This window comes from Talpa occidentalis, unplaced genomic scaffold (assembly GCF_014898055.3).
Source record: "Talpa occidentalis isolate TD23 unplaced genomic scaffold, MPIMG_talOcc4v2.1 talOcc4.9, whole genome shotgun sequence".
Lineage (NCBI taxonomy): Eukaryota > Metazoa > Chordata > Mammalia > Eulipotyphla > Talpidae > Talpa > Talpa occidentalis.
In genome coordinates this window covers 61,668,820-62,245,535 of record NW_023605305.1, presented here as the reverse complement: position 1 = coordinate 62,245,535, position 576,716 = coordinate 61,668,820, and the positions used below count along the sequence as shown (strand labels likewise).

At 41.0% G+C, this 576,716-nt stretch overlaps 1 protein-coding gene and 1 non-coding gene across 4 annotated transcripts; both read left to right on the top strand.

Annotated features, from left to right (window-relative positions):
• Positions 1 to 157,116: 157,116 nt before the first annotated feature.
• On the top strand, positions 157,117 to 559,005 carry FGGY (FGGY carbohydrate kinase domain containing). 3 transcript variants are annotated; one of them, XM_037498322.2, is made up of 16 exons: positions 157,117 to 157,195; positions 170,174 to 170,388; positions 183,252 to 183,363; positions 189,477 to 189,628; positions 217,568 to 217,656; positions 303,070 to 303,185; positions 356,062 to 356,190; positions 388,529 to 388,632; positions 424,816 to 424,923; positions 435,039 to 435,100; positions 446,405 to 446,552; positions 461,870 to 461,944; positions 467,818 to 467,938; positions 474,142 to 474,236; positions 553,989 to 554,050; positions 558,636 to 559,005. In XM_037498322.2, the coding sequence occupies exons 2-16, from the start codon at positions 170,185 to 170,187 to the stop codon at positions 558,715 to 558,717; spliced, it is 1,659 nt and encodes a 552-aa protein (XP_037354219.1). In that variant the 5' UTR covers positions 157,117 to 157,195; positions 170,174 to 170,184; the 3' UTR covers positions 558,718 to 559,005. The 3 variants fall into 3 exon arrangements, with proteins under 3 accessions (XP_037354219.1, XP_054546918.1, XP_054546919.1); XM_054690943.1 differs by lacking the exon at positions 157,117 to 157,195 and adding an exon at positions 157,215 to 157,244; XM_054690944.1 differs by lacking the exon at positions 157,117 to 157,195 and adding an exon at positions 164,293 to 164,315.
• LOC119237408 (U6 spliceosomal RNA) lies at positions 188,935 to 189,041 on the top strand. The gene has a single exon (XR_005123333.1). It is a non-coding gene; the product is annotated as a U6 spliceosomal RNA (small nuclear RNA).
• Positions 559,006 to 576,716: the final 17,711 nt, after the last annotated feature.

The following is a 576,716-nucleotide window of genomic DNA, read 5'->3' as shown; positions in this document are numbered from 1 at the left end:
TGCTCTGGCTCTGGTGAATTCTCTCAATCTCCTGCACTTCTGACTGTACCCAGTGCTTGTATAAATAATTAAATAAATCTTAAGGGAAAAAAAAAAAAAAGAACGAAGCTGAAAACCTTCAGGCTGGTCAGATGCTCCCCTCCCCCAAGCTTTAATCTTCCTTTCCCCCGTGTAAAAAGACAGATCCACATTTGAATTCTCACTGGGACAGTCGCCTGCTGGGAGATCCTAGTTTATAAAGTCCTCACTCTGGACCTCATTGTAAATGAGTATATACTACCATTTAGCTCACGAGTTGTTTCAAGGACTAAAATGGTAATATTTGTAGAGATGCTGTGCCTGTGCTGGATGAGGGAGGGAAGGAGAAAGGAGCAAAGAGGGAAGGATGAAAGAGGAGAGAACAGAAAGATGGAAGGGAAAGAAGGAAGAGGTAGGAGGGAGTAGCTGATTTCTTGAATGTCTATTGGGTGACAGGGACTGCATAAACAGTATTTTATTTCATCCTTACAACAGTCCTGTGAGAGAAGTAGTATCACCCTCATTTTACAGATGAGGAAACTGAGTCAGGAAGATTTTTTTCAAAATTATTCAGCTGGTAAGAGCAATGATTCAAGACAAATCTGGGTGACTTCAAAACCTGATCTCTGTTGGTAGAAATGTAGACTCCTGCAGTCCACCTGGAAAACAGTATGGAGGGTCCTCAAAATAGATCTATCATATGATCCAGCAATTCCACTCCTAGTATCTACCCAGAGAATACAAAATCACTAATTTTTTTTAAAAGATTTATTTATGCATACAAGAATGGGGGTACAGGTCAGATGTGTGGAAGAGTGAGAGGATTCACCAGAGACAGAGCGGGGAGCAGAACAGGCAGACTGACTGAAATACACTGCCGAGGGGACCAGCGGGCAAGACAGGAGAGGTCTGCTGCACCATGTGGGTAGCTCCCTGGCTGGGGATTGAACTTGTGCTGCAGAGGCTGTGGACAGCTTCATAGGTTGCGTCTTAACCCCTTGAAGGGATAAGTGTACTCCTGTGTTCTTGGTAGTTATCAACTTATGAAAATAACGTAAATGCCCATTGACAGAGCAATGGGTTAAGAAGATGTGGTATATATACACAATGGAATACTTACTACTCAGTCATAAAAAAGATGAACTCTTGCCATTTGTCACAACATGAATGGAAATGGAGGGGATTATGCTAAGCAAAGTAGTCAGAAAGAGAAAGACAAATGCCAGATGATTTCACTCGCGTAGAATATAGAGAAAACAAACAAACGATCATCAACAATAACAACACAAAAACACAAAGGAAACTGACAAAACTAAACCAGAATAAACTCTGGAAATATGCCTGTAGAACTGGGGCTACTAGAGGGAGTTTGGGAGTGAGAACAAAAGTGGGAGGGGCATAATAATGAAGAATTATGGGTATGTGGGCCTCCCCTGGCAGCTCAGCAGTGGAGCACTGGGCTGTGAGGCTGCCTGCAGCCTCTGCAGCGCTGGTTCATTCCCAGGCCACCAATGAGGGTCCCGCAAAAAAAGGAAAAAATTAGGGGTATGTGAATGGTGGGGATGAGGTGGTAACAAGCACCTAATGAGGTGTGAACCTTTTCCCCTCAGTGTTGTAAACCACTGTTACCTCAAGAGAGGGAAGTTTCTCTCTCTCTCTCTCTCTCTCTCTCTCTCTCTCTCTCTCTCTCTCTCTCTCTCTCTCTTTCTCTCTCTCTCTCCACTTCACTCTTCTTAATCTTTTTTCCATTCTTCTTTTCCTCTTTTCATTCTCTCTCTCATTTGACCACACTGTTTTAATCTTGATACCTATCAGACCATGTTATTTCTCTAAATAACCAACTAGAAAAAAATAAAGGGACAATGAGATGGCAGCCAGAGTAGCAGAGGTCTAAAGCCTCGTCTTCTGTGTAGACTCTGAAAGTTTTTTTTGTTTTTGATTTTTTTTTTTGGGGGGGGGGGGTTATGTATATTTGAGAGAGAGCTGGGAGGGGCAAGGAGAGAGTCTTTCCTTTATGAATTTACAAGCTGGGGGTGAAGGCCAAAACCCAGGCAAAACTCAACCTGTAAAACGTCTCCAGTGAGTGAGAAGAAAAGCCCTACATTTTCTTCTATCTTCATTTCCTAGGTGAGGTTCAAATCTTTAGACCTAGAGACTGGGTCCAACTCTCAGCCCTGCCATTTGAAGCAGTAAGACTTTGGACAAAGCCCTTCATGGCACCTTCATGAGCCTCAGTTTCCTCATCTGTAAATGGAGGAGGATTAAACCAGGTGAGGCAGATGCAGGCTTTGCACCCTGCCCGGTACAGAGCAAGTGCTCCCCAGGAGCTCAGTGGTGCTACTGGTGCTGCTCCCATTCACTAGTAATGAAGCTGTGTCCCTGGTTTCCTTAAAACTATAATCTCTGACAAGTAGGTCTTTTATAAATGTGAACTTTTCCCTTTCTGCAGACTTCCCATGGTGATCTGGACCCTTTAACTACAGAGGTGTCAAGGAATCTTTGTGAATCAGCCATCAAGTGTAGGCTGCTTGACGTGACTGTGGGGTTAACTTACAAGTGACTAATTTTTGGAGGCGCGATTTTGTACCTTCCCACTGGTGGCACCAGGGCTGGGTGTAATTACCGTTGATGAGTTTACTGAGGGGCTCATTAAAATGTCGGTATTAATATCCATATGAATACTTTCAACAAAACCTTTTGTTCTTGGAGTAGGGGGTGTGGGAGGTAGTTACAGGAACTGTCTTGCTTTTCCAAATTTAATTGTCTAAATACAGTGCTGTCTCAGCAATTCGAAACATTTTTTTCACTTTCTCTTGCTTTTTCTTCACAGGGCTCTGCCAAAAGCCTACTTTGGCAACGGGAACGGTTAGTTTGTATTTCAATAAACTTGCTCCATCAGAGTCACTTTATCCCAGCAGGGGCACAGAGAGTTGAAATGTGCTCTTTAACCAGTGAGAACTGTTATTTATTAGAGATGAGACTGGAGTAAGGGTTGTGGGAGTTTGGGATAAAGAGGAGCTTAATAGCTCCTAAGGAGGTCATCTTTATTTTAGCAGATGCTTTGGGCTACACATGCATGTCAGGGTCACAGACTCCCTAAAGATAGACTTCCCACCCCCTTTCACAGTTTGCTGAATTAATCACTAACTTTGCTTTGAGTGTTTGGCATTGTGCAAAGCTTTGCTAAAGGAATCCTCACAATAACACACAGAAGGAAGAACTATTATTAGCACTCATTTTGTCTATTGGGAAACTGAGTCTCAGAAATATTAAGACATTTGTCCAGGTTCACACAGAAACCAAGTGGTGGATCAGTATTATCTGAACCAAGGTTCGTCTGATTTCAGAGCCTGCTATTTTAATCACATTCCTGTCTTTTGGGGCTCCTGGCACCCTATCCTCAGACTTACATAGGATCATAGAATTTAATAACTGACAGGGACCTGTAGGTCTCCTGGAAACATACTGGTTTGCCTGGGGTTGGTGGGATTTTCATAACATGGGACTTCAGTTTTAAATGGGTACAGTCCCTGTAAAACCAGGGTGAGCTGGTCACTCAATAGGCAGTAAGCTTGGCAAACTGTAAATGAGATAAAAAGTATAAAATCTTCTTGACTAAAATGAATATTCCTCTCTAAATTTATAGATAGGAACTGAAGGAGAGAGAAAGTGACTTACTCAAGGTCACAGGGCTGCTCAGTAGACAGAGCAGTAACTAGAAAGAAGATCTTGGACTCTAATGTCTTTTTCCTTTCCAATAAATGAAGACACAGAATTCAAGTCAAGGCATATTTATTGTACTTGTTCTGTGTGAACAGCTGGACTGTGGGTTAGTATAAGTCCAGGAGAAATAAGAAGTAGCTAAGCAGCACTGTCCAATGGAACTTTCCATGACGAGGAAATGTTCTCTATCTGTCCTGTCCAATATGGTGGTCACTAGCCATATGTGGCTCTTGAACACTTGGAATGTAGAAAGTAAAATTTTGATTTTAATTAATTTTACTTTAAATAGTCACATATGGAAAGTGGCTACCATGTTGGAAAGCACCGTTCTAACAGATATGGTTAGTATTTCACAGGCAGTTTCTTTCTCCCAGAGAACAGATTCTGTAGAGCCCTCATTCTTGAAAAGGAAATAATTCTGTTTTTTTAAGAGAAGGGAAGATAGGGTCAGAGAGGAAGTACCATTTATGGATGGCATAGCGGGTGCTGGGGCTGAAGCAAACATTCATGAGATTCTGCTTTTCTCTAACCAGCTTCCAGGTGATGCTGAAACTGCTCCCTAGGGTAGCAAAACCAAGTCTCTTTTAAAAAGTGAATCTTCCTCCCTTCCTGCCACTGTCAAGAAACATTTACTAGGTGCGTGCAGAGAGGGGAAGCAATTAGGAATTATAAAAGAATGATGTAAGTTCTAAGAAAGAGAGAGTTCTTTTGTTGACTTGTAAGAAGATACCCCATCAGTGGAGATTTGAGGGCCTCATCCTCAGGTGAGCTTCAGTCGACATCCTTCTATATCTCTTTTATATCAGAGGGTACAAGACCAACCCAGAAAGAGGTTTGAATCAACAGGGTAGGGGACACAGGCTTCAGCAGGAGGCTGACTTGGGGAAGAATCCAAGGATGTGAGTGATCTTGTGCGGATCGCCATCCTCCATCCCTTGGCGCCTCCATGTTCACCCTGGCAAAGACGAGAATAACAGCTTGGAGTTTGCGAGGATATAGTAAGGACCAAGAGAAGCATGTGTAAGCTGCTAGTCATGGTACACATTTGATAAATGATTGTTTCCTCCCCTTTCTCTCCTGTCCCCCATTCTCACCTCCTCTGGGAAGTCTCCTCCACAGGTAGCTCTGAGAGGGAGGGATGATGAGGATGACCCTATTCAGACCTTACTCCTCTCTGCCCTATCACATGGTGACCTTGGGCCAGACTGAGCAGCACGGCGAGTCTTCCTCAAACCTACCTCGTGCCAAAGGAAGGCCAGGAGGCTTCTCACCCCAGGACCCACCACAGTCACTTCTGCAGGCCCTCTTCACCGTCTTATCTCTGCATTCCAACCCCAGATTAAAAACAAAGAGAGAGAGAGAGCAAGAGTACAAGCTAATCACTAAAACGTGTCTGAGCTGAAATCCAAGTAAGTATAGTTTAAAAAATAATGTGATTTCTTTGACAGGAAACAGAGTTCACCTCAAGGGCCTATGTTTTACTTGACTATGGCAATTTTTCTGGTTTTGTACATCAGGCGAATCTCAGGGGCAAGACTAGAATGTTAATCTGAAATAACTGCAACTCATTTTTGGCTGTCCATCTTCCCCACGTGCTCGGCCTGTGGGGGTGGGGTCGGGTTTTTCATGGCAGTCCCTCAGGCTCCCAGTCAAATGATTTTGACTATGGAAGTAATTTTAACACTCCTGGTCATCTATTTTCTAACTATGCCACCCACTAAATACTAAGTCTCCAGGTTAGATATGGACAGCCTGTTCCTAACAGGACCTTGTGTCTAACTTCGCATAGACACAAGTTCAATGAATTAGCCATTGAAATGTATTGATTTTATCAGAGCACAGGGGGACATTTCCCCACCCCATCTTGGGTTCTTATAAGGCTGCAAAAATGAACAAGTTAACATCAGACCAATTAGTAAGAAAAGGACATGATTTAGTAATATATATATATATTGCAAATTTACTTGGTTGTAAAATAAAGAGTGATGGGGTAGATATTTATCCTGCATTTAGGGGCCTGGGGTATTAGAGAGGGGGACAGGTAAGAAGGGGTGACCTCATCCTTGTTCTGAGAGTAAAAATGAGACTCTTAGATAGTCTAAGTTCGCTGATAAACCTACAGCTAGATGAGATTCCCCCCAAACTACATTCTTCTAGATCATAAAAGGGGGCACAATGATTGTTACTCTGTTTAGGAAAAAGGCAGAAACTTCGGTCATGATGATCTATTTTTCGATTAAGGAAGGGTGAAGGACTTTTAGGTAAGGATAGAAGCTTCTTTTTTTGCCTCAAGAGATTTCATTTTTCTTAGCTCAAAATACTCAGCAAGCCAGAATGGGGTGTTTTGAGGAGACCAGTCCTAAGAACTGAGGGTGATCTTTTTTGGGCACCCTAAATTTAGTCATTGTTTTGAAAATACGATGGCAATTTGCAGCATTGATTCCAATTGTTTAATCCATCCCACCTTCCAACTCTGCTATGGCAAAGCCCCCACCACACCACACACACACACACACACACACACACACACACACACACACACACACACGCACACAGAGTTCCTGAAGCTGTAGATCTGAAGTGAGACCAGAAAAAAAAAATCTCAATTACAAAGAGAGCTTAAAAAAAAAAAAAGGAAAAAAAGCTCCAGAGCATACATTCTTCTTTTTAACAAGAAAGAAAAAAGGAAAGAAGGCCCCATTTTGAGTTGACCCTATTTATTTTCCTTCTCAAAATGTGCCAGGAAGACTAGATTAAGATAAAAGTTGGAGAAAGGCCACCCAGAAATGATAGCTCAGCTTTTGACAGTTGCTCAGCTTATATCTGATTAAGGGTTGCCCTGCAACCGAAAACTGTTCCTCCTCCCAGCTGGTTGGACCCAGACACTCCTAGGTCTCACAGTGCTGGGGCTTTTCAGGGACCAGGGTCCAGGCTGGGGGCTCTTGTCATTTCCCCCTACTCCCACCCCTCCTTCCTTCCTTCTCTCCTGGCAGAGCCCATATCCTGTTGCTCTGAGCAAAGCCCAAGAGAAAGGCCAGCAGCAAGTTATTGTGCTGGGAATGAAGACAAATGAGTCCCTTTTCTGTGGGGCTCCTGGCATCCTGTTGGAGGAAGGAAAGGACAATGCTTTGAGGGAGCTGGCTCTGCTGACCCTCTCCTGAAGGGCTCTCCCCTCCCCTTTCCGGTGCTGCGTTTGTCAACCCCAAAGCCTCTGCTTCCTGAGTAATCATTAGATGCACGTGTGAGGTATGTGGTACCCACCCCCCCCCAGCAGATTCCTGGCCCAACCTCAGGAAGCACAGCTCAAAGAGCCCTGGGCTGGAACCCTGAAACTGGACAGTCTTGGCTCTTTCTCTCCCTGCCAGGGTGACTACTGCCAGATTGCTTCCCATCCCCGGTTTTCTGTTTGGCATATTCATAAAGCTGCTGGGTGCCTGAAAGTGCCACCTGCATCAGTGGTTCCCAGCCTTCTCATTATGACCCCAAAGCACCTGGGGGATTTCTGCACCCTCCACCCTGAATATGCCTAGCCTGCTGTCTAGAATCATGGAGCACACATGCCATCACAGGAAAAGTTCTGTGGTGATCCCAGACTCGAGAAAGAAGGACAATCCCTCCCTCTCCCCTTACCTGGCTCTTTCCTGTCCCCTCTTGAATGGATAGTGGATGAGAGATTGATAGGTGCAGGATTCCAGAAGCAGGAAGGAGTAGGTTTGGGAGAGTGAACTTCAGAGCAGATTCCCAGCAATCGGAACACAGATCTGCCACTAGGTAGGTGGCCTTGGGCAGAACTTCTAACCATCAGGTGCTTCACTTTATTCATCTAGACATTAGTAATAATAATAATTACTTCCTAGTGTGATTACGGGAATTAATTGAATTGATAGATCCAAAGCCCTACAATAATATTTGATAAAAGGTAAATACCTCAGAAGTGTAAACTAGTCTTCTAATTATCATAGAGATCCACAGGTACATTTTTCCTTCATTGGAGATGTAATGAGCACCTTTCTACACCTAATATCAGCCCCAGTGCTGGTGATTTAGGAACAAGGGTCCACTTGCTAATCTTAGAAGCTTTCAGGTTAGCAGAGTCTTGAGCATATAAAGAATGAACTATAATACAATATTGTCACAACCTTAGTCCCCAAAGATGTAGACTTGGATGTTTAACATACAGGATGCTTTAGGGAATGCCTTGGGACTAGCACTTGGGGGTGGGGTGTGGTCAGAAGCAGGATGACAAATGAGAAGTCACTCCATGATGCTGACCTCAACATAGGCGTGGCAGACCCCAAGAGTTCTGGAACTAGACTGTACCATCAAAGGTGTCCAAAATTAGGCCAGGATGGTCTGGTCCTTATATACTACTACATCTATTGGTCGCAATAGATTATCTGCCCCAATAAGAGGTGTGGCCTGAAGTGAGGTGGCTCTGTGGTCTTGAAGCATCTCTGAAAGCTGTCTGCTGATAGCCCTCCAAGCAGCTGGAGGAATAACAGTTTCTTCATTAAAAGTGGATCTGCAGAGAGGGGAAGCATGGTGCAACACAGCATCTACTCCAAATACGAAAGACTAACTCAGATGAGATGACAAGGAGTGCAGATGACTTCTGAGGATGAGCAGTTAATATTTGAACCTCCTAATGTTTCTAAGACATTTTATATTTTTCAACGGATTTTCCCACACATATTAACTAATGACTTCCACTGCAGGGTCTCCAGGCAGGCTGGAAAGCCATATGTTTTAAAGGACAAAGACTGGAATTGGAGCTAGAGAGGATGGAATCCCACCTCTGCCACTGGTTAGGTAGGAGTTCTTGAGCAAGTTGCTCATGTTTTCTGAGTCTACTCAGTACAGAGAGATGATCATATATAATTCACAGACGTGATGTAAGGATTTAATTAAGTGAAATGTAAAAACAGTGTCTCTGGCATGTAGTCAGAGCTCAGAAAAGAGTGACAACAAAAACAACTTCAAAAAAGAAAAGCAACAACAATAAACATCATCTTTCCCATTTTACAAATGATGATACTGAGACCCATAAAGGTTAAATTCTTTTCTAACAACCCACAGAGGACTACTGGTAAATCTAAGACTAGCTGACATACTAGCTGAGCTCAAAATTAAGTAACCCATGGATCTCCATCTTACCTATGGAGTCCATAGAAATAGAACAATGCAGGCCCCAAATTTAAGGACTTCAGATTTATTGCACTTACATCTATTATTTCCAGCTCCTTCCCTCTGACTAGCATCAATGTTTCTAGATTTGGGAAACCACAAGTCCAAGCTTCTTCTATCCCTGAATCCCACATAGGAATCATCTATGCTGAATCAATGCACACAATATATACTTCCTGGATCTTGCTGCATTCTGCTTCACTCTGTATTGCAGGGGACCAGAAATTGAGGCTGGCGAGTCTAGTTCCCGTAACATCCCGTCTTTTGGCATGGATGTGAGCATGCAATGTTTAGTCTATTGTTTGTTTCCACCAAGTCTGGATTTCAAACTCTTTACTTGAGGATTATAACTTAGGAATCCAGAATAAGTGGTCTTTCCAAAGTACTCCTGGTCACGTCTTCTGCATTTATTCATGCTAAAGTTTTCTTATGTTACTTATCTCCACTGGTGCAACCAGAATGTCTCTCTCATGGTGATTGGGTTTAACAGGCAACTCAGAGGGGCTTCACACATAGGCATGTGAATCACATTCTCACCCCCAAAAAAGTGTTTTAAAATTGAGAACTGTTTGCAATGACTGCATTCACTGTTCCAAACTAATAATTATAGTTATTCTGAATTTTGCAAAGGGCATTTGGAGTTATGTTGTAATGGAGTAGGGACTAAAGATGTATCCCAACTCTATCACTTACTGGATGTGTGACTTAAAGCAAATAACCTTGATTATCAAGGCCTCGGTATCCTCATCTAAAAATGTATTAATAATAATAACAATATCATTATTATGCTTTCTATGGCTACTGTAAGGGTTAATGAAAAAATACATGTAAAATGCTTAGAGGGGCTTAGACACATGGTAATAGTTCAGTACTGATTGTTTGAAGCCAGTATTCCATGATTATTGTTGGGATTAATAATTTGGGTAAAAGCAGTATAACACGACACAGAATTAATGTATAGTAACTATTCATCACCAATAGCATTGCTGTTGTTACTGATTGAAGTCTTTTACTTTTCAAATTCCAAACAACGCTATGCTATGGTTACTCCGATTTTGTCTCCTTTGATCCACGCACTAACTCTATATTTCAATATAGTTTTGCTAAACTGTCTTCCTTGTGGATTGAATTGCTGCCTCCTGACATAATGACTAGTGATGCCAGGTCTTTTGTGGAAATATGCTGTTCATTTCTGGCCAATGTTCCCTGGAAGACCAGCACAGGCTGCAGAAACTCTAATATATATGTGGCAGTGACAAGAGATGCAGATGGAAAGTAGAATGCTGGTGGGTATGTGTTGGAAAGTACCCCAGCCTGGGAGCCTGGAAATGAGTGTCTAGTCCCAGCTCAGTCCCTCAACAATTGTGTGATGCTGGTCAGATGATGACCCACTGCCATTCAGTTCCTTCCTCCATGTGATCCTTCAAATTCTCATTCTCTCTCATTTTAGGTAATATCTGCTTGCATGATGTCTCAAACCAGGATCTGGATTACAAAAGTACTTAGAGCTTCTACTTCCCGATGTTCAATTTTAGAATCTGTTTAATGCAGGACCTGGCAACTAATTTGGCTTGCATTTTGATATTATAAAAGCTCATATGATTAATGGGAAACCTTCATTATTCAAGAGCTCTATGAGCAGAAATCATGTATGATTTTTCTCACCATTATATCCCAACAAATCTTCCAGCCTCTGGTTCCTGGTGAACTCCACATTGATAGACTTATTGACTGAAACAAAGTCTTTCCTAGACATATGCAGCAAATTATTGCCCTCCTCAAAAGTAGGCATGCACTTCAGGGAAGGAGTAAAGAAACTAAGATTTTCACAGTGTTCTACAATTTACCTGATTTGTTTTTCACAGTAACTCTTCAAGAAAGCAATTATCATCTATCTCCCTTTTCTTATGGATGAGAAGTAAGAGATGAAGCAACTTATCTAAGATATCATTGTTCTGAACATGAAATATTCAGAAAGAGTATGAATAAAACTTAGAACACACCCAGAAGACATAAAAGTGACTTGCACAGCACTTATTACTCAAAGCAGTTCACAAGGTCATCCCAAATTCAAGGGGAGAGGAAACAGACTCCACCTTTTGGAGGGAGGAGCAGCAAATATTTTGTGGCTGTGATACCCCCATAAAAGTGCAAGTGTGTAAAGAAGAGAGTGCCTCTCTATGAATGATATGGAGTGACTTTCAGGAATAGAATAACTGAAAACTTACATTTGGAGTACAGCCACTTGTGTAAGAAAGAAGGGGAAATCAGAAAATAATACATGTATCTTTCTGCTCACTTTTACATGGTGAAATGCCATAAACTAAAAAACTGATTATTACCTACGAGGGCCTGAGGGAATGAGGTGGAAAATATCAGGGAGGAAGGATACATCCCTACATACAACTTCTTGTATAATTTTGACTTTAGAAGCATGTTAATGGTCTGAATATTCAAAAACTAAAATTATATCAACAAGGAAAATTGAATATACAGAAATAAACAGTAATTATTCCAGATGCTGGAGGGGGCTAAAGCTACTATAAAGACTTTATTGGTACAAATGAAAATTTTGAAACACAAGGTTAATGTAAAAGCATTCTGTTAATGTTAATGTTCCTGAACTGCACTGAGATTACATATATTAAAACAATCCTTGTTTTTATGTACTGGACACAAAATATGAGGAAGTATAATGTATGCAACCTGTTCTCGAATGGCTCCAAAACATAAATTATGTATTATATAATGTTACAAAATATCCCAAGGGCAGTTTTAAGCTTTAGTAACAGAAGCATAAATTCTACAAACATATACAGTATCACCTTAAAGTCTACTTATATTTCTGTTATATTTACTTTTTTGAATAACCTCTTTTTTAGTTTTAGAATGTATTGTTTCCGCAAACAATAGGAGGGGGTTATTTGTTGATGCACATCTGCCATCTTTCATCAGCGGATTGAAAGAAGAAATTTAAAAAGATAGCAAATTTGGCAAAATGTTAAAAATGGATGCATTCTAGGCTAAAGGTACATAAGAGATCCTGTAGTATTCTTGCAACTGGTTTTGTAAGTCTGAAATTACTTCAAAATATTTTTAAAAAGATTTTTACAGTGGGTGAGTGAGGCATCCAAGGTTTGTTCCTAGGCTTGTTTGATATCAAAGCTCATGTTCATTGTTCATGAGTCTGAGGGGTGGAATCCCCTGGACCTGTGCTCACACTGTAATAATTTGGACCGAGCAGGACCATGGGCACCACTGCCTGGAATTGGGCAGTCAGTGTGCAGTCTTGGAGCAGAGCAAGGGAAAAGACTCCCGCTGCCGCTGACTTTGAAGGACTCACTCTAATCCACTGAACTAACCAACTCCAGATCTTTCCCTGCAGAGAACCGTGTAATAGGCATGTAAAAGCGATGAAGGGGATTGCTTTGGAAACTTGTGTAAATAACTTTTTGAGTAGGAGAAAGATTGCCAACACCTGCTTTTTGTTTTCTGGTATTTATTAGAGCCACCCTGGGAGGGACCTCTAAGCTTCCTGGATCTTATTCATTTATCTGAGTTCATTCTTGGTTCAGGGTCAGCATTTTTGGGGGCCTAAGAAAAGTTGGTCAGGATCAGAGGAGGGTCACTGACTCTGGGCTTTCGGTAAGTGAGTATGGTCCATAAATCCCCAACTAGACGATAATGATCTTGAGGCCAAATCTGGCTGTTCACCTTGCTTTTTCTAATAGATTACTTCCTTCTCCTCTCTTCCCACAGACGTTTGTTTATCCCTCCATCTTTCCAGCCACTCACCCATTTACCTACGTACTATTAAATAGCAATAATTAGGTTGAAACCATGATAAGGCATTGTGCTAGACCCTGGGAATACTGCGATGAATGAGACAGATCTATGCCCTCTGGAAGAGAAGGGGGTGGGGAATTTATTACAGGGAGGTACCGGGTGTAAGAGGTGAGGGACATCTCACCCAGCCTGATGCCACTGATCCAGGGAAGTCTTTAGAGCTGGGTCTGAAATATAGTGAGTGTGGTGGTTAGGCAGAGGAGTAGCGTGAGTACAGGCAGGGTAACCTAAACTCCTGCTGCTCAAACGTGTGATCCATTAACCAGCAGACTCAGTATCACCTGGAGCTTATTAGAAATGCAGACTCTTGGGCCCCACCCCAGACCTACTGAATCAGATTCTGCATATTAACAAGATCCTCAGGGAATTTCTTTGCACATTAGAATTTGTGAAGTACTAGTCTAAACACCATTTCTTGGAGAAATTATCAGCAATTGCCAGGCATCACACTCCTGGTTCAGAACTCCCTTCTCGCAGGCACAGCTGCCTCCCACCACTGGCTTGAAGACCCAGCTCTGGGCTCTCCTTCCCACTCCCACCCTTGCTTCAAACCCAAACTGTCCAGCCACCTTCAGGTTTTTGGAAAATAGCAAGTTTCTTTCCGTGGAAGAGCGAGCACATCTAGCTTTCTTTTGGCTATAACTTTGTACTTTTTGACCCAGGAATTCCATCCGAGGACATTATCCCAAGGAAAAAAATCCAAAAGAAAATAGTCATTTATAGTCAGATGTTAGATGTTTACAACTGTGTCATCTTTAATCATAAACAATCAAAGGAGAAACAATCCAAATGCCCAGCAAAGGCGCAGGCTTGGGGCTGGGAGCTGGTTTTCCCTAAGCACAGTCGGGGATAGCCAGGGCTGTCTCCGGGGACGGGTCCTGATGTCATGGGAAGTGTCCTCTCTGGGAAGTCTGGAAACCTCGGTCTACTTTTAGTCCTGTCTCTCTGGACTAGATCCCCTTGGGTAAGCCCATTCCCATCTGTGAGCTTTGGGTTCTTCTGAGATTGCCAAGCTTTGATGTGATTTCAGGCTGTGCTCCTTGGTGCCCCAAGTCCTCCTAGCAGCAGCCAGCCTTTCCACATAAGGAGGTGAAGCTCAGAACACAAAGACCCTGGGAGGGGTAGCATGGAAACAGATTCCAGCATCAACAGTATCTGCAGGGAGAGAGGAAAAGAGCATGTATTGAACTCATATTCTGTACAGACTCTGTGAGATGAATTAAAGCTAATGTTTACTCAATATTTACTGTTTGCCAGACCCGGCTTAAAGTGCCTTATATGAATTAGTTCACTTAATCCTCACATCAACACAGAAAGTAGGGATGGTTAGCCCCCCATCTTCCAGAAGAGATCTGGGAACCTGCCCTGTGTCACTCTGCTAGGCATGATAGAGACGAGAGTTTAACCCTTGAGGTCTGGATTCAGAGGTCACATGTTTAATCCTTAACCCAGTGACCCCCACCAGCAGTGTAAGCATAACCTGCCAACTTATTAGGAAGGCAGCACCATCCATACCCCCTGAATCAGAAACTTGGGGGGGGGGACAGACCCAGCAATCTCAGTTTGAATAAGCCTTCCAGCCAAGTGACTCTGATGCATGATAAATTTCTTGAACCACTGCTGCTCTAGCTATGTGCAGATTCTAATCTTCATAATATTCCCTAGAGGGAGAATGAGCACCTTTTTATTGCTGAGACAATGGAGGACCTAAAGGGTCACATGTGCCTGATCAAACGACAGAGACAGGACTTGAATCCAGGTGCACCGATGTCTGCACAGCTCTGTCTATTGCACCACGCCCAGGTTCAGCACCTCTGCAAAAGTCAGTTTATCAGAAGCGGAAGAGGGGGAGAAAAGGGAGAGGAAAGCACTGACCCTGACATGGGAGGGGTGCAGGAGGAGGGTGAGAAAGAGAATGCAGGTGGGAAAATGAGCCAAGCCTCCTCTTGTTGGCCACTAGGCCCCTGGGATGAAGGTGGTTGCTCAGTTCTGCTGGGTTGGCCATCTTTGTGTGTACTGGGCCACCGATTTTCCTGGGCCTCGCAGCACAGGACCTATTTTTAGTTCAGCTCTGACGGGACATGTTGGCTGGGTGTTGCCAAATCACAAGAACAATCACACCCTGGTAGCAGGCAGGCTCTGCTTGGCTCACAGATCTGCAGGGCTGCCTGGGCCTGTACCCAGCCTCCACCCAGATGCTGATCCCACCTGGATGGGCCCTAGAAAGGGGAGAAACAGGTTCCAGGGGGATCCAGCCCAAAGAACATCCCTTTTCTGGCCATAGGATGCTGTTGCTGAGCAGACTGTCAACAGGGACACTGATTTATCCCTGGTCACCCAGCCAGTTGGTGGTAGGTAGGAATCAGGAGCCTGGCTTCCTGAACCTTTTCCCTCTATAATCCAGACAATATCAGTTCTCTGATAGGTGTGTTTTGTGTTCTGTCTGCTTCTGCTAACAACAACAATATCAACAAATTAGCCCAAGGAGTGCCAGTGCCCATTATAACAGATGGAGCTTCCCAGGAGGCATTTTGCAAATGGAGACCCCAGGAGGTAATTTTCTACAGATAGAAACAACAATCCAGAGAAACTGGAAAAGAGAGCACAAATTATGACTCCTGGTCACAATCGGAGGCAATATTTTTATGCTAATTTCTCTCCAAAGTGCAAAACATTTCTTCCTCTTTATTATCTAATAACTCATCACAATTTACCTGAGAGGGAAGAGGGACCAGAGATGTTTTAATATTGTTAATTATGAAGATGCTAGTAATGATAATAACTGTTATATTTGGTGTCAGGCTCTGTGTTTTGCATTCATTAGCTTATTTAAGCTTCACAATAATCTCTTCAGGTGAGTAATACTAGCTTCCTTTAATAATGGAGAAATGAAGGATTACAAAGCATATGTCAGCCACTCAAGGTCACACAGCTAGTAGGTGTGAGAACCAGGCCTGAGACTCCAAAGCATGTCAGCTTATCCATATGGCACATAGCCCTCTAGAAAACAGGAGACTGGGAGGGGAAGCAGGAAACAAGCAAATGGACAAACAGACATGAGACCAGCCTTTACATAGCAAATGGGTTATTTTTTTCAGAGTGGAGAATAAGCAAGATCTATTCCCAAGTCAAACTGGAGCTGTTGGGTAGATGTTACCACATGCAGATGTTATTTGGTGTAAGCAGTGAGCATTGTTGTTCATGGTAAGCTCCTCAAAAGTTAGCGCTCAACTCTGAAGAGGTACAAGTAGTAGTTGAAATGATTCATCTAGAATGGAGTAGAAGAGAGAAGTGGATTAGACAATCCCCAAGAACCCTTTCATCTCTGAGATTCTGAGTGCATGAATGAGTTAGCATTTGTAGAGTAGATACCATACTTGACACTTCTCCTCATCCCTCAGAGTCCCCACACAGGCCTGCCTAGGCAGTAATGAGAAAATGTTTTTAGAGACATGCCTTTACCAGAGATGCCATCTCCTTCCTTTGTGTGGGCCTCAGAATGCACCATCAGGGAGTAGCTTTCTCTATGCCATGCTAGCAGGCCTCAGCTCTACTAAATGTTGAGCCAGAATTAAGCCCTCATTTCCCAGGCTCTTTAGCCCCTAATCATAGCAGTGTGGCTGAGGTCTGACTAGTTAGAAGTAAACAGAACTGAAGTGTGCAAACTCTAAGGAGTGTCCTCTTCTGCTATTCTCCTTCCTGAAAACATAGCTAATCACTGAAGCTTGAGCAGCCATCTTGAATCATGAGGTAGCTGTCAGAAGCTGAGAATGGCAGAGCAGAAAGATAGAAAGAGCCTCGGTCTGACAATCAGGGTGCTGCTTTCCTAAGCTGTGCTGCCTTTGGGACTTGAGAAAGAACCTTACTGTTACTTTGGGTTGTCTGTTACTCTCCTGGAATCCAAATTTAACTTTTACAGAATGGAAGAAATGCAGAACTATCAAGTGAGAAGTGGATTGTGAATGTAAATCTTAAAGGGCTTTAGAGATGTAAATAATTTTAAAATTGGAAAGAAAACAGAGAGATAAAGGAAAAGAAGATAAGTAGAGAAAGAGGGGAAGAGGAGCAGGAAGAGCAGCAGAGAGGGAGCAGGGGAAGCAGAGGACAAGGAATATTGGAGAACAAGGACAAAGATGACAACAATGCAGACAATGACAAGAATGTGTCATTTACAGTCAGGCTCTAACATTCTGCATGCTCATGGCACAAAGGACTCTGTTCGCTCTGTCCTAGTTAATATGCTAACAGCACCTCACCTGAAGTGTTAGGTCTGCATTCTACTTGGCTTCTGTCCCTACTCTCTCCTTTCTTCTCCTCCATCCATCCCGCAGACCGCTGTCCTAGTCACCATCTTGCTCAAAATCCTTCCAGGCCTCGCTCTGATTAATCGGGGCTCCTTAGCTTGACAATTGCCAAAAATCTACCATTCCTGCTTTAGACCCACTTCACACCCCACCCCTTCATGCAGCTTCCATTTCAGCAAGACTAAATGAGTCACTCTTCCCCCAAATGTGCTTGCTAAACCCCTGCCTCTGTCCCTATGCTGGCACTGGTTTCTCCATCTGGAAAGCCCTTTGCTGTCACCTCGGAGTGCTGACACCTCATCTGTCCTTTATGTCTCTGGTCAGATGCCCCCTTCTTTATGAATAATGCTCAACTCTCCCTGCTCCCGCTGGAGTCAATCTCCAAAGCCCGTGTATTTTTCTACCACAAAGCCTGCCTCCTCCTCTGACCTTCTGTGGACCCCACACCAGCCTGTGGCTTGACTACCAAAGGAGGAAAGGGGAGGACAGGGTGTCTCTCTCTGGGGCTAATGATTGTGACTAGTCACTGTTCCAGTGCAGTCCAGCTTTTCCATGGCCTCTTTATCCCAAACACTTAGTGTGACACAAGGCATCCCCATACTGTGACCTTTTCTGCCTCTTCATTCCTGTGAAGATGATCCAGTGCAGGCAACTAAATGACATATCAGAAGACATTCCTAACTCAGAGACTTGGTGTTGCTGTGGCCTCCATATGCAATTTTCTCTTCACTCACAGAAACTTCTGTTTCTCAAGGCTCTGCTCCCCTGCAGTCCTCTATGAAGCCTTCCTGATGCTCTCAGCCAGATATCTCACCCTCTTTAGAAATACCTCCTCACAAAGCATTTATCACTTCTTTCCTCTATTATATACATCTGGATTGTTATACTTGCTAGAAAGCAAAAGCATGGAGCTTTGAAATTAGTCAACTTGTCATTGAATGAGATAGTAAACTTCTCAGCCTGAACTTCCCTGGAAGTAAAGTGGAAATCCTAATGCCTACCTCACAGAGTAGCTATGAAGATTAAAGAAGGTAATTTGGTGCTCGAAGCAAGGCTAGCATCATCAAACCTTGAGGACACCCAGTGGCACCAAGCATGGCACAAAGGTTTGCTGAGGCTGATGGCTGAGCTGTTGAATGTGAGGCTTCTGGATGAAGCAACATCTCTGGGGTTAGCTTGCATTCACTGTTTCTAACTCTAAAAGATGTGTAAGTGTTGCTGTAATCTCAGCAACATCTAAAACAGATGTATCGACTGTGTGGAGATGAGAAATCTTGAAACTTTCAGAGGTAGGGCCTGAAGAGGCAGGTAACTCCAGGCAGTCCCAGGATGTTGACCTGGGTTTGCCTGGAACTCTTGCTACCAGGAAGCACAGGAGATTGGTGTGCAAACCTTCTGTGACCTTGGGAGATTGGGGGGATAGGAGAAGTTTTACTGGGGGTCTCAAAGGGACATGGGAGTCAACTGTCCCCAGGTGGTCTGTGCTGAGCAGACCCCTTTCAGGGAGCTGGTTTCTCTCAGAGACCCATTCTGTGAGAGGGGCAGGGATAAATGTCCAGTTTCAGAAGAAAGTGGTAAGCCAAGGGGAAGACTAAGAACACACTTTCTGGATAAATTCATTCAGCTAAGTTATTAAGCCTGAGGAATGGAAGATGAGACAGCTGTGTCCTGATGTTTCCTGTTCAGTGGGCTGTTATGGGGACTTAAACCAGTGACATGGGCCAGACACAAAGAAAAGAGGGCATCGTAAAAATACATCCAATTCTTCCTCTTGTTGTTCTAAGAACTTAGACAAATGATTAAACTTCTGACCTCAGGTTCTCTAGCTTGAAATAGTACTTAAATTTATTGGGTTTGCAAGAGCTTTATTTGTTATTTACTTTAGTCCTAGGCAGACTTGTAACAATCCTACAAGGTGGGCAAAATGATTATTCACTCCATTTCACAGATGAGAAAATGATAGAAGCAGAAAAACTAAGGTTTCATGGCATAAATAGGAAGCTGAAATGCAAACTCAGAAACTCCAGTTCAGGGTCTGTGCACTTAGCTACTTAAATACACAGGCTGGAGTCTGAGCCCTGGTGGGAGTGGGAATGACCCATGATAATGGGTTCACCACGATCATGTATGTAAGGTGCTTAGCCCAGCGGCCTGGATACAGTAAAAGCTGCTATTAGTATTATTAACTATTTCCATTGTTCATTTTCACCCTCTTCCTCCTCCTCTCTTGATTTTTGTCCCTGTCTCTCCTCCTCTCTCCTTTATTCTAATTATTATAGTAAGGATTATTTCAACACCCAGCTCCAGACAAACCCCTTTTATGTTTATATCCAAACCATGGCTTATTCTTATTCACCTTTCTATTCCCTGAAATCCTCCCTAGACCCTCCCCAACCTTTTTTTTTTTTAATCCTAAGGATTATTTATCAGGTAAATCTATCATTAGGTAATGTTTTAATAACACCTTTCCCATCAGATAGTGGATATTACGTATTCCGTAGAGCCATGCTCTATGGTTAATACTAACCTAAAAAGGAAATTCATGACTCATGATTAACTGAACAGCCAACTGGTTAGCCAGGGAGCTCTCAGTTATGAAAATTATTATTGTTTGATCGATTTGAACCCACCCACTGCCTGAGGGTCCTTTGAGTCATGTTGTACATGTGTAGCATGCAAACTGGTAGGGGCTGATTGGCTGGGGATGAAGTCAGGGTTATTTAATATCCTATATTTATAATATCTACTTACAAGGGAAAAACCTCCTCTGTTTTATGCAATTACCTATGAGCAGGAATTTGCTGTCAACACACATACACACACACACACACACACACACACACACACACAGACAATGGGCTCTGTACCTTACCTGCCCCAGCAGGCCAAGAGAGATGCTTCCCTTTTTCTTTCTTCTATCCTAATGCTCAAGCATGATGATCTCTCCTACCCAGCATGAAATCCAGCACTGTCACTTACTTGCTCTGTGACTTCAGACAACTAAGAAACTCCTCAGCCTCAGTTTCATCCTTCAAGGAAATACTGCAAAGTTTAAATAATATGAAGTTCCTGGTTTGCAGTAAAGTACTCAATATGTGGCTCTGGTGAAGGTATTCAAATAAAACTGGAAATTCAGCTCACGACAATGGGGTCTATACTTTGGAGACAGTGACTGGGGAGCAACGAGGCTCCACCTACCTTAGAAACATCAGTTCTATTCATCTCCTACTGAGAAATCTACAAAAAAAGGCTCTTTTACCCAATAAGCTAAAATTCAAGTTCCCTCTCCTTGAGCACTTACTGCATGTCAGGAACTGGAATAGATCCACACAGGGTCATTTTGAGTTGAATCTATCATTCTTGCTCCTGCAGAGCTCACAGGTAACCAAGATCTCTAAGTTAGATGTGTCTCTGGATCACCTGATGTCTTGTCCTCCACCCAAAGTTAACAAGTCTTAAACTCTGGAGGAGGGATTAGAACCCGCATTTTCACAAGTTCCTCTGATTTATTTTCTGTGCACTAAGATTTGAGAGTCATTTGCCAGTGGCTAGCAGCATCCAAGATGTATTGTGCATTGACTATTTATTTCTTCATTTGACAAATAATTGCTGAGGGTTATTTCCGTGCCATGTACTCTCTCAGATGGTTGTGTGCATTCTCTCATTTAATTCTCTCAACAGGCACAATTGGCTTTATCTTTCTAGTTGAAAAATAAGAAAACAAAGGAGCAAGGGAAAGTACACACTCAACATGATGGAATATTTAAGTATCATAAAAGAGGTACATGAAGAGTGCTCTGGAAATCCTAAAAAGAAAGAAATCTAATCGAATTAAGAGAGGTGGTACAAGGAAGATTCTAGAAAGGGTGAGATCAAGTATCACTCAGCAGAGTTTTGGATCCTTCAGGGATGGGCAAATCACTAACCCAAGTAGCCAGTTGCTCACAGTCTCCTGCCTCACATGGCATGGGAATGTAGAGGTGCAACTCCACAGAGATAGATATGTTACTAAGCATTTTTATGCATTTCTCAGAAATAATAGATAACTTAGTACATCTGTATATACCAAGAAGGAACTCTAGGGTTTTTCTCTTTGCATATATAGGGATACAAGGTGTTTGGGTTTTGGGTTTTTTTTTTTTGCATTTTATATGATTATAATTGGGATTAATATATCAAGAGGAAATAATATTTATTAATATACATGCACCCAACATAGGAGAACCAAAGCTAGCATTAATTGACAAAAAGGGAGACACTGACAGTACCACAATAATAGTACAGGCCTATATACTCCAGTTGCATAAATGGACAAATCATTCAGTGTTTGGGTTTTATTCAATTGTCATTCTTCAACCAAATTTTGAGTCTGTGACATTCACTTTCTCTAAACAGAACAAAGTTAGTTTGGTATTTGTTGCTGCAGAGCTAGAAATGTGATGCTTGTCAGGTAGACAGGATTAAAAAGAGAGGACAATATCAATGTTGGCAAGGGTGTGGTAAAATGGACATTGTGAGAAACTGCCAAAGTTGATGGGAGTGTAAATTATTACACCCTTTCTGAGGGTTATTTGGCAATATGTGTTAAGAACCTGAATGAATATTCATACAGTTTATTAATTCCCACCCTGGGATAATCTTCTAATGAAATAAGTGGAAACTTGGATATAGATCTATAAATCAGAATGCAGTTGATAGCAGTGTAATTTTGTTAAGAGTATTAAGTCAGAAACAGTTTAAACATTCCACATGGAGATTGTCTAGGTAAAGTCACGAGTTTAGATGACAGGTGTGGAATGAAAAAAGCTCCATCAGGTCAGGGCAGGGATCATTGTCTCTATTGTTCACCTCTGTATCCTCAGAGCCTATCACGATGCCTGCCATGCGGTAGATAATGGGCAAATATTTGTTGAATGAGGATAAGATAGTCGTTAGGCAAGAGTGATTTGAAGTTGAACCTCTGACCCTCACTCTGCAGTTGTGAGAACTTTGCCTTTGTGTCCTTATCTACAAAATGTGGGGTGAACACAGAAACTTTTCCATAGGATAATATTGCAGATTGAAGGCCATAATAAATAGAAAGGGCCTATGAACAGAGAGGCACTAAGTTGATTTTAACTGTGGCTGTTTTTTTTTTTTTTTTAAGATTTTTATTTATTTTTATACAGGAACTGGGGTACAGGCCAGAGGCGCTGAGGGTGAGAGGATTCACCAGAGACAGAGTAGGAAGCAGAACAGGCAGATAGACTGAAATACACTGCTGAGGGGAGCAGTTGGCGAGACAGGAAAAGTCTGCCCCTCCATGTGGGCTTCTCCCTGGCCAGCCGGGAATTGAACCCGCGCTGCAGAGGCCGCAGACAGCTTCTCAGCGCTGCACTCAACCTGCTGCGCCACCAGGGAGGCCCAACTGCGGCTGTTTTTAATCCACAGGAGCTGTGGAGAAGCATCCTCATGGCTAGTAAAAATGAACACCTAAACTATATTCCGTGAAGTTCGAAATTTGAATAGAAGTTTTATTAATTATAAGAATGACATAGAAGTATGTATTTTAAATATGATAAACAGTACTAATTTTAAAAGTCTAGAGAGCTAAGTGTTCTCTAAACCATAAGAAACACCGTCATTTTCATGAGTAAAGGAACAATGTGTCCTCGAAAGACACATTGAAAGCCTAAAGAGCAAGTGTCTACATTTATACCTCACTCTCTGCATTCTTGGTCCCCCAAAGAAGAATTAAAACAAATCTGTGGGATTGGGGTGGAGTGGGGGGCAGAAAATCATGCTGTATGTAATCAGTTACTCAAATGGCAAACAGAGGGCTTTGAAAGTTTTATTTACATCAAGCCACATGTTTAGTGTTGATTCTTGATCTTTGTCTGCTTGCTGATAAGAGGCCCCCCAAGTGAAATTTAGTTCTTGGCACATGTCTAGAATTTGTGGAGAACATCTGTGAACCTCAGGGAAATTTCTGCCATTTGCTATTTCAAGGTTTTCCCTTAAGCATTGCTCAGGCAATGCCTGGGCACAAGCCCAGGCCACTTTTCCAGAACTTTGTCCTACAACTTCGACTAGATCTAAAGATCTAAAGGGTAATTTGTGTTTTCGAGAGCTTGCTGTAAAACTTCCTGATGGCCTGGGCTACCCACTGTAATCATCTGTGGTTAAGAGCAGTGATCATTGTTTGGGGTTACTTTGTGCTCTGAGCAGCTACATACAGACTTTGTAGTATGGCATTTTAAGATCTTTCCCAGACCACTGACCTTCGATACAATCTGGAAATCCCAAGGAAGGCCTCTGACACAACAGCATATTTGCAGTTTCACTCCCACCCTTGAATTTGTGGGCTGGTGGCTTAAGGGTGGGCTGTGGAGATGAAGAATAGGAGAGCAAGCAGAGAGGTTTAATGAGGTAGTATGTCACTTAGAATGCAGATTTCCAGGTTCCAGGCATGAGATTTGTTTTTAGTGGATCTGATGTAGGCATAGTTATATGCAGTTTTAATAAGAATTTGGGGTGCCAAAGGAAAACTTCCTTTTTGAGAAATAAGTGCTCTTTTGCCTGAGAAGTTACTCTAATTGGCCTTTTGAGCTCTGCATCTGATAAGAGAGGTCCAAAAAAAAGACAACATTTAGACTTTTCTGTTTGACAACATAATAGGACTTGAGAGTTTTCCCATTGTCAGCCCTTGTCACAGTCTTAGTGCTTGAATTAGGGAGAGAAAGGCAGGCCCCATGGAAGAAGGCCACAACTGAGAGTGAGCAGGCCCTGAGTCACTGCCTTCAAGGGTGGACGATAGACACCATGACATGTTGTCTGACATTTAGCATTAATTGTTTCCTCTCTTGTGATGTGACTTCCCTACTTTATCACCGAACTTTCAGTAAAATGTTCTGTACAAAATGGCGCTGTGTTGGTTATGTACTAGGGGATGAGGAAGAGAGCAGACACTGGAGTTTCCCAGGGAAGTGTGCTGGAGAGAACTGGAACAGCCGTGGGGGTGGGAGGGTAAAGAATGCGTGAGAACTGAGGTGGAGAACCAATTCAGAACAAAGAACAGGGAATTCATTGGACAGCGTACAAAAATTTGTGTGTGCCTCCTTGGAACCCCTTAGAAAGACTTGTACCTGTAGAGCTTAATCAGTTTATTAGAACTTAATCAGTTTATTTTAGTTTTTATTAAAATTTATTTATTTATGCTTAGAAGAGCTGGGGTGTAAGCCAGAGGTATGGGGGCAGCAGTGAGAGGATTCACCAGAGTAAGTAGGGAGCAGAACAGGCAGACTGATTGAAATACACTGCTGAGGGGAGCAGCGGGTGAGACAGGAGAGGTCTACTGCAAGATGTGGGTTAGCTCCTCTGCTGGGGATCGAACTCTTGCTGCAGTGGCAATAGCTTCGCAGTGGCAATAGCTTCGCAGTGCCGAGACTCAACATCTTGCACCACCAGGGAGGCCCAGTTTATTGTTTTTAACCAATGTGTATACCCATGTAATCACCACCACAGTGGATATACCACCAGTTTCCTTCTATCCATCCAATAGACCAACCCCCAAAATCTCCTGGCCATAAGAAACTGCCAAACAACTTTTTGTCATTAGAGATCGGTTTAGACTCTTCTAAATTTCGTGTCAATGGAATTATACAGTATATATACTTCTGTATATTATGCTATTTTAGTTTCCTCCAGGTAGTTGCATTTTTCAGTAGATTGATATGTTTGTTGATTGATTTGATGAATAGTATTTTTTTTTTTTGGTATGGATTTAACAAAATGTGTTTATCCATTTACCTGTTGATCATTTGAATTGTTTTCAGTTTGGGGACAGTAGCAACAAAGCTGTTATGAACATGTGTGTACAAGTTTTTGTATGGACATATGTTTTCAATTCCTTTACATAAGTACCTGAAGTGAAATTGCTACAAGGTAGCATAGGTATGTAGGTGTAGGTTTGACATTATTAAAAAAAAAAAAAAAAGAGTGCCTAACCACCCACAACATATGAGAATTTAATTGCTTCATGTTCTTGTCAATAGTTGCTATTATCAGTCTAAGTTTAGCCATTTTAATGACTGTCCTCTTAATTTCACTATGTTTTTAAGTGACTTTTCCCTTGTAACTAATAATATTGAGGCAATTCTCATGCTCACTAGTCACTCCTATATCTTCTTTTGGAACACGTCCTGACCTTTTACTTAAAAAAAAAAAAAATTGGTTTGTTTTCTTACAATTTAAGAGTTCTCTATATACTCTGGATACTTGTACTTTGCCCTTTTTATATCTGAACAATATTTTCCCCAGTCTATGCAGTGCCGGGAAATCTTTTCGATGGTATCCTTACAAGAGCAGTTTTAAACCTAAGGTATGTTTTGTTAGATTCTTTTCACGCTTAGTGTCCAAAAGAAATTGCCACCATAAAGGTTACAAAGATTATATTTTCTTTTGGAAATCTGTAGTTTTGGCTTTTGCAGTTAAATCTATGATTCATTTAAAGTATTTTTGGGGGGAGTCCTGTGATTTAAGTTAATAAGTTAATCCTGGTGTTAGGATGAAAGTAGCCATTGACCTTGACCTATGTTAGTTGTTTGTTTTTCCTTGATGTTCTTCATCTGGTGGTTGAGGAAGTTCTCTTCTATTCTTAGGGTGAGATGTGCTGTCTTTCCTTTTTAAAAAATAACGAATTGTATAAATATTGGCAAATATTTTTTGTACCCATTGCATTTTTTTCTATTTTTTGTTAATATGTTAAATTACATAGTTGCTTTTTATATATTAAAGTACCTGGGGTAAACTCACCTGGAGTGGTATGTTACCCCTTTTATATGTATTCCTGAGTTTTATTTGCTACTTTTTATTTGTAATTATTTTTAGTTTTTTTTTTTAATATAACTTTTTTTTAAGATTTATTTATTTATTCATTCATTCAAGCACTGGGTACAGTCAGAAGCGTGGGAGGGTGAGAGAATTCACCAGAGCCAGAGCGGGGAGCAGAGCAGGCAGAAGGACCGAAGTACACTGCTGAGGGGAGCAGTGGGTGGCAGGGGAGGTCTGCGCGCCAGGTGGGACCCTCCTCCGGTGGCCAGGGAGCTGCCGGGGAGCTGCCGGGGAGCTGCCGGGGAGCTGCCGGGGAGCTGCCGGGGAGCTAACCGGCGCTGCAGAGGCTGCGGGCAGCATCGCAACCCAGTGCTCAAACGCTGCGCCACCGCCACCGGGGAGGCCCTTATTTGCTACTTTTTAAAGAGGTTTTTATATGTATGCTCTTGAAAGTTACTAGGTTATAGTTTTCTTTTTTCTGTAAAGTCTTTGTTTTTGTAACAGATTAAGGTCAACCTCAGCAAATGTGAAGTGTTCCCTCTCCAGTCTTTTCTGAAATAGTTTGTGTAGGGTTGGTGCTGTTTTCTCCCTTAAATATTTGATGTAATTTGCCTTGGAAGAGTTTATTTTTCTTTATAAAATTGTGTTAGTAATAATTTTAAATTCTGTTGTAGATATAGGGCAATATAGGTTTTCCATTTCTTCTGGAACTAGTTTAGGCAATTTGAGTATTTCAAGAAATTATGAATTTCATTTAAATTTTATTTAAGTTGTTGAACATTTGTCCTGGGTTGCTTATGATATTACCCATTTATTCTTTCAGTTTTTGTAGGGATTTTAATAATGCCTTTCATTTATTCTTGTTATTGGTTATTTGTGCCTTCTTTCTCGCTTATTTGATGAGTGTAGCAAGGTTTTTGAAAGTCAGTTTTTAGATTCATTGATTTTTCTTTTTTCTACATCACTGATTTCTACTTTCATTTTAATTATTTCCTTGCTTTTACATATTTGAATTTATTTATTTATTTTTCTAAAGATTTATTTATTTAAGCATACAAGAGCTGGGGTACAGGCCAGAGATGTGGGGAGTGAGAGGATTCACCAGACAGAGTGGGGAACAGAATTGACCAAAGTACACTGCTGAGGGGAGCAGCAGGCGAGTCAGGGGATGTCTGCTGCGCCATGTGGGTTGCCCCCTGGCTGGCCGGGATCAAACTCATGCTGCAGAGGCTGCTGATAGCTTCACAGTGTGGTGCTTAACCCCTTGCGCCACCAGAGGCCCCATATTTGGATTTAAAGAGTTTTCATTTTCTGTCTTCATAAGGTGGGTCATTGATTTTAAACATTTCTAATTTTCTACTATAAGCACTTAAAACATATAAATTTCTCTCCGGCCACTGCCTTAGCTCTACCCAACAAATCTTGAAGTGTATTTTCACTTTCTTTCAATACACTGTATTTTCTAATGTACTTTGTGATTTTATTTTTGTGACCCATGAAATTTACCGAGAACTGTGTTTTTAACTTCCAAATATTTGAGATTTTTCAAACATATGTCTGAAAATGATATCTAATGTATTTTTATTTTGCTTAAAGAGCATACACCACATTTTAATACTTTTAAATTTACTCTGACTTGTTACAGTGTATATGATAGCTCTTGCTATATAATCCATGTGCATTTGAAAAGAAGGTGCATTCTGATATTGTTGGGTGGAATGTTCTCTAAATATCAGTAATGTGGCTTGGCTGATAACTTTGTTCAATTTTCTATCTTTATATTTACTGTATCAATACTGAGAGAAAAGTATTATTACAAATATTATTATGCATTTGTCTATTTCCCCTTTTTGTTTTCTCCACTTTTGTTTCATATATTTTGAATATCTGGGGTAGGGATTTGGGATTATTAGTTTTTTTAGTGAATTGACCCCTTTGTCATTATGAAATGACCTTCGTTATCCTTGGTCATATCCTTTTTTTTCCTGACATCTGCTTTGTTTTATTATAACCAGTTTAGATATTTTATGACTGGTGTTGGTGTTTTCAAGGTATTTTTTTTCCCCTACCCTTTTCCTCTATGCCTTTATATTTATTTTTTTAAAGATTTATTTATTTATGCATACAAGAGCTGTGGTATAGGCCAGGGGTGCAGGGTGTGAGAGGATTCACCAGAAAGAGGGAGGAGCAGAACAGGCAGATCTACTGAAGTACACTGCTGAAGGGAGCAACAGGCAAGACAAGAGAGGTCTGCTGTGCCATGTGGGTTGCTCCCTGGCTGGCCGGGGATTGAACTTATGTTGCAGTGACTGCCGATAGCTTGATAGTACCGTCTTTAACTAACCCTGTGCCACCAGGGAGGCCCCTATGTCTTTGTATTTAAAGACATTTTAATAGAAAGCATGTTGTTGCGGCTTGCTTTTTTGATACAGTCTTCAATATCTGTCTTTTGAGTGTTTATATACTATTTTCATTTAATGTAATTAGCAATATTACTATGTTTCAATCTATTTTCTTGCTATAGTTTTCCATTTTACCCATATATTTTTGTTCTTTGTCTTTTTCTATCTTCCTTTGGATTGAGTATTTTTTTATTATTTCATTATACCTCCATTATTGGCTTATTTGTCTGCCATATATTTTAGCGTTTTAGTTTAGTTTTACAGGTTGTTCAAGGCAAGAGTTGCCAACCTACAGTTTGCAATCAAATTATTATTATAAATAAAGTCTTATTGGAATGCAGTGTCACGGATTCATTCATGTGTTGTCTATGGTAGTCTATCTTGCTAGTGAATTTGATGTTATAATGGCAGAGTTGAATACTGTGACAGTGACCATCTCACCCACAAAGTCTAAACTATTTACTATCTGGCCCTTTATGGAAAAAGTTTCCCAAAACCCTTCTGCTCTAGGGTTTACTAATCTTTCTATAACATCAAATCTGTTTTCAAATAATATACCATTTCATATATGAAAACTGAAATATAATATACTTCCATTTTATTTCTTCATATACTATAAACTCCAAAGTGTATTGATAATGTTTTTGCTTTGAAGCGTCAGGTATAAAAAATTAAGAAATAAAAGCATTTTATATTTACTCATACATTTATCAATTTTACATTCTTTATTTCTTTTCGACATCCAGATTCCTGTCAGTGGAAATTTTTCTTCTGTCTAAAGTGTACCCTTCAATATTTCTTATAGTTCAAGACTTCTGGCAAGAAGTGACCTCAACTCATTTTTGTCTGAAAGTCTTTATTTCATTCTTCATTTTTGAAGAATACTTTCATTAGATGTAAAAATCTAGGCCTTCTTTCATTTAGCACTTTAAATATAGTACTCCACTGTCTTCTTGCAGTTTCTGATGAGAAGTCTGTTCTCATTTTTCACTATTATTGTTCTTCTTTAACTATGTGTCATTTTCTCTTTGGTTACTTTTAAGATTTCTCTATAACTCTAATTTTTGAAAATGTGGTTATGATGTCCTCTGGTGAAGGTTTTCATTGTTATCTTGATTGAGATTAATTGAGCTTAAATTTTCATGACATTTGGGAATTTTTAGTCACTATATCTTCAGATTTTTTCATTTCCCCTTGCCTCCATATCTCCTACTGGAATGTCAGACAGCTTCAAATAGACCCACAATCACTAAGACACTGTTCATTATTTTTTCAATCATTTTCTTCTACAAGATTAATTTTTGAGAGCTTCTATTACTATGTCTTTCAAATTTACTAATATTTCTTCTGCAACATATGATATACCCTTAATCTTTCCAGAGGTGTTTTATTAGCATATTATATGTTTTCATATTGAATTATTTCAATATAACTTAATAGCTGTTTTAAAGTTCTTATCTGCTAATTATGTGATCTCTATCATTTCTGGGTTTGTTTCTACTGACTGATATTTTTTTTCCTTATCATAGATCACATTTGCCTCTTTCTTGGCTTGTCTAGCAAAATTTTTGCAGACTGAGTATTGTGCACTATAGTCAGTACCCATTTGGTTTTTGTTTTCCCCTTTAAAGAGTGTTGAATTTTGCTTTTGCAGGCAAATAAGTCTTGCTAATAAGCTTCATCCATTCCACACTATTTTTTTTAAGACTTTTTAGGTGGAATTTAGAGAAGCCTTTACTCTAAGTCACTTTAAGCTGACGACTAAGCTATGGCATTTCTGTGGTCTCTTCTGAATGGCCCAGGTGGGGTATGCAAGGACCTTTTACTCTAAACCATTGGAGTCCCCAAGTCTATGGCTTGTCATCCCTGGCCTGGTTTCATGGAGTGTGGCCCTAAGTATTCATGACTAAATATTCAGCAAAGTTGCTAAAGTACTTTTTCTATGTAGCTTTCTTTCCTCTGAAATTTTGCCTCATTATTTTAAGTCATCTCCGCCTCAAAAATAGCCAATCTCTGTCTTCGCAGCTTCATGAAACTATTGTGCTCTGCTTAAGATTCCCCTCCGTGCAGTAAGACTCAGAATGTAATTCCAGGCAGAAGGCCAAGGGCTTACCTCACTTATTTCCTTTTTCTTTGGAATCACAGTGCTGTACCATGTGTTGTCCAATGTCTGAAAAACAGTTGTTTCATATCATTTTTCCAGTTTTCTTATTAATTATGATGGGTAAATTTCTCTGGATCCTGTCAGTCCATCATGACCTGAAATGAAAGTTCAACTATTGCACTTTTATTTGTACAAAAAAGGGCAAACCTCGAGACTGGAAACAGAGATGTTCATGTTACAATAGCAAAGCAGAACAACGTGTGTAAAGAATGAAATCTAATATGTGAAACCATCCTAATGCACATTAATTGGAATATGTACCTAAGATAAAGAAGGTGATTATTTCCTTGCTCTCCACATAAAAGTGTTCTTGTTCATTCATTCCTTTATTTCATAAGCATATTTTGAGTGTGATTTTGTCTACTTTTGCTAAGACTGAGGATACCATGTTAAATGACATAGAGTCCTGTCCTTAAAAAATTCACAGATAGGGAGAAATAGACAAATGACAGAAATAATAATATGCCATGATAAATAATGCAGTAGAGAGAAGTTGTAGGTTATGAAAACCCTCATTGTGAAGATGGGAGTGTCAAGATGGACACTCTGTAGGAGATAATGATTTAAAAGTCGAATCCTGATGAATGAGTAAGAATGTATCAGATGAAGGAAGTGGGAGGAGTTGGAAATAAAGCACACATATGCAAAAGTCTATTTAATTTCTTTCAGGAATCACAAGTATTTCAGAGTGGCTGAAGTGTCAAGTGGGAAGAAGAGGAGTGGGGTGAGATGTATCTAAAAAGAGATATAGGAGCTGAGTAATATAAGATCTTTTAAAAATTTATTCTAGGAGAATTGAGAACCTATTGAATAGTTTACCCAGGTAAATAACATGGTCTGGCTTGTGCTGTGGACAGATGCCAGGGGCTACAGTTTGGAAAACAGAGCTCTGTGGGAGATATAGTGACCTACCAGGAAGACATAGTCTTTTTTTTTTTTAATAAAGATTTATTTAATTATGCATACAAGAGCTGGGTATAGGCCAGAGATGGGGGTGAGAGGATTCACCAGAGACAGAGTGGGGAACAGAACAGGCAGACTGACTGAAATACACTGCTGAGGGGAGCAGCAGTCAAGACGGGAGAGAACTGCTGTGCCATGTGGGTTGCTCCCTGGCCAGCCGGGGCTCGGCACAGTATAGTGCAGCACAGTATAGTGCAGCACGGTTTAGTGCTGCAGAGGCTTCGGATTGCTTCATAGTGCAATGCTTAAACCCTTACACCACCAGGGAGGCCCAAGATGTAGTCTTAATGCAGGCAAAAGATTACTTGGACCTGAGCAGTTCTTGAAAATAGCATCCAAGATAAGTAGATGAAACAGACATTCTCTCTTCACTATGGTGGCTCTTCTGTTTCTGTCTGTATTTCCAGGACAATTACCTCCTTGAGTCTGCCTCACTCCTCTGTCTGTTCTGGTTACTGTACCTCCAGCTTAACAGTTCTGTTCATATTTCCTTCTATGATTCATGGAAAACTGTGGCACAGAGCTGACAAAATGATACTTAGAAATCAGCAGTAGAAGGGAATTAGGCATCATGTGTCACAAAACACCAATTTTGCACTTGAAAAAATTGAAAACATAGTTTCATCATTTTATCCAGATTCACTGAACATACGTTGATTTTTCTCCCCTTCCTGTGTGAGATAAGATTTATCATTAATTATCACTCTCCTAGATATAGCTGTAGATATTGACAAGCTTGTAAAGGTTTAAAAAAGTGATGTCCTTATATTATGGACATTAAGAGTAAGGGAGAGAAGTTTCAGCTATAAAAGTAGATCAAAGAACTGATCAAGAAACTCTGATGGGACAGTGGCAAAGACAAGTAGTTTTTCTGTAATATGAGTTATCCTTTCCTTTTTTGGTGATAGAGCCTTTAATATTTAGGCAAGTGCATAATCCATGATAAAAACCTTGTAGTTAGGTAGGTGTGTCAATGTTCCAACAGAAAACACATGACACACTCAAAATGGGATAAGTCAAGGAGGATTTATTTATAAAGGTGCTATTTATTAAAATTGGGTGTGGAGGAACTATAAGTGTAGTGTGTGTGGTAATCCAGAGCTCATAGACTTAGGCTGTTACCTCCCTTGGGGTCTAAGAGAATAAAATCTAATAGGATAAAGGGAATAGTTACCAGAGTCTTGGAAAAGAGACAGTCAGGTAGAAGCAATCCTTCTGCAAGGACCTGTGACAGTTGTGGGACAATGCAAGCTTGGAGAGAGGGATCCAGAAAAATAAATACCCTGATCTCACTCTTCTTTGTTTCTTATCCCCTGCAACAGCCCTTATTGTCTGAACTAGAACCACAGAAGTCAAAGGTTACAACCTCCTACTGATAAGGTCCACAAGGCCAGCTTCTCAAGGCAGAGAGGGGATGAAAAAAAGTAAGTGATATCTGTCTGGAAAGGAAAATGGAAGTTGCTGGCATATGGGAGTTATATAACTAAATTTTGGGAAATAGGTGGAAGCCAAAATAGTGTATTCAACTTTTGGATGTACCTTTAAGTGGAGGGGCATGTCTTCCTCTTTCCTAGAGGTCAGATTGATGACAGGATGATTAGAATTTGAGCAGGTATCTTGGTCCACAAGATGGACCTTACATCCTGAAATTGGTGGAACAACATGATAGAGGGAGCTTGTATCCTAAGAATCAATTAACTAGCTCTGGTTGCCTATGTTCACCTGCAAGAGAAACAAATTTTACTGCCTTTTAAAACCACTGTTCTCTTCAAGTTTCTGTCACTTGTAGCTGATGCAAATTCTAGTCATTTTAGAGACCAAACAGGAAGTTCTTTTGGGAGTTATGATTTTTGAAAACTTTGAGCATTTAAAATGTACTTTGTCAGCTTAAGCAAAAAGGAAATTTATTGGAAGGAAGCTGGGGTGTCTCAGAAAAGCAAAGGAATTCCTAAACTACCAAAATAGGAAAATTCATGGCAGTTCTGGTATCTCAAAATTCTTCCTGGCCTTTCACCCTGGAAAAAGTCACCTATATTTATTATATGACTCATGGCCAACAATTCCCAATCTCTTCAGCAAACCGTCCCACATTTCTTATTTTTGTTAGAAAAAGTAAGAATGGGCCAGATTGGTCCATGTTCTCATGTCTCTGTTGGGAGGGAAGAGCCACATTAGAGGCAAAGTCATCAGAGGCCTCCGAGATCCTCACAGACATGTCTGTGTGATCTGTCATACAGTTGCCCCAGGTTTAAAGTGGTTTAAAGTGCCAAGGTTACTTTGCCTCAACTTATACCAATCTCTGAAACATAATATGTTTCTATGCTTGCCACAAGCTCTTTGAGGGTGTGCTTCATACTAATTCTGGAAACAGTATGAATAATAATAATGTCTGGCCAATAGCTAATACCGAATAAAGGATTATTTCTTTCATTTCCTTCCTCAATACCTGGTATTATGTGTATCATAACAAGGGTAGGGACAGGCAATAACTTAAAAACACAGTTTTATGTAAATTCAAAATTTTGTGCAACTAACCCAATTTCCTCATGTTTACCATATACACAAACTTATATTGAATACAACTTGCAGGAAAAAATGACTAAATGCTTTTAAGAGTACACAGGCTGGCAGGGAAAAGAAGCATATAGATAAATCATCATCATAATAAATAGTGAGCTATGTGCCACTGTAAAATTAAGTATGAGATGCCTTAAGAGAACAGAGGGAGGACCAGAAAGTTGGAAGAGGTTGATGCTTGAGGTGAGTGTATGTGGGTGAGTAGGAGTCCTACAGGCATATGATGGAGGAATTCAAGTCTAAGCAAAAGGAATAGCATGGCCAAAACTACTAAAGCATGAAATGCTCATCTGTGTTCAGGAAAAAGCTAAGATCGCCATGTGAATAGACTTCCAGGCACAAGATAGAAACACATTTATTTACTCAGCAGTAGGTTATTGACTGCTCTGTGCATAGATCCCAGGGAGTCAAAGTTCAATAAAAGGCAGTGAATGGGAGCAGCACAAACAATGACTATGATCAAATGGAGATACGGCAGAAGGGAAAAAATCCTACTGTGAGATTGTAGTGGGGGAAAGAGGCATTACCTAGAGGTCCAGGAACGAGAGTCCAGAATTGTAAGTTGGGGTCAGGACCTTGAATCCCATCCTGAAACTGTTTTGAGTTTCTTTATCTTGTATATCATGGGACTTTCTAGGTTTTCCCATGTGTATTTATTAACGTAAGAAGATACCCATTTGCTGAAGCTGTTTAAAAACTTTCTAACTCTAGACAGATAAATCCCATTTGTTTCACATTTGTGTTCCAGGCACTGTGCTAAGGTTTTATAGATGTTATATCATTTGAATTGAGATTGGGCTGCAGATGGAAAGGGTTATGTGCCAAACTTTGGAGGTAGGCAAGAGAACAGAGAAAGGAATGCTGTATACTGTGAGTTTGGGATGTCTGGGTAGGTAAATGCAGTTTTATGAGTAGGGGCTTAAATTCTTCCTCCAATTCAGAGAAAGACCCCTGCTTTAATCAATATGGCTACCATTCCTTGGGTATATACATGTCAAAGCCTAAGATTACTCCATCAGTTGGAAATATGGACACGGCAAACTGCTTTAACTAAGTTGAGTTTATTCATCCTAAGCAATGAGAAGTTCAAGAAAATATAGTCTAACAATTTATCAGAGAAGCAAGCTCTTCCATTTTTCCAAAGTGGTTGATGAATCTCCATTCCTTCAATTCTTTGGAATTCACTTCCATTCCAAGAAAGATGAAAGGGAGAATAAGAGGTATTTACCAAAAAGGTTTTGTTTTCTAATTTGTGGCCATATGCCCATTTTAGAGATTTCTGTTTACATTTCATTGGCCAGAACTTACATGGCCACTCCCAGGTCCAAGTTAGGCTGGAAAATAAAATGTCTCAACAGAGTGTATTTGCTTCTCCCTCCACTACAATAGAATTGAACACTAAGAAAAAAGGAAATGAGAAGTATGTATGTAATCCCATTCCATTTTTTCCAACACTTCTATAATGTAGAGAAAGTTATCCACATTTTAAGTGATGGAAACTGGACTCAGAGAGGAAAGTAAATTGCCCAGATCACCCAAGTAATGAGTCATGAAATAAAGATTTTAAAACAAATCTTATCATTCCAGAAGCAATGGATTTTTTTATGATGCCATCTTGCCTCCTTAAGTTTCGTGACTTTGAGGCAGCCACTAAATCTTTCTGAGCTTCAGTTTCAAGATTTTAAAATGAGAATAAACATTTCTATCAAGAGTTCTTGAAGCATCTAGTTAAATGGCGAGTGCAAAGAGTTGGGAAGGATCATGTTGATGTAATCCTGATTATTGTCTACTTATCTTTTGCCAAAGTGTGTCTTCCATATTTGATAAAAAGGAATGGTTCTTTGAGTAGCACGATGCCAACATTGCTCTTTGAGCTTGACAACAGTAAAATCTCTTGGCATTTCCTATTTGGGCCACATCAGTTTCCCAGGAATTATTACTGGCTGGATTTTTCTTTGTCCACTCCAATGCTGCCTATGAAGATGAGTTATGAGACACATTCCACAGCAAATCAGATGAAAACAACTGTAAGTCATCCATCCTGGTTTTCTTGCATTCATTCCCTGGGGATATTCCCCCATTAGGGCCAAACTCAGCTCCTCTTCACATAGTGCTCCTTCTGGTGCCCAATCCCAAGATGGAATAAAGCACTGGAGCACCAAGGGAGGCATTCCATCCACAGACCTACCACTTGGGATTGGGCACCAGAAGGAGCACAATTTGTCATAGTTTCATGCCTCAAGTGCCAGACATTTGTGTGCCACTGCCTTCATTGCTTGCTCAAGAGAGTCTTACTCCCCAGTCAGGGCCCAAAGCTGAATCTGAGAGCCTCCACTTCTTTAACAAATTCTCCCAGGCTTCCAGGCAGGTGCTTTATTTTATTTTACATTAACTTTTGTACTAGCATGGGTCATTGTTCATGCTTTCATTATAATGTAACACATGGTACACCCATATTTCACAAAACTTCATTTAAGTCTGACATTTTCCTTATTGAGCACCAGAATATTCTTTAAAACAAATAGAAATTCAACTGATTTTTGTATATTGATTGTGTATCCTGATATTTTACATGTTTATTATTGCTAATAGATTTTTTTTGTAGTCTTTTGGATCCTCTATGTAATCATTTCATCTGTGTAAATTGATAGTTTAACTTTTTGCCTTCCAATTTGGATTCCTTTTCTTTTTCTTGCCTGATTGCAGTGGCTAGGAGTTTCAATACTACGTTGAACATTAATGGTTAAAGTGGACATCCTTGTGAATTAAGTCAGAATGTGAAAGACATGCCTGAGCAGGAATGCTTTCGGCTTTCACCATTGAGTAGAATGTTGGCTGCTGGTTTGTCATATATCTTTTATTATGTTGAGATAAGTTCTATTAATGTATTTGGGGATACAAATCCAATGGTAAGGGGAACAAAAGCAAAAATAAACAAGTGGTATTAAATTAAAATAAAAAGCTTTTGTATGTACCTCAAAAAGAAACCATCACAAGTCAAAAAGACAATCTACAGACTGGAAGAAGATATTCACACATCATATGTCTGATAAGAGGTTAATTTCCAAAATATATAAAGTACTTATACAGTCCAGCAATAAACACATAGATAACCTAGCCCAAAAATGGACAAAAGACCTAAATAGACACTTTTTCTTTTTTTCTTTTTTTCTTTCTTTCTTTTTTTTTTTCTTTCTCTCTCTCTCTCTTTCTTCCTTCCTTCCTTTCTTTCTTTCTCAGGTAACTTTTTTTTTATTTTAACATTTATCATTTTTTTACATTTTTTAGACAATATTTGCTTCACCCCACCCCCTCAGATTGAGTTGTCCTAGAATCTCCTTCCCCAAGGCACTGTGCACCATCACCACAGTCCCCTGTACTCCTCCCTCCCTCCCTCTCACCCCACTCCCTCCTCCTCCCCTGCAGTATGTCTCTGGTTTATAATTGTCTGTTTTTGCTTTGTTGTGGTTTGTACTGTTATTATTATCATTTTTACACTGATGAAAAGACACTTTTTCTAAGGAAGACATTCAGGTGGCCTACAGGCACATGAACAATTATTCAACATCACTTATTATAAGATATATGCAAATCAAAACCACAATGAAATATCTCCTCACCTGTGAGAATGACCTATTTAATAAGGAATGGAAACGACACCTGTTGGAGAAGATGTGGAGAAAAAGTAACACTCATCTGTTGGTGGTGGGAATGCAGTTTGGCGCAGCCTTTATGGAAAACTGTGTGGCTATAACTTTAAAAATAAAAATGGAACTCTCTTATGATCCAACAATATCTCTGCTAGATATTTCCCCAGGAAATGAAAACACTAAAATGAAAGGATTTATGTACTCCTATGTTCATATTATTCTATGTTCAGCATTATCCACAATTTCTACACATTATCCACAATTCAGCATTATCCACAATTTCTGTCCAGCATTATCCACAATTTGTAAGTCATAGAATCAAGCTAAGAGGCCATTCACAAATAACTGGGTAAGAAATTGTAGAATATATACCCAATGGAATACTACTCAGCTGTTAAAAAAAGTAAAATAGTACCTTTGGGGACAAAATGGATGGACCTCAAGTGATTATGTCACCTTATTTATCTGTGGAATATAAATAACCAAAAACAAACCTTAGACTTTGTGAAAATTTTACTGGTTGCCAGAGGGAAAGGAGTGGGTGTGCATGGAGGGAGAGAAGGAGGGAGGGATAGGAGAAGGAAGGGGAAAAGGTGATAAGATATTGGCACTGAAGGTTTGGTGGAGGGTGAGTGAAGTATGTGCACATATGGAGAAGTAAAATTAAAAGGCAAAGGTTATATAGACCTATAGACAACTGAAAAACTAATTTTCAGAAGACATAAAATAATAATGATACAAAAATATTAATGTCCATTAGAAGACAGGCAGACAGATGAGAAAAGAGGAAAAAAGAAGGGTAGGGAAGGAGAGAGAAAGAAAAGAAAGAAATCACACATATAAATGGAAAAAACAATCTTATCCTCTCCTTCCCTTCCTATCTCTGTTCCTTATAAATATCTAGTTTTGCATCTTGTACAACATGAGCATGGACCAATTTAGACAAAGTTGGCACAAACTGCTAGAGGCTTCCCATGGAGATAGGGTTAATTTTTAGTTGCCAGATATGGCCACCTTTTATTTCACCATGTACAGGCCTATTGAATTTGTTGCCATCAGTCCCTAACCATTATATAAATATAACATACATTTTTATAACAATTTCCCAACATTGGAAGCTCCCACTTTTTCACTGTTATAAATGGTGCTGGAATGAACATGTTTGACAATGTATTTGTGAGTACATGTGTTAGTATTTCTATGTGAAAGAGTCCTAGAAATGGAATTTTGGTGGAGAGTCCAAAGTTACACTCCCACTAGCTTTTATAAGCAGATCCATTTCCTCAGAGCCTTACTGACTCTGGAATATCATTCATTTCTTTTTTAACTTTTGCAATGTATCTCACTCATTATGTCACTTGAATTTCTAGTAACTAGTGCAGTTGAGCATCTTTCCATATGTTTATAGACCATTTATTTTTCTTCTTCTGTGTCACAACTATCAGAATCTTGACAAAGCAACGGGTTCCATTCAGTTCTGAGATCCATCTCACAATATCCTGTGAAGTGTCTGAAGACTCTATGACCATAGCACCCGTGTTAAGGATAACCTTTTCCTTTGGCATTTTCTTGACATCACTGTTTCACAACCATGGATACCATGCCCTGAGGTTCTGAGGGCAAGTTCCATACCATTCACACGAAGCATCTATTGAGGGACTTTCACTTGTGCAGCCAAGGGAAGAGCTTTGTGTATGGGTTTGCTTATTTATTTATTAAAGTTTGTCTCATCTGCACTGCTCTTGCCTTTGCTTTGTCCCAGTCTGTCTGAGTCCTTTCTGTGTGAGATGATGTCTAGCTCTACAGCATTCTGACCTGGGGGGGGAAGTCACCTTCTCAATTCGAGCCCATGGTACTAAATATTTGTAGCTATTCACGATGAGTCAGTTTTATTTCATTTCAAATTCAAGGAGCACTTATTCTTTGCAAAACTTTGGAAATACAAAAATGGATAATGCTCAGTCCAATTTTAGAAAAACCTGAAGTCCAGTAGAAATGAAAGTCTTAGGAGGGGGATTGTCATGGGCCTATGGTTAGTCAACAAAGAAAGTCAGCCCAGGGTGCTCTGGGAGACAAGACAGCTCTCCTGCTCACCATTTATGAAACCTTGGGCAGGAAATGTGAACTCTGTGTGAATCTGTGTGAAGAACTCAGTAACACCCTATAGGATTGTTAGAAAGACCAAATGAGTTAATCCAAATAAAGTGCTTAGAGCCTGCTGTGTGTAAATAATGAATAAATGTTAGTTTTAGTGTAATCATTATCACTGTTTTCCTAAATTATTATTATTTTTACAGTTTTTTATATATTTCATTTTATTTTATATAATTCTTACATCATTTTTTCGTTCTAAATTATTATTATTGAAGCACAGAAAAAGAAATCTAGCCCAACCTGGGGACTGCTGGAGAAGGTGATGGCAGAATCATGTCTTGAAAAATAGAGGAAGTAGATATAGCCTTGATCTAATATTGAAATATTCTGTTATTATCATGTGTTGAGCAATGTCAGTGGGCTGGATATTTAACCTCCATGATCTCATTTAGCAATGAAGACACTCAGGCACAGGGAGGTTATATAACATCCTCTAGGTTACACAGCTAGTAGCCTGTAGAATTTTTATTTCTTCTCCTTTATAGATAATAATAGTGAAGCACTAAGTGGTGTTAGGATCGTGATTTAAATCCACGTCTCCCACACGCCTAAACCTGTCTTCTTTGCTGTATTGCCATCCAAAGGAATATATGAGCCTTGTCTTTTGGGGACTTTCAGACAAGACACTGGGCTTCTTTATGGCTTGGTTTTCTTATTTCAGATCAGGCATCTCCACACCTCTTTTCTTTGCAAAATGCCTCTCTTCCAGCCTCCAGGAGGCTGTGACAATGAGTGGGCTCCCTCTGTAAGATGCCTTGATTCCTTTGAAGGAAAGTGGAAGGAAAGGGAAATGTGAAGTTGGGTGATGGTGGCCTTTTCAAGGGTGGGTGATGAATGGAAACTTCCTGACATTTCAAGTAACAACATCTGAAAGGAAGTGGAATTTTCCTGAAACACAAGCAGGAGATCTCTGTCACAAGTTATTGATTTGGGGTACACGTCTTGCATTTAATCCAGTGATTAATTTGGAGGGAGGCAGTATGCATGCTGGGCTTTCATTTAGTGAGTTTAAAAGCATAGGCTTCTGATTTATTTTGTCTGCATTCGTGCAGGGCTGTTTAACTGTGAAGGGTTGAATGACAGACTTCCCTACAGGCTGTAAAGACAGGTAAAATTTAAAAAAAGGAACATAAAATCTTTCAAGGCACTCTATTTATCTTTTGTAATTTATTAATCATGCCTACTGAACGCTGGTTGACCCTCTGGGAACACTTCAGCAAAGGAAAACTATTCAGCATGCTCAGCCTGCCAGTTTACTTGCTTCCCTTTTTCCTTTTATTGATGATAAAACTAAGGACCCCAAATAGGAAATGACTCGTCCGAGTCATACTGTGGTTTAGACTTAAAATTAAATCCTGACTCTGCCCTACGACCTCAGGACCAACAAAACTAAAGGAGTATGTGTCAAGTTCCAAAAACATTCCTAAAATGGTCAAAGTACTTTTATAACAAATAGATAAATGAACATAAGCATTCCTTTGCCTGTACCTTTTCAATGGTCTGCTGTTGTCTTAAAGACAAATTTTGGGGCAAGGCTTGTGAGATCCTTTAAGAGCTAGCTTCTGCTTACCTGGAAAACTCTATCTCTTATCTCTCCCCTCTTGAACTCACCTCCATTCCTATGGAACATTTTTATCTTTATCCAAAGAGGATAAGCTTCCTCTTACTGTTGAGTTAATAAATTTGCTATCTACTTGCCTGGAACATTTTTCCTGGCTGGGTGGCTGGCTGGCCAGCAGGCTGGCTGGAGAGATGGATAAATGAACAACTCAGTACCTAGAATTGTAGCACACTTCACTAGAAATCATTGCTATTTGGAGAACAGTGCTTGTTCCATCAATTTAAACTATCACTGACTAAAAAAAGAATTTTAATTTACCTAGCTTGACTTTTATCATTTACCTGATACTCTCCAAATATAGCCCTTGGGTCTGAAGGGACTTAACTTAACTTCAAGAACTTTCCATGCTTATCTCTTGGTACACGTCTCCTATTCTGTAAGCTCAAGAAGCTCTCTCCATTGGCTACCTTAGTATAAGAATACTTAAGTTCAGAGCACTTAGCACCCTGAAATGCCTTATTTGTCTCCTGCTGGAACTCTTCAAGGTCTGAGGCCCATATTTTTCCCTACCCCTGGAGCCTGCTATGTGTAAGGGGAGGTGCTTAGGGAATTGAGGTTACTACAAACTATTGAGAAAACCTAAGTTAGGGTTTCTCATACACTCTGGACCACCTGCATCAGAATGCCTGAGTGCTTATGAAAAATTCAGACTCCTATGTCTTCACCAAACTTCCTGCATCAACTCTTTGGGCTGGACCTTGAGAAGCTGCATTTTAATAAACTCCCCAGCTGATGCCAATGGGTATTCACCTTTGCAAGCTTGCACAGTCCCAGTGCCTGGTATAGTGTCTGTCACATAGTTGCTACTCAGTAAATACCTGCGGATGAATGAATGAGCAAGTGAGTGAATAAATATTTTTAGAGGGAGTGGCAGACAACAGTCAATTTGCTCTTTGGGCTAATGTGACAACTGGTTCTGACTCCAGACTCACATAACCAGTCATCCTTCTAGGTTAGGCACAGGTGGGACTCTGGGCGCCACTTCCCCTTAAATGGGCTGGTTCCCTGGAGTTGACAGAGACAGAAGAGAGAGAACCTTGGAAGTTGTAACGTTGGTCCATTTTCTCACTGTGTACCAGAAGGCTCCTGTGCCATCACCACCACCTCCTCATCTCCCCACCCCCAAGCATCCTGTCACATCCCAAGTCAGAACCATTCTGGAAGCAGTATTTGCTCATTTGACATTTCAAAATAGCATCAAGTTGGCTAAAGATAGCTAGGTTACAAGAGAGGTTAAACAGCTTGCCAAGTGCCGCTCAGCGAATTGGGTCTTCTCCACACTGGTCCAATGAGGACTTTGATGCTTCCCTCTACTTGAAGAGGGAAGTATTAAAATAATTAAAAGAAGGGGGAGGGGAAATTGAACTATGAGCCCAAGGACCAGCCCTGGTCTGAATTCAGTGAATGAGAAAAGAGTGTGTATTCCCATGGTCTTGGTTAACAAGCTGTATTTCCTCCAATTGTCTAAGATAAAAAGCTTGACATAGTAAAACCCTCATTTCTGGGCCACCTGTGTCTACTATGCTTCTGGCTGCCAAACACAAATAGGACTCATTTGAGTTGGGGATAGTTTGTCCAGCTAAGACATTAAAATTAATGAAATGTCACTAGCCTTTTAATCCCTATTATTTCTTCCTACCTCATGCCCCCTTTAACTAAATTTTCCGAAACTGCTATGGATGTAGGGAAGTGAGTGACAACTGTGGAGAGTTGTCGTGTTCCCAAGGGGGTCAAGTATTTACTGACAGATTGAGGTATCCAAATAATAATATCTACCATTTATGCACTGTTAACCTTTGTGAACCACTGGTAAGCTCTGACACACTTTATCACATTTATTCTCACAATAGTTCTATGTGCTGAGTGACATATCTCCACTGCAGAAAGTAATAGCTGGGTCAAGGAGGTAGAGCAACTTGCTTTGGGAGCCACAGCTAGTGAGTTGTAGCCTGGGGGTCATACCTCAGGTGGGTCTAACCCCAAAGCTTGCTTTTTCCCAACCCTGCCCTATGTGTCCCTTTACACAGACAGACAAGGGATGTCCTCTGCTGCATGCACTGAATTAAATCCATTCCAGGAATCAAGCCTGCTGCAGCAAGGATCAGGATGTCTCTTGACATGGGCAGGCAGCAACAGTAGGTTGAGTGGATGGACACTCCTGCTCCATGACTCAGCAGCCAGCCCACTTGTCTGACCTTTTCCCATGTCACAGATATCTAATGAAAGGGTTATCCCTGCCCGCATCCTGCAGCTCCAGGGGTGAGTGGCAGCCTATGTCACATGGGACAGACTGAATGTCAGAGTTGAAGTGAGTCTCTGTCTCACCCTCTCTGAATGTGACCACAGCTGCCCATTCAATGGTGGCAGTGCTGTCACAGCCAGAGCCTATTGGCAGAGAAAGTGGTGGGTGCCTGAGGGGACAGCATGCTGGTCATCTGGCTACACAGGGGCATGAGGCTGGGGACAGCAGCCCAGTTATGCCTGGCTTTGGTTCCAAGCTCTGTAATATGATTCGAGTGCTTCCAAAGGCCCCTGCTTCTTTGGCGCAAATTCAGTTAAGAGCAGGGGGAGGGTGAGCTAATGGCTTCCACATTCGGGGCCCCTCCACAGGGAGGGCTTTCAAGCTTTGGGGCACGGAATCTGACCCTGCCTCAGAGTCAAGACCTGCTCTATGGGAAGCAAACATGTTCATTAAGTACCTCCTATGAGTAAGGTTCTAAGACCTTGTGGTCTGCACCCTGAGAATAGGATGATAAACAAGCAGACACATGCACAGCCTGCCTGGAGTTTGCAGCTGGTGGGAGAGACTGAAAATGTACCAGAAATTTGCAATAAAGGGTGAAGAAAGCTGTAGGTGCTGGAGGAGTATTTGAGGAGGGCACCCACCCAAGATTTAGTCAAAGGAACAGGTGGTCCCTGACTGAGACCTGCAGGGCTGAGGAAGAGTTCACTGGGAGGTACTAGGAGCAGGGGATATGGCACAGGAGGAAAACTAGAGGTGGGGAAGTATCTGAGGGGGTGGGGTGCAAAGGCACAAAGTGTAAAAGTTGATGTTAAAAGGACCTCCCTGGTGGTGCAAGGGGTTAAGACGCAACCTATGAAGCTTCCGCAGCCACTGCAGCACGAGTTTGATCCCCTGCCAGGGAGCTACCCACATGGCACAGCAGACCTCTCCTGACTCGCCCTCTGCTCCCCTCAGCAGTGTATTTCAGTCAATCCACCTCTTCTGTTCCCCACTCTGTCTCTGCTGAATCCTCTCACCACCCACACCTCTGGCCTGTACCCCAGTTCTTGCATGCATAAATAAATCTTTTTTAAAAAGTTAAAAAAAAAAAAAGTTGATGTTAAAAACTTCAGCTCTTGAAATCCATCAAGGAGAACAATTGAGATATAAGAAATCCAGAGACAGAATGAGATCCATTTAGAAGTACCATACTGGATCCTGAGAACAGCTGGAACAGGACAAACTAGATGCAAGGAGTCCGTTAAGAAGCCGTAGCAGTGACTGAGGACAAGGGTGGTGGCAATCCAGGCCAGGGTGGTGGCCAATGGGGTGGAGAGAGAGAAAGGGCAAGGCTAGTTACAAGGCCAAATCAACAAATTATATGGTCTTTGCCTTCGAGGAGAAAACAATTTTAGTTAAAAAAATATTTTCTCTAATTCATCCCAGTCTCACATAACTAGAAGGGCACTTAGAGGTCATTCAGTTCATTCTTCCCTTACGAGAAGTCCAGTGGTTTTCAACCTGGGTTTGAATTCTTTCCAAGCAGAGAGAGAGTGGTGAAATGTCAGGTGGGCAGCTGCACTGGACCCAAATTCTCTTGACATTTCAGAAACCCCTGTGCTTGGGAGAGTTTGATTCTGCTGGCAGGGTGTGTGGCCCCAGGCACTGGGGGTGTTTGAGATGACACCAGTGTTGTCAGCTGTGTGAGAGCACGTAGCCGCTTCCCTGTGTAGACCTCCAGCAGAGGAAAACTACTGAGGCTGGTGGCTGGGGCAGGGAGCTGCTGAGAACACCTTTCTGTTAGCAGCCTTCCCCCCACAAGTGCTGACTGAATGACTGCGCTGTCCAGCCTTGTTCCTGGAAACGCTTTGATAACACTCTCTGGGTGAAAAGCAACACTCACTGACCTTTTACATGGACAGAATCTGCAGGAAAAGGTCAGTCTTTTTGGAGGTTGTTGAAAACTTAATGACAGCAGTGCCTTAGGCTTATAAAACTGCTTTAACCTTCTCTAAGCACAGACAACATCTTCCCTTAGACTGGGCCATGTCTTAGCTCAGAAGGACCCACTTGGTCCCCAGACACCCCTGGAGCTGGGGTGGGGGAAAAGAAGATCCTGAGCCCTAGAGTCTAGAGTGAACCAGCTCAAAATCACCCCTTGCAGCTGTGTGATGGTGGTCTTGCTTTACCTCTCCAAGCTTTCTTCTCTGTAGAACATATACCTATTTTGAAAGTCTACTATAAAGATGAAATAAGATGATATAGTCTAGCCTGGTGTTTAGAAAGGGCTAATTTTCTCTGCCTATTTCTCTCTCATTCCCATATACTAAACAAGGACAGATCTAAGGTTGCCGGCCAACCTTAGACAGCTCAGGCAACTACAGAAAAATACCATTGTCTGGATGGCTTAGAATATACACATTGACTTTTCACAGTTCTGGAGCCTGAAGTCTACGATGAGGGTATTGGCATGATCAGGTCTGGGGAGGACTCTCTTCTGGACTTGCAGATAGTTGCCTTCTTGCTATGTTCTCCCATGGCAGAGGGAGGAAGTTCTGATCTCTCTTCCTCTTCCTGTAAGGCACAAATCCCATGAGGAAGTCTCCATCCTCATGACCCTAACTAAACTTACCTCCTAAAGGTCTGTCTCCTGATGCCACCACTTAGGGATTAGAGCTTCAACTTATGAATTTAGAGAGACATAGACATTCAGTCATAGAAGAGAGGGTCTGCAATGAATATTCATTTCACATTTCCTTCCCTTTGAGGCTCTGAACTATGACTGTCTCTTCCTCAGATCTCTTACCAGCCCCTAGTACTTCTAGGGCCCCCTTTGAGAAAGTAATGAGAGTATGGAGCCTCTTCCTGAAAATGTGTTTGTATATAAATAGACACCATGCACACCTTCTTATCCGCAATGTTCTGCTTCCAGTGTTATAGAGTTCATGGATTCCATGACATTCATCCATAGGTTCTAATTTAAAGACTTCTTTTAGCACACAGGTGATACAAACCTCCTGCCACAAATTGTGGTTCAGTTATCTCATTTTACTGGCTACATTATAAACTGCATGAAGTTGGGAACCAACTATTCTTGTTCAAATCTGTATTCCATGAGTGACTGGAGAGTCATAGGCACATGCCTTAACACTAAGTGAGTGCTTTGATCAATGAATAAGTGACTGGAAAGGTGGATGGGTGGGTGGGTGGGTGGGTGGGTGGGTGATGGATATTAATGGATGGATGGGTAAGACAGAGATACTGGAGACATAAGTGGAAGGATGGATGTATGAATGAATAGGTGGGTGAATAAAATAGTGAGGAGGCTGGCATGCTCAGAGAAGGGACCAGGGTAGCAGTGCAAAAGTAATCACTGATTTGGGGCACTCAAATGCTATAGGACCTTGAAATCCCTGGCTGAAAGCGTCTGATGTAATTCGGTAGACAGTATGGCATGTGGAAAGATCAGAAGCAGAGGATGAGTGAAGTGAACAAGGTCTAAGCAGACTGGATCTTGCAGTTGGGCTACGGGCTTGGGCGGGGCAGATGGAATCTGAGTCAGAAAGTCAAACAGGAAGCTGGGCAAGAGGTGGGGGAACCTCTGACCAAGAAAGCACTGGTAATGGAAAGCAGAAGCTGCAAGACACATTTCTAAGGAAAACTGGAGAGTTAACAAGACCCCAGGGGGTAGGGAAAGGGCTGAATAGAGACAAGAATTCATAGATGAGGAATTCTTTGAGTCATCCATTCAACATCAATTTGCTGAGTGCCTCCTATGTGCCAGGGACTGTTGTAGCACACTGACAATCAGAATCTGTGCTTTAAGATAAGAAAAATAGAAACACTACAAAGCTGAAATTTAAGGAGCACCTACTATGCATGGGACACTATTCTGAATGTTTAAGGTGACTTTTCTCACCAACAACTACTAGGAAGGAGATGTCATTCTCCTCCCTACTTAACAGATGAGGAAACTAAGGCACAGAGAGGGTAAGTAATTGTCCCAAAGTAACACAACCTGTAAGCACAGAGCCAGGGTTTGAACACAGATTCCAAAGCCTATGTGCTATCTCACCGTGCTATATGCTGCAGTTAAATGAAGGATTTAAACAATAGTCCTATGCAGGGTGATGAAAGAGATGATGGCAGTCTGTACTGGTGACAGTGAGACACAAAGGGGAGAGGTGATTGACCCTGGTTCGATGAGTTTAAGGGGATTTTAGAGAGGAGACCCTGTGGAGCTGGGCCTTAGAGAATGAGTAGGTTCTGAGGCTTCTTGAGAGGAAAGGCTGAAGTTGAAGAATGAGGGGACAGCCATTCCAGGCAGATAAACCAGCCTGGGCAGACTGCATGGGTACTGAGTAGTGATGCAGCAGAGGCCTGAGTGGGAAGCCCTGTTTCTTGGGTGACTGATTTGTGGCACCAGAGCTGAGAAATGGGGAAAACAAGTTGCCTATAGGAGATAAGGCTTAGGAGTGTTTCTTCACACTTGTATGAAGGTTTATGATGCTCAACATGCTTCTTATCTCTTTGCGTCATCCTGAAAACCTCAACAATAGGCAAGTCCATCTTGGAGCTAAGGAAACAGGTCAGAGAAGTTAAATGACTGGTCTAAGTTAACACCATCACTGTGTAGCAGAGGCCAGACCAGGCCCTCTGACTCTAATTTTAATAATATGGGCACTTATAGCATACACTGTATTTTGCTGAGCACGACTGGCCCAATGATAAATATGAAAGGCAAAGATGAGGCAAATCAGATCAAGCAAGGTTTGAATATACAGACTTGAAAAAAAAGAACAAGCAAGAATAATCGACATGGGCACAGCTTCACAGTTGCAAAGCAAAGGAACATATGGAACTTTATTTGAGATTTATGACGACAATGCGTGGCAGGTAGTACAGAGATGACTTTTGTTCCCATTTTTCAGATGGAAAGACTAAAGGTCAGAGATATTCATTGTGCTAAGGTCACACAGATTGTAGGGAACAGAGCTAAGGCTCCAACACAATTCTTCCTAATTCCAGTGGTACGAAGTCCAGGAGGAGTATTACTATGATAATAGTCAATGTTTATTGTACGATTGCTATGTGATACAAACTAGCACATAGTAATCACACAGTAAGTATTTAAAGTAGGCATGTTTAATATGTAAACATGAGTTTCTCTCAGGTGACCCCACAGGACATAGCTATCTGGTTTAGGTAATTAACTTTAGTGGCAGTGTTAAAGCTGACAACAGCTTAAACTATTGTCAAGCATCAAAGAGTGACATTTTAATTGCAACTTGCTAGAAGTCAGATGAAAGTGGGGTTTTAATTCTACAGTGGAGACTTCCAGCAGACAGATTCCTTTACAAAAAGGAGAGAGGGGGTGGAAACAGCCCTACCAAATGCTAGGAGGGAAGAGAGGCCAGGAGGATGAAGATGAGAAGAAAGCGGGGTGGGGTTGGGGGTGGGAGGGAAGACCCAGTCATTTCCCTGCGAGAGGAGCTTGTCTTCGGCGCTGATTGCCCAGAGTCTGGCAGCGCCTGAACACAGAGAGGGCACTTAGTGACTCTTAAATGAGAATGAGAAGGAAAGGGACGTGGGAGAACACACCAGGCGGTGGAAAACCAGGAGAAGAGAGCAGATCGCAGACACAGAGCTCCCAGGCACGCAGAGAGGACAGTCAGCGGCCGAAGGGGCGGGCCTGGCCGGCTGGCGGGGAGAGGCGGAGAGGCGGAGCACCCACCCCAGGGAGGCGCAGGGCCCTGTCGGCCGGGCGGGGGCGCGCGCCTGGGGCCCTAGAGGCGGGCGGGGCAGAGGTCGGGGCAGCCCCCAATGGGCTGGGCGTGCAGCAGGTAGAGGCCTCTTCAAGGGGACTTTTCTAGGGCGGGGGTAGGAAGACCTGGGAGCTCTGACCCTTAATTTCCCAGGTCAGATTCGGGCTAGGACCACCCCTCAAGGCCTCAGGCGCTGGACCCCACCCGGTGCTGGCCCACCCACTTGTCCCTGGGTTTAACCTTTTAAGTTCCTCCCTGACTTCAAGGTCAACAAAGTCCTGCCTTTCTCCAGCCCAGGGGTTCTCACACCTGAGTGCATCAAAATCATCTGGCGGCTTTATCAGTTAATCGATTCAACTTAATTAATAATTTGATTTTGCTAAGCCCATTTGCTGCCAGCCGTCCACTGCTGCTGATCCAGTGTGTTTAGGATGGAGGCTGTGAATATGCATTTCTAATAAATTTCCAGGTGATGCTGATGTCCAGAGCCACTGTCCTACGAGGACGTTTTCTTCCTCACTTTCCTCCCTACTGCCCCGCTTACCTTGTCCGGCCTCCTACAGAGCCAGCAACCCTTCACAATTAGGGAAATAGTTGGAACAGAAGGAACCTGCATTTGAGCAAAGCCAGAAAGTTCCTTGAGAATTCCAATGCCCCGTCCAAGGAACTTTCTGCAGTGTTAGCTGCTTCCTTTAGTTTCTTGGGAATCCGGTGTGCGAGATCCAGAACAGGGAAACCCTGAGTAGTAAAAAACTGAACAGCAAGCTGGGTTATGGAAATACAGATGCAGGAAAGGGAGAAAATGTCCTCTTTTTCAGGAGAGGAGAGGGTGTATGGAGGATGCATGGTCAGCCACACTGCCCCAAGCAGGGCCGTTGACACTTTTTATTCAAAAAAATCATTAATTGAGCAGCTCCTCCATGCCTGACACTGAGAATTTGGGATAATCAGGAAATTAAAATGAGATCACTATCTTTAAGAAACATACTTTGCAGTAGGACTATTAACAGCAAATGAAATAAAATAGAGAAATTTTGTACGTTAGAAGATAATAAAGACTATATGGGGAAATAGAACAAGAGGGCCTCCCTGGTGGCACAAGGGATTAAGCACAGTACTGTGAAGCTATCCACAGTCTCTGCAGCATGAGTTCCATCCCTGGCCAGCCAGGGAGCTACCCATATGGTGCAGCAGACCTCTCCTGTCTCACCTGCTGCTCCCCTCAGCAGTGTATTTCAGTAGATGTGCCTGTTCTGTTCCCCACTCAGTCTCTGGAGAATCCTCTCACCCCCCGCACCTCTGGCCTGTACCCCCAGTTCATGCATAAATAAATAAATCTTTAAAAAAATGAAACAAGAAGTTGGGTAAGGGATTGCCAATAAGCATTGCAATTTTAAGTAAGATGTAGGGCAGTCCTTATGGAGAAGGTGAGGTTGGTACCAGGAGTTAGGCAGTTGATCATATGATAACTGAGGGAAGAATATTTCCTTCAAGGGGAAAGGTAGTGCAAAGATCTGGGGGCAGGTGCATGCCTGGTGTGTTTGAAGCTCAGAAAAGATCTGAATAACTTTAATGAAGGTGGCATGGGGAGAGTTGTTGAATAGATGGAAGTCAAGTCGAGGGAACAAGAAGGACGATGCTATAAGGCTGGGTTAGCCATTGTTAGGGACAGATGTAAATTTTACCCTATTTTGTTCATCCATTTTTCTCTACCTATTTGTCCTCATCCTTCTCAACTCTTCCATCTACAGAAGTGGACCCGAGAGCAGCCTTTGACATTCTCTGGCTCATAGTTAGAGCTGATTTTGAGAGAGTTATTTTTTTAGCAAGTCAGTGGACCCTAAAAGCTTGGGTTGGGGGCTTACCAAAGTTGGAATTACTCTTTCTAAACTGCAAGATAGAAAATTAGAAGCTCACTTTTGCCTTTGGTATCGTCCTTTTTCTCTCTTATGATTCTGTACATGACCTCTGGTCTCAAGTTCCCCGATGTACCTGCTCTCTGAAGTTTCCCAGCCTGCTGCAGCAGGACCATCCCATTAAAATACAATGTGAGCCACATAGGTAATTTAAAACGTTATAGTGGTTATATCTTTAAAAAGTAAAAAGAAACAGTTAAAATTAATTTTAATAGTACATTTGAGTGAACTGAATATATTCAAATTATCATTTCAACATAAAGCCAAAAAATGTATGAGCTATTTTACCTTATTTTTTTTTCTGTGCTAAGTCATCAAAACCCAGTATGTATTTCAGATTTAGCATATCTCAATTCAGACAAGCCACATTTCCTCTAACTAGTGGCTACTTGGCTAGCACAATCATAAATCAGACTGTTCTTCCCTACCTCTCCCCTCTTCAACATAACTAGCCTCTCTTGTTTGCAGATTGAGCTGACATGTCTTTCAGTAAGCGTACATTGATTTCACCACTTCCCTCATTGATCTATAAGAAATAAATGAATTAATTTATACAGACTACTTACTTAGACTATTTCTTCTTCTTCTTTTTTTTTTTTTTTTTTTTTTTGTGGGACCCTCGCCGGTGCCGGGGAACGAACCGGCGCTGCAGAGGCTGTGGGCAGCCTCGCAGCCCAGTGCTCAACCGCTGCGCCACCAGGGGAGGCCCCTTAGACTATTTCTAGACACATGCTAAATTCAATTGAAGTCTTAACTATTATTATCATACCACTTACTGCAATTGTGATTTACTGATTGTCTAACTATTATTTCATATTTTTCTCTCCTTCCTATACCAAAAAATCCAGAAGGAGAAAGGACCATGTCTTCTTTTTATATTGCTGTGTTCTGGGGTCCTTGTATTTGGCACAAGTAGTTGAATATTTAATATAAATTTGTTGAATAAATGAATAAATGAATTAGAATGGTTGCTTAGGGTTATGATTCAGTATTTTAATTCTAACATTAGAGTGGAAAACAATAAAAATCCTTGATGATGATATCAGTTTCCATTTTTAACAACACATCATAAAGAGAGATGGAATCTGGTCTAGAAATGGATATAAGGAAGTGTAGTACAGTAGAAAAGATTCATATTTTTCAAACTCAGACATAACTGGATGTGAAGTCCTGTTACTGCACTTACTACATTTATCACCTTTGAGATGTTAACTTCTCCAAGACTTAGTTCCCATATCCATAGAGATCTAAGCATCTTTGTATATTATGTACCTACATACACGGTATGTTGTAGGCTAGAATACAGGCTCTAATCTCATCTCAGACATCCTTGAGCACATTACATAATCCTTCTGTGTCTCAATACCTATATGTATGTGTTCTTTTAGCATTTAATGAAATATGATGTTGTACATAGAAAGACTTGATGTGGCCAGATATCCATGTCTTTGTCTTTACTTTTTCTTTAACGTGCACCCAGGAGCTCATGATCTTTCTTTTCTTTCTTCCTTTTTCTCCTCAAAGGATGGAGAAAATTTTAAGCAGTTCACATTTTGAAGAGATTAAGCCATCTGGTCTAGTAGATAGTAACAGGTTCAAGGTAAGAAAGGGCCTTTCAGCAAAATTGTCAACTTGTTATTTTAGTCTCTCTGCTCTTTGCTTTCTTCTTCAGCCTCTTTTCTTCTTCCAGAAAGCCCTTCTCTTGTGCCTTGTTGGTTGCTGGCATTTACTTCTTTCTCTGGCTCCCGAAGACATAAGTAATTCCCATCCACACTCTAAATTTTACTGCAAGTTAAAGAGGAATTACAGGCACCTGAAAGGGTGCCACTTGCTGCTCGGTGTTCTCAAAGATCCCTACAGCATTTTCCCCAGTAGTTTCTAGATGTCTGTTAATGCATTTCCCCACCAGACCCTTGAATGGGGTGGGCAGATACAGCCTTTGTCTCTCTGGATCTCAGCCCTTAGCAAACAGCCAGACACATAGTAGGTGCTGGAAAACGTGCTACATGCATCGTAAATGCATGATGCCCCAGTGACTGTTTCTGGTTACTTCCCCTCCAAATTGCCCAAAATACTGGTGGATGTGGGTTGTAAGACCTGTAATGGAAGGAGGTCTGCTGCATGTTTTGAATTGAAACTGGACATGAGAAGCTCCACTAGCGTGATCAACTTCTTTTTGGTGTCCTCTGGGGATGCATAGGAGAGAGGGAAGTTGGGCACCCAGGAAGGTTGACAAGGTGCCCTCTTCAGCACTGAGTCAGCAACACCCGGCAATGTGGCCACAGGAAGATGCCGCTCTCAGGGGCTGAGTCACATGAATAACTGGAATAGTTGTTTAGATCATAATGAATTCCCAGAACCTTTCCAAGCCAACCAGCAGGCACATGCTCTCTCCCTACCCTAAGTGCTTTCCAGTTTTATGACTTAGCAGAAAGGAGGAGACCAGACCTGAATTTCTGGGGGCAAGGGTGGCAGGAGTATGGAGGACAGGAATCCTTGCCATTCTCATCAACCAGTACTGCAGATTGTTTCTGGAAGTTTCAGGAAGATACAGAAAGAGACTGGCATTATGGGCATGAATTCTGCACCGACTGCACAGCTCTTGTATCAACTGGGTGAGGTGTGGAGCAGAGGACCTGGCACCTCAACAGAAGCTGTTAGGGTGCCAGTGGACACTAAATGCCCTGGGAACCAGGCAGGTTATCCTCTGCTGAAATAAATATCCTTGGAAATTTGTGTACTTTGGATGAAACTAGATACCTAAATTGCAGCCCTAGAAAAAACTCTAAAGGAGAATGGAGAGACACCCGAGGCACAGTGGGATTGGTGCGTGGTCTACAGTTTGCATCTTCTCAGATGCTAGTCCGAAAACCAGAAGCTCCCAACATGTCTGTTCAGAGCTCCATAGAAACCCTTAATGAATGCCTTGTACAAACTACAGGCATCATTCAAAACTTACATCTCTTGTTTCCTTCTGAGAATATTCAAAGAAGATCTCAGGCTTGAAAAGTTTCTTTTTTCTTTTCTTTTTTTTTTTAAAGATTTATTTATTTATGCATACAAGAGCTGAGGTACAGGCCAGAGATGTGGGGGGTGAGAGGCACAGGCCAGAGACAGAGTGGGGAACAGAACAGGCAGACTGAAATACACTCCTGAGGGGAGCAGCGTGCGAGCCAGGAGAGGTCTGCTGCACCATGTGCTTCCTTGCTGGCTGGGGATCGAACTCGTGCTGTAGAGGCTGCGGATTGCTTCATAGTGTGGTGCTTAACCCCATGCACCACCAGGGAGGCCCCAGAGTTTCTTCTTCCTTGATACCACATCCGCATGAACAGCCCATTCATGCTGGAATATAGTCCCTCTTGCTATATCACTCATGCTTTCGTTTGATCTAGGGCAGTGGCTCTCAAAATTGATGATATATCAGAAGAACCTGGAAGACTTATTAAGACAGATTTTTGGGCTCTACTCTGAGTCTCTGGCTCAGTAGGCCTTGGATGGGATCTGGGAACATAGATTCTTACCAAGTTCTCCAGAGATGCAACTGGGTCAAGAATCCCACTTTGAGAACCACTGATGTAAAGCAACATTTTTTAAAAAGATGTTTATTTATGCATACAAGAGCTGGGGTGTAGGCCAGAGGGGTGTGTGAGGGGGTGGTAAGTGAGAGAATTCACCAGAGATAGAGTGGGGGGCAGAACAGGAGGATCTACACTGAAATACACTGCTGAGGGGAACAGCAGGTAAGACAGGGGAGGTCTGCTGTGCCATGTGGGTTAGCTACCTGGCAGGGGATTAAATTCTTGCTGCAGTGACTGCTGATAGCTTCATAGTGCTAAGAGTTAATCCCTTGTGCCACCAGGGAGGCCCCCTTAAATACATTTTTTAAAAGATTTATTTATTTATACAAGAACTGGTGTACAGTCAGAAGCGCAAGAGGGTAAGAGAATTCACCAGAGACAGAGAGGGGAGCAGAACAGACAGACGAACCGAAGACAATGCTGAGGGGAGCAGCAGGTGAGGCAGGAGAGGTCTGCAGAGCCACATGGGTTTCTCCCTGGCCAGTGGGAAATCGAACCCATGCTGCAGAGGCTGCAGACAGCATCACAGTGTGGTGCTCAACATGCTGTGCCACCGGGGAGGCCCAAATGCATTTTTTTTTTAACATAGATTTTGTTTTTAAGCACTCTGGTCTCTGCAGAACAAAGTTATATAGAGAGATTTTAATATGGAAGGCAAATAGATCTAGGATTTAAATATATGTAATCACAACAAACACAACAAACTCAAACCTCAAAATTCAAGTAGTCTTCCAGTATAAGACTTTTTTTGACTTGTTCTTCCCTTTTTACTTTTTTTTCCTGTTTTTTTATTTTTTATTATTTTTTAATTTTATACATTTTTACATCATTTTTCATTTTTGCACAATGTATGTGTTTTCATCTTGGTTATAGTCCCCATATAATTCCCACCACCCCTTGTTTTGATCCTACTCCCTCCTCACCCCCACCCCCCCTGTAGTGTGTCTCTGGTTTATAGTTGCTTATTGATTTTGATTTTTTACTTTAAATACCAGATGGTCTCACTCACAGCAGGAATTTAGAAAACCTAAATAAGGGACCAGGAAAAAGCCTAATTATAATAAAGTAAGAATCCAAATCAACAAGCAACTATAAACCAAATGCATTTTTAAAGCAAATATCCACTTGAGATTCCATTGTGAAAGGTTGTCATCACTTACAGAAAAACACGAATGCTTAAAAAGGTGTAAAATCTTTATTACAATTCCAGTGTTTACTGGATTTGGAGAAAATCATCCATGAACATCCAGATTAAAACAATTCCTGACTTAGGTCCAAACCAGAAACCATAAGTGAAATGCAGAATTTTGAAGTAGAGGAAAGTAGATTTTATCACTAAGAGCAGAGGCATTAAACAGTATCAATTAGCTGACATCTTTTTACTAAAACTGCACTACCTGGGTTCAAATCCTGGCTCTGACATTTGTCATGTATGTCCTTTTCTTTGTCTGTTGACATGAGTTCATCACAGAACCTAGTTCCTAGAGTTTTGTAGGATTGAATGAGTTCATATATGCAAAATGTGTAGAACAGAGCCTTGTTCATAACATGTACAACAATTGTTTCCAATGACTTGCCTCCAGCAAGTTCTAGTGATTCAATTTCTAAAATATTCTAAGTCCTTTGTTCCCCATCCCATCATGCATAGTCTTAGTTCAAACCATGTCTAGTCTACCATGTTGCAGTATCTTCCCAACAGCTCTTTTTTTTTTTACTGCTCTTTATTCAGATTTCTCTTTCCAATGTGTCCTCCACACCTCAACCCTAGTGACCTTTCTAAAACCCATCTCATCTTACCATTCTCATGTGAACTCCAAATAGTCTTCCAAATAGTCTTCAGTGCTTCCAGGACACAGTCTGAACTCTTGAGCATTGCCTTTGAGGTTGACCTGGATCTGAGCCCTGTCACCTCTCAGACTTCATTGTTCATTGTACTCCTTTCTCTCTAGTGTTAACAATTTGCTCTATAAAATCATTAATTTAATGTTTTGCTTTGTTTTCTAAGTGTGGGATCTAGAGGTAAGATGGTGAGGTTTATGTGAAGGTGATTTCTTAACCTATTCACTTTGTTTGAAAAGGTTTCAGGCAGGAAGGAAGATTCCCAGAAGTTTTTTAAGTGTGGAGAGGATGGAAGATAGGAAGGATCCATTCCAGGAAAATTGTTCCTGCCAGGTGGGGAGAGAGTAGAGAACTTGGCCTCGCCTTGCCTGTGTAATTATGATGGCCATGCTCATCGGTAGGACTATTAGCACTTGAGTCCAAGCCAGTCTTTCTGTGTCATCCCTGAGGACTCTGAATTTAATGCAACTTCTTCTTCCGTGTGCACTTTCTAATGTACTGCAGGTTAATTGTTCTAGTTTTCTCCACTTAAAAGGACTAGAGTTTCCACTTAGTGAGAGTGATGGCTGTCTCTGATCTCTCACCTATCTTCATCTAGATAGGGTAGAGAATACTGGAAGTTCTTCAGAAAAACTCTAAATATGTATAATACTGGGACGGTTATTTATCTGCTAATGAATTTGTGATAGCTTATGCATAACTTGGCGTCTTCTACAAGTTAGCTGTCATGTTCATTAAAAAGAGGAGGGCTAAGAGAATGAATTTCTCAGGAAGTGGCCTCTGGGAGTGTGGTAGAGATGGCATTTATGGAGACCCTCATCGACATGTACCACAGGGCAATTTGGACAGATGAACCCGTATCTGTTTGGGAGCTGAAATCAGGAATAGGAAGAAAACTGTCTCTTCTGTGTTCCCATTGTGTGAACAACATTGTGTTGGGGGATTTTATAGCTCTTGCAAACTAGACATGAAACAGTTAAATTGTCAAATTCTGTGCTGCAACTGGCAGGAATATTTGATGTTGCTGCACAGGAAGCATATCCTAGAGTGAATAATTCCTGCACAGCAGGGGAGACTTTTTGCAGGTTGAACCTTGTCTGGAAGCAACTCTTTTCTTGTCTGAGAGCCAGGGGCAATATCTGTTATCCCTCTATTCTGCCCCTGCCCTTTTCCCCCACCAAGCCCAACACCCAGGGAGAGGCTCAGAGCACATGGGGTAGAGATCCATAGAGCTCCTACAGTGCTCTGAGCTTGATGGAAGAAAACAGACCTCTTGTTGGTTATTGATGGCCATCTATAACTTTAAGCACCATAGACAGATTGGGAATTCTCTATAATTACTTTAAAAAATAACTTCCATAGAAATGGCCATTGTTTTGTCTACCCAAGGAGGATATAGACAAAGAAGAACTCGGCAAGGAATGAGGGCAGTGTGAAGACAGAATAACCAAAGAAGAGTCCCTCTAGATCAGAGGGACTTGGCCCTCAGATAGACACTAGTGTCACAGCGGGCAGTGTTGGGGTGTGATGTTAATGGGATGTTTCAGGGGTGTGTGTGCATGTGTGTGTGTGAGAGAAAGAGAGAGATAAACCTATTGCAAAAACATGTAACATGTGTATATCTTATACATACTGAAGGGAAGAAGGGAAAAAAAGGAAATAATAAACAGGACTCCAGATAGCATTCTGTGTGACTATCTGGCACTGAGATAAGTAGCCAGCTTCTTAGAACACAGTCTTAACAAGAGTTATTCTCATTGTCTTTATTCCACTTGTATAAGAAGAATGTTTCATTTATTCCTCATAAAAACACTGAGAGATAGGTCCAGAGGAGAGAACTAAAAAATAAAAGGTATATAACAATTGAACAGGCATTTCAAGAAAGAGATGTACATGGCAAATAATTACATGAAAAGATGCTCAACATCATAAGTTGTCAGGGAAAAGCCAATTAGTTCCACAAAGAAATAGCTCTTTAGGCCTACTGAAATGATTAAAATTAAAATGATTAATCATATCAAGTGTTGATGAGGATATGGAGCAACTGGAACACTCAAACATTTATTTAAATGAATGTATATGTTAACACAAAGACTTGTACAAGAATATTCATAGTAGTTACATTTGTGTTTTATATGCACCGCTATCATAGCAGTATCAAAACAATGAAATAATAGAAACCAAAAAGAACACATTTTGATCTACTCGCCATCATAGTGGCTGTCAAAATAAGTAAGCAATGGTTACCTGGGAATGGGGTGGAGAGTGACATGAAATGGATTACAAGAAGACATAAAAAAATGTGGGGGGAGTGATTAATATGTTCTTCATCTAAATTGTAGTGATGTTTTCGTTGGTGCAAACATGTCAAAACTCAGCAATTTGTACTGGTTATTGTATATCAACTGTACCTTAAAAAGAAAAAGCAGTAGCAATATAATGCCAAAATATATGACAATAGGAGGTAGGAGAAAATAATCAAAATCCAGCAATATAAATAAAGGTAACCAAAAATAAATATTATATAATAGTTGAGAACCCATGCCACAGATTCAAATATCAGTTCAACTTTGGGCTGGGCACTTAATTGCCTCTGTAAAATGCAGATAATAACAGTACCTACCTCACAGAATAGTTGGGACTATTAAATGAGTCATAACACAATACAGTCCTAGGCTAGTACCTGGAACTTAGCAAGGATTCAAAAAACATTGAATAACTGTTATTATTGCACAATTCCTTTCATTTCATCTAAAGTCAACCCTTTCCCAATAGGAGAAAATTGAATATCCCATTCAGATGAAGAACCCAAAGGTGAAACTAGGGGTCAGTGATTTCCAAGTTCAGTTTTTCTGGTGAATGCAACTTCTCCTCTTGAAGAAAGCTTGCTATGGCTACTTGAAATTATGTAACCTAAGGCTAAAAGGGCTAAAGGAAAATATTATTAGCCTCCTAATACACTCATTATCTAAGGATCTGGGAAATAGCAGATAACAAGAATCCCTTAGTGAAGATGTGGCTTCCCTTAGGATGCCACAAGGCAGTAAGTGACTAGGGTACAGCATCGGTATGGATTCTGTTGGCCACTCAATTATACAGATATCTGTTTGTTCTTGACCAGTCATTCTAGCTGCTCTGGATTCTACCCAGGGCAGAAGATTTCCTCTGACCTGTGTTAATCAGTATCAAAATTGAGAGGATAATTAAGGAATGTTCCATTATATGGGACTATACAAATTTATATTTCATTTTTGTTTGGGTCATGAATGTGGACTAAGGTTGCTTTTAAGAGTTGAATATACACAGGTCTCTGTTTACTAAGCTTCGGTATTTCTTGCAGTACAACTCTTTTAAGTGCTTTCTTAGCTGGGTCTATTGAAGGGAAGGGAAGTTAGGGAAGGGAAGACGCATGACAGATTCAGTTTGCTGGTACCCAACACCAGAATTCTTGTCAAAAATTAATTTTTTCAATTTGGAACTCGGTTTTGTGGGATCAGTTTCTTAATATGAAACTTGGGGATCCTGCACATTTCTCTAAATCTTAAGCTACCGGGCTTTGTCTTTGAGTTTGAATAAAAACAAGCTAGAATAGTAAACAACAGACTAGAATAGTGAGGCAAGGCCCATCTTCCCTAACATGTGTCTCCTATCCCCACATCACAAGCCATCCAATTGTGAATTTATGTCTTTCCCAGAGAGGGGGGCACAACAGAGTTGCTCAGAAGCAATCCAGGAGCATCCAGCTTCCTGTGTTCTTTTGAATCTACCCAGGTATCAAGTAATCCTAACTGGTGCGTCAACTTTAAGGCTATATTCTTCAAGCTCCCAATTATCTAAATCAACAGCCATAATTGATCACTATAGGGAGAAATAAATGAATTCTTTTAACAGAGCTGTAGACCTGCCCTTCCCTCTCCTATCTGCTATTAGATGGGCCAAAATTAATTATTTCCTAAAAGAAGTAGCCACATGCAGCAATATTTTGACTTTATCTCACTAGGTCATCTAAAATTCCTCTTTTGTGGACAATGCTTTCAGTCCTAGCAGACAACTGATATGCGACTTCTCTATTCTGACTCGGTCAGTTCTTTTCTTTACTTTTTTTATTTTATATATTTTTACATCATTTTTCATTTTTGTACAATGTATGCATTTTCATCATGGTTATAGTCCCTATACAATTCCCACCCCCCTTGTTTTGATCCCACTCCTTTCTCCACCCCCACCCCCAGAGTGTGTCTCTGGTTTATAGTTGCTTGTTGATTTTGATTTTTACTTTATTATAATTAGTCTTTTTCCTGGTCCCTTATTTAGGTTTTCTAAATTCCTGCTATGAGTGAGACCATCTGGTATTTTTCTTTTTCTTTCTGGCTTATTTCACTGAGCATGATCCCTTCCAATTCCATCCATGTTGCTGCAAATTGCATGTGTTTATCTTTTTTGATTGCTGAGTAATATTCCATTGTGTATATGTACCTCATCTTCTTGATCACTGACTCAGTCAGTTTTATGTTCAGGGATCTGTCATTTTGCAATAGTCCTCCCCCGCTGCTCTTTTCTGTATTAATCAGAAATCTTTTGGGTAAGTTACAAAAACCCGTCTCAGATCCCTCCAAATCAAGGGGAAAGCGTAAGACTTCTGAGGGCCATGACCTAGACAGCTTTATTTGCTGCTCTAGACCCAGCCCCTGAAAGAAAGCCTGTTGAATTTAAATGAATGTAGGACCAAAGTGCAATCGGCAGGGTTGCCACTTACTTGGCAGGGTTCATAACAGCTGAAAACAGAAGAACTGGGGCTTCATGATAGACAGCTCGTGAGTGGTCTCTACAGTCCATCTATTGATAGAACTTCCCTTTCATCATCTAAGTATCTACAGGGATTATCCCCAGGAAGCCAAATTCATGCTCCGTGAGACTTTTTCCTGATCAGTTGATAGTTACAGCATTGGGCACAAGATTGGAGGGTGGCCGATCACATGTGTGCTCCAAGATTTTAATTAGGTTCCATCTCTTTCCTGGTGGTTAAATTGGGTACATATAAATGTAAATGTTGAGAGGAGGTGAGTGAGAGGGAGGAAATGAGGGAGGAAGGGAGGAAGAGGAAGAAAAGGAGGCTTGGTGGGAAGGGGAGGAGGAAAGAAGAGAAAGAGAAGGAAGAGCAGGTGTTATTAGAGAGAAATGTGTCAAATGCTTTTGAGGTCCTGTCCCAGACTCCTGCTGGGTTTGGCTAAATCCTGTATTTCAGCTCCATGGGATACCCCTTATTCCTATAATAATCCCCCCATTCATATACACTAGCTTCATTTAGTTTCTGTTATTTTCAATCAAAAGCTATCTTCCATCAATACAAATACATACACTGAGAATTCAAAAATAAACAGATTTGGGGGCTTCCCCGGTGGAGCAGGGTTTAAAGGTTCAGCTCTATCAAGGTATTGCCAGCCACTGTAGCATGAGTTCAAGCCCCATACAGGGAGCTACCCACATGGCATGGCAGACCTCTCCTGTCTAGCCCACTGCTCCCCTCAGCAGTGTATTTCAGTCAGCCTTCCTGTTCTGCTCCCCACCCTGTCTCTGGTGAATCCTCACACCCCCAGTACCTCTAGTCTACACCCCAGTTCTTATAATCATAAATAAATAAAAATACATCTTTTTTTTTAAAGTAAGCAGATTTACCTGTCCAACAAAAAACACTCAAAAAGTGCCCTAGTGTTTATGTTTCCTCACTCTTGAGTAGAGCATATGAGGCAGGGATGCTATGGGCTGCAGATAACAGAATGTCAGCTAAGAATAACTTAAGAAACAAAGGCATTTTGTGATTAACTAGGAATGAGGAGGCAGGCCCCTCCCATGATCGTTGCAAGCCCCAGGCATCCTCAGTTTCTGGCTTTCTCTCTCTTGTGTTTTAGGTGGTAGAAGTCTACCAGACCTCTGGGTACTAAAAGTCAGTGACAAATATAAAGGGGCTATATCCTTGAGCCACATTATGTGACAAATCTGATGTTTTGGCCCACCAGCAGCCTCTTGCTGGGTCCATCCTATAAAGCCACTGTGACATTATCAAAAGAGCCCGAAGTAAAACTTGAGGGCTAGAATCTCAGCTTTTGTTTTTCCTCCTCATTATTTTACCTTGGAAGAGTCACTGAAACTTTCAGCCTCTTAATTTCCAAATATGTTTTTGTAAAAAAAAAAGTTATTCTTGGTGTTTATGGAAAGTATATGAGATAAAATTACAGATGTAACTAGTTTGATTTCTTGTGACTTATAAATTTCTTAAAAGAATAAATTTTCCTTCTTGGATCTTAGTTCCCTTCAGGGAGAAAATACAACAGCCAGGAAAATCCTGGGCTTTGGTGTCAGACAGATTTCATTTCAAGTCCTGGCTCTACCATTTATTAGCTATCTAATTTTGCTTACTGACAAATATTTATTGGGCATCTACTCTGTGCCAGCACTGTGTTCTGCCTGCTGAAAATAAGGGAATGAACAAAATAGGCATAATCTTTGCTCTTTAAAGCTTGTATTCTAGTTTTCCCATTAAGTAAGAGTAGAAATACTTCACATTCTGTTATTGCTATAAGGATTAAAGTCAACAATGCATGAAGAATATCTGTGAATAGTAGATGCTCAATAAATGCTAATTGTCTTCCCTCCTTCCTCTTCTTACCATTACAAGGTTCTGGAAAAAACATTGCATTGATTGCTAGGCACTGACACTCTCATCCTATCCTTATTTATTATCTGTACCATCTAAGGAAATGCCTCTCTGGATCTCTATTTCCTCTTCTACAAAATAAGAGATTTGTATGAAATAATTTGAGAATAACCTTTTGTTTGGATATTTTATGTTTCTCAAAAATATATCATCTTGATATAGTGGAGTAGGCATGTTAGACTGTATTATGATTTATAAACCAATTTTTTGGTTTTTAACATTTTTCAAGGATTTATAAGGTCCAAGCCCTGTGCAGCATCCTTATGCTTTTGTTTTAATCCTACAACAACTCTTTGAGGCAGGAATTATTATCTTCATTTTGTATAAGGAAGCTGAGCCTCAGAAATTCAAATTGGGTCAAAGCCACTCATCTAGTCAGAGTCAAAAGTGGTATTGAAATCCACAGCTGTTTACCTCTAAAAGCTATTAGCTTCAGAACTTGTCATAAGACTGATGGAGTGTAGTTAATGGCTCTATAAGTCAATCATTATTATTATTGTCAATCATCATTATTGATGATCATTATTATTATCATCATCATCATTATTATTATTCCGTAAGTCAGCCTGCATTTTTCATCCAAGGAAGACACAGACCATAAGTCTGTCCCCTTCTGTTCTTTGGCTCTTGTCCCTGGCTTCCCCACAGCTGCCTCTCCTTGCCGCCATTTCTGTGGATGGTTTCATGTGGTAGATGGGAAACCAAACAGAATTGTTCAGAAATAATGTTTTCTTCAAATTGGACATTTGTTGCTTTTTTGGCTTTGAATTTGGCAAGTATTTCAGTGCTGTGGTGGTCAGACCCAGAGGAAATAATTAGGTGGCCATGGCAACTAGCATCCAGGCCACCACAGTGACACTGAGGAGGGAGCACCGAAAAGAGAGTCCAGATGTCCACTGTGCCTCAACACTCTGGCCTCAGGTTCATCATCCCAGCTTTTCTCCTTTATTTCTAATATTCTATCAATACTAAAATGAAACATCCATTTCTATACTGAAGCATATGGGTCCTGGGATCCAAAGAGCATCTGCAAAGGCTGCATGGAGACAAAACTAACAATGAATTTAAAAAAGACTAAAGCAGGATACAAACATTCATGAAAAAAACTGCTACTATGTGTCCCAGGAAGTAAGCTTTATGCCAGCACCTCAGTTAATTCTCTCAATGTCCTTCATTGGATAGAGGAGACTGAGGCTTGGAGAGATGAAATGACTTGCCTAATCACATAACTAGATAGTAAAGGTATGAGAATTCTAACCTTGGTCTGCTTGACCCGAAAGTCATCTATTATCACCTTTCCTAAGATTGCTCTTTGTTGAAGGTGAAGTAGAGGCTGGATAGGTAAGATAGTATTGGTCTTGATGACCATGCCGTTTGGTTGATGTCCCCCACCCTATGTTGCCCAGCTTGATGGGATTCTTCCCCCTGGTACAGTCTTAAGCCATTCTATCAAAGATGCATATCTTTTTCTTATCCCAGTTACTTTAAATCCATGTTACCCTTCATTATTTCTGTTGTACCTTAAGCAATATATTGCAGTTGAGTTTGAGCCAAATTCTTTCTGTTCCGTTGCATTCTTGAAAAGATAACAGATTGTGTGTGATATTCTCTAGCTTCTGGATCATATATCTTCTCTCCGACTCTGAAGTTGGATTGCTTGTTACCTTATAGATCTTTGAAAAATCCTGTTCCTCATGGACAGATTAGGAAAATCTTAATCCTCAGTAATTTTTCTTCCCTTATTTCACATTCCATTACCTCTTTTAGATTTTTATAAGATTATTATATATTCTTTTCTTTCTGAAAGTAAGTCTGGTACTTCATGCGCAGTATGCTCTTTAAATAGAATTTTTGGTATTTCTACTAGTGAAGGGTATTTTTCATTGCCAATGGTTGTTAATTCAAGTCTTCCTTCTAGTAAATAGAATCCCACTTAAAATTAAGACTGTTGATATGCTCCTCACTTCTCAGATTGATGAAATCTGCCCCCAGGCTTGGATTTTTCTAACTCACATTTCCCCTGTGTTCTAAGGAGGTAATTAGTGAATTTTCAGAGAGATGTGTTTCTGTATGTCCTAACAGGAAGATCACCAGTTGAAGGACAATAAAGGTGATGATTGTGCCAATAAAGGAAGTAAACAAGTTAAACGATACCTTTAAAAAATTGAAGGCAAGAGTTATCTGGGTCACGCTGCCCTCACCATTACTATATTTCACTGTAATGGTGTGTTGTCTTGGCCACAGCAGATGATGGTGTAATAGGCACAGTCTTTGAATCCAACTGTCAGTTAAGCAGCTACATGATCTTGTGCAAGTCACCCAAGCCCTCCAAGCATTACTATCCTTTTATTTTAAATGTAGATAATGGTAACTTGATAGTTGTTGTGAAGATCAATGATAAGATAAATAAAATACATGGGCATTAAAGTTCAGAGATACATACTGATATATTTACAGATGAATTGACTCTCCCATGTATAAATATCAAAGAGAAATGAAAACATATGTCAACCTGTACTTTAATGATCTTGTATAGAAGTGTTTATAGAAGCATTACTAGCAATAACCAAAAAATAGAACTCAAATGCCCATTAACTGATGAATGGATAAATAAAATATAGCAATATCCATTTAATGGAGTATTATTTGGCAATGAAAAGAAATGAAATGCTGATACATCCTATAAAGTAGATGAATCTTGAAAACACTATACTAAGTGAAAGAAGTCAGTCACAATATATTATATATTGTATGATTATATTTATTTGAAATGGCCTTAATAGGCATATCTATAGTGATGGAAAGTAGATGAGTGGTTGCTTAAGAGTGGAAAGAAGGATCCTAGGAAAGGGGATGATAGCTTATGAGTACAGGGTTTCTTTTTGGTAAGCTTAAATGTTCTCAAATTGATGGTGGTGATAGACTGGTAATAAATACATCATCATCAAATCATAGAGCTAAGCACTGTATTTAAGAATTTAAGCAGGTCTTCCCTGGTGGTGCAAGCAGTTGAGCTCAGCACTGTGAAGCTGTCCGCAGCCTCTGCCTTGCCGGTTCGATCCCCGTCGACCTCAGAGCAACCCACATGGCGAGCAGACCTCTCCTGTCTCGCCTGCTGCTCCCCTGAGCAGTGTATTTCAGTCAGTCTGCCTGTTCTGTTCCCCGCTCTGTCTCTGGTGAATCCTCTCACTCTCCCGTGCATCTGGACTGTACCCCGGCTCTTGTATATATAAAATAAATCTTAAAAAAAAAAAAAGAATTTAAGCATCAACTTCTAACTAACCTATTATAAGAATACATCTGATAGTTTTCCTTTCATTTGTCTTAATTCCTTTTGTAGGAGTGAGTTAGCTCTTTTCCTTTCATCCTGGCTCCAGAGAAGCAGGAGAATAACTGGTTACGGATATGAAGATGGCTTAGAACGCCTAACCATCTCCCTTCTCTAGCTCCCTGTGGCCCATCAGTCACCCAAACTTGCTAATTTTCCTTCCAGATGACTCTGAACTTCACCAATCCTTCATACCCACTGCCACCTACCTAAATCAAGCCTTTGCCAAATTCTACAGGACTACAGCAACAGCTGGTCTTCTATACTTTTTCCACACTCGCCCTCCCAAGTCTAGTACCCATCTCTCCTACACACCACCAGGAGACTCTTTTCCACGGATGTCCTTACAGAGTTCTCACCCTGATCAAAAATGTGTAGGCTCTGCATTTCTTCTGGCATAATCCCTTCAGTTTTCTATCAGATTCCTCTCATCTGATGTCATCCTATGAATCCAAACTCATTTTTCACCATTTTATGATTCATAACCATTGGTCTAATTTAGTACTCCATCCATTGTGTTCTCATCCACATGCTTCAAGTTAGGAGATTGCTGATTAGTCTTGTCTAATTATTTCATTCTACTTTTCTTCAAAATGATTGGTCTGGGAGTAAGCATTTGATGAAATTCTGAGCAATAATACATGAAAGGAGGGCTATCAGGGGAAAGCACTTCTTGGAGAAAGAGTATTGCTCATAAAAGCCATCAAAGAAGAGGCATACCTATTTCTTTTGTCCCCACCCTCTGACATCTGAACATTGAAATGCACTGCCTGGACCATGAAGAACAAGTCAAGCAGATGATGGCAATGCCATTGAGCTGAACATAAAGCCATTAAACTGTTGAATTTAACCAGTCCCAGAACTGAACTACTTCTGCACATCTTATTATAGGAAATAATATATGTCTTTATTGTACAAGACAATTTTACTGCAAATCCTAAAACTCTGTGAATCATCTCATTTCTGATTTCCTCTGACCCTGGTGGAGGACTCACACTCTGATTTCCCAGCCTTGTTCTGCCCCTTATCAGCTCTGTGAATGGGCAAGCTGCTCACCGCTTCTAGTCTAGTATTTCTCCAACTTTAACTTGCATCTGAGTCACCTGGGAGGCTTGTTAAAACACAGGTTCCTGAACACCAGCCCCTACAAATTCTTATTCAGTAGGCATATGGGAAAGCTGGAGAATTTGCATTTCTAGCAGATTCCCAGGTAGTGAGTGGTGTGGCTCTGAGGACCATACTCCTTCCTTCAAATGGATATGAGCACATCCCTAGTAAGTTGTATGAGGACTAAGTGTGACAATATATCAACTGTGCTTGGCACAGTGCCTGGCACAGAATTGTGCTTAGAGATGGAAACTATTTTTTTTTTAGTTAAATAATGTTATTTATCTATTTTAAATTATTTTTTACATCATTGTTCATTTTTAAACAATATTTGCTTCCCCCCACACCTTCAGGTGTAGTCCCCATAGAGTTTCCTTTCCCAATGCACCCCTGCACCATCACCTCAGTCCCCTGTGCTCCTCCCTCCCTCCCTCTGATCCCTCTGCCTCCTCCTCCCCTGCAGGATGTCTCTGATTTATAATTGTCTGTTTTTGCTTTGTTGCGCTTTGTACTGTTATTATTTTTTTACACTGATGTCTTATTTGGCTCCTCTATATTCCCCTGTTATAAGTGAAACTGCGATATTGTTCATTTTCCTTCTGGCTTATTTCACTGAGCATAATTCCTTCTAGCTCAATCCACGTTGCTGTGAATGGCATGAGTTTATCTTTTCTGATTGCTGAATAATATTCCATTTTGTATATATACCACATCTTCTTGATCCAATCATCTATTTTTGGGCATTTGGACTATTTCCAGATTTTCCCTATTGTAAATAGCACTGCAATAAACATTGGCATATAGGTATTCTTTTGAATCAATGTGTTTGTGTCCTTTGGGTAAATCCCTAAGAGTGGAATTGCTGTGCCATATGGTAGCTCCATTTTTAGTAGACTGAGGAACCTCCAGACAGCTTTCCATAGTGGTTGAACCAGTTTGCACTCCCACCAGCAGCCATACATGACAAACCCACTGCCAATATTATTCTCAATAGCGAAAAGCTGAAGGCCTTCCCTTTAAGATCAGGAACAAGACAAGGATGTCCTCTCTCACCACTGCTCTTCAATATAATACTGGAGGTCCTAGCCAGGGCAATAAGACAAGAGAAAGACATACAAGGAATCCAAATAGGGAAAGAAGAAGTAAAACTATCACTATTTGCAGATGATATGATAACATACATAGAGAACTCAAAGAAGTTCACAGAAAAACTACTAGGAATAATCAACCAGTTTAGTAAAGTAGCAGGATACAAAATCAACACACAAAAGTCAGTAATCTTCCTATACACAAACAATCAATCTGAAGAAGAAGAAATCAAGAAAACCATCCTTTTTATAATTGAAACAAAAAAAATCAAATACTTGGGAATAAACCTAACAAAAGAGGTGAAGGACCTACACAAAGAAAATTATGAAACACTGTTAAAGGAAATAGAAGAAGACAGAAAGAAATGGAAAGACATCCCCTGCTCATGGATTGGAAGAATTAACATTATTAAAATGGCCATCCTACCAAAAGAGATGGTAACTATTATTTTAATTTGAAAAAATGTTGAGAGATTCATTTGTGCCAATTCCAGATACGGATTCATTCTTCTGGAGTTCTGAACTCTTGTCTAACAGATATTCCCAGATGAAAGAGCCCAAAGAAGCCTGTTGACTGAGAATATTAACTAGGCAGCGGTGGAAGAATGACATGAGTGATTTGCTGGGATTATTGAAAATCATCCGAAATACTGCAGACGGGAGGGAAAATGGCCTTCACTTATCAGCCCTCCATTAAAATGGTTTGTAGTGTGTCTCAGCATTATCCAAATGATTAAAGAGGTGAGACCTTGAAGAGGGGTGGGGGTGGGTAGGAGACTGGCTGACGGTCTTTGAAAGAGGGAAGGCAATAAAAAATTAGTTATTAAAGAAATGAAGTTCAGGAAATGATCCAATGTCTTGGGAGTGTTCAATCATAGAAGATGGGAGCCTTCTAACCTTGTGAAGTCAAAGGAAATTCAGAGGTGCTTTCTACTTCAGGCATACCCCTTACCTGCTGTTTCTCAGGTCAAGAAGAAAGACACCTAGATTTAAAAACTTTTTTTCAATAAATTCTTTCTCTAAACTTCCCAATAGAGCTTACTTATTTTACTTCCCAACAGTAGAGAAATGTTTCTATGGCTGTAGTTGTTGGCATCTATCAGAAACACAGTCCTTAATATGTACCAGACACAAGGCTAAGCATTTGCCTTCATTATTTCACTTAATCCCTTTAACAATCCTATGACGTAGGTTCTATTTTTATGTCTTTTACAGATGCGTAAACAGGTTCAGAGAAGTCAAGTGGTTTGGGTCAAATGTCTAGTAAAAGTGACTTTAACCTGCACATAAGTAATATTTTAACTTTTCAAATGATAGTACCGCTATTTTCTCACTTTGTTCTCCCTAGAGAATCAGGTAGGTATTAAAATTCCTGCTTTCCAGATAGGAACGTGGAGATTTAGAGCATTCACGTGGCATTCCAAAGGCAACCATGGTTATAAAGTTGTGAAATCAGAATTAGACCTTGAGGAATTCTACTCTGTCATACTCCCTTTGGAAATCACTCAAATTGTCTTTTAAAGATGATTTGCATGAATACATATTTATAATTCCTTTCCCATCAATAAGTAAGATGAAAATCTTTTCTTACATCAGTTTCTTAAAAACAGAGTTCACTTTCATTTTGCTTTTCCCTCCTTCTCTCTTATTTCCATTTCTGTTTCCTCTCATTTCCAGGTTGTGGGGAGGGGGGTGTCCACCACTCCAAACAGCTCATCTTTGCACTTTGCTGTGTGTTTACACATATCAACATTTCTCCAGCCCCCGAGAGCTTGAAAGACTTTATCACAGGTCTTTATTCTCTCTTACCTCCATTTCCTTTTTATTAGTCCTCACCACTGTGACTTGCAACAGGTCAGACGTCACTCTCTGTATTAGTGAGGAAATTGAGACAGAAAGGTTAAAAAAACTGTCTTTATGCCAGTATCTCACTGTTTTAATAGCAATCATTTTGTGATAAGTTTTGAAATCAGGAAAAGTGACACCTCCACCTTTGTTCCTTTTAAAAGATGATTTTGCCTATTTGAGGTCCCTTGAGATTCCATTCAACTTCACAGCTTTGTCAGTGTTCTTTCTTATTTTATTTTTTTTAAGATTTATTTATTTATTTTATACAAGAACCAGGGTACAGGCCAGATGCGCAGAAGGGTGAGAGGATTCACCAGAGACAGAGCGGGGAGCAGAACAGGCAGACTGACGAAATACACTGTTGAGGGGAGCAGCGGGCAAGACAGGAGAGGTCTGCTGCACCATGTGGGACCCTCGCTGGCCGGCCGGGATTGAACCAGTGCTGCAGAGGCTCCAGACAGCTTCACAGCGCGGCGCTCAACTGCCTGCGCCACCAGGGGAGGCCCTGTTCTTTCTTATTTTAAAGTCTTTGCTCTTTACAAGGCTTTAATTTGAATTGGCCAGAGATCTGACTCTGAGAAGTCAGAATCTGCCTGTGACTAGTTTCAGATCAGGCTGATATTAAGCAAATTTCTGATCGTCTCTGGTATCAGCTTTCCCTTTTGTCAAATGGACTCTGTAAAGTCAGGAGATAGACTGTGCTCAGGGCTTGCCAGCGTGCCTACAGTAGAAGACATTAATAAAAGTAGATTGTCTTGTAGTTATTTATTATATATCATTTATTTATTAATTATATGTATTGTAGTCATTGTATATTATAAATGTTATATATAAATGTTATGTATTTATAGTATAAGTATGTAAACTTCTAAAATTTTATACCTTTAGCTCTTAGCTTTAAATCATTGATCCATTTTGAGTTAATTTTTATGTTTGGTATAAGGCAAGGGACCAACTTTTGTCTCCCTTCCTTCCTTCCTTCCTTCCTTCCTTCCTTCCTTCCTTCCTTCCTTCCTTCCTTCCTTCCTTCCTTCCTTCCTTCCTTCCTTCTTTCTCCTCTCCCTCTCCCTGTCCCGCTCCCTGTCCCTCTTCCTCTCCCTCTCCCTCTCCCTTTCCTTTTCTTTTTAACACATGGCCATCTAGTTTCCCAAATACCATTGTTGAAAATAAAGTCATTTCCCCCATTAACTGGTCTTGGCACCCTTGTTGAAAATCAATTTGCCATGTTGTTTTTTTTTAAAGATTTATTTATTTATACATACAAGAACTGGGGTACAGGCCAGAGATGAAGGGGGTGAGAGGATTCACCAGAGACAGAGTGGGGAACAGAACAGGCTGACTGACTGAAATACACTGCTGAGGGGAGCAGTGGGCAAGTTAGGAGAGGTCTGCTGCACCATGTGGGTATCTCCCTGTCCAGGGATCAAACTTGTCCTGCAGTGGCTACAAACAGCTTCATAGGTTGCGTCTTAACCTCTTGCACCACCAGGGAGGCCCAATTTGCAATGTTTTTGAGAGGGTTTATTTCTGGGTCCCTTGTCCTACTCTATTGACCTATATATTTGTCTTTATGCCAGTATCTCACTGTTTTAATTGCCATCATTTTGTAATAAGTTTTGAAATCAGGAAAAGAGACACCTCCACCTTTGTTCCTTTTTAAAGATTGTTTTGCCTATTTGAGGTCCCTTGAGATTCCATCTGATTTTTAGAGTGAATTTTCTATTTGTGCGAAACATCACTAGGATTTTAACAGGAGTTGCACTGAATATATTTATAACTTTGGGAGGTATTGACATATTAGTATAAAATCTTCAAATCCATGAACACAGGATGTCTTCCTATTATTGGTGTCTTCTTTAATTTTTTTCAGGAGCATGTTGTAGTTTTCAGTGTACAAGTATTTTTCCTCTCCCAGCTATTAAGTTTATTCCACAAAATTTTATTCTTTTTGATGATTTTGTTTTATTGATTTCCCTTTCAGATTGCTCACCATTAATATATAGATATGTAACTGGTATTTTGCATATTGATTTTTCATTCTTCAACTTTGCTGATTCATTTAATAGTTACAGTAATATTCTTTTATTTTTTCTTTATAAAGACTTATTTGTATTTATTTATGGATATAAGAGCTGTAGTGTAGGCCAGAGGTACAGGGTGGGAAGGGTGAGAGGATTCATCAGAGATAGAGTGGGGAGCAGAATAGGCAGATCTACTGAAATACACTGCTGAGGGGAACAATGGACGAGGCAGGAGAGGTCTGCTGCACCATGTAGTTTAGCTCTCTGGTCGGGGGTCAAACTTGTGCTTCAGTGGCTGGCTATTGTTTGATAGTGCTGAGACTTAAACCCTTACACCACCAGGGAGGCCCTACAACAATATTTTTGTGGAATCTTTAAGGTTTTCTACATATGAGTTTAGGTCATCTGTGAACACAGCTAATTGTTCATCTTCCTTTCCAATTTGGATGCTTTTTATTTCTTTTTCTTGTCTAATTATTTTGGCTAGAACTCCCATTATTATTTCAGTAGAAGTAGCAAAAGCAGGCATCCTTGTCTTGTTCCTGATCTTAGAGCAAACACTTTGTCTTTCAACATTGAATATGATGTTCTCTGTGAATATTTCACACATAGTCTTTATTATGTTAAGATAGTTTAACATATTATGTCTCATTTTTTGAGGATGGATTTACATTTTTAAAAGTACATTGGTTGTTAGAACTGAGTGGGAATGAACTGATAGCAAGAAGACCCTTTTGGAAGTTATTGTAGTATTTTATTATAGTATTTTAAACAAAAGATATTGCAGACCTGAATTAGGGCATTATCAGAAGAGATGGAAAGAAAAAGTTATGATTTTGGGAAGAAACATTAGTTGATCTTGGTGAGTGACTTGATATGTTAGGAAGCAAAGGGTCAAGGATGCTCTTCATTTTTCTGACTCAAGAAATGGGATAAGGGGAAACTTGTAGAGTGATAGTTTGGTGAGGAATGATGATGACTTAGTTGAAAATGAGGCACTCAGAGATAGGCAGCTAGGATAATGGTTAAACTCCATGTATAGATGAGTTGAGCAAGGATCGCAAAAACAAATACTTGGAGGGGCCAGGCAGCTAACAACCACAGTGAATGAGATCTGATCAATACTCCCAGGGTGTCCTAGGATCTGAGGCAAATGACCATGCATGCCCTGCGTGGACCCTCTCCAATGGGTTCAGCCAAGATCCAATTGCTGGTTTGTGTTCAACCATCCCATTGTTTTCCTTCATACACTTAAAGGAATACATTCAAGGAGCGAAGCTGACCAATGAAGAGGTAAATGGAATCAGGAGGCACCCCAACTCCTCCCCTAGCACAATTGACATTATTCAACAGAGTCACAAATGTGACTCCAGCTGCAATTTGGCTCTGTTCTTTGCTGTGTTCCTAAGCAGCATTGCTCAGAGCAGCGGCTGCCGGGAGCTGAATTTTGGGAGTCTGAGGGTTCTTACAAGAGCCAAGGGCAGTGAGCCTGGCTCCTGTTTCAAGGCCTTGAAGCACAGTTATTCAAAATATGAAAATATTAATTACCTGCTTGGCTTCCCTTGCATGGGATATCTGGAAAGAAATGGTTATTTTGTTGTTATTATTGTCATACATAAATAATAAAATTTGACTTTTTAGCACTGTAGAGAGGTCTGGCCAGCCAGGATAGAAAGATACCCCACTGGAATGAATTTCTGAAGCCAGTTCTTGCAGGAGCCTGAAGCACCAAAGGGACTCAGGCTGAATAGCCAGAGGTCAGCATCCCAGATGCTGATTTTCCTACCAATGGTAGGCCAAGTAGGGCAAGGGATCAAGACAACTGGCTTGGGTTATTGAGGCTGTTTTAAATGCTGGATCAAAACAAATTTAGAAAGTCTGTAACTTTGCCTCTTTGATAGCTACATGGACCAAGAGGGAGATTTTAAGAAACTCTTTCCAGTGGCAGCAATCATGAGCTCCATTGAACAAACAGCAAGTAAACATATTTGTTCTTCAAAGCCTGATTCAGGTGTCACCTTCAATATCCACACCCTTTTCTGTCTTAATCCTTTGGGACCATAACATCCACTGCTGTTATATGCTTAAATGTCCCACCCTTTGGACTTTTCAAAGGCAGGGGAATTTACTCTAATTCTCCACCAAACTACACTGGGATCAAACAAGGTTGCTTGTACATACTCAGTGTCTGAATGAATGAATGCATGACTTTATTATTTCATTGTTGCAGTGTTCCTTCATAACCTTTTTCCTGTGTTCCTTTATACCTTTTCTTTCTGCCATTTGTATTAATTTCCTAGGACTGCCACAACACAGTACCATGGGCTGCATAGTAGAAATAATAGGAGTGTGTGGTCTCACAGTTTAGGAGACCAGCAGTCAGAGATCAAGGTGTTCATAGTGTTGGGTCCTGCTGAGGGCTGCAAGGGAGACTGCTCCATGCCTCCTTTCCACTGCTGGTGGTTTGCTGATCATTTTTGTTGTTGACTATAGACAGGCCTCTACTGCAGACACATCACCCAGCCTCTGTCTTCATGTTGACATGGGCGTTCTCCCTGTGGACAAGTCAAAATTTCCCTTTTTAATAAGGGCACATGTCTTATTAGATTTGGGGCTCACTCTTTCTCAATATGACCTCACCTTCATTACATCTTCACTAGTCCTAATTCCAAATAAGGCCATATTATGAGGTTCATGAGATTAGGATTTCAAATTATGAATTGAGGAGGACATAATTCCACCATATCAGCCACTTATTACACCTAGTAATTTTTACAGCACTCACCACTCCCATAACCTTCTTGAGAACAGCAATAGTACTGATCCTCTCGTAGATTGAGCTCTATTCGATGGGTGTCTGCTCTAGAAGAGTAAGTCACTACCACCTCTTCGACCCAATTTTCCCATACATAAACTACAAAATTATAGTAAATAATTCTTCAGAACATTTCCAGCTTTGAGATTCTTGGATGTTTATGAAAATCCATAGCCCTGAGACAGTGCAAACCAGCCACTCAGAAGAATACCTGTTTGTGATTCTATTTGTATAAAGTATAAAAAGGTAGTGGTTACTCTTGGAGAGGGCAATGAGGGGAGCTTCTGGGGTGCAGGTAATGTCCCGGTTCTTTATCTGTGTTCCCACAACATGGGATTCCCATTTGGGGAAATTTCAGAGCCAAACACTTATTATTGATGCACTTTTATGTGTGTGTGTGTATATATATATATATATATATATATATATATGTATATATATATACACATATATGTGTATATGTGTATATATATATAAAAATACTCCAATAAACAGCTTGTCTTAAAACAGGAGTTGATAATTTTTTTAAATATGTGCACGTAAGAGTGTTACAAGATTAAAGGACTCTTTATATATATATATATTTTTTTTTTTTAAAGATTTATTTATTTATTTATACAAGCACTGGGTACAGTCAGAAGCACAGGAGGGTGAGAGAATTCACCAGAACCAGAGCGGGGAATAGAACAGGCAGACCAACGAAGCTCACTGCTGAGGGGAGCAGAGGGCACAACAAGAAAGGTCTGCACGCCATGTGGGACCCTTGCTGGTGGCTGGGGATCGAACTGGCGCTGCAGAGGCTGGGGGCAGCTTCTCAGCTCAGCGCTCAACCACTGCGCCACTGGGGAGGTCCTCTTTTTTTTATATTAAGGGGAGGGATGACAAACTCTTTGTCCACCATTAACTTGTGCTAGGTCTCAGATGCCTAATAATCATAAAATAGCAGTTAATATTCATTATGTATTAGCCATACCTAAAGCATGTTGTCAGGCAAACAAGTATGACATTTGATTTAATTTCAAAATAATATTTTATAACAAGTAATATCATACTCATTTTACAGATGTGAAAATGTAAGTCAAGAGAAAGTGTGTAACTTACCCAGAATTGCAATGTACATATGACATAGGCTACATTTGAACATATATCTTTGCCTCCTAAGACATTTTTTCTTTCAATAATGTTCACCCTGAAGAGAGGGAAGTGACTAGATATGTCTTACATTCCTCTAATGCAAGCTAAAGATCTGTGCAAGTGTAATTTACACGTACTTATGCGTATAGATGTGTCTGGGTGTGAGTATTCATATAATTCACATACACACACTCACATGCATGTGGGTGTGTATAAATGTTCTTGTAATAACTTACAAGGCCAAGTCTCTGTGTGCCCAGTGCCAAGATCTAGAGAGAAACTGAAAAATGTAAAGATTCATTGGAGTAATTCCAAATATTTGTTTTTCAGCACTGGGTAATTTAAACATCTGAGTAAACTCACTCTCTGCTTTTCATCCAGATGCTGACTCAACACCAAAACAGAATCAGGCTCAGTGACCTGATGTATAAATCGATCAGAGTATTCATATCCCCAGTGCTTTCTTTTTTCTACTTTTCCTGATATTGAACTTAAAATAACAAAACTCCCAAATTTTACTTATTGCTGGATATATGGTGTACCAGCTAGAGACTACATTTTTCATCCTCCTTTGGAGTGTGGGGCTGTGACTGTGCCAAGTGATGTGTAGAACCTTCAGCTCACCTCCATGAAGACAATGTCCCTTAGATTAAACTCCTTCTTTTCCCTCCTTGCAGACTGGAAATCAGACAAGACAATCATCCAGTCCAACGAGAGATGAACATGATACTCTAGGGATGGTGCAGAAACAAGTTGGAAAAAACCTGGGATGGCTGTGAAGCATTGCCACACCACTAACAACTGCTTTCATTTGGACTATTAGGTGAGAGAGAAATAAATCTACTTTGCTGTACCTGCCCTAATGCACCAGACTTTACAGGCAGAAGGTGATTCACAGAGACACAAGAATAAGTCTGTTGCCCATCGGTCAAAAGCTCAGCCCTCAGAGAGAAGACACTCTGTCCCTGAGCGAGAGCCCACTCAATAGGAGGCAGTCTCAGAGGGACTGATAATGTACTCTTCACAGCTTGCAACACACCTTTTTATTGTTCATTACCACAAATATATGAAGCAGGAATTAACTTTATTCTCACCGTGTCTGAGAAACTGAGTTTCAAATCAGTGTCATGCTCATAACTAATAAGTGACATGGAACCAAAATCTTTCATCTTTTTCTGGTTTCCCTGGAAGAGAAGGTACATGGAAACTTGAGGCCAAAGAAGGGATTCTGAGAGATGCCTTTTCTGCATTTTTTTAAAAGATTTATTTATTCATTTATACAAGCACTGGGTACAGTCAGAAGCGCAGGAGGGTGAGAGAATTCACCAGAGCCAGAGGGGAGAGCAGAACAGGCAGAAGGACCTAGGTACACTGCTGAGGGGAGCAGCGGGCGGCAGGAGAGGTCTGCGCGCCATGTGGGACCCTCCTCCGGTGGGCGGGGAGCAGCCGGGGATCAAACCGGAGCTGCAGAGGCTGCGGGCAGCTTAACAACCCAGCGCTCAACCGCTGCGCCACCGGGGAGGCCCCTTTTCTGCTTTCTCATAGAACATCAAAACTCAGAGTTAAAGTCCAAGCTACATCTATAAGAAAATAAAATAATGCAGAATTTAAGGAATCTTTCTTTAAGTCTATTTGTCCTTTGCCAATCTTGGGTTCAAGTTAGAATAATCTGGTAGTCTGTGCTATAACCAAGACTTTGTCCATTAAAGCCACATTTTAATAAAATAGATGGCCTACAATACACTCATGCTCTCATTGCAATTTCACAGCAAACCTGTAAGTACTTTAATTTTTTCTATCTTTTTACAAATGAAGTAACTGAGGTTTAGAGGAACTTGCCCAAGGTACTGTAACTGGAACCCAGCTGGCCTCAGCGGTGGGAGCCACAGGAACAGTGATGTCCCTTCACCCTGCTGCTCCACCACAGTCAGTGTGGCAGTTGCTCCTCAGAGCCTAGTAACTGCCTTTTTGTCAGTTGTGGCAGTTACTCCGCAGAGACCTTTTATGTAACTGTGTACTTCCTGGATTGTGGAATGGACCAATCAGGTACGAGTTATGAACTGATTGATGCTAAATGGTCCAATCAGCTACAGGATTGAAAAATGGCCCAATTAGACTTGTGGGTGGAGCATCCTGAAAGAGGATATAAGCCAAGGTCGGAGGGAGCTGAAAGCAGATGCCAGCCTCTGAAGAGATGAACAGGAGAGATGACAGCAGCCCCTAAATAAAAGAAGATGGTTCCAACCTCTGAAGGAAGAAGAAAGAAGGGGAAGACGCCATTCCTGGCCTCTGAAGAAAAAAGAGGAAAAGAAGTATCCAGCAGCCAACATCCAAGGAGGGAAGAGAAGCCCAGGACCTCTGTCAGAGCCTGGCCTCCAGTCCTGTCTCTGACATGGCCCGAAAGGAGCATCAAAGGCTCTGGACCTGGCATCTCAAAGAGCTGTATGTTGCTGGTGTTGCCCAACAACTCACAAAGAGCTATTAACACTGGCTGTCTCTGACACTGTCTCTGAGGGACCAGTAGTGACCATCACTACTGGCCAGTGCCGTCCAGCACTCCTGGTGACCATTGAGAACCATCACTGACCCTGTCTGGGTGAGATAGCCAGCACTTGTGGATACAATGAGCTCTTTGTTTCCCCTGTTTGTAAAATAAACCCCATGGATGTTCCTGGAGCCTGAGGTCTCTTGCAATTGTGCGCGTGGGTAAGAACACACAGACAGTGACCTGACCTCTTATCGGGCACTGTCCTTTGTTAGGCTCTAGCCCTTGGTTTTGGTTTTTGGCCTTTTGGCGCTTTATGGCGGCTCCTCTGGTCTCAGAGCCCGGGCAGGTGGGTGGGCAATCCATCCTTCCATCTGGCCTTCTGCCTTGTTGCCTTGTAGCCCTGTCCACCCCTGTTTTTAGTACCTCAGTAAATAGACGAAATCTTCCATGTCTAAGTAGTGAGACCCATATCTGGCCCTCTTGAAGTGTTTAATAAAAATGTTAGTTACTGTTTTGAATGTCAGGTTGAGAATTAAATGAAAGTCTCCTGGCTCTAAATCCAAAGTCCCACTTGGATTTAGTCCGACAGACCCAAGCCATGATGATGGCATCACTGGCATGGTGCTCAATCTGTGCCAGGAACTGTTCTTCATGCTTCTGTTTATTAATTAGTGCCCATGCGCTCCTTTCAGAGACCACAAGAAACATGTCTGTGGCTAAAAACATTGGGTTGATTGCAAGGAGGTAGAATGCACATCATAGACTGGGGGTGTCTCAGGAGAGGGCATGAGAAAGGAGGTGTAGCATGTAAACCTGAGTAGGTGCTTTTGGAAAGCATTCAAGGAAGCCAGGATTTGCTAAATACTAGGTGCTGTCATGAAATAAGGGTAAATTCTATGATTTGATTTAATGAATCTTATCTAAGAGGAGAGAAGACTGGGAAGAAGCTAAAGAACTAATAAGAAGCAGCAATCAGTAGTTTAAGCCAGGAGAGAGTTTGCATGGTGGTTTTTTTTTTTTATATGTGTTTAGCAAAAGTTACGAAATCATCCATCTTGTCTCTTTTATGAGATTGTTTATGCTCGGCAGGAGAACACCACAGTCTAGCCACTAGTGCCAGCCCAGAACCTAACATGGATACCTTACTTTTTTTATTGCTCCACCAGTTCACAGGGCTGGGGGTTGCTTTTCTCATTTATTTAATCTTCACAATAAATGTACAAGTTAGATCCTGTTAGCATCCTAGACTCGGGATTTCGGTAACCTACACAGGTCACACAGCTATCAGACAGAAGAGCTAAGGTGGGGACCGAGGCAGTGTAGCCTGAAAGTTATCTTTCTAGAGGTAGAATTTGGCTATGATTCCCCACCTTTCCAGTTTTCTGTCCAAGGCCTCATCCTGCACTCCTGTCTGCTCCTAACTCTGTGCTGTGGATTCTCTAGCCGGCTAGGGTACTCACATGACTGGATTTCACAGATCACAGTGGCCCAGAGTTACCCTCTGGAAAATAGCTGGAATTCCTGACCTGATAGCCTGCCTGGCTCAGGAGCTCTCTCCCATCCCAAACTGGATGGGAAAACCTGCTCCGCCTGCTTAGTTGGACACCCCCCATTGTTGCCTCCCATTCCTCCCCAAAGTCCTCCCCGCCCTGGTGAATGAGGCTTATTTCTGGAGGGGCTAGACGTTCGGCCTGCCCAACCCCAAGCGCCTGTTGTGACATCCTAAAAGAATCTGACTCTGGCCCCCTAGGGTGTTAGATGCTGCCTACAAGCTTGCAGGCCATGTGTGCAGAGCACAGCGCTAGCTGAGTCCCTCCTTAATAGATATCAGTCCTCTGAGCAAGATATTTAACCTCTCTGAGGCTCCTCAGCTGCAAAACTAGTTGAGAGGATCAGATGAGCTCGGATATATATATTAATTTTTTTGGTGGAAATTGAGGAAGGGATTAAATTTCCAGCAACTTAACGAGGAGGAGTTTGGGCTTCCCTGGAACACAGCTGGGAGCTCTGAGGCAGTCTTAATCAAGATTGGTGCTTCTTCAATGCCTTTGTGCCTGTGAATTGCCAGAGAGTCAAGATGACACATAGATTTTGATTCAGTTATTCTGCAGAAGGGCTGCATTTCAGACAGACTCGAGCTCATGGGGAAGGCAAAACCAGCTATAAACTTCTCTGTGCAGGGGGCACCCTTTAGAACTTCTACATCTCCCCCTCTTATGAGAAAGAAGTAACATCAGGTTGGGAACCCTACCCTCGAGGTGATGAGATAATGAATACAGACTTTTGTGATTCAAATCCTTGTCCCATTAGTACATGACCTCAGGCAAGTTGCTTATCCATCCGGGCTTTCTTCTCTTCACACGTGATGTGGAATGACACTGTTTTGCACAGTTGTTGTGAGCAAGCAGGAAGTTGGCATCTGGAGTGAGTGGACCTTGAAAACCATGTTGGTTTGCTTTCCATTCCCACCACCTCAGTAGGGTGTTTGCATCTGAAAAGAAAATAAAAGGGGGAAGACAATATCTAACCCTTAGGTAGAAAGTGTTAACAAAGCCTGTTCAGGCTTCAGGGAGCCAGGGGAGGGAAACACTCCTGACCACATCCAAGGTGACCCCTCCCCCTATTGTGTGAGCCTGGGGCTGCCAAGGTGATGATCACTGGGAAGATTCAGTCTCTGATGGGCCAGATATTGAATATTATCTTACAAGATGTTAAATATTATCTTGGATTTAGTATCAGAATATCTGCGTTCCAGCCCTAGGACTACCCTTCTGTGACCTTGGGCAAATGGGGCAAGTGACTGAGCCCCCTCCCTTCTCCCTCCTCAACAACAGAAGGGAAGTTCCCATCAGCCAAAGATTAAGCACTTAACTTTTGTTGCGCCCTTAGAAAACTCTCTCTAGCATGCGACTTTACAGAAGAGGAAACCCAGGCTTAGAGTGCTTAAGGAGCTTGTCCAGAGACACACAAGGTCAATGACCTGCTGGGCTGGGAACCCTGGTGGTCATATTACAGGGCAGAAGGAGGGGCACCCCATGACCCCTAAACCTGCCTGCTAAATGGGTTCTGCTATCCGCTGCATAAAGACAAAACATACTCTAATGCATAAGACCGTCAATAGAAAAATATTTTAAAATAATCAGTGTGCGATAGAAGAGAAAAAGTGTGGATAAAATAGTTTCCCCATGAAGCACCCAAAGTCACCCACCCCCTCATGGGTAAATACCCAAACAGGGTTGGCCCAAGCAGGACAGCTGAGGCCCAAAGCTTGCCACAAGTCTAAGGCGCCTTCTGGTGGAGACCCATAAGAAAGAGGGAGCAGGGCCCAGGCAAGTCTGGAAGGAAAAGAGCAAAATCAAAATCAAGATCAAGGCTGCCATTGTCACCTTCCCTGCAGGTCTCTCATCCAGGTCTTTTTCAAGTGTCTCCTTTTATGTCCCTCAAGTCTTTGGCACAAATCCAAGGCTGAGGCAGCTTCTTCACACCTCTCTCTGCTCCATGTGCCTCCTCCAGGTCCTCTTCTTGATCTCCTTTCCTTCATTTTCCCAGTCTTTTCTAGCTTCTCCTCCCCGCCCAGCTTCACGTTTCTTAGGTAGGGCAGGGAACCCGGCCCCTCTCTTTCCCCTGGGACAGTGCTGTTACTGAGGACAGCCAGGCTCTCACGCTCCACCTGACGCCCCAGCAGCCACATCGCTGGGCTTCCACTTGCTTATCTGTCACCTTGGAAGAATAATGCCCCCGGTTTTCTTCCAGGCAGGATCAGAGGGCTCCAGGTGTGAGTGGGATGTGCCTTGTTCCCTGTCAGGTGCCTTGCAGAGAACTGATGTCTTAATCTCTGTAAGTTTGGAAGGCAGCATTGGCACAAAAGTCCTCAGCATGAGTGTTTCAGAAAGGCAGATCCACCTCAGAGTGAAGACAGTCTTCCCACAACGAATGCTCCTGAGTTCATGGGCTGCGTCTGAGGCAGGAAGCTTTCCAGCGAGGGAAGCACCTGAAGCACCTGCCTGTGGGCAAAGCAGCCGGGGTTTCACTCTACACCCACCAGGACTGAAGCTCCCAGCGCAGGACTTGGCCCCCAGGTGCTCCACTCTCCCTGCTTTCTCCTGTCAGCTGCTCTCCAGCCACCATTTTCCCCTCAGATTCTGTGAATTCTCATGTTCCTGTGAGGTTGCAGAGCCTGGCTTGACCTGAATGTAGTTTGCCAACTTCATCACCGCCTCTGGGGCAGGGGTGGATATGCAGGGAAAACATTTTTCCTGAACTCTGGCTCAGACGCCTTTAACATCTGTGGAAAACAAGGGAGTTTACCACACAACCCTCTCACAATCAAGTACTCAATTAATGCTTGGCTCCCCAGAGCGACCTTTCTCAAGAAAAATACCATTTGAAACTTTTCTCCACCTCTTTCCATCTTTCTGAGAGAGGCAGTTCTGAGGCCAACTGTGGAGAGAGTGTCTGGTTTCCCCCCTGCAGCTTGCTGTTCTAATCCTCTTGGCCAAAGCTTGCCGAATGCCCCACTCAGCATACCCTGGCCTGACCTCCACATGCCTGGTGGGGCCAGAGCTGGGGCTGTGGGGGAGGGTCAATAAGGAAGCGAGTCCTGTTTGCTCAGGTACACTGGGATAATAGGGGTAGCAGGTCAGGGAGTGAGCGAGAGGGGAGAAAGTGGAGAGGTGCAATGATGTCATCAGGAATTTTCCATCTCTTTGAGATCTGGAGCCCTATAACTCAAAGTGCGGTCCACACCATTCCCCACCAGCTTGTGTCTGTCTGAAATGCAGAATCCCAAGCCCCACTGCAGAATAACTGAATCAAAATCTATGTGTCATCCAGACCTTCTGGCGATTCACAGGCACAGGGTCATTGAAGAAGCACCGATCTTGATTAAGATTGCCTCAGTGCTCTCAGCTGTGTTTTGGGGAAGCCCAATCCCCTCATCAAGTTGCCTGAATTCCTAAGGGGCTCACTCTCTCAGGATCACCCCTAGTGACTCTGGAATAACTGCCTCCCATGTTTCCCTCCCCAGGGAAGTTGGTAGCTTGTTTTGCCTGCCTTTGCTCACCTTGTCTGTCTTTTCCAAGTCCAATCAGATGGGAAATTAAACCCTTACTTATTTGCCATCAAAGAATAATTCATAAGGAGCATTTATGTGTAGGGCATTTTCTCCAAATGTGCTGAGTAGGAGGGATGGGGAGAAATGACCACTTTTTCTGCTTTATAGTGAACACTAGACACCGCTGTTCTTTGGCCACACAGATGAGACAATGGGACTGCCCCTCCTCCACCCCAACTACTCAGATGGTCTCTTTCCACATCTCTTCAGCCCTGCTCTTATTGTCTCTTCTTGACTCTCTCTGGAGCAAAACTCCCCCCACTGCTCACATGGAAAGTGATGACACCCCTTCTATTATCTTCACATCGTGGCCTCAGAACTCATCTTTACTCCTACATGTCTCAAAAAGAATGTTCCTTCCACCTGCACTCATAGCAGCATTATTCACAATACCAAGGAGTAGAAACAACTCTGGTGTTCATTGACAGATAAATGGACAAACAAAATGTGATATACATATGCAATGTTATGACCAATGTTAAGACCAATATTATTCTTAAAAATAAAGAAATTCTGACATAAGCTATGTCATAGATTACCCTTAAGGACGTTATGCCATTGAAATAACCCAGTCACAAAAACATGCTACTGTAGCATGATGCTACTTATGTAAAATATCTAGGGGAGACAAATTCATATAAACAAAGTAGGATGGTGATTGTCAGAGGATGGGGATAGAGGAAAGTGGGGGAAAATTGTTGAATGAATACCAAATTTCAGTTTTGAAAGTTGAAAAAGGTCTGGTGATGGTTGCACAGCAATGAGGATGTACTTCACACCACCGAAGTGCACACATTTTTTTTTTAATATTTATTCATTCATTCATTCATTCATTTATTTATTTATTTATTTATTTATTTATTTATTTATTTATTTATTTATTTATACAAGCACTGGGTATAGTCAGAAGAACAGGAGGACGAGAGAATTCACCAGAACCAGAGCAGGGAGCAGAACAGGCAGACTGACAAAATACACTGTTGAGGGGAGCAGTGGGCATGGCAACAGAGGTCTGTCACGCCACGTGGGACCCTCGCTGGTGGCCCGGGATCGAACCAGTGCTGCAGAGGCTGTGGGAAGCCTCACAGCCCAGCGCTCAACCACTGCACCACCAGGAGAGGCCCCAAAGTGCACACTTTTTAGAGATAATTAAGACAGTTCACTTTATATTATGTTAGTTTTACCATAATCAATAAATACAAATAAAAATATCCCTCTAGGCAAAATATCCATTCTTCTGAGTCTTAGTTTCCTCACTGGTCATTGGGGATAAATATGCATGCTCTTCGCTAATTATACCTCACAGGACTCTTTTTGAAGCTCAAATAAATTGATGACTTTGAAAATAAAAAAATTACTTTTGCAAGAGGAAATCTGGTGCTAGTGTTTAAGATAGTTGTATTTCGCTTGTATTAGCCTATGTGTTTCCCATTTCTGCTGCCTGTCCTCTCCTACCTTGCACCCCAACCTGGCTCTTCCTCCACCATTTCCTCCAATGTTGGTGTTCTCTACCATTCATTCCCTGCCCTCTTTTATGCTTCTGTTCTCTCTGGGATACCATTGACTCTCAACTTTTGAAATACTTCAATGGACAGGTGAACACCAATCTGTAACTCCTGTCCAGATCTACTTCCTAAGATTCAAACTAGTTTACCTTACTGTCTACTGGACTTTTTCCCAGTGCACCTCAACTTAGCATATTCAAAATTAAATTCATCATCTCAGCATTCCCCACCAACTATTTCCTCCAAGGTTCTTACTCTTAGAAACTGATCACAAAATAGAATCTGGGACTCGTCAGTGACTGCCTCTTCTCCACCACACCCTCAACCCTTAAAGGCCTACTCTTGAGAGAGGGTCTCAGATGAATCATTTCTCAGAGGTTCTTTCTCTCTGAGGTTACTGTCAAAGGCGAATGCAGGATGGCTGTAGCTGTGTTCTTCATGTCTTCTTCATTCCAAGATCCAAGATGAAGGGACATGCTGTTCTTATGGCAGAAGGAAAAAAAAACTGACTGAAATTTGCAATGAAATTTAATGTTGCAATGAAATTTAATGTTTCTGCTTGGACTTGGTCTAAACCATTCCCACTTAATTTCCATTGGTGAAAGCAAATCATATGCCTCAGTCTGATGTTAGCAACCTGGGGGAGGACACTTATTCTCCAAGGAAATACTGCATGTCAGAGAGTGAGAGACGCAAATGTAAAATTCTCTTACCAGGAAGAGGAATGAAGAATTATGGTCCAATAATTTGCTTACAACACTGCTTGTGTTGAGATTAGCTCCATCTGCAGAAAGACCATAACTATAGATGTACCTAGATTTTCCACAACCAGATTCCCAGGGGGTGCTGATCTCTCAAAAGGTAGTACTTAAAACCTGCTAGAAGAAGTGCTAGTCTCATGGGAAAGAAGATCTGGTAGCGGATCCTGCCTCAGTCAATCCAATATAGAAAACCACAGGAAATTCACTTTGTTGGGCCCCGACTGAAGTATCTTTCACTTACCCGTGGCATTGTCAATGGAGGGAGTGCCCCATGTCACTGTTAGTATATGTCACGTGGCCATATTTGACTGGACTGGGGGATGTCCCCTGATCAAGACTGATCCAAGCAGGGTCCCATCTGTGAAATGTGGACTCCAAACAGAGAGAGCAGAAGGTCAGTTGCTCCAATGGGTACAGGATAACTTTTTAAAAAAAGAAAAAAAGATTTATTTATGCATACAAGAACTGGGGTGCAGGCCAGAGGTGCAGGGGGTGAGAGGATTCACCAGAGACAGATTGGGGAACGGAACAGGCAGACTGACTGAAATATACTATGAGGGGAGCAGCAGGCAAGACAGGAGAGGTCTGCTGTGCCATGTGGTCAGCTACCTGGATGGCCAGGGATCGAACTCATGCTGCAGTGGATGGGGATAGCTTCATGGTGCTGTGCTTAACCCCTTGTGCCACCAGGGAGGCCCTCCTTGGATTATTTTTAATGATATATTTTCATTTGCAATGATCACTTCACCCATGCGTGTCTCTCCCACTATTGTGCTGTCCATGATGGGACCAAAACATTTTTTAATTCAGGTTTTTATCCCCAGAACTTTGCACAGTGCCATGCATGAAATGTGTATTCGATTCCAAGCGAGTTGAAGGAGGGAGTGTTCATACAATGATATATAGGTTGGAGGTTTGCAAACAAGGGTCAGGCCTCCTCTTCCTAAGAATCTTTCAGATGAGGTTGTAGCAGCAGATCAGGATTAACTGGATGACTTTAAAGATTCTCTTCCTTCTGAAGAGTCTGAGATTCCGTGAGTCAGATTCTACAGTTTCCACTCACTGGCAAACACACTTTGCCCCCTTGGGTGCTCACCTGTGGCCCACGTCTTCTGACTGCTAGAACTCACATTCTTAGAGGACGGCCTGTGCTGGGCACAGCTGGCAGCCCCACACATCGGGCATAAGGAAAGGTGATGTTGGAAACCTCTGAAAGCAGCTGCTTGGGACCCTAAGGGAGCTCAAGTGATTGGGCCCTCCGTGGCTCCTTTAAGAAGTTTTAAAAGGTTAAGGTTGGCTCTAAAAATAAGTCCACACGGCTTTTTTAAAAGCTTCTAAAACCATATGTCCACACTGGCCATTTTTTGATGGGCCAGTGAGCCTTTAAAAGCTTCAAAAACCATGACTTGGCCTGTCTCCCATAGTGGAGAAAGTTCAATGTGTGGTATGTTTAAAAACAGACCTGCTTTTAAGTCTCCAGAATCTGCACCTGAAACATTCTGCTCCTATCAAAGGGGTTCAGGACAGAGTTCAGAATGCGTGGGGCTTGTTACCCTAGAGGCCAGATTTTTTCCTACAGGGAACAACCGCTTCAAACAACCACAAAACTGCAATTAGTTGCCTATAGAGAGATTAGTTCAAGTTTTTCTTTCCTGCTCACTCTCTTTTCCCATAGGTCTCCTCATAATGTGGCACGTTGTGGATTATTTTGTTAAGCACATATGCACACACACACACATATGAACATACACAGGACAGGGTTTGCCCAGGGAAAAAGTTCACCTGGACAGAGTTAGAGTGTCTTTGGGGTGATCAGTGATAAATGACGAAGAGCATTCATGTGTTAAATTGTTCCCTACCTTCCTCCTTCCTTCCCCACCTGTCTCTTTCATTTTTCTTTCCCTTTCATTTTTGAAGATATAGAAGAGCCTATTAGGTGCCACATATTTAATATCTATATTTTAGGTTGAGAGATGGCTTTGAAGTTAGTGGAGGGCTGGGGAAAGGGTATCTTGATAAATCAGAAATGTGTTCTTCCCAAAGACATTTTACAATTTGCAGGGAGATTGGAGAAGAGTATGGATATGATGCACGATATTTCAGACTCCTTGAATACTTGAAGGCATTCCTTACTGATCTCTTGACATCCACAAGGAAATCGAGACTCAGGGAAGTGAAGGATATGGCTCATCTTTCAACAGGTCACTCGGCCTCTGTACACACACACCTTTTGTTGCTTCCCTAGCAACAGCAAATGGCCATAGTGCAGTAGGGAGAGGGCTCTGCTACAAGAGGGGATGGGGGAGTAAAACCTAATTGCAGAATGCAGAGGAAAAAGAGCTCCCTTCTAGCCAAGGGAATCAGAGAAGTTCCTGAAACAGCTCTTTGCAGCCACAGTAGATTCTCCTTCCCAAACTAGGGAACTGATCTCAGACTCCTTTTCGTGTAAATGATCTGTCTCCAGTTTCTTCACAAATATCAAAGGCTAAACCACCCAAGAGAAATGAGTGTCTGCTAACTTCCTTTCAGAACCAAAGTATCAAACAGAGGGATGCCACCAGTCCTGCTATGATTATTTTGGCAGATCCTCACCCAGCTAGTGCTCACACATGCTCTGTGACTGGGGGTTCACTGCCTCAAGCTATAAGACAATTCTGGAAAATTCAGGCAAGAATTGCTGAAAGTTACTCTTTCTGTCAAGCCACAGTTAGTTTCCCTGTCAAGTCTCCCACTAGTTCCATATCCTGTGCTATGGAACAGCATTAAACTGATTGATTGCAGACACTTGAAGACATTTTTCACAGGTACTCTAGATGCTTATCTTCACCAGACTAGACATCCCTGGTTCTTCATATCAGATTAAAGAGGTAGTATGATGAGCTTCAACATACAGTGGTTCTAGAAATAGACTACTGAGATTTGAACCCTGACTTCATCAGTTACCAACTATAAACCTTTGGTCAATTCACTTCACTGATGTTCAGTTTCTTTAGCTGTGAAATAAAGATCTCTACCAAAGAGAGTTGTTGCAAAGACAAATTGCAATTATCCTTGTGAAACTATTATCAAGTGCTAAGGCTAGAGAAAGCAAGTAGAAAATGTTTCCTAGTGTGGAGGGGCACCTTTGAAATCCTGAGAACAGAACATTTCTTCCCTCTCTGGGACAGAAAGGAATGATCAGAGAGCTCATTTTGACGGATTATGGCACTCAAGCCCTCAGGCATTTTGCCTGAATTACTACATGGCATGCAGAGCACTAGAATCTTCTGGTGAGTGCTGGGGTTCAGCCCACGTTTCTGATTCAGTGGATCTGGCCTGGGGCTCGAACATTTACAATTCTGACAAGGCCCCAGGTGTGGCTGGGGATCCTAAACCACTGTCCTAGAGTTTAAACAGTGGTATGTGACAAATTAACACTTGTTTTCCTGTGCACTATGTATATGCATTGTATGTGTTATCTCAACTAGCCCTCCTAGGTCACTATATAATCATTTCTTCTTCATATATGAAGAACCTAAAAAGGTTGCCATTTTATCACAGTCAACCGCAGAGCTAGGATTGAAATCTGAGATTGTCCCAAAGTCTGTGCTCATAATCCCCACTTAGCAAATGAATAAATTGAGGCACAGAGAAATTGCATCTTGCCTGAGACACATATCATGGGGTAGTTGCATTTTAGTTTTTTTTTTTTTTTAATATTTTACTTTTAGACTATTTTTTTAAGACTTATTTATTGTTTATACAAGAACTGGGGTACAAGCCAGAGTCATGGGAGGGTGAAAGGATTCACCAGAGACAGAGCAGGGAGCGTAACAGGCAGACAGACTGAAATACACTGCTGAGGGGAGCAGCGGGCAAGACAGGAGAGGTCTGCCGTGCCATGTGGGAATCAACCTGGCCGCTCAGGAATCAAACTCACACTGCAGAGGCTGCAGACAGCTTCACATCGCTGCGCTCAACCCACTGTGCCACCGGGGAGGCCCAGCATTTTAATTTTTACATCCAGATCTGTGCAACCTCAAAGTCCAAGGCCCGTGAGAAGCCGGTTGTGTTGAAGGTGGTATCCATTCCAGCATGGAGCCCAGGATCTCCACCCTGGTGCATGATTTTCATTTTGTGTTCCTTTTTTGCTTGACTTCTCGAGGTAATTGCTCCTTTCTCCAGGCACTTGATAGGGTAGACATGGTCTTCCTGAGGATCAAATGACCACAGAAGGAAAATAACTTAGAACAGGCAGTTCTTCATTCTTCCTCAGCTGGTGTTTTTCCTTCAGAGCCTGGAAAGAAATGTGGCCTCTGCACACTTTAAATTGGACCATCAATTATTTGTGTCTTGAATATGCAGAGCTCATTAGGGCCGTGTTGGCCACAGTGGAGCACCTGGGCTGAGAAAAGTAAACTTGCCTCAGCTATTTCAATCCCTGCCGCCCCTCCAGAGTGGAGCCTGCCCGGGGAATGCCAGGCTCTAACATGACCAATTATTTCTGTCCTCAGTTTACTAGGTCATAAATCCTGCCCTGGCACCAAGATCCAGGTTCTTGTGGAAGAAGGTTCAGTTTTAGGAATGACTCTACCTGCTGGCTATGGAGCAGTGTGATGTGGTTAAGAACCTGGCATTTGAAGCCAGAGTATTGCTGGGACCTCATTACACTCTCTCATAGGCCCCCCAGCTGTGTGTGACTGTCACTGTCCTCTGCTAGATGAGAAAATGGGTCCAGCATCAGCTAAGGTTGCTCATGTGACACAGTATTTGAAAAAGGGGATCAGGCATCCCTCAGAAGCCACTGAGGGAACCTAGGTTTATCTGAAGTCCCTGATGTGGTTTCTTAAAAGGAAAATACATGCTGAAAAAAAGGCTTCTCCTGCTCCGAATGGAACATTTACACTTATTCTCGCCTTTTTCAGATTGCTCTAGTTACAGCCCTTTGTATACCTGGATGCTGCTCACTCTTTGGTGATCTCCTCACACATTGCTTCTCCAAAGAGACCTTCTCAGCATCTAAAGTCCCTTCCTTTCTCTCTGTGCTCCATCTAACGCTCTGAATCATCACCCTCTTTCTCTCCTCTTAGCACAAAACACAATCTAGACTTACCTTGTTTATTCCTTTGATTGCATGATTATTATCCAATCACTTCAAGTGCTGCCAGGTTAAGTTGTTTTTGTGTAACTTTCTGAATGAGAATTGGCCTGCCTCCTCAGTGAACTCCACTCCCCTGAGATTGCAAAGCTCGCTTTCAAAAACCATGTCTTGCAACTGCTCATCTGGGTGGTTTGGGTTTTTCAAACTGAAAACAAAGCGCAGAAGTAAATTGAGCACTGAAGGTGGCAGCAGATTTAAAATGTAACTTTATTTACATTAACTTTATTGTTTTTATTGGTGGTCATTACAGGTTATAAATTTGATGTGCTGTTTAAAAAAAAGCAGGGAAAACAAACTAGAAAAAGACAACCCTGCTTTGAAGGAACTCCATTAAAAGGAGAGACACACAAGTTAGCAGACAATTGCACAGCCCTTCGCTAAGTGTGAGGATAGAGGTGATAAAGCCAGCCTGGACTTGGAGGTGAAGGGGGACAGTGACCTGCCCTGAGGAGAGACAGGGCTGGGAAGAAAAAAAAGACCATGTTCAGGGATTTAAAAACAGCTCATGTAGGTTGAATGAGAGTGGAGGGGACTCACTAGTGCCTTTTGTCCCCGTCCTGTTCTGACTGTGTGCCTCTTTGTCCACTTGTCTGTAGTCTGCATCCCAGATTCCAGGTCCCCAGGACCAAGCATGATGCCTTCCCTAATCAGCATCCTGTTATCATTTGTGGAATGAACTTTGAATAAGGGGTCAGGTTTCAGGGCTCAGGTGGGATGGAAACAGTGATAAGGAAAGTCGGGGGAAACAGAGGGAAACTGCACTTTGATTGATATGTAGATATTTTTCACAAAGGTTTTGCCCAGTTGTTTGTCCAAATCCTTGTTTTATATCCTCTAAACAAATGTTAAAATCCAGCAGATAACTAATGACAATAAAAGAAAATTATAGGTATGTGTGTGTGTGTGTGTGTGTATATATATATATATATATATATATATATATATATATGGCTTTGGTAATAACTGACTAAATGAAAAAAATCCTTTAGTAATAAAGGCTAATGCAGAATTTGAAATTAAATAGGTTTAAATTCTGAACATAACTCTGCTACATATGGTTTTAGACAAAATTATTCTAATCTCTTCATCCTTATGTCACTAGACTACACCTTGGGGCCTGGACATAGTAGGTCTTCAGTGATTACTCATGAAACTAATGGCTCTCCACCTCACCTTACTGACTTTAAAGTATTTCCATATATATACTGAAACTGAAGGGAGACAGTGGGAAGTTACCGGATTTGGGGGTTGATAGATCAGTGTTAAGAGTTCAGCACTGTTATGATTAAAACCAAAGGCAACCTGTATCACTCCTCTGTAGGTCAGTACCCTTAGCCCTAAAGATCGTCTAATAAAGCACAGGTTTCCAAGACATCGTGAGTGCTGAGGTGATCACGTCAAGTTGTTGACATAAATCAAATGTCAGTACTTGGCAGCCCCTTTTGCTTTGTATTAAGTTTCACAAAAACCCTGTGAGGTAGGCTTTGCAGACTTACTTTACAGATTGGGAAACTTAAAAGAAGCACATGGTTTGCTTAGTGCCAAACAACAAATGACCAGCTCTCAGTTTTGAAAATCAACTTTGATTCCATCAAGAAAGCACCATCACCTCCTCCTCACTGTCCACACATCCACCCTTTATGGTTTAAAAAGTAGAGAAAAGACAATTGGTAGCAATAGTTTGCCAAATTAACGACTCTTTAGGATTTTTTTTCCATGAGGGGGTGGGAAATCTGAATCATAGCAATAATTTAGTACTTTGTCCATCTCTAGAGTTTTTAAAGTCTCCATAGTTTGTTTGCTTGTTTTTGATCTTTAAGTGCACATGAAACAAGAGAGGTAAAGACTGTATGCCCATTACATGCATGAGGAGACCAAGGGTCATATTCAGGAAAATGACTGTGTCTTGCCTTCATGCTCTGGAGAGAATCTGCCAACCATACTATTTGCCATTAGGTAAAGAAACCATCAAAAATGGTGACATCTATGAGCAGGGGATGTCTTTGGAGACGGAGGGGGGATTATGGTCAAAATAAGGGGGGTGAGATTGTATGGGGAAATATAACTAAGATGAAAATGGATACATTGTGCAAAAATGAAAAATGATATAAAAATTATATAAAATAAAATAAATAAAATTTAAAAAAATGGTGACATTACTGGAAGGAACCATAAGCAAAGGATAATAAGAATAAGAAGTGGTCAGTTTTCCCAGCACCAGTTATTGAACAAACTTTCTTTGCTCCAGTGCATATTTTTTGCTCCTTTGTCAAAGATTAGTTGACCATAAATCTGTGGGTTTATTTCTGTATTTTCTATTTGGTACCATTGGTTCATGTGTCTGTTCTTGTTCCAATACCATGCAGTTTTGATTATTATGGCTTTGTAGCATAGCTTGAAGTCTGGGAGTGTGATGCCTCCATTTCCTTTTTTTTTTTTTTCAGGAGATCTTTGGCTATTTGGGTTTTTTGGTGATTCCATATGAATTTCATCAATAATTGTTCTATTTCTTTGAAGAATGTCATTGAAATTTTTATTGGAATAGCATTGAATCTATAAATTGCTTTTGGTATACATACATAATGGAATATTACTCAGCAATCAAAAAAGATAAATTCATGCAATTTGCAGCAACTATGGATGGAGCTGGAAGGGATCATGCTCAGTGAAATAAGCCAGAAAGAAAAAGAAAAATACCAGATGGGCTCACTCAGAGCAGGAATTTAGAAAACCTAAATAAGGGACCAGGAAAAAAACTAATTGCAATAAAGTAAAAATCAAAATCAACAAGCAACTATAGACCAGAGACACACTACAGTGGGGAGCAGGGGGAGGAGAAGAAGGATTAGGGTTTGAATAAGGGGGGGTGGGAATTGTATGGGGAATATAACCAAATGAAAATGCATACATTATGCAAAAATGAAAAATGATGTAAGAATTATATAAAATAAAATAATTTATAATAAAAAAAGGATGTGGTCAGAAGCCATGGGAAGGGAAAGAGTCTCACCTAATCGATGGGAAGACTGCTAGCCCAAAGAGGCTTCCCTTCGCAGTGCACTGGATGGGAGAGAATCGAAGCCAGGTCCACCCACCCTCCTCTCATCCACCCCTTTTAATTGCTGATCCCACTCCCTATGCAGATGTTGACATCTATGTCAGAACTCAGCATGGGGTCAGTCACTGGGAAGAAGGCCACACCCCTGTGTGCATGGCACACATTGTAGAAAGGTTGTTTGGAGATGTGAGCTCTAGATCCCGTGAGAGAGTGACTTGAGAAGAAAAGCATTTTTTTCAGTTGATTGGTTTTGGGTTGCTTTCCTCCTTGGATATTACCACCTCCCCTACGCTGAAGAAAATTCGCTTAGGAATCTTCCTTTTCCACTTTCCGTTCCTTCACAGAGCAAGACCAGTATTCGCAAAACATTCCCTTTTCTGAATGATAAAAAAGCAGCATGATGACCAGGCATGGGGTGCTCTGGCCTGGGGAAAAAACCCACTTGCTTATGGTGTTTCCATGCACAGTCGCCAGGCATCAGAAGCCAGGCTGCAGTGCCAGCTCTGCCTCTTTACCAGCTGTTTGCTGCAGAGAAATAATGATTGCATCTGCACTTCACTTTACTCACCAGTAAAATGGGGATACTCTGCAGAGGAGCGGGAAGCTTCCATGAGATGACTCCAGTAAACTTGTTTCACAAACGCTTCCCTTGTACATCCTTTTTTTTTTAATATATTATTTTTATTTATTTTTTCAAACAATATTTGCTTCCCCCCACCCCCTCAGGTGTAGTCCCCATAGAGTTTCCTTCCCCAATGCACCCGTGCACCATCTCCACAGTCCCCTGTGCTCCTCCCTCCCTCTCATCCCTCTCCCTCCTCCTCCCCTACAGGATGTCTCTGGTTTATAATTGTGTGTTTTTGCTTTGTTGTGTTTTGTACTGTTATTATTATTATTATATTTACACTGATGTCTTATTTGGTTCCCCTATATTCCTGCTATAAGTGAAACCATCCAATATTTTTCATTTTCCTTCTGGCTTATTTCACTGAGCATAATTCCTTCTAGCTCCTTTTGGCTAAGATCAAGTATTGTACAGTTCTTATAAGGAACTTGGCAGGCACACCCCCCTTCTGCTTTGAGGTTTTCTCTCTCCTCTCACTGCCAACTTGTGCCCAGATATGCCCATAAAAGAAAGATACCAGTCTCAAAGACAACAGCATCTCAACAATCAGATTTGAAGACGTGAGGAGGACGTGGGAGGCACACCTTTTAAATCACAGCACATGGGAAATCTTGAACTATTCTTTCTTCCTAAAAATTATAGTTTACGTTGGCATAGCCACTGGGAAGGATGCTGTCCTAGAATCCTGGAGAACAATCTCAACTAGGAACTCATTGTGTTACCTTGGCCAAGTCACTCTGTTCATTAAAACTTACTCTTCTAACAAAAAGGCTAGACCAGGGGGTCCCTAAAGAAGAGTGTTGCTTGTTGCTTAAGAGTAAACTCTCTAGACCCAGACAGACCGGGCTTCAAATCTCAGTTCCTGTGGTTTACTAGTCATATGACCTTGACCTCTCCAAGTGTCAGTTCCTCGCTTGAAAAGCAAGCTTATTAAAGTTAGTATCTAATGAGGTTTTACTGAGGATTAAGTGGAATAAGCTACATAAGAGGTTTAATGGTATGGTTGGGTCATAGCAAGTATTTAAGAAAAGGAAGTTGTTATATTATTAAAACCATCATCGTTATTATCGTTACTCTAAAACTATTTGAATTTCATGTTGTGGTTAGTCCCAGCAGGGGTGTATTTGGAATGGCTACCTTCTCTCCAGGGTCCACGACAATGCCTGATCCTGTCTGGATACAGCTTGGGAAGGTAGAGCATGCCCTCCTGTGTCCTTTCTTCTGAGCCTCATGTTTTCCTCTTGCCCTTTGCTGCCTGGCACAGGTCTGAGGTTTGGAGTTGTTGTACCCCGTCCTCCCACTGGTCAGGCAGCTAGAAGGAGAGGAAACCAGAATAAACATGTTTTGCAAGAGTAGGGCTTGTTTAAGTGAAAGCAATTCTAAATAAGGACAACACAGAGCCTTGGCTGCCTGTTGCAGCTTCCTCCACACAAGGGTTTGCCATGGAAAAGCAAAGGTCATTGGATTGATAAGCTGAGGGTGCCTGCAGCCAGCCTGGCAGGAAGCTGATGACAGGACATCCTCATCCAGCATTTGAACTCATCACAGGCTTTGGGGTGTGGTACAGGGACAGGGAATTCAATGACCCAGACTGGCCTCTAATCCCAGCTTCTCTATGATCATCTAAAGCATTTCCCTTCATCCCACAGAATGTTAAATTCTCTATCTATATAAAAAAAAGGAACAAGTTTTGCTTTGGGTTCCCATGGAAATTTTAAAAGCTAGTTAAGTTAAGATGGGTAAACTGTAAAGTAATTTTCAAAACTCTGGAGTTAGTCAGAAGGTGGTTTTCCTCTTAGCTCCACTGATTGCTAGTCATGTGACCCTGGGCAAGTCTGTGTTTCTGAAACTCCATTTTCTACTTTGTATGTTTGATCCCTGGCCTGGCTTCTAATGATCCCAGGGCCATCAAAGCAGCAAAGTATGTCAACTTGGTGTATTAGTTTCCTGTAGCTGCTATAACAAATTAGCATAAACTTAGTGACTTAAAACAAGAGAAATTTATTTTCTCATAGTTCTGGTGATTAGAAGTCTGAAATTAGTTTCTCTGATGCAAAGTCAGGGTATCTCTAAAAAGCCCTAGGGGAGAATCTATTCCTGGCCTCTCCCAGCTCTGGCAGCTGCCAGCTGTCTTTGGTTTGTGACTGCACCACTCCACTCTCTGCCTTCAAGCTCATGTGGTCTCTGCTTTGTTGTGTGTAGTCAGCTCTCCCTCTGTTCTCCTCTTATAAGGACACAGGTGATAGCATCTGGGGGCCCAAGTGAATTATCCAAAATAATCTCACCTCAAAGCTCTTAATCACATCTACACATACTTGTTATCTGTTTTAACAGATAACATTTACAGGTTCCAGATATTAGAACCTGATATCTTTGCATTCTGTTCTTCAGCCACACTTAGGAATACTTAAGTAGTACTTTCCTTACTATGCTTACTAACTTCTTCAACATTATTAAAGAGTTTCAGAGGACCCCACTACTAAAAAATATCTTGTAATTGAAACTGAGAATTACAGACTTGAAGTATGCCAGAAATAATAATATTGAAAGCCTTCATATTACCATGACTGCATAGAATGGCATCTTAGTTATCTCTTTATCCCAAGCAAGTTTACCAGGCAAGACACTGAGTACAACATGATGAATGGATGCATCAAAACATTTACATAGGGCCACCCCTGGTGGGGCAGTGGTTGAGATCTGGGCTGCGAAGCTGCCCGCAGCCTCGGCAGTGCTGGTTCAATTCCCTGCCGACGGGCAATGGTCCCACATGGAGCACAGACCTCTCCTGCCACCCCCGCTGCTCCCTTCAGCAGTGTATTTTGTCAGTCTGCCTGTTCTGTTCCCTGCTCTGGCTCTGGTGAATTCTCTCACCCTCCCACGCTTCTGACTGTACCCAGTGCTTGTATAAATAAATAAATAAATAAATATATAAATAAATAAATAAATAAATAAATCTTTTAAAAAATGATTTACATAAATTTGAATTTCATTTTTGGTATAGTAGAGTATTTACATGTATAGAATGATATTGGATGGCCTGAATGAAATCCTGCCTTCAGTTATAAGCTGTGAGATTTTGTTGCAAGTTATTTAACTTGTCTGAGAGGCTTTAGTGTACTCATATATAAAATGAAAATAATTAAAGTATTACCTAGGGTTTTACAAGGAATAAAAGATATGTTCCTTGTAAAGAAGTTTTCATAATACCTGGCATATGAGAAGCACTTGTATAATATATGAATTGGCAATTATTAATTTCTTTATTACTGACTTCAAGTTTAGTTCATTAAATCACCCCTTGTGTATACCAAGAATTGACTAAGAGGCAAAGGAGAGATAGTTTAGTGAGAAACAGAGGAACTAGAAATATATCTTCAGACTTATGCAAAAGAATTCCAATTAATTGTTTTTGTTTTCATTATCTCCATCTTCCATGCAGATTCTAAAACACAACAGCATTGGACTTTGCCTCTAGGCTTGATTCTTGATAAGACATGTTGATCAGCTGAAGTCTTTCTTTCCTTTAGGAATTTCCTCAATAAATACTTTCTAAGTACCTATGACTAAAGGAATTTCATTCATGAACTCTTTTCTGTAGGGGCTGAGTGGGTGAAGCAGGGACTAAATCAGCTGTCAAAGGTTCTGTGGGTCTTAGAGGGTTATGTGGTATGACTCTAAGCCTTGACTGCGCTCAGATGATCAGCTGGAGTTGGATAAGGACAGGATAATATCTTCATCAGGAAGAATTAGAAGTGATACTAAAACGTAGGTACCAAGGCCCCAGAGATCAGAGGACCTTGGGAATGACAAGGCATTGGGTGAGAAGAAACACCTAGATTATAGGTTGTTGCTGTGACTTGCTTTAATGTGCTTGCTTTGTTTGCAAAGACAAGGCTGCATTTAAAGGATTTATCTTCAAGGTTTCCATGTTCTACTGAGAAAACAGTAATGTGCATAATAAACTTAAGTTGGACAGTGTAAAATGTCATCTTAAAGATACTAAAGGGCAGGGAGACAAAAGCAGACAACCCCACTAGAGGATGAAACAAGGGGATGAACTAGGGAAAGTGTTCTAAAGAAAATGACATAACATTCCAATAGATCTTACACTGTTTCCTGTAAACATCAACGGTTCCAAAACATACTTTGAAGAATCAAATACAAGAGACCACAAAAGATTATCTGGGTTAGACCTCTGCTTTCAATGGGCTTGTTTACCCCCATTTTATAGATAAATTTACTGAGAGTCAGAAGCACAGGAAATAGTGTTGGGGAGAAAATGATAACATAGTTCCTATTGCTTCTTAATATTCTCTATTTACAGAGAGGATAGATAAGGAAAAACACAGTTTTTTTAATTGCAACCGAAAGATCCCATGTATCAGCTAAAAAAGTATGATCAGTTGAGTGACAAAAATGCAAATATCATTGGACTAAGTAGATAATGTTTTTCGGTCTCACATAAAAGAAATATAGAGATTGCTTGTATACAAATGTTTATAGCAACACTATTCACAACAGTCAACAAGTGGTAATAGCCCAAATGTCCACCCACAGTTGAATAGCCAAGCACAATGTGGTAGAGACATACAATAAAAAAGAAAAAAGTACTCATACATGAGTCAATGTGAATGAATCTTGAAATTATGCTAAGTTAAAGAAATCAGATACAAATGGTCACATATAGCATGAATCCATTTTTATGCAAAGTTTGTAAAAGGCAAACACATGGAGACTGAAAGTGTAATAGTGGTTTCCAGGGACTGAGGGAAGGCAGAGTAAATGACTGATTAATTGGCAGTGTTTCCATTTGGAGTGATTAATAATTTGGAACTAGGGCCTCCCCCGTGGCACAGCGGTTGAGCGCTGGGTTGCGAAGCTGCCCGCGGCCTCTGCGGCGCCGGTTCAATCCCCGGCTGCTCCCCGGCCACCGGAGGAGGGTCCCACATGGCGCGCAGACCTCTCCTGCTGCCCGCTGCTCCCCTCGGCAGTGTACTTCGGTCCTTCTGCCTGCTCTGCTCCCCGCTCTGGCTCTGGTGAATTCTCTCGCCCTCCCAAGCTTCTGACTGTACCCAGTGCTTGTATAAATAAATAAATTAAATAAATCTTTAAAAATAAAATTAAAATACTATTTAAAAAAAAAAAATTTGGAACTAGATAGAAGTGGATATTATGGTGAATATACTGAATGTTGATGTAAAATGGTTGCCTTAAAATGGCTAATGGCTAATTTTGCTAGCTGTATTCTATGTAAAGTAAAAATAAATAAGTAAATACATACATACATACATACATACATACATACATAAGTTCAGAGGTAAGAAATTCAGAACTGATAGGCAGCTTCCTCCCTTAAGGACCCAGGCCCACTTATCTAGCAGTTCTGCCATCTATAGCTTTAACTTTTACCTCATGGTTCAAGATAACTGTTCAAACTTCAGTAATCACAGCTGCATTTCAGCTAACAGGAAGGGGAAAAGAACAGAGGTGTGGTATGAGCCAAGGACCTTGAAGAATGACATATAAATTTGATGTTTCAACAATGTACAGGAACCATCCAATGCAAGAATGACAAGAAAGAACTTTCTGGAAGAAGGACTCAGAGGGTGCTGGTTTCTACCAAGTTTGTTGGGTGGAGGAACTGGGAGAAATCCAGTGAACCTGGCACAGATAAAGTGAAGAGAATACTGGAGAGGTGGCATGGGTGATCCAGCCCACCATAACCCCTGTGTGGTTCTGAAACTCTATTATCTTTCCTCCTACTAACCCAATGCTTGCTCCTTTTACCACATAAGTCCCCTTAGACTTAAGGAAATTGTTTTAATAAAAATAACCCAGTGAGAGATGTGTCTAAAGATGGCCTCTGATATGCACAAAGCACACATTTTATCTTCTAGTCAAAGGCTTTTGGAAGTTATTTACCTCTCAAAGACAGTTGCCAAAGACCCCATGACTCAAGGGTTTTCTCCTGCCTCCTGGCAGTGTATTTTATTGCTGCCTTTCCAGAGGTCTTCTCCATTGTCTCTTTCCTTGTATGACCTCATTCTTAGTGCCAGTGAAAGCCAAGGTAAATCGTGCTAACTTACAGCCAGGGCCAGCTGCTGAGATATGAACTGGTTATTTGTCTCCCCAGGTACCAGGGGAGGGGAGGAGGAAGCTATTGCTTTGGGTCACCAGTGCCCACAGTTCTCTATTTTGGCTTTGCCAGGATCTGGGATTTTATTTGCCAAGGAGCACAGCTGGGACCAGCCTGCCCTGGCTGAACTTCATGTGCCTCAAGAGAAAAAGCAAGAACCTGCTGTCAACTGGACTGAAGGACACTTTGGCATTCCTTGCAGATGACACTGTTTGTTGTGATAACCCAGGATGGCAGGACTAGAGGACCTGAGTCACAGAGAGGTGAGGTGATTTTTTTCAAGGGCAGATATTGAAGTTTGAGGTTACCTGGTCCTCTCAAGGGCTATAAGTTAAGTATCTTTTGGCATGAACCCAATCCTTCCAAATTGCTGGAATTTAAACTGAGGACAGAGAGGAGACAAGAAAGCAAAGACTAATAGAGAAAGAAGACTTTAATAGTGCTGTGTGAGAGCATTTCCCAGTGAGGTCCCATCTGGGACTAATAACTGCTGCGAATTGATCCCTAACCACATACTTGACCCTAACCCCATGAGTTCCAACTCATTTTGTCATTGTCCTGATGCTCTAAGGTTAGATAGTGGTTTCCAGTTCACAGGTGAGAAACCAAGTCTCTATAAGGTGACATGACTTGTAAAAAGTCATCCAGCTGTTAAGATATAGGGCCGATATTGAAGCCAGTTATATAGCACCTGAATGTCTGTGCTCTTAGCCTGTTTATCTTTAAGCTGCACTCACCTGTGTGTCCCTGTTCAGGCAGACAAAATCATTTTTTCACAGTACAGAAGAGATTTGAAGAAACCACCAAACCCCCATTTAATTAAAAACAGAAACAAGGTAGCTGAAGAAATGAGATGTCTGGGTGAGGGTTGGCAATGGACAGAGTTGAGAAGAAGCATGACCTTCACCTCCTGCCATGTTACATGGTCTGCAAGGCCTCTCTTGAGGAATGGGTGGCTTCCATTCACTCTGGTAGATCCTTTCCTCTTCAGTTGCTCTGGGATCCAGGATACTGACCCATTAAACTCCTAGCTTCTGGTTGGATTCAGCCTCCAGGTATTTTTTTCCATGCTCCTTCCTATAGGACCACAGGTTGACAGTAGACCGCAGACAGTTTTCACATGTTTTATATTTATCTGCAGAGATTTAGTAAGAGCCACAATTATAAAACTGATGAAGCTCTAGAAGATTGTAGAACCCTGCCTGCTCAGCATTTTACCCAGAAACATTGCTTTTCTCTGCCTCCCTCCAACTGCTCCTTGAAATCCAAGTGTTGTAGGGAACATACTCTAAACCAGTTGACCTAATGCAAACCTCTCTCTACTCTCGAGGAGAGAGTCAGTTGCCAATGTTTCCAAAGTGTCCTTTGTTGGCCTGAGTGGGTATGATTTATACTCTGGGCCTCCATCAACAGTTTGCCTCAATATCTTTCAAAGTGTAAAGTCCTGTAAATCTTCCCTGGGAGCGACTCCTCAACCGCCAGCTTGTGTTATACAAACACACAGAAATGTCATTAAGGCAGCAAACAGCCCCACTGGCCTCGGCAGAGGTCTTTTCTGCCAGGCTCAAGTTACCTAAAATCAATATTTGAACAAGGATAAAACCACATGTTTTCAAAACCAAGTAAGAGGGTCTAATACCAGGCCTGGAGATGTGGTTACATCACACGGGTTCCCGCTGCCCAGCCCTTCCCACCACAGGGACTCTGCTGTTGAGTTTGACCTGGCCGTTCAGGCTCCTACATCCTCACTGTCACTGGACTTAATAGTTCTTGGCAATTAACCTCCTCAGACAGGTGACAGCTAGGAATAAACTGTACAAGACAGGAATTTTCACAGAGCAAGGATGGGACTCAAGCTTATGAAACAGGAAGTTAGGTGTGTCCCTTTGTGCATTCAGCATGCATTGATTCAGGCTCTGTACTAGGCTCTGTGAGAAGGTCTGGGAGTCCAAGAGTTAGAAAAATCTTGAGTCTCCTCTTGGGGATTTCATATATTATGTGGGAAGAAGAAGAGCTCACATGTCATATCAACGGCAAGGGACAAGTGACGGTGATGTTGGTAAGTCCAGGGAACTTGGGGGCACACACAGGGACAGGGAACCCAGTGCTGATTGGAGACCTGCCACAGAAGGCTCCCAAAGGCAGGTCTACTTGAAGGTGCACTTTCTAACCTATTTTTATATATATATATATATTTAAAGGGCAGGTTTATTAGGGAAAGGATGAAACAGTTAAAGGCACTTGCATAGACACAAGCGGGCAGGAAGAGCTGCTAAGAGAGGCCTGCATGATTGCAGGTGGCCAACCTTGAGGAGAGCCATCTCCACTGAGGGAGGTCAGTGAAGGGAAGTCCCGGCATGGTACAGGTCACAGTAAGGCAGGAAGGCTGATGCCCTGCAGAGGAGAGTTTGTGAAAAGAAGCACCTGCGTAGTCACAGGTGGGCAGAGGAAGTGCTGCTCTAACCTATTATTTTGACTTTGTATGTGCCAGACACAGGAAGGGAAGAAAACTTCTAGAAGGAGAGTAAATCCTTGCCTTCTCCCCAAAGGAAAAAAGTATGCAAGGAAGATTTTTAGTTTTCCTCCCAAGAAGAGTGCTTTGTCTGATTGGCCATTGGAGAACAGAACAGCCCATGCTCAGCCACTCTGAGTTGTCTCTATTTTGGAACTAGGCAGCCCAGAGAGAACCCCCACAGCAACACCTGACTCTGGAGTAAGATGGCAGGGTGCTGGCAGTGGGGCCAGTCCACTGATGCCTGCTGCCAGGCCAGAGGGCAGTGTGAAGGTCTCTACCTGCACGTTTGCAGTAGCGTTCTTTGAGGAATAAAGTTGGCACTATGTTCTCCATCTGCCTCTGGGAGCCTCTCTCTCTACCGAGAGAGGAGTCTTAATAATTGCTCCCTTCCAAACAAAAAACATGGCATATTATCAGACAAAACTGTCAAATCCAAAATTGTATTTTTTTCACATTGTACTTAGAAAAATAAATAAAAGAAGCCAGTATGTTAACAATGATTGTATTTATGTGTGGTGATAGAAGATTTTCCAATTTTTTTTTTAAATTTATTTATTTTTGCATAGAAGAACTGGGGTACAGGCAGAGGTATGGGGGGTGGTGTGAGGAATCACCAGAGACAGAGTGGGGAGCAGAACAGGTGAATCTACTGAAATATACTGCTGAGGGGAACAGTGGGTGAGACAGGAGAGGTCTGCTACACCATGTGGGTTAGCTCCCTGGTGGGGGATCAAACTCAAGCCCTAGAGGTGATAGCACTGAGAGTTAACCCTTAGGCCACTAGGGAAGGCCCAATTTTCCAAGTTTTTAAATGAGTATGTGACATGCTATTTCTAATCTTAAGGGGGGAAATTGATCAATACCATGATATAATCTTTCAGATTTGATGTAAAAGAATTTAAGAAATATAAGAAAAATATGAGAACACTGTAATCCTCAACAAAGCATTGTTTGCCCAGGACAAAGTGGTTAGAGGTAGCTGTGACAAGCACAGTAGGTGAGGTAGCTGTCAGAGCAAACAAGGCCCAATCTCATTCACTTAAGTTTTTAAACAACTGTGCTCAGTGTGAGATGCTAGAGTCAGCAATCTTCTGAGGACAATATTCAAGATCCCCTTCCCCCCATTTATGGGTGCCTGGGACCTGTCCATGCTTCTCCCTGACCCAGATTTACTGCGTCATGTGGCAGGTTTTTCCCTGTGAGCGAGCTCTCTTATATCTATTAGCCTCTGCTTGCATCCTATACTCTCAGATTAAAATGCCTCTCCTCCCTACTGAGCCCATGATCCTCCTTTAAGACTCAACTTAATTGTCCCCTCCCCAGGAAGCCTTCCCAGGTTTTCCCCTTATTTTCCCTAGAGCAAGTTGGACATGTTCTCCCCTCCATGCTTATTGAGAATTTAGCTGCCAAGGTGCTTGTCACTTTGCATTTCAATAGATTGTTGACTTACTTGTGTCTCCTTGGCATGAGAATTGCATCCTGTTCACTCCACATGCTTCTTTAATGACTCATCTCATTCAACTAACACTGGCCGAGCTCTGCTCTATACCAGGTACTGGGCACTGGGTACAAAAGAAAAGATAAAGATCTCCCTTCACAGGGCATATTGTCTGATGGGAAAGAATATTTCTCTTCTAGAAAAGAAAGAACATTGGAAAACAATCTGCCTAGGGGAGCAAATCAGTGTTCAGAGAGGAAGACTCCATTTCAGCTTGGTGGTGAAGGGGAAGTAGAATAGAACTAAGCAGACTTTAAAATTATTTAAATAAGCCAGAAAGAAAAAGAAAAATACCGGATGGTCTCACTCATAGCAGGAATCTAGAAAACTTAAATAAGGGACCAGGAAAAAGAATAACTATAAGAAAGTGAAAATCAAAATCAACAAACAACTATGAACCAGAGACACTCTATGGGGGGTGGGAGGCGGGGAGGGGAGGGATTGAGGTCAAAATAAGGGGGTCGCAATTGTATGGGGAATATAAAAATAAAATTTATAATTTAAAAAATTGTTTTTATAAGGAAGGGGGAAAACCCTAGGTAGGATAAGCAGCAGCCAAGTCGTCCATTTCATGTAGGAACTTAGAAGTAACTCAGTAAGAGCAGTGAGGATGGGGTGGGGTGGGGGGACAGGCGAGGTGGAAAGAGAATGAGAAGCCGTAAAGTAAGGGGCAGGCTGAGCGCGTGCAGAGCTTGTGTGTGCCGTTTGTTAGTTTTACTTTATTAAGTGAGCAGATGTCACTGAAGACTTTGGGAGTTCTAATCAGATTTGTAGATCAGGAAAATTACTCACCTCTGTTGTTGCAGTTGTTAAGGAGAACAGAAACTGATTAAACATTAAATGCTGAGTTCAAATATCCCCCACTTTTCCCAAGACCAGAATCCAGGAGGTCAGGCCACACTGCCCCGGGAAGGAGTGCTCACCTCTTCTTGGTGAGATGAGCGCTGCCCGCAGCCCTTGCCTTCAGCAACATGAAACTCCATCTAAAGCAATGCTTCATTAACACCCATTCTTCATTTCTCCCTGCTCTTACCTAGACCATGTGCAAATCCTGGTGAACACAGCAAATACTATCTCCCTCTCCCAGTCTGCCCATCAGCCACCAAGTCCTGCAATTTCCACCTAACTCTCTCTCTCTCTTTTTCAGCATCAGGCTAAATGTGCCAGACTACAGACTTGTGATATGGCTCCTAGTAATCCCTGTGTTAGTTGCCTTGGCTGTTGTGACAAAGTGTGCCAAACTGAGAGTCTTAACACAAGCATAGGGTCTCACATTACAGAGGCTGGAAGTTTGAGATTCAGGTGTTGGCAGGGTTGGTTCCTTCTGGAAGCTGTAAAGGAGTCCATTCCAGTCCCTTCCCCTTTGGTAGAGGACTGCCCTAGTCTTCACATGGCTTTCTCTTTACATGCATGACTGTCTCTACATGTCCCCTTTTATAAGGACAACATTCTGGATTAGGGTGCACCAAGATGACTTCGTTATAACTTGATTGCCTCTGTAAAGACCCTATTTTCATATGAGGTGACATTCTGAGATATCCAGGGCTAGGACTTCAACATATGAATTGTCCTGGGTCGGGAGGGGCATGGGGCGGGGGCACAATTCAACTCATAGCACCTCCTGCCATTATGCCTTATGTAATCTCCTCCCCTGGACAGACTGATTTGTTTCTGAAGACAGAATGCAGCCGAAAGGGATGTCACTTCCAACCTTAGGTTACAAAAGAGTACAGCCTTCATCTTGTTATCTCTCTCTCTGGTTCTTCTCACTTGCTCAGAGAAAGGAAGATGCTTTCTTCTGAGAGGCTCCAAGGGGACATCACATGGCAACAAGCCGAAGGAAGTGTTCAGTCAGGTCAGCGAGGAACTGAGCCCTGCCCCCAAGTATGCAAGTGAGCTAGGACACCACTCCTGGCCCATGTGAGCTTTGGGGTGACCACAGTCTCAGCTCATGCTTGACTGCATCTTGGTGAGAGATCCTGACATGGAGGACCCAGCTGAATTATCCCTAGGTAAGCCATAGTTCAAGGAATACTGTTATTTCAAGCCACAGATTTCAGGCTAACTTGTTACCCAGCAATGGCCAGCCAACAGATTCTCTCTCCTCTTAGACTGGGCCTCTCTCTGTCTGCTCCACCCAGACCTCCCTGAAGTATAAATATAACTTTGAAACTTTCCCGCTTAAAACCTGGTATGACTCCCCATTGTTGTTAGGAGAAAAACATCAAAATCTTTAGCACTGCCAAGCCCAGTCTTTCCATGCAACTCCAAAAGGTTGTGCTACCAAATTATTTGCTTAGAAGAAGACAAAATTATGTTCAAATTCTGGCTCTCCTACTTGGTCTGATGTCTGAGCTCTGTCCCTTCCCCTGTAAAATCAAGATTCTAAATTATCATTAAACATTTAGTGAAAGTTCACTCTGCATGAGATCTGTGCTAGATGCAAAAGACAATAAAACATAAGAAATGGTTCCTGCCTTCAAGGAATAGAAACAATTGAATGTTTAACTACTGTGGAATGTGTTAAGTACTCTGGTGAAAGAAACACAGGGACTAAAAGTTAATGTGTCGTGGACACTCCCTTTGCACATAACACATTAGAGGGGCTCGCCATTTCAAGACCACCCCAGTCCAATAAGGTGCCAACTACAATCTCCACCTTCTAGAAGAACAAATTGAGGCTGGGAGAAGTTGACTAACTTGTAAAAGGTCACACAATTGCTAAGTAGAAAGACTAGATTTTAACTGTGGTTTAGATCATTCCAAAACGCTCCCTTTTTCCTAATGTGCTATGTTCTCTGTGAATGAATGTCAGAGTTGGGGTCTCAAGAAGTGGATACTAAGATGGATTTGATGGTGGTTTGTGTTGGACACCTGTGCAAGGAAGGAGAAGGATTTGGCAGAAGAAATTGAACTTCCATGAGACTTGACCAAGATTCAGCCCACCTGGCAAAGGACTCTGGAGCTAATGCCCAATAGCAAGGTCCTCCATGAAGTGAAAGACAGGGGTCTTTATGCCCTGCCTTGCTCAGTAGTAATGACTGCAAGTGTGGGATCCCAGGTGAAGGGTTTTTCCTGCAACTAGGGTGACCTTGCAGGAGTGACAACTGAAGGCGGCCTACTGGCCAACTCCTGACATCTGAGAAAATTCTTGCTTGCAGGGATCTGGGCAGCAGACACCCTGTCTGACATAATGCAGGGGCACAAAACTCAGATAAAGGGATGCAGGGAGAACTTCTAGAGGAGGTGACACTGAATCATGAAGAAGTTTGCCTATAAGGTGGGAAAGGGCCATTCAAAATCTGAGGGCTAAAAGCAAGAGAGAAAGGTAAGACGTAGAAGAAAGGAGGAATCTATATGGAAGTGGGGCGGGGGAGCAGTAAATAAGAAAAATGGCTCCAGCTGTGCTTCTTTGCCAGCATGGACTTGGTGCTCTCTCGTGTCATCATAATCCTGACAGTGAAAAGGATTGGCCTTTCACTTTGCATCCCCGTCCTCAGTAAACTCATTTCCATCACAGTCTCAGGGACTTTTCGTTCTGCAGACATTAAGGGTGCTGCGCCTTGAAAATATGCTGCAAGTTGGGCAAATAATTGGGCCTGGCACTTAGTACTCAATAAATATGTGTTGCTGAATTGGCGTCCATTGTGTGAATTCCTTAACAAGGAGGTAGTTGCTCTGACAAGTAGATGAACCTTGGGAGGTAGAAACCCAGTCAAGAGCTATAAGCAAATCCAAGTTGGGGACAATATCAGGTAGGACTCATTGCAAATGATAGAATTGTAATCAGGACTTGATCTCAGGGGTCTGGGATTCAAGACAGTGGCTGTGCCTCAGGAACAATAAGAAACAAGATCGGGACAGAGGCACCAGGGGCCATGGCTAGACTGGGGGCTTTTCATTTGTTTATTCTTCCACAGATCCTGTCCTTCATCCACCCTGTTTGCAGATAAAATATTTATATGAATTATAGTGCTTGACTTCCCTCTCACTTCTTTCGTTTCCTTGCCACAAATCCTTTGAAAAGAAGAGATAATGAGTGAGACAGAGTAAGACATAAAGTGTGTGTCAGCACAAAAGTAAATTGAAAATTTACTGAGAAAGTCAGTCAGTATTAGGAAGCGAAATGCTGATTTGGCTCTACTCTGAATAAGTGAAAGTCCCTCCGCTGTATAAATTTAATGTTGCTCCTTCAGGTTAAAGCTGCTATTTCAGATGGGCGAGAAGGAAGTAGAGGGGCAAAATTGGTGTAGGAGAAGAAGGGGAGAAACAGGAGGAGACAGGCCCCAGCTCCCAGATGTCAGTGTGTGTAGGACTCTGGCGTGGGAGATGGTGGGATGCGAAAATAACATCTCACACCATCTTTCTGTAGGATTGGCTAGTCAGAGGATTTTCACTTTGGTGATGAAACGCCAGATATTTTGTTCAAACTAGAGCCAATATTTCTGAGGTGCTGGAGACACTGATAATATGGATTTAGACACAGCCTGTGGTGCAGAGTCACTCACAGCCTAGGAGAGATGGCAAGCAAGCAGACAGAGGAATGTAATGGCGGCCATTGTGTTGATTAGACAGACGCCCACCCGACTTACACTGTCAGGGAGACTCCCCAGAGGACTGTGATGGCTGAGAAGCTGAGTTATAAGAGATGGGTTGAAGTTACCCATCTCTGAAGCACTTGAAGTAACAAGTGCTTCAGAGAAGCGGATCAGCTTATGAGTCAGGGACTTGGACCACTGTGCTATGAAGGGGAAACAGACAGATATGGAGGCAAGAACTAGATCATGAAGAACCTTGATGCCAAGGTAAGAGTTTACGCTTTGTTCTAAATGCTTTGGGGAACTATTTGAAGATAATTTCACGAATTGTGATGTTAAGTCAGTTTGATGGAACTACTGGAATTTCTTGGATGCCTTACCTCTGGGTCCTAAGCTGTGATATGTGACCTGAAAGCCATTCAGCTTTGGCTTCATCCTCTGCCTTGGGAGCAGGATTGACACTCCTGGCTCAGAGAATGGGCTCATTTCCATGGTTTTGGGACGCTGGGTGGGGCCTCTATAGGTGGAGCCTTCTAGAAATGAGCAGCACACCCATGATGTCACAGGGCTGGGACATGGGGAATGGAGTGAAGTGTAACAGCTGCTATCACTGCCCCCCCCTTTCCTTTTGAGAAATTACAAATCTCTCTTCAGACTGCTGATCAAGGAGTCCTAGTAGTCATGAAGAAATTCAACCTTTCACAAAGCCCAAATCACTCCTAGAGATGGTAGGATTGTGAAAAGCCTGCCAGCTCTATAATCAAGATGATCTAGATTTGGATCCTGGCTCTGCTGTTCTAAGCTATGAGCCCTAAAGCAAGTTAATTACTTTCTCTGAATCCCAGTTCTTTAGTGATAAGATGGAGATAATATCTCTCTCACAGGGTTATCAGGAGCATCGATGAAGACAATATTTATAAATCTTTGGCAGTAGTTATTTATTCTGCCCCTAGAGAATTTTCTTTTTCTTGTGGAGATTAACTCCCTGCTGGTCATCGAGAATCCATTTAGTTCAGTTTTTCTGCCTTAGTAATAGAAATGGGGAAGTATTACATGAAAACACGAGTTCTGTTGACCAAACTAAAAAATTGGGCTCATCTTGAATATTAGTCAACCACACTAAGTCAGGCACCATGGATTGATGAAGTTGGAATGCAAAGAGTTTGGGACTCCAAGGAGCAGGGCCTAAGTTTCTATTACCATCTATGCTCTTGACCAGGGCACCTCTCTGAAAAATAAGATTGTTCCAATCTTGATGGTCTCAAGAATAAGCTAATAAACTATTAGACTCTAATAAGTCAGGCATATGGGCTGGGGGTGGGGGTGGGGTGGGGTGGGCAATAGGAGGCAAAGCACCAAAGGATGTCCCTTTATTTGTTCAAGTAAATTCTCTGTGTTTCCATGTAGGCCTGCAGCTGAGGAAGAAAAAAAAAAAAATCTTCCACAGGAAAAGAGTTTAAAAGTTCATGCTCCAAGAAAGAATCATAAACTATTCCAAGAATGTCAGAGAGAAATATGACGTACCCCAGGGGACCCCCAGGGGGAGTGAGAGAGGGAAGCAGCTGGAGTTGCCACATGCTGAGCCCAGTGCTGTCTCCAATCGAGATTCCAAAGAGATTAATATGGTGCAATGCCAAGGTGGGACTTTTTCTCCCTGCCTTCTAGATATAGAAGTCCTTTTCCAGGGCAAACCCACTGACACTTCAACTCCTGTTTAATAGATAAAAAATCACCTTTGGAATCAAACATATGGGTTCAAAACCCAATTCTGCCACTTACTGTGTGGTTTTTGGCAAGTGAATTCACCTCTCTGAATTTTGATGTCTTTATCTGGCAAACAGGCACAAATATCTGCTGCCCATATATATATATATATATATATATATATATATATATATATATATATATTTAAGAACTCAATGAAATAATGTAACAAAGCCTGTAAACCCAATGTCCTAGGAGGGGCTCCATCAAAGGCAACTCTCTCCCACCATTAACTCAAACTCAGGCAACTGAGCTTCTCAACAGTGCTTATTCTCTGTTCAGATCATTCTTTGTTGTGTTAGCAAACAGAGATTCTGACAAAACATAATTGACTGGATATTCTAGCCTTACCTGGAAGTTCCGCCTAAGGCCCACTTCATTTTGATACCTTCTTATACTATATCTTATGGCCTTTTGTCAAATTCTACCTTACCCAGCACTGGCTAATACCTTTTTTTTTTATTATTTATTACAACTTCTGTGATCCATTCTTAGTTCCAGAGGTCCTTCCCAGGGCATTAAATTTTATATCACAAGATCATATTCTCAAATCAATAAGCTATCATTTATCCCACTTTATGTCCTGCTTTTCTTGAATACAGGTGCAAATGTACCCAACCACCTCCTGCTGGTGTGTGGCATGAGTCCCTCAACTCTTTCAGAGTTTAGTCTCTTTCCTCCCTTAGCAGGCCCAGTACACCCCCTGCTTGGTTATGTGATGAAGAGAGGCGGAGGCAGATCCTTGGCAGTGGGGTTGGTGGTAGGATTTTTTTTCTGGCAAGGCAGAAGCTTTTGCATAATTTTTAAGCAAAGAAGGAGCACTGTCCTTCAACAAGGAGTTATACATCATGTCTACAGTTCAAGAGGGTTCATAGATATCTGGGGTTTCGAGTCTCACTTAGATGTTCCAACCCTAAGTCTGAGAATACTTTTCCTTTTTAATCCTTGATGTAGCTGGTTCACTGTAGTTAAGAATTCAGTCTTCTCTAGAGCTTGGCTACTTTTTAATGAAGTTCTGAGCCTGTGCCTCAGTTTTTTATCTGCCCTCTGGCTTCAGTAAATGAGTGTCTCTGTATGCCACCAATGAGGACCTCTGACTTTTACATTTGGCTATAAATTCATGATTAATCACCCCCAGCCTTTCATTAGATTTTTCCAATGCATTAATTGCACTCAACCATCCAAATCCCTTGTTCTTATAACCACTCTTTCCCCTCAGCTTTTTAAGTGCCTGAGATATTATAATGGCTAAGCATTCCTTTTCACTGCCCTTCCATTTACCCATTCACCACTAACTGAAGTGTTAGCAATCGTACGGATGGAGCATGTCAAGGGCTATCAGGGCTTCTTATACCACCAGTCATAGTGTCCTCATTGCCTGCCAGGATGGCCGTTCAGTGTGATTTTGTAGCACTGCATCAACCAGTCATTGGAACAGACTGCTGCTAGAGAGTAGGGACAAAAATTCGTCAAGATAACAACTTCAGCTGAAGGCAGCTCCACAGTAGGGGTGCAGATGTGTGTGTTGTGGTACTGACCTGGGGCATAAAACACAACATTTATCTACCACACCTTAAAGTTAAAGGAACAATCTACCACCACCATCCATTCTGCAAGGGTCTGCTTCCATATCATCTTATCAGCATGCCTCTCTCTGGCATTCTCTATTCCTCTGATTCTTCTTCATTTGTTCCCACCAGCATTTATCTCCATCTGAAACACTTGCTTATTTTTTATCTCCTACCATAAGATTGTGCTTTCCACATTTGTGGTACCCCATCACCTAGAAGAGCCCTTGGCTTAAGGTAGGCCCCCAACAGATATAAATGAAATACAATATGCACCTCACTGAAATTGCTAAGGACTAAAATAAATCTCGTATGTGATGGAATCTAGCTCAGAGTAGAAGTAATACAAATGAATACCATAAAGATGTAAATGTAAGTAAAGAAATATTTGTGAACATATGTCTACACGTGGCAATGGGATGAAGAAAAGGACTGTCTCCTTTGCAGAAATATTTTACAGTTTGAACCACTCAGCTGTGGGGCTCAGAGACTAAACTTTTTACCCAGGTCTTCAGGGCAGACCTTTGCCTTTCCATAAGGCGGGGATTTAGAACTCATTTTTATTTCTTCCAGCACCAGCATTTAATTGCAGACTTAACAGGGGCATAGACCTATAAAAGATTCACCTTGTTTCTCTGAATGTGTACATTATTTACCATACAGTCATAAAATATTTACCCATTTCTCAGCCGACTGCACCCTGCTCAGTCTTAACTACCTCATTGCTGCTCAAAGCTGATCAAATAGGCGGCTGGCAACTCTCCAGAAATGGACCAAGCTAGCAGCTGGAAGAGGACCATATTTTATGCATTTGTCAGAGCACATAGCAATCAAGGGTGTTGAAAGCCTTTCTGGAGGTACTAGGGAGGAGTGTGGGTCCTTAATCCCTCCCCACCTCCAGCCCTCGCTCTAAAACATGACTCCCTCTGCCAGGCCTAGTGTATTCATCTATTCAGGTTGCACTTATAGAGCACCTATTGTGTGCTATTGGTCTTGGGGATGTGGCTGTAAATGATGCAAAATCCTATGTCCTTCTTAGAGAAAACAAGCCAATGACGAAGAATCACTATGAGAAGAGCACCTGAATATTGACCTCTCTGTCCAGGTAACAAGAGTGTAAAATGCATGGTTTCCTGAACCACTTTGTTGGGTTGGAATTCTGTCATACTGCATCATGATGAGTGTGTGACCTAATCTCTTGTTGCTTCAGTTCTCATGACATTAATATTCTCAGTTTCATGTGATTTCTGAGTATAAGCTTCCTAGCACCTAGAGAGCACTTAGTAAAGGTTGGAGGTGAAGAGAAAGGAAAAAAAAAAAATCCCCAGAACATCTCTCCATGCTAAATATGCCATGATGTTCGTTTTACAGATGAGACAATGATACTTCAAAAATTAAGTACTTGGCCAAAATTCAGTTGTAAGTGGCTAGGCCGGGATTCAAGCTCATGTCTGTCTAATTGCAAGGACTATACTTGTAAACACACACTTATTAAAGTGTGGCATAATTATAATTATCATATCTACAACTGTTTCCACTATTTCAGTAATATTCCCAGCCAACCCTCAGTGAGATTAGATTTCCTTGTTATTTGCCTTTATAGCACTCCTTTCATTGCAGTCCTCATGCCTGTGATCACTTGTCAATTTGATTATTTGTTGGAGTAAGCTGTATGCAGACAAGAGATGTACTTGTCATGTATTCCCAGCACCCAATTCCCGGCTATTTCAAAGCATGATAATTTAATCTTTGCAGCAATGCTAGGCGGCAAGTAACATTTCTCCCCCACTTTATTGTTAATGAAACTGAGTCTCAAAGAAATGTAAGAACTCCTCCAAGAACACACAACTAAAAAAATGGAAAAACTTAGTTTTTTTTTTTTTTTAAATGCTGAAATTATTATTTTTTAAAGATTTATTTATTTATTTATACAAGCAGTGGGTACAGTCAGAAGCTTGGGAGGGTGAGAGAATTCACCAGAGCCAGAGCAGGTAGCAGAACAGGCAGAAAGACCAAGGTACACTGCTGAGGGGAGCAGCGGGCATGGCAGGAGAGGTCTGCGCGCCATGTGGGACCCTCGCCGGTGGCGGGGGATCAAACTGGTGCTGCAGAGGCTGCGGGCAGCTTTGCAGCCCAGCGCTGAACCGCTGTGCCACCAAGGAGGCCCAAAGCTTAGTATTTTAATAAAGGTCCCTCTAATTCTGAAGCCCATGCCCCTTTGACTGGCCTACACTCTCCCTAAGCAGGGAGGTAACCAGAGGACAAGGTCTCAGGAAGGAACATCCATGTGTGAAGGGTTAGCATGCCAGGCACTATGCTGAGATATTTTGTCAACACTATCTCTTTTACTCCTGATGACAGCCTTGTGTTAAAAACCAGATTTTGGCTGAAAGAAATATTTTGCAAACTCAAGTGCAAGCCATGTTGGAATGAGTTGACAAAGAGAAGGAGGCTGGCACTGCGCAGGAAGGGAACTGAATAGGCGACACTGACCAAGTTACAAAACCTTTAATGCTGTCCTTCAGTCTAAGACTTTCTGTCCAAAGAATAAGGCCAGCTTAGGTGGGGCCCAGGCAAAAGCCAGTTGGGAGCCTAGCCCAGGGGCAGGAAGGGTGAGGAGGAATCAGGGGGAGGTGACACACTTTGACCTTTTAACTCTGACTCATGCCATGCTGCCTTCTTGCAAGAAAATGTTCCTTCTCCCTAGCTTGGGGGGACAAAAAGGCACAGGTACAATTTATCTCCTCAGTCTTTTATATTCATGGCCTGTTCAATTCCTTATGAACACTATTAGTAGAAAATGTGGCACAAAATAAAGGTGATAATGGATTATCCCACAGTTGGTATATATATTTTTGACTATAGATTAACTCTTTGACTACAAATAGCAAGTCTTCTTAAACAAAAGCAGATTTTCAAACTGAACTGATTTTAGTAGAATTAACGTTCACCAAAAAAATAAATAAATCCTGCCAAAGGCAGAATCTATAATCAGTTCAATTTGACACCAAAAAATAATGATTAATAAAATACTCTTATAGTTTAAAAAGAAGTATTTAATTCCAATAAAATTTAAATGGGAAAATTAAAAATAGTGAACTTTGTTATATTGAGCCCATTAAAAATATAAACTGGCTCAATAAATTTGCTCCAGAAAAATTTGATCCATCAAAGTGTACACAATTTTGATTAAAACTGTTGTCTGATATAGTCACAGCTTGAGATCAAATACAAGGTCTCCAAATATGTTATTTATCTTACCGAAGACTGTGCTGGGGCTTTACTTAACATTATCTCTAATCCTTACAAAAACAGTTTGTTACAGTATTACAATCCTCCAACTTCCAGAAGAGGGAATGAAATTCAGAAAAGGTAACAATTTTTTCAAGGTAATAAATGATTTAATGCCAGCACCAGGATTATTTGTTGATCAAAACAGAAGAGTTTCAGCGAGTGAAGGTTACCTATAACTCCCTTCCTAGATTGTAGTATATCATGATAGATGTGGGGGTACTATTTATCTTTCTGGCCTCTCCATAAAGACTGATGAATCCATGTCCCTTTGCACATAGAGATGCTGAGACTTTAGGAGAAAAAATGAACTAGCCTAAGGTTTAGAATTTTATGAAAGGCCTGGACTTTCCCTGAATCTTGAGCCACCATTCTCTCCACTCACTGAAATGACCCATAGAATGATGCTATTTTTTTTTAAGTAGCTAGAAACAGGGAATTCTCTGCCCCAAGAAGAGTAGAGCTCTATGGAACATCAATTGTTTCATTCATGGCTAATAAATTCAGGGACTTTTGTCCATCTACTATCACTACTCACAAAGTAAAACTCCTTCAAAATATCCTAAGCAATATATCCATCAAGGAACAGCACATGACCCTGTGCCTCCTGTTCAACACTCAGAGAGTGAAAGAGAGATCCCAAATTGATCATTTCCAACACTGTGATATCAGTGTTTTCTCTTTCTGCTGCTTTCTCTATGAAGTGGATCTCTCTGTTCTACTCAGCAGCCATGGGGGTTCATGAAGAAGGGCACTAGACACATTCCAGGTCTCTGGGGAAAGAAGTTATATGTTTCTTGTGTGATTGCCATTTGTTTTAATTCAGATCAGTAAACCTAAACCTAAATCTGCATTTACAGCCTTGGCTTGACACTTAATGTTCTGTGATGGGGAATAATGTAATAGGACTTATTAGGTGACTATCTGACTGGGTTTGCCCAAAACCTAAATGTTTTTCAGGATAAAGGACTTTCAGTTTTAAATTGAGACACAACTTCAGACAAATCTACCCAGTTGGTCACCCTAGTCATTCCCCATTGCATGATTAGCACTCAGGCCAGAAATGTATTTAATCCAACCCCAACATTTTTCAGAGCCCACATTCAATTTCTTGGCAGGGTCAAGATGAATCTGGGTCATTTAAATATGTTAAAATATGGTAAAAATCTCTTGACTAATTTTATTGATTTTCTCCATGAGAAGTCTCATGAAGACTCTTTCTCCCAGCACAACAAACTTTACTTCAGCCTGCAGTTTGTAGTTCTTCTTCCAACGGAAGGTGGAGGGCTTCTCAGTAGCAGAGCAATTTGGTCTGAGTCTTGTCACACACGCAGTCTGCTCTGACCCACTCATTGGTGAGTATGGGAGGTGATTTCAGAGAGAGGTCTGAGAAACTATCAAGGTGGTCCAGCAGCCTGGGTCACCAAAAGCCATTACCTTCAGCAGTAAGAAATTGCGAGTATATTATACCAAAAGACTGACCAAAGCAAGCTAGAGCACTCAACTTGTTTTCATCCTTTCTCCTACTTTGTCTTTATAAATCCAATTGCCTTCTAGGCACCATTCAACTTTCCTCTCTTGTCTCTTTGGTTTTTATCATAGTTCAGATTTCATTAAGCTATGGGTAACTTGAGGACAAGAGCCTACTTTACTCATGTCAAGATCCTTAGTGTTTAGTGAAATGTCTAGTATAGAGTATGAGCTCAATTCCTTCATATAAGATATAGGATTGAATTGAATGAATAAATGAATTTACATCTTAAAGTTCCAGAAGTACCCAAGAATTATAACATCTGTGCCTTACCTAAAGTGTAGTTTTAACAGATGTTGAATAAATGTGTGAAATAATGAATGAATGAATGAATGATGCAGATAACTACTATTAATGGACTGTTGATTGTATGCCAGACACTGCCTAGGAACATTGCATATGATACCTAATCTTCAAAAATCCTGCTGTATTTTTTTCTCCTTACTCTTATCACTACTTAACATATTATATGTATCTTTCTAATTAATCTTCTCTATCAGTCTTCCCTATAAGAATTTAACCTCTACAGGGGCTGAAATCTTTGCCTGTTTTGTTTTCTACTGCTTTCCCTGCCTAAAAAGTTACATAGTACCAAGTACATGAATATTGAATAAATATTATTACCCCCACATGGCAAAGAAAAAGTTAAATTTAAAATGCTTCAAAAAAAAATTCCCTAACCTTATGTTGGGCACTCTATATATTACATGCTTTTATAGAAAACTGTTGAACTGCATTATGAAGCAAGAATTATCATTATCTTAGCAAGGTGGGCACTGTGAATCAGGAAGGTGCGTAGTCAGAGAACAGCAGGGGTCGGAGAACAGCCCATCTAATAAAGGCCTGATCACGATTCAAACACCAGGTTGTATGACCTCAAATCCTTGCTCTTCCCATGACCTTAAGCCTCCTTGCAATGAGAAAACACCTCATCCCTGAATCAGAATATTCAGAGAGAAGGTGGTGTTTCCCACGTAAAAAGATAGAAAGAACCTGTTATAACCCAAGTCAACTTAGAAAAACCCTATTGAATAAAAAGCACTCTTTTAACATTAACAATGCAACAAATGCTAAATGTGGATTAGAAAGAACTTATTAGGAGGAAAAGATACACCAATGATCTGAAGTCTTAATGAGATGTCCACTGTATCTAGGAGGAAGCGATTTCCCAGGGGAGGAATTGATGTGGAAAGAATAGTCAGAAGCTCTTTAGTGGCACCCAGACACATCCTCTCACATACACACCTGCTCAGGGCTCAGCAAAAGACAGTGCGTAAATGTCTGGAATATTGCATAAAAACTGTCTGCCCAAGCAGTCAAAGCTATTAAAATCCATCTTGCTGAAACGAACCCTGAGAGCAGGTCAAACAAATCTAATTTTTATTGTTCCTTAAGGAGATGGTTGTGTTGAAGACAAAGGAGAGAGGCAGGAGGCCAGTTAGAAAGAAAAAAAAAAAAAAACCCTAAGAGGCCTTAAAAAATTAAATGTTCAAAAGAGCCGTGGCAGGCAAGATAAATGATATATTACAGTGCTGGTTTAAACCTAATTGATGACTAATGTTGTAATGCATTTGAACCTACACTGATGTATTATCCGTCTGGTCCAAGCTGAAGGGACACTGCAAGGAGAAAAATTGCTAACTGTTTTAACCTGATGTAACTTTTAAAAAATAACCAGTCCAGTTACTTTAAAAGATAAATGAGTGGGTGGTGACCTCCTAATGTATATCAGGGTCTTGCAATGCAAAATCAAATGTTAATTAAATAAAATCCAGTGCAGGGACAATGCAGAAAGAGCATGTTTTTAGAGCTCAGGGGGCCAGATGAAATTGTGTTTTGGGGTTTCTTAGAAAATGTTTCAAAGACTGACAATGGAGAGGCAGTGATGGCACACCACATAGGAGTCATTTAAGAATCAAAGGTTACCATCTGGTAACACCTTCACACAGGTTATATATTTATAGAATAGCACATGGGTGCAGCTATTCAACTACTGTTGAAGGGGCAGGATCACCAACAAAGTGGCTTAAATCCACTAAGGTGGATCAGAGGGGCTTTATTTTCCTGATCTGATTCAACAGAACCTGAACATACGCCTCAGAAGGACAAACAATGTAAGATGTAAGACTGTCAAAAGGACTCAACAATCAACTTGACAGGGCTCCCAATGAGCAAATTTAGTACCAAATTTGTCACAAAATAGTGAATATAACCAGTTGGAACCAAAGACTAACCTGTACCTTTAAATCATATACAATGTTTCAAACCAAAATGCCTCAATTAAAAAATAATACAAGAAAAAGAAATAAAAAGAATCAATCAGTTCACACAGCTATAAAAGAATGGATGGATGAGTGATGAGAGCGAAATTTCCTTGTTAGAGTATAATTCTAATTAATTAGTGCGTAAGAAATAAGGAAAATTAGAAAATCATCATTTGGCAGCCAGCAAAGGTAATTCTTTTAAGCAAGACTCTTGAATAGATACAGAAGATGGTGAGCAAGAAAGAAGGATGAGAAAAAGAATCTTTACATAATTCCACAATGTCTCATTTTGAGAACTCCTTGAATAAGGGGTCACCAACAGTTTTTAGACAAATGGACATCATGTGATTCCTGATAAAGTATCCTGAGAAGGACACAACATCATTTTTGTGGTAGTCTTGATAAAAATGCAGAACAGAATTTAATTATGAGGAAATTAAGGACAAATTGAGGGCCACTGAAAAATAAATGGTCTATTCTATTCAAAGTTTCAAGGTTGTATATCAAGTTTCAAGTCAAAGAATGACTCAGGAAATATTCCAGGAAAAATGTCAAGGAAATGTAACCTAGGAGGCTTCTTTGGATGCTGGAGAGAAAATAATGACATCTGTGGGACAATTCAGAAATTTGCATTAGGACTGTAGATTAGATACTAACATTATATCAATATTTTTTCATAATTTTAATAATCATATAATGGTCATATGGGGAAAACTGTCAACACAGGGAAGCTTTGGTAAAAGGAAGACAGACATCCTTTGTTCTATTTTTAATTTTTGTACACATTTGGAATTATTTCAAAGTGAAAAGTTAAAAAAAAATTACAGAATTATAGACCCAAATCTAGCTTCATTCATTCAGGAGCTGTTCTATTCAGTTGTTCTTTTACAGGCAAATAACTCACTGGAACAAAACTGGTAAAGCTAAGGAAATAAAAATTAGTGTGAGTGGTCAGAGCATGTGTATGTAAGATGATGAGAGTGAGGAGTGAGGAGCAGGAACAAGGGGCAGTAGTGAGCTGGCCCTGGAGAGGTCATTAGTTCCCTCAGGAGGAATCCACATTTGACTGTCTGGACCAAAGAACGGTCAATTGTGGGAGGAGTATGTGTTGAACAGCCAGATTCCTTGTTACCATCCAAAACTTGAATCCAGTTCCTAAAGGTCAGGCTCATGGATCTGCATTTGAACTCTCCAGGAGAGCCTTACCAACACTAAAATGACTCTATGTGACCTCTACTTGAGTACAGATTGTTACTATTACATTCCTTTTAAAGAACAAATTATATGTGCTGTCTTTGAACTTTCCTGTCATTTTGCTATAAGCTGGCTCTCTTTCTGCTTTATAAGAATCTGAAGGCTTTTACTTACAAGGGCTCATTTTCTGTGATATATTTTGATGGAAGTAGATGATATGAGTGCCCAAAGGTAGCAAAATAAGAATAAACACTTTGGGAAAGAATTATTAGCTTCCTTATAAGTGTGAGAGCTGAAAAATGAGCTGCCATGCACTGGGGCACTGGCCCCCTTCCAGGCTGGCCATGATCACTCAAGCTCGAGACCACTGGCTGGAAAGGTCAAAGTCATATTTTATGAAGCTCAGTTAGTTCAACGAAAACATTTAGTTGAAAAACCTCAAGCACTCTGTAAATAGATTTCTAGGGTTTTCTTGAAAGGTTTATGAGAACACCATGGCTTAGCACTAAGTTATGTGAGTAAAGGACCAGAATGCACTCTTTGAAGGGGTGTGCGTGTGTCTTTGTAAATTTGTACTTAGCTACCCTGATAAGAACACAAGCTCTGAGGTCAGGAAGACCTGGGTCCAAAGCATAGCTCTTCCACAAGCTGGCTGCTTGCTGAGGCAAGTTATTCAACTCCTGTGAGACTCAGTTTTCCTTGTGCCTAGTGCCAAGGCCATTTTGAGGGATACCCCACACACACCCTGAGATCCATTTGATGTACAACCATACATCTTTGGGTCTGCATTCAACTGTCCTTCTTAGTGAAGACTTCCCCAAGTTCCGTATTTAATACAGCAAATATACCCCTATTTGCCCCAAACAGTTCTTATCTTCTTCTCAGGTTTTGCTTTTTTTCACCAGTACTTATCATATAATACAATATACATTTTACTACTTTTACACTTTATTTTCTATCTTCAACACTAGCATTTAACAACACAAGGGCAAGGATTTTGCCTGTTTTGGTCAGAGCTCTATTCCTTGTGCCTAGGGGTGTTTGGACCATTATAAGTGCTTACTAAATATTTACTGAATGAGTGGATGAATGATTAAGCAATTAGTCAATGGGGAGATTCCTAGTCCAGCACTTCTGGTCAAGATGGCTCTATATGATCATGTTTTCAGTTTTCCTTACTTGTCAAATACCCAGAAGTAAGAGACCAGCTACAAAAAAGAAAAAAATTTAAAACCTTTATGTCTATCCATTCTGAGGTACTAGGGGTTAGAGGTTTAACATATAAATTCTGGGATGGGTGACACTGTTCAGTCCATAGCAAAGAATAAGAGAAATAAAGACATATTCAGATCCACAAAAATTAGAGAAGTTATTACCAATAGATATTTGTTTCAAGTACCACCAAATGTTTATCGGTATGGAGAAAAGAAAATATAGACTAACACAATGTAAAATATATACAAAAAGTAGTAATCACATTAATTATAAGCTCATTAAATCCACCTATTAAAAGTGAAAATTTATCATCACAATGACTTTTTAAGAATTCGTGCTATTTGTTTCAGGGAAGAGACAGATCCAAAACACAATGGCCCAAAAATTGCAACTAAGTGGATAAAATAAAATATAACAACCACATATAGCTGAAATAAAGCTGGGATGGCTATATTAGTATTAAGCCAACAGATTTAAGGAGGAAAATACACTAGTGAAATAATGACTGTAAGATCATTAAGAGAACCTCTACTAAAAGGTTTAAAAATCATAAGGTTTAAAAATCATAAACCTGTGTTTACCTAGCATTGCCTAAAAACAAATAGGACAGATGCTGAGAGATTAGTCAATCTCACTGGAAATTTAAAATCATATCTCTGAGAGAAGATTTAATAGTCTTAATTATAGATAGATAGATAGATAGATAGATAGATAGATAGATAGATAGATAGATAGATAGACATTCATGCAGGTACCTAACATAGAGACATAGAGAACTGGAAATTTCTCTCTGACTTGTTAATCTGGCATTAATTGTTAATTGTTAATTGTGCTTCTCACAATTCAAATCTGGATCCTGCCTGGGTTTCTTGGGTAGAACTGGTCATTAAAACTCCATGTTCTCTTCCTACCTTCCATAGACCTCATTTAGTACTTACCTTAGTATAGGTAAGAAAGTATCTATTTGTTTCATTACCCTCTGAGCCCCTTGATTTTAGACAACATGGGTATGTCACCTATCTCTATAATTCCAATGCCAGGCAAATAGCACATAGTTGGTAATTACTTGTGGAATGAATGAATCCGTAGTCCCTGTTCTTAAGAAGTACACAAGGTAGAATAATTAGCAAATAACATGTATGGGAAAAGACTTGTGCTGAGCACTCTCCTAAGTGCCTGGCAGGTAGTATCCCATTCATCACCACAGTCTCCCTCTCAGGTAAATGCTAATATTATTTCCCACAACAGAAAATGGAGACCAATAAGCTGGTGTGATTTGTCCAAAGTCACATATTTAATAAATAACGAGCCAGGATTTGACACCAGTTCTCTAATCTCACAGTCTGAGCCCTTTAGCAATATACTTTACTACTCATATTTGTGTATTAAAACACAAGCACTAATAGAAAGTAGTATTTGCCAAACAACAAGTGAATTTGATTGCTATGATGTTAAAAAGATTAATTGTACAAATTCATATCCTGACAATCTGCAAAAGTGTTCTCAAACCTTTTGATTTCCCCTGTGCCCTCTCCCACTTGTCAGGGGGGAGACGGGGGAAGAAGTCAGCCAGTCATTATCCTCAGGATCTAACACCTCTGTGCATCTCTGGGATCATCCCTACCAGTTTGGCAGAAACCCACAGTGTCTGCCGTCTTGGCAGGAGTTTCAGTGTGGTGATCTGTGACTCTCAGGCCCACTGGTCTGGCTGCTTTTCTGTGTCCTTAACTAAGACAGGAGAAATGAGTGGTATTAGGAGCCATCTAGACAACTGGGCAGCTGCTTTTCTCTTTTATATTATGCAGAAAGTTCAGATATAGGTCAATACATGGATTCTGAGAAAAATCTGGGGTGGAGAGAAACAAATAAACCATTTACTTCTCAACCTTTATTATCAAGAGAACATTAGGAAATAGTTTATATTTCAGGGTGTCTGAATCATGTGGGTCATGAACTAACATATACATCTACAGACATAGAGATCCATACTTGACAACTTAACTTATTCCCACTAAGGTAACAGTCAAGGAGAAAACACTGCTTTATATGAGTAGATATGAATCAATGTCTTAGAGTTCTGGACAACTCAAAACTCATGCTCCATCCTGGCATCACTGAGAAATTATTATACAGTTTGCATTGTTCATTGTTTTTGTTATGTGCTACATTTGACCACAGTTCATGAGACAATTCACCACTGAATAATTTCCATCCAAATGCAGAAGCTGGAGACAGTTTAATTCATGTCAAACTTCAAAGCTACAATGGATAAGGGCTGCAATTGAGCAATCAAGCAGTTGGCAGGGTAGGCATGTAAAGCCTTTGACTAGAAAATATAGAGCACAGATTCCTGCCCAGAAGTTTAATGTCAGTGGCCCCTTTCAAGAAATTATCTTAGAAAACTCCTCTGGTTTTCAAAGTAGATCTTTTAAGGCCTAAAATTGGCGAGAGATAATCATCAAAATTATAATATTCTGGTTTGGGTAGAGAAGGCTAGAGTTTTAAAATGCATTACCAATTTAATCCTGGCAAGCATTTTGCTAAGACTTTATTCTCCCCCAAAGTACAAATGAGAAAAAGTTCTCAGAAAAGAAATGACTTATCTAAGGAAAATCCAAAGTTGTTAGGAAGTAATGAGATAAAACTAGAACTTAGATTTTCTTGTCTAGTCTAACACCCTTCCCACTCTACCAAAGTCTGTCTCTACCTTGAACTTTGTCTTGATATTTTAACTCCCTTTACATCTGACTCTCTCAGTCAAAGAGCCAAACCTCTGCTGTGTTTTGTATGGGAAGAATGGTCAGAAGATACTTGAATTGAGAGGGATCATAGAGACCATGTGGTCCTATATTCTTGCTTTTAAATGAGAAAACCTAGGCCCAGAGAGATGGGTCACTGGCTGAGATGACAGGCAGAGTCAGCATCTATATTTACTCATTTTTAGTCTTCTGTTGCTCCCTGATGCATCGTCAGCAATGTTTCCCCTCTAAACTCTGGAAATTGATTTGTGTACTCAACTGACATTTATACATCACTTGCTATGAAACTGTTCATGGTTTAGAATCACTGAAAACAGAAAGATTTACGCTATAGGAATCCTTACTCCTTTAGCAAAGATATATACAAAAACAGTTGTACTTACTATGTTGGAGGTTTATACAGATGAAATGAATTAGCAAAGAGGGCGCGGGGGGATTAATTAGGCCTATGGAACAAGGGAAAAGTTCACCAAGGAAGAAAGAATTGAGTTCTCAAAGTAAGTTTGCTATCCAGATCGTGATATCTTTCCAATGTTATCCAGATCGTGGAGAAAGGAAAAAAAAAAACAAACAAAAAAAAAAACCTCACCTGAAAAGAGAATCATATGTGTAAAGGAATTAAGACTGTGAGAAAACACTGAAACGCAAGCCCTTGGGTCGGATTAAATCACAGGTGAGTCACAGGAGAGTGATATCAAAAGAGAATGGAAATAAGGCATTTGATGATGGATTCATAAATCACATCAAGAAATATAGACTCTCCACAAGTTGCTGAGGAACTGTTAAAATATAAGAAGCAGCAGATATAATTCACAAGCCAACTTGGTCAGGTGAGTGTTATCTCCAACTGTAGAGATGGGGAAATTATCAAGTTCATGCTCAGATGAGCCAGCGTGTGTGTGTGTGTGTGTGTGTGTGTGTGTGTGTGTGTGCTCACATACATGTGCCTGAGAGAACCTAAACCTAGACTCAGGTACTCAAAATCCAAATCCCAATTTCTTTGGACAGCACCATATAGCTGCTGAAAGCAATTGTTTTTGAAAGGGGAAGCTAGTCCTGAGATCATTCCAAAGATGTCCAGCATGAAGAATGCAGAGCCCCCATCTGATTCCATCCCTGATGAAACAGCAACCTGGTCATGGCTTACTTCCCTGCTAAGTTTAGTTTATCTTTCTCAGTTACTGAAAAATAAAGAAATCAATATAAGCATACTTTAATATGCCCATGACCCTTATGGAAGACTTTGTTGACAGGCATCAAAGAAGAGTTGCTCTCTCTAACTGTTTTCTAAAGAAGAGCCCAACCAATGTCAAAAAAAAAAAAAAAAACACCAGATTTATATATTCTCTCTCTCTCTCTCTCTCTCTCTAATTGTCTTGACTCTAGACCCTTTCCCAAGAGTCCATATGTCCACAATTCAAGTTCACCTTTTCTGCCTGATTCTAGAATCCAACCAAACTTTTTCTATCCTTTCTGATAAAGAAAAAACAAACATTTATTCTGTGTTCCATTTCCTCTGCTCTTTGTGGTTTTAGAAGTAAGAGACAAAGAGCCTCAGCTCAGTAAAGTCTTTTATTAGCAACACACTCCAACCACACCATCTTCTGTAGCTTTTTATCACAGCATCTAGCACAATCATTGTGGCTAATTCATAGACAACTTTGTACCAGGCCCACAGTAGATGCTCAACAATTCTTACTTAGCTTGGATGTAGTAATTTACATTTTGGCATATTTATCTTCTATGTTTTTTTTTTTTGTATGTTTAATTTACATAATTGACTTTATACAGGTTTTTCAAGTAGATGATTTTCCTTATTCACTCAAGTATTACGATTCATAAAGTTTCTAGATTAAAGAATGTGGACATTTTGAAGTTTTTTCAGACATGTTCACAAAATTCCTCTCAACTGGTGGATAGCAGTTTACACTTTAGTCACTAGTCTATGAGAGAACCTGGAGAACCATTTAGTGAAGATCACTTTGTTCAGGTGTTACTGAATGTTAGTGGAGAGCAGATCATTTGATTAGGCAAAACCCACCAAGTCTTACTGTTTTAAGGCAAATACAAGAGACAACCCAGAAGATGACTGGACAAGGTCATTGAAAATTAACATGCTCTGGTAAACTCCTCCATCTCCAGATTCCATCTTTTTTAGATTTTTTTATACAAGAACAGGGGTACAGTCAGAGTTGTGGGAGGGTGAGAGAATTCACCAGAAACAGAGCGGGGAGTAGAACAGGCAGATGGACCAACGACACTGCTGAGGGGAGCAGCGGGCAATACAGGAGAGGTCTGCTCACCATGTGGGTTTCTCCCTAGCTGACCGGGAATCGAACCCGCGTGCAGAGACTGCAGACAGCTTCACAGCACGGTGTTCAACCCGCTACGCTACCAGGGAGGCCCATCTCCAAATTCCATCTTGAATTTACTATTGCCTCTTTGGGATGACTCTACATTCTGAGCCCCATTTCTGTGAATTTGTCACCACATTCCCTCTCTAACTTTGAAAACTGCTGACCATCCTCTTAGTATGACATCGAGAAATGAAAGTGTATGCTCTAAGGAAAGCAAGAAGGTTGAGGTCCCTGATATTCAGGGCGCATGGGATGGAGAGTATAATAAATGAGTCATCTCTCCCCTGTCTCACCACTTTATCACCCATTCCATTCACTCTCATGTCCCAGCCAGTAGGGACCACTTCATGTTCCTGGACCTTGTTCTGCTTTTCTCTGTATCTTTGTATATGCTCCACTCTCCATCTTGAACACCATTCTCATTGTTGTCAGTTGACTGGCTCCTCCTGCCCTAAGGACTCATCTGAAGCACTACCATGCCCATATCCCCTCAAATCAGGATGATTGAGAGAAAATAACACCCTGAGTGACCTTTCAAGCCTGGGAACAACCTAATTAAAGCTTTTGGATGATTCCTCATTATCTGTAGGATCAAAATATGAAGCTATGTGACCCAAAACAATCTGGCCCTGACTGCCACTCCAGCCTCATCTCTCAACACTCCCCTTCATGCCCAAGTTCCAAGTATGTTGAGCTTCTTTCAGATCCTGGACACCCACCTCTGCCTTGGGCCTTTGCATGTAGGTTCTCTCAACCAGCAACACTCCTTTGTTGGCCACTTGCTCCTCTAGGTGGCTGACTTCTAGTAACTCCTGTATCTCAGTTTCTTAGGGGAATAATCCACAGACCCTAGAGTTGAATATCTTCTTCTCTAACTGATACAACCCCAGGTCTCCTGACCTCTCCTCAACATTTCATTATGCTTTATGGATATTTACTTTATTAATCTTTTTCTCACTAGACTAGAAGTCTCTTGAGGGTAAAAAATGATTTGTTTCATTTACCCTTTCAACTCCAAAGCCAAGCACACAGTCTCAGGAAGCTGTTTTATTTTTTTTTTTCTTTTATGTATTTTTTTCAGGTTTGTCATTTTATTTTTTTATTTTTATTTTTTTTAATTTTATATATTTTTACATTAATTTTCATTTTTTATCTCCATTATTTACATGGCAGGTACTTGTTAAGATCTGCTAAATGAATGAAAGGCATACATACATATACACATGCCTTGGCACCTTGAAAATTTATAAATTCTAGATGCATTCACTGGTTACTCTCCATTTGCCCTCTCCTACAGATCCATTTTTGGCCCTTGTTTGCTGTGCTCTACGCTTTAGGAGGTTGAATGGCAGGTTGCATGATATTTGAAATCTGTCTTCCACTTGAATTCAGCACTATGGAAAGTTAGAAAGATGAGCATTGGCACATCTCTTTCCTGTACCATCTTCTAGCACAAGTTGCTAGTAGGCTTAGAGGCTGCTTCTCCAAAGCTTCAGTTCTTCCTGGACTGATACATTACTGTTCCCCTTTGCCCCTTTGACCCTAAAAGAGATGTGGACACCTCAAGTTGTCCCCAGATCATCTCTACTCACCTTATGTAAGTAGACTCTTCATCACAGTCTCTTCACTTAAACTGTTTGGATGAATTCTCTTTCCTTTGGGGACCATGACAATCTGCTTTACAAATGCAGTTTGTTTTCCTACCCTCTCCCAACCACCAGTTCTAATTTGGATGGTAAAGGAACTCCTTCACCATTACTACTCTGTTTACTGCTCTCTCTTCCCCACTGGACTATGAGCACCTAGAGGGCCAAGAAAATAGATATTATTTATTTCTGCATCACTAGAGTCTAAGATAGTGCCTCACCTATACTAACCACTTAATAATAAATGATGTTTTGTCCCTACTTCACCTGCAGAATGAGGCAATTGGACTGAACTATCTCTAAAACCATTTTTATGTCTTCCTAAGCAAATGAGACAAAGAAAACGTTCTTTTTAGATCACCCATCTTAGAAGAGTTGTCCAGAAACATACAAACACATTAGCCTTTTCTGTGATGAAGCTGTCTCCAGTGGGGTAGATGCCTTAATAAATCCATATTGAGCCATTTATGTTGGAGCAAAGATTAACCACAAAATATCACAGTTCAGATCAAATTTAATAGACTAATAAATGGCTGCTTAACAAGGACATTTGGTTACTGTTACATTAAGTTTCCTAGGAGACTTTATTCTGTTCTACTACAAGGATGTGGAAGGCTATAAAGTAAAGGCCTTCCAAATTTGATTGAAAAAAAATAGTCAAAACTCAGTTCTTTTTGGAAATTGTTCTTATGTGACAGTATGAAAACTGGCCTCAAAACATTTTCTTTGCCAGGCACTTCCTTCATATATTTTGGAGAAAGCTTGGCCTCACAAGGAAACCCCTTAGTTGTCCCTTAAAAGTAGAATTGCGTCATTGTGGATAAGACATGGTGTTCAAATAGCTCCCTGGGGGCTGGGCTCTTGGAAACTCAGCAGGATTTTAATTGTAAGCAGACAATTTGTTTTGGATTGTATGCAGAGCATGAAAAAATAAATGCTATAGGATCTAACAATATATAAGAGGATTAAATTCTAGTATTTCTCTACTGCTTTGCTTCTTGGTCCTAGTTATCTTTACAAGCAATGAACTCACTCCTCTAAGATTATTTTCTCTCCTTTAGAAAATCTGAAATGCATTAATTATTAGCTCCTAGCACCTTAAGGAGCAATGTTAGTCTTGTTCACTCCTATATCATCAATGCCTAACATTATTGCTTAGATCATCTGTGCCCAATAAATATACTGTATTTCATCAGCTTTAAGGCACTCTTTTTTCTTTATAGTTTAGCAGCTTTTGAAATCAGAATGCTTGATATAATCAATGCCGTGTCCTGGATTGATTAGCTTCATAAAATCATGATGCCTACTACAATTGATGCTATCTTAGATTCAGTAAAATGTGGAATCCTGAGTGTCTTTAGGGAACCAGATCCTATATTAAATTCTTTAATCCATTAGTCATTATACCATGTGATACTAACTCTTTAAGGTAAGTGTTATTATCTCCATTTGACATATAAGGCTCTGAGTAATGCAGTCAATTGACCAGAGTCACAATTTCTGCTTAGGAAAAAAAATGGAGTTGGCTTCAAACCCAAGTCTGATGCTGAAGTCCATAATCTTTCAATTATATTGTGTTGTCTCCCAGTGGAGACTTCAGATAAACTTTAGAAACTACATGTTAAAATCTGGGATGTTTCATCGCTGTTTTGACTTTTTCCACCCAGCTTATCCTTAATTAAAACAAAAAAATGTCACCCCAAAATATTCTCAAAGTGATCAATATATGTTCATAGGTTTGAAGTTTTGGTGACAGAATGACAGAAATCCATCCCATACCAAATTAAGTAAATATAAAATATATTGGATATGCATGGGTGACTCACAGCTCCAAACTAGATGAAAGCTGGAGAGAGTTGGGGCTTAGGAAGCACTGGAACCAATGCCTGCAGTGTGCTGGAATACTACTCTCTTCTCACTGTTCTGTGGATGTGGCCCCTGACAACTCCAGACTACTAGATCTTGGAGCTTTAGCGCTGCAAGATGGGGTCATACAATTCTTTTAAACCTAAACCTAAAAATCTAGAGAATTTGGATTCATTAGTTCAGAATCACATATCCACCTCTCTCCCCCTGGAACTTGGGCTCAGGTTGAGTCATACTAGGCTAACAGGCTGGCCCCTTGGTAATTACATGAATGAAGTTGGGGGAGAAGAAAGGCAAGTCCCAAAAAACAACAGTGGCAGGCAGGAAATCCCTAAATGTCTTTTCCAGAAAGCCATCATAGATGTCCAGACACCAAATGTACTGATAATGAGAGAAGAAAGGTAAAATTATTTCCAGCTGGGGAGATTGGTGGGAAATAGAACTCAAGATGGACCGGGAAGGAAGACTGATTTTAGCACGTGGAGGTGTCAAGGGAGGGCTTTCTCCGTGGGGTTGAAGCAGTATGACAGATACATAGTCTAGTTAGAAACAGACCAGTAATAACATAAATACAAAACTACCATTTAAAATTAGTGGTATGGAGGAAAAGATGAAGAGGAGACTTGGCTTTCTCAAAGGAAGGAAACTTTGAGAACTTGACTTTTTCTTTTCTTTTTTTTAAAGATTTATTTATTTATTTATTTATACAAGCACTGGGTACAGTTAGAAGCACGGGAGGGTGAGAAAACTCACCAGAGCCAGAGCGGGGAGCAGAACAGGCACACTGGCGTAGTACACTGCTGAAGGGAGCAGCAGGAATGGCAGGAGAGGTCTGCGTGCCATGTGGGATCCTCGCGGGTGGCTAGGGATCGAACTGGCACTGCCGAGACTGCGGGCAGATTCGCAGCACAGCACTCAACCGCTGCGCCACCAGGGGAGGCCCCAGAACTTGACTTTTTCAAAAGAAGGAGATTGGAGGAATTACGGGCAAGTTCCTTGAAAAGGTGATATTTGAGCTATGATCTGAAGGTTAACTGAACAGTAACAACTTGAATAACCTAGATGCTGGAGGAAGGTTCTGTAGGCAGTAACTAGAATATGCAAAAGAGGGCCTCCCTGGTGGTGCAGGCGGTTGAGCACAGCGCTGTGAAGCTGTCTGCAGCCTTGGCAGTGCAGGTTCGATCCCCACCAGCCATGGAGAGACCCACATAGAGTGACAGACCTCTCCTGTCTCACCTGCTGCTCCCCTCAGCGGTGTATTTCAGTGAGTCTGCCTGTTCTGTTCCCCACTCTGTCTCTGGTGAATCCTCTCAGCCTCCTGAGCATCTGGCCTGTACCCCGGTTCTGGTATAAAAATAAATTAATTAAATAAAAAAAAAAAGAATATGCGAAAGATCCCGTAGTGGGAGAACCAGGCAAGTTTGTGGAACTAGAAGGACCAGCTGATTCCAATCTCCTTTTGTACCTCCATTAAAGCCCACAAGAGCCTTTTTGCTAACCTAATTGAGTCACTTACTTTTTTAAAGCTTATCTGTTACTCCTGGCACCTCAAGCAGCACCTTCAACCGGGTTTGGGACACTGATTTGCTGCAAATGATGTATCATTTGCTTTTCATACTAACTTGCCATGGTCCAAGCACCCTCCTCTGCACCCCAGCATGCCATACAAAACCAAAAATACACTGATTTTCTATGTGCACCATGATGTGACAAAGGCTACATGCATTAAAGAGAATACAATTCAAATATTTGACTTACAACTCAGATTTCCTCTCTAATATCACTGCCAGGCACAGCTGTCACAATCTTCCAGCTCAACCCCAGATGTAAGAGAAACATAGGAGACTGAGCAGTAAGCTAGGACAATGTAATTCTCTTCCTCTCCCTCCCTACTTGCTTTCAGGGCAGCATCCAGAGCTGCCCCCATGAAACTGAATCCTGATCACATGGGCCCTTCTCTGTATCCTCTTCTTTTTAAAAATTTTTCATTATTATTTCTTGATTTTAATATTTTTACATTATTTTTCATTTTTGCACAATGTATGCATTTTCTTTTTTTTCAAAGATTTATTTATTTATGCATACAAGAGCTGGGGTACAGGCCAGAGGTACGGGGGGTGAGAGGATTCACCAGAGACAGAGTGGGGCACAGAACAGGCAGACCGACTGAAATACACTGCTGAGGGGAGCAGCATGCGAGACAGGAGAGGTCTGCTGTGCCATGTGGGTTGCTCTCTGGCCGGCCAGGGATCGAACATGTGCTGCAGAGGCTGCGGATTGCTTCACAGTGCAGTGCTTAACCACTTGAGCCACCAGGGAGGCCCCCAATGTATGCATTTTCATCTTGGTTATAGTCCCCATACAATTCCCGCCCCCCACACTTGTTTTGGTCCTACTCCCTCCTCTCCACCCCCACCCTGCCCCTGTAGTGTGTCTCTGGTTTATAGTTGCTTGTTGTTTTTGATTTTTTTTAAAAAAAAATTATTTATTTATGCATACAAGAGCTGGGGTATAGGCCAGAGATGCAGGGGGTGAGATGATTCACCAGTGACAGAGCAGGGAACAGAACAGGCAGATTGACTGAAGTACACTGCTGAGGGGAACAGTGGGCAAGTCAGGAGAGGTCTGCTGCACCATGTGGATTGCTCCCCGGCTGGCTGGGGATCGAACTTGTGCTTCAGAGGCTGCAGGTTGCTTCATAATGCGGTGCTTAATCCCTTGTGCCACCAGGGAGGCCCCCTGTTGATTTTGATTTTTACTTTATTATAATTAGTCTTTTTCCTGGTCCCTTATTTAGGTTTTCTAATTTCCTGCTATGAGTGAGACCATCCGGTACTTGGTAATAAACCTAACAAAAGAGGGGAAGAACCTATACAAAGAAAACTATAAAACACTGTTAAAAGAAATAGAAGAAGACACAAAGAAATGGAAAGACATCCCCTTGCTCATGGATTGGAAGAATCAACATTATCAAAATGGCCATCCTACCAAAAGCAATTCACAGATTCAATGATATTGCAATAAAAATTTCAATGACATTTTTCAAAGAAATAGAACAAATATTGATGAAATTCATTTGGAGCCACCAAAAACCCCGAATAGCCAAAGCTCTCCTGAAAAAAAAAATGAAGGGAATGAAGGCATCACACTCCCAGACTTCCAACTGTTTCCTTTTCTTTTCTATGCACAGGAGTCATGACAAATTTCTTTACTATTTCTTCCCCAACACCTTTCCCACATTGCCCCATCACACTTCCGTGTCTTGTGCTGCTTCCCTCTTCCTGGAATGCCTTCATCCAAATCCGTTAGAGCCCCATTGCTGAGGGATATTAATAGATCTTGTAAAAAAAAAAAATAAGTGTGATTTCAATTGTGAGCAAAGAAGATTAGGAAGACTTGGATTGAATGGCATGGAAAAGGAACCTTCACCTCAGGATTTCTCAAAGCTCCACATGGTGAGCTGCACTAGGTTTTCCAAACTACTCAACCGCAGACCCATTATTGGTGGAACACCTGTAGATGAGGACATATTCCCAAGGTCACAAAGGTGGGAATATGAGGAAATCTGGGCTTCGTGATTAGGATGGAGAGAAGGAAGGGAGGAGGGGGAAGGTAGGCAGAGAAGGTGAGGAGAAAAGGAAGAGGTGAAATCTCCACTAGAATGATTGTTCCCTCCCAAATTCAGAGATTTGCCAGGTTGCCCCTGCCTCCAGGTCATTTTTCCCTTAGCAGAATTCCCTCCTGTGAGAGATGAGCTGTGTAGGGAGGGTAAAAATAAGCAAATAAAGCCACCTCCCGTTGCTATTCAGGGACCCAGTTAACAAGGTTAATGACCGGCCCTGAGGTGAGGTGGTGAGGCGTGTGCCTCTGCTTTTCTGTCAGGGTCCCACCTGCAGGAAGGATTGTCAGCACTTGCCCTTGGACTGTGATGATGCCTTTTGCAGCAGCTTTTCCTTCCTCATCTTAAACAATAGCTCTTCATGCACTGTTCAGAGTTCACTTAAGGAATGAGATTTAAAAGACAGGTGGCAGTTGGCATCATTACTTAATTATTTAACCAGAAGTGTTTAGACACCATGTCAATATAAGGGCTTTAACCTCTACAACCAACAATAGACTAACTTTCAAAATATGTTACTGGTCTCAGTTACCACATATTGAGCATCTTTTATGTATCAAGAACAATGCAAAGCACTATGCATCGGGAGTGTTCAAAGAATGGTAGCTAGATTATTGTAAGTATGATATTGTTTCATCCTTATACCTTAATCTGTTCACCAATTTGGGGTGCAATAAAAGTCACATTATCAGTATTTGACATTAAGATCAACATGTCTCTAATGTCTGTCCCTCACTCTGGTTCTCACTCGCACAGTTGCTCCTCCCTTGTGATGAAATTATTTTTCTTTATTGAGGTAACATTGCTTTACAATACCGTATATGATTTGGGAACGTAGATTCACACCTCCTCAGACATATGTTATCACACCACCCCAACCTTCAAAGCACCCATATTTCTTTACCCTAGGCCATTGTGCCCCCTCACTCCTTTGTTCCTACCTACACCCTGCCTCTGCCTCTAGCAGACTTCATTCTGCACTCATATTTCCAGGGTTTGTTTTGGTTTAGTTTTATCAGTTCCTTTGTTGTTGTTTTCCTCTATATTCCATATATAGTGAAATCATCCAGTATTTGTCTTTCATCTTCTGACTTATTTCACTTAGCATAATCCTCTCTAGTGCCATGCATGCTTTTGCAAATGTCAAGAGTTCGTCTTTTTTTTAATAGCCAAATAGTCATTCACTGACTATTATAAAGTGCTGCAATGAACATCGAAATGTGTATTTCCCTTCAAATTAGTGATTATCTATTCTCCAAGTAGACATCCAGGAGTGGAATTGCTGCATTATATGGTCTATCTATTGTTAATATTTTAAGGAAACTCCATGCTGTTTTCCATATGAGAGGAATCAGCCTACATTCCCACCAACAGTGTATGAAGGCTCCTTTCTCTCTGCATCCTTGCAGAGATTTGTTGTTTCTGATTTTTTGGATGTGTCATTCTCAGTGGAGTGAGGTGGTATTTTATTGTGGTTTTGATTTGCATTCCCCTCATAATAAGTGATGTGGAAATGTTTTCATGTGCCATGTGTATGTGTTCTTTGGAGAAATGTCTAGATCTTTGGCTCATTTTTTGTAATTGGGTTTTTTGTTTTCTTTTTGTTTTGCATGAGTTCTTTGTCGATCTTGGATATTAACCCTTTTCAGACATATGATGTGCAAATACTTACTCCCAAACAGTGGGATGTCCTTTTGTTTCACAGTTTCTTTTTGCTGTACACTACCTTTTTAGTTTTATGTAGTTCATGCATTTATTTTGTTTTTTCCTGTCTTTTGGAGTCAAGTCTCCAAAGACATCCCTGAAGCCCATGTTGTGAAGTGTTTTACCTATGTTTTCTTTTATGTATTTTATGGTTTTTGGTTTGCATCCAGGTCTGTAATCCATTTTATTTTTTGTGTATGGTGTGATATGGTGGTCTAGTTTCATTTTTCTGCATGTGACTGTCCAGTTGTTACAGCACCATTTGTTAAAGAGACATTCCTTTCCCCATTATATGCTCTCAGACTTCAAGCTATACTATTAAACTATAGTAATAAAACAGTATGGTATTTGGACTAAATATATGCACACATACCAATGGAACAGAATTGAGAACCCAGAAATATTTATATGAAAAGTTAATCTACAACAAAGAAACTTCTCTCTTTTTTGCTCTTCTCTCTGAGTTTCTTTCCTAGTCTAAAACTCTGTACTTTTAACACCTCATAAAGAGAGAGTAGGAGAGTCTGGTTATTGTGTGGGTACTTCAACTTTCTGACACTATTCCATGGGATGCTTCTGACACTGTTCCATGGGGTGCTTATTACAGCTGTCCTGCCTAGTCATGTTTACACTCATTACCTACTTCTGGGACATTCTTGCTATTTTAGACCCTTACAGAGCTGCAGAGGTTATTCAAGAGAGGACAATAATATTTACCCATTGTTTAACTTGGCCCAGGTTGCTCCTCATTTGCTCTCCCAACTCTCCTCAAAGCTTTCCCATCAGCAGAATCATAGGACACACACTTGACTGAAATGACCCTCCCTTTGCACCACCTAAAAATTGTTGGTAAACCTCGATAATTGGTCCAGAAATTTCCTTTTTTTTAGGAAGCTTGCTATCATTTTGGGCAGTAAACTTTAGTTGTGGCCATCTCTAGTTATTGAAAAGTGTGTAATAAAGTTGGAGCATACAAAAGAAAGTCCAGATCTCTTTGCCTTCTGAGTCTCTGTGCAAATTCTTCTACTTCCACCTAAGTTATCCTGTTTCAATACCAAGGGAAGGCAGCCTCCCAAAGCCGCAAAGTAAAAGCTTTGTTACAGAATTCCTTTTAGCTGGCGGGTATCCACTTGCTTCTGTTTGCATAACTGAAAAGGGTAATCAAGTGAACAGAACTTTTCCAGATCAAAGAAAGATAACTCCACTGGCTTTTAGGCTATTTTAAAATAGTTTCACTAAAACTTTTTTTTTTTTTTTTTTTTTTTTAAATTTTGCATCCATCTACTCAGAAAAGAAAGAATCCTGACTTTTCCCAGTCTGGTTTGCTTGTTCTTCCTGTTTCTCCTATGCTCTAAATGTGAGTTCTTAACCTGCTGATTGTCTCTTTTTTAATTTTCTTTTGGCATCCAATTCCTAGCTTCTAGTGTAAACTATGTTGAAGAAATCCCTTATCTCCAAGTACCAAAGGGTACCTTGACTAGTTTATCTACTTTCATTAGACCCTAAGCCTGTCTGAAAACAAGATTTTCATCCTATAGAGACAGAGCCTCTCAAAGCTCCCTTTTATTCAGTGGTGCCACCAGCTTCTAGCCAAACTCAAGTCTAGGGGGTATCATAGTCAACTCTTCCCCTCCACCTGCTGCTCTGGCCACTTTTCCCACTGCTAGGATAGGGTTAATGATAACATCTATCTTAGAGGACTTGTGGGGATTAAATAAGTTAAAATTGAAAAAGCAGCAGAGGGACTCCCCAGTGGCGCAGTGGTTGAGCGCTGGGTTGCAAAGCTGCCCGCGGCCTCTGTGCCACCAGTTCAATCCCCGGCTGCTCCCCGGCCACTGGAGGAGGGTCCCATGTGGCGCGCAGACCTCTCCTGCCGCCCGCTGCTCCCCTCAGCAGTGTGCTTCAGTGCTTCTGCCTGCTCTGCTCCCCGCTCTGGCTCTGGTGAATTCTCTCACCCTCCCGTACTTCTGACTGTACCCAGTACATGTATAAACAAAACAAACAAACAAACAAACAAATAAATAAATAAATAACATGCCTCTTAAAAAAAAAAAAAACAAAACTAAAAAGCAGCAGAAGGTAGCCTAGCATTCAGTAGGGAATAAATGCTAACCATTATTGTTTATACATTCCGAAACTGTCATTACTACATATGTTGTGACTAGGAACTTGGTGTGGTTGATCTGAAGATGCAGTATGGATCTCCAACACCAACTGTAGCCCACATATCAAGAATGATGACACGTCACACACACACGCTAAGAGGATTATTGTAAAAGTTTTATTATTCACATAATGACGGCATCTGGAAAGAGCAGGAAGCATCCAGGCATGTTCAATAATGGCTTGAGAAAGCAGGGACAAGAGGCTTGGTTGGAGTTTTTTGGTTAGCTAGGGCAAGGGGTCCTATACATTGTTTAAACTGACCACTGGTTCCAAAGGAGGGAGTCTTCTGCTTGCCCAGATTGGAGAAGAAGAAAAAAGGGGAGGATGACATGAGACCTAACAGCTCTCAGAAATCAAGTATCAAAAAAGGAAAGAGAGGGGTCAGATTCTTTATTATAGAATGAATAGGGCAGACCTAAACCAATGGACTACTAAATCTCCCAATTTTTAATTTGCATTTTCTTTCATCCCCTTGTCATGATCCTGAATGAATGGAGACTCTTGATTACTTTTTAAAATTATTAGTACAAGACCTACTTTTTGGCCTCCCTGTGTCTTTGCCTCTCTATTCCCAAACATCCTTTTGCTAGTGTAATAACTCAAATGTGAGTTTTCCTTGTGACTGGGAGGTTCAAACTGGTTCATAGTGTGATATTTTTTAAAACATAGTCAGAAAATTCTTCAGTATTCCACCCACAAGGATGTAGAGCCTATATTCCCTACTCTGGACTGATTTTAACCAGTGATGAGTACAGCAGAAATGATGTTAGTGACTTCCCTGACTAGGTCAGCAAAGGTCATGCAGCTCTACCTGGTTTTCATGGGATGTTTACGCTGGGGATACCAGCTGCCATTGAAGAAGTCTCACACCTGAAGGTCACCACACTGTAGAGGTTCTCTACAAGGGCTTCTGCTGATGTCCCCAGCTGAACAACTAATCAGCATCTACTAAAGTCACATTAATTAACCATCTTGAACATCCAGCCCAATTGAGCCTTTAGATGCCTACTGCCTCAGCAAAGATCAGAATATAACCATGTGAGAGACCCTGGGCAAAATATCAGAATAAAACCTTTTAAAAATCTAAACCACCCCATTGTGAGTAAACTAAATGGCAGCTGTTTTATACCTTTAATTTTAGGGTAATTTGCTATGTTGCTATAAGAATTGGAAAACTCTCACTTAGGCATTAAAAAATTAGAGCTGTCAAAGTATAATTCTTTAAAAATTATAAATCATTTTTAAAAATAAAAGATTAAAAAAATAACTATAAAAAGAGCACATGCACAAGATTAATTCATTCGTGAAGGAACCACCAGGTTAGTAAAGATCATTTGAAAAATATGAACTACCCAAGTATGTATAGGGACTGAAGGAAAACGTTGAACTAAAATTTGGTTACGTTAAACTGGTTTATGTTCTAGGGGACAATAAAACCATTATCTTTGGGTTTGTCTTGTAAACAAAAATCATTTGCAACTGTGCTGGAGAAAAAATCTACAATAAAAAGTAAGTAATGTGTAAAACAATAGGCCTGTTGGATAATTTTCCAGCATGATATTGAAAGAATGCACATCTATTTTCTGAGTTTTTGATATTTTTTTCTTAATTGGACCTACAGTAGATATCACCTTTGCCTGAAAGTCTTTATAGGATTGAAAATAACAAAGGCGGCCTCCCCGGTGGCGCAGCGGTTGAGGGCTGGGTTGCGAAGCTGCCCGCAGCCTCTGCAGTGCCAGTTCAATCCCCAGCTGCTCCCCGGCCACTGGAGGAGGGTCCCACATGGCGTGCAGACCTCTCCTGCCACCCGCTGCTCCCCTCAGCAGTGTACTTCGTCAGTCTGCCTGCTCTGCTCCCCGCTCTGGCTCTGTGAATTCTCTCACCCTCCCGTGCTTCTGACTGTACCCAGTGCTTGTATAAATAAATAAATAAATCTTAAAAAAAAAAAAGAACAAAGGCACAAACAGGGGGACACTAGAGCCTTGGTCTCTGTGATGGACAGAGGGAAAGTGATATTCAAAGGAAGGTTCTAGCCAATGATTTTCTTCTTTTATTTTATTCCCTCCTCCAAACCATTCAGGCCCACACCCTATATGTCTTCCTCCTCTATTTCCTCCTCCCATTCTCTCTGCTAACCATTATCTTCCTTTTGCCAAGTTCATATTTTTACTTCTATTATTTGTGTGTAATGGTTTCTTTAGGTATTTATATTTTGCTGATGAGTGAGACTATCCAAAATCTGTCTTTGACTTTTGAACTGATTTCACTGAACATAATCACTTCACGATCCATCCATTTTGTCTTAAATGCTACCATTTCATTTTTCTTCACAACTGTGTAATATTCCATTGAAGATATGCTCCACAGCTTTTCTACATATTCATTTTTTGAAGGGCACCTGGGATTTGGCAATTATGAACAGTGCTGCTATGTACATAAGTGTAGCTAGGTCTTTGTGTATTTGATTTTTCATGTTATTTGGATAAATTCCCAGTAACAGTATTGCTGTGTCAAATGGAATTTCCATTTTATTTTCCTGAGAAATTTTCATAGCATTTTCCATACCACTGTTGGTGGGAATGCAGGCTAATACAGTCCCCTTGGAAAAAGCTATAGAGATCTATCCTATAACTTTCAAAACACATCATGTCATCACTGCCTCCTTGTATTGTGGTTGGTGTTTAGTAAAATCTGTGGTTTTATATATTACATGGGCTAGAGAGCTGACTTGGTATTTTGTCCTTTGGAAATACTGATACTCTTAGTGGTGAAGATTATGTTGGCAGAATGTCCCGAATATTGGATTTTCAGACTCTCTAAGTCTCAATCTTGGGCCTCCCTGGTGGCACAGCATATTAAGCACTGCACTATGAAGCAATCCACAGCCTCTGCAGCACGAGTTCGATCCCCGGCCAGCCAAGGAGAAACCCACATGGCAAGGCAGACCTCTCCTGTCTCTCCCGCTGCTCCCCTTAGCAGTGTTTCAGTCAATCTGCCTCTTCTGTTCCTCACTCTGTCTCTGGTGCATCTTCTCACTCCCAGCATCTCTCGCCTGTACCCCAGCTCTTGTTTGCATAAAAATAAATAAATCTTTAAAAAAATAAAAGTCTCAATCATAGTTCACTGTGATTCATTTAAGTAGGAATAATTGTATGAAAAAACAAAATGTACCTTGTAGTAAGGGTCCTTTTTTCAAGTCATAGCTTAGTAGCTATATCACACAATCTCCCTGATTCCTGGTTTCCTGATCTGCAAAATTGGGCTCATACTTTCTTAACTCAGAGAAAGTTTTGGAAATGGTGTGGCTCTATTCTCAAGTTGTGGTATAATAGTTATTATTAATATAGCATTTTCTACTTGGGGACACAACTGGTGAGAAAGGAGGAAATTCATTCCAGCAGATTACTGGGTGAATGCAGTCCCACCCAATGGGCTGCACCAGAAGTTTTTTGGTGCAGCTGACTATTACCCATGGAATTGCCTGGGTGAGCAGGTTGTTTTGACCTCTATTCAAAGAGGCAGCTCAGGAAATCCCCTCTTTGCCTAACAGTGATTCATAACAGGAACTCAGAAAAAAAAATTGAGCTGGAGAATCTCCTGAGCCTTTAGCACAGTGGGCCCAAAGGAAAACTGGACCTCCAAAGAAAGGAGGAGGTGCTACTTAAGACTTTGGACTACCAGAAACTAGATTAGAGCTCTTCTCTCTGATGGTGTGTGGCCCTCAGGAAGGTCTCTTATCCCCTTTGAGTTTCCATGTCTTCACTCATAAAGTAATGGTAATACCCAAAGAGTTGGTGGGAGATAGGAAATTGGAGATGAAAAGAAAAATCAGAGTTCTGCATAGACAAGGTTATCATGGAAACTCCAAATCCCATTGACAGTTGGTGACCCAACCCCATTGACGGAATGCATAAATCCATAGTGATACATACACACACTAGAATATACTCAGCAGCACAAGGAATAAGCTACAGGTATATATACTGGAGAGACTGCATCTTTGTCATGTAATAAGTACGGATGTATACATACTATATATTAAAAGAAAGGAATAAACATTGTACAAGTTAGGAAAATTTGGAAAGTGGTTCATTTGGATGGGGCTAGAAAGAGAATGAGAGAGCAGATGTAAGTGTCAATGTCTCATTCCAATGTTTGGTGGCAAGTTCATCAATATTTTATTTTACTATTCATAATAGTAAATGTTTTACTATTAATAATACAGATGAGCCTTTACTCATATGACAATGAGGGTATATCATTACAATTAAGTCAACTCTGCACAGCAACACAGAACAGACACCTAAAACCAACCCCTTCATATCTCCTTGTCTTGTTCCTCAGGTTCTTCTTCATCTGGGATTTTTTTTAAAGAGAAAAGCATTTTCTTTGATGTAATTTATTTTCTTCACATTGTATAAATGCTGTCTTTTGTTCCATGCATCTTTAAAGTTAAAAAAACTTTGGGTATAGGGCCTCCCCGGTGGCGCAGCGGTTGAGCGCTGGGTTGCTCCCTCAGCGCTGGTTCCATCCCCAGCCGCAGGGCGAGGGTCCCACATGGCGCGCAGACCTCTCCTGCCGCGCCGGCTGCTCCCCTCAACAGTGTATTAAGCCGGAAAGAAAAAGAAAAATGCCGGATGGTCTCACTCATAGAAGGAATCTAGAAAACTTAAATAAGGGACCAGGAAAATGAATAACTATAAGAAAGTGAAAATCAAAATCAACAAAAAACTATGAACCAGAGACACTCTATGGGGGTAGAGGGCGGGAGGGGAGGGATTGGGGTCAAAATAAGGGGGTTGCAATTGTATGGGGAATATAAAAATAAAATTTATTATAAAAAAAAATTTGCTAGTTTAAAAAAAAAAACAGTGTATTTCGTCAGTCAGTCTGTTCTGTTCCCCTCTCTGGCTCTGGAGAATTCTCTCACCCTCCCGTGCTTCTGACTGTACCCAGTGCTTGTATAAATAAATAAATAAATCTTAAAAAAAAAAAACCTTTGGGTATAGACATGTCTAATGGTTTCCATCTTTGAAAACTGTTATTTATACAGCTGTTTGCTTCTCTTTTCTCTAATCAGTCCTTTCTAGTTTCTACTTCCCTCTCCCACTTGTAATATAATGAGGTGAAAATGCAATGAGATATTGGAATAATCAAAGTAAAATGCTCGAGTGGACTCTACACCTTAGGTCTTTCATAGTCTTGTACTTAGTTCAAACTCATCCCTCAACATAACCTTCCAGTCAAACCAAAAAATCTTCTGTTCCCCAAAGTAGCCTTCATGACCATATTTCTCTTTTGAAAAATTCCCACTGTTCATTCAGAACCACATTGAAATATCCCTTGCTTTGTGAGCTTTTCCTAAATTCCCCCAGGAGAGTTTGTTGCTACCTGTTCTATGCTTTGATATTGCTTGAAAATGGCCGCTGTTTTAGCCCTTATTACACAGTTGTTGTAATTGTTTCTTCACACATAATCCCCCTGACACTTGAGGGGAGAACCTATCCCTGCTTTACCTCAGACATGCCTGGCACATAACAGACAGATAAATTAAAACCTTAATGAATGATGAATGAGAGATTGTTATATTAAGTGTTCCATGTTCCCTTCCTCACTAGCAGTTCTCCAGTTGTGCTTCAGTGTGGGCAGCAGGAGCTAAAGAGATCAAAGATCCAATCGGAGGGATCCCTGAACGATCAGAAATATGGAAAAGGGGGCATCCTCTTTGCTGACTCTGTCAGTCCCTAATTGTTCTCTATCTTGATCTGCACCCGGAAGACCCATTCCCATCTTGGTAACAGAGCTGCTGCGAGTTCCGACAAGGGATGAGATGACTCTCTTGTGACAGAGTTTCACAGGAAACACACAAACATTTGTAGACACAACTTGGGTGGCCTGGGAACAATTTCCAGAGGGGAAAAGTTGTAAGATATTTTTATATTGCTCCTATTTGGTGAAACATATTCCATCTTTTGAAGATGTGCATTGATGGAGAGGAGGCTGGAGTGACTTAGCTTTGATTAGAAGGGAGTTAGACAGTGAATGCTAAGGGAGGCCTTGTTTAGTGACGTGTTCTGCCACTCAAGACTGAGTGTGTGTATGTGTGTAAGTACTGTGGCAATCGAGTCAAAATAGTGTAGGAATTGGAATTAGACCTTAGCTCACATCCATGGTTCATATCCTTAGCCAAATATCCTTGAACAAGTTACTTCACTTTTTTGATCATTTAGTTTGTCATTGATAAAATGGGCAGAAAATTATATTTATCTTATAGGATTATTAAAGAGCAAATAAGATTAAAAACAATCAGCATATCCAGAGTTCAATAAATGTTATTATGTGAACTCTCTGTTTATTTCCTGCATGCAAGGAAAAAAATAAAAGGCAAAGGGTAGGCAATGTTACCTACTTACTAGGAAAGTAAAATGAGAAAGCATATAGTAATAATATTTTAAATAGAGTTTAGTGCTTGTCTTCAGCATTTAATAAATATCTAAATCAAGAAAAGACCTTAAAGTGAGAAAGTTGATCAAGGAATTCTTAATATTTTTTTCCCCAGAAGTGTAGTCAAAGACCCTCTTTAGCCATCTGAAACAGGTATGAATCATTTCACCAAGAGAAAAAAAAAAGTAATCTGTACATATGAACTTTAAAATTTTAATAAAATTGTAGTGACCTTTGGAATTCTATTAAAAACATAGAATATTTGGAGGTCTAGGTTTAAGATCCCTCATCTAAATAAAGTTATAAAATATATGTTAGACAAAATGGGAAATACACTAGTGGAGTGCTTTTTCCTTTGTTTAAAATGAGCCTATTACTCATTTTAAAAACACTCTTGTTAGCAGGGGCAGCTACAGTCCTAAGTGTAAATTAATAAACTCCTTTGATGAAAGAAATAAAAAACTGGCAAATATTTAATCTTTTCTCTGAAAAGCTGGAGTGGTTTATTCTGTGCCCTTTTTGAACATGCTGTAGATTTTAATCCCCTTTTGGCCTTTTCTTTTGATTAGAGCTAATGGAATTGTTTCCCCCTTATGTCCTCATTTTCCATTCCTCAACCTATCTGGACTTCTGCCTCCTAAGGTTAACATTGCTATGAAGTAATGTAATTCATCATTACTGTTTAGACAGATTTATTCAGCGTTCTCTCCCCACAGATGTCTTTGAGCGTGGTGAATCCCACATCCAGAGTTGTCCGGTGGGGCTTGACATTATATAGTATCTAAACCCAAAACAAAAAACAAAGAATCCTCAAACACCCTCCCCCCACCCCACACAATTTCACATGTAATCAGAATTGACTGACAGTGTGTTTTAAATAATTGTACCAGTTAGGACTGGAAAATGCCCCTGGAGTAGGAGAGCTGAGCCGAGGTCTGGCTGTGCATAGAACTTCATTTCAATTAATTTGCCTTACAGTGGATCATTGAAATTAGCTTAACCCAAATATTTGGGTTGGATAGAATGTCCAAATAATAGAATCATAGAGTCACAAACATTGAGGTTGAGGAGGAGGTCTAAAGGACAGTCCTGTTTCTTTCTAACCTCCCTGTGAGTAGTTCTTCTAGAGATCCCAAGTACCTACAGTCCAGCAGTTAGAATTGGTGTGGGAACCAGAAGCTTGTTGCTATTTCTGGTGCTCTAGGGAATACATTTAGTGAATATCCTTGCCACCATCACTGCACTTGAATATGCTTTCCTTAAATTTTTATTTTTTTATTATTTTTATTTTGGGATTACACTTTTGCTCTTCCATATATGCACTTGTTCCACTTGATTCTCTGTTGCGAAGGGGACATCTGGTAGCCCATTGCCGCTTGGGGCTTCTGAGTTTTGCCATATTCCAGAGTTAAAATCTGTTGACCGCAATAGAACTGATTTTCTTCCTTAGGTTACACAAACATCTCTAATCCCTCTTCTACTTGATGTTCAGCAAAATGTTTAATTAACTGCTTCATTTTCTATTCATTGAACATTAACTATGTCCTAGGCACTGTGCCAGACACTTGGGGTATTGTGATGAGCAAGATAGATTCTGGTTCTCACAGAGCTTATATCTCAGCAGGGAAGATATCTGATGACAACTATGATTCTTCTTTTCTCCAGGCTAATCACTCATAATTTCATAAACACTGGCATGTAGTTTCTTCACCCCTGCTCAGACTCCTCTGAACTTGGTCTAAAGGGTATATAGGACTCTTTCAAGGGTGGGACCCAAACTAAACACCAGGAAGAAGGCAAGGGATATTAAGGCTTGTCACTGCTGTCCTTGATTAGTTAACTGCTTTTCTCTGTGAGTCTCTGCTGTCCTCATATTATCAGCCTTTAATTTGCTCCCACCAGCTATCTACCTGTGAGGTAGGGGTTGAAGGCAGTGCCTAGATGATCTGAAATATCTGGAATGGGTAGCATTCTGATCTGGTCATTCCCTTTTATAAGGTTATTTATAAATTGAAACCATGGACTTCGATATCAAACATGAGTTTCAGTCTCATCTCTGCCACCTACTAACTTAAACAAGCTGGCCAACCTTATGGGTATGTGCCCTGTGCAGTCCTGGAGATGGAAGGCTGTGTCAGAGGACTCTGACTCAGGTTTATGCACTGTTGTCACCATCTTGAATTTCTTAATAATTTTTCAACATGAGACACCATATTGTTATTTTGCACTAGGCACAACAAATCATGTAGCTGGTTCTTCAGCAAAAGCTACTTTGCTTCTCTGAACTTTAATGTTTCATCTAGGACACAGGAACACTCATACTACCAACTCCACAGATTTCGGTAAGTTTTAGGTGAGACAGTGTATATACCCATCCCATAGTTAGCTCCTCCCCCCACCAATGGAAGCCAACAACATTGTCATTTAGAGTATCTGACATGAAGTATTCTGAATTTGGCATGTATGCTGGCGAGGTGAACATTTCTTACTTCTTTATGCCATTAATTACCTTTTTTTAATACCTGTCCTTCTAACTAGATGAGCATGTTTGGGAAAGGGGAGTTAACTTCTGTTTTCTTTGCTGATTGTTTCTTTGATTGCATTTGAGAAACACTGATTCTGGCTCACGTATGCCAAAGGGAGTTTTCAGAATGACATGACCTCAAACAAAAATGCTAGTAAGACTAGGACCAGGAAACTTGTGAGTGTCACTTCCAGATAGAAGAGTTTTGGCAAAGGCAGTATGCTTGAACACCTGCCATCCACAGTGTCACTGTGTTGAAGACTCAAGTTTAAAAGAGTGTGTGCACAATTTCTTGTTTGATTCACAGCTCATTTCCAGGCCAAGGCAAGGCAGGGCAGGGCATTTGATTATAGCACCATAAGTTGGCAGTGGAGGAAATTCACAAAAAGGAGAATGATATGCTGATGGGAAGGAGAAATAAGTCCAGAAAATTAAAAAACAAAGACATTTTCTCCAGAGCGTCTGCTGTGTACCTGGTACTCTGCTGGGGGGTTCACTTTATCTTACTCATAGTGCCTAATAAGAGGGGACACCCTACAGATATTTGTTGAATAAATGAATGGACTTATTTAACCCTCACACAACTTTTGGAAGTAGGTAAAAAGGAATATTAATTTCATTTCTTTTACAGAAAAAGAAATTGAGGCTCCAAGAACTTAAATTGTTTGTTCAAAAGCACACAAATAGTAATTAAAAGGTGTGATAATGGTACCTCTGATAAGTTTGTGTGATTAATTGAAAGGATGTTTGTAAAGTCTTTAACACAGTTCCTACAGATAGAAAGCCCCCAGAAATGACACCTTATCTCTATTCTCAAAAAAGTATAGAGAAACAGAAACAGAGTGCTGGGGGAAGACATCTGGTTTCACTACCATTTTTCTTCAAAGTTTAGGTACCTCCAGCTGAACTATTAATTTACATATCTCTTAGAGGAAAAAAAAATCATTGCCAGTTGAACTATTACATGATGCTTTCTTATCACATCAAGATATTTCAGATTAATATTGAGAAATTCTATTTTAGACAGAGTAGACATAATTTAGAAATGATCTAGATATATATTTAAAATAAAATTTCTTTGTTTGTCTTTCAATAAAACTGTTTAGGAAAATAGTCAATGAGCTAGAGTTGGCTGACTCCTCATATAGAATATTTCTGTTATCTTAGAAAGTTCCCTCCTATGTTCTTCAGTTATTCTCTATATCCTGTAAGTGATCACTGTTTCAATTTCTATCACTGTAGATTAATTTTTCTATCACAGTAGATTAATTTTAATAATTTTACCTGTTTGTGGATATTTGTGTAAATGGAATTAGGTCGTATATACTCTTTTATGTCTGATTTCTTCCACTTAGCCCGTTTTTTAAATTAACCTGTGTGGTTTCATGCTTTAGCAGTGCATGTTGGTCACTGAATTGTATTCCATTATATGAATATAGCATAATTTGTTCATCCATTGTCCTGTCTGTGGGCATTTGAATTGTTTTCAGCTGCTACAATTGTTTAAATTTCTTTTGTATTTGTCTTGAAACATTTTAAAATCACATGCTACTCCTACACACACACACACACACACACACACAGAGAGAGAGAGAGAGAGAGAGAGAGAGAGATAAAGCAAAATAAAAACAAAATACATTGATTAAGGTATCATCCAGACTTCATTTTCCGAATAGTTGATCTCTTTGGAAATATTTTTCTCCTCAATTATGGATGTACTTTTCACAAAATATTGTCAACTGGGCCATCAAGAGAGTTGGAGAATATATTGTTTCTTAAATGAGTGCTATGTTATTGTTTTGGAAGTTTCTGTCAAGTCACGTTTACAATTTGCAAATTTTGAAGTTTGTGAGATTTTAAAAAAATTCCAAAAAAAAAGGCATTAGTGAAATTTTGATCGACAACAACTAGAACTCTTACTTGTTCCTCCAAAGTTTAATTGGGGGTTATTGACTAAAATCACAGTGACTATGGTTGTCCAGTTATTTTGCCAAGTACCTCCAGATAAGCAATGCAACTAAGACATTGCTTAAGCCTGGACATCTGTCATCATCAATTGGAAGGTATGGCCTGATTTAAGTGATGTTAAAAATTAACTAAAACTATACATATATAGAATACATGGCAGGAGGAATATTCTAGGAATTCGATGTTCTCAGATCTTGTTTTCTAGTTCTTGTTTTGTCACAACTAGCTTGTGACTTTAGAAAATATTTTAGCAAACTAGGAACACTGTCTTTCTGGTGGGGCCAACAGCCTCACAGGGATAGGTTTTAGCTAGCAGAGTGGGGAGTGGACTTCAGCTTCATGTTGTATTTAGATGAAAGGACATATTGGTAGGGCAGAGAGGGTGTTTTGGAAAGCCCAGAAGTCCATTTTTTGGTAGGCAGGCACCTTCAGATAGGACCCAGTCTAAAATCGACCTAATCCAAATGCTCTCTGCCCAATTCAATGTCATGAAGTTCTAGAGAAGGTGGTAGTAGACTTCCCCAGGCTGTTGTGAACATCCTGCACAGGCTCAGAGACATTCTTCTTTGAGTTGTCCTGGAGGCCTGCAGCAGACACTTCCTATAGGTCACCTCCCACTTCTGCTTTGACTTGTCATCATATCAGAGCCCTCTCTTCTTCCACCTGTTACCACTATGGGGAAAGACATGTTTTGGAGTTTAGGATTGCATGTTGCTGGCATGGCCCTCACATGGTTTGTACTTTTATAAAAATGGCTCATGGCTGAGAGTCATTGTGGGCTGCAACTGAGTGGTAGCAGGAGAGAAAGTTATAGATGGTGTAGAGCTGGTTTTGATAGTAATTGAAGTCATTACTGGAGGCTGGGTGGGCAGTTCAAACCTGGAAGAGAAAGCTGTTGCTGCAGGTGGAAAGAAGTGAGATGACTAGGACTTGCATTCATTGGATACATTTACATCCAGCACAAGCATCTTTACCCACTTTAAAAGAAACTCCCTCCTTAGTAATTGGAATGTAGTGTCTTGTGATCGATGACCTGGAGCAAGCTTCTCTCATGTTTCTTCTGTATTAACCCTACTCTCTCAAGGGTTGGTCAGGAGAAGTCACTGAGATACTGCATGCAGAGGTGCAGAGCCCAGACCCAGTAAATGTTAGCACAATCTTTATTGCCCCTTCATAGTTCACACCCCAATATTTCCACCAGTCTTGGAGACCAGCCCAAAACACTACCTGGGCTTTTAGTGGCATTTAGCATGTAGTAGGTACTCAATACTCAATACTCAGATGTTGAAGGAAGAGATGAAGCCAGGCCACAGGCAGGCTAATAGAGGACAAGTAAAAAAGTATGTTGGCACATTTTCCTGTCTTTGGAAATGACCTACTGGCATCCTTTAGAGATGCAAGTTGAGCAAACTAGTGATTTGGTATATAAAATATGTCTCTTGGTCATACTCAGGGTGGGGAGCTCGGCAGGTCCTCCAGTCAGTGGTTTCCTCTTACCGACCACCTGTTAGGTCTCCAGTGAACTATTTCAGTTATTTTCCTCCTGAGATGATAGTGTAGTCTTGGGAGAGAAAGCATGTGTATGCAATGGCACCTGTTCCTACCAGAGATCAAGTTAAAGGAGGCTTAAAGGAGTCTAAGTTGAGAAAGAAAGGAAGACAGGAGAGCAGTTTGTTACTAGTGAGCAATCCAGTAGGCAGGTAAGTCTGTCACAGCCATAATCATTTAACACTTATTAACTACCTGCTATTACAGAGTCCTGAGCTAATTGCTGAGATTATAAAGTAGAAGGCATGGTTGTTACCCTCCAGAGGCTTCCAGTCTAGGGAATGGAATCGGATAGAAGTATGGAGCACATACTAGTTGTTCAACTGGGACACATGTTTTAAGGTATATTCCAATTAATAAATATTATTATTACCCCAGGAAACTAAAGCGCAGAGACATTAAGAAAGTCTATCCAGGTCACCCAGCAAGCAAATAGCATTGGGAGAAGATCCCAGGTCTATTTGGTTCTAATGGCCAGAGCTGCCCACAGAACTATGTGCAAGAGCCTCAGGACATGCATGTAGAAAAGAAAATGAACTTTACAAGGTGTTCTAGGTTTACTACCTGATGAGTAGTAGATAGGAGGCTGCAGACTCTAGAAGAGAATGTATTTACTGAGTTCTCAGACAGACAGAGGAACCTTGCACTGGAAGTAGACTTCATCTAGATGCTGAAGGGGAAATGTGAATCCAATAAGAGGAGAATGAGGGAAGAGATCTTCTAAGTGAAAGAAGTGGGGCATAATGTGTGCAAATATGGTCAGCAGAAAAATTCTCACTTTCAGAAGTTTTAGCAGCTTTTAAGGCCTACTACCTGAAGAGGACCTTTGCCCAGACTATTGTTCAACTGAAGAAGACACTGATGCAACTCCAGAAGTCATGATATCTATGATCACATCAAGACCCTTGCTTAGGCTTGGGATGCTGTCGCCAAGGAATGTATGAGTGGCATCTAGAAGAAGACCCTTAGTAGATTTGTCTGAAATTTCAAAGAATTTTCCAAGGATGAGGAGCTTGCAGAAATCTCAAGGTTATGATTGACCTGACAAGCAACTTTTACCTGGGTGGGGATGAGCTCCCAGAAGCAGTTTAAAAGTTTAAAAAGTTAAAATATATATATATATATATATAAGTTTATAGAATAAGTATATAATAAAGGAAAATATATATATTTTTGGTATGGTCAAACAATCTTTTTGTGTTTTAAGCTAAAGTGAGTGTTATTCCAAAAGAGCCAAAAACTCAAAAAAAATTTAAAAAGTTTTAATAGTAAGAAAACTATATTAAGTTTCATTCATTATTGTGGAAAGAAAAATATTTTAATAAATTTATTTATTTAACATTTATTTATTTATGCATACAAGAGCTGGAGTGTAGGCCAGAGGTGTGGGGGGTGAGAGGATTCACCAGAGACGGAGTGGGGAACAGAACAGGCAGATCTACTGAAATACACTGCTGAGGGGAGCAGCAGGTGAGACAGGAGAAGTTTGCTGTGCCACGTGGGTTAGCTCCCTGGCTGGGGATTGAACTCGTGATGCAGTGGCAACAGCTTCACAGCGCTGTGTCTTAACCACTTACACCACCAGGGAGCCCCTTTAATAAATTTAATGCCACCTAAGTGTACAAAGTTTGTAAAGTATGCAGTACTGTATCATAATGCCCACAGCCTTCACATTCACTCGCCACTCACACACTGACTCACCCAGAGCAACTTCTGGTCCTGCAAGCTCCATTCATGGTAAGCAACCTGTACAGTGGATCATTTTTATAGTATTTTATATGTCTGGTTATGTTTAGTTACACAAATACCTTTGTGTTACAGCTGCCTAGAGTATTCAGTATAATGACATGCTGTATAGATTTGTTGCCTAGGAGCAATAGGTTATACCATACAGCCTGTGTATGTAATAGGCCATCCCACCCAAGTTTATATAATCATACTTTATGACATTTGCACAATAAAATCATCTAATGACATGTTTCTCAGAACTATCCCTATCATTAAAGGATGCATGATGTTATTGGGGAGAGCACTCCTGCTCCAGTCTTACTAACAGTGCACGTTAGTTTCCGTTTCCCAATCTGTACAATGGCTGTGATCAGAACTACTTCACAGGGTTGGTAAAAGAAGACCAGAGACAATGTGTGCAAAGCCTCTGATATATCAACATCACCTTCTAAATCTAAGTCAGACCTCAATCTAAATCAGGTTTTGTCTCTCATAGTAGCCTCTTTTCTCTCCTAATTGGAATTGGATCAATGATATATTTGCGTTATCTGTTAAACGGCGGTTTTGTGACTGCAATTTCTATGAGGATAGGGACAATGCCTGCTTTCCTCAACACCAGAGCAGATGGCACCCAATAAACCTTCGTTAAATAAAGGCATAAATGTATGAATAAATAAATAACAGTGCCTACTTCTGTGCCATGACCTTGGGAATCTCAGGGAAAAATACCTTTTTCCTTTGGTGAGGGGCTGACTTGCTAAAGCCTGATTTTATCTCCCTAAGACTGCACTGAGGGGATTGCATAATTTCCACCAGTATAGAGAGAGTACCAATTCTCCTGTCTGCCTCTTGAAGCTATACATAACCGTCTCTTAGCAGGATGGAAACCATACAAACTTCCAGTTCAGCTGGTTCTACGATTTCACAACCCAGTTCTTTGTGTCTTGCTTATATCTGCTGTGCAACCAAAATTCTTAGTGTGATTTGTGATGTACTTAGTGGACAGTGACCCTGAACTACCCCCCATGATGCTCAGCAATGACCTTGAGTGGGTGTCTAGACTTTCTAATAATCAAATCTTCTAATCAAAGCAAAACAGTAACTTTTTGTTTAGACTTGAGGAGGAAAAGCAATAAACTAATAATTAGCATTTGATGCATTCTGTGAGTTCTGTGATGAAAAGAAGGACTGGGGACTGAAGGATATAGGCAGAATATATTGCCCAATGAGGTGAAGCAATGTCCATTTAGCTGGATAACATTTATAGCTTTTCAAATGTGATTACATACATCATCTTGCCCTTGCTTCCCTGCAACCATGGAAAATAGGAATGTACAGATAACATTTGCATTGCACTTTGTTGCTAATATAAGCTTAGGCAAGTGGGGGTGGTCTGGGATATGGCTCTGGTTTCAGTGGCATAAAAGAACTTACCCAGATCTCATGACTCTGGATTTTTCTTCTGGGCCATGCACTTACTTTAAGTAAGTCACTTACTTTAAGTAAGTGCCATGCACTTACTTTATGTTAGCCAACATTGCGAACATGCCTGTAATGTCCCAATTGCTCCACCTTCTGAAATGAATTTCCCATGCACTTTTATGATGGGACATCAGGAATAAACACATCAGGAAGCGGCAAGCTAAGGTCTGTAGTCATATTAGCGTGTTGCAAGCTTTTGTAAATGAAATTTTATTATAATATAGTCATATTCACTTGTTCACTATCTGCTATCATTTCTTTTGCATCACAGAGGCAGAATTGAGTCTTTGCAACAGAGACTGTATGACCCACAGTGTCGAAAATGTTTACTATTGGGCCCTTTACAAAATGAATAAAATGGAAATAATTGCAAAAATCAATTTATTAATTCATAATAGGCAGTGTATCATAATTGAAAAAGAGAATGAGAATTGGCCTCAGAATTTTACCTCTACAACTTTGCTAGGTGAACCAGTTACTTATGCCCTTTGGGTCTGTTTCTGCATTTATCACCTTGTAGAGTTGCTATAGGATTTCTACCAGGTAAGTTAAATCAGTTATTATTAGGCTTGGCCCCATATGTCAGAAAACATTAACGAAAAGTGCCTTGCACAATACAGCACTTTGTTTCTTTCACGTAGAGTTCTGGAAGTAGTTTGGGGTGGTGTGCTGGTACTACATGTTTTTAGGAACCCAAGCCCTTTCACTTTGTTGCTTTGATATGTGTGGCTCTCATTCTGGAGATTCTCTCCTGGTTCACAAATGTTCTGGAGCCTCAGTAATTATACTCTAGCTGCTGTCAATAATAGTGACAATATGATAATAAGAGCAAACAATTAAAATATCAAGTACACACAAACGAGAAACAGAGTCATCCATAAAGGACAGGCATCAAGTCCACACTAATTCAAATTTAGTTAAGATGCAACCTCCTGCTATAGTTTATGAGATAACCAGTGAATGGAATAAATAATTTCATTTATTTCATTTCTGGGGCACACTGGATGGAAGCAGTCTTATATGTATTCAGCATCTAACATGTGACAAAGCATTTTCATAACTATTACCTCCTTTGCTCTTCACAACACTTTGCAAAGGTAAGAATAGGTTTTAATGTTATTAGTCTTGTTATACACTGCTAGTCACACAGCTGCTATGTGACCTGATTCCAGTACCTCTTATCTTCCCAAGGAGTCCATGCTGGATATGTGCATAGTTGTTGTAAATGAAAGATGAACGAGCATGGTGTAGAAGTCAGAAAATTACTCCAACACTGGGTTCTTAGCAGAAATGCAACTAATCATGTGACCTCACCCTTATTGAGTCAGTATCCTCACCTCTGTGGCAAAGATAGAGGAATCTATTGACTTTTGAGCTTGTTATGATGATACTAGACAATAAATATAAAACACACACACATAGTTCAGGTTAATAAAATTAGTCATTACCTAGGCTTACCTTTCAGAATTGATATGTCCTTAGAAAAATCACTTCCCTTTACTTGGAAACAAAGGGTTTGGATTTTCTAGGAAAACAAGGGGTTTGGATTTGTTAAGCTATCTTCCAAATCTTGAGTTTCATCAACCTGGGAATATGCATTTTCAAAGAAAATAGCTAAAATCGGAGCTTGGAGCTCGTTATTTCCCTCTGGTTACTTACTGTGTCTCAGAACAAGCCACAACTTTTCTGACTTCCCACATCTGTAAAATAGCGATAAGCAGTATCTAGCTTATTGGGACAGTAAGGATTGTTAAGATTAAATGAGGTAAATCTGTTCCAGAATCCACCAGATTGTAACTTTCTCAAAGGCCCATGTTTTATAGATTACAGACTGTGGCATCACTGCAGAGGGTTGGTCTACATGAATAAATTCATGTCAAGTAGCAGAAACAAGCTCTGGCACAAAGCATCTAATAAATATTATGATTACTATTGCATCCTTCAACAACATTCCTGGTGTTGGATCCACATATGACACACGCACCTATCGGGGCTGCCGAGAATTTGTGTACGTGAATTCTGAGAGACAAGCCCTACGCTGAAAACCCGCAGCACGAGTGGACAGAGCACCTCTAAAACTCCAGCAAGGCAGGCGTGGCGGGAGGGAGGGCGCCACGCCCGCCACCAGCCGGCAGCAGAACTGGAATCTCCGGGACCAAACCTGCCCAAGGCGAAGTGGGCGGGGCGTAAGGGCGGGCCAATCACAGGTCGGGTTTAAAGAACCAATCGGGCTACGTTTTACACGGGCCGCGTCCGGTAGGGGCGGGGCCAGGGGCGGGGCGGAGCCGAAGTCGCCTGCGGGGACCGCCCAGCTCGCGCTCGGTGGGGCTGCGCGCAGCGCCTGGCGGAGCCCTAGCTATAATGTAATTTCAGATTGGACAAGTAAGTGACCATCCTCTCAGTTTCACTTGTGCACGCGGAGCTTCTGCAAGTACGTAGGCTCGCTGCAAGCACGTTCTCCTAACGGAGAGCGCACCGGGCCCACAACTAATTTCCTTTTCCTTGCGGTGGCAGCCGTCCCTTGCTCCTCTGCCCCTGGCCGCGAGGGTCTCCCGCCAGCTGGACCTTGACTCCCGGGACGTGGTTGGGGGCCCTGCATCCTCTCCTGGGCGAGGCGTCCAGGCCACTCAGGGAAGGGTCGGCCTTTACTGCAGCCAGAAAGTTTCCCTGGGCATTTTTGAGCCCTTTAAGTAAAATCTTGCTACCTAAAGTAGTAGCCTAAGGGCAGTGCTGCCTGCAACTTTAAGTGCTTTCAGTTTTTTATGCTAATGTATTGGGTGCAGTTTTTCGGATGGTGTAGTACTTGATCAGTTACTATAATCCTGGGTGCCAGAGGCCTGGGAGTAGCTTTCTGTTTTTACTAATTTCCCCTTTTAAAGATCCTCAAGCTGCAAAATGGTGAATTTCCTTAATCACTGACTGTTTTCCACTGAAGCACTTCTTGTTTTAACTAATTTTGTCCCTAAATTAAAGGGTCAGGCATTAGGTTTGGAAGAACAGTCATTAGGTTAATTTTTAAAATAGGAAATCAGGAGGAGGAAGTGATTATGCTTTTGAATTGCAAATCAGTAGGAAAGAAAGTCTACTCAGAGTTTGTGGCATTTATTTAGGTGGTAGAGGTTTGCTTTGTTTTGTTTTGCTTGCTTTCCCAGTCATTCCTCCCACCAAGTCTATATCCTGATTTTTTTACTTTTAAAGTGGCCAGCTGGGTCTTGCAGCCTTTTGACTGCTTCTTGGGCTTCTGGGAATCTCCTGTTAATGAGGCCTTCGCGCTTGGCTCTTGACCTGATGGCCACTGGCCTGGCGGTTAGAGAGACCAGCTGAAGAGGCTCTCATAGTGGGGAGGCTCCAAGTACTGTTAATAAGGATGACTGGGGGAACAGCAGAGTAGATGAAAAGAGCCTGGAGGTTGATTTTTGGAGGGGAGGGAGGTTGGGAGCCTCCCTGGATGGATTTAGAAGTCAAAACTTGTATCTTGGGACAAGGGAATAACCCAGAGGGTGGAGAACTGTGTCTTTCTGGATGAAATTAAGAAGCGTACTGGGAGGAGATCGGGCCTTCTTCCAGGCTGTGTTAATTATTGCTGTGGGCCTTGTCTTCTGGAATCTGGTTTCCTTTCCCTCTATTTTCACTTAGTTTAAATCACAGTCAATAAGCAGCTGGTTTTGAAAACAATTTGCAGTAACTCAGACACCCAGTCAGAGTGCTCGGAACCCCTTCCCACCTTCACACACTGCTCTCCCCTATGCAGCAGGGAATTTGAAATATTTTGCCAGAATGTACTGCTGAGATCACTTACCCTTGCATTGCCCATCTTTTTTATAAAGTGGAATGTAGAAACAACTCAGATGGTACAAGAGTTGATCACCCCTATCTGTCCTTCTGCTCATTCATTTGTTCACTAATCTGTTGGCACATATCCTGGACCTGGCACTGTGGTAGGCTCTGGGAAAGTAAAGACTAGTAAGACTTGGTCTCTGCTTTCAAACTCTCATTTGTTTACTTCTAGCCTGGTGAGGGGTATTGTATGATAGTGAACTTCATGTGATGGCAGGGTAGAGAGAAGCTCTCAGGAATGGAGAGAAAGGCAAATGGTCCAATGTGTGGTTTTAGGAAGACTTCCTGGAGGAGACAATATCTGAATTGGGTTACAAAGCTTCCCTCTGAGTGGAATGGAGAAAGACAAGAGGGGAGGGAGATGATCTGATTTGGGAACAGCTGTGCCATATTGTTGATTCTTGTTACTGTGCAGGAAAAGGTGAGGTGGGCAACCATGAGAAATGAGTTTGGGGAGAGTGAAAGGGCTAGATCCAGGAGGGTCAGGTGGATCATGTTAAGGGAGTTTGAGATGTATCTCCAGAGCAGTAGGAGCTGCTGAATGGACACTCAGATTTGTGTTTTTAAACTTACTCTGACTGCAGAGTGGAGAATGGATTGGAGTAGTGAAGACTGGAGAGACGGTATTACACCATGAGAGATGGGTGATGGTCACAGTTATTTTACTGGAGAGGTTAGAATAGAATGGTTAGAAATTAGTTACTGATTGAATATAGGGGAAGAAGAAAGAATGTAGCAGTCAAGGTACCATAGGGGAAAAGAAATCATTCCCTATTGGGGGTGGGGGGATTGATTTTTTTCCCCAACAGTCTTATTGTGGTCTAATTGACATACAATAAGCCATCTATTACAGCATCTAATTTGATAAGTTTGGGCACATGTATATCTAGCCATGAAACTATCATCACAATCAAGGTGAAGAATGTACATAACACTTTAAAGATTTCTTGTGCTCCTTTGCAATTCTTCCCTCACTCCTAATCCCGTCCCTTCTCCCCTGACCCCCCAGGCAACCAATTGTCTGTTTTATGTCACTGTAGATTATTTTAGATATTTTTAGGATGTTGGGGCGAGGGGCCATACAGTATCATTTTTTGTGTGTGGTAGTTTTTTTTTAGCATTATCATCTTGCGATTCATCCCTGTTGTGTGTACACAAATAGCTCATTCCTTTATTTGCTGAGTAGTCTTCCATTGTCTGACTAAACCATGCTTTGTTGATCCATTTACCTGTTGATGGATATTTGTATTATTTGCAGTTAAAGCTGCTATCGCCATTTGTGTCTAAGTTTTTGTATGAACATATGGTTCCATTTCTCTTGGTAAATATCTAGAAGTAGAATGGCTAGTTCACATGGTAGGTGTGTTTAACTTTTTAAGAAACAGCCAAACAGTATTTCAAAGTAATTGTGCTGTTTTGCATCTCCCCTACCAGTGTATGAAGCTTCTCATTGGCTCTAACAGTTGATGTGGTCACTCTCTTTAATTTTGGCCATGCAAATAATGTGGTTTTAATTTGCATTTCCCTAATGACTGCTAATTTTAGTCTTCTTATCATGAGCTTATTTGCCCTGTGTCTACATTTTTGGATGAAATGTTTATTAACTCATTTGTCCATTTTTTAAAAATTGGACTGTTTGTTTTCTTAATGAGTTTGGAAAGGTCTTTATATGTTCTCATTATAAGTTATTTATCACATCTGTGATTTGTGACTATCTTCCATTTTGTGGCCGGCCTTTTTTAATGCTGTCTTTTGGAAATCAGAGTTCTTAATTTTGATGAAGTTTATCAATTTGTAATTTTCATGGTGTCGATCTTTATGGATCGTGGTTATAGTGTTATATCTGACATCTCCCCTAACCTGAAGTCTCAAATATTGTCTATTTTTTAAAGAAAAGTGTATTATTTTTGGTTTTACACTTACTCTTACCAACTATCTTAAGTTATGTTTTGTACGTGGTACAGAATGTGCATTCCTAGCATGTTCCCCTGTGTAGCTGATGCTGTTCTTTTGGAGACCATCTTTTAAGAGCCACTGATGCTCTATCCTCTTTAAAAAAAATAAAGCAAACGGGCTCATATTATAGTATCTAAGAACTTAATAATATATAATTAACATTTTTCTTTAGCTCCTTCTCATTGATTTAACAGCTACATATGTATCAATTTTAGCATTTAATTTGCTTCCAGGTTTTTGTGAATGTTCTCTTGCCTTTATAAGAAAAGGTGGTAATGAATATTTTTGTACATATCTTTTAGGCAAACTGACCCATAAATTCTTAGAAGTTGAATTGTTAGGTAAAAGGGTAGATTTTGAAAATGGGCAGACATGGCTAAATTGTTCTAAAGGAGGTTGAATCAGTTGCTCTCCCATTGAAAGTATACAGAGTGCCTATTTCCTCACACTTTTGCCCAAAGTGGGTATTATCAAAATTTTTAATTTTTATCTATTTGTTAAGTATAAAATTTCTCTCGGTATTGTTTTGATTTGTATTATATGTTGTGTGAAGTTAAAGATTCATATATATTCAGTGCATTAAATTTTCTGTGAAATGCAAGTTTGTATCATTGCAATCACAAGAAAGAGGGAACTGTGTGACCCAGGCACCCCATATTTGGAGGGGTCACTAGTAGTTCCTCATATCAATAGTTTTGTAGGTTGTAGTAGAAAGGGTTGAGATTGAGGAGCGGATAGCGAGCTAAGATTAAAAAGGCAGGCAGGAACCACAGCTGCTAGGTCCTTGTGGACCAAATAAAGAAGCATTGGTGGTCTTTAAGCCTGTGTTTGGCTCTTGGTAATTTTGACAGGGCATGTTTGTAAAATGGCAGGCTAGCCAGTTCTTCAAGTCTAATGTTTAATCTTCAAATAACTTATTCTTCAGGCCTTTCACCTTGGATCTTAAAGCTGCTTGGCCATGCCTCAGCTACAGATAAACACAAGAAGAGGCCAAAGACCTTAACCAACCTCAGACTTGGCCTTGCCTCTGAGGAAGGAGTTTTGCAAGATTGTGTAGGGGAGTGGATTTTGTTGCTTTACCTAATGCTGTCCTGAGTCCTTCCTGGACTTGCTGACATTTGACAGTAGTCATTATAGTTGGTGGGTTCTTCTGTTGCTTGAATTTGAGTAACTTTCTTGGGAAAGTTGTGGATTTCGGCCAATATGCTAATGCTAAAGACATTGCTTTGAAGGTCTGGTTAGTTCTGCAGAAAATCATTTCCTAGTTAATTATGTCAGCAAATCAACAACAGTCTTCTGGAGAAGAAAGTGACAGAGGGAGAAAATCTTTGGCTTTTAGTGAACTTAGGGTCTAAGTTGGGCCCCTTCTCTATCTTCCTTCTCCCTCCAGAAATGTGCCTGTGGAAGTGGGGCCAAGGTCAAGGGGGAGATTGTTCCAGGAAAGGAGCACGGTGGGTTACACAGAAGAGAGGGTTGCTGATATTGTTTCTAGAACTCTCCAGGGGAAAGACAGTCTTAAAGTCTTATTTTAAGAGATATTTGACTCTTTTATGTTTTAATAACCTTCCCCTCCCCCCAAACTTAGTAACCCTCTTCTTCCCTCCATCCCTCCATTACTACCCTACACCACTCTGTGCTTATCTGGAGTTGGGGCAGAACATTTGAAGTTAATATGTAACATATCTACATAATGTTACATAAAGTTTATAGTTACATGATGTAGTCTACATGGATCGGAGCCTGGAGAAGGTATTTCTAATGATTGAGTGTCTGAGAAGCGCAAGTAGACTTGAAAGTGCATTGCTAGTGTGCCCAGGCTGAAGGCAGCTTGGTTAGTATGGAGAGCCACGTCATGTCAGAGATGGTAGCAGGGTTCCTGGTTCAGACATGGCTCAGACAAACCTAAATTTGCATACAGCTTCCTTCATCTACAGGCTCTGAGCCCATCAATGGGATATTGATGCCCTCAGGAATCGGGTATAAATGGAAACAGTGCACATTTTGATGGATGTTATAAATATGGGTTCTCCGTCATTTCTTTGCAAAAAGAATAGTTTGGTGGGACATTGCAAAGGACTTGGAAGGTGTTACAACATGTAAGGAGTTGCTTTGTTGAATCACAAGGGTTGAACAGAAGAGAAGAGAGAGTGAGCAGGGTTTTATGGCTGAGGCCAAGGGGGATCCAGAGTTTAATTTGCTCTCAGGCGATGTGTGTTGGTGGAGTTTGGGGATGTCACTTGATGAATCAGAGTTTCCATCCAGGATTTCTTTAGGACCTATACTATGCACTTGGCCTCAACATGGCTGGATTTTGTATTTTCTCTGTGACTGCTGCTTTGCCATATCCGCCTCTGTGGCTCTTGGAGAGTGGTAGCTTTGGTCACCATCCAGGACTGGCTCAGTTTTGATCCTTGTGGCTACCACATTGTGAGGCAGACATGGAGATTTGATCAATTCTGATTTTTCTTCCCTTTAGAACCCAATTTCTAATTTAAAAGGGCAAGCACCCTTTCCGCTGTCTGATTTAATATCACCCCTTCCTCCAGTTATTCGTGTTTGTCTTTAAATGGGCTTACACCATGCCATGAAGATGCTCAGCATCTTGAAAAATATCAAGTTTTTGATCTGGTAGTAGGAAATGTGATGAAAACAGAAAACTGACACTGCTTTACCAGCTAATGTCTCTGCATTCTATGGAGAAAGGTGGAATTGGAATAGGATGCTGAGCTCCTAGAATAGGGTTAGTGCTCTGGTGTCAACATAAAACTACTTCACCCACATGTAGTTTTACCAGGTTTGTTAGATTTCTCTTGAAGGGCATAAAGTAGAAATAACTTGAGGCATCGCCATTTGATTTTCAAACATCAGATTCTTCCATTAAATTGTCAACTTTCTAGAATCAGATCATACAGTTTTTGATTTCGTAATCCCAGCCTTCTAGTCCAGAGGAAGCAGTTCATTCTTGAGTTGTTTACTAGAACTGAGCTGTCAGTTATGGTGAGAACACCTAGGTATAAATGGTCCATATTAAAAGATTGTAGGTGTGCAGAGATCATTTGCTGTTGGAAGTGAAAGTTGGTGTATGGTAACAGTCCTAATATTTATTGCTGTTTTTATGTGCCCTAGACCAGGCACTGTGTTAGGTACTGCAGTTGTATAATTTCAGTTATACAACTTTTGCTGACTATTGTATTCAACTATTGTATTCAGTTATACAACTATGGCTTAGGACTTGGGACTTGCAAGGAATACTGCAAGATTTGATATATAGGAGTCAGTCTTTGACTGTAAGAGGAAAAGTACCTGTCAGAAAGCTAAAGTTTTTCCTTCCTTGTGTATTTTTGATAAAGCCAAAAGAAAACCATTTATTTTTGTCACATTAGCTCTCTCCTTCCAATTCTGAACTTTCTCACCACCTTAGAGCATGTGAGATGCATTTAAAGTGGCCTTTAATTATTTCTGTTAAGACTGATGTGGGCACATGTACTCATTGCTATGTTTTTCTTCCCAAACTTACCAACCTTTTGATTGCAATATAACTAAACAAATAATTAGTGCAGAACTCCTGAACATGAGCTCTCAGCAAAGTCCAAAGATCAAAGTTGAAAGAAGATACTGAGTTCTTTTTTAGATCCCTGGGATATTGTCTCTGTGGACACTGTCACAAATCCATCCTGGAAGAGTAACTCTTTAAGTAAGAGCTCTGGAGGTAAGTCATCCTCTCTGGATGGGATGTGTGGGGGTTAGTCTTAGGAAATAACACTATAGCTCTCAGGTTGTTTAGGGGTAAAGATGGGCGGGGGGGAAATAACAGGACAGCCCCCAAATGATTAGCTTTCAGCCCAGTATTTCAGCACAGCATCAGCTCCCTTCTTGAATTGCTGAAATAACTTTGCAAAGAAATAGCCTCCCATGTCCATATCCCTCTTTTCCTTTCAAGCTTTATTTCAGCAGCTTGCGTATTTGCTGAAGAATCAGCTGTGAAGTCTGTGGTTTCCTGTGGCTCATTCCTGATAATATTTATACTGGCTATTATTTAATGATCCGTATAAATATTTGTCATAAGAGCAGTCCTTTGATCCTGAATCGGGGCTACATATCAGCTCAGTCCATGCTGGGGACTTGGGCAGGTGGATTTCTCTGGCCCTGGAAGCCTCTGGTAGACTGAGTAGGGAGGCATGCCTTAAGACTTGGTGTGGCACAGCTCTAATTTCTCTCCCTAATTTTCCTCTTGGCCTCTACAGTCCAGGTCCTTATTTGTCCCTGTCTGATCACCCAACTGTTGCTTTTCCTTTCAGAGTATCCCTCTTTGCCTAAAAAGAATGAGTTGAAACCCAAACTCTCACGCTCACCATTCATAAATGAGGCTTGGAGCTGCCCAGTCTTAGCCTGGAATCACAGCTCCTCTGTTTAAGGTGCTCTGTGACCCTAAACAGCTTTATCTCTGAAACCCTCAGTTTTCTTCACTTGAGAATGGACTCATTCTGCCTGCCTCACAGGGTTGTTATGAGGATTAAAGGGAAACTTAACACCATGTGGGCGATTTGCAGAGCAGTGCGGAATAAATGCTAGTTATTGCTATATGTATAGTTGGTCCTGTTGAAGAAACCGATCAAAGGATTTGGTTTCCAGTTTCAGGTTGGTGTTGTGGAAAGAACCCTAAACTGGCTGTGAAACCTGGGATTCAGATCTTTATTCTATTGTTTATTCTTTATGTGACTTGGGGCAAGTTCCCATATCTCACTGAAGTATAAAATGGAGATGGGTTTACCCACTTGATTGGGTGTTAGTGAGATGAGAATAACACATGTGTAAAGGTGCTGGGCACACAGAAGAATCCTGATCCTTTAAAAAAAATCAGAAAAAGATATTTTCCATTTGTTTTTTTTTTTTATTTTTAAAAATCTTTTTTTTAAAAAAAGATTTTATTTTATTTATTTATACAAGCACTGGGTACAGTCAGAAGCACCAGAGCCAGGGCCTCCCAGGTGGCGCAGCGGTTGAGCGCTGGGTTGCGAAGCTGCCCGCGGCCTCTGCGGCGCCGGTTCGATCCCCGGCTGCTCCCCAGCCACCGGAGGAGGGTCCCACATGGCGCGCAGACCTCTCCTGCCGCCCGCTGCTCCCCTCAGCAGTGTACTTCGGTCCTTCTGCCTGCTCTGCTCCCCGCTCTGGCTCTGGTGAATTCTCTCGCCCTCCCGGCTTCTGACTGTACCCAGTGCATGTATAAACCAAACAAACAAACAAACAAATAGATAAATAAGACATGCCTCTAGAAAATTAAAAAAAAAAAGAAGCACCAGAGCCAGAGGGGAGAGCAGAGCAGGCAGATGGATGGAGGACACTGCTGAGGGGAGCAGTGGGCGTGGCAGGAGAGGTCTGCGCGCCATGTGCGACCCTCGCCTGGCTGCTGGGGATCAAACCGGCGCTGCAGAGGCTGCGGGCAGCTTGGCAACCCAGCACTCAACCACTGCACCACTGGGGAGGCCCCATTTGCTTTGTTTTTTGAGGCTAAGAGAACTAGTTGAATATGGTTGGAGTCCAGGACACAACAGATAGTACCTATGACCCAAGAACAAAGGACAAGAGTGAGAAGAGCCAGGGATCTAAGTTGTAGACAATCTTGCAGAATTTCTGTAAATCACAGTGTTGAATTTCAGGGAAGATGCCCAAGGATTTGGATTTCTCTACTTCCGTGCTTTCAGGGTCCACATGTGGAAACAATCTCAAAGAGCACGCTTAAAACTATAGTAATGGGGGAAATGATGAGCTGAATATTAAATTAGGATCCGTTTCTTAAAAAATAAATGAACCAGGATGTCACCTGGTTCCACCTGTGCCACCCTGCTGCTGTGGGTTTGACTCTTCCTGAATGATGCCTTTGAGATGTGTTCTAGGAATGAGTGGTTTGCTGAAGAGAGGCAGTGGCTGGCATTGGAAGAGGCTCAGTCTCTGAAGATAGACAGCCTGGTTTCTGAGTTACCACTCTTGGTCCAGGCAGGCTGGGACATCTAGCAGGGTCCTTGTCAAACAGTTAATAAATGAACCTGTATCAGGCAGGATCGCATCCTGACATGGTGAGGGTCTTGAGAGCCAGAGGGAATGGGATCATTCTCCTTTACTTGTTATATGCATAGTGGAACAATTAATTACTCTACCTGTCCAGGACTCATTTTCCTCCTCATTGGGATAATAATGGCAATTATCTTCAAGGATTCATGTCAGGATTAAAAGTGGTAGTGTAAGCAATCTGCTTAGCTGAGTATTTGATACCCAGAAAACATGGTGCCTTTCATTATTTCCCTAATGATGGGTTTAAGGGTTTCCAGTGAGACAGAGTCATGTTAAGTTCCCTTATGTGCCAGGCACTGGGCTGATCTGGGGAGGCAGCTGTGACTGGGCAGCAAGGGAGTTAACATTCTATTAGTAAAGCTCTGCTTATTATACGATGTGGGGCTCTGTATGGGCTTGTTCTGCTTTAGCTAAGGTGGTCTCCGAACTAGAATTGGGATAGGCCTATGAGTGCAAATCTCTTGCTTTGGATTTTCCTGGAAATGAATCAGAATATCTGGGTAGTGAATAGACAGGTGATAAACTCCCTGCAGAGGAAGACAGTCTGAAGTGAACCCTAGCGCGAGGAGCAGGGGCTGGCAGGAATGGAGAGAGGCCTGGGTGGTGTCTCGCCAGATCTGTGTAAGCCAGAAAGTGTATATAGATTCTTCATTTCCTCTTTATATCAGTGTTTCTTCCCAAAGCATTTAGGATAATCTTAGAAAGTTCTAGTCAAGGGTAAAGAGTTGTTAGTATGCCAAAATTGGTGTTAGGGAGCAGCACCCCGGGGCTGCTTCACAGTGGAGACTTTGGGAACCTAACAGAATCCCAAGCAAAGTGAGAGCTAGGGATGAGGAGGGCGTGGAGTAGGGTAGGTGGTGCTGGTCATTCTTCTTCCTATTTGCAGGTAAAAACCTGGGCAAGCTCTGAACCAAAATACTGACCTATTTTGTGCATCACTATATCTTTAGCTTTTAGCAGAGTGTCTGGTACAGTATTCGTTTCTTTGAATATCCATCACTGAATGCAAGATGCATCACTTTTATAAACCACTAAGAAAAAAAAAGAAAATGCTACCAATAAATTATAAGATGCCAGTGATTGTAAGATCACTCTGATTTTTAGAGAAGCTAAATTTGAAATATGACTATCTTAGAATTCATAAAGTGTGTTTGTAAGCATCCAGTAAATGTTGAATGAGTGAGCCTACAAAGATTAGAATCAAGACAAAATATTGGTGTATGTAAGGACAAACTTAGGAATTCAAACTATTAGAACTAGAAACCTGTTTATCTTTCTCTCTATTGATTCTCTGATTCAGTTATTCACTCAGTAAAGCTTACTGACAACTGATTATTACCACACACTGTGCTCGGAGCTGGGATGCAGAAATCAGTAAGTTCTGTTTTTTAGGTTCAGACTAGTAAGGGAGACAGACATGGAAGCAAAAAATGCCATCATTCAGAATAGTAAGTTTTCAAAGTGGGGTCAGGATGCTCTGGTGGCATCCTTTGAATATAAGTAAGGGACAAAGAAGGTCTTGGAAGTCTTCCCTGGAGAGGTGATGGTTGGGCTGGGTCTGAATGTGAAGTCCCTGATCACCAGGCAGACAAGAGCACAAGGAATTCGAGGAAAAGGCTGTGGGTGATAGGGCAGTCCTCTAGTGGCCTGATGCACCTGCGAGGGTCTGGAGATTGGCGTGAGAAAGGGCATGGTGGCATTACCTGTGACTGGCAGCCGGCAGGTGAAGGCTCCTGAGGGCCTGGGATGCTGAAGACCTCAGGCTAGATCACAGCCCTTGGCCAGTGGTTTCCTGCCATCCCGAGTTCTTGCAGAAGTCCCAGCAGAGGGACTGCTGAAGGGGGTGGGGGTGGGGTGAGAGGTGGGACAAGGGTGATCTTTCCTTCCACCGCAGCGGTTCTTTGATCTATTTAATTTTTCCTTAGAGTGGTGTTTGAAAGAAAGGCATCTCTGTTAAATGAAAGGAGGAATGAATGGTTTGAAAATTGGTGTAGGGTTGTGAGTGAGGGAGAGAATGTGAGAATGCACTGAGGCCAGAAAGCAAAAGGGGGCAAATGCAGTGGGAAACCACTGGGATTAAGTTCAAGCAATCACTTCTAATGAAGCTGTTTTTGACTGGGATGAATATCCAGGAAGCAGTGACAGAACATCTGCTGACTGCTTTCCTTTTAGAATCCCCAAGTGTGACTTTGAAGTGCAAGGGTACAGGATACCACTGAGGTTGAGATGAGACTGGGTGCTCGGCCCCGAGCTCACCCGGGGGAGCTGTAGTATGTTCACAGTGCCCTGTCTTAGGGGCTCATTCTGTTCCTTTGAAAGACCAGGCTGGAAAATGAAAATCTCTACGAGTTTTCTGTTCATGCGGGCTAATCTGGCCAAAGGGAATTGTAGTGGCAGTGGAGGCCAAGGAATTCCTGAGTGTTCTCTGGTCAGATTTCCTTGTAACTCAGGAGGAGTCTGTCAGGAAAACAGTTTGTCTAACAAATTCCTGATCCTGTCTCCCTGGAGGCTCCTTCCCAATTCCTAGTTATTTCATGGCATTGCTGCAATATATCTACTTCTTCTGCAAACCTGTACTGCTGACTGTTGCAAAGAGTGTGAGACTTGGGAGTACATGACTGTGGAACTGTGGGCCCAGGCTGCTCCTGAGGGAGGCTGGGTGAATTCCTGAACTTCTCAGGCCTGCTTCCCCATCAGTGTAATGCTCATCATAATAATGTGCATTTACTGTTCCTAAGTGTGGACTCAGCGTTAAGCAAAATGTCACATATTTCGTGGAATCTCACCTGGATTACCTGTAAAATAAAAATATATTTACCTTCCAGAATATTAGGAGTAACGGCAATGTGTTAGTTTCCACAGTGATTGGCACAGATAGGTGCTCAGTAGGTAATTTGTTGATGACTGACACAGAAGATGAGGATCCTTTCCAGTACCATGACTGCTTTCCTTGTTTTGAATTAAATTCAATGAGAATAATGTCTGTCTATTCCTTCTGGATTTTATGTTTTCCTGTTACCCTTTATTTACCCTTACAGCACTTTGTACTCTATATCATGACTTTGCATGAATAAATCAGTTGTTTATAGATGCTTAATATCTCATCTACTCCCTTCCAAGGATGAGAACTCCATGTCTGAGGCCTGTCTGGTTCTCCCCCACTAGCTCCGTGCCTGTTGACACACTGTTAACACTCACCATCCCCCCTCCCATTTTTATTTATTTAAACCGTTTTAATTTGGGGGTTACATTTTTACTTCTTATTCTCACCTGTTCCACTCACCCTCCACCCAGCCACCTAGGTCAGTACCCCATTTACCTCTCTCTCTTATCCCTTCCTCCTTTCTCCCTGTTTCCTCTGGTAACCATTAAACTCTTCCATTTTTGTTGAGTGAATAAATAACTGCCCCGCTAGTTAGTTGCTCAGTGTTTATATCCACTTTCAAGATGTCTTGTGCTTGACTCTGGTTTATGTGGTTTTGCCTTTGACCACCACAGGTGGCGGGATCATGATGCGCAGCGGAGATCAAGAATCAAAAAGCTACTATGTGGGTGTGGACGTTGGGACAGGCAGTGTCCGTGCAGCTCTGGTGGATCAGAAGGGCGTCCTTGTGGCCTTTGCAGAGCAGCCCACTAAGAAGTGGGAGCCTCAATTCAACCACCATGAGCAGTCTTCCGAGGACATCTGGGCTGCCTGCTGCGTTGTCACGAAGGTATGGGTATAGCTCTCCTTGTGTCTGCTCGCCTGCTCCCACCTGCCAGCTGTGTGACCTGTCACCTGGTGCCAGGGACTGCATTGGGCTGGGGTACCTTTAGACTTAGTCCCCTCTTAGGGGCGTACAGTCTAGTGACACAGACCAATAATGAAATGTCTCTGATGAAGATGAGGAAAGGGCTACCCCTGAAGGGCTTAGGGTAGACAGCATGAAAGATGGGGACTATGCAGGCAGGATTTGGTCAGGGCCATCCGGAGGTGGAAGAAGTTGCTGATAATCATAGATGACGTCTGTTGTGCCTTCCCTGCGTGCCCAATGGCATGTAAAAGTGTGAACAAGCATCATGAATCCTCACACCAATGCTGTGAAGGTAGTACTATTAATTATTGCCTGATGTTATTGACAAGGAAATAGGCACAGAGGTTGGGCCGCTTACCCAAGTTCATGCATTTAGTAGTAGGCAAGGCTGGCAGCTAAGGAATCTGAATCCAGTTCTGTACTCTTAGTCACTGGATCATTCTGCCTTCGAGGTGTGCAAGTGAGCGGAACCTCCCTGTGGGCAGAGGGAACAGCATGTGCCATGGCATGGTAGAACGAGAACATGACGTGTTTGGAGAAAGTGAGGAGGTTGGGCAAAACACTATACGGGATGTTCATCTTCAGTGACCTTGGATGGGCATTGGCCTGTTGGCTTGGGAAGGGAAGCATATCGGGCAAGATTTCGTCATTTTTATAGTTTCTCTTGACTGTTCAGTTTTATATCCTGGTGATCAGAAATAACAGAGATGCTTTTGTCCTTTTTTTGGTGAGCAAATCAAGTCCTGGGTTTTCTCTTCTCCCATTCCTAGTTTAGGTGCTTAAATATTCATGAAGGGCTTGGTAATTTGCAGATGGACAATTCACCATTCTGTTCGTATTGATCAGTCGGTTTAAACTTTAATGAGCTTGGGGCTGCTGTTAGTGCCTTGGGAGAAGAAGGCAGAGAGAGGAGTTGGGGGTAGGCAGCACTGGAGCATTATGTAGGAATAAAAGAGGGGATACATCTTCTCTTCTGCCTGTTTAATTTTCATCTTTCCTCCTCCTCTCTGCCCCCGCCTTGGGGAGACTCTTCTATTCTTTGCCCTTGGGTCTCCTTTGTTCTTCTAACATATAGCCTTTCTTGCCATTAAGGAAATTGTCAAGAAGAAAATATAATCCCCCAATGAAAAGATTCTTTAAGAAAGGTCTGCTCTAAGTACAGCTTGGTTTAATGGTAGATTTTTTATCATCTCCCAGTGGTGGCTGACTTGTCATCTCTTTGAGCCCCATTAGCTGCATGAGTGCTCTGGGCCTTTGTCTCACTGTAGCGAACCCAGATAAGGCTATTGGGTCTTAGGCTGCTACTCTTGCTTGGACTTTGGATGTGTGGCCATGCGCCAGAAGGCAGAGGATGAGCATGACACATCTGTTCCAACTCATGGCTGGTGTGAGGCTTAAGGAGGGAAGTGTTTTTTGGTTAGAGAGGTAGCATGGCATTGAGCACACATTGTGGAGCCAGACGCGCCTAGACTGACAAGCCATTTCCAGCGTTTATTAGCCTGACATCTTAGACAAGTTTCTTAATGTTTCTTACCCGAGTTTTCTTATCTGTCAACTGAATGATAGCTGTACCTACCTCCATAGAGTTGTTATGAGGATTAAATGAGTAAGGCATATAAAATGGTTGTAACAGTGCTTGGAATAAATAGGCATGGTCCTTTTTATGATGGTGGCGATAAGAGAAATATCTGGTATGGAGGAGAATGTCTAAGATAAAGGGAGGCATCTCTTGGGAATATTCACTCATTTCCCATCTGGTTCAGGTTCCTTTCATGGAAGATTTCAAGAAGCTCTGCTTCAGAGTTACTGAAGATGCATCCTGGCCTGCCTCTTCTTGCTCCAGAACTTCAGGAAGTTAAGAGTTGGGGAGCAGCTGTACTGCTTTTCCCATTGTCTGAGCATTTCACGTTGTCTGAGATTATTTCCTTCCTTAGTCAAGTCAGCAGTTGTCACTACTGCTGCTAACTCCTGCAGCAATAATGACGGTGGCTTCCAATTGTTGGGCACTAATTATGTGCCAGGTACTATCTGTACACTTTATGCCCAGTATTTCATTTTATCCTCAGAACAAACTCTTGATACAGATTTTGTTCTGTTTTAGAGCTGAAAGAAATGAGTTTTGAAGCATTTAAGATTTAAGTCCTCAGCCCAAGGTCACATGACTAATGCAGGGAAGGCTTGGTCTTGCTGGTGTTCCCATGTGCTTTTCCCTTTGCTTCCCTCTCCAGCCTCCTCTCCCTGCACATGCACCCCTGCTTGGACATTGTATTAAGTTGCCTGAAGTTTTTTTGAATTTGTTACCATATGGGGAGCCTGGAGCTTACCCTGATTGTTGTATTAACCATGATGAATTAGAAGTGATTTTATCTGGCTGGCTACTCATGTGGAAATATGTGCTCTCTGAACAGGGCTCATTCCTGTTCATCTGTATTTCCCTGGAATTCTTCCCCTGAGGTGTGCTCAAGTAATATTTTGTTGAGTAGGCAAATGAATGAAACGACTGTTGTTTTCACTGTCAGGACTGTGCTTTTCTCACCTTGTCTGCCCATGTCCTGAGTCCTTCTAAGGTAAGCTGTAAAGCAGTATTTCCTCCTGGGTAGAGCCTTCTTTGATGACCTCAACAGGCTCTTCTTTCCCTTGGAATCTTCTTCTGCTCCCTCTCCCTCCAACTGTTATTAATGTAACTGGTGCAACTTAAGCAAAATGGTCTTTCACTGGCTTTCTAAGTGTTGGGTTTTGGGTGTATCAGAACCGTGTCATCCTTAGAGGCATGAAACATTTGTATACCTCTCCCATCTGTGCTCCGCTGCTTAGCAAAGAGCACCGCACACAGTCCTCTCTGCTGCCCCAGAACACACTTTCATCATTATCTAACTCTTATCAGGCTGTATTTTCATTGTTCATTTGTTTATCCATGTTTAAGCCATGAGTTGAGCTCTTGATGAGCTCACCCTTATACCCCTAGCATCAACCACAATACCTGGCACAAATTTGGTACTTAGTAAAATTATTACTGAATACTAATATAATACTAGTTCTAATACTTAGAACTAGAAACAAATAAAAAACATTGTTATCTCAATCTTAAGTAAATGTTACAGTAATTCTGTGACTTACAAAGGCACTTTCATTCCTCCAGTTTGACATATGAGGATATTGAGGCCCTGAAACTAGTAAGTATTAAAGAGAGGACTGGATTCCTAGTGAAATGGCTCTAAATCCTCTTCTCTGTCTTCCTCTCCACTCCCCCTAGAGTTAACAGGTCTTTATTGGGTTGGTACCCACATACTTAAAGTGTTATTGTGGGAACACACAAGTACTGCAGGTAAACACAGTCCCTAATTTTATTTATTTTTTTTTATTTTAAAGATTTATTTATTTATTTATACAAGCACTGGGTACAGTCAGAAGTGTGGAAGGGTGAGAGAATTCACCAGAGCAGGGAACAGAACAGGCAGACTGACGAAATGCACTGCTGAGGAAGGAGTGGGCACTGCAGGAGAGGTCCGCGCGCCATGTGGGACCCTTGCCGGGGATCGAACCGGTGCTGCAGAGGCTGCTGGCAGCTTCACAGCCCAGTGCTCAACTGCTGCGCCACCAGGGGAGGCCCAGTCCCTAATTTTAAAGACATATCTCTTTTTGGAGACTTAAGTCTTAAATCACCCCACTGAAGCAAGGACATTGTAAGTTAGTGTATGAATAGCACCAACTTCTATAAAGAAGCAGCAACTGGAGGAATCTTGGCCCACATGCATTTGTTGAGTGTTATGTACTCAGCATACATTCACTGAGTACCAGCTGTGTGCTGTGCTCTTTGCCAACCACTGGAATATATCAGGAGAGGTGTGCAAAAAGTTTTTTACCCCTAATGATGAAAGAGTTTAGTTGAATACAAAAAACCAACACATGGGAAGCCAGTGAAGTACTGTTATATTCTAAATTGTACCAGCTACATGAGAGATGGTTAGAGGGGGTGGGGGTGGAAGAGGGAGTATTCACCTGGGATTGAGAATAACATTCACTAGGCTCTTCCATCCACAGAACCTGTGTGGCTCACAAAGCACAGTCTTACCCAACATGGTAGGAAGGGAAGGGGTTGTTACTTCCATTTTAGAGTTGAAAAGAAAAACTGAGACCCACGGACTTATGGGACTTTCCTCAGATCTCCTTGGGAATTAGGTGGTAACTTAAATGCAGGCTGTGTTAAATCTGGGAATTCTCTCCATCTCTGATATCACATACCTTCATCTTTTGTCTAAACAATTCTAAGAACCTATCAGATCTTCTCATATGTGCTCTTAGTCCAATTTGTTCTTCTAAAAGCTGATTTTTTTTTAAAATGCTAACTTGATTGTGTTACTCTTGCTTACAACTGTTCAATAGCACCACACTATTATATGGACAGAACTCAAAATCCTTAACATGACCTTTGGGACACCTGCATGGTCTGGTTTTCACCAACTTTGCTACCTCATTTCAGGGTGCTTCCTTAGCCTTCTGTCTTGTCCTTAAATACACAGTGCTCCCTCCAACCTCAGGAGCTCTACACATGTAAGCTCGTCTGCTTGCACAACTCCCTGACTTCTGCCATCACATTTAATGCCTCGTCATCCTAGATCCATACTATTGATTATAGTAGCCACCAGCCACAGGTGGCTATTGAAACCAAATTAGTTAAATTAATTAAATATAATTAAAAATTCAGTTCTTCAGTTGTACCAGCCACATTTCAAATGTCACATGTAGTTGGTTACCAGTGTATGGGACACCTCCTCAAGTCCTTCAAGGTGTTTTTCAGATCTCACCTTCTCGGCAGCTACTTCCCCTTCTCAGCACTCCTGATCTCCTTGACGTTTCACTTTCTAGTATACATGTCCATTACTGCAGAGTATTCATTGGATAGGGGTGTGTCAAATGACAGTTTAAAAGTCACTTCATCAGGGAAGAAGCTTTTTCTTGCCCAACATTACCTCTAGTGGAGTTTGCTTTCACTTCATGTTTTCACAGTGTCTTGTATGTTTCCTTTTTTAGAGTATCACATGGTTTATGAATTGCTTATTTTTTTATTATTATCAAGTAATAATTATATAAACCATATAATGAAATAAAATAAATAAAATGAAATGAGTTCAATCAAATAATAAAAATCTTTTTAAAAATTAGTATCTGGCTTATTAGGTTTCATGTATCAGGAGGCAGAAATTATATTTTTCTCACCCAGGGTCTAACACAATAGACTCAGGAAGAATAAAAAGAATGACTGATTAAACAAATCAGGATGCCCTTACTCCCAGCTGATGGAGAAAGCCGAGGCAGAATGTAGGAGGGAGAGCACGGACAGAAGCACCAAAAAGGAATGTGAAGAGACAGTCATGCTGGATGGAGCAGAAGGTTTCTAGTGGGAAGGAGGAGAAGAAATTGAAATTGATGATGGAGTAAACCTGGGAGAGCCATTTCTGAGGCTGGCCAGGGGCTCTGCTAGAACACTAATGAGTTTCAGATTGACCTATCTGGCAACAAATTCAGAATGGCTTGGGGGAACAGAAAGAAAATTCAAAGAGGCCAGTTGGGAGGCAGTTTGTTTCTTAAAATGAAATTCTGGATACTGAAATGCCTTTGCAGCATAAGCTCTGAGAGACTTGGGATGTCTTGGTCAGCACATGTACCCTGCCTGGCACATGTAGGTACTTACTACTGCTTTAATAATGAATGGCTGGGTTAGGATGGTGGCAGAGGAATAGAAGGGACAAGATGGAGAGACTTTGGATAGCAGCTCTAACAGGATGTGGTGATGATGGTGGAGAAGAAGTCAGAGGCAGTTTCAGCATTTCCATTCTTGGAAGAATTTTTGTCATTGTCATAAATGGAAGTGTTTGGCCTCCATTTGCTCACCTTCCAGGGATAACATCACACCTAAGCTAAGATGCTGTGTAGATAATGTTGTAGGACTGGATTTATTCATTTCATCAGCCATTAGAGTAGATTTTGCAAAATTGAGTTCTTCTGATGACAGTCAATATATACCCTGTGCAAGCTGAATTAATTAATTCATTGCTGTCTTTACCTCAGTGCCTTTTCACTGGCTATTCTCCTGCCTGGAAGATACTCTCCCCAGATTTTCACAAGGTCAACTCCTCAAGTCCTTCAGGTGTTTTTCAGATCTCACCTTCTCAGCAGCTACTTCCCCTTCTCAGCACTCCTGATCTCCCTGACTTTTCACTTTCTAGTATACATACACTATACATACTTTCTTTGGTTTATTGGCTCCTACTAACATGTAATCTCCCAGTGAGCAAGGGATATAAAAAAATAAATATTTTGCTCTCCACTCTTTCCCAAATGCCCAGAAAAGTAGACACTCTAACCCTCAAAGGGATTTGGTCAGATTTGCTAACTAATTGAAGGAGTGAGTAATTGAATTGTGTAGGCCACAGGGGGTGATGGGCTCGAGGGAATCAGGAATTTCATAATTCCATGAATGCTCCCCAAACTAACCAATAATTCAAATAAAGATTCAAAAGAATATAGTACTGGCTACACAGAATTCTGCTGAAGCTGGAGTGAGTCTGTGAGATCCCAGACTTTGACTCTGACATCAAATAGAGCTGAAGAAAAAAGCAGGTATGACTCTGACCTTCCATTCCTTACTGGAGGGGGTTTCTAAGGAATGCCTTCTCCCCACCCAATATGGCAGACCCAGTGATTTAAAACACATGCAGGACTGAGTCAGTTCCCATAGTCAGAACAAAGCAATGCACAATCCCTTTTCCAAATATTTGTTTGCTGCCCCATAGCTACAAGTTGACAGTTGTTAGACATGGACCAGGTTACCAAGTAAGTCTGCAGAAATCTTCTCTGGAAATTCTTTAGAAGAGCAATGTGCTTTCTTTCCAGCCAGGGAAATTCCCTTGATGCAGAATTGTTGGGGTGAGCTTACTAGACTGCTTTCTTCTTCCATTAATAAGGGTATAAAAAAAAGTCCTCAGGTTAGCAGGTCAACCTGGGGCTTTCTGGGTAGTGTGACCCTGTTATCCATCTTTTGGGGAAGGGTGGGATTGGGACATTGGGGTGATCCTACTCATGTAGAAGCATGATTGTAGGGCATGTCCAGATAAAGCTGAGAAACTAATCGTGTTTACCTAACCAAATCACGTTTAAATTGTTCTAGTTCCTTGTGACAGGTTTCTATTTTAGAGATGGGGTCACTGAATCCTTATGACTGAAAGGTCTTGGTAAGAATGTGGAACTCTGTAAATCTTCAAGGGGAGTCTTAAAGTAGATTGAAAAGAATATTTTCCTTGCTCTTACTTGAAGTTTACCCCTATCGTAATTTTAGGAAGATTTGAGTCTATCCAATATTTTCAGTAGCAGTTGCCTTTGCCTGTCATTTTTATATGTGTTTACATGACACAGAGAGCTTGCTGTTCTTTGTGCATAAAAGAGATTCTATGAACACAATAAGACATTGATTGCTTTATATTTCCTGTTGGTTTCAAAACACTTTCAAGCCAGTTGAATTGTTTGAAACTCCCTTATATTCAGGTAACTGAGGTTCAGAAAGGTGATCAGACTGATCAAGTGGGATTGGTCCACAGGCAGTGCTTTTCTTTTGGGGGGAGGGGTATGGACACTTTGGGGGGTTAACGGTTGTGGATTTTTTTAAAAGATTTATTTATGCATTTAAGAACTGGGGTACAGGGCCTCCCTGGTGGCGCAGCAGTTGAGCGCTGGGTTGCAAAGCTGCCCACAGCCTCTGCAGCACAGGTTCAATCCCCGGCCACTGGGCGAGGGTCCCACATGGCGCACAGACCTCTCCTGCTGCCTGCTGCTCCCCTCAGCAGTGTATATCGTCAGTCTGCCTGTTCTGTTCCCCACTCTGGCTCTGGTGAATTCTCTCGCCCCCCCGCGCTTCTGACTGTAGCCAGTGCTTGTATAAATAAATAAATAAATAAATCTTTAAAAAAAAAATACTAGGGTACAGGCCAGAGGTCCAGTGGGTGAGAGGATTCACCAGAGACAGAGTGGGTAACAAGAATACGCAGATTAACTGAAATACACTGCTGAAGGGAACAGCGGGTGAGACAGGAGAGGTCTGCTTCGCCATGTAGGCAGCTCCCTGGACTGTAGGGTATCAAATTCCTGCTGCAATAGCTGCGGATAGCTTCATAGTGCTGCGACTTAACCCCTTTGCACCACCAGGGAGGCTTTTTTGTGGGTTTTAAAAATTTATTATGTTTTAAGTTAATGGGAGATGTTAATGATTATGGTCACTCGTGGTTTTTCATGAAAGGAAATCATATAAACAAAAGTAAAAAAAAAGGAATTAATCAATAAATGTTTTATTTTACAACTCTAAAAATTACTTAAAGAAGTGAAAAAATCTACTGTCTCTAATTGCATTGTTAGAAATTAATAAGTTTATTAAGTTTCATTTATCTTCTTATTTTTTACTTTAGTAATATACCATGGACCTCTTTTCTATTTCTTCTTTCCTCGCTCAACTTTTCAAAGATACATTTTTACACATCATTTGTTACATGTGTAACATTTTATTGTATACCATAACAGGTTAAGGTATAATTTACGTACTGTAAAATCTCTTCATTTTAAATGTATATGTCAGTGATTTTATTAAATTTATACAAGTCTGCAGTCATCACCATAATACAATTTTAGAGCATTTAAAAAACTGCCTTTTTTAGTCAGTTCCCAGCCCAAGTCTTGGTTAACTATTTAACTGCTTTCTGTGTTATAGATAATCTCTAACTGGAATCTTATAACTTGCTTTCTTTTGTGTCTGGCTTCTTCCACTTAATATCTTTTAGGTTCATCCACGTTTTACATATCAGTAGTTTGTGCCTCTTCTTGCCACATACTATTCCATTGTGTGGATATACCACACTTTGTGTAACCATTTTGTTAAACCCAGATTGTCATTTGATTTGTTTTCATTTTGGAGGTATTATGAGCAATGCTGCTATGAATGTTCACATACAAGCCTTTGTGTGAACTTATGTTTTCATGTTGTAAGGCAGACAGACACCTAGAGTGATATTGCTGGGGGTGTGGTTAGTTATTAAAAAAAAAAATCCCAGATTTTTTTCTGTCCCCCAAAAAGGCTGTACTTTATATTTACATCAATAACATATGAGAGTTCAACTCTTTAGCCACAATTTTCTAACAGTATTCTTGTCCTTTTTTGATTATAGTTGTTCTCATTATATGTAGAGTAGTATTTAATTGAGATACTAATTTATATTTCCTAAATGGATAATTGGTTATTTTTATGTCATCTTTTGTCATCTTTTATTCAGATCTTTTAACCATTTTATAATTGAGTTGTTCTCTTATTGAGTTATAAGAGCTTTGTGTATTTGATATGCAAGTGTTTTGTCAAATGTATAATTGCAAATATTTTCTTCTAATCTGTAGCTTATCTTTTTATTTTTTATGGTTTCTTTTGAAAAACAAAATTTTAAAATTTTGATGAGCTAAATTTATCAAAATTTTATCAATTCTGCTTTTTAATAAATCTTGGTTGAATCTATAGCCACAAAGATTTTTTCCTGTATTTCTTCTTCAAGATTTGTAGTTTTCTTTTGCTTTAGGTATGTGATATATTTTGAGTTAATTTTTGTGTATGGTGTGAAGTAAAGTGTAAGTTTGTTTGTTTTTTTTTCCCATATAGGTATTAAGTTATTCCAGCACAATTGACAGACTGTCATTTCCTGAATTGTTTTGGCATCTTTTTTTTTTTAAGATTTATTTTATTTATATAAGAACCAGGATCAGACCAGATGTGCGGGAGTGTGAGAGGACTCACCAGAGACAGGGCAGGGAACAGAACAGGGAGAATGACTGAAATACACTGCCGAGGGGAACAGCAGGCTAGACAGGGGAGGTCTGCCGCACCATGTGGGTTTCTCCACCACCAGCTGGGATCGAACCCGCACTGCAGAGGCTATGGAGAGCTTCACAGCGCTGAGCTAAACTGCCTGCACCACCAGGGAGGCCCCCGTTTTGGCATCTTTATAAAGAACCAGTTGCCCTTAGGTCTTTGGGTTTACTTATTATCTTTCTAGCCTATTCCATTCATCTGTACTTTTATCCCTATGCCAGTGTGATATTGACTTAGTAATGGCCACTGGCTCCTAAGTTTTTGAATCACGTAGCATGAGTTCTTCACCTTTTTTTTTTTTTTTCTTTGCGAAAGTATTTAGAATCGTGTATATCCTTTTCATTCTCAATATATGTTAGGAGCAGCTTGTCAATTTCTAAAAAAATACTTGGGATTTTAATAGCATTTGTAAAGAATATGAGATTAATTGAGGAGCTTGCTATCTTAATCATGTCCAACCTTATGGCACAATTCTCCAATTTATAGGTTTCTTCTTGTAGCAATACTTTATAGTTTCAGGTATAGGTCATGACCTTCTTTTGACAAATTCATTCCTGAGTGTATTTGTTTTGGAATGGAATTGTTTTCTTAATTTCAATTTAGTTAATACACTACTCTTTTGGTAGGAATTTTTGCATATGTGAGCATATCTGGCTAACAAAGAAGACACTAACCTCTTTTTAAATCTTAATTCTTTTATATTTTTCTTGTTTTACTGCATTGACTGGAACCTATAGTACAAGGGTGAAGAGAAGTAGTGAAAGAGAACATCTTTGTTCATGGCAGGGAGAAGTTGTTGGTTTTACCATGAAAAAACTCTTTGTAGATGCTCTTTATCATTTTGTGTAAAGTCCCTTCTTTCCTGGTGTGTGTGTGGTGGTGTCTTTTATTGCATCTGTTGAGATCATTTGGTATTTGTGCTTTATTATGTTAATATGTGTTATACATTAGTTGATTTATGGATATTTAATTACCTTTGCATTCTTGGGATAATCACATGTGATCACGGTATATAATGCATGTCTTAAATGTGTCAAGATTTTGTTAGTATTTTGGGAAGAATTTTGACTCCTCTGTTCATTGTAGATATTGATCTATAGTGTCCTTCCATCCTTCCTTTCCTTCTTTCTTTTTTGATATCGTTATTTGGCTTTTGGTATCAGCATAGTACTGGCCGGGTAAATTTTGTTGAAAAACGTTCCCTCCTTCATTATATCCTTACAGAGTTTGTGTAGGAATGATACAGTTTGCTCTTTAAAGGCATAATACTTGGGCCTCCCTTGCAGCGCAAAGGGTTAAGCACAGCACTGTGAAGCTATCTGCAGCCTCTGCAGCATGAGTTCAATCCCCATCCAGGGACATGGAGCAGCAGACCTCTCCTGTCTCGCCCTTTGCTCCCTTCAGTAGTGTATTTCAGTCAGTCTGCCTGTTCTGCTCCCCACTCTGTCTCTGGTGAATCCTCTCACCCCCCACACCTCTGGCCTGTACTTCAGTTCTTGTATGCCTAAATAAATAAATCTTTAAAAATAAATAAATAAATAAATGCTTAATGCTTTTATTTTGCTAAGAGAGTTTACTGACTTCATCATACCACCAAATCCAGAAATTGCTTTTTTCTCTTTCTTTTTAGTGGCTGTCAAATACTCATTTTATATACATATCAGATGTAAATTTTTAAATAATAATAAAAAACTTTACAATTTTTTTTTTTAGAATTTTTTTTTTTTATAGAGGCATGTTATTATTATTTATTTGTTTGTTTGTTTGTTAGTTTATACATGCACTGGGTACAGCCAGAAGCGCGGGAAGGTGAGAGAATTCACCAGAGCCAGAGCGGGGAGCAGAGCAGGCAGAAGGACCGAAGTACACTGCTGAGGGGAGCAGCGGGCGCCAGGGGAGGTCTGCACGCCATGCGGGACCCTCCTCCGGTGGCCGGGGAGCAGCCGGGGATCGAACCGACACCGCAGAGGCCGCGGGCAGCTTTGCAACCCAGCGCTCAACCGCTGCGCCACCGGGGAGGCCCAAAAACTTTACAATTTTTAAGTGTTGTTAAGCAGTATTACAGTTCACCTCATCTTCATGTAAACTTACATAGCCTTTGATTTGCTACAAGGGATTCCTAAAAGTGGGGTTGGTGGGTCAAAGGTTTTACAAGCTTTTTAATTTTTTTTTAAGATTTATTTATTTATTTATACAAGCACTGGGTACAGTCAGAAGCACAGAAGGGTGAGAGAATTCACCAGAGCCAGAGTGGGGAACAGATCAGGCAGACTGACGAAGTACACTGCTGAAGGGAGCAGCGGGCAGCAGGAGAGGTCTGCGTGCCATATGGGACCCTCGCCCTGCGGCTGGGGATCGAACCGGTGCTGCAGAGGCTGAGGGTAGCTTCGCAACCCAGCACTCAACCGCTATGCCACGGGGAGGCCCTACATGCTTTTAATTTTAATAAATACTATAAAATTATTCTCTAAAATTTGTAATTAATTATTATACTCTTAGAATAGCGTTCAAGAAGGTCCACTTTTCCATATCTCACCACTACTTTATACTATTAATCTTTACATTTTTGCCAATACAAGGAAGAACGTTGGTGATTTCAATTTATTTAATGTAGTAGAGTTGAGGAACTTTTCATATGCTCATTGACTATTTTTATTTTATGATGTGACTTGTCATGTCCTTTGCTTAATTTTCAATTTGATAGGTTGTCTTTTACTAATTTATAGGATCTTTTGATATTTTAGTGACATTGAACTTTTATCTGTTTTTTTATTGCAAGGATTATTTTTTTTTTCTGTCATTCATTTCTTTCTAGTTATAACTTGTTTTCAAGCTTTTAAAATCCTGGCATTATAATTTATGTTTTTGTCTGTTTTTGAAACAGAAAATTGTACAAGGGATCGATTTAAATCAAGTTCGAGGTCTTGGGTTTGATGCCACATGTTCTCTGGTGGTTTTGGATAAACAGTTTCGTCCTTTACCAGTAAACCATGAAGGTAGGACCATTGTTTTTTCTTTCCATTGTGGTGGGAGACTGGTTGGAGCAGACTTGACTTGTCAATACAAAGGGCCCCGGTGGAATGTGAGGTTGGATGTCTCTTACCACTTACACTTGTGTTTAGAGATCGGGTGTGGAAGCCAACAATCATGTCCCAGAGGCTAAAAGCTTGGAGAATAATTGGTATGAGTAGGGTGACATCAGGGTCTGAGTTAGAGAGAGATTTGGCTTCATCAAACACGAGACTCATAGTAGAGGGCTTAATGAAAGAATGACATTGGGTGACTAGCTTGATATGGGTAGCCCTGAACGGACTAGTGGTCTGGGTGTTTTCTAAGAAGGGAGTTTCAGTGTCTGCAGTTGATTTCCATATGCAGCTCCGATATCACATTCATGTAACTGAGTGATCTTAGTCTCCTGAAAGGAAATAAAACAAGGCAGACAAGACTATGTATCACACAGAAACTGGAAACAGATGATTTCTATTTTCAGTAGCCAGAACAAAGGACATTCCCGTGCCTACTGTGTCTAGTAGATACAGTAATAACCTGTTTCAAATGTAAAGTGCCACCCAGGTCCACCTTCAGAAATTTTTCACAATGTGCAAGGATATGATCCTTTTGAGGAATTTTAGCTGGTAGTGTTAGCCTTGCAGTTGCAAACCCAATAGTCTGTACTTACTCATATAGGTACTGTAAATAAGTAATGTGGGTCAGGTTTGAAGAAATCAAAGCATATATGTAGAGATAAACTTCAACTAATATTTAACCTTTTAATGAATGGAAGACATTTGGGAGTGTGGAAACTGTAGTACACTGGAAATCAGTGCACCATCTAAGGAATGCAGCTCTAGGCATCATCAGTTATTTGTTGCCAAGCTAGCCACTACATACATGTTTGGGCTAAATTGTGTGGGAGAACCTTTAGTGGTAGATATTGCTGTTGTAGTGCCTTTCTTAACTGGTGTGTGAATGGGACACCCTGGAATTGAAGTCAAGCGGATTGTAGATCTCAGTTCTGTTACTACCGAACTGTGACACACAGAGTGAGTACCTTAACCTCTGCATATTTTACTTTTATCTTCTGAAACAAGTGAAACTAGAAGCAGTAGCTTTGCTGTGAGAATTGAGTGAGAGCCTAGCACCAGTGAATACTCAGAAAAGTTTCTTCCATCTGATTGTAAATTCTTCAAGTAGACAGAATGTGTCCCACTCCCTCCTCTAGGCTTAATGCATGGAAAAGTGATATTTATGAATTACGTGTGCTGAGAAGATAGGCAGAAGGATGAATGTTTAGACCATAGTGGTAATTATGACCATCTTCTAACACACACACACACACACACACACACACACACGCACTCTTTCTCTCTCTCTCTCTCTCTCTCTCCCTCCCCCCCTCTCTCCCCACTGCTTGCTACATTTTTTAGCATCTACTATGTGCTAAGGCCTGTTTATTAAGTGTGGAGACTTCAAAACTGCATATGAATGGTCCTTATTCTTAGTGACCATTCCGACTCATTTGGCATTGTTCTGGCCCAGGAGGGCAGGGCTGCACAGTCTGGACCAGGGCAGAGACCAGGGGAGGGGGGGCTGAACCAGTGGCCTCAGCTCAGCACAGCAACCAGCACTCTCTCATGGATTGGGCTAGCCTTGTTGGCCACACTGGGAGGCTGTCAGCTTTCCCTTTATTGGCTTTCAGTAGAGGTCGGGTAGTCATCTGTCAGGGATGCTATAGGAGGAGTTCTCAATTTGGGTGGGACTTTAGCTGTTAAGAGCCATAAATTCCAACAACACTGTATCTCCTAATCTGTTAAAATACATTACTGTACAATCTGTATATTAGCATTAACTATGGGTAAGACTTCTTCATTAGTCTTACCCCAAAGATTTGTATTAAGTTAGTTTGGGAAGAGGCACCAGCTTTTAAAAAAAGTTTCCTCAGAAATTTTAGTGTGTGGAGAATTGCTGGATACAGATAAATGGACAGTTGAATTCTCAGGAATAAGAACACTTGCAGAAGAGAGTTGCTTGCTAAATCTGCTAAGATATCCACCTTCTTTGGATGCCATCATTTTTCTCATTGTAGATAGAATTGCCTCCTGTTAACAGGTCTTCTATTCAGAGGGAAGCTAGGTTATGACCCTAATTAAAAGTGTTGAAATATATTTACTTCACCTAGAAGGTTAAAATGTGCCTGTTCATCAGATGCACCTAACCACAGGTGCCCCTTACCAGTTTCCTACCTTTCAACAGATTATATTAAGCTTGGGTTTGATCTTAAATGAATTAGCCTATGCTAGAAACTGAAAATAGAATTTTAAAGGTGGTTTAAAGGTTCTTTACAGACCTCTTTGATCTACATGGCAGAAACCAGTCTTGATTGGTGGGTGAAAGTGATAGTAAGGAGCAGGATGCAGAGTCATGGACTTAGCCATTGCCATTGAAACCATAGCTACGCACCTGGAAAACTGGTACCGTCTTTAGATATTAACCAAAAAAAAAAAAAAAAAAAAGAAAAGTAAACAAAAAGCTCAAGTAAGTGAAGTCCACATTAGGGGCAATAGTTGAAACATTACTCATTGCCTATGTTAGCAGTCCCAGTGTTGGCCTTTTCTTATTTGTTCTTCTTCCTTTGAAGATCAGAGCAGCTGAGACTGGACAGTGCTGCCCTTGCTGCCTGCCTCCTGCCTCTGCAGTCCACCAGACTTGTAACTGCAGGGGCATTGCAGCCATGGGAGCTCTCCGAGGGAGAGGAACCAGGCTGATGATAATTCATGGCTCAGGGAGTAGAAACCTCATATTTGGATGTTTTTGTTAGTTCATGTAAAGTATGTCTGGAACACCTCCTGTGAGGTGTTCAAAATATTAATTAAATGAATACAAAGATGAATAGTCTGCCCTTAGGTAAATTGATTTTGTAACTCAAATTCTGCTTGACCAAATTGCCTCTGATTCTCTTAAAATATGACATCCTCGTGGCTCTGCTCTGTTTAGCATGCTGTCTGTTGTGTGAGACCTCCTTCCCTGGTCTCCTTTCACCTGACTCACCAATGGCCAATCATTGTCAGAACTAATTTAAAACTTCCCTGCCTCTTGGAAACTGTCTGGCCAGCCCCAGGCTCAGCTAACTCGCCACTTCTCTGTGTTCTTCCTCCTTTCTGCCCAGTACTTCTGTCTGGCAGCCAACGCACCATATAAACTGTTTTTTGGTTTTTTTTTTCCTGTTCAACCACATGCCCTGGAAGGGCAGGGACTGTGGCACATTCTTCTTTTATCCAAGCACTGTGCCTGGAATGTGGTAGGTGCTCAATAAAAGACTAAATAAACTTTCAGTAGAGTTATTTATTTGTGATTTTCTGTAAGGACTGAAAAAAGATTAGATGTTGATTTTTGTCTAAAAGGGAAATTATTAACATTCATAATAAAAATAATCATCATTTTTGCACAATCCTTTCTGTGTCCTTCTGATAGCATTTTGAATCTCTTCATAAAGAGACAGTAATAACTATCTTTGCGGTTGAAAGTTTACTAACAGGTCTTGAAGCCTCTGCACATACATCCTATATAGAATTTAAGAAGCGATACTGATATTGTCCTTCTCAACACCTATATACCCATGCACATGTGCATGTGTTTGTGCGTGCATGCAACACACCCACATTCTGGTTTGGTGATGGTTCTGGAATGAGAACTGGACAGCAGTATGTTTAAAACTATTCAGATGATTCTAATGCACAACTGGGGGCTGAGAACCAGAGCTTTAAGCTCCACTGTTATACAGTGGAATCACTCAGCTGTTAAAAAAACAAACTCAGATGGGTCTGTGGAAGGTCTTAATATATTTTCTCTCATTTTCAAAGAATTACTGTTGTTTGAGAAACTTTCATGGGACCTGAAGTCTCTCCAAATTCACAATGGCCTAATATAGGTATTTTCTTAGATTGTCTTTTTTTTTTTTTCCTTTAAATTAAAAAAAAAAATCCTCTTAAAAAACCTGGAAAAGAAAACTCCTATGTACCCACTACAAAGGAAAGACAGAGGAAAGTTTTCCATATTTGACTCAAGCCTTTATTTTGTTACAGAGAAAACAGTATTTGACATTCAGTCCATGCTGTCCCTGGCTTTCCCTCTGCCTGGCAGGTGACCTTTGCTCTCTCACTTTGTGTACCTGCAAAGACAACAATATCTATGGTGTTTACAAATATCCCAGCTGCTTTCACCATTCGTGTGGATGTGTGTCACTCTAGTTAGTTCATTTTCCTGATGTATTTATTCCCTGCATAGATCTGTTTTCAAAGCACACTTGGTGCTTTTCTCAGCTGTGAGATAGGCTTGTCTTCAGCCTCAGAGTAGTTTGCCATTGGCAATGACCTACATCATTAAAGGAGATAATGTGTATAAAATGTTGGGCACAGGACTTGGGGCATAGACATATACATACACATATACATAAACACACAAGGGTTATAAACATCTACAAAATTACAGAGTTTCTGCTATTATTTTGCCATAAAATAATGTATTTAAGTGGATTCATTGCTGCTTTGTGTTTTGCCAGCTAACGAAGCACAGGACTCTATAAAGAATTCTCACTTGCCCACTGGTACTTGATGAATTAACAGAGGCTGTTATGTGGGCTGTAGGATGATAGAAGTTGGATGTGAGAGAGCAGTGCCAACACTTCTTTCCAGCTGGTTTCAAATCCCATTACTATGTTTTATGCCTCCTGGGGCTTTACTGTGATAGGTATTTGTTGTATCTTTTCTGTACATTATCTCTCATTTAGTAAATGAAAGTTCTCAGTAATTCTTATACAATATTAACTATTGCTGTCCTCACTTCATAGAGGAGGATTCTGAGACTTAGACAGATTTATTAATTTTTTCAGTATATCTCTGCCTATAACTGTCAGTATCCCCCTTAATCTGCTGGATTCCAAAACTTGTGTGCTTCTGTCTCTACCAAACCAGCCAACTGAATGAGGGAGAAAACTAAACTGATTTTAATTAAAGCAACTAGAAGTGGGACTATAAGCAAATGAAACCCAATGTGTAGATAGATTTGATGTTTCATATGTATTATACTGACAAAATATGTGCTCATATTTAGAGAAGACAGATCTTAAAAAGTCAAAGTATTATTATAGGCTTATTTTCTAGGCTCTTTTCCTGAATACATTGCCAGAATATTTTTCTAGACCATAAGGGGTAGGTAAAGAGAGAAGAAGTTGAGAGAGAATGAGTACTAACTAATTGGTAGGAAGTGTCAGCTGGGGTTAGTGTACACATTTAACCCTGGGGCTGTAGTCAAGAAACCCATCTCTTGAAGGAAAGTCCAGGGTCTGGGTAGAGTGTACTCTTCAGCCTTGGTGGCCCTTTTGCTTGCTCATAGTTCTATGAATGACAGAATTCTTTTTTTTTTTTTTTTTAAAGAAGCAGTTTTCCAACTTTTATTTATTTTTTTAAAGATTTATTTATTTATGCATACAAGAGCTGGAGTACAGGCCAGAAAAGCAGGGGGTGAGAGGGTTCACCAGAGACAGAGTGGGGAACAGAACAGGCAGACTAGTGCTCGCTTCGGCAGCACATATACTAAAATTGGAACGATACAGAGAAGATTAGCATGGCCCCTGAGCAAGAATGACATGCAAATTTGTGAAGCATTCCATGTTTTTAAAAGATAAACAATGGCAATACAGACACCAATATATCAATATTAACTCTAAATGTAAACGAACTAAACTCTTCAATAAAAAGACACAGAGTCGCAGGCTGGATTAAGAAACAACACCCAACCTTTTGCTGTCTCCAGGAAACACATTTAACTACAGAACAGGCAGACTGACTGAAATATATTGCTGCGGGGAGCAGTGGGTGAGACAGGAGAGGTCTGCTTCACCATGTGGGTTTCTCTCTGGCCGGCCAGGGATCGAACTCAAAATTGTGCTTCAGAGGCTGCAGATTGCTTCATAATGTGGTCCTTAACCCCTGGCGCAACCAGAGAGGCTCCATGAATGACAGAATTTGTGCAGCTCTTTGTTCTTAGAAATCCATAATTGCTGTAAAGGCAAGTAGGCACAGTGTGTTCATCTATGTGTTTCTGCTGCTAGGAGATTCCCGTCGAAACATCATCATGTGGCTGGACCACCGAGCTGTCAGCCAAGTGCAAAGGATCAATGAAACCAAGCACTGCGTCCTGCAGTACGTCGGAGGGGTGATGTCTGTGGAGATGCAGGCCCCGAAGCTTCTGTGGCTGAAAGAGGTGAGTGAGTGGGTTGAGAGGATAATAATAGTAGAGGATTCCATTTATTGTGGCTCTGTCTATACCAACACCCTGCTAAAGTCTGTTATATTTGATTTTCCCCAGCACTTCTTTGAGGAAGGTTGATTCCATTTTATTGATTAGGTTGCAGTTAAATTATTCCCATTTTTATATGCTTAAATCATGCAAGGCTGTGATAGCTTTTGACATAGGTTATCTCTTTCAATTCTGACAGCAGCCCTATCAAGTAGGGTTTGTGTGTGTGTTTTGTAGACAAGAAAAGTAAAGCTAATAAAGATAAACTCATCCCCAGTGCTACAATAAGGATGTGACAGAGCCAGGATTTGAACCTAAGATTGGTTGACTCAGAAATCGATTCTGTTAATATCCAGTACTCTTTTGAAGTTCAGAGAGATTTATTACCATTGCAATAGAAAGAGACAGAGCTGGGATTGAAGTCCAGATCTCATGATAAGAACCTTCTTTCTCTATACACTTTTATCCCCAGTGATTAATCTCTGGCCTTGTTGGCATTATAGGTTATTCCTTTGTCATCTTACCTGAACTTAAGTTTCCTTGTCCTGAACTGATATGGTGATCTCTGTCCAAGCACTGGCAGGTGGTTCCTATTTCCAGATGTTATGAAGTGTGGAGAATGGTGATGTCAGCTTAATGGTTCCCATTAGAGATGGATGTGTTGGAAAGTTCAAGTCCTCTGGGATCCTCAGGGACTTAAAAACCCCTTGGTGGTCTGGGGAGGAGAGAATCCATCTAATGAGTAAGCCCACTGGCTCTGAGTTTCATATGGGCTGAGTTTTCAATTACTCAAAATGTATACGGGGATGGGTGAGCTTAGGGGGGTGCTGAGAAGTTGTCCCAGAATTGCTACCTTGGGGCAGAAGGGAGATAAGCAAAAAGGGCATCAGTAGTCAGAGCAGGCTTGGCTCCCTCTGTATTGTACTGTTTTCTAAGTTTTAATTTTCAGAGAGGCTTTTATGGTGGCTAAGAGTTTGAAAACAGTCCTAGAAGCGGCAGGGGTTGGGGGGCAGGGGTTAGTTTTCTAATTCTCTATTAACAATGCATTGTGTGACTTGGGGCAAAAAGTTTCTCATTCCAACCCTTGCTTTTCCAGGCCTTTCTCTCCATCTATATAAAGTGAAGGAATTGGACTGAATCAGTTTGAAAACCTGATCCAAATAAATGCTGACATACAAGTTGGAATGTAGAAATGCCCTGCACAGTCCCCATACTCTGTGTGTTACATGGGCTTTCATTGATTTAATCCTCGTAAGCTCTCCTGGTAGAGAGCATGAGAGACAGACTGAGAGAGAGAAGGTAGATGACTTTTCCCAGACAGTTGGGAGAGCCAGAATTAAACCCAGGTCTACTAGACTCCAAATCCCTGCCTATCCCATCACGTCATGCAGAACTATAATCCCTCTGTTAAAGCTTGCCAAATTAAGGGGCCTCCCCTGGTGGCACAGCGGTTGAGCACTGGGCTGCGAGGCTTCCCGCAGCCTCTGCAGTGCTGGTTCGTTCCCCAGCCGCCAGCAAGGGTCCCACAAAAAAAAAAAAAAAAAAGCTCGCCAAAGTAAGGAAGGAGCAGGAACGAAGAGGGTGGTCTTTGAGTGAGCCTATACATGGTGCACAGAACAGATGTTTGCATAGATCACCCTTCGTGGCCATAGGTAAGGAAGAGTGGTACTGAATTAAGTGAGGAGGTGGCAGGTGGTCTTTGGTGCATGATCAGGGCCTTGTTGGGCTCTTGCTTTGTGGCCAGCTCAGTGCTATATATCCCAGAAGATATAAATAGACATCCACTATGTATGTATATAGATCTCAGAGTAGTTAACTATTGTGCTCTGGAGATCAAACTGCACTAATAAAACCCACAGAAAATAATTAAGTTCTAGATTGCATGGTGGTGATTATGATCTTCTAAGGTCATCTATTCATTCATCCATCCATCGATCTAATCAATTTCACATCAGAACTTTCTGAGTAAGGCTCTAAAACATTGCCTCACTATATATTTAGCTATTTGGAGATTGAGCCTAAACTCTTTTTTTAATTTAAACTGCATAGGGATTCTTACTGAGAATCCCTTACTGAGAATCCCTTTCAGATTACTTTGAATTTGATCACAAATTCAAAAATCAAAGATACTTCTAAAATCAGTTTCAGCATCTTCTTCTTAAAGCCTGACCAAGATGGCTTATAGCACTTTTCAAACTTTAATGTGTAAATGAATCATCTGGAGCTTGTTAATCTGCAGACCGGATTTATTGAGCTGTTGGAAAAGTTATGACGTATTCTTTCAAGTGAAAATGCATCATGACTTTTCTGACAACCCGATGGTAACCCTGGAATAGGGACCGAAATACTGCATTTCTAGTATCTCCCAGGTGATGCTGGTGTTGAAGTCTGTTAGCCTACTATAAGACCACTCTCGGTTCTAAATGCTCTGTGCTTGTGTCCTGAAAAATGTCATTTGTGGAGAGTCAGGAAATTCTACCACCTTCTTAATGGGTCTATGAGGGACAGACATCAGGACATTAGGTATGTTCTGTAGAGTGCTTCAAGAGCACAATTACAGTTAGAACTCAAGACTATGCTAAGTTCATTGGGCTGTCTTTTGTTTAATTTTTATTCATTTCTTAATAAACCAAATCTTTACTGAGCTCATGCTGTGAAGCAGCAGTGTGATGAACACTGAGGACGTGGTCGTAAAGAGGGCTCAGCCTTGACCTGTGTCCACTGAGGATAGTGAGGAGGGCTCCAAGGTGTGGGGTGGGTGGAGCAGCTAGACATGGAAACAGAGCCATCAGCAGATGTGCTAAGCGCCTGATACAGGCATTTGCAAAGTGCTTTCAATGAAAATAATTTACTTCTTGGAGGAGTTATTTGTGATATGAATAGATACTGGTCTTGCCTTAAAGAGAATACTGGAAGGTTATTCTAGAGACAGACTATGGTTCATTTATGGCAAGGTAAGTAGGTAGCAGATGAGCCTGGTGCTTCCCTGAGTACAGCAGGAAATGGAGCCCAGCAAGTAGCTCAGGCTCAGTTTGTTAAGGGCTTATTTGGTCATAGAACTTGGTTGATGGTTTTTAAGTGTGTGTGGGGGGGTGTCTTTGGCAGGAACAAAGAGATTGGTTTAGGGGTGAGAAAATGTGTCTCTATGTGAGAGTTAACTCCTTTTCATACTTCCCTGATCATGGCACTTTTGTTGGCTTGACTTTGCTCAGAGAGTACATTCCAGAATACATTATACAGCCCACAAGATGGTCTGTGATGCCATTCTTACCCTCTGCTTGCCCCTTACTGTGTGTCCCTCATCTTGCTCCCTCTCATCAACCTCAGGGATCCATTTGGCGTGCCTCACACACACCCAGTCCTTTGCCACCTCAGAGTGTTAGTGAGGGGTTGGCAAACTACAGCCCAGAGGCCCTGTCCCAGCTTCTGCTTATTGCTGGTTGGCTTAGGAGCTAGGCATTTTCAAATAGTACAAAAAGAAGCAAAAGTAGGAAAATATTTTGGAACTTGTGCAAATTAAATGAAATTAAAATTTTAGGCCACAAAGTTTCATTGGAACACAGATGCACTATTATGTTTATATATTGTCCAAGGCTACTTTTGCATTACAATGACAGCTGGATAGTTGAGACAGACTGTGTGGCCTAAAACTGCCTGCATTTGCTCTCTGGATCATTAAAGACAAAATTTACTGGTCTTGACGATGTTGTGATTCTGTGCCTCTGCCCCGAATTTTCTTCCCACGCTTCACCACTGATTCTAACTCATCATTTACATCTCAGGTTTATTTTCCTTAGAAAAGCCTTTCCTGACCTTCAAATAAATCAGAAGTCTCTTGTCATTGCACTCTTCGTTTGACTTCATTGTATCTTTTCTAAATTGTAATTGTAATGTCAGTTTATGTGATGATTCATATCACCCTGGCCTCTTCATCGATTGTAATCCACAGGAGGATGGCAGTCCCATCCATTTTCTTCATGACGTGTATCCCTGCCTCTAATCAAATGCCTGGCACACAGTAGGTACTGAGTAAATAATTAGGAATCATTTGAGAGAGTAAGGGACTGCTGCAACATTCTACGTGAGAAGCAATGAGACCTGCTTTAGGCTGTGTGGGTAGGAGAAGAGGTGGGTTCTGGAAGTCTGTAGGGGATAAAATCAGCAGGACATTGAGACTGATTGGCTAGGAGTAGTCGGTGTAGGGTAAGGTAAAAGGTATCAGACTTTTCTGCCCTCCCGCCATCAGGATAGATGATGGATCCTTGCGGTCCTGAATGCATGCCTGATGGCGGGCACCTGGAGTAGGGTGTGGGCAAAGGTAGATGGGATTCACCTGGGCTGAGACTGGGCTTTTAAGGGCGGCATCACGGGGATGCCAGCAGAAGCCAAAAGAGAAGCCAAGAAAGAAACAGCAGAAGCCGAGAGAGAAGCAAGAGAAGCAGAAGCTGAGAGAAGGCCAGAGAGCCCAGAGTGAAGACCTGCTGGGGGCTGGGAGGCCTTCCAGCCTCCCAGCCCCCCAACATCCCTGCCCCCCAGCACCCCTGCCTGCCATGTGCCTGGTGAACCCCAATAAAAGCCTGCAAAAAACCACTGAGGACCCTGACTCCTCCTTTACCCGGTCTGCTGGATATTAGAAAACCTGCACTGTGTCATTCCTGACCCTACAATTGGTGTAAGTCGGCAGGATGATCCATGCAGACGGGTATGGAGCCCTCCAAAGACCTGGAGAGACTGAGGAGTAACAGACTGCCTGTGACGACGCTGGAGGCGTCATGGTGGCACAGGAGATGAACAAGTTCCGGAGCTGCAGGATGAGACCTCGCTTGGAGGAGATGCCCAAGAGGACCAGCCAACGACCCCTGAGGCAGCAGAATCATCGGGGAAGAGAGGACCACGATTCGGAGCTCACCAGTGCTAATGCAGGGAGAGGCCAATTGACTTGGACTAATAGACTTGGACTGATGGACTTAGACTAATGGAGTTGGACTGACAATCCCTCCAGAAGGCAGAAGACCTTGCAGGTTGATATGTTTTGGGACCCTAGGGGTGGAACAGTTTTGTTTGTAAAACCCCAGGAGATGGGAATCTGGGGGTGGCCAGTGGGCCTTGATGGCCAAAAGCAGCCTGTGTATGCCCAGCAGCCAGGCGGAGGAGAAAAGCCAACTGAGAAGGCAAAAGCTGGTGCTGATGCTGAGTTTGGGAAGCCCTGAGTCGCTATTAAGCACTAATTAAGCTGAGGAAGGCCAGTGAGTCTCGTAAAATCACCTGTGGGTGATGCCCTGCTCGTTGTCGAGTGAGGGTGAGGAGCTGAGGAACCCGTCCTTGGGGGACGGGTGGGGAACGTGGCTTGGGGTGGAGCTCAAGCTGAATGTAGAGTTTGGATCCAAGGATCCCCGACCCATGTGCTTGTGCAGTGGGTTGGCCTGAGTGCAGGGGTCTGTGAGTCGCATTGGTGGCTATGAAAGCCGAGCGTTGGAGCAACTGCAGACAGAAACCCTGAGGGTTGGCGATTACCCCAACAGAATAGAATCACCAGTCCCAGAGCTAGTGCATCCTGGGGGTGGATGCGGTGTGTGGCTTGTAGCCGAGACTACAGCCAGAAAAGGCCAGGAAGCCTGACGGTTCCTGGCGTGTTACAGTAGATGCCGTGAGTGGTTCCCCTCCCTCTCATGAGCAGTGCCTTCGGCAGCAGATTTGGTGGCTCATCTGCTGGTACCAATAATTGTCTTTTGCCACTAGGTTGGTCCCCTGCCTGGACTTATTTGTGTTCTGTTGTATGTTGTTATATTGTAATCTATTTGCTTTTGTGGGCCATGGCTGCATTGTTTATGTTTGCTAAGAAAATTGTATATATGTAGATTGTATGGCAGAAAACCCTGAGGGGGTGGACTGTAAGGTAAGTTAAAAGGTATCAGGCTTTTCTGTCCTTCCGCCATCAGGATAGAGGATGAATCCTTGCGGCCCTGAATGCATGTCTGATGGCGGGCACCTGGAGTAGGGTGTGGGCACAAGTAGATGGGATTCACCTGGGCTGAGACTGGGCTTTTAAGGGCGGTGTCGCGGGGACTCCAGCAGAAGCCAAAAGAGAAGCTGAGAAAGAAGCAGCAGACGCTGAGAGAGAAGCAAAAGAAGCAGAAGCGGAGAGAAGGCCGGAGAGCCCAGAGTGAAGACCTGCTGGGGCCTGAGAAGCCTTCCAGCCTCCCGGCCACCCCTGCCTGCCATATGCCTGGTGAACCCCAATAAAAGACCTGCAAAAACCAATGAGGACCCTGACTCCTCCTTTATCCGGTCTGCTGGATCCTAGAAAACCTGCTCCGTGTCCATCCTCTCCTTACAGTGGGCTAGATGGATTCAGAACTGACCGCTCACCTCGGTGCTATTATTCATGTGCAGCTTCTCCTTAGCTTGGAATCAGATGTCAGAGGGAGTGGGGCAGATTTTAGAGTTCAGACTTCCCAGAAGACAGAAGTGATATACTAGGACCACCGTAGCTCTTGGGCAAAGTCACTGGGGTCCTAGTTCTGCAAAATGGAATTTTAATCATGTCCTCTATATTTAAGGTTTATGTGTTTCAGGTTGACGTATGTCTCCTTAATAAGAATTGTCAGATAAAAGGAAAAATGTCATTTGAATTTTTCATAACCCCCAGCAGTCTGGCTTTTCCATTTGGTCTCAATGATTCTGACTCTCATCTTAATGAAGGCCAAATGTAAATTAAGTTCTGTCAGTTGGGAACAGCTGGAGTTTCCTATCTTTATAAACACGAAACATTATAGGGTAACAAGGTGCAGACTGAGGAAGGTCAAGAAAGTTAACGGGCTGATGCTGGTCCTGACAGCTCAAGTGTTAATGGAAGATAATTAACTAGCATGTAGAGGCAGCATGGAGATATTCCGATCAGTCTTTTAACTCATTGCCTTTTTTTGCCTTTGTCAGCAGAGTAGGAAACTAATCACTTTATAGTTTGAGGTTTTCATTGTTCATTCCAAAGGTCTGGAACCAACTGGCTGGAATGTTGGAGGATTTTGTTGATGAGCTTAGAAAATAAATCTACCCCTCCCAGCTCCCCATTCCATGCCCCTCTGCTTTTGTTCCCAGTAACATATTGGATAAATGAGTAAATGATTCTCTTATTCTTACGTGCCTTTTCCTGTATATGTAAATTCTTTGGAGGAATCTGGGTGCTTGGTGTGTATGGAGGTGATTTGATAACTTCATACTGACTGGGAAAGGTGGCAGCTGAGTGTTTCGTGGTAGGAAGTATTAAAAAGAGAACTCTCTAAGAGGTCAGAAAAGCCTGTTCTAGTCCCTTCTCTAAAATAAGAGGCTTGCCCCAAATCATTTTTTGTGCCTTGTCTGACCTTGTTCTTCCATTCTTCTTGATGCTATAGTAACATATCTTTCTTCACTTAGATTTCTTATAAACTTGAAACTTTATGAAAGGTAAACATTGTAAGTTTCTTTCTTTGAAATACATCATTTCTTTTTGAATGGCAATATGATAAAAACTACAGTGTTTCTCTAATAGTTATTTGGCTTTAAGCTCCATTTCAGGGTCTACTACTGTCCTCTTAGATTCTGCAGATCTTAGCAATAGAGCTAGGAGGAACTTGGGAGATGGAAGTAGTGTAACAAAGTACAGTGTCACTGTTTATATTTGAATCTTTCTCCACCATTTATCAATTTTGGACCATAGAGAAACTAAATCAACTTCTGAGTCTTAATATGCTTAGCTATAAAATGAGGATAATATCAACTTTGTGGGATTATTGTCCCACAAATTTAGTGAGCTATTTGTACAATGGCTTATGTAGTAGGTATTAAAATAGTTTACTTTTCACTTTTATTGTTTTTTCAAAAGTGTTTATTTTTACTGATAGGTAAATCTTATCATGTTATCCTGTCAGTAACATCCTATCATGAATTGAGACCGTTTTAAACAATAAAATACCTTCTTTCATGGACTGGGCTGTGAAGAGTGCTGTTTTTCCTGTTTGACAAGTAGCTATGGAAAGCATCTAAAAACTACCACAATGTTGTTGACATAATCACAGTTGTAGAATACAGAATGCATTTTCAGTCATTCATTCATTTGAATCATTCACAGCCTAAGTGTAACACCCACATCCCAGGGTGAGCAGTGAATCCCACTGGCTCTGCGCAGTGAATCCCACTGAGTCAGTGAATACCTTGTTTTCCCTAAAATTCACAAATGCCTCCAGCTCCAGCATTCTTTCATTTCATATGGATTATTTAATTTTCACACCGGTCTTGTGGGTAGATGTTATCTCCTTTTTACAGATGAGGAAACTGAAGCTCAAAGAAGTGAAATGACTTAGTCATGGCCACACACCACGTAGGCAAAGCCACATGAAGAGCCAGCCCACAGCTCTGTGCAGGCCCCTTCTCGAGGCCCATGCACTTCACTGTGGGAACCCAGAAGTGGTGTCTACCTTCACAAAATGTAGTCCATCTGCAGAGGGAAGATACAGGCTACCTAAGCATTAAGGACAGAGCCAGGAAATGGATGAAAACAATAGCTAAATTGTATATAGAACTTACTATCTAGTATTTTTATCCACATTAAGCTCATCTAATCCTCGCAGCCATTCTATGGAGTTATTATCATTTTATATAGATGATAAAACAGGCTCAGAGATGTTGAGCAACTTGCTTAAGGTTATTCAGTTAAAAAATATGACAAAACTGAGATTTGAACTTTGGCATTTCTGGTCCAGAGTATGGTCTTATCATCATTTTGCTCTACTGCCTCTTCAAGTATTTGTCTTGCAAAGTTTTGAATAAACTAGTTCAGGGTAGAAATTTGTAAGGAATGACTTCAGGAGGGTCTGAGGCTGGGAATGATGGGTTGGGGATTCATTTTCTTCATTTAACAAGGACTGATTGTCTTTTTCATGCTAGACACTGTGTCGGGTATTGGGGGTGCCACAGTGAGCACGACAGATGAGGGCTATGGAAATGTAGATTTTTGTATTACGAGGCAGAAAACACACACACACACACACACACACACAGAGAGAGAGAGAGAGAGAGAGAGAGAGAGAGAGAGAGAGAGAGATTGATTTGGTTTTGGTTTTCTGGAAAATACTGTGGAGGAAAAGCAAAGATGAACACATTTGGCCTGGCTAGCTTGTTCTCTCTTGGAGGTTTGGTTTGACCTGATAGGTGAGATTTTCAGGAAGAGGGAGCAGCAGACTCCCTGAAGGGAGGAGAACACCTGTGAGATTGGCAAAGGGCCTGAGTAAGGCAGAGTAAGAGGAGGAGGTGGATTGGAGAAGTGGGCATGGGAGAGATCACTCATAGCCATGAGGCCACAGGCAGGAGTTTGGATTTTATTCTAAAGCTGTGAGAGATGCTTGATGGATTTTAAGCATGGGCATGACACAATCTGTTTTATGACTTAAAAATATCAGCCTGGCATATGCACTGGTTAGATAATAACTGTTTGTATGGCAACAATGAATTTTACACTATACCGTTAAAAGGAAAAAATTACAGGACTGAATGTGCAGGCTTATAAATGCACTTGCTTTTAGAAATGATAAGTATAGAAGAAAAGACCGGCTGCACACACAAAAACATGAATAATGGGATACTATCCATGGCTGGAATAGTTTTCTACTGTTAGAGCACAACCCTCACGCTTTTATTACTGCTTAGTAATTTTCCATTAAAAAATAATCTTGTAGTCATAGCTACATGTTCTGGTTGACAATACTTAAGTATTTAGCATAGGATATTTTACTTCATGTGCTTTTTTTCTCTGCAGAACACTGTACTAGGGGGCTTCCTATGCACCATCTCATCTGTGTCCCTCAGTGACACAGCATTATTAGGTCATTATACAGATAAGGAAACCAAGACCCAGGGGCCTTAAGTAGTTTCCTTAAGGCTACAGGACAAGGGAATGGTCGAGCCAGGATTCTGGGCAAGTCCAGCCAGCCTCCCAGTCCTAACTATTGACCTTCACTGCCGGTTTTCAAAGAGCACTTGTTTCTTCCACCATGCCAGGGGTGCGGACTGGCAACCCACAGTTTGAATCTGGTCCCCAGATGGGTTTTAATTAACCCACCATATACTTGAAAAAAAAATTTTTTTTTGAATTAGCTTCCAACATTTAAAAACTAAGAAATTTCATATAAAAGTCCAGATTTTCTGCTTCTTTAGAAAAAATAACAAAAGGACTTGGCAGTCCTGGCCCACATTCCCATGTGGAAGGAATTGGCCTGAGTGGCTCTGGGGCTGCCCCCTTTGGAAGGGGCAAGTGTCCCTCATTTCACAGCAGTCCCGCCCAGCCTGCTTCTCTCATTTCCTTTCCTAACTCTTCCCCTCTAGGCATTTGGATTTGAGACACACGCTGTGGGAATCAATCATTACTTTTCCTATAACAAAATGCTTAGAGAAATGGAAAGACTTTCCAGATGTGGAAATTTCTTGGTCAGTGGCTTTCTTGGTAAATTTCTTGGTCAGTGGCGCAAAGCGTACTGTGCCCATATTCTCTCACACCTCTGGGTTCTTGCTCAGGTTTTTCCTTCTGCCTGGAAAACTTAGTTTCTTCCTTCACTTGGAAAACTTAGACTAATTCTTCAAGACTCCACGAAACCTTCCTTGACTTTCTCCGTTGAGTGTTGGTTAGGGTCCTGCCCTTGGTCCTCTATGCATCCTCCCCTTACCTCTGCTCTGGAATTTATTACAATATATTGCACCTCATTAATCTCTCTGTTCCCAGTGTCTAGGGCATTGCTTAGCATCTCACATGAATAACTCAGTAAATATTTTAATGGATAGTTGGATGGACTTATTAATCATTTATCATGCCCTTTTTGATTATTGGGTGTGTCTGTCCAGCAATTCCATTCCAAAGTAAAGATCCACTGCTCAGCGGGAATAAGTTTTCTCTTCCCCATTGTGGGAAAGGAAGTTTGGAGCATTACCACTCCTTTCCAACCCAGAGCCACCCCTTGGCCGGAGTCCTGTTAACTTGAGTCACACATAGCTCATTTTGTATGTGAAGTGAAGGCTCTAGACGAAGACTAACTCCTGTGAGTCTGTCTTCTCTGTCTTTGTACCCTTGAGGTGGATAACCCCTCAGTTGTTCCCTTTAACCTCCAAGCAAATCCAAGACTCATCTACTGAATCAAAAGCCCTCTCTTTAGAATGTTTATACCAGAGCGCTGTTGCATCCAGCCCAGATTCCTTGCAGCCTTTGAACAGGGCAGACAGTATTGTCAGCTGTCATTAGGGCATCTGTTGTGCATTTTCTCTCCAGGGTGGTCTGCCCATAAACCGGCCTTAAAGTAAATATACTAGTGTTGAGGCTGATGGTCAGCCTTCATTTACCTGCGCAGTGAATTTTCCCTTATCATCCTTGCATTTGTGTATTTGAGTTACACCAAATATGTGCTATATACTTTTAGTTTTATAGTCCAAAAAAGTAATTTTACAAAGCAAGCAAAAAAATACACAAAACACCAAAGAGAAATTGGCTTGATACTTAGCCAGTATATAATGAATATCAACTATTATTATAATACTATATTTTGTATTTTACTTAATGGCTAATCACGGACTTTCACGTATATTTTCTTTATTTGCTCTGTGACATGGCCTCGTGAGATAAAGATTACTGTTTGCCACATTTAGCAGATGAATATACTGAGCCTCAAAGAGCTGCAATGATTTGTCCATAGGTGTCAGGATTGGGTTTTGATGAAGGTCCTTTTGACTCTAAATCCTGTCTTGCTTTTTCTGTTGTGCCTTGTCCCTTCTCATTTGGGTTGGTGGATTCTAAGCTGCAGAGGAGGAGGAGCTTGTCTTTCTGGACCTGACTGTTGTGTCCACAGAGCCAAGTGCAGTGCTTGGCATTGAAATCATTCTCTCACACATAGATGCTCAATGAATTCATGTTTCCGGGTGAGAGCCCGGCTTTGGATGGTGGCCGGAAAAGCTCAACTGTAGTTGCAAGGTATTCCCCGCTCCCTTGCACTATGGCAGCTACCTTTAAGACTTCTCAGTGTAAGCATGGCTAAGAGCAGGATCGCTGCATTCAACTGGCTTTTTGCCTACATGGTATGATTTGATGTAAAAGAAAAATTGGGGAAAATCCCTCCCCTTCGTGGCTAAAGTGGAGGCTGTGCCTATTGAGGAAGATACTGCTTTTAGGCAAGACATAACAATGGTCATGAGAGAGGAACTCATTAGCACGATGGGTGGACCTCACTGAGGAGTACTGTCACTTTGGGAGTCTGGAGGCCTGGGGTAGACAGATGTTCACTGAAACATGAATGTTGGGAGGTCAGAGGTCAGGAAAGGTGCAAAGCAGAAAGCTGTTCTAGAAGTGTTAAGTACATCTCATTTCTCTGAATATATGGGTTGGTTTTATCTTTTCCTATTGTCTTTAAAATGAGAGTAATTGTTCTACTACCATACGAATATATTCATTTAATGCCTGAAACAAATGTTTGTCTAGTAACTACTGTGTAGAGAGAAAGCACTGTGCTTGGTGATGGGAGGTGAGGTTGAAACCAGGAATATCCTTTATTTCCAGGAGCTCCCGAACCTAGGAGCAGGAGAAAGGCTATGAAAGCCATTTTTCCTCCAACATTTTTCTTATCAAAAATTTCAAACATATGGAAAATTGGAATGAATTTTACAGTTGGCACTAAGAACCATCACCTGTATTCTCCCATTAACATTTTTTTAAGATTTATTTATTTATACAAGAACCAGGGTACCGGCCAGATGCGCGTGAGGGTGAGAGGATTCACCAGAGAAAGAGCAGGGAACGGAACAGGCAGACTGATGAAATACACTGCTGAGGGGAGCAGAGGGCGCAACAGGAGAGGTCTGCTGTGCCATGTGGGACCCTTGCCAGCCGGCCGGGATCGAACTCGTGTTGCAGAGGCTGTGGACAGCTTCACAGCGTGGTGCTCAACCCCTGCGCCACCAGGGGAGGCCCTCTCATTAACATTTTACTGCATTTGTTTTATCATGCACATATGTGTCTACCTGTCTCTATCCATCCATCAAGCCACTTTCAGTTTTGGGAGTAAGTTGAGACAAGATTATATTTGTTAAAACAGGTTGAAATATTAAAAGGCTCTTTACCTTTCTGAGACATTTCATAAATAGTAATTAAACTATTGCTTCTTCTTAATTGTTCTCTATAAACATGATCAATACTGACACTAGGATGTATTAAATATCTACCATGTGCTTTTAAGTTAGCTATCTTATTTAATTCTTATGAAAATCCTGTGAGACTGATGAAGTCAGTCAGCACATGAAGAAGCTGAGGATGGCTAAGTTGGGAGGCCAACTTGGGTCTTCTGACTCTAGGGATTTAAAAAGCTTTAAAAGGAGTAAACATAGAGCTTCCATATGATCCAGCAATTCCACTCCTAGGTATTTACCCAAAGGACACGGAAACATCAATTCCAAAGAACACCTGCACCCCTATGTTTATAGCAGCACTATTTACAATAGCTAAGCTTTGGAAACAGCCCAAATGCCCAAAAATAGATGATTGGATCAAGAAGATGTGGTACATATATACCATGGAATATTACTCAGCATTCAAAAAAGATAAAGACATGCAATTTGCAGCAACATGGATGGCGCTGGAAGGGATCATGCTCAATGAAATAAGCCAAAAAGAAAAAGAAAAATACCGGATGGTCTCACTCATAGCAGGAATCTAGAAAACTTAAATAAGGGACCAGGAAAATGAATAACTATAAGAAAGTGAAAATCAAAATCAACAAAAAACTATGAACCAGAGACACTTTTTGGGGTGTGGGGGGCGGGAGGGGAGGGATTGGGATCAGAATGGGGGGGTTGCAATTGTATGGGGAATATAAAAATATAAATAAATAAATAAATAAAAGTAAAAAAAAAAAAAGGAGTAAAGAAAGGCTAGCTGGTCAGACTGCAGCCTGTTCTACAGGTGAGATGCCCAGGAAGAAAGATAGCCAATTTTCATAGTTTAAGAAGCCAAGACAACACAGTTGTCCAAATTTTTTATTTATCTTACATTTTGAAGATCAGTATTATCTCAAATAAAAAGTTATGAAATTATGCAAGGTTAGACTCAATTAAATAATCACAGTTGAGACTAGTTGAAACCTAAGATTTCATTAACACCAATTCCATCCCATTCCTCTTCTGTCTATGTTCTCCCACATTATAGTGACCTCTTCAGTTGCTGATATCTTCCTCCTCTTTGTATTTACCTTCTGTAATTTAGAAGAATGAATAAATGAGTAATCTAGTTCTTTACCTATTCTGAAGTCAGGGATTCTAGAAGTACTTATCAGCCTAGATCTCACTCAAGGCTTATCTCTGTTGAGCTGTGGCTACTCTGCTGATTGACTAAGTGATTTGGGGATCCCCATAAAAGCCCATATTTCTCTTCTCCTACATGGAGTGACTACGACTTAGGTAAAAATTGTGAGTAACCTCAATAATAAAAGAAAGTCTGGTCTTGACTCTAGTCCTCCTGATACCCATACCTACACATGGTCCAAAAACTACTTTGGTTTGGCTTCTATTGTAATCTCAATGGTCATTGTTTTCCTGCTTAAAAATGCAAGGCTGGGGAGTGTTCAGAGGGATTAGAGAGCTTCCTAAAAAAAGAGTACCAGGCCTCTGTCTTGCACTGGGGCTTTGCTAACTGAATTGTGACACAGGCATATTCTCCCAGTAATGCTCCATGCATAGAGGACTGGACCTTGCCAAGTAAAACAAAGCAAACTATGGGGAAATGAGTTTTTTCCCAATTAATTATTGTTAATATTTTTAATAATAAGGATTTTATTTTTCTTTATTTTCCCATTATTGTTATTTCACCATGGATTAGTGAAAAATCAGTGGACCCGGACTAGCACAGTCCGCGGTCTTGCATTTGGGAACAACTGGTCTGTATGACTCTGAAGTCTCCTTCAGCACCCACCTTCTATGAACCTAAGATAGATGAGAAGAAGGGCAGGACCAGAGCTCAGGCTGCTGCAGTTGTCTTGGCATAAGGCTGTGTGGTCTGGCTTTGGCTGGAGGTCAGGGACTAGCCCATGGACCTGAGGAAGAAAATGAGTCACCGTGTAAGTATTTAGCGAGTACCTCCCATGTCCTGGGAAGCAGCAGCTGGACAGTGGTGAAGGAGACATGGGCTTGGAGTGCGAGTGACCAGAGTTTCTCCCTGACCTTTTTACTCACTATATGCATGATCTTGGGCAATGCATTTCACTTATGTGCCTTAGTGTCCTGTCCATAAAATAGGGTTGATGGAAATATTCTCTCTCAGAAAGTATACAGTAAGTGGTAGTGTGCGGGTTGTAGTTACATATTTTCAGGGAATGATTATGAAAAAAGAAGTTGATTTTTGGAAAGAAAACTAATGAGGTCTGTTTTCCATATAGTTATCTCTAGATGAAGGTAAAAAAGCTAAGAATGAAGGGAAATAGGACTCATTTTGGAATAGGTGCTTTTTTATAATCTGCGCTTAGTCTTTTAATTGGTGATTGATCTCTGTTGGATTAGGTAGAAAGGCTCACCTCATGCAGCTAATGAGTAGAAGAGTTAGGGATGTAACTGAAATCTAACTCAACCCTATGATCTTGCCTGGAAAGTTCACAGGCCAAGACTTGAGGGGTGGTGGAAGAGTCAGTAAATCCATCCTGAGATGCCCCAAGCAAATGCTTCGAGAGAAATTTGACTTGCACTATTAGTAGTAGTAGCTAGGAGGGTCTTATCTTCATCACAGACATTGTCCGGATGATGACTGTAAGGATGGGTACACATTTTAGAAATGGTCTAAAAATAGATCCAGACTAAGCAATTGCTAGAGATGATCAAGGAAACATTGATTTAGCAGATAATTTATTAAAAATTTATTGTACTCCCGATACTTTATTAAATGCTGGGAATAGAGCAGTAAACACAGCAGATCCCCTGCCCTCAAGCTGCCCACAATCTAAAAGAGAGACAAAAGATATGAAGTAGCAATGGAGTGGAAGTGGAGTGGCAACTCAGGCCCCTCTGGAGACAACCCAGTTAGGGGAGAGGAGTCAGGAGGAGGTGACATCTGGAGCCTCACAGGTGGATTGCAGTTAGGTGAACACTCTGACTCGCTTAGCTTGCCAAAGTCAGGCAGGTGGAGGGAATGCTCTGGGGAAAGGTCTGGCAATCTGAGGAAACAAGACCTCCAGTTGCTATTTGCATGGTAGGAGCTTAGAATGTGAGTCAGTTGAAGGCACTTTAAAAAATAATATATTTTTATAGTTATATTTTTTTTACATCGTTCTTCTTCTTTTTTTTTTTTTACGATGTATGCTTCCTCATCTCAGTTATAGTCTCCATGAAATTCCCACCACCAATTCACCCATGTACCATGACCATAGTCCCTTGTGCTCTTCCCACCCACTTTGATCCTACTCCCTTCTCCGCCCCCTGCAGAATGTCTCTGGTTTATAGTACTTTTGAGTCCTCTTTTGTGATTCCCCTTTTGTGATTCAGTGCAGTTCCCGTGGAATTTACTTCCTAGCCACCATCAGAAAAAAGCCACAGGCTCTTTGCCTCACCTTTTTTGACTCTCCTAGCTCTAGGGCCTGGAGCTGGACAACTCAGGGAAAATGAGCCCCAAGTGTTCCTTTGGCCACAGTATCTCCCTGGGCGGAAGGAGACACTCCTGATTTCATGCATCTCAAGGCTAGACTAGACAGTGCCTCAGAGAATAGAGCAGTGAATTAACCCCTCTTGTCCACGAGGGTGGGACTGAATACCAGACAGGCTCTTTCCACCTCTCCTTCGGTGGGCGTGTGACTCAGAGACGGTGACATCAGCCATGACTTCATTCACCCAGAGGAGAGACAGTCCGCAGCCTAAGAGCAGGCGCTGCCTTCTGCCCTTCCTTCTCCATGTTTTGCCTCGTCAGGGACATTGTTGTGGTCTTGCTCCTTTTTTATTTTTCCCCACACATTTTCCTCCTTTTTACCTTTTTCTGTCCCCCTTCCATCCTTTTTCTTATTTCATCCATTTTTCATGCTTAAATTATCTGTTCTCTACTCCTCTTTATCCGTCTGTCACTTTTGTCTTTATTCCTCCTCCTCCTCCTCCTAATCTTCTGTGTTTCATTTCTTTCTTGCTCATCTTTGTTTTTTATCTCCATTGTCCTTTCTTCTTGTCTTTTAGCTCCATTCATCCTTTTCGTATGTTTGTTCTCCTCCCTTCGTGTCAGAAATGTGTGTGGGAACTGGTTCTCCTGCCACCCATCTCCTCTGCCCTCCCGACTTCCCACCGGGATGTTGCTGTCCTAACCTTCCTGAAACTGTGTTCACAGATAGCCCTCTGTCCAGGACTGATGGTGGCATCCATTCTTTTCTGCCCTGCATGTCTGTTACAAATCCAGATTTGCCTCTTACAGATCTTCAGTGACCTTCAATGAACAGTGACCTTTACACTGACCTCAGGGTTCCTTTTTAATGACCAGGGATGCAGCTGGCTTCTTACCACACCGTTGCTCAGATAGTTGTCCCAACTTGGGCCACCCTTCATCCCATCTTCTTTAGCCTGTGCCTTCTACGCGCACAGAGGTCAGAAGCTACATCCTAAGTAATACCTTTCCTCTGCTGCCTGCCCAAGCAGTGTTTTTCTTTCTTGACCATACGCCATCCTTAGTTTATAAATCAGGTCTTTTCAAACTTGAACTACTCTGCACTGTTTATACATTCTTTCTTAATGTTTCATATACAGACCCTGCTCCACCTAGCCAATAAGCATCCTAAGTTCAGGACTAGGATTTCATCCCTTTTCATGGTCTGCTTTCATACCTAGTACACACCCAGCTACCAACTAGGGCTGATAAACATGTTGTTGAATGATCAATAAATATTTCATTTGAGAAGTACTTATTTCATGTTAACTCTTGTATGCAGTTGAATAAATTATAGTCCCTCCCTAAAAAGGAACTAAGAGTCTAATCAAAGAGGCAGATAGGTCCACACATAATTTGAGAAGACTCAGAATTATGGGAGAAATTAAAATGTGTCTGGATGGGGCACATTAGCATGTATAACCTCATTGAATTGAGTCCCACTGATAATACTGCAAGTTAAGTTTTCTGTAAGTGAGCAAAGTGAGGCCCACAGGTACTGTGTGACTACTGGGCAGAAATAGCACCATGTACAAGTAGGAGAACTGAGATTTGAACTCAAGAGTGTCAGTCTCTGAAGCCTCTGATCCTTCTTGAGGGTGGAAACATGGTGAAACAGACATTCTGATAGTAATAACAGTATTTTAAGATGTGCTTACTCTGTGCCAGATGTTGTTTTAAACACATGTATTTGCTCATTTTCTTTCTCAACAACTATGTTATGGGTGGTGGTACTGTCTGTAATTATATTAGGGGCACTGAATTATTATATAGGGCACTGAATTATTATATATACCCTCAAGTAAAGAGTAATTAAGTAGCTTTTCCAAGGCCACATGTCTGTGAAGTAATAGAGCCAGCACATGCTCTCCTGAAATCTGGCTCTGGAGAAAGGGCAGCAAAATGTGCAAAGGCACCACCCTGTAGACTAGCCTGTTATATTACTAGAACTGCACTGGGTCAGTTTATTTGGCGGATCGGGAACTGTGGGGTGCTGGTATGAGAAGGTGATGAGAGATGAGGCAAAAGTGGAAGCCTGAAGCAAGGTCACAAAGATCTTATAGTGTCCAGCACCTCCCACAAGGATGCTTCACAAAAGATGCAAGCAGTGTTCCTAGAAGGGTTGTTTGCTGTGATGTTGGATGGCTTGCATTCATCATAAGGAAGTGTATAAAGTTCTGCTCTTCTTTCACTGGTTGAGTTGTGTAGGATTTTCCCAGTTGCAGACTTTGTCCATGCTCTGCAGAAAATGGCAGTGGAACTCTGCAGCAGTGGTATCCATGGACAAGGAAGGGGCGCATGCGTGTGTGTGTGCATGCGCGCGTGCGCGCGTGTGTGTGTGTGTGTGTGTGTGTGTATACATACCCCCCCCCCAGTTAAACCCCACAGAGATGGCTAATGGGACAGTGGCAGTCATCCTTTATGGGTTGGCAAAAAGTTAATTTGGGGTTGAAAGACATTTGGGGAAGAAAGAGGAAGGGGCATGTCTGAGCCAGCCTGGCCCTGACACCAGGTTGCCCTCAAAAGTCCCAGAGTACTCAATATTTGACGGAGTGCTGCTTCTGCTGAAGCCCCCTGTCCGGGGTGTCTGGCAGCCATTCAGCATGGTGCTGCACTGACCTAGAGTCCACGCCAGGAAGTGAATGAATCCATTTTCCAATTAAAGTGAAACTTCTCCAAAAGACCTCCTCACCCCAAGAAGAGAAATTTATCTTCTTGGCAGTCCGTCTTGGCTAGAATATGTCTCTGCTCCTAAGATAGACTGTGAAATGTCGTTAACTTGAATGGAAAAGAGAAACTAGGACAGTTCTTATTCACAATCTCATTCACTTACCCATTCATTCGTTATTTCCATTTCCAAAAACTCCTATTTAGCATATACATCTCCATTCATATATTCCTTCATTCAGCTGCCAGTATTCATCATATATGCACCAGAGACAATGCTAGGTGCTAGGAATAAAGAATTTGATAAAAGAAGAAGATGGTCCCTGCCTTTTAGGAGTGTCTTGTTCAGGGAGGCAGACAGAATTATGAAGAGATGATGGGAATGTTAGAGGTATTTATGAAGTACTGTGGGGGCTTAGTGTAGGTACACTTACCTTAGGGAGTCCAGGAAGATTTCATGGGGTGGGTAATGATTGAGTTCTAAATGATGTTGGCCTGGTGAAAGAGGGAGGTATTCCAGATAGGGTGCACAATAAATTAAGATATAAAAATGTGAGGAAAAAAATGAAATGTAGGTGGGTAATTCCAGCTTAGTATCTTAGAATCATCAGAAATGAGGCTGGAGTATAAGACATGGATCAGAAATGTCATGTTAATGAACTTGATCTTAAGGAGTAGGAAACTTGGAGGATGCAGACTATTCTAGATTGAAAGCTTCCTGTGGGTCGGGACTATGGCTGTTGTTGGCTCATTTCCCTAGCACAGAGCACAGTATACCTTAAGTGTAGAAAACCAGATGTGTTTTTATGGACTGGATTATAGGGTGAATGAATGTTTTTTTAATAATCAAATTCACATTTTTCAAAGGTCATTGTGTCCAAATTTGTTGTGTAGAGGGTAGGGCTTGAAGAAGAAGGGCTATATTTGAAACGTAGGGGCTATATCAGTAGCTTTGTTCTGTAACAAACCACTTTAAAACTTAGTGATGTGAAAAGCCAACCATCTATTTACCTCGTAATTATGCAGGTTGGTAATTTGGGAAGTGATCAGATGTTTTCTCTGCTGAGTTCACCAAAAAGTCTGTGGAGGGACACTGGGTAGAGTTTGCTGACCTTGGGTTTGCTTAGCTCTTTTGCATGTCTGAAGCCTTGGCTGGGATGGTTCATTTCTGCTCCACGTGCCCCTGATCCTCCAGCAGGCTAGCCTGAGCTGCTTTACATGGCAGTGCTACATTCCAAGAAAGACAGAAGCAAAAATTTTTGAGACTTCAGTTTAGAAGTAGCACAGTGGCATTATTGCTTCATTCCATTGTTCAAAGCAAGCCATGAGACCATCCCCAATTCAAGTTGTGGAGGTATAGATTTAGCTCTTGGTGAGAAGAGCAACATCATATTGCCAAAGGCATGGACTGGGGGACTGAAAAAAAATGTGGCCACTTTTGGAGCGTACCATAAATGTAATAGCAAAAAAAAAAAAAAAAAAAAAAAAAACAGGTGAAAGAATATGATAGACTGCGAATGGAATAGAGAAGGGGTATGATAGTCAATTTTATCTCTCATCTTATTGGGCCACAGGCACCCCGATATTTGGTCCAGCATTACTTGGATTGTGTCTGAGATAGATGGTTTCTGCTAGTTTAACAACTTAATCAGTAAGCTGAGTACAGTAGACTGCCCCCTCTAGTGTGGGTGGGCCTCATCTAGTACATTGAAGACCTTAGAGAACCAAGAAGCTGAGTAAGAGGAAACTCTCATCCATCTGTCTGCCTGAACTGGGACATGGGTTTTTTTTTCCTGCCTTTGGATTCAAACTGAAATATGTACTCTTTTGGGGGCTCAAACCTGTTAGACTTTGGACTTGTGTTTACACCATCAACTCTCCTAATTCTAGGCCTTGAACTTGGCATGGAGACTCCAGGGTCTCCAGCTTGCTAACTGCATATCATGGGGTTTCTCTGCCTGCATAAGCATGTGAACCAATCCTTATAATAAAGTGATTTCGTGTGTGTGTGTGTAATTTCCTCTGGAAAATCTAATACAGGGGGTGACTTGGAAACCCTTTCATAAATTAATTGGAAGTTTAAATTAGAAGGATGATTGGATGTAAGGAATGACAGAGAAGAAATGGAAGATGATTTCTTGGGTAACTGAATCTACTGATGTAGAAAATTGAGGAGGGAGGAGGAGAACATTTGGGGAAAGATAACAGATTCTGTCTTGGATATGTTGAGTTAGAGGTATAGTATGTGAGTCATCCAGAGGATCTGTCTCAGAAAAGTTTAGAGTCTGAGATTTGGTACATAACTAAACTTGTACTTGTTTGGCACCTTGGGAGTAATTGAGATTGTCCAGAAGTATGTGAATGGTGAGAAGACCATTTTGATAAGGCAAGAACTCTGGGGAACATCTACGTTTAAAGGGCAACTAAGAAGAAGAATCTCAAGGAGACAGGAAAGCAATAATGATGAGAAGGCATGAGGGATCCAGGAGAACTGGGTTTTAAGGCTTTCCTCCTCACTTCCCCACTTGTCCAAGCCTGCTTTTTACCATGTTTGCTCCAAGAGCTTCTTACCCATTTCAAACCTGCTCTTCTCTTCATATTAGGACTAACCTTCTCCCTCCCTTCCTGTCTCCCCTCCACCCCCCTCCTCTCAATACTACTTACAAGGAACTGTGTTATCTAGGTTGCCCTGGCACCCTGCTCCTTTCTTCCTGACACTTCCTTTGCATTTTACCCTGCTTTAGGGAGCTAAAACAACTAGCTCTGAGCTGGTTGTCTTAGATCTACACTTTAGTCTCTTTCTACTTTATCTCTTGTGTAACCTTGGGCAGTCATGTTTCCTTTCTGGGTTTTCATTTCTTAACCTGTAGAATGAGGTTAATTAATTTCTTGCCTTCTGTGCCTTAAAGGACTATACAGACCAGATAAGATCATGTATGTTAGTGTGCTTTGAAAAATACGAGTTGGTAGCTGTAATTGAAGTGAAACTCACCCACTTGTCAGGCACTTTACATTATTTCATTCCATTATCATAGCATCCATTGAGGTATGTGCTAATAATATGGTATTTGAGGAAACAAGGGCTTAGAGAAATTAGTTTGGCTAAAGCGATACAGCTGGGAATTGGTGAGGACAGCCATGTCTCCCTGATCCTAAAAGTTCTTAGATCCCACATAAAAAAACCATGCTTTCTTAATGCATGTGGTGGTATTATATTCCGGGGCAAAGTCAGCTTCATGAATATAATCACTTTTCATATAAGTGATAACATTTTTATGGTTGGGAAATCAATTCTTGTGTGGATTGTACATTTTATGTATAACAGGGGTCTGTGGAAGGTAGGGGAGAAGATATATATATTTATATATATAAATTTGAAACACTGGTATATAAATATTATACCTTGGAATTATTTCATTTAACAAATTCAATGATTGTACAGTTAAACAAATCCTTCCCTATTGGAGGGTAATCTATCTTGTCAATTCAGATTTTTCCTTTTTGGGGGTGATTCTCTGCAGTAGCATTGATATTTATGCTACTTGACCTTTAGGCTTCAACTAAAATCTGTCCTCCATGAAGCCTTTCTTAGTCACCCCAACCCCAAAGCCCTTTTCTTCCTCTAAACCCTGTCGGTGATTACTCACTAGAGGCAGATATATGGCCACACACACAATATTATGATAAAGTTATGAGGCTGACTCACCAAACTGTGTTATCAGGTTCATTACATTATTGTCATACATCATTTTATTAATTGCCTTTTCCTTTGCACACATCTTTCTTCATCACTGTTATAATTTTCTCTTTTAAAAGGTCTGACTTTAAATTTTTTATACCTCCTGAAACCTTTTGCATTGTCCTTTTCATGTATCAGCAGACTTTTACCCACCTGAATTTTGCCATTTAAAGGTGGATTTAGATACATGAATATATGATTAGAATATAGATGGGAAGGAGGGATTCCCTGAGAAGGTAAGACTTGAGTTGGGTTTGAATCAAAGGTAGAAGGCTGATCTTGGGAGAACATGGGAAATTCAACTCAAGTCAAGGCATCAGCCTCCGCAGGGATGTAAAAGAATGTAATTCATTTGGGGAACAGGAAGAGATGGACAGTGCAAGTGGATGATGGGAGATGAGCCCAGAAGGAGTCATCATAATAATGGCCAAGTTGGAGTCAGGTTGTTAGCATCCTGAGGTCCATGCCAAAGAGTTAAAATGGAATTCTTGGCCAGGAGGAAATATCAAACCATTTTAAATAAAAGAATGCAATGATAAGTTTTAAGTTTTTAGAAAGATGCCTTTAGTAGCACAAACCTCTCAGTGTATCTGCCCATCTGGCTTGAAATATCTTCAGTGCTTGGTCTTTTTCTCTGTGCATGAGAGTTTGAAACACACGATTGTTTCATTCATTGTACAAAGTTTCTGGTTGGAGATTGTGACCCAGTCCATGTTTTTAGCACCATTTTTCTCTTAAGAATGCAGCTGAGGGTTAAGTTTCTTCCTGAAACATCTTTCCTCTCTGGGCCATCAGTCTATGTTCTCATTTGGAGTCTTGAACATAAATTGAGGATAAGTTTTGCCTTTTTATGGGTAGTTGTGCTGGAAGACAACATCATGTCTATTGGAATGTTCACACAGGGTTGTTTATAGGGCAGGGAATTAGGGGTCTGTGGTCCCTCCCTTTTATTCACTGTGCGCAGATGATAGCTCAGATAGAATCCCTTGGCAATTATTAACAAAAGGTTTGAATGAACCTTTTTAAATTCATCATCCCTAGTTTCTCATGATGTTCCCAGACCCTGGTATCGCTAGACGTACATTGCAGTATCTGCTTCATTTTCCCCACTAGTCCCCCTGGTGTCCAGAAGCCAGCAGAGACCTCATGGCCTCCACGGATGCCAGAGTAAGGCCAAAAAGGAGAAAAGGGCTTGTCTCCTCTCTGAGGCTGGCAGGGCGGCTGCTGCCTGGCCTTGAATTTGGGATATTCAGTGACTGCCTCCACCCTCTGCTGAGCGTGCAGCTGTGAGCCTTTGCATAGTAGCCTCCTCCCAAGAAGTGCTGTGGTTTTATGAAGTAATAGATGACTTCAAAAAAATTAAAAGTTCTCTTTGGTTGCTTCCAAGCCCAGGAATTGCTTAGCTCAAAGGATTGTTATTGGAATGCAGAAGCCCTTCTTGCCAACTCATACACTCCAAATCACTGCTAATTTTTTTTTTTTTTTTTCCGTGAGAAGGCTAGTGTTTTATAGTTGCTTGGTTAACTGGAGGATAGACTCATTAACCCATTCGGTATGAGAGCTCTTAGATTGAACTGAATTCAGCTATAACATAATGAGAGGCAACTGAAGGTGTATGTGTAGAGGGCCTAGTCTGCACCCCCTATAATGCATCCATCCATCCATCCATCCATTCTCCATCCATCCATCCATCATATGTGTGTGCAAGGTGGCATTAGGTACATAGAAGCTGTGAGTTATCTGTCCAGGATTGATAGTGAAAACACTGAAATTTTTGAAATTGTGTGCACACTTGTTTGGAAGGACTTCTGTTTGGCTTTTCTTCTGTGAAGACTGCCAGCAGCTTCCACTCTGACCAACGCAGAAGGCCAAAGCCCACAGCTCTGCTCGGCCTGGAAGCCCCAGGATGGTGACTATGACAGAGTGGCAGAAGGGACACTCTGCGTAGAACTGGAAGCCCCTTGTGATATTGGGATATGGCCTTGTTGTTCAATCCTGTTTCTATATCCTTAGTCCTTAGTGTGTGGCCGTTGTGTGTGTCACCTTGTACTCCTGAACTGCCCCGAATCCAATGGGATGAGGTATGCTGGGAGCACTGTTGAAAGGCTCCGGAGGGATGTAAAAGGACAGTCACTGTGTCCTGATGCAGGCCCAGTGGTAACAAGAATAGAATTGTTTTGGTAAGTTTGAGGCCCCAGGATGGAATGTTGCTGGCAAGGGGAGGGGAGGGACAGAGAGATTTTGCTATAGAACTGGGTTAAAAATCTATCACCTAGACCACTCTGGCATTTGATGCCAAAGCACTTGTGAGCATGTCATCTAAGGGAAGAACGTTCCCATAGGTGGTCCGATGGCTTCTGGAAGTAAGAGAGCAGGCTTCTGGAGACATTCTCCCTCATCTGTTCAAACCCTGCCTCCTTGTCTTTGCAAGCTAATCTCAGGACTTTGCTTTTCAAAGGTAGGGACATTTCTATCTAATCCTCCGAGACCACGTGCATCCTTAAGGATGCCTAGCTCTTGTAATAAGATGTTGTTTCTGGTTTCTCATCCCATGAAAAGGTTGAACCGGGGTCCCTGGCTTTGATCGATGAAGCTGGCGTAGTCTCAAGAAGAAATGACGCTCCTTGGATGCCTCCTACCCGCAGTGTGTCTCTTTTTGGCAAGAGGTCTGAAGTTCTCTTTGAGACATTATGCTTGGTTCCATTGTTCACAGTGGCTGTCTATGTGACTGCGGGCTGAAAGCGCTCATTATGCAAGGTCTTTAATGACCTTATATGAGATAGTAACAGAAGCAGTTGTTTTCTGAGTCAGGGAAGATTGTTCAGCTTTGGCTGGAAGCATTGTTTGTTGCTTCAGTGGTTTAGTGGTTTGCTGGTGACTGGCCTTGGATTTCTGGAACCCTTAGCAGGAGGCTGCTTTTTCTCCTTTGCTCTTAGCCTGTATTTCCGAAACCACAAAGCACATGACAATAGGTGCAATGTGCAGGTAGTTTGATTCACATTGTATAGTGACTATTAGTTTATAGCTGTATTAGACATATTTATTCCTTCATTTTGCATTAAACATTAAATCACCATTAAAACCAGTTGGCCAGTCAGAGAAAAGTTTAGGACAGGTCATTTTCTAGATGTAAACTATCAACTAGATCCTTTGGAATGTAAACCAAATAATCACACAACAGTGATGGAGAATGAGCTTAACACTGTCTTTTGATCTGTTATTTCTAACAGGAAATACTCAGTTTCTCTGCTGTACATTGGCCTCTAGATTCATATAGCATTGGTAGAAAGTGGGAAGTAGGAGGAACTTACGGAATTTGAGACCAGTTGGAAGTTTATAAAATGCACTTGGAAATTTTGTGGCATTATAACAAGATAACACATGTAGAAATCCTTTATAAACTCTGAAACTTTCCTCATAGGAGAGACATTGGAAGGTAAAATTGAGCAATTTATCTAATTGTTTACATATTTATTGCGTGCCTGTGATGCATCGCCTGCTAGCAGATAACAGCAGAATATCTCTTTTGGAACTTCTGCCTTAGTTGCCCTTAAGTTTCCAAAGATTCCTTTGTGCTTATAATACATTTATTTCTCTCTTTTTTTTTTATAATTTCTTGGGGAGATAGTAATTGGAACCAAGGCGTGAATAATTATCTTTGTAAGTAGGAAACTTTTTTTTTGACACTATATCTATATGCTTTACTCTTCCTTTATGATTTTTTTACTTCTTCAGGTCCTTGGCAGAAAATGCCACTTCATAGTTTCCAGGATGATCTCACCTCCCGTTCCCATCATAGGCAGAAGTTACATGACTCCACTTGGATCCTGATTTGAATTCCTGGGAGGAATCTGATTGGTTCTGTTAGGTCACATATGCACCCCTGCTCCAATCAAGTGCATAAGATGTTTGGAGTTTCTATTTGTCAGCTAAGGGTCCAGTCCTATGTGTGTGTGTGTGGAGGGGGTGATGGGAACAGTTGTGGGATATCATGGTGTATACAGATGATAAGGTCCTTGACCTCACAGAGCTTACAACCTAACAGAAAAGACATTACACAAATGATTATGGTATAGTGTGGGTTGAATGACAGCCAGCCCTAACCTGAGTAAGAGATCCTGAAAGACCTCCCCGAGAAAGAGTAGATAGGGCTAACCAAACTGGGTAGGGGAACATGGACCCTGGGAGGGAACAAATGGATACAGTAGATAAGGAATGAATGTTCCAGGCAGGTGGCAGAAGAATGAAAAACTCAGTGGCAAGGGGAAAAAAAAAAACAAAACTTCATTCATAGTGTGCAAGAAACACATGTTTAAACATTTTACAAGAGTGCTTCTATTTGCCATTCTCGTTCACTTTAGAGGAAGTTCTTTGAGGACAGGGACCATTTTCCCATTGCCTTTGGAACCAGTTGATATAGGGAGGATTTTACATGGAAGGATACATTCCAATTTATCAGATAGTTTCTTGGTGTAGTTTTCTTCCCAGAATAGCTATTCAGTTTTGAAATTTTATTATTTGTCTTGAGACATATCCTCTTGCCCTTTATTGGGAAGATGGATTGCATAACCTCTCAGAGTGTGCTTCCTTCAGGTTGGAAAAGATGAATTAAAGAAATTAGGGTCACTTTGGAAGGATTGATAATTACCAATTTTTTTTCCTATGTAAGACTGCTTTTATGTCATCCCCACTCCCAGCCCCTGAACAGATGTCTTACCGGGTATTATTGGCTATGCTTTTGTTTTGAAAATTTTGAAGCGTTATTGAAAGTGGAGATGCGTAGGGAAAAAAAAAAACCATAATTGATTCTAATATATATTTAATTTGGCAGAACTTGAGAGAGTCTTGCTGGGATAAGGCGGGACATTTCTTTGATCTCCCAGACTTCTTATCATGGAAGGCAACAGGTGTCACATCACGGTATGTTAATTACAAGTTGGATTTTATTTGTGCTCATCCATTCTCCACTGTCTGTATATATATATTGCTTTCTTAACTCACTGTGACTATAAGGACTGTTTGTACATCTGCATGTGATTTTGCATACTTGAAACATCTTGAATCCATCTTCCATCTCTACTGCACATGCCCAAACACCATTGTTCCTATGAGTCCTGGAATGTGGTATCCAAGGTGAAGACCATTCATTAAAATTGGCCACATTTGATGGAGATGTGAACAGTCCACCATGAAATGTGACTCTTTCCACAGGCACTTTTCACGTGGTTAGTAAAAGGAAAAGATTTTTCTCTTTGGCCCTTAAAATTAAGTCAAGAGATGTTTTATTTTAAAGGAAGCCCATTTTAACTAGATGGGTGTGTTCTGAAGTTATTTTGCTTTTTACATCAGTGTACCCAAATCATCATGAAGTGTAGAGGTATGCATGCTGAAGTAAACAACATTTTTCCAATAAATTATAAACTTTATAAATAAGTATGCTACGGTGAGAGCCAATTTAAAAACCACTCATTGAGTGTGAAATTTCAGCTGCTATAATTAACAAAGTGGCTATGTGCCTGGGTATATATAGAGAGACAGGTTTGACGTGAAATCTCAAAGTATACAAGTGTGTTGTCATCTTGACCTCTGATTTTTGTGGGATGGGGAGGAATGGATGGTCTCGGGTGAAAATAATTTAGAACAAACTTGTGAGGAAGAGGACCATTTTCTAGAGGACAGATAAACCTGAGTAAACATACATACACACAGACACACACGCACACATACACATGCACACACACATAGGAGAGAGGGAGGTATATTTTGAAGTTAGTTCATTCACGGAGAGCTAATCCTCATTTCCTTTCTTATTTAAACTCAGGGGAAGCTGTATTGGGAAATCGTTTTCTCTTGGGTTTTTTCCCATCTATCTCATTGTGTATAATTTGAACCTTTTCTTGTAGAGAGTTGATAAAGAGTGTGATAGTTCAGCTGCAGGAGCTTCCAGACAGGAGATAGGAGAGGACATGCTTCACTGGCACGTCATTCTTCATGGTATTATCTTCCCCTCCCACCAGTAAAGTACTAGGTTAGAAGGGATCCACATGCAGATAAAAATGACTTCAGCAGACTTCAGGTACTCATCCCTCACTGGGGGAGAGGCTTTTGGGGGAGTGGTATGAGCTTTATCCCAAAAGGTGCATTAGTCACCCATATACAGTTATCACCACTGAGGAGATCAGTATGTAGGTGAAGACCTCATCTTGGGCATTCTTCTTTCAATGTGAAATTAATTTTCTGAAGTCTAGAAGCACCTTTCTCTAGACTTGTTTTGCACCTGTGTAGTGAAGGAAATGTTTTGATCATTTTTGTTAAATAAACCTGTTAGTCAAAGCAATGCTAATAGTGTGGGTATCAGCAATACCCATTGGTCTACACACCCTGAGGACTCAAACATAGAACTGCAGGTGGAGACAGACCTGCATATGTTGTATTATGCTCCAAGTAGTTGCATGATCAGGTGAGTTTGGACAACATCGCCTAACAGGATATACTTGAAAGTAAGATGTGACTCTTTAAGGTGCTTCACACCTGGGAGGAATTGGGTCCATACATTCAAAGCCTTAATGAGTTTGGTGAATTAAATTTGGAGAGCTTAGTGTCGACCTATCAACTTGCTTGGAGTCTTTGCCACCACCTCCCCCCCCCCCCCGCCCCAATAGTCTGAAATTGCGGAAGCAGAAAATGAAAATGCTCAGAAAGATTTATTGTCTATCTAGTCATCCCTGCGATTTTTTTTTTTTTAATTGGCTGAGGCACTGATGACTCATTCTGTTTTCATTAATACAGATTTGTATCCCCCCTTCCCTGCCTCTGGCCCCATACTCAATAGCTCCTTCGGAGGCCTCTCTGTCTTCTAGATGTCCTCATCTAAGGCTGAGCCTGTGGACCTTGGACACCAGAGACTGGGTTCTTCTTGCAAGCATGGTTCCCCTCTCCCTGGCACACCTATTTCTTAACATCTGTCTGTTGCTTGTGTCGTCCTCAACCTCCCAGTTCTTTCTCTCTTCTCTCTTTTAACCTGCATGATCAGGGTGGAACTAGTAATAGCTCTGAACTTTCTGGATTGTAAAATAAGATAATGGTTGCACCTGCTCTGTGGAGTCATCGTGTGCACTGAGTAAGGTAACAGAAAAACTTCCAACACAGTGCTCAGATCATTTTTTTTTTTTTTTTAAGGAATTAGCTTTTTTCTTTTTAACTTCTCTTTTTTCTATCTATTTTGGCAGGGAGTTTTGGATTACATTTCTGGCATAGTAGAATGAGGGAAATCCTTGTCGTCAGCTTCACCTGGCCTCAGTGCCTCTACTATGTACTGTCTGAAAGAACCTGAGTGAATTACTTGCCCCCACTGAGCCTCAGACCCTCCTCTGAATGTCCTTGCAGGTATATGGAAGGAGTTAGAAGTACAGGGGATAAAATGTGTAGCACTTAGCTTTAAAAGAATACAGTGTTCTTTTAATCAAAAATCCCCATTGTCTGCCCCCGCTTCCAGAGTAAGGAAGATGAGGGTCTGAGCTGGAATGTGCCAGTGCCAAAAATACTTTGGGCAGTAGAACATGAACTTGGCAACCTTTAAACCTAGGAGGGGTTCAGATTGGGTGTTTATTTGATTCTTAAATGATGATTATTTTGGGAGCCTTTGGGAAAAAAGAGTGCCAAAATGGCTAAAGAGGATTTTTTTCTTTCTGTTTTACTTTTGAGTCTAGGCTAAAAAGTGATCATGTTTCACCTTAATGCTTTCAGACTTGTTTTTGGCAGTGATAATGTGTAAGAAGTCTTTTTTCTTCTTGTCTTCTCTCCTTATCTATTTTTCTCCCCTTGCCCTCTTTTTTTCACCATCTCCCTGTTAGGTACAATTTCATCTTAAAATATGGGCCTCTCTTATTTATTTGGATTAATGAGGAAATTACCACCTGGCCTATGATTAACTTTTAACTCAACCCCATTTTTATTACACTAATTAAAATAATTATCACTGTGTTTTTGTTATTTATAGTAACAATATGGTAATAATCATTTATCAAGTGCTTTTTATTTGTGCTGGGCATATTAATAAATGTGAAACCATTAGTCCTCTTAACCATGAGTTAAATTATATGGTGTTATTACCATTTCCCGATTCAAGAACTGAGGTTAAATGCTGTAGATATTTGCCACATTCTATCAGTTAAGTAACTGTTCAGAATTTTGTTAACCTGAGAGATGGGGAATCATGAATTTGAATAATAGCAACTGATATAATCAGATAAAAAGATATGCATATAACTTGCAAATACTCTCTCTAATGAGATTTGAGTTGGCTGGCAATAGGATAAGATAAAAACTGATAAACATATTTAAAAACTACAATGGAGTGAAATATTAATAGAAAAATTAAAATGAAATTAAGAGCTTCAGAGAAACTCAAGTTATTTCCAGTTATTAATAGGTATGTTCCCTAGCTTCCTAGTAGCCAAGATTGAAATATAAGATTAACTGAGTGGACAGATCAGACCTCTGGAATCTGAAATTTCTAGTAGATTATCAAGGATTGGCAGTATTCTATAAATTATTTAAAAGTATGTCTTCTAAATTCAATTATAATTTCAAATATGCCTTTTTATTTTCAAATTGTTTTTATTTTAAAAGTTTTCGATTTACAGAAAGTTAGGAAGATAGTACAGAGTTCCCATATATGTGATACCCTTACAATTAACATCTTATATTCATTTGATGCATCTGCCACAATTGATGAAATGGTAGTGATATATTATCACTGACTTGATTTCATATCTTGATTCCTATTTATTTCTTTAGTTTTAACCTCATGACCTTTCTATGTTTTGTGGTCTTCTCCAGGATACCATATATATTTAGTCATGGCTTTAAACTCTCTTGACTGTGACAGTTTCTCAATTTTCTTTGTTTTTGAAAATCATTATGTATCTTGTCAAATGACCCTCTGTTTGTTTTTCTTTTATTTTTTAAATTGCAGATCTACTTTGTGCAACTTATTTTTCCTTAATAAATTATTGTATTTTTCATATCGGTGAGTATTATCAGAAAACATGTTTTTGATACCTGTGTAATAGTTATTATAGGTCAGTATAAAGTGTATATGTTAATTCTTCCAAATTTTTTAGGTTTAAAATAGTATCCAAAGGGGGAATAAAATGGTATCTAATTTGTTTTATATTCTTTGGTTATCAAATATAATAAATTTTTCTTATACTTGTTAACCACTTTTATTAAGTTATGTTAATTGCAAATTATGTTAACCTGTGTTACATGTGTCAATTAGTTATTTATTGAAATTATTAATATTTATATTGGATTTCAGCATTTTCTTAAATTGTGAGAGCGCATGTTTTTTGTTTTGTTATTTTCCCCAGGTATTAATTTTGAAAAAAATTTGAACAGAAAATTTGAGAGAATGGCATGTTGAAAACTATATATTTACCTAAATTCATCAATTAACATATTGTTAACATTTGTGCTTTCAAGTGCTCTATCCCTGATATGCACATACTTTGCTGAAATGTTTGTAAATGAATTGCAAACATCATGTCCTTACCTCCTAAATTCCATAACATGTTCACCCAGGAGTATCAGCGTTTTCTTATCTGACCACAGCGCCATTGTCCCAGTGAGGGCCAGTTATATGAATCTTCATTATTTAAACTCTCGTAACATCCCTGTTATTAAGGACTCAGGGTGTCACTCACTCTTGCCAATAGGGCTCTGACTAATAGAAACTACATACAAAGAAGTATTAGCTAAATGAAAAATGAAAACTACCTCATTATCTCAGAAAATGCTCTTGCACCTCTGTTACATAGAGCTTCTGTATAACCCAAGGGATCATGCAGTGAAGGCTATACCAGCATCTGCATATTCAAGTATATGTGTGTTTGCTGTAGGAAGGAAGACCAGATATGTCAGCCACATCTCAAATCCAGTAACCGAGACAGCCAAGTGAATCCAGATCCTCTTCAGGGCACACTGGTTGCACATAAGTGTAAAAAGTGAAGAAGTGAGCCTGATGTCATTCTAAGCATGACTTATACCCTTATCTTTAACATAGGGGGACACCTTTAGTGGTGGCTTAATATATTCTGTCCTCTCAACATCAGATGTGTTTCCCTTACCCTCTTGGGGAAAATTAAGTAAGGGGTGGGGTGCAAAGTCACTTGCGCTTGCTCTGTGCTACTGTGTGTGGAAAGAGCAAGTTTGGGGATAGATTCATTCTCCTGCATGGGGAAAAGAAGTGAGAAACTTCCACTCTAATTTCTGCCTCTGGGTATATGCCTCTACATTATTCCTCAGTACTTGACCTCCTGATAACCTTTCACAGTTGCATATCCGAGATAAGACTTAATTTAAAAACAAGGCACCAGCTTTATTGAGAGTAAAAAGAAAGTTTCATATACTATGCAAGTATACAATATGTCCATTTCAAATTTACATTTCAATGGTTTTCATCTATTTTGATGAATTAGAGTAAAATGTATATAACAAAATTTGCCATTTCAACCATTTTTAAGTATATACTTTAGTGGTATTAATTACATTCACGGTGTTGTGCAACTATTACCACTACTATTTCCAAAACTTACTCATCTCAGGCAGAAACTGTCACTATCAAGCAGTTTTCTCCTTACTCCTCCCTCCTTTAGCCCTTGCTAATCTCTAGTCTACTTTGCAATACTCTGAATAGTGTATTCTATGAATTGGCACATTTGAGAGAGCTCATCTGAGTAGAATTAGATGATATGTGTTCTTTTGTGTCTGACTTATTTCACTTGGTATAATGTTTCCAAGACTCAACCATGTTGAAGCATGCCTCGGCGTTTCCTTTTTGTGACTGTATAATATGCCATTATATTCTTTTTTTTTTTAAGATTTATTTATTTGTTTATACAAGCACTGGGTACAGTCAGAAGCACGGGAGGGTGAGAGAACTCACCAGAGACAGAGAGGGGAACAGAACAGGCAGACCGACGAAGTACACTGCTGAGGGGAGCAGTGGGCGCGGTGGTAGGAGATGTCTGCGCACCATGTGGGACTCTCGCCCGTGGCCGGGGATTGAACCGGCACTGCTCAGGCTGCAGGCAGCTTCGCAGCCCAGCGCTCAACCACTGCGCCACTGTATTCTTATACAGTTTCTATTTCCATACTTCTGTTGTGAACCCACGTTTCCTCCTATTTCCCTACAGTTACTCTTATGAATAATGCTACATTGAATATTGTGTGTAGGTATCTGTTTGAATCTGTGCTTTCAGTTCTTTTAGATGTGTAAGAATGTATTTGCTGGATCATCTGTAAACCTATGTTTACCTTTCTGAGGAACCACCAAGCTTTTCCATAGCAACTGTACCATTTTACATTCCTACCAGTAATACATGAAGGTTCCAGTTTCTCAACACCCTTACCAATACTTGTTTTCCTTTATTTAAAATAGCCATCCTTATAGGTATAAAGTGAGTTCTCATGGGGTTTAAGATTAATTAATTTTTTTACTCTTAGACAACTGTTAATGAAATTGAATTTAGATCATCCTAGAGATAGCACCAGGAAAATTAGAGTTCTAGGGGAAATAGATCAGTTATTCTTAGTGTGATTTGCATTACAGTTCTTTGATTTGCATTGTTTTATGTTTGTGTTGAAGGATGACTTCTCAGAATGATGGTATAAAACAATTCTTTAGGTTCTAGGAAGAATGATTCACTCATGCTCTCACATCAGCTTATTTTTTAGTATTTAATAGTGCTGAGAAATGACTTGTAAATATTCCTTGACCCTTATTTTTGGGAAAGTATTCACTCTCTAAGAAGAAATATGATCCTTATCTCTTCTGTGATGGATAATAGAAGTAAAAAATGCAAAGTAACAGTTTCTTAAGCATAGAGTTTATCTTCTATAAATAAATATAAATATATGGAGTCCTTATTGTGGGCTGCAGTCCAATGAAGGCATCAAGGGCCATTTCTTTGACTTTTTTTCTGTATCTTCCAAAACCTTAACTTCCATTCTCAAGGTCACTTAAAGGTCCAAGATGGTTACTGGAGCCTCCTTTACCTTTCTCCTTTAGCAGGAAGAAAGGTTGGTAGAGGGGGGCTTAAAAAGTATATATACTCCACATCTGAGCCATCCTTCTTTAAACAACCTTCTTAGAAGAATAACATAATATTTATGCTTACATATCTTTGACCAAATTTATGTTCAAGGTCATACCTTACCAAAAAGGAGCCTGGGTAAAATAAACTTTTCGCTGGCTACATTAAAACTTGATTAAAATTGTGTTTTCCTTTGCTACTAAAGAAAAAGAAAGGGGAGAATTAATATTGGGCAGGTAAAAAGACAAGCACAAAATTGTAATTGCTCAATATATTGCATTGATTAATATCCTCAATATCTATAATTCCTTTATATTGGTGATGAAGAACAGGGTAAGAATGGTGGAGGTCTTGGAGAAGTAGTTTATGGTATGAAGCAACTGAGGCAATTTCCATCATTTGTTCACTTATTAATTCACTTATTACTTGTCTGTATAATAATAGAGCCCCTAAGAGGCATCTTCTCTTTAATCTAGCTGTGGGTAGGCACATATTTAAATTACTCAAATCCATATGAGGACTAGGGCCACAATGTCCTTAGCTCAGTGTTTTACTCTGTCACTTAGTGGCTGGTGAATTTGGGTAAGTCATTTAAGTGCCTCTCAATCCCATTTCGCTGATGGTGAAGAAGGATGAAAACTTCAAGGGTTTGCTTTATGGAAAAAAAATGAAGAACCAAGGGTTAAACTTCTCAATGACATTTGGTACATAGTATTGTACAAGAAGTGCTACTTCTACTTACTGTTCCTTTCAGCTTTGGTTTTTTGTTTTGTTTTGTTTTGTTTTAAAATGTGAAGGATACGCAAATTCAGCTAAGTAGCTTGTGAATGGAGCATGGACGATGGGCTACTTAGACACCAGATAACCTGTTTGGCTTCTGTTCTTCCTCTTTTAGGGGTTTTGCTTTGGTTTCCAGTTTATGTGATCAGGGTTCAGTGAGGCTTGGAGTGTGAGAGTGTTACCAGGGGTCTTAGAGCTGTTGTGGATGTGAAGAAATGCCTGCAGACTACAGGTTGGTCAGTATTCAGAGGCTGCATGTCCAGGAAAGAGTGGAATAAGGTGGGGCAGGAGGGGGCATGGGCCTTGACATTGTGGCTTCTCTTACACATCTACAGAAGCCTCGGACTGAAGCTGTAGATGCTCATTCTGGGTCAACCTGATGAAAGGTGTCAGGATTCAGCCTTGCAACCTATGATACTGCAAGGACTGTGATGGCGTGGAGGTGTTCAGAACCTGTGTCATCAGAGACACAGGGTAACATGGTTTGTAACTTGTAAGACTTGTGTCCTGTCCAGCTGTGTGACTTTGGGCTCGAGCTCTGTTTCTTCCCATCTGCAAAATTTAGGAATTGGATTGTTATGTGATCCATTTAGCATCTTCAGGACTAAAGTTCTGTCTATGAGGTGTAATGGTGTTGACCAAAGACTTCTTTTCCATTCTTTCTTAAAGTCATTCTGTTGAAGAAGTATTGCTCAAGTCTGAACTTAGAATTTAACCCTCTGGGATATAATTTAGTGTCAAAAAGCTATTTGCTTTTGGTCTTTTTTTTCTCTTTTGTAGTTTCTTTTCTTTTTTAATATACATTTTTCCCTTCATTTTCCTTTCTTTCTTTCTCTAAATTTTTGTCAAGGGCCTTTGAAGAAAATTCCTAAATATTATTAAGAAATTGCAGTCAGGGAGGCCTTTTTTCCCAAGTCATTTAGAAGATTGCTTTCCTTTTTGTTAAATGCAAAAAATTGTCAACCTCTATTGATAAAATGTGCCAGAAACCACATTCACCAATAAAAAGTGTCAGTTCTCATTATTGCCCAGATATTGTTCTTCTCAAAAGTTCAGCACTTTCCCCAGGCTTTCTAAATACTCTTCTTCCACATTTTGCTACGTTTTGAAACTCCTTGGATCTATATGGGATGGCAGCCTGTCTTTTAAAAATAAATGGGTTCCAAATGCCATTCAAACCTGTTTCTGCCCTAACCTACCCCTCCCCTCTCTACCCCTGCCTTTTAGAAGTCTTATATGCTGTATAAATATTGAGCTGGATATAATTTCTAAAGAGGTGTTTGGACTTTTAATTAACACTGACAGCCTGTCTGCTTGGGATTTTGCTCTGCTGTCTCCATGGAAAAGTCAGGCAGGTCAGTATGGAGAAGGGAGGGAGCTCCGCAGTGGATATGTTCCTGGCGGCTGGCCCTAGAGACACTGAACTCTGAGCCAACCATGAAGTCATTTTGAATTTAAGGAGTCTTGCTAATCCACGGCAATGCGTCTTAATTTGACAAAGTAAAGGCTGCCCGATAAGCAACCCTAACTACAAGTTCTGTGAAACTTGTGCATGTGTATGTGGGGGGGGGTGTTTGTAAGTTTAGATTGTGCTAAAGAAATGTGGTGATGTGGAAAAATGGTCTCCTTTTCCTCTGATTCCTCCCTCTCCCATTCCATCTCTTTCTCTTTCTCTCTCTCTCTCTCTGGCCCAGTTCAACTCTGCAGTCTGGCCTCTGCAGTGGCTTGATGTGAAATTTGAGAAACATATGTAGTTTTCTATTTCAGGAAAATGATCTCAGGGATTCAGTGTGTTTTTTTTTTTTTTTTTTTTTTTTTTTTGGTTGGCTGTTAAGCTCTGATCTAGCCCAGTGTAGTTTTTTGATGATGGGAAAGAGGCTTGGGAGTGCTTTTTATCAGAAAAGCACTTCATGTAATAAACCTTAAGGTTTGGTTTATTTAGTTCTGTTATCCGCTCCCTCCCCGGCCTGTAGCACAGTGTCATCTGTTCTGTCAGAAGTGGGAAGAAGTGCGCATTGTTCGTGTTACAATCAGCTCATGGCTGCTGGTGCGTACATACACAGAAATGCCCACTGTGTCTGGCCTTCACAAAAGATAGTTTGAAATGCAGCTGGGTGCAGGACCGGGGGTCTGCATACTGTTGTCCACAAAGGAGAAGGGATTTATGAGGGGAGAAGTCTACCTTTGTTTTTGCCTTGGAAGAGCCAGTATTTTCCTTTGTTCTGGAGGTGTTAACAGTGGGTCCAGTGCCCTGCAAACCAAACTTCCTGGACCTCACCATGTAAGGGATGTGTGGACCAGCATCCCTGCTGATGGGGGGGGAGGGGACTCAGGCAAGGAGGCCCAGGTGAGTCTGGCATAGGCCCTGACTGCGAGTGAGAGCAGCAGGAGGTGGACCCATGGTATTTTCAGACAGGTCCAGTCCATGTCTGGGGGGCTGTAGCAGCATAAGGCATGACTGTAGCCCTTGGGAGCACTTTACTCAAGGTGGAATAAAGAGTCCCTCACCTATCCTTATCCACTTGGCATGAGCTTCTTAATGACAGATGCATATCTGTTTTCATCTTGGTAGTCAGGGGGTGCTTGCTGAATTAACGAGAGGCAGGTGTTCTGAAGGGGATCTCCACCAGCTCTGCTGGGGTTATAGAGAAGGGGCCTACCTACGCATCTTCACCTAGTCCCAGATGGGGCAAGGGGAACTGGAAAGGTATATTCAGAGGGAAGGTGACTGACTGTCCTGGGTAGTATGCTGGTTATCCTATTAGATTATTAACAACATGTCATTTTTATAGATGAGGAAGTAGATATTCAGAGAGGTCAAGGCACATACTCAAGGTCACACAGCTACTAAGAAACCGAACTTAGAACCAAACCTAAAGTTTGTGCAACACTGAAACCCCTTGTCACAGCGCATCTTTCTAGTAGGGGAAAAGATGGAAACCCTAGCTTTCCCTACACTGCACTTGTCTCTATCTCTTCTTGTGTCTGGGCAAACTGACTATCTTCCTCTGACTTTTAAATCTGGCCTTTCTTCAAGTGATTTGGAAAAGTTTAAGAGACTCTCAGGCAGTGGTGGTGGCAGATTTCCCATGAGGGGAACTCAGCAAACTGTGAGCTTCGGGGACCCTCACTTCCCTGGGCCCTTGTCAGTGCTGGAAGTTTCTGGAAATGTTCCAGGTGGGGAGGAATTGCAACTGGGTAGCCTTTCTGTGTAGATGTAACTGATTTCAGGACAGAGAGACCTAAATCCCCAAAGCTCCATTTAATTTGTTTTGACCTTTTTCTTGTAAACACTTTTGCATCAGGTTTTGTATTTAAAATTAAACAGAATTTTGAGTTTTGGAATATGTAGTTATATTCCTTTTTTTGAAGAATCCCCCATATAAAAACTCCATGGGGCCTCCCTGGTGGCACAAGGGGTTAAGATGCAACCTACGAAGCTATCCGTAGGCACTGCATCAGGAGTTCAACCCCTGGCCAGCAAGCTACCCACATGGTCCAGCACACCTCTCCTATCTTGCCCGCTGCTCCCCTCAGCAATATATTTCAGTCAACCTGCTTGTTCTGTTCCCCATTCTGTCTCTGGTAAATCTTCTCACTCCCCCACACCTCTGGCCTGTACCCCCATTCTTGTATGCATAAATAAATAAATCTTTAAAAAAAAAAAACAAACTCCGGGCCCTATAAGTCCAGGGCCACATGCCAACCCTGGAACTTATGTGTGACCTCGAGCAACTTTTTTGGCCTTCATCTGTACCTCATAGGCTTGTTACAAGGTATGAAATAGTTCACGTGTAGAGAGTTTGTAGTACAACATGCTAAGGACTAAGTAAGTGTTGACTGTGTGTGCTACTGCTGTTATTATGTGTTACTGGCGTATGAGAACAAATGGATGTAAATTAATTACCAGTTTCTGCCCTTTAAACATCAATGTTCTGGAGGGCACATAACAAGGACAACTTTAGAGTAAAAACCCACAGACTATGGTTTATGCATTTATCTCCTTACCATCTTTGAACATCATCCCCATGCCTTCAAATAAAATTTAATTACATGGAGAACTGGTGATATTTCACACAAATGCAACAAGAGCGCTCTTCCTCTCAACATTGTTCTTTACACAGCAACATTCCAGTCCCATCAAACAGCTTGCCCATCCCTGGGCTAGTCAGGCCTTTTCATGTCTTCCTGCCTTTGCACATACTGTTCCCTCTTCCTAGAATCTGCACCTTCTTCTTTTTGCTGAACTGTTGCTCATCCTTCAGGACTCAAATGTCATGTTATTGTGAAGCCTTCAGACTCCCTGGGGCTGTTCGACACTCCCTCTGCATTGTCTGGTTCTTCTAGCATGTCTCCTTGCATTGCTTTTTTTTTTTTTTAAGTTTTTTAAAGTTATTTTTGCATAGAAGAACTGGGGTGTAGGCCAGAGGTGTGGAGGGTGAGAGAATTCACCAGAGGCAGAGTGGAAGATCAATCGAAATACACTGCTAAGGGGAGCAGTGGGCAAGACAGGAGAGGTCTGCTGCGCCATGTGGGTGAGCTTCCCGACTGGGGATCGAACTCAGGCCTTTGCAGTGGGCCTTCATGGTGGTAGCTCTGAGACTTAACCCCTAGACCACCAGGGAGCCCCTCTCCTTGTATGGCATCATTCCTCAGCACATGATGATTTTCTTGCAACCGGGATCCCTTTGCACAAAGACAGTACAGCTTACTCACCTTGGTAGCCCTTGATGTGGAGTGTAGGACAAATTATAGAGGTTGAGAAATTTAGGGCAAGTGACTGGAAAGACTTTTTCTGTTCATGCCATTATATTTTAAAAGTCATAATAGTTTATTCCAGGAAAGTATATGATATGATTATAGAGAACCAGGTTTTGTTCTGGTGATTTATACTATAAGAAATGTTTTCTATTTCCTGATTGACATTCAATTTGAAGTGATTTTTTTTTTTCTTTAGCATTTTCTTAATTCCCCTGCTTTCAGGTTTCTGATTTAAGCAGGTACTGTTTTGTCACAACTACTCAAGTGGTGTTTTCCTTGCAGTACTGTGATTGGTGAGTGCAGGGAATTTGTATATTTGATCCACAGCTCTATCCCCAAGTCCTGACATAGCGATTAGCAGAGAGTAATAGTTCTAGAGGTGGAAGCAAGTAAATAATAGTATTAGTTTGTACTAATAATAGGGTAATTAATATGTGCCGGCACCGTTGTGAGCATTTTAGATATTCCAACCTCTTCCACCATTCCTGTTATACTATAATTATCAGGTATATATATTTTTTTTGGGGGGGGGACCCTCGCCAGCAGATGGGGAACGAACCAGCGCTGCAGAGGCTGTGGGCAGCCTTGCAGCCCAGCGCTCAACCGCTGTACCACCAGGGGAGGCCCTATCAGGTATATTTTACAGGTGAGAAAACTGAGGCTTAAAGAGGCTGAGGAACCTTGTCCAAGGTCACACAGCATAGCTGGGATTTGAACCCAGGCATGTGGCCGTAGCATCCAGGTTTTTACCACAATGGTAAATTGCCTCTGTTTAGTATTAATGAGCTCAGGGCTTGTTTTTTAACTGATTATTGAGGGAATCCAGCAGAGACCTACTTTTATAAAGTAAGGAGTTCATTTGCTAGGTGATTATTCACCTTAAACCAGCATTTCTGTTCCTCAGTGTTTGATGCCCAGTCTCGCAGAATGGACATCTCTTGGAAATATATAAGAAGTGCAGTTCTCAAGCATCACCCTACCTACTCAATCAGAAGCTCCAGGAGGTGAGACCCAGTAATCCATGCTTTAGCAAATCCTCCTGGAGTTTCTAATGGATGGTAAAGTTTGAGAACCTCTGTCAAAGGCTCATTATTTTCTCTGGAATTTTACCCTCTTCTTTTGACTTTTTTAAAACATCATACATTTTGGGTGCTTACCTCTGAGTAGCCCAGTTTCTTGTCACATTTCCGTGGGGACTAAGCTGTAGATTCAGTGAATGTTTTTGCTAAGGTTCCTGAGAGGTTTTACAGGTTCTGTGCTATTTGAAGTTTTATGAAGCTTTTTCCTGTGCTGATGGATTTCAGCATTTGAGAACTTACAGTATAATATTCCCTCTGGTTGGCCCTGCTCGCTCAGATTCACCTGACTGGTGAGTGAAGGAGTTCAGAGAGCAGGGATAACAGAGGAATGGGAGATAGCAGAAACAGTGAATGGGGGAACAAGAGTTTCAGATCATCAAACATTCCAGAAATTGCTGTGACCCCTATGGACCGTTGAGTTACACATGGTAGGAAAAAGGACATTGGACTTTGAATTGGACTTGGAATCCTGGTTGAACCTCTCTTTACAAATGTGAATTTAAAATGGTAATCTTGCTGTGCATCTGTTTTTCATCTGTAAAATGGTAATATTTACCACCTGATGACTTTATTAAGTAAGGTCCATGATGAGCATTTTAAGTCATGATGAACTAGTTGCATCTGTGTCAAGAAGACACTAAAAGCTAAATTTTGGTCACTAGCTTCTTCACTAGCAAGTGTTCTAAGAAAAGGATTGCTGGTTTTTCAGAATAACAAGGTCTTCAGAGTGCTCCAAAGTGACTATTCCAAGGAACACAATTCTGGGAGATCCAGTTTCTGGGAAAACCAGGCGCCAGGTTGAATGCTTTATGTCTTAAATCTCCATATTTTCGAAAAGGTATCTAAGAGTGATTTAACAATGTCAGGATTTAGACCTAAGTTTTCTTTTTGTTGTTGTTAAAGACGCCATTGCTGCAAGTCAAGGCCTAAGGACTGTAAAAATATTGATGCAACTGTCAGAGGTACATGGTATTTGACCTTCTAATAATAAAGACAAATTATTGCATTTCTGTGATATTTGATTCTGCAAGAGCTTCTCTTAATTCCACTGGTATTCCATTCCACAGCTACTGGAGCTGCTGAGACGAGGGACATAGGGTTGTGTTTCTGATTTATGAGGTGGAATATTACTCTAATTTACTAAACTGAAAGTTTAGTAAGGTTCAGATAACAGCATGTCTGAATGATAATAACCACAGAAACTACTCAGAGATTCAGTGACTTAGTTACAAGTTTGGTCAGAAGTTCTCTACAGAATAAAGTACAAGTTGTGAGGGAGAAATTAAGCACAAATAAATAAAGGACAAGGCAGATACTGAGCACACAAAACTAGGTATATGCAGGAGGATTGTTCTTGCACATTTGCAGAATGTAAGCAGTGAAATGTTCCTGGTGGCTGCTTGCTAACACCACCCTACTTCACAGGTTGGTTCCCACTCGCCAGATTTAATGGGTCATGACAGCATAGAAAGGTAGAACAATAGACCCCACATTATTTAAAAGAAGTCACAGTTACACAGAGAAGCATTTTTATTTTTCACCCTCAACTTTGCTGCATTCGCAGAGAGCACTTTGGAATCAGCTCATCTAAGCTTCAGACTTCAAAGCGAGCTCATTCTTGCTGGACAACAGTCACATCCATTTTTGCCAACTCTTTGACCTTTAGAATAACATGCACTCAGGTCTGACCTGTCAACTGTCTATAAAAATCCATTCAGATCAAGGACTCAGTATTTTCAAAAGCACATCTAAAGGATGGGGGCCTTTCTAATTTTGTTTCTCTAGGACTTGTTTTGGAAGAAGCCAGCTGCTACTTCTAGTCTTCTTGAGAGGTGCTGTAGAGAGGTTGAGTCAGAGGGGCCTCGACTTACATTACCATCCTGTACCCTTTTATTATCAGTTGCACATGATGTTGGCAGCCACTCACATCAGCATTTTTCTGCAGCTGTTGTTTTTTTATTTTTTTTTCTTCTGACTGTTGTTGATCATGATCATTTGACTGTGAAAGTATGAAGAGGAAAATAGGATAACTTGACTTTCCACTTATGCCCATGTGGGGATCTTTGACCACGAGGGGTCGGTTCACATGTGACTTTGGGATCACTCTTGTGTTTTTCAAGTGGTCCAGATGACTTGAAACTTTGTATTATAAAGAAAAACTGGAGAGAGGTCTAATTTGATTCAACCACAACCTGATAGGCTAAGAAGGATGTACAGTTCCTGATATAACTTATTCATGACACTGTAAGATAGTATTATGCTATGTTTTTATATTGCCCATCTTCATAAAGAACTCAAAGCAATGTCCCTTTCTGTATGCCTTCTCCTCTCTAGTATATCTGAGATGTGTGTGGTTTCAAAGTGCAGGTACAGCGTCATGACAGATCAATGAATGTGATCATGCTGAGGGTATTGTGTTATTGGACATGCTTAACATTGGGGATGGGAAAGCCTGTCAAACTCCCAATAACTATTAGTTATGAGGTATTTTTTATATTTCAGGCTCTTTATAGGTATTTAGGGATAATAATAATACTTTAGAAGGCTATTGTGACCATTGATTGTGTTAATCCATGTAAAGCACTTATGTAGCATTACTGGTGCATAGAAGGGTCTCAGTGCATATACTGTTTGTATTGATTGCAGAATCAATCATACAATTTAAATGTTTTCTTTACTTACTATTTGTGTAGTCTTGGATAACATTAGTATTAATATTAACTTCATAGTAATATTAACGTAGTGTCAGTTATATATTAGGTGCTTTATATGCATTTGCTTTTAACCCTTGTTTTAACTTTCTGAGGTAAGTATGGTTATACCCATTTTATGGAGGAGTAAGATAGGGTTAGAGAAGTTAGGAAACCTCCCCAAAGTAACAGAACTAGATCTGTGGCAAAACTGGCTTTCTAAAGTTCTTGTTTGCGGTTACCTAAATATGTTTTCTGAGTCAAAATTTTATCATTGGTAATAGGAATAACAATAGCTCTAGGTAAGGATTAGATATTGTACATAAAGTACTTGGTACTTATGTGCACTTCTGATATGATGCATTATGATGTTGTTATTATATCCAGTTACAGTTTTTGCAAGCCATGGGATTTTTCATTTTCTGTTCCACTTATCACATGTATATCTGTAGGGATTAAAAAAGGATAGATGCCTGAAAACTTCAGAATTAAATGTATGATCTGGTGCAGTATATGCTTATGTATCTGTGTGTACATGTACTTTCCATTCACTCTAGAAGTACATGGATACTGAGTCTAGGTTCTATTTAAGGAAAATCACAAATGTTCAGAATCATGGACTTGAACATAAAGTGTCTTGGCCTCAACGTTTTGCTGTTCTGTTTAAAAGTTGTCAAGGAAACTGCCTGAGTTAAAGCCAGCATTTGGGAATCAAATGAGTTAGGATGGGTAGGGTGGAGTCACCTTTTTACATACATTTTTGGCATTCAGAAGCAACAGCAATCCTTTCAACTGACATGTACAAATGTAATATATTCCATGATATTTTATTCTTTATTTCTTGCCTTAATAAATGAAAACACTTATAACATGGGCACAGGCCCACTTCTCTGCTTCTGTAGTCAGGTCTTCCACATGAAGGATAGGTAACCACTTCATTTAGTGAATTACCAATTCACTCCTTAACCCTACAATATAACTTCATTCTTACTTGGGGGACACCAATAGTACCCTTATTGTGATTGTGTCATAAATATGCCCCCCAGACATACCTTCTTACCTGAATTTTAGTTCCACATCCTATAGAGACACAAAGCTTTAAGGAATTATCCTCTCCCAGTATAAAGTCTGTAATTTTAAAAATTGGTTAGCAGGGACACAATATTTTCTCAGAATTTAAACTTTCTCTAACACTTTGATTTTATGTACTAAACAGTATTTCTTAAAAATTTTTATCAGTAGGAGATGATTTATATACATCATTTTGGAGTTTTTTCTTCCTTACGAAATTTGGAGATCATGAGGTTGATATTCTGCTAATTCATCTTGATAAGATATGAGGAATTCCTAAATAAAACTTTTTCTTGAAATACTTTGGACTTAAGTGGATCTGAATAAATTATGTAATTATTTACTATTATTTTATGCCTGTTAAAACCAAACCGCCATGAAGATTAGAATTATAATACAATTTCCTCTTTACACCATGCTTTACACAATCTTTTTTGTAAGGGTTCATAATTTCAAAGATGCTGTGCTCTTTGTCAACTCAACAAGCTAATGTTCTCTCTTATTATTTTTTTAACTATTACTCTATTGAATTATTTTGTGTTTCTTAATAGTTGATTTGGTACATGATGTTGGCAGTTTTCAAAATAATTAATAGTACTTCGCTATAATAATGACGCCAAGCTGCCTACCTATATTTGGAAGTGAGTATTATGATGTTAACAATAAATCCCAAACTGCTTTGTGTTGCTGATATTGTTATATTGTCAAGATATGATGGAGACCCTTGCTGTAAACATTGTCATTGATTGGACACAGGATGAGTAATGCCAGGATTGATGATGAAATAAGCAATGCCAAAGACAAGTCAAAGACAAAAAGTATATTGGGTAAAGATATGGCTGTACTAAGCTTCAGTATATTCCTGATCGATTCTCATTTTAGACATGTGGAAATGTTGAGGAGCTGAGATATTAAGTAACCTGGCAACGTCATGTGGCTAGTAAGTATATGTCAGGATTTAAATGATAAGACTCATGCTTTTAACCACTATAGTCTCGCAAGCCACTCAATAAGCATTTGTCGATTAAACCAATCAGTTCTCTCAAGGAATGGATTCTAGTGATGAAGGTAGATAATTAAGTCATAAATTTTGATACAATGTGAAGTATGTTGTGACTACAGAATGAACTGTATATAAGAAACATGTGAGGAGCAGTACATTGTATGGGATTAAGGGAAGAACGAAGGAAGAGCTGGAAGACAGCAGCATCTCAGATGATGAGGCCCAAGACGGGGCCCCAGGTTTATCTGTTGAACTACCACACAGCATGTTTGCCTGCCAGGAGACATACTGTTCCATGCTTTGCTTTATTTACGCATCTTGGCTTGTCACCAGACTGGAAGCTGTCTACATGCAGGGGCTAAGTCTTGTATCTTCATCCCTTACTGCAGGGATGGCACTGAGCTATTTAATAAATACAGAGTGATGAATAAATCATGGGTATCTGCAAGGGGAATGAGTGGACAAGTGAAGTCTGGACATTACAAAGATAAGAATGTTAATGAAGGTGTGAAAACTCATTGCATGTTCTAGAAATAGCCCATGGTGTGGAGCAGGCAGAGCATGAAAGTGCAGACCAGGGTCTTATGAAGAGTTGAGTCAGCCAATGATATGTGTACACCATTGACATTAGACTTCTGATTGCAAGCATTTCCCTAATTCATTTTCATCTCTACAGGGCAAAGAAAAAGGATCAAGAGCTGGAACATGTCATGGGGATTGAAAAGAACAGTAATCATAGCCCACCTCTGCTACTTGTCAGCTGTGTAACAGTGGGCGTGTCTCTTAGCTTCATTGTCCTGCTTGTCACACAGTAGATTTTTGAGATTTGTTAACTAGAATAATGAATTAATAAAATTCTATCTTTTTGTCATGAAGGTTTTGAGGAATTTGAGATATAGCTACATAAATGATCTAGTACTGTGCCATGCACTTACTTATCCAGTGAGTGTGAGGCAAGGCTTTGGGGTTTCCAGAGAAAAGGGACCCTGAACATTTAGACAAAGTAACAGCTCTGTGATGGTGTGATCAGTTCCTGGAACCGAATCAAGGTAGTAGAGGGAACTCAGATACCCTGAGAACGATTATTTAACAAGAGGAAACAAGGCTTATAGGGTCAAGGAAAATACTTCATTTTAATCTCAGTAGTGCTCTGGAGGGCGAATGAGGTAATCGGTGACATGTTCAGTTGTTTTCACCCCACTTGGTGGAGAGGGCAGGGTTTGCAGAAGCCTGCACCTGTGGGTCCTGGACTCAGTGCTAGGAGAGGTGCAGGCAGCACAGTCAAGTGCCGGCTATCGTGTGTGGTTGGGTCTGAGTCTATAGTGTTTTTTCCCTTGCTGTGGTCAGATTGGGGCTCATCTTAAAAGTTATAGGGTGATGGAAGAAAGGAGCTAACACAGTTTAATGGTAAAAATATACAACAGAAGGTGTGAGTTACCAGTGACCTGATTCCTTCTTTTCTTTCTTTAAATCTAAACAGAGAGTAGCATTGTGATAACTTTATAATAACTTTGACAGGAATGGACCGTCCAATGAACAGATTTAGAGAACTCTCCATTATTTTATTCTAGTCACATTTATCAAAGCCCTGCCTTCAGGGTACAATGGGGTGAAAGCAAGACTTCTCCAGGTAGTCACATTATAGTGCCATTAGCACCATGACAGATGCCCAGTGCTTTCTAGATTCTGCAGTAGCAAACTGGGTGAGATTAGCTTTATCTAGGCGCTCAAGAAAGACCTCAAAAGGAAGGAAGAATGAGCAGGAATGTAAGCAGGATGACCAGGGAAGGATGGCCAGTGCAAAGTTGTGGGCTAAAAGACCATGGTGCTTCTATGAAGCTGTGAGCATGTTAGCTTATCCAGAGCAGGTTGTACGTGGGGAGCATTTGGAGAGAGGAAAAGGAAGTACCCATGTACGTTACTCAGGCTTTGGGCTTTATTTTTTTTTAATTATTATTTTTATTTTTTTTACATCATTCATTTTTATTTATTTATTTTTAATTTAAATATTTTATTTTATATAATTCTTACATATTTGTTCATCTTTGCAAAATGTATGCATTTTCATTTTGGTTATAATCCCCATACAATTGCACCCCCCTTATTTTGACTCTAGTCCTTCCTTTCCCCGCCCCTCCATAACTTCCCCCGACCAATAGTGTGTCTCTGGTTTATGGTTGCTTGTTGATTTTGATTTTTACTTTGCATTGATTAGTCTTTTTCCTGGTCTCTTATTTAGGTTTTCTAAATTCCTGCTATGAGTGAGACCATCCGGTATTTTTCTTTTTCTTTCTGATTTATTTCGCTGAGCATGATCCCTTCTAGCTCCCTCCATGTTGCTGCAAACTGCATGTGTTTATCTTTTTTGATTGCCGGGTACTAGTCCATTGTGTATATGTACCACATCTTCTTGAACCACTCATTTATTTTGGGGCATTTCTGTTGTTTCTATAGCTTAGCTATTGTAAATAGTGCTGCTATAAACATAGGGGTGCAGGTGCCCTTTGGAATTACTGTTTTTGTGTCATTTGGGTAAATACCTAGGAGTGAATTGCTGGATCATATGGAAGCTCTATGTTTAGTAGGTCTTTGCTTCCCCCATACCCTTAGGTGTAGTCCCCATAGAGTTTCCTTCACCAGTGCACCCATGCATCATCGCCTCAGTCCCCTATGCTCCTCCCTCCCTCCCTCTGATCCCTCTCCTGCCTCCACCCCTGCAGCATGTCTCTTATTTATAATTGTCTGGTTTTGCTTTGTTTTGTACAATTTTGTTGTATTTTGTACTGTTATTATTATTTTTTACACTGATATTTGGTTTCCCTATATTCCTGCTGTAAGTGAAACCATCTGATATTTTTTTCTTTTTTCCTTCTGGCTTATTTCACTGAGCATAATTCCTTCTAGCTCCATCCATGTTGCTGCAAATGGCATGAGTTTATCTTTTTTTGATTGCTGAATAATAATCCATTGTGTATATATATCACATCTTCTTGATCCAGTCATCTATTTTTGGGGATTTGGGCTGTTTCCAGGTTTTACCTATTATAAATAGTGCTGCAATAAACATAGGGGTGCAGGTGTTCTTATGAATCAGTGTTTTTGTGTCCTTTGGGTAGATCCCCAGCAGTGGAATTGCTGGGCCATATGGTAACTCCATTTTTAGTAGACTGAGGAACCTCCAGACAGCTTTCTATAGTGACTGGACCAGTTTGCACTCCCACCAGCAATGTAGGAGAGCTCCTTTTTCACCACATCCTCTCCAACATTTGTTGTTGCTTGTTTCTTTGATATGTGCCATTCTTACTGGTGTGAGGTGATATCTCAATGTGGTTTTGATTTGCATTTCTCTGATGATAAGGGATGTTGAACACTTTTTCATATGCCTGTTGGCCATTTGCATTTCCTCTTTGGAGAAACGTCTTTTAAGTTCTTCTGCACATTTCTTGACTCAATTTTTTATTTTGTTTTTGTTGAGTCATGTGAGTTCTTTGTATATCTTTGTGATCAGTCTCTTATTAGTTAAATGGAGTGCAAAGATTTTTTTCTATCAGTGGGGTGTCTCTCTATTTTGGTTAATATATCTTTTGCTGTGCAGAAGCTTTTCAATTTGATGTAATCCCAGGTGTTTATCTTTTTATTGACTATCTTTGCTTTGGTTGATGAGTCTTTGAAGATGTTATTGCAATGTATGTCTTGTAATGTTTTATCTATATTTTCTTCTATATATTTTATGGTTTCAGGTCTTATGTCCAGTTCTCTTACCCATTTTGAGTTGATTTTCACACAAAGACAAAAAAAAGCACCAAAAAAGAGAATTATAGGCCAATCTCCCTAATGAACACTGACGCAAAAATCCTCAACAAAATCCTTGCCAACAGAATCCAACAATGCATCAAAGGGATAATATACCACGATCAAGTGGGATTCATCCCAGGGGCACAAGGATGGTTCAACATACAAAAATCGATCAGTGTAATCCAGCACATCAACAAAAGGCAAAAAACATATGATCATATCAATAGACACAGAGAAAGCATACGGCAAAGTCCAATATCCATTTATGATGAAGGTGCTTGAAATTCTCGGGATACAAGGAACTTACCTTCACATGATAAAAGCCATATATGAGAAACCTACTGCCAATATTATTTTCAGTGGCGAAAAGCTGAAGGCCTTTCCTTTGAGATCAGAAACAAGACAAGGCTGTCCTCTCTCACCACTGCTCTTCAATATAATTCTGGGGGTCCTAGCCAGGGCAATAAGACAAAAGAAAGACATATAAGGAATACAAATAGGGAAAGAAGAGGTAAAACTATCACTGTTTGCAGATAATATGAAAATATATGTAGAAAACCTTACCCTAAAAACTCCACAGAAAAACTACTCAAAATAATCAACCAGTTCAGTAAAGTAGCAGGATACAAAATCCACACACAAAATTCGGTAGCCTTCCTATACACAGTCAATCTGAAGAAGAAATCAAAAAAAACATCCCTTTTATAATTGAAACTGAAAAATCAAATACTTGGGAATAAACCTAACAAAAGAGGTGAAATAAAATTATAAAACACTGTTAAAAGAAATATAAGAAGACACAGAGAAATGGAAAGGCATCCCCTGCTCATGGATTAGAAGAATTAACATTATTAAAATGTCCATCCTACCAAAAGCAATATGCAGATTCAACACTATTCCAATAAAAAATCTCAATGACATTCTTCAAAGAAATAGAAGAGATACTGATGAAATTCATATGGAACCACAAAAAAACACGAATAGCCAAATCCCTACTGATGAAAACAAAGGAGAAAGGAGGTATCACACTTCCAAACTTTCAAGCTATAGTAGAAGCCATAATAATTAAAACAGTTTGGTATTGGAACAAAAACACATGCACAGACCAATGGACTGAATAGAGAGCCCAGAAATAAAACAACAGTTACATGGACAACTGATCTTTGACAAAGGCGCAAAGAACATGCAATGGAACACGGACAGTTTGTTCAATAAATGGTGCTGGGAAAACTGGACCACCACATGCAAAAAAATGAAACTAGACAACTACCTTTCACCGTGCAGAAAAATCAACTCAAAAAGGCTTTGGGTTTTAGAATGTCTATGGCGTGACTGTGAAAATGTATTACTATAAAACCCTTGCTCTACCTCTTCATGCCTCTGAGGTCTTGGGCAAACACTTTAATTTTCTTATCCTTCAGTTTCCTCTGAGATAATAACAGGACATGCTTTACAGGGTAGTTGTGAGAATTTGAATAATAGCATAAAGCACCTCCAACAGTGTCTGGTACATCAGTTATTAATTATATAATGATATAATTATATAATTAACACTAATAATTATTATTATTAAACTGTAACCTATAGTCAGAGTGGAACAACCTGGTAAGAATGATGCTGAAGAAAGGCAACTGTCAACCGTGTGGAGTGTTGACAAGGGACAGGGACTGGAGGTAGACAGCATTGGGGTATCCCCAGGCAATGTAGTTGAAGAAGAGATAGATCTAAAAGATGCTGAAAAGGTGTCCTTGTTCAAGTTTAGGCGAGGAGGGTGAGGACCTGCATCTCTCAGTATTCAAGAGTTGTGCTGGAGAGAGGCTGATGTCCAGGGCCAATATGACCCAGTATAAGGTGTCAAGGTAGTGTTTGTCCCAGTTCTGCATGGGGCACCGCCATGAGCTCACGCACACTGAGCATGCCGGGAACCTCTCCCTCCATGATGTTTTCAGCTGACTTAAATGTAACACATGATGATGAGCATATTTACATAATGTGTGACTGGTGAAATCATGGAAGATTGGAATTTCCCATTTTAATTCCATCTTAAAGATGCTTGTTAAGCAAAAGGATATAATTCATTTTTCAAACTGCTGAAATGTTATTTTGGCCTCTTAAATCAAAGGCATTCCGCAAGTGTTTTCTTTATTACATGTCTTAAACTTTAATTAGAATTTAATTATAAAATCCTGAGGGCATGAGTAAGAGGAGCAGATGCGACAGTAAAAGCAGCTTAGTTGAAGGAGGATTAAAGATTAAAAGTTGCGTGTTAAAGGCCTAAGTAATGACCACAGTACTGTGCTTTTGTGCTACTCTGATGTTTTTTCAATTCTGCAACTTAGTTTTATTACTGGTTTGTAGCTGAGGAATTTCATAAATTAGATTTTTAATTCTTGTTTATAGTCACCAGTGTAGGTTTGCATTTCTAAAATAAACTCTGGATACTTTTTATTCGAATCTTCAATCTAAGCTGTTGGTAAATATGTTTAAACAAACATAGAAAGCAGAGCCAGGATGTAGTCTTGGCCTCAATATATGGGTTGAAAAAAAAAAAGGAGTTTCAGTTGTTATTTATACAGCATTGCTTCTAGGACTCAGTTGCACTTGTCAGTTTTTATAGCTTGCATCTTGGGAGATACCCAATGTAGGCAGCTCTGGGATAGGGCAAGGTATATGGTGCATGGAGTCAGGGCTGCTTTATAATTATGATCTTGGCAAATTGCTTTGCCTCGCTGATCTTCTTTCTGTATCTGTAGAAATTATTTAAAAAATTCTACTTCAGGCGTCCTCCTGGTGGCACAAGGGTTAAGTCTCAGCACTGTCACACTGTCACCCTATCACCTCTGCAGCCTGAATTTGATCCCCAGTCAGCTAACCCGCATGGCGCAGCAGACCGCAGCAGATCTCTCCTGTCTCACCTGTTGCTCCCCTCAGTAGTGTATTTCAGTAGATCTGCCTGTTCTACTCCCCACTGTTGGCTAAATTGAACTGAAGGAGGCGCTCATCATTTTATTAATCAACATCAAGTGAGCATAAGAGAGATTTTGATAGAGATGGATGGGAAATGTGGAAGTCTTAATGAATCCAGGCTTAGTTTTGTGGAAATGTGTGATATCCACTTATCAGGTTGGTTAGCTCATTTGTCTTTTTGTAATTAGCCTACTTCTTTTCTGTTTGCTCCCCTTGGGTTGTTGGCTGAAGGAATGGTAGAGATTTGGAGTGTGGATACCTTGAGACTGCTCCTTCTATGACACAGTCAGCATGGCCTGCTGTCCGCCCTGGAGATATATTGAGAATGATCTTCCACTATACTAAATGACTCCACTTCTTAATGCATTTGCTCCTAGTTTTTCTTTGCTTCGTGAAATCTTAACTTTAGAGTCCTTTCCTTCGTTACTTACAAACTTAATGTAGACTAGACATAGGTTGACAGGAAAAATACATAATGAAGCCTAAACATTCCATCACCTACCATTCAATACAACTTTTTCCTTTAAATATCTTGATGTACGGTTTATTCTAATTATTTGCAGATTCCATATTTGTGAATTCACCTGCTTGCTAAATTTATTTGTTACATCAAATAAACTGTTGGTGCTCTTGTGGTCATTCTTAGACAAGTGCAAAGAGGCAAACAATTTTTTAATTGCTTGCACGTGCATTTTCCCAAGTGAGACCTAGTGGGAAGTCTCTGCCTCCTTCTTTCTGCTCATATTGTACACAAGTGTCCCTTTCTGGTCTGTTAGTGCACATTTTTCTCACTTTTTGATGCTTTTTTTGGCAATTTCACTGTTTAAAATGCCCCCACAAGTGTAATGTTGAAGTGCTGTCTGTATTTCTAAGTGCAAGAAGGCTGCCATGTGCCCAGTGGAGAAAATACCTATGTTAGATGAACTTCATCCAAGCATGAGTCAGGTGCTGTGAGTTCAGTGTTAATGAGTCAACAATATATATCAGATGGGGCATTTTAAAACAGATGTACATATAAAACAAGGTTGTGTATTGATTGGTTGATGGGAATGTAACCCATAGCTCATAGGAACCTAATGCAGTATTTCTCTTAGGAACAATGAGTCAGAGCTGTTAATTTGGCATTTTTAGACAGTTTATAGAATATCACTAGCATGAATAATGATGACATACTATATGTCTTTCAACTCTTCTTCTTGCTCATTCTTGATCTTTCTGTGTTGTGATATCTCAATCTCTGTGCTCTGTATAGTATGTATATATTTGCTCAATTGACAGTGCATGTATTTAACTAGATGTCATATGACACTGTTAACTGTCAGTTGTGTTGGACTTTGGCCTGTTTGCACACAGACTATTTGTTGCTTTTGCCCTGCTCTATTCTGAATTAGCAGGGGTTGACTCTAACCTCTGATATTTTGACACCAGCAGGAGATGGGATGACGGGAGGAAAAGGGAAGCTAGTGTTTGTTCTTCCCTTGTTGTGTTGACAGCAGCTGCCTCCCCTCCGTGGCTCTCCCACTTGCTGGGCAAGCCCTGTAGCTCCAGCTTCTGCTGGGTGACCCTGGTTCTTGGGCTCCAGCAACTCTATTTCCCTTTGTCCTTTCGGCCAGTGGGTGGGAGCAGCTTCCTGCTATTGCTTATCTCTGAGTTTCTTGGAGGAAAGTCTCATATTCAGAAGTCAGGGCAAGACAGAAGAATGAGAGGATGGTAGCTAGGATTCAGCCCCTTGGGAGATACAGAGAAAGGGTTGGAGAGTGCAGAGGGCATGAGGGCCGTGCGTGTCGCATGTGATGTTAGAACTCAACTTGGCACAGGTTAAGAAGCCAAGATGCCATGGATGGTTGGAAAGCAGCCAGTGCCTCTCATCCTGAGCTGATTTTGTCTGGAATATGAATCCCTTAGCCTGACTAACTCATCCACTGAGGGAAAATAATATTCCATCCTGATAGGGCTCGAACAGGGTCTTATTCTCTAGAATATAATTTTCTTTTCCGGTCTCTTTTTAGTCCCTTCTTCACATTAGGGCTCTTTCCCCAAGAGTGTGAGAACCCCTGTGGGTCCCATGCTCCATTCTGAGCCTCTTGTGTTGGCACGGTTCTTATTAAAAATGTATTTTCTCCTTGTGTTGGCTGGATTAACAGAAAGGCCTTTGGAACCAAAAGTTGTTTTGAGGACCCACTGTACCGAGTGGCATTAAATATGCATCACCTCCCACATGCAAATCCTTTGTCTTCTTGGACTCTTGTCTGTTTTCTGCTCAAATCGACATCACAAAAACCTACTTTTTACCATGATGTGGTGTTTTCTTCTCCTAGGAATATGGGAAATTTCTTTGCTTCTGCCTGTTAGCCTTTCGTTGGGAGGCAGTGTGCTATGGTGATGGGTGAGCAGAACGAGCTCTGCCACTGGCAAACTGTGTGACTTGAGGAATCTGATACTGGCCACTTAGTCTGTTGTGTAGGTAAAACGGGATGGCGCATGAGCAGGTCATGCCACCTAAGTGAGTGTGGCTGCCCCCAAAGAAAGGTTTCTCTTCACTCATCTCTTATTCTTAGGTCTTCTATGTGGGGCTTTTCAAATACATTTCTAACAAACCAGAATAAAATATACTATTAAAATAACCCAGAGTACCCAGTTTAACCTTACTGAATAAAAATGAAATGTTCAGATACTTTGTACTGTTTTGGGAAAGGCTATGCAAGTTTTTTTGATCTTGTGAAAAAATGACAGTGTCTCAAAGGCTGGCTTCAGCCCTGGTTATTCATACCTGAAAATATACAGAAATCTGGATTCTTTTGGCTTAGATACATGGATGCACATGTGTGTGTATTCTCTGTGTGTGTTCATTCTCTGGATTTGTGAGTGTGCATGGATTTGCAGGCACACGTACAACACTAAGAAATGTTCTAATATTTTATTTTCTTACAGTCTGTACTTCACATCATTTTTTTCCCCGAGAACTGTTTATCTTCACTCCAGACATGACCGTTGGAAAGGTGGCAGAAAAAACAAACGGCTGGTGTGTTTTGGGGCAGTCTGCATTCCTTTTAACTCTCTGAGACCAGGCTTATGCTTGGACTTTCAACCTATTTGTCCTGGGGCCCAGCTATTTTACTTCTTGCTGGAAAATTAACCTGTTGTTCAAGCCGATGAGAACCTTCTCAAGTTTGAGAACCAGAGATCTATGAAGTGTTTGATTTTATTTGTAACTTTAACCAAGGCAGACTTAACTGGGCTTTTGTTTTCTTATTTAACTTTCATCTTTGTAACCTTAACCTAATTTCTTTTTCAAATCTCCATCCTCCCCCATTCCACAATTCCTAATCCCTCTTTTGTCCTCAGATTTTTCTTCCAAGTCAGGAGTATGACAATTAAATCCATTCTTTAGGAAGTGTCTGAAATCTAATGCATGCATGAGATTATTGTTTTTTCTTGGGTTTCTTAGGAAGATTAAACAAAGGTTGTAGATTATGGAACTCAAAAACTATCAGCAGAGTCATGGTGCAGTTTGGGAGTAGGTGTGTGGATTTCAGAAAGCCTCAGGATGCTTTCACTTGGCCTTCATGTGGACTTTCGTTTCCTCTCTGAGAGGCCCAGGACTGGGCTATGCATGGTTTAGATAGGAAAGGATTGAAGGAATAACAGCTTCCGGACCCAAGCCTTGAACACTTGGCCATCATTCAGGGTCTCAAGAAAGGGGACAAGAGGCATGAGGAAGCTTCAGGAGTTTCCACACAAACTTCTTTCAGCTCTGCCTGTGTGTGTTCATGTCCAAATGTGCCCCCGCCCCCCACTGTGGAAAATACATTCATACCTCTGTTAACCATACAACAACATCGTGCAGGAAATGATAGTATTTCCCTTTTACAGACAGGGAAACTGAAGCTTTGGTAGCTTGAGAAAACTGAAGGTACAGCCCAAATGCCCAAAAATAGATGACTGGATCAAAAAGAAGTGGTATATATACACAATGGAATACTATTCAGCAATCAAAAAAGATAAACTCATGCCATCCACAGCAACATAGATGGAGCTAGGAGGAATTATGCTCAGTGAAATAAGTCAGAAGGAAAAAGAAAAATAATGGATGGTTTCACTTATAGGAGAAATATAGGGGAACTAAATAAGACGTCAGGGAAGAAATAATAACACAACAAAACAAAACAAAAAGAGACAATTATAAACCAGCGATATCCTGCAGGAGAGGAGGAGGGAAAGGGATCCAAGGGAGGGAGGGAGGGAGGAGCATAGAAGAATTTGGTGATGGTGCATGGGTGCATTGGTAGAAGAAATTGTGTGGGGACTGCACCGGAGTAGGGGGTGGGGGGAAGCAAACATTGTTTAAAAATGAACAATGATGTAAAATATATATAAATAAATTAATTAAAGAAAACTGAAGGTATAGTTAGGATTACAGGGAGCCTGGAATTACCAGTTTGTAGATTATTTCTCTTTCACCAAGTTCTTTCCTCCTTGTGTAAATCTTCAGGGATTTTCTTCTTGCACTCTCTCAGCCTAAGGGAGTATTTTATGTGTTGGACACTGTTTTATGCAATTCATATCTATTCAGTGCCCATTCTAATAAAATTGTGTGACAAGGGTATTGTTCCTATTTTAGAGAGTCAATCCCTGAAATTTACGGGACTAGGTCATTTACATGAGGTCACAAAAGTCTTAGGAGGTGACTCCTGGGTTTGAGTTCAGGCAGGGCCCCAGCCAGTTTGCCATGTCCATTACACCAGCTGTCAGCGCTGGCCATGGTCCATGGAGCCCACCTGACCACATGAGGTGGACGTGTGTTGTGTTTCATGTTCTATCACAATCAATTTCATTTTTAGCATTATAGGGATTTCAAGTAGACATAGGCTGTTTCCTCAGAGACAAAGGTAATAGCAACCTTGATCGTGAATACCACTGCCATATGTAAGTATGTGTGTGTAAGAGACATAGTTCTTGGTACTTATGCATCATCCTTTAGGTCAACTTTATTCTTATTTTGCCAGTTGTTCCGCTAATGTCTGTCTGTCTGTCTGTCTCTGTCTGTCTCTCTTCCTTTAACCAGAATCTAATCTAGGATCACACATATATTTACTTTTCATATCTCCTAGTCTCCTTTAATTTGGGACAGTTCCCTCCATCCTTGTCTTTCATGACCTTGACATTTTGAAGCATCTGGCCAGTTATTGTGTATCATGTCCCTCGCTTTGTCTGTTGATTCCTCAGGGTTAAAATCAGGGCATATACTTTTGAAAAACCACAGGAATGATGTTGTGTTCTTCATAGTGTATTATGTCAGGAGGCACGTGATGTTGATTTTTCAGACCCCTGGTGATGTTAGCTGGTGATATCATTTGAGTTTCTCCATTGTAGTATTAGTGTTTTCCCCTTTGTAATTAGTAGCAATCTTATGGGGAGAGACTTTGAGGCAATATAAATATCTTGCTTTCTATTAGACCTTTGCCCACTAATTTTAGTATCCGTTATTAATTCTGGCTTGAAACAGTTATCCCTGTGGTTTTGCCAAATGATATGTTCCTGTTTATGATTCCTTCTATCTTTGTTAACTGGAATTCTATGGTAAGTGACTTACCCCTTGTATCCCTTTTATTAATATTTATTCTATCATTTATTTGTATCAGTATGTACTTATGAACTCATTTTATCCAGTTGGTTATAATACATTACTATCATGATTTTATTGTTCACCTAGTCACAGATTTAACCACTGGGAGGCCTTTCAAGCTGGCTTCAGTGACTTTTGACTTGTCTCCATCTTTTTTGAGGATATCTTTGCTTTTTCTGATACCATGTTTAAAAATACTTAGTGCTTTCTATACTTAGTACTTTCTGAATACCATACCACTAAATAAGTACTCTCCACGGTCCAGCCCTGGAAACGCTTGACTCTCTAAAGAGCCTTAAGAGAAGTCTGCTCTTGCTGCTTTGCTTCCTTTCCTCCCAGTCACTTCTTCACTATCATATGATTTCCGTTTTCCCCAGTGCACTGACATTGCTGTTAAGGTCATCACCAGAGCAGTATGCTGAGGTTTTATGTTACACCTCTTACACCCCATACTAGATCTTTCAGGAGTATGGTGAAGAAAAGTTGCATCATTTCTTGCTTTAACTGTCATTGTAACTACCAGGTTTGCATGGGCTCTGACAGATATCCCTGTCAGGGAAAAACTGACAACAGTCAGTGTGGGGGAACCTATGCTTCCTTTCCCACCTTGGAGGTTGGTTCTCAGGCACAGTTTATATGGCTTGGGGAACTGGAGTGGGAAGGTGTGGATGGGCCTATGGATGGAGAATCACTAAGTCTCTGTGGAGCCAGCTTGGCAATGCAGTTTCACCTTGCCTGCCTTCCTTATTGTTTGGCCCCCATTGCGTAGCACTCTCTTCCTGCGTTCTGCAATTGCAGGTTTTACCATAGTACTCACACACAAACCTTCTTCTTGCTCAGGGACTGCTTTCTGGGGCACCCATGAAGATATGTTGTGCTTCATGCCCAATTTCTGTAATCCCTTAGCTTTGACAATATCTCATGTTCATTTATTCATTCTTTTTTTTTTTTTTTTTTTTTTTTTTTTTATTAAATTTTATTTTTATATTCCCCCATACATTGCAAACGCCCCATTCTGACCCCAATCCTTCCCCTCCCGCCCCCCACCCCCAAAAAGTGTCTCTGGTTCATAGTTTTTTTTGTTGATTTTGATTTTCACTTTCTTATATTCATTTTCCTGGTCCCTTATTTAAGTTTTCTAGATTCCTGCTATGAGTGAGACCATCCGGTATTTTTCTTTTTCTTTTTGGCTTATTTCGCTGAGCATGATCCCTTCCAGTGCCATCCATGTTGCTGCAAATTGCATGTGTTTATCTTTTTTGAATGCTGAGTAATATTCCATGGTATATATGTACCACATCTTCTTGATCCAGTCATCTATTTTTGGGCATTTGGGTTGTTTCCAAAGCTTAGCTATTGTAAACAGTGCTGCTATAAACATAGGAGTGCAGGTGCTCTTTGGAATTGATGTTTCTGTGTCCTTTGGGTAAATACCTAGGAGTGGAATTGCTGGATCATATGGAAGCTCTATGTTTAGTAGGTCCAGAAATCTCCACACAGCTCTCCATAGTGGTTGGACCAGTTTGCACTCCCACCAACAGTGCACAAGAGTTCCTTTTTCTCCACATCCTCGCCAACATTTGTTGTTGCTAGTTTTTTTAATATGTGCCATTCTCACTGGTGTGAGATGGTATCTCATGGTAGTTTTGATTTGCATTTCCCTGATTACAAGTGATGTTGAACATTTTTTCATATGTCTGTTGGCCATTTGCATTTCCTCTTCAGAGAAGTTTTTTTAGCTCTTCTGCCCATTTTTTGACTGGATTATTTTCTTTGTTGTTGCTGAGTCTCATCAGCTCTTTGCAGATTTTTGTGATCAGTCCTTTATCATTAGTGTTGGGTGCAAAAATGTTCTCCCAGTTGGTGGGGTTTCTCTTTGTTTTTGTTATTGTCTCTTTTGCTGTGCAGAAGCTCTTTAATTTGATGTAGTCCCAGCTGTTTATCTTTCTCTTCACTATCACTGCTTTGGGTGATGTGTCTGTAAAGATGTCTTTGATGTGCAAATCCCGTAGTGTTTCGCCTATATTTCCTTCTATGTATTTTATGGTTTCAGGTCTTATGTCTAGTTCTTTAATCCATTTTGAGTTGATTTTTGTGTATGGTGTGAGGTAGTGGTCAAGCTTCATTCTTTTGCATGTAGCGACCCAGTTTTCCCAGCACCATTTATTGAACAAACTTTCTTTGCTCCAATGCATAGTCTTTGCTCCTTTGTCAAAGATTAGTTGACCATAGATCTGTGGGTTTATTTCTGGATTTTCTATTCGATTCCATTGGTCTGTATGTCTGTTCTTGTTCCAATACCATGCAGTTTTGATGATTATGGCTTTGTAGTATAGTTTGAAGTCTGGGAGTGTGATGCCTCCATTTCCTTCTTTCTTTTTCAGTAGAGCTTTGGCTATTCGGGGTTTTTGGTGATTCCATATGAATTTCATCAATAATTGTTCTATTTCTTTGAAGAATGCCATTGAGATTTTGATTGGAATAGCATTGAATCTGTATATTGCTTTTGGTAGGATGGCCATTTTAATAATGTTTATTCTTCCAATCCATGAGCAGGGGATGTCTTTCCATTTCTTTGTGTCTTCTTCTATTTCTTTTAACAGTGTTTTATAGTTTTCTTTGTATAGGTCCTTTACCCTTTTGTTAGATTTATTCCCAAATATTTGATTTTTTTTGTTTCGATAATAAAAGGGGTGGTTTTTTTGATTTCTTCTTCTTCAGATTTATTGTTTGTGTATAGGAAGGCTACTGACTTTTGCGTGTTGATTTTGTATCCTGCCACTTTACTGAATTGATTGATGAGTTGAATTAGTTTTTCTGTGGAGATTTTGGGGTTCTCTATGTATATTATCATATCATCTGCAAATAGTGATAGTTTGACTTCTTCTTTTCCTATTTGGATTCCTTGGATGTCTTTCTCTTGTCTTATTGCTCTGGCTAGGACTTCCAGTATTATATTGAAAAGCAGTGGTGAGAGTGGACATCCTTGTCTTGTTCCAGATCTTAATGGAATTGCTTTCAGCTTTTCACCATTGAGAATGATACTGGCTGTTGGCTTGTCATAGATGGCCTTTATGATGTTGAGGTATGTTCCTTGTATCCCAAGAATTTCAAGGGCTTTTATCATGAATGGGTGTTGCACTTTGTCGAAAGCTTTCTCAGCATCTATTGATATTATCATATGGTTTTTATATTTCTTTTTGTTGATGTTGGATAACGTTGATTGATTTTCGGATGTTAAACCATCCTTGTGCCCCTGGAATGAATCCAACTTGGTCGTGGTGAATTATCTTATGGATACATTGTTGGATTCTGATAGCTAAAATTTTATTGAGGATTTTTGCATCAGTGTTCATTAGGGAGATTGGCCTATAGTTTTCCTTTTTTGTGTTGTCCTTATTCGGTTTTGGTATTAGTGTAATATTGGCTTCATAGAACGTGTTTGGTATTGTCCCTTCCTTCTCAATTTTTTGGAAGAGTTTGTGAAGGATAGGCACTAATTCGTCTCTGAATGTTTGGTAGAATTCATTTGTAAATCCATCAGGTCCTGGGCTTTTGTTTTTGGGGAGGTTTTAATTACCATTTCAATTTCGCTGCTTGTAATTGGTCTGTTTAGGTGTTCTATTTCTTCTTTATCTAGCTTTGGGTGATTGTAGAGTTGTAGGAATTTGTCCATCTCCTCTAGATTGTTGAACTTGTTTCCATATAACTGTTCATAGTAGTTACTGATTATTCTTTTGATTTCTGCTGTGTCCGTTGTGATTTCTCCTCTTTCATTTATGATTCTGTGTATTTGTGCTTTCTCCCTTTTTTCCTTTGTGAGCCTGGCTAGGGGTTTGTCTATTTTATTTATTTTTTCAAAGAACCAGCTCTTGGTTTCATTGATCTTTGGATTGTTTTTTTAGTTTCAATTTCATTTATTTCTGCTTTGGTTTTTATTATTTCTTTTCTTCTACTGGTTCTGGGTTTTTTTGTTGTTCTTTTTCTAGATCTTTGAGCTTCGAGATTAGGTTGTTTCTTTGAGTTCTTTCTTGTTTTTTGATGTGAGCTTCTATTGCTATATATTTTCCTCTTATTACTGCTTTTGCTGCATCCCATACATTTAGGATATTGGTGTCCTCCTTGTCATTCAATTCAAAGAATTTTTTAATTTCTTCTTTGATCTCCTCGTTAGTCCAGTGGTCTTCCAGTAGTGTGGCTTTTAATCTCCATGAGGTAGGATAGTTCCTTGCCTTCTTTTTATGATTTATTTCTAGTTTGATGCCTTCGTGGTCAGAAAAGATGGTTGGTATGATTTCAATCTTGGTGTATCTGTTGATGTTTGTCTTGTGCCCCAGTATGTGATCGATCCTGGAGAATGATCCGTGTGCGCTTGAGAAAAATGTGTACTCCGTTTTTTTTGGGTTTAGTGTTCTATAGATGTCTGTTAAGCCCAAATGCTCTAGGTCCTTATTTAGAGCTTTAGTTTCTTTACTTATTTTTTGTCTTGTTGATCTATCCATTGTTGATAGTGGTGTGTTGAAGTCTCCCACTACATATGTGTTTTCTCTGATGTCTGTTTTCAGAGAGGACAACAGTTGTCTGATATATTTTGGTGCTCTTTCGTTTGGTGAGTATATGTTAATGAGTGTTATTTCTTCTTGAAGTATTGTCCCCTTAATCATAATGTAGTGACCATTGGGGTCTCTTTTTATTTTTTTGAGTTTGAAGTCTGTTTTATCTGATATAAGTATAGCTGTTCCTGCTTTCTTTTTTGGCCCATTTGCTTGTAGGATTGTTTTCCATCCTTTGACTTTGAGCCTATTTTTATCTTTTGTAGCTAAATGTGTTTCCTGGAGACAGCAAAAGGTTGGGTTTTGTTTCTTAATCCAGGCTGCAACTCTGTGTCTTTTTATTGAAGAGTTTAGTCCATTTACATTTAGAGTTAATATTGATATGTTAGCATCTGTATTTGCCATTATGTTTGTCTTTCCTTTGATTTTATTTATTTATTCTTTTAATAACTTTTTTTTTTTTTGGTCTTCTTTCGTTGTTATTCGTCCCTCTGAGGTTCTGGCTTTAGGATTCCTTGTAGTATTTTTTGGAGTGGGGGTTTAGTCGCAATGAAATTCCGGAGTTTCTCTTTGTCTGGGAAGGTCCATATTCTTTCTTCATGGAGGAAAGAGAGCTTTGCGGGATAGAGTATTCTTGGTTGGCATCTGTTTTCTTGGAGTCTGTTGACTATGTCCCTCCACTCTCTCCTTGCCCGTAGTGTTTCTTCAGAGAAGTCTGATGTCAGCCTGATTGGTTTTCCTTTGAATGTTATCTGTTTCTTCCCTCTTGTCAGCTTCATTATTTTTTCCTTGTCCTGGATTCTTGGGAGCTTTACTATTATGTGTCTTGCTGTGTTTTTCCTTTCGTCGTGGAAGTTTGGTGTTCTTCTTGCTTCTTGTATATCAATTTTCAGCTCCTTCTTCTCATTTGGGAAGTTCTCTTCAATTATATCCATGAATATTTTCTCTGTTCCTACATCTCTCTCCTCTCCTTCTGGAATTCCTATAACTCTTATATTTCCTTTCCTCATGGAGTCAGATAGTTCCCGAAGTCTTTCTTCATTCTTTTTCCTTCGTACTTCTCTTTCCTTTTCTGTTTTGGTTCTTTTTATTTCTGTGTCTTCAAGATTACTTATTCGTTCTTCCATTTCATCTATTCTGCTTTCATTGCTTTTCCCAGAGTTCTTTAGTTCCTCCATTAATTCTTTGATCTCCTGCATTTCTCTTACTTCCCTCTTTAGGGACTCAATTTCCTTCTTCTGATCTATCACTTTTTTAATCATGGCAATTTTAAATTCTCTTTCTGGAAGGCTCAGAAGTTCTTCCAAGTTGCTGTCGTTGCAATCTGGGGAGTGGTTTTCTTTTTGTGGTGTGCTTCTTTCCTGAGGAGTTTTTAGGTTGCGTGTGGTTCTTCTACTCCCTACTGTCTGTTTTCTAATTTGTCGTATGCGTTGGGACACTGTGTTGCTCGGACTGACTGACATCTTGGGTGAACTTCTCCGCTCCCCTCTGGCTCTTCCAGGAGCCATCTCTGTCTTCTGGGGGAGCTTTCTGCTGGTTTTAGGCAGTTTTTACTGAAGAAATGTCCCTGTTCTCAAATGGCGAAGCGGGATGCAGTCCCTGCGCCTCCGGTTTCAGGCACACTCTTCTGCGCACCCGGTCTGCCCCGGACGTGGGTGCCTGCTCCCTCTGTGGGCTCAGACTGCTGGTCGGAAGGGGCCTGGCGTGGAATAACTTCCCGGCTGGCCACTGGGTCCTCCAGAAACCTTCTGCCCTTTTCAAGCAGACTTAAGAAATGTCCTGTTTTATAGGGTGTTAGTGACTTTTTTTTTTTCCTGGTCGCTAGGTGGCGCCAGAGATCTCTCCTATTGTCCTTGGGGGGCTGTTTTTCGCCTCCCCCCACCCCGTGGGACAGAGAACAGAGCGGGAATGGTAGGGTACACCTCAACAGCTTTGGGGTGCTGTGTCTGCCTTGTGCCCCACCGTCGTGGAGAACCCATGCCCCGAATTTTCGTGCCCCGGGTCTCAGTTCAAAGCCCTCAGGTCCAGGACGCGGGCTGTAGCCCAGTTCAGTGGCGCGGGAATGGCGCCTTTTGCACCGGCTCCAGTGCCTGGGCGCCTGGTTCCTGCTTACTCAGGGAGGGACCTTCACCTCAGTGAGGACCTCCGTGCGTCTCCCCGCAAGCCTAGGTCGTCTCCCCGCAAGCCTAGGTCGCAGGCGCGGGGACCTGGGCAGCCGCGATCCCGGTCTGCACTTGCTTTTCAAGCGCGCCAGGCGCGCCGCGTTTCCCGCGCAGGCTTACCGGCAGCCCGGGCTGTGTGCGCGTCTCCCGGGGTCTTTGTTCTTCTCTAATGGCGCCCGGAGCCGTTCGCTCACCGCCGCGGCGGATCCTGCAGGGTTCGCCTCAGCTCCCGTTCACGGGGTGTGGTGGCTGCAATAGTTCCTTTCCGCTCACAGTCCCGCTTGCTGCGTCGTTTGTTCTTGTTGGTTGTTTTGGTTTGTTGTTTCCTCCTCTCTGCCGGTCGGAGAGTGCCGCCTCTGTGGGCGGGGGAGGGGAGCAGGGTTCTGCGCTTCCCTCCCTTCTAGTCCTCTTTTATGGCCACTTTCTTCTTCGGGCAGTTCGCTGGCGTCACCCGTTTATCTTCCGTGTCCCAGTTCTCACTGGGACCTGCCGCTTTTCCTCCCTATTCACTTTTTTTAATGGGAGATCTTACTCGCAGCGTCTCCTCGCCGCCATGTTGCTCCGCCCCCTCGGATTTGTACTCTCTCATTTATTCATTCTTAAAACATACTTATGGAGACCTCAAATATGTGAGTCATTGTATACAGGTAAAAACATGGAACTTGTAAGATGGAGGGCAGGGAGAAGAAACAATTTAATAAACAAAAATTCAGCTAAGCGTTTAAGTGCTCTGAAGATAATGTGAGAGGGAGTAAAGTAGAAGCTTGGTCAAATGAGTGGCATTGAGGTGCTTCATGCTGAGAAAGTGATGTTTAAAAGAGACTGGACCAATGAGATGACATGAACTGAGGGGAAATCACCTGTTGAGCAGGAGGAAGTGTAGGGAACCTCCAGCAGGTGTGTAACTCTTGATCTGTTTGAAGGACAATAGGGAGGCCACCACGTGACTAAACACAGGGAGCAAGGAAGTAGTTGTTGGAGATGTGGACATCTCCAACAGGGGTCTATGAGACCTTATAGGAGATGTTTTGAAGTTTGGATTTTTTTCTAAATGTGATGAGGGGACCCTGGATAGTTTTGGCAAAATAGTGACTTCTGATTGACATTTTGCTGAGCTGGGTCTACCTGCCATGTGGAGAATGGATTGTTGGGAGATAAGAGTGGAAATAGGGCCTCCCTGGTGGCACAGGGGGTTAAAGTCTCAGCACTGTGACACTATCCACAGCCACTGCAGCACAAGTTTGATCCCTGGTCAGGGAGCTGACCCCATGGTGCAGCAGATCTCTCCTGTCTCACCTGCTGCTCCCCTCAGCAGTGTGTTTCAGTCAGTCTGCCTGTTCTATTCCCCACTCTGTCTCTGGTGAATCCTTTCATACCCCGCACCTCTGGCCTACACTCCAGTTCTTGTATGCATAAATAAATAAATAAATAAATAAATAAATAAATAAATAAATAAATAAATAAATCTTTAGAAAAAAAAGTGGAAATAGTTGAGAGGTAGTTACAGTAATCCAGATAAGAAATGATGGTGGTTTGGACCACAGAACTAAAGATGTTGGGAAATGTTTAGATTTGGGATATATTTCGAGGTCAAGTTTGAAAAGACTAAATGATGTGGATATGGGGAGTGTCAGGCAATGAACAATCAGGGGTGAGAGTAATCAAAGAGTAATCATGGCCTCTCTATTCTGTGGACTTTGATATCCCTACATAGACTTGCACCTTTTTGTTCTCATTCATAGATTCTTCTTCTGGAGTCTCTTTATATATTAGTTTGCAGAGGCTTCTGACCTTAGTTCTCCACTCTTTTTATCCTGTTAGGGATCATCATAAACTCACCTTCCTGTAAGATCCCAGCAGGTAGCATGTAGGAGGCAGAGGCTGAGATAGCACATACACCTACCCTGTGTGTGGGGGCAGCCACAGCACAATGCATGGCATGAGCCACATCTCAAGTGCACTTCCTGAAATGAGCTCTTGCTAAGTGTGTTCTCAAGACAGGGATTGCTGTCCTAGTAGTACAAAATTTTTCTGTTTTTTTCAAGACAAGTTAAAAATCCAGATTTGGAACAAAAAAATCACAATCTTAAGATTTTTATATGTTGACTGATACTTTTTTAAGAACTCTAAGGGGGGCCAAACAAAACAATTCTGTGTTCCAGATGTGGTTTTTGGGCCAGTGGTTTGTAACTTACACAGAAAAGTATTCTTTCTGGGGAAAGTCAGTGTACATGGCTTGGTTTTATAGATTTCATTTATGGGCCAGTGACTTCCAAATCTGGATTTCCAGCTCTGTTGCTATTGAGCACTCTCAAGTTGAGTAACCTCTTAACTACTGAGTCTCTGTGTGCTTTTTTCCTACCCAATTTTTAATGAATTAAACAATTAAACTCTTTTTGAATCTGAATCTTATTTATGCTACTTTCTAATTCTTTTCCAACATGATTTCTCTCTCTCTCTCTCTTTGAAGATTTATTTATTTATACATTCAAGAATTGGGGTACAGGCCAGAGTTGTGGGGGTTGAGAGAATTCACCAGAGAGAGTGGGGAACAGAACTGGCAGATTGACTGAAATACACTGCTGAGGGGAGCAGCAGGAGAGTCAGGAAAAGTCTGCTGCAACATGTGGTAATCTCCCTGGCCAGGGATAGAACTTTTGCTGCAGTGGCTGCAGCTAGCTTAATAGGTTGCATATTAATCCCTTGCACCACCAGGCGGCCCTTTCACTCTTTTTGACAACCTTAATTTGGTTATTAAACAAACTTTGGAAGCAATATCACTAAGTGTCCACTATTACATGAATTTTACAGATGATGAAACTGACACGTGAAAGAAACTTGTCATTTGTGCAAATGAAGCAGTAAAAAGTGGCAGATGGCATTTTGAACCCATGGCATATTATTGCAGATATATATACTCTTCCTGCGTACAAAATAATAAATTGCACATCTGTATTATATGAGATTTAAATGACATATGATCTTGCTAATCATTCCACAATTATATATGTATCAAATCATCACTTTGTACATTGTAAATATACAATTATATTTGTAATTATCCTCAATAATGTTGGTAAAATTAAAGGGAACAATTCAGTGGCAAAAAAATTAGAACATAAAAATAAATATAAACATGTGGAAGTAATCAACTAGAATTATCTCAAATCACTTCTATCAGACCTCTTCTAGTAAGCTAATATATTTTTTTTCTTCAGTTACAGGATCCTCTAGGTATGGAAGGGTGCTTGCCAAGTACTCAGGGGGTGTTTTAAAACACCCCTTTCTTTACAGAATTTTAGCTGGTCCTTGTCCTTTTTTAAATGTGTATGATGCATTTGAAATCAGCTGAATCACAGAGAAGCTCAGTTGAAATTGTGTAAGTTTGGTGTTCACATTAATAAGACATTTTAATATCATTTACAAACATGGCCATCTAAGAGAGTCCAGGTGTCTGAAAGCAAACAAAAGTGACCCCTTCTGGCAGGCAGCCAGCTGCCCGCTGTCTCCAAGTCCCTATTTGGATGGACTCTTTGTAGGTCATCTGCCTCTTCTGGCAGCCTTTGCTCAGCTGTCTCCAGCAGACAGCCTGGCCTGGGCTGGTTCTGAGTAGGAGATTCTGCCTGCCTCCTCTTGCCATGGCATTTCCCAGAAGGTATCTATTTATTTTTATGGAAAGTTGCTGACAATTGTGTTGTAACCATGTGGCAATATCTACCAGGCGATCCTATTTCTGCTTACTCTAGAGGGTAGTTTGATTTTTAAAAAGACAAATTTTAATCACCCACAAGAAACATATTCCTTAGTACACTAATGCTCTGGGTTCAAGCACAACCAATGGCTTTTCAAGAAATCCTCAGAGATTTTTTCACAAAGAAATGTAACTATGATGATTAATAAAAGCTTGGGCTTTGGACTTCGACATTCCTGGATTTGGGCTCCAGCTTACTTCTTAAGCCTATTTTAAATCGGTAAAATGGGAATAAGAATTATTCATAGGAACATTACATTTATTAAATAAAATAATGTCAGTGAAACTCTTACTCAAGTATTTTGCACATAGTGTCAGTTTTTGGGACTTAAGTTAATTATTACTGTAGTTAAAATAATAATTTTATTATCATGTTGGCTCATGTAGCAGCAGTTCTTCAGTCAGTTCCCCTTATGTATTCCCCCACATAGCTCTCACATCGAAGGATCTGCTTAACTACTGTTAAGTTAGGTAAACATTCCTTTCTTCTTAGTTTTGAATTATTTAATCAAACAAACTCTTTTTGAGTATCTTACATGTGTAGGGACTACACTACATGGTATACCTTAAGAATTGTGTACCTTGACATTTCACCCCTTTTTATTCCTGTTTCAAACTAAAACTTCGTATTGTGGTTCTTCAAATGTGCTGTCTCTTGTCCTACCATCCTCTTCTTACAGACTGTTCCTATGACCTGGAATGCTCTCGCTCACTTATCAATCTGGCAGATTTCTACGCTCGGCTTAAATCTCAACTGAAGCCAGCTTGACTCCCCCAGGGAGATTTAAGTGCTTTTTCTGCTGCCCATGTGCTGTGCTTTGAGCACATTATTCATTTATAATGTTCTCATGAGTGTGTATATTACCTTTGTTTGCCTGTGTTCTCTGCTCTGGACTGGGAACACTTTGAGGGCAGGGACTATGTCTACTTGTTTTTGTATTTTTAACAAAGTGCTTATGGGATCCTAATTTTTTGGCGCATTGAAATGGGCGAAAGGAAGAAATTGGTATGTGAATTAAAATAAATAAGTGAAAGAATGAATGTATGGTATATGGACCTGACCTTAAGACCTTGAGATGTTGTCACACTTGTAGGGGAGACTGGAATATAAACATTCTCAGGGTACAGTGATAAATGCTTACAAGATCCTTAGTGCATAAAAAGCAAATGGCAGTCAGCAGGTTCTGCTCATAGTCATGTTTTGTTTCAGCTTCTTGTTTATTTATTTATTTAAGAAAAATCCATTCGGGCACCAGATATAAAAATCCAGACCTCTAACTTCCCGTATTTTGCAGCATTTCTGCATTGGAAGAGTGCTGGAGCTGAGAGGAGCTGTTTTTAGTGTGAGCATGATTTCTGCACTTCACAGCCCTGACTCATTCATGTTACCATGCTGACCCTTGAGTCCACTTGAATTTGCAAACCCCTACTATAGAGGAAGAATTGGAATTTTTTCCAAGTGAGAAATTGAGGGAAGAGATGATTTTGGGATGAAAGGAATGAGGGTGTCACAGTGAGTGAAAAGGTTTAGCGATGTGAAAAACCACTTGGGGCACACAGGGCTTGTAAGGTTCTAAAAGGCATTGACTGGGCCTCCCAGGTGGCGCAGCGGTTGAGCGCTGGGTTGCAAAGCTGCCTGCAGCCTCTGCGGCGCCGGTTCGATCCCTGGCTGCTCCCTGGCCACCGAGGAGGGTTCCACATGGCGTGCAGACCTCTCCTGCCGCCCTCTGCTCCCCTCAGCAGTGTACTTCGGTCCTTCTGCCTGCTCTGCTTCCTGCTCTGGCTCTGGTGAATTCTCTCACCCTCCCGCGCTTCTGACTGTACCCAGTGCATGTATAAAACAACAAACAAACAAACAAATAAATAAACATGCCTCTATAAAAAAAAAAATAAAAAAAAATATAAAAGGCATTGACTGAGGTTAGAAGAGCCTACAGGGGCCTGATCATGGGGTCTTTTCATATTTCTTGCTAAAGAGTTTGGATTTCAACCTATAATAAATTGACTTATTGAAGAATGACATGGTGAGACGTGGTGTTTCTGGTAAGGTGGATGAACTCCAAAGGGGACATCCATAGACACAGGTAGAATCAAGAGGATGCTGTGCTCTTATTCAGTGATTCTCAACCTGGGACAGTTTGCTACTTGGGGTAATCTTGTCAAAGTCTTAAGACTTTTTGGATTGTGAGGAGGGTGTGTGCCCTTAGATTTTTATGGATCGAGACCAGAGATGCTGCTGAATATCTTTCAATGCACAATGAAAAATTTTCTGACCCGAAATGTCAGTAGGTTCAGAAATCCCACCGTAGTCCTACTGAGCCATAAAGAAGACAGAAGTTGCATAATGGCCATGGCTGTGCTGAGACAGGGATGGAGTCAGTGTTTTAGGAATCAGCAAGCCTAAGTGACTGATTATTTGACTATATTTGCTAAAGGAGAGAAAAGGAGGAAGATGAGCAAAATAAAAAGAAAGCTGAGCAAGATTTAGTAAATAAAGACAACACCAGTCTTTAAGGGGTAGCTTAAAGCTTTGCTGTGGATTCCACCATTAATTTCTACTTGCCCAGATAACACAAGCAAGCACTTTCTCAACAAGCAAGCGCTTTCTCAACTTTTTTATCTTTAATCACCAAGTCATATTATAATTTTATTGGGAGCTAGCAAACTTAGTGAGCCTCTTTGGAGAAAATTACAGAAATGTTTTCACTATAGTCTGTTGCTTTAATTTGCAATGATTTTTGCTTCGAGAGTTTGAGGTACTTCTGAGTCCAAAGGAAGCTCAAGTGTTCTCTCAGGTCAATTTCCTGATGTTTATCTTCCTCCAGAAATTCCTTTACTTTTTGTATGCGTTCCTTGTGAAAATCCATTGGAAATCAGGAAACTGGAAGGATAACTATCAAAAAATGTGTTTGATTTTTCTTCTAATATGATTGTTTAGACATTATTCTTACCAGTTAAGAAAAAAATGGAAGTTGGAGTTGACAGCTCTTAACCGGCCTTGAACTAAAATTAATTTGATCTATTGATGCAGAAAATTCAGACTCTGGAAGAGCACTGAGGATGGGGGTGGAAAAGAAAGATTGACTTGTGACCTGGCATTGTACTCAATTTTGGAGAAACAGTTTTTGTTGAAATCCTAGATCTTCACAGACAAATACTGCTTTATCTGACTCTTATTACATGGAAACATCTTGTGTCTATTCAGGTTATATGGAGCAGGCAGAAATCTGATGGATGGGATAGAAATTACCCTTTTCCTTCATTTCCACGTAATGATCATTGCCATCATCCTCCTTCTCAGTAAGCTGTCATTTTGAAAAGAGAGAGCAGGTAGGAGAAGGCTCCCTGGTATTCCTCCAGTACCACACAGCACTGGTCCATGCTCTTGTCATTGTGTCAGCCAGAGTCCCATACTAAAATGGGGTGACGAGAAACATGGACAAGTGTAGGGGCACCACAAAGGATAGTGCAAGGCCCTCCGGATACCAAAAGTGGAGTCGGTACCACCTCCAGGCTGTAAGGACAAGGGTCAGGTGCGTTAACAGGTCCTGTAGAGACGATTGTATGGAGAGGCTCACCACCAGTATGACCTTTGATAGAGAGTCCCCGGCAGACCACACTTTAACCTTGCCTGTTGGTATCCCTCTGTGCCCACCATTGGGCAAATTCAGCTCCAGACAGAGGCAAGAGAGCCTCTTGATGTGCTTCTAATTGGTCAGCATCCTGGGTTCAGAAAGCATGGTAGAGAAGAAGGTTAGCAAGGCAAATGGAAGTTGTCTGGACCATTTGGACATTCTTTCTGATTGGTTTTTGTGGTTAGATATTTGTGGACAGTCAGCTGGTGGAGGGGGATATACATTGGAGTCAGAGAGTCTGATACAGAATCACATCTGCTCCACTTGCTAACTCAGTGATTCTGATTTTCAACTGTTTTAATTTTATTAAACCCTTATTTCCTATTCACATAATGGGAACAAGGGTACCTCAAAGGGCTTTGTGGAAACACAAAGCAAAAAATGTCTCATTGCTCTTGATAGACTTGGAAAGAAGCTATGGTAAAATGTGGGCAATAGGCCTTAGTGAAGTTATTTTTCTGTATAAAACAAATAGACCTGTGTTGTGAAATAATGGTGATTTTCCCCCTTTATTGTATTTTTCTATACATTTTCTGATTTTCTACCATCAGAAAAACAAAGACTTCATAAGTACTTTAATAAATATATTTTTACTGCCCTCAAAATTATTGTTGGGTAATATTGTGCTCTCTGAGTTAATGAGGTGTTTGGCCTAGCAGCCACAGCAAAGCTGCTTTGACTATGGAAAGACCTTAGTGGGATGTATGCCATTTTTTTTTTTTTTTTTTTTTTGTGATATAGCCACAAGCTCAGTTCTAGTGCCCCACCCCCATCAGGTGGACCTCTGAATTGCTTGTTCTCTGCACCATCACTCACCCCTACTCCAATTCTTCTCTTGAGAAACTTCTACACATCCTTAGAAGAAATATGCTGAATAAGCATATCCATCTCTTGGTACTAGGACATCTTGCTCTTTCTAAAGAATGGTCTATAGTTATAAATATCCCCCCATTCTTTCTTAGTGTTAACAAAAAGCTGATCTTGTTTAGATGACTCTAAGTGATCAAACTTGATGGTCTAAGTCATTGCTAGCCAATTGAATTCTTTACAGTGATGGAAATGCTCTGTATTGGTAACTGTCCTTCAAGAATGCAGCCACTATCCATTAAAAAGCCATTAAAGCAGTATTATAAAAGGAGTAATTCTGTTAGTAAGTTTACCTCTCTCTTAATCATGCCATATAACAAGCTGTTTATAGTATGCAAATGACTGTGACACAGGTTAGCTTTATGTATCTTGGATTAAAACTAAGTTCTGGTAATGATCTTGGTAATTCCATTAGTATGGATATAGACACAAGCTGACATTTCTTACTCTGACTAGCCTATTCACTATGAACTGGCCAAAAGTAATACTGATTTCAGTGAAATATGAAGAGTAGGATTTGGATGTGTGTTTTTTGTAGCCCCAGGAAAGTCACCTGCTGAGTATTATGCTGGGAATATGATCTCCCTTGGAAAGCTGTGAGACAAGGTGAGTGGGGAGATTCACCATGATCTTGGAACAGCTGATTCCTAAATGGGAAAGTGAACTCATGCTCCACCTCTGAGTTCTGAAAGGCCCCGAGAATGGGAAAGGAAATCTTGAACTCCTAATTTGTGAAGTTAGGGCCAGAGTTAAACAAAACTTGGAGGTTTTCCAGGGTGTGTGCCATCAGTAAAGATGACTTATCCATGTAGATTTACAAAACAGCACATGCAAATAATGCATCAATGGATTTTTTCCACATGGTAACGCTAGTCTGTGAACATAGATGAAGTTCTAAGTTTGGGTTTTTTGGCTGAGTGACAAGGACTCTACAATAAATGTTGTTAAGTATATGTAAGTTGGTTTTCCATTTGTTAAGCCTATTAGTATAGAATCCTCTTAAGTTTAATTTAAAGTGGGATATTATGTAGTGATTTCTGACAGTCTTTATTCTGTGACCATACTCTTTAAGAAAGTGCTTTGGCTTGTTCACTAGTTCAGTCTTTCACTGATTCCTAAAAGCATGAAATATAAACTTGCCAAAGAATTAGCTTTGGACACTTCACAAGGCAGAATTACTCCTAAGCCCAGGAATGAAAATGAGTGAGCATCTTACTTGCATAGTTGTTTTTGTTTTAGTTTTTTTATTTCCCAAATCAATGCTGTGAGCACCAGAAAACATCCCATGAATCTCATTTTGAGTGGCCAGAACTATATCCAGTGGAGATTATGTTTATTTCTAAGGGTGGGACACATAGCACCAAAATGTGATCACATCAAAGGAGATTAACCCTTTGACAAGGTCTGCTTAGCAAAGACATGTTTTCTAGAGAGAGTGGGAGGTGTGAATGTACTTGTGCAAATGCTGTGGGAACAGCCTCCACAACCTCTACAGGAACACTCCAAGGGCAGGCCTTGGATATCAGTCTTTGACGTTGTTTTACTGAGGTGTGATGAGAGGAGTGAGGAAACCTCATTCATTTTGAATCCAACACCCTTGAACAGAAGGGACTGACTGAATCCAGGGCATTTAGAGTTCACTGAATTTGTCAAATTACTTTTCAAGCTTGTAGGACTTCCCCAAATATGTTTTGCCAAGTGTTTATACATTGGTGTCTTTTAAGGGCAGTGAGCTCCATATGTTTCTAATTCATCTATAATGAAATGATCAAAATATTGTACTTTGAGATCGCTGAAATCCAAAAAGGTCTTTTGAAAATATTTATTTTTTTAATTTTTTTTTTCACTCTTTAAGGATACTAGCAAAATGGGTTATGTTAATAATCACAAAGAAGTCCAAATTCATCCCCAGTTCCTGGCCACCAGTTTTTTTTTTTTTTTTTTTTTCGGAATATCTGTGCTTATGGCTTCTCTCAGGCATATTTCTCATCAGGTTTACATATACCCGCTCAGAAAAGCTATTTTGAAAAAACTATTGTCTGGCAATTATACTTTTTTTTTTTTTAATGAAGCTTTAGGTCTTTAGGTCTTTTCTTAGAATAGGGAAATCACTTCATGATAAAGAATAAACTCTAGCATAAAAGCTGATTAATTTCTTCAACAACAACAAAATATTGCAAGAGGAAAAAAGAAGAGGTAGTGGGTGATCTATAATGAAAAGAGCTTTAGGAAATATTTTGACCACTTGTGATGTGTGGCCCTTATTTGAACCCTCATTCAAAAAACAGCTGTTAAGAAAAGTAACACATGAGGAGAGACAGGTATATGGAGTGGCTCTTTGGTGATGGTAAGGATTAATTATAAAAATATTACAATTATTTTTTAAAAGATATTCTATATTTATAGATATGTGCTAGAATATTTGCAGTAAAATAATACTAATTCTGGAATTTGTGTAAAAAGAATCTGGGTGGGGAAGAGATGATACAAGATGAAAATGAGTTGAAGTTATTTGAAGCTGGATAAGTGGTATATGAGGGCTCATTAAACTGTTCTCTCTGATTCTGAATGTTTGAAATTTAGCCTACTATTTTTTTTTAATTAATAGCTGAGATCTCTAAACATCTTGGGTTCCTAAAGTACATATATTTTTTTTAAAGTTGTGGGGATAAGATATGTTCTTGTTCAAGCACTTCTTTTTCTTAAGATTTATTTATTTGTTTGTTTATTTGTTTATTTATTTATACAAGCACTGGGTATGGGCAGAAGCTCTCGAGGGTGAGAGAATTCACCAGAGCCAGAGTGGGGAGCAGAACAGGTAGACCGACAAAATACACTGCTGAGGGGAGCAGTGGGCAGGGCAAAAGAGGTCTGCGTGCCATGTGGGTCCCTCGCCGGTGGCCGGGGATTGAACCGGCGCTGCAGAGGCTGAGGTCAGCTTTGCAGCCTAGCGCTCAACCACTGCACCACCAGGGGAGACCCCCTAAAATACATACTTTGGCTACCTTAGATTCTGTTCTCGATCTCCCTTTCCCCAGTGAGCAATTATTTTCCCTTCCTCCCTCCTGTCTGCCTTTCGGTCTCTCTTCCCATCTTACTCACTTTCCTTTCTGTGGCCATTATCTGGACTGACAACAAAAGAAGACACGTGTTTTAGATCATGTTGCAGATACACTTGGAATATGTTATCATGGCAACACAAAGGCCAGGCAATTTCTGGGGATTCAGATAAATGTTGCACACTGCCAGGGCCTGCTTGACCTCTACGAAGTTGTACTGGGTTGAGGTCAGAACTTGGCTGGAACATCTACTGCACAGACAATCACTGCAACAGGTTTTTAAAAATTTTGACATGATGAGAATGTGACAGATTTGAATGGAAGTTATCATTTTATCATTTGTCTAGATTTGCGGAGGAGATGAGATATTAAGAGCCCACACTTGTTACTGTCTGTGATTTGGAAGGAGGTCTTAGCTTTGAGATTTTACTTGTGAGATTGGTTTGAGTAGACAAAGAGATCAGATCATTGGATCCCAAACCAACCTGAGAAAGCCCAAGAAAGAATCACCTGGAGAGGTTTTTACTTCTTAGTTTTTGGTAGAAAGATTTTCATAGCTCTCTGAGAATTCTGATTCTGTAGTTCTGGGCAAAAACAAAATCTAAAAATCTAGAATTTTGTCAACTTCCATATGACTTTCAATAGGGTGGAAGCATCCGAGTTGCTCAAGGGGCAGGTTGAGATTGTATTTCCATGTTCTTCTGCCATATTACAGTGGGCATGATAACATTTTCAATGGTGTTTTTATTTTCATTTAAGATGATTTGCTTCTGGCCAAAGCCTTGAATCTAGTCCATCCTACATAAGCACTGCATATGTAAGTGGCAAATAAAAAAAAGAAAGCTAGGAAAATTAAAGGCCACCACTCATAATAAACACGACTGATAATTTATATTATCCCCTGTAATTTTTACCACAGCCTCGGAAAGCAACTATTATTACCTAGTTTTGCTTTTGAAGAAATTAAGGCTCGAAGGTGCTCAATGTGCTACCCAAAGCCCTAGGCAAGCATAGTAAGTGTGTGGTAGAATGCTGTTTGCACCCAGCCTTGTTTTCCTGTTGTACCATGCAGCCTCCCTGAACACCGTGGCCTGTTTCTCAGTCCCTCCTTGGCTCCAGAGGATTGTGTAACAGGAGAGGAAATCTGTTTAGACGTCAGGAAACCCGACCAACGGGGCAGGCCGCCAGAGTTTCCTTTGCTGGGCTGTACTGGCGTGTTTGTTTTTCTCTGTCCAATGTTGGGTAAAGGTCCCACCGAAAGCCTTTGTCACTGCTCAGAACACCAGGGTGTCATCACTGGGAACTGTTTGGCCAGAGGAAGACTGCAGCTGCAGGACAGACTCCTCAGCTAGGCGATTCACCCTTATCAGAATGTTTTTGGCACCTTGTAACAGGCCTAAGAATGTGGGTGTTTCATGATGCTGTGGACACCATCTAGTATATTGGCTCTCTGACATGGTGAAGACTAAAATGTCAGGTGGAAAGAAAAAGTCCCCCCAATGAATACCAGGCACTGCCTGTCCACTTACCTGGCACATTACCGCAGCCTATGTACTGGTTTTCCTTCCTACAGCCTGCCCTGCTCTCCAGGTTCCTTTCCTCACAGAGAATCTGATTAAAAATACAGAATGAAAAATCCCTTCAGTGACTCCTGTCTCCTTGAGGGAAAATCTGCGCCCTGGGCAAATACCGAAGACCCTTCCTGCTCTGGCCCTGTGCCTCTGTTGTGCTCCCTATCATGTTCCCTACTGCGCTCCCTACTGCTTCTGCTGCAGACAAGGTCCTTGCCCTGGCAGCACACAGCTCATTTTAGAAAGAGAATGAGAGTACTACGAAAATGTATAATTGAGCTCTAATTCATGTAGTGGCTGGCAGTGCTTGATTTTTCCATGTGTGTTGTCTCTCCACTCAGTGGACTGTAGGCTCTTTGAGGACAGGACTTTGTCTTGTCTACCATTATATAATCTCACATGGACTAATATCCAGTGTATAATAGGAGTCCACATTCACGGTGGCCTATGAACACAGGAATGCCAGGCACTGGGCAGTGCTGTGCAAGGTCACGGGAGGGCACTGTCAGTGGTCACTTTACAATAAGCCGGTTGTGAAGGATTTAAATCAGGACTCTGTAGAAGTGATTGTGAGCTTTAATATTAGGAAAGTCAGAATTTTAGAAAGGCTTTTGCTATATCGGATAGAAACAAAGAAATCTAGGTTCATATTTGGTCCCTGTCACTCATGAAAGGTGACCATAAAAATCTCAGGTTCTTTGCCCATACAAAGAGATTGCAATTACTTCCCTTAGAATAGTCTTTTCTTTTTTAAAGATTTTATTTATTTATGCATACAAGAGCTGGGGTATAGGCCAGAGGTGTGGGAGATGAGAGGACTCACAAGAGACAGAGTGGGGAACAGAACAGGCAGACTGAATGAAATACACTACTGTGGGGAGCAGCGGGCGAGACAGGAGAGGTCTGCTGCACCATGTGGACCGCTCCCCGGCTGGCCAGGGATAGAACTCATGTTGCAGAGGCTGCAGATTGCTTCACAGTGTGGTGTCCAACCCCTTGCGCCACCAGGGAGGCCCCTTAGAATATTCTTGTGGGAAATAAAAGCAGTATCATATAGAAAGTGTGTAGCATAATGTCTAGCAAATATTAGGCTCCATCAATGGTAAGCAAAAGTTGTTACAGCTATAGTGTGACTGATATGCCTTGGAAACAGGGGTTATTTAGATGGGGTAGTTAAATTTGATTAAAATGGCACAGTTATTGTACTGTCACCGAATAATCAGAGTTAAAATAGATTTCACAGTTCTTGTGGCTGTTTTCATGTGCTTTAGAGATTTCTCTCGCATTTCTATACTTTCTTTTTTTATTTTGGAAAATTATGTCTGGGTCTGTGCCTGTAACCAGCTCACCTGATACACAGATCCCCTCTCCCTGATCACAAGGGGGGCCTTTTCTGACAGGGGAACATAATAAGTAGAGGAGGGGGCTAGGAATGTGTCTTCTGTTTAGGGAGAAAATGAGATCTAGTCCTTTAGTAACAAACCACATAAATCTGACTTTCCGTGTGTGTGTGTGTGTGTGTGTGTGTGTCTGTCTGTCTGTCTATGTGTGTGTGTGTGTGTTCAATACAGACCATGGTGCCACTGTGATCTGTCACTGTGGTCGTGATTCTGGCCTCTACCTAATTCTTGCACCTCATTACCACTGTTTTCCAGCCACATCTCCCCTTCAGTTCCTTGAACATTCAAATCCTTTTCTGCTGTGGCTTTTTCAAATTTACCTTTCCCTTTGGCTAAAATTCTTTTCTTCTGTCTCTTTTCATTTTTTTTTCCCCCAAATCAGCAGGCTCATTCTCTTTTGGTGGTGGTTTTAGAGCAAAATACAGAACTGGGCTTTTTCTGTTTTACATAATACCAAGGTCTAATATTGTAAGAGTGTTTGCAATCCCTAAAATTTTCTCCAACACGAGCAAATTTAATACTTTTCAAATACAAAAATAGGGGCGCGTGTTAGCAAGCTTTTCTCAGAGCACTTCTGGTACTACTTTTCTTGGGGTCAGTTTCTCTGTCCAGGGCTACCTGCTGTCTCTGCCATAGAGGGTACTCAACATCCTCTTCCCCACCCTCTCCCAGCTTGAACTTTCAGAACCATGACCTCTGAGCCTTGGTGGCTCCCACTTCCAGCTTGTTTTATTCCTCTTCCTATTAATCCAGAAAGGATGGCCCTGCTGGGCACCTAATTCCTTCCCTCCCCCAGCCAGTGGTGGTTGAGAGGAGGCATAGGAGTTGCCAGCACTGCTGGCAAATAGGGACCTGCAAGGACTGTCCTTCGAATATGCTGGGTAAGGGAGGAGGGCGTGAGGGCAGGGACGGAGGAGGTGAGTGGAGAAGAGTCCAGGAGGAAGCTGCTGACTCATGTCTGAAATGACAGCATCACACAACAAAAGTAATTCAGAACTAAAAAATAGCACAATGTACTTTAGTACCAAAACGTGCTAGTGTTTCATAACTCCCACCCATCCAGTCTCAGCACAGAAGTTACCTCCTCAGAGAGATGTTCTCAGACCCTCTGTCAAGTGCACTCCCCCAAGTTCCATGTTTATATCCCCATAGCACTTACTACTCACCGAAAGCATATTGCTTACTTTTTCATCTGACTCTCCCCAGTGTAATCCAAGCTCCATGAAGACAGGGACCTGCCTGCTTGCTCCCCAGAGCTTAGACCTGTGTCTAGAACTTTGTTGGTTCCAAGAAATATTTGTTGAATTAGTTGACCATGATGATGTGTCCAAATTGTTTAGGATGAGGTTAACACTGAAAAAGGGGTTCACGTTGCCGGCTGTTCTGTAAGATTGTTCTGTAAATCAGGTCAGGTGATGTGGTTATTATAGTCACAATTATAATTTTGTTGCAAAATCTTTTTTGCATGCCAGGCATGTTGTGGAATTGAGGGAAGTAAAAATTTTGCAACAGATGGTACCACCTGCAAAAGAGACTGAATCTATTTTTTTTACCCCACCCTTCTCTCGCGATCACAGATATGAATAAACAGAAAGAAATTGTTTTTAATTCTCCCTTTGCTGTGAGGGCACATTTAGTTTTCTGAGTCAGGCGAGGAGAGTCTCTAGCCACAGGACAGCTGGGAACTCAGGTCCATGGAGAGCGCCCAAGATGGAGGTGAGGAGAAGGCGCCTCCTTGTCTGGTGACAGCAGCTGGGGTCCTTTCTGCTTCTCTCCCCGCAGAAATCCAGTTGGAACCAGCACATGCTGGGATTCAGCCTGCCAGACAGAAACAGATGGTCTCAGGCCGCCTCTGATCTGTTGGTAGCACCGACTGCATAGCTACTGATTTACTCATGGGAGAGGGAGACTGAGGCGACGGAGGTGAGACCCAGCCACCTTGCATCCCTACCGCAACTGAAGTGACTCCTTTAGCTGTAGCTTAAGTTTCAGTTCTCTGAATTGGGAGAATTTTGTGGCTCATGCCCCATGAGAATCAGACCTAGTCAGGAATATCTGTAAATCTCTATGGCATCAATCAACGCATTTAAAAGAGCACTTAATCCCTGACCCCTTCTTGCACCTGTCACAGCAGGGGGCATACACAGTTAGGTGGTCTGTATTCTGGAGCTAGAATTGTACCCTAGACAAGTGTTAGAGATGTGGGACTCTTAGCGACACAGTTCAATTTGATGGCCTTCTGTTTCCTCGTCTCTACATGGAATGATGGGACTGGTTTGGAAACAGCAAGCAGATTAGCTATCACACCAGTTCTTAGGGGTTGGGGATTCCTGTCTGGCACAGTGGGGAGAGATTAGGAAGCTAATCTCAGCTAAGTGAGAAAGAGCAGTCAAGTATTGTTTGCCAGGTGGATGGACATGGCGATGGTGTCTTACATGAAGGTATTCTGTGATGGATGCTTCCTTCTGCCTGTTAATTCATGATTCCATATGTCCTACAGGTGATTCTACTAAGATATCATAACACTTTCTTTTTTGTTGTTATTACTATCTTTTAATTTCTTTATTTTTTTAAATATTTTATTCTTACAATGTTTGCTTTCTTTTCTTAGGTATAGTCCCCATAGAATTTCCACCACCAGGCCTCCCTGGTGGCGCAGGCAGTTGAGCGCAGCGCTAGGAAGCTGTCCACAGCTTCTGCAGTGCTGGTTCGATCCTCGTCGGCCGCAGAGCAACCCACATGGAGCGGCAGATCTCTCCTGTCTCGCCTGCTGCTCCTTTCAGCAGTGTATTTCATTCAGTCATTCATGTTCTGTTCCCCGCTCTGTCTCTGGTGAATCCTCTCACCCTCCCGTGCATCTGGCCTGTACCCCTGTTCTTGTATAAATAAATAAATCTTTAAAAAAAATTCCACCACCAATTCACCCCCGCACCATCACCATAGTCCCTTGTGCTCTTCCCACCCTCATTTGATCCCTCTCCCTCCCCCACCCCTGCAGAACATCTCTGATTTACAGTTGTCTGGTTTTTTTTTGTTTTGTTGTATTGTGGTTTTTTTGTTATTATTTTTTTCTTGATCCCCTGTATTTCTCCTATAGCACTTTCTGATCTTACTAATTATCCAGAGATTTGCTGATGATGGGGAGGAGATATACACAATCTGACTTTTATTGAAAGTTTGAAATCCTCTCATTGAACCCCCATTCTTATGGAAACTAAGGCTCCTATTGAGTAAGTGACCCACATAATGTCACTTAGCACTAAGTGGTAGAACTAGAATGTAAATCTAGTTCTGTCTGCCTCCAAGCTCCCACCCTGTACTATGTCCAGCTGGAGAACATCTCAGAACAGATTATAATTACATCTGGTGTGTGTAGCATTGTCTATAGGTACATAGAGATCAGAAAGGTGCTTTATAGATTCATTAACTGCTATTATCCCTGTTCTTTTGTGCTTACAAAGTACTTTCAAAATACTATGAAAGTATACTGAATGCTAGTGATCTATGAGCCATCATATAAAATACTTTACCTGGATTATTTCATTTCTCATTTGAACTTTGAAAGCTATTAGTCCATTTTTCAGATGAGATAGCTGAGGCTCATTGAGGCAGGCAGCTGATCTATTGGTCACCTGGCTGGGATTTGCACCAAGACCTGCTCATACCTGGAGTCTGTGCAGGCACCTTGTGATACTGCTGAGTCCTGATTGGGACTTGGTGCAGCATCAGCAATGCTGATGTGGGAGTGAGGACTCCCTTACTTCTGTGTATTCTATTCTCAGGTGAAAATCTTGACCCTTTCCTACCTGTGTCAGAAAGGAAGAAACCCTGCTGACCTTCTTTCCTGGCTGGGACCAAGGAACACCTCTGGTCTGGGACTGTGCAGCAGGCTTGCTGGGTAGCAGGCTGCCATGTGATTAATTTCACAGGTCTTCACTTTCATGAAGATCAAAAACAGCAGACCATTATGGGGCAGCCATGAATGCAGGAGGTGAAAGAGAAGCAACATGTCAAATAGGTATCCTGGTGTGAACGTTTAGAAATGTAAATCCCCTCATGGTCCTGATAAAGCTAATTTCAGTAATTAACAGGTCAGGGTGTCTTCAGTTTTGCAGGTGAAGAGCTCATTTTCTGTTTTGTGTTGCTAGCTTAGAAACGGACAGGTTAAAAATTAATAAATATGCATACCTAAATACCTATGTGAATGTTTAATATGCATGCAAAAGTTGAGATTGTCAGAGAGTAATGATAATATTACTCTATACTATTTCAGCAGTGCTTCTTTTTGAGTTGCTTACTTGGAATACTTTCAAACCAACTTTCTTTGTTTGGTTCTGTTGCTTCCTTTTTATGAAAATTGTTAATTCTGAGGATTTGATAAAAATAGAATTGGAAATACAACCTCCAAGTAGTGAATATCAGGGAATCTGCAGGTTGCCTTTTCTAGGCTTACCTGATTTGCCGGTGAAGTTTGTGACTTGCCCCCACCTCTAACCCACAGCAGTGTCCCCCTTGCCACCAGCCTCCCTCTCCCGATCATTTCCAGTAGTGCACAAGTGTGTTTGTGTGCCTGCGTGCCCTGCTTCTAGAGAAAAAAGGCCAGCATAAGCTAGGCTGGGCCATGGGCCTGTCTGGTTTAAATGTAGGCTGCCTGGGAGATCTGGGGTAATAAGTGAGTGACAACAGGTGCAGATTTCGTTACACCCTTCTGAACTCAGCTCATAGTTCTTTCTTTGATTCTCTTCATCCAACACCCTTATTTGAGTTGTGTCCAATAAATTTTATAGCTGTATGATCCTGTTTCAGAGCTGAAGGGAGATTTTTCTCTCCACTTGTCTAAATGGTGCCTACATCAAACCCCTACTTCCTGCGCCCTCCTCAGGAATAACCCCATAGCAGAAGTCTCTGTCTTCAGTTTTGCATGTCAAGAGCTAATTTTCTGGCCCTGTTTTAGAAAAGCTAAGAATTAACTTGCGGAGAATTAACCATAATTGGGGAGAAAATAATTACTCTGCTTTTTCTATTCTGTGATAACTGGAGCCACAGGCAGATCTTTCAGAGCAATGTCAACGCCCACTTCTATTTAAAACAAAGTATTGCTCCAGGGGCCTTGAAGCCCATCTGAATGTTCTCTGTGGTAAGATTTTGTGCGAACCTCCCTGAATGTTGGTGTTCAAAGGGGATTCATTTCATGTCTTTTTGGCACAAAGTTGCAGGGCGGCAAGACATTTTATATCACATTTGAAGATGTGAATGGCTTTGGCAGGTGTCAGATATCTTCATGGGCTTTGTGTGCAAAATTTAGTTGGGCCGTGCCAGGGTAGCATCAGGAATAGCCTGTAGTCTCAGGGTTGTTTCCGGTAAGGTCCTCTTGACTTCTACACTTTTTCATATTTTGAAACTTGCCCGGCTGCCTCTTTTCTCTGGTATTTGGATTTGTTAAAAAATCTCCTAACCAACGGTATACCTGATAAGGTAGCTAGTAGGCTTCTTCCATTTGTAATGGCAGTGACCTAAATATTATCCGTCAGATACCTTAGTTCCATCAGAGTACATCAGTTAAATAAATATCTCTCTACCCTAACAACTTCACACCCTAAAGTCTGCCCAGCATTCTTTCCTGAGCTCCAAACTTAAGTGCAAGGTGATCATTGGCTGTTTCTACTCCCTGGCCTATAGACACCTTAGGCCTTAGCTCATTTCCCTGAAATAAATTAGCCTTTACCCACTGTGTTTCACATTGTGCTGAAGGCGCTGTCATCGGTTACCCAAACTAAAAGCCTTGATACTGTACTTTCATGTGCATTACTGTTTCTAATTCATGGGCATAATCTGTGTACCTACTGAACTGCTCTTAAATGTCCCTGGAATCTATTAATCTCCTAACTGGGCTCCTTGGCTCCAGTCCTTGCTCTTACCCCACCCCCAACTTCTCCCTACCTCAATGAGTCACTCATGTTCCCATCCCCACCTCACCTAACTGCTTTTCACACCCTCATCTCCACCCACCTCACCTAACTACTACTCAGTCCCTAACCCCAGCGAACAGATACACTATCCGTCTCTAGTATCCTCTTGAAATGTGAATCTGATAGTACTGCAGTAGCATCCTCTTTTTTAAAGGTATCAAGTCTTAACTCTGGTGTGGGATACAGGAACCAATGAGATCTAGCCTTTCCCTGAGGCCCCAGATCTCACCCTTTGTCACTCCCCTAGTAGAAGGAGCAAAACACATGGATCCCTTTATCCTCTTTCAAGCATTATTCTCTGTCAACCCTGTGTTTTTACTCTGTGCTATTTCTGCTGCTACAAATGCCCTTTCCTTAATTCACCAGCGCAATCAACTCCTATATTTCTGTATTATTAGGTTATAGTGCTTCCTGTGGCTTAAATAAGATGTTTTCTTTTCTCTCATGATAGTTCAGAGATCCATGTTTTCCATGAGATCACTCAGGAGCGCAGGTAACTGCTGTGTCAAGCCTTTCTGAATATGATGCTCTTATCTGCAAGATCCAAGGCGACTCTCAGCCTGATGAGGGAACACACATACTCCCTTTCAGATCAGGTTCCTGAAGCTGTCTATGTATACCTCCCAATCCTGTTTGCTTCCTGGCTGTCTAGCTCTCTGCCTCTATAGCAGCAGAAGCAGTAATTGTAGCACTAGTGATGGTGGTGGAAGTCATCACAGTAGTAAGAGGAATAGCGGTAGGAGTAAATACAGTATCATAATTGTTCATTTACCATTTCAGACGAAATTGAAAGGTTCAGTGACCTGAGCAAGGTCACATAATAAATGACAAAGCCAGCATTCAAACCCAGAACTCTCAGGCCTCCTCTGATAGTGCAGACGGTTAAGCACCACGCTGTGAAGCTGTCCATAGTCTCTGCAGCACCGTTCGATCCTGGCCGGCCGGCCGCTAGGGTCCCACATGGCGCGGCAGACCTCTTCTGTTGCGCCCACTGCTCCCCTCAGCAGTGTATTTCATCAGTCTGCCTGTTCTGTCCCCATTCTGTCTCTGGTGAATTCTCTCACCTTCCCGCGCATCTGGCCTGTACCCCGGTTCTTGTATAAATAAATAAATAAATCTTTAATGAAAAAAAAAAACAAAAACCCAGAACTCTCATACTTCAGGGTCACCACTATACTGTGGTTATCAGACCACTCACACTCACTGGGGATTGTTTCTTTATGTAATTCTCTCTCCCACTAGATTGTGAACTCCTTGAGAAAAAGTACTTAGCTCACTTTTGTATTCATAGAGCTTAACACAAGCTTAACCTGTAGTGGGTACACAGTAAATATTTTAGACATTTTAATTATAGTTTCTTAATCTTGGCACTCTTGACATTTTGGACCAGATAGTTCTTTGCTATGGGACTGTCCTGCTGTGCCTTACAGGATGTTTAGCACCATCCTTGGCCTCTATGCAGTAAAAACCAATAGCATCCTTCACTACCCTTCTCACCCCCATTGGGATCAAAAATGTCTCTAGACATTACTTGGGAGGCAAAATCCCACTGATTTAAATTAAATCATAGCCAAGGAAACTTCTACAGTGCTTCTAGCCAAGGAGGGTATTTTCAGAATTGGTCAAGGCTGATGATGTATTTGCCAGGCCTCAGTGTGTCTGGAGCACAGAGAGTGGGCTTGCAACACTCATGTGTTGTCTGTGAGGTGGCCGTAATGAAGTCCTTGAGTGTGCCAAGTCTTCTTGGGGAATACCACAGAGGGTCCCCCTGGAGGCGGCTCTTGCTGGGCTGTGCAGACCTGCTGTCTCGCCTGACACCACCTGGCACAATCTCATTGTCTCTATGAAAAATAAGCATTTGTAAATCTCCTGGCAAAGCAGGGGCAATGTTCTATTCCCGGATTTTTCTTTTCTATTTCCAGATATGTCACTGTGATCCACAGAGCCCAGTGAGAATTCTGTTGGAAACCCAAAGTTCTTATTCTTCGCCAACTCCAGTCTTATGACTTTCCTGCTGTCTAAGTTACTCTGAATTATGTGACCCATATGCTGGTCAGTCCCTGGTATCACTTTCACCTTTATTATTCTCAGGCCTGTAGCATGTTGCAAGTGGAAAAATTGTAGGTTATTCCACAAATGTGGTTAATCCTTCCCTGCTTGCCTTATTGGTGACAAGAGACAGGAATTCAAGACCCCACCTTTTCTTAGCTGTGTCACTTTGGATAATATACTTAGCTTCGTTGACTCTTCAATTGTTATTCTGCAAAGTAGAGTATCCTAATTGTCCAAGTTACTCTCACAGTTATTATATGAGCTGAATAAGATCATCTGTGCAGAAGGCTTAGACTCCCTAGTGTGTTGTATGACCAGTACACCTTTTGCATCCATGCAGACTGAGGCATCCTTAATCAGTTAAAACAGACCAGGAGCTTCCCTGGTGGTGTAAGGATTGAATCTCAGTGGCTACCACCGCTGCAGCCTGAGTTCAATCCCTGATCAGGGGACTAAGCCACATATGGTGCAGCAGACCCCTCCTGCCTCACACTGCTCCCCTTGACAGTCTATTTCAGTAAAATCTGCCTGTTCTGTTCCCCACTCAGTCTCTGGTGAAACCTCTCATCCCCCTCACTTCTGCCTACACCCCAGTTCTTCTTTGCATAGATGAAATAAAGCTTATAAAAGAGAGAGACCAATTCCCAGGTGAATGAATTCCTTAGAAGGTATTCAATGGAGGGCCTCCCGGTGGCGCAGGGGGTTGAGCGCAATGCTGTGAAGCTGTCTGCAGCCTCTGCAGTGCCGGTTTGATTGCCGGCCTGCCAGGGAGAGTCCCTCATGACGCGACAGACCGCACCTGCCTCACCCGCTGCTCCCCTCAGCAGTGTATTTTGGTCCTTCTGCCTGTTCTGCTCCCTGCTCCATCTCTGGTGAATTCTCTCACTCTCCCTCGCCTCTGACCCATACCCCAGTGTTTGTATAAATAAATAAATCTTTTAAAAAAAGGTATTCAATGGATATATGGTGAAAAATTCTATGAAGCAAAGTTGGGAAGTTATTTCCTCATGGAAGGATAGAAAGGGGAATGGGGTGTTACTGTGTGAGTTATGTGTCATTATCTCTGTGACAGGCATTCCAAGTAATTACATTTTTGAGACTCCATCAGTTTATCCAGTGTTAAGAAGGGTCATCAACTCGCATGCCTGCAGAGGCATACACACTTAGGACCTGGCAGGTATGAGACAATACAGGGGTGGGAGGGCACTCCCAGCCTGAAGACATCATTCACATGTCTCAAAGATTTTGCATCAGCCAAGCAAAATATGTCTTTGGGCCAATTTAGATCTTTAGGCAACAATTTGCAGCACCTAATTTGCAGAGCACCTAGCTAATACTGGGACAGGTGCTGGGCACATAAAAACCAGGAGCTCAGAGGCCAGTAACAAAGATGGATGAAGTAAATAATGTGAGAGAGAGATTTATGGTCAACTAATCTTTGACAAAGGAGCAAAGACTGCATTGGAGCAAAGAAAGTTTGTTCAATAAATGGTGCTGGGAAAACTGGGTCGCTACATGCAAAAGAATGAAGCTTGACCACTACCTCACACCATACACAAAAATCAACTCAAAATGGATTAAAGAAATAGACATAAGTCCTGAAACCATAAAATACATAGAAGGAAATATAGGCGAAACACTACGTGATTTGCACATCAAAGACATCTTTACAGACACATCACCCAAAGCAGTGATAGTGAAGGCAAGGATAAACAGCTGGGACTACATCAAATTAAAGAGCTTCTGCACAGCAAAAGAGACAATAACAAAAACAAAGAGAAACCCCACCGACTGGGAGAACATTTTTGCACACAACACTAATGATAAAGGACTGATCACAAAAATCTGCAAAGAGCTGATGCGACTCAACAACAACAAAGAAAATAATCCTGTCAAAAAATGGGCAGAAGAGCTAAAAACAAACTTCTCTGAAGAGGAAATGCAAATGGTCAACAGGCATATGAAAAAATGTTCAACATCACTTGTAATCAGGGAAATGCAAATCAAAACTACCATGAGATACTACCTTACACCTGTGAGAATGGCACATATTAAAAAAACTAGCAACAACAAATGTTGGCGAGGGTGTGGAGAAAAAGGAACTCTCCTGCACTGTTGGTGGAAGTGAAAACTGGTCCAACCACTATGGACAGCTGTGTAGAGATTTCTGGACCTATTAAACATAGAGCTTCCATATGATCCAGCAATTCCACTCCTAGGTATTTACCCAAAGGACACAGAATCATCAATTCCAAAGAGCACCTGCACCCCTATGTTTATAGCAGCACTGTTTACAATAGCTAAGCTTTGGAAACAACCCAAATGCCCAAAAATAGATGACTGGATCAAGAAGATGTGGTACATATATACCATGGAATATTACTCAGCATTCAAAAAAGATAAAGACATGCAATTTGCAGCAACATGGATGGTGCTGGAAGGGATCATGCTCAGCGAAATAAGCCAGAAAGAAAAAGAAAAATACTGGATGGTCTCACTCATAGCAGGAATCTAGAAAACTTAAATAAGGGACCAGGAAAATGAATAACTATAAGAAAGTGAAAATCAAAATCAACAAAAAACTATGAACCAGAGACACTCTATGGGGGGTGAGGGACAGGGAGGGGAGGGATTGTGGTCAAAATAAGGGGGTTGCAATTGTATGGGGAATATAAAAACAAAAATTATTTTTAAAAAATAAAAATGTGAGAGAATAGTTTAGATGTATCAAGAGCTCAGCCAAGCACTGTCCAGTGTCCTTTACAAATGGAAATCTGCATTTAATTACTACAACAGCCCAGGTAGAGGATATTATCACCTGTTTTTTTTTTTTTTAAGATTTTTTATTTAATTTGTCATAGAAGAACTGGTGTGCAGGCCAGAGGTATAGGGGGGTGAAACAGAGTAGGGAGCAGAACAGGCAGATCTACTGAAATACATTGCCAAGGGGAGTAGCAGGTGAAGCAGGAGTGTCTGCTGTGCCATGTGGGCATCTCCCTGGCCAGGGATCAAACTCAGACCTTCCAGGTGGTAACGCTGAGACTTAACCCCTGAGCCACCAGAGAGGTCCCTGCCTGTTTTATAGATGAAGACAGTAAGACAATGAGACTAAGTAACTTACTCGAGGTTTTGAAGCCAGTAGCTGACTACTAATAAAGTGTAAAGTGCTGCATCTGATGATGCAAATGCAGGAGCCTCCTTTTAATTACATTCCTTCTACTCTTGCCCCCTCCATCCCCTCCTCCCCACAGCAACTTGAGTGAATTTAAAGTGTAACTAAGGTCATGCTACTCAGCAGTAGCTGTTGGTACAGCAGCAGCCCATCTGAGGAGGTCCTGATCCATCTGGCTGCTCCTCCCTGGCCAGCCACACCTCCTCATGCTCTGAGCTCATGCTCCCAGAGGCCTTTATGGTCACTCTCCCCTTTGCTCATGTGTGTCCTTAGAATGAAGGACCCTTCTCAGCTACCATGTCATCTCTTTAGAAACCTTCTCTGCCTTCCTTCCCAAAGGTGACTTGCCAGGTAATCCTGCTTAGTTCCTCCCTAGCATGTGTTTGCTCTTTCTCTTCTGCACTGACTGATAATATAAACTGCTAGAATATAAACTCCAGAACTGCAAGGGCTTGCCTTTTCACTGCTACATCCCATAGTCTGATCTATTGGCAGGCACAAAGTAGATGTGCAGTAAAAACATACTTGTTGGCTGAGTGAGGCTGTACATGGAGGAGACTAACATCACTGGGCAGAGTCAGAGATTGTGCATCACCAGTATCATGTGTCAAGTGACACGGTTGGGATTTGCTCTGATTGTGCTACACCTTGCTTGACAACCATCATGGCCTCTCCATTGCTCTCAGGTTAGAGTCCCCAACCCTTGACATGGGCTATAGACCTTGATACCCAGCCCTGGTAGCTCTTTGGACATCCTCTTTCATATTTCTCTGCACACCATCCCCTGTTGACTTCACTGTCCCCTGACCCTCAGTCAGGCCATATTCTGTTCCATTCCAGCCCTTTGTCATGTTCTCTTCCTGACCTGAACCCTTCCATGCTCATGAACTTAAATACCCTATTCCCAAAGCCCTGGACTATGATACCCCTTATTGCATTTATCATCATTCTCGTAGTTGCTTTGTGATTTCCTGGGTAATTTCGGACTCTTCTGCCCATGGCCCCAAGAGCAGCAGCCTCTTCTCCTTCATCTCCATACGCCCACCATCTATTCCTGGGCCTGTGAGGTAGTTAGTACTATGTAGATGCTTGTCGCAGGAATGACTAAGTTAATATATGAATGAAGAGTGAGTGAGTGAATGATGGGTTCCTAAACCTGCTTTTTTCGTATCTTTCTTTCTGGGAAATCTCACCCAGGATAAGATTCCACCACCATGGGCAGATGCTTACTCTTTCTCGATCTCTACCTTTGTCTGGTACCTGAGGGAAGTGGAAAGTCAGGAACACGGAGCCTTGTGATGTGTTTGTCTGGCTACAGCACAGGACAGGGAAGAACTTGGTCTCTTACTCTTTTAACTAGGACTAAAGTTATAGCCCTTTGGAGGATATCCTTGTTTACTATTGCCTAAGGCTACTATCCTTGAAGTAAGGTCAGGAGAAAATGGACTGGAAGTGGATATTTACAAGTTCTGTCTATATACCCATGATTCCATGTCCCCAACTCTCATTCTCCTGGTTCCTTGTAAATTAGAGCAGAAGAGGCCATGTGTGGAACTTTAGACACTGGGTTTGTCTTTGCAGAAGGATTCTGAACCCATGTTGCCATCCCGGAGGCTTTGCTGTCCTTCATCTTTAATGTCCATTCTTTGACCAAACCCTATGAGTTCCCTTCCTTAATAGCTTCACCTCTTCCTCTCAGATATTAGGAGTGGGGCAGTGGGCATGTAGGTCAGAGTTCTGTTTTCTCCTAAGGAGTCCTGTGTTTTATTTTATACATGAAGCTGTCTTCTGTGAAAGCCAATAGGCTGTTCTTCTGGATTAGTTTTTTGGGGGCCAATTCTATATATATTGGGTTGTCAGAAAAGTCATGACGTATTTTTTATGTTTCGATGCAAAAATGCATGATGACTTTTCCAAAACCCAACAGAAGTGTAACCACAAAGGAAAACTGTGGGGGCAGAGAGAAACCCACCCACCTTGGTGGGGCTCTTTTCTATAGGAGTCATTGTGCCAGGCATGGTCTGCATCCATCTCGCCTTACCCCTTCTGGGTAAAATCCAGAGATAGCTTCACGGCTAATTTTCAGGGCTCAGTAGCTTATTAAAGCCAAAGAAGGGACATGAACCCTTGCTTTTTTTTCTTTTTCTTTTTCTTTTTTAGCTAATGAAAGTATTTGAAGTACGTACAACTTCATAAGTTTCTAATCCCACCAATGAAAAACCACTTCAACCCTACACATCTTACTATAGATCTTTCTCAATTTATGACGGTGTTATGTCACTATAAATCCATTGTTAAGTTGGCAATATAGTAAATTCAAAAAATGTTTTCAATACACCTAGCCTGTCAAACATTATAGTTTAGCCTGTCTTCCTCAAACATGTGCAGAACAGTAACATTAATCTACAGTTAGGCAGGTTTGAATTTGGATCGCTTCCTGAGCTAGTGATATTTGGTGCAATACTCTCTTGTGATGCTGGCCAGAGGTAGCTAGCCACCATTCCAGTAAGCCGCACCATCTCTAGAAAATAAATAACCCATATTCTCCATGCACTATATTGCCTGTGTGTTTTGATCATGTGTTTGATGTTTTTGCATCTCATCATAGCTATACAAATCACAGATTCTATGAAATGCATGTCACTTCCATTCCATCATAAAAATTCGAAGTCAAACCATTGTTAGTTAGGGACTCTCTGAATATACACGTGACTAGGAACTTATAAGATAGTGTACAGCTGATATTTGTTGAATAGTATCTGGAAGAGAAATAATAGTTGCTAATATTGATAAATGCTTTTTGCCTTTCCAACTTTGAGTCAATTATTTGTTAATCCTGTTACTAGGACTTTGGGGAGACAAGCATCAGATGTGTCCATGTGCCCAACGTGCCTACTGGGTTGCTGGGCTCAGAACTGACACTACTCATGGTCTTTTTGGCTGACCCCTTCATGGGGACACTGGCTTTTTCTTTCCCCCTCACTCCTTCCTGGACAATACTTGTTTACCCTCAATGTCTCCCCTTAGATGTCAATTCCTCTGGTAGCCCTTCTTATATGATTTCATGGTACTCTGCATTTCCCCCACTTAAGACAATTGTAAGTTTTCATGTAGTTATTTGTTAAGTACTGGCATCTCCTGCTTGATCCTTAGTGCAGGAGGGTAGAAAGCTAATCTTTCTTACTGTCTTATGACTGGCATAGAAGACATTCAGATTGATGGCCCAACATTGTTGACCTGCATGCCTTTAAATCCTCTTTTACTTCTGGTCATGGAAAATTCCAAAGACATGTAAGAGTAAAGAGGAGATGCAGTGACATTTCATGTACCTATTATACATAGTGGTTGAAAACATATTTGCCCTGCCTTCTGCTTCCTAAGTGATGGATCTAACGACTTCTTTGGGGGAACTCTGTGGGAAATACTTATTACATGGTAATGCTGATGTTATAAATGTGCCAGTATGTGACTCTCTCTGGACATGATGTCCGCACACATATGCAGAGGTCAGTGAGTGCTCTAATGGACTGTCATGTGAGGGTAGACATTTAATTTTAAAGTGTTCTGGTTTGGGATTTTCGTGTAAATGCCACTGAAAACATGAATACTTCAGCCCCTTTCTCAATCTAGCTTGGTATTAGGCTCCAGGGACCTAACTCTGGAAGGAGGGAATATGAGCTCATTTTTAGACTAGTAAGAGAGAATTGTGTAATAATGTAAAATCTGCCCTTCCTCATCAAGGAGAGATCTTGGGGTTTCAGAAGAGACAGTTTAATGTGGATATTTTATATGATTTGATGGGCAAATTTCAGGAGAAATCTATAGTACTTGTGCATGTGTGTGTATTTGAGTGTTTAAATGTTACCAGTTAAGTTGGAGAGATGTAAGGGCTGTTGATAATAGGCATTGTTTGTTAAGGGACTGCTTGGATCATTTGCTATGCCAGGCAGTCCTTTAACTACATATAATCTATTCCTTACAACAAGGTTTTAAGTTCAGTGTTACTCCCATCTTAGAAGTGAGGAAATGAAGAGGTTGAGAGTTAACCAGCAAATCATAAAGCAAGTGTCAAAGCTGGAATTTAAATCGAAGCCTGCGTATTTCCAGAGCCTTTTTCTTTTAAGTGTTACTGTAAGCATTCTCAAACATTTTTTTTTATGTTTACTTGAATGATAAGTACCAATTAGAAACTTACTTATGCCACCCTTATTTCATTGTACTACCATAATGCTCTATAACTTCTTTAGTAGTAAGTAGCCAGCTCTAAAGTTTATGTCTAGTGTAAATTTTATTATTTTTTTAATGGCTGATATTGGTGTTGTCTTCTTGTTTGGAAAGATTTTTCAAAATCCGCTATATTGTGACTCACTTTAAACCCTTCTTAAGCCAAGTCCATCCCATTAGCTATTCTTCCACTAGGCAATCAATCCCATATTGGTCTTTATGTGCACATTACTATGGATGGAAAGCCAGAGGTTTTGGATGTATTTTGTTTTTTGTTTTTAAAGATTTATTTATTTATACAAGCACTGGGTACAGTCAGAAGCGTGGGAGGGTGAGAGAATTCACCAGAGCCAGAGCGGGGAACAGAACATGCAGACTGACGAAAATGCACTGCTGAGGGCAGCAGTGGGCATGGTAGAAGAGGTCTGTGCACAATGTGAGACCCTCGCCTGTGGCTGGGGATCGAACCAGCGCTGCAGAGGCTGCGGGCAGCTTCACAGCCCAGCGCTCAACCGCTGCACCACCAGGGGAGGCCCTTGGATGCATTTTGGAAGTTACTAGTTCATTGCCTAAATTGGACTAACTCTTCAGTATTATGAATTCTGTTTAAAAAATGCCATGACTTATTTGGTCTTACTTATTTTAGTTGGGTGGGGGCAATAATTCGGAAATGGCTTTATTTTGACTGAAGGGTAAAAGTATCTTTTATTTTGCTTCATATTTAACGAGTTACAAACTGAGCTGCTTATATGACTTAAGTCAACTTTCAAATTCTCTTTCTTATTACCTCCCACCATCTACCTTTGTTCAGATTAAATGAGACTTCTATCCCAGTATATGATTCAAATAGTCATATATCTGTATCTTTGTTCATGTTTATAACATTTACCATCTTATGAATTTTTAATGCCTATCTCAATCTACTTCTTCCTCAGATTTTTTTCTAGCATTTTATAGCTCAACTAGATACTGTCTTTCTGTTCTTTGTTATGCCATAGTTTGTATTTCTTTAATGTTACTTATTATGCCTCACATCACAGTAATCTATGGACTTATTTTCTCTCCTTCATTGGGCTGAGAACCAGGATTCATGTTTTATCTCTAAGGCCCTGACACCTTGCACAGAATTTGTAATAACCATTAGATATATTTTATTAAATTGATATTTAAAAGGAAACTTGTGTGCTTTTATTTAAATAAGACCATAAATTAGGCACAACTGTCTCTGTGAATTTGAAATTCTCAGAAACATTCTCCAGTATTGTTCTTTTGTTGAGATCGAAGCTGTTGGCCTTACAGTAAATGAAATGAATCAGAGTGTTTAAACCAGAATAATAACAGTAATAATGACAAAAACACTAGAACTCATCAGTGTAATCCATTTCCTTTACTTCAGGCCAGACAGTTCCCAGCTACCTTAAATTTACAGGCTTCTCCTTTCTTAAAGATCCCTTAAAAAAAAAAAAACAAAAAACAAAACAAAACAAAAAACCTGTCATTTCATACCAACTCATATCTTCTAGCCCTGTAACTTAGGCTGTTAATCTGAATCTTCCCTTACGGAAATTTATGTTCATTGCCTCCATAGAAATGAAAAACAGCTGCTTTCAACTGAACGTATTTCCCTTCCTAAAGATGGTTAATCAATCATTCCATGTCCTCCTCTTCCCTGGTGTAAGTCTCTCTTCCATCTGACATTCCTTTGTGTTCTCCATTTCCAGACCATTGAATGCTAATCTCTTAATTAATTAGTCTTTCGCCTAAAGAAACTAAGGCTAGTATGATGAGTGATTGTTGATTTCAGGTGTACCTAGAAAGATGTCTCATGCCATTACAGTTAGTGGATCCAGGCAGGTTGGTGGGTGACTGAAATGCTATGACCCCAAATGATCGATGATGGTATCTTTTTAGGCCTGCCATCAACCATTCCTGTCTCAGTTTCTCCAGTTGCTGAATTTCCAAGATATGATTTATTTGTAGCAAACTGCTTTGCAAGGTTCAAAAGAAACAAAAATCTGCACAAGGGAAACAGAGTAAATTGAGGCCATGGATTCCCTCCCCCCCCAGATCTGGATTATAAATAAGCTTTAAGAGTGCTCTCAATTAGAAAAACAGATGATAATTCTTAAGGAGATAAAAAAGGAACATGCTATAGTCTAAGTCCACTTTTACCTTTTTGTATGGTTTTTCAATTAAGAAATGCTACAAGTACCTTATGTTCATTATTAATAAACCTTCCTAAAGATGGTTAATCAATCATTCCATGTCCTCGGTAGCAAGCAGCAAGCAGGGAACTTGATTTTCTTAGTATAACAAGGATTTTGATTTACATTTGAACAGACTTCTGGTTTCTTTTGTTTGTTTGTTTCTTTTTTTATTATTATGAATTCCTTTAAACATCAGCATATGGACTGAATTTCATTGGAGGAGCTCTAGCTTAGCACTCAAAGCAGATTTCCTATGCAACAATAAAACGGTATGCATGTGGTAGTAGTTAAAGAAGATAGGTATTGAGTCATAGGTATTGAGTCAGCAAAAATTCATTTTGCATCTTCTACGTGTCAACCCTACTGGGAAGCCGAAAGTGTGGAGTGCACCATCCTTGCTTCTAGTTTGCAGTCCAGGGTGAAGAGAGAAAGGCAATTTAGCAGATATTCGTAATAGCATAATAAATAACATAGGTGCTATGATAAGAAGCAATGGGAACCTCTTGGTGGGGCAGATAACTCACCTTTGGATGAGTTATCCAAAGAATTGGCATCTGAAAGTGATTAAGATTTACTAAGGGTAAGAAATGTGAAGGTGTTTCAGACCAAGGGAATTATAAGACCAAGCTTAGAATTGAGTAGGGGCATGACCCATACAGGTGATTGCAAATTTGTTTAAACCAAGGAATAGGAAAAACATGCAGAACTCAAGACTTAGGAGGCAGCATCTTGGTCGCTGAAATAATTGATGGCATCACTGAGAAGGGCACCAACATCACCATGCTACCCTCCTCTTAGCATTGTGGCCACTGTAATGGCAGCCTCTATCATCTGGACAGAGGGGGTCCTGACAAAGGGAGTACAGTGTGAGGGAAAGAATTACTTGGATGTTTTTACATTTTGCACCATATGAGAAGAATGCCACCATTTCTAGAGACCAAACTAAAATTGGTAGAGTAAGAAAACCAGAATGGCAGGATAGGCTGAATATTCTCAGGAGTTATAAGTATCAAATCCCTTTAGATAGTATCACAAAGCAAATCACACACAGCAGTTTGCGAGGTTTAGAAGATTTGTTAATTCAAAACCATGTCTTTCAAAACCATGAAGAGTTGTTAATTTTTCCTTAACAATAAAGGTAAAAAGATTATTTTTTGAGTGCCTCTAGTATGACAGGTAATGGGCTACCCTATAACATAGTAAATTGTTATTACTAAGAAAATTTGCTTACTGAGTGTAGAGTCCAGGACTGGACACAGTGCAGGTTTTCTGATCCAGCAGCCCGGGTAAAGGAGGAGTCAGAGTCCTCAGAGGTTTTTTGCAGGTCTTTTATTGGGATTTAGCGGGTACATGGCAGGCAGGAGTACTGGGGGGCCAGGAGGCTGGCAGTCCTCCCAGCCCCCAGCAAATCTTCACTCTATCTGGGCTCTCTGACTTTTTCTTCCTCTTTCGGCTTCCATTTGTTCTTGGCTTCTCCTGGTGTCCCCGTGACACCACCCTTAAAAGCCCAGTCTCAGCCCAGGTGAATCCCATCTACCTGTGCCCACACCCTACTCCAGGTGCCCGCCATCAGGCATCCATTCAGGACCGCAAGGATCCATCATCTATCCTGATGGCGGGAGGGCAGAAAAGCCTGACATTTTTCCTTACCCTACACTGAGAAAAAATGGTTTCTATGATTTGTTATATGTTTATTTATTTTGAAGAGTATTCTCAAGTTAAGCTGATATTTGTTGGATGCTCAAGAGACCAGATATTAACATAAAATGGCCTAATAGCCAAGTAGAATTGGAATGCACTGGGCCAGTTGGCAGGAAGTATTTGAATCTTCCCCCTTTCTCATCCTTTGCCAGGAATCTTAAATTGTCTTTTCAGGGCAAAGAAGCCTTCAATGAGCATGTTTTAATAGAATTTTCTTTTCCTTGCATTTCTTCCTATCTCATTGCTTTAGTATAACTTGGCTATTTTTCATATATTTCTTGTCTGTAGCATAAGACCCCAGGCCACTATGACTTTGGTTGAGGTCATTGCTCAACTTAACAAACGACAATTTTGGGGTGCCATTAGGAATGAGGAATACTGGAAGGTAAGGATTATACAGAAAATATTGTTCATTCTTGTTGACATACAGTGTGCTGTCTGATAGTAGAGTCCAAATGAGTCGACCCTGAATATTAGCTCAAATATTTGGACTTATGAAATATTTTGGAAAATTTTCTTTTCTGAATCAAACAGGGGTGGATATACCTCAGTCTTTTTTAAGTTATTGTGGAAATACATCTTAGTACAATAACCTCATATGCAGCCTCATATACATACATATGTCTTAGTATAGTAATTTCATATACATACTAGACAATGTAGAAGAAGCTAGCACCAGGGTGTGGGACCCAGGAGCCAAAGGCTAATAATAAGATCAAGTCTCATATCCAAGAATTCACAAAAAGCTTGAAATTATTGAATCAGAAATTCAGCATTACAAGAGTGGAGAAGAAGCCAGGGTAAAGACAGAGGCAAAGCAGAAGGGGACAAGCGGGATGAGACAAGGTCTGATGTTCCCATCAGAAGGTAAATGGAAAACGCAGAAGTTAATGGAAACTTTTGACCCCATAGCTCTGCTCCCATAGTGGAAGACTCTAAAGTAGCCTATAATTTCTTGTCTTCCTACTTGTTTTGATACCATAATCTCTATGGACATCTTACTGTATTTCTTCATTATACTCACCTGTCATAGAATTTATTAGAAATTTGTGTGAGCCTCTCATGAAATTCTCTTCTATTAGACTCAAAACTCCCTGAGGGAAGAGAGATTATTTGTGCTTAGCACCTATTAAGAGCTTACTAATGTTTGTTGAGTGAGTGAAGGAGGGAGTGAAGGGCTCTTTTATTTCTTTTCCTCATTTGGAGATGACTCATTCCTGTTGAGGTCCGCACAGGGAGGCTGTGACTGAGGTGGCCTTGAGCCACTCTCTCTTCAGCTTCCAGAAGAACCTTTGCACATGTGACTCTTCCCACCTGGAACATTCTACCCTCTCCCATTCAAAACTTGCCTCTCTTTCTACCTCTTTTGCTCCAGCCTCTTCCACTGCCTCCATGCAGATGACGCAGAAGAACCACCCATCTGACTGACATATTTTTCCTGAGCCATCTGAATGCCTTCCACCTGCTTTGTGTGAACTCTGCCTGTCCTGGAAGCCATTTTGTATTTTGATGATAGTTCCGCATGTTTATTTATGAATTGACTTGACATCTGAACTCTAAAAAGCAGTCTTACTTTTCACATCCCAAGTCTGTCTCATTGTTGTCCCCTTGCACTGGCACATGGTGTACAGGTCCTGAGTGTCTCAAATTGTACAGAACACTGTTGCGGGAAATCGAAGGTAGCTACTTATTTGTTCCCCTGAGCTTCGAGTTTCTCAAGCTCTGTGTCTATTTTCCCTTACCACAAAAGGAGGTAACAGAAGATAGACACAGAGAAAATCAAATACCTTGAAATCATTGCACATGGCCTGAAAGAGTGCAGTGATCAATATATAAAACCTTTTTCATGACTGGGACTGAATAAGCACAAAATTAACAGAGGTAAACTTATAATTGAGCACATTAATGTTGAACTGCACCCTTGCTTTTTCTTGGTAGTATGACATCACATGAGTTGTCCAACCTTTCTGGCCCGTTGTGTCCTTCCCTATCAAATGAGAATATTGCTGGGATCCTCACCTGTTTGTTGTGGGGACAGTGGCAATACCTGTATAAAAGTTTGAGGCCCGGAGCCTGGTGTTTAACAGGGACTCAGTAGCTGTCACTTGTTCTCTGACCTTTTCCCTTAGCTCCCCACTTCTCTTATATGTCCCTGATCGTTATCCTTATGTTTTGGTGGATAAATCCAAATCCATGAGTCTCAGGGCCTTACCAAAATCTTGAAATGTTTTCGCGGCGGCTTTGGGCTCTTTTGTTTTTCTGACACTTAGATCTCTTTCTTTTGGGGGCATGGGAAAACTCCCTGAACTTGATTATTTATTCATTTCTTTCATGCTCCTCATATTGTCATGGCCACGTTCGAACCATGTTATCGGCCAGTCTAACTGAAAAGGCAATTTAATATTGCCCTGTGTTGCATCATTGCATATATTATTTCGGTCTGTCATGAACCTGTCAGCAGGTCTTGATGAAGCACAGAGCTCTTAGTAACAAGCCTGAAATCTGACAGTTCTTTAACAGAAGCCACTCCAATCGGTGCTGTGGTATTTCTTCAGAAATAAGGCTCTTTTGGCCGCTTTGTTGATACAATTAGCAGTCCAGTCCAAGCCCCTATCTCCCTGTGAGCCATATCTTCAGGGCTGGTAACTCTGTTGCATGGCTTAGGAAAACAGTCTTCATAGGCCTGTGATATACTAACGGCTGCAGCCAGGAATATTTTGGTAATTTACCCCCATTCTCAGCTCTAATTATTCTGTTACTCACTGGCTTGTTCGATTGAAACTCTCCAGGTTCTGCCTTCCCCAGGCAGAGAACAAAAGGTTTCCCTTGAAAGTGGAGGCCTGGCAGTGTCAATTCAGTGAACTGCATATAAATAATGCAGCAGTGCAGACTTCATTTTTGTAAAATCTTGTTGTAGAAATACATGATAATGATCAGGCCCCTGGAACTCAGCAGGCATGAGCTTTTGATGTGTGTCTTGCTCTGGGTAAAAGCAGGAAAGTCAAAAGTTCTCCTTGTTCTTGCTAAGCCTGTTTTGTGGTCTCAGGGGTATGGCTAAAATCGTGGTGACACTTTCCCTTTGTTTCTTTCAGTTTGGAGGCTGGTACCTGCCACTATATGGACATAGTGGGCCCACAGTACATGTTTTCTGCATTAATGCACTTTTAAAAAATGATAATCATGATTATAGCAATTAACACTTATTGATCATCAAAAATGAGCTTTATGTCATTTAACCTTCCTAAGACTAGAATGATCTGACTGGCTGATTCTTTCTGTATCCTCTAACCTCCCAAATAACCTTAGGTCTTTCCTTCTATATGATCACAATCCCCAAAAATGAACCTTCAGGGTCTAACCTGGTAGCCAGAGCTCTGAGAATAGAATCGGGGATAGGATCATAAGAACTGATGAGCTGCTTTTGTCAAATGCCCCTACTCTTATCTGGCCCTGTACCCTGCTCTGAGGGTGAGCCTTAGTTTTCCTCGGGGGTGTGGGAGAGGTCATTCCCTGGTTGTTCATACGGAGGGCACATGGGGTCTAATTTCTTCCTACATGGATTTCAAATCATACTGCTGTTTGCAGCCCTGCTTGTCTCCCTGTTTACAAGGGTGCCTGGTGCCACACTTCCTGGCCTTTTCTGGGTCTCTGCAGGATAATCCCCAGCTTTCCCTCAGCCCCTTAGGTTTTATCTTTCTCAAGTCTGTGCAGAGAGTTACTCCTCATCCATCTGTGTTGTCTGACTTTCACATGTCTGTTACTCTCATCATCTATCTTGGTCTCTGTGTCATTGTGGGGTCTCCCCTTTCTGAAATATTCTTTGCCTTCTTGAAATGTTCTGCCATTTTAGTGGAATTTTAAAAGGGATCACATGTCAATATGTGCAGTCAATTTGGCATCTTTAACTGGACGTCTCTTTGTTTTGCATTATTTGAAAAGCAAAGATATGTTAGGGATTTGGCGTGTTTCTGTGGCTGGGAAAGTAGGTGATGGGAAGTATATGGGCATGTAGAATGCATTTTCAGAAAGGTTTCCTTTCTGGTGAGGGGGGTGGCCAATGCAAGGAAGCCAGTGTTCTGTTTCTGCCCTTGGATGCTCCAGCAATAGAACTTAGGGCTTCCACAGACGGTAATAAGGAAGACCTGGGCCTTTTAATGAAAACAATTAAAAAGTAATTAACAACCTGAAGCTTTCTCCTCTGACATCTAGGGTTTTCATTCATTTACTCAAATGCATCATTGAGCATCAAAGGCACTGTGCTTGGTGCAGGCCAATGGAGTAATGAACTGCCAATTCTGTCCCATGTTATGGCTAGGTCTGGTATACTGATATTCCCGGGAGGCCAGAGAGAGCACCAGGAAGTAAAATAAAAAAACATTTTTTTATGATAAGAAGGTAAATCCTTTAGCACCCTCTGGCCTTCCCCACTCACACACACTCTTGCCTAAAATAATAGAAAATGCAACAAATTTGCAGTTCTGGATTCTTAAATCTACATGGATCACAGAAACCACTGAATCTCAGTAAACCTATATAAAAAACAAGGGTGAGGGCCTCCCCTGGTGGCGCAGCGGTTGAGCGTTGGGTTACGATGCTGCCCCCAGCCTCTGCAGCGCCAGTTCGATCCCCTGCCACCGGTGAGGGTCCCACAAAAAAAAAAAAAAAAAAAAAACCAAGGGTGATCTTAGGTGACCACATCCAGTTACACCTTCATAAATCTTTGATTTCATGTAGTTTTTTTGCACTGCCTACTTGTTATGAGTTAAAAAACAAAACAAAACAAAACAATCAGTTTGACATAAGCTGAGTTCAAATTTCCATCCTAATAAATTCTGATTTCTTCTGTCACCCACTATTCTTCTTGGTGAATTAACCCATCTGCCATTGTGTTTGGTACTTTGTCCCTGGTATTATTTCTTGTTCTCAACTTTACTTTGCTTAACATTCATATATATATATATAATATATATATATAATATATATATGCCACATGTGTATATATATACACACACACACACATAGCAACTTCCTCAGTTTTGTTAATATTTCCGTGGCATATATTTTTCTATCCTTTTTCTCTTGAAGCTATCTTGTGTCTTCATACTTAATAAGTTTCTTGTTTTCAAAGTGTAGTTAGATTTTATCCAGGCTGGTTATTTCTGCCCTAACATTGGGATTTTTAGGCCATTTGTATTAAAATGGTTGGGTTTTAATCTACCACCTTGCCCTTTACTTTTTCTTTGTTCCTTTCTCCTATTTAAGTTTTCTCTTTTCCTCCCTTCCAGATTGCTGGCTTATTATCTTTTTTCCTGCTTCCTCTAAAATTTATAATATGAATTTATAACATCACATTTTACTGTGGCATACTTTTACATTCTTTCTGATATACTTTAATATCCTCATCTTATCTATGTTATTATTGTTTTGTTTGTATAGATTTTGTAAACTCCATAGCATATTTTTTTTCTAAATTATCTTTTAATGATTAAGATTTAAAGTCAATGATCTTTGTTTTAAAAATTAAAGACAACGGGCCTCCCCGGTGGCGCAGCGGTTGAGCGCTGGGTTGCGAAGCTCCCCTCGGCCTCTGCGGCACCGGTTCGATCCCCGGCTGCTCCCCGGCCACCGGAGGAGGGTCTTGCATGGCGCGCAGACCTCTCCTGCCGCCCGCTGCTCCCCTCAGCAGTGTACTTCGGTCCTTCTGCCTGCTCTGCTCCCCGCTCTGGCTCTGGTGAATTCTCTCACCCTCCCGCACTTCTGACTGTGCCCAGTGCATGTATAAACAAACAAACAAACAAATAAATAAATAAATAAATAAATAAATAAAATACGTGCCTCTTTTAAAAAAAAAAAAATTAAAGACAAAAAATTCTTAAAATAATTAAAGACCTCATATTTATAGATTCTGATAATCTTTTCTCCTTTATATAGATGCATCTTTTTATTTAATAGCACCTTTCCAATATTTCCCTGAAGAGTTTCTTTTAACATTTTCAAAAATGTAGGTTTCTTGGAAATGATTTTTTTCAACTTTTGTCTAGAAAATGTCTAAATGCTGCATTATTTTTTTCAAAAATATTTTTGTGGAACATAGACTTTTGATACTATTCTCTTTAATTTTATGAGCACTTTAATTTGCTACTCTATTTTCTTCTGAGCTGTTCTATTTCTGGTCTCCTCTGTAATGCACCCTGTCCTTATATAATGTGTCCTTTTCTTCTGACTTCTTTTAAAATTTTAGTTTTCACTTTTTTTTCAAATTTGATTATAATGTTCATATGGTTTTCTTTGTGTTTTTCCTGCTTAAGTTTCTTTGAGCTTGACTATGGCTTGATAGCATTTTTATCAAATTCAAAAGAATTGGTCATTGGTTCTTTCCATTTTCTTAGTTGGTTGCCCACATCATCAGTGTTATGTTGTGAAGTATCTGGATTTTGTTGCCTTCCTGAAAGAATTGTTGATCTATTTTTTCAGATCGTCTGTTAATGTACTTTCCACTAAGTTTTATTCTTTGGAGGTTTCTTTTCAGTCTGTGTTAATGTAGGGTTCTTGCAGAATTTGCTTGGGGGGGGTGGGGGATCTTTGGTGAATGTCCCGATTGACCACTGAGGAGTTTTCACTCTGATTTCAGTAACATGATTCTCAGTTCTTCATGAGCTCTGAGAACTACTCAGCACACACTGTCTAGTCAGTCTTCAGACTGTAAGTGTCAGTGGACAAATCTGCATCGTAATGTCCCACAAAGACTTCCTGAGACTCTGGGCCTCCCCTGGTGGTGCAGCGGTTGAGCTCTGGGCTGCGTAGCTGCCAGCAGCCTCTGCAGTGCCAGTTCAATCCCCAGCCGCTAGCGAAGGTCCCACATGGCACGCAGACCTCTCCTGCCGCCTGCTGCTCCCCTCAGCAGTGTGCTTCTGTCCTTCTGCCTGTTCTGCTCCCCACCTCTGGCTCTGGTGAATTCTCTCTCCCACCCGTGCTTCTAACTGTACCCAGTGCTTGTATGAATAAATAAATAAATCTTTAAAAAAAAAAAAAAGACTTCCTGAGACTCTTGTGTGGATTTTCAGGGCTCTCTTTCTGCATAGCTCCCTTCTTTATGGAAACTCTGTGCCATCACAATTTCCAGTCACCTTAAATTCCCTGAATTCTGATCTCAGTCTCCTGAGAAGCTGCCGTGTTTTCCCTGGCATTCCTCATGCTTTGTGGTCTGGCATGTGCTTCCAGGCAGAAAGCCAGAGTGATCTTAGGCTCACCTCACTTGTTTCTTTCTCTCAGGGATCATAGTCCTGTCCTGCCTATAGTTTAACATCTGAAAACAGTTGCTTCATTTTCTCCCCCTACTTTTCTAATTATCAAAAACAGAGGAATAAAAATCTCATCTCTACATAGAGATGGATGGTGAACATGCACACGACAACAGCCCATATCAAAAGACCAGAAACAACAAGTGTTGGGCCTCCCCTGGTGGCGCAGAGGTTGAGCGCTGGGCTGCAAAGCTGCCCGCAGCCTCTGCAGCGCCGATTCGATCCCCAGCTGCCAGTGAGGGTCCCACATGGCGCACAGACCTCTCCTGCTATGCCCACTACTCCCCTCAGCAGTGAATTTCATCGGTCTGCCTGTTTGATCCCCAGCCACCCGTGAGGATCCCACATGGCATGCAGACCTCTCTTGCCATGCCTGCTGCTCCCCTCAGCAGTGTACTATGTCACTGTGCCTGTTCTGCTCCCCTCTCTGGCTCTGGTGAATTCTCTCACCCTCCCGTGCTTCTGACTGTACCCAGTACTTGTGTAAATAAATAAATAAATCTTAAAAAAAAAAAAGAAAGAAAACATTTTAAAAAAATAGAAAAAATTAAAAAAAAAAAAGAAACAAGTGTTGACATGGATGTGGAGTAAAGGAGCCATCATACACGATTGGTGGGAACACAGACTGGTCTAACCCATATGAAAAACAGTATGGAGGTTTCTCAAAATATTAAAAATAGAAATTCCATATGACCCAGCAATTTACTCCTAGGTATTTACCCAAGAATGCAAAAATTTATACACACGTATCAAATTAATATGCATGTATACATATATACACACATATATATAAATCCAAAAGGATATGTGTGTCTCTGTGTTCATGGCAGTGCTATTTACAGTAGCCAAGGTATTATATTGGAAACAACCTCAGTGCCCAATTACATATGAGTGGATTAAGAAGATTTGGTATATATACACAATGGAATACTACACGGCTATGAAAAGGATGAAATATTGCCTTTTGTGACAACATAGGTGGAACTGGTGGGGACTATGCTAAGTGAAATACGTCATAAGGACAAAGACAAATAGCCTGATGATTTCACTCATATGTAGATCATACCAAAAAACAAAATAAAGGAACAGACAAAACTAAACCAAAACAAATCCTAGAAATCTGACTTCAGAATTGATGCTGAGGGGGAGGGAGATTAGGGAAGGGGGTAGGGGAACTTTTGTTCTATGGTAAAATTCTATGGGTGCTTTGGCAATGAGGGCGATGTGGTGAATATATCTGAGGAGGTATGTACCTACTCCCCTAAATCATATACAACGCTGTAAACCAACATTTTCCCCCCAATAAAGAGAAATACAATTTAAAATTTCTTTTTAAAAGAAATTTAAAAAATAAAATGCCCTGATGGCGCAAGGGGTTAAGACCCAGCCTATAAAGCAAACCGCAGCCTCTGCAGCATAAGTTTGATCCCCAGCCGGGCAGGGAGCAACCCACATGGCACAGCAGACCCCTTCTGACTCGCCCGCTGCCCCCCCCTCAGTAGTATACTTCAATCAATCTGCCTGTTCTGTTCCCCACTCTATCTCTGGTGAATCCTCTCACTTCCTGCACCTCTGGCCTGTACCCTAGCTCTTGTATGCATAAATAAATATTTAAAAAATTAAAAAATAAAATGTGGGGCAAAAACTTACTAGTCTCTTCATTGTTAGTGAGAAACAGAAGTTTTTATTATTCCTGCTTCAATATTTATTTCTATCTTGATGTGTCATTTGATGTCATCATACTTTTTATTCTTCAGTATCAGTTATTTTTCTCTTATTTCATAAAACACTGATAAAGTAAATTCATAGATCTATTATTAAAAAAAAACTTTCTTGAATGTTGTTCATGATGTATTTTTTTTCACATTTTTTTTATTTGGTCATGTCTCCTGTAGAATTTCTATGCCTGAATTGATATTTTGAGAGTGGTCGTTCATTTTTGGTTTTCATATTGTCTTTGTATGGGTTTTATAGCATAGTTACCCTAGCTTTATAAGTAACTTGTGGTGCATTCCTTCCTCTAGAATCTGAAATACTATGAAATGGTCTGTTAGGACATTTGGACTTGAGGTTAATTCATTTGAAGGATACTTTTTGGTAATATATTTCTTTTATGATCATATATATTAAGGTTTTTTTTTAATCAGTCTTAAGTTCTACTGTTCTACTAAATTGTCCATTCCATGCAAATTTTCAAATTCACTAGCATAATGTTGTTTGCTTTTTTTGCTTTTTTTATAGTGTTTCTCACATTTCCATTCATATTTGTTATTTTTGTCTTCTCTCTTTTTTTCTTCATCTGTTTTGTTAGAAGTTTTTCTGTTTCGTCTTTTCATAGAACTATGTTTTGATTCTGTCCATTCCCTGAATTTTATCTATTTTATATCTTCCATCTGCTTTTATCTTCATTATTCCTTTTTGATCTTTCAGATTAATTTCTTACTGTTTTTCATAATTTCTTAAGTTGGCTACTTAGGTTTTTAATTTTCAGACATCCTTCTTTTCCTACAAAAGCTTTTAAAACTCTAAGTTTCCTCATAAAATGCCACTTTGAACATTTATGATCTTCTTGTATTATAAAACATTCTCTCCCTATGTGAGTTCATGAAATTTGTGGAATTTTTTTTTTAGTTCTTTAGTTCCTCAATAGCAATATTAATTACTGTTCTTTTAATTTACCTGTTTCTTCAACTTCTGAAAGTACAGTAAAATGTTTAAGGAAATTACATCTCTAAGTGTTCTTTTTGTATTTCCAGAAGCTCTTCCTTTATATATTTTACACTGTGATTGGTTCATAAAATAACAAATTGTAATATTGTTAAATATTGGATTTAGCATTGTGTCATGAAATGTTTGTCTTTGTCTTGCTAATTCTTTTATCTTGTTATCTAATGTGTATGATATTCATGTTGTCATATTTCAAAGTTTTGAATTATATTTAATTTTTATTGATTCCTTTTTTAAAAACCTCACATTTTAAAATCTGCATCTTTTCATAAGATATAGCTTAAATTTAACATCAACTGTGATACTCTTATCTTTCATCGAGCATGGAATCCAGCCCATTCCCATTATTGTGAGAATTGATTTTATTCTTTCTCTAAGATTTTCATCTTCTGTGTATCTTACATTATTCCCTTTCCTTTTCACTTGGATTGGTTCACTTACTGATGAATTTTCTCTTTATTCTCTTCTTATCCCTTGTTATTTTGAGAGGCCTACTAAGCTTTTTGTTTCCATTAGTGATTGCCTCTCATTCCTTACAACCAACATTAAACTTGTTTTGTCCAAGCACTGTTCTTCTCCTATTTCTGATTTTAAGCTTTTGTTTACTTAATATTTTCCATAGTAGGATATCATGGATTATTCCTTGTAATAAAGAATGCTTGTTGTATTTCAGAAAACTTAATGCTATAAATTCCTATTTATGGTATCATTGTCTATTTAAATTCAAACATGTATGCATATATGTTATATATGCGTATATTTATGTACCTATGCATGCAAAGTCATTCACACACAAAGAGATCAAGAAAGGACGAATATTTGTCTTCACCACCTCTAGTTCCTCTAGGCTTTGATGTCCGCTATGTTGAGAAAGCTGCACTGAATCAACTGTTTTTGGTTATGTTCTTTCTCAAGTGTTGTCCTCAAAGAACATATATGAGTTTACTTTTTGAAAGCTTGCATGATGAGAATATTTTTCTTTTTCCCTGACAGCTGAATAATATTTTGTCTGGGTATAGGATTCTTGGATCATTTTTCTCAATAGTCTGTACATTGTTCCACTGTCTTCTGCATTCCAGAGTTGTACATGAGAATTCCTTAGCTAGTCTGAACCTCTTGTCTTTTTAAGTAACTTATTCTTTCTGTCTGGAAGCTTGTATAATTTTCTGTTTATACTTGAAATTCAAGTATTTCCTGGATTCACTTCCTGAACTTAATGAGACTTCTAATCTACAGGCTTAAAATCTTGCTTCTGCTCAGTATAATAATTAAAAAAAAAACTAGTACTATATTCATTTAATTACAACATCTCCTTCATCTTTTTTTCCTTTTCTTCTTTTTTAAAAATCCCTTTTGGAATTCCTCTTAATTCTCATGATAGGCTGCTGGGTCTGCTCTCTAAGCCTCTTATTTCTTCATTATTTCTCTCTTTGTGTCTTTACTAAGGGTAGTAAGATATTTCTTTCACTTGGTTTCTAGATCATTAATTTGATATTCAAAAGTGCCAGTGATTTTTTTTAACCTTCTGCAGAAATTTTTAACTAAAAATTTAAAATTAGTGGGTTTTGTTCAGAAAGTCTTTCTTACATCCTTCTTCAGTTTTCTCCTCTGCTAGATGTTCTGTGTGATCTTCTTATGGGTGAGTTAGTCCCCCTAAGTTAGGAGTGTTTTCATTTTACCTACCCATTGATTTTATGTTCTTTTGACTCATAATAGGTTTGTATAGTCTCTTTGGCATAAAATTCTGAAAGGTGTAACAGTTTTTGCCCTGCATTCTCACTGGCAGTGGACAAAGAGTGGGTGGCTCTTTCTCCCTGGGAAAAAGGAACATTCCTTTCTGGCTGCTGGTCTTTGCAGCAACTCAGCTTACCAATATATACCCCTGTTTTTCTCAGGCTCCCATCTCTAATTCTAATGCTACAAACTAAGCATGACCCTCCACCCCTCACTGGGCTTTTAGACCAGCTTGCTTGAGGATGGACAGCTATCCTGGGAGTGCATGCTGCCCTCTGAAACACCATCTGGAATGAGAAAACCTTGGTCTTAGTAGAAGCCTCAGGGGAAGCCTTTGTTCTGCTTTGTTCTGCTGTAGGTACTTTGCCTTTATTCACTAACAAGATAAGCCCTATACTTGCTCTCTCTCTCTCTTGAAGATTTCTGCATAATATGTGACCTTAGCTGAACTCTAAATTTTGCCAACTCCACTGATTTTACACATCCACCTTACTCCAGAATTGACTTAAAGCCACCCAAATGAAGTGGACCCCATTAGTGTTTAAATAATCCTGATGGGAGATAGAGTTTCCAGAGGCATCTATAGTAGTAAATCTACCTTCAGATTCAGTCCTCACTCCATGCTCTGTGGTCACATACTGTGACTTGCTGTGTGGATGAAGGCATCCTTCTCCTTGCCTTTACTTGAGGGAAAATCTACTTGGAACACTGTAGTTATGCTGTAAAGTGTTGAGTTGTTTACCTGTTGCTCTGTTACAAGCCACATCCAGTGCTCAGTAGTTTAACACAATAACCTTTATTTGACTCACAAGTAGCTCGTTTAGGCTATGCTCTGGTGTGAGCTGCTTCTGGTCTCAGCTGGACTCACTCAATGTTGGCTGCCTCGAGATGTCTGATCCAGGCTGTACATAGTTGATCTTGCAAGAAGAAATACAGCAAAAAGAAATACATCATGCTGTTAAGGTTTAGACTCAAAACTGGCATGCAGTAATTTCTTTTGGTTAAATTGTCACATAATAGAATCTAAAGTCCAGATGTAGGATAGGAGACCCTGTCCACAGTGCAGGGGTGGGAGGAGGAGAGGGTAGCACCAGGAATTCCATGGCAAAGCATGTGATTCTGTGGGCTGTGGAGGATAGAAGACCTGAGGCCATGAACTTAACCTGCCTCAGCTACGAACTGCAATGCCACATTTCTAAGTTTTAGTATAGCCTGAAAGGAGAGAGCCACGAGTTTAGCATGGAGGTAGTAGAGACACCTTTGCAGAGGAGATATCATTGGACTCTCCTACAGGCGGTTGACCTCAGTACTGTGAAGCTGTCCATATCCCCTGCAATGCGGGTTTGATCCCGGCCGGTGGTGGAGATACCCACTGTAAAGGGGCAGGACTGGCCACTGAGCAGGTTTTCTAATATCCACCAGACCGGGTAAAGGAGGAGTCAGAGTCCTCAGTGGTTTTTTGCAGGCTTTTATTGGGATTTACCAGGTACACGGCAGGCAGGGGTGCTAGGGGGCCAGGAGGCTGGCAGGCCTCCCAGTGCCCAGCAAATCCGCACTCTCTCTGGGCTCTTTGGGCTCTCTGGCCTTCTCTCTGCTTCTCTGCTCTCGGCTTCCTTTCTGCTTCTACTGGCGTCCCCGTGACGCCGCCCTTAAAAGCCCAGTCTCAGCCCAGGTGAATCCCATCTACCTATGCTCACACCCTATTCCAGGTGCCCGCCATCAGGCATGCATTCAGGACCACAAGGATCCATCATCTATCCTGATGGCGGGAGGGCAGAAAAGCCTGACATTTTTCCTTACCCTACACCCACATGGCGTGACAGACATCTCCTGTCTCCCCCGCTGCTCCCCTCAGCAGTGTATTTCGGTCATTCTGGCTGTTCTGTTCCTTGCTCTGTCTCTGGAGAATGCTCTCACCCTCCCGCACATCTGGCCTGGTTCTTGTATGCATGAATAAAATAAATAACTTTAATAAATAAATAAACAAATAAATATACACCTATAATTACCAGTATCATAACCTAAAAGTTAGTAACAAATCTCAAATAGCTAGTCAGTCAAAATCTCAAATTACCATCAAATAGCTAGTCAGCTTTGTGATTTCTAATAACCTCACAAATGTCATGTAAATAGATCTAATTCAAATGTTTATATAGCTTGATTAAGATCTAAGTAAAGGGCTGAGACTATTAAAAGTAAAAGATGATGCTTTAAATAATTAGCAGATGTAAATGTGGACTTTTGATCTAAATAAGAATGTATAATTACTTACTTTGGTGCTACCTTGACACTACTGCAGATATCTGAGTGGATATTTGAGAAAATACAAAGAAAGCCTAGCTCATATTATTGGTGTTACTTCTCTCCCGTTTTCTTAGGTCTCTCTGCTCACTGGTGTGCAAATGGACATACTCTGCAGAGAAAGGCTGGGATGACAGCTTCTGGAAGATGATTGGCTTGGAAGACTTTGTTGCAGATAATTACAGCAAAATAGGTAAAATATTAAAACTCAGCAGAGGGATTATGTGTGTGTATATGAGGACGGTGAAGGTTTTTGGTTTTGTATGACTTAAAATAACAGCAACACCGCCCTGTTTTTTCAAAAGAAATACGGAAGTGGTGGGTAAGCCATGAATCCTTGTGTTGGGGCTTAAGTGATCTGAGAGGAAATGGAGGCAATGAAGTACATAGAACCTTATCTATGAGCTGGACAGAGAAAGATATTTTCATGAAACAGATGGGAATAACGTAATGGGGAGGGAGGGAGTGTATCGATCATTCCCACTACTGTGAAAATATTTTATGAATTAGGTTCAAGGAATCAGGCAAGGCCATGAACAGAAAACATAATAGTTGAAGATCAAAAGTAGAGATCAAAAGTAGAAGAATCAGGAATATCAGAGAAAACAAAACATGAGTCAGTGCCTGCTGAGGAAGACCATGAGGTCCTAAACGTCCAGCTTTATATAGCACTGATTGGGTACTAGAGGCATAGTAACTCTCAAGGGTCACCTGGTAGAAGAATCCAAATGCTCTATGTGCAGATTGTGTGGTTGTGTGAGTGTGTGGGGGAGGATATTCAGGTATATTTAATGATAACTGACATTTTAAGGTTTACATGTTCACTTCACAGAAAGATGTTTATTCCTGTAGATACTACTACATTCTAGCAATCTGTCATCAGCTCACTGGAGAGAGTAGGTGTAGATATATGGTGGAATTTCAGTTGATGAATAGATATAACCTTATAGAATATAAAAAGTATTAATATATTAAGTAAGTCATATGATGTTTGGTTTTAAGACTGTTTGGAGCCAACACCTGGGGCAGCCACTGGGGGACAGGGTTAAACTTTTATTCCAGGGCCTGAGGGAGTATGGCCTGTTGGGACTCCTGTTAAGTAGGTTGGGTTTTTGGACAGTGCTTCAGAGCCTGGAGGGGAAATACGCAGCCAAACAGGAAAGGGGTACTGAACAGAGTGCTCAGAGAAGGCAGTGACCACATCTGTCTTGCTTTTGAGTATCCTGGCATGGAAGATGTTGATAAATACCTACTGATGTAATGTGGAAGAGATAAACACAACTGTTTCAACTGACACAGATTGGCAAGAGTTAAGAGAACACAAGTACAGAACTACCTCAGGTGTCTTAGCCCAGTCTGCTATTTCACAATATCTTGGACAGATAATTTGAGCAACAGAAATTTATTTTTTCACAATTCTGGAGGCTGGGAGATCCACAGTGATGATGCCAACAAGATAAGCTTAGTTCTGAGGCCTCTTCTCTTGGCCTGTTGGCTGCTGCCTCTCTGGATTCTCACATGACCTCTTTGTGCAGGTGCGGAGAGAGAATACATACTGGTGCCTCATCATTTAGGGACTCTAAGCCTGTTAGATCAGGACCCACCCTTTCGACTTCATTTAACCATATTTGCCTCCTTATAAACTCTGTCTTCAAATGCATCGTATTAAGAGTGAGGACTTCAACATATTAATCTTGGGGAACACAGTTCATTGCACTAGAGTACTACTGCACAGTTTATTCTAACTGAAGCAGGACCACTAAGTCTGGAGTCCCCACTCATGTCTTGGAGTCTCCCCATGAGCTTTCTGTCACCAGGATCAAGTGATGAGGAGGGGCTCTTGTCTTGTAATTGAGGGTTAGAGGCAAGTTAGGTCGAAAGCATTGAACAGAGCTAGCGTTCAGAGCTAGCATAATTCTAGTCTAGCTCTAATACTAATGATGTGAACTTAGACAAGTCTCATAATGTTTCTGTTTCACTATGTTCTTGCCTATGAAAGACATAATTAATGGTAGCAATTAAAACTAATAGTTCACTGCTTCTCAGTCTTGATTTTATTGCATTACAACCATTATCTTATTAAATTATCCAAAATACGTATTTAAAATTTTTATTTATCCTGTTCTGCAACTGAAGAGCAAGTGCACTTAACTGATAGTGTCAGTTTGCAGGTGATAGAAACACAATTCAGACCTGTGATTGGATGACTCCAAATCCTGCTCTGACCATTGTGCTATCCTGATTTCCAACTAATATTCATTACGCACCTAGAGTAGGCAGCAAGTCAATCTTAGTCCTTCTTTTCCGTCTGTATTCTGTATTTCTTTTTTTTTTTTTTTTAAGATTTATTTATTTATTTATACAAGCACTGGGTACAGTCAGAAGCGCGGGAGGGTGAGAGAATTCACCAGAGCCAGAGCGGGGAGCAGAGCAGGCAGAAGGACTGAAGTACACTGCAGAGGGGAGCAGCGGGCGGCAGGAGAGGTCTGCGCGCCATGCAGGACCCTCCTCCAGTGGCCAGGGAGCAGCTTGGGAACGAACCGGCACCGCGGAGGCTGCGGGCAGCTTTGCAACCCAGTGCTCAACCTCTGTGCCACCGGGGAGGCCCTTCTTCTGTATTTCAAGCACATTTCTATGCACTTCCACATACTTAATGGCATATAATTCTCATAGCCAGTGACAAAAGTACAGTTACTTTGTTTACAGATGAGAATCAGAACAAGTAATTTTGTCTAACCACATGTAGAACCAATAAATTGGAAGTCAGAATTGAAAACTTCCCCAGCAGGAGAGCCCATAAGGAGCTAATATTTGATTGGAATACACATATCAATTTCAATAGCAATTTTTTAAGTGATTTTTCTTAATTTATATGTCCACTCCAACATAGTTATTCTTTCCACGTTTTCCCAGGATATGTTGGCCGCAGCTTTATTATAATGCACATTGATTGCCTGTCTATGTGTTGATACCACTCTAGACTGTGAACTCCTTAATCTCAGGATTTTCACTTATTTACTTTTATTTTCCTTGTCCTAGCACAGGGAATAGCACATTTGATTGGTAAGCAGGTAAATTAGTGACTGAGATGGCTGGCTCTAGGATATCAGTACTGTTTACTTATAAAAGCTGTAATGGTCTTTACTGATTTTAGCAGTGTTTGTGGTTATCTGGGTCCAGCTTCAACTCCTATATTCTGTTTGGTTTAACATTTTGGTGCTTCCCCTTGCACAAGACCCATGTTTAATTAATATATTAGCTCTGCTAATAGAGCAATACCTGTAGGAAATATTCATTAAAAGTCCATAATGTTAATCTAGCAGAAAATTTCCAAGTAACTGTATTAGATTTTGCCTGTTAAGTTAATGGATTTTTAATGGATGTCCTAAGGAGACGTATCATTAACCAGAATATTACTATACATGAATTAAAACGTACCCATTCATCAAAATTAGTTGTGTGATGTTGCCTTTGATTTTCATTTCTGGTGATTTGAACTGGTAACTTTAGCCTGAACCAAAAGTGCAAGATACTAAAGAGAATGCTAATTCTCATTTGTGACTTTCAGAAAACTTGTCTGGAACTTTTCTCTAGACATTTTTTCACAATTCTTGGAACTATGAAAAATGAATCTCGGAAGCCTCCCTATGAAGTGTTAAACATTTCCAGTGGACTCATTGCCCGTCAAGACGTGGGCAATATAGTGCAAAACCTTTTAGCAGACTTGAGGAAAGCATCGTGGATTTGAGCATTAATACAATTACCATAATTCGCTCCATGTGGAGCTTTTAGCCAAGTCTTTACCAGGCTTCCTGGGCTCACGCAGTAAATAAATGCTTTCCCCGAAAACTGAGCACCTCAGCAACTGATGGTCTTATGGAGGGATGATTTTGAAATAAATTATTTATGAAGTGTAAGTTAAGGATCAAATACAATATTTATATGGTGCATTTCAAGGACAGGGGAAGAAATTTACAGTGTTTTGAATAGCTATATACAAGAATCTAAAGCTAAAATATTACTACCTAATGTCTTCTTTCAAGGAGATATTTGGATGGTTTGGCTTGGGGACATTATACAAAGTAAGAAAAAATAGTTTTGTGAATCAGAAGAATATAGTAGACCCTTCTTTACAATTGAATCTGTAGTCCTTGATTTAATGTTCAAAATTGATGGAGAAAACAGAAACCCAGTGTTTTCTAGGGAATTGTATACCCTTAGTCTGATATGATGATCTGTGTTAATAAATCTTGATATTCAGTTCCAGGTGACACCCTTCCATGCTGCCTATCTAGTCCTAAATATCTGTCAAAGGCAAACAGGAAGGAAGAGATCAGTAGGGAGAAGGGACCTTTAGGAAGAAAAGCAACCTCCCACCTGTTCTAATCCATCATCCAGTCTCTTTTTCAGCATGTCTCAGTTGCCTTTTGCTTCCTGAGAAAAGTGCTTTATTGTATTGTTGGGATAGGGCACTTTATGTTGCACAACATGGCTGAAGTGTAGAGTGATTATTTGCATTGCAGAAAGAGCCTCATTACAGAAAATGCTTCAGTGTGTCAGCTTATAGATCAGCCATTATTTGGAGTCAGGAAACCAGAGGAGAAACTTAAACCCCAAATAGGAGCTACTGTTAAGTGAGAGGCAGAAATGGAGATAAAGCATATGTGAAGGAGGACAATTCCTAAGGGGGGGAGGATATATCTTTTAACTGTTTTCCTTTCCCTGTGTGAGACTGTATTTTAAGCATCAGACACTGTGGGCAGTCATTTAGCACAGAGTAGATTCTGATGAAATACATGTTGAATGAGTGAATATGTGTTTGACTGAAATACTTGCTAAATAAATCCCCTTTTGGCTTCAATTGTCCCTAATACATAAAGGGCTGGACCTCCCCTGGAGGCGCAGTGGTTGAGTGCTGGGCTGTGAAGCTGCCTGCAGCCTCTGCAGTGCCAGTTCAATCCCCAGCCACCGGTAAGGGTCCCACATGCACACAGACCTTTCCTGCTATGCCCGCTGCTCCCCTCAGCAGTGAATTTCATCAGTCTGCCTGTTCTGTTCCCTATTCTGGCTCTGGTGAATTCTCTTACCCTCCCGCGCTTCTGACTGTACCCAGTGCTTGTATAAATAAATAAATGAATCTTTAAAAAAATACATAATGGGCTCTCTATAAATTGTGTTGAATTAAACAGCACTCTTAGGTTTCAGAGCGACAATGATTTCATTTCATACATTTGGTGCTACCAGTCTTTTTATAGCTAACATGTTTGCTGCTTATGAAAAGACTCATGTGACAACACACTCCAACCTGAATGATAGCTGCAGTCCCATCTCATTCCTGCAGCAGATCTCTCAGAGACTTTTCTGTGACAGCAAATTTACAGACTCCTCCATGGAGTCTGTAACAAACCAAATAACAAACCAAAAAAAAAATGATTTTATAAGATTGGGACTATCACTTTTCCAAAAAGCAAAATAAACCCTACAATTAATGAAAATTGCATTTTGGATGTGTTTTTTTGTTTGTTTGTTGGTTTGTTTGTTTGTTTTATTTTTTCCTGGAGGTAAAGAATCTTGACTAATGACAGGTATGTGTTGGGACTTAGACTGACCCATACTCACCCCTGTACCAGTCTGGAGTCTCTCCATTTGAGAATGATTCATAGAGCCATCTGAAGCCAAGTGGAGAACTGGTTTGCCTTAGACTGGATTTGAGAGCACAGGGGGAGGGTATTCTGCCCCTTTTCTGAACCTGGCTGGGCCTTTGGATCTCTGTGACCATGACCTATTCCCTTCTTTGACAGACCTAAGAGCTGAGACAAAGAGCCAAGACTGGGCTGGGCTTCCTTTAGCAGTTGATCTGCTTTTGCTCTGCCTAATTTACAAACTCAGAGAACCTACGAGCCCATCAGTGGTTCAAACACAGAGTCCACAGGTGTTCTAGAAGAGAGACAGGCCAAGCCTGCACTGACTCCATGTTAAGTCTATGACTACTTCCTGGGAAACAATGACCCAAGTCTCATGATTAGCTAAATGATTTATATTCCCATGGATGGAATAGGAGCAAGAGATGGGGGTGTTCACATTAATACTATTCCAGCCTGGGGGAGAAAAGAGGAAATCCCATGTGGAAACATGCCTATAGGATTTCTACCAGCAATGTGCCCCATATCCAATGTTAGAGTCTAATCTATCAGTGTCACCCAGATAGTGGGTATTATAAATTTCTTTTTAACTGTTTTTTTAATATAATTTTCTGGATTTTTCCAGTAGACCTGAAAATATTTACAAAGATTTATCCATTCATTCCTTAGAGTGTTTTTCATTGAGCTTTCCTGAGCTGCTGTTTCATCTTGATATCATAAGATGTAGGTCTCTTTTTTAGTAATTTATTACTAAACTGGGAGACCTTAACAAATCATTGGCCACAGTAATTCCAGCACTTTCTAGGCTTTGGGGGGCACCTGTCATACCACTACCCCTCATGTGCTAAGGGAGGCCCTTCCTGAGAGTACTCAGGCTAGACTTGCTCAGCCCTTCAACTTTATCCGTTGATCTTACCCCATCTTTTTATCATATTTCTCATTCCTGTCCAAGTGACAAAATAAAGCTCTTTCCATTACTTGAGGCTAGACAATATTCTGTGAGTATATACTGTGTTATTTTACCCTTTAAAATCAAACTTCTGGCTAATAAAAAATGACCTAAAGGTTTTCATGTCAGTTATTGAGCATCCTTTCAGGCCTGCATCCTTCCAGCCACACTGCTGAGTGCCTACTATGTGCTCATGCAAAGTACTATTAAATCCTGACATATGAAAGGGTTCTTCATGGTCCATACCCTTGGGCATCTCACATCCATGGAGCGCAGTTGAAAATAAGTGAATAGGGCCTCCCTGGTGGCGCAGCGGTTGAGCACTGGGTTGCGAAGCTGCCCGTGGCCTCTGCGGCGCCGGTTCAATCCCCGGCTGCTCCCCGGCCACCGGAGGAGGGTCCCACATGGCGCGCAGACCTCTCCTGCTGCCCGCTGCTCCCCTCAGCAGTGTACTTCGGTCCTTCTGCCTGCTCTGCTCCCCGCTCTGGCTCTGGTGAATTCTTTCACCCTCCCACGTTTCTGACTGTACCCAGTGCATTTATAAACAAACAAATAAATAAATAAATAACATACCTCTATAAATTTTTTTTTAAATTAAAAAAAAGAAAATAAGTGAATAAATCAATAATCTCAATGTCTTTCTTATTTTTCAATAAGTTTAGAGATGTCCAAAATACTGTAGAGAAGAAGAGCAGAAAGTCACTAACTACTGAGGGTGACATCAAGCAGATTTTCTCATGATATGGCATTTGAGATGTGTCTGAAATATGTGAGTTTAAGTTTGCCAGGCATAGATGGGAATGACTTCAAAGTCACAGGCAAAGGCATAGAGGGCAGAAGAGTGTAGATGTTCCTGCACTGTTGAGTGTGGCTGGAACATAATGGACCTGCATGGAGTAGGAGAGAGGACTATGTTTAATTTTTTAATGGGACTTCTATTGTTCCTTAAAGATGGTTCCATTCCTCTCAACAGATGCTTCCAATTACTACTCCTGTCAATGTTGTAAATAAATTTTAGGGTAGTTTTAGCAATTGTGTAACTCCTATAGGGGGTGGTGTGGGGAGAGACTCCTGAACCCTTTCTTTAATCATATATACTAACCATTACCTTCCTCCCCTTCCATAAAGGTTTGTTGTAAAGCTGAAGTGAAACATCATATATCATAAGGAGTGTGGCTAGCAAAACCTGTAGGTAGCTGTTATCATTTTTTTAAAGATTTATTTATTTATGCATACAAGAGCTGGCCAGAGGTGCAGGGAGTGAGAGGATTCACCAGAGACAAAGTGGGGAACAGAACAGGCAGATCGACCAATGTACGCAGCTGAAGGGAGCGGCAGGTGAGACAGGAGAGGTCTGCTGCGCCATGTGGGTAGCTCCCTAGCTGGCTGGGAATTGAACTTTTCTGGAGTGGCTGCAGATAGCTTCACGGTGCTGTGCTTAACCCCTTGTGCCATCAGGGAAGCCCAGCTGTTATCATTTTTGAGTGGACCTTCACACTTGGGGGATAACCATCTTCATAGCCCATACCCTCAACACTGTCCCCTGCTTTTGGATCTGAGAGAAGTAAGTGTGTCCACTGTACCCTCCCACCATTCTTAGATTCCCAGAATTACTATTTCAGCAGCTGACCCTTCCAGGAATATTCCTGTAGAGCCAGAAGGGCAAGGGAGCAATGATGACCACATCATGCTGTGAGGTAATGGCTTTCAGAGTTTTTGCTGTATATAAGGTTTTCTGGAACTCTTCTTCCTTTTATTATGGCATCTGAAAGATAATTGGAAGTCCCCCAAAAGTGAGGTCAGCTTCCAACTTCTCTTCCTTCCACTGGACAGTGGAAGCAGTCACTGGACAGCAGTCAGTGACTACCAGAGCTGAAAGGAAGTGAGGAAATTTTGTGATAATGTACTCATTGTATGGCTGAGGAGCCAAGGCTTAGGGAGACAGGGTGTTTCCTTGGCCTTAAGCATTTCAGTGACAGAAATGAGGCCAGAAACCAGGTCGTCTGACCCCCAGTCTTATGACTCTTCCTCTACTCCATGTCACCTCTCCTGCTTGACCTTTTTAAGCAAATTTTGGTGATTTAGCCAATATAGTAACTGTCATTTGAAAAGGGGTTGAACTAGAAGAATATCACTGAGAGAAAGACTTAAACATGGGTATAGATGAATGAACATAATTAAGATATTAGCTATTGCTTGTTTTAATGATTAAGAGTTTGGCGAGAGTGTTAGACAAGTATGAGTTCAGTCCTGGCGCTGCTCTCTAAGCCCTGCAAACTCTGCCATGTGCATTATGGATGAGGTACTTGATTGTCTTGATGGTTAATTGGTGTATTATTCAGAATTAAAGGAAATAGTGTAGGTAAAGATCCTAGTACATTGTAAGTCTCCGGAAAATGTTATAGCTGACTATCTTCATAGTTATTTTTTTCTCCTGAACTCAAATTCCTCTCTGGTGATAGGCCATTCTGTCAAAGCCACTACGCCTTGAACAATACCATGTGATTATTCCATACTTCTTCTGACCTTGGGGGATGCCTTTTCCTGAGCTATTCACTTGGGTTTATACAACTTCATTTCCAAGAGGGATATAATAAAACTAATCACATTTCTGCTTCTAAGTCATAATCACATTCCAGTCTTACCTCCTTGGGAGGTTACCTTGATTGAATTATAGATTTTACTTAATTCTTCAGTTCTGTATCTTGCAATCTTTGCCTTTTTCTTATGAACAAAAGGGCATATATATATATAGGTAAATGAAAGATAAACTGATAATTAGCTAGGAAACTCAGTGAATAATCTTATAGTACTTTATGAATTTAAAATAATATTTCCATGCACTGCCACATTGTTTTTCCCTGTTGAATTTGAAAAATAGGTTTTAATTTAGATTTCATTTGGCAAAATCAAAACTCATGAGCTTTTGAATCAGAAAGGCCATTTGCCTTTGATTCAACACTTATTGGTAAACCTTGGGTGAGTCACTAAACCTCTCTAATTTGATTTCATCTATTTGACACTTTGGATGGTCCCTTTGATAAAGTGACCATCTTCAGTAAAACCCCAGTAAGCAGTAGCTGCATTAACTGACACAGAAGATTCAGTACGACTGAAAATATCATAGCAATACTGACGCTGGCATTAGATTCCCCTATGTCAAACCCTATAACAACCTAAAAGAATTCTTGATAAGTACATTCAAGCGAAGGAAAAACAAGGCTTGTGCCATATTCTTTTGGTTGTATTTTTTTTGAGATTTATTTATTTATGCATACAAGAACTGGGGTGCCGGGGGTGAGAGGACTCACCAGAGACAGAGTGGGGAGCAGAACAGGCAGACTGACTGAAATACACTGCTGAGGGGAGCAGCAGGCAAGACAGGAGAGGTCTGCTGTACCATGTGGGTCAGCTCCCTGGCCTGCCAGGGATCTAACTCATGTTGCAGTGGCTGGTGATAGGCTCATGGTGCTGAGACTGTTGCGCTACCAGGGAGGACCCCACATAGTCATATTAATGAGTGAATAAGAAAGGAGATCCCAAGTCTCATTTCCCTTCTCTGTTGTCATTCCTCAACTCAGTGCTACATACTGGAGAATAATGTTTTAGCAAAGCCAATAGGGTTCCTGCCTTCCGAGAGTTTTCAGTCTAGAGGAGAGTGTTAAAAAATCAATCAAAATGGCCTCGGAAGTAAATGCTAAAGAATGGACTTCCTGAGTGTGTAAAAGAGGGGTAACTTTTGTCAAGGAAAGTGGGGAATGTTGAGGAAGTGTTGCACCTGGACCACCTAACACGCTGCTCCTTTGGTCTTCTCCACCTCAGCAAAAGGCAGCAGAGTTCTCCCAGCTGGTCAGGACTCAAACTCAAGTAGTTCTTGATGTTTCTCTTTCTTTTCCACCTTACATTCAGTTCATCAGCAAGTCCTTTCTGCTTTGCTCCAAAATGAACCCTGAATTAGGTCATCCCTACCCCTCTTCACTGTTGCCATCCTAGTTCAACGTACTTTCATCTTTCACTGGATTAGTGTACTAACCTCTTCATTTGTTTCCTTAATTATGTCCTTCTCTCTGTTAATCCATTTTCTACATTGCAGCCTTAATATTATTTTTAAAATGTAAACCAGATCATGTTACCCCTGCCTAACTTCCTCTAGTGGTTTCCCATTACAGTTGGGGGGAAAAAATACTTTGCATGTTTTGTAAAAATCCTGGATGACCTCTATCTTTTTTTCCAGCCCTTCCTCCCTCTTCCCATCTCTCTCACTCGCTCCCTTTTTCTTCCCCCACCCCCACCCCCCTCACATTCTCCATCTCCCTCTCATTGCTTATCATGCCCTCACTTATTCACCACAGTGACCTTTTTTCTCTCCCTCAAATATTCCCTGCATATGTAGCCTTCATATTAAATTGACTCTGTGTTTGGCTTGGCCCGTCTCAAAATATTCACATGGCTATCTCCTTCTCTTTGTTCAGATCTTGGCTCCAATATTATTAGAGAAGAGCCTTCCTTTGCCACCTGAGCTAACATTCCCTTCCCCTGTTCCAGCAGTATTCTATTTCTCTGTTGTATTTTCTCCTTAGTACTTGTCACTATCGGAAAATTACCTTATCCTTTGTTTATTGATAGAATAGCTAGCTGCTCATTCACTATTGTTGAATAAATGAGTTAATGAGATTTTTTGAGAATATTTTATAAATAAGTAAGATGGCATAGAAGAAATGTATCTTAATGCAACACATTTTTGAGAAGTTTCTGAGAGTTTCTAATAACGAAAGTAGACTTTAGAATATATAATTTGTAAAAAAAAAAAAAAAAGAATATATGATTTGTTCAAAAATACATCCCCAAACTCAGCAACTGTCTCTCTAAAGACTGTTCGTAAAGGAGCTAATCTCCATCTGCTGTGAGACCTTGGTTGTGTGATCCATGACACTGTATTAACCTGCCTTTGTCAGTAGTTTCAGTCAACAGCTTAGATGAACACAGAAAAGAATTGCTAAATAAACGAGTAAAGGATACAAAGCAGAGGACTATAATACGTTGAATAACATAATGGCAAAATTATTTTAACATCCCAGCAGGCTGGAAGAGTAATTACTAAAGTGAATTTTTATCAGGGATAAAGTATAATTATGTCTTTTCACTAAAAAATGCAAAAAGTGAAAAAAAACTAGCTTCTCAATGATATGTAATATCATTGTAATATATGTAAACTCAGTAGCAACCTAGATTTCTTGGAGAATGTTTGGTTATTTAGGATCAATGAATCGAGAAAAAGTTTGTTGAGTACTTACTATGTATAGTTACTTGTAAATGCTTTGTAATCATTACTTAATCCCCTTAACCAGTCTGTGTGGGTACTATTTTACTCATCTTGCTGATGAGGAAACTGAGGCATAGATTAAATAAGTTACTTACAATTACAGCAAGTAATAGAGCCATAAATAGTTGTACTCTAGAGTCTGCAAATTTTACTACAAGGCTACAAAGCTTATTGGGGCTGGGCTGCATCAACAGAATTGCTGTGTTTGCATCAAGACCATCAAAGGCCCAGTGCCGGACAGATAATATCTGAAGTCCTGTGTCATTGTGGGAGTCACATTTATAAAGGCCACTGATAATAAAAGTAGTCCATCGATAGTTTAATGCCCTGGATAAAAAAAAAGATAATATAGAATCAGCGAATTCACAAAACAGCTGAATCGTCTGGGTTTGTCGGATTTGATGGACTCACCTCCCCAAAGTCAAAATACTAGTAAATCATGGAGTCAGTTGTAATCCAAATCTGTCTGAGACCATGAAAGTTCAGTTCCTCCTGGTTGCTGACTCACGGAGATTATTCAAGAATGTCACTAAGGGTCCGATGTGCCTCTGAGGTACTTTTCTCCCTTTCCCTGAAATGGCTTTAGAAAAAGAGGCCCCAGGACTTGGCTCTCTGAGGATTATATCTCCACTCCTTTGAAATTCCAGAAGACAAATGTCTGATCCCTTGCAAAGCCACATGTGTTGTAATCATATTAAAATTTATAGTTTGGGATTTTTGGTTTTGCTTTTTCTGAAAGTTAATAACTTGGAACTTGCTTCTAGATCCCCGCTGGACACCTGACCTCCTGTGATTATTGTCATGCATTAGAGGTTGTTTAATTTAATGTTCTTGAAAGGAGCTATCCCAGTAAGTTGCCTGCCTCTGTTAGAAGTCACAGCAGCTACCTCTTCTGCTTCGCTTCTCTCTGTCATGTTGGAGGGTGCTGACCTTAGCCTCTGAGATGGCCCTGGCTACCACTTCCTAGATCTTTTGCAGTGCCCTTCACCCCAGTTCTGTGCAGCTTTAGGGCATGCTACCATGACCTTTTCAGTTTCCCAGCAAGGGCTAACCTTTCTGAGAAGCCATATCACAAGTCTGCTGTGGTCAGGTTGGCAGGTCATCGCTTGACTAATGGCCTGCTCCAAGGCTTGCTGGCAGATACTGTGTTACCGTGAACCCTATTGATCCCAGAAGTTTGCCTGCTGCTCAGACAGACTCTGTGGGCATGAGGAGGTGGTGAGTCACGGCCCCACCATCCCTGCCACCCATCTGTTCTTGTGGAGAGGAGAATGAAGATGACTCTTTGTGGTATTGTAAAACCTAGAAAGACATTAAAAATTCCGTTAAATTTTCATACCCTTTTAGCTGCTGAAACGTATAATCTATTAGAAGGGGAGAAGAAAACCTCCTGCAGTTTTCCCCCTACTACCCTTACTTCAGAGGCTACTTAAGGGACCAGGTAATGATTTTACGATGTTTATTAATACTTCATGTTCTGATTGCTTCCCCCACCCCCATTCTTTTGTCTTTAAATTGAAAGCACAGAAGCTTCCAAGGGTCTTTTTACAGAGCTTTGCCATGTCATATGTTGTTCTGTTGTGGATTTTGCATGTAGAGAAATGTTGTCTTGAGATGCTGCGTAAGAGGTATTTATTTTTATGTGCTTTGGGATAATGAGGGAAAGAGCTTGAGGGCCATATCGACACAAGTGTGAATGCTGGCCTGTCATTGACTAGCCGTATGGCCAGTGCAAGCTAGTTACATAACCTCTGCGGCCCTAAGCCCACCCACCTGCCATCCTAGTACTACCTTAGCAACACCTTGTGGTTATGATGCCTCTCATCTGATCTAGAAGTGAGAGGAGTATCTGTTCAGCAGTGGGAAATGGAGGGACCTCCTTCACATCACTTCTGTTTTCTCTGTGAAGTAGCAGATGACGTGATCATCTGAGAGTGTGGTGGAGAAGTGGAGGAATCCAAAGTTTGAGAAAATTGAAAAATATTTAAAGAGAGATACAGAGAATGGAAGCAAGGTGATTAGAGGAAACTTGGAGCATTGTTGGATGGAACTGAGAGCCTTGCTGAGGGTGGCCATGCCTATGTAAGTAATGTGCCCTGTGATGGCATCTTCTCCAGCAGTGCTCAGCTGTCTGCTGCAAGCACAAAGGGAGCAGTTTTTCATTTGCTATATCTTAATCATAGTGAATTGTACAGCACCCACCCAGTTCTGTAAGCCATTGTTCTGTGACAGTCCATATCTATACAGTTACCAAGTGTAACTGTCTGTTTCATATTCCTAGTATTTCCGTGATCCATGAGGTCTCTCCATTTTAAATGCCACCAACTCTGTGTTCTTATCATCTCCCACCTGGACTATTCATCAGGCTCTGAATATTGCACACCCACTGAATGGGAACTTGTTTTTTCCAGTCCATTCTGCACACTGCAGCCCGTGTGAAATCTTTACAGTAAAAAAATCAGATCTTGTGACTTCCCAGCATAAATCTTCTCAAGTCTTACTAATGTTCTTGGGGTACAAAATAAAAGCCCCATTCTGGCTTCCCCTCTGGCATCATTCTCTCTTTTGAGCTCTGTCCTCTGGTCCACTGCCCATAGTTCAAAATACCCTTGTTTCACCACAGGACTTGTTTTTATGACTTTATTATCTTTTCTCGAATATCAAGTCCATGTTCTAGGCAAAAGGACAGGGCAATGTACAAAAGTGTGTATGTTAACTGAGATTTCTTTTTGGGCATTTATGCTTACATCTTGTTGGCCAGAATAGCATTATGTGAATGGAATGGCTCTATTTCTAAGGGAAGCTAGAAAAAGAGGCTTTTCATTGGACATTTTGCAATATAACAAGAGTTGAGAGAAGGGGAGGATGGTACTTAGGCAACTCCTAGTCTCCGCCATAGATGATCAGGGTTTTCCAGGTAAAGAGTTCAGTGAAAGGTATACCTGAAGGAAGAAACAGTATGAGAAAAGATTCAAAGCTGAGTAATATGGTATGAGCAGGGAAGAAATTGCTGGCACATTGTGTTTGAGGCAGAGAAAGGAGAGATGAAGCTGGACAAATAGGAGGTGATCTAATTTTAATAGCTTTACTATGCCATGATGTGGAGCTTAAACCTGATCCTGTATACCAGTGTTCTCTAAGTGGGATTTTATATCCCAAGTGTGGTATCCAGAAAGATGGGCCATTGAGTATGGGAAGAAAGTTTAGAATTTCTGTTTATTTTTATTTTATTTTTAAATTTTATTTTTATGTATGTTTCTTCATACATGGGCACATGTTAACTTATAAGTAATATGTGTATGTGTGTGTGTGTATTTATATATATAGGAAATCCATGCTAAAGACTTTTTTTAGTGGCACACATAATCAAAATGTTTAGAAACTGTTTCTTTAGGCATCAGGGAACTGTTGAAGGATTTTAAACAAGGAAATGACTTGGTCCAATGTGCCAAGGTTTTTTGTTTATAGTAGAATGTGCTTTATATTTTTAAAAATAATTTTAGAATGTTAGTATTTGGAAAGGAATGTAGATGGCATCTACTCCATTTTACAAGGGAGACGACTGAAGCCCAGGAATGTGAAATAAGTAGGGACAATCTTTGAGTTAGTTTGTGGCAGAGCTGGGGCTCAACCCAGACCCCATCTTGTCAAAGTCCTTTGTGTGTTTTCACCTACACAGTTCTCTTCTTGGGTGGTGCTTCTCTCTCTTCTGCAGTTACTTTTCTTGTCAGAACTATGGGTGGATAGGAAGCTCGAAGAACTACATGACTAATTAACATGAACCCCAACACAGTCGAGTTTTGTGAAAGTGAGTTACCAGTTTGCCCTGATAGCTGTTCAGCTGGTAGTGTCCAGATGCAGTTTCCCAAGGTTCTGTTTTTGTGATGATAACCCATCCATAATTCAGCTTATACACTCCATTGAAAAGATTTGGACATTGTATTTGCAAACTAACAGGCTAAGAAAGAGACTGCATTGAACAGATTTCTGACGTGCATGATAGAGACTTTCCAAGGATAGCCCCACTTTATCTCAGCTCTGTGCATGCAAAGAAACACATATTCCCATGGGAATATGTCTGTGTTTGGCTAGATTTCACATGGAGTATCTTGTAAAACCTGATAGGGAAAAAACCTGATTCGTAAAAGCCTATTTCCTGATGCCGTGAACACTAGTTGAGGTCTTTGTTAGCTACTTTTTGGCCAATGTAATTGATTTATTTTATCAAGCCATCTTCAGCCCAGCTATTCACATACAGGAAGTACAGGGACTCCCTGATAACCAGATGGGGATTAAGACATATACTCTCTCAGGTATCCTAAACTATTCACAAAATTCAGTTTACAGGGGTACAGACTGAGGGTTAGATGTCTCATGACAAATGTGTTTGTCAAGTTGATGATCATGTTTACCAAGAGCCTTTTATCACCATCTGAGTCCTCTTTTAATGGCTTAGGTCACCCTGGAATTATTTCAAAAACCCTCCTGATGTTAGAACCTCCTGTGGGTTTGTCAGACACAAATTTAAAGTGAAGTCTGTAGCCTTCATGGTAGCAAACGTCAACCTCTAACTCCATTATATTAATCATGGATAAATGTTTTCATATTTGAGAAAGTTCTTAGCCTTGTAAATGTAACCATTTATTTAAAAGAAAGAATCATGTTGTATATTTTTTAAGAAGAATTTTTGAATATAGGAATCTTGATTACATTCCCCAATGGGGAAGTTGTATGTATGTGTGTGTTTATACAGATATTCTGTGTATACACACACTCCGCACATACACACACCTGTGTAGTTATAGGACCTGATAACAGAGTTTTATTTGACAATCCTGTGTGGTATCTAAAATTTAGTTTGGATAGTGAAATATTGCAGTCCCTGGAATATTCCAATGGCTTATGGGCACAGCAAGAAAGGATCTAATATGGGCCATGTAATGTTATGGTCATTCCCTAATGAACACATATGATTAGAGTTCCTGATTTTTATTACTTAAAATGTATCCTGTTGATATAGTAAAATCTCAAATCACAGTGGCTCAAAAAAGAGGATCTTCTTTCTCTTGGTCCAGGGCAGATAGTATACTTGAATGGTTTCCTGGATACAGATTTTCATCTGGGTTATGTCTGCATGACTGAAGAAACAATCATTACAACTTTAAGGAAGGAAAAATAAAAGAGGATGGGCAATACTTATTCCTTCCCTTCAGGGTCCTGGACAAGTCGTTACCCATGTCATCCTTACTTTAATCCCGTTGACCAGAACCCAGTCTCAAGTTCAAAACTTACTGGAGGGAAATGCATTCTTTAGCTGGTGTTCATGTTCCCAGCTGAATATAACACAGAAGGAAAAGAGAATGTATAATAGGGGTCCAATTGTCAGTCCCTGCCATACTGATTAAGTTGAATAAGAGTTTTCCAACATTTTTTCCCCTATCTCCTAGAAGTGGGCCTCAACTCCTGTGAAAGTGTTCCACAATCTACCCTAAAGCCTAATGCAACAGCCTAATGGTAGGAGAACTAAACCTTGCTGAAGTCTCCTATGTCCTTTATATACAGTTTCACTTAGTATATTTGCTATGAAGTATTCTTCTCATTTTACAGGTTAGGAAATTGAAGCTCAGAGAAGTGAAATATACTACAAAATCAAGAAGTGATAAATTTGAGACCTCTTAATTATCTGGTTATTACCTAAGTTGAGTCTAGAAAAACAACTGAGTCCCTTTTCTCAGCCTCCATGTCTTCCTTTGTAAACTGAGGGGAATGAATTTATCTGCTACTCTTAAGCTGGAACATCTATGAGTACCACCTGGAGGGCTTCTTAAAACACTGATGAATGGGACCATTTTGAGCTGCTTATTCAGAAGATCTTGAATTGGACTGAATGTTGGCCATTCCAAGGTCCCAGGTGATGGTCCCCAGCCATATTTTGAGACCCGCTGGAATAGACCATCTCTTAGATTTTTTTCAAGGTCAACAACCTGACCAGTTTCAATACCCTGAATTGATGGGTGGTCAAGTTTGATAGGTGTCTAGGAAAATTCTCAATGTGAAGAAAGGAAAATGCTGATGAAAATCATTATGTAATATACTCATTTACTCAACAAATATATATTGAGCACCGTGTGCTATGCATTGTGGTGGTACTGAACATAGAACATGACCAAGACACACCTGACCCCTGTGAGGTAGATATAGACTATGGAGAAAACAGATTATTAATTTATTGTTATTATTTAAAAGGAAGTGCAAGGACCTACCAGAATAAAATGCTCTTCTCTGAAATTTGTGATTGTAACTTTAAAGTTAATGTAAATAAGCTAATTTTCTACTGTGCTTTTAAGTCATCAGTGATCTATTTTTCTGTATCTAGTTTGATTTCCTTCTCTTTCTTTTTTTGAGCTATTTCTATCATTCCAGCTCAGTAAGTAGCATTTTCATTTAATTTTTGCTAATCTAAAGGTTGCCTTCCTGTCCTAGGTGAAGCCTTGACTTTTTTCAAAATCAGCATTTTCAATTTTAGCAGACAGTGGCAGTTTAAATTAACAGTGAGAGCAGAAACCCTTGTCTAAAGTAATTTCCTCACTATTATTCCAACTTCAATGAAATTAGAAATCCTAGGGAGATGAATTCAAATAGTCATCTGCCCCCCAACTCTCCCTCCAGCAGTTTGGCTTTTTTTTTTTTTTTTTTAAGAATAAAAGATGAAGGATGTAGAGTTCTTGAAGGGAGATATCTAGTATAAAAAGAGAAGGAAGTGAGGGATGTCTTTATAAAAAGAGAAGGAAAGGAAACTGATAACAGTTATCTTTGGTTGAATGTGTATTATGTGCCAGGGACCATTACCAAGCATTTTACATTGAATTATCAGTTAAATGCCTGACAGACCAATGAGTTAGTAAAATTTTCTCCCGTTATAGATATGAAGGTCAGGGTTCATAGAGGTTAGATAACTGACCCAAAGTTTCATAGTTATTTAACTGGAGGAGCAGAAATACAAAATCAGGTGCATGACTCCAAAAGTTCATGCTTTTTACCAGTAAATTTCAATCAATGCATTTTTCGTAGGGATGGTGCTGAATCATTTGACTTACTGGTTTTCTGACTCATTTCCCCAAACAGGGCCAGCTCTGCTGTATCTTCTGCAGTCTCTCTTGTATCCTATTTCTTAGTGCCTTTTTTTCCAGAGCAGTCCATCTACCCTATCACCTTCTTCCTTTCCATTGGCCTTAAAGAATAGCTTCTTATGGACTGATTCAGTGGCACAGTAGAATCTGGTGCACTTGCCAGGGAGTAAAAGTGCATTTGTTCAGGTTTATAATGTTTATTTGAAAGGGATGTTCAATCACAGATCTGACTTTTTTATGAGCCTCATTCTATACACTTGTGACTGGAAAAATGCTTCAGTAAATAGTGCCTTCATGAAGAATCACTATCACATACATTATTTTAAAAGATTTCACAATAAAAAGCCCTCACATTATTGATAGTCCATAATTAATATGAAGTGAATAATATGTGCTTTAAAATAAAATTCACCATAATGGTGACTAGAATATGGGCTTTATTTTTTGTAAGTCAGAGTTATAAAATACAGGTTATCCATCACTAAGGAATATGTCAACACATTCGTTTGTGGGTCCAGTTTCCTCTTTTTATTGGCAAAAACACGGTTCTACACTTCAAAGAATTAGTGGTTTTATTTTTTAAGCTCATTAAGATGGTTCAAAAAGTCTTGGTGAGCAAACACCTTTTTAAAAAATCAATTTTTCAATAATTTAGAGTGAATCAAACCCATATAGTTTCATTTCTCTTAAGGGGGATATGCTTTCAAAATAATTAAAGTAGAGGCAGCTTTATAGATCTTGAGAAAATGTGCTTGGGAAGTGTTCTTTGATTCCTTATGAACCCCAAAACTTTGATAAAATGGGACATGACTGGATTCAACCTCCCCACTTCATCACTGGCTCGTGGTACATGACCAGTAGTTTAGAGAATGCTGCCTGCCCACCTAGTCTATATGTTCTCACTTCACTTACTAATAGAACTCCAGCTTTTAACTGTACGTAGGGTTCTTTAAAGACTACATTTCCCAGCTTCCTTTGTAGCTGTGTATGTTCATTTAAGTTTGGCCAGTAAGGTGTAACCAGCAATGTCCTGTGGGATTCCTCAGAAGTCTCCCTTAAGGGGAGGGACGGGGCGAAGGGATTAATGACAATCTTTTTCCTGCCCAGTCTACATTGACTGGAATTCTAGCATCAACTTTATTTTTTAAAGATTTATTTATTAATGCATACAAGAACTGGAATACAGGGCAGAGGTGCAGGGGACTGAGAAGATTCACCAGACACAGAGTGGGTAGTAGAACAGGCAGATTGATTGACTGAAATACACTACTGAGGGGAGCAGCAGGTGGAACAGGAGAAGTCTGCTGCCCCATGTGGGTCACCTCCCTGGCTTCACAGTGCTGTAACTTAACCCCTTGTGCCACCAAGGAGGTCCCTAGCATCAACTTTAGATAGTGGACGAGAATGACACCCCAGGACTGGCAGAGCTGTGAGTTTTTGTGCACTATCCTACCAGCCTTGGATTTAATATCTGCACTTCACTATCTGGACATAAGGGAGAAATTTATCTGATTTTTATTTTATGTCACTATTTTGTGGACTTGGAACTACATTTGATCGTAACTTATAAAAATGATGACTCATCAGGTTTGGGGAAACAGCATGTGCATTAACATAATAAGTTTAGCTGTCATTACCGAGCAGCATCTGGGGGCCAGGAACTGTTCTGAGAGCTTTATTGTGTTAGCTCCCACAACCCACTCAGCAGTCTTCTGAGAAACAATTATCCCCATTTTACAGATGATGAACCTGAGACATAGAGATGTTAAATAACCTGCCAGAGGTCACACAGCCAAATCAGGAGTTGAAACCTGTCTATCTAGCTCTATCTTTTTCCTTCAATCCTTGTGGGAAAGTGACTTGGCAATGTTGTTTGAAAAAAAAAAAAAAGCAGGGCCTCCCCCGTGGCGCAGCGATTGAGCGCTGGGTTGCGAAGCTGTCTGCAGCCTCTGCAGCGCCCGTTCGATCCCCGGTTGTTCCCCGGCCACCGGCGGAGGGTCCCACATGGCGCGCAGACCTCTCCTGCCGCCCGCTGCTCCCCTCAGCACTGTACTTCGGTCCTTCTGTCTGCTCTGCTCCCCGCTCTGGCTCTGGTGAATTCTCTCACACTCCCGCGCTTCTGACTATACCCAGTGCTTGTATAAATAAATAAATCTTTAAAAAAAAAAAAGGCAAAAATTGGACTCAAAACTGTGACTTTTTGCCATATGGAAGCTTATCCTCCAGACCTGACTTTGTCACTATTTATGTGAGTGACCATGACACATCTCTTAACTAACACATGCCTCAGACTATTTCACAAATAAGAAAATACGATAGCATGTATGTCAGTCAGCCACTCAGAGCATGACGCTGTGACAGGTTTAGGCCTCCTGGGGAGGAACTCAAAGGTTGATGAAGAAAAAAACCTGAACCCTTAAGAGAAAGACCAAGTAATAACAGGAGTCACAAGAATGTTACCATGTCCCAGAGAGCTCTGGTACTTGGCTTAGGGTAGGCAACCTGTGAGTGTTTCTAGAACTAAAGTGATTATGCATGATTCCATGCTCTTTGAGGAGGAAGAAATAAATGAAAATGAAAAGGAGGGGAAACTTTGGGAAGCGGGAATCTAATAACAGTATTCCACAGGAATTAGGACTACTCAGCAAATACTGGGTTAATGTTGGTAGAGTCAGTCAGTGAAGGGACCTTGCAGCTCAGGTAAGATTTGGGCCAGTCACAGGTAGTTTAGCCGTTCTCTCTTTCCTGCTTTTTCTGTGTCCCAGATTCAGTTCCTTGAACAAACTCCATGCTCATCTGCAAGAGGTGAACACAGCCCTTCTATCTGCTGGCTCCTCTTTCCCAACTTCACTTCCTAGTGAAGTCTGTTTTTCTGTACTACTATACCTCACCTACAGGGGGAGCTGTCCTGAGTAGATGGGATCTCAGTGGCACCCATCAAAATGAAGGACTTGATTCTAAAGTACGTACTGTAAAAAATTTGTTGGCCAAAATTGTTCTTGAAAATCCTTTAGGGAGCTAGCTCCACTGTGATAACTTAACAAATTCTCTGTACTAGAGAGACTGTCCAGAGCAGGTAGTCCTTACAGTATTTCTTTACTCTTTGAGATAGCTAGCCTATTTGGGGATCTAAGTTGTATAAAAAAAGAATCCAGATTGTGTACAGCCAAACAGCTTGTGCACCCCAAGGGGAGTCAGCTCCATATACCATGATGTGAATGGCTCTGTGCATGCAAAACTGTGCACTGTATGCTTGTACCTAATGAGAGGAGATAACACCTAAGGAAAAACAGGAACTGAAGTCAACCCAGGGAAGAGCTGATTTACATCCCACTGCCTGGAGTGAGATGCTGAAATAACTTATTTGCATTATTTATATTTTTTTAATTTCTTTCTGTATCACTTTCATTTGTTGCCTGAATTCTGGGTACAGTTGAATTTGTGTGTCATATCTATGCAAACCACAAATGTTCTGCACTTCCTTTTATAACACTCATTACATTTGAATTCTTCATGGCTAGTGTGTAATTAATGGTTTGATGGTCCTGCTGGAAATACCTTCTCTAAGGGTAGGGGTTATGTACATCTCATTGCCTGCTGTGGCTCCAGCACCCACACAGTATCTGGTGCAGTTTTCTGAGAAGTTCCTTTCCAAACCTTGATGTGACTGTCTGCTCACCTGCCTTTAAGAAGATCCACTAAGTCTTTTGCTCAGTTACTTAGTGCTGAGACCCAAAGCTGCTAAGGTACTCAGTAAGCCTGGGGTGGAGATAAAACCTGCCTGGGCTGGTACTGCCCTACTGCTGCAGAAACCCCTGAAATTGATAATTATCCAGAGACACTTGATACATCTGAAGGCCTAAGGAGCTCTGGACCCCCTCAACTCATTATCACCTCATTAAACCCCCCACTTCTAAATGCTCTGCCCCCTGCCACCCTCATGCCCCAAGGCTCCTCCCAGACTGACTTTGAGGCTCTTTCATAAGTAAATGTCACTGAAATGTGATCCTGAACATATGTCAATGTTGGTTTTTGAAAAGCCTATCCAGTAACAACAGTATCATCTTTTTATTCTTTTCTTTTGTCTCGAAAAGAGTTTTAAGTTAAAAGTGTCTGAAGAAAATTCAGAAAGTAAAAGGAAGCGAAAACAATCTTGCCACTAATACCCAATGCAGTTTTAGTCACTTTTTTTCTGGTTAATTTACCACAAGTCAACTTGAAATCCTACTTTATATGTTAGTTTTAAAGTAATATTTTATTGTAATCATATTTCCATTATTTTTATAAGCATAGTTTTCATAACAACATTTCATCAACTGATCTTATACTTTTAAGACTATGTTGAGGTTGAAGATGTGTTTTCATTTTTTCCCTTCAGTCTATAAATATCATATAAAATCCTGACATAAAATTGGAATATCAAATCCACATCAAAACACTGCAAGGAGTAGCTTTGTTCCCTCTAATTTATTTTTTGCATCTTATACATTGTTAGTAATGGAATTACTAGGTTAAAAAAATCTTTAAAACAGTTTATTTTCTTTTAATTGTACCTAATGCATAGTTAGTATATAAAGCTTAGAAAATACAGAAAAGTATTTCATCTTAACATCGGACATTTTTCCAGGAGAAACCTACTTTTTTGGCATATTTTCAATGTATATACATATAATACATGTATTCTATAATATAGTTAGTAATATATACCTATATTTATGGCTGATATACACTACACATGTATGATTTTATATAATTAATTATTTTCATGTCATTAATTATATCAAACGTGTAATTAATTTATTGCATTATATTATTTATTAAGATTTTTCGTGAACTCATTTTTTGGAGTTCTTATTTCTGTGTTTTATTTTGTCTACTTTAACATTTTTTCCTATTCTATTTCTAATTATTTCTATGAGGATTAAGAATTGTTTTTATTTGTATACATAACTTTGTTAGATTTTATGTTATTTCCTTAGATTCCACTAATAAGTTCAATAAGCCAAAAGCTATACATGTTTTTAACTTTCTTGCTATATATAGTAGTCTCTCTTATTTTGGGGGGATATATTCCAAGACCCCCCATAGATGTCTGAAGTTCCTGGATAATACCAAAATCTCTATGTGCTCTGTTTTTTTCCTATACATTTTTTTCCCTATAGATGTTCCTATGAGAAAGTTTAAGTTATAAAGGAGGCACAGTAAGAGATTAACAACAACAATAATAAAATAGAACAATTATAGCAATGTATTCTAATAAAAGCGATGCAAATGTGGTTTCTCAGCCTCTAAAAATATCTTATTGTACCTACTATTTTTGGACTGCAGTTGGCTGTGGGTAACTGAAACCATGAAAAGTGAAACTGTGGTTAATGGGGGACTATTGTATGTCAAATTATTTTCCAGAAAGCATATACCAAATTGTATTTTCAGCACTCTACATTATAAGGCAATGAAAATAGCATGCCATTTGTTTTAATTTCTTTTTTTATATTTCTTTTTTTTTTTCATTTCTTTTTTTATTTTTATATTCCCCATACAATTGCAGTCCCCTGATTTTGACCCCAATCCCTCCTTTCCCTGCCACCACCCCCTCAAAGTGTGTCTCTGGTTCATAGTTGTTTGTTGATTTTGATTTTTTTCTTTCTTATAGTTATTCTTTAGGTTGAAATTTCTCTTACATATTATTCATGTATTTTTTTCTGTGAATTGTGTATTTTGTCAAAAGTATAAGAATATTTGAAGCTTCTTGACATATATAGAGAAACCTATTTTAAAGGAGATTACTGTGCTGTGTCAGAAAAGTATAACAAAGAGTCAGGTAAACAAATATTTGAATTTCCTAGTTCACTGTTTCATTTTAGGCTCCAAGATTCACCTTTTCACACTTTGAAGTTACTCCATAGATCACTTTGGTCTTGTGAAATAGTAATAGATATTCACCCACTGTCACTGTTGGCTCTATCATTTCCTGAGACCTCATCTTCCTGACTCTTAATTATATTTAATGTGATAAAGGTAAAGTATCTCAATTCTCAGTTGTTTGAGAGCCAGTTGCCAGCTTAGCCTCACTTCTCTGCCTATCATTTCATTTTTAAAATTTTTTAAAATTTATATATTTTTTACATCATTTTTCATTCTTGCACAGTGTATGCATTTTCATCTTGGTTATAGTCCCCGTACAATCCCCACACCCCTTGTTTTGATCTACTCTGTCCTCCCCCACCTTTCTGATTCGTTCATTTATTGTGTATTGCTCATTTATCTGTGTATTTTCTGGTTCCACATTACAATACATGACTCAAGATAACATACCTCCCTATATATAGTCTGATTCCTCCTTTTCCTCTGTATTTATCTTTCTAATTTGTTTCTTTAATAATTTATGTATATGTACTTTACATCATTGTTCATTTTTTTTACAATGTTTGCTTTCTTTTCTCAGGTGTAGTCCCCATAGAATTTCCACCACCAGTTTACCTGTGCACCATCACCATAATCCCTTGTGTTCTTCCTTCCCCTGTTTTGATCTCTCTCCCTCCCCTTCCCCTGCAGAATGTCTCTGATTTACAGTTGTCTGTTTATTTTTGTCTTGTTTTGTAGTATTTTTGTTGTTATTTTTTCCCCATTCCCTTCTAATTTGTTTGCTTATTTGGGTCTTTTGTGACAGAGGCTATGTGCAGATGCTCAGGTAATCCTTGGCTATCTCTTCATACTTGATGGTGGATACTAAAGAGCTGATTAGAAATTCAGCAGGGCTTCGCAGCATGGTCCTCACTGTGAGCTGATCTATAGTTTGTTTAATAGGGGAATCTTCTGCCAGTATCTGTGGATCTCTTCTCTTGCTTTAATCCGATTCTCAAGAAAAAATATCTTATTGCAGGAATCTAAGTCAGGCTACTGGAGTTCAAGAAATTAGATAGGAGAGTGGTTGGATACATCCATATTCGTAAATAATTCTTGAACTAATCTTCCATTTTTTCACCTAAACTTTCCTACTCTCAACTGTCTGGTATCCATTATCCTTCTGTTTTGTCCTTTCTAGGTAAGAGACCTCCTAGTTTGGCGAAAAGGATGGTATTGCCAATATCAAGTCAGTGTTGCATCTACCTTTTAATTAAGTAGGTTTTCAACCATACTATTTTCAACCCATCTTTATTTTAATGTGCCACTAAATTCTAAGTCTTTTGGGTTGATTCTTAGCTTTCCTCACAACTAACTCAGGATTCAATTGCTCAAGATTATTAAATCTGTTACCATTCATTATTCTAGTATTTGGTTTCCAAAATTTTGTTTCTTTTCTCATATTTCTGCTTTTATGAATTTGTATTTCTTGAAAGCAATACCCATTTCATCTCATACCTATCAGAATGGTTATTGTCAAAAACCAATTTCCTTTTTTGCATCTTTTTTATTTTATTTTATTATTTTAGATATATTTTTATATCATTCTTCCTTTTTGTACAATGTTTGCTTTCTCCTCTCAGGTGTAGTCCCCATAGAATTTTCACCACCAATTCCCCTGTGCACCATCACCACAGTTCCTTGTGCTATTCCCTCCCCTCCAATTTGGTTTGGTCCCTCTCCCTTCAATTTCTCCAGGATGTGGAGAAATTGAAAGCCTTATATACTGCTGGTCATAATGTAAAACACTATATCCATTATGAAAGATAAGGTAATGCCTCAAATAATTAAAAATAGAATTGGATGATTCAGTGTCCTATTTCTGGATCTGTACCCAAAAACAATGAAAGTTCACAGCAGCACTCTTCACTGTAATCAAGGAGTAGATGTAACCCAAGAGCCACTGATGGATGAATAGATAAACAAAATGTGGTGTATATGTACATATATACACAGTGGAATATTATTCAGCCTTAAAAAGGAAGGAAATCTGACACATGCTACAGTATGGATGAATCTCGAAGATGTTAAGTGAAATAAGCCAATCACTATGTGACCAAAAAAAAGTGAAACACTGTGTGGTTCTGCTTAAATTAGATACCTAAACCAGTCAAGGTCATAGCATCAGAAATTAAAATTGGCATTATCAGGGGCTGGGAGGAGAGGAGAATGGAATGTTATTGTTTCATGGGTAGAATTTAAGTTTTGCAAGATGAAAAGGGTTCTGAAGATGGATGTTGGTGATGGTTACACAACACTACAGATAGTCATTCCATCTTGAAAAAGAGAGAGAAAACTAATTAATGTGTTAAATCTGTGACTTGATATGGAAGTATACTCTCTCCTATTTTATTAGAAGTTATGGAAGTTATATGGCTTGCTCTGGCCACAGACCTGGCCATTGGCAACTAGGATTTAACATAATTCTGGCAGGGAAACTGGGGTACTTACCTGCTGTGATACATAAATCAGCTCCGTTCTGTTCATTCTTTCACTAACATGTTCATTAAACAGCTTTGTTCAGATACTCTTGAGGGTAGCAGTGAGCAAGTGTTTTAAGGATGTAGTGTGAGATGGAGATGCCTAATACAGTAAGCAGATACACAAATTAGACAATGGCAACTATTAATAGCTGTTATGATGGAATTTAAATGTTGGCTGAAATGTGGTGGAGAAAACTTTTGAGTTGACAATGCAGAGGAAGATCGTTTCACAATGTGAACATGTGGACTGGAACATTCCTGACAGAAGAAAGTGTGTGTGCAAAGACTTAGGGAGGGAAATAAGTTTGGCACATTTGAGGGAGCTAAGAAGTTGAATTTAGTAGAATAGAGTGAGGGAGGGAAAAGGATGAGATGGGGCAGGGGATTTTAAAAATGTGAATTCTCTAGAGCCTTGGAGTAAGGTATCCTAAGTGTCCCTGGGGTAATAATAGAAAGCAACTGGAGGACTTTCAGGAGGAAAATGATGTGATGACTTAGCTTTTAACATCAGCTGACTTTCACCAAGTATCTACCATGTAACAAGCACAAGGTAGATATCAGAAATGCAATATTGAACAGCCACCATTGCCCACAAGGAAATTACGGTCTGGTAAGGAAAAAGAGCAGACATTGTCAGTAAACTATCGCAGTATCTCCCACAGTGTGTTCTCTGGAAATCAGGATGATTTTTAGGGGAGAAATTCCATGATAAATCCATCTGGAGCTAATTATTTTATGTTTCTTTTGAGATTCTTAGCTCATGGTGGCATTTTAACTGAGAATTGTTGAAGTATAGAAACCTGCCCAAGTTAGTTCAGCTTGGTTTTTCCCACCAATGACTTCCTTTAAGTAACACCTTTAACAGCTTTTTGAACTCACTGTGTATGTGAAACACACTCTGGAAAACACTAAATTGAGGAAATATGGCAAGTGGAGTGCTGGGGCTGACAGCTATATAGAGAGGGAATCTAGCACAGTTCAAAGTGTGGAGGAGGCAGGCACTCAGGGTAACCTTCCCAGGGAAGGTGACCCCACAGTTGCCCCCTGAGGGGTGAGGAGATGAGGAGAGGTTAGCCTTACAAAGAAGCAGGGAAGGATATTGCACAGAGAAAGGACAGCCTGAACACCAACATGGAGACCCAAGCAGCCACATCATCCTAGGAAAAGGTTTCAAGCAGGAGGAAGAATGGTTTGCTTGCTTTGCACCTTAGTGGAAATACTTATTTTAAAATGGATAGCAAGTAGAATGCACTTCTCCCAGTTGGGCCCCTGCCTCTGCTGACACCGTTTGCTTGTCTGACCTTCAGCAGTTTCCTTTCTGCACCTTTGTCCTCCCCCGCGGCATGTGCCCTGCAACCCTGTCCTGGGAAGGCCAGACAGAAGCTCTGCCTGTGCACTGCTCTCCCCCGAGTCAGATGGCCCAGCCTTCCTGGAAGTGTGGATTTCCTATTGGGGCCCACATCTCTGTTGGCACCTCTATTTCTGTCTGCATTGTTTCCTAATACTCTGGCGCTGCCACCCTGCTTCCTCTTCCACATTCTTCCAGGTTGATTTTTGCATCTGCTTTGTGCAAGGCAGCATAATTAGAGGATGTCACATTTCCCTGTGAGAGATAGTTTCATGCACAGCAGGATCCAGGGGATGGAAAGGTTCACAGATGCCAGGGGGTCTCCCTTCTGTACACCCAAACCCTTCCATTTGATACAATAGAGGCTCTTTATATGGGTTCTTTTTCTTCACTGTTATTAGGTGATTAATCAAAATAGCTCCCACTTATTTAGTGCTTACTTTGTACCAGACATGTAGCATTTTATATATCGTCTATTTTCACAACCCTAAAATGTGTGTGATTAGCTATATTTTACAAATGAGGAAGTGACTGAAGAGTAACTTGCTCAAGGTCATTCAACTTGTCAGAAAAGAGGCCAACCTTTCTTTAAACCTACCTTCCACTTATAAAGGTCACACGTTCTAGTACACTCTAGTACACAGTGCCATTAAATGCTCTAATTGTAAACATTTGTTTCCTGGGGACTCTGTGTTTACATCTGCCTGTGCACTAGCCTCATCAGGGAACTTTTAAATATAAGAATTCTAGGGCCCAGCTTTGTAACTGTTGACCAGAAGTCAGGGGTGGGGGTGCAGATATGCTGCTTTCAGAAACCCTCCAGGTTAAGTGTTCTTCTCGTTTTAATCACTGCAAGGACAGCTGCTGACCTCAACCCCAGACTTTCTGCTTTAGTAGGTTTAGAGTGAGACCCGAGAATGCACATTTCTACCAAGTTTCTAAGTGCAGTTCACTCTGCTCATTGGGGAACCCACTTTGATAACACTGCTCTGACACAGAAGTGGGGAGCAAAGTGAGGGACAGGGAGTTAGTGGGAAAGTAACACTAATGCTTTTTTTTCCTTTACTACTTCTTGTTTAAATTCTGGAAGTGTTTTTTTTTGTTTGTTTGTTTGCTTGCTTTGTTTTTGTTTTTCTTGCTGTCTGACCAAGCATTTTAATTAAATAGGAAGGGGGGATGTTGGTGTGGGATTTTTGGAGTCAGACAGCTGGTAACAATTCCCAACCTCACCACTTTCAAAGACTCTGAGCTTCAGTTTCCTCAGCTAAAAAAATGGAGATGGTAATTGTTGCCTCCCAGGCATTGCATATGCGGAATTTCTGTCTTCATCTCTGCTTCCACTACCTCGGTGAAAAAATTGTGGGAGGCCAGAGCTCTCCTTTTAGTCTTTCATTCAGATTATTTGAGCTCTGGAAACTAGCTATACTGTGAGTATGTTTTGAGACTTATTTAAGTCTGGTGTAACTTTGTCCCCTCTTTTGCATGCTTTGTCATTCTTCCAGAGAGGAAATGTGAGGTGGAAGCATTGGGGTCCTGGAGCACCTGCTAGGTAGTCCCTGCTTGTGTGTGACCAGGGCAGTGCCTCCCTGCCTGGAGGAAAGCAGCACCAGCCTTCCACTGGCACATGAGGCTAGAGGTCAGTAAGCAGAACTTCATTAAGGGAATTTGCAGGCACAAGCTTCAGAATATGGGCATTTTCCCAGAAGGAGGGGGTACAACAAACAGTGACCCCTGGGCTTTGGGATGCACGTGTGTGCACTCTGATTGTTGGAAAGGAAATGGGCTTTGCAACCACAGCAACTGGCTCCTAACTCCAATCCTGCTATTTATTTGAAGCGGGACTCAGACCAGTTTTGGGTTTTGGGTTTCTTTGTCTACAATATGGGGATGACCTTCCTTCACTCACATGAGTAGTAAGAGTTAAATGAGACAGGGTTGTAAAATGGTTTGTACCATGCTTGGATCACACTTACTTATTACCACTCGTCCTTTTCCATTGTTTCATTATTTGCTTCTATATAACTTATATATGAGAGGAAAGAAGGGGAATATAAGAAAGATAGGAAAAACAACTAAGGACCGTGCCGTGTGCTTAGCCCTTTTACATTCATCAGCTTATTCATTTTTCACAGCATTTCTATTATGTACTATTCTTCCCATTTTACACAAGGAGAAATAGAACAATTACAGTCATAACCTGAATTCTTAGAGCTGGTAATATTGAGTGGAATTGAACCCAAGTGTCCCAAAATCCAACACTTGGGTTCCTCTTACCCCCTCACTGTCTGAGCAAGGAGGCTGGAAGAGCATCCTCCTGAGGAAGGAGATTCACATTGTTACAGGTTTAATTTTTCTGCCTACAGGAAGTGGGTATACCTTTGCATTGTTTCTCTAGTTCCTTGAAAATGTAAGCTATTGGGTTAGAGGATATTAGATGCCTATTTATGACTCCTTCTGCTAAGGGGAGGACAATAGAGGCACCAATCCTATAGTGTTCAAATAAGCCATGGTGCCATATGGCCAACGAATATGTTGAAAGTTGTTTTTTACAGCGTTTTTTATAAGGATGTAATTAGAACTAACAATACTATCGAGCCATCCCTAATTATTTTTTAAAGATTTATTTTATTTGTACAAGAACCAGGGTACAGGCCAAATGTGCGGGAGGGTGAGAGGACGCGCCAGAGACAGAGTGGGGAACAGAAAAGGCAGAATGACCAAAATACACTGCTGAGGGGAGCAGTGGGCGAGACAGGAGAGGTCTGCCATGTCATGTGGCTTGCTCCATGGCGGGCAGGGATCAAACCAGCACTGCAGAGGCTGAGGACAGCTTCACAGCACTGCGCTCAAACACCTGCGTCACCAGGGAGGCCCCATTCGTAATTATTTTTATTGTAACTAATTAGCCCTGTGCTCCTGGAAGCAGTGAAGATTAACAAATGCCCCCACATTTTGTGTTCCAGGGAATGGCTTACTGTCAGGAACCACTCTTCCCAATGCGACTTTGCTAAGATTCACGGTTGCCCCCTTGTTTACTTATGTCAAGGCCATACCTTCCAAATTTCTATGATTTGCATTATGAATCACTAGCTAAACTGTTTCTCTCCGCTGATCAATTGGAACAAAATGCTTGCCAAACAAACCTGGGTTAAAATTCTGTTCTTTCTCCAGACCTGTGAACATTAACCCATCCTCAGCCTAAGCCAGCCTACAGTCCTCCTGAGGAGTCCTGTATTTGTCAGGGCTTTCCAAAGAAACACGTGTGTGTGTGCGCATGCACACGTGTGTGTGTGTGCATAATAATAAATTGGCTTTTGCGATTGTGGCAGGTCCTAGGATCTTCATGGTGAATTTGCAAGCCAGAGACCCAGGAGAGGTGATAGTGTAGCTCAAGTCTGAAAGCATAAATAAAGCACAGATACCACTGAAGGCTGAAAGGCAGGAAGGATTCTCTTTTACTAGGTTGGGAGGTGTAAAGAGCTGTTATCTGCTGTGTAAAGAGCTGTGATCTGCTATCCAGTGTCACTGTTTTGTCCTCTTTTCCACAGTTTCCCCCCCGCCCCAGCTTTCTTTTCTCTTCTCCATAAAACAAACACTTTTTTTTGGTGTTAACCTTGAGACACTTCAAACTCCCTGCTGCAATAATTTCCCTCCTCTATTGCAAAAACTTCTTTACCTCCTTGCAACAATCCTTACTAAGTCTGGATTTGTTTATGATTTGACAGGAACAAACTAAATGTCTAACATTAAAGGGTTGCTTAAGTAATATGGTTCATCCAGGTTCAAGAATATGATGCATCTTCAAAAAGAATGCACTGTACTCATTGATGAGTAATGATGTGTGATATCCCACTGAGTTAAGTGTACAATAAAATTGTACACTTTTGTTATCTGTTTTTCATAAAATTAAATACATATATATCTTAACATTTGGGAGGGGTATTCTCTAATATTTTTTTTTAATAAATTTTATTGTTATATTCCCCATACAATTGCAGCCCCCCCATTCTGACCCCAATCCCTCCCCTCCCACCCCCGCCCCCCTAAAAGTGTCTCTGGTTCATAGTTTTTTGTTGATTTTGATTTTCACTTTCTTATAGTTATTCATTTTCCTGGTCCCTTATTTAAGTTTTCTAGATTCCTGCTATGAGTGAGACCATCCGGTATTTTTCTTTTTCTTTTTGGCTTATTTCGCTGAGCATGATCCCTTCCAGCGCCATCCATGTTGCTGCAAATTGCATGTGTTTATCTTTTTTGAATGCTGAGTAATATTCCATGGTATATATGTACCACATCTTCTTGATCCAGTCATCTATTTTTGGGCATTTGGGTTGTTTCCAAAGCTTAGCTATTGTAAACAGTGCTGCTATAAACATAGGGGTGCAGGTGTTCTTTGGAATTGATGTTTCTGTGTCCTTTGGGTAAATACCTAGGAGTGGAATTGCTGGATCATATGGAAGCTCTATGTTTAGTAGGTCCAGAAATCTCCATACAGCTTTCCACAGTGGTTGGACCAGTTTGCACTCCCACCAACAGTGCAGAAGAGTTCCTTTTTCTCCACACCCTCGCCAACATTTGTTGTTGCTAGTTTTTTTAATATGTGCCATTCTCACTGGTGTAAGATGGTATCTCATGGTTGTTTTGATTTGCATTTCCCTGATGACAAGTGATGTTGAACATTTTTTCATATGCCTGTTGGCCATTTGCATTTCCTCTTCAGAGATGTTTCTTTTAAGCTCTTCTGCCCATTTTTTGACTGGATTATTTTCTTTGTTGTTGTTGAGTCTCATCAGCTCTTTGCAGATTTTTGTGATCAGTCCTTTATCATTAGTGTTGGGTGCAAAAATGTTCTCCCAGTTGGTGGGGTTTCTCTTTGTTTTTGTTATTGTCTCTTTTGCTGTGCAAAAGCTCTTTAATTTGATGTAGTCCCAGCTGTTTATCTTTGCCTTCACTATCACTGCTTTGGGTGATGTGTCTGTAAAGATGTCTTTGATGTGCAAATCACGTAGTGTTTCGCCTATATTTCCTTCTATATATTTTATGGTTTCAGGTCTTATGTCTAGTTCTTTAATCCATTTTGAGTTGATTTTTGTGTATGGTGTGAGGTGGTGGTCAAGCTTCATTCTTTTGCATGTAGCGACCCAGTTTTCCCAGCACCATTTATTGAACAAACTTTCTTTGCTCCAATGCATATTCTTTGCTCCTTTGTCAAAGATTAGTTGACCATAAATCTGTGGGTTTATTTCTGGATTTTCTATTCGATTCCATTGGTCTGTATGTCTGTTCTTGTTCCAATACCATGCAGTTTTGATGATTATGGCTTTGTAGTATAGTTTGAAGTCTGGGAGTCTGATGCCTCCATTCCCTTCTTTTTTTTTCAGGAGAGCTTTGGCTATTCGGGGTTTTTGGTGATTCCATATGAATTTCATCAATAATTGTTCTATTTCTTTGAAGAATGACATTGAAATTTTGATTGGAATAGCATTGAATCTGTATATTGCTTTTGGTAGGATGGCCATTTTAATAATGTTTATTCTTCCAATCCATGAGCAGGGGATGTCTCTCCATTTCTTTGTGTCTTCTTCTATTTCTTTTAACAGTGTTTTATAGTTTTCTTTGTATAGGTCCTTTACCTCTTTTGTTAGATTTATTCCCAAATATTTGATTTTTTTTGTTTCAATAACAAAAGGGATGGTCTTTTTGATTTCTTCTTCTTCAGATTTATTGTTTGTGTATAGGAAGGCTACTGACTTTTGCGTGTTGATTTTGTATCCTGCCACTTTACTGAACTGATTGATGAGTTGAATTAGCTTTTCTGTGGAGTTTTTGGGGTTCTCTATGTATAATATCATATCGTCTGCAAATAGTGATAGTTTGACTTCTTCTTTTCCTATTTGGATTCCTTGGATGTCTTTCTCTTGTCTTATTGCCCTGGCTAGGACTTCCAGTATTATATTGAAAAGCAATGGTGAGAGTGGACATCCTTGTCTTGTTCCAGATCTTAATGGAATTGCTTTCAGCTTTTCACCATTGAGAATGATACTGGCTGTTGGCTTGTCATAGATGGCCTTTATGATGTTGAGGTATGTTCCTTGTATCCCCAGAATTTCAAGGGCTTTTATCATGAATGGGTGTTGCACTTTGTCGAAAGCTTTCTCAGCATCTATTGATATTATCATATGGTTTTTATATTTCTTTTTGTTGATGTGTTGGATAACGTTGATTGATTTTCGGATGTTAAACCATCCTTGTGCCCCTGGAATGAATCCAACTTGGTCGTGGTGAATTATCTTATGGATACATTGTTGGATTCTGATAGCTAAAATTTTATTGAGGATTTTTGCATCAGTGTTCATTAGGGAGATTGGCCTGTAGTTTTCCTTTTTTGTGCTGTCCTTGTTCGGTTTTGGTATTAGTGTAATGTTGGCTTCATAAAACGTGTTTGGTATTGTCCCTTCCTTCTCAATTTTTTGGAAGAGTTTGTGAAGGATAGACACTAATTCGTCTCTGAATGTTTGGTAGAATTCATTTGTAAATCCATCAGGTCCTGGGCTTTTGTTTTTGGGGAGGTTTTTGATTACCATTTCAATTTCGCTAATTGTAATTGGTCTGTTTAGGTGTTCTATTTCTTCTTTATCTAGCTTTGGGTGATTGTAGAGTTGTAGGAATTTGTCCATCTCCTCTAGATTGTTAAACTTGTTTCCATATAACTGTTCATAGTAGTTACTGATTATTCTTTTGATTTCTGCTGTGTCCGTTGTGATTTCTCCTCTTTCATTGATGATCCTGTTTATTTGTGCTTTCTCCCTTTTTTCCTTTGTGAGCCTGGCTAGGGGTTTGTCTATTTTATTGATTTTTTCAAAAAACCAGCTCTTGGTTTCATTGATCTTTTGGATTGTTTTTTTAGTTTCAATTTCATTTATTTCTGCTTTGGTTTTTATTATTTCTTTTCTTCTACTGGTTTTGGGGTTTTTTTGTTGTTCTTTTTCTAGATCTTTGAGCTTCGAGATGAGGTTGTTTCTTTGCGTTCTTTCTTGTTTCTTGATGTGAGCTTCTATTGCTATATATTTTCCTCTTATTACTGCTTTTGCTGCATCCCATACATTTAGGATATTAGTGTCCTCCTTGTCGTTCAATTCAAAAATTTTTTAATTTCTTCTTTGATCTCCTCATTAGTCCAATGGTCTTCCAGTAGTGTGGTTTTTAATCTCCATGAGGTAGGAAAGTTCCTTGCCTTCTTTTTATGGTTTATTTCTAGTTTGATGCCTTCATGGTCAGAAAAGATGGTTGATATGATTTCAATCTTGGTGTATCTGTTGATGTTTGTCTTGTGCCCCAGTATGTGATCGATCCTGGAGAATGATCCGTGTGCGCTTGAGAAAAATGTGTACTCCGTTTTTTTGGGGTTTAGTGTTCTATAGATGTCTGTTAAGCCCAATTGCTCTAGGTCCTTATTTAGAGCTTTGGTTTCTTTACTTATTTTTTGTCTTGTTGATCTATCCATTGTTGATAGTGGTGTGTTGAAGCCTCCCACTACGTATGTGTTTTCTCTGATGTCTGTTTTCAGAGAGGACAACAGTTGTCTGATATATTTTGGTGCTCCTTCATTTGGTGAGTATATGTTAATGAGTGTTATTTCTTCTTGAAGTATTGTCCCCTTGATCATAATGTAGTGACCATTGGGGTCTCTTTTTATCTTTTTGAGTTTGAAATCTGTTTTATCTGATATAAGTATAGCTGTTCCTGCTTTCTTTTTTGGTCCATTTGCTTGTAGGATTGTTTTCCATCCTTTAACTTTGAGCCTATTTTTATCTTTTGTAGCTAAATGTGTTTCCTGGAGACAGCAAAAGGTTGGGTTTTGTTTCTTAATCCAGGCTGCCACTCTGTGTCTTTTTATTGAAGAGTTTAGTCCATTTACATTTAGAGTTAATATTGATATGTTAACATCTGTATTTGCCATTGTGTTTGTCTTTCCTTTGATTTTATTTATTTATTCTTTTAATAACTTTTTTTTTTTTTTGGCCTTCTTTCATTGTTATTCGTCCCTCTGAGGTTCTGGCTTTAGGACTCCTTGTAGTATTTTTTGGAGTGGGGGTTTAGTTGCAATGAAATTCCGGAGTTTCTGTTTGTCTGGGAAGGTCCATATTCTTTCTTCAAAGAGGAAGGAGAGCTTTGCGGGATAGAGTATTCTTGGTTGGCATCTGTTTTCTTGGAGTCTGTTGACTATGTCCCTCCACTCTCTCCTTGCCCGTAGTGTTTCTTCGGAGAAGTCTGATGTCAGCCTGATTGGTTTTCCTTTGAATGTTATCTGTTTCTTCCCTCTTGCCAGCTTCATTATTTTTTCCTTGTCCTGGATTCTTGGGAGCTTTACTATTATGTGTCTTGCTGTATTTTTCCTTTCGTCGTGGAAGTTTGGTGTTCTTCTTGCTTCTTGTATATCAATTTTCAGCTCCTTCTTCACATTTGGGAAGTTCTCTTCAATTATCTCTTTGAATATTTTCTCTGTTCCTACATCTCTCTCCTCTCCTTCTGGTATTCCTATAACTCTTATATTTCCTTTCCTCATGGAGTCAGATAGTTCCCGAAGTCTTTCTTCGTTCTTTTTCCTTCGTACTTCTCTTTCCTTTTCTGTTTTGGTTCTTTTTATTTCTGTGTCTTCAAGATTACTTATTCGTTCTTCCATTTCATCTATTCTGCTTTCATTGCTTTTCCCAGAATTCTTTAGTTCTTCCATTAATTCTTTGATCTCCTGCATTTCTTTTACTTCCCTCTTTAGGGACTCAATTTCTTTCTTCTGACCATTGTTTTCCCTCTCTAGGGACTCAATTGCATTCTTCTGATCGTTGATTATTTTTCCCTTATCATTGTTTTCCTTTATGACTTCTGTCAGTTTTTTAATCACGGCAATTTTAAATTCTCTTTCTGGAAGGCTCAGAAATTCTTCCAAGTTATTGTCTTTGCAATCTGGGGGCTGGCTTTCTTTTTGTGGTGTGCTTTTTCTCTGGAGAGTTGCTAGGTTGCGTGTGGTTCTTCTCCTCCCTACTGTCTGTTTTCTAATTTGCCGTATGCGTTGGGACACTGTGTTGTTGGGACTGGCCGGCATCTTGGGTGGGCTTCTCTGTTCCCCTCTGGTTCTTCCAGGAGTCATCTGTCAGTTTCAAGCAGCCGGGCGGCCGGGGCTGTGTGCTGGTGCTGGTCTCCTCCTGGGGGGCGGGGCTCTCTTTAATGGCACCTGGAGCTCTCCTCCACGGCGGATCCTGCAGGGTTCGCCTCAGCTCCCGTTCACGGGGTGTGGTGGCTGCAATAGTTCCTTTCCACTCACAGTCCCGCTTGCTGTGTCCGTTTTTCTTGTTGGCCGTTTTGGTTTGTTGTTTCCCTCCTCTCTGCCGGTCGGAGAGTGCCGACTTTGTGGGCGGGGGAGGGGAGCAGGGTTCTGCGCTTCCCTCCCTTCTAGTCCTCTTTTATGGCAACTTTCTTCTTCAGGCAGTTTGCTGGAGTTGTCCGTTTATCTTCCGTGTCCCAGTTCTCACTGGGACCTGCCGCTTTTCCTCCCTATTAACTTTTTTTAATGGGAGATCTTACTCGCAGCGTCTCCTCGCCGCCATGTTGCTCCGCCCACCCTCTCTAATATTTTCTAATATATTTCAGTAGTAGTATTCCTAAAGGAAAGGTTTTTTTCCTCTGACTTTTCTGTATTATTTGAATTGTCCATTAATGACCCTGTATTTGTAAGCTAAAGGAAAACCACAGTGCCTATTAGCTTCATGATTTCTAATTTTTTAAAGAATTATTCCTTTATTGTAAGATCTTCTTTTAAATTTATTTTTGTGTAGAATAACAGGGGTGTAGGCCAGAGGTGTGGGGGGGTGAGAGGACTCAGCAGAAACAAAGTATGGAGCAGAACAGGTAGATCTGCTGAAATACACTGCTGAGGGGAGCAGCGAGTGAGGCAGGAGAGGTCTACTGTGCCATTTTGGTTAGCTCCCTAGCCAGGGATGGAACTTGGGCTGCTTTGCTGTGGGTGGGCCATTGCTGTGGTAGCACTGAGACTTAAACCCTAGGCCACCAGGGAGGTCCCTCTAATTTTTTTTTTTTTTTTAAGAGTCAATTCTGCCCACACAAGCTGGGGCCTGGTAAACTGGCCACATGGATGCCCCCTCCATGCATGTCCACCTTTGATCGCCCAAAAGTCTTTTCCTGGAAACAATTCCAGAAAATAGAGTCCTGCAGTATTCATGCATCTCACCTCTGTATTAAAGGCACATTTGAGATGGGGACTGTATCCCTCCGCCCTCCCTCAGTGGCCCCTCTGAGAATGGTTCCTGTTTCTGTTGCAAAAAGGATGAGAAGACTGGTGACTCTTCTGTGCTCTATGCCAACCTTTATCATTTTTCTCAGGTCTGTTCCATCTACCAGTCTCCTGTGTGCAAAGAATGAAACTTTAAAAATGCAGAAATTAGATTTTGTTTCCTCTACAAGGCTTGAAACTTCCATATCCTAATTAGCACTTGAGAATTTTCTCCAAAATCTTGAGTGCCCCAAGCCTTTCTGCCTCCTTAGAGACTGAATGATCAGGATGGAAATTTTAAGTGACATTAAGTTAGAGCATCATTTTTGGAATTTCCCCTGCTAAATTCCCATGACACTGTAGGTGAGGGCTTCAGTTTTACTCTTTGACATTTGGCTACATTCCAATTTGGCAAATTCCACTCCTCTCTTTGGGTACTGCAGTGGCAGTGTCGTCCTTCACCCAGGATGAGGTCATTGTCTTTGTGGTTAAATAGTAAACACTTTCTGCTTCTTCAGCTTTCATGCTACAGTAAAGTTCAAGAGAGGGACTTAAACTTTTACAACTTAAATTTTCCATCCTTCCTGTCTTTTATGTCTCCCGATTGGCAGTTTCCCACCATAGATTAAATTCTACATTCAAGCCTCTGTTGCTCAGCCCTCAGAATTCAAGGGTCAGGTCTAGAGCAGCCAGCACTTTTGGGCATTTCTGTACTTGAACCAGACCCTATTTATATACCAGGGTTTTGTTAAAAAAAAAATAAAAACTTTCTAGTCCTTGGGGAAAAATTATAGGTGTTAGAAGAACCTAACATCTTAGGATAAATAACAATAACAATGAATTAGTCCTTAGCCCTTTGCTTTTATGTGCAAGTGTTATTTGTAGCCTGGCTATTGAAGGACGTGGTCATTAAATTGCAGTGAGTTCTGCATACAGCCTCCCCTCATCCCGTTGAGTGCTCTGTATATTCCCCTCTTCTTTATGTGAGCACATAGGTGTGTTTGTATCCACAAATTTACTTTCCTTTGAAGGCTCTCAAACACAGAGATGCTGGTCTTTGAATATTCTCTCTGTACTCTCAAGTTTTGTGTACTACACCCTCTGAAGAGACACATTGTCGTCTGCTTTCCATATTCTGTCTAGTGAATGGCTGGTTGTCAGGACAACAGCATAGAAGGTGGAAGGTCATTGGTAACCGCATGAATTCTTTATACAAACATGAACAGAGCAAATTCCAGTATGTGCTTGAAAGCAGTGAATGAAGCAAAAAGATTTCAGATAGATCCTTCCTCTTACAAACTTGAGATTTCCATAAAAATTAACGACGCGTGAAGTTGCCCTATTTCTACTTAAAATTCTGAGTGGAGGTATTACTGCAGCTGGACAGTATGTTTGCCATTGCATCATGTTAGGCCTGACTTTTCTAGCACCCCCACCTAAGTACCTGCCATGTGCTCGTGACTGTGTCCTCAGAAAACAGTAAGGTGGTTCTGTATTATCTCAGTCCAGACACACAGAGTCAATGCCTGTGCCAATTGTAAGAAGGGAGGGGGCTCAAGACCCCACAGCATCGCTTGTCGATGAGTTTTACGATTCATATCTGCAAAGAAACTGAATACAGAGGATTTAAGTAACTTTTTTCTAATTCTTTGAATACTTGGGTAGGTTGTGCACAGAATTAGAACTCAATTCATCCTGATACCTGAAACCACACATTTTCATTATAGCATTCTTTTTTTTATGTAGCATGCTGCATCATGGTTAAAAATATAACATAGGGGAAAAAAATGAAAAATGGACCATTTCGATGGTGAAGTATATATATGCTTTTTAAATATTTATTTACATAGATATTTTTTAACATCATTGTTCATTTTTGTGCAATGTACACTATCTCCTTTCAGGTACAGTCCCTGTAAAATTCCCCCCACCACCACATTACCCGTGCACCATCACCATAGTCCCTTGTGATCTTCCCTCCTGTTTTTATCCCTCTGCCCGCCCCCCTTACAGAGTGGCTCTGATTTATAGTTTCCTGCTAATTTTGTTTATTATTATTGTTATTTTTTCCTAATGCTTTATTTGAAGCATATATGCTTTTAAAAACAAGAGTGGAAAATGTTTTTCAAAGGTAAAACAGTTGAAAAAAGAAACAATGTGTAATTTAGTATTCATTGAGAATAAGCAATTAATTTTGCCCTCTGGGTGAATTTATGTCTAACTTATTTGCACATGAAAGTACAAGATTGGCTTCATTTATATGAAAGTAAGACATCTGGTTGGGAAGTGAAAAATTTGGTCAATTACCTGAATCATGTTTGGTCTACATGATAGAAAAGTCCCCAGATGTCTTCAGATCACCAGATGTTTGGCTTTGTGTGGTTAATCCTAGACAGACTGACGTTTTTTTCACCAGAGATCTTGCTATTTGATACCCTGTAGATTCACCCATTGTTAGGAGGCTCTTATCATTTTGTAAATCAGTAGTTTGCAAACACTAGTCTAGACTAGAGAGCAACACTGGCCCCTGGCAAAGTGTCCACAGGTTTGTGATGGGATGTAAAAATAAGGTAAAGTAGAGACATTTACTTTTTAAAATGGTTCTTTATTTTAAGATCATCTCCTCCCTATCTTTGTGGCGATAAAGTATTCTATAAATGATCCTCATTCTAGGGTTGGTTTGGATTGAATCTATGGACTAAATAAAACATGGAGAAGTCTATGTCAGTCCCCAAGTTTTTTTGTTGTGTAATTTTTTTTTTTTTACTGAGTCGTGAGAAAAAAAAAAAAAAAAAAAAACAAATTGTGAAGAACCGTGCTCTGAACCTGGTAATATCTTTAGCACAATGTCAGCCAATATATTTTCATGTATTTCCAAATTTGTGTCTTCCCTGGAAGTGGGGGAACTCTTTGGCATACCTTTGGCAGAACTCTTTGCCTGATCTTGAAAGCATTGACCATCTTGATAGTCAAACATATTTGCTGACAACATAATATTTTTCCCCTTAAAACCAGCATGTGGTCTTTAAAATAACTCATAAGAGAACACCTTCTGCACTTTTAAAACATTTCACTCTGAAAATGTGCCATGGAGACATGACCATAGGAAGACACTTTTTGTGCTACAAAACTGAGTTTCATCACTGTGAATATTTTAACAGCTTTCACAGTTTCTGCAGTTTGTTCTCATGACCCCAATCATGTATTTCCACATGCTGTAACTTCAAGTATCTCTCCTTAAACTTTAAAAACTCAGCCTGAATGAACCAAATCACCTTGCTGTGCCAGGCAATATCCTACATTAGGAACCCAGTCATAATAGCCCCCATAATGCCTCACAGTCATCGAGTATTTGCCATGTGGCAAACAGCTTTCTCAAGTGCTTTATACCTGTTAACCTTGCTTGATCTTGATAACTAATCTGGGAGAAGATTAGCCTTCTTAGAACCTTTTTACTACAGATGAGGAAACTGTGGCACAGAAATTAAATCACATGTCCAAGGTCACAAACCTTGTGAGTGGTAAAACCAGGCTCTCCATCTATGCCTGCCCACCTCCAGCCTGAGCTCCTGAATGTTCTGCTAAAATACCTGCCTCCTAAGAACGTGTCGATAGAAAGAGCTCTGCCCTCAAGGAGGTTACAATCTAAAATAGAAGAACAGGGCACAAGGAAAAATGCCATTTTGTAGAACAGAGTGGTATCATTCCAAGGAACATGCTGTGGGAATATAGAGGAAAGAGTGATTAATTATGATCTACCCAGGAAAGATTTTTTGGAAGTGGCCTTAGGCTAGGTGAGAACAAAATAGGGCATCAGCAATTACCTAGACAACTGGGTCACTATGGGTGTCAAAGTGTATGACTTCACTAAAAAGGCTGCTCTTTAATGCTCTGAATAGTTCAGAATCTGCCACCTACACCACTGGAAACCATTGCATTTTTGCTGGCTATCCTGTTCTCCCTGTGACTTGTAGCCCTGCCTTAGTTAAGCTTCCTACTCCAGTTGGGAGGGAGTGCAAGATAAACTGTCACAGGGCCTCCCTGGTGGTGCAAGGGATTAAGCACCGCACTATGAAGCAATCCACAGCCTCTGCAACACGAGTTTGATACCCGGCCGGCCAGGGAGAAACCCACATGGTGAGGCAGACCTCTCCTGTCTCACCTACTGCTCCCCTCAGCAGTGTATTTCAGACAGTCTGCCTGTTCTGTTCCCCACTCTGTCTCTGGTGAATCCTCTCACTCCCCTGCATCTCTGGCCTGTACCCCAGTTCTTGTATGCATAAATAAATAAATCTTTAAAAAAAAAAAGATAACACTGTCACAGCAGGGGATGTGAAGAAGTGGAGTCTTGGGGTTCAGTCTAGACTCTGTTGCCACACCTGGGTGACCCTAGGGAGCCTCCTGCCGCTCTGGGTCTAGTTTTTTTCCTACTGTGAAACAAATACTTTATGGTTGGTAGCTTCTAAGGGCCATTCAAAGTCTGGTATCTCTGTTGTTGGAATCTTCCTAGGAGAAGAAAGGAAGGAACTAGAAGACTCAGCATGCAGGGGTGTCATGGCTCTTGTACTCATGTTTCTGGACATGTCCTGCCAGGGATCTCCTGCAAAATCAAACTACTTTTCTTTCTATCCATGATAGTCAGTGTGCACTTGAGATATTGTTCCCTGCCTTCTTCAACTACTGCCTCTTGTCTATGTGGTATAATAGGAAGATCCCAGGTTTTGGAATCAGAATCTGGGTTGAAACCCTGATGGTGCCCCTCATCACATAAGTGACTTTGAGCAATTATATATCCTTACTGTGTTTTCATTTCATCAGTTATAATATAGGTGCTCTTAATACTAACCTCACAAGTTTGTTGCTAGCGTTGAAGGTGAAAGTGACTGAAAAGGTTCCAGGACAGTGACTGGAAGTTCAAGGTTTCAATAAATGGAGTCTCTATTTTTATATTATCTGCCTAAAATATAAGCTGTGCACACTACTGCTTGACTCACTGAATATAATTACTTATTCAAACAAAAATACAAACCCCTTGGTCTGTTGGCCATTATATCAGGAAACATTCTTTTTAAAATTAACTCTGTCTCTTCTCTTTACTCTCCCAACTGACAAGACATCGTGTGTGTGTGTGTGTGTGTGTGTGTGTGTGTGTATGTCAGAGAGAGAGAAGGACAAATATTAGTTTCTTTTTGAATCAATCTGTCTTATGACCTCCTTTTAAAAAAAATGTGAGTTCAGTTAAATAAACATCATGGAGAACTTAAGTTCTAGACACTAAAATGGTGGGGGGAGGGGAAATGAATGCAGACTTAGATAAAATAATTTTTAAACTATTCTCTGTGTGTAGGGATGGGGATAAAGAGAAACATAAGGGAAAAACAAGGATGACCTTATCAATCATGTTCCTTAATATATTTTCAGCATTATCATAGCTCCTGGCACATAGTGGGTACTCAGTAAATTTTTCTTTAATGAATGATGAGGATATCATAAAGTTTTAAGTTTAATCAGCATTTTAAAATAGAATTTAATGCCCAGTTAAAAATGGGATTATTTTTAGGTGGAATATGAAGGGTAAAAAGCAAGTAAATATTTCAGAAGATGACTTTCAACATGTTTCAGGTGGCAGAACATGTCAGTTTGGTATTTTTCATTAATTTCTCTGCTTGAGCAAATAGTTCAGGACATGTGCAGCTTCCATGCAAGGGCAAGAATTACTAGATTTTTTGTTTTAATTCAACCTTGTCTTAATTGTGGTCTAAAATACTCCCTGCTAACCTGCCCAAGAGAACTGAGATCGTTGTGGATGGGTCTAGGTGGGCATGGGTCAGGTCTCTAATTCTAAAATTTCTTTTAAAAATAAGTAACAAGGGCCTCCCCAGTGGCGCAGCAGTTGAGCGCTGGGTTGCGAGGCTGCCCGCGGCCTCTGCGGCGCCGGTTCAATCCCCGGCTGCTCCCCGACCATCTGAGGAGGGTCCCACATGGCGCGCAGACCTCTCCTGCCGTGCCCACTGTCCCCCTCAGCAGTGTACTTCGGTCCTTCTGCCTGCTCTGCTCCCCGCTCTGGCTCTGGTGAATTCTCTCACCCTCCCGTGCTTCTGACTGTGCCCAGTGCGTGTATAAACAAAAACAAACAAACAAACAAATTAATAAAAACATGCCTCTATAAAAAAAAAAATAAGTAACAAGGAGACACAAGGGATAGTAATGGAGGAAGGGGAAAAGAGAAAAAAAAAAAAAAAAAAAACACCTCAACAGTACCAGTAGCCAGTTTACTGGCAGCTAGCCATACTCACAAAATGGTCTTGTGTCGTGTTCTGTGAGGTTCATGCTTAGTGTAACTTTGAAGCTCCCCCTGACTCAGACTAAGTCTTACCATTCTTTAAAATCACACCAGCAGCATGTCCTGTGTGACACAACAAACTCTGATAAACCACCACCTGCTTTTAGTGGAACTCCAGCCTCTTGTCTGGAAGTAGCACATTCTTGTTTTTATTCCTGTGCTTTTTAACCGGTAGATTCAGTCTGGAAGGACCCAGAGGTCCTCTCTGAGGACAGGGCAGAGTGACACTCCACACTGTCCCAGCCAATCTAGTTGGGTCTGTTGACATTGGCAAAACAGAACAAGGACTGGTGCTCCAGTGCCAAGCTCAGAGGAGCCAGGGTCGCATGCCACCCACGCCCAGACCTCTCTTTGGCATTTCCATGGACTTGAGCCAAACCTCCCCCTGGGTCTTGTCTCATGTTTGTAGGAATACAAAGGAACACTGAACCTTCCAGTTAATACAACACCACCACCCCGCCCCAGCCCCTTCCTGGAGAGGATAACAGTTCTGTTGACCATTATAATGCACTTTCTGTCTCCCAGCAATCCACACGGTCATTAATTTCTGCTGCTGACGTCAGGAAAGAGGATTATGTGTGTGTCTGAAACTGTTCCCAAAGTGCTCATTAGTCATAGATAATTGAAAAACTGGTAGGGGAAGATCTGGTTTAATAGTAGGCCCCGCTGTGAAGAGGGACTGGAACCACCTGATAATTGCAGCTCCAGCTTGGACCACGAACACTGAATCTGCCGTCCGAGGGGGAGTGTAGTGGACATGAGCCCAGAGCCCTCAGAGCGGTTGCTTCTTTACACCCCAAGGTGAGAGTGTGTTCACAGGGCCAGAAGCCAGCCGGGGCAAGAGAGTAAGGAACCATTCCTTGGGGCTCTTTCCTGCCTCAGGTTGGGGAGCAGCTTTTGGGACAGGTATACAGAATTCTTAATTTAACCTTGCTTTTATTTTAACTTAAATTACTTCGCTTTGCTCACAAAAGAAATGAAGGCCATGGTATAGAAGACTACCCTGTGATGAACCCCAGTCCTGGCCCTAACAAGATTCTCTTTTTGTCTAGGATTTTTCTGGAAGAATATGTGCTAACATTTTTGCATCCTTTAAAAAAAATCACAACCTCTGATGACTCCTCTCCCCCACTTCCCCGCCCCTCTGGCCTACACCCCAGCTCTTGCATGCATAAAATAAAATAAATCTTTTTTAAAAATCGCAAATGGGATCATACTCTGAACACTGCATCTTGCTATCTTCACTTAATTCATTGAGACTTTCTCCCTATTTTGATTTTTCCTCATTCCTGTTAACAGCTACTATGCTGAGTACTTATGCTAAAACACCATTAATAAAATGACACCAGAGACATATGTTCAAGGTAGAACAATTAGAAATTATACATTAGTAAAAAGGAAAAAAAAAATTCCCATCATTTCTCCATCCAGAGAAAAGCTATTCTCTGATTTCCCCTAGGACTGTATTTTCACAAAAAGTCCATCTACTTTCTTTGTTACTGCTCTAACATGAAGTCATACTCCACATCTTATACTCTACTTCTTATAGTCATACTCTACATTCTTCATTAGGTTTGATTGTTGTGAGAATAAAAACTATTTCCCATCCTAGCCTTTCTGCAGGTTTATCATCTTTAAAACCAAGCAGTGCCCAGAGCTGTCGCTGGCAGGGCCACATTGCATTAGTTGGCCTTCCTTGCCTTGCCTGCGGTCTCCTGCTGCCTGACTTGTCCACTTAGCCACTCCTCCACGCCTCCCTGGTGCTCTTTTTGCCAGGGTACTAAATGCCTCCAACTCTGTGAGCCCCTCGGGGCTCCGTACAACCAACCTGCTGTTTGTCCTAATGGCATCCATTTCCCAAAAGCATTCTAGATGAAACCAGCAATCTGCCACCCGTCTTTCCAGATCAGACTCCATGTCCCCTTCATCTTGATTTCCTGCTTTTCCCTGGGTCAACTTATCTGTGCAAGTATATCCTATTTTTTAGCATTTCCTACTTTGTTTTGGGAACCTACCTTTGCCCCAACTACTGTGTGGGTCTTTGAGGGCAGAGATGACTCTATCTCTTACACCCCAGTAAAGGATAGGTGAAAATAAATGGGGACTATTGTTATCACTGTTATATGTTTATTAAAATGAATGTTTATTGAAATGCATGAGTGAATGGCTAGAGGAAGACTGTAAGAGATTGTGCATGCTCAGGCTGTGAAGTCTTGACTAACTCTGGGAAAGCAAATGCTGTGATTCATTAATTGTGCAGTGAAAGAAGAGCAAAAGCAGAGTTATTTTGGGGAAAGTTATCAAGTTGCACTAAAGCTTAGCTCTGACAGCACCTCCAGTCCCCTCAATGCAACCCAGCTGATAACCCCAGAGTGTTATTTGAAGAGGTGATTTCTCAGAGATCTCCACCTATTTCTATCGTCCTGTTTCATGCCAGCTGTTTCCTTTTGGGCTCTAGGTAAACAAAGTGTCTTCCTGCTTGGAGTCCAGATAGACTATTCCTGAAGGCTGTGGTTGTGATACAAAGGAGGAAGGTTAATCACTGTGCATATTTATTTTCATTCCTAGACCACTGAATTGAAGAGAAGTCCTGGCCCACTGCCCTAGCTTGAGTTCTCTGGAAACAGATGCTTGAGACAGATTTGGGGATATAAGATATTATTAGAGGTGAAATATCTGTGCTATCTGTGAAATAAAGGGTCTGGGAGTAGGTCTGGGAGAAGTTGAACTATGATGCAGGTGCAGTTTTAGAGCACCCTAATGTCCCAGCAGGAGTGAGTGGACACTCCAAGCCTTCTGCTCCCAAGTCACTAAGTTACCACGTGTGACTGCCCTGGGAAAGGGATCCTCTGGGCACAATGGCCTGCAGATGCTGGTGGCTGCAGACTCTCTGCTAACCTCATTCCCCTTCCTGGGCAGCAAGTCTGGCCTTAATGGGGATCCAGGTTGAAACATCTCTGTATGTACCCTGCTGCCCTACCCAGGCAACCACCATAACCTGCCATCTCTTGCTCCATAAAATCTTTCGTATCCACCTCTATGTCTTTATCTCAGTTGCCAATTACTTAATGAAGGCCCTCATCTTTTCTCTTTGGGTACTTAATAGTTTCACAACTGTTTTTCCTAACCCCATTCTGTCTACTGCTACTGTGCTGCCAGAGAGATCTTTTAAAATACACAAATATAGTCACCTCATGTCCTGGCTCAATGGTGGCCTGTGATTAAATTCAAACACCTCAGTCTGGATTACAATGCAGCCTCTGTCCCTACTTTCCTTTGTAATCATATTTGTACCTGCCTCCCCTGTGACAGGGTCCACCCATCATGTTTCAGTGTAATGGGCCCTTCTGCAGTCTCCCGTCTCTGCAGGGCCTTTGCTTTGTTCAAGATGCTACCTCTGCAGAGAAATGCTCCTGTGTGTGGTCTTCCAGCCTCTGATTGGAAGTCAGATCTCCTGACTGCAAGCCCTGCTCTTTCTTTGCACCTACTCCAGATGATTTGGAAGAGTATCCCAGCCTGCTCATCCTTTTTCTGCCCTGAACCTTTTTGTTTTTAAGCACTGCTTTTATTTTTCTTAAAGATTTATTTATTTATGCATACAAGAACTAGAGTATAGGCCAAAGGTGTGGGGAGTGAGAGGATTCACCAGAGACAGAGTGGGGAGCAGAACAGGCAGACTGACTGAAATACACTGCTGAGAGGAGCAGTGGGCAAGTCAGGAGAGGTCTGCTGTGCCATGTGGGTCATCTCTCTGCCCGGGGATCAAACTCATGCTGCAGTGGCTATGGATAGCTTCATAGGTTGCGTCTTAAACCCTTGCAACACCAGGGAGGCCCCTGTCCTGTACCTTTTTAATGAAAATTGTACCCTCTAAGTTTTGAAGATAAAAGTGGAGATAAAAGTGAAACTGTGTATCCACTTTGACATTCTTATTAAAATTAACCCTTTAAAAAAATCTTGAATTTAGTGGACCTGATTTCCAAATGGTGCTACTTTTTAAACATATGTAATATTTTTTCTAGAACACTTATCTTGATTCCCTTCTTTTACCTAAAAGAATGTTTTAAAGTAGCTGCACCAAAATGCAATATAATGAATAAGAACACAAACTTTGGTGCCAGTTAGGGTGGAATCCCGGGCATGTGCTTCAACAGTTGAGCTGTATGGAATTTACTTTCCCCTTATAAACTTAACTTTCTCGATCTGTCTGTGCATTGGAGAAGGTAATACTACTCCTCATACAGTGTTCTTTTTTTTTTGATACTGAACTGAGAAAATATGTGAAATATGTCCATAGCACAGTCCCTGGCCTAGAATGGGAATGCAACCTACTATGTGCTATACTAGACATAGGGACATAGTTAAGATGATGTCCACAGCCTAGCGCTCCACAAACAATGGCTCATCTCTCCTTGCGGTTTCTGCAGGTTTTCACGTTCAAAGTACATCAGAGGTACTCCTTTCTTCTCCCCATCATTTGAGCATCTTAATCTTATCCACTAACCACTACTACTTAATCTTAACCATCACTACTGTTCAATAGAAATATTTGAGCCTCTTACATAGATTAAAAATTTCTAGTAGCTAGTTTTTTTTTTTTTTTTTTTTTTTTTTAATATGTGCCAGTCTCACTGATGTAAGGTGGTATCTCATTGTAGTTTTGATTTGCATTTCCCTGCTTACAAGTGATGTTGAACTTTTTTTCATATGCACGTTGGCCATTTGAATTTCCTCTTTGGAGAAGTTTCTTTTTAGCTCTTCTCCCCATTTTTTGACTGGGTATTTTACTTTGTTTTTGTTGAGTCTCATCAGCTTTTTGTAGATGTTTGTGATCAGTCCTTTACATTAGTGTTGTGTGCAAAAATTTTCGCCCAATCAGTGGGGTTTCCCTTTGTTTTGGTCACTGTCTGTTTTGCTGTACAGAAGCTCTTTAATTTGATGTAGTCGCAGCTGTTTATCTTTTCCTTTAAAAAAACTCACAACAACAAATATTGACGAGGATGCGGAGAAAAAGGAACTCTCCAACCACTGTGGAAAGATATGTGGAGGTTTCTCAATCTGCTAAAAATGGAGCTCCATATGATCCAGCAATTCCACTACTAGGTATCTACCCAGGACACAAAAACATTAATTCAAAAGGATACCTGCACCCCTATGTTTATTGCAGCACTATTTACAATAGGTAAGCTATAGAAGCAACCCAAATGCCCAAAAATAGATGACTGGATCAAGAAGATGTGGCACATATACACAATGGAATATTACTCTGCAATCAAGAAAGATAAACTCATGCCATTTGTAGCAACATGGATGGAGCTGGAAGGGATCATGCTCAGTGAAATAAGCAAGAAAGAAAAAGAAAAATACCGGATGGTCTCACTCATAACAGGAATTTAGAAAACCCAAATAAGGGATCAGGAAAAAGACTAATTATAATAAAGTAAAAATCAAAATCAACAGGCAACTATAAACCAGAGACACACTGCAGGCAGTGGGGAGAAGGGAGTAGGATCAAAACAATGGTGGTGGGAATTTTTCAGGGACTATAGCCAAGATGAAAATGCATACATTGTACAAAAATGAAAAATGATGTAAATTTTAAAAAAATAAAAAATAAATAAATGAAATAAACTATCAACCAAAAAATTTCTAGTAGCTGTGTTAAAACATAAGGAAATGATTGAAGTTAATTTTAATATGTTTAATCTGATATGTCCAAAATATCATTTCAGCATCGATAAAAAACACTGATCTATTTTACATTCATTATCCATATGAAATCTTTGACCTCTATTGTGTGTTTTCCAATTAGTAATCTCAATTTAGGCCCTACATTTTAATTGTAAATGTTAGATTTTGAAATTAGGTGTTAGATTTTTAAATTAACATTACAAGGGTAGATTTGTTCTAACTATGCTTAAAAGTTTTCAGTAACTGAATTGAGTATCAATTTTTAAGTTGAAATGGAAAGGAATTAAAATTATATAAAAGAAAAATTTATTTTATTTTATTTTTTAAGATTTATTTATACAAGCACTGGGTACAGTCAGAAGCACGGGAGGGTGAGAGAATTTACCAGAGCCAGAGTGGGGAGCAGAACAGATAGATTGATGAAGTACACTGCTGAGGGGAGCAGCGGGCGGAGAGGCAGGAGAGGTCTGTGCGCCATGTAGGACCCTCACCGGCAGCTGGGGATGGAACCGGCGCTCAGAGGCTGCAGACAGCTTTGCAGCCTAGCGCTCAACCGCTGTGCCACCGGGGAGGCCCAAAAGAAAAATTTTAGTATTTAATTACTTGGACCACATTTCAGGTGTTCAATCCACATTGGCATAGCAGCCACTATATTGGACAAGAAAGCTCTGAAACCATTGCACTGGTGTCCATCTTCCTTTTCTTAGCTAAGCTCTTTTCAAATTCAAAATACAGGAAGAAGCTCGTTATATAAAATGGAGAAAAATGGTATTGTAGAGGTGCTTTGTTTCCATTTAGAGGAAGTTAGTTGAGCAATTTACCACCTGCTCCCTCTAACGTCCACTCTCACCTCTACCCTCACCTCCACCCCTAGAAGTCTTGAAGTATCTCTGCCTACTTCTGAAACTCCAGGGAACAAATAACAAGTGACAGGTATCTCGGGACTGTGCAGATTGCTGACCACACACTCAAAATCTTAGAATCTTGGAGCTCAGAGGGATCTGAGCACACATATGGGTCCACCCCACCTTCCCACCTTCTTGCAGTGTGGAGATACTCACCCATTCCCTGGGAAGTGCAATGGGGAGGACTCAGCCTCTGCTGTATACCTGGTAACAAATGGATTACTTTATTCTCTTCTAACTTTAAGCTTCTCTGTGTATTGCTCTCATGTCTGTAACTAGGTTGGAGGCAAGGTCTGCCTTTTACAGCATCACAGCGCCCACACAAAGCAAGACAATCAATAAATTCTTAACTGAAGGCCTGACTGACTGCAGGAATTCAAGGTCACTTGAAATATCAGGGTCACTGCATTGCACAACTCCAATGAACACCATTCAAATTGTAGTCTATGGTTGTGCAAGTAGAAGCCTTGTAAAGTTTACCAGGCTTACACTGAGCTCTCTTTCCCAATTGAGAAAAACTTTTAAGAAATTCTTTATTGGACCAAAATAATCCCCTCCTTTATCCTTTGACAGGAAGCAACTACACAAGTAAATTTTCTCACTTCTTTAGGAATATATGTTTATCAGGTAGTACATATGGATGTGTGAATATGTGTGTGTGCTCCTGTACGTGTTTGTGCATGTATGTGTGCAAGGTTGCTGAAGAACTGCACTTTTAGGAAGTCCACTTGGAACAGTTTAACTGTTTTAACCTAGGCTTCAAGAGGCCTATGTATTTATATCTTTTGCAGTTTCCTGTGAATGGAATCTTTCTCCAGTTTGAAAGTTGCCTTAGAACTCTTGGCTGTGTCAGGCACTCCAGAGAATGACCTTTGGGATCCAGGACATGTACCTAAGTCACCAGATGAGCACAGGGACTCTTTGTGACTGCATGGTTTCTATCTCCCTGATTGAGAAAATACAGAGGCAAGGGGACAGAACAGAGTTTCTCATAAGAAAACCTGCTGTTTGCTTTTGTGTTTTTCAAACTGACAGGTGTTTATTTTTTTTCATGTCTACCCAGGAAACCAAGTGCTGCCTCCTGGAGCTTCCCTTGGAAATGGGCTTACACCAGAGGCAGCGAAAGACCTTGGCCTCCCTGCTGGAATTGCAGTGTCTGCCTCCCTTATTGATGCCCATGCAGGAGGACTAGGTAACCGTTTACTCCATATTCACCACTAACACTGCTCAAATAGAATATTCCCCACCACCTGAGACACTCCTTTTCTGTTTTTAAAGCAAAGCTGAAGGGCTGGTGATTCAAGACATAGTGATGAAATGCCTTTTTTTAGCTAGGCATTTAGATAGAATTGTAGAACTGTTCATCAAATATAAAATCTATAATTGCATTAGATTTTCATACAGAATAATAGAAAATATTGATCTGAATAAATACCAGGATGATTCTTTGGTTTACTGAAAATTTGAAACAGATACATTAACTTCCAACTAGCATGTATGCCTATGAAATACTTATCAGTACTATTTTTTCTAAAGGTACACCAAAGTCCAAGTTTTAATAGGACAGAAAATGAGACAAGAATTTCAGTAGCTATAATAAAGTATGATGACTCTCCTTCTTGTTGTAGGGTTGTTTTTTTTGTGTATGCTTGTTTATATTTTCAAATATTTCTCACTTTAACTTTACCCATGTCTTTTCTCCTAACCTTTCTTTCTAAATTTTTTAAAAAAAATTACAGTTCATACTATATGAGATTGATTTATTAAGTCTATTTTCATAATAGAATAAACCAGAATAGAAAGCATTATAGTATAACATCATAGTATATCTCACATACAGAGTAAGGACTGTTTTGTGGAACTTATATTTTTATGTGTTTATGCCTTTCTATACTGGCGTATATAAGAAAAGGATTTTTTTCTGTGGAGCATAGTCAAACACTTTGAAAGATATCCTAGTCCATACAGCATATTACATATTATATTACATTATAGATATACGCCATCCTCCTACCATTATCTTTCAAAACTTAACTTGAATTGTATTCCCAGAACTCTTTCCACATACTCAGACCTCCACATACTTTCACATGTCCAGAATGGTGGTCCTCTATCTCTCCAGCTGGGAAATGACTGCTGCAACCCTGCATAACCTTTCATGGAACACTCAAATTTATTTAAAAATTCTCCAAATTGTACGTCTTTTAGCACTGTCACCTACCCCTATTGAAGAATGATCACATTGTGCTTTATCAATATTTCTGTTTTTCTTTTCTACTAGTCTATGAATTCCTCCAGGGCAGGAAATTGTATTATTTCGTGTCCTGTAATGATGGACCACTTGTGTTGAGCTCTATGACTGATTCTTATAAGTGTATGATAAATTTATTAAAGGAATAAAGCAATGTTAAGAATAAGGTAAGGGCCTCCCTGGTAGCACAGGCAGTTGAGCACTGCGCTGTGAAGCTGTCTGCAGCCTCTGCAGTGACAGTTCGATCCCCACCAGCCATGGGGCAACCCACATGGCGGGGCAGACCTCTCCTGTCTCCCCTGCTGCTCCCCTCAGCAGTGTATTTCTATCAGTCTGCCCATTCAGTTCCCTGCTTTATCTCTGGTGAATCCTCTCACCCTCCCGTACATCTGGCCTGTACCCCAGTTCTTATATAAATAAATAATAAAATATATATATTTTTTTTAAAAAGAATAAGGTAAAATGTCCTTAACTTATGGAGGGAACATTGTTTTCTTATGGTACAGATAATTGAGGTGTATATAGTTCTTCTATGAAATCCATGGACTCTCAGAGCTGGCTAGCTCTCATGGACCTCTCAACATGCTGCCTTATTCATCTTATGTGTTCTGGTGTAACACACAACCTGAGAAATAGTAAACAGCCATAATCCACATGGGTTAGCTGGATGCTACATAATGCTCATTACCATTGCGGTCTGTGTTTCCCTATTCAATACATGTGCTATGTGCTTTTGATTGGGGTGTCATAATTTTGGTTTTAAGAACAAGCACAAAGAAGGCTTGTGGGCTAGACTGGTATGGAGTGTTTCTGTTCCCATTCTATATCATGTTGAGACTGTGTCTCAGAGCCATGTATCTCAGAAAAAGGGGAGCTTTCCTTGTTATATGTCTTCATTTGCTTTGGGTGAAAGTCTCAGCCAGCCACCCTTACCCAGGTGACGAGCATTGGGCTTGGACGACCACGGGCAGGAACAAAGGGTCTGCACCCAGGAGCTTCCTGCTCTTTGGTGTCCTTGTCCATTTCACAGGTGCACCAAAACATGTCTTTTCACTTCTCCTGAGACTCACTGTGCCCTCCAGAGGGGAAATTATTTTCTGAATGGCACTTGGTACTTGTAGATGCTTGGGGAGGGTTGGTTGAATCCCCTGGGAGGAATCCAGGCCATTAAATGATCTTCTTTTCCTCAATCGGAGATAATCAGTGACAGAAATTGTACCCATAGAAGCTTTGGCTGAGACCTTTTGTTCCCCTCAAAATACAAATGTTCTTAAGTAAGTGAGTTTCCTTTGTATTTTCCAAAAGTAAGTTCTTTAGGTGGAAAGATAGAATAAGGACCTTGGTTTTTTGTTTTTGTTTTTTTTTAATGTGTTATTAGCTGTAGCAGTCACTGTGCTGTACAGTACCTCCTCCTGACTTGCTTATTTGTAACTGGAAGTTTGTACCTTTTCTTCTTCCCCCTCCTTACTCAAGTACCTAGGATTCTTTAAAAGACAGTGTTTAGGGGTGTGCAGTGGCTAAGAAGGGACAGGAAGGGAATTCTCCCTGTGGGGCAATAAAAACCTACTTCACAGTTTTAATCCTTTCATACCTTCTCTCTCCTCTTCTCTCCTTCACCTTATAGCCAATCAGGATTAGGGTATGTAAGCAAAAGAAGAGGCCTGGAAATAAATATTCCATCACTTTTCTCACACCATCTAGGTGGTATAAAACAAAGGCTTGAAAATCTTGAGAAGACCAACCATCCACCCCTCCAACTATGTTGTCACTAAAGATGTGTATTAAGTATTTGCAAACCTGGCAGTTACAGGTCTACACAAGGAGTTAACAGCAATGAACAGAACACAACTGCACTTATTCTGGAGGGAAAGTTCTAGTCCTTCTTTCCTGGTCTGCATGTTTGTAATTTAATAGTATATGATATGCATTTGAGGCAACTTATCCCTGAGACATGTTATGATGCTATAATAAGGAACATGGAGTCTGAAGATAAGTCTAAACTCCTATTCTCGCAAGCTGCACCTTACACCTCCTTGCACTTACACTTCCTCTACTGTGTTGAGAGAGAAATGCCTCCTCACAGATTTGTGATGAGAACTGAGATGCATGTAGATAAAGTAGTTGGAATAGTGCCTGGCCCAGAGTGGATACACGGTAATGAGGGGTCTTTGGTTTCCTGGAGTCACAATGCTTGACACACAGTAGGAGCTTTATGTGTGGAAGTTCTCTGAGAAGTGTTCCAGGAGAACTATCTTCCCTTTGGATAGGCGAGAACCCAGACTTCTGTACTCATCACCCTTCCCTGAATCTGCCTTATTTTCCTTTCCCAGGTCTCTCCATAACAGAAAGCAGTATCTACTGTAAAATGCTGTATCTACTGCTGTAAGATGCTGTTGAGGTCAGAAACAACCTGAGTTTATGGTCAAATGAGGCCATGTAAAAGATTGTCCAGTGCCAGATTAAGAAGCCAGCAATGGAGGTCAGAATTGGATGCCATCCAGGCTTCACACAGACAAGACCTGACACTGATGGTGGCTTCAAACGCTGAACTGGCATGACCTACCTCAGACCCCACATTCTGATAGTGGGAGGGGTCTGCTTTGGAGAAATCCTCTTGGACTTTTATCCTCAAGGAAGCCTGGGATGGGAGGATAAAGATCAAGGAAGCAAGTAAAACTCCACTCAGGCTTTTTCCAATTCTGGACAAGAGGAAGAAGGACTTTATGAGAATAAAAAAATCAAAGAAAATAGAACATTTTGTTCTTAAGGTGCTGGTTAGTAACTTCTCCAGCAGACAGGCAGAAGATAGGAGTAGCTTTGTTTGCTCTTCGTGGGGGTGGTTCTGGCCAGGGCTCCTGCTGCTGATATTTTTCTAGCTTATAAAAATAGTATTAACTTTGTTCCAGGTCTGTTCTTGGCTCCAGCATCCCAGCTGTCCTGAAAGGCAATAACAACCTGATTTCTGTTTCCGGCCTCTCTCTGCTCAGTTCCTCTTATCTATTAGATGAACTCTTGATTATCTATCAAATTTTCGATCTGGTGCCCTCTCTTCTGGGCATCTTTCCTGTTCATTTATGCACTCCTTCTACTACTTTGTTCCCACTATGTCTCATACTGGCATCCATTACTGTAAATGTCCAGTTTTGTGTGTGCAACTTTGTCTTATTTACTAGTCTGTAAACTCTTGGAGAGAAAGCACTGTGTCATTTCATCCTCATATCACAGCAACCAAAGCATAGTACTTTCCACTTGGAAAACCCTTAACATATGCATATTTAGTGAATGAATGAATGCATGAATGAATGCATTCCCTCCATGAGGCGTAGACATGACAACTGAGAGATATAAGAACCTTTCATTACAGAAACAAGTGTCCCTATGCCTGGCTCTGCCTCCTTGAAGCATAAGAGTTTGGCTCAAGCACTGCCTCATCCATTCCTAGATATCTGAGTGACATCTTTTATGCTTCTGTCTCATCAGCAGGTATTGGCCAAGAATAATCTGTGTGCCTAGGTTTAGAATCATTCTTTGATTCCAGATTCTAGATTCTTTACCAGATGTTGAATTGGCTTAAATGGTTCATCTGGGCCAGATGTTAAATTGGTTTAAATTACTCATCTGAGTTGCAGAGTCAAACCAAAATGAGAAATTTCTCATTTTGAATTTCTTTTATTCTTTCATTTTTAAATATCAAATGAATTTGTTTAGCAGTCCTGCAGCAAGAACTTCTGATCCATACATCTCCTTCCAGTGAGCAATCAAACCTTCTGACTTTTTGTCTCACCATTATTAGTGATCTAGAAGCAACATTGATTCTCAGAGGATCTATACGTGCTAATTTTTTGTCCCATTGATCGGATGAGAAATTTGGTACACAAAGGTTACCTAACCTGCCCAAAGGAACAGAGTTAGTAAGTGGTAGTTGTAGATGCATGATCTAAACCCGTGCCATCTGGTTCTAGAGCTCACACTCTAATTCCTGTGATATATATTGAAATGTGATCTAGTCTACTCTTAGATTGGAAACTTAAAATTCACATGAGTAACCAATATTAAGAAACAAGTCTTTCCAGAAATATTCATTCATAACACATTTTGCTGAGTGAAAGGAATATAAGATGAATAGGAGAGAGAATTAGACTTCTAATAGAGAAAAATAATTGAGTAAACAATTGCAGTTGTATGTGCCAAGTCTGGAGGGCATTGGGAAAACATGGTGTGCCCCAAATTAAGACCTAAAGAATTCTAATAGTATTCCTAGAAGAGGTGCTATCTGGGAATATAATTGCAATATTTCTTGCTCTGTCATTGCTTCTTGGTAAAGTGGAGTGTACTTATTTGTTGTTACATTCAAATTTCAATCAGGCTTTATTCCTAATAATAACAGAATTTAAAAAATAATAGAACCGCTATTTATATTGGTACTACTACTGTTATGACCATTTTTACTTGCCTTCTATATGCTAAGTGCTCTGCCCAGCACTTCCCATACTTTATCTCTTGCACTTCAATTACTACTAGCTTTTAGTAATCCTAAAAGCTACAGGCTCTTTACCATTCTGTATATGAAGAAATTTTAGATAGAAAAAGTAACATTTATACAATCATGTAACTTAGTAGAGTGGCAAGATGTGTACTTGAATCTGACTCCAAAGTTCATGTTCTTTTTCTCTCTACTGGTGTTTCTCAACCAGAGGTGATTTTTAACACTCCATCCTCCCTGCTATGAGATATCTGGCAATATCTGGAGAAATTTTTTTTTTATTCATCTGGGGTAAGAGGGAATAATACTGGCATGTGGTATGTAGAGGATACTATGAGATATCCTACATAAAATAATTATCCAGATTCAAATGTCGGTAGCTTTGAGGATGAGAAATCCTACTCTATACCAAATGACTATAGTAATATTACTTCCCTTCATCAATTCAGTTTATTTCTGTGGAAGCCATGGAGCCGCCCCAAATAAGGGTTTTGCTAATATATTAGGACTTATGAAAATATATGTTGTGAAATTAACTCTGCAGTACAAATAGTTGTGAAATAGGGAAATAGAAGTGATGGCTGAGGAGTAGGGAGTACAGGGGGATCCCACCCCATCTATCTTACTAGGAGTCCAGCCACACTGGACCACTTGTCCTTCCTTCAACCATCGTGCACATTCCTCCTCCTTACCTTTGCTCCTGCTGTTAGCTTTGGGGAAGCCCCCCCTCCTCTCCCTCTTCCTACCCATGGGTCAGCATGCATTCTTAATGTTATTTCCACTGTGGAAACTTCTCCAAACTTAACCCCACACTCAGAAGAATGAATTACTCTCTACTTTCGGTTTCTGCAACACTTCCCCAGTAAATCATGTCTGTATGCCTATCCAGCATAGAACCTATAGAGTCAGCCCTCAGTATATCAGTGAGAAAGTTAAGATAATAAGTGTGAGAGGATTTTGAAAGATCAAAAACAAAGATTGCTAGATCTGGGTGAAGAGCCTAGAAAAAATATAGATTCCTAGGCTCTACCCTGCCCAAGATCCTGAGTCTGAATGTCTGGGGTGGGGCTCAGAAAGCCACTTAGAAATCAACAGTGTCTTCCTGGTACTCAGAGGAGATGGCCTGTGGGGCAAGTTGGCACTGGGAACACAGGGGAGAAAAGCAGTAGTGATGTACAGCTGCTAAGCAGACAAATCAGAGCAAACCAGAACTGCCGAGACGGAGCCAGATCCAGGCTCAGGCCAAGAGCTGGGGGTGAGAAGGAGGGTATCCAGCAAGAAAGAGAAGGTGGATCTAAAAAGGCAGACAGTCTGTTAAGGAATGGAGGGGGATTAGACAAACAGATAAAGTTGGTCAGGAATCTGGAAGGAGAAAAGCCGTGTCAGTGTCTGAGCAGATAGAGCAGGACAATTCCAGGAGTTCCTGCATGCAGATCAGAAGGGGGAGGAGGATTCTGCTCCTGTGGTTTCACTGTTTTAAGTTGAGTTTTGGTTTAAGGAGAATCACTGCTGCCTGAGATAACAGCAGCTGCATCGGCAGTGGTAGTGGCTCATGTGACCGAAGGGCAGAGAGGAGATATGGGGAAAGGATAGCTTGGGGTTTCCTCTTCCCAGGCCCCTAAACCTTCTTTGGACTGAAACAGACTGGACTTAGCTAGGAGACTGGTCTTTTACCCTGTGGTCAGAAAAACAGGAGGAATCTAGGGCTATAGCCTACTCCTTCTGTCTTACTGCTTTCTAAATCTTGGCCCATGCAACTCAGGATATTCAGCTATGAACCCGCCCTGAAATGCTAACCTCTTTAGTTTGATACACATGCTTCTGATTGAATAAGTCATCATCTTAGGCTTTAGAATTAAAAGGTGCTCAAGGATTTTCGATAGCAACTTACTCAATTTGCTGATGACAAAACTGAAGCCCAAAACAGTGAGTCATCCAAGGTTACCCCAGAAAATTCTGTCATAGTTGAAGTGATATCATGGGCCTCCTAATTTGTTGACCAGGGACCTCCTTCCATTATGCCTTGTTCCTAAGTTATGAAAAGCGAATGATTCCAACTGACTCTGTCAGTTGTGGAGAATAAGTCTAGGTCTGTCAGACCTAGGAAAGACTGGTTGTTATGTGTGTGTAAGTACATACAGTTATATATACATTGTGTGTGTATACATTTGCATGAATGTATGTGTGTATACATCCATACTTATGGGCATATTGTAGTACACCGGCAAATGGGGCACCAATTGGTATGTTTCTGGTCTACACGTTAGATCCCAGTGAATGGCTATCGTTGCTGTCAAGAGAGGCCATTAAGTAGGTCAGCTAGTTGAAAGCCACTCGTGAACAATTTTTTTGTTTCATTGTCACAATCTGTACTGAGCTCTAAAGAGTCTCTCCCAAAAGCTGGCAATAATAAAAACACCTGGTATTTGAGTTCCTTCTGAAGTACTCAAAGCAGTTATTTTTATTTCACTTACCACTGATTAAACATCTACTCTTTGCTGATGATTGTGCTAAAGGCTTTAGTTTTCAGTATCATCAGCTCACAGCTACACTGTGAACCACCATTATTTTCTGCGTTGAACATACAAAGAAATCAAGGTATGATACTGCTCCAAGGTGGCATTTTAATGAATGACAAAGTTGGAGCCAACGTCCATGTCTTTTTGACTCTTGAGACTCCGCACTTTCTCCTACTTGCCCTAGGTATTATATTCATTCCATGCCTTTCACTAGGTTAGCCATTCCTACCCAAACATATATCTGTATTTATAACAGGCATTCATCCAGTTTGGTATGTTTCTAGGTACATTTTATGGATGGTGAATTAAGGAACAGAGTGGAGAAGTGACTTTACAAAGAATATTTAAAGCAGCACACATTTCTGAGATTCTGTCAGTCATTGGAAGTAAGATCAAGTTTATTTTAAACCAGGCTAGCTGTTTTTTGCTGTTTTTGTGGTAGAGGGATCATTAATATTATAGTTGATATTGATTTTGTTGATTAATGTTGATATTAGTCTCATTTCTATAGTGAAATGGCATTTTCAAACCACCATTCTGGTAGTTTTACCTCCGTTGAGTGGTTGTACAAACTGTCATCCAAGGAGGAAAAGGCATTTGCCTAAGGTTACAGGAGCAGGAAGGGTTTTACCTGAGACTCAAACCCCTCCTCATGATGTCCAGTTAGCTAAACTGCAGCCGTTGCTTCAAACAATGGAACATGTTCAACCTTCAAACAATGGAACAGAATGCCTTGAATAAAAAGAGCCTATGCCCAGAATTCCTAACTTCAAGCAAAGCTCTGACCCACTCATCAACCCCAGGATCTTATCTGGGATTCAGAGGGAATTTTTTACAGAAGGTCCCATTTATTTTCTCATGTATTCACATATGACTGAAAAGATGAGCTGCTGTTTTCCTTCGTTGACCTTGGGAACACAAACAAAACCATACAGAATAACCCAGCCCCAGGTTCTTATACTGCCAACCACCTGCTAGGAAGACTTTCCGCTCCTATTAGAAGATTGCTGAAAATTGTTTGGGACCCAAAGTCTGATATAATATTGCACTTGCATCACTAGCTACGAAAGTAGGCTTACACCAAAGGTCTACTGTTTTTCATGGCACAGAATATCAACACATGGTGCATATAATATTATGAGCATTCGTGTTTACTTTGGGGCTTGCACATCGGCAGCTGTTGGTGGGGAAACGCACATCTCCAATTATTGCCCCTTGATGGCAGCTTCACATCTCAACTGCAGACTGCTGCTTATCCTCTCACCATTTGGCCTAGTTAATTTCCTTGTTTTCAATGTTTTCTAAACTATGCATGCATGTAAGTCATTATAAAGAGCAAGGGGAAATAATTTTTCAATTTCTCCACACTTGAGGCATCTTGAGGATTGCAGCCAGTGTAGAGAAACTAGAGGCAAAATTTCTTGGAATATGGAAAAATCTCACTAATTGTCAGTTTATCATTCAGCAATATCTTCCCCACTCCAAATTTCTATATCTCTAGTCCTTATCAGGCTCTGTACTGTCACACTGGTGCAAGAACTTGGCTTCTTTTTCTTTTTAAAGATTGATTTATTTATGCATACAAGAGCTGGGGTACACAGGCCAGAGATGCTTGGGGTGAGAGGATTCACCAGAGACAGAATGGGGTGCAGAACAGGCAGATTGACCAAAGTACACTGCTGAGGGGAGCAGTGGGTGAGACAGGAGAGGTCTGCCTTGCCATGTGGGTTGTTCCCTGGCCAGCTGGGAATTGAACTCGTGCTGCAGAGGCTGTGGATTGCTTCATAGTGTGGTGCTTAACCCCTTGCACCACCAGGGAGGCCCCCGAACTTGGCTTCTAAAGACAATGCCAATGAAAGAATCTTGAGGTAACACAGCATAGTAGTATGACATTTCACTGTCTCCTACCATTCTGATCTCTGTCACTGTCTTTTATGAAAGGACCGTTATCTCTCCTCCATTCTTTTCACTTCATTGTGTTCTTCAAATCCAAACAGAGAATGTGCAAAGTTTGCTCATGTTCATTGGAGTCTGAGCTGGTTAATACTCTTCCAGAACCCTTTAGAATTCCTGTGCCATGCATCCATAAGTCCCGCCTTCATTTTGTTGGTAGCAATGACAGACATTCCCACATGACTTCCCTTTGCTCCCATTTTAGTTAGAAATTACTATTTTCTGGAGACTAAGGATAGAAGATATAGAAAGGTTACCTGAGAAATTAGATTATTTACATCATTTTCCATCATTATAGTAAATTGAATTACAATACAGATAACCAAAAAGAATATTGAAAATGACATAGGCTTCTGGGTTTTTTTAAAACATATAATTTCTATTGATATTTACTTGTTGTCATGGTTTTCAAATTTATGTATACATGTCAACCCAGAAATTATTTAAAATGCAGATGACTGGGTCACCACAACCACCACTGCTATAGATTACGATTAGTAGGTTTGACTGGGGCCTGCATATCTTCACTGTCTCCTGCCCCTACTGGAACTTGATGGACTTCACCACTAGGATCTTAAAAGATAGCATGGAATGATCTAAACCCATGTTGATTGCAGTTAAATTTGTCCACAAAAAAAAACAAAATTGAGCCAGTTTAATTAAAAAAAGTACATTTAATTTTTTTTGTTTCAAGAGCAGAGCAAAAAGGGATCTTCCAATCTGGTATAGTTACCATGAACTTGGCACTGCCAAAGTATTTAGCTGGAAAATGCTTGATATGGACAACTTTGTGGTTGTGCACATTCTTACCACTCTCAAATGTAGACAAGAACAAGGCTGACCTAGACTCAGGCAGCCGGTCTGCTAGAATAGAGAGGAAAACCAAAGTCTGTTCTACTTCAGGTCTCTCCTTCTTACCATTTTATGGTTCACCCATGCCTTGTTAATTGAGTTAGCCATGGACAATTTTTTTTTAATGTTAAAGGAACAGAAAACACTGAGAATCTTTCAATGAATTGCCAGGTCTAGGGAAAGCATCTTACAGTTTGTTTAAAAAGAATGTGTTAGGTTGTTAGGTTGTTAGGTTGTTGATCTGTACTGTTACAGGTTCCTGGGCTACATTTAGCCAGGAGACTTAAAAGTGTCCTGACCTGTGACTCACTGCTGTGAAACCCTGAGGGGAACTCTCCCACCAGTATGAGTGAAAACTTTACACACCTGCTATATTCAGGCCTTTCACAGCTGAGAGTTGTAAAGAAAAGCCCACACAGCTCAGATCTGTGAAATATATTAAATGTGTCCCAATAATGTGACTCTTGTTCATACATTGTCTGCCTCACTGTGGTTTAACATTATCGTCCAACCTAAAGCACATGGCCAGGTAATTCTTTTTCCCTTGTGCATATCTCTATCATTAAATGTAACAGACAATTTAAACACTTAAACAGATAATTACATTACTTCTCCCCCACTTAGACTGTGAGCTTCTTGTGGGCAATGCATTCTGGTCATATTCATGTCTTTAACTTTAGACCCCAGCACTTAACTCCATCAATGAATGAATACAGGCATTATATATGAGGTAATATATAATTAACTCACCTATAATTTATCAAGTTAATAGGTTTGTTTATAAACAGCATGCTAAACATGCTAGTTACTGTCTCAGAGAGAGCAGTATCAAAAAATAGAGATCTATCATGTGGCTAGATATAGGAATCTGAAAAAAGGAGAAGTCTGTCAATTCAAACAGTAGGCAAAGGAAAGGCAAAGATACTAGTATTCATGGAGTGACCACAGCCTGCCAGAAATGTGCTGCATAGTCTACACATGTAATCTTCACATCAATTCCAGCAGCTTGCTCAAGGTCACACGCTAGACATGATAACCCTAGGATGTTAGCTCACCTGGATGCAATGGGACCTACAGTATTATGGTAGAGAGGATAAAATAACTGATAGTTATTTTAGGAAATGAGGCTGGGAATCTTTAGCAGTTCATTTTGCTGAAACCTATGATCTATGTAAGATTTCCTGGAAGATGGGGCTGTAGAAATGAAATAGATGGCACAGCATGGTGATCCTTGAGCACCACATTGAAAAGTCTGTGATGCCTTCTTTTCCCCAGGCATTGACAAGTCACTGAATGTAGTTTTAAGCCAGAAACTCATTCCAGCAGGAATTTATATCGTTCCATACACAATAGTTTGGGAACAGGAAACGTGAAAGAGAAAGGGTAGCCTGAAATTGGGTTGTGGCAAAGGGTCTTGAATAGAAGACAGGGAATTTGAGCTTTTTTCTTCCTAAATCCATTTATTAAGTAAGAGTTGTTTAAAATTTTGAATGCCTTGTATTTTTGGGAAGTCCAAGGCCCATTGTCATGCTGTTATCTAGTACTGTTGACTTAGAATTACAGGTAAAATGTGGCAGATTTTTAGAGTAAGAAATAGTACCTGACTATGAACAAATACTCCATTTATTACCTTCATCAACAAATTCTAGGCACTCACTTTCTCCCTGCAGAGGCAGGCACGGAAACCATGGTGTGGGGTGGCATGCGCCTCATGAAAGCATGTACAAAGAACTGTACACTCATTTTGCCTTAGTAGATCAAGAACTTCCTCCATCCCCCAAAAGTGGTGTTGATTGTACACTTGTAAGATGAGTAGGAGAAAGAGAAATTTATTCAGATGGACAGGTAGGAATGGGTAGGTAGGGAGGAAGTTAAGGAGAGATGGAGGCTAAAGGAACTGCACATGCTAAAACTCCAGAAGCATGAGAGGGCTTATTTTGGCTGCAGAAGATTACATGTTGAAATGGAAATGTAGGAGATATTTGTATGGATCAAGTTTTTATGAAACTTGAATGCAAGCTACCGCGTGAATGAAACTTCTTATAATACATATAATGCCATTCAACAGAACACACATGCAACATATAACTTGTGCTCAGAATATATACAGAATTTCTGTAAATTAATAAGAAAAACATAGCCATACTGACTCTACAAAAGGTAAAGTTTGCTGGGAGATAGTTTTGCTGAAAAGAGGATATTCAAGTGGACAATAAAATATGAAAATTTTCTCAATCTCATTAGGAAAACTCAACTGAAACCATGATATGATACTACTAAACAACCACTGTGTTAACAAAAATTAAAAGGTTGATAATACCAAGTGAAGTGAGCTATGTAATGCCTCAGGCACTGCTATAAAAATATGAATACATACATCCCTTTGGAAAAGAGTTTGGCAGTGTCTGCATACTCTATGTCTCACCTATCTCACTGTTAGGTATATGTCCAACAGAAGTCTGTTTCCAAAAAAATGACAAGAATACACAGAACAAAACACCCCCCTCCCCAATATCCATCAGTAGTACAATGAATAAACAAATGCTTGGTCTAGTCACACAATGGAATCTCACACAGCAATAAAAATATATAAAGGTGACTGCAGGTAACAACATAGTTGGCTTTCACACACATGGATGACAGAAGGTGACACAAGAAAATCTACTGGATGGTTTACAAGGCAAAGATAAAGCAAATCCTATGATCTAGATATCCATACAGTGGTTTTCTTTCATGAGCATGGTGTCTGGAAGATAGGATGAAAGGAATTATTTCTTTGTCAAGATAGGTGTTTTCACTCTGAAAATTCACTAAAGTACATGTTTAAAATCTGTGGCCTTTTAATGCTTGTTATACTTTATTGATAATGTTTATTAAACATGTAATAATTTTTGAGCACCCAGCATCATGCAGGCCCGCGCTCAGTGCTGGGAGTGCAGACATGAGTATACTGTGAACTGATCACCACTCTCAGTGCTGGGAGTAGGTGACATGAGACAATAGGCAAATGGAGAAGTGACTTGATGGACACAAGCCCAGACTCATCAGCACACGCAGGAGCAAGTCATAACACTGCTGATCGGCATTAATGGCTTCATGTAGCTCCTCCTTCCACTTTGTTATACTGACAATCATGAGTCATCAAGAAAGGGAGAAATCATGTCCAAAATCCTTTTTTCAATGCACAGTACAAGTTGGTAAAGGTACCAACTTTTTTTGCGGGGAGAGGATGTTTGAATGGTAAGTTTCCTTTAAACTACATGCTAGGCAGGATTCCCACCTTCTCTGCTGAAATTAGATAAAATCTGTTATTGTTCTCTCCAAAGAATTTTTTTAAGATTTATTTATTTATGCATATAAGAACTGGGGTGGCCAGAGGTACAGGGATGAGAGGATTCACCAGAGACAGAGTGGGGAACAGAACAGGCTGACTGAAATACACTGCTGAGGGGAGCAGTGGGTGAGACAGGAAAGGTCTGCTGCACCATGTGGGTCACCTCGTGGTGACCCACACGGGGATTAAACTCGTGCTGCAGAGGCTGGGGATAGCGTCACAGTGTTGTGCTTAACCCCTTGTGCCACTTGGGAGGCCCTGCATAGAATGCTGATGCAGGCTGATTCTCTTGTAGGCCTGATCAGGGACTCTAAGTCCCTTCCATCTCTACTTTGAGCCATGTGTCCCAGATTCTGTGTGCCTGAGTGTCCATATCACCCCAAAATTCATATGTTGAAATTCACACCACAAACATGATGGTCTTAAGAGATAATTAGGTCATGAGGGCAGGGCCCTACGAATGGGATCCATGCCCTTATAAGAGGAGACACAAGAGCAATCTCTTTTTCTCTGCTGTGAAGACACAGAAAGACAACCATCTGTAACTAAAAAGAGGGTTCACCCCAGAATCCAGTCATGCTAGCACCGTGATCTTGGACTTCTAGTCTTCAGTACTTTGAGAAATAAATATTTGTTGCTTAAGTCACTCAGTTTTTGGTATTCAGCAGCCTGAACTGACTAAAGGCATGTGGTCCCGTCGAAAGTGGACAGAATGTAAGAGAAGAACACCTGCAGGCCTCCCAGAATTGAGGTGACAGGGTAGGCAGCCTGTGTGGAATGTGGGTGAAGAGGAGGATGGGATAACTTCTGGGGACAATGCCCATTGTCAGCACAGCAGGTGGCCAGGCCAATGTGAAGTTGGAAGGCCTGGCAGGTGGCAGCTGCTTCCTATCATCTCACCAGGTTGCGAGCACTGCCAACAAAGCCCAGAAATCCTCCAGAAAGCTCACAAGAACAAAGTACTGACTTGGACACATTTTGGATTTTCTTAGAAATGCTCTGACATGGTGGATGGGGTGTTAATATTTTTTTAAAGATTTATTTTATTTATGCATGGAAGAACTAGGGTATAAGCCAGAGGTGCAGGTGGTGAGAGGAGTGACCAGAGACAGAGTGGGGAATAGAACAGGTGGATCTACTGAAATACACTGCTGAGGGGAGCAGCAGGTGAGACAGGAGAGGTCTGCTGCACCGTGTGGGTCACCTTCCTGGCCTGAGGATCAAACTCGTGCTACAGTGGCTGGCGATAGCTTGATAGCACTGAGACTTTAAACCATGCACCACCAGGGAGGCCCAGGAGTGTTAATTTTTAAATTATGTTAAAATTCTTCCCTTTGAAATACAAAATTTGGAGAGAGAGAGCAGAGAATGAAAAATAATATGACTATATATATATATATATATATATATATATAGCATCTTTGCGATAGAAATATGTACCTGTGTGTATATCAAAAACACATGTACCAGAATATACATAACGCCGTCCCAACAGTCTCATAATGGTTGGATAAAAAGCTTTGTTTCTGGAGCCAGACTACCCAGGTTCATACTCCATGCCATCACCCGCTCTCCATGTCATCATGGGTCAAGTACTTAACCTACTGGGACTGAGTTTTTCATCTTCCAGATGAACTTCATCTCGTAGTGCTGAGGATTAAATCAGTTTGTTAAAATAAAGCACTTAAAACAGTGCCTGGCACGGTAAATGCTAGACAAATATTAGGAGTTAGGATGGAGATGGTGATATAAAGAGCTGGAGACTTGAGTTAGGTGGTGGTGGGTCTGGAAGTGCCTGCAGACATGGTGAGGTTACAGAGGAAAGAGGTCCTTGAAAGAAATTAGTGGGAATTAGTGTCTCCTGCCAGAAGCTTGTTTGTGCATCTGTGGCGGCCATTATCACTCAGAGCAGCCTCGACAGTGTGTACCCAGGAGAGAGAAGCACTTTGAGAACAGTGATTTTTTTAAAGACATGTATTTATGCATACAAGAACTGGCATAAAGGCCAGAGGTGCAGGGGTGAGAGGATTCACCAGAGACAGAGTAAGGAACAGAACGGGAGGACTGACTGGAATACACTGCTGAGGGGAGCAGCGGGCGAGTCAGGAGAGGTCTGCTGCTTCATGTGGGTCACATGATGTTCCCCCTGCAGTGGCTGCGGATAGCTTTATAGTGTTGCGTCTTAACCCCTTGAGCCACCAGGAGGAAGATTTTTTTCAGGTACTGTTTCCCCCCGCAGTGCTAAGCACTGTGCCTGATGTCTACTTGTGCTCAGTAAATGTTTGTCAAACTGAGTCCCACCGAATGGAGGAGAACGAGGATGTTATTAAGGGCCTACCCTGTGACAGCACTGCTGTTTTAAAATAGGATCGTATGTTTACACTTTGTCATGGAGACATCACTTCCTTTCCACAGAAGAGGTATCAGAGGCTCAAGGAACTCCGCTCATTTGCCCCGGGTCCTGCTATGAGTCAGTGGTGGAGTCCCAGTGTCTCCTGCAAAGCCAGCACTGATTCATGGAGCCTGGGACAAGCGCAGGGAGGACAGCACAGTCTGGCCGGCACTGCCTCCAGAGATGGTGTGGTGGGTGTCAGGAGCAGGTGCATAGGTGGGAGGGGAGGGCTGAATCTTGATCGCTGCTACAGCTGAGATGCTGTTGCAACTGCAGTTTTTGAAAAATGTCAAATGTGTTCCTCGTGGGATCTTCTGTAATTCATTTTTGCTCTCATCTTCCACACACTTTATTTACCTAAGCCTTTGTTCCCTTTGAAACTATTTCAGCCACATGTCATTCATTGTGTTAAAACCCTGGGTCCTTTATCCTGCTTAGCTTTTTTTTTTCTCTCTCTCCAGCTGCTCCACATATCATTTAATGCTCAGAGCCCTCTGGCCTGTGTCTTATCCGGTGGTGGGGGTCACCTTACCTCCACTCTCCCAGAACAGGGGGAGCGGCATAGAATCTGGATCCTGCTTCAGGAACTAATTTTCCTTTTTGTCTCCTTGTTGTCTGAAGCCTGAAGCAAGGTTAGATCAATCTGTCTAGGTGTGGTAGAGCCTCGTGACCCTCCCCAGGGAAACCCTAGCCCCATAGAAACTTGGCCTGATTTTGGCACCCAGGGTGAATTCCAGGCTTTGAAGAATCTGTCAATGTTCAACTAACCCCAACAAAACCTCTGGAAGTTTTGGATATAACCGAAACTCACTCTAAGGGAGGAGGTGCTGAGCTTGGCATCAGAGGCTGTGTAGAGGGAAGAGCTACTCTTAGAACTAAGGTCTTTTTCTCTGAAATGGCAGGTCTTTGCCCATAGTTCAAATATCCCGAGGGGCCTCCCTGGTGGAGCAGCAGATTGAGCGCAGCGGATTGCACCGCAGACTCTGCAGTGCGGGTTCAATTCCCAGCCTGCCAGGGATCTACCCACATGGCACAGCAGACCTCTTTTGCCTCTCCTGCTGCTACCCTAGCAGTGTTTTCAGTCCCTCTGCCTATTCTGCTCCCTGCTCTGTCTCTGGTGAATCCTCTCACCTTCCCGTGCCTCTTGCCTACATCCCAGCTCTTGTGTAAATAACTAAATCTAAAAAATAAAAATCCCAAGAATCTGACAATCATGTCTTGCCTCCCTCCTGGTATTTTCCTGAAGCTGTCACAAGTCTGTTGTTGGTCTTTAACAGATGGTCAGGGTTGCTAGTTCTTCACCCTCCAGGAGTCTTCAGGTCATTTTATAAATGACCTCAGTTGTCTATGGGCAAGAAAAGGTTGCTGAAGGAAGCCTAGCCCTGCTTCCTGCTTTCTCCCAGGAGAAACTAGACATTAACATTTAATTAGCACTTCCAATATCCCAGGCATAGGCTACTTGCTTTACACATAGGGTGACCAACCATCCCAGTTTACTCAAGATAGTGAAGGGAGGATATGGTTTTCCATGGATGCTGGACATGCAGTGCTATAACTGGAAATAGTGAGCTGCTAAAGAGGATATCATTATTCTCACCTCTTAATGAAGAGATCACAGACCCAATATGGAGATACTTGTGCTCAGGCCCACATCATCAAATTCAGGCTTAATAATGTAACTTCATTGCATGTTCAGCCCCCTCATGAATATAAATTTGACTCATTGCTGGCATTTTCTGGCCGATATCAGCAAGGCGTTCTGCCTGATAGACTGCAATCTATCAAGGCCTTGCAAGAAATAATCCATTCTTTTCTTATTTCACCCTTTCCTTTAAAAGAAAAAAGTCTTCCATTTTGTACATCTCTTTGGAACTCCTTTCTGTGTGCTAGATGAGAAACCTGATTCATGAATCATTTAATAAAATCAGCCCCTGGAATTTACTTGGATGAGTTGTCTCTTAACAATTGAGACACGAAGAGGTGAGTTCATTTATTGAAGGTTGCTCAGGACACTGATGCAGCTAAGATTCACAGTAGATCTTTCTGACTTCAGATCCACTTATCCAGCAACCAGATTCTTAGGAATGTAAGATTCTATCTCATTCAGACTGCAGCTCAGGGTTGCTCAGCAACCTAGCTTTATCTCTACCTCTCTCCTCTCTTTGCTTTACCATCTTTGTCTCCACATCTATCTGATGTGTCTTTCTTTAACTATCTATGTAAAGATAGTTAAAGATAGTTCTTTAGTTATCTATGTAAAGATAGTGGTCTGCCCCTGCTTAACCACTGCCTCATCTCCTTCAGGAGACCCTCCTGACTGATTATACTGGGTCAGGGCCTGGAGCTCCATATTCCATGTTTTCATTAGATTTATTCAGATCCAAGTCACTGACTGTTCCATGCTGTCTTTTAAGTGTCTGCCTGTATATATTTCAACCCCTACTGACGGGGCTAGGGAGTAAGGGAGGACACCATACTTAGTACAAGAATCTGCACGTGCACACCTAGCACAGGCTGCTCATGCACATATATGACTAATGGTCTGTTTCCTTTAAACTAAAACTCTTGCTTTAAACTGAAAATCCTGCCCCCATGAAGCTCGAATGAGAGCCAGGCATTGACGCCATCAGATGTACCAGGGTCAAGATAACCGGGAGGCTGATAACAAACTGGGGGCTGAACATGACGAATACCAAGAATATCAACTATGACGAGTTGTTCTGATAAACCGATTCAACTGTGTTGGCCCGTTCTGATGGGCTGTTTGCTTATGACTAACTGTTTTTGTTTAACTCATTTTAAAAAGGCCAGCTTGAGATGAGATGACAGAACAGTCCCTCTATTTATGCAGACCAGTGGCTATGGAGAATATTCTCTTCTGGGTGCTATGCCCTCCATTCTCTCAGACCAATGGCTAGTGATCTGAAAAATTAAAGTGTTTATAGATTCAATTCCTGCCACTGTTTATTGGCTTTTTGGTAGTGACAGACAGCAGAACCGAGACCTACTGCCAATAACACTACCTAGATTGGGATCATGTAGAATAAAAGGAAACTACTTTCATCTTTAGATTTCTAGCCCCTAACAGTGCCTGGTTTATTATTGGGCATCAATAAATGACTGTTGAATTAATCACTTATAAAATACCAGAGGACAGCTATGCTATTATATTTACACAAATAGTTTTAGATTATTTTTTAGTTTTCTTATTAATTTTTATTTTCTTTTATAGTCATGTTTAGGGGTTCTTTAGTTTTTTTAATTTACTTTTTTTAATTTTTAAAAGTAGTAATTTTTTCTTACATTGTTGTAAATTTTTGGACAACATAATTTTTCTCTCAAGTGTGGTCATCATAGTTCTCCCACCACCACAGCACCCATAGTCCCTGACAGGGTAACATAGTCCTGGAGGGAGGTAACTCCCTCCACCCTCCATTTTCACCCTTCTCCACTCCCATACCCTCCTGGATGCCTCATATCTGTGGTCAGCTTTCAAGGTTTGTCTTTTTCTAAAGCCATCTGATATTTATCTTTTTCCTCCTGACTTATTTCGCTTAGCATAATCTCTTCCAGCTCTAGCCATGCTGCAAATGGCATGGATTTATCTTTTGAACACTGAGTAGCATTCTGTTATGTATACGTACCATATCTTCATGGTCCACTCATCTGTTTTGGGCATTTAGGTTGTTTCCATATCTTGGCTGTTGTAACAGTGCTGCAATAAACATAGGAGTGCAGGTTTCCCTTTGAATTAGTGTTTTTGACATTGATTCAAAAGAACACTGGTACCCCTATGTTTATTGCAGCACTATTTACAATAGGTAAAACCTGGAAACAACCCAAATGCCCAAAAATAGATGACTGGATCAAGAAGATGTGGGATATATACACAATGGAATATTATTCAGCGTCAAAAAGATAAACTCATGCTATTCATAGCAATGTGGATGGAGCTAGAAGGAATTATGCTCAGTGAAATAAGTCAGAAGAAAAAGAAAAATATTGGATGGTTTCACCTATAGCAGGAATATAGGGGAAATAATTAAGACATCAGTATAAAAAATAATAACAGTACAGGGCCTCCCCAGTGGCTCATCGGTTGAGCGCTGGGTTGCAAAGCTGCCCGCAGCCTCTGCAGCGCAGGTTCAATCACCTGGGGCCAGCGAGGGTCCCACGTGGCACACAGACCTCTCCTGCCACCCACTGCTCCCCTCAGCAGTGTACTTTGTCAGTCTGCCTGCTCTGCTCTCCCTTTTGGCTCTGGTGAATTCTCTCACCCTCCCATGCTTCTGACTGTACCCAGTGCTTGTATAAATAAATAAATAAATAAATAAATATTTAAAAAAAAATAATAACAGTACAAAACACAACAAAGCAAAACCAGACAATTATAAACCAGAGACATCCTGCAGGGGAGGAGGAGGGAGAGGGATTAGAGGGAGGGAGAGAGGAGCACAGGGGACTGAGGTGATGGTTCACAGGTGCATTGGTGAAGGAAATTCTATGGGGACTACACCTGAGAGGGTGGGGGGAAGCAAATATAGTTTAAAAATGAACAATGATGTAAAAAATAAAAAAAATTAGAGAAAAGAATTAATGTTTTTGTGTTCCTAGGAATACAATAGCTGTTCATATGGCAAATCCAATTCTAGTGGCTTGAGGAACATACACACAGCTTTCCATAATGACTAGTTTACATTGCTTTCCCACAGGCATTGTCGTAGGCTTCCTTTTTCTCTTCATCCTTACCAGTACTTCTTGTTTCTGGTTCTTTTAATGTGGGCCATTCTCACCAGTGTGATTTTGATGATGAACCTTTTTTCATATGCCTGTTGACCATTTGCATTCCTTCATTGGGTAAGTTTCTATTTAGCTCTTCTACCCATTTTTTTTATTGGTTTGTTTGAATTATTTTTGTTGAGTTGTGTGAGCTCTTTAAAGATCTTTGTTATCAACCCCTTATCAGATGTATTTTATGCAAATATTTTCTCCCATTCAGTGAGGTGTCTCGGTTTGGGTTACTGTCTTTTACTGTGCAGAAGCTTTTTATTTTTATTTTTTTTTTTTTTGTGCAGAAGCTTTTTAGTTTGATTTATTTCCAGCTGTTTATATTTCTCCTATGTTTTCCATGCTTCCAGAGACAAGTTCTAAAAGGTATTTCTGAAGTTTATGTCATGGAGTGTTTTACCTGTGTTTTCTTCTATATATTTTATGATTTCAGGTCTTACATCTAAGTCTTTCATCCATTTTGAGTTGATTTTTGTTCATGGTGTGAGGTAGTAGTCTAGTTTCTTTCTTTTGTATGTGTCAGTCCAGTTTTCTCAGCACCATTTTTTGAAGAGACTGCCCTTGTTCCAGTGTATACTCTTTGCTCTTTTATCATAGATTAGTTTATCATATATGTGTGCTTATATTTCTGGACTTTCAATCCTATTCCATTGGTCTGTAAGCTTGCTTTTGTTACAGCACCATGCATCCATTTATGATGAAAGGTTTTGAAAAACTTGGCATAAAAAGAACGCATCTCAACATAATAAAAGCCACAGATGAAAAGCCCACAGCTAGCATCATTCTCAATGGAAAAAAACTGACAACCTTTACGCTAAGATCTGGTATGAGACAAGGATGTCCACTGTCATCACTTCTAGTTAACATAGTACTGGAAGTCCTAGCTGGAGCAATTAGGCAAGAGAAAGACATAAAAGGAACCTAGATTTGGAAAGAAGAAGTATAAATCTCATTAATATTATATTTAGAGAACCCTAAAAAAAACATGGAAAATTTACTTAAAACAATAAACCATCCAGTAAAGTAGTAAGATACAAAATCAATACACAAAAATCACTTGTCTTCCTATAGGCAAATGACCAGGCTGAAGAAGAAGAAAACCATCCCATTTACAATTGCTTCAAAAAAAAAAAAAAAGATAAATACCTGGGTATAAACCTGACAAAGGAGGTGAAGGACCTATGTAAAAGAAAAATTATAAAACATTGTTAAAAGAAGTAGAGAAAGACACAAAGAAATGGAAAGATATTCCCATGGGTTAGAAGAGTCAACATTATCAAAATGGCCAGCCTACTCAAAGCAATTTACAGGGCAGTCCAATTTCAATAAAAATTTCAATATCGTTCTTCAAAGAAATGGAATAAATACTGCTGAAGTTCATATGGAATAACAAAAGACCCCAAACAGTCAAGCTCTTCTGACTAAAAATGGAAAGAATGGGTGAATTAGTACACTTCCAGACTTCAAACTATACTACAAAGCCAATGGTTTAAAGATTTATTCCATGGGATATATTCGTGGTATTTGGTCTAGCTCCCTCAATTTTGGTTTCTTTATTTTAGCAAGTAAGTAATTTTTGTGAGCCAATTTAGCTGTTTGGATTGGATTTCAGCCTGACCCTTACCATGTCTAATGCCTGTGAATGAAAAATTGTCTTTTATGAGGTCATGGATGAAAATATCCAAGTAATCTGGAGGCAGTGTTGAGGTCAGGAAGAAAGGAATTTCTGAAATCAGGTTTTTGCTTTGTCTTTACTGTGAGTTTTGATAGTGTTTTCTAAGTCTCGGGTTTCCGTGCTATTACATATTAGTCTGCCTTTAAGATTTGATTTTTCCGAGTAGAAGGAAAGAGGATAACAATTGAGTTATTTATTTGCTTTCTGGCCCTCCTAAGGCTCTTGTATTGGCACCTGATTGGTGTAATTCATGGAAAAGTGTGCCATTTAGACAAATGTCAAATGCCATTGCCAAGTTGAATTGCAGTATAAATGGTGCTGCATGCTAGTCTGGTTTTTAAAGGGAAAAAAAAGGAACTTTTGGTTATTCTCAACAGTGTTTAAAACATTAGCTTGGATTGTTGCTACTACCTGGTACCTCATTTTTCTTTTTTCCCTGACGCCCCCCCCTCCCATTCATTATTCTGTCATCAGTTGTGTATTCAAGGACAAAAAAACAAATGTTCCAATCAATCTAAATAAATATCTCACGAAGTATACATCATGCTGAGTGTGAATGTCCTGCAGTTACACCAAAGACTGAACGCTGTCATTTGTAACAACAGTGGTAAAACATACTGAGTAAATTCTGTTCCAGGTACTGTTCTACACACTTAATCTTCACAGTAGCCCTCTGAACTGCAGGCTGTCATCATTCTAGTTTTGTAAATGGAGGAACTGAGGCACAGGTGATTTGTCCCATCTGCCAGACTTGAAATCAGGTGCTCTAACTCTGGAGCCCTTGCTCTTAGCCCTTATGCCCTTACTACTTCAACTATTTAGTAAAATTCTGTCTACATTGCATTTAGACAAAGACCTATTTTCTATTATCTTTCGGGTCTCCAAGAGAAGGTGTGGGGGACGGAATGCTGGCAGTATCAAGGTGTGTAAAATTTCTATGTGCAATTATCACTGAGATTTTTTTAACGTAAACCTGCTTTGGCTTTTAGATTGGGTAAATTTTAAACCACGTTTCTTTCAAAGTCAGGGTGATGTTTCAGACCCGATGTTTGCAAATCTTTTCCATTGTTTCCACTACCCTCTATTTGTTATGCTAGAGATTAACCCTTTGGGCTTGCCTTTGTAGTATTATAGCTTAAGTCCTGAAAGAGATCTAAGTTCAGCTCTGCTGTCTGTGAATACTTAGAACTCTTGTAACTAGTTGAAACATTTCAGTTTCAGTCAGCTTTATGAGCTTTAGAGTTGACTACCTCTTCCCCACTTTAGCCCTGAGGGACCTTGGACAGGTTCCTTGAAAAACTTTAGTTTCATTTTCCTTATAAGTAAAATGGCGTGATAATAACTACTTCTCAAGGTAATTGTAAGAATTGAATGTTAGGACGTTTACTCTTTACCAAAGATTCTGACAATTCTAAATAAGGTGTGCTGTGAGACTCCAGGAATAACTTTACTCTTCATGCTTTGTCACTCAAAACACTTCAGTATCTTTTACCTTCAGTCATATTTAAGATGCGAAGTATTTGCCCATGCCTACCTTTTTCTACAACATGCCCTTTCTAATACCTGTCTTGTGGTATACACAGTCATTCATTTATTGAACAGCTACACCAACAACAAAATTAGTGAGCCCCTGAAGTTACAAGGGCTGCTCTGGCCACAGTTTGCTCATGTTCTAGTAAGTGTCAGGATGGAGTTCAAAGGAGGATGGTTGATTTAGTTCTCTGTGTAACAGTGGAAAGTGTGTTCTAGGCAGAGAGAACAATATGAGCAAATGCTCAGTGGGATGGGGAGCAAAGGGCCTTCAGAAATAAGGAGAAGACTCTATGTGGAAAACTGCTGTGTCAAGCACTTCTTGAAGCCCTGGATATAATAATTCCTGATTACTTTCAGCGTTGGTGTATTCCACATACATTTCAGGTAATCCCCACAGCAATTTTGTAGGGTAAATACTGCTATCCCGAATCATCAGACATGAAAATGAGGTTCTAGAGATCAAGGCATTTGCTCAAGGGCAGATAAAGTGGAACTCAAACCTCTGTATGAGGACACCCATAATAACAAGAATAATAAAAATAACACGTATTCTTATAGTGTTGGGTGTAATCCAACCTGCATTGTCCATTATAGTATAGACACTAACTACAGGTGCTACTGAAGTTAACTAAAATAGAAGATTCAGGTCCTCAGGTGTACTAGCCATGTTGTTTTTTTTTTTTTAAATTAATTTATTTATTTATACAAGCACTGGGTACAGTCAGAAGCGTGGGAGGGTGAGAGAATTCACCAGAGCCAGAATGGGGAGCAGAACAGGCAGACTGACGAAGAAGTACACTGCTGAGGGGAGCAGCGGGCGGCAGGAGAGGTCTGCGCGCCATGTGGGACCCTCCTCCGGTGGCCGGGGAGCAGTCAGGGATCGAACCGACACTGCAGAGGCTCAGGCAGCTTCGCAGCCCAGCGCTCAACCGCTGCGCCACCAAGGGAGACCCGTACTAGCCATGTTTTAAGTAATCAATTGTCATGTGTGTCTGGTGACTATATTATACACTGCAGATGAATGACATTTCCATCATCTCAGAATGTTCTGTTAGACAGCTCTTTACATATGTCAACACATCTAATCTTTATAACAGTTCTATAAGGAGGAGACTATTCAATTTGTGAAAATGGGGTAAAGAAAATGTGGTGTGATCAGGCATAGTTTCCCCACTTTTGGGTTAATGGATGGAATGCATGTATAACAATGGTCCCGATAGTGTGGACCACACAGCTTGGATGTGTAAAGGGCTGTTTCTTATAGGCTTGTGTAATTACACCCTATCACTTTTTCACAGTGATGAAATCACTAATGTTTCATTTCTCGGGACATATCTTTATCATAATCAATACATAACTGCACAATGGAATATTATTCAGTCATTAAACGCGAATGAAATCTTGTGACAACATAGAAGAACCTTGAGAACATTAAACTAACTTAAATAAGTCAAACAGAAATATATAAACACAGTGTGACTTCACTTATATGAATCTGAAAAAAAGAAGAAATCGAATTCGAAGATACAGAAAACATACTGGTGGTTGCCAGCAGTGGGATGTTGGGAGTGGTCAAAATGGGTCAAGAGGGTCAAAAGGTTGAAACTTCGAGTTACAAACTCATGGGCGTGTAATGTGTAGCATAGTGATTATAGCTGATAATGCAGTGTTATATATTTGAAAGTTGCTGAGAGGATAGATCTTTGAAGTTTTCATCATAAGAAAAAAAGTCTTATGACTATGTATGGTGAAAAATGTTAACTAGACTTGTAGTGGCCATTTTGATATACAAATATCTAATCATTATGTTTGTACATCCAAAACTGATATGCTAATTTTATATCAATTATAAATTGCACAAATGTAGAAGCTGAGTCATAAAGATGATAAAAGAAGTCAAAAGCCACATGATGAACGGGTCCATGTTTTTAAGCACAGCTTTATAGTACTTACTCCCATCCTGTATTCCAAGTAACATAAATGAATAACCAAAAGAATAGAATTCAGGTCTTCTTGCATATAGACTGTTGTTTGTTTTACTGCAGAGACAGCATCTTTGATGTGATTTTTATTATTCCAGGAGCTTAAACTGTCCAGACTTTACATACATGAGGGCAGTGATTTCCAGAAAGCTTTCTCCACAGGGAGTCTACAAACCTCTTAGTTTAGTCAAAATACTGCGCATTCTTCCAAACATCAGAATCTGGAGACTTGAGGTGATATGTGGTCTTAGGTAATGCCCAAAATGGGAAAATGCCTGAGTTGCTTATTCCAAGAGGGTCTTCTTCAAGTCCCCAGCACATACATAGGACACCATTTTATTTTTCAAAAATAGGGAAAAACCTTCAGACTACAGGACTGAAAATTTTATTTAAATCCTACCTCTGCCTTTAAATGGCTAAATAAATTTGACTAAGTTACTCTACTTCTCTGAAATCAGTTTATTCAGCTGTACATTTTACTAAAAATTAAATGAAAGCTTTGGTGTTTGCAACTAGCTTTGCAGGTTATAAAATATTTTGCAGTTATTAGTATGAGATAAGTATAAGACAAATGCTAGCTCTTGGTATGTTTTTCTTCTATAACCCTTTAAAGTTTTCAAAGCAATATGGCTTGAGAAATTACAGGATAACATTATTTTTCTTGAGGAATGTAAATTTTATTTTTTAATTATTTTATATATTTTTAAAAAGATTTATTTATTTATACAAGCACTGGGTATAGTCAGAAGCGCGGGAGGGTGAGAGAATTCACCAGAGCCAGAGCAGGGAGCAGAACAGGCAGAGTGACGAAACACACTGCTGAGGGGTGCAACAGGCGCAGCAGGAGAGGTCTGTCACGCCATGTGGCACCCTCACTGGCGGCCGGGGATGGAACTGGCGCTGCAGAGGCTGCAGGCAGCCTCGCAGCCCAGCACTCCACCGCTGCACCACCAGGGGAGGCCCTATATATATATATATATATATATAAAAGATTTATTTATACAAGCCTGGGTACAGTCAAAAGCGTGGGAGGGTGAGAGAATTCACCAGAGCCAGAGCTGCGAACATAACAGGCAGACTGATGAAATACACTGCTGAGGGGAGAAGTGGGTCCAGCAGGAGAAGTCTGCCTGCCATGTGGGACCCTCGCCGGCGACCCAGGATCAAACCGGCGCTGCAGAGGCTGCGGGCAGCCTCGCAGCCCAGCGCACAACCACTGCGCCACCGGGGAGGCCCTATTTTTAAATATTTTTACATCATTTTTCATTTTTGCACAATGTATGCATTTTCATCTTGGTTATAGTCCTCATACAATTCCCACCCCCCTTGTTTTGATCATACTCCCTTCTCCCTCCACAGTGTATCTCTACTTTATAGTTGCTTGTTGATTTTGAATTTTTACTTTATTATAATTAGTATAACGTACTCTTAATCATAGTATTTGTGAAGTCGCTTTTGCTTTTACATAAATAGAGTAGATTTTCGATAAGTGTTTGGGTGGGAAGATGGATGGTTGGATGCATGAGAGAGAGAACAACTAAAGGTGAAAAAAAGAGCTGTTCATAATGTTTCAATTTTTCTTTTTGTTTTGATAGTGATCCCTTGATAGGATCTATGTTCTTGTGAATGTTAAGGGGTAAGAATCATTAAATAGAAGGCCCTGCATTGATTCATTGCCTCAGTAAACTTGTTTTTCATGCTCTTTATTTTTTCCTTTCAATAAAATTATTGAGCAACTACCATCAGCTGAGCATTGCTCAAGGTTTAGGAAAAGCACAGATGAGTATCTCACAATGTTTTAATTTTTGGTGCCTGTTTCTTCCACTGCTAACTTTGTCCTTTATAAACCTCCTGCGGAATGCTGAATAGACTGGTGCTCATGCAGTCGTGTGGAAGCCCCAGCAGTGCTGAGAGCGGCACTTGTCGAAACCTCGCCATGTGAATTGTGTCCTGATGTACACATGCAGCCGTGGCTCCTCTGTGGGTTGTGAAATATGTTTATGCAGACTTGAGAAAGCTCCTAATGCCTTTTGTTGCTCTCCCTGCTCTGCGCCTCTTGTCTCAGGGACGGCCCCTCTGAGCTAGAGATTTTCTCTGCCTTCATGCTTCCAAACAAGGAGACATTTTACCTTGTATCTTAGAAGATGCAATGCTTATATTTGTGGCGAATGGATGAAAAAGGACTCTTTCCATCTGTTTCTCTCATTGTGAATATGAAAGAATAGTTCAAACTTTCAGGTAGTTTCCGAGAGAATTGGGACCGAAACTTAGATTTTCTAACTCTGACACCTTGGCTCTTAGTAATATCACAAGGTGAGCTACTCAAAAAATTGTATTTCCTTTGTGTAAGAGAATGATAATGTCATCAAGTGAGAGTGTATAGAAAGGAACATGGGCTTTGGAATCAGATAGGACGAGGTCAAGTCCTGGCATGCTTTTTATTTCTAGGTGTCCTTGAGCATGTTACTTAAACACTCTGATCCTTTGCTTCTGCATTTGTTGAAGGAAAGAAGCAAAGTAATATTTAGGTTATAGGGATGTTATAAAGATTAAATGTGATAAAATTTAAAAATGTAGCCAGGGCCTCCCTGGTGGCGCAGCGGTTGAGCGCCGGGTTGCGAAGCTGCCCGCAGCCTCTGCTGTGCCGGTTCTATCCCCGGCTGCTCCCCGGCCACCAGAGGAGGGTCCCACATGGCACGCAGACCTCTCATGTCCCCCGCTGCTCCCCGCAGCAGTGTACTTTGGTCCTCTGCCTGTTCTGCTCCCTGCTCTGGCTCTGGTGAATTCTCTCACCCTCCCGCGCTTCTGACTGTACCCAGTGCTTGTATAAATAAATAAATAAATCTTTAAAAAAAAATGTAGCCAACTACGCAGCCTGTCTTAAATGTCTGATATGTTTGCTAGAAAGGAAGACAGACTCTATCTTTCCCTTGAGAAAGAGTTCAGATGATGATGCGACGATGATGATGATGGTGGTGATTACTGTGGTAGTCTCGGTGATAATGTATCTACTATCAAACAGACTTTCATTTTTAAACATTTCCTCAGTATCAGCACAACTATATTGTTACTTTATGACAAATCTTTTCTGTCTACAGATTCCATTATATTCTCAGTCTAACACCCTCATTCTCAGATTATGAGCATAGATATATGACAATAAAACTGCTAACTGGAGAAGAAACAAGCAAACATCACTCATACATTTCTTCTTCAAAGGTCTCAGAATCCGCATCTTTAAGACACCAGGATTTTCAGATTGACAGAATAAGTAAGCACTGACCACCTGCTCTTGGGCTTTTATCTTGGTTTCTAAGAACTAGCAGCTTGGCGTCACACTGCCTGGGCATGAATCCAGCCTTGTTCCTTGTGAGTGCTGTGACCTTGGTTAAGTTCTCATTTCTGAGTTTTGGTTTCCTCATCTACGAGGATAATAACAGTATTAATCACATTTGGTTGTTGTAATAATAAATGAGGCAAGTTCAGAGAACAAGCAAAAAGAGCTCAGTTAAAGTGTGCCCCTCTCTAGGGTTTCTTCCTGTCCAGAAGCTTCTGTGTCCTCAATGGGGAGCTGTGTCACTTAGGGTTAGCAAGAAAATTGTAAATCTCTCTAGTATGTAAAAAAGGGGATTTAAAACTCAAAAGTGGTGACCCAGATAGTGGAGTAAGGGCTATTCCCTGTGAAGTAAGCCAGAGACCAGCAAAAGTAGAAGCTGCCACTACGCTTAGGCTGGAGGGGCAGAGGAAGGAGGTGCAATTCCCAGAGTTCAAGGGCAGGGAACACAAGCACATGTTGCAGCATTGGTGGCCTTGTCAGCAGAGCTGAAGTCATGAAGGAGAAGCAGTCACCTGACATGGGAAGAGGACACGTTCTCTGGCTTCCGCTCCTTCAGCCCTCAGCATCCAGAAGGGCTGACCTTGGCAGACTGTGAGGCTGGGCACTGCCATCCAGAGGCAGCCCCTCCATGTTGAGCAGAACAGAGGGCTTGAGAGCATAAAAGCCCAGAGCTCCCACAGGCTCAGTTGCACATCTCAGTCTCCTGGTTATTGGGACTGCCTTAATGTGATAGCCAGCCCAGAATGTTCCAGAGCCTGAATCCTCCTGCTGCTGGCCCTCAGACCAGTCACAGGGGTTCATAAGTTGCTGTGCTTAGGAAGGCAGAATTTGGAAAAAGCACTGGGGAAAAAAACAAGAAAATTGTGGAAATATAAGAAGCCAGTCACTGACTTTTTCTGGTCCCTCTTTCTGGAAAGGTCTGCTTGTGGAGCAGCCAGTACCTTCAATATCTGGGGTTCTCTGGCTGGAGGACACACCCTCATCCCCCTTTTACCTGAGTCATGCTGAGTAGCATAGACACACTTCCTTGCACCCCTACAGGTATATTCAGCTTCCCCTGTGGTCCTTTCAGTCCTGTGGTGATCTGCCTGCAGTGAAGTGCTCCATTTGATGCTCTTCTCCTCCCCCAGACTGTGAGAACCCCAAGAGCAGGAACTTGTCTATCCTTACATTCCCAAGCCTTTTGCTGTCACTGCTCTGTCCTAGCAATCGTGGTAGAGGCTGAAATGCTAAGCACCTGGATGAGGCAGCACCAGCTTTGTGCAACTTTTATTCAAAGGGATAGGCATGATCTTTGAAAATTGCTAGTGTCTTGTGTACTGGGGGAGTCCAGGGGTGCAGGAGACACTATCTTTTCTGGAGGATCAGGAAAACAGTCTGTGCAAGTAGCATTTGAGTTAGGAATAAACTGGGATAGAGGCCGGAGAATGGCATTTCAAACAGAGGGAAGAGCAAATGCAAGGGTCTTGAAGTGGGCAAGGACATTGAGCATTGTAGATCGAGAGCAAAAGTAGCATTGTGTGGTGCTGAGGAGGCCAACAGGAACAGTCCTCTCCTGCATCTCCATCTCTTTACCCTGCCCTGGGTGCTTCTCACCTCCTGCCCGTGTTGTAGTCAGGAATGATCACATGTCTTGGCTACCACATAATGCCTACTGGTTTTGTGTATAGGAGGGGCTTGTTGGATATTTGAATAAATAAGGGACAAATCTAGGCTTAACCACTCTTTCTGGCATCACATTTGAACTGCACTTACCCAGCAGGTGTCTAAGAATACAATCTATGGGAAGAAGACTGAGTCAATACCATGATGGGAAACGCTCAGTTATTTGGCATTCTTTTAACAGGAACTCATTGTCAGTCATCCTGTCCTTTACATCAAGAGCTCTGCAAAAGTGGTAGTAAGAATGGTGACCTAACGATGTCAGAAAGATGATCATCCAACTATTCTGCTGCCTACTTTGAGGCTGGAATGTGATGTACTCAATCAGACCCCATTCAGCTCTGCTCCTTATTAAGTGTGGCCCTGAAAAAGTCCCTCAACCTCTGTCTAGTTTAATTTCTCTGCAGATATGTGTGGCATGAGTAACGGGGACTTGACAGGGCTCATGTAAAATGGGACTGTGTATGTGAACATTCAGCCAGGGCCTCGTGTTTCCTGAGCCCCAAGTCACTGATTGCTGCTGCTTTGATTATTTTAATTATGGTTATTTAGTATTTCAGTGTCAGACACTGACCAGAATAAAGTCAGAGCAGAGCAGGTTTCCTCGTGGCAGGCGAGTATGCTCTTTTGCTTCTCTTTGAGCTGGGCTTACACAGGGAGTGCTTTCTCGATGTGGTTTGGCTGTTAAGTAAAAAGGAATGATTTATACTTCTTTTTAGCTTTCTTTTCCATTTTTCATAAAGAGGGTTTTGTTTTTGCTTTCTCATAGGAGTGATTGGAGCAGATGTGAGGGGGCACGGCCTTGCCTGTGAGGGACAGCCAGTGACGTCACGGCTGGCTGTCATCTGTGGAACATCTTCTTGTCATATGGCGGTGAGTCTGCCAGGCTGAAGGCGGGGCCACCACACTCGGGAGAGGGGAGCCAGGAGGAGATCTGTGGGGCCTGTTCTTTGGCCCTCTCAGCTTATCCCCTTTCTGCCTCCTGCTCTGTCTAGCCGGAAGCCCAGCCCTCCCTCCTACAGCCTTACTCAGATCATCTTTTTCCAGGGGCCAAGTCTTTGAAAAATGTGGAGAGGCTTGAATCTGCCTTTGACATCACCCTGGCCAGAGAGCCCAGGAGGGAGGTATGAAATCAGATCCAAGGTGGCAGCGCCTTGCTCACAGAGGGATTTGTCCCTAATGGGAAACCGAGGCTTCTCTGCACAAGGGTGTCTGTTTTCCTTGGCCACTGAGCTCTCTCAATCAATATAAATCCATCTCCCTGGGAGTAGCCTGATGATCTATAGAATTAGGCTGCGTATCATGACTTCAAAAGAACACTGATAAGCAATTTTCACTTTGTTAATTTTTCTCCATGAATTAGTGGAAAGGCTTTCTCCAAGATTGCAGTTAAAATTTAGTGCCTGCCCTAAAATTTATATCTTCTTTAAATGCATGAGTCTGAAAGCATTCCATTTCGATAAGTACCCATTTCTACCATATTTTTATTTAAAAGTCATTACTCTGTTAAACTGAGATGGACGACTCCTTGGATCTTTCCCAGATGAGTGAAATAGTTGGGGGGCGGGTGGAATGAATGTAAATGGGGGAGGAGCAGGGAGATGAGTGAGGGTCAGAGTGGAATTCATTTCAGGCCCAAATCTGCAATTGTGGATGGATTCGTGTGCCACGAGAATCTCTGTTTAGTTGCTGTAGGTACTAGTGAGCCTTTTTTTACTCTTCAGTAATTTGGTCGAGTAAATAGTGATACTTTAATTTATTTACTGATCCCTGCCCTTGTATCTGGAGCTGTTCTAAACCTTGGAGACATCAGGAAGATGCGGGACTTCCCATGGTAAGAGAATTGTAACAATTGTTATAAGACAATATGAGGCCCCCAAATATATGTATTCAGATTGAACTTGTGATTTGGAGCGCCTGTTGTGTGCCAGCCATTGTGCACAGTGTTTGCACACAACTTCCCATTTCACTGATTGATGGTGGAACCAGCTTGTTGGTGCCCAATCTCAGCTCCTCAGCTTACTAAGTGGGGGTGCAGTGACAAGGCACTCAACTGTTCTGAGCGTCAGATACCCTGTCTACAATATGTCAAGCTTTGCGGTAACCTCTCTTGTAGTCTTGTGATGATGGGATGAAGTTGTGTGATATGTTCTACCTAGACTGAGCCCTAGAAGGATCAATGGTGATTACTAACAGGTACTAAGTTTGACCGAAGGGATTCAGTGACAGGGTCCAGGCTGAAGGGACATCTGTGCAGGACTTTAAAGACATAGACTGCCTTGGGCACCTCTCCCCACCAATAAGTTCCTTTTGTTTGTTTCTCTGCACAAAGCTTCCATGGCCTTTCTTTTCCCTGTTGGCCTATTCTAAGGCTTAGGTGTCCCTAAAGGGAAGATCTGCAGAGGGGCAAGGCTCTTCTTGCAGGAGTTGTACCCCAGGACAGCCAACCCTGTTTCCTTGGACATGGATCTAACCCAGTCAGCTTGTCTTTATCGATTGAACCTATTGAAATACCTCCTATTTTCATAGGGACATATAAAATCCAGTTTCTCCTGCGAAGTCTGAATTCAGGCACGTATACCCCACTCAGTTCACGTTTCTGAGCAGAAGCAAATCTAAATGAGTGTGAATGACTCAGTGAAGTCTGCTTCGTAGTCTCCTTCAATTTTAAGGGGGATGATACTGCCATTGTCCCCCTGTATCCATTTTATAAATGAAGCAACAAGAGATTTAAAAAAAAAACTCCAGTGTTTTCCTATGTTCACAAAAGTAGTGCGCTAGAGCTGAGCATTCCCCTCTAGCTCCATGGGATTCCCAAGCACATCCTCCTGATGCCACTGTGTTTTGTCCCCATAGAAGAATGGAGAGCATGTGCTTCGGTATTCTCCAGGTGGGGATTTGAGTGACTGTTTATGCACCATTTGGCCTTGTGACCTGAGGCTAGCTATTAGCTTCTCTGAGCCTCAGATTCTGTGTCCATCACAGAGGGGGTGACAATGCCACTCTCAGAGGGCCCTGGATAACATGAACTGCATATATACATATCTAATCCATAGTGCGCACTCAGAAATGGGCATGATGCCCATTAAACTTTCCTTCCATGAAGCAACTGTTTGGGCTTTAATGAGTTTGATAGGCAGCTGCAGTTGGTTGCAATGAATGAGGGCCATAAAATGCCATTTTATTATGGTTGTGTTGTGCTGAAAGTCAAGTCCCCACCTCCACCCTGCTTTGTACTCAGGAGTGGGAAGGGACCTTCTGGGCCAAGGGGATTAATCATCAGCTTTAATGTTATGTGGTGAGGGCGAGACTGTGGTCATGCTGGCATCGGAGGGTGCCTTTGATCTTGCTCAGGTGCTGGGTGCCCAGCGAGCCAGCAACAATAACACCTTTGTGAGGTCGAGGAGGGGTGCAGGCCTGAGGAAACACTCCCAGGGAAACTCAAGGACCCCCTTTGTTGTGGTTCTGGCAAATAAAACCACCAACTGTCAAGAAAAATTCACCAAACAGAACACAGGGACCGAAGGGGACTCTGGGTTTTTCAAAAAGTTGTTTTCAACCTTGTTTGAAAGATTCTCTTTCTCCTGTCTGCTCAGTGTTGATGTTTCCAATTCAGTGGGGTGACTGAGACAAAACTCTCATGAACATTTTATGCTTGCCCCAGATTCCTAGATCACCCAGCATGAATGAATAAATGCATGAACAATTGAATGAATGAATGTCCATGTACGCAAGTATTGGCAAGTACTTAAAAACTCCCTTCATCCAAGTTCCTGCTACTTCCAGGAATCTGGAGAAAAAGCCTGAGGTTGAACATAAGACTTACTAATAAGGCCTTTGATATTTTAGAAGATGCAAGTGCAAGTGTGGGCTGCACATTTATCTTCGTTGTAGATGATTTAATTAACAGAAAAAAATACTGTACTTTTTTTTAACTCCATGAAAGCAAAGCTGCTGCCTCAGAGTTAATTACTACCAAGTCACCAAAACCCAAGATAATACACAGCAGGGGTTAGCCAGAGGTGGAAAAGTCACAGGGTCAGAGGCAGCTGATCCTCCCCATCATTCCAGCACCCCTTTTCTCGAGCTGTCAGATCAGCTTGTAACTTGGCAACTTGTCTTTCAGTTAACATGTCAGATGGGGAGGGACCCCCGGGAAGAGGGGAAGCATTGACAAAGTGAGGTTTGAACAGAACAATAGTTGGTGAGAGCTGAGAATTACACCTGCATCTTAAAATCACTCAGAACTGAAATATTTGCAAAGTCTTAAATGAATGTAGGATGGTGGTTCTCTGTCACTTAGCAGGCGTAGATTTTCACCAACATGGACTCACATGTTAGCTACGTGAGTCTAGGTAAGATGCTTCATCGTTTGATACGTCCATTTCTTTTTCTCAATTTGTATTTTTTAAAAGATTTATTTATTTTTGCATACAAGAACTGGAGTGCAGGCCAGGGGAGTGAGAGGTGAGAGGATTCACCAGACACAGAGTGGGGAACAGAATAGGTAGATTGACCGAAGTACACTGCTGAGAGGAGCAGCAGGTGAGACAGGAGAGGTCTGCTGCGCCATGTGGGTTGCTCCCTGACTGGGGATCAAACTCGTGCTGCAGTAGCTGCAGATAGCTATATAGTGCTGAGACTTTAACTCCTTTTGCCACCAGGGAGGCCCCAAGTTACCTCCCTTTCTTTATCTGTTCATGTGGGCAATAGTATTTACCATAAAGTTGTTTTGAGGCTTAAATGTAACCTTCGTAAACATATTGGCTTTGTACTTACCACAAAATGCCAAACAGGGTGTTAGTATTGAAAATGATTTGTGATGCCTAGAATGATCCAAGTGGTAATCAGGATGAACTCATGTTTAGCTTAACAAAGATACAAGAGGGTCTACATCGAGATATGTTGAGACATGTGCAGGTATACAAGTCAATAAACAGATGTCTCCTATCCTTGACAGCTGAGAGGCCTGTGATGAGGATGCCCAACAGCTTGTTTCTCCAAGCACACCTGTTGACCAGATCATGGTTTCCAATACTGTTCTGCAAGACAAAGAGCTGAGACTCCTTGGAGAAATAGTTAATGCTAGTGTTATAGGGCAGGGAGAGGGGCAGCCCAAACCCCGCAAACCTGCCTATTCTAAATGGGTTCTGCCATCCGCCGCATCAACACAAAACATATGAGACTTTAATGGGAAGGAACTTTAATAAAACTAGGAAACAATACAGGTAAGGCAAAGAGTCTAGTTTCTAAATGAAGCATCCAGAGTTACCCGTCCCCTCGTAGGTAAAAGTCCATCCATATGGGATTGGCCCAGAACAAGGCCCCAAAGCCTGCCACAAGTCTAAAGCATCTTCCAGTGGGGACCCACAGAAAAGGGTCAGAAACAACCAGACAAGCCCAGAAGGAAAAGAGCAAAATCAACATCAAGATAAAAGCTGCCATTGTCACCTCTTTACGGGTCTCACCCACATCTGTGTCACCCAGTCCACGACCAAAAGATAAGCGCAGTTTCTTCACGTGTCTCTAGGCTCCATGCGCCTCCTCCAGGTCTCCTTCTGGCTCCATCCTGCTTCCTTCCTTCCTCAGTGTCTTCTGCAGCTTCTCCTCTTCCTGCTCAGCTCCACCCTCCCTTGGGTGGGGCAGGGAACCTCCCCCTTTCCTGGGGACCACCCTGTTACACTAGGACCATGGTAGATGCTAGATGAAATGAGCGTGGAACATCGTATAGGACCAGAGTATAAGGAAATGCTAAAAATACATGAAATTTTTGTCAAAGTAACACTGAATATAGCTGATGGAGCTTCCAGTGGCAAAACTGAAACAATTTGAGCAGCAAAATTAAGTAGTATTAGATTATAATGCAAAGCATAACATAAATGTTATGAGTCCATACTGATATAAATGATTAAGTAAATAAATTAGCAGAAAACATAAATCTTGTTTGCAGAAGAATTCCAAGAAATTATGTCAATAGTCCCTTCTTGGGGAAATAAAAAACACCCTACTCTTTAAATATGGACTGTTTAGTGTGACTCCATTCTAAAGAGGTCAGTATAAAAAGGGAGAAAAAGTAGTTTTACAGTGGAAAAAGGTGACAAATACTATTTCAGTAGGGTGATCAAGATCACCTTGATAATATGCACCATTAATACAATGTGACAAGAATGGCACTGACTTTTGTGATCTCCCTCCATAAACACTATAAACCACAGCCTATTCATAAGAAAAACATCAGGCAAATCCTATTTAAAGGACAGTCTGTAAGATACCTGATCAAGGTCATCAAAAAAACTGTCAGCACTATCAGGGTCATCAAAAAACAAGGGAAATGTAAAAAACAAGGGAAATGTAAGAAATTTTCAGTGAAGTGGAGCTTAAACAAATGTGAGCAATTAAAAGTTCTGTGGGATCCTACAACAGGAAAAGGAAATTAGCATAAACTAAGGAAATCTGAATGTGGTAAGGCCTTTAGTTAGTGATAAGATGTCATTGTCGTTCTTTTAGTGTAAAATATGTACTTAAAGATATTAATGATAATGGGAGGTGGGTGTGGGGAATATGGAAACTCTGTACTGCCTTCACAAGTCTTCTGTAAATCAAAAACTATTCTAAAATTAGTTTATTTTCAAAAATCATTTGTTAAATCATTAACTCACTAGGAAAACATTTTCTTATATTTGCCCAGTTAAGGGCTAAGGCTATTAAGACAAATAAAAGTGTCATGCTTGCCTTTATTGCGAAGGGCAGAGCAGAGGAGATGACTTCAGCACAGCATGGTAATTACTGTGGTAAATGCATAACTGGAGCGCCTTGGGAATATGGAGAAGGGCCTGTCTGAGTCTTCCACCTACGAGGAAGTTTTCCTATAGAAAGTGGTATTTGCATGTCCTGACCCCACTAGGACACTCTTCCTGCCAGTCCAATTTTAGGCAGTAGACTCTGAAAATCCTCCTCTTCTCCACTTTGTTTTTCTCCCTTGTGTTCACAAAACCTTCAGCTGACTTCCACTGAGGCCTGGCTGGGATGTGGGTCTAGACAGGCCCATGGAGAAGGCATCCCAGGAAAGGAGAATAGCTGCAGGCCCTGAGGTAATGATCTGCTTTTGACATGATACCACAGCAAATGGGGAGAGGGCACCTGGGCCCAGTGTCTCTGCCCTGGTGTCTTTAGCAGGTAGCTTTTTCAGGGGTCAGTGAGAGAGATGGAAAGGGAAGGAATTTGGTTATAACAAATAGCAACATTGTGACCCTACCGCCCACCAGTGAAAGGATTGGGGTGCTCTGCTCTGCTCCCTCTTCATTGACCAGGACCTGCACTGGTGTCCCTTTAGTACCCAGCACTGTTCAGAGACTATATTGAGGTAATTGTGGACCCTGCAAACAGACTATGTGCTCCACATTGATTTGGTGAGGAAAGGGTCAGTGCAGTTCAAGGAGCAATAAGAGACATATCATGCTCTTAGGAAACTCAATGGATTCCTCTCCTTGCATTTGAGGCGGGACACTTCTATGCTGTGCTGGAGATCAGCCTTGGTCATTATGGCAGGCAACTGTCAGAACTAGCCCCATCAACAGACACTGTGCTAAACCTTTACGTCGGGCAGTCAGCTGGAGGATCCCATGAGCTAGGCAACTTTATTGTCCCCATTTCACAAGTCAGGAAACTCAGCCAAAGAGTAGTTATGTGTGTCACACCATGTGCAGGAAGGGGACACTTGTTCGAACTCTCTAAGGGACTGACCGCAGAGTCCCTATTCTTCTCTTTCAGTTAAATAGCTTCTCTCAAAGGCTCAGAGGAAGAGAGCAGACTCAGGTCAAATGTGGGCAAACGTTGTTGCAGACAAAGTAAAGTTTTGAACAACTAAGAACCTGAGATGCTAAACATCATTAGTCATTAAGGAAATGCAAAATAAAACCACAGTAAGTCTACTACGTGCTTATTAGAAGGGTCAAAGTTGTGGTGAGGATGTGGGGAACTGAAGCCCTTACATGCTGCTGGTAGGAATGTGAAATGGTGCAGCTTCTTTGGAAAATAGGAGTATCTTAAAAATCTCACCTGTGCGATCCAGCCATTTCACTCCTATAAAAGCCAGGCAGGACCATCTGGTCCCATGTTTCTGGAGGGCTACCAATGTCAGGTAGAGGGCCAGCAATGTCAGGTAGAACAAGGCATCCTGACACAAACTCCTTGTGGCGAGTGGGTCAACGGCCTGAACCCAACTTTTCACAAAAAGTAGCCACTGGCCTGGGAGAATGGTAGATGCAGCAGAACAGAACAGCATAACATGAGCAGCCATGGCGGGTAGTATTACTGACACTTATCATGGGCTAAAAAGAGTGAGTATATTATTTTATGAAATCTTCATAATAACCTGGTGCAGATATCAGAGTTGTCCTTCCATTTTATGGGGACTGAAACGGAGGCTCATATAGAGTACTTACCCACTATCACAAAGCTAGTAAGTTCTAGAGATGGGCTTCCAACTCAGGCTGTCAATTCCGGAGCTCCTCTGTCAGCTCTCAGCACAGCTCTGAGATCTGCTGTGGCCTGGGTTGGCCACATGCACACATGCTTTGTGGAAATGGGGGTAGAGCGATTACAAGGCCGATCATCCCCAATGCCTGATAAGAGCTGTAAAGAAATTAGGGCTGGATAGAAGCTCAACCACACTGCTCTCCTTTTCCCTTCTTCCCTCTCTTTCAAATCACTGCCTTTCAAGAGGCCACCAGCCTTATGATAACAATAAAAGTAAACAACATCACTTGTCACCATCATCCCCTGGGAGGAGAGTATTTATGAGACTTCTTATTTATTCTTCCCTGTTTCCCTGCTGCTCTGTGGTCAAATACTGAATTAGGCAATTTGAAGACATGCAGCCTTGCTTCCCAACTCTGAAGATGTTTTTCTATTCATTTGGAAGAGCATGAAATGAAAACCACATTGATTCCTCCCCCATTCCTATTTACCACTCATCTCCTATGTGGGTGACTCTGATACTGTGGCTGGTGAGGTGACCTAGCAGTGACAGAAGCATGTGTGCTTTTCCAGAAGTTCACGTGACAGTTCATGAAAAAAAGATGCTGACGACAGCCATGTAGAGCCCTCATAAGTATCAGGTACCACCCTGAGGGCCCCGGTGCACAGCCACTCCTGTGCTCCTATGGGCCAGTGGGCCTTCCTAAGTCTGTGCACAGATCTAGTGTCATGCTTATCATTTTATCATCCCCATGAACCCTGAGCAGCCTATGAAAATCTACATTATGCTCTTTCTTTAGGGCACATAGTAGGTATTCAACACAGAGTTTAAATCAAATTTACCTAAAGAGATATGCTAATTTGATAGCAAGTAATTTGTATCCCTAGTGAAATAATTAGTAAACTTCAAACCACAATCTCAAGGATGTAAACCTTGAATCTGAAAAAGAAAAAGAAATGCTCTCAAAGGGAAAGGCCAGTCAGTTTTATGCATGTTATGTAAGGAAGAGAAATTTGTTGAGGATAACTTTTCAGGATGAGCGAGGGATGTTTTTATGCTTAAGAGAATTGATACCTAGAATTGATGAAATAATTACCATGTGCTAGTTTCTCTGCCAGACAGTCCATATATAAAATTTCTAATCCTCACAATAAATTCGTGGCATAAATTTATGAAAGAAAAAGATGTAGAAGCATGTTTCCCATCAAAATAAAACGTAATACTAGTATATTCAAATTAAACGAAAGTTGAATATCATTAGCAGGCAGTGGCCCAAAATGGCCCAAAGAGTACATTTCTCCATGAATAAGATGATGGCACTGAGGTCAGAGATATTGCAGAGCTAGGATGTGGCAGGAGAGCCAGGGTTGGCTGGGTTCCTGGCCTTTATTACCATTTCTTACAAATGTCAACATGGTACAATAAGTGTATCCTGCTTTCTTACTCAGAAGTGAGCTCAATTTTGAGCTCTGGTTTTAGAAATAGCTGCTGGACCCTCAAAGGGACCACATAATCCACAGTGCTAATGTTGAAAAGAGAGAGTGGGCCCTACCAGCAATGCTTGGGGTGGTAGAGGGAGGCAGGGTGGTTCTGACTCCTTAAGAGAAACCTTACGGGTTGGATTCATTTTCTTGTTTATGAAAGTGGCTGTGATCATAAATAGACTAGTTTTTTCTTGGTGATTTAGAGTTTGTGAAATGCTTTGTGGAAGTAGATGCCAGAGTAACTCAGTGAGACAGAGTATCTGTTGTTTCATTTGAAAACGAGACGCTAAGGTCCCACTATTAGTAAGTGATTGGCCAAGGCTCAAATACCTACCTGAGTAAGCCCCTGAGCCAATTCTACTGCGTCTCCACTCAACTCATCTTTAGTGAGATGGAGGGGCCCTGCAGCTGGGGGACGTCTGGCTCATCACAGGAATTGATCGTGCATTACTCTTTACTGTAGTGACTGCAAATTCTCCATTGAACTGCCAGCCAGTAGTTCGCTCAATGAATGGCATCAAATGTACCTCGGGATGGGCTTAAAAACATGTGGGTCCTCAGGTCCCATCTTTATAAGTCAGTAAGTCTTATATGAATCTGGAATTTGGGGAAATCTGCTTTAAGCTTTTTTTTGAGTGGTAGCCATGTTTCCATCATTGTCCTCAGGGCCAAGCAGGGCATCTTGTACATTGATGTACTCTAAATTTGCCTTTGCTGAAGGTAAGAGTGCAGTAAGTGAGTGTAAAATTGGTGTAAGATGAAGTATGTCAAGTTGGACAGGCCAGTCCCTGCCAGTTGAGGGCATGGAATCTGCATGACTTCAAAAGAAAGTCTGTCTTGGTAAGCTTAGGTACAGACAGGCTAGGAAGTCAGCATTTGAGACTGTTGGAATCTGCCAACAATTAGAGACTGTAGAATTTTTACTTTCTCCTGAAAAGCAGGATGAAGTGACACAGTGAGACCTCATTTGCAGCTCTGTGCAGACAAACCCAGAAACCGAAACGCAGACACACCAGAACTCAGCAGGAAACCACAAAGGCCTATGTTCTTTCAGTGTAAATAGGAAGTCAGAATTTACTTCTGAACCCACAGTGCCTAGCCGAAATGCAGCATTTAATCCAGCTCCCTGCCTAGCCATGCCTTGAGCCCAGGGACAGATGAAAGATGATGCCACCTGGGTAAAAGCATTTAAAAATGTTGATCAGGGTATGGAGCAAGCTGCTTTTGTTTGTGGTGGTGAATATTTGGGGCACAGGTGCAGTTTGCCCTTGAAAGCATTAATTAGTCTCCTTGGTTTTCCCTGCAGTGATATCTGAAACCCCCATTTTCCTCTACAAAGTAATCTTAATCCACATGCATTCATAAAGCAGTTGCCATTGACAATCTTCTTGCACATATCCCATCTGTGGACCTTTGGGTCCAGGTGCAGAGTAGTAGACCACTGTGTACCCTTAATAAGTACTCTGTTAGATCGAGCCTGTAATCTCATTTGATTGCCACCATTACATTGGAAAGAAATAAGTAGTATACAAATGGTCATCACCATCTTAAGATAAGGGTTATGTGGTAATTGAGACAGGGGTTTTAAAGTTAGATAGGCTCTGTGTTCACATTCAGAATACTTAAAGCTTCATATCTACCATGTCTTCTTTTATTCAGTCAACTGTTTTGAAGCACCTACTTTGTTCCAGGCATTGGAGTAAAAATGGCAAGCAAAACTAGATGCACACCTTACAGTCTAGTGGAGAAGATAGATGCTAAATAATTAGAGAAATATATAATTACCTTGAAAAGTGTTTTATGTTTACTCCCTGCTGGTGGGAGTATAAATTGATTCAATTACTTTGGAAAACAACATGGTGTTGTTTGATAAATTTCAGCAGGCACATGCCCCGTATCCCACCAACGCCATGTGTAGGTAAAAACCAGGAGGAACTGTTTTACCTGTGTTCCAGAGACAATACAATAGTATCCATAGCATTGGTGTTCATAGTAGCTGTCAACTTGAATCAATCAACCCAAATTTTATAGTAGAATACATAATTAATTGTGGGGAAGAGGGAGTAGGATCAAAATAAGGGGGGGTGGGAATTGTATGGGGACTATAACCAAGAGGAAAATGCATGCATTGTGCAAAAAATTAAAGATGATATAAAAAGTATATAAAATCAAATAAAATTTAAAATAATTAATCATATTCCTGCAGTGCTGCACCTATTGAAAATGAATGAGCTACAGTTACAGGAACAACATAGATGAGTCAAACAACTTTATGTGAAAAGAATAGGAAAGAAGTGCTGGATTATTTTATTTATGTAAAGTTCAGAAAAGGCAAGAAAAATAATATATTTTAGGAATGTTTATATAGGCACTAACTCCAAAAAGACAAGCAGGAGACTAATTGCCACAAATATCAGGACAACTTCAATTACTATTTGGGGATGTGTTTGTGGAGGAAAAAATGCCTTCCAGACGGGCTTTGGGATGCTGGTATTTACTGTGAAGGATGCATGAGTTTACTGCCAGTCTTTCACATGTGCACATGTTTTTTACATTATTCTGTATGTATAAGTAAATGTTATAAAGCAGAGAACACTTCCAAAGCATAAATCCAAGTGACTTACACAGATTGAGGTGGTTGGCTTCTGTATGGCAGCCAGCTCGGTGGATAGACCAGGTAAGACAGACTAGAAGTCAAAACTTGAGAATAGTACCAGGTAGAATATTCCAGCAATTAGAGACTGTAGAATATTTGAACTGAGCTAATTTGATTAAGTAACTAAGCAGAATCTGACAGGGAGGAAAGGGGTTTTGTGTGTGATGCTTGAGAGAAAAGTACCCCCAGAAGAGAATACTACTGGATAATGGAAGGGAAATTGGGGATTTGGGGTGGTGTAGGAAGTAGGAGTAATACAAGTTAAGGCTAGAGAGGCAATTTGGTGCAGGACATACTGAGTTTGCAGGCTTCATGAAGGATTTGATGTTTTGTCTTAAGAAAACCTGAAAGATTTTAAATACAGTGGGTATCATAATTGAATTAAAAAGGATTGAAATAATTGTGCTTTGGAATACAGTTTCAAAAGACCCAAGAGCAGATGCTGGGAGATAAGATAGAAGGAGTTCAGGGTCAGGGTGAGAGTTGTTATCATGGTAGCTTGTCTGAGATTATGGCAGTAGAGATAGAAATGTGTGTATTTGAAAGTTGCTTAGAAGATAACATCAATGCAGATTCACAATTCAAAGTGCTAGGGTTGTAGGGTGGATGCAACAGAGGATTTCTGCAGTGTCTTGTCCAGTCTGCTATGATAAACTGCTGCTCAGGAAGCAGAGATAACTGAATAGACAACAGCAGGGTTTCAGACATTTCTTAACAGAATAGCTGTATGGAGATTTTTTTTTTTTTTTGATTGACACAGCTGTATGTTTTACACAGAATTTAAATGTTTTATCCTTGGCTCTTATCAAAGGTACACACACACACACACACAGTAGTCATGGAGGCATATTGCTTCTGTGATAGCCCTGCAAAAAAATGCCTAACCTGAATCTCATCGTGTGGAAATGCTAAAACCCAATTTGAGGGGTATTCTACAATATAACTTGCCTTGCAAAAATGTCAAGGTCATAAAAGACAAAGAACAAAAAGAGTTCCAGATTAAAGAGCCATGACAGCTAAAGGCAATGGGTGATCCTGAATTGGATCCTAGACTAGAAACACATTTTTTTTCTCTTTTACTGTAAGAACATTTTGTGGACAATTTATGAAATTTGACTGAGGTCTGTATATTAAATAATGGAATTGCATCAGTATTTATTTCTTAATATAATAATTAAATGGTTATATAAGAGAATATCCTTGTTTTTATAAAATACATGCTGAAGTATTTAGGTAGGAATAAATGAGCATAATATCTGCAAGTTACTTTCAAATGGTTCATAAAAAATTTCTACACATAAAATGTGTCTGTGTATGTGAGTTGGTAGGTCGGTAGGTAGACAAAGCAAAATATTTTGAGAATCTAGGTGAAGGGTGTAAAAAGCTATTTGTACTACTTTGCAACTTGTCTAGAAGTCTGAATTATTTTTGAAATACAGAAATTAAATATTAAAATTAGCCATATATTGGAGATTATGTCTGTTTGCTATAACCATATTGATAAGTTAATATGTTACTCACTGTATGGCATATAAAGTCCCATTGGAGATTTTTTTTTTTTAGAATTTATGGATTGGAAAAGTAGTAAAAGCTGTGCAACTGACCATACTGTTTTCACCCTGCAAACTAGAACACTCAGAGCTAAAAATTAACACACAAGCTAAAATGTTTAGTCTTTTGTTTGTCCTATTTCCCTTATTCTCATTAATCTTACATTATAGCTTTTGTTTATGTGTTGTTCTGATATACTTGGGTGTTTAAAATATCTTAAACCTTTTCTATTAATTTCCTGTAACTGTTAACAAATTACTACAAATTTGGTGACTCAAACCAGTACACATTCATTTTCTATAGTCTGGGATGCCAGAAGTCCAAATTTACATTCACTTAAGTCAAGATCGAGTGTGGACAAGACCTTATTCCCCCTGGAGGTACTAGAGAGGTATCTGTTCTTTACCTTCTGCTTACACCTTCTGGTGACTGCTGATGTGTTTTGACTTATGGCCATATTGCTTCATTCTTGGCCTCTTACTGGCATTCATTGTCTTCTCCTCAGCAGTGGCCAAATCTCCCTTGGCATCTATCTAATAAGGATTGATTGACAGTGTACCTTATATACAGTCCAGGCTTATCTTCCCATCTCAGGATCCTTCATTTAATCACATCTACAAAATCCTTTTTTTGCTGTGTAAGATAATATTCATGTGTTGCAGAGATTTGGACATGGTTATCTTTTAAGGGAATATTGCTCAGATTTCTCCACCTTTGGTGAAAAGAAGTGGCATATAAGTAAATACACCTTTAAGTAAATAACAGTAAAACTATCTGCTTGGGAAATACAAAGTTTTTCTATGCTCTTACTGATGTATGATGAAGGAGCACCATAATACAAAGGAATCAGATTCCTAAAAAGTGACTTTAATGCAACTAGTTTTCTATTATATTTCCTATTTGGTTATTGCTGGAGCAGAGAAATACATTTGATTTTTTTTAATTTATCATATCTGCTAACCTTTTAAACACTCTTATTTATTAAATTTTAAAATGCACATGTTTTGTACGCTTTCTGCATTCATAATACCTTTCACAGTAATTTTAAATTACAGTGGAATGTAACAGAAATTCCCCAGTGAACACATACATGCTGGAGGATTTCAATGCATATACTCTACAAAATTGAGGAAATGCTCTTCTATAGCTTATAGGACAGATTACCAGTAGCTGATGCTTGAACAGTAAGGGTTCTATTATTTGACAATCCCATTTCATAATCTGGGGGCTCCATCACTGTCAGCTTCCTGAAAGCAGGGGCCCCATGAACATTGTAGCCCTAGTGTCTAGCACAGTGCCTGGGACTTAATCAGACATTCAGTTTTTGAATGAATTAATAGAATAATGAATTAATAGAAGATTAATTGATTGAATTAATTAATAGAATGAATCAATTAATTGAATGATTTAATAGAAGATATTAATGTCTATGTTGAATGAATACATAAAAGTTGGAAAATTATGTTTTAATGGGAGCCAAAACTCTAGCTACTTTCTGTACCCCTCCTACCATAAGTTAAGCAATTTTGCTGCCATTCTTTCAATCTTTCAATACTTGGCACAGTCAGCTAGTCATTTGACATATGAAGGAATAAATGAATGAGTCAGTCACAGAACATTCTGCTGCTGGCTGTTGGACTCTGCCCCTACAGATTCACATTCATTTGAACTGAAGCCAGGTGGTAAAGATGATTTAATCAGGACAAAAATAAAATACTCTCTTTAATGGAATAATTGCTTATTTCATTTTCTCCTTAGAGTCGACCATTCATCTCATGCCACTGCCTTTCAATTTATATATGTTGCCTGTGAAGTATTGAAAGTGGAGATTCGGAATAAGACAAAAGTGCTCACAAAACACTGTTTTAATGTATTGCTGAGGATCCAGATTTCCAATACTACGATGGAGAGTGGTGGGGTGTAGTAGCAGCCTTAAAGTTTACATCCAGCTAGAGTTGAGTGCTTGAGTGATGATTTATCCAGATTTATTGGTAAATAACTGAGGGTGGTTGGAGATCATAAAACAGGCAATTAGGTAAGTATATCTTAGTACTTTTAAATACTTTATGGTGGTTTGATCCTATATGTATTTCCATTTCATAAGGAATTTGATTCATTAAGTTACTTAAAAGTAATAACCAAAGCTAGACTCTCTTGTATCCAGGAATTAATTACCTTTTATGACTTGGAACTCTACCCAAAAAGCCTTTGATGATTCCGTTTTCCAGAAAATGAAGGTTAACTTACTTAGCCTCTGTCTACCTCCTCTCCCGCCATCTACACTCTGGTACCAGTTTCATGTTGCAGGAATGTGCAATAGGGTTCTTCCTATCCTGGAGTTTTTAGAAGAGGCCTCAGAGATCAGACCACCTATGAAAAGCTTGCTAAAGGATTGTAAAACTAGTATTAAAAGACACCCTAAGGATATAAAATAAAAGTGGAAAAGCCAAGGGTGAGGAATAAGGGAGACTGAATTTGACTTTGGTGTCTGAGATAGCAAACCAAAAGGTAAAGGCTGCTTTGGAAACAATGTGTACACTGATGACAAGGCAAAGGTGTGTGTGGCTTCATCTGGCACAAGGGGGCCAGTTCAGTGGATCTTAAGTGGGACCCCATCCAAAGGGGTCAACTGAAAGAGCGATGTTGTTTAGCCCCTCTCCCCCCAGTAGATGGGTAAACCACCTGAAGGATAAGAATGAAAGGGAGTCCTCAGCAGAACAGTAGCTGAGAAGCACAGAAGGGAGAGGGAGGTTGAACACAAGCTCTAACGCTTTAAATAGACTGCTATGAGGTGAACGGGATCTCAGCGGGGACATCATAGCAAGTCATCAGAGCAGGGTGTGTGAAGAGGACCCAGTGGTCAATGGTGGAGGACTCTGGGTACCTTGCTTGTGGGTGTGATGTGGTAATTTACATCTGAAAAGGCATAAGCCTATACCTCTGAATCACATGTAGTATTATAAATCAATACTTTTTTAAAAACACACATATGAAAGGAGACATTTTTGGACATGCACCTCACACTGAGGACTTAATGAAACCAGATCAAGAATAATGACCACATCAGTCAAGTAAGACCTTCCCGAGAGACACTCATCCTCTGTGTGGATGAGTCCATGCAGCATCTAGCTAGGCGGCAGAGGAGAGTGAGGAAACAGAAGCAGCATAGCAAGCCCATCTTCCCCAGCCCCCACTGTCTCTGTCTGTACTTCTAAGCCTGAAATAAGCTGTAGCTGTGGGAGTAAGAAATTTTCAATTAGATGAGATGGGAGTTTACAGTATTACAAGATAAGTAGAGCAGTATGTGGAGTTATACATTTAATGCTTCAAAATGAACCAAGGATTTTTTTTTTTCAATTCTTTAAGAGCTTAGGAATGCGATGGGTTCTCCTGAAATTTCGTCACAGGACAATAATAGTTCATGGAACAAATTTAATAGAAGACAAATAAAGCAACTTTCCCCACTATACCTATGACTGTATAGGTCTTTCAATAAATGAGGACATACACAAGCCCTGGCTCTTTTCCCCTCCCTCCCTGGCTATTCTTCCTGTTCAACTACATTATCAAATCTCTTTTAATTATGTAAGGTGACAAGCTATAATAGCTTCCTTTATAAAGGGAGGCTTGGAGAAAAAACTCTCTTGCCTCGATACCTTACTCCTATTCCCCATTTATTCCCCTTTCCTTGTTCACACTACTCCTTCTACACTGATCCTTTGTTTCTTGCGTAAGATAAAAGCACACTCCTGCCCCAGGGCCTTTGCACTTGCTTTTATCTCTCTACATGGATCACTCCTTACTACATGTTTCAACCCTTTTGTCCTTTCCAGTATCTACTTAATGCAACCTCATCATTGGGTTCACCCAAACCACCCTGTAATGAAATAACACTTGTCCTCACCACAGTATATAACCTCTATATTCTTCTTTTATTTTCTACATAGCATTATCACAGCTGACATAATAAATATTTGGGTATTCATGTAGTTTTACCATCCCACACTCTACCAGACTATAAATCTCATGTTGGTGGGACTTTTGTTTTTTCACAGCTGTTTCCTTACTGCCTTGAACAGTGCCTAGCATATAGAACACACGAATACTTCTAAATGAATGAAAGCTTTCTATCTTGCTTAGGCATTCCAATTGCTATAAAACTTCCCATAGTTCCCTTTTTTACATTCCAACTCCAACTAAGCCTACCTAAATCCAGTGCATCCTTTGAGTCTCCATTTCTACACTACCTTCTCTGTGCCACTGTCCTTTGTTAGATTTAATTGCTCTCTCCAGCACTCATAACTCTTGGTTATTTTTCACTTTAATCAAATTCTTGCTCTTAACCGCTTCATCATACTGCCTTTTAGACTCATGTTGTTTCTTGATTTTTAGGTTTTAGAGATGACTAACTCAGCAACCACAGCTCCTACTCATGCTGTACAATTGTAAAGTAGCTGACTTTGAACTCCATGAAACAGTATAAATCCTAAAGCTAGACTGTTCACTCTCTCAGTCCCACCACATGTGTTTTCCTTTCTCCTTTTTCTTTTTCTTCTTTTCCTTTATATTTTTCTTCTCATTTAATTAAAAAAAAAAAAACCAAGCACATATTTTCTGTCATTCATTTTCTTGAAGCTTCTTTCATTTGCTATTAAGGACGAAGTTCATCTCTTCCACTGAGTGGTTGTTCTGTGACCTTGGAAATGGAGAATTCCTTCTCTTACTGGCTTATTTCACAGTTGAAATGCTTCTAACTGTTTTATCTTGTATTGATGAATGGGGAGGGTCAATAATGACTGATAAACTTTCCATCAACATACATGAGGGAAATGGCATGGAGCTCTCAAGAAGATGAAATCATTTTCTATTATCCCTGAAATGATTCAGGGGGTGGGCTGTGCCATCATTTGAGCTTGATGTCTCCCTAATAAGATCTCTTTAGATTTGGGCCCAAAAACCTGGTACTATCTCATGTCAAAATTTGGAGAAGTTACAAATTTACAAATAATGTTTGTTTGATTTTTATCCCTTTCTCCCTATTTTTATTCTCTGAGATCATTTGCATGAGGAAAAATTTCATTAGAATCACTAGTTGAGAACCTCTTTATTAGAAGAAGTAAATCTGTTGATCAGATAATTTCACAAGTTCTATTGAGTGAAATAAACTGAATAGTATCTTCAATTGATAGTTAGTAAACTATCGCCATATTATTGATATCTTATCTCATTCATCTCTAACATTTTGCCTGCACCTCTTCAAGCCATGACGCCAGACAAGATTAATCTAACATTCCTTTGCATTACAATAGCACTTTATTCATAGGTCTATTGCCACATGCATTTTTTTTCTATTAAAATGTATTAAATATGTACTCTGCCACTGGGCCTTGAGCTTCCAAAGGCTGTGACTGTAGCTTATTCATCTCTGTATATCTAAGGTTAGCATGTGTCAGAATACAGAAAAAGTAAAAATAATATATGAGCTACTCTCTGTCTAGTTCAGGTTGGTAGAGTACATGGACATTTGTTGAATAACTGGTATGTGCTGGATATTTAAAAATGCTTAGTAGTTCTTTAATCCTCGTAGTGACCCTAAAAAGCATTGTTTTCCATGTGTTAGGGGTGAGAGAGTACATAAGTGATTTCTCCAGCCTGGCAGCATCTCAAGGATTGATTGAACTAGTGATCTTGATTGCTGTCTGGAAATCCTCAATAGCATGGAGACATCTTAGGGGCATCAAGTGTGTTGGGAGGCAAGGAGATTTAATGGGAAATAAACTTTTTTGATGGAGCACTTTCTCCGTAGAAGAGTACCTTTGCCTTTGACCACAGACAGAAAAACCCTCTGTAGGGTGTTGGGTGTCCTGATTTGAGTCCATTTCTGCATGGTTGTCCTCACCAAGACTTTCAGAATAAGGAGAGCTAATGGAGTACATCTAAGCCAAAGTTATCTAGGAGAGTCATGACTTGGGAGACCAAATTTAATGCTAGGCCCTCAAGACCAGGCGTCCTATGGAGACAAGGTCTTGGGATAGATGTTAACTAAATCAGGGTGCATGTAGGTCTGGAGGGGCTGACAATTGACCACTTGTCCCTTTGAGATGTCTAGAAATCACTTTATTTATTGATTTCTCTGCTTGGATTGGTCAGGTGGTTTTAAAGTCTTGTGTCAAAGTAGCGGGTTTGAAACATCCAAAGCTTGGAGAGAAAGAGGTGGTGGAAAACATGGTCCAGAGATGAGTAGATGGATGCAATGAGGTGAGGCAGTGAAGAGCTTTCTGGAGAAATGTATTTGAGGCAAAGTCTCTTTCCTCTCCTGGAACTGCTGACTTAGCAGTAACCACACATACTTAGAAGTAACCACACATACTTAGATGCCATGAGGCTGATCTGGAGCTCAGAGAATCTGGAGGTCCAGGAAAGGCCTGCTGTGTGTGGAACAGTTACGTAGCTTGTGACCACAAGAACTTTCAGCAACATAACAGATGATTATCATTCATTATGCATTTGGTTGTAAATCAAAATAAACCAAAATGATCCACTGTGCAAGTTTGGCATCTGGTAATCCTAGCTATGTACTTGAGAAGGCAGCAGTGGGAGATGTGGACTTCTAACTATAAAGCAATCAAAACAGCAATTGGGATTATTTCCCCCATTGCCTTTAAGAATAAAAAAATTCTTCCTTACCACGTGGTAAAAGGACCTCCTTTTGTTTTGACCATTGCCTGCCCTTCACCTCATAGGTTTGCTGTTTTTCTTCTGCCTCTCCTGTTGCAGAGATGCCTGACCTTGCTTAAGTTACAGAATCCCTCTAAGCCTCAGTTCCCTCATGTGTAAAATGGGGATAAAAATAACTACTTTGTAGGCTTGTAACGATTGTTCTATTAGCTAGTGCAAGTAAAGCCACCACCAGTCTTGCACACAGTATAGGCCGATGCAACATAATTTTGCAATTTTTCTTCTTCCTGTTATTGTATCTTTTACTTTCTAGTTTAACCATAACTCCTTCTTCAAACCTTTATCATACTAAGAATTTATATACTTATTGAAGTGTTTATCATAGTTATCTTGCCATCTTTGACCTACCTATTAGACAGCTTTACAATGGAAGCTGGGAGAAGGGCAGTATCTTTTTCATCTGTTTCCCAAGAAGGTGACACAAAGTAGGCACTCAACTCAATGATTACTGAAAGGAAGATTCTCTATTCTGAAGAACCTTGGTTTTCAACAGGCCCCACATGCTTCCTGGGTCTACTGTTCTGCCTCATTTTCAGCACCTTTTGTGTCAGAAACTGCACCAGGTGCTTTGCAAGCACCATCTCAAATAGCCCCATAGCCCTAGAAGGCAGCTGCTATGCAAACTCTTGACAGATGACTGCAGAGCCTCCATTAACAGAAATACCTTAAGTGTAAACACTAGATGCCTTTTTTTACCATCAGTCCACTAGAAATTTAAATTAAGATCCAAGAAGAAATTTAAATTAAGATCCTCTTGGTCTAGCATGAAATGTGAGACCCTTATTTTTCCCACCTAAAGCCTACCATACCTCCAGCAATCCCTACTCTACTCCAACCTCTCTTATTTGTTCCTTGTTAGGATTACCAAGAACAACTCAGAAAAATATAAATTAAACACGTTCTGGTTTAAAAGAATAAGAATATAGAAAGTTACTTGAGCAGTTTTCCCTGTTACTTGCTGCATAAGGCAGTGAGTCATGACTTCCTCTGTATTTCCACTGACCTTCCCAAACATCCCAGAAGGTGAGTATTTTTTTTCTGTCCATGGGAGGAAACCAATATATGCCCAGGTCTCATGTCTCCCTGCATAGAGCTGTGACTCCAAACCTGCCTGAGCCCAAGCCCATCTCCTCAGTATGCCACAAATCCTCATCGGGCCCCCAGGTCACATTAACCAGCGTGGCCCTGTCTGTATCCCCCAGAGGCAAGCATGGAAGGGTGTTTCTTCCTACTACAGCTGAGTACCCAGTTACCACCCTACGAGAACAGGCCAGTGGAGTGGAAAGTAGCTCTTACTCTTAACTGACATCTGGAGAGCCAAATTCGCAAATTGGGGGCCTCCCTGGTGGCACAAGCACTATGAAGGTATCTGCAACCACTGCAGCATGAGTTCAATCCCTAGCCAGGGAGCTGACCCACATGGTGCAGCAGACTACTCCTGTCTCACCCACTGCTTCCCTCAGCAGTGTATTTCAGTAGATCTGCCTGTTCTGCTCCCCATTCTGTCACTGATGAAACCTCTTACCTCCCACACGTCTGGTCTGTACCCCAGTTCATGTATGCATAAATAATCTTAAAAAAAAAGATTCTCAAATTGTTAGACCCATGGCAAGCCCACACTTTATCCAGTGGGTATCAACACACACAGTTCTGCTGCAATTCACACATCCTGGAGACTGGGCTGGCCCCGGAGGCCACTTTCATTTAATCTTGTTTCTGCTGGCTGTGTGGTGAGTGGAGTGAGGGAGAAAGGCTGGGATGTGAGGAAATATACTCATCTCCAAAATTTGGATTTGCTTTGCTCATCGAGAGCGCCCTTAAGTAGCACCATTACCATTGTATGGCTTCCTTTCTGTAAATTCAGCTTTTTAGCAAAAGCTAAAACCTTTCAGAAGCATAAGGGCTGGTTCCCCGGCTTTCTGACGCTCAAATATGACTTGTATTTTTCCCACCTGGCCAAAGAGGTAACGGATGTACTAGGAAGAGCACCCATTGCTTTTGGAGTTAGATAGGCCCAGATTAAATCCCTTTTCTGCCTCTTAGTCCCTGTTTGACAATGAACAAAGCTTTGAACTTTTGTGAACCTTGGTTTCTTCATGTATAAACTGAAGGAAATGGCAGAATTATTTTGAAGACTGAGGATGAGGATGTGTATAAAACAATCAACATATAGTAGACGCTTAGAAAGTGTTAGTTCCCCCTTTTTCTTTTCCCTTCCCCCTGCATTCATTTGTCTTTTTTTTTAAAAGATTTATTTATTTATGCATACAAGAGCTGGGGTACAGGCCAGAGATGCAGGGGGTGAGAGGACTCACCAGAGACAGAGTGGGGAACAGAACAGGCAGACTGACTGTAATACACTGCTGAGGGGAGCAGCGGGCAAGAAAGGAGAGGTCTGCCTCACCATGTGGGTTTCTCCCTGGCCGGCCAGGGATTGAACTCTTGCTGCAGTGGCTGTGGATTGCTTCATAGTGCATGCTTAACCACTTGCGCCACCAGAGAGGTCCATTTGTCATGGTTTTTATAAAACAAAAGCCATCACAGTTGTCATTTGTTACTTTGGGAGCTAAGTATATCCTGATAAATAGGACAGAAACTGTTCAAACCACTGTTACAGAACTGTCACCAACATAGCATCATACCATATATTTTAGAGATCAGATCGCTGTTGCTTTTTTTCCTCTTGCCCCACTCCGTTTTCTTTTCCTTATTCTAAGGGAATCTAGATGAGCCCCCTCCACTCTCACACTCGATTAAAATCAGGTCTGCTTTCCATGCAGATCATCTGTTCCTTACAAAAGCTTCTCCTGACCATTGTGCACAGCTGAACACTGTTATTCTGAAGTCATCATTTCCTTGGCTTTTGATTGTTCTACAGTGTTTACGTATCTTAGGTATTAGCGTGGTCTTTTAAGAGTACAAGCAGAGGTTAAACCCTCCCCCGGAGCAACTTTCTCTCTGAGCTCCTTTCTTCCCTCTGGTTCCTGCCTCTGTGGTACAGCCATTGCTCTTTCATAAGAACTCGTTTAAACAGAAAAACTTTTTTTTCAATATTTTTGTCTTTTTCATTAACATGAGGCTCACTTAACATTCCCAGAAAGATGCTGTTGAATATGGAGGAGAGGGAAAAGATACCACTGGAATGACATTTTTTCTCTCTCTCCCAACATTGGAAAATCACATCATGTCCATTGGATTTGCAAGGGGCATATCCCATTCAGGGCACAGGAGAAGCTGGGCCAGTTCCAGAACAAATGTTGAAGAGGGTGCGACCTGCCTGCTGTGCCCTTGCCATTCCTTTTTTACAACGTTTTTCTATTAAAACAAAAAAAGGATCTCAGGAAGCATTTGGACTTTTGAGTGCCATTTGAGTTCAAGTCCTGGTTTCTGCTCTGTTTTTAAGCCTGGACACTTGAGTTAAAATCTTTGAGGCTCAGTTGCCTTTCTGTCAAAACTGGGTGTGCCATGACTTGCCCAGCATCTTAGGTGGGAGAATGTGGACCTGTTCCATATGGGCATGCCGCAGGGGCTTCACGGCACGTGTCACTTCACCTGATGGTAATGACTCCTGATACACTGGATGCCAGTCTGGAAATAGCAGGAAGGAAGACCGTGGTCCATTGTCTGCTGTGACATGCTGGTACATGGGCTTCCTAGGTGCTGTCCCTCCCTCATAACACAGAAGGCAGCTAAGGCTTGCTGGTTTCACACCCTCTCCCTCCCAACTCTATTCCCCAGGCCCCTCTCACCTAACCATCATTATTTTTTAATGAGCTCTTCAGACTCCTTTGTTACAAAGAGGGTGAAAGGGATAAACTCCTTCACCCTAAGCATCTTATTAGCTGATGTTAGATAAACAGTTCTTAGCTTCTAATACTTTTGTAATCACTTAGTGAACTACTCAAGTATCTTTGGATAGTTTTTATTTCTCTATGCCCTGCCAGTTTATTCTTTATTAGGCCAAAAATAGATAATTCTGAGAATCAGATGTCCTCAGGTCTAGACTTACAAATACACATCCCAAATTCTGAGCTAAACTGGCAAAGCATGAGTGGTTCTTTGGGGGAGCACTTCTAAAGAACAATAATTGATGTATATGCCAGAAATCCTGACTTTTATTATATGAGGCCCTGATAGCCATCAGCCAGGGCTCTCATTGCCTTATGTGTGCTGTTAGCAGGGTTAAGCCTGAAATGCATTCATTCCCAGTGACAGATCTTGCACATAGACATCAACCCATTGGAATGATGGTGTTGATTCATATCTTGTTACCCTTCTCTAGAGCCAATAACACCTCTGAACCCTGTTTTACAATTCTAGTCAAGATGGTGTCAGATCTTTTTAAAATGACATGCTCATGGTACTCCAGTCCATAAATAGGATGTGCACCTTGGCCAGTGTGGAAGGCTTGATACTCATGCAGGCTAGATTTCCCTGGGTCACTGAATGTACCAGGCACTGTACCAAAGCCTATAATAGACTGTGCCACATTTAATCTTTACAAATCTATAAAAAATATCCCATTTACCCCATTTTTAAGGTAGATATACCCTATGGACCAAAGTCACACAGCAAGTTAAGACAGAGCATTGAGAGTAAGTTAGAAGATCTAAGTCAGTGATTAAATTTGCGAGATGATATCGGAGGCCAGACACTTGTATCAAAGCAAAGGGTTGTAACAGAAGAAACCCTTAAATGGTATAGAAACAGCAGGAAGAGAAGGTGTCCACAATTTAGCATTCCAAAATCAGAAGGTAGCTGACGAGACTGGGTAACAGTGCCGCGTGCTTCCTGCCAGGACGTCTGTGTGCATCTGCTGATCAGCCTTCGCTCTGAGACAGCCCTCAGGTGTCTCTACCTGAACCCCAATGCCTGTAAGAGGGAGCTGTTTTCTGATCACCTAGTTCAGAATCAAAAGAGAACATAGGTTGGGCCATATTTGAGACTCACATAGCAATTAGTGCTATGCTCGTTCCTGGGGATGCAACAGAAATAAAAGACACAGCTCTGGCTGAGGGCAGAGCTGGGAACTCCTCAGTGTGTTGTAGACAGCTTTCCTCCTCACCAGCCTCCTCCCTTCCCACACCCTGTCTCCCTCTCTTTTAACCCCTAGAGGATCCACAGAAGAGACCAATAATTGTTTACCTACCACAGATCCTTTGGACTATGAGAATGATACAAGTTATGATTTTTGAAAGATTTATTTATGCATACAAGAACTGGGGTACAGGCCAGAGGTGTGGGAGGTGAGATGATTTACTAGAGACAGAGTGGGGAACAGAACAGGCAGATTGACTGAAATACACTGCTGAGGGGAGCAGCGGGCAAGTCAGGAGAGGTCTGCTGTACCATGTGGGTAGCTCTCTGGTCAGAGCTCTCAAAGCCAAAAGCTCAGTCTGTGCTCACATTTGTATAGAGGAGATCAAGTGTGACTTCTTATCTGTAGGGGAGAGAAAATTTGAGGCAACTTTAGGAAGGCCTCAAAGTTTTCTTGACTGTTCATTCTTCAGTGCAAAGCAACTTTGGGCGCATTGAGTATAAGTGAATGAGAAACATATGGCTTACATTTCCATTGTGATCACATATGGGTCTCAGAATGATGAAGAATGAGGAATTCAGGGTGTAAGGAGTCCAAAATACTTTGCAAATATTTCAGACTTTGCAGGCAACACTTGGCTGCTGCCATCCACCCCAAATCTGGGGACTGTTTGGTTATCAAAGCAAAGCAAAAGGTTGCTTTAGGTGACATGCCTGTTCACTGTCCTCCCTGCCCACTTAATCTGACAAGCCCTAGGAGATAGCTGTGGGCAGGTTTCATGTGTTCTTGTTTTGCTCTAACTGAAAGAAAGGGATTGAGTTTCTAGGGAGGACAAAGTCTTTACTGTAGGACTCTTAAGTTTTCAGAAACCTCCAGACAGAAGGGAGGAAAATTTGGCAAGCGTGAGCTTTATTAACTGTGTGCCTCTTATAGGTGATTAGACATGTTATAGTCAGTCTGTTGTTCTCGTGTCAAGTGATACTGTTATGTTAATACTTTCAGCCATGTCCTCCATTTATACAGTGACTTACTTTACAAAAGATATTACATACATATGACATGCTAGGCACGTATTACATACGTAGCTACATTATTGGTATACTACATAATGTGTTGGAACAGCTTACGATGTGGAAGTAGAGAATCAAGATATGGGGAGGAGCACCTCATTCAGCACTGGGGTAAAAGTCAGGGTCTAAAGAAGGCTTCCCAGAACAGATGAACTGATCTGCATCTTACCAAAGGGTGTGTGACAATTGGAAGGGAAGAGGGAATGCCTTTTACACACAGGGGAAGTTAAAAAGACTCAGACATGACCACAGAAATGGACACTTGGGGAATTTCTAGTTGTTAAGTAGGTTGAGACCTAGGCTGTGATGTGCATGAGACAGTATAAACTGATTGGAAGCAAAACATTGGGGAATGAGAATATGTGTGATTAGGCCAGACAGATAGATAAAAGCCAGATCTCCCAGGGATATTCAGAAGGATTTTAGTAAGGAATGTGTAATTGGGTTTGTGTGTTAGAAAGATCATTATGCTGGAATTAGGGGAGCTGATGTCCTTAAGTGGGGCTTGCAGGGTGAAGGACAGTATTTGAGGCAGGAAATCCAATATAATCACTGCTGCAGTGATCCAGGCAAGAGATGATGGACTGGACTGATGTAGTGGCAGTGCAAAGAAACTGAAAGGCTTGTATTTGAAAAACTGTTGAAAGCACCTGTCACCTCATGTGGGGTGAGATGAGATATGAAGAAGTCAAGAAAGAAATCCTGGGAGTTGTGTAAACAGGGTACCCTTCCCTGAGACAGGAGGCCCAGAACAAGAGTAGCCCCGGGAGGGAGGATGGCAAGTTCTGTCTTGGACATGCTGATTAGACATCCAGTTCACATGTGCAGGGGGAATTCAGGAGCAAGACCTGAGTTTGCTATAAAACTTTGGAACTCAGCAGCATAAAAATTGTCATTACACAACATAGCGGTGAATGAACTACCCTCAGGAAGTGTGGTTAGACAAACACAGAGGAGATGATCCTGGGGAAGAGAAAAAGAAGAGCCTAATCGGGGTAGTGGCTGGACCTAAACCAAGGTCTTTGGACTCAAGATCCTCCCAGTGTCCCAAAAAAAAGTGGAATTAAGCCAAATGTGGTTTCCTAGTTCTTTTTTTTTATTATTTTTTTAAAGATTTATTTATTTATGCATACAAGAGCTGGGGTACAGGCCAGAGATGTGGGGGGTGAGAGGATTCATCAGAGACAGAGCAGGGAACAGAACAGACAGGCTGAGTGAAATACACTGCTGAGAGGAGCAGTGGGCGAGACAGGACAGGTCTGTCGCGCCATGTGGGACCCTCGGATCAAACCTACACTGCAGAGGCTGCAGATTGCTTCATTATGCGGTGCTTAACCCCTTGTGCCACCAGAGAGGCCCAGTTTCCCATTTCTTGAGAACATATTATGTTCTTGGGTCATTATATTCACTATGCCACTTAGGCCTAGCACAGAGCTCTAGTAGACACGATTATCCTTTATGAGGAAACTGAGACTCAGAGAGACTCAAGGGTATCTGGCCGTGAAAGGATTGAAATTGAATTGAAACCCAGATTTTGTCTGACTCCACAATTCTGTGCTCCTATGACTGAACTATGCTCACTGCTTTCAAGACATTTTTCCCTACTGTTTCATAAGAGAAGAAAACAAATCATTATGGTTCTCTCTGAGAAGTGCAGAAATAGAGGTGAATGCTAAGAGCCCCCATTCATCAACAGAATTCTTTATGCTGTTTTTACTGTGTCATGAGCCAGGAGTTGGCTGGAATGTATATAATTTTTTTTCTAGTAAGATGATAGCGCAGTCCATTTGGAGGGAGAGATGAGCCACCACGGAAATACCCAGTCCCACACATGCCTGTGGCTACCCTCTAACATTCCCAACCTGGCTGGAGGCACTCAAAACAAAACCTCCTGTTCCCTCCCAGGAACACTGGCGCCTGGATCCTGCCTCTTGCCCCTGCCAGAGGCTTAGGCCAACCTCAGGATGATGGGTTGGGGGAAGCAGAATGGACACAATTGGAGCAGCTCCCCATTCTGAGCCCAGTCATCTCTCCCAGAAAGAGGTGTGAGCAGGCGCCTGGGTTTAAGCACTGCGGGGCGGCTCAGCTGACGGCCGCATAGCCTTGTGTGAGACTCGGCCAGTGGCATCCACTAATGAAGCCGGCATGGGCACAGACATGAAAAGAGATAAGAACACATGGGCAGCAACTTCTAATCCCAGCTCTACCACTTCTCATCCTGTGGTCCTGCATGCTTTGCTTCCCCTCCTCATGTCTGTGTCTTCAGCTGTAAAATGTGCTGTGTGTGTTTCACTCCACCTACTGTCAGGGTTATTTCAAGTCTGACTGCAAATGTATACACCAAGGCACCTAGATCCCAAACCATCCTGTCCCACAGCTTCTCCTTGTTTGTGATCTTCAGGGGAACGGGTATTGTATCCCTTGTGTGGCTCATGGTATCCATCTTACTATTTCTTTTCATGTATGAAACGTTAGTTTGAACTCTGTGTATCCAGTAAATATTAAATAAGGGACCAGGAAAATGAATAACTATAAGAAAGTGAAAATCAAAATCAACAAACAACTATGAACCAGATACACTCTATGGGGGGTGGGGGAAGGATTGGGGTCAAAATAAGGGGGTTGCAATTGTATGGGGAATAAAAAAATAAAATTTATAAAAAAATACTCCAATATAATAAAAAAAGAAAAAAAAGATATTATATTAAAGAAATATTATTCAGCTACTATGTTATAGATAGTAGTCATTAAATATAACTCACAAACAACCCCCTGTAATCTTGGCCATGGGTCAGAGGAGTTGTAGAGCAAAGTGGGTACTTGGAGAAACCCCAAGACATGATCCACTGCAACCCCCTGTGCCCCAGGCCATGGGAGGGCAGAGTCTGGGTTGAAGTAGCTTGTTGGGGAGTTTTGATCAGCTGGCTGAGGTAGAATGACTCAACTGAATGGAATCTAATAGACAATCAAAGGCAGAAGATAGCTCAAACACCTCTAGCCTGAAATATTTATTTAATAGAAGAAGAGAATAAGGAAAATAGAGGAAACTGAGTTGGTAGTTCATAGCTTGGATCCTGCACCAACAACTCCTATTCTAATTACAAGCTATTTGAATTCCATCAACCTAAATGTCCTCATTCATGGAATAAGTATAATAATAATAATAGGGCCCTCCTTGGGTTGTCATGAGTCTTAAATGCGATAATGTATATAAAGAGCCATGAAGACTCTTTGACACATAATAAGCCCATGGTAACAATCTTCTTTTTTCTATATTATTATTCCTAATGAGTAGTGCCTGACTTTGAGGGCGGTTTCACTGAGACTTTTTCCCAGTCATAGCTTTTTCAAAAATGAAATTTTGACAAGCCGTGGGGTGTATTACTATAAAAATATAGCCATCCTTCAAATCATAGGATGTTTTCTTTAAAGTAAAAAGGAGAACTTTAAACTAAGCCTGCATGCAAATCAAAATGCTGGTACAACTTTATGGCTCGGCGCATTGCCTACGTAGCCCTGGCTGTTTGGAATGCCCTCTCTTTCAATCTAAGCAGACACATGTTCCTACTTCAAGGCCTCACTCTACTGTGACCACCTATATAATGCATTCACTCTTCTCCCAGGCAGTTTAGGCTCTAAGCACACCCCTCTCTTACCTCACTGTAACAGTTGGCATGTTTTACTATAATTTTTTTTTCCTCTATCTCTGTCTGTCCATTCCTCTAGGAGTTTCCTGATGAAATGGGTTGTTCCCTATTATTTAATAATATTTTGCTCCATCATTTTTAGAGCCTTGTTGCTGATCTCAGTGCCTGGCATATAGTATGCAACTAAACGTTTGCTTTACTACAGGTATTTGCAATTTCATTTGTATCAGATATAATTAAAAATATATCAAAGGTCTAGATACAGTTTAAACAACACTAAACTGAACAATCATGTACCACCACTGATGAACAAGAATATTATCAAAAAGAATACTACCAGTTCCTTTTAAGTAAAAAATCTTAATTGTTTGAGTAAATAAATCTTAACTGTTTTCTTATATATTGTTTAATGTTCTAATTTTTAAAGTAATTTTTAATCTCAATTTGAACATACCCCATAAAATTCTTCCAAGTTGATACTATCTAAAAATATGATAGACTTTACTTCTAAACTATCTTCTTCTTCATTATCAAGAATATTGACTAAGCACAAGCTGAATTTAGAGACCTCCTTCCTTAGTCACAGTTACTTTTGCCTGTGACCATACATGAGCTATCTATTACATGAGCCTCATTTCAAGGAAAACTAACATTTATTTGGTACTTAGCATATATATAATAAGCTATTCATAGGTAATGAATAGTTCCTCCGACATTCATCATTCCTCCCATTTTGAAAATGAAGAAATTGAGGCTGAGAAAGATGACATTGCAGTATATCACCTGGCTAGCACCTGGCAATTGGGAATAGAATCAAGCTATTTCTTTTGTCGATCCATGTGCTCTCTCTTACAAGTGTAGCCAGGAAAAGGCATCAGAAGCCTTTTAGAAAGGGAGATTCCCTAACCTACTTGTCATCAGGAGGAATGAACCTCCTGGTTTATTCCTCTTAACTCATGGTATGTCAGCTCTAAGAGCCCTGCCTTTCTGCCCTTGGAAGGCAAATGAAGGATTCGAAGCAATGGTGGCCACTGAGCAAGACCATACTTAAGCAGAGACAAATATAGAATCTGTAGAGCCTGGTTGCTTTGTATTTTTATAACTTTGGCCCAGCTATTTAACAGTCTGTGCCGCAGTTTGTACATCTGTACAGTAGGAATAATGATTGAATCCTCTCTTAGGGTGATTGTGAGAATAATGTGATTTCTGTTGCTTGAATTTGTTTAGAATAAGTCTTTTAGTAAGTACCCTGCCTGGCTCTGATGTTGTTGTTATCAGCAGTTCCATATGACAGGGAAGCCAGTGCCTTGCAGAGCCCTGTCATTAGTGGGGTAAGATGCACACCTTCTTTCTGTGAAACAGCAGCCATCAGGTCAAGATGGCTGTCAGCAGGGAAAAGAGCTCTCCCCCAAATCTTTTTAAATATTTAGATTCAGTGGGGCCTCCCTGGTGGCGCAAGGGGTTAAGCAACGCACTATGAAGCAATCTGCAGCCTCTGCAGCAGGAGTTCGATCCCCGGCTGGCCAGGGAACAACTCACGTGATGAAACAGACCTCTCCTGTCTCACCTGCTGCTCCCCTCAGCAGTGTATTTCAGTCTGTCTGCCTGTTCTGCTCCCCACTCTGTCTCTAGTGAATCCTCTCACCCCCTCCCCGTATCTCTGGCCTGTACCCCAGCTCTTGTACACATAAATCATAATTAAATAAATAAATAAATAAATATTTAGATTCATTGTAAAGGGAGTAAAGCACGTATAAACACCTAAATATGTTCTCTCCTTAGCAAGCTATTACTTCTTTTCTCCCAGAGCACAGGGTTTGGGAGAGATTGAAGGTACTCTGGGAAACGTGTTTCTGTGTATTTGTTTCCTTTGCTTTGCTCCAGGTGTCTGATGAGGAGCACGTGCCTTTCCAGAGGAGGGAGCACAACAGGAGTCAATACTAGATTTCTTCCCTGGATAGAGTAAGGCAGTCTTCACCAGGCACTTCCTAGCGACCAACCATAATCTTCACAGTAACATCCTTAAAGCATGGGGATTAGAAATTGGGGGGAAGGAGGGAGGGAATATGGGGAGTGATGTACAACCCTCCTAAGCAATTTATAGACACACGTTCAAAAAGCTGCAAAAAATAAAGCAATTCATAGGTTTGTGTTCAAAATCTGCCTGGGTACAAGTCCCACCTCATGACTCACTAGGTCTGTGATTGTGAACAGTTTATACAACCTCTCTGAGACTAACCTGTCAAATGTGAAGAGTTCTGGAAGGCAAGAGATACAGGGCATGAAAATAGATGACTTTTATTTTTGTCTATCTACCTGTCAAACCCTGGGTCTTAAGTGGTGATGACCCTGGCCTGTATTATTCACCACAAAGCAGCTCTAGGGTGCACTTCAGGTACTTTTTAAGAATGGTGATAACATTTTCGCTGTGAAAGGTAAAGTGACAAAAATAAAGCCCATATAGTGTGCACTCTGTCTGACTGGAATCCTCTCTATAATACACATACACACACACACACACACACACACATACACACAGACACAAACACACATGTAAAACATATGCACATAAATGCACAGATGCACATACATACAGTCACACCCACATGCATAATTTCTGTGTATATTTTACCTATTAATTCAGACATCACTTCCTCGGAATAGCATTCCCTGATCCCTGGACTCATAGTCTATGTATATGCTATTATAATACCCTTTACTTTTCCTTCATTGACTTATAGTTGTGATTACACATTAGTTTGACAACTTGGTTAATGTCTATATCAGGTAATCAGTGTCTCAGTTTGCCTAGCATGGAGCGTTCTCCAGGACACAGGACTTTCAGTGCCAAATCTGGGGGAATTCTGACCCACGCTGAATGATTGGTCATCTAGTCTGCTCCCTTTCACGGTGGCGTATACGCCATGCTCCATGAAGGCGGGCACTGTGCTTTCTTGTTTACCATTTACAAGGCACAAGCTGAGCTCACAATAGAACTCAGAATATATCTCTTGAACCAATAAAGGAATGAGTAAATATGTCAGCATAAGCCAAATCGACTTGCCTACAGAAACCTTTTTTTCCCCTCAAGTGATTATTCTCATTTTAATTGTTAAATGTGCCCATTTTTTATAAACTACATCTATTTGAGAAAATGTTAATTTGAAAATATTGTGTTGCTTCCTTATCTTCCCTTACCCCCTGCCAGTTTGGGGATGGGAAAACCTACTGATTTGAGATCTCATTAATTTAGTGGAAAGAGAACCAGGTTATTTGGGATCCAGACACTGAAAGGTTTGGTCAGCTATACTCAAATGCTGCACTGTAAATTTCATGAGGGCAGAAGTTACAGATTGTCACCACGATATCCCTAGGGCCCAGCATAATACCAAGCATATTGTTGAAGCTAAATAAATATTTCTGAGATAAATGAATAAATAGAGTCTCTGCTCAGCCTGCAGATGTGGGGGAGTAGCTAGAGCTGGCATACTGAATTCCCCTTCCCTCCTCACCTTCTAGCTATACCTTGCCGCAACCATCAATACGAGTTCAACATCCTTTCCTGCTGGGGGGATGAGAGTTTGTGCCATTCCAGATGTGTGATGCATACATGGTCCATCCCTGCCTGTCCTAGCTCCCCTCTTCATATACATATTTCCTAATACCTAGAGGGACTTCCATGGTCTGCTGCAAAAATTTTTAAGTATCTGAATACTAAGGTCACCTCTGTCTTATCTACATTACTTTGTTCAACCTATTCTCATGACTTAGAATGCCTGTTCCACTTTACCTGGCTAAATCTGACTAGTATAAGCATTTTTTTAAGGTTTATTTTTTTTTTAAGATTTATTTATTTATGCAAACAAGAACTGGGATACAGGCCAGAGGTGGGGGGGGGTGGTGAGAGGATTCACCAGAGACAGAGTGGGAAACAGAACAGGCAGACTAACTGAAATATACTGCTGAGGGGAGCAGCGGGCAAGTCAGGAGAGGTCTGCTGTGCCATGTGGGTTGCTCCCTGGTTGGGATGGAACTTGTGCTGTAGAAACTGCAGAAAGCATCATAGGTTGCATCTTAAAACCTTGCACCACCAGGGAAGTCCAGTTTAACATTTTCTAAGAAGCCACCTCTGAACCATTTCACTTGGCACCTCCTGTGCCTCTCCATTCTGTGTTTTGTCTTTGTCATTCTGTGGACCACACTGGATTCTATTTGTCTATTTACTTATCGACCTCTCCTCCAGATAGAGAGTTCCTTAAAGGTAAGAACCCTTTCTGATTCATCCCTGTGTCCCTAGCACCCAACAGAGAGAGTTGGCATGTTGTTATATATTAGGTGGCTAGAGTTTGTCAAAGAAGAGACTATGTCAGTTTTCTACTGCCACAAAAATGCTGTGTAACAAACAAACACAAAGTCGTAAGTAACTACAAGAAGATTTACTTTTTTTCTTTTTATTAAGGTAGCATGAGGTCATAATACTGTAGTTTTGAGGTGTACAAATGTTTCTCACCTCAACAACTTTATATTTCACACCATGACCACCACCAAATGTCCAGTCACCACCTACCACCAACCTATTCCCTCTCTTTCCTTTCCCTTCAAGTAACTGCCATTCTGTTTGGCCAAGTCTAAGAGATTGTTTTTGTTTAATTTTATTTGTTGATTTGCTTTTCTTCTGTATGTCCCACAAATGAATGGAATCAACAAGTATTTGTCTTTCTCCTTCTGATTTTTCCCACTTAACGTAAGCCCCTCAAATGGCAAGATTTCATCCTTTTTATGGATGAGTAGTATACCACTGTGTGTACAGACCACATCTTCTTAATCTACTAGCCTGTCCTCACACACTTGTGATGTTTTCATATCTTGGGTATTGTGAATAGTGCCTCAGTGAACATAGGGGTGCATGTATCTTTTCAAATTAGTGGTTTTTTTCTTTTCCTTAAAAAGATAAATTTTATTTATTTATTTTTTTTAAAGATTTATTTATTTATATAAGCTCTGGGTACAGTCAGAAGCGCGGGAGGGTGAGAGAATTCACCAGAGCCAGAGCCAGAGCGGGGAGCAGAGCAGGCAGAAGAACCGAAGCACACTGCTGAGGGGAGCAGCGGGCGGCAGGAGAGGTCTGCGCGCCATGTGGGACCCTCCTCCGGTGGCCGGGGAGCAGCCGGGGATCGAACCGGCGCTGCAGAGGCTGCGGGCAGCTTCGCAACCCAGCGTACAACCACTGCGCCACCGGGAAGGCCCTTATTTATTTTTTATAATTTTTTACATCATTGTTCATTTTTAAGCAGTATTTGCTTCTCCCCATCCCCTCAGGTGTAGTCCCCATAGAGTTTCCTTCCCCAAGGCACCCGTGCACCATCACCTCAGTCCCCTGTGCTCCTCCCACCCTCCCCCTGATCCCTCTCCCTCCTCCTCCCCTGCAGGATGTCTCTGATTTATACTTGTCCATTTTTGCTTTGTTGTGTTTTGTACTGTTATTATTGTTTTACACTGATGTCTTATTTGCTTCCCCTATATTTCTGTTATAAGTGAAACCATCAAAAAATTAGTGTTTTCATAATCTTTGGATAAATACCTAGAAGTAGAATTACTGGGATCATATGGTAGTTCTATTTTAACTTTTTGAGGAAATTCCATGCTGTTTTCTGTTGGGACTGCCATCAACAGTATACAGGAGGCTTCTTTTTCTCCATATCCTCATCAACACTTGTTTTGCTTATTTAACAAGACATATTTTGTTCACAAGTCTGTCACTTGGCTGGATGATTCTAGTGATCTGGACCTGCCAGCTATTGGTTGACTGGAAGGGTTGGCTGGTCGTGTTTAGGTTCCCTCCTTTATGGGCAACATCAGAGCCATTGCAATGGCTTTTCTACCTATCAACAGCATGTTTTTATGGAAAAAGGAGAGGAGCAAAAGAGATGCAATCCTCTTGCGGCCTGGAGCCAGGACACTGGTGCAATGTCACTTCCTCCTCATCCTGTTGGCCAGAACAAGTCACAAGTCAGACCTGCATTCAAGGGGCAAGAAAATATATCCCACATCTCAGAGGAGCTGAGAAGTCTCATTACAGAGGAGGCGGAAATAGGAAGGCATACAAAATGTCAACCATCTTTGCTATCCGTCCACTGTGGGGGGAGCCAACCAGGAAATGTTTCACCAGTTTCTTTCCAAGTTTTCTTTTTTATTACTCTGACATCAGAATGAATTTATCAGAAAAGTTTCCAAAGATGAAGCCTTGCCCTTCCTTGGGAATGAGTGACATCCTTACCATAAAAGTCATTTAATAAGCTGAATTCCATGGTTACAGAAACATCAAAAGGGAGGAGCCTCCTTCTCAGGCTCTCAGGGTCCCTATTTTCATATACTTTTTCCCTTTCTTTCCAGATCAACAAGAACCCAATTTTTGTCCCAGGCGTCTGGGGCCCTTATTTCTCAGCCATGGTCCCTGGGTTCTGGCTGAGTGAAGGTGGTCAGAGCGTTACTGGAAAACTGGTAAGTTGACACTTTTTCCATATGATCTTTAATGTTTTTATACCTTTGACAGGTACCTTTGTCCCACTACCCATATAGCCAGGATCTGGAATGCAGACTCCTACCTCAGAAGAACTGACTTTCTCTTAGCATACAGACTAACACGTGGTGTGTGTGCAGCAGTAGTTTGCCAAAGGAATACATGCTGGTTCAGGCAGTAGTGACTAAGGTCTCTTCTCAGCTATCCTCAGCACAACTATCCTTTTTCTTCATGGCAGCAAGAGTGATGTTCTACTGTGTGAGAAGGACCATGTTAATCTCCAACCAAAATCCTTCAGTGGTTCCCCAGAGCCCTCAGACAGATGGTATTCTGGGCTCCTCATATCCCCTGTGGTCTGTCCATTGCAGCTTCCCCCATGTACTTGTCACTAGGCAAGATGACCCTACGCACAGCTCACCCATAGTTCATCTCAGTCACCTTCTCTGTGCCTTTGAGTTTGCTTCTTTCCCTGCTCAGAGAATTCTTTACCATTTTGATAATTTCACTTTTCCTTTATGACACAATTTCAGTTATTTGTACATTCTGTTATCATATTGGTTTCCTAGTCTGTCTTCCAGGAGACTTTGAGCTTTTTAAAGATAAGGGCCATAATTATACTTAGTGTAACAAGCTCAGTGCCTGGTTTATAGAAGTGCTTGATAAAAATATCCTTGGAATCATGGGGTTGTCTAATAGGAGAGCCAGAAGAGCTCTAATAGTGAGATGAGTACTATTCCGGAGATGCAGGGCAAAGAGTTGGGACAAAACTAGGTAAATATAACTTGCAAGGAAGAAAGCATTTGTGCTGACTTTTAAAAGAGAAATAGGAGCAAACCAGACAAAGCAGGATGGGCATACTCTTCTAGACAGAATACTGGCATAGGAACAATGGGAGTGAAAAATAACAAGGCATACTTGAGGGTAATTGCAAATGGTCCAGAGTTTCAGTTGTGGCATAAACTGTTGTTAAGAGAATGACTTACAATAAAAGTTAGAGATCTGGGCAGGGACCACATCATAAGAAGTCCTTGTAAACATGCGAAGGAATTGAACTTTATCTAGTAGACCAAGATGAACCAGCAAATGGTTGAAAGAATGAACTTGATATAGTCAGACCTCAGCTGTAAATCTCTGCCTGGCGACAGTAAGGACAGAGGACTCTAAGCACATGACTGGAGGTAGAGAGACCACTTTTAGTATGCCAGCCTGCACACAAAATGCCATGAGGGCTTGAACGAAGAAAGTGCCTATGAAGACTGAGAATTGAGGTCAAGAGATCAGCAGGCCTCAGAGGGAATGGGGGTGGAAATGAGGGAAAATGAGACCTCAGTTCACTTACCCAACCCTACATTAACTATGTTATATTGAAATCATCTGTTTATGATCTGATTCGCCTACCAACTCCTCTAAATGTTTAGCTAAATTAAAAGTGATCTGACCCAAAGCCGAATAGGCATGCAAATAACCATTAGTTTCCATTTCTTAGTATATTGCTATTTTATACTGGGCTCCCTCAAATTCTCTGTAAAAGCCTGTGGAAGCATAGGTAGATGGCTGGGCTCGGTGGGCATGTTCTGTGCCCTTGCTTTAGTGCCAGCGTATAGAGATGAATATAATGAACTAGACCCCATCAAACCCTGAATTGAATAAGCTTATTGTCCAAAAGGGAAGTTTAGTGAATATAAAATGACATCTAATTGATGTTATAACCAGAGCTAGAAAAACTGAGACCACCGTATGCCTAAGTTGAAATGGGACTTGAGTTTTGCATGCTCCTATTTTAAACTAGTGTCCTGTATTTGCACAATTTTCAACTATTCATTCCCATTCTATGACACATTGAGAACCCATTACTGAAATACAGTCTGTTTTAACCCCACATCATGGTCTAATCATCCTTAGCAGACCCAGAACTCATAACTGACACAATCCAGAGGCATTTTTTTAAGAAAAATAACAATCCTTTAAACCACTTCTTTGTGCATGATGCATTGTCCATGAAGCTGTCCATCAACAGGTTTTCGGAGGCTTAGTATGCAAATGAAACATCTGTGTCAGTCTGGAAAAGCTTACCCCAGTATTTGGCTCAAAGTTTGAGCTGTTGCCATGGATATAAGCTCTCTTTACCCAAACGTATGACAAATCTTTGTGGACAAGACTCGGGTATGCCTGTTTCCTGAGTCTGAATTTAAATAAAAAATGTGATTTCTTTCTAGCCATCAATAAAATCTTCATACAATAATCCACTGGGATTTTCAACAGGAGTTATAGTGATTGTTGGTCTTTATCTAGTTAGTTGATTTTGCATCATTAACTAATCAAAATGAGGATGTAGCTTCACTTTGGGCTGTCCACATACAGGGTTTATTGACATGACCGTGGAGTCTGATTGACCCATGAGGTGCAAAGTGAAATCTTACAAAAATCTAAAAGCTAGCATAATGGACCAGAATCTGAATCTGAACAAAATAGATTGACTAATAAAACCTCAGTCCAGAGAAGCCAAACAAAGAAACAGAAACTACCTATAAAATAATTAGATGAAATAATAATAACAATAATGAAGATAATAACAAAAATGACACCTTACTGAGTGTGCTTTTGTGTTCATGGAAGCATGATCTTGTTAATCATTGAATGACATGCATAATAATCACAAGATCTAATATTTATTTTGAAGACTTATTTTCCAGTCTCAGTTCTAAGAGCTTTTTATATAATCTCTCATTCCAACCTCCTCCCTATGCTGCTCAACACAGAGCTAGCCGCAGGAAGTCAGGCAGTCTTCCATAAGTGGGTGCATAAGGAGCTCGCTGTGGGCACAGTGTCGTACTTGGTATAGTGATCATGATTTCATCCCTGTACGCATTTATTTATTGTGATGACTGTGGGCAAGGAAAAAAAATGGTTTCATGGTTCTTGTCCTCTAGTAGCTTATCCTCAAATGGGAAAGTTGGATATAGAAACTATCATTATAATTATAAATTGTAGCACATAAAAGTAGATTGCACTACCCCTGCCACCTTCTGGGAAGGCAAGGGCTAATACTCTTTGAGTAACTTATCATGTGCCAGTCACTTCTAGGCCCTTATTAAGATTCAGCCTTTCTTTGGCTCTTCACAGCTTGTCTGGGTGGTAAGTGTTATGATTGTCAGTTTTACTAGTGAATAAAGAAGCTCAGAACAGTGAGGTCACTTGATGAAGTTCTTACTTAGAAGTGAGAGAGAGAGCCTTGATTCACACACAAATGGACTACAGGAGGCTCCAGATCTTTCCCAATCTGGACCTCACTTTTGTGGACCTGCATTTCTGAGTTTTTCTTCTAGTATTTTTTGGTAGATTTCCTAAAGAAGCAACTATCATCAGTTTATGTGACTTTCTTTCCAAGTGTATTGAAGCAGATAGAGCTGACACACTTTGTAACCATGAGAATAAAGCATATGAATATCAGTATAGTCAGGATCCATGTAAAGCCATGGATGTATACCCAACATTTCACATTAGCTCATTGGAAGGACTTCATGGGATACAAAACTAACTCTGCATAAACAAATGTCTTTTTGGTCCCTCCTCCTGCCCAGGCTTTTACTCAGTTGTATCCCTGAGATCCCGCACAGCTCCCTAATTATCTTATGTCTAAACTTTCCACTCAGAAAACCTATAACTTGGTTCAGGCTTCTACCTAATATACACTGGGTAGCTTGTAAACAGTAGTACTTTATCACAATTCTGGAAGATTAATGTCCATAATAGGACCCTGGCACAGCCATTCCGGTTAGGACCCTTTTCCAGGTCACAGAGATATCTTTACATGGTAGAAGGGGAGAATGCTGGTCTCTTCAGGCCCATATAAAGACACTAATCTGGTTCATGAGAATTCCAGCTTCTTTACGTAATCATCTCCCTAAGGTCCCACTTCCCAATACCACCTCATTAGTGGATAGTATTTCAATGTATTAATTTGGGGAGGACACAAACATTTAGTCATAATGGCCTCTCTAAAGACTGCAGCTAATGAAATCTCCCTAAAATATAGACATGACCCTATCATTCTTGCTAGCACTCCCATTACCTATGGAATTAAGTCAAAACTTGAGAGTGATGCCTGTTTATACAACTAATATTTATGGGGTACTTACTATGTTTGAAACACTCTTTTGAGTGAGAAAAAGTGAATACAACATCCTCTTCTGTCTAACCTCCAAAAATCTGCCCACTTATTAAGAGGAGACAGATGATATACAATAAATAAAATTAGAAAATATTAAATAAAGTTTAGTATTGGTATAAGTTATTAAAATATAGTGAAAGCAAGCTTGTGAGTGCAGGTGAACAATATGCAAATTTCAATAAGGCCATCAGGGAAGCCTTCATTGATGTGACTTTCAAACAGCAAGGAAGACAAAGAAGTTAGCATTTGGAAACCTAGGGGATGAACATTCCAGGTCAAGGGAATAACCAGTGCAAAGATCCTGAGGGGGTTGCTTGCCTGAGGTGTTACAGGAACAGCAAAGAGACCATATGAATGGAGGAGAGTGAACCAAAATATGAATTGCTGGGGTAAATTCAAAGAGATAATATGAGTTATATTATTGGTACATGTAAGATTTTTGGCTTTTATGTGAATGGAATGGGAAGCCACTGAAGAATAATGAACCCAGGAGAGAGATGATATTATTTAGGCTTTTAAAGTATGGTTTAAAACTATCCTGCTGCCTTCTATGTTGGGATAGATCGTGGGGTGTTTTGGGGGGATATGGAAGGAAAGAGAACAGAATCTGTTGTAGTAAGCCAGCCGAGATCTGATGATAATGTTAATAGAGCTCTTAAAAAGTGGTTAGAATTGGGATGTATTTTGAAGGCAGAGCAAACAATTTCCTGATTAGAAAGAATAAGAGGTCAAGGTCTTTGAAAGATAGCTTTGCTATCACTGGAGAAGATGGGCTAGATGCCAGAGGGCTGGGAGGGGAAGGATAGAGTCAGGAATTACTCCCAGTTTTCTGGCTATAGTAACTGATACACTTCCTAAGTTGATCCTCCATTATTTGTCTTCATCTTGGTAAAAGAACATCATCATTTATATTTTTATTAAAGCCAGAAAATAAGGATTAGTTCTTGACTCCTCCTCTCTTCTCTTTGCTTACATCCAGTCCGTCATAAAGTCCATTGATTCTAATGCCAAAATGTAGATCACCAAAGCTTCTACTTTTCTTTACCTTCATTCCCAGCACCAGTGACCAAACCACCATTACCTCTCAATCCAACTGGATCTCTCTTGTCTGTGCAGTAGTCTTATAATCTCTCATTTTTTAAAATGGCCTTTCCTCCTTGTTATAGGCCTTAAACCCATCCTAAAAATCTGATTCCACCCAAACGAATCTTCCTACTTATCCAAACACTTTGTAAACTTTTATGCTGAATTATGGCTGCCAGCTTTCAGAGCTGAAATCTGAGAAGATAAAGGAAATAGGAAAATAGTTATATAGTTAGACTAACTCTGTGTAAATATTTCTAAGGCAACCATTTGGCACATACACTTGATTGTGGTAAAACTTTTATTTCATTGGGAAACAAATAGCCACTAATAGGACATTGTGTTCTTCTATACTGTGCTAAATACACTAGAGAATAGAACATAAGCAGAGAGGTCAACCCTAAAATAGGCATTCCAGGCTTTTGAAATGAATGTTCAATTATTGGAAAAACTGGCTCCTTTTCTGTTGTGGGGGCACAAAGGTAATCATCCCATAACCATAACCCTCAGGGTTTTTCTAGGCTGGCAAATAATCAAACAGGCATCAAACAGATTAAGAGAAAGAAACCAATAAGAAGTTTAATAATAGCATGTATACCTCCTGTATACATGGGACAGACCACATGACTTCAGAAGCTTAAATAGCTAAAATTGGGAATGATGGGAGAAGAGAGAAGTACAATTAGAGGATTTACTGGAGAAGGCACCACAAACAGAAGGTATGCAGATTTCAAATTATTCTTTCACCATGAAAAGGATAGAAGGAGACTAGGTCTTCCTAATCTGTGTAGGTCCTTATAGAAGTTTATATGTAAGTCTTTTTCAAAAACAATATCCTCCCAGTCTTCAGAGTCCTACCCATGAAATTAATCTTTTGCCAAAAAGATGTACTTTTTGGTGGCAGATTTTTTTCTTCCCTACACTGCAATCAGGGTGTGCTGTTATCACCCAAATGCTTGTGAAAAAATAAAAAAGTATATCTGATCATTTAAGAGATCCTGTTTTCCCAGCTATTTTTATTCTTTTGATGTATTCCTCTGAAAGCCACATCTTAACATGCAGTCACCACAGCCTGCCCTACAAAGCAACTTTTATTACCCTCATTTTACAATTATAGATGAGGCTCTAACCGGTGGTGTAACTTTCCCTAGGTAGACCAAAATAAATATAAATATAAATATAGGCCATTAATTTAAACCTAAATCTACCTATTTCCAAAGTTCTTATTTTTTTCCACTATTTAAGCCACTATTTTTATATTCAGATATTGTGGCACTAACAAACCCAGAGATGACTGCCATTGAAACAATAGTTTTTTTGCAATTATCAAGAAAAGGGTGTATTGCATATATTGCATCTATACAAGGCCACGCAGGAAGCACCAGGGCCACCCCTATTGTCTGAGACTGGGTCTTGGAGTAATTATAGCCTGGAAACAAAGGCCCATGCCTGAGGTGGTGGGGACCTGAGCTCTGGACTGGTTGATTTGCATTCAAAAAGAGTGCTGGCAGGGAAATTGAGCCCCTGACTATCTCCAGGAATTGTCTAATCTTGGGAAGAGCAGTGTGTCCAGGATCATAAGACCCCATATATCAAAGCATGAGAAATACAGAAAATAAGGAGGCATCATTAATGTAGCTGCATTTCTTTTTTTGACCCCAAAATTCAAAATCATCATTGATTTTCTTATACTTTCTAACTGATTTTCTTATACTCTCTAAGAAGTCAATCTCTAAGTTTGTTTCATTTTCTTCAAAATTTCTCTTTCATCCCTTCAGGATGCCAGGCATTGTTGTAGGCTCTGTGGATTGGAAAATAATGAAACTCTTGATTTAAAAGACCTCAGAATGTGGAGTAAGAGATAGACCTATAAACCAATGATTATGAAATATTATGACAAATATTATAGTAGAGCAAGGACAAGAATATGTGTACCTTCTATTCCCACTGTCAGCCTCTGAACCTTATTTACATTTCCTGCTTTCTGTGCCAAGTCATCTCCCTGTCCTGCGTATACTACCAGCCTAATTTTCTTTAACTTTTCATCATCTTGTTGCCCAAATCAAAATAATTCTTCAAAATAATTCTGACTTTTCCCACCCACCTCATTCATTTATACTTTCACCATTTTATTTTCTAATATAACATACAGTTGCCCTATTTAGGATCAACTAGTGTTCTGCAAAAACATACACAAAGTGTGTCTGTTATTAAGTGTGTAAAATATGGTGTCTCAAGAAGCACATGATATTATATGAGTATGTGGTGTGCTTCCATTATGGTCATGCACTACACATTTATTCAACAAATGAGCATGATACACCTACCAGGCAGGGGGATAGACCCATCGCCTTACGGTCCGAAACCATATATGTCGTTCCATCTTCAGCTTTGTAGTTATCATAGCCTCTTTATTGTCTTGCTTCTGGCCCTGTATTCTTTCAAACTCTGCCTATTCTTAGCCTCTCAGCTGAAATTTCACTTCCCCCAACTGTATAATAATTACTAAAAGAGTGACCTCTTACCTTATGCTCATCTGAATTAAATGCATTGTATTTTGTATTTTTCACTATATACCCAGAGTGCCTACGAATAGTATCTGATGAATTACGCTCTCAGCAAATACTGAGTAACTGCATTCAGCATATATCCCAGATGTTAGATCTATGCGTTCTCTTAAATGCTCATTTTAATACCTTCTCTGAACTCTTAAAGCACATCCCATATAAATTAGCATCAAATGAAGTAATTTCTTTAATTATCCATTACTGATCCCAGTAGGTTCATCATGAAACTCCCACTTGCTTGTAGACTCTTTAAAGTCTAGACTATTCCTCATCACAGCAATCCAAAGCTAAACTGGTAGGAAGTAAAAACCCTACATATTTTTTTCCATTGAAATAACCAATCATTTTGGTATTATTTTGAAACATTTCTGTAGAACTGCCCAAGTGGAATTCAATAACATGTATTGGGAAATTTAGTAGACAATCTGGCATAGTACTTAAGAACAAGGACTTAAGATACAGAGAGACCTCAGTTTGAAAACTAAATTTGTCACTATTTCTTCTGTCACGTTGGGCAAATTATTAATTTCTCTTAGTCTCAGTTTTCTCATCTCTGTAGTGTAGAATACTATCTTCATAGGAATGTTTAAGGAAGAAATTAAAAATGTGTCTAGATGCTTAGTTTAGTATGATATATGATGAGTCAATAAATGTTACATGATATTTATACTATTGTTGGCATCAAGATGCACACTTCTTGTCCTAGTGAAATGGGCAAACCCTGGGGGAAGGGGATCCCTTTTGGTAAGTCTCCACCCATGCACTTATGACTGCAGGACAGGACTCAAATGCAGAGAAAAGTGGAGAAGATTTAAAAAAAAAAAAAAGGTTTATTCACATAGAAAAGCTGAGAGAGAGAAGAAAAAGAAAATGTGTAGGTCACATATAAGTAGATACAGTGGGTTCTACCTGCAGATGGCATCAGCTGAGTACACACCAGGGTGCCCTTAGAGAGAAGCAAGCCAAGGAGGCTGGACACGCACATGTTCAGCGTTTTAAGTTCAACGTGGCGCAAACAGCTCTGCCCCTAGTTCCCTAATTCCAGCGGCACCCGTTCAGGATGTCAGATGGACAGCATGCAGAGAGGTAGAGTGCTCAGCATCTGAGATCTGGGTGGTGTGGAGATGGAGGTGGGCTCCTAAAAGCTCTACTTTTGCCATTCATGTCCACCACTAGCTTGGAGTTTTCTCCCCATTGTTTCCCTAGCACTAGCAATCCTGTTTGAAGAGGAGGCTTATCACCTCTAAAATAGCTCAGAGCTGTTAAGTGACTTGCACAAAGTCACACAGCTAGTTCCCATGAGAGCCTGAACATAACCCTAACTTTTATGGCTCCATAAGAAACTTCTTTCTCTTTACATAGCACTGACTCTCAGGAAACACACTCAGAGAAGCTGTCTCTGTGAGGCCAAAATAACAAGTTGGTTCATAGTTTGAATGAAAATAAATTGTTCACAGTGGTTATTTTGGAATACTAGCGACTCCTGTAAACACTGTGAAAATACACAGATGCAGTTCAGGGATTCCAGCAGTTTGGGTTGTGTTTTAGCAAGCAGAGTAGCAGCATGGGGAAACATCTCTCTTCCTAATGTATATTACGTACTATTTTATTTAGAGCCACCAAGTATATTATGGAATAAATCCTATAGATTTCAAAGGAGAAGATGGTTGTCTGCAGAGAGTAGATATCTCTGCTTGGATGGCTATGTCCCAGTTGCCCAGGTGATAACTTTTTAGTTGGGGAGCTTTTTCTGATAGTGTTAAGAAGCAACTCTGGTTTTTTTTGTTTTTTTTTTTCTTTTAACTGGGACTCCCCTCCTCCATAGTCTTTTTCACTCAACTTTTCCATTAGCAAGACACAGTGATTAATCCAAGGTTAGACTTTGCCTCGGGATAATAATTTAGACCAGGAGTGAGAAATCATGTGATCCAGAGGTTAGTTCTTTTAACACATAGGTTCTCCATTTACCTTGAGTTACCCTTTCTTCTTACTCACCCCTTCAGACCTCATTCTTGACCTGATACTACCTGCTGCTACCAGTTCAGCTTTTTGAGTTTTATTTCCTGCTACTCTTCTCTTTAAACATCTTTGTTTTATAAATCTAAGGGGCTGCCACTAGGTTAGGCAAAGTGAGATACTCTTGCTGAGTTAGCATTTTAACATTCTTGGATCCTCTATACACAGTTGAAAGAAATGGCATTTTAATATTCATTCTCTGACTTAAACATAGATTAGGGAAGCTATAAAGTTGACCCTTCTCTCTTTTGTTTTACAGATAGACCATGTGGTGCAGGGCCATGCTGCCTTCCCTGAACTACAAGCCAAAGCCACAGCCAGGTAATTGTACCCTGAGGTTGCCTAAAGGTCCATATGTGCTGCTGTTTGAAACATTCATTCAATAGGCAGCTGCATCATTTGTATGTTCTTCAGACAATTAAAGTGCCTGGCAGTACTTGTATGATACAGTCATCTAGATAATTCAAAGCATACATGTATTAATTTCCAAAATAATGTAGAAAACCCAAAGAACATGTTGAGGAATCTCCACACAGCTTTCCATAGTTGGACTAGTTTGCACTCCCACCAGCAGTGCAGGAAGAGTTCCATTTTCTCTGCATCCTTGCCAACATTTGTTGAGCTTCCATATGATCCAGCAATTCCACTCCTAGGTATTTACCCAAAGAATACAAAATCATTAATTCAAAAGGGCACCTGCACCCCTCTGTTTATTGCAGCACTGTTTACAATAGCTAAACTTTGGAAGCAACCCAAATGCCCAAAAATAGATGACTGGATCAAGAAGATGTGGTACATATACACCATGGAATATTACTCAGCAATCAAAAAAGATAAACTCATGCAATTTGCAACAACATGGATGGAGCTGGAATGGATCCTGTTCAGCAAAATAAGCCAGAAAGAAAAAGAAAAATACCAGATGGTCTCACTCATAGCAGGAATTTAGAAAACCTAAATAAGGGACCAGGAAAAAGACTAATTATAATAAAGTAAAAATCAAAATCAACAAGCAACTATAAACTAGAGACATACTGCGTGGGGTTGGGGGGGTAGGAGGGATTATGGTCAAAATGGGGGGGGTGGGAATTTTACGGGGACTATAACCAAGATGAAAATGCATACATTGTGCAAAGATGAAAAATGATGTTAAAAATATATAAAATAAAAATTAAAAAAAAACCCAAAGAACATAAAGATCCTCAACAACATGTCAGGAACTGTGGATAAGAAGTTCTGATGTAATAAGAACATGAATGTTGGAGTCAAAACGCCTTGGGTTCAAATCCAGATTTATTCCTTACTAGGTATATAATCTTGGGCAAGTTATTCAACCTCTTTACACTGGTCTTTTTCCCTATGTTGTGGATAACAACTGATAGGGTGTGATTTCCAAGAGTTATTGTTAAGTGAAGAAAGCAGAATGTAAAGGAGTGCTCATAATATACTTCCTTTCATAAAAAGGAGGCCATGTAAGAAAATATGTGTATATACTCATTTGTAAAAGAAATGAAGGAAAGTTAAACCATGAGACTAGTGAGATTGGTCGCCTATAAAGGAATGGAATGGAAGGCGTGGAGGAAAGGGAACGAGGTAGTAGGAGAGACCAATTATATTCTGAGCATAGTTTATTACATAATACCTACTTGAAAACTTTCCACAATAGATAGATGATTAGATTTATACAGACATGTATGCATACTGTAAAAACACATACATACACACATAAATACCAGGAAATGGGTGTGCAGTGAAGGTGAGCAAAATAAAATGAACCTATTGTATTAACAATGAAAAATATAATAACAGGGGCCTCCGCTGGTGGCGCAGCGGTTGAGCGCTAGGTTCATTCCCCGGCCGCCAGCAAGGGTCCCACAAAAAAAAGGGAAAAAGAAAAAAGAAAAATATAATAACATAGCCACACTAAAGAAGGTTTGGGAAAGAAAAAAATTAACCTATGTTTGAGAAAAAAAATTTGACAATATGCTGTATGGTTAAAAATAAAAATAACTGCATATACATATCATACTCTAATTAGTTAATTTGTTTTTCATTAGCATATGGATTAGCTATTCAGCAAAGTTTCCATGTGTACACTACAGTTGAGCACATAAATGGATATGGGTAGGAACAGGTTTATAGATGTAGATTAGATAATGAGAGCCAGGTGTCTCACAAATAGGTGTGGGGGAGCAAAAGTCTCCAAGTTATGTCATTTTATTAGAAGTTTTATTTATTCCACATAAGGGATTCTGAAGACTAGAAGGAGGTTGTTTTGTTATTTATCCATAAGTTTCTCTCTGTGAAGAACTCCCTTTAGTTTCTTGAGTGGAGAAGGCAGAATTAAATATGTGCATACCTTTTGTTTGCTGTTCTTTTCCCAGTAAACTCCCCAACTGAACTTCCCACTTTCTACCCAACCTCTCCTATGTTGCTAAAATATTTAAGATAGTGTCTGAAGACATGCGGCCAAGTTACTCAGTTAAGCTGGGTCTCTCCCTAGTGTAAAGCAGGCATACACGTTGTTATTAAACTTCTTTTGGGATTTTTTTCTCTTCTCTATCTGCCTATACTTTCTTAATTATTTGCCAGCCCAGAGAACCCAGAGGAGTACAGGATGATTTCCTTTGTACCCCAGCCACAGGGAAAGGAAGAGGTTAGAATGAATTTTCGTGCACTGAATGGAAATCAGAGGTATCAGTAACAACCTATGATTTTTGATATATGTTTGGCTGGATATAAAATAGAAATATAGATGTATACATTCATGTATGGATATGCACACATATATCCCCTAGCTTTCTCTGCCAAGAGGACCTAGAAGCAGGATACCCTGGTAGCAACATACACACAATCCAGATCTTGGTTTCTAAATATTCTCATTACTCTTCAATAAAAGTAATCAGAATTCTTGTAGAAAATGGTCAATTTTGTGGCCCAAGCAGAAAAAAAATGAATATTTTGTGGTGCCAAAAAGTACAGAGGCATTCAAAAAGGAATTGTTCCATGAACAATTTGATCAATAGACTATATATATAAGTATGATAGAATAAAATTAATCCATGACTGCTATAAGTAAATAATGGAAGAAATAAATAAATGGGGGAGAGAGGACAGACCTTCCTGTCTACTGGAAGGACAATGGGACTTAATAATAAATGTAGAAGAAATAATGCAAATTGAAAATCATCATTAGGCAAATACCACAGCTGTAATTATTGCAGGCAAGAATCATAAGTGGTTGCTAAAGTAGTAAGGGAACATGTGATGTGAAGCAGAACTTCATTGCATAGTCCAAGTATTAATATAAAAGGGAAAATAAGGGCCTCGCTGGTGGCATAAGGGGTTAAGCACAGCACTATGAAGCTATCCGCAGCCTCTGCAGCATGAGTTTGATCCTGGCCTGCCAGGTAACTACTCACATGACACAGTAGACCTCTCCTGTCTTACCTGCTGCTCCCCTCAGCAGTGTATTTCAGTCAGTCCGCCTGTTCTACTCCCCACTCTGTCTCTGGTGAATCCTCTCACCCCCACCCCACACCTCTGGCCTGTACCCCAGTTCTTGTATGCATAAATAAATAAATTTTTTAAAAAGGGAAAATAGTTACTTCCCAGTGGAGAAATTTAGCAGACAGTACCTTAGCCAGTGATCAAAGCTAGCAATATTGGCAATGAGCTATGTCAGCATCACGTGCCTCCTTTTATGAAGCACTGGCAGGGACACAGCATCGTATCTGTGATGTTCTTGCCAAAAATGCATGACCTCAATGTAAACATGAAAAATGACAGACAAACCCAAATTAAGGGACATCCTGCAAAATTATAGCCAGTATGCTTGAAAGGAAAGTTATGCTTAAAAAGGCTTAAAGAATTATTAAAAAGCTGTACACTAGATTGGTGGAGAGTAAGGAGATATTACAACAACAACAAAAAAAAATGTATGATCATGGAATACATGCTGGACCAGAACTATCCATACCCACTGCCTAAATTATGAAAATAAGGGAAGTCTACTATTTTTGCAATTTTTATGTAAATCTTAAATTACTGCAAAATGAAATCCCTCTTTTTTAACTTTTTATCATAATAATGCTTAGTTGCTGGACTTTTAAGGAAAGTATTTTGTGTTAAGAGAAACCCCTATTTAGCCAGCACATGATTAAAGGGCAGTCCAAGGTAGCGGGTAATATCACAGACTCTGGAACCAAATAGCCCATGACTCATTTTCACCCCTTTCTAGCTGTGTGACCCTGGGCAATTCATGTAGCCTCTCTGTGCCTTTGTACACTGATAGTAAACACCTCATAAGACTATTGAGAAAATTAATGAAATCCATCGTGACCGACTCTTAGTGACAATGAAGTGTTGAGATGCAAGAGATATTTCGATTTAAATGTTCGTGATGATAGTTTTGTCATGTTTGTCATAGTTACTTAAGTCAGATACTTCCATTCCACCACAGGGCTTACATTCTCCCTGGGGAGGTGCATCTGTGTGGAGCAGAACAGCATGTCTGCCACCCCAGAATATAAGCACTGGGCCCTCACCAGGTAGAGGAGGAGGTTGATCCTGACAGGGAGTTTGAGAAAAGCTTCTCAAGCATTCTCTGGAAGAGGAGTCTCTTTATGATGACATCACCACCCACAGGGGTCACCTCTTGCTGCCTCATCAGCTAGAACTTCAGTTGACTCAGAGACCACACAACCTGGAGCAGGGTTCCTAAGTTGAGATCATCAGAACAGGGAAAGTAGTTCTGAGAGAACAAACCTTGAACACCTCTGAGAATTCACTTTGAGTTTATGAGTAATGTGTTGGCAGGGTTTTGTAAACTGTACAGTGACAATGACAACAACTGCTAATACTTCTGATACTATGATGAATGATTATAAAAGAGGACGTTTTGGTGGTGGTTATTCTATTAAATATCAGCATCATTTGTCAGTCCTCCTTAATGTGCCTGCCTTCCTGTGGGGAATGTGGTGGAGTAGTAAGAACATCAGGCTGGGAATTAGAAGTCTTGGGTTCTTGTGCCCAATCTGCCATAAATGTCTCAGTGACTCTGTTTCCTCGCTGTAAATTCACAATATAACTACTCTGCTCTATTCATTGTATAGGTATTCTGAGCATGAAAGTAGATCATAGAAATGCTAACCTTTGAAAATCCTAAAGCTCAACAGACACCTAAGGAATCATTAGATTTGTAGTGAAAGTTCAAAACTTCCAGAATGTTCTTCTGTAGATGACCCTCATAGGAATAGTTTTAATTGAAAGTGAAAAAAGAAGAATTTAAGGATGAGCATGCAGAGTTAGGGAAGCAGCAGCACAGAGTGGTCCACAAGCAGCAGTTTATAGAACCTAGCGTTAGAGTCAGACTGGATTTAAATCCCAGTGTTCCCCATGCCTCTTGACTCCATACCCCCTTCCAAGAACCTTACTGAACTTCTTCTCTTTATGGCAGAATATTGTCTACACTCTTCTTCACTCTTTGCTTACTATGTACTCCTGCTTTGACCACTCCGATTTGAATTCTGCCACCATCAGCCCAAGATATTTAATGTTGATACACCTGGTGACCTCTGTTTGGATATGTTCATGGAGGGTTATCCAGTCTGCTTCCTTGAGCTCTCAGCACCAATGACTCCAGCAATCACTCCTTCCTGTCATTTTAACACTCTGTCCTTGACGTTCCAAAACTTCACCCTCTCCCTGTTTTCTTCCTATATCTCTGATTCCTCTTTAACCACCTTTTCAAACTTGTGGTCTTTCTCTTGATCATAGCGTCAAAGTTCATTACGGATAGGTTCCTGGCCCTCATCTCTCTTTGCTATTTCTACAGCCTTGACTTCATTTCTTTGTATATTTTGATGAATTCCAAGTTTTATCTCTAGCTCATATATTTAGTAGGTATTCAGTCAAGATTGTTTTACTTTCCCTTCTACTTCTGTTGTCCTGCAAAGGGAAATGCATCTGTATCTTATCAGAACTTTGAATGGACTATTCCAAGATTATAAGACTCATTATATTTCAGGTCTTAGAAATAGGCAAAGCTGTTATTAAAATGAAGTTGGCTGTTTGGAAAGGACAACAAATCCCTTGGAATCAGAAACCATATGCCTTTGTTGGTGTGACTTAGGAATCTTTGAAAACAGAAATGATCTTAGCATCAACAAATCCTATTTGAAACTGTAGACACAAGTGTTCATAAACAGATTTGGTATTTTATATTCTCGATGTACCATAATCCTTTTAGACCCTGTCCCTGAAGAGAAATGTTTGTGAGCTTACCGATTAAGTGAAAAATAACTAGGTATAACCATGCATGTAACTGGCAACCAGAATCTCTCTATTTGGAGCCAAATATTTAGGTATTTCACTTCTTAGCCAGAGATCGCCTTATATTTATTGTTGCTTTGGCTCTTCTCCTGAAAACTGACTATTGTTTTAATCCTGTTACAGCGCCTTACCTACCAGTTTCTCCAAATGAGGTTCCGGTGGTGACATGGCTTGGTAGGAAGATGTTGTCATAATCCACATGAACTATATTAAAGTTTGGCAGCAGAACCAAGGTTAAAATCCAGGTTCTCTGTCCAATGTATGTATTATAAGTGTTTATGATATGAGTGAACAATGAAAAAAAGTCCCTGCTTTCTTGCTTTTATGTATGTATAATTTAAGTATTTATGTGTGTGTGTGTGTGTCTGTAGAGAGGGAGGGTGGTGGTGGCGAATGCAGACATACTTGCCAGCAATTAATAAACTTTCTATAGAAAAATAGAGATGAGTAAGGAGAATTAGAACATGGGTTGCAGGGGTCATGGTGGGAGCTATTTCAAGTGAAGAAGCCACCCTCAATAAGGTGACACATGAGCAGGACTCTGTGTAGAGGCAGCAGGCCATGGTGCATAGGGAAAATGCTCCAGAGTGCCCAGCAAGTGCCAAGACCTGAAAGGCAGCAACCAGTGTGCCAGACTGACGGACACTGGCAGAGCCATTGGACCAAGGTCCAGAAGAGTGGGAAACAAATGAGAATTTGGAGTTAGCTAAGGGCCTAACAATGAGGGTTGCTGTAGATAACTATAGGGACTCTGATTTTATTTCATGGCTTTCATTTTTTTTGAGCAAAGATACAGTCAGATTTACCTTTTAGAAACATTGCTTTGTCTACTATATAAACTAGACCGTCAGAGGGGTGGAAGGGACAGAATCTCAGCAAGCCCACAGTCAGCTGGAGGGGGAGGGCGGTGAACAGAGATGCCCAGTCTGTTCTGACTTTCTTCTGCTGAGGTCACTGCAGGCAGTGGTCACCTCTCACTGAGCTCCCATTGGTTTCAGGTGCCTTAGCATTGTTAACATGAAGGTCTGCTAAGTCACATTCTCTCTCTCTCAACCTCTTTCTTTTTCCCCACTTTCCCTGGATTTTTGTTGTTGTTGTTCCTTTGAAGGCAATCAATTTTTCTTGATTTTACATCTTCCTTAAACCTCTTTTCCTTCTGTGATGGCCATAATCTCACTGTGAACCAGTTTCTTAAAATGCACTGATCCTCTATAGGCTAAATCTCAGTTACATTTAAAAATTTCCTTTAACTCCCCTTGGAGCAAGGAAGGGAAAATGAGTGGACAAGAACATTTATTAACAATTTGCAGTGTACCTGGTACTGTCTTAGTGATAGCTTTTTATATTAGTTAATTCGTGATGAGGAAATGAATGTTATAGGGAGATCTCAGACTCCAATTCTAAAGATTGTTCTCACTTTCTATTCAGCTTTTCTATTCTCAGATTGCTCCTGTCACCTTTCTGACTTCAACCTCTGCTCCCTCAGTTTTGCCAACAGTGTGGGCCATCAGTCTATCAGCAAGTATTGACTTTGCCTCCCTTGTGCTTATGCAATTGTAGAACCATGGCGATGATATTAACTGTCACTTTCCATCTGTACAGTGTGCTGGGATAATCGGGAAAGTCGTGATGGCTCTTGGATGAGAAATGTTATTTAAACAGCTATAAACTGGTTATTATAATGCCTTCTTTAGCTTCGGTTTTGCATACGAGGATAAGAGAGTGTTCAGGCCTGGAGGTTCTCTCAAGATGACTGAGGCTGTGCTGCTTTTGGAAATAAAGCCTCCTTTTCATACCTCTCAACAGGTTACCTGTAGCACAGCACAGTGTTGGCACAAGGGTGGAGTTTAGGGGAGTTGGGAGGAGGGGTGTAAAACAAGATGTTTGTTCCTTTTCTCTGTCCCCTTCTATGATATACACCACCACACCTGGAAGGCTGTGACCATATGACTCCAGAGATTATCCTGTTCAGCCTCCAAATGCTACAGTGAGATGAAGATGTATAAACAACTCAGAAATTCCAATTCTAGTGTCCTATGCAGAACCTAGAGTTATCCAGTCTGCATTGCAATAGCTGTGATGGGCAAGTAAGTGTATGAGAGAGTGAGTGTGAGTTAGTGGGAGAATGTGTGTGTGATCTGTGCCGTGGGGGGAGGTGAGTGCAGCCCTCCCTACTAGGCAGTCTGTGCTTTTGCGGGGCAAGAAGTAAAATAAGGAGACGCGCCACGTGGACACTTCTTCCCAAGGCTTTCTCTTACTCTTAGAAAGAGCACACGTGTCCTCTCTTAGACTTTGTATTCAGAAGTTTAGTTTGAAAGTATGGTCACCATACTTCTGGGCATCCACTGATTCCAAAAATTAAGTGATTTATGGAGCGGGAGGGGAGACTAAAGATTCCAGGGGTGCTGTATGTGGTTAAGATTGTAGCAATAGTCTGAAAAAAATTTTCTCTGACTTGGATTTTCTTTAAGCTAGAAATGAATTTCCTGTGATGAGAAAGGACAGGGAATTGTTTATTGATTGCCTATCATTTTAGAGTGCGCAGAACTCTATATTTAATCTTTGTAACAACCTGTAAGGTAAAAGTATTAGTCCTGATTGCAAAAAAGTGAGCCAGACTTAGAGAGATTCAGTAAGCCCGAATCACTTCACTGGTATTGGGCAAAACTACATTGTGATAGTTAAAAAATATATTTTCTTCATAATATACAATGCACCTAGGACAGCAAGAATGTCTCCCTCTGAGAGAGGATATATGAGCCTGGTGTTCATGAGAGGGAGGGAGAAAGGTCCACTTGGAACAGTTAAAATGTGATTCCTGAGCTAAGAGGGCAGCCCGCCATTTGAGAAGAAATTGATAAAACAAAAATGAAACAAAGTCAGAACCCAAAAAGGCATCATGCAAGGTTAAAATTATGTGAATAATGATGTGCATTCATTATTTTAATGTTTTCCAAGTGCATTTCATTTTGAATGATATACTCAGATAGCACACATGGTAAGGTATAATTGAAAAAACATGTAGGCAAATGGCTGAATTCAAAGAATAAACATACAGCTGCGAGGAGGTTAGGAGTCAAAGGGGTAAGCATATGCTCCATCCCCCAGGGAGCTCGTTAGTGCATGAGTGACCATATATGTGGAGGCTAAATGAATCTCACTGTTTGCAAAGACCCGCAGCAAATGAGACAATGACGAATCAATAGTAATTAGGCTATAGGTTCGTATTGACCCAGATGTCTGAAACCAGATGCCCTGCTCTGAGATTCCTTGAGAGACAAATGAAAAGATTTATAGACATGCACTTCTTTAAAAAAAAAAAAAATCCCTTGACTCTAAGTGCAGTGATGCTATTCTGAAGTGGAAGGTTGCTAGAATCAGTGGAGGCTCTTGACTCTGGCTAGAAAAAAATGCCCTTGTGACTTTTGATGTAAATATGATGCCTGCCTGTCTAGGAGCAAAAAGAACCGGGGGATGGAAAATGAAGATGTGACCATATTCTACCCAGATAGAACATTCTGGCCCTGCCTTCCATGGAGGCCTTGTAGGATCCTTTCCTGACACTATCATACATTCATGCTAATGCAGAGTTTCCATGTGGGGCTTTGATAGGTTTCTGACCTGGGCTCCAGAATGCACATGGCCTCAGACTCACACACTGAAGAGCTTACACTTGGACTAAGTCCTATGTCTTCATGTCTTTGAACATCCCCTCTGTAAAGGACTGTTAATGGTGCTTGGCTCCCTGCACTGTGGTCAAAGGGCTGGCACACACTGGGGGAGCAGCAGTTAATGATGCTGTGTTTGGGGAGTCTTTTCCCCACAGTACGATCACCCTCCTCATATGATTTAAGCAGGAGATTTTCACAAATACGAATGAGGTGTCATAGCAAGAAGCAGAGATTACCTAGTAGGGAAGGCTGCCCTGATCTCCCCCACAGCACACACACATTCTCACACTTACTCACATTCACTCTTTCATACACTTACTTGAAGCCATTTTCCTTCTCTTTCTTTTCTATATTAAAAGTCCACATTTTTTTATTTAAGGTTAAATTTTGAAAACTACTGCTTAATTGTTGGATTGTTTCTTTAACCTTAATTTAGAAAACTTGGAATTTCATGGGGACATTCACAGTCAAAAACTAGAATTGGAAACCATTGAGCCATATACCTAAAACATTTTTAATGTAACATTTTCCAGAATATATAATAAATATCATCTTAAGTATCTTAGATTTTAATCTCCCTTGGAAATGTATTTCCTCTTTTTTAATTTTTTGCCATTATGTCATATTTTTTACCTTTCAGCTTCCCTTCAAGGACACTAGTGGATGCCACCTTCAATATATCCACTTTTTTCTATAATCACTGGCTTAGAACTTTGAGAAGGAAGCACCTTGAAAGAGGAGAAAGTAACCAACTTTAATCTTTGTGTCATACAGTGAGTCTGAACCCAGTGGGATAGGTATTGTTATACCCATTTTATGTTGGAAAGACTAAAGTTCAGAGAGGGAAAGGTACTGACCCATGCTGCCCAGCTAGGACAGGTAGAACCAAGCTCTGCCACTGCACCCCTTGACTATCAAGCCAGTTACCATCTCTGTCTCCCTCTCAGCTGAACCCTCATTCTACACATGAACAAACTGAGGCTTAAAGAGAAAGAACGAAACAGCTGTCATTTGACGAGTTTAGGTTGGAAATCAAGTTTCCTAATTCCTGATTCTAACTGCATTCGCTCCAGTCTTTTACCTACCCAAGCTCCTGTCCTGAGTTGAGGAACTGACATTGGGCTCTTCTTGTATTTTCATCATTATTATTGCAATCAAGCATAGTGATTTTTAAAAATCCTTTACATATGTACGGTATTGTACAGCTTACAAAATACAGTATCTTTACATACATGGTCTCCTTTGATCTCCACAGTAACTCTATGAGGTAAGTTGGACAGGGGTCATGAGATCTGTTTTTACAGATGCAAAGAGAGTGGTTCAGAGTTTGAATAACTTTCTCATGGTTACACACCTTCTAGGGGTAAAGCTTTCCCTGGATTTGATCTGATTCTAAACCTCTCCACTTTCCTCTAGGACCTGCCACCTATTTGTGGTGATACTGCAGCATGAGCTGAGAGTGGGAGCCATGGTTTATAGGGGCTTCGGGTCATTTCTTTGCTTTGGGGATTCTGCTTATTTTTGGAATTTGATATGAAAGTACAAATGGTTTCTTTCTACAGAACAATTTACTCCCCAGCTCTGCCCCCCTTTTAAAAAACAAAATCTACTTCTCTTCCAGATGCCAGAGTGTATATGCATATTTGAACAGTCACCTGGATCTGATTAAGAAGGCTCAGCCTGTGGGTTTCCTCACTGTTGATTTACATGTTTGGCCAGATTTCCATGGCAACCGGTCTCCCTTAGCAGATCTGACACTAAAGGGCATGGTAAGTAACAGCCAGTCCTTGCATGAAGGTGTAGGTGGGCCAGAGGTTTAGGGGAAGTTGGGGAGAAACAAAGTGCGGAGAGAGAAAAGAGGAAAAGTAAATAAAACAGGCCTGCAGTCCCTGGCTCCTTGCAGATGCATTGCCGCATGCAGGCGCTCCTCTCCCCAGTATCCTGTGCTGGAAGTTAATTGTTTCTGAGCCAGCCTCCGGAGCATTAAAAACAGTGTATCTTATATTCCGGTACTGCTTCCTCTTGGTTGCTCTGAGCGGCTACTAGTCATGAGACCCTGCCCAGGTCAGTTTTGTGTTTCCATCGGTCTATAGAGTCACATTTCCCTCTCCATCCCCAGGCCTCCTGGTAAAGAAGTACTGATCTGGTTTGTCATAACAACTCCTATGCCCAGCTCTGAAGCAGGGCAGAGTCCACGCTAGTATTAGGATTTCAGATTAAACTTCGGCAGATGTAAAATACTGTTAGTGACTTATGTTGGTGGTTAAATTCAGCTCCTAGTGACCTTTAGTGTCACTTTAAGGGCAAAGATTCTGTGGACCCTCCCGGGGCGGGGTGGAGGTGGGGGGAGGCGGGTAAAGTAAGCTTGGTAGGGGAGCTTTGTAAACCTTGTTAACCAGATAGAACATCTCATCTCGAGGGCCCAGGGAGATTGGAGGCTTAGACTGGTTGAGTCATCAAGAAGCATGTTTGAAGACAGATGAAGCATGTTAAAATTAGAGAATGAGAGATAAATTTTCAGTTCCAAGAGGCCAGAAAAGTCTGCAAGTAAGAAAATCATCACTGATGTCAGAATCCAGGAAGATGTCAAGAATTTGAGAAGCAGAGTGTGAGGTATATTAAGGCAGGGACTGAGGATGGAGGGTGTGAGCGGGTAAGGTTTGTGCACTGCAGGGCAGCGGGACTGCTCTGCTGACTTGAAGAGCTTCAGGACTCAGAATGCTGTGGTTTAGTGATTAATTTTCTTGAGTGTTTTCAGTATTTTTATGACGCCAACAGGAAGACTTGATCTTTGTTTTCATTACCTACTTGACATAATCAACTTCTGCTAATAAATGGGAGTCTTGGTGAAAAAATAAGATAAAATCATAGTAAAGGTTACATCTGGCTGGTGTCCTCGAAGCATGACCACATGACAAATAATGAGCTTGGACTCCTTATATGGGAAGCAGAAGAGAAGTATCCAGAGAGAGCCATGTAGCCACAAACTGCAGCTCAGGAACTGTACTTTCAGAAAACCAACTCTAGGTGCAAACAGAGCTTGGAGGGAAGCACATTTTGTATAGGTACAAAAATGAGTGTCTTTGTTAGAGATAAACATATAAAAACAAATGCAGTAGCCACTTACTAGGTGAAGACATTAAGAAGCATGACTAGTTTATAAAATGATCCCAAAGCAAAGCAGGCATGTGGAGTAAAATGACAGTGGCCCCAGAGTGTGTGCACTTGCATTTACCTCCCTTGGGGTTCCTCCCTTACCCAACAGCTGTGTACCCAGTCTGACTGGGGCCATGGCTCCCAATGGACTTTTGCTATTTCTTAAAACCAAGCCTCACATCCAAAGTCATAAACATTACCATGATTGAAGAATTCACAAGAGTTAAGGATGTTCTAATAAAAGTGAACAGACAGAGAATATAATTCCAAAGGCATCACTGGAGTGTTTTGATGATCATTTGAATAAGACTCATTATGTCAAAGACACACTCACCAAAGGAGTCTTCTTGCATGGGGGCCAATAGCCAATTGTAGCTGAAAACATGTTTGTTATTGTTTTACAAACAGACCTCATCTGTCATGTGATATTTTAGCAATGCTTTCCCTTCTCAACTGTCCTTTGCAGTGATTTACTTTGAGATGGCTGTCACCCCTTGGAAGAGAAGGTATCCTAGATGAAATTGAAGGAAAGAAATTTTGGGCTAAAAATGTCCCCCAGAATCTCTTTCCATCAATCCAATTTTGGGTAACATCAAAATAATCACCTTGAAATCTGTTACCACGTTATCCTTTTGTCAGAACCTTCGATGACTTCTATCTCCAGCTCTCATGCAGGAAATATTTTACATTGATTCCGTGACCAGCACTGCTAAAGATGGAGTAGCTTTGGCAGTTCCTACCTTTCTGGAGCATGTTTGGAGAGAGGGGAGGGAAGTTCTTTATAAAATGTTAGGTTAAAAAAACATATACTAGCTAGAATTATCAGAATTACCCAGTAGGGCAAGAAACTTGTGATTTCTGTTTTTGGCTCCTAAAACATTTCTCTTGGCACATACTAATTGCATAATATATTCTTATTGATAATTGATAGTCAACATGAAGATAATTAAAAATTCATCTATTGCTTCAGAAAAAAGTATATGTGACCAATTTATTCATACTCATGTATCTGTGGCTACTGATTCTTAATATCCATATGATAAATATTTAATTGTAATGCTAAAGTCCAGGAAAATTAAGAAGTTTCTGTTTTATCACAATTATGAGTACATTTGTTCATCAATCAGTGACTATTTTAATAGCTTGGTGAGGGGAGAGATCTAAGAGTAACCAGTCATAATTCTAACCCTCAGGAATTGACTGTCTTTTGGGGGGAAACACAAAACAAACAGAGGGAATATGGGGTCAGGCTCTAGGCGATGCTCTGCTTAGGGCACCCTCGATGTGTGGGAGATGATTGTCCAGCCTGATCTTACAGTCAGAAAGGCTTCAGATCAGAGGTGACATTGACACTGATGTAAGTGGAAAAGAAGCTCCAAGACCAGGGGAGTCATAAGACATGCAGTCTTCCAGAGGGGAAGGACAAGGCATGTCTGTGATTCTGATTCCTTGCACCATTGGCTAACCAATGGCAGATTGTGTTTGGCATTGAATCTTTGTAATATGTTTTCTGAGCATTCTCAGGCCATTCTCTCTGCTCCTCTGCCTTAACAGCCTGACACTCTCCCCAGTCTTTATTTTCATGTGGTTCACAGAAAATCTCATAACATTTGTTAAGCATTCATTCATCCAACAAAGGACCCCCTAGTATGTGCAGGCCTATAAACCCAGTTTACCCAAAGAAGAAAGGAAACTATTCCTGTCCTGAGTTCACATAAAAGCATAAATGTGGGAGAGATAATTATTGTATGAGGGAGGGAGGGCGGGAGATGTTATTATGCATTCTATGTGTAGTGATCCTGGCTTATGTCTATACAAGCCAAAGCAGTGCTCAGTAAATGTCTGACTGAATTCTGTGTACAGTGTCTTCTGGCTCCTAAGCCCTGTTATCACCTTTCTCTGTTTCACTTGAAAAATACCTGTGGAGATGCAAAACAAAGCACATGCTCCTGCTGACTTTGAAAACTAGGGTGACGCTCAACTAGAACTTGGATTTACATTCTCAGAGAGAATCTGGGAAGATTTTCCGGAATCTAAAAGTCTTATTGTGACTTGTTTGATAAACAAAATGTGTGATTTCTGAACATAGTAAAACTTGAGCCTTACTAGAGTTTGGACCACTCCACCTTCTGCTCCAGAGTTGAGAAATGCAGGATCCCTTTCAGCCTACACACAGGGCTGTCATCTCTCTATTCTGCTGCTGGCAGTTAAGGATTGTTGTTGTTGTTGTGTTTTTGTATTTTTGGAAGCAGCCAGTGAATTCAATTTCCCAGAACTCCTCCACAACTGACACCTTATCTTCCCTTTCAATACAGTCCATTAGAAAACTGCCAACCCAGGAAGACAACTGGGCAGAAATCTGCCCGCGGATGAACTGTGAGGCCCTGTGAGTGGGGCAGAGATGGGGAGACCCTAGAGGCTGCACATATGGAGGAGGCCTGAGAGTCAGCATGTGTACCCATCTGTTCAAGGGTTAGAAAGTCTATCTCAGGCCAACAAATCTACACAAAATAAAAACTGTTGACCCTGGGAATTGGCAACTAGTTGTAGATCTGAAGTGGCAGAGCCAAGTGATAAGAGTAAATCACATGTACTGTATGCTGGGAAACGCTGAATATGTAGATTAGTAGTTAGAATGAGCAAGAAAATAATAAAGTGCGCCCACAGGAAGAAGATTTTGTATCCACAGAAAAAGAAAAAACATTTTGAACACAGGGAAAGACCTCTTCCAAAATTATTTACTACTGAAACCAAAGTGAAAGATTAAAACTCCTTGGCATATTCAGTAGAATTTTTTTAAAGGAACATCTCTATAAAATAGTGTAGAAACTTATTGGGGCAAAAAAATGAGCTCAGATGGAAATGCAGTGGAGTGAGAAGAAAAAAGAAATGATAAAGGCAACCAAAAATACAACAGAAGAATCAAAACCTGCATTGAAGGCAGTAGAAAACAATTGTTAGTGAAGAAAATAAGATCACAACTGTCATAAGATGTAGCATATAGTTTAAATTTATCAGAAAAAGCATGAGGATAGGAGACTTTTTTTTTTTTTAATTTCAGCAGTGCTTAGGTTGAGACAGGCACCAAACAATTGTTCTATGGTTACGCAGTTATTTCAGTCTTCTTCATCTGGCAAGTGAAGAATGAACAGTGGCCTGTCCAAAGTCACAATACTGAGGACTGCAGAGCTTACATGAAAACGGCAATCCTGGCTTTTCAGAGGTATACTGCCATGAACCTGCCCTAACTTTTAAATCTAGACTTAAAAAAAAATACACTGAGAACTAGAAAAAGGAGTCCCAACAGCTGCATCTTGCACACCTTACTACTGAGCGACACCAGCCTTGTGCTTCCCTACCCTACCCTCCAATTCTGACCCCCGGCCTTCTTGCTCTCCCTCCATCTTTCTCTTTACTCCCATCCTTGGACTTCAGCACTGACCCTGTCTCTTCTCAGTAACAGCTCTCGTTTCCTCCTCACACTCACTGACTCAGATTTCAAAAGTAATTGTCCCTGCTGATTTGACCTGATTCTAAACCCTTTCACTTGAGGCACCTACCCTCCTAAGTCGGAACAGGACATAACCCAGAAATCTTTCCATTCTGCTTGATAGAATCATTTTCTTTTGTTCTGGTAACAGTTGGCTCCCTGCCATGGAACTAGCTGTTTCATTTTTCCTCTGGCAATGCCGTTGACTTGCAACACTAGGCTAAAAGGAGGGCAAGTTAAGGGGTGGGCAATTTAATAGAATGCTTCGACCAGGTAGCCACTGATGTACATGTTTTTCCTTTCACTTGAAGAAGGAGGCAAGAGAAAGAAAGTCTATGTATAGATGTTTGAAAGGAGCAGACGCCCAGGTCCAGCAATCTGTATCAAAACATTTAACACTGATAGTTCTAAGTTCTTTAAAACCAAAGAAAACCACAATGCTTACTTTTAAAGTAAAGAAGTATGACATAGTCACACATAAATACAGGTGACCCCAAAAGGGCTCACCATCAGGCATGGTTGCATGTTTTATTTTTTTTTCTGTGATTTTTTTTTTTAAGAGGCATGTATTATTTGTTCGTTTGTTTGTTTGTTTGTTTATACATGCACTGGGTACAGTCAGAAGCGCGGGAGGGTGAGAGAATTCACCAGAGCCAGAGTGGGGAGCAGAGCAGGCAGAAGGACCGAAGCACACTGCTGAGGGGAGCAGCGGGCGGCAGGAGAGGTCTGCGTGCCATGTGGGACCCCCCCTCCGGTGGCTGGGGAGCAGCCGGGGATCGAACCGGCGCCTCAGAGGCAGCTTCGCAACCCAGCGCTCAACCGCTGCACCACCGGGGAGGCCCTTTTCTGTGATTATTTTTATTTTGAATGGTTGCATGGTTTTCCCCCTGTGGAGCAGTAAAGAGAGCTCAGGTTTTGAAGTAAAACCTGTACTTGCATCCTAGCTCAAAAATGTCCCAGTCATGTGCTCTCTAAGATTGGGAGCTCTGTGAGGTCCTCCTGTTCATCCTTGCCCAGTCCCTGGCAGAATCAAATGGGGTCTGCCCGCAGCAGCAAATGCCCAGCCTGCAGCCTCTGCGCAGTGGTCCATATCGGCATGTTTAGAAGATGACCAGCAGGATTCTCGTGTGGCCTGGGAAGCCTGAGCTGCCAGTCATGAGTTGTCCATCTTAGCCCCAGGGCTCCCAGCCCCAGAGGCCCAGCCCAGACTGCCTGACACTAAAACTTCTAAATATTGTTGGGAAAATTTGTCCCCCTTTCTCTTCCAAGCTGATTATCTCAGACCTGTTCTCCAGTCTCTGTTCTCTCTCCAGCAGTTTCCTATAAATGTTTCTCAGATTCTCCCTATTTCCTAGTTATTGGCCCATCAGCTCACCTTCATTATTGACTGAGAAAACAGCATTTTTGTTCTTTGTGTTCTGAAAAGCTTTTAACTGATTTCTCTGAGCCTTGAGTACCCCAGGAAACTCTGTTGACCTTAGACGTTTCAGGAACGGCAATCCTGTTTTCTTATCTTTTGTAATCTTTAACAACCCATTGAGAATCCATTTCTAAACCCTTTTCTTTTTTTAAATTTTTTATTTTATATAATTCTTACATCATTTTTCATTATTGCACAATATATGCATTTTCATTTTGGTTATATTCCCCATACAATTGCACCCCCCCCTTATTTTGACCCTAGTCCTTCCTCTCTTCTTCCCTCCCTGCCCCCCATAGTGTGTCTCTGCTCTATAGTTGCTTGTTGATTTTGTTTTTTACTTTATATTAATTAGTCCTTTTCCTGGTCCCTTATTTAGGTTTTCTAAATTCCTGCTATGAGTGAGACCATCCAGTATTTTTCTTTTTTTTCTGACTTATTTAGCTGAGCGTGATCCCTTCTACCTCCATCCATGTTGCTGCAAACTGCATGTGTTTATCTTTTTTGATTGCTGAGTAATATTCCATTGTGTATATGTACTACATCTTCTTGATCTAGTCATCTATTTTTGGGCATTTGGGTTGTTTCCATAGCTTCGCTATTGTAAATAGTGCTGCTATAAACATAGGGGTGCAGGTGCCCTTTGGAATTAATGTTTCTGTGTCCTTTGGGTAAATACCTAGGAGTGGAATTGCTGGATCAGATGGAAGCTCTATGTTTAGTAGGTCAAGAAATCTCCACACAGCTCTCCATAGTGGTTGGACCAGTTTGCACTCCCACCAACAGTGCAGGAGAGTTCCTTTTTCTCCACATCCTCGCCAACATTTGTTGTTGCTAGTTTTTTTAATATGTGCCATTCTCACTGGTGTAAGATGGTATCTCATTGTAGTTTTGATTTGCATTTGCCTGATTAAAAGTGGTGTCGAACATTTTTTTCATATGCCTGTTGGCCATTTGCATTTAAAATATAGGCGAAACACTACATGACATGCACCTCAAGACATCTTTACAGACACATCGCCCAAAGCAGTGATAGTGAAGGCAAAGAAAAACAGCTGGGACTACATCAAATTAAAGAGCTTCTGCACAGCAAAAGAGACAATAACCAAAACAAAGAGAAACCCCACCCACCGACTGGGAGAAAAATTTTGCACACAACACTAATGATAAAGGACTGATCACAAAAATCTTCAAAGAGCTGATGAGACTCAACAAAAACAAAGAAAATAATCCAGTCAAAAAATAGGCAGAAGAGCTTAAAAGAAACTTCTCCAAAGAGGAAATCTAAACCTTTTTTTCTAACCAACATATATAATCACATAACTCCTTTAACGAATAGGGTGAAAAAAAAAAAAAAACTTGGCTAACTAAAGTACTATACATTTGTTAATAATTTTGGTTATTTTAGGGTCCATGATCTGCAGTTCACAATATCAAATTTTAGAATAGCATTCCCACAATTTATTGTGCATTAGGACCAAAGGTTCAGTAACGCTGGAGTCAGAATTTTGGAAATATTCGCTTAGTTAGGATCCCAGGAAAGAGTTAAGAGATGTGCCGGAGTTTTAAGATTTAAACTGAAGTCTAAGGGAAGAAACACAGTCTTTCATATTCACAGAATAAATGGAAGCATGTTGGTTGATAAGGACTAAGACTTCTCCAAGAAGTTCTTGCAAGTGAGTACCCTACTGTTCTTTCCCTGGGCACTCATCAGGGGCACACTGCTCCACACTCCTAGGTATTCATCCCTATAACATTATCATCATGATCTGGTGGTCAGCATACCTTCTGAACAATTTCCTTTCCAATCTATACCTACTAGGCTTTAGCCTCCTGTGTTAGCACCCTCGTGGTACCATAACTTGTTGAACAAGGTATTCTATTGCTGTATCCCAAGTAATGAATGGGAGTGAACCCTTCATGCAATTCAAGAGAAAGAATGAATATCAAGAGAAAAGGAAGGAAAATGCACATACATACACATATAGTTGGTACCACAAGTGTCTAGCTCTTGTAGACTCAGGAAAGTTTACTGAAAAAAAAACAGACTTTGCAAATGATATTTAGTCTTTGCACAGATGCCCTACAGCATTGGAAAATGGAGATGCATGGTTTACAAAATAAACATTGTGTTAAGATTTAAACTCTTGTGTCTTACTTCAAAAGCTCACTGCCTTTCCATTCACCTCTACTTCTCTTCTATGCTGGGAGATCTCAATATTTAGGTGTTTTATAACCATTATCTAGAATGTTGAGGTTATCAATCTCAGTTCACTTCTGTTTAGCAACCACTTGCAGTTTTCACACAACTCTAAATACTAGTGTTTTTACTTACAGTTCTTGTTGTTGCACAACAGCCAAAATAAAATGTGCTTACCATGCAATTCTGCTATGGGGCTTCCCCATACATTTCACTGTCTTGCCCAGACGTTCAAAGTAGGCACATGCACTTCTATAAACTCAGCCCTTCTGCTTATACTGCCTTCCCACTTCCTCTTATGGATGGAAACGTTCAGCCTCCAGCCAGTCGTATCTGCTCATCTGACCAGTCCCATCTCTCTCACTGATTATGAAGCTGTACCTTCTCCAGTGCTCCTAGAGCACTGTCACCATCTCCCTGCCAAGATAGCTCCCTAAGGGTTCTCTGTGGCCTCCCCAGTGTTTCTATGACAGGCACACTTTAGAATGTTCCATCTTGAACTGATTGCCATTTGAGATATGCCAGGTCAGGACTGAGGTCCCCAGTCTTTGGGAGAGAATCAAATGGACTTAATGATCATCTGTCTTTCTAGTGGTTCCATGTATATATCTTAGGTGAGATGTTAAAGAAGCAGGGACCTCAGATCATAGAAGCTTCACACTTTAGAGAAAAATGTCTTTGGTTGAGTCACAGTTCAACTCCATGACCCTGGTGCTGGTGGTGAGGAAATGAGGGAAATGGTTATGGGAGAATTGTTCCCTCATTTAACCCTGTGATGCTCAGTACATTCCATATAATGATGTATGTGGTAAATCCCATTCAGAATTTCTTCCCAAGAATAATTTTGTTTCTCTTGAAGAATAGGTATGTCCTACTTGTCAGAAAAAGAAAAGCTATGTTAACCATCATGGGTCTGGAGACAGATTAAATTTGTTGAGGGAGGGAAAAATCGGGCGAGCTCCTAGGTTTCTTGTTTGAGCAATGGAATGGTATCTATGCCCTGCAGTGGGTCAGTACTTGTTTCAGGTGGTTGGGCGCATCAGGAGAACGTAATTAAATGGAGCTGGAGAGTTGAAGGACAGGGATCTGTGAAAACCACTTAGCTCCCCTGTTTTAATGTGTTGCGTGTGGCTACCTCATTGAACTTGGGACAATGCAAACTTAAATTAATTACATTTAATATGATTAAATGGGGGCCTCCCTGGTGGCTCAAGGGGTTAAGACACACTTGTGAAGTCATCTGCAGCCACTGCAGCATGAGTTCTGATCCACAGCCAGGGAGCTAGCTACCCACATGGCTCAGCAGACCTCTCCTGACTCAACCGCTGCTCCCCACAGCAATTTATTTCAGTCAATCTGCCTGTTTTGCTCCCCACTCTGTCTCTGATGAATCCTCTCACCCCCCCCCACTCCTCTGGCCTATACCCCAGTTCTTGTATTATAAATAAATCTTTTTAAAATGTGATTAAACACATGGATAATTAAATGTGTATGTTATGAGAATTGGTTTTGTAATGTGAAAAATCTAAAGTGAACTCTAGAATTGACTCCCCCCAAAAAATTGAGATTAGGCTAGAAGAAACCAGCAGTTCTTCACCCTTTAGAAATGTCCCAAGAGAACATCCTAATGAATGGGAAATAGGAAGGTAGAACTGTGAACAAATCATAAAGGCATCTAAAGCGAGCATCCTGTTCAGTTCTGGAATCTCTTAGAGATTGACATACTCCATGAAATCATGTGGTTCCATTTGAATTTAATGGGATTCCCTTACAAGCCATAGATCCTAAATTACCCCCAGTAGGTATAACTTTTATAGGACACATTATTTTGCAGAGGACACCCCCTGAATTCTGTTACACTGAATTCTGACAGTAGTAGAATTCTGAATAAAATCATCTTTTACTTAATAGTTATGGTAAAAATAAAATACTTATGTAACTTAATTTTTACAGGTATAAGACAAGGTTGCCTATCGTCAACACTTCTGTTAACTTAGTATTAGAGGTTTTGGACAAAGCTGTCAGGCAAAACCAGAAAATAAAGGGGATCTAACCCAGAAAATATGTGAACTTATCACTATTTACAAATGATATGATATATAGAAAAAATTCTAAAGATCCCATAAAAAAGAATTGGAAACAATTAATACAACAAAATGGCCTTTTTATGTATAAGCAAGTAGCAAAAGAAATTTAGGAAATTACTCCATTTATAATTGCTTCCAAAATAATTAAATACCTCAAAATTACTTAGGTATTGACATAAGGAGCTGGAAGGTTATCTCATGCTCATATCATGGATGGAGAGAATTAATATGATCAAAATGGCTATCCTGCCCCAAATGTTATAAATTTAAGGAACTCATCAACAAAATGCCAACAATATTTTTCAAGAAAATTGAACAAAAAAATATTGAAATTTATATGAAACCACAAAGGCCTTGAATTGCAAAAGCAGGACTGAGGAAAAAAGGAGAGTGTAGGGTAAAGAAAATATCAGGCTTTTCTGCCCTCCCGCCATCAGGATAGATGATGGATCCTTGTCCTGAATGCATGCCTGATGGCGGGCACCTGGAATAGGGTGTGGGCATAGGTAGATGGGATTCAGCTGAGCTGAGACTGTGCTTTTTAAGGGCGGCGTCACGGGGGGGCGCCAGCAGCAGCAGCAGCAGCAGCAGCAGCAGCAGCAGCCAAGAAGCCGAAAGAGAAGCCGAGAAGCAGCAGAACCCAGATAGAGTGAAGACTTGCTGGGGGGCTGGGAGGCCTGCCAGCCTCCCAGCCCCCCAGCCAGCACCCCTGCCTGCCATATGTCTGGTGAACCCCAAATAAAAAACCTGCAAAACTACTGAGGACTCTGGCTCCTCCTTTACCCGGTCTGCATGGGATCTGAAAACCTGCACTGTGTCCTGTCTGCCCCTTACAATTGGCGTAGTCGGCAGGATCCATGCAGACGGGTATTGGAGCCCTCCGAAGACCTGGAGGGACTAAGGGGTAACTGTGTTTGCCTGTGATGACGCTGGAGGCGCCATGGCGGCACAGAAGGTGGATTTGGTCCAGGAGCTGCGGAACGAGACCTCGCATGGAGGAGATGCCTGAGAGGACCAGCCAACGACACCGGAAAGGACCAGCCAACGACACCGGAAAGGACCAGCCAATGACCCCTGAGGCAGCAGGCCGTTGCTGATGCAAGGAGAGGCCAACGGACTTCAACTGATGGACATGGACTGATAAACTTGGACTGACAATCCCGCCAGAAGGCGGAGGACCTTGGCAGGTTATTTTTTTTTTTTTTTTTTGAGAATCTGGGGGTGGCCAGTGGGCCTTGATGGCCAAAAGCAGCCTGTGCATGCCCAGCAGCCAGGTGGAGGAGAAAAGCCAACTAAGAAGGCAAAAGCTGGTACTGATGCTAAGTTGAGAAGCCCTGAGTGGCTGTTAAGCAGCCTGGGTATGCTGAAGACCTGTGAGTCTTGTAAAATCACCTGTGGGTGATGCCCTGCTCATTCTTGAGTGAGGGTGAGGAGCTGAGGAACCTGTCCTTGGGGGACGGGTGGGGAACGTGGCTTGGGGTGGAGCCCAAGCCACATGTAGAGTTTTGATCCCCAACCCATGTGCTTGTGCAGTGGGTTGGCTTGAGTGCAGGGGTCTGCGAGTCGCATGGGTGGCTGTGAAGGCCGAGTGTTGGAGCGACTGCAGACAGAAACCCTGAGGGTTGGCGATTACCCCCAACAGAATAAAATTGCCAATCCCAGAGCTAGTGCATCCTGGGGGTGGATGCTGTGTGTGGCTTGTAGCCGAGACTACAGCCAGAGAAGGCCAGGAAGCCTGACGGCTCCTGGTGTGATACAGTAGATGCCATGAGTGATTCCCCTCCCTCGTATGAGCAGTGCCTTTGGCAGCAGATTTGGTGGCTCATCTGCTGGTACCAATAATTGTCTTTTGCACTAGGTTGGGGCCCTGCCTGGACTTATTTGTGTTCTGTTGTATTGTTATATTGTATTTTGTTATATTTGATGTATTTGCTTTTGTGGGCCATGGCTGCATTGTTTGTTTGCTTAGAAAATTGTATATATATGTATAGACTGTATGGCAGAAAACCCTGAGGGGGTGGACTGTAGGGTAAAGAAAATATCAGGCTTTTCTGCCCTCCCGCCATCAGGATAGATGATGGATCCTTGTCCTGAATGCATGCCTGATGGCGGGCACCTGGAATAAGGTGTGGGCATAGGTAGATGGGATTCAGCTGAGCTAAGACTGTGCTTTTTAAGGGCGGCGTCACGGGGGGACGCCAGCAGCAGCAGCAGCAGCAGCAGCAGCAACCAAGAAGCCAAAAGAGAAGCCGAGAAGCAGCAGAACCTAGATAGAGTGAAGACTTGCTGGGGGGCTGGGAGGCCTGCCAGCCTCCCAGCCCCCCAGCCAGCACCCCTGCCTGCCATATGCCTGGTGAACCCCAAATAAAAAACCTGCAAAACTACTGAGGACTCTGGCTCCTCCTTTACCCGGTCTGCATGGGATCAGAAAACCTGCACTGTGTCCTGTCCGCCCCTTACAGAGAGAAATGGAGGTATCACATTACCTGATTTCAAACAGTATGGTATAGGCATATGTAGCGGCAGGAATGGGCCACTGAGCAGGTTTTCTGATCCAGCAGACCAGATAAAGGAGGAGTCAGAGTCCTCAGTGGCTTTTGCAGGTCTTTTATTGGGATTGACCAGGCACATGGCAGGCGGGGGTGCTGGGGGGCCGGGAGGCTGGCAGTCCTCCCAGCCCCCAGCAGGTCTTCACTCTGGGCTCTCTGGTGTTCTCTCAGCTTCTCTCGGCTTCTGTTCGTTCTTGGCTTCTGCTGGCCTCCCCGTGATGCCGCCCTTATAAACTCAGTCTCTCAGCCCAGGTGTACCCACTTCAGGTGCCCGCCATCAGGCATGCATGCAGGACTACAGCGTTCCCTCATCTATCCTAATGGTGGGAGGGCAGAAAAGCCTGATACTTTTACCTTACCCTACAGCATAAAATAGATTCTTGGTTCAGTGAAATAGAATTGAAAGTCCAGAAATAAGTCAATGAACATACCAGCACCTAATCTGTGCTAAAGCAGCTATTACCATAAAATAGGAAAGGACAGTGTCTTTAATAAGTGGTGCTGGGAAAATTGGAAAGCCATACATAAAAAAATGAAGTTGGGTCACTTGCTAATCCCAAACACAAAAGTAAACTCCAAATGGACTAAAGATTTAAATATAAAAACTGCAATAATAAAAGATAGAGAAGAAAACATGGGTGATATGTTCTGTGGTATCAACAATAAAGTGTTTTTTTTTATGACCCAACACCTGTGGCAAGGTAACTGAAACTAAAATGAATATGTTGCCTCAAATTAAAATGCCTCTATATGGTAAAAGAAAATACAATTTAAAGGGCATCCTATTGAATGAGAGAAAATATTCACACAAAATATGACAGATAAAGGATAACAATCAAGATGTATATATATATGTATTTAAAAAACTAATCAAAAACAACAAAAAAAATTAATGGATAGCAGATAGGAACAAACAATTCACAGAGACTATGCAGATGTCCAATAGGCATATAAAAAAATGTTCATTGTCTCTTCCAATAAAAGTGATGTGGTTAAAACCACAATAAGATACCGTCTCACACCTGTGAGAATGGTACATATTAAAAAGATCTGACAGGTGTTGAAGAGGATGCAGAGAATAAGGAACCCTAGTACACTGTTAGTGTGAATAGAAAGTGGTGCAAACATTGTGGAAAGCAATCTGAACTTAGCTTAAAAAACTTAAAATGGAAATATTGTACAACCCAGCAATCCCCCACTCATGGGTGTCTATCCAAGGAATTTGAAACTATCAGCACAAAATCCATATGTTCCCAAATGTTCACAGCAGCATTATTTACAATAGCTAGGATATGGAAACAGCCTAAATATGCAGTGACAATTAGATCAAGAAGATATGGCATATCCACATTATACTGTAGGGTAAGGAAAAATGTCAGGCTTTTCTGCCCTCCTGCTATCAGGATAGATGATAGATCCTTGTGGTCCTGAATGCAGGCCTGATGGCAGGCACCTGGAGTAGGGTGTGGGCACAGGTAGATGGGATTCACCTGGGCTGAGACTGGGCTTTCAAGGGTGGTGTCACGGGGACACCAATAGAAGCCGAGCAGAAGCCGAAAGAGAAGCCAAGAGAGAAGCAAAGAAGTAGAAGCAGAGATCACAGATAGAGTGAAGACTTAATGGGGGCTGGGAGGCCTGCCAGCCTCCCGCCCCCACCCCCACACCCCCCAGGCCCCTACCTGTCATGTACATGGTAAATCCCAATAAAAGGCCTGCAAAAGCCACTGAGGACTCTGACTCCTCCTTTACCCAGTCTGCATGGGATCAGAAAACCTGCTCAGTGGTCATTCCTGACCCTACAGACTTGAAACAAAAGATCATCCTTTACTAGAATGTCACTGTTCTGTGTTGATTTCTGAAAGCCAAAGAAAATGGGTATTTGTAATAAAAGCCATTTTAAAGAAGACTGTGTAATCCCATGCTATGAAATAGCAAACACACTCTTTCTATATTGTTTGTTTTGTTGTTACTTAACCCAAGACAAGGCGTTTCCTTTTGGTGGAAGAAGGGATAGTTTTCCCAGGTCTGGAGACTAAACAATTTAGTAGGCATTTCACGTACAGCTCACATAAAGGGGATTTGCATATGAACTTGTTTCAACAAGGAAACACATCTGAACGTGTTTCGTGGGAACTATCTCTATGGCAGCTCCTTTTGACCATCTCCTTTTCTTCATCCCTACAGGTTACGGGATTGAAACTGTCTCAGGACCTAGATGATCTTGCCATTCTCTACCTGGCCACAGTGCAAGCCATTTCTGTAAGACTCTTTAATAACATTTTGAGACTCAGGACTACCGGTAAACTTTAAACCACATACATCCCCGAAATATATGCTTTTGTGACAGGATTCTTAATTAAGAGAGTGCCTGCCAAAAAGAGATGCTTGTTTTTCCTGGAAGGAAATGTTGACAAAGATCTTCACCTGCTTCTAGTAACCTCACACAGCTGAAAGCTTTGCAAAGGAGTTAAAATCTTTAAACATCAGACTTGTCATTTATCTAATGTGTTTTCTAAGTTCAATTAAATAGAAGCAAGCAGAGGCCATCTATGCTTGTACTATGAAGTTCATATAAAGGATGTCCACAATTATAAAATGCGTGATATAGTTCACTGCAAAGGAATTCATTTAATTCTTTTAAATATAAGCTTCCTTAGAACATAAACATGTTTGTTTTAGATCATTAGCTGCTTCAATGAGAGACTTGGATGGTGAGGGAGGGAGAAAAGCGAGAATTTATATCTAAAGTGTTAGGGTCTCCTAAGCTCAAATTCAAAAATGAAAACAAAATTCTAGAAGTTCAAATATCATTATCTAAGATCATATTCCCTAGAGAATATCCATGAATGGATTACAAGAGGTTTCTGAGCCCTAAAATCACTCATGAAAAACTGTATTGTACACATGCTAGCAAACATATCTCGGGGAGTTGGTCATGGGTTTCAGAGTCTCAGAGCTAATAGGAACTCTCCATAATAATAATCTATTGAGGTCCTCCCTGGTAGTGCAAGGGGTTAAGATGCAACCTATGAAGCTGTCTGCAGCCTCTGCAGTACGAGTTCTAGCCCCGGCCAGGGAGCTACCCACATGGTGCAGCAGACGGCTCCTGTCTCGCCCGCTGCTCCCCTCAGCAGTGTATTTCAGTCCATCACCTTTTCTGTTCCCCGCTCTGTCTCTGCTGAATCCTCTCACCCCCACACCTCTGGCCTGTACCCTGGTCCTTGTATGCATAAATAAATAGATCTTTTAAAAATAGTAATAATAATCTATTGAGGCTGAGAAAGAGAATGGGGACCAACAAAAAGGAAAGGTCAGCTCACTAAATTCTGATTCAAAATTTGGTTTTCTGAACCAAGTTATTTAAAGTTTTTGTTTGCATGTTAATGCTATATGGACATATTTACATGCTAGTCAGTTATTTTGTTTCTCCAACATAACCTTTTTCATAACCTCATTGCTTTAGAACAATGTAGATTTTCCCCAACAATACTAAGCAGATTTATCACCAACAAATGTGCTTTTTCTTATATTCAAATTTGTTCAGGTGTCTGAACATATGATAAGAGGCAGAATTTCCCAGCTACTAACAGAATATACAGTTTTTAGGTAGCTGCATAGGGTATAGAATCAGTCAGCTTGATTAAACAATCCTTTTAGTTTGTGGGCCAGTTTGACTGTGTCTTCCTAAAGCAACTGTTTTATTGATTTAATAGCTTGACCAGTTTAGTGAAATCAATCAACCTGCTTTATTTATGGGAACTTGGTCAAAAACAGACAATTCTGACATTTATCAGAATGGATAAAATGAATAGTAAGGTGAGAAGGGAGATCAAAAACATGCATCCAAAAAGAAGAGCAAAGCAAAAAAAAACAATGTACATCAGTGGTAAATATAATATATTTATTATCATCATGATGATGATAATAATAGTAAATAATAGAGATTTGGGGTATTATGTGCTAGGCACTATGCTAAATATTTTACAAACATTACCTTACCCAACCTTATGAAGTAATTATTAATATATTCCCCATTCCACAGATTAGAAGCCTAAACCTCAGTGAGGCTAATTAACTCGCTTAGTTTCATGCCACTAATAAATGGGAGAGTTGTGATTTGACCCCAACAAATTGATAAAGTAAAACTAGATACATGAAGAATTGAGAAACCTTTGTTTTCTGATTTGTATGAAAAGTCTTTTAGTGGAGTGATCAGCTTGCACTGAGTTGAATAATCCTGTAAAAATCAAAACAGTGTGATGCTCATAAAGTCCACGTTAAGAGGCAGACTTGAAGAACGAGGCCAAACAGGATGTGCTAAGGGCACTGTCACTAGTGTGACATCATGAGACTGTTCTTTTCATTGACCCTCTCTCTCTGGGCCAGGCACCAAACAGTGTCTTGCCCACCTGAATTTAGGGCAGCAACCCTCTAAGTAGGTGGGATTGTCCTTATTTCACAGACATGAAAAACCATGTCCTACAGTCAAACAATGGTACATGGCAGAGTTGGAATTTGAACCTCTAGTGTCTCACTCCCAAGCTTCTATTCTTCACACTGTACCAAGCTGCATTTATCCTTGATGTATTAGTAAAAGCTTCATGGACAAAATAAGCTTTCAGGCATTCCCAGGAATAGTTTTCACTTGACACATCTTAGAAAACATTGTTAATTTGGCCAGGATTGTCTCACAGAGATCTCCTTCCTGGTAAGAGCACTCAGCAAGAGTCCAAGAATATAATATATACATGAGGTTAAATTTAATGCAGGGGGTGGGGGGAGTGCCAGATACATTTTCCCAAATGCCACACTCTTGGAAAATCAATCTCGTATTTAATGGGCCCTACGTGTATTAAAAGCTATCATATTTATTCTGTCCATTGTCTTAATGACCTTAATAATAACACAAAGGGAAGGCAATTTAAGACAGAGATCTTTCAATAAGGTTTTATTGTGGAGTCAGTTGAATTGGAAAGAGTTCAGTCTGTTTTACAAAAAAATATCTGGTTGTGCTGATCTTATATGCAGAAATGTGCATTGTAGGAAAGCATTCTGATAACATAATTTCTTAGTATATTTAAGTTGAAAAAATCATTTTTATTTCTTTAAGTCTGAACGTTGCCCTGGCACCAATGTGTTGTTAATAAAGTTAAAGTTAAATGAATTCCTCTCTTTAGTAATATCTGTAGATAGTATTTTATAAGAATAGAATGAAATTAAAGAGATTGTAATGAAGTTAACTTTGTGTGAAACGGTCCATGAAGTAAAAATTCTCTCTTGATCGCACTTAATTGAAAGACCTGTCAAACATCCAGTTTATCCATAGCCTGTTCATCTATAGTTTTCTTTTCTGAACAGACCCTTAAAAAGTACTATTTGCATTTGAAGTCTCTCAATTTGCATTTGGCTCTGTACATTCCCAATGGAATGGGCTAATTTTAATTTAAATTTCTCTGTGAAAACATTTTTTCCAGAAAGGTGAGCACAAAATCATTTTAGCACAAAGCCCTTTGGTGAAGGCGGTTAAGAAGGGTGGAGCTTTTCACAGAGTGGAGTCTGGGACAGGGATGGGAATGTCCTGTAACTAACCGCCAGCCCGAGTGGGAAATCCAGCCGACAAAGACACACAGGGGAGAGACAGACTATCACAGCCGCTCTCGAGGGAGAGCCTCTTGTTTGAGTCTTTCCTCCTTTTTCCCAGGCAATGTGCTTTGTATTACTCTCCGCTCAGGCCTGCTAATCATGTGCGTCCCGGGTCTCTGGTTTTCGAAGTATCAATTTTGCATGGTATTTCCATCCATAGTGGGAGGCAGCTACCTTCCCCCACTTACTGACTGGATGGCCTTAGGCAATTTATATGACGCTTAATGGGGATAACATTTCGCAGTTTTAGAGTCTGTCATAAGGTTAGAGGTGACATTAAAGTGCATAGCAGAGCTCCTGGCATATAGCTAATTACCAGAACACCTTCCATGTGCTGGAGTTTCTGTACACTGTCTGCACCAGCAACCACGCAAGGTGAGTATTACCGTATTTCATCAAATCTTAGACAATTTTTAATTTTTGGCATATTAACATTTCTGGCAATTTTTGGAATTTTCAAATGAATGAAGAATGGCATTATTCCTTTCATTTTTTTTCAATGAGAATGAAAACTTAGAAAGATTATATAGAGGTTTGATACAAGAAATAGATGAGATGCCTGAATGCCATCCTTGTTTTTTTTTAACTCAATGAAAGCCACACTGTAGCTACTCTCTGTCCATACCCCTGGAGTAGACTAGGATTTTCTGGAATCTACAGACACCAGTGATCCATGATGGATATGAGGGCATCTGTAGGCCTGAAATTATTTATACTACTACTTTGTATGGATTTTTTTTTTCTGGAGAGGTCAGTAAGTTTTATCAGATCCTCAAGAGGGTTCATGACCCTCCAAAGCTTAAAAAAGAACATCTGGGGGTAATCAGCCATATTCAATATGCAGGATCTGGCTTTTTACAACATGTTTTAATTTTTTTTTAACACACTACATCTGTGGCTATCTTTAGAAGCCCAAGTTTCACCTAATCCATGCTCTTACCAGATTCACTAATGGCCCCACCAAACCCTGAAGACCTCCAGACTGGAACTTCTGTGCTTTTGCTCCTGAATTGCCCCTGCCCCTCAGTGTTTCCTCCACAGTAATCAGGATTTCGTGTCCCATGATCGCCTGTAGCCACTGTAGCCCAGGAGGACCCCTGTGTACAGGGTAGGTAACTGCAGACAGCCTTGTCAAAGGAGGTCCCCTTGGCCTATACCCCACCCCCGAAAGAGGGGAGGAAACATCCTGGCCACTTCCAAATCCCTGTCCTTTACTTTGGTTAGACCTCTGATATAGCATGCCCTCAGGAAAAACTGCTCCTATGAACTCGGGTATCACTTCCTAGCTACACCATCACATCTTTACTAAATGTGAGATAGCTCCATTTTCCCTACAGCCCCAGCCCTGCTTCTCATTGGCAGCACCACCTGTGGCTTCCCAGATCCTTGCCCTCCTTATGTCCCTCGACTTTGCCCTTCTGCCTCAGCAATTCGTCTTTGACCACACCTGGGTCTCTGTCAGCCCCCGGAATGTTCACTCTCAAAACACTTCAAGGTCTCTCTCTCTCAGCCATAACACCCTCTACTTTATTTCGCTCCTGAGCCCCTTTTTCAAACATCACCATGTTACTACCCCCTGAGGCATTGTCATAGTTCATGTCTGTGATTTTAATCCTTACCTCCAAAAGGTATAATTTATGACTTTCTACTACTTTAACTTCCAAAAAATTATGATTTTAACTATTCAAATATCCTAGCTAAAACTAAAAAATTGTACATTAAAATTCACCTCAATGAACCTGTAGTATTATTTTCTTCTCAAGCATTTTTACTGAACAGGACAAGAGCAGGTATGTTAGGAAGATATGGAAACAGAGAATCCCTGAGCCAACCAGAGCACGTGATTTTTGCATCATTGCAGATCTTCAAAGATCAAGTAGGAAAGGCTTCTGGCTCTGGAATTCACAATACTAGAGAGACACTCCCTGATTTCAAGTGATAATGAAGGTCAGCTTACCTTAACTTTGCTGTGTGAAGACTTTGTCTCAATTCTTCGGCAATCAGAACCCCCTTTCCTTGTCTCTGCTGTGGAATTCTTTGGCACCTTTCCAAAGATCCGTCCTCTTCAGTTCCTGTTTAGGGAAGGGAAACTGATCAGGGACCAGTGACCATTATTTGCAGAGCAGTATTGCCCATCACTCCTTTCCCAGGACCTAACAGAGGACCTGGACCACAATGGACACTCATCAAACACTTGCTTGAATGAACTGTGTTAATATTGACTGCTCACATTGCAGTGTCCTATCACTACCATTGGAAGCAAATGGTATAGTCATGAAAATTTTGGAGTTGGGCAGGCTCTGGTTGGAATTCCCTCTCTGCAGCTCGGTTAACGGTGCCATCAACGACAACATAAACTCCCCCCAGATCCTGAAATAGTGTGCAGAAAGCTCTCTGTGTGGTATCTGGCACTGGGTCCACACTTGGTAAATGCACCCATCGATTCCTGTGCAACTATACTGATGCTTTCTCCTGCTTTTCCCTCTCAGTTTGGGACCCGCCTCATTGTAGAGGCCATGGAGGCAGCAGGACACTCGATCAGCACTCTTTTCCTATGCGGAGGCCTCAGCAAGAACCCCCTCTTTGTGCAAATGCATGCGGACATCACTGGTAAGTCTGAGGAGGTGGAGAGGCCGCCACTTTAGGCTTGGCAGCAAATAGGCATGGCAGAATCTAGACAGGGCTGGGAATAGGGGGAGGTAGATAGTATGCCACATTATTTTGAATATTTATGTTAAAAATACATTTTTTTTCTGTAGATAAATATGAAATCTTCCATAGGACAGTTGACTTCTATGCAAATACAACTATTGAATAACAATGAGAAATGAGAAAAGAGAGATCATAAGGGCCAGATCTTACTTAATTCAGTTTTTACTTAGCAGGCTTGAGTTATCTCTTCCACTTCACGCATTGTGGGGCATATTGAAGAAGCACAAATGAGTAAGACCTGATCCCTCCCCCAAGGAGCTCAAGGTCTTCTGAGGAAGGCAGACAGCAAACACATGCATTAAATATAGTGGGGCAAGAGCTGTGAGTGAGATAAGCACAGAGTACTCTGCTAACACAGTAGGGCACCTGCCCCTGCTTGGACCTGTGATTGCACAGGGCAAGGGGTCTGGAGGAAGTGACCAGGAGGCTGACTTGAGAAAGACTGCAGAGCCCATCTGCTGTGGGAACCATGGGCCTGGCTGTAGATAAGAACTTCAGCACTAAAACCCTGAGATCCTCTGATTTCTTCTCAGCTCATCAGAATCAGGGATCATGATAGATGGGCTAATGCCTCCATGATCTGAGCAGACAACAGCAGAGCAGGATCTGAGCAGACAACAGCAGAGCAGGATCCCAGGGACATAACCCTGGACCCTTAGGAAGGGGCGCCATTGGCAGGAGACTTACTGGTATTGCAGGACTGTTCTGGGTATTTGTCTCTTTGGAGCTGATACCCTTGCCTTGTGCTCCTTTCTCTCCCAAAGTCTCCTAGGGACTGGTGTTCCCTCCTAAGGTCCATCCCATGATAACCAGGTACCAGGGCAGGGCAAGGGGAGAGAACCAGAGGAGATTGGATTCTGCTCGCCACCCCAAATCCAGCCTGATAATGAGCCTACCCAACACTGGCCACTGTTCATAGCAATCACTTGCTGTCCCCCATTCCCCGGATTCCTCACCTCTAATAGGTGGGTAGGTCAACGTGTCTGCCCCGACTTAGTTCATCATAGTTCCCTCCCCAGTCCAGGCAATGCAGATTCTCACAGATGGGAGCTTTACCAAATATGATGGGCATAGTTGACCCCTGCACTTTGCAAGCATCAGTTAAATAGGTTACTTTAGACTGATGCATGAGCCAGGAGATAGGATAAAAAATCACGCAGTGTCAGGGCTACCTGAAGATATTAAATATAGAAATTCCTGCCATTATCCAGGCCCCCACATGTGTCATTGTGAAGCTGTAACCCTCACATGGCACCAGCAGGCAGTGATTGGCATAGAGGAAAGAGAGGATTGGGGTGATGAATTAAACTGACTGTCCAAAGTCAAACAGTCAGTAAGGGACAGAGCCAGGCTTATAACCCAGGTATATCCAGGCCTGACATCCCCTATGCTGTGTTGCCCACCAGGATTTCCTAATTTTTCTGCCCACTTTCTACCTAACCATTTGGTGCTAATTTCCCTTTCCAGGAGCCTCTAAAATCTACAGAAGTGGGCAGTTCTAAGGCAGGAAGAGGAAAGATATAAAAAGGAACCAAGATGATCTTATACATTTCCCTGAGGAAAAACCATACCTACATTTTGTCTAGATTTTGTCAGAGAGCTGGATCGGATAAGGTTCAGACTTCAAACCTGATCTGTGAGGGACTTTCCAATTCCCAGCCCTCCAATAGCTTCAGAGGCTTCCTACCTGGATGCAGGAGGGAGATACAATAAGCCTTGGCTAACTTGTTACCCAGAGAAGGGGAAAAGGGCCTCAGTGCAGTGCAATCCCCATGACCTTGGGCCCCTGGCTGGGCTTTGCAGCTCTGACCTTTGTGAAAGTGGGTCCCCTTCCAGGCCTCACACCCTTGAGCTGACTCAGAAGCAGGGGGTGCAGTGGCTTCTCAGAAAGTTCTGCTTTGGGAACTGTTCTCCTTCTTCAGGCTGTTGAATGAAAAGGCTGTTAATCGTTATATGAATTCCGATTGAAACTGGACCCTTTGTCTCTGACTATGGACCAGTTACAGTTCCAGACAAAGGGACCTTTTCTTTGGCCTGGAATTCCTCTGCCTTGGGAAGTCTGTGACTGACAAGTGATGGCAAAGTGCATCTGCCTTTAAATGCTTTGGGTTCTGCTAAACTCATTAATGCATCAGATAAAATAGTTCACATTCCAGGCAGAGCTGCCTTCTTCCTCTCCCTCACCCAGCACTCAAAAAAAAAAAAAAGGAACACATTTGCATCTGTGCTTGTAAAAGACACGTACACAAGCAGTGGGTGTATAGGTAGAGTCTCAGGGGCCCTTAAACATAGTAATTACTCAGTTTTCTTGCAAGATTTAGAGATCATAGATCTGGTATGTAACTCAAAGGAATATATGTGAAAAACACAAGGGATTTGGAAGATTCTTTGGAAATAGCGTGGAGTTTTGAAAAGAGTGGAAGGCCCGCTCTGTGACTTTGGACTAGTTCCTTTACCTCTCTGAGCCTCATTTCCCTCTTCTGAAAGTCAGAAATAGTATTTCCTTTCTATAGATTGTGCTGAGGATTAAATGCCTGTGAGTTTTTGCACACTGAGTTCTGTGTCTGACTCAAAGTAGTTGTTCAATAAATGTTAGTTTACATCTCCCCTTGAGGCAGTCCCCTGCCAAAAAGGAGGTGCCTTTGAAAAAAAAAAAAAAAAAACACACAGTTGATTATTTTGTTAAGCAAATCCTTTCCATTTGGAGAACAACCTGCTCCCTGCAAGCAGGGGGAGCAGAGCTTTGCCAACTTGGAGAATGTCTTCTCCATGAGGAGGAGCCTCCTCTTCCCTGGGCATTTAATGTTACCTGTGGTTTCGAGAAATACTTGGTGTATACTGACTAATTATAGGTCTCCCCCACTGACTTGGGACTAAATGTTCCTCCTTTTAAACTTTGTTTTTCAGTTCTGGCAATTTCAGTAGGGGTTTCCCTCTTTCTGTCTCATCCATTACTGAAATCATTTGTCCCTGCATTTATTCACGCACAAGCTCTCTCTGAACTCGGTTTGTGTCTGCAAAGAAGAATAATGCCCTGCTAAGAGGGTTATTACAAACAGGAAAAGTAAGCTCAGGGCGCTCACCCACGTCCAGAGAGTATAGGGGGGGACCCCGGGGACACAAGTGTCAGTACCAGTCAGTACCACAAGTGTCAGGTCCAGACAGGGAAGCTATGACACACTTGAATGGAGTCCCTGGAGGGGAGCCTAATAAATGGTGTACTTACAGAGGTGTGAGCAGGGTGTGGGACGTCAGGCAGCACCCTGGGGTTACTCACGGTCGAAACCACCCTGCCTTTGTAGGACTCTGGACAGGAAGGTCACCAGCCTGAGTCAGGGGCAAGGAGACCAGGGATGCGGGCCACAGAGGCCAGTCTCTGCAGATCTAGAGCCAGTTGGGAAGGGAAGAGATGGGATTGGCCTGAGGGGCAAAAGGCAGCAGTGAGTTGGTTCCACTAATAGGGGTGAGGGGAGACTGCAGAGATCATGTACATTTGAATTACCATAACATTTAGTACTAATTTAGTGCATTCTCTAAGCCAAACCTAGTTTTCAGTGCTTAAGAGTGCACTTGCTTATGAGTGCACTTACAATCCTTGCAGCAACCTTGTGAGGTAGGTGGAATTGTAACCCTATTTTGCATATGGGATAAATGAGGCTCAGAGAGGTTAGGTCACTTGCCTAATATCATACAGCTCTGTGGGCAAGGAAGCCAGAACTCCAGCCCTGGCAGTCTGGCTCCAGCACCCTTTGGATTGCACTTGGGGAGAACAGTTTATGGGGTATAAGGAGGGGCAAAGAGGTGAATGGGGTGAATGGCATTTGGAGGTAGGGATTGTGGTGATGATGCTTGGGTGCATTGGTGAAGGAAATTCTCTGGGGTCTGAGGGAGGGGGGAAGCGAATATTGTTTAAAAATGAACAATGATGTAAAAAATGAATTTAAAAAAGTCATCCAGTCAAGGGGTCACACTGCCATCTGCGCAATGCCTGGGTTCTGCTGAGGCAAGCAGTGTTTTCCCCTGAGTTGGCCAGCTCAGTCCTTCAGTGGGGCCTCATATCTAACATCCTCTGGGTGAGTGATAGGCACCTGCCCTGTCCCTTCCTTACAGCTCTTTCTAGTCCAGGTGAAGTGCATATAGGGGGCTCCCCTCACCACATATTCATCCTAACAGTGGCAGCCACCATAGGCCGGGGATGTGCTAAGACCTTGTGTGTCTCTCTCACTAGCCTCATAGCAAACCTGTATGGTAAGTCTGATGCACATTTTGTGCAGGAGGAGACTGAGGCTAGAATGTCAGTGACTTTCTTAAGGACACAGACATAATGGACTAGGAAACAAACCTAGGCCTGAGTCTTTCCCAGAGACTCCATCATGCCCTACACCTTGTCAGCAGTCTAAGGTGCTCACCCTGCAGTGTGAGGCCTGGTTCAAGCCCCTGGGGTATGTGTGGAAATCCTGTTTCCTGCCCTCTCTTCCTGGGACACTGGGGCAGCAGGTGGGTGAGTGACATTGTGGCGGTGAAGAGAAGGCTATCAGGGAAGTCTTCCCAGAAAAGGAGAGAGAAATCCAGTCTTCGGAAAAGCATCGCTAACATCTTAGAAAGATTTTATAGACCAGCCACAAAGCTTACCTCTGTGGAGTTTGCTGCCATCTCCTGATTAGCAAATATATTTGTGTTTACACTATAGAGCTTTTTTTATTACAGACACACATGTAAAATCCTAGAATTTTAAAGTGTTTCTGCTAACCTTAAGTACACCGCAAGACCTAACCTTGGCAGTTGGCATGCAGAGCACTCCTCCCTGCCTGGATGGCCCTGCTCTTCCTGTACATGCCTTCTTTTTTTTTTTTTTTTTTTTTTTTAAGATTTATTTATTTATTTATTCATACAAGCACTGGGTACAGCCAGAAGCATGGGAGGGTGAGAGAATTCACCAGAGACAGAGCGGGGAACAGAACAGGCAGACTGACAAATTACACTGCTGAGGGGAGCAGCGGGTGGCAGGAGAGGTCTGCGCTCCATGTGGGCTCCATGTGGGGCTCTCACTGACGGCTGGGGATTGAACCGGCGCTGCAGAGGGTGCGGGCAGCTTCACAGCCCAGCGCTCAACCACTGTACCACCAGGGAAGCCCTGTAAATGCCTTCTTAATCCCCACCTCCACTGGGTAACAACCCTTTCAACACCCCAGAGATGCTTCCTTTCATCATTCGAGTGCTGGATATCAGTTCCATCCCAGGGATTCAGCTGTGAACAAAGCCCCCACCCTCATGAAGTTTATGTTCTAGAAGGTAGAAAGGAGAAACAGACAAGCCAGCCATGGAGTGTCGGGCAACAATGGGGAAACAGACGGTGGAGAGCTGTTATTTTAAATCAGGTGGTTGGTGGGAAGAAGATGTGGATGCCGACACTTGAAGGAGAAAAAGGGAGTCGCCTTGTGGACATCTGGGAGAAAATGACTCAGACAGAAGGGCCCTGAAGCAGACTCAAGAAAGAGCAAGGAGCCAGGACAATGTGGGAAGGGAGCAGGAGACCCAGAGGGGAGGAAGCAGACCCCATCCTGGAGACTCTTGGGAGGTCAGCAGCGGGAGGGCTTTGGCTTGTGTCTGAAAGGAATAGGAAGCCTCTGGAGGGACTCACCATCCCTTCTTACTAGTTCCCTTTTCTTAGCCTATCTCAGAGAACCAGCCCCTGCATGGTCTTTATCTCTTTCTCATCTATCTCCCCTTTGAGATGTGAGTAGCAGAACAGTCAGTTTCTCTGTGTTGCCTGGGCTCAGCAGTTCAGCAGCTATTTGTTGAACTGAACCCAATGCCAGATAGCAGCTAGCAGAAGCCTGGGAAGCCTGGGCCAGTAGTTCTCATGAGTTGACACATGTGGTATTGGCTCTCCTGGGGCTCTGGGCTACTGCACTACCAGGCATAAGCACTGAAATCCTTTAGAGCTAGGTCATCTTAAAGAACAGGGACCGCAGGGGGTGGAGAGGAGTTGCCCATTGATGCCTTCAAGTCAAGTGTTTTTGTTGCTGTGGTTATTTGCTGGCTCAGCCACACTCTCCCCAGCCTGCTCCCTAACCAAGGTGTGGCCTTGTCCTGTGCAGGCATGCCTGTGGTCCTGTCGCAAGAGGTGGAGTCTGTTCTCCTGGGTGCTGCTATTCTGGGTGCCTGTGCTTCGGGGGATTTCTCCTCTGTACAGGTAGGTAAGGACCAAGGGGCAGACCATGCCCTTCCCCTGTCTGGGACTGTCCTTCCTCTTGACAACAGCTCCCATCTTGCAAAACACACATAAGATGTAATTAAGAAATGATAGGTTCCAGCCAGGGAAGCACAAACACTTCCAGCCGTAGACATATTTATTGCAGTTTTCATTTCGGTTGCCTCTGTTAGCGTTGGTTCTTTTCTTTTTCTGTTGATTTGATTTTTTTCCTCTTTAATATACCTCTTAAATTATTCTTTTAAATTTCCCCTTGACCATTTTTCTTTTAGCAAGTGAAACAGAGAATGTTCAAAACTTAACTTTTACTTGTAAATTAAGCACCTTGATCTCTGACAACAAGAGACACAAATAAAAATGTTAGCACAAAAGGAATTAAAAGGGAAAATAAGGAACAAAGACATAGGAAGATGGAAACAACTTGGTGGTCATCATTGAACACACAGTTTGGCTCTGAGTTTCCTGGCAGCCAAGACAAAAAAGAACACATGATAAATTTCATAATTCTTACTTTCAAAAAGAGGAAACACTCTTGTGGGAGACAAAGCTTTTCCTACCACCAAATTGCAAAACATATTTCTCACATGGGTTTTATGGAGAGACTTTGAGAGATGAAACACCAGTATTAACAAAAGAATTACCAAAAGGAAAGAAGCCGGATAGGTACTGGCTGAGAGCACAGTCTCTGGAGTCACATTTAGTCCTATAATAACTCTATGTTCCCATTTCATAGTTGAGGAACCTGGAGCATAAAGAAATGAAAGTGGAAACAGCTAGTAAGTCCCAAAACCAAGAAGCCTCCCAAACTCTCAACTGAGAGTTCAAGAAATACTTGTTCAGTTGAGAACCAGAGAGCTTATTTACATAACTGGCCCAAGGTCTCAAGATCAGAACTAGAGCCATGTTTTCTACCAGTAACCTAAAAATTACATCTGTGCTTATTGTGACCCTCTTAGGAACCAGGAACTATGCTGGGTGCCTTTCATATAATCTACCCGGCACCTGTAACAACCTACATGGACAACAGAGATCTAGAAAGATTACAGAATTTAAGGGTATACTGTTAGGAACAGACAAACACAGTATCAGCTCTTTGTACCCCATTTTGGGAAGTATGAATATTATTTACCCCAAGAAATACCTGTGAAATATCTTCCAAAGACTGTACACATTCGTGAATGCTTGTGAATTTTAACTGAAAATTTTAGGCAAAGATTGTCACACTGAATTCTCCACTTCAGGATATGCTGGTACCTACAAACATCATATGGAGATATTTACTGTTGAAATATCAAGACTTGTCAATAATTAATTTTGGTATATCAACTCACAAAGATGTTCTCCCAACAGGACGCCTTGTTCTTCCTCAAACAAATTGTAATAGCTGAAGTAAAACAGTAGAGATGCTTACTAAGGCCCTCCATAGCTTACCTCATATTATGGACTGAATATTTTATGTCCCATCAAAATTCATGATGGAAGTCTTAATACTATTATGTGGTAGTTTATGGAGTTTCAGCCTTTAGAAGGTAATTTGGGCTAGATGAGGTCATGAGGGAAAGGCCCTCATGGCAAGATTGGTATCCACATAAGAAGAGACCCCAGGAAGTTTGTGTGCACGCTCTTTCTCTCTCTACCATGTGTGGACCCAAAGAAAAGATAGCCTCTGCCAGGAATGAGGGCTCTCACCAGAATCTGACCAGGTTGGTACCTTGATCTTGAAATTCCATCATCCAGAACTGTGAGAAAATACATTTGTCTATCAGACCCAATCTATGGTTTTTATGATGGAAGCCCAAGTAGACTAAGACAGTTCATTTCATTTGGACACTCTCTCTGCCTGTGGGGTAGATATTTCTCTCATTGTGTTTATATGGAGAAACCTAAACAGAGAGAGATTTTAAATAATTTTCCCAAGGGACAGAAGCAAAGTGGAAACTAAGGTCTCTCTGGATCTATATCTTATATTGATTTTCATTCTTTCTCTATTTGTTTGATTTTTCTCTTTAATTTTCTTTTTTTTTTTTTTTGACATCTTAAATATCTGAAGGCATTATGTGCTGAAAAGAAATGTGGTTGGTCACCTATCAGGACATAGTCCACAGGCCAAGCAGAGACTAGAATGATGAGAAGCAGCTTCCGTGACTTAGGGTACTTTGCTGCTGTCGTAATCAAGCTGGAGTTTCCAGCTCTGAAAGGACTCTACACTCAGTATGGAATGCATCTTCAAGGCATGAGATTTTCCATCAATCTTCAGGAACAGAATCTAAGATATGTGAGATTGAATATTAGAATCGGTGACTAGCATGGCAATTGCAAGGCTCACAATGTCTTAAAGACAAGTTACTGTCTCCTGTTCAGCACAAGGAAATATGTGCCCTATTTCCTGTCTCTAGGAGACATTATAAAATCTAATCACATGCCTGAGAAAAATCTGAGTAGTCTTAATCTCTGTGGCATGCTTATTCTATATTCTCAGACAATATCACCTGGCCTTTGCAAGTGCTTGTTTTATTTCCTTTTTAAAAAATGTATACATAAGAATTGGCACTCATGTGGGATTGTTGAGATAATGAGCCTTTGATATCTCTGAAGACCTCCATGAGCCCATAATAAATAATCATAATAATTAATCATAATCCATTGTGATTATGTTTAAAACTGCTTTAGAAATATAAATGCACATAAACTCAACTTCGTTGACCCCTCTCCAAAGAAGAGGTGTCAACCATGTGCCCCAGGCCTGGGGATCAGCTCAGGATTCTGACAAGTTGAAGTTCAACAAAATTGCTTCCTTCCTGTGTATTATGTTTATCAGCCTGAACTTCAGTACACCTCTTTCTTTGAACTTCATAAATCCTAACTATGTCTGCAGGTGTCTGCCATTCCTTTCTTTATAAAACTGACCAATTCCTTCGTGCAACTCAGTGATTCCCACAGACCAATTGTCTTGTCTTTTCACAGACCACACATCTGGGGTTTAAATGGAAGATTTTACATTTCTAGATCAGAATTTGGTAGACCCAGCCAAAGTCATCTCCAGATGAAGAAGCAGAGGCTAGGAGTCCAGAAGACCCAGTCTGGAAACCTAAGCAGGAGGCCTCTGTGTCTAGAGATAAGAGCTTCCCAGTTTCCTGGGCACATTATTGGATGATTTAAGCCAGAGGTGGAGCTTTTATGCCTTCCATTAGTGATGGCAATGGATCAGAGGACTTACAGTTGTGGGTTTTACATTCAGCTATTATAGACTTTTATGTATTTCAATACTGGTAAACTTTTATCACATGGAGAGAAAGGACTAGTGGATGGAATTTTCCAGGGGGGTATTAATGGGAGAGATCAGTAAGTACAAGATCCATTGCTACTCCAAATTCTGAAGACTGCTGACAACTGCTAGCCTCTACCTCCTATGCTTTTGTCTGCTCTTATTCTCACCCTTATAGTCTCTTTCTCCCTCTCTCCCCTGCCTTCCTTTCTAGCCTTTCCTTCCTTTAGACATCTAAAGTCTTTCTACTGTCACCTTTTCAAAATTCTGGGGACTTATTTACTTTAAAACAGTAACTCCCTTAAAATAATTTGCTAAATTCATAAATTCATTTTGATCTCTTGCCACTGTCTAGTTTTGTTGAAATTTGCTTTAGAGTCTTACCCCACTGACTCACTGATTTTTTTTTTTTTTTTTTTTTAAGGAGGAGAGGGCTATCAAGATAAATAGCAATGTTAACATGAAGGCTTGTTTTGTATAGGAAGAAGAGAACTGATATAGCCGTCCATTAAAAAATAGAATGCAGGGCCTCCCCTGGTGGCTCAGCGGTTGAGCACTGGGCTGTGAGGCTGCCTGCAGCCTCTGTAGCACCAGTTCGATCCCTGGCTGACGGTGAGGGTCCCACAAAAAAAAAAAAAAAAAAAAAAAAAAAACTTGCTGAATGATAAATGATATTTACTTTATAAAAAAAAATAGAATGCATTAAGGAATAGAATGACTAATAATATCTTAATGAATGATCCCTCTTCAGAAATGGCATTCTCCTTTTAGTAATTTACAAAACTGCCTGCACTAGTCAGCGCGACAAGTATACTGTCAGTGTCATTTTATATCTGCAGCTTAATGAAATGGAGTGAAACCACAGAGAGCCACTTTCATGGTAAACGTCTAGCTATTGAGTTGAGTAAGGGGGAGGTGACTCACGGAAGGGAGTCTTTGACCTTGCTTTTATTCTCAGTAGTGTGGGATCCTTGCAGTCTGGACCTCTGTGACCTTTCCATCTGGCCACGCCCCCATTCCCAGAAAGTCACCCTGTGCTCTTTGGCTCTCCCACCCTCCCAAGTAATCCTCTCTAATTCTGAATATCCTGGAAAGCAAAGTAATTATAATTAGAAGTTGGAAGCATCCCATAATACTTTCTTAGGCCTGAGACCCTGGAAACTGAGCAAACTGGAAAAGAGTAAGTTTATGAAATATCAAGATGCTTACATTTCTAAAGATGGAGAGCAGAGAGGTTCTAAAAAAAAAATGTAAAGGATATATAAAAAAGAGACCATTTTTAACTTACTATGAGAAATAGCTCAATCAAATGGCAAAGAGGCATAAATATAAAATGACTTTTCCATTCTCTGCTTCCTTCGGCTCCCAGCAGTTGTCATTAGCTTTCCGTACTTTTTTATCTTAAAACTCCTGCTTTTTTTGCAGGAATTTCTATACAAAATAAGCCTCAATGTTAACATTGCTATTTATCTTGATAACCCCCTCCTCCAAAAAGAAAAAGAAAGAGAAACAGCAGGGGAAGAATCTAAAGCAGATTTTTAAAAAAAGAGACAGTGGCAAGAGAAGAAAATTAATTTAGCAAATCATTTTAAGGGAGTACCGGTGTAAAAAAAATAAGCCCTCAGAATCAACCAATTAATCAAACGCTTTCTTCCTCCCATGGTGTGAGGGTTGCCGCCTCTGTAAGGCACTGACGGGACATCAATGTCCCCTGTCACGTTCCAGACAGACATCTGCATCTTACAGACCAATACATGTAAGTGGCCAGTTGAGAGCTGTTCCTACTCACTCTGTCTGTAATGTATGCCCACAAGATAAACTCTCCATGCTGACCACAGTGGTCTACCCTTGAGGTCAGTCTCCGCAAACAACCTCATTGCTTCGCTCCTTCTTATTCTTTTTCACAAAGTTGACTTAACTTAGAATGAAGTATATTCATCATCTAGTGTGCATTTCAAGGCCTGTGGTCTTATATATGATATGTCTATATGCTGTTTTATTTGGTGAGAGTCAACTTTCTGTGTTTTCAATTCTGTTGAGCTTTCTGTCACCACAAATACCAGTTTTACATTTTACACAGTAAAGCCGATTATCATGACTTTCATTTCTGGAGGTTTGGAAAGACTGAAATATAACGGATATTCAGAAATGTGAAGCCATCAAATTTCCTGGTGCATTTAATTATATTTTTGCTTTTTTTCCCCTGAAATACAATTAATCATTCATGTTCTTTGGAGAAGACATAAAAGTCAGCTGAACAGAAAGAAAAGAAGAAAATGCCTTACTACCCTAAAATAACAAATACTTAAAATTCTGGTTTTTATCATTTTTGTCTTTTTATACACTACAAATGTGTTACAAAATTACAAAAATGTGTCCATACAATGCATATAGTTTTGTGTCCTTTTTTCCCAATCAAAAATATATACAGGGCCTCCCGGTGGCGCAGCAGTTGAGCTGGCCTCTGCAGCACTGGTTTGATCCCTGGCCGCCAGGCAAGGGTCCCACATGGCACGCAGACCTCTCCTGCCACCTGCTGCTCCCCTCAGCAGTGTACTTCTTCGCCAGTCTGCCTGTTCTGCTCCCCGCTCTGGCTCTGATGAATTCTCTCACCCTCCCGTGCTTCTGACTGTACCCAGTGCTTGTATAAATAAATAAATAAATTTTTTAAATATATATATATACACAAATATCCTTATCATTTCTGTAGGCTGCATTACTTTCTGTACCATAAAATGTGCCATGCCTTATTTTACCAGTCCCCTAATTTTGAATATCTAAGTTATCTCTGTCATTTTGGGAAAGCTGCAACTAATATCTCTGTAGCTAAATTTTTGCACCCACCCTAAATAATTCCCATAACATAAGTTATGGGTGTATAATTGTTTAGTCAAAATTTGCCCTACTTTTAGGATTTTGAGACAGATTAACACTATACACTCCCACCAATAGTGCATGAAAATTCAAGGATCAGATTTCTTATATACACAGAGTCATTTGTTGTGGATTTCAGTTCCATTTAGCTTTCATCCTCAGTCCTCCTATAATCCTGTTCATTTCACATATGGTCCTGATATTACCCACTTTTTTTTTAGTAGCCTTTTGCCCTTTGCTGCCTAAAGCATGTGTTCCTGGAGATAGGAGAATGTGGTTTCTAGTTAAATAGATTCTGATTTCTGATTGCATTTTGAGCGTCCTGCTCCATATGTCAATGCCCTGTAGACAGTGAACCAAAAAATCTGGAAGGGCAATTAATAGTTTAAAGAAGGATTAAGTAAAGAATATGACACAGTCCTAACATTCATGATACTTGTTTCCATGCACAGTTAATTGTACATCCTTATCTTTTCCAGAATTGCTCTTTAAAAAAAAAAAAAAACACAAATTCAGCTTTGTTTGTTTTTTTTTTTTTTTTTTTTTAATAAATTTTATTGTTATATTCCCCATACAATTGCAGCCCCCGCATTCTGACCCCAATCCCTCCCCTCCCACCCCCGCCCCCCTAAAAGTGTCTCTGGTTCATAGTTTTTTGTTGATTTTGATTTTCACTTTCTTATAGTTATTCATTTTCCTGGTCCCTTATTTAAGTTTTCTAGATTCCTGCTATGAGTGAGACCATCCGGTATTTTTCTTTTTCTTTTTGGCTTATTTCGCTGAGCATGATCCCTTCCAGCGCCATCCATGTTGCTGCAAATTGCATGTGTTTATCTTTTTTGAATGCTGAGTAATATTCCATGGTATATATGTACCACATCTTCTTGATCCAGTCATCTATTTTTGGGCATTTGGGTTGTTTCCAAAGCTTAGCTATTGTAAACAGTGCTGCTATAAACATAGGGGTGCAGGTGTTCTTTGGAATTGATGTTTCTGTGTCCTTTGGGTAAATACCTAGGAGTGGAATTGCTGGATCATATGGAAGCTCTATGTTTAGTAGGTCCAGAAATCTCCATACAGCTTTCCACAGTGGTTGGACCAGTTTGCACTCCCACCAACAGTGCAGAAGAGTTCCTTTTTCTCCACACCCTCGCCAACATTTGTTGTTGCTAGTTTTTTTAATATGTGCCATTCTCACTGGTGTAAGATGGTATCTCATGGTAGTTTTGATTTGCATTTCCCTGATGACAAGTGATGTTGAACATTTTTTCATATGCCTGTTGGCCATTTGCATTTCCTCTTCAGAGAAGTTTCTTTTAAGCTCTTCTGCCCATTTTTTGACTGGATTATTTTCTTTGTTGTTGTTGAGTCTCATCAGCTCTTTGCAGATTTTTGTGATCAGTCCTTTATCATTAGTGTTGGGTGCAAAAATGTTCTCCCAGTTGGTGGGGTTTCTCTTTGTTTTTGTTATTGTCTCTTTTGCTGTGCAAAAGCTCTTTAATTTGATGTAGTCCCAGCTGTTTATCTTTGCCTTCACTATCACTGCTTTGGGTGATGTGTCTGTAAAGATGTCTTTGATGTGCAAATCACGTAGTGTTTCGCCTATATTTCCTTCTATATATTTTATGGTTTCAGGTCTTATGTCTAGTTCTTTAATCCATTTTGAGTTGATTTTTGTGTATGGTGTGAGGTAGTGGTCAAGCTTCATTCTTTTGCATGTAGCGACCCAGTTTTCCCAGCACCATTTATTGAACAAACTTTCTTTGCTCCAATGCATATTCTTTGCTCCTTTGTCAAAGATTAGTTGACCATAAATCTGTGGGTTTATTTCTGGATTTTCTATTCGATTCCATTGGTCTGTATGTCTGTTCTTGTTCCAATACCATGCAGTTTTGATGATTATGGCTTTGTAGTATAGTTTGAAGTCTGGGAGTCTGATGCCTCCATTCCCTTTTTTTTTTTCAGGAGAGCTTTGGCTATTCGGGGTTTTTGGTGATTCCATATGAATTTCATCAATAATTGTTCTATTTCTTTGAAGAATGACATTGAAATTTTGATTGGAATAGCATTGAATCTGTATATTGCTTTTGGTAGGATGGACATTTTAATAATGTTTATTCTTCCAATCCATGAGCAGGGGATGTCTCTCCATTTCTTTGTGTCTTCTTCTATTTCTTTTAACAGTGTTTTATAGTTTTCTTTGTATAGGTCCTTTACCTCTTTTGTTAGATTTATTCCCAAATATTTGATTTTTTTTGTTTCAATAACAAAAGGGATGGTCTTTTTGATTTCTTCTTCTTCAGATTTATTGTTTGTGTATAGGAAGGCTACTGACTTTTGCGTGTTGATTTTGTATCCTGCCACTTTACTGAACTGATTGATGAGTTGAATTAGCTTTTCTGTGGAGTTTTTGGGGTTCTCTATGTATAATATCATATCGTCTGCAAATAGTGATAGTTTGACTTCTTCTTTTCCTATTTGGATTCCTTGGATGTCTTTCTCTTGTCTTATTGCCCTGGCTAGGACTTCCAGTATTATATTGAAAAGCAATGGTGAGAGTGGACATCCTTGTCTTGTTCCAGATCTTAATGGAATTGCTTTCAGCTTTTCACCATTGAGAATGATACTGGCTGTTGGCTTGTCATAGATGGCCTTTATGATGTTGAGGTATGTTCCTTGTATCCCCAGAATTTCAAGGGCTTTTATCATGAATGGGTGTTGCACTTTGTCGAAAGCTTTCTCAGCATCTATTGATATTATCATATGGTTTTTATATTTCTTTTTGTTGATGTGTTGGATAACGTTGATTGATTTTCGGATGTTAAACCATCCTTGTGCCCCTGGAATGAATCCAACTTGGTCGTGGTGAATTATCTTATGGATACATTGTTGGATTCTGATAGCTAAAATTTTATTGAGGATTTTTGCATCAGTGTTCATTAGGGAGATTGGCCTGTAGTTTTCCTTTTTTGTGTTGTCCTTGTTCGGTTTTGGTATTAGTGTAATGTTGGCTTCATAAAACGTGTTTGGTATTGTCCCTTCCTTCTCAATTTTTTGGAAGAGTTTGTGAAGGATAGGCACTAATTCGTCTCTGAATGTTTGGTAGAATTCATTTGTAAATCCATCAGGTCCTGGGCTTTTGTTTTTGGGGAGGTTTTTTATTACCATTTCAATTTCGCTAATTGTAATTGGTCTGTTTAGGTGTTCTATTTCTTCTTTATCTAGCTTTGGGTGATTGTAGAGTTGTAGGAATTTGTCCATCTCCTCTAGATTGTTAAACTTGTTTCCATATAACTGTTCATAGTAGTTACTGATTATTCTTTTGATTTCTGCTGTGTCCGTTGTGATTTCTCCTCTTTCATTGATGATCCTGTTTATTTGTGCTTTCTCCCTTTTTTCCTTTGTGAGCCTGGCTAGGGGTTTGTCTATTTTATTGATTTTTTCAAAAAACCAGCTCTTGGTTTCATTGATCTTTTGGATTGTTTTTTTAGTTTCAATTTCATTTATTTCTGCTTTGGTTTTTATTATTTCTTTTCTTCTACTGGTTTTGGGGTTTTTTTGTTGTTCTTTTTCTAGATCTTTGAGCTTCGAGATGAGGTTGTTTCTTTGCGTTCTTTCTTGTTTCTTGATGTGAGCTTCTATTGCTATATATTTTCCTCTTATTACTGCTTTTGCTGCATCCCATACATTTAGGATATTAGTGTCCTCCTTGTCGTTCAATTCAAAAAATTTTTTAATTTCTTCTTTGATCTCCTCATTAGTCCAATGGTCTTCCAGTAGTGTGGTTTTTAATCTCCATGAGGTAGGAAAGTTCCTTGCCTTCTTTTTATGGTTTATTTCTAGTTTGATGCCTTCATGGTCAGAAAAGATGGTTGATATGATTTCAATCTTGGTGTATCTGTTGATGTTTGTCTTGTGCCCCAGTATGTGATCGATCCTGGAGAATGATCCGTGTGTGCTTGAGAAAAATGTGTACTCCGTTTTTTTGGGGTTTAGTGTTCTATAGATGTCTGTTAAGCCTAATTGCTCTAGGTCCTTATTTAGAGCTTTGGTTTCTTTACTTATTTTTTGTCTTGTTGATCTATCCATTGTTGATAGTGGTGTGTTGAAGTCTCCCACTACGTATGTGTTTTCTCTGATGTCTGTTTTCAGAGAGGACAACAGTTGTCTGATATATTTTGGTGCTCCTTCGTTTGGTGAGTATATGTTAATGAGTGTTATTTCTTCTTGAAGTATTGTCCCCTTGATCATAATGTAGTGACCATTGGGGTCTCTTTTTATCTTTTTGAGTTTGAAATCTGTTTTATCTGATATAAGTATAGCTGTTCCTGCTTTCTTTTTTGGTCCATTTGCTTGTAGGATTGTTTTCCATCCTTTAACTTTGAGCCTATTTTTATCTTTTGTAGCTAAATGTGTTTCCTGGAGACAGCAAAAGGTTGGGTTTTGTTTCTTAATCCAGGCTGCCACTCTGTGTCTTTTTATTGAAGAGTTTAGTCCATTTACATTTAGAGTTAATATTGATATGTTAACATCTGTATTTGCCATTGTGTTTGTCTTTCCTTTGATTTTATTTATTTATTCTTTTAATAACTTTTTTTTTTTTTGGCCTTCTTTCATTGTTATTCGTCCCTCTGAGGTTCTGGCTTTAGGACTCCTTGTAGTATTTTTTGGAGTGGGGGTTTAGTTGCAATGAAATTCCGGAGTTTCTGTTTGTCTGGGAAGGTCCATATTCTTTCTTCAAAGAGGAAGGAGAGCTTTGCGGGATAGAGTATTCTTGGTTGGCATCTGTTTTCTTGGAGTCTGTTGACTATGTCCCTCCACTCTCTCCTTGCCTGTAGTGTTTCTTCGGAGAAGTCTGATGTCAGCCTGATTGGTTTTCCTTTGAATGTTATCTGTTTCTTCCCTCTTGCCAGCTTCATTATTTTTTCCTTGTCCTGGATTCTTGGGAGCTTTACTATTATGTGTCTTGCTGTATTTTTCCTTTCGTCGTGGAAGTTTGGTGTTCTTCTTGCTTCTTGTATATCAATTTTCAGCTCCTTCTTCACATTTGGGAAGTTCTCTTCAATTATCTCTTTGAATATTTTCTCTGTTCCTACATCTCTCTCCTCTCCTTCTGGTATTCCTATAACTCTTATATTTCCTTTCCTCATGGAGTCAGATAGTTCCCGAAGTCTTTCTTCGTTCTTTTTCCTTCGTACTTCTCTTTCCTTTTCTGTTTTGGTTCTTTTTATTTCTGTGTCTTCAAGATTACTTATTCGTTCTTCCATTTCATCTATTCTGCTTTCATTGCTTTTCCCAGAATTCTTTAGTTCTTCCATTAATTCTTTGATCTCCTGCATTTCTTTTACTTCCCTCTTTAGGGACTCAATTTCTTTCTTCTGACCATTGTTTTCCCTCTCTAGGGACTCAATTGCATTCTTCTGATCGTTGATTATTTTTCCCTTATCATTGTTTTCCTTTATGACTTCTGTCAGTTTTTTAATCACGGCAATTTTAAATTCTCTTTCTGGAAGGCTCAGAAATTCTTCCAAGTTATTGTCTTTGCAATCTGGGGGCTGGCTTTCTTTTTGTGGTGTGCTTTTTCTCTGGAGAGTTGCTAGGTTGCGTGTGGTTCTTCTCCTCCCTACTGTCTGTTTTCTAATTTGCCGTATGCGTTGGGACACTGTGTTGTTGGGACTGGCCGGCATCTTGGGTGGGCTTCTCTGTTCCCCTCTGGTTCTTCCAGGAGTCATCTGTCAGTTTCAAGCAGCCTCTGGCTCCTGAGGAAGCCTTCTGCAGGTAGTCTTTACTGAGGAAATGTCCCTGTTCTAAAATGGTGATGTGGGACACACTCCCTGCGCGTCTGGTCTCAGGCACACTCTTCTGCGCGCCTGGTCTGCCCCTTCTGTGGGTGCTTGCTCTCCCTGTGGGCTCAGACTACTTGTTCGGAAGGAGCCAGGTGTGGGCTAACTCCCCAGCTGGCCACTAGCTCCTTCAGTAGCCTGTGCTGGGGTCAAGCCGCTAGGTGGCGCCAGAGATCTCTCCTAGAGCCCTTGGGGAGCTGATTTTCCACCCCGTGGGACAGGGAGCAGAGCGGGGATGGTAGGGTACACCTCAACGGCTTTGGGGTGCTGTGTCTGCCTTGTGCCCCACCGTCGTGGGGAACCCACGCCCCTAATTTCGTGCCCCGGGTCTCAGCTCCAAAGCCCTCAGTTCCAGGACGCGGGCTGTAGCCCAGATCAGTGGCGCGGGAATGGCGCCTTTTGAATCCCGCTCCCCTGCCTGGGCGCCTTGTTCCTGCTCACTCAGGGAGGGCCTCCGCCGTCTCCCCGCAAGCCTAGGTCGCAGGCGCGGGGACCTGGGCAGCTGCGATCCGGTCTGGATCCGCGCCACTTTCCGCGCAAGCTTACTGGGCGGCCGGGGCTGTGTGCTGGTGCTGGTCTCCTCCTGGGGGGCGGGGCTCTCTTTAATGGCGTCTGGAGCTCACCTCCGCAGCGGATCCTGCAGGGTTCGCCTCAGCTCCCGTTCACGGGGTGTGGTGGCTGCAATAGTTCCTTTCCACTCACAGTCCCGCTTGCTGCCTCGTTTGTTCTTGTTGGCCGTTTTGGTTTGTTGTTTCCTCCTCTCTGCCGGTCGGAGAGTGCCGCCTCTGTGGGCGGGGGAGGGGAGCAGGGTTCTGCGCTTCCCTCCCTTCTCGTCCTCTTTTATGGCCACTTTCTTCTTCGGGCAGTTTGCTGGAGTCGTCCGTTTATCTTCCGTGTCCCAGTTCTCACTGGGACCTGCCCAGCTTTGTTTGTTTTTTAAGATTTATTTATTTATGCATACAAGAGCTGGGGTACAGGCCAGAGGTGCAGGGGTGAGAGGATTCACCAGAGACAGAGTGGGGAACAGAGCAGGCCGACTGACTGAAATACACTGCTGAGGGGAGCAGCGTGCGAGACAGGAGAGGTCTGCTGCACCATTTGGGTTGCTCCCTGGCCGGCCAGGGATCGAACTCATGCTGCAGAGGCTGCGGATTGCTTCATAGTGTGGTGCTTAACCCTTTGTGCCACCAGGGAGGCCCAACTTCAGATTTTGATCAATTGTAAATTCCTTGTTCCAAGCCAACTTGCAGAATGGCCCCTTGGATATAAAACTCAAATATTAGCTCAAACTTAAAATATTATTTTAGAAAATTATTTCAACATATAAGAAATGTACCTTTTGACTCTCCTGTACCTTACAGGATGATCCAGGAACTGGAAATTTCCTGTGACTTCCTGTCCCTTACCATTGACAGAATCCTTGGGTGCATTAACAGTCCCCACTGTGCAGATTACTGCTCTGAAGCATAGAAATATCATATAATTTTGCTTGATACAAGGTCCATGCTCTTTTTATTCCATCAAACCATATCCATTATAAATTCCAATATGGCAACTCTACTACCCTTTAGCGAATGGTTTAGTGAAAATATCAGTGACATATTTGTCATCACTGCTTGGTTGAGTATCACATATAGAAGTAAAATTATGACGTCTGCCCTTTTTGGTTTGGAGGTTTTCTAATGCTTTTGCTTGGAGAAGACCTCATATCATTGCTCACAAGTATAGTTTTACTTTATTTGCTTTTAATAACAAGCTTCCCATTTATTTTTTGCTGAAGTCAATATTAAACACGCACTTTAATTTAGAGCTTTAACTAAAAGACATTCTTCATACTATTATTATTAACACAAAGATTTAGGATAAGAAACATTTATCCCAAATATCTGCCTCCTTGTATAATTTTTTTCTAAGGGATTTAAGAATCCAGCTTTCATAAAAGTAAACAACAGTCAAACATTTACTAAGTCCTTTAGATACTTAGAAGGCTTTCAGAGGTGTATTTTTAATATGAAGTTTACCTACGTCTTTAACTTACTTTTTTCAAAACAATGTTTCATATTGGTACATATATAAAGGCATATATGACATCATTCTATAGAAACAAATACTTATAAGTACCTAATCCCATATTCTGGTGATCATTTATGCCTTTACTTTTCATAATAATCTTCTTTGTAGGAGTACACTGGAAATGAAAGAGGGTGTGATTTTTTACCCTTTTGCTCTAGGATAATTCATGAATAACATATCCATGCTATAAAAGCTTAACAGTCAATGCAATAAATTAGATTGGGGAAGCAAATAAGAGAACAGGAAAGACAAGACCTTAGTTAAGTCAGGAATTTACTATAATGGCGGGGGTGAGGGGTGGTAAATCCCTGACAAATGACTACATGTAGACACACATACACATACTTACCATAGGCCATTGGACAAAATTTGATTCAGAGTCATGGAATGTACAGATATCTTATTGAAGTCTATGAAAGAATTTAGGTTGTGACATTGAGGCAGATGATGGAGATTTATGCAGAGGAAATATATCATTGTAGTTGCTTGTTGGAGGTAGTTGATACTCTAATCAACCATTGGAAAGAATCCTGGGATCAGAAAACTTGAGTAGCATGTCTTTAATCATATGCTCCTTAAAGAAATTTGAACATACAGAATTGTATTAAGAGTTGTGAAAAACTAAGGGAGAAAGGGTAAGGAAATGTCCTCTACTGTTACAATAATTTTTACAAATGAGGAAATAGGGTAAAAGAGGTTAAGTCACCTACTAAAGCCAATGGCTCTAGAGGGATGGAGCCACAACCCAGGGCCCCTCAAGCCAAGGACTGAACAGCTCAGTCACAAATGGCAATGGACTCTTCTGAGGCTGAGTGGGATTGCCATTATTTACAAAATTGGTACCTGAGATAGATGACTAGACTTTGGAAGCACATTAAAATGTCACTGTGTGAGTCAGGGCCCCCACAGAAGGCAGACTCAAATCAGGTAAACTTCAGTGAGCTTAGAGAAATTGTTTATAAAAATAGTGGATCAGCACATAGAGAAATCACAAGGGAAGTTGCAATGCCCTGCAGTGTGTCACAGTTGGTCCTGAGAGGTGAGGGGAGAAGAGAATCCCAGAACAGAAAAAGAACACCAGAACAGAAGGCTACGTGGAGACTAACTGAATCAGGTGATTTGCCAGTGACCCTGTTAGGAAAGAGCTGGGCTATTGACCCCATTCTCCCCCTTTCTCTGTTCTACTGCCAGGCTTCCCATTGGCTGGACTCAAAATCGAAATGCAGGGAGCTTGCTGATCTAGTTGGTAAAGTGAGTCTGGCTAGACCCAGATAAGGGGGTGAGAGGCCTTGAGAAACACATGAAGGTGGCCAGTATAGCCATCCAGGCTGGGTTGATGGGGCAGTCTGTAGACCAAAGCCTAGTCTGTACATACTTTGTTACAGATTTGCATCGGGATAGGGAAATTGAATCAGAATGTAAATCAATTATGACATTTTGTTCACAGCAAGATATCCTCAAGGAGTCAGTGTATCTGTTGTTGTAGGGCAAGGTCTTTATGAGTTGCAGACGCTTTGAGTAGCACTGATCCAGACTCTACAGCTCGCAGGTAGTGACAGGTTTACTACAGTCTGCAAAAGAGGCCCCCTTATCCCTGCTTTTATTTATCTGCCTTTTGCCTCTACTAAAGACAAAAAAAGGCACTTTTCTGCATCAAATCTGAGCAGGCCTCTGTGCTAAAGTTCTTTAGATGACATTTAATTCTTGCAAGTTAGGTTTTTCACCTTACCATTACAGATTGGAAACTGAGGCTTAGAGTTAAGTAATGGATCTGTAGTCTAACAGCTAGCAAGTAGCTGAGCTGGCCATCAGCTCTGGGTCTGTCTCCAATAAATGTGCTCTTTTCAAGACTAGACTCCCCAGCACCCTGCTTAAAATGACATTAACATCAGGAAACAACAGAGTTATAAGGAGATCGCTTTGTTTGGTGACCCATTTCTGTGATTCTCTCTTGTTGGCAACAACTAAGGAATGGTTTCTGTGAGTAGATGTACCCCCCAACCTCCGAAAAATCAGCATGATTAATGAGTCCCATGTTACTCCACTTTACAAGTCCTTTTCCAGCCCAGCTAGCCAGATAAAAAGGTGAAGCCAATTTGTTTCTAAGAGACTCTTGTCTGTTTCCATCCCTGTTTAAACCCAGGAGGTCTGGAAGAACATGGGGAGAAAGAATTCATGAGAGGGATGCATTTCCTTAGAAATGTTATTAATTGGCTGGGCAAAACAAGAAAAGGAAATAAAATAGTTGCTCCTTACTAAGTAAAGGCATCTTTTTCCCTTATCTCATTAAAAATTAAAAGCACTCTTGGTTTAAGTAGGGCAAATTAGTAATTAAGTGCTATATAATCAACTTGTGTAAACATAATATTGAAGGGGAGGCCAAATTAATCACTCTGCTGGCTTGTTTTTGCCCCCATTAATGCACCTTTTATTCAGGTCCTTCCTGTAATGTCAGGATGCATTTTCTACTCTCCTCCGCTGCTGGTGATAGGGGGGCTGTGATAGCTGGGCTGACAGATGACAATGGAATGGATCTGGGAAAAGCACATGTGTCGGCCTTGATGCAAAGAGGTGATGAGATACCCTGCTTCATTCCTTAAGCCAGGATTCATCTGCAGGAGGCTGCCAGGTGACAGGGACAGTCCTAGTGGGTAGCAGGACTAAGAAGAATCAGACATATCAGTAGCCACCAAGGTCCAGTCTCGTGGGAGGGAGGTGGACACAGACAGATACAATTACAAAAAAAAGTCAATATTAAGTGTGATGGCAAAGACCAATTTGATTTGACTCGGGCTCAAATCACAGCTTTTCCACTTACCTTGGATAAGTATTTCTTGTGCCTTAGAGCCTCATCTGTAAAAGATAACAATAATACTTGCAACATAGATACATTATCTCACAACTCTGTGTTGTAAGGAATGAACATATTAGTACCTGTAGAGTGAAACAGTGTTTACTTAATGCTGGCAATTATTTGTTTGAACTACAGTTGCTATACAATGGGATAACAGAACACCAGGGGATGGGGTGTCTTCCACTGTTCTGAGAGCAGAGAAAGTCCTTCCAAGGAAGCAGCCTTTGAATGGGGCTTTGGAGGATTAGCAAGGGATGGAATAGGAACTGGGGAAGGGGGTGGGGGTGGAGTGGAATTTTTTGCAGTGGAGTAACTTCTCTGAAAGCAGAGACAGGATCATGTGCCTCAATCCCACACAAATCTCTCTCAATTTCAGCTCAGCTCACTAAGTATTAGTAATAACTGCTGAAGCCTCAGTCATGTTTTATTCAACTGCCTGCTGAGCATGGTAGGGAGGGTGTGGAACAAGGTAAGTCAGTTGGATCTATTGACAACAGGATAAGAGGAAACCAGACAGGGCAGAAGAGAGAGCAGCCCTCTCAGTCACCTCACTACACTCCAGGATGATGGCACCTCGTTGGCTCCCTAACTGTTTGAACCTGACTGGGTAAGGTACAGAATTTCTTCAGGCCTCAGGTTCATATTAACTGACCCCACTGAGTCCCTGCAAGGAGTCTATGAATTAAAGCACACTTAGCACAATGCCTGGGACATAGGACTGTTCCTATTTCCTGTATTTACTTAGTCTTTACAACAAATCAGTGAGTAGGTGGTGTCCTCCCCCTATAAAACAGGAAATTAAGGCATCAAGTTGCTGATAAGCCAGTTTCAGGTCACACGTATGGCTAATGGTGGAGAGGGAGGCTTTAAACTCAGCTGATCTGGATCCAGGCCCACCCTCTCCATGTCCCCAGCAGCCCAGTGCATCAGAGGATGCTTAGAGCTAGATACATAGTATGTGCTAGAATAAAGCAGACCCACTTATGTCCAGCCCCCTTAATTGCTAGAAAGAAAAAAGTTCATCATTCCTCCTGCTTGAGGGACTGAGAGGACTGAGGCTAATAGCCTCGATAACCCTCTAACAGGTGGGGCAACCAGAGTGACTCACCAGGGGGCACCAGCCCTGGGATGCAATGGAAATGCAGCTATTTGCAACCGATCTTAGCAGTTTTGCTTTGGGAAGAAAGTCATTTGTTTATTATTCATATACCACTTCCATAAAAAACCTGAGGAAGCTTATAATATATAAGCTTCTGTTATATAATATATAACAGAATAAAAAAGAGCAAAACAAAACTCACAGGTCAGCACCTATGTAGAAAGAGAATACACCCCTCGAGACTAGGGGTCCTCACATTCATACGCGTGCAGGTGCCAGTAGTCCATATAAACTTGGGAAGGTACCAGCAAAGAAAAAGATCATTTCGTTCTGTATCAGGTTGGAGAATGTACACTCTGCCTAAGGATATTGAAAATCAAATTATTTTAACCCTGCATCAGTGAGTGCCAAACCAAACATACTTATGGACATATTTTGCCTATGGGTCTCTGACCCATAAATAAGGGGATTACTTTGAGCTTTCAGGCAGCCAAGACAAAACTGGGAAGTGTGTCAAGTCATACAGTGTTCACAGTTCGAAGTATACGGTTCTCCAAAAAAGATTTTGTTCCCCTGCCAAATTCTAGAGTTGCCCTTTCTTTAAACACTAACCTAAAGCTCTTCCATAGAAATTTCACAGAAGCAGAATTCATTACCTACCACCTTGTTAAGGGTCCACAGCAGGACAATGAAACTTGAGTTCAGGTCCAGGATCCTTCAACCCTGGTATATAACTCTCTGGAGGGGTTGCTTGCCCTAGAGGTCATTGAGAATCCTCAGCATGTCTCTCCATCTCTCTTCCCTGAATAGTCTTTCCCTCCACTAACTCTCCAAACAAAGCTGCTGTGTCACTGACCTAGGACTGTCTTAGAGGACCTTAGTGCTAAAGGTTTTTACCAGCCTGGCATTAGGGAAGTGCCAGAATGAAGTGCCCATCAATCAAGAAAGGCAACAGATGTGGACGCGTATCAGATGTCAGTAAACAGCAAGTCTCCAGAGGCCTCTGACTTGGCATCCTCTCAGCAGAACTACCCGGCTGCCTTCAAGAGGGAACACCATGGACTTTTATAAGCTGCATTAAGCGATGTATTTTTTATTAATCTCTACTTTTTCTTAAGGGCAGACTTAATGCTCAGACTGTTCTAGGCTTTCAGCCCTGGAAGTGTAGGTCTTCAAAATATCTTCCCAGTAATTATGACAAGTTTCATGTTCAGCTTGTCTAGTACCCTCCCTTTTACTGTTAGCAGTATGATTCATGCTATAAATAATAAATAGGGCCACAGTTAAGAGCACAGACGCTGATTTCACAGAAATCTGGGTTCCAAACCTGGGTTCAAATTCTATAACTGGGCTTAAGTGGATCCCTTCACCTCTCAAAGCTGGTTTCCTTCTTAGAAAAATAAAATTAAGAGTCCATGCCTCCTAAGATGGTTGTGAAGATTGAGATAATATATAAAAAGTAGCACCATTAGTGGAATTTATAAACTTTCAGTAAGAGTTACACAAAGTTACAGTAATATCAATGTTGATACCTACTACTATTAAGTGACTATAAACCACACAATGTGTGTGTGTGTGTGTGTGTATAAAGGTGCGGGGCCAGTCATTGCCTGTTTGCTCACAGATTGATCATGTGTTCACCTCATCCCTGTTGTGCTGTGTGTTGTTTCCCAGTCTCCCTTGCGACTGGCCTCTGGGCAAGGTTGGCCAGTGGGAGATACTGGTAGAGGCTGACGTGCCAAAAGAGGGAAGAAATCGGGCCATTTCTCCCTTCACTAGGGCAGCAGCTGCATCTCCTCTGTGCCTACAGCTCCCAGCCTCCCCCGTGCAGGTCCCAAGCCTGAGCACTCCGCGGCTCCTGGGCTTCAGCTCCAGCCTGATATCACCAGTTCCTGGCTCGGCCTCACCAGCACCTCTCACCACCCCCTTGACCCCATAGAGGGGTGGCAGCTTCTGTTGTGATCCCTGAGTTGTTTCTACAATACCTGTTGGCTTCTTGGTTGATAGGAGACTATCACCTATGAAATCTGTTTCTTGTTCTAAGTTCTTTTTGTTGAAAAAGCTAGAGTAATTTTGATTCTCCTGCCTGGACTCTGACTGGACTGTTGCTTTTAATTTTTAGAAGAGAAGCCTGTACTTCCAGTGAATTTATTTCGCCTTCTCTCTCCATATTCGAATGAGCGGGGCCAGCTGAAGAAAGGGTGACTGGTTATCATGGAGACCAGTTCTCTTTGACTGAGTGACACTCAAAAGACAAGAAATTGACCTAGCATCTTCAGTGACTACCCAGCTCTGAGTTAGACAGTGAGGCCAGTAACCTCATGTAGTTTCCACCTCTCTGAGGAGACAGGACACTGCAAGTCAGATGCGGGTGCAGTTCCAGGTAGTGTCTAGTCAGTAAGAATGCAGACTCCTTTCTTGAGCCATTCACTACTCTGCATGAGTCACTATATCAGGTATGTGACTATTTTCATCCCCTACATGAGCAAATAGGCACAGAGATAGCAGGTGATTTGCCCAGGTCACACAGCTATTAAATGATGGTGGTAGAAATTTAAACTTAAGTGAGTATGTCTCAGAGCCTAGTTTACTAGAGACTTACATCTGTTCTTCAAGGTTTTCCAAGCTTTCCTCTTTGAAAACAATAAAGTGGCATACATATCTTATTTTGCCCTGGTGCTCTTGCAGAAATGTCCTTGCAGAAACAGTATTCAACCTTTTCACATAATTCTCATTATAGGTGTATGTGGAAAGCATATTGTTTTCATTTTTTACAAATGAGGAAACGAATTCAGAAAATGAAAATTTACCCAAGGTCACACTGGGTGTTGGAATCTGCATGTAGTGTTTCTGTCCCCACATTCTCTACTGGTGACATTGAAGTACTGGATAATGTGCTACAGGACTGTGTTTTTTTTAACAAGTTTAAAAGAGAAAAAGCCAGGTCCCTCACCTTCATGGAGCTGACAGTCAAGCTCAATAAATAAAAATGAAGCAACCTGAAACCAGAGAGTTCCATTACATAACCTGCTCTCTGGTGATGGTTATAAGCAGGAAAGAGAAGTGTGGTTTTGGATAAGACGGAGGGCTTGAAATGGAAATGTTAACTTAGGACAAGAAAAGCAGCAGCAGGAAGAGGGCTTTTCGGATAGAGGTGCTAGTGAGTGCAAAGGAGTAAAGGTAGACAGAAAGGACATTAGCGTGGCTCCTGGGCAGGACCCCAGTGCAGGAGCAGCGATAGAGAAAGCTGGATATGTAAGAACTGCAGTGGGTTGGAACTGGGGGCTGGTAACTACACACAGATCAATTGTGAATTTGATCGGGACTCTGGGGAACATCCTTTTAGCCCAGCATCCCCTGACTCTGCCTATGGTTTAAAAAAAAAAATGTTGTAGGCTGATAGTCTCATTTTTAAAAAATCAACAACATTAAGTGCTTCTTAGATGATAATAGTGCTTCCTGCTTAAGAAAAATAGCCTGTAAATTAATACAGCCTGGGAGTAATAAGAAAGCTTTATTATTGCCAACGGTTTTGAAGGCTCCCTTGTAATAGGAGGGCAACACTCGTTAAATGCCCCAAGAAAGCTCCTATTTCACTGAGTGCATTTGTGTGTGGAGTGTGCTACCATGTGTTTGAGAATTTCAGGCTGAAGAAGGCATCTACTGAGACAGCGCCTCAGAGATCCAGGAAGCAAGCAATCCTCTCCTCACACCAGCTCAAAACGGCTCCTCCTTGTCCGCGGACACCGCAGCCTGGAGGAGTCTGTGTGTGGGATAGAGTTAACCAGAGTGAAATCCCTTTTAGCTGGCCATGTTAGTTTCACCTGTCAGCATCTCTGACGAGGAGGGATCCAGACAAACCAGACTGGTTTGGATAATTGGTTTACAGCAGTTGTCCTCACCTCAAACTGACTACAGATGTCAGAGAAGAAATTTATAGACAGTCCTCCAGTGCAGAGTCAAGCAGGTGCTTTGGCGACTAGGGCACCCCAGGCTTTTGTGAGTCCAGTATGTTGCCACTCCCCTCAGGAGTCTCCTAAAAAGGACAGCAGAGGGAAGTCAGTCCTACAGTCTGCACCCATTGTTGTTCATATCATTTCTGTGTATGAGCTCACCTAATCCTCACAACCATCCCACGAGGGCCAGAGACTAGATAGATACTCTTTGCAGAAAAGAAGGTTGAATCACAAAGTGCTTCATTTCCCCAGGATGTAGAGCCATTGAAATGGGACCCCAGACAGCCTGACGCTCTAGTCCGCTCCCTTAGCTAATAGTGAGGCCCATCTCTGAGGTTGCTCTGGGAAACTCCCTGGGTAAGAACCCCCTCTCCATTTTCCTGCCCCCTCTCCCGCTTCCCCTCCCACCCTTCCTACCCTCCACCCCTGTGTATATCTCTAAGGCTGTGCTTTGATACCTACATCTGCTTACCCCACTCCAGGTGGGTTTCCAATTAAGGGTCCAAGTCTTCCTCATTCTTAGCCAGTACGAGGCTATATGAACATGTGTAGATCTGCATGGGAGGTGAAATTTTACAGTCTCAGTAATCTCCTTTGAGCTGGCTGAGGAGGCAGCCTCTTGGGGCCGGTTTCACAGATCGCCAGCCACTTAAAGCATTTTTGCTGCTGTGGATGGACTTAGAATTTTTTTTTAAAAAAAATCAATGGATAAGTATCTATCCTAGAAAAGTTCTGGTACCTGTACACAGGGGGAAATGTATAAGGGTAGTCATCACAGCTTCACTGTAATAACAAATTTTGTTTGTCCACAAGAAGAAGATTGATGAGATAACCCTTTGTAGAACCATGTTGTAGACTACCTGGCAGCAGTTGGAAAGGACTAGATGGATCCATAGGTACTGACCTGGTGAAGGTTCCAAGCCAATCACATTCATCAGCATATTTAAACTTCTTTAAATAAGACATGCAAAACAAACAAAAGTCTTGAGTCGGTAAATCCAGGCCCGACCACCTAGTTATTAGATGTATCTCTGAAAACAACTTTCCCAACTCCTTATGATTCTTCAGTAGCTCTTGTTTTTATTTTCAAAGATGAACTCCCCATCATTAGTGTTGATTCAGTTACCAAATAGTACAATGTATGACCGAGGCATGAGGTCTACCTCCTTGGGCCTCAGACTCCTCCTCTTTTTTTAAAAAAAATATTTATTTATGCATACAAGAACTGGGGTGCAGGCCAGAGGTGCAGGGGGAGCAGAACAGGCTGATCTACTGAAATACACTGCTGAGCAGCGGGTGAGCAGGAGAGTTCTGCTGCGCCAGGTGGGTGAGCTCCCTGGCCGGGGATCGAACTGGTGCTGCAGTGGCTGTGGATAGCTTCATAGTGCTGTGACTTAACCCCCTGTGCCACCAGGGAGGCCCTCCTCCTCTTTAAACTGAAAAATGATTCTGGTTTCCGAAAAATTTAAAGCAATGGGCCACCTGGGAGGACAATACCAAGAAGAGGAGGTGATCCAGTTCTCCTCTCTCCCTTTCCCCAGGACATGGCAGCCTCAGGGGGTCACTGCAAAACATAAGTCCTGGGCTAGGTTGTTTTGAGGGAAATAATCCACACTGTATTTAAGTAATTGCTACCAATACTTAATACAATAATAAAAGAACTTCAAAATGGGAGAGCCAAACCCTGAGAAAGGTCGACTCAAGGGCTCTCATGCCGGGACCTCTGTGCCTGTGTGATTCATGGCCACCGTGTGTTCTGAGGAAGGGGCGTTGGCTCGGCCTGACCCTGTACGGTGGGTCAGGGATGCAAAAGCCTCCAGGCTGCCGCCTCCTCTGCTGGAAACAGCCTGCGTGTCGTGGCACAGGCGAATTAGAAATTCTACCCAGCGACTCCTGGAGATTGATTTTCCGTCTGGGGATCTGACCTCTTGCTTCACCAGCAGAGGGGATCAGACTGTTCTGGGAGGAGTTGGTGAGCCGGCCCTCTGAAAGGCCTTCCCTTTCTTTTTTCTTTCTTTTCTAACTGTATGCTTCAAAAGGAATCCTGATTCCTTTGGGGGGCTTAACACCACCAGTTGGAATCCTTCTTGGCATTTAAAGCTTTGAGAAGCTATCCGTAGCACCCCCCACGTTGGTCCTTTATGCTAGAAGATTACTGAAGATTTCATTACATTTATGTCATTGGATTTATTTTTTTTTAAACCCTTTTGAGTCAGGGATGAATGCCACATTTCCTTTATTTTTTGTCAATTTTCACAGATCCCTAATGTGAATGGATCAGGGGTAAGAATCTTGCTTGAGTTATTTCCCGATCTCAGTGCCTAACACAGAGACTGACATAGAGTAGCTACTTAGGAAATATTTGTCCATTCATTCAATAACTATGCCCAAGTACGATGATGAGCAAGATAAGCACCATCCCCTGTATATAATTGAGTGGAAAAGATAAAGAAGTAGATAGATAGATAGATAGATAGATAGATAGATAGATAGATAGATAGATAGAGTTTATATTATAAACTCTATTATTTATAAGGGGAAGAAAGTTTCAATGGAAGAATAAATTAGAATGCTTGATGAGATAAAAGTAAAATGACCTCAGTCCCAGCTCTAAATCTTTCTCATCTCATCTCTTTATGAATAGTAATTATTGCTATTATTTTAATTGCCATTTCTTGAGTCTCTGTTACATTCCAAACTCTGTGCTAGCATCTTTATAGGTATTACAACAGATTCTCAAAATATCCTTGCCTGTTAGGTCTTCTTATCCATTATTCTATATGAGGAAACTAAGGCCTGGGAAAGATAATTAACTTGTTCATGACCAGAGAGATACTAAGTGTCAGAAATAAAATTTGAATCAAAGTTGATCTGATAGAACCTCTGCTCTGAGTAAAAGGCAAAAAAATTCTAAGATTATCATTGGGGTGCAACAGGGGCCCCCCATTTGAAAAATACTGCATTACACTATGCGGCAGAAGTTCAGCTAAGTAAGGGAAAAAAAGTGCGAGGAAAAGGAGAAGGAGAAAGATAGTATTCTTGAATGGCCGTCTTATCAGCCTAGCAATAATAAACCATTGCCATGGCAACAGAAACTCTAATCAATGACAGATGTTGAGTCACTTTAAAAACCACACCAAATGAATGCCGAGCGGGTGCTGTAAACCTCTCTCTCCTGCCACAGCTGGGCTAATCGTGCGATGGTCTTGTTGGCAAGATCTATCTTTCAAGGGTGGAGCAAACTCTGGACTTGGCCTTAGAGCACTTGTTGCAAAGTCAGATCTACCCTTTCTGAGTTTTTTTGCCTTGAGCCATCAGTTCTTCAAAAATGGGAGGTAGTTGTTAATTTTGTCTTTGTTATGATTGTTATTATAGCTAGTAGTAGTAGCTTCCGAAATTTTGCTTCACGTTTATGAAATGAATACCTGGTGTCATCTAAAGCATTATCAGGAGGTTTAAATGAAATGGTGAAAGGTGTGGAAGTCCTTAGCAAAGTACTAAATAACTTACAAATCTATTATTAACACCAGGAGGCAGTCCGATGTGGTAGGAAGAGCTTCCATAGGAATTAGACATGACAGTTTACTGACTCTTCCATTTAAATGCACAACCTTGGTTTCTTAATCAACAAATATCTTAGTGTAAATCTGCAAAACATTCTCTCTCTTATAAAACATGAGTTTTACTTGACCTCTCTCACTTCATCCTCCCCCTGAATAATATAAACTAGCAGCTCCTTCATCAGATTGTTGTGGGAATTAACTGTGTTCATAAAGAAAGCGGACTTGGGGCAATTCCTGGCATAGATGGTGTGTCTTGAATTTAACTGTGGTGGTCATGGCAGTGATGATGATGGAGAGGGAGGAGGAGAAGGCGGATCAGTTGCACTGGTCTCTGTGTAGAACTGTGAATGCTCTGAAGTGTGATGCATGAGAGGGTGCCCTGATCATTGTCAAAATACTTTTGGTCCATTCCTGGACTGATCAGCTCATTCATATGCCCAGTTTTCTCAATTGCCTGTGTTGCCTTTTTGTCTAGCTTCTATGTGGGCTTCCTCTGACTCTGGCTATGTAAGTGGAGGAAGGGAGACCCAGGACAAAGAATTGATACAAACTATGAGAAAAATTTTCTCAGTGACCGAGTTCTCCATAGATCAGGATTTCCCAAAGAGTGTCCTTTGGTGTATTAAAAGATGTTCATTCCTGATGAGAATAAACAAACAATGATATTTCTGGAATGAATTCATTTGGAAAATGCTATATTCCACCTGGTGCTTTTAGAGAAGGACTTTAATAAGTAAACACGTATAGTGAATTTCCTGGGCTGGAAAGGTATATGGAATAGTCTTTTCCAAATTGATCAGAGAGTTAGTTTTTCATGAAATAAGTTACTTTGCTAAAGTTCCCAGAACCAAACATTGGGAAATGCTGCTGTAAACCCTGGTCAAGACCGTCAAGTATACAAACATTACCACAGTATACTGGTTTAACATCTCCTCCCCTCCTATCCTTTCATGTGTCCATTGAACAGATGAAAAGGGCACCCATGCTCCCATGCTGTATTTGGTGGTGGCTGTGATAGATGAAGAAACAATGACAAATTAGGTTGATGTATGTCCCCCTTCTGGGAGCTCTTATAGCCCCTTCAGGGGAAAGAGAAAAATTGCCTGGAAATTTCAGTACAGCCTAACATGAAAAAATGGAGCTCACCCGGGGCGGGAGCCTTTACCCATCTTGGTGGGTTAAGGAAAGTTTTTCCAAAAAAAGAATGTCTAAGCTGAAACCCAGAGCAAGAGTGGAGCTGTGCAACTCCATAGAGCCTTTCCCAGGCATAGGTACGCTGCATCCTCCTAACAAGCTTTCCAGCTGGGTGCACCAACAGCAGTGAAAGTTAGGTCATCACTGCCATTTAATGTGCTCCTAGTGTAAGTCAGGCACCGTGCTAGGCCCTTTATTCACTTAGTGCATTTAATTGTCACCATATCGTCGGTTTACAGATGAAACATTGAGGCTCAAGTGACAAATCTGCACATCTAGTTGTGCAAAACCGAGACTTGAACTCGGATCTACATGGTGTCAAAGCTGTTTTCATTCTGTCATGGGCCAGCAGTGATGAGCCTGAACAGTCGCTAGCCTGTTTCCACAAGACTGGGCAATGTAGACAAATCCACAGAACGTCATGAATTCTTCCTTAAGCAGATGTTTTCCTTCTGAAATGACCTGTATTATCCTGAGCAGTGCCCCTCCCAAATCTTTGGTGTAGAAAGTTCCATGCTTTTCTTTTTAATTATCACCTTTGTGAGAATATTATTTTGAGTTCTTACTGGGCAAATAAAAATTTCTTAACTCTCTGTCAGTCTCCAAAGTAATTTTGGAAGTTTTAGTGTCTGTGAAATTTAGAAGGGTTGGAAATACTTTGTATGTGACTGTTTAGAACATACCCATTTCAAAGAAGAGAGGAATAGGAACCAGAACCTTCCTTTGGGGTGTTGGTTCAATGCTGGATGAGTCACTAACTTACAGGCTCATGTGTGCAGCAGCCATAAGTGGAGGTGAAGCAGGATGATTCAGGGTTTCTCCACATAAATCTGGGTTGCTCAGGATGATTGTAACTGGCACATGGATGTTCTTTGATGTAGTTATATATTTATTTTAATGTGTTTTAGAAAAAAATAGGACCAGCACCAAACCTAGGTTTCTTAGATATTTTTGGTTAGAAGAAGGCAATTTATAAAAAAGAGAGTATTTGAAATTTAGAAGAAATATTACCTAATAAATGCTACAGGTAGTACTTTTTTAAGATTTTATTTTTATTTATTTAGGCATACAAGAACTGTGGTATAGGACAGAGGCGTGAAGGGTGAGAGGACTCACCAGAGACAGTGGGGAGCAGAACGGGTGGTTTTACTAAAATACACTGCTAAGGGGAGCAGCAGGCAAGACAAGAGAGGTCTGCTGCGCCATATGTGGGTTAGCTCCCTGGCCAGGGATAGAACTCAGGCCAAAGCAGTGATTGCATGACAGCCTCGAGACTTAACCCCTATGCCACCTGGGAGGCCTCTGCAAGCAGTACTTGAATAGGGAAGCAATCATGAAGATGATGTGTGAATGCCTGAAATTTGTGAAGTAATAAAATAATGTGTGTAAGTGTCCCCTGCAAAGAAGCCCCAGTAAACACTTCCTTCCTTTCTAACTCACATGCTTAGCAAGTGACAGAGCCCAGGACTACAACTCATGGCCTCGGACTCCCAGTTCAGTGCTCCTTCCTGGACACCCTTGTGTCCTGCCTGTCTTTCTCACCTGCATCTTCCCTCCCTCCAGTTATCCCTTGGGTAAATGCAGTGGGGAGGTATGTCCAAAGTGACAAGTGTTTCTTCTGTGGAGTGCCCCTAATAAATGAAGTATACCTAATAAAGTAGACAGTGTAAGCATTTAGAGAAACAGGAATCTGAATCTGAGAATTGAAAGGGCCCCCAGAGATGAGCACACCCAGCACCCCATTTAACAGATGAGGAAGTTGGGGCCCATAGAGCAGAAGTGCTTTGTTCAGAGCTCTTTGCTGGTCCAACCAGGATGAGAATTCATATGAAACATGCAGATGTCAAATGTTGCATGTTAAACAAAAATAGATTGTTTTCGCCAGACTTCCTGCTTTCCAGAAAGGTAGCAGGGATGTACCACAATAGGACTTTTACTTCCACAAATCTGAAAATTTGGAAGGTCATGCTTGGTACTGTGCCCAGAAAAGAATATTGCAAAGGTTCATTGGAGAAAACATTTTCTTCCATGTGTTTACTTTTTGTTGTTTCTTTCAATGGTGGTAAATACCATAACACAAAATTTAGCATTTTTAAGTGGAGATTTAGGTAGTGTTAAGTATGTTCACATGGTGTCATCAATCTCCAGGACTCTGTCATCTTGTAACATTGAAACTTACCCATCGTATAGTAGTTTTCCACTTCCTCTTCCTGCAGGCCTTGGCACCCACCCTACCACTTTTTGTGCCTTTGAATCTCACTGCATTAACTAACTCTTACTAGTGGAATCATGCAGGTTGGCCTTTTGTGAGTGGCTTGTTTCTCTCAGTATAACATCCTCAAGGTTCAGCTCCTGCAGAAGAATGTGTCAGGATCCCCTTCCTTTCAGGTTGGATTCTTTTCATAAAAAAAAAATTATTTATTTTATACAAGAACCGGGGTACAGGCCAGATGCGCAGGAGGGTAAGTGGATTCACCATAGACAGAGCAGGGAACAGAACAGTCAGACTGACGAAATACACTGCTGAGGGGAGCAGCGGGCGAGACAGGACAAGTTTGTCGCACCATGTGGGCCCCTTGCCCGCCGGCCAGGATTGAACCGGTGCTGCAGAGGCTGCAGACAGCTTCACAGCGTGGCGCTCAACCGCCTGCGCCACCAGGGGAGGCCCTCAGGTTGGATTCTTAATGCAGCAGTGTGGCCCCTGTGGCCCCTGATTGTCCCCATCATTGCTGGGAGACTTTGGAGTGCTTAACACTTAGTGACTTCTGTCCACTGGGAGAAATGAGAGTGGCAGTGCAAGCAGGATCTCAAACACTCACCAGCCTTTTGCAAGTAGGTGACAAGGGAGATGAATGGGTTTGCACACAGTGGTGCATCGTGTCTTAGTGCAAAATCCCCCCAAGTTCCCACCACTGCTCCTGCCCTAAGTCTTCAGTAAGTCATAGAGAAGTAGTGGGGCTGTGAGTCTTGGAGTTAAAAGAGTGGATTTTCAAGTCAGCCTTGAGTTCCAGTCTCACTACCATGACTTACTAAATCTATGATCTTGGGTTAAGCATCAGCACTATGAAGCAATCCGCAGCCACTGCAGCACAAGTTCTGTCCCTGGCCAGGGAGATGACCCACATGGCGCAGCAGACCTCTCCTGTCTCACCTGCTGCTCCTCTCAGCAGTGTATTTCAGTACATCTGCCTGTTCTGCTCGCTAATCTGTCTCTGGTGAATCCTCTTAACCACTGCACCTCCGGCCTATACCCAAGTTCTTGTATGCATAAATAAATAAATCTTAAAAAAAAATCTTGGATAATGTGTTTAACCTCTCTCAAGTTCTCTACTCTGTAAATGATTAAAATAATACCCATAATAAAAAAAAGTTCCTCTCCCTTTGAGTAATAAGATTTTCTGTACTTTTCTGGATTTAACTTAATTTTCAAATTTAAAAATAATAATAATACTAGGGCCTCTTCTCCTGGATTGTTCAGAAATGAATGTGTTATATGACATTTTGGCCACTCTTGATATCTTGTTCCAGTCTAAGGAAAAATTTTAGGAAACCTGATGATAGTGGAAAGAAGAGAATGCTTTTGCATATCACATGTATTATTTTTTCATGAGAAATAATAAGTAGAACTTTATATGATCCTTCACACTCTTCACATCACTTTCACTTTCTCTCAGCTTGTCTTAACTGTCCTTGCCTACCAGTTCTCACCCCTTATCAGCGCTAGCTTTATGTTCAGAAAGCTATAGGTACCCCCCAATTATTTTTCTTTAATGCGTTAGGAATAATTAGCCTCTCCCAACATTTATCTGTCCACTAATTCATTCCCTCACATCTCAAGATATTCTCTTGGTCTCATGGCATCTTGGTAAATGGCACCATTCACTTAGCCTCTTAACTCAAACAAAGCATGACACCTGGACGCAGAAACTGATCTCAGTTCCTCTCTGAAGTTGGGCATCTCTCTTTGCTGACTACTTTGGAATCTTCTTTTTTTATTTCCCATTTCTGATCCTCCTCTCTCCTTTCTTTTGATAACAGGACAGCTTTCCCAAAGGGATGAGTCCATTACCTTTTGCCAGAGTTGAGTTCATTTTCCACTGCATGTTTCTGTTTAAAGAGGAAGACTTGTAAAAGGATTAAGCATACAATGAGTGTGTGCACTTGATTTTTAGTATGTGTGTGCCCACCCCAACCCCAAACCAAGACAATGGAGAAGCCCTTAATAACAATGTAACCAAATTGTACATGTTCTGTTTTATGTGGTACTGACTCCTAAATATACTCTTAGCAGTCAGGCATTATTTAATACATCCCCATTAATCAAGCTGCCAAATCTAAATGAAAACCATGTTTAAATATGTTTAATAAGATGATAGCTCTTGGTCAAATATCAAACTAACCCTCATTCAGTCTTACATTTTTACTCAGAAAGCTGTTTTGTGCTCGCAAGCCAGTCTTGATTAGAAAGCAATTTATACTGCAAACTCTTAGCATCAAGTGTGTTTCTACTGAGCCCCTAAATGTAAATGTTTTATAGAGAGATCACGACCCTGAAATTTTTTTCTGGCTGAAAAATGAGACATCTCTTTGTGGAGTAAAACCTTGAATTAAAAAGGAAATTAATAATTGTCTTAGAGATACTAAGTTTTTTGTAGCTTCTGTAATAAATAGTGTCTGCCTTTGGAGCTGTTATTGCTTTTAGTGTTTAGTGTTTCGTACTTGATGTACTAAGTTGATCATTTTTTTCCCTTTTTTTTTTTTTTCCTTTTGACAGGTCAGGCTTTGGTTAGCTTTGTAATAGCGACATCTAGGGGCTTTAGGGAACATTGCATGAACTACTGAAAAAAATGTTCTCACTATCCTTTAAAAGAGCAACCCAACTCCCTCTTCTTTGCCATGCAATGACAAAATGCTCTGGATACTGGAGTTGAATAAGAGTGAAGACAAATGCATCTTGATGAGATAGGTTGCTATCTGCCTACCAGCCTATAATCTGGAAAAAGCCCAAGACCTGTAACTAAACAGTCATTCTAGGCAAAGTTGGCAATGTATTCTGTTCTAGCAGATTTTAAAAACTTATTAATAAAAGATCGGTAGGTTTATTCAACATAATAACTTTTTGTTTTTGTCGTTAGCAGTCTGCTTATATTTTCTTCCTTCTAGTAGGCATTTTCATTAGAGGATTATCGTGGCGGTGCTTCAATGTTCTCTCATGTGGTTTTTGCTTCCAACATCTCTAGATGTTCTTATCTTTCTTTCCTCAGTATTCTCAGAATTAGTCCTTACAAAGTTGTATTTTGCCTCTTATTAAGCCTTTTCATTCTGCCCAGTAATGTTTCATTATCCTTTCTTTTGGTTTCTTGAGTTCTTACACAGTGGTTCGTGTTGATATGGCATATGCCTTTTAAATCCTTGACGAAAACAACTATAAGGTGTTTACTAAAAGCGCTGTAACATTATCTGATGATGTAGATGCTGGTAAACAATTCTCATCAAGTTGTTTTTGCACTATGTTACATTCACTATCGGGGATATGTGTTTAACTTTGTACACAGTAGAAATTCTGCACTTGCCTTTTAAAAGGGTAAATGTAATACATGACAATACATAATTCTTATAGACAGTGCTTATCTATGCCTTGTGTCTTTTTGTAGGTGATGATGAGGATGGTGATGATAAACAACAGTTATTGGTGGTTTCTGTATGCCAAACGCTGTTGAAATCACGTTACGTGAAATAGCTCATTTAATCACTACAGCAAAATCACGAGATGGAAACTTGTTATTCCCAATCTACACATGTTCTTGGAATGCTTATGGGTCCCCAAAAGGGAAGCTTCCACACGTTAGTGTATAAGCCTGCCATCATTAGTATGCAGTAAGTATTATTAGTTCTTTCTTGGACTTTGAGACTCAGGTAGGGTCTTTTTTCTTTTTCTCGTCAACTGGTTTTCCCTTTGGGATCTTGTGTTCCTCCTTTACCTTTTGATACATCTCTCCACCTTACTAGTACTTCCAGCTATGTCAACTAATAAAAGCAAATTCTGCCTCACAGAGCTTATATCCTAGTTGGGAGGAGTCTAGTGACAAGTGATTATGAAAATAAATTATCATAACAAATACTATGCTTTCATGAAGCAAAAGAAAAAAAATGCCATGAAAGTAAGTAAAGCAATGCAAGGCATCAAAGAACTGGACAGGCTGGGAGAAAGGACTCGTCATGCAAGTGATAGGAAGAACCCTCCCAACGGAGGGATGTTTGAGATGAAACTCCAGTAGCAAAGAATACAGCTAATGCCAAGACCCTGAAGTGGGAATGAATTGAACATGTCTGAAGAGAAGCACAAAGACAGGGAGGCTGGATTGTGTTAAGAAAGGGGAATTCTGACGCTCTTCTTTCTTTCTGCTTCAGATGCAGATTTCACTGTTTCAAAGAAATGACTTGGAATGGCAAAACCCTGAGGTCATCTATGGGATTTGGAGGGACAGGGAGGAACACAGGCCACATAATTAGCCTAAGAAAGATTGTATGTATCTTACACTTACACTCACATCCCTCACAGTTCTATCCTATTGTCAGATTAAGGTGAGCATAAGGCATAAGTGAAATCTGAGCCCTTTTGGCAATTAGTCATTCACTCAGTGTTCTCAGCACACGGCAAAAGATACACTTCTTGTGTGTGACAATACACCTTTGTCTGGCTTGCACTAGACTGGCAGCTCACTGAGGGCAGAATCTAGATCATCATCATTCTTCACTCATCTTTCATTTATTCAACAAATGTTGCTGTGTGCCTTCTTCGTGTTAACCTCGTGTGCTGGGCATGTCTCCCTGTTCACAGACAGAACTCTGAACAAAAAAGACTCAAGCCTTGCTCTGAGGTTTATCAAAATATTGCAAAGGAGAAATACAACAAAATAGGCATTGATAATAGAATGTGCTACGTGCTATGGGATAGGTGTAGCACCTCACCCAGCATTTGGGAATCAGAGAAAACTTTCAAAAGGAAAGACAGTTGAATTAGGGCTTGAAAGTGTTAACTCAAGGACTGTGTGAGTGTGTGTGTGTTTGTGTGTGTGTGTTTGTGTATGTGTACGCCATGCACACAGGCAGTATGTGCATGCTAACTAAGACTGTAACTGAGAGAGGGAGGATAATGTACAGAATTTTAGATCTCAGCAGCAAAGGATCATGAACCAGAGAGGAACTTACCTATATATGGCATGAAAATGTGAGTTTGAATGAACGACTCTGTCCACGCAAATATTGCCGTTGCAGCCCATGAAATGACAGAATAAAGCCAAAAGGTTTTACTAGATAAATTGAGTAGACAAAGTTTCACGCCATCGCCACATTGAGTCCCCACTACAATCCAGTTCAGTACATATTCCCATTTCATACTCAGGAACTGCAGCCCAGAGAAGTCATGTGACAGAACCCGCATGCAATTAGCAAATGGCAAAGTTGAAATTGGAGCTCAGGTCTCTGAGACTCCATATCTGGGGCCCTTTCTACCATCTCACCCATTGCTTGTGTGTGTGGGGGGGGGGTGGGAAGCCAGCAGCATTGCATGATGGGAGTGGTCATCTTGGGAATTAAACTCCCCTTCCCTGGGCATCCCCGTGCAGCTCTCAGAAGGCTTGGGAAGTCTCCTAAGCCCAGCTCCCAGCAGCCCTTGCTTCAGTCCATCTGAAAAGGATCCGTCTTTAAAAGCAAGGAGCCAGAAAAAAATAATTCATACTAAAAACAAACTCTGTCATGAGTCATTTGACTTTGCTTTCCCCTGAACACATAGTTTATGTCTTGGGCGAGCTAAGGTTAAAGGAACATCTGATATGTTTTAGTCTGGCTGGGCCATTATTTAAGGCGCTTCACATCCAATATGTGCCCGTTGGACCCCATGGTTTAAATCAAGGCTTGTGCTTATGGGGCCTGACAATTTGTTATTTTTGTTGTAGTTCTATCGGGGTGTGACTGTGTACGTGTTTTATCAAAATGACAAGAAAAGTCTGGGTCCAAGACTCAAATGATCTTGGTCTGTGAAACAGCCTCTGACGGAGTCTTCTAAGTGAGGATGTGCACAAGACAGGAAGAGTAGACGTGCCATGTGCTTACATGTGTGAGCCCCGTGGAAAGGAGAGAGGATGGGGAAAGGTGGCTTCCACATGAGCCGTTTACATTCCCACCAGCAGAACAGGGACCCTCAGGCCTGGGTCAGAACACCCTCCATCTTGGGTAGAACAGCAAATAAAACAGAGCGCAGAGCAAGCGACTCTGTCCATGTGGATAACTTGCTTTTCTCTAGATAATTGGGAAATGATAGGGTACACTTACTTTGTAAAACTCATGTGCAAACAGAATGTAGAGTGGAAGGCAAAAGGCACAAACCTCTCGTGACCAGTGAGGGAATCACTATTATACATAACACCTTTCTTTCTAACCACTTTCACACACACACACACCCCTATGTGCAGACCTGGGATCACTTCATATTAATTGTTTTGCACCTATTTTTTCACTTACATTATATTTTGTGGCACATGAATGCACATAGAATTGCCCAGTTCTTTTATATACTCATACTGGTTCCAGAATTGCACATTTAACAATGGCTTAACCAATGGCCTATTGTAGAAATGTTCTAGTGTTTAGCTTTTACAGATGGTGAGATAAGGCTCCTGTTTTGTGTGGGTCTTTATATACAAGTATGAAGATTTCTCTTGGAGAGATGCAAAAAAAAGTGGAATTTCTATTGAAAGGATTGGTACATTTAAAATATTGTAAGCTGTGACCAAAAGACTATCCCAAATTGTATTCCTGCCAACGGTTCCCCTGTGCCTTTGCCAACACTGGGTATTGTCAGTTGTTTAACAGCTTTGCCAATTCCTTGGACAGAAAGTGACTGTTCATTGTTCTTTTCTTATGCCTTTGCCCTGTTACTAGTAAGAATGAATATTTTCTTTATATCACCAGCCACTTCATTTCTGTTTCCCGTTAATGGGCTTTTAATACCTTTTTTTCATTTTTCTGTAGGGTTGTTTGCCTTCCCTAATTGAGTTGGAGAGGTTCTTTATATACTCTGTATAGCAATCCTTTTGTGCTGTGTATTACAGACTTTCTTATAATATGCACCTTGTCATCCACCTTTGCTTATGATGTCTTGTCCAGGAGTTTTAAATTTTCTTATACTCACATCTGTGAACCTCTTTCTTTATGACTTCAAGATTTCTTGGAAACTTTCCCCATAACTTACTTCTTTTTCTAAAGCTCACTTCAGAATGATAACATATTAGGCCAGAATCCATCAGGCTGGCATAATGGTCTTTGTTTGTGCAGACAATCTTGGTAATTTTGTTATTAATTGTGGGGAAATTCTAAAACCATATGGAGCAGTTATAGGCAAATGAGAGGCAGCAGGGAGCTAGCTAAAAGGCTGCAACCTGGAATCCTGTGGGCCTGGGATTGTATCCAAGCTCCCTTACTTGCCACTTGATTTGGGGACATCACTTCATTGCTCTGAGCTTTTGTTTATTTCTCCCTAAAATGGGACTAATCACAATTTCAAAGCAATGCAACGAGGTTTAATATCGCTTGTGTTTCAGACATGGCAGCTCTTCCTTGCATATTTGTTTCTACCTTTCCCCTCCAGGACATGTAACTATAATTGGTCCTTTAAACCTTGACTCCCAGCTCTTCTGAGGATTTTGTAGCTGAACAGTGGAATCAGTACTTGCTCAAGAGTCTGAGGCAATTTCCTAATGATGCATCTCAGTGTCCTTAAAGGAAACGAAACACCTACACCATTGCTCAATGCTGGAAAATTCTCCGGGGTGGCCAGCCAGCCCCATTTGGAGGAGTGGAGCAAGGGCTCTGGGGGGACTTCTCCAACTCACCGTGGGTGGAAGGTTCCTTCTTTCAGAGGTTTTGTAGTTCCTAGACTCCTTGAGCCTCCGGACTATGCAAAGATAGTGCCCTCTGCCTTTAAAATAATCTCTTCTTCCCTGACCTCACTGACATCCCCCTCTACTTATAAGAACAGGATGCCAGAGTCTGGGAGCCCAGACATTTGAGCCAGATGGCTGGGTTCAAAGTCCAGCACTGCTAACTCTTACTTGTGAGGCCTGGACCAAGTTTTTTCATTCTTTTCTGCCTCAATTTCCCTATCTGTAAAATGGGGATACTAGCATCACCTACCACAGAGAACTGTTACAGAGTCAATATTTATAAAGCACATAGTGCAGAGTTTCAGGATCTCCAAAGAAATCACCTATAGTATTTGAATCCTAGCTCCTCCTTTCCTGCCTCTTGACCTCAGTTCTCTTGCCTGTACAATGGGCATGGAAATATCTTCTTCATGGGATGACTGAGAAAGTGATATGGGATAATGTATGTAGTGGTGATAGGTGTTGACCAAGTGGTGGCCTCTCTGGAGATGACTATCAAAACAGACAGGAATGAGCAGGAAGGAAGCACCCCGTACTCAAAAGCAAGGAGAATGGTGATTAAAAGAGAAGGTTCTGGAGTCAGACACACTGGATTAAAACTCAACCTACACCACTCCTAGCCCTGTGACATAGGGCCTAACCTCTCCAACACTCAGTTTCCTGATCTATTGATATAAGATTGAATAGCAAATGGTACCTCTTGCTAGGCTTGTTATGAAGATGAAATTGTAATGAGTCAGATATAGAAATGGTTATTGATATACATCCCCTGGCTACCCACAGGATGATCCCTGCCTGCAGTCCGAGGCGGGGGACTGGGCAGACGATACTCTAGTAGATCTAGAATGCAATAGATCTAGAATGCAAGACAGGAGAAAAGACCAAAACTCAAGAATGAAAACTGAGACTGAAGTCTGGTTTCTGTGAATCAGAAACCAAAATGATTGGGGACAGAGAGAATAACAACACAAGGATGTCTTTATTTATCTGCAGCAATGTATGTCATTTTAATTCTTAAAACAGTCCTGTTGGCTATGACTATTATTTCCAGTTTTCAACTGGTAAAACTTAGGGCCCGAGAGGTTATATGAGTTGCCCAAAGTCACACAACTAAAACTAGAAGAACTGGTATTTGAACCCACGTCTGTCTGGCTTCAAATCCCTAGTGAGTGATCTTCTATAAATATATGTCCTGCCACTGTTGGAAGTAACTCAGAGGCCAAGGAGAGAAGGAGGGGGAGGGAGAGTGACCCTGTTTCTCTGGGAGACCAGAGCAGGGAAAGGCAGGGGCAACAGGCCTAGAGCTGACAGGCTGCATGTAAAATTTTGGAAATTTTGCCATGAAAGACAAGGGTGTGTTTTCAGCTGAGGCCGTTTTCAGCTGTACCCTGTGTACCAGGGGAGGGTAAACCAAAACACAGCCATAAATAGTACTCTCCAGAATTCTCCTCACAACAGCCCACTGTGCTCCTTCTGGTAGGAGATGACTGACTGTTGAAACGCTCTGCATGAAATGACCGAAGTTGTTACTCCCGCAGTCAGTCACAGCCCATTCACGTGAGGTGCCTCGGGTGTGACTGAGTAAGAATCACCAGGCAGCCAGCCCTCGTGGAGTCCCAGCAAAGGGCCTGGCCTGAGGAACTGGCATCCCTGGACAAGGGACAGGCCTTTGAAAAGCCACTGCTTAGGAAAGACTCTTCCAAATTCAGGGGGCTTTCCTGCCTGTTACAGAATAGGTTTTTATAGCTCCCCTTGCTCTAATTTTAAATAAGAAGTATCAAACCTGGGAGAGACTTTAACAAGTCATCTTGTTTAATGTGTTTAAAAGATGGAGACATTTGGGTCCAGAGTGGGAGGTGATGTTCCCAAGTTTACAAAGAGAAAGCCGAGAGTGGAATCTAGTCCTCCTGACTCTTAGTCTAAAGCAGGTCTGGGGCCTCCCTGGTGACGCAAGGGGTTAAGCACTGCACTGTGAAGCTATCTAGCTATACACAGCCTCTGCAGCACGAGTTCAATCCCCCGCTGGCCAGGGAGCTACCCACGTGGTGCAGGAGACGTCTCCTGCCTCGCCGGCTGCTCCCCTCAGCAGTGTATTTCAGTCAGTCTGCCTGTTCTGTTCCCTGCTCTGTCTCTGGTGAATCCTCTCACCCCCCACACCACTGGCCTGTATGTACCCCCGTTCTTGTATGCATAAATAAATAAATCTTTAAAAATAAATAAATCATGTAGGTTTTCTAAATTCCTTCTGTGAGTGAGACCATCTGGTATTTTTCTTTTTCTTTCTAACCAGGAAAAAGACTAATTAATACAAAGTAAAAATCAAAATCAACAAGCAACTATAAACCAGAGACACACTACGGGGTGGGGTGAGGGGTGGGGAGAAGAAGGACTAGGGTCAAAATAAGGGGGGGTGCAATTGTATGGGGAATATAACCATAGTGAAAATGCATACATTGTGCAAAGATGAAAAATGATGTAAGAATTATATAAAATGAAATATTTTTAAAAAATAAACACTCATTAAAGATTAAAATTTAAAATAAATAAATAAACAAACAAACAAACAAATAAATAAATCAGGTCTGATGCTTTCCTCCCGGGCCTTCCCAGTGCAGTAACAAGACTGCTAACCTCTTCTGAAGGCAGGAGTGTGGGGACGTGCGAAGTCATCTGTCCTTGATGCCTTCTACCTCCTGGCTGCAGCTTTGCCCCCCTTTTCTTCTCACCTGTCAAAACTAACGATATAGTTCTATGGACTCAAATCTTATTCCTTGAAAATCAGCCTCTCGGATTTCCAGTTATTGCTGCTTGCCTTTTCCAGGACTGCTTCCCACTGCAGCAGAACTTCCTCTTGAACAATGGAAAAGGCCCTTCACAGGGAGGAGGCTTGGCTCAGCCCCTCAGTAGGTTTTCTGGGAGGAGACACTGTCTCCACCATGTGCCTCATGTTTAAGGTGCAGGTGAAATAGAAGACAGGGACTGTGCTGTCTGATTGATTGACACTTGCTTGATTATATAACCACACTTCATGTTTCAATTAGGTTATGTGAGGTAGGTTGGTATGATCTCCATTTACAAAGGAGGAATTAGATGTTTAGAAAGGCAAGCCACTTGCTCAAAGTCGCATGGCCAGAAAATGAGAGAATTAGGACCTAAACCTTGGTCTGTCTGCAGATCTAAAGTATAAGCTCTTGGGCCTCCCTGGTAGCGCAAGGGGTTAAGCACCACAGTGTGAAACAATCCACAGCCTCTGCAGCATGAGTTTGATCCCCAGTGGCCAGGGAGCTATCCACATGGCACAGCAGACCTCTCCTGTCTCACCTGCCTGCTGCTCCCCTCAGCAGTGCATTTCAGTCAGTCTGCCTGTTCTGTTCCCCACTCTCTCTGGTGAGTCTTCTCACCCCCTGTACCTCTGGCCTGTACCCCAGCTCTTGTATGCATAAATAAATAAATAAATAAATCTTTTTAAAAAATAAAGTATAGGCCTCCCCGGTGGCGCAGCGGGTTGAGCTTGGCGCTATGAAGCTGTCCGCAGACTCTGCAGCGCGGGTTCAATTCCTGGCCGGCAGGGGAGATTCCCACATGGCGAGGCAGACCTCTCCTGTCTCGCTCGCTGCTCCCCCTCAGCAGTGCTTTCGGTCCGTCTGCCTGTTCTGCTCCCTGCTCTGTCTCTGGTGAATCCTCTCACCCTCCCATGCCTCTGGCCTGTACCCCAGTTATTATATAAATAAAAATAAATCTTAAAAAAAATTGTATAAACTCTTGCAGTTTCACCAAGCTAGAGGAACTGAGGTTAAACTATGCATACAAACACATGCACCACACAAAATGGAAGCATGAGTGCTAACCTGTGCCCCACCCATGAAGGAAGGTAAAGATGATATTGAATGACCCACTCCAGGCCAAGTATCAAGTGACACCCACAGGTCAGTGCTTAGTCTCTGTAGACATTTGCCTTCCCCAAGGAAGTCTGAGAATTGCAACCATTACTCAAAGAATCATTTCCAATGAGAGCCATGGAGGAGCCCTTAGAGGTACGAATCGATAAAAAGCTAGTCCAATCATTCTCAAATGTCGTGAGAAGGCTGCTGCAGGCAGGGCCAGTTGCAGAATTTGCAGGACCCAGAGCAAAATTAAAATGCGGAGCCCTGGCCAGAGGCAGGAATGTCTCCCCTTTCCACAAGTCTGCTGCCTCAGCTCACAACTGACAGGTGACTCCTAAGCATTGCCCACTTCTTGGGTACCTACCCAATACTCCATAGCTGCCTGGGGGTGGGGGACAGGGAGAGCCACTGCCTGGCCCTACTCAAGGACTTACTACCTTCCTGGCTCTCCACCCCTTTGCCACCCCCTTATATAGGGGGCATGAAATCCTGTCACTACCCCATGGGTACATGGTCAGCAGTGGAGATGTGGGTAGGACATTTAAAAGCAGGGATCAGGCAGCTAAGAACCAGCCGCAGGAAAGAAGGAAAGGTAGCAACAGGTCCCCAGCCCATGCTCCATTCTCTCATTAGCCTTACTTTACAAAGCACGAGTTCAAAGGTAAAAGCATTAAGAATTCCAAGGCAGTAACTGCAGACCACTAAACCCCAGTTTGACCCTTCCTGGTCTGGGACCCTGTGTGATCATGTATATGGCACATTCGTGAAACTGACCCCACAGCAGGTCCAAAATCATGTTTCACTAGTCCAGTCAAAATGAAAAGTTAAGCACAGTGTATTGGGTTCTTAACAAAGCTAGGGCCTCCCCTGGTGGTACAGTGGTTGAGCGCTGGGCTGTGAGGCTGCCCGCAGCCTCTGCAGCGCCGGTTCGTTCCCCGGCTGCCAGCGAGGGTCCCACAAAAAAAGAAAAAAAAAAAGCTAAATGTAGGCTATTCACATGATTGACTTTTATTCTGAGATTGTAAACACTTTTTAAAAATTTTTTAAAGATTTATTTTACATAATTATGTATGCAAGAGCTGCCACTTTTTTTTTTTTTTTTGGTGTTATGACATAACAGAGTATGTCCAAGAATTTCTTTTCTTTAAGAGGGACAAAATAAAAAACTGACAATTCCTTGTAGGTCTCTGAGAGGTTTTGGATATTTTATTGCTCCGAACTTAGGGAGTTTCTGAGCTAGAACTTCCAAGAAGACAGCCCTTACCAGCTCTTCCCAGCCTCCACTCACATCCAGTTAGGAGTGGAAGCTTACTTCAGTGGGTCTTCCCTTGCTTTTATGAAGTCGTAATACTGATGATGTCTGTCAGAAGAGGCAATACCAAATAAACATCAAAATTCAAAGTCTGAAACATCCCAGTTTATCTGACCCCAGAGGGCAGGGTTCGAGAGCATTCTATCTCCAAATCTACCAATCATTCACAGCTCCTTAGAAATGAGGTGGAAAAGCCCTAATACACTAAGGACAGGCTCTCCTTACTTCTTAAGTCCTGCTGTAGTTATTAAAAATTGATTGTTAAAAGTGCCTAGGACTCAGAATCGTTTGGGGTAATAAACTTTGACCAGCCTAATTACAGGTTCTTTCATCTCTCCTAAGGCAGCAAGCGGCCCCAAGCAGGCTGCTGCTTCTCTGGGCTGATTGCATCTCTCCTGCCACAGGCCTGGGTTGGGTGTGAATCTGGATCCTGGAGGATCCACTTAGATCCTGGGCTTCAAAGATCTAGTGGTGGGTAATTGTGTGGCTCTCCCAGCCTATGGTTCCCACTGTTGCCCTGACTTGTAGAAGCATCAAACTGAAGACAAAGCCAGTTTACATCCTATGATAAGATATATTCAATAGAATAGCCCACTGAGCTCTTGAAATAGATGTCATCGGGGATTGCAGCCTAAATGGTTTTACTTCAGAAGATGTAGAATTAAACATAAAGCAGAAGACTGATTATTGTTCAGTTCACATGCACAAAACCAACCACTATGGTATTGTCTAGCTGCAGCACCAGGGGGCTTTCCTGCAATGTGCTGATGGTTTGTCTGGGCCTTGGGTGAGAGAAGAGCAGGAGGAGGGAGCATTAGCAGGTCAGATAGGTGAACAGTTTTGAATGGTACAAAGTCTTTGCCTTTAATGTGGGCTGTTTTTTTTTTTTTTTTTCTTTTTTTTCTTTGTATTCTGTCTGTTTGAGATGTGGAAAGAAATTTTTGCCAGTGCTGGCTTCGGAGTCTCAGGTTGAAGAATCTGATCACTGACCCCAGGAAAGAGTTACATAAATCACACTCTCAGGGACTTCAGACAAAGAACAACTCGGGGAAGCTGGAGGGAGTTTGCAGGGCATTCTGGGACATTTCTGGATGCCCTTTGTTTCCCCCTTTCAAGAAAAGCCCTTTCTTTCCTTGCCTTCTCACATAACAGCCTGGGATTCCTGTCCCTCCCTCCCCCCCCAAATGCATTTGAACTTGCTGGGTTTGTTAAGAGTCAGGACATGAAGCATTTTTCCATGGTAGAAAAGTTCTGGCGTTCCAAAGCAGAACTAATGTGGGATTTGGGAAGGCTGCCCTATTTGTGCACTTAATTAGGGTTCCCCAAAGGCAGCTGAGCCATCGGTGTCATAGGAAACTGATGCGGAGGCCAGGGAAGCCTGAGACTGTGTGGGTACCCTGAAAGGGGAGGGGACATGGATTTCACACCTGTTCCCCACTGACAGGAATCAGGATTCAAAGGAAATCAATCCAGGGGGCTCTCCAGCAGTACTCATTAGGATCCCAGGCCTGATCGCATCACTGAGTGTGTCGCTGGTGTTTGAGTCAAATCTCAAAACACTTGGAGATATGGGACCAGAACAAAGTTCCACTTGGGTTTATGAAATAAAGTCTGGTTCTTATATGAACTTTGAAGTTAACAAAAATTGCAGTGGGGAAACTACTATAGACTTTGAGCAGGCAAGCCCATGCTCCGAGTCTGGCTCTAACATTATTAGAAGATGCCAGATCCGGGAGAAGCTATTCAGTTATTTCTGAGCATTCATTTTCTCCCTGTAAAAGGGCAGCCTAACACTTACTCCATGGGTTCATTATGACAACAGCTAACATTTGTTGAGCAATTGCTGTGCGCAGGACATTGTTCTAAGCACATGGGCCATGTTGACTCTCCATCCTCTATGAATCTTACAAAGTAGATTCTGTACTAGAGGTTGGCAAACCACCCCTATGTGCCAGTTTGCCCATTCCATTTTTGTGTAAATACTGTTTTATTAGAACAAAGATACTCTCATTTTTTCTCATCTACAGTGTGGCTGCTTTCAGGTGACAACTGCAGGTTTGGGTAGTTGCTACAGAATCTGAGTGCCCCACAGAATCTAAAACACTGGTCCTATACAGGAAAAAATTCCAACCCTACTTTGAATAATTCCAAGTAAAGATGAAGAAAGAAAGCTATAGGCATTTTATGTAACTGAAATGAGATCACACAGCTGATAGAAGATAGAACTAGGATTGAAAGCCTATAGCCTGGCTCCAGAACTTGTGTCCTTTGCTAGTATCATGAGTGTACTCTATATAAAGTGCCTATTACAGTGCCTGACATAAGGGAGATGCATACTACATGTTTCATTTGCTATCTGTGTCTTCCCCATAGTACTTCTTTTCCTTCTGTCTTCCTGCATGGGTGCCTATCAATTCCAGTTGTCTCTTCTCTTCGGCCAGACCATATTTTCAATTCAGCAGATTTCTAATCAGTCATATGCCCATTGTCTAAATCCAAACCACTCTATAAGGTTGGTAACATTATCTTCATTTAAAGAATAAAGAAATCACTCTGACCTCTGAGTACTCAGGAATCTTTATATACTCTGTTTGGGACCCCTCAGACAAAATGTTACTAGAGGCTTTGGGGACATTTGTTTTATGCTAAAAACTAACATTAAAGAAAAAAATCACAGCCCTCCCTAGTAGCACAGGGGTTAAAGTCTCAGCATTATTAAGCTATCACCAGGCACTGAAGCCTAAGTTGGATCCCCAGCCAGGGAGCAAACCACATGGTGCAGCAGACCTCTCCTGTCTCACCTGCTGCTCCCCTGAGCAGTGTATTTCAGTAGATCCACCTGTTCTGCTCCCCACTCTGTCTCTGGTGAATCTTCTCACCCCCACACCTCTGGCCTACAGCCCAGTTCTTGTATGCATAAATAAATAAAAATAAATCTTTTTTTAAAAAATCCAGCTGCTACATGGGGAAAACATGCAATCTAATTGGAGAGAGAAAACCAAAATATTGGAATAACAGCAGGTATTTTAAAAGTTATTTATTTTTTTAAGATTTATTTATTTATACTGGGGTACAAGCCAGATGCATGGGAGGGTAAGAGGATTCATCAGAGACAGAGTGGGGAACAGAACAGGCAGACTGACAAAATACACTGCTGAGGGGAGCAGGGGGTGAGGCAGGAGAGGTCTGCTGCACCATGTGGGACTCCCGCCTGCTGCCCGGGATTGAACCCGTGCTGCAGAGGCTGCAGACAGCTTCACAGTGCAGCGCTCAACGCCTGCACCACCAGGGAGGCCCTTGAAGTTATTTTGTGTGTATTACAAATAGGTATGAATGGAGGGCTGGAAAAAGAAAATGAATTAGTTGTCACTGTGTATGTAGAAGATTTCCTGGAGATGGTCTGATGGGAGCTGGGTCTAGACTGTGAGCCAGGATTTAGAACAGAGTAGCTCAAATATGAGCATTGTGAGAATGAGCAAAAAACCACAAAGAGAAGACATAGAATGGGTTGTGTCAGAGGAACAAACCTGGGAAGTCTCTAGGAATGGTAAGGAACCAGAATGGGCAAATGGGGGACAGATAGTGCAGGACTTTGAAGGCCAGAAAGTGGTGTCTGGGTTCTAGAATTAATAATAGTGAAAATCATGAACACACATATGCAGGATTGCTACCCAAGCACATATATACATTGTCAGCCCCACTGTGATGTAGGTATTATCCTACTTTGCAGATGAAAAAACTGAGGCTTTGATTATAACAATCAAACCTAATAGGAGGGTTAAAAACACTCCACACTCAGTTAACAGTGCAGTCTTTTTTGTTGTTTCTTTTCTTCTATAGATATATGTGCTTGTGATTGGGATTTTATAGTGTACCCACATAATATAATCTTAGACTCTGCCTATAACATTGTCCCTACTTGTTCTGGTGCTTTTAATTATTATCATTTACTCATGGGCTAAGATGCAGAGTTCCAGGAATTGAAGGTTCTAGAGTGACTTGATCAATCTGACACCTCCTGCCGCAGGCAATGGGGAGCTATGAAATGCTCCTGAGCAAGGAGTGTGCCATTGTGGCCGGAACTACTCTGCTGACAAAGTCAGACTGAATGGGAGCTGGGAAACACAGGAAATAAAAAGAGTGAACCCAGGGGTTCTGCGTTTGGTGACCTAGGACAGAGCCACAGAAACTTGGGGTTGGGGTAATTAAGAGGACATTGATGGACAAGAAGGGCACCTGTAGAGTCAGAGCCATACCTGGCACTGCTTAGACCCTACTGCTAGACAGCCTGCCTGAGGGACAGAGGATCTGAAGTCTAGACACTAATTCAAGTTCTGGCTCCACTGCTAAAAGTACTTGTGAAGAAGGAGGGAAAAGGGAAGAATTATATGCTGGCCAAATTATGCAGCATCTGACTGTGTCTTTCCATCATCTCTAGGAGGTGATAATAATAAGGAAAGTAGATAATATGTAAATACTTTCTATGTTTTCTGAACTGCTTTCTACATATTAACTCAGTTAATCTTCGTAGAAACCCCATGAAATGAGGAGCATCCTTACCCCTTGATAGTGGTGAACACTAAGACACAGAGAGGTTGAGTAACACAGCAGTGATTTCATACCTGGTAAATAGAGAAACTGAGCTTTGAAGTAAGGTAGTTTGGCTCCTGAATCCACTACTCACAGAGGAAAATAGGGTAGGTATGAGCCCCACTTTACAGATGATGAGATGAGGCACCAAAAAGATGTGGGAATGACTCACGATCAGACTGTTAATAAATAAATCGCTATACTGGCATTTGAACCTAGGTCTTTCTGACTCTGGGCCTCAGGGCTCTTACTAGCCAGTCGCACTGCCCCCTTCTGGTGTAAAAGTAATTTACAACCATAACCCCATGTAACTATTACTGGCACCATCTTGTACTGATGTCAGGCTTCTCTGACTATAGGAAAACAAAGGAGGTGATGGGCCAGGCTCATAGGCCATAATGGTAAAGGACTTGCCTTGTAGACTGTGGCCTCCTCAAGAGAAGAACCAATAAGTTCCCTACTCTTTTCCCTGCAGTCCCCGCCTGGGCTGGCATGGAGTGGACAGCAGTTCTCAGTAAATATTTACTGAACTTGTTCCAGATACAACCATGGGACTGTTCCCTACCTCGTGGTCCAGCCCCCTCCATGTGTTAGCTACTTGCCTTCTGCCAGCCCTAGGAGAGTAATATGATGATGGTATCTTTCTAAGTTTGTCACCCGGCCCTTCTCTAAGGTGTGCGTACTCAGAGGAACATTTGAGGATTAAAGTTATCCCATCCCACAAATTTACCTGCACATCTGCACTCCAGTCTCTAAGCTAGGGATTAGGGACTTCTCAATGAGAAGGCTCCTTGCCACAGCCTAGTATATGGCTCACAGCCAGTCTGAAGCCTTTCACTAACCCTTCTTACCCCCAGATTCTTACTCCCAGCCACTTCCAATGCCCGTGGTTCAGGCTCTGCCCCCAGAGGATTGACATCCAATACCCGTCCTCCATACTCCCCATGAATAATTTGCTTTTGTCCTTGGGACATTTTTACCTCTTTTGTTAAGGTAATGGTCCAGTTCAGTCCCAGGTTTCCTCCCCCACTGTCAGCCCGCATAAGTGGCATCCCCATCAGATTTATACCAGCTCCTCAGAAAAGCCACCTTCTCAAGGACAGGCCTTTGGCAGCTTTACCAGTCTCACCTGTTTCTGGGTTGGCAGCTGCCAATCGAGCCTGGTGAAGCTTATCCAGGGAGCAGCAAGAAGACTTTGCCCTCCTGAGTCTTTCTTAGCAAAAGAAGTGAAGTGTCCTTTTTTTAGAATACGCTCTAAAATTTTTCACAAGGAGCTATAGCAGTTAAGAGCATAGCCTCTGGAATCAGGAAGAGATGAGTTCAAAATCCTGTTCTGCCACTTGTTAGGAATGGCATCTTAGGAGCATCGTTCAGTCTCAGTTTTCCCTTCAGAAAGTGGGGCTGAAGGAAGGCCTGCCTTGTTCTGTAGTTGGGGGAATTCAGTGAAACGATAAATGTGCCCATGCATCACAGTACCGGGTAAAGCCGTAAATACTCCTCAAATGCTCAGTATTAACAGCATGATATTAAACATCATCACATAGAGTATCTTTGAACTCTCCTTGGAGATATTTTATTCCAACATTTATTCAACAAACATTTATAATAAAATTTAAAAAATAGGCTACAAAAAAAAAAAAAAAGGACGAAGAAGAAGAAGTCTACTACTTTTCAGATCCATATCGGGGCCAATTACAGGCTGCGTAAGTAAGTTTTTGAAAGGAAGCAATGCATGCTGATCACTTATAGGACAGACAGTGTTCTAGGCATTTGGGGGACAGTATTTCATTTATTCCTTATCAGGGCCTTGAATGGATTCATTATAATTGTCACTTTGAAGATGAAGATGCAGGTTCAGAGAGATTAACTTTCTGAATGGAATGGCCAGTTATTGAATGTGCTATCAGTTACCCTGAAATAAACCAAATATTCTAAGATCAAGTCCCTGCTAGGAAAGATCCACATTTTACTCCATATTCATGCATACTTTTGCTCATGTAACTTTCTGGTTAAGGGAAGCTCACAGAAAAACATTTTTTATTCCATCGTTGTTGGCACAAGTCTCTGAAAAAGAGAAGTGGTCGTCTGCCTAAGTAGGCATGTGGGTGCTGAGCCTGTGGGCTGTCCCCTGGTGAGTGGGGCCTACATCCTCATCCAGGATCCCCGCTTTCACATATGCACCTGATAGAGACGAAGAAGCCCAGAAGGATCTCCCTTCGGATTCACCCAAGGAATACTTTGCAAGTTTTTTGTTTTGTTTTTTAAACAAGTCCCAATCATGAGCTTGCTTTTTGGATTCATGCCTTATGCCTCTAGCCATTGAAAGCTAGAAAAAAGTAAAAAAAAAAAGTCCTTCAGTTAGTTGAGGTTTTCATTCTGATTCTACTTTGGTGGTTTGAAACTAATTACAGACTCTGGGTTGTGCCTACATGTACAAAATGAAATGAGAGTTTGAGCCAATTACTTTAATAACGAAGAGAGGAAAATCCACTTTTCTTTCCATTATCTAAAGATTGCAGGCATATGTAACTTTTTTGAAAAATTGAGTTATGTGAAAAGTTGGCCTCAAGCCTTCATTTCACTTTGCCTGTCGAGAAACAGTCTCAAATTTTGTTTAGGAAAGAAGATGACATGCCTCAGACTGTTTCTGCAGGATTAGAGGGTCTTATTAGAACAATTGCAGGCTGAGATTTACTGTTGTTATGATAGGATATTTGTGTGTGTTTGAGGAAGAAGGTATATTATGTAATATTGCTTGAAAAATGTTTTTGAAAGACTGGAATACCTAGAATAAATTTCTCGATGAGTTTCCATTCCTCTCATTTATTGATTCATTTATTTTTGTCCTTATCCTGACCTGCAGGACCCTCCTGGCCTGCTGCCCATTTCCTGCTCAACTACACTGGCCTCTTTGCACTCTAAACCCACTCCCACCTCAGGCTTCCACACTTAGAGTTCCCTCTGTATAGAATCCTCTTCTAGATTTTTACCTGCTTCACTTCCTTATGCCCTTTAGACCTCTGCACAAATATCATTTTATCAAAGAGATGCCATTCCTGGCCCCCTGTACACACTGCCTGCTCCATTCATGTCATTCTCCATCCCTCTACCCTGCTCCACATTTTTCCCTAGTACTTATCACCTGAGGTAGTGTGTATGTGTGTGTGTGTGTGTGTGTGAGTACACATACATGTATTTTTTCATGTTTTTTGTTAAAACTGTTCATTTTTAGAACAGTTTTGTATTTCTAGAAATGATAGCTATATAGTGAGTTCTCATAACCCCACAACCAGCTTTCCTTATTGTTAACATCTTACATCACCATGTTACATTTGTAGTAACTAGTGACCAATATTTATATCTTATTATTAGCTGAAGTCCACATTTCATTCATATTTCATAGTATTTACCTAATGTCCTTTTTCTGATCATGAGTTCCATCCACGATGCCATATGACCTTTAACCATCATGTCTCCTTAGATGCCTGTGGTGTTTTATGACCTTGACAGTTTCAAGTACTGGCAGCTATTTTATAGTGTTCCTCTGTTGGAATTTGCCTGCCGTTTTTCACATGGTTACAGTGGAGTAAGGTTTTGGGACAGTAAGGCCAGTCATCACATCATGTCAGGAGTACATGGTTTCCACTGCTGCTGCTGACCTGGATCTCCTAGCAGAGGAAGTGTGTGTCGAGATTCTCTGCTGTCCAGTTGCTCTGTCCCCCTCTTTCTTGCTGCTCTCCGTGGAAGGAAGTCACTATGTGCAGCTCACACATAAGTGCTGGAACTTATGTTCCACTTCCTCAGGCGTGGAATGTCTACATAAATTTAGAATTCTTCTGCATGAGAAATTTGTCTCTTCTATTTATTTAATTATTCAATGATTTCTTTATGACACTGTGGACACAAAGATATTCACATTCTATTTTGGGTTATAATTCAATGTTGCTTTGTTTTGTGGTTCCAGTGTTGGCCTTTGGGAGCTCCTTGGTGGACTCCTTTCTCTCTCTGACATATCACTTATGTGATATGAGAACTTATGAGAACTCACTGTATCTCTCATTTACTATAAATACAAAACTGTTCCAAAAATGAACAGATTTAACAAAAAATGTTAAAATGATACATATATATGTACACACACACACACTACCTCAGGTGATAAGTACCAGGGGAAAATATGGAGCAGAGTAGAGGGATGGAGAATGACATGAATGGAGCAGGCAGTGTGTACAGGGGGCCAGGGATGGCATCTCTTTGATAAAATGATACTTGTGCAGAGCTCTAAAGGGCATAAGGAAGTGAACCAGGTAAGCATCTAGGAGAAGAGGATTCTATGCAGAGGAACTCCTAAGTGTTGGTTCTTTTTTTTTGACTACTTCCTCACTTCCAGGCTCATCCCCTATATTTCCTATTCGAGCCCTAGTATCAACCACTTCTCCAATACTTGATTTTTTTGTTCTAACTGGAGAATGGTGTTAGAGACCAAGATCTGGTCACTAAGTGCTAAGGAGCTGCTGTTGCTTCTGGACTCTTGCAACTGGCAGTGAACACTAATCTGTGTGTATACCCTTATCTATAAATAACTGCAGTAATAACCTGTCTTTATTATGGTAAACATGAGTTCATACTGTATCTCCAACTGTACTCTATTACCACGTGAATCATTCTAGTCCCCTTGCCTTGCATATTTGTAAACTTCCAATAGTGAGAAACCTGTTCTGACAGTTCACTATAAATTTTCTTTATTGCTGAGTTCCAGTATGCTGGTATAAACATATCAGAACCGTTAACTCACATCCCTATGTGACATAGCTTTCCCAATTAGAGTCTAGTGCTATGTACAGTTTCTTTTCCCTTTAGTTTTATAAACTCATTTCCAGGGTTACTAGATCAGCACCTTTATTGCCCATGATCTTCAGTGTTTTGTAAGACAGATCATCACATACTGCATTCCATCATAGGATTCCCCCACCTCCTCACTTATTTCTTTGATTTGCACTTTGCACTGTAACACTTAATAATTTTGACAAATGCATGTCATTTGCACACAATTACAGTATCATGCAAAATTGTTTCACCACCTTAAAAGGAAAAAACTCCCTGTACTTCACCTACTTAATCCTCCCTCCCTTCTTTCTGAGCCCTTGGCAGCCACTAATCTTTTTATTATGCTAATATTTTTATCTTTTCCAGAATGTCACAAAATTGGAATCTTGTAATATTCCAGTATTCCATGTTGCAAAATTCCCTATTACCTTTTCAGACTGAGATTCTCTTTGTGGCTTGATAATTCATTTCTTTTTATTGCAGAATAATGTTCCATTGTATTTATGTGCCAGTTTCTTTAGCCATTCACCTACTGTAGGATATCTTGTTTGCCTCCAGTTTTGTTGTGGTGTGTAATTCTTTGTATGCATTGTTGAATTTTTTTTTTTTTTTAAAATGAGAGAATTTTATTTTTTTTTTTTATTTTTTTTTTTTTTTATAAATTTTATTGTTATATTCCCCATACAATTGCCGCCCCCATTCTGACCCCAATCCCTCCCCTCCCGCCCCCGCCCCCCTAAAAGTGTCTCTGGTTCATAGTTTTTTGTTGATTTTGATTTTCACTTTCTTATAGTTTTTCATTTTCCTGGTCCATTATTTAAGTTTTCTAGATTCCTGCTATGAGTGAGACCATCCGGTATTTTTCTTTTTCTTTTTGGCTTATTTCGCTGAGCATGATCCCTTCCAGCGCCATCCATGTTGCAGCAAATTGCATGTGTTTATCTTTTTTGAATGCTGAGTAATATTCCATGGTATATATGTACCACATCTTCTTGATCCAGTCATCTATTTTTGGGCATTTGGGTTGTTTCCAAAGCTTAGCTATTGTAAACAGTGCTGCTATAAACATAGGGGTGCAGGTGTTCTTTGGAATTGATGTTTCTGTGTCCTTTGGGTAAATACCTAGGAGTGGAATTGCTGGGTCATATGGAAGCTCTATGTTTAGTAGGTCCAGAAATCTCCACACAGCTTTCCACAGAGGTTGGACCAGTTTGCACTCCCACCAACTGCATTGTTGAATTTAATTTACTAACACATTGAGGATTTTGCATCTTTTTTCATGAAAGATATTGGCTTATTTTGTATTCCTGTCTTTTAATGTCTCTATCTGGTTTTGGTATTAGAATTATGCTGGCCTCAGAATGACTTGGGATGTCTTTCCTCTGCTTGTTTTTCTGGAGGAGCTAGTGAAGAATGGAGTATAATTTCTTCCTCGAATATTTGGTGGAATTCAATAGGTTATAAACCATCTGGTCCTCATGCTTTGGTTTTCGAGTTATTACTGATTCAGTTTTTAATGTAGAGCTAGCTCTAGTCAGATGATCTCTATTTCCTGTGTTTAGATAGGCAGTTTGCAACTTTCATGGAAATAATCTATTGTTCAAGGAAATATCCATGAAAGAATCCCTATAAACAACTCTTGCCCCCATGGACATCCTATCAACAAATCTGGTCCCACATAGGTATAGAGTTGTTCATAAAATTCTTTCCTTATTTTATTGATATCCATGGGATTGGTACTGGTGACCTGTCTTTAATTTCTGTTATTAATTATTTGTATCTTCTCCCTTTTTATCTTTGTTAGGTTGACTACAGTTTTATTGATTTTATTGACCTTCTCAAAGAAAAAGCTTTTGATTTCATTGATTTTTCTCTATTGTTTTCTTATGTTCAAATTTATGAATTCCTACTTATATTTTTATTACTTCTTTTATTCTGATTTCTTTAGGCATAAATTGTTCCTTGCTTTCTAGTTTTCTAAGGTGGAAACTTAATTTTATTTAATTCATCTTTTCCGATATTTGCACTCTGCTATAATTGCCTTCTAAGCACTGCTTTTGATACATCCCACAAATTTTGATACATTATATTTTTGGAAAATAAAGTTAAAAGCATTCCTTAATTTCTCTTAAGATGTCTTTTTTGATTAGTGCATTATTTTTTTAAGATTTATTTTTATTCATAGAAGAGCTGGGGTTAAAAAAAAAAAGTGTGTGGTTTAAGCTCCAAATATTGAGGAATTTGCTGTTACTGATTTCCACTTTAATTCCACTGTGGCCTGAGAACATACTTTGTATGATTTCTATTATTTCAATTTATTGAAATATCTTTTAGGGCCTAAAATGGAGCCAGTCTTGGTAAGTGTTCCTTGAAAAGCTCATTTTGCTTTTGTTGGTGAAGTGTTCATTATCAACTGGATTGAGTTGGATGAAAGCGCTGTTTAAATCAACTATAACCTTACTGATTTTTTGCCTCCTTGAGCTATCAGTTATTGAAAGAGGACTGTTGAAATCTCCAACTAGAATAGATTTGTCTGTTTCTCATTGTAATTCTATCCGTCTTTGTCTCATGTATTTTGATGCTCTTTATCAGATGCATACACAGTAAGGATTATTGTATTTTCTGAAATCTCTCACTTATCTTTATATAATGTTCCTCTTCCTTCCTGATGTCATCTTTGCTGAAATTAATACAGCTACTACAGCTTTCTTTTGATTTGTTTTAGCATGGTTTATCTATCCTTCCCTTTACTCTTCACCTAAGTTTTTAAAAGCAGGTTTCTTGTAGAAAATGTAGTTAAATCTTGTATTTTTATCCACAATCTGAGGATCTCTTTTAGTTAATGTATTTAAACCATTCACATTTAAAGTAATAATTGATGTAATTTGATTAATAGCTACCATGCTCCTAACTATTTTCTGTTTGTTGTACTTTCTGTTTCTTTTTTCTTTTAACTTGTCTTCTTTGGTTTTCATTAGACATTTTATATGATTCCATTTTATCTCCTTTTTTAAAATACCACTTATACTTTTCAAAACATACTTTAGCTCTTACCTTGAGTTTGATATATACATGCTTAACGTAAGCCCAGCTTCCAATAACACTATACGGCTTACATATAGTACAGGTAACTTATAACTACTTCCGGTTCCGCTTTTCCATGCTTTTTGACATTGATGCCCTTAGCTTTCTTATCCGTATGCTATCATCACCCAGTGTGGTGTTGTTGTTACTTTAAATAACTATCTTATAACTTAATTAAGAATAATAAATTACCATGTACATCTCCTCACCAGTTTATGGTTCCTGCAACTTCTGCTCCAGGTAAGACACTGCATTCTCCTCTCTTTCCAGATTTCTGAATGGTAATTTAGCCTATTGCTTCAGTTCTCCCATTGATCCAAGAAAAATCAGCGATTTCAGTGTTAGCTTTTCTCTTGTAAGGATGGGAGTACTGAGTTCTAAGCATTCCCAATGTTGGAGCTGTAGCTGGAATTTCTCCTGATATTTCTTTAATATGTGTTTTGACTTCACTCTATTAAGATATAGGATGAAAGGAGGGTCATCTGCCCTGTTATTTCTTCAATAGCTAGAATAATACCTTACTTAGAGTAGTTGCTCAATAAATAATCAGTTGCTATTTAATGAGAACATTGATATAGTTGACACCGTTCCTAGTAGGGAGGTATAATGGTAAAACAGACATACCCCAAATGTCTATAATTGTTATATTGTTGGTAGGAGGCATATGAACATATACTTAGAATGGAAATAATAAAGTATCAATTTGTGGACAGGAAGGTATGGAAGCGTTGTATCTAAAGTAGCCTAAGCAAGAAGAAGGTAGAACTTTGCCAGAGAAAGGAACCATCAGTGAGTCTTGATAAATTATGAGCAGCTACTAGCCTCTTTGAAGAGGCGGGGGCGGGGGGGGGTGGCCAGGGCAGAGGAAACAGCATAAACCTGGCAGAGCCCTTATCAGACAATGTGCAAAGTGGATTACTCATAGGACCTCAAGTAACATTTAGTCCTCCACACAAGGCATGCTCTGTTAACTCATTTCACAGAAAGTTTAAATGACTCGACAAAATGTCACCAATGCTGAGTGATGGAGCAAAAGTCCATCTGAGTCCAAAGTCCATTTTCTTTCTTTCTGCTACAAAGATGACTAAAGCACCACTCATGGTCTGGAGGAGGCACCAGACACATAAACAGACCTTTGTGATAGCCTTGCTCCCTTTGAACTTGCATCATTGTTGTTTCTCTTTAAGACTTCAGTCCTAGAAGCAGTGAACTGAAAATCAGGGCTGCTTTGCAAATGCCCACAAACCGCTGTGGGGGAGGGGGGTTGTCAAAGAAGGCAGGAAAGAAAAATAAATGTGGGCTTCTGCTCTTTAAACCTCAGCCCAGTGAGGCGGACTTTCCGGGAATACTTCAGGACTCTTCAAAGGCCTATTGTGGAAAGCCTCCAGATGTGCGTGGAAAACCTCACTGGGGAGCTTCCCAGTGAAGGGGCCTTTTAAGCTTGAACTCAGATGAAGGAAACTGACGTGATGAGTCCTACCAGGTGGCCCGCTTTCTGAAGGAGCCCAGATCCCTCCATAACCTTAAGGCAGTGGGATTAGCTGGTTCAGATTCCTTTGCCAAACAGTGCATCTTCTTTGACTACAGAAAGCAGTGAGGTTTTTTGTGAGGTTTTTTTTCTTGCATTCACCCAATGATTTATCTACCTGTAAATTGTTAGTGACAGCCTGTTCATTCCTCCAGCACATCTTGTGGGGGCCAGGAGGGGATTCAGGATTGGAAAACGTGGAGGCCCTGTGTGATTTGTGCTGGCTCCTAAATGATGCTGCTGAGTTGGGAAAGCCAGCCTCGCCTGGGGTTTTGCTCTGATGCCCCACCCTGCTTTAGCTGACTCCAGGGCTCCACTGTCCTTGGTTCCTGACCCCATCTTTCTCTTGCTAGTCACCGTGAAGTCCCAGAGACCCAGATTTCAGTCCCCTGTCTCCAGTCAGCTGTGTTATCTTGGACAACGTAATTCAACCTCACTGAGCCTCAGTTTCTTCACCCATAAAGGAGGTCCCTGCCTCTTCTTTGGGCTGTGAGGAGGAAATGAATCCCTGTGGTGAGGCCCACAAGTGCCCCGCACAGTGCATGGCACACAATACTCTTCCCACCACCTATGCTCATTCCCTTCCTCTTCCATCCAGTCGTAAAGGAAGGCAGGGCTGTCCCATTTGGCCTTTGAATGTTCCTTCGGTAGCTCTTTAAATCCTCTCGCTGCTGTGGCTGCTGTGTCCATATGCGCTTAGCTAAGTATTTTGAGATCACAGTGTATTTAGGGGAAAGTCCTTTTGGCTACAGCTAAAATTAGGCCTCTCTTTTGCTCCTCTGTTTACCACCCCCCTTCCTATTTTAACTAATTAGAGGCATTGACACTAAGAAACACTTGAGAAAAGTTGGGAGAACAGCTGGGAGTTGTTCTAGATACCAGCAGCTGCTCCCTGTCAGCATGAAGGCAGGGAAAAGGATGATCCTAAGTCCGGGAGACAGGAAGGGGGCCTCAGAGATGAAGGAGTGCCAAATTGGTCTGTACTGGGCAAACTGAGCAGGAGTGGGGGGGTTGGGCACTGTGTCCTCTCCTGCTGAGGGGCTGGATTTCTGGGGATTGGATCGTCAAAGAGAGCAATGGAGACAGAGATGGGAAGAAAGAGGTGAAGGCACTAGGAAGCTCAGCAGGTCAGTTAGTTATTTAAATAGTTGTGTTAGCGTGTGACCAATCTCTCCCTGGGATCCCCAAACTTACACACTCTAAAACAGGCTCCAGCCATCCTCTATATAAAGACAGACTCTCAATGTGAAAGACCTCTAATAGAACTTGTGTTCATGGAGAGAAAGAGGAGAAAATATTCCAAATAAAACACCCAGAATTACCCATCCCCTCATGGGTAAATGCCCAGTCAAACAGGGTCAGCAGGAAGCAGGACCTGTAGACCTGAAAGCTTACCACAAGTCTAAGGTACCTGCTGGCAGGGAGCCATAGGAAAGTAGGCCCTAGAAATCTGGGACAAAAGGAGATACCACATCAAGACAACGGCTACCATTGGCAGCTTCCCCACCTGTCTCTCACCCATGTGTCTCTACACGTCTCTCCTCTGTGTCTCCTTCCATGTCTCCTTCCCCACAGACCCCAGGTACAAGTCAGCTGCAGGAACAGGAGCTCTCCTCTTTCTTCTCCGGAGCCCACCTACCTTCCCTGTGATACGCACGGCTTCACCTGGCTGCTCAGTTCTGCCCCTTCCTTAAGTGCAAAAGAGAACATGGCGCCTCCCCCTTTTATGGAGCTATCTCTGTCACAGTTGTCTCATACGCTCACCTAGGCTACTGCAGTGCTCTCCCTGCCTTCTCAGCTCACCTTCCACTGGCACCAGGGAGGACTTGGGGAAATGCAAACCTCACCCGCTCAACCTCTATATTGGGTTTCAGCCACTGAATGAGGACCAGGTCCCAGAACCCACCATGTGACCCCCGTGTGCCTGGCAGGCCTCCTCCCTCCACAGCCCAGCCCCATTCCCCCCATATCATAGGTCCTGTTAGGTGACCTGAGTTTACGCTGGGTTTCTCTACCTTCTAAATACGTGACCTTGAGAAAATTACTTCACTCACCCATATCTCGGTTTCTTTATCTGAAAAATGGGCACATAACAGTAATTGCCCCACAGAGTTGATGTAAGGATGAAATGAACAGTTATGAGATGGTTGGAATCTGTCACATAGTAAGTGCTCAATGACTTTTACTCATCACTGTCATCAGTGTCATCGTCCTCATCTCTTTTATCCCCTAGTCTTTAATGCCTCTCCTTGGCTTTTATGCCCCTCCTTCCCCACACAAATTTGTCTTGACCTAAATCTTCCTCCTCCTTCAGCCAAGCCTTAAAGGGCACTTCCTAGGAGAAGTGTTCCCTCCATGTTCCCGTCTATGCTCAGGCCCCGCCCAAAGTGTCTTACAGCCCCGTATTTCTGCTTTGCAGTGCCTAATGTAGCACATCACTGTAGGTAGTCTGTGATTGCTTGTTTCCTGCCTATCTCCCCTGGGAGGCTCTAAGTTTCCCAAAGGCATGGACCATGCTGCTTTTGCTTATCAGTGACTGACAGAGCAAGTTACTTCACTCACCCATGCCTCAGTTTCTTGATCTGAAAAATGGGCACGTAACAGTTGACTGGCACTTAGTAGATGTTAGGAGGGAGGTAGGAAGGAAGGAAAAATGAAAAGGAGGGGAGAGGGGAGAAAGGTAAAAAGCAGGGAGGGAGAGAAGAAAGGAAAAGGAAAGGAAAATTATTGGGGAAAGAAAAATATTTCCAAAGTTCCCCCTACTCCAAATCTAGTTCTCTCCCACTCCTTACGATACCAAGGACTGCATAATATTTTCTTGTCTCTAGTGTGTTAATATCTTCCTATGCACTAATTCACAGTTTAGTATTATTTTCATTTCATGAAGTGTGTGTATTTATGCTTTCCCATGTCCTGTCCCCAGAGGACCCTGTGCCAGGATTCCCCACCAAGGGGCTAGTTGACTTGACAAAGACGCCTTCTGCTATAAAGACTATTCTACTTATCCCTTCTTGCTAACACAGTAAATGTGCTAATACTCTTTTTCATAAGATTTTGTGTTGATAAAACTGTCTTGTAGGATGAAAACTCTTAAGTAGTGGGTCATGGAGCAAGGCAAACTTTTTGGTGTTATCTACACACTGGGACCTTCTTTCTTCAGGCTCTTCTCCAAGTACTATCTAACCTTGGAAGTAGGTCATGGCAGAATTTGGGGGTTGGGAAACTTTATTTATCTGACCTCATTGCTGCCAGTTCTCCACCACACTCCATGTTAAAATCTAAACCGTTCCATTGGTTTCTGCCCTTGACCAGCTATGACACCAGAGTGCCCAGACTCGGTAAGCTGCCCACGCAGCCACAGCTGCAAACACACAGCCTCCCCAACTCAATCATAGCTTCCAGCATGAGTCCTAACTGCTCCATGACCCACCTCTCAGATGAGACCTGGGAACTCTTCTCTCATGGGTGGACCACCCAGGAAGGTTGCCTGGAACATTGTTTTATTTTTAAGGGAAAAAATACAAAAAAAAAAGTATTTAAAGGACAAAAAGGAAGGCATGATACAGCAGTCTATCTAACTGTTTTACAAAGGATGATAGTCTTATTGAATGAACGGGCTTGAAGTGGCCTACCTTGGGGTTGCTGCCTCCATGTGCTTGAACAAAATCTATCTTTGTTTTAATGAACTTCTTAAGCCACTTGTTCTATTGCAAAAGGAAAGTGACATCCCAGGTTGTAGAGATATTTTCAGAGTTACATTTGCCTAGCAACATAGAAACATACCAAAAACAAAATAGATAAGTCAAAATCTTTGCTGAGATCTTTGGTATCGAGATCTTAATGATGGCACAGTCCTAAAGATAATCCAAAATCTAAGCCCAATACAATTGGACCCAAGACAGGCCCAATACCCATCAGTTCTCAAATATCAGTTCCAAAACAGGTGTCTTCTAACTTTCTGGGAATGGTGGTTCCATAGGAGGAATTTGGGGCTTCAACTGTCCCTGGGACCAGTACTTTTCACAACTGGCAGAGAACTCCCTGAGTTCCCTCAGAGGGAGGACAGGCCTCACTTTCTACCACAGCTTCCTCTAACAACACCCATTTCACTTTCCTCTCTGAAGAGCTGGGCCTTTCTCTCAGAGAAAGACCATTCCTTCACCCAGTCATCCAGTCAGCAATTTCTATTGGGTGAACACCATCAACATGCTAATTCCTGCATTTGAGCATGAACAGAAGACAGAGCCCCTGCCCTGGTGGGGCTGATGGGACAATGATGAAGAGATGGGTTATATAACTAATATACTTAGGAGGGCTTAAAGGAGATGGGATGCAAGATCTGTAAAATGTGACTAGTAATCACAACCTTCTAGAGATGCTAATCTAGTGGCTTAGGAGGATCGGGAGATACACAGGGTGGGAGACGTTTGTGCTGAAGGGAGATTTTACCTCCTAAAATTATCAGCACTTGTGATAATAAAGAGCAGATGGATCTTTTAACCAGTCTTACTAATATATTTGAACTCTATAGACAGTTCACCTCCCCTTGTTGCCCCACCTCAGTATATCACTCCCCCCTACCCTGCCCTTTGATATACCTCTGAGTTAAGCAAATGGATTGTACTGTGTGGATTTGAATCCTAAATCTAGCCCTTTTACGAGCTGGTTGATTTTGGGCAAGTTACTTAAATTCTGTTCACCTCTTTTTTTCTCCCTTTTGTAAAAAAAAGAATAATTATGATATTACCATAATTGTGATAATATCTTTGCAGGTCACTGGGATAATAATAATAATTCTCATGTTTTGATGAGCTAAGGCATTCTATCCTTATAGTGTCTAACACACAGGGTACCAAATAAACATCAGCCATTATTACTAGTGAGTGCTCAATGAGTGGTGATGGCTCTTATTCCCATTTCCAGCTCTTCCACCGGGTAGAAGTAAGACCTGGTCCAGGAATAGTAAGAGGAGTGGGAATGAATGAGTAAGTGGGAGGTAGAGAACATTTCATTCCAGTTTCTCATTTAAATGAGCTTCCCCACCTCCGTTCCAGCCTTGAAAAGCCACTGAACTCCCCCTGGATTCTCGTTCTAAATCCTACACATGCTCACTCCTTGTGGAACCCCCTCCCACCATGTACCCCACATGACCGTTTATATTGTTCTCAGCGGCCATAGTTTCTTGCTACAAGAAGTCTGTGCGTCAGTGCCCTAGCATTTTCCCATGGCCTCAGGTCTTCTGACTTGACTCATGTTTTCCTGTCCTCCCATCTCCTCCTGGCCACCGTAAGGAAACCAGGACATGCCTTCATGGAAAGGTCTGAGCCACAGACACTGTGTCAGGTGTCCAGAGGTAGCATTTCAAGTCTCACGCTGTCCAGAGCTTCCACTGCTTTTTTAAAAAGGGAAAAAAAAAGTGCCTTCACATCTCAGGTGTAAGTGCCAGATCTTGTAGCACTTGTAAGGACAAATTCATTTCTTACTGAATAATGGAGCTTAAAACCACATGACGGACTGATGTAAGCTTGGACAGGGTCTGTGAGGAAGCTGTGCAGCATTATTTCTCTCGATGCTCTTTTATTGTTGTTGTTGATCTCTGAGCAGGAGGCAACCGGCGTGAGGCTCTGCCCCGCCATTACCTTGACCCTGAATAAGCCCCTTTGCATCTAAAAAAGTGGGCTCTGAACAAAGTGCCAAGCCTAGTGCCAAGCCTCACTCTGCCTCTTCCTATGTGGGGCAGATGCCTATGTTCAGAAACTTGAGCATTTTCTTGTTAACTCTCCCCCCCTAACACCCCCAACCACCCAAGCCTCCTGAGCGCCTCTCCATGTCTGTGGGTCTCTCCAGTCCATCAGCACCCTCCTCATCTCCCCTGAACTCCTGCCCCCACCCTACCTGTCTGATGCGACAGAGCAGCCAAGTAGGGACATGTTGGTCACCCAGCATGAAAGAAGACTGCAGGGTCCTGCAGTATCAGCCCTGCTCTCAGCAATCCCTCACCCACACTTGCCCTTGCTCTTTCTGCATCAGCCACCCTGGCCTTCTTAGTCCTCGAATGTGTCATTTTTCTCTTTTTGCACATAGCTGTTGTACTTCTCTCCTCCTAAGCATGGACACATGCTTCCCCACTCTCATCTAGTTCATTAATGTCTGAAGAGCCTTTGAATGCCAGCTAAGCCACAACACACAGGACACAGCATACATATATCATATATGTCATACCATGCCTATCATACATACATGCAAACATACCATATAGAACATGAGGCATGGAGACTCTGGAATGCAGGTTGCTCACTTGCCTCCCCATGCCAGCAAACAGCACCTGGGGCTGGGAAGAACCCTCACCACTCAGATTCTGACTGCTGTGTCAGAAGAGGAAGGCTCCAAAGAAACAGCTCTCCACAGCCATTCTTGCCGCACTGCTCTTCCTCATGCTCCAGGCAGAGGGCCCAGGGGGAGGCTGGGAACAAGATAATTTCTTGTTCCATCCTTGTGTCTAACCTGACACATTGATTACCTGGAAAGATTAATTTGACATCTGAAAATCAACCAGCAAAGCTTTCCTACCCAAACCATGAAACTCAGCCTAACCTGTCTGTCTGGCCATATCCCAAAGACATTCTTTCAAAGAATTTGTGTTCTTTGAGTTTGACAGGGGAGGGTGTGGTAGGCACAGGAGGGGAGGAAAGAGAGAGGAGAAGAGAATCTCTCAGAGTGATCTGAGGGTGTTCACAAGAGAGCTGCTCTCATCTCCTGCCCCATCCTACTCCATATACATTCCTGACCCCCTTTAGACTCTCCATCCCAGTTACCAGCCCTCTGGGGTATGGCTTACAGCCACCCCACTCCCTCAACCAATATCTGGTCCCCAGTAAATCCCACCCAGCCCTCCATTTTTTCCCAGCCCCTCTTCAGCTCATGAGGAAGACGGGTAACCAGTGAGTCAGGAGTTCCAAGTTCTACTTCTGGGTTTCATATCAGTTGACTTTGTGATCTTTTCTAAGTATCCCCAGTTTCTTCCTCTGAGGCATCTCAGCACCATGACAATTCAGCATTGTGCACATTACATCTGTGAGCACTTGCTTCATGCAGAACTCCATGGAGTTCGCCAGTGTTTACCTGCTCACCCTTCCCACAAGGCTGATACTACTCTCACTTTACAGAGAAGCAAGATAAAATAGGAAATTTAAGAAACATGCTCAGAGCCACCGATTGGTAAGAGGCCAATCACACAAAACCGAGTACCAAGGATACTAATAGAAAAAGAAATCAGAATGATTTTTTTTATGAAACAAGAAACAGCTCATCTTTCATTCATGATATTATGCAGAAGAAGGGATGCCTTTCTTGCATTGCTCCCCGTGCACACCTCTGCTCAGGGATGAGCGGGAAAACACACCGGGAGGCTACACTCTAACGAGGCCAGGAACTCAGTAACAGAGGAAGAGAAGGAAGCAGGAGGCAGATACCAGGAAACTGAGGTTCTCAGGTGTCAGAGCAAACTCAGTGAAGCCTTCTGGTGTGTGATGAGCATACTGAGGACCAGAGTGAATATAGAACTTGTCTAAGTTCACATCATTTGCAGGTGGAAAAAAAGACACAGAACCCAGGTCTTCAGACTCTTTCCATAGAATCATCCAATTCAAATAGTCTTCCTCTATTCAAAATAGAGGAACATTCCTCTATTCAAAGAACCTTCAAGAATATTAATTGTGGACCCATCTAACATCCTCACTAGACTATGCTAAAGGTAATGGACATTGTAAAAATCTCCCAGAAATTCACAGCTGAACACACAAAGAAGCGGGTCTCCAAGAAACATACAAGGATTGTCGCTGGAGGGATCTGTGCTGGTGAGATTATGATAATCATAATATATGAATAAATGAACATATGGAAAAAATCAGCAAGGCCTTCTTCTTCTTCCCATATGTAAACTCAGCCTTCGCCTAAAGTCATTAAGCAAACACAGATGCAGCCAAACCAGACACCAGATGGTAAATGAGAGTTGGAATTAAGGGTAACGAAAGCTTTTGGTGTTGTTTATTCAAAGATGGGGGAAAAGCCACTATCCAAAATACCTCAGTCTGCAATGAATGGTCACTTCAGGTCATCAAGGTCTAAACCAAGACCCCAAAGTGACCAAAACAAAACAAGAAAAATCCCTAGCGTGATAATGATTGGGAAGCTGTCGGAAAACCACTGCTGTCTTCTGTGCCTGGCATACAGCAGCAGAAGAAAGCAATAATTCTGGGAATTGGGAGAAATGATTAAATCAGAGAAAGACAGCAACAGGTTTTGGCCCAGCCCTTACATGTGCCAGGAGCTTTGCATCCTTGGTCTCACTTAGTCCACACAACTGCCTATCAGGTGTTGACCAGTTTTTATAAATGAAGAAACTTTGTCAATGGACCAAAGGAGGTTAGGCTCCAAGGTCACACTACTGGAATCCTAACCTAGCTATTTCTAGTGCCGCCTGTGCTCTACTCCCAGCTTTGCAGCTCTGATTTCTAATCTTTGTCCTCTTATCAGGCCATGTAGTAGTTGACACAGAGAACATGATCCTCGAAAGATTCTATTCATCCCATCACCACTGAGCATTCCCCATGTTCAAAGCCCCTGGGAATACATCTAGGTCATACCCGTGTATCAGACACACAGCAGAAGTTAGATAACACTCTCTTCCCCCTTTCGGCCCAATCCACTGGCTGTAAGTAAGAAGGTAACCTGGACCGGTACTGCTTGAGAGGAGACCAGCAGGAAACACACCTAAGAACTTGAGGACATGTGTATTTCACAGAAACCAGCCTTGCACATTCCTCATCTGATCGGAGCATCCTCTTCTTCTTACTGCCTCTCACACTCCGCTCAGCCCTTCCATCTCCCTCACTCCCGTTTAGTTAGCCCCTGCTTCCACACTAACTGCTGGTCAGCATTTAAGCATGCTGTCTGATGCGGCAGCCACTAGTCAGACACATTTATTAAGTGCTTGAAATTTGGCAAGTCCAAATTGAAAGGCAAGGTACACACTAGGTTGCAAAGACTTAGTGTAAATAAAAGACTGTAAGATATCGATCATTTTTTATTGATTATTTGTTGACATGATCATCTTTGGGATATAGTAGTTGAAATAAAAGATACAGAAATAGAATTCACCAATTTCTCTTTTCTTTTTAAGTGGCACCTATAAATTTTCAATCCCTTCTGTATTGTTTCTATTGGACAGTGTCACCGCAGCTCACCCATCTTTATAAAATCCTTTCTACCTATCAGTTCCTTCAGTTACTAACTCTCGCAGTCAAAAATGTCATGAGATAATTATCCTTACTCACAATTCTCTTACCACTGTACCTGCCTCCTTAACCAAGGATCATCTACCTTTCACTTCCACAGTCCCACAAAAAATCACGCTAGCCTCAGTCACTAACACTAACCTGGGTGATTGCTCAGCACAAGGAGCCCCTTGGGGGCCACTCGCTTCATTGAAATGCTCTTCCATTGACAACATACTTTCCTGATTTTCCTCCTACTCCTCTGAGCGCCATTTTCCAAATTCCTTGTCAACTCCCCTCTCTGTTCTACCTAACATTTATGTTGTTCTTCTACAGGATTCTGTGCCTCTCATCCACTTCTAAGGATCATGATCTATTTTTGTGCTGGCAGCTCTACAGCAATCCACATAGCAGCTCCACTCACAAGGCTTGAAAGCATCTGATTTAAACATGTTCAAATCCTAATCCGTCATCTCCACCTTTCCCTACAAAACTGGCACTGCCCCAGGATGCGGCACTGTCTGTAAATGGCACCACATCTACTTTTACCACTACTGCTAGCACTTCAAGGATATTCTGAACCCACCCGCTCTTTTCCTTCCCCTTCAGTTTCTCACAGTCTCTTTCTAAACTACATCTTTCATCTCTTGATGTCTTCCTCTTTGCTTAAATTCCACAGTCACCACCCTCATCCATACCACCACCACCTCTCACCTAGACTGTTCCAGGGTCTCTGGAATTGTTTCCTTGCTTCCATTTTGCAATTCTCTACACATTAGCCAAAGTGATTTTTTTATAAACTCAAATAACATCGCTTTGACTTAAAACTCTCCAGCGTCCTCCCTTTGACTCCGGCATAAGGTGAGAAACCTGTTTAAAAGGGTATTCAAAATCTGACTCCTGTTTTCACTAGTCTCTTCATTTTGTCCACCCCATCCTTCTGGCACTTCTTCTAGTCCTTCAAATCTGGACTTGGCACCTTCAAATATGCATCCCTTCAGCCTGGAACCCTTTTCATCAAATTTCTTTAGCCCACTTGTTTTGAACCTTCACCTAGTCTCTGAACTCACACTCCTTTTGTCGTACTCTGGGCCTCTCCTACATCACCTGTGTTTCCCCCATAGACTGTAAATTCCACGAGGTCAGAGACTAGGGCTGTCTAGTTCATGGATGTACCTACACTGGCTAGCCCTGTGTCAGGCACACAGTAGGCACTCAGTAACTATTAGTTGAACAGTAACACTAACACCTGGCTCAAACCTCCCATTTAGAAGAAGAGGAAACTAGGATCCAAAGAAAGGAAGCAACTCATTCAAAAATTACAGAGCCCAGACTGAGATTAATACAGGATTTGAGCCTCCTGATTTCCAGAAAAGTTCCCTTTCCAGTACATCATGTGCTTGTCCATAATTTAGTAACCGAGGGAAGTGGACTGAATTCCCTATGTCTTGTGAAAGCCAGAATGTAAGCTCATATTCATAAACACAGCTTACATAGTTCTTTGATTGTTTTATGTAAAAGACCTGGAAGCCCAACCCAAAAATAAACTGTGTTTCTAAACATAAAAGCTACTACAACTTTTTCCCCCCAACAGCACCTTCTGCTCATTGTTCATCTTCCTTCCTCTCATTAACCGCAGGCATCAGCGGGTGTTCAGTGTTGAATGTTTCCTTCTTTCCATGCTCTTATCACTTGCCTGCCCAGGCAGCATGTCACATGTAGCAGAAGATTAGGAAGCACTGTCTTTAAATAGTAGCACTCAAGAAAACATTACAAGATTCTCTGTAGTGCTGGGGTGGAGATGGATATAATTATAAGAATAAAAATAACTCAAAATTTTAAGCTGTGGATTGTGCCAGGTACAAAATTAGATGGATGTTTTATATGCATTTTCTCTTTTATCTTAATAAATCTGTGAGTATTTCTATCATTTCTATTTTTCAAATGAGTAAATAAAGGCATAAAGATGTTAGTAAATTCCCAAGCCATTCCGTCGAAAGAGTAAGAGTTCCAATCAAGGCAGTCCAGAGACCATGGACTTGACTTTGTGACATTTGACAGTGAAGATGTTGACCTGACAGGAAATACCAACATGTATAACTGAGGCAGATCCCAAATTTGTTTTATACAGATATCCCATCCGCGATTCACTCATTCATTCATTCATCCATTCATCTACTCATTCATTCTTTCATTCTTCGCTCAGCATGCATTATTTGAAGAATCACATTGTATCAATTGCAGGGAATACTGATAAAACTAAATCATTTCTATCTTCTTAGATTTCGTTTTCCAAGGGGGAAGGCATGTATAAGTAGACTGTCATCCTACTGTGTGATAAATGCTAACACAGACTGAAACCAGGAAGCTTTGAAAATACAAAAGAGATTATAAATCAATTTTAAAAGACACAACAGTGACTCAGTCTGGACTGGCATTCCATCCTTCTCTCTGACCTCTGCTTCTTCCCTACCCAGCTGGCTTCCCAATTTCCTCCCAGCCCTTTGTTTGTTTTACTGTTTTGGTGCCATCCTAAACCTCCCCAACTCCTGACTTAGGATTCAATCTATCTGCTCATCTTTTCCCTCCTGAAGTTAGTTTTAAATGAATTATGGCTTAACATTGTGTCTCTAGCATAAGGTGGTATAAACCTCAAGAAGAACAGGGTTTTTGCTTACAGACAGAGAAATAATTGTCTGGAAATAATAACAAGGAGTCATGACCTTCCCAGCCCATCTGCCCTACCGACCTGACACATCCACCCTCATGTACATTTCACAGATCTTACTTTGGATAAAATTTCTGGGAAAATGAGGTTTGTTTCCGTTGATGGGTACATAGTAGTAATAATAATTACACTTCTGGGCATTTAGATCACACAACAGGCCTATAAAATAAATAACCATTTTTAAAATAAAGAAATTGAGACTCACTATTAAATGGCCTTGAATGACAGTATATGAATTGCCAGAACTTTGCTCCACAGTGAATGAGTGAGAGTAGAGTTTCCAACGCTGCATATTTTTCTCATCTTTCTACTGGGATATGAAGTAGAGTGCATGTTTAATATAGTGCTGGGCCGTGCACATACTCAAGAAATGTTAGTTGTCATTATTGAGTTTTTGTTGTTGTTATTAGTATTCTATTATAGCTCACTGCAGTGCTTTATGCTTTCTCAGTCAGAAATGTCAACAGACTCATTTCTTTTCCAGTCAACAGTGGATTAGTATGTGTGATGGCTTGCAGTTTTGAAGTGTATAATCTGCCTGATTCTTTTTGCAAAAAATACTTAGTATTGTTGCTTTTAGAAAACTAGTAAGAGGCAATTCAAACTCATGTAAGTAGGACAAATACTTGCTCAACCCCTTTTATTTTGAACCCAGACCCTTAACAGCCAGGCCATGTATTTGGACCCCACCTCAAAGTATTGCAGCAGTGATGGGTGGTTTGACCTGTTGTTGAACCACACCCCTGTGCCATGTTTGCTGTGACTGAATTAGAATGAAATTGTCCCTTGCTGGGGAAACACAGTAGGTATGTTCTGTCTCATAGTGGACCTATAAAAACCCTAATACAGTATGCCACTGGGAGTAACTGGTTCACTAATGAACTGGAAGTTAATTTGAAAAAAAAAAAAACAAAAAACATGTGCATGAACCAAAAGATTGCAGGACTAGCAAAGACTTTAGAAATAATTTAATCCAAATCCTTCATTTTACTAATAAGGAGAGTGAGTCCCAGGGAGGGGGAGGACCTTACTCAGGGCCATACAGCTGGCAACAATTTTGTTTCAAAAATTGATAGAAACAATCTTCTATATGTCAATGAATCCACTGCCCTGCCTTTATAAACAAAGGATCATACTATAATTGAATTTGCCTTAGTGCAGAAAGGGTTTTCCAGTACTCCAAAGTCATCAGAAGAACATAAATTGTCATAAGCTAGACATCTGCCTATTGGCTATAATCTTCTCAAGGAATAGGTCTAATTTTATTCATGAATTAAAGTAAGTTTCAGATTCTAGCTAAGCTACTTATTAGCTTAGGCAAGTCACTTAACCTCTCTGAACTTCTCTTTCCTCCATAGAAATTTAGATAAGACTTTTGTCACAGCATGTCTGTAGCATAAAATGATGGGTACAACGTGCCACACTAAAACAGGCCTTCAATAAGTTTTTACTTCTGGGTAAGGTTTAACTGATACCTACTAGAAGCTAGGCATACACAATGACTAAAAAAGCCAAGGGCCATGCTTTACCGGCACTTACATTTACAAAGGAGTAGAGATGAGGACCAGGAGAAGAAGCAAACAATAAACAAGGATGCATATAATTTAACAATATAATTTCAGGTCATGCTAAGTGCTGTGAAGGGTTAGGGAGACTGAAAAGTGAGATAATGTGACAACAAGTGTTTGGGAGAAGTGGACAGTTCTACCAAGAGTTGCCAAGACCTCTTTGAGCTATTTCTTGAGGACCTAGAACATATGAAAAAGCTGTAAAGTCAAAGATCCAGGGGAAGAGAGGCAGGAAGATCCTGTGCAGGAGCAAGCTTGACATACTCCATCAGTCATAAGATGGCCAGTTTGTTTCCAGCAGGCCCAGTATAGTGTGCAGGGCAAGAGATGAAGTTGATGGATGACCCTGAAGTTCTAGATCATCCAATGAAATCTGAATTTCATTCAAAAAGTAATGTGAGGCCATTGCAGTTTTTAGGTGTGGAATACTGCAGTATAATAAAAAAGTAATTATTCTTCATCCCTGATTTCCAGCAGACAGCTCCTAAAACCATCAGAGTTTCTGGAGTGGCAAGATATCTTTTCTAAGTTAATGAGATGATTGGTGGCTGGGGGGCCTTTGTATAGCTGCAAAGAGGGGCAGTCTCTAGAAAGATTAAGGCTCTATTTGAGCCTTGGAACTTTCAGCTGCACCCCTGAAGTGTGGGGATGGGAGAGGGCTGGAGATTGAATTAATCATCAATGACCAATAATTTGATCAATGATTCCTACATAATGAGACTACGACAAAACCCCCAAAACAACTGGGTTCAGAGAGTTTAAAGTGGTGTTCCCCTTAGTAGGGGTGAAAGCTAATCTTCTGCACCCCCAAACCTTGTCCTCGCATGTCTTCCTTTTGTCTATTTCAGAGTTGAATGTACTGTACCCTATATAATAAATTGGTAACATTAAGTAAACTATTTCCCTGAGTTCTATAAGCCTCATAGCAAGTTATTCAATCTGAGGTTGGGAGAGCTGAGTAGGGGAGCCCTCCATTTATAGCTCATTAGTCAAAAGTACAGAGGCCCAGGACTCCTGCCTGACTTCAGAAATGGAGTCTTGTAGGACTGACCCTATCGGGTCTGACACTAAATCTGGGTGGTTAGTGTCTGAATGGAAATGAGCTGTAGAATACGTATCACTTCATGTGTGGAAAGTTGCAGCATTGACCAGTGTGAGAAAAAACTCAAATTTAGTGTCAGAAGTATTGTAGACAACAAACAGTCCAGAAAGACAGAATTTAATCTATCTCATTCATTGATTCCCTGAACAAATATCTGTGAGTTGCGTGTTCTATCCAGGCACAGTTCTTAGTGCAGTGAAAGACTCAAACAAAAAAATGCCCACAGAAGCTTACATAATAAAGGAGTCATAAATATCTAAGATTTACTTAGGGGCCTCCCCGGTGGCGCAGCGGTTGAGCGCTGGGTTGCGAAGCTGCCCGCGGCCTCTGCAGCGCCGGTTCGATCCCCGGCTGCTCCCTGGCCACCAGAGGAGGGTCCCACATGGCGCGCAGACCTCTCCTGCCGCCCGCTGCTCCCCTCAGCAGTGTACTTCGGTCCTTCTGCCTGCTCTGCTCCCCGCTCTGGCTCTGGTGAATTCTCTCACCCTCCCGCGCTTCTGACTGTACCCAGTGCTTGTATAAACAAACAAACAAATAAATAAATAAAACATGCCTCTATTTTAAAAAAAAAAAAAAAAGATTTACTTAGCATGTACTATATGCTGGCACTGTTCTTAGTGCTTTACCTGAAATAACTCACCAGATCTTCACAACAGTCCTACAAGAGGCATCCTATTATTCCTAATTTTGGATGAGGAAGAAAGAGGCATAAAGAAGTGAAATAATTTGTAATAATGCAACTAGTAAGTGGTAATGCCCAATTTCAAACTCTGACAGTCTGTTATAACCAGAGACTATAATTTTAATCACCATATTCCATTTTCCAACTTACTGAAAAGTCATTCTGACTAACCCTGTTATTAAGATACCAAAGTAGAAGTAGTTAGATGATGAGTAAGGAGATGGTAGTGGGATACTTGAATTTTTGACAATACTATGAGTAGATATTATTATTCCCACTTTTTAGATAGGAATATTGAGGCTGATTCACACATCTGGTAAATAACAGAACCCAGCTACAATCCCAAGTCTATTTATCTGTAAAACCCAATATCTTTCCATTAGCGTCTCCATTTCCTGCAAAATTGGAGAACCTCCAGACCCCAACCTTCCTTTTTCATCAAGAGACTAATATGAGGCATATTTGTAAGTCAAGAATGGAGACCTGGTCTTTTAAAGTTTTTAGTTTTTGTTTGGTAGGCATCATCTAATTAAAAATAAAATATAACAACACATACACTTAGACATATATTATCTTTTTTACAACACTTAAATTGCGAAACAGTACACATAAAGTAAAATACACAGATCTTAAGTGTAAAGTTTGATGAACCTTAATAAACGGGTATACCCACATGATCAGTACTCCAAACAAGATGTGTGTGTGTGTGTGTGTGTGTGTGTGTGTGTGTGTGTGGTTGGTTGGTTGGTTGGTTTGCTGAATGGACAGATTAATGGATGGATAGATAGATAGATAGATAGATAGATAGATAGATAGATAGATAGATAGATAGATAGATAGATACTCAGACACTGTGCATTTTTATAAATGAGTCTTTATATCATGGTTAATGATGAGAACCTCTCCCACTCTTTCCTATCTCTCCTCCCTTCCTGCTTCTAAATTGACATTGTTGTCTCCAATGCATGGAGGTTACACCAAATGCCAGGTGCAGTTCAAAATACAACTGTGCCAAAAAGAAAACAAAATAAATAAAAGAACAACTGGTGATTTTTTAATGTTTGTTGTAGGAAAATCACATTGCTCTACTTTCTGTTTTTCTATGGAGGGGTCATGTGCCTCAACCCACACATTAGCATGTGAACTTGTTGTTCCAGTAAAATGAGTCAGAGTTCCTCAAGAAAGCAGATTCATGGATTTAGAGCTATGTCAGTATCTGAGAAAAGGTAAAGTGTACTGCTTTGGCACACCCCACACTCACTCATTCTCACCCAGGAGGTCATATAGCTAATCAGCAGCAGAAGTGGGACGTGGTCTGCAGCCTGGAGACTCAAAGAGCAGGCTTTTTGCATTTTAGGGAGTACAGGAATATCAAGTCTGAAAATAGGGGATAAGAGAAGGCTGGAATTCTGCCTTGACTGCATACATATTGGTTTTATGACCTTGGAAAAATCCCTTACACTCTTTCAGCTCACTTCCTTTATTCATAAAGTAAAGCTATATGATGGTATCTGTGTCACTGACGTGATTAACGCAGTGTGTGGCAGACAGTAAGCACCTGGGAAATATTGGCTTAAGCCAGTAATATATCAGTGCCCTTGGGAGTTGGTTGCTAAATCAACAGACATCACATTTTTTTTAATCATATGCCCTATCAGTTAAACATTTTTTGAGCTTGCATCTTCAATATATGATAACTTACTTATGAAAAAACATAGCTAGGGGCCTCCCTGGTGGCGCAAGGGGTTAAGCACAGCACTGTGAAGCTATTCGCAGCCTCTGCAGCATGAGTTCGATTCCCGGACCAGGGAGCAACCCACATGGCGCAGCAGACCTCTCCTGTCTCACCCGCTGCTCCCCTCAGCAGTGTATTTCAGTCAGTCTGCCTGTTCTGCTCCCTGCTCTGTCTCTGGTGAATCCTCTCACCCCCTGCACCTCTGGTCTGTACCCAATTCTTGTATGCATAAATAAATAAATATTTTTAAAAAACTATAGATGGGCTTTATTATGATTATAGATATCATAAAATGGATGAAATATAACTGAAATAAAATATTTCAAAAACATGCCTTCATACTAACACCATTCAGAGTCCGAAGGCACACAGTACATCGATGACCAAGTTTTTCAGTGATCTTTTAAAAAGATATTTTATGAGTTTTAAATTATTTTGTATGTGACTATGTATCAATACCTCAAGCGGTGTTCTTGATTTTTTTTCCCACTTCTACCTCGTCTGACTAGCTCTTCATTTTTTTTATTTAATGTGAAGCGCTCCTATTATTGAGCAAAAAGTGTCACCATTTTCCAGTTTACTTAAATCTAAATTATCACCATTACCTTTAATCCATTGTCTCACTCATTTCCACCTGCTTGCCCATTTTGTGAGGGTTAGTTTAAATAAAATTAGAGATAATACCGTACCTGTAAATCCACTAATCGGGAACATCTATGTGACAACATGCAGCAAATCCCTGGATGCTGAGGACACAGATCGAGGCCTGGCTTGAGCCTCCTCCATGCGGTAGAATCTCCCTCTTCTTTAGGAAACATCCCCCATCTATGTGACTCATGACCATCTGTTGTGTGGACCAACTGATGGATCTGGTAGTAATCTGCATAGAAAATCCTGGTAGCGCTTAATTAATTTCTTTAGACTAAAAATCATAAATGGCACTTCTAATATTTTTTTCTAGAATCCTAATCGATTGTGTCTGGTACTCCCTGGCATCCATGCATGCCACTTCAGAAACGCTAGTCCAGGTGATCTGACATTGCCTCAGTTGTACATGTCTCCAATGAGCAGTTCAATGCACTGTCACCAGGCACCTGTGTGTGCCAGGATGGGGCCAGCCTGAGCCCTCTGGTGACCTGACCCGGGCACTTCAGGGACTCAGTGGAGCTCCTCCATGTACCCCCTGTTTGTTCGTCCCTGTTGCTTATTACTCTGGACACTGCCGAGGTGGCAGTGCCCTTTAGTGCCTCAGCCTCAACTACCTGACAGTCTTCCCAAAATCATAAGGCCGTTGTTCTCCTTGACCTGGGTAAGGAAAGAGGTATTAGATTCCCCCAGCCCCTGAATTGCTAACATTAGTGTGTCTATCCCTCATGGAATTCCCGTCTTCTCCATGGGAGCTCAAGAACCCCTTCTTCTCTCTAGCGTGATTTCCTGGGGTCTCTCACTCCCATATAATCTCAAGCCCTTGCAGTTTCCAATCCAGGCAATAACAGCTGAGTACTGGGTATTTCCCAGGCCCACACAGCCTGGCGCTGCCCCCCAAGAGTGGGGAGCAGTGTGTGTGGACGAGAGTCTCGGCCTTGACACGGCAGGGAAGGGTCAACCCCATGAATATGGTCTTTCATGGCCAGGGTACAGGGCCCCTATTTTTCCCTATAGAAACCCTTCACTTGCCTTCAGAAGTGACGATCAAATGTGAACTTTCATGGTTTATTTATAGTTCTGCCTTAGCGAGAGAAAGAAAAGAAGTGATTAAAATGCTATTTTACAAAATATTTTGTTTTAAAAAAGCTTTCATTGTGTGGGCAAAAAGGAAAGAGGAAAGTCACTGCAGGCATTGTGCTGTCTAGACTCTCAAACAAAGAGGGTAGCGTGCCACCAATTAGGATGGTCCAGCCTGCCTGCTGACAAAAAGTAGGAATTTTGAGGCCAACTTCAAACAAACCCTTTTGAACAGAAGTATATTGTGGGTGGTGACTATATTTAGCACATGTCAGCATTTCCATAATAAATTCATATTGTTATGCCATGGTAATTTCCAGATTTACTGCAGCCAGTGGGTTCATGAGGTTTCAATTTTATGTTAATTATTTGGAGAAATTGGAAAACTCAGCAGTGCTATTTCTGATGACAGTACCGATTCTCTGGGCATTCTCCATATTGTGTCAAATACCCATAATGAGCCCTGCCTCCCAGGAGAGAAGAGAGTCAGCAAGAGTCATCTTGACTGCTTGTGTAACTTTTTTTTTTTTTTTTAAGAATACAGTATATTTTTATTTTTTCTTACCCTTGTTAAATCAATACATGCCACTGTAGAAAATTTAGAAAACATAACCATCCCGCAAACAAGAGAAAAAAATGAGCACTCGTGCTCTTGAACTTGTTGACATTTTAATTTATTTTCCTCTAATGTTTATTGTGCATATGCAACTTGTGTATGGGCAAGCACAATTCTTCAGAGAGAATTAAAAAACAACTGTATTTTACTCCCACCTCCCATGACATGTGTGCAGAGGAGTAGTTCTTCTTGACCTGGTTAAAAATACTGGGAGTTCCCTTCAGCAGATCATCAAATAGCATCATTCGTTAAACTTTGCTTTGTTAACAAGGAAAAAAGAAATATCCTGGCCTGCGTTGAACATTGTCCGAGGACTTACTGTATTTGCTTAAATAAATGCAAAGTCACTTAGATCATACAAGTTTTATGGTCCCTTGGAGTTGTGAGACACTGTCAAATTCAGAAGTTAGAGTTCCGTTCTATAATCATATGCATGATCAACACTTCGATTTTCACCTAAAGGTAAGAGATTTCCCAGCCCTCCAGTAAGTCTACTAGAAATGAGAATGCCTGTGATTGGGTTCTTCTTTCTTCTGCATTCACTTCCTCTCTAACATCTTAGTTTCTTTCTTGCTCCTCGGAGGGGGTAAGGGAAAAGAGATCGGTTACGGGAATGTTCTTCTCTTATGAGCACTGTCGTTAATGGGCTCTGTGCTATCATCAACTGGGAGGTATTGCCAGCGAGTAAGCTCCCTCAGAGATCCTTCTGGGACTCTCCACTTGTGTAAACCTCTCATTTGCAATATTTTGTCCTTGTTAATGCCTGTCCTAGTAGATTGCAGACTTGTCTCTTAATTCCTGACAAATCTAGTAAGTCGACTCAAGCTTCCTCATGCAGACTCCCTGTCTCCTTAGGTGACCATGCTGGGCAGGACGTAGGACACCCGGGACAGCTCTCTCACACATGAGCCCTGTGGGAAGAGACCTGTGGGCTCTAGCAGTGCTGATTAACCCCAACGCAACTGCCCCTTCACTTCTGCATGGCAGCGCCAGCTGGCCCCTCTCTCGCAGGCAAGACTCACCCTCATTCCGCTCTAACCCACTACCTCAGGGACATGCATCCACGTGGCTGTCAGTCTCTGTACCCCCTGCTCTTGTGACTTGTGCAGGGTGAAAGTCTCTGGAAGGAGGCCTAATGTGCCATAAACCCATAGTTCTCTCCTGAAATTCCACCCCTTCTTCTAGCCCTACATGTGGATGAAAGTCTTCAGACTTGAATGGTTCCTCAGCCACCTTTTTTTTTCTTTTCACAAACTCTTCAGGGTGGTCTGTTTCCAGATCACTTTGCTATCTTATATCTATCATCTCTATATTTCAGCCAAAAAATCCATTTTAGCCTCTGTCATATGTATGATCCCAAAGTCCATTCATCCTGCAGACATTCCCTGAACGCATATGATATACCAGATGCTGAGTTTGGCAGTGGGAATAATTATAATAATTCCTGCCTTAAGGAGCTCGTAGTCTAGTCGGGGAGGCTGATGTGCTAACAACAAATTGCAGTGCTGTGTCAGAAGTGCTGTGATAGATGGAAGCCCGACTGCTGTGGAAACGAGTCACTCAATCTAGGTGGGAGGCAGGCAGGGAATGAGTCAGAAGAAGTCTCCATGGAGTCCATGTGGGACCTAAGTTTTATGCTTAAGTCTGTACTTTCTCGAGAAACAAAATAAGCTCTTTTTTAATTCTTTGACATCGCTATTGCTGGTGTTAGATTCTCAGTAATGTATTTCAAAAAACAAGCAAAGGTAATGAGAAGAAAGAATACCCTGCCAACTTCACTGTTAGGTGGCAAGAGAAGTGCCTTCATGGGGTACCTGACACTTCCCCTGACGCCCCATGAGGCAGCCCTGGAGGGTCACCTCAAGTCTGAGGTGGAAGGACTGGACGACCAAGTGCGGTGTCCCCTCAGAGCATTTTATAATTAGAGGAGGAAAGAGGTGGAGAAGTGCCCCCTGGAAGTGCGCAGAGAAGACTCTGAGGGAAGAAACAAGGGCAAGAGGAGAGAATGAGTGACACAGTTGGTGATGGGAAGGCTGGGGCCACTTCAGCAAGACACAAGACAAGAAGATGTGGGTGGGGGTACAGAATGGGGGTGAGGCTTACTTTAAAGGTGTTGGAGCTTGGTCTATGAAGGAAAATGCCCTGACACATGTTGGGGTGAGCAGAATCCTTAAGATATCATTGTTTAAAGCAACTATAAACCAGAGACACGCTATGCGGGTGGGGGAGGGGAGAAGGGATTAGTGTCAAAATAAGGGGGTATGGGGGTTGTATGGGGACTAGAACCAAGATGAAAATGCATACATTGTGCAAAAATGAAAAATGATGTAAAGATATATAAAATTAAATAAAATTAAAAAATAAAAAAAGATAGCATTGTTTAGTGAAACAGCAGCAGCCTCGCCAAGACGAGCTTGGACTGCTTGCCCGTCACAAAACAGCCCCGACTGCCCCTCCCTTGTTTGTTTCCAATGCTTGCCTTTTCGCTATGGTTTTCTCTTTAATAACTTCCCTTCCTTACTAAAGACTACCATTTCTTTCTGTTGTCAGTATGCGTGCTGCTCTCAGCATCTCTGCTCTCCCAATCAGCACTTTAAAAGCTGTTGATTGCTAAGGAACCAGATAACTAGTTCAGAGTGTTCCTACCATCAAGAGTTGGTAGAGCAGCCTAACTAAATTGGAAATATGTGTAAGTGATTAGCAAATGAAATAGCTGTCAAGTTTTCCAAGCCTTGAATAACTACTGAAATGAAGTGATTCCACTTCCAGCATAGTCTTGGCCACATTCTGATTTGGTCATGGTCAATGTCTTTTCCATCCCCTGGTGGAATGGAAAGGGCCCTAGAGGAAAGGGCCCCTGCACGCTTCACTGCCATATTCTTTGTATACTGGATACTGTGCTTGGCACATAGAATGGGATCAATATATTTTGTTTATATATATATATATATATATATATATATATTAAGATTTTTTTATTTGTGCATGCAAGAACTGGGGTATAAGCCAGAGATGCAGGGTTGGGGGTGAGAGGATCCACCAGAGACAGAGTGGGGAGCAGAACAGGCAGATCTACTGAAATACACTGCTGAGGGGAACAGTGGGTGAGACAGGAGAGGTCTGCTGCACCATGTGGGTAGCTCCCTGGCCGGGATTGAACTGATGCCACAGTGGCTGCCAATAGCTTGATAGTGCTGAGAATTAACCCTTTGCGCCCAGGGAGGCCCAGGATCAATATATTTTATGAGAATTCCAGGTGCTGAGGTTAAGCAGCATATGAAAGCTCCTGCTCTCCCATACTTTATATTCTGGTTAGGAGAGGAGTGGAGAGGGCAGATATGAAACACATAAACCAGTAAATACAAGGCATGTCAGAAGAGAATTAGGGTGAAAATTATGATAGATATATATATCATAGTGGGGTGGCAAGGATGGTTGCAGGGGGACCCCTGAATATGTTTTAAAGATACCCAGGAGCTTTTACATTCTACTACATGGTAGCCAGCTTTGTACATTTTTTTCCTTCCCGCCTAGCATTTGCGTACATAGTGAGTAATTAAAAAAATACGTGGAATAAGAAGTTGTACATATGTCACTCCAGGGTGACTGCATCCTTAAAAATAAGACCAGTAGCTAGGGCCTGGTCTGAGCAGATTCATCATGCTATTACTTGCCACATCCCTAGTTGAACCTGTTGGATCCCAAAATTTGGGTTCATTCCTCTCCCCCTCACTTTCCACAGCCTTAACAACACTGGGAGATGGCCCCAGAAACCTAACCCTCTATGCATATAATGGAGCCAATATAGTCCGTGGTTAATCTGTATGCACACTCCAGATCACACTGTCTAGGCACCATAACCTCCTGTCAGCCCAGTTGCTCCATTGTCAAGGCAGAGTGTCCCAAAGTCAGATTCTAGAACTCAAGTCAATTAGACTCAGAGGTCTCACATCTGTACTCACAGTTTCAGAGACTGCTGGGGAAAAATCTGAAGATAAAATGATGAGGTCTTAAAGTATATATACAAAGCAGGGCCCATCAATTAAGTAGACAGTATGCTCAGTGGCTGATTATGTTGCCTTCTCGGCCCTCGTGTCCAATGAGAGGGGAAATAATTCCCTCTCCCTGCTCCCTGCCATCACTAGGGCTTTGCCTTCTGCTTATTTGCACCCCAGAGACCTCTACCTTAGCCATATATTAAGTATAAGCAGTTGGCTCATAGATAGGACTTTTAATATTTTAGTGTTTATTGAGTTTTATTCTTATTACCAGAGAAAATAAGTCAAAAATAATGGACTAACTGGATATCTTAAGAGGAAGTAGATTTTGATTAACATGTTCTTGCCTAGGACTAATTCACTTTGGTTGTTGATTTCCAACTCAGCTTTCTGTGTTCTGTTTTCTATTTGACAGGAGGCAATGGCAAGAATGAGCAAAGTTGGGAAAGTTGTATTTCCCAGACTTGAGGATAAAAGGTAAGTTTTTATTTGTTATATGCACAATGCTATGGCATGAGGACCAGTAAAGACAGGCAGTACACCACTGGAATAAACTGAAGACATCAGCTAATCTAGTCCTTTGATTTAATAGTTGATTAAACTAAACCCCAGAGAGGTAAAATCACTTGCAATTACCTACAATCTCAGCACTACTTAAGGCCATACCTGGCAGTCCCATGCAAACATCGGAACTCTCAGACCAATGTTCTTTTCTCTAGGTCCCTAGCAGCAAACCTGGTCTTCTCTGTTCTAAATAGGGATTTTTTTTAATTTCATCCATCAAAGGACATAGTAGCATCTGCCTGTTTTTCTACCCTTTGCATCATGTGGCATTGAGGGCTACAACATAACTTTATCAGTGTATTAACCCCAATACAAAAAAAAACCCCACTAATTTATTGAGTTCCTGCTATATTCAAGTCACTATGGCCATTAGTGTTCAGACAGGATTTAGAGGGGACTAAGACACACAATCTCATTTATACACATAGAGCATTTCAGAACAAAGGGGTATGTACTACACCAGATAACAAAGCAGCAAGGAAGGAGTGTTACTGTAGGGGTGAGCAAAAACTTTTGAAAGGAAGTGAGGTCTAGCTATTTTAAAATGTTTAAATTACCAGACAGGTCCAGTCAGGGTAGGACTGGAGAGGGAATAAGAATATGCAAAGTTACAAAGGTGGGAACAGTATGGTATGTTAGCGTAACTATAAACAACACATAATTCTGAAAAAGAGTATAAGATGGGAAATGGCAGGAAGTAGTAATGGAACTGGTGTCAGGGAGACTAAAGGGGTCATCTCCTAAGGAGCTTTGAGGCCTTGCTCAAGACCTCAGATTCATCCCGTAATCAGAATGGTGATGATAACTTTCAGGCAGTGGTGGGATCTGGGTAGATGCAGCTTTTAGAAAGATTCCCTCTTAGGGGATAAATTAGAGGGATTAAGGATGGAAGCAGAGAAAGAGCTGGAAGACTTTTTCACTCATCCAAGTTAAAGATGAAAAAGGACTGTACCTAGTCACTGATATATGGTTTAAAGACAAAGGACAGTAGCTTAAGGCCTTTTATAATTTTAGGAAAATATTTCAAGTCAAATTATTGCAAGTTCCATCTCATGTAATGAAGGCAAAGGTACTGATCCCACCGAAGCTTGACCCTATGTAACAATGTTAGCAATGTCCAGGAGAAAAAGAGACCCAATTGGCATGTTATCCCTTTAAATGTAAACCTGTGTCTAAATACCCAGGTCAGAGGAATCAGAACCCGCACACTGAAACATCTGAGTTCTCCACGTCAGTGGGAGCAGAGGGCCAGCACTTTTGTTGAAATTAGAAACATCTCCATCTCTTTACTGACCCTTCAAAAACTATCAAGGGAAGTCTGTTTTTAAGCTTTCAGTGGAAGCCGCCTTCATGGAGCAGGTTCACGTGGTGCTCTATCGCCATCTGCAGGCCACCTCTAGACTTGCAAGTAGAAAGAGCCAGTTTCCTTCTGAGCTGGGCTCATGTCTCCTCAATGCCTCAAATCATATTATCTACAGGGAACATTTACTTAGGTCTGTGAGAAACAGAAGCAACTGACTAGCATGGAGAAAATATGGATGAGAGGATTCAGTTGATTTTAAAATTCAGGTTCCTGGAGAGCTTGATCTAGTGACTGTTCTTTGATACGCATTTTAAGAAGATCCCATACCAAATTTATCCTTGAGAATATATAGAGAACTCCTAAAACTCAACAATAACAGCCTTACAGCACGAATCAAAGACTGGGCAAGGATCCTGAGTAGGCATTTCTCTGAAGAAGATATGCAAGCGGTCAAAAGCTGGGAAAAAATAGATGGGAACCTCATAATCATTAAGGAAATGCAAATCAAAACTACACTGAGATACTGTTGTAAGCCCATGGGATGGTTACTTATCAACAACCAGGAAATAACAAGTGTTACTAAGGATGTGGATAAATTGACTTCCTTTACACATATTTTACATAAGAGGGTGTGTAAGATGGTACAGCCATTGTGGAAAGTAGCGGGATAGTTCCTCAAATATTAAAAATAGAATTACCATATGGTCTAGAAATTCCACTTCTGGATGAACTGAAAGAACTGAAAGCGGAGTCTCAAGATATTTATACACCCATGTTTATTGGAGCACTATCTGCAGTAGCCAAAAACATGCAAGGAACCCAGGTGTCACTTGACAGATGACTAGATAAATAAAAAGTAGTATATATACAGGGCGGAATATTACTAAGTCTTAAAAAGGAAGGAAATTCTGACACAAGCTATAACGTGGTTGAATCTTAAAGATGTTATGCTAAGTGGAAAAGCCAACCACAAAAAGACAAATGTTGCATGATTCTACTTATATGAGGTACGTAGAACAATCAGATTCAGAGACAGAAAGTAGAAGGTGGTTTCCAGGGACTGGGAAAGGTGAGAGAATAGGGAATTAATGTTTAATGGGTACAGAGTTAGTTGTGCAAGATAAAAAGCTCTGCAGAAGGATAGTGGAGATGGCTGTGTGACAGTGTGAATGCACTTAATGCCGCTGAACTGTTGGCTTAAAAATGGCTACAGTGGTAAATTTCATGTTATATATATTTTACAGTGGTAAATTTCATGTTATATATATTTTAGCAAGATTGAAAGAAAACAGAGGAAAGTGCTTTGGACCTGTTTCCCATTTGTGAAAAGGGAAAGATATAATCTAGCCACTCTTGGTGTTCCAGATTAACATGATTAAAAAACAATAATTCACATTTGTAAGCACTAACAACTCATAGAGTATTTCATGTTTATTTTGTCAAAAATTCAGTCTATGATATAGTACAGCTTGTCACCCATTTTTATAGCAGGGAAACTGGGGCTTAAAAAATTTACACAGAGGCCCCAGGCTTCTCTGCCTGAAAAGTTGGTGCCTTTCCCATTGTACAGAGAATAAAGCCAGTGCTGCAAAGGTGTCAGTGTTAAAATTGGAAATCTTAAAGGATATGAAAAGGGGTAGTAACTCAGGGGTAGTAATTTCAAAACTAGCAGTTTTGAAATTCCAAGGTCAGGAAATCCGCCTCATCTAGTGGAAAGATAGCTTAGCATTATGTTGTCATAAAGGATCATTGGAACGAGGATCATCACTATGCTGAAAACCATTCTATAATTTTCAGTTAAATCAATTTGGAGGCTCAGAGTGTGGATTTTAGTATCACCTACATACAGCAAGATTGATCTAGAGTATTAATTAGTTCCTGGATTTTTTTTTTTTTAAGTAGTAACCATAACAAGCACCATAACAAGTAACCATCACTTACTAGAAGACAGGTACTATTCTAAATACTTTTCAATTCACATAAGAGACACAAATAAATTAAGTAATAGATCCAGGGTCACACAACAACGGGTCAATCTGAGATTCAAACCCAGGCTTCAGAGTCTACCTCTTAACCCTATGTTTGGCCCCATCATAGCTAATAAGTTGCCAAAATGCTTAAGGTTCAAATGGTGGGTGGAGGGAATCCTATGAATTCCTTTAACTCTTGCATGTTACTAGCAGAAGTCCCTGTGTTACTTCTTACAGTCTCTTTCACCCAATTCATGAGCTGGCATCAAAGCTCCCTCATGCAGTCTTCCTTTCGAAGTACCCCAGAATGTTTAAGACTTGCTAAACTGGCTTCATCAACTCTTCACCCCATGTTAGAAGAATAGGGATACAGCTGTAGTCTTCAAATTTAATTTGTCTTAGCTACTATTATTCCCTTGGGATTGGGCCGCGCTGCCCTCTAATTATGGCCAACACCAAACCAAACAGCTCTCCCTGCAGGTTCAGCTGTAGAGTAGAGGAGAGCAAGGCTGGGCACCGCTACAGGAAAGGCCTGAGCCACATGTTCATGGGGTTTTACTCCCAGAGGCCGTTGTCTATGAAGAAAAGGTAGTGTAGAATATACGAAAGTTAATTAAAACACTTGTGCTTATTGCTGGTCAAGCTGTGGTTTTAAACCACTTATCAAACCTGCAACTGGTCACACATGAAGCTTTTGTTGAAGACAGGAATATGAAAGGTTCTGGGGTGAGCCTGGGTCCTCCAGTTCATTGCAGCAGAGGCTTTGGAGTCAGACAGACCTGAATTTGAATTCCAGCTCTGCCCAGTTTTAACTATACTACTTTAGATGTGACTCTCTACATAAATGTCTTTACCTCTAAAATAGAAATATAGACAGACCTTGATTTATAATGATGCACACCTGAAACTTATGTAATGTTGCAATACAGTGTTATTTATTGTAAGATTCCTAACAGTTACGTGGACACTCTTCTCAGCACAGTGTATTTCACCAGGTGGAACTAGTATCCAGAGTATAAATGGTGTTTGATGCAGAAAAAAATAAAATGCAGATGTAGGTTAAAGAAAATGGGATAAAACACACTGATCCATTGCTTGGGATGCCAGAAAATGGGAGGTGTCAGTAAACCCATAACAGACAAATTCCTGTTCTTCTAAATATAAGGGGAGTCTACATAACAGTTTTATCTTGAGATCATTCAGCACATTCATCTTTGTCCCACAGATACTATGACAAGAAATACCAAGTGTTCCTGAAGCTGGTTGAACATCAGAAGGAATATGCAGCCATCATGAAAGGTGACTGAACAGTGCTAGAAGGTTCTGGGTCATTGCCCCAAGGACTTTGTCATTTCATCTTATATTCAAGACATTCCTGTATTGTCTTTTAATAAAGGAAACCAAGACATATTCAGCCAGAAATAGAGTCTTCCATTTCACAAGACCAATCTTAGTTTGGTGGATTTGTGGAACACGATCATGGAGACAGAAATTTCGCAGAGGCCATGGGCTCTCCTATGGGACTAAACCTTGGGCTGATTCAAGATCACATGGGATGATGCATGGGAAATTTGATCATTAATTCAATTTCAGCCATTAAATGAATGACTTAACATTGCTTTAGGTATATTCTGTAGGTGACTATAAGCTTGCTATTAACCTATTATTTGTAAATAATTTCAAACTTAGAGAAAAGTTGTGGGCATAGGAATATCACAAGAAACAGTCACATACCTCATTTGTACCTTTTAATATTTATATCATTTGCTTCATCATTTGTATATTCCCTCAAGATATATATGTAACTATGCATAGACACATACATACACAATGTACATACATACTCACACATCAGACCCAAGAACAACTGCTAATGTTGATTCTTGAGCTGCCATGGCTCAGATGAGTTTAAATTGAGGACAAGTCAGCAGATAGAAAAGAAAAATTCAATATAATTCAGTCAACAAACACTTTTGATATGCACACACGCACATTTCTGATTCATTTGAGAGAAAATTTTAGGAGACTTTAATATAGTACTTTAATTTGGCATTTATATTCATAGTCAATTTGTGAATAATTCAATAATGTTTTATGGCATTTTCCCCCATACAGGATTCAGCTGGAATCAGATATTGCATTTAATTAATTGCAGAATCGTCATCTTGCAATCATCATAGTGAAGATAGGTAGAAGCAGGAATCATCAATGAATATGAGAGCATTTTGATGAGTAACAGAATGATACATGGTCTTAAAATGTCTCCTCACAGATTGTTTATTAATTTCAGGAGGAAAAAAAGAATGTTAACTGTACAGGGAAGAAATAGGACATCCTGGTTGGGTGATCAGAATCAAGTTCAATGGGCAGATGTTCCTGGAGTTCCAGCAGATGTGGTAGCCTGGGAAAGACACAGCATCACCCGGTAGGGACTGCACAGCCTAGATCTAAGCATAAGGAAACATTAGACAAATGCAGAATAGTCAGCATTCTATTTAATAGACTCTATTCTTCAAAAATGTCTGTCAAAGATAGAGAAAGGCTATGGAAATTTTCCAGATTAAAGAAATATGGTGGCTTAAAGCTTTGGATGTAGACAAGTGTTTAAAAGGAAGAGCTATAGTTGATGCCATGATAAACACATACAAAGCCATGTGCATACTCACACACTCTTAACTCGGTCAACAAATGCTTTGGTCAGAATCAGAATCTCTGCTAGGTATGGTCCTAAGCACTGCGGGTAGAGCTGTGCATAAAATGTGGCCCCTGCCCACATAGAACCCCCAGTCTAATGAGAGATGGAGACAAGTAAACCCATCACAGTATACTGTGAGAGATGCAGTAAAACAAAGCACCTGCTGCCATGGAGTGCATCAAACAGTCAGAAAAGGGGAAATCAGTGGAGGTCAAAATGGGGATCTAAGGGCCAAAGCAATATAGTGTAATGACAATGAGCCCTTGGGGTCTGGGCCTGGCTTTTTCTCTTACTAGCTGTGTCACTTACAGAAACTTTACCAAACCTCAGCTTCCTTACTTTAAAAATGAAGTATTAATACACCTACTTCACAGGAATATAATGAGGATTAAATGAAATATGCATTATTTGCATATATTTTAAAACACTTAGCTCAGTTGCTTGGAACTTGTCTGTCTTTTTGCTGTCCATGGCACGAAGAAGATCCTCAGAATAATAGCAATAAATATTACTGAACAGGATAACCACACCAGTTGCAAAAGCATTCAGCAGTATCTAAAGGATATAGATACTGAGCATAGCATAGGATGGAGGTGGGTGTGGGTGTGCAACCCAGTAAGCTTAGCAGTAGGACTCCAGAAGCCCAGTTCATTCACCTCTCCCCCCAACCAGAGCTTGGGCTGGGGATAAGAAAGGCTGGGGAATCAGACTTAGCCTCTCAAAGAAATCAGAGACAACAAGATCTTGCAAAATGTCAGGACCAAAGTCAGACAGGCTTAGACTACAAAATCTGATCAGCACTGACTCAGAAATTTGAGCAGATGTGGGCCCGCTCCTGCAAAGCAGCAGCTGTCACATGAATGCATGGGTAGGAAACACAGAGGTAGCAGAATAAATAATAACCAAATATTTACCATGTCCTTCCTGTGTGTCTTTTCCAGTTACTACAGCGCTGCAAGGTAGGAAGCATTAACCTCACATTTCCGTTGAGAAATCAGAGGGTCAGAGAAGCTAACTAGCTTGCCCAGAGTTACTCAGGTGGTGAGAGAGACAGACTTCCAATCCACACCTATCTGAAGGGAAAGCTTTGGGCATCCCACCTTGAAACAGCTGAAGAAGAATTCTGCCCCCATCACCACCACCACCTGCTCTTTAGTTACAGTTACAGTGCTTGTGCTGTGAGGGGCCAGCCCTGGGTGCTGGTCATTCTCCCAGGCAACTTAGATGCAAGCCTAACTTGACCTTGGCCTTGTACTGCTTTATAGAAAAAGGAAAACACAGAGATGAGGCAAACAATGTGGGGACCTAGGAATTCTTGTGTGTCTCAGCAGTGAGGAGCAACCTGTGAGAAGGGCTGAGAGGCTTTGGACAAGTTACTTAGTCTCAAAGCCTTGGTCTCCACACCCCCTCCCCACCCCTGTTAATGGAATGATCTCCTTGCTTACTTGAAAGAATTGGTCACTACAAATATTGTTTCTACACTGTTCTCTTCATGCCACCTGGGAAAAGTGTTAGTCCCTAGAAAAGTAATTCTCATTCCTAAAACCAGTATTTTAGGAAAATGCCTGTGTAGATTTCTATAACCATGTGTAGTTTGATAATAAAAATTTTTAATGATTCCAATACTCACCTTCTTGCAGTGGGAAAGGAAGCTTTATTTAATGTACACACGCAAATTATAAGTATCGTTAGCTTTTATGAATAAGAATTACAGTGTGGCCAGGGCGGTTTGTGGGATTTTTGTTTAGTTGCCTTCTGAAAGTTTTTCTTTCAAGTTGAAGCCAACCTTGCTTAGCAAATCATTTTGCCAAGAAACACATTAAGGGTTTTTCGTTTTGACCAAAAATACTTCCCATATGTGGAAAACATAAATATGGTATTCCAAAGACTCTAAAAGAACAAAAATCAGGAGAGGCAAATAGAAAGACAAAGACAAGGATAACAGACTGGTGTGGCAATGACGCAGATGGTGGTCAACTTCAGGACCCAATGTCAGAGTCCAAAGAGGATCCTAGAAAGAATGCCCTCTCCTGGGGAGAACCACAGAGGGAGACTGGTTCTTAAAGTTAGAGCATAGCCTGGATTGTTGCCAGTTTTATTGGGGAGCAGGGAATAAAGGAGTATAAATTCCAATGGGAGCAGTAAAAATACTGTAGGACATGCTTACAAATTCCCAGTTTTGGGTAACAAGCTACAATTAAGGTTTTAACATTAATATGATCTTCTATTTCTTTCAGACCTGAGAATACTCAAGTTATTGGGATTATTATTTTCCCCTGCCGTTGGCCTATAAGCTCTTGGAGGGCACCCATTTTGATAGGGCCTGTGTTCTCTGCACCCAAACAGTTCCCGGCACATGTGCGTGTTCAAGGTGTGAATAAATAACACAAGACTTTCTTCTGCACAAAGAAGACTGGTAGAATTAAAAACATCTTTTTAAAAATCTCACTTGCAGGTCAATAATCTGACACAGGTGAATGTGCCTTAATTTAAGTAACATCAAGAACTTTAAAATGTGACATGGTCATGAAGGGTTAAAAAATCATGCCTTATACCTAAAGGCATGTTTTTAGATAGTTTTTAATTGCACAAACACACACACACACACACACACACACACCTATACACATGCAGCCTAGCCGCATGCCTCATTGTGGGTTGTACCTCAAGCCCTGAAATCTTTTGCCAATTTTCAGTGTCATTACAGACCATTTCCTGTATGATCTCTTATGGGAAACCAATTGTGTCTTAGTCCAGAAGTACCCATTGTTCATAAACCAAGACCTGCGGTACACATGCCTTCCAAATTCAAGGGCATAGTTACAAATAATTACCATCAAAGGATTTAAAATGAAGGACATCGTTGCTAAACAACAAACTAATGACTGAGTAGAGCTGTGTAATGTAATTATATTTAAGACTGGACTTCTAATGAATTACAGAAGAATCTTGGAGCTTTCTCCTGTTTCCAAAAAGGTACTTAGCTGCTTTTGACAGTAATAGGAGGGAGCCTTTAATATAAAAAGTCTTTTTTCCCTTACCCTGTTTTTTAGAGGGAGAACTTTAAAAGTACATTTCTTGAAATGATGTTGCTCCCAGTACTTCTGGATATTTGGCAATTGTATAAAATTCATAAAACAAGAACAACTTAAATAAAAGCAAAGAATATACTGCTAATAAATTCAGGTTTCTCAGTTTATTATCAACTCACCCATCACTCTTATAGTCAATTTCTATTCTGCATAAAAAATCATTTAAAATTACATATTAGAATAAATGCCTCTAAAGACCTAATTTTTATTTTCTATAAATGACACCTTAAGTGTTGAGTACAAGTGTTTCCATATTAAAATCTAGTGTGAGCCTGTCTCCCTGCTGTATAATCTTAACACATTTGAAATGGAAAATGTTTTATTTATTAATATCTGATGATAAGGCTGTCAATAATGATCACTTCCCTTTGCATGTTTATTTACAAATTTCCAGATTGATTGCAGATACATCATCTCAGCTGCTCTTCATAATAAATTGTGAGGGTCGCCCAACAAGGAGAGGCATCCCATTTTACAAATACACATGATTGTGTAGCTGGAACCTGGAGGCAGGATGGCTGCGCTGCTGCTGCTTAAATAAATACAATTCACTTATTTGCACAACAGAGGATAATTCATTCGTTTGCTAATTGCTCTCCCTCTGTGGTTCCTCTCTTTCATAGATGTGTAAATATCTAGGAGGCCCCTTCTAATGCTCTTTGTTTGGTCAAAGCACCTATAACTCTTCCGGAGAGTATAGTGGGAAAGTGAGAGACCTTGAGCCCTGGAGTCACTGAGCCCTGCCCCCAGATCTCAGCTTCACAGCTCACTACTCCACAGTCTCTGTGAACTCATGGAAGTCAGTTAACCTATGACTCAATTTCTTACCTATAAAGTGGGAGAAAAGAAAATCTGCCTCGTGGAGGATGTGAGGAATTAATGAGCTATGTTTCCAAGTGCCTGGCACAGGGCCTGACAGAAAATCAAAGTGCAGCAATTCCCATTTTCTCCTCAGCCCATAGATGTGCATTGTAGAATATCTAGAGGCATTCCTTCCAGCCCGTTGCACCACTTTATCTCCAGTTTCTACAGGAGAGGCTTTCGTATTCCATCAACAACCTACAACTGAAATTGTCTTGCGGCTGAATGAAAGGGCTAGCAGCAGACTGAGGAGCCAGAGAGCATGCATGGAAAGAGCGCTAATGGCCACAGAAATTCCACGCAGATGCCCAATAACCACCACCACTGACAGGTGCTACAAAAGGTAGTTAACACACAGACCCAGGGGCTCCCTGGGGCCCTCTAACTTGCACCCTCTAAAGGGGTCTGGACATCTGTGCACATCAAGAAAAAGCAACTTTTAGTGTAAAAGAAATTTAATAGAATTAATGGGTATAGAGAGAGAAGAAATGATATTAGTGTCCCAATAAAGCACCCAAATTTACCCAGCCCCATGTGCTTAAATGCCCAGCTAAACGGGGTTGGCCAAAAGCAGGACCACTGAGACCCAAAGCTTGCCACAAGTCTAAGCTTGCACCTTCTGGCAGGGATTCATAAGTAGGGGATAAAAGGGGCCAGGAAAGTCTAGGACAAAAGGAGCAAAATCAAAGTACAAATCAAGATAACAGCTGCCATTGTCAGCCCCCATGTGTCTTTCATCCTCATGTCTTCCAAGTGTTTCTAAGTGTCTCTCTTCCATGCATCTCCTCCGAGTTCCCCAAGTCCCTGGTATAAGTCCAAAGCTGAGAAACAAGCACCCTTCTCTACGTGTCTCCCCTGAGCCCACCTGCTTCCCTGTTTCATAGCTTCATCTGGCCATTCAGCTCCTCCCATTTTTAAGTGGGGGCAGGGAACCTCCAAGGATGCAGGTAACTTAGGTGTGTCTGGAAAAGCTCATTCAGAAATGATGAAAGCTGAAACATGCCCGGCCCTGCCTTTTTCAGCTCTGCAAAACTGAAGGCACTGAGGGCCTTTTACCTGAAGATTCAGCTCTACTCCATCCCTGAGGTAATCCAACCTGAGGTAGGCCATATACACCCAGTTCAGACCAACCTTGAATATTCCCTAAGCAGTGAGCCTGGTTGTCTTTCTACCAGTAAGCTCTAGGCACCCAGAAACTCACCCAAACACTGGCTTATCCCCTAAAATATAAACACATCTAACATGATCTTTGAAATCACAACACAGTCTATGGCCATACCATCCTGAACATGCCCAATCTCATCTGAAATTGCACCATGACCCTTCTGCTATGCACAAAGAGAAATGTCAAGCCCCCTCACACAGTTTACTACATTACTCCAAAAGCCGTTTGTCAAAGTCCATACCTCACATTATATTTCCTTCCATTTGTAGTCTTCCTGGGCTCGAGTCAGACCTTGTTTACTTATTCTATTATTTTGGTCCTTATTACTCCCTTCAACTTTGATTTTTTGAAACTGTCTCCCTGGGTAGGACCTTGGCTCTCTTTCAAGCATAGCTTGGTTTAATTTTTGTTCTTGCTACTCTAACTTATAAATCATCTCTCCCATCCTACCTGACCACAGAGAACTCTCTATCAAGTTAAACTATATGAAAGGGCCTCCCCGGTGGTGCAGCGGGTTGAGTGCTGCACTGTGAAGCTGTACATAGCCTCTGCAGCGTGGGTTTGATTCCCTGCCGGCCAGGGAGAAACCCACATGGCGCGGCAGACCTCTCCTGCCTCACCCGCTGCTCCCCTCAGCAGTGTCTTCAGTCTGTCTGCCTGTTCTGCTCCCTGCTCTGTCTCTGGTGAATTCTCTCACCCTCCTGTGCCTCTGACTGTACCCCAGTTCTTGCATAAAATAAATCTTTAAAAAAAAATAAACTATATGAAAGATTTGTCTGCCTGCACTCAGCAAACAGAAGCTGGAGGTGTCTCATTTATCCTTTGGTTCCCCTCCTAGGACTAGAGTTCTGCTTTGAATTTTAGGCTGCTTCTATAGGACCCTGATATATTCTCTAGCACATACCAGCTCTCTCCCCCAGGGCCAAATCCAGTTCCCTGTAATTTTCCAGCCACTTCCGGGCCTTACTTTTTCAGAGAGACCCCTCAGAAGAAATCCAAAGGACTCAAACATATTTTTCTCTTAATTTAATTTAATTTGTATATATTTTATGCCATATATTTTCTTCTTTTTTGTTCAATGCATGCTTTCTCCTGTCAGGTGAAGTCTCTATAAAATTCCCACCACCAATTCACCCGTGCACCATCACCATAGTCCCTTGTGTAAGAACACATTTCCTCCCCTGTTCTGATGCCTCTCTCTCCCCCTCCCCTGCAGAGTGTCTGATTAATAGTTGCCTGTTAATTTTGTCAAACATGCTTTCTGCCTAAAAACTTCTGTTGCTATGTCAACTGCTCTGATGCGATAGCAATGGAAAATATTTTCTAGGGACTTTCTGTTCCTGACCCTTGTGACTGAGTGGGGTATTGTGACCAGTTCTGCTTAATGAGCTGTGAGAAATGATGGGTTATTTCTGGATCAAGTCTTTGATTGACACTGTGAGAATTTTCTTTTCTCCTACACAATAATCACTAGTGTTCTAGGTGAGTGTTCTCCCTAAGCCTGGATTCCTTAGTGAAGATGACTCAGAGCAGTACCTTCAACCAACCCACAATCAATATGTATCTTGTGTGAAACATAAACATTTGCTTTGGAAAACACTGATGTTTTAAGGTCATGTCTCAGCTCAACATAATCCATCCTAATCTTACTGATAAACTGATACGATTAGAGCCACACCAACCCGTATTGAAGCTAAATTTGCTGTGATCACAGCAAACTCAGACTTGCTTGGGGAAAGACTTGTGGCTCAGTTAACCCCCTTGGTCCCTGAGCTGACCATGCTTCCTTTCCACACCAGCATGTGTTCAGAACTCAGTCTCAAGGTGATGAGCAAGATAACCCTCATATTCTATTCTGGGATTTCCCAAGAGAATATTTATCGGTTGGGAGGGTGTTTAGCTAAATAGGGGCACAAAAGAAACCATCCTGTACCCTTCTGGGTTCTTCTTGGGCTGGACAAGTAATCAAAACAGCATCAGATGTTTAGCAAGGGAAAATCAATCAATGTAATGACATACATATGGAGAATTTACATGGTTGTAAATTCTAAAGACAATGGAGCAGACGGGAATATTTATCCCACATTTAGGAATCTGGGGCCTCAGGGGGGGAAGGTGGAGACTCCCCCTGATAAGCAAGAAGAGGTTGCCTCATCACCTTTGCTCTGTAAAGATGAGATTCTTAAATAGTAAGGACATGTTCACTGATAAAACTGCAACTGGATGAGACCCACACACACACACAAACTACATTCTCCTAGGTCATGAAAGGGGGAGCAATGATTGCTTCTTCAATTAGGAAAGGGGCAGAAATGGGTTATAAAGATCTCTTCTTCAATTAAAGAAGGACAAAAGACTTAGGCAAAGATAGAAGCTTCTCATTTTCAGGATGCTGTTGCTCTTAGTTGAAAATATTCAGCATGCCAGAATGGAGCATCTCAAGGAGACCAATTCTGAGAGTCTTGTGTGGTTTGATTTGAGTGCTTTTACCTACAAATGATAATAACCCATTTGACAGTGGCATATGTGATAATTAAATCCTTAATAAGAAATACAGAGACAGGTGGTCCTCAAACTGACTTGTAAACAATCCATTCAAGATCCAAGACCTTTTATCCTTCTATTCCTTCAGCCTTCACCTACTGGTTTTTGACCTCAGATTTCTCACTTCCTGATTACAAGATGCTGCCGTCTCTACAAGCACCTTATTTTTCACATGACAGCATCCAAGGTATAATAAGACCTTCTATTTGTGCCACCCTTTTTCACTAAGGAATTGCCTCCTAACAGACTGCTTTGGCCTGATCGGCTAAATTCTGCATCACAGGTTTGCCAAAACTAGCTTAGAAAACTCATGATACTCTGGGGATGGGCATGTTGCTGTCCCAGTGAATGTGTTTCTGTTAAAAAGGAAGAGGAAGAAAGAGCTTTTGTGTAGATAGCCAACAGCTTTGCTAGAATAACAATAGGTGTTAATTGGAAAAAAGACCATGGTCAACTAAGATTGAGAAACACTGAATCAAACCAACGTTGTTACTAAAGTATATAATAAAATGGCCCTTTAGTATGCTATATACAATATGAATTTCATAGAGAGAGATAAGTCAAGAGGCATCTTCCAGACTTAATCCATCAGAGAAATTTTTGTGCAAAACATTTTACAGCACTCATATAGACCCAACATAGTAATTTGGACCCTAATTAACCAAGTGTTATTAATGTTTTGACATGAATTGTATGGATGTTTTCATTGATATTGTCTGTGAATAGGAGGTTTATTCTGCAAATTAATGGCTACTAAGTGAAATTTGATTGTTTTACCTAATTATAGAAACAAAATTCTATTCACTAGTTTATATATTAAATATTGTCTTACAAATGAATGTGACTATCAGTGTCTAAACTAGTCATTAAAAATAGGCTCAAAGAAGACTTCTATTTAGAAATGCATTGAAAGAAGTCTTTCATTTGAATTCAGTTGTCCTTTCAGTAAAATTCAATTGTAGCTATCGAGGTACCATAAATCAAACTATTAGTATAGCAAGTGTCAAATACTAATAATACAATCCTGAACTTCATGGTGATCTTTTTAATTTAGTATTTCCATTAATTCTAACTATTAAGGTTTCCTTGTCTCCATTACGTATTTTAGCTAGGAATTCCCTAGTCATACACAGAAGGTTAAGGACAGCTCACTCATCCTTCTTAGCTACCCTCCCTGTACATACATACTTACAGCACAGACAACCTTAACTTTTTGTTGGGTCTTTAACTAAAAGAGGAAAAAGCTCTTTCCAAGCAAAAACCAATGGAAAATTTATCTAACATTAGCTATTTTTTGACACATGTAGTTTCTAATTTCATGAGTTACATTGAAGTTGTGGTGATATAAATTCCAATATTACATAAAATTTTAATGTCATCCTTTTGAAATATGCTTCTAAGATTTTTGGTTTATTATACTATAGTGATTTTAGAAGTTTTGGAATATACTGCAAGATAAAAACTCATTACAATTAAAAAGGATTATTTGAAGAAACCATTACATTGAGTTATGTTACTTGCAAACCTGTTCATTTTTTGTGTAAATGTGCATTTACCACTTTTCTATCTACATAATAATTTTTAAGTATAATTTCTGAAACATACGGTTTAGCTGTTCCACCCAGGTGTTATCTAGCACTGGAGAACATATTGTGCTTATATGTATGCAAGCATATGTTTCAATTCTACTCTTCTTACCACAAACACTTCATACACTTCCTGCTATTTATATCAGGAACATGTATTTGGCCTTGGTATCACCTGCTCTTTTTCATACAGGAACTAACCAGGAAACTTCTGGGAGCTTATAAAATCTACAGGAAATAAATACAATGTTGACTTTGTTATAAATATGATTGAGTTGGTAAGGAAGTGATTAAAAAAAAAGCCTTTATGCCTGTAAATGTAGAAGGAGAGAACAATGTGTTACCCTTTTAAGCCTTTCCTAATTATTTTACTCTCTTTATAACTTTGCATTTATGCAAAAACATAATTCAGTTTGAAAAAATTTGTTTCTCATACTATACAACTTTCAGTTATAAGAATGACAGTCCACACATCAATAGTAATAACTAATATTAACCATAACTTACATTGGATTGTTGCTACCAGAGACTATTTGGTTCTATTAAAATAATGCTAGTGTCAACTTGAAGAGTTTTCCATTGACCAAAGACACTACAATTTTTGAATTAAGAAAGTAATGACTACAATGGATTAATATACATCTATCAAATATAAAAATATGTGTGAGTTGTCTCTAGAGATGAATAGGACAATTTATAATTACCCACTAGATAACTCTGCAACATACTGCTCTTCAAATCATAATGCAAATATACTAAACCTAATCCTTCCTTAGTGGGCCTGAATCCAGGATCATACAAATTAAACTTAATTTATCTCTTTTAGGGATACAGAGGCCCATGTCCCTCATCAGAGAAGGATAGTAGTCATTCTTCTCCACTGTGGAGAGTTCAAAGGATCTTAAGCATGTCATCTGTACGGGCCAGACTTCTCCAGAGGAATGGGCTCACACAAATATGAAGGCTGAGAAGACCCCCAATTTTCTCTCTGCAAAGTGGAAACCCAATCTTATTTATAACAAAGTCAACATTGTATTCTTAGTGGTTTTATTGAGGTTCTGACTGAATGTTCTGAGACATAACCTGGCTTTGCCATATCTGAAAAGCTCCCCCTGGTGTTTCTAAATTGCAACTAGCATTTCCAGCCATTTTGATCTAAGGGGTGATCCTAACTTCGCACTCTTCCTGGGAGGGGACTCTGTGGAACAAATATGAGAACAAATTTCCTTCAGGAAAGATACTTAAAAACACTATCACCAACAATAACAAGCTACTAAATACCAGACATGCCATGCAGGACAGTATCACTTATTTAACCCTCCAAAAACACTGTAAGGTGCATCCTATTATCCTCTTTTCTGCAGATGAATGAAATTGAAAGAAAAAAATTTTAAATAAATTACCAATAGCAGTGGGACATGTTGGAGGAATATTGGGGCACTGGTGGTGGACATGGGTTAAAAATATACATTTGTCAAGGTTTAAACTTAGAATCCCTAAAAATGCAGTGATGTAAACCAACTTTACCTCAATAAACATGACTTAAGGGGAAAAACTACCAATGGTCACAGAGCCAGTAAGTAGTGAAACCAAGACTCAAATTAACTGTGTGCAATCAAAACCCACTCTTCACAATATCACACTTCAGACACACTGTGTCCTGATTCTTAGCTAAAAATAATCTGCTATCTAAAAAATTCTCAAGATCAGCCTAGGGTGATAAACAATTTCATTATCCTTTATCAAAGTGTGTCCTCTGGGAAAGTGAAAACTACCAGACTGATTTTTACAGGTGAGGTGAAGAAGACATCTCTGTGCCTTACTTGACAGTGTGATGTAAGACTTCTGTCCTTCAGAGTCATTACCAAATGGTAGTGGTTGTAAATATAATACACATTTCAGTTGCAGTGAGTATTAATATCTATAGCCATAAACTATTTATTTTGGTAGAGAATCTAGAATTACTATAAAGGAAATGTTCATATGTTCAATATGCTGGAAAGAAGAAGCTGGTAGACTTGTCATGAAACTGCTTTTGCAAGGCCCTTTCCATAAGAATGAGACAATGTCTATAGTTCAATATCCAAGAATTGAGGTGGAATGTTGGTGGACAATGTGGAGAAGCTAGAACCCTCCCATCTTAAAATACCAAATTATCACAGATAGGCAAAAATGTCTATGTTACCATCTGACTAGGGTGAAAAGAAATAAATTAGGCATACAGGAAGCTATGGTATGTCTTCACAACTAATTATTATTAATAATAGCATCCTCTTAAATAGGAGTATCATTGCATTGGTACCACTCTACACTTTGAATCTCTTCTCCAAACAGTCTAACTTAAACTGAATCATAACTCAGTAAAACAGCTTGCATCATTCATTCTCTCATTCAGCAGTGAAATATTAAGTGGGAGTTAGATATCAATAATAACTAATCTTGCACTGTTGTACATGTTTTGTATTAACTCCTTCAGTTCTCACAGGTACCTTGTATCCTTTTTCATAGATTTGAGAATACTGAAAAATGGAGTGCTTAAGAATGCACACAGCCCTAGCACATTTATCATTACTGAGCAATTAACATTGGTACAGTACTTTTAACTGAACCACAGGTTTTAATAGTCGTCACTAGTTTCCCACTAATGTTTTTTGTTCCAGGAATTCACAGAGTTTACTACATTGTAATTAGTCACCACGACTCCTTCGTTTCCTCCAATCTGTGACTGTTCCTAGACTTCCTTTGTATTTTATGACCTTGACTCTTTTGAAACCTATTGGTTAGGTTTTGCAGGAAGTCCCTCAGTGTGGGTTTGCCTGATGTTTTCTCATAATAAACTGGAGTTATGATAATTTGGATGAATAATATAAAGGTAGAGTGCCCTTTTTATCACATCATGTCAAGGATACTTGCTATTACCATAATTTATCACTGCTGATGTTAGCCCTAATCACTACAATAAGGTGATTTAGGTCATATTTCCTTACTGTAAAGTTATTATTTTTGTTTTTATATTCTGTTAGTTAAAAGTGAGTGACTCAGTCTAGCCCACACTCAAGAGGAGAGGATTTAAGCTCTACCTCCTGAAGGGGTGAGTAATTACTTTTACAATTTATAAATTTCACAGTTCTGAAAGAACATTTTCTCTTCTCCTCTAATTATGTATCCAATCATTTAGATCCATATGGATTCACAGATGTTTATTTTATCCTGTAGGTTATGATCCAGTATGATGATTTTTTTTATTTTGTTTCTCAAATTGTTCCAACTTTGACCATTGGAACAATGGTTGACTGTCTTTCTCACATGTTTCTACCTTCGAAGCACTTCTATGCTTTCTGTGATGAGAAAATGTTCCAGGCTCCTCTGTTATTTTTTCTGCCCCAGTACTAGAATCACTACTCCTCCAAGAAGCCCAAGTTCCTTCAAAGAATGGTATCAGAAACCAAGATCTATATGCTTCCAGATCCTCTCAGTGGACAGAGCTAGAAAATATGTGTACACATGTATACTAACCCATGTACATAGGCACAAAAAGTCTTAATTAAATGGAAACATAAATAGGTTATTTTAAATGCCATGAAGAAAAATACCATGTTTTATGTTGAACAATTATAGTTTATTTAATATAAATGGAGTAAGGTGGAGATCTACTTGGTCTTCTCTGCCATAAGAATTCTTAAGCCAAAATACATTCAATGAAAAGGAATTTTCCAGGTAAAACTGCAAGGACAGACTATTTCAAGTAGAAGATGCAATGTCTGAAGAAGCACTAAGTTAGAATTCAATGTGTATGAAAAATTGGAAGACCCCCACCACAGCAGGAACACAGTGATCCAGGGGACTCTGAATGGGTAGAGGCTGGCTCATGTTGGGCCTTGACGGCCATGGCAAGGAATTCAGATATTGCCATGACTGTCTAAGTGTGTTAATATGCATAGAAAGGGGAGGTTCCAGGTTCCCTACCCCTCCCAAAGAAGGATGGAATTGAACAGTGAGGAGAAGCTAGACAAAACTAGAGAGAGGAAGGAAGGAGACGAGAAGTCTAGGAGACCTGGAGGAGGCACACGGAGCAGAGACCTGTGAAAAAGCGATGCCTGCTTGAACTTGTACCAAGGACTTGGAGGACATGAAAGGAGACACTGGAAAGAGATGTGGGTGGAAACCCATGGGAAGGCTGACAATGCAGCCTTTATCTTGACTAGTATTTTAATTTTTGCTCTTTTCTTTCCATGCGTGGCTGGTCCCTTCTGCCCCTTTTCCATGGGTCCCCACCGGAAGGTACTTTAGATTTGTGGCCAGCTTTCAAATCTCAGTGGCCCTGCTTTGGGACAACCCTGTTTGGCTGGGCATCTACCCAAGAGGGGATGGATAACTTTGGGTGTCTCTGTTGCACATTAATTGTATTAAAGTTTTCTACTGAAATTCTTAAGCACTATGACTTGCCTTTATGTGGTGGATGGCAGAAGGTTTGGGTCCCAGGATGGCCCTCATTCTGCACACGAACAAACACATTGAGTGGCCACAGAAGGGTTTTGAAGAGGTGAAATGTGTGTAGAAATGTAGGGCTTGAGGGGGCCTCCCTGGTGGCACAGGGGTTAAGTTCTTGGTGCTAGCAAGCTATTTTCAATCCAGGTAGCTGACCCACATGGCTCAGCAGACCTCTCCTGTCTTGCTAGCTGCTCCTCTCAGCAGTGTATTTCAGTGGATCCATCTGTTCTGCTCCCCACTCTGTCTCTGGTGAATCCTCTCACCCCCACCCCAGCACCTCTGGCCGGTACCCCAGCACTTTATGCATAGATAAATAAAAATAAATCTTAAAAAAAAAAAAAAGAAATGCAGGGCTTGAGGAAGTGGGAATCTCTCCAGCTTTCTCAGTTCCTCCACCCCAAAGCCTATAAACTTTCCTCTGCTGGCACCCATCCCAGGAAACTCTAACCTGCCTATCCACATCAGTCTTATCTTTCTGGTTTTTAGATTTCACCAAGGCCATATCTATAAAATGTACTTATATGAGATACTTGTGGATGTTTGTTGTAAAGTATGCTCTGATTTACATTATGTTTTATTTCCCTCAGCATCTTTTCTAGGAACAGAGATATATCCATGCCTCACAGGATTCCAAACTTTACCAAATATTAGGAATAATGTGTCCCTCTTTTCTTTAGTTGCTAAGTTCTTGACTATGTTTTATAAACACTGGTGTTTTCATCAGTTGTGAATGATTGATAAAATATTTTTTCTCTCCTCTTTTACTAATTGATTGCATTTAGTGAACGCTAGGTTTTGTTAGACCTGTTCTTTTGTTATAAACATTGGATACCTGCTCTGAAATTAGGACTGCTACAATTTTTTTAAAAATTAACAAAAATACAAAGAAACCCATCCCACCTCTTGATGAAGGAATTTCCTCTTTAGCACCATTACCAGTCTCAACCTGAGGTTTTCAGTAACTCGCAGCTCCTGAGGCTGTTCTGTTTCCTTGAACTACTCTAATTACTGCAGAGTTATTAGGAATTTATTGATTGTCAGGCCAAATGAATTAACAATAGTCTATTGTTTTGTTAAACAGTGAGGCAGTGGTTATTTTAATGTTTTATCATGTCTTATGTAAAATCTAAAGGTTTACTAAGTGTAAAATACATTAACGAAACAGTTTGTTAGGCTTCCCTGGTGGGCACAAGGGTTAAGATGCAGCACTGGGAAGCTACCCGCAGCAGATGCAGCAAGAGTTTGATCCCTGGCCTGGGAGCAACCCACATGGCACAACAGACCTCTCCTGACTGCTCCCCTCAGCAGTATATTTCAGTCAATCTGCCTGTTCTGTGCCCTACTCTGTCTCTGGTGAATCCTCTCACCCCCCCCCCAACATCTTTGGCCTGTACCCCAACTCTTGTATGTATAAATAAATCTTTAAAAAAATTTAATTAAAAAAATAAAAAAAACAACAAAGCAGATTGTTGAAAGTACAGATTTTAAACTGCATGGATCAAATATGACTATGAAAACATTACTAGAAGATTCTATGTCATCTATAGAGTAGTGTTGTTAGAATCCAACAAAGGGAAAAAATCATCCCAGAGGAATACTATTACAGCCATTCATAATCATAGTTTTGTTTTCCTCTCCCTCTGTGATAATTATTCATTCCTTTGGACTAAGGAATGCTGGCCATTTACAAAAGCATGGCTGCTTTTTTTCCACATGCCCTGTGGTTTCCTCCTATTTTAGGCCTAAGAGAAAGTATTCAATAATTTTCATGTTTTAAATTTATTTTAATGTCTCTGTCAATTTAGAATAATGGTTTCTAATTTAAAAAACTTGACTAATTCCATTTTGATATTTTAGAAATATATTGAGTGCCATTTAACTTGTTAAGGAATTCTCAGTTTTCTATGCCACATGTAAAGATAAGTTTGAAAGTCAAGCTAGAATATGTTGAACTTTAATGATACACAGCTGTGAGTTATATAATGCTATAATACAATGTTATAACAATTTAAAAAAGAGAAAAGCATTGAGACTTGGAGTCACAAGACTTCTGTTTGAATGGCTACTCTGCCACAGACTGTGGATAACTGACAAATTAATCCCACAAGGCTGATCTTTTTTCATTTTTGAGATAGAATTGGTAATCATCTTTTGACCTAACTCACAGGATTATTAAGAAGTTCAGGTGGAAAAATGGCTGGAACCTTCTCCACTTTGTTCACTGTGAAGTTCTTTTAGGTGTCAGTCTTAGTATATGTATTCACTCGTTTCAAAAATGATTTCTGAACACATTCTACATGCCAGGCCCTGTCCTCATGCCAGAAATGTAGAGATGTTTGAATAGAAGATTGTGTTGACAATGAATACGAAGTTCCATAGGTTAAAAATGTACATAGTGTACTTTATGTGGTATAACAAAATGAGTGTATTATCATGGAGATATGACAGTTCTTATTAAATATTTTAAATTTAAATTTTACTCATTTTAAAAAATGAGTAAAATTTTGGAAAATATTCTAATTTTGTCTTAGATGTTGTATGTTGAATGTTAGCCATCAGTGTAGCTGAAACTCTGGATTTGAAAAAAAGGATATAATGTGTGATTCTACTATTTCTACTAAAAATGTCAGAAACTGGTGACTTTTTGGTCATCTTTATTAATTCTATCAGCTTATGTTTAGTTCCCATTGTTGTCACTGATCAGCTTTTCCTATTGTGGGCTGACAGTGGGTCCAGGCAGAACTTCTGTATAACTTGTCAAAGGTAAAATCTTGTAAGACTTTCCGTGTTACCTATTTTTCAGGAGTTTATTTCAGAGTCAGAAGCAGAAATGGCATTAAGAAGTCCAAGAGCACAAGAAAGGTGAGGTATA

What these genes read in the sequence shown, in the direction of transcription:
- FGGY (XM_037498322.2), top strand. Translation starts at nt 170,185, where the DNA reads ATGATGCGCAGCGGAGATCAAGAATCAAAAAGCTACTATGTGGGTGTG. An exon ending in TGCCCATGCAGGAGGACTAG is followed by an intron (nt 356,191 to 388,528) that starts GTAACCGTTTAC and finishes GCTTTCTCATAG; the next exon opens with GAGTGATTGGAGCAGATGTG. An exon ending in AGAGCGTTACTGGAAAACTG is followed by an intron (nt 424,924 to 435,038) that starts GTAAGTTGACAC and finishes TTTGTTTTACAG; the next exon opens with ATAGACCATGTGGTGCAGGG.